Source organism: Pezoporus wallicus, unplaced genomic scaffold (assembly GCF_028554395.1).
Source record: "Pezoporus wallicus isolate ANWC-B61680 ecotype Strahan unplaced genomic scaffold, APGP_CSIRO_Pwel_v1 contig_4722, whole genome shotgun sequence".
NCBI classification, from domain to species: Eukaryota; Metazoa; Chordata; class Aves; order Psittaciformes; family Psittacidae; genus Pezoporus; species Pezoporus wallicus.
The window spans coordinates 7,002,383-7,520,830 of NW_026641840.1; the positions used below are offsets into that span (position 1 = coordinate 7,002,383).

Sequence of the window (518,448 nt, forward strand, 5' to 3'; positions counted from 1 at the left end):
CAGCCGCTGCCTCCCGAGGGGCTACCCGTCGGCCCCGCTCTCCCCGGGCCTCGGCCCCGCTCCCCTCCCAGCTCCCAGCGGCGCCCCCGGCTCAGCGGTCCCAGCCCGCCTGGATCCCGGACAGCGGGTGCCTCGACCGCTGCGCCCCGCGCTGCTCGCCGGGCGGGGCGGTGCCACCTCCCGGCCCGGCGGAGGCGGTGGGCGGCTCCCGCGGCCGCGGCATAAACCGGCGGCCCCGCCCGCTGCCGCCGCTGTCCCCGCTGGACGGCGGGGAGGAGAGCTGCGATCCCGCGGGAGCCGGGCGGAGGCTGCTGCTGCGGCGGCGGCGGCTCCCCTCCGGCCGAGGGGCTGCGCCTGGTGGCGGCGGGGCGGGGAGCTGCGGGGCACGGGCGCGCCGCCTCAACCTCCCAGTAGCCGCGGCCTCGCTTACTCGCGCGGCGGCGGCAGCATTAGGGTCCAGCGGGCTCTCCCCATTGTCTGCCCGCGGGCAGAGGGCTGCGCTGCCCGCCCGCCCCTCGCCTTTGTGTGCTCCGGCAGGCACGGGTTGGCGCTGCGCCCGCCAGGATGCGCGCTGCGGGGCGGCGGGGGGTCCGCTCCTCCCGGTGAGAGGCGGGGAGGGACCCAGCCTCTGCCCCGGAGGTTTTTCACCCGCAGCAGCCGGAGGACGGGGACTATGGACTGAGCGCATCGGTGTACCATGGAGTCCGGCATCCGCTTGAGCACGCTCTGCTTTCTTCTCTGCCTGGGGCCAGGTAGGCGGATGCCGGACCCGCCGGGAGAGCACCGGGAAGCGGGGCCGGGGGAGCTCCGCGGCGGGGATGCTCGGATACCCGGGCGGCCTCAGGTGCGGGGAGTGGCGGCGGGAGGAGTGGGGTGCTCGAAAAGTTGCCGTGTCGGCGGGTTGGGTGACGGCACTTTTTGGGTCAGTTGCAGGCTTTGGCGTGGATCCCTCGCTGCAAATAGACGTGTTGTCCGAGCTACAGCTGGGAGGCTCCGTGGAGGGCGTGCGCCAGGTACCGGGGCTGCACAACGGAAGCAAAGCCTTCCTCTTCTCAGGTACGGCCCGCCCGGCACAGCGCAACTTCAGCGCCCGGAGGCTCGCCGGCACCCTCAGCGAGGGAGCTGCCCGCTCCTCAGGCACTCGTCGTCTTTCCCTTTCCCCTCCTGTCCTCTTCCCTTCCATTCCTCTTCTCTTCCCCCCCCCGGTCTTTTTCTCTCTCAGCCCCTTCCCCCCCCCCCCCCCCCCCCCCCCCTTTTTTTTTTTTTCTTTGACTGGTAGACGCTTAATTAAAGTACAGCAGGAACGGGGATGGCAGATGGCTTATTTTGTGAGTCGTGGGGTGCAGTGATGAATAATAGCACCACCCACTCTTGACTGCTTTACTTGGGAAACGCTAAACATACCCCAGTTCCAGCTAAGGAGCTGCTCACTGAAAGTTTCATGTGAATCGAGCAAAACGCTGAAATGAAGTGCCCCAAAGGAGAGAGGCAGATGGCTAAAAATCAGAATACCCTTTTTTTTTTGTCACGGGAAAGTGACCCTTGTGAGCCTCTATGTCATACTCCTCGTGAGAAACAAAGAATTGAGTTTTAGGCTCTCTCAGTGCTTGGGATTGGTTTTTTTTTTTTCTCATTTTGGGAATAGAAATAAAATAGTATTCTTGTTCCGTCTTTCAAAGAGACATTCAGAAGGTTTATTAAAAAAGAATTAAACTTCCTTATATTGTAACTCATAAGGGACTGTAAAATAACTCTTGCTGGCTAGCTGAATTTATTGGCATATATTACATTGCATGCACTTGCTGCTTGTAAGTGTATTTTTGAATTAAACTTTAACAACATACTTATTAGTTAACTGAAGCTGGAGGCCAGAACATCTTCAGGATAAACCCCCCCCCCCCATCTTAATTTAAAAAAAGCCTCAAAATAGCCTTTAGAAGCAAGTGTCTTTTCTGAAAGATGATGAAATGCCCCTTAGACACATAACAAAACAAGGATAAAGAATACGGCTGAATATCGAATGAAACAAGAGCAAATCTCTGCATCAGCCTGTAGTTTTAAAATAGAGAGACTTGATCGCTGGCTTCTGTGTCATGGCAGGAGTTTCAGCTTGGAGCTGAAAGCGTTTCCAGCGCAACAGGCAAGAGGCAGTGTTTCCCATACAGAAGAGTTGTAACTGAAGCGAGATAAGATCTGGAAAGGGAATTTCTTTCTCATGTTTGCATTAATGAGCTAATTTATCAGAAGCTAATAGTTGCCAAAGGCTCTTTTTTTTTTCACTTTGAGGTGACCTCTGTAGCGGTGCTCTTCCCCGATACAGCCAGCATGTGTCACTCTGAGCATTAATGTGGGAGCGCATAGGCATATGCGTTCGGAAACATTGACACATGCCGGTTTTAAATGTCCGTGGTGGGCTTCGGGCTGCAGAGCAGAGCCCTCTGACTGCTTAGAAAGACAACATGTGTGTGGGGCTCTGGGGTTTGTGTCCTAAAATTGCTGTGACTTTTAAGGTATGGCTCTGAGTTTAGGCCTTACCGTGCTATAGTGGGTTGGGGTGAGGAGGAAGTAAAACACCCTTTGACTTCAGTGGTAACAGGATAAGAGATTTGTAAGAATAAGACTTTTTATTGTATATTTTCTCAGTGTTAGCTCAAAAAAAAAAATAAAAGAATTATTGGGTTACTAAGGAATTTTCTGCAAGTTGTTCCCTCTTTCTGTGTAATTATGAGTGTGCATAGTTCCCGAATGGCTTAGCAGTTTAGTCGTAACAAAGGAGATGGGAGTTTTGCATTTTCGCACCAACCTTTTGTTTTATCTAGTTGAGAACAACTGGGGGAATAACAAGAACAAAAACACTTGGGTTGAAATGGTGGTTGAAGTCACACAGTATCCCTTGGGAAGTCTTCAGTGCCCTGCAGGACTGGAGATATTTTTCCTGCTATTGCATACGATGGCTGCTGATTTTCTTATAGTACATGGTGTCCTTACTGAGCAGACAGATTTTCATTTTCAAACTTACATTTAGCAATGGAGACATTTCCTTCCTTGATCAGACCACTGGGTCCACTTAAGTCACTTTTGCTCTGCTGTTAGAGCTCACGCTGTAGGAAGATTGCTGCAATATATTCCTCTTAATGTATGTACTTGCAGTGTGTGAATTTCAAGGGTATGGATGTGCTGACTTTAAATTTAGGCTTTGCCTATGTGTTTTTTCCGTATTTCCAGCTAAAGCCTTAGTCCAAGGCACAAATGATTTTGTGAAAAGGACACAAATGGCTTCAGATGATCTGTGAACGTACTCTGGAAGCTTTAACTTGTGATCCTTTGCCTTTCGGTTTCTTGACATACTGAATTTTTTTTGTTGTACCATATGCATATTTCCGACATTTTAGTATGTTGGTTTTTTTGATAGGCAGCATTCTCAACTGGTGAAAAGCCTTACTTCACATATGCTGAAACATACAAGAAGCCTAAATACTGTTCTTTATTTTGGAAAGAAATTACGAAAGTGGCAGGTTGAACTGCCAATTAAAGGTATATGATGGGAAAATTGCACGTACAGCTGAAGCAGAGTAGTCTCTTTCTTTCTGTTTCTAGGTGAAAAGTCAGTTTTGACTGCTTAATTAGATGTAGCATCATTTTTCAATACAAGGGGTTTAGCACCTAACTGGCTGTTCTGACAAATTCTTCTTTGCATAATTGATTTTCAAAGAAATTTATATTTCAAAGGTATATTACACAGTAAGCAATTACTCTCTAAAGGTAGTTTTAGTCTGTTACAGTCCAATCAAGAACATTTATATTGCTTCTAATACAGTTCCTGATTTAGAAATAATTATGGCCATTTGAAATTTGCAGTCACTTGGACTTGCTTTTTGTGTACCTGTGTGCTCTGTCACTGTACAAATCTTAAAGAAAGTATCTGTTTCTTCCCAAAGATTTGAGAAACAGAACTCTTCCCACTGCCTTTAACAGGATTAGGTACTGTGGTCTTGAATTCTAAGGCTGTTTAGGTGCCTGATGTTCCTTGGTTGTAGTGGATGGCAGCACTGGGATGCCACCGTAATCTGGCTCTAGTTAGCTGCAGGGGCTTCTCTTTCTGGAAATGTGATTTGCGAAGTAATTGTAGCTTGTGGGAAGAAAGACTTACGAATAGAAAACAGGAAGAAGTCTTCCAAAATGTTAGTGTTACTGTATGTGAACATCTGCCAGCACTTCCTAGCCAACAGCAGATATTATGATGTCAAAATATGTTGAGAGGAAAATTATTCCTCTGCTGGTCAGAGCAGCAGAACAGAAGTCAGAATATCTGTACCGCGTACTTCCCTCTGTTGGTGACTGTTTACACAAGTCAGTGAAATTTTCAATACCTTTATTTTCCCTTTGCAAAAAGGGGTTGATACTAAAGGTAAAGCCCAAATCAGGTGGGTGGATTGAAGTGTAATTAATGTGTTTAAAGAAGGCTCTTGGAAGAGTACCAATTGCCATTCTTTCTTTGTAAACATACTGCATTAACACAGTTTAAGGAGATTGGTGGAGATGAAAGTCAGTGTAGCCATTGTCCTATGCAAATATGAAAATCATGTTGCTGCAAGAGCACTTGTTGCATATGAAACTGCAGGGAAAATTGAACAGAGGCCAGAGAGTGCTGAAGGTTTTGGATGGGTCATATTGATCTGACCTGAGTCTATGCTCAGGGGACTTAATGTTAAGCAAATTGAAGGTTCCCATGAAGCCAGGCATTTCAGCTTGCAGTGGGAAATGGGTTTTCTGAGGTGTGAGAATGTAAAAAAGGGCTACAAGAATAAGTTGGTCGCCTCTGTCACTCCTCTACACTGTTATTCTGTCACCTTCCCTCCTCCCTTTAGATTCTGTATTGCATATATTTTACAGAAGCAGTATTTTGGTAGTCTTTCTGGATCTTGCTTGCGGTTAAGAACAAATACTATGTGTCAGACTATCCTTGCCCAAAGAGTGTAGGTGTAGTAATGGAGACACTTTCCAACCACCTCCAGCAGGAGTGGAGCATGGTGAAAGGTACACTGCTAATCAAGTAATGAGAGGCACCAGAAATGAAAAAAGTGTATGCCCATCAAAAGGTGTATATACTCCTCAAAGAAGAGGCTGAAGGATGGACAGAAGACTGTGGTCAGATGGTTACAAGCACAGGAACGTGTATTTAAGGGAAAGATGAAAAGTACATGGTAGCCATGAAAATGTGGGAGCTTGTGTATGTGAATGCAGAACTTGGAACTCATTCAGAGGATAAGCTTTTTCCTCTGCCAGTTAGGATATGTAACTCAATATGGTTATAAATAATATTTGATATTTCTGATGAGGAGGGAGAGTTCTAGAGGCAAGATATGGTATATTCTGATGAGGAACAAGATGTGCTATGCTACACCAAAGAAACAACTTAGTCTGTCAGTGGGATGCATGATAGGACTCAGCACTCCTGTTTGAATTGGCATAAACTGCTGGCAGAAAGAAAACCCCTAAAATAGTCCTCTTGGTGTAAATTATTTGTTACCTGTTGCTGCATGACTGGATCATTAGTCCATTATTTTAAAATGCTAGTGAGACAATATTACTATATATCTAGTATCCCTTAGGAAGGATGACAGGTTTTGGCCCATGACATCATCTCTGGATATTACTAAATAAAGGAGCTAAAAATAAAGCTTTAAAACTAGACACACATTAACTTTCTCCCATAGAAATAGGGTTTACCTTGCCTATGTGCTTCACACATGCTTTTTTTTTCCTTGCCACCTGTCACTGAAACTATGGACAGATGCTTTCTCCAGGTTCCAGCTGAGCCTGCTCAAAATATTACTGTTCCCAGCTGTTTGTTGCCACCTGGGAGCTAGAGGTTACTGTCCCCACAACTTTGCCAAAGCAAGAGATCGTATGAGCATTCCCGTGTCTGCTGATGGCAGAGTTGGCCAGCATCAGGAGTGAACCTGGCTAACTGCAGTGACATGGATTAGAGAGTCCTGTAAAATCCCCTTTTGCTAGTTGTACTTGTCTCCCAGAGGAGCAGTAACAGACAGCTGGGGGGAGAGGATGCTAATGTTGCCAACTGGCATGGCTGACTGCAGAGTCAATACCTATCTGCGGCTTTTTCTGCCTTGGAAGCAAGCTGGTTTCTTTCAGAATCACTGAATCCTCAAAATGTGGGACCTCCAACATAGCGATCATCTGTAGATAATAACTCCAAGAATTTTTCAGAGACAAAGAGAGCCCTTCACCCCTTAGTTTTCAGAAAGACTGAAATAATGGAGTTTAATTTTGGTAAATACTGGAATGTGTCTCAGTGTTAGAGGTGCCTAATGTGAGCAATTACCCTATGACAATGTGGTAGGCAGAGAGATCCAGGGTTTGCTGTATCTGAGCAACAGCTTATGTTTTCTTCCCACTGGTTCTATCCTCTTCCCCCTCTGGCATGTTCCAAAGTAGCCTCCGCACCCACGCAAACAGTAACCGCTGTGGTATGGCACTGCCAGGGTGGTGATCGATGCTGCTGGGGAATGGAGCTGGATGTTGAAGGAGAGCCCTGAAGAGCTGGGCTGCTTCTATTGGGGCTTGTAGAGCAGGGATTGCTGCCATGATGTATCTCCTTGCTCCAGAAGAACTGATTATTTGCCATCCTCTTCCTCCTCCGATTAGTAGTGGTGCCAAGAGGAGGTCTTTGGGAAGTGTCTGCTGCCTGAAGAGCTTGCATAAAAAAAGGAGGGGAGGTAGTATGAGAATCCTGCATTCAGCTCCCATCCTAAACCATACTGAGTTACAAAGCATGGAGAACTAGGCTGCACTTACCCGCTGTGTAACCATACACTGCTGAGTAGTCATGAATATGTCTAATACTGGAGAATGTGCTGCTTGGCAACTACTGCCATGTTGGCTTATCAGTGAAATAGAAGTGGAAAAAGTTATGGGAAGAAAAAACCTGAAATGTTGTAAACTTGTGATTGATGCTTGTAATGGTGCAACAGAGGGTGAGAAAGTGAATGGGAACCTAATTTTTGGCAGATAGCAAGGAAATGCAGGCTTCCAGAGAAGAAAATCTTGTGATCCCTGTATGTAGTCATTAGTGCATAGTTGATACAAATAATGTTAAAGGAATGACATGAAACTTGGCTTGTAGCATTTGGGGATTGCCGCTGTTAATGCTGAAAGTTTCAGAGTGTTGCTGAGAGTGTATATTAGGCATATAAAGCATCATGAAAGCATAAGTGTAGAACAATAAAGCTGTTTTAAGTACTGCTTTAAAAGTTATGTCATTGTTTATGACAAGAAAAGGCATTTCACATGCATTTCTTTCCTTTGTTTTTGTACAGTGGGCTTTTTGGGGGGAGGGAAAGGAAGTAAGCAGAAATTAAATATTCCCTCAGGTTTTTTTTTAATACTTCTGTCTCTTGCCATATGTTTTGATATGGGCTGTTGTCATAGAATTACGGAATGGTTTGGGTTGGAAAGGGCCTTAAGATCATCTAGCTCCAACCTCATGCCATGGGCAGGGACTCACACTAGACCATGTTGCCCAAGGCTGTGTCCAGCCTGGCCTTGAACACCACAAGGGATGGAGCATTCACAACTTCCTTGGGCAACCCGTTCCAGTGCCTCACTACCCTCACCCTAAAGAACTTCTTCCATATATCTGACCTAAATCCCCCCTGTTTAAGTTGAAACCCATTACCCCTCGTCCTGTTGCTACAGTCCCTGATGAAGAGTCCCTCTCCAGCATCCCTGTAGGCCCCCTTCAGATACTGCAAGGCTCCACTCACCTTTCAGTCTCTTAAGTTCTTATAGAGCATGAATTCTGGAAGAAGCCTCGGTGTGGGGAGAGGAATGATACCTTCTTGCTGATGTAGGCATTGTCCCTTACCTGCCCAGATGCGCTAGGGAAATGTTGCCAAGCAGTGTGGCTTCTATGGCTTTGCCTGGGCTTGGTGGGACAGCTGGCATTTCCAGCCTCTGCTACTCCAACCTTTGGAGCGATTTAGTATCCATGTTTACTGATCGGTGAGGGTGTGACTCCATTTAGAGGGCTGTTGTGATTGTGTTCCCATGGGCTTGACACCGGGCTTTTCACAGCCAGGTTGTACCTAATATCTGCAATAAATTGGAAGTCCCTGGGGATTTGTTTTCTACTGGGACAATGCTGATTCTCTAAAAGTTTTTTTTTTAAGGAGAACTTCGTTGTTCAGGTTAATTCAAATAACCATATCTCTTCATATGTTCAGTATCACCCAGAACAGTTCATACTGATGAATAACAGATAGAATCACATTTGCATTGTTCCTGCCTTCACAGTGAGGCCTCTTCTAAAATGCTGCAAGTACAAAACCCTTGTTGAGCCTAGTATTATCTCAGGGCTTGACCTGGCGTATTTGTTGGAAAACTGAAGATGAGTATGATGTGCTTGTATGGAAGGCAAACACATGAAGAGGGTGTCAGTATGGTGGTGCAGGGCAGAGCCATGGTTTGTGCTCTGAAAAGGGTCTGGATGGAGGATTGGGGGCCAAGGATGCCTCTCTCCAAGTTGGTGTTCCCATCAGGAGCAGCTGAGTGCAGATGGCAGCTCACCGGGCAGCTGCTCCTGGCAATGGCCTTGTCTGAAGCTAAAGATGTGATGTTGACAGCAGGACAGCTTCTGTCCTGTGTGCCAGAGAGAACCCAGGCCCTACAGCCTGTGTACTCTGAGAGAGGGATGGTGACTTTTCTGGGAAGCTGTCACAGCCCATCCTTCTGTATTGCTGGGGGAGGATTGCATTTGCAAGGGGTAGTGACAAGGGAAAATGGGGTCTTGCTATCCTTATGTAATTGCTTTTGCTGTGACATAGTTCTGTAATCACGAAGCATGGCTGAGACTAGCTGGGTTAATGTTTTTTTTATGGTTTCTCCCCTCCCTGCAGTGTGGCTTGTTCTCCAGTGAGATTCACAGAGGACCACAGCATTTCCTACATGTCCTTTCATCAAAATCGGTCATAATGTCTTTTTTTTCCCTACTGCTTGCTTATAAGATGTGGGAAATAGGTTTCTTACTTTCCCCTGCCTTGCATATGTTCTTCTAGTCTGTATCTTCCAGGGCATATAGGTGCTGGCTTGGAAACATAACTCCAAGAATTGCTAACTTCTCTGCTTCCACTGAGTCTTAAGGGAGGTACAGAGCTTAGTTTATAAGTTATTTAAAACCAGTTGGTAAGAGCTGGAGGTTATGTATAGCTGTCATGGGAAACTGTACTTCCATGTAGTGATTCTTCAATTCCTTGAGTATTGTCCCATCTGGTTGTTTGCCAAGGTGCAGATCTCCTACCTGCACTGCTGCAGTACAGCTGAATAAGCAATAAAAAAATTATTTTGCACTGACTTTTTTTTTCCCTGTCAGTCTTTTGTCTCAATTCCTCTGTATTTTGTCTCAGAACTGATAATTATTAACTGATAATTTTTCCATCCTCATGTTTGTCCAAAGGATTTCTTCTCAGGAAAATCTGAGAAGAAATACTTTAATTTTGTGGGGTTTTATTTTTTCCTTGCCTGGTTGTGTTTCCCATCATAAATACCCACTATGAATGTTCACTCAGGTATGCTAGGTAGATGTTACTGAACTTTAAAAACTTAAGCTTGTAGCAAATAAGTTATTCAAGTTATAGCCCCATTTATGGAGTAAATGTATTTTTTTGTCTTTTTTTTTCTTCCCTTTTAAACCATAGAATCATAGAATTGTTTGGATTGGAAGGGATCTTCAAAGGTCATTTAGTCCAATCCCCTGCAATGAGAAGGGACACCTTCAGCTAGATCAGGTTGCCCAGAACCACATCCATGTTTGAGTGGGGAAAAAGTGCTCTAGCCATTTTCAATGTGGAAGAATTTTACAGCAAAAAAATTCTCATTATTTGTTATGTTTGGCAACATTTTGTTTGCTTTTCCTTTCTTTGGTGCATATGTTTTTGGGGGTGTTTCCTATGTTTTTTGGGGGTGTGTGATCCTGATGACTCCAGAAAGAAGTGTGAGTTTAGAAAACTGACGTTTTTGTTGAGCCATCTTGGCAGATGCTACTCACAACTGTGTTGTTGCAAGGTGCTAAAGCAATGGGCATGGTCTAAAAGGAAAAGTTGACTAAGAGAAAGTGTTCATAAGGTTTTTAGCAGATTAACATATTTGCAGCAGCAGCAGCATTGCTACAATAGACTGCAATATTTCCAAAGGAGCCATTGCAATCAATATTGCCAGTGATCCATAACTGAGAAATCTTTTAGTGGAATTTGAGTGGCAATTTCACTTCTCTGAAAACATAGAGGGAGTATAATAAGAAAAAGTCCTCCCGTTTTAGAGCTGTGCTCTCTGGTAGAGCAATGTTTATCGTTTCCCCAGCTTAAATGGTTATTTAAATATAATAAGAGGGTGTTAACATCCATACTGTTTATCCTATCAAGAGAAGGTGACACATGCCAGCTTTGACTCCATGGCTGGAAGTCTACCAGTCTCTAAATACAGTTGTGTAATGATCCAGAAAGTTCCAAAGGAGCTTTTGGGTGGTCAAAGTCAGTAAGTTCTATTTTAATCACTCCCTAAGCACGCATTTGTGTATTGGGCCACAGCTGTTCCAAAGGCACTCATAAGATTTCCTGTAACATTGGCTAATATCCTTTGAACTTGAAACAGTCTGCAGTTTGCTCAGAACCCATTCAAGGAGTGGGGTGGACTTGAGGAAAGGCCTGTCTACCCTGTTCAGTGATGATCTCTTAAGGATCCCTGCATACACTGTTAGTGTTTGAAGCATAAGGAAATGTAGTGAGATCTGGGAGCTTGAGTTTTTTTTAAAGCTGAGATTGCGTCTGGGTTATTGCATTCACTCTGGGTTTCTCTAGAATTTGCTGATACTTTTCTGAAGAGAACAACATCAAACCTGATTATACAGCAAAAAGGACTGGTTTACTAAGAAAGCTTTTGAAAGAGCTTGTGCATGTACAGCTTGTCCAAAGAATGACAAAAGTGTTGTATAAGTGTCTACTATTAGAAGATTCTTAGAGGTTTAAAATGAAGGAATTATTTAATGTTTGAAGAGGTAGAGGTAAGAGTAACATAATGATGTTATAAATAGGATTTAAGATAAAAGGAGACTTTCACAATGAACTAGTTTAGACTGTGGAATAGCTACTGAAAGGAAGTGATGGAAATCTTCAGACTTTTGATTTTGTAGGAGACAGCATGAAATAAAAAAACTATGAAACATTAGCTATGTTGTAGTCATTGTGTGATATTGAGTTAATGTGCTAAGGATGGGATAGGTGTAAGTCTTTCTGTACTCTGGAGATTGGTGGAGCATTGGTGGAATTGTTGTATAGGGAGAGATTTTCAATGACACAAAGTGGCATCGAACACCTGATACTCAGTAATCAAACTGGTGCCTTTGAATTCTCCCTAAAACTACTCTTTAGGGCACTTGGGTATCTTTTAATGGTACTCAGTTAAAATGAGTCTACAAAAGCAAAGAAATGGGATTTGAAAGCGTTTCTAATTTTAACTCATCCAAGTTTATAAATTGGGCATATATTTAGAACCTGTAGCTGATTCACTGGGGCTAGCAGGCGCATTCACAGAAGTATGAAAGCCATTAATATATGGCTTAAAACTTCTTGCCGGGGAGCCTGAGCTTTGGTCCTCCCCAGCTTCCTTGGTACCTCTGGCAACAGTAGCTTGTCTCCCCTTTTATGTGCTGTCAGTCTGCCCTTCTTATAGCTGGTTTGTGTGTATAGTATTCCTTGGTATCCCTACTCTTTCATGTTCCTGATTCAAAATCCTTCTAACCTTTCCTATTCCAGGCATCAAAACAAGTATCACATCAGTAGAGATTTTCCCAAGAATGTCAGTATAGCTGGTGGCATGGGTGTCCCTCTTCTCCTCTTACGTGTGGTCTCTCTACCACTTACCCCTCATTTCTGCTGGTAACTGAATTCTATTTACAGTCTCCTGCCTTCTCCTGCCATCTGCTGCTGTTTGCTCAGTCTGCTGCTGTAGACCTGTGGCTAGCAGCAGAGTTGTTGGATGTGTCTGGCATGCTTCAGATGTAATTTTTTTCCACGGGTAGCCTCCTTCTCCCTGCCTCACTGTGCTGTTTTTGCTGTGGGGAATAAAGGTTTGGGTTTTCTGGAGCTCTAAGTTGTGACTGTTGACCGTTCTTGTGTCGGAAGTTACTCTTTCATGGAAACCACATCACTGTGGTCATTTGGGAAATTAGGATGGATCTCTGTCCTGGATTCAGCAGTAGCAGTCATTTGTCTCCTTGGTAGCTGGTGCAGTGCTGTGTTTTGACTTTCGGCCTGGGAACAGAGCTGATAACAATGATGTTTTGGTTTGGCCAAGGACTTTGTGAGCCTCATGCTCTGCCAGGGAGGAGGGGAAGCCGGGAGGAAGCAGAGACAGGGCACCTGACCCAAGCTAGCAAAGGAGGTATTCCATACCACAGCACGTCATGCCCAGGATGTAACTGGAGTTAGCCGGAAGGGCTAGGGTCTGCGGGGTTGGAGGAGGTATCGGTCGGTGCTTGGTTGGGCTGGGGAGGCGAGTTATTGGTTGGCTGGTGGTGAGATGTTGTATTCTCTTCCCTTGTTATTTCCTTTATCATTATTATCATTGGTGGTAGCAGTAGTGATTTGTGTTATACCTTAGTTACTAAACTGTTCTTATCTCAACCCGTGGGAGCTGCATTCTTTTCGATTCTCCTCTCCGTCCCTCCGGGAGTAGGGGGAGGGCAAGAAGCAGGGGGGGAGTGAGTGAATGAGCTGTCTGGCTGGGTTTAAACCATGAAAATCTCATACTAGTGCTTCAAGCTCACAATTGTGTTGTATGAAAATAAATCAGCCTAAACACTTAGAAGTTTGGAGAGCTAAATGTAATTAACCCTAATGTGGGTAAAAAACAGTTATACCCTACAAAGCCAAAGGTGATTCTCAACTAGGATGAGAGATCTGAACCTTTGCAAAGAGGGAGAAACCAGTTCTATTGGGGGAAAAAAACATAAACCCTCCAGGGCATCCAGAAACAATTGGGGTTGGGCTAGATGATCTCATGAGGTTTCCTCTACCCGAAGTGATTCTGTGAAACACAGTTTGCAGGTGGTAGGTCCTCAGGAGCAGCAAACTGATCACAGGGAAAGGAGGTTTTGAGAGAAAATGACTGAGCAAAGAGCATGAGTAGGTCTTGCTGGCACTTGCAGGGTGAGAAACAAGAGAGGGAGAGCTGTGGTGTGTTGCTCAGAGGGTACAGGAGTATCTACACCAAACATTATCCTAATCCAGAGGTGCCATGGTGAGTGCTGATCTTTTACAGTGTGTCATTGCATGACCCAGTTCACCCCTGGAATATATCTTTGAGAAGCTTGAATTGTGTTTTATCTTTTTGGAGAAGGGTTGTTAATGTAATCCAGCTGCATCTACACCTAGCATAACCTGCTTGTATGGTTTATTATTGCCACAAAGTTTGTACTTTATTGTTTTTAATTGATAAGGCTTTGTTTACCTTCAGTAGCCTGCTTTTTCATTTGGAAAAGGCTGACAACACTGTTTCCTCCTCATGTCCTCCCCGTTGTCACGACTTGCATAGCTTTTTCCATCTTAACCATGCTATGTGACTGGGGACTAAAAGTAAATTCAGTCTTTTAGCAGTTCTCATGTGTGTCATGCCCTTATTACAGTAGCAGTAGGGCTGGAAGGCAATGTTTTTCTTATGCTCTTCAGTCTGTGTCGCAGTGTTAACAGCATTTCTTGGTGTGATATTTTTGTTTGTTGTTAGGTCAGTTTGACACAAAGTGCTCCTATGACAGTATGCAGCCAAGCATAACTTAGGTGCATGTGCCGCAGATGGCAGTAGCAAGGCAAATAAGATAGGCTTAATTTTCTCCACAGCTTTCAAGGTATTCTCAAAGCAGCTTCTAGAAAACTACTTTGTGCCTAAAGGGCTCTAAATGTGTGCATGTATAAATGCAGATACATCTTTATAAAGCTATAGTAGCTGCAACCTTTTAAAATGTAGCTGGAACCTGTCTTGAAATGGAGAAGCAGACAGAAATCCTTCTCTAGGTTACCTCTGTGTCCTTGTTCAAACACAATAGGTTTTATAGTGGTATTGGCCATGAAAAGCCTAATCAACATCATTGTAAGTAATATTTGATACTACCTATGAGGGATCGCATAAAAAGAGTCTTCAGAATTTGAGAGGAACTGAGAATAGTATTGGAATATAGACTAGAGAAATTTGGTAATCAGAAAAGTCATTGCATCGTATAATTGATAACCCGGAACCTATAAATCACGAGAAGACATTACAGTAATAAATACCTGGGGCAGAACTTACTATACATCGCACATTTTAATTTTATAGGAGTGGAATTTTTGTAACAAGAACAGAAGTCATAATTTATCTTCATCACTTTATCATGTAATAGGTCCCCAGTGATTAGCACCCTCTCTCCTGGTGATAGTATCTAGTATGATGACTTAGTTACAGTGAAAGGGGTAGTATTTCTTACGGCAAGGAAGAGTGGTTTCCTGTATCATGTATGCCTTTAAAAATTCCTAATTGTGTTGATGTGATTCCGCATGTGTTGATGTGCACATTCCATATTATTCCTCTCAGAAATGTTTGGGAGCACACAAAGATGTTTTCTTTAGCAGTTTGCTGGGAGTTGTTTTAGTAACGATCTAGTGTCCTAGGATCTGTATTGCTTGCAATACAATTGAAGCAGCAAATCAGCTGCTTCAACCTCTTGTGCTAAGATTACAGACTTCTAATCCAGACACCTACACATTCAAAGTTCAGGTTGTCCTGAACCTTTTAGGTTTCTTATCCTTTCATTTGCAAAAGGTTTGAAAGATCATCAGGAATATGCTATTGTAGATGCAGTCACTAGAACCTTTACTGTATTTATTTGCGTCTTTCTTTATTTTTTGTCTACTGAGTCCAAAAGTCATGAAACCCTCTGTTATGGACTCTACATACTTTTGGAAGAGCATATTTGACTTGTTGCAGTGCAGCTGGGCTGCTTTACCTCACAGCGAATGGTTCCCACTTGTAATCCTGGTGCAAATTCCTTTGCTGAAGGGACGACAGCCAAGGGAGGATGAGAGATGTCTAAGCGTTTTAGCATTGTGCTCTGACAAATTAACCCTGAGATTGAGAGGGCTGTGATACCTAGTCCTGATGCTCAAAGGGGTGTCTATAGCGGTGTAAATCCGTCACTTGTTCTCCCTTCGTCAATTTACCTATGTCATACAGATCTACAAACCAAGCAAAGCTGCCCTCTATGGCTCTTTGCAGTGAGCTGCTGACGTGCTGAGACACACCACCACTGAAAGGACATTTCCCTGATCTGTAATCCAGGCAGGGGATCATGCAGAACAGCCACACTGTTCATTTCACAGCTTCACCGAAGCAGCTGGATTCTGCTTGTGTACTAGGTGGCCAGGCTGGAGGGAAAGATCTACCTTCCCCATTCGACACAACACATGTTCTAGTTGAGTATGTATGAGCCGTAAAGAGTAATTTCATAGCCCCAGTCTCAAGATCATCTCAGGGGGTTGTCCACGTTTTGAAAGAGCTTGTTTGTATTTTAGTGGCAAGCATCTGAACAATTTGTTTTGTAGTCTCACAGGGATGCAAAGGAGGCTGTTTCAGCAAGGGTAGTCAGTAGCTGGGCTGTGGGAAGGTAAGCTTAGCATTACAGAAAGATTCAGCTTGATGTGACTTTCCTTGATTTCTAGAAGAAGCCAGTACGTAAGTTGAGAGGCTTAACCCAGCCACTAGTATAATCACTGTCAAGCTAGTGTTGTGTCATCTCTTTTGCAGAATGCTTTTGGACAGATTTTGGTGGTACTATTCTTAATCTACAGTGAATGCATAATATATTACAGCTGTAGCTTGCCTCAGTCTTATTTTTGCAAGCTCTTTCCTAAACAGTCATCCAAGTCAGTGCCAGGAGCTGGCAGAAATGGTTGAGGTCTTGCTACCACTCAATTATCTCATTCTATCACATTGGGTAGAAGGTTTTCCCCTATTAAATATGTTCTGGTTTAGTTTCATGTGCATAGTTGTCAATTTTTAATGTTCCTTTACGTTAAAAAAACCCTCAAAAGTTAAAAAAAGCAAGTAAACAAGCTTAACAAACCAAGCAAAAATTCCCCAGGGTTTTTGACCATGGAGAAGAAAACTTTACAAACAAAGCACTTTGAATGAATGATTACTTACGCAAATGCACAAACTACTCCCAATTAGACAAGCAAGTTAGGTCCTTAATAATGTTTGGTTATTTCAGATCAGAGACATTGCAGCTGTATTCAAGCATGTGTGTTGAGGCTCTCGGTACCTTTTCACCCTCTTGTCCCACAGTGGATTTGTGTTCTCAGCTGTGCCCAAATGACTTTAAACACACAAGCTTGTGTGCTAGAGTTCTGGCCAGAAGTGATATGATTAATGTTTTTTTGAGGATACAAGTATGAATGGTCAATACAGTTGAGGGAAAAATGTGTATATGTGTGTCTGTTTAGAGAAAGGTCCTTCTTTAGCCTACTGCATCAGTCCATTGTGACTGGTAGGACTTTGCGTATCATTTGAGCTGGACGACAGCCCTTGCTGGATGACACACCAAAGCTGTAGCTGACATTCAGAATAGAGAAAGCTACAAAACAAAGGCAATTGGAACCTCCCCAAATGCTGCAAGAACAAACTGTGACATTTTCCCCCTTGTTTTCATTTGATTTAATGATTTGGCTTCAAGTCAGTTTTTGTTTCAATTGTTTTATTTCAGCTGAAGTGCATTTTGCCCTCCTCTTCTCCTTCCCATCCACTGCAGTTCTGTTTGCATGCATACTCATTGAGGCATTTATTTAATGGAAATAAGAAGGGAGGCACACAGGACTGGTGGTCACTGTGGTGGTGTCTCTGGGGTATCCCAAAGTCTTAATCATTCAACTTGGAAGGTTTACTCAGGTGCTGAGTCCCAGCACTTGTGAGGTTTTGTTCTGGTGTGACCAGGTCATACCCAGTTTGTAAGGAACACTTGGGTGCATAAAGTTCTAGATCTAGTGGGATCCTGACATATGTTTAGAGTTGTAGTCCTAGTATTCACTCAGACTTGGGAACTGGGCAGTGCTTCTGGGCCCTTGGGAGTGGCCCCATGGGACCTTTACAGGGTCAGCATTTACCCCATATCTTGTAGTCTTTTAAACTTGATGTGGAAGTACACCACATTCCCCTAGACTCCCACAGAGCTCCTTCATGCAACCTTGGAGAAATCAATCAGGTCTGTGTGGGTTTGGAAAAAATTTAGCTGCTCCTGTTTTGCTGTTCTCTCTGAAATGATTTGGAAACCATGAGAACAGGATGAGCAAATGTGCAGGAAAAGTAACTCAGAATGTTTTATCAGCCATTATCTTATGTATCAGTTCAAATAATCAGGTGTATTAAGAAAAACAAACAGGCAAACCAATCAACCTTCCCACTGAAGTACCTAAAGCATAACACATCTAGCAAGGGTTTAGTCTATTAGAGGTTGTTTTACTTCTTTCTTTCTTCAGTTTTCATTACAGGAATGCAGCTCCTGAATTTGAATGCACCATGCTCCACTTAAAAAAACCTGCCGTGCCCTTTCAACCTTCTAAAGATTCTGCTTCTGGGTTGGCATTGCTTGCTGCCCCTAGGCTGGGAGCAGCTTAGCCCAAGTTGACTATTTAAATAAAAGAACATTATAAAGTAAACAGTCTCTTGTTGCTGTTTGTAGGCTGTGTGAACTCCCTAGTTAAGGAAAAGGCCAGTCAAAAATTTTAGTATGGGGAGGTGATGCGGTGTGAATGTATGCTTGTGACACTGATCCCAACAGGTGTAGGAAAATGAAACGGAATCAAGGTAGCCTTATTATATTTTTAAGACCCTTTTTAGCCTGTAGCCCTTCTTTTTCTCACAAACCACTAAAATTTAATTTGGGTAGTTCAGGAAACCTACGGTCAGATGCAGAATTGATTTATGGATGCTGCTATTAAAAGCTGATTATGTGCACACGAAACAAACCCTGAAGCTCAATTAATTAGTATGCCTCCTTCAGAGACTGTTCTGCAGGAGTTTGTTTTACAATTCAGTTCATACAGTGTATGTTTAGCTTTAGATGCATTTCAGAAACTCAAGAACACACCCTTTGCTAAGACAAGTTATCCATTCCATTTAGTAGAATCATAGAATCATAGAACAGTTAGGGGTGGAAAGGACCTTAAGATTATCTAGTTCCAACCCCCCTGCCATGGGCAGGGACACCTCACACTAAACCATCTCACCCAAGGCCTCGTCCAACCTGGTTTTGAGCACTGCCAGGGATGAAGTATTCACAACCTCCCTGGGCAACCCATTCCAGTGCCTAACCACCCTCACAGTAAAGAATTTCCTCCTTATATCCAATCTAAACTTCCCCTGTTTAAGTTTTAACCCATTACCCCTTGTCCTATCACTACAATCCCTAATGAAGAGTCGCTCCCCAGCATCCCTATAGGCCCCCTTCAGAGACTGGGAGGCTGCTATGAGGTCTCCACGCAGCCTTCTCTTCTCTAGGCTGAACAGCCCCAACTTTCTCAGCCTAACTTCTTATGGGAGGTGCTCCAGTCCCCTGAACATCCTCGTGGCCCTTCTCTGGACTTGTTCCAACAGTTCCATGTCCTTTTTATGTTGAGGACACCAGAACTGCACACAATACTCCAGGTGAGGTCTCACAAGAGCCGAGTAGAGGGGCAGGATCACCTCCTTCGACCTGCTGGTCACGCTCCTTTCGATGCAGCCCAGGATACGGTTGGCTTTCTGAGCTGCGAGCGCACACTGAAGCCGGCTCATGTTCATTTTCTCATCCGCCAACACCCCCAAGTCCTTCCCTGCAGGGCTGCTCTGAATCTCTTCTCTGCCCAACCTGTAACGGTTTTTATTATGAACTGGAAAACATCTGTAATGAATGGCTTGTCCTAAACCCATATTTGCATGTAGTCTTTGCTCTGTGTGATTTAGTAAGGTAGTGCTGCTGCACATAGGAGTCTTCCTGCTTACCTCCAGGAAGTTCATGGCTGCTTCCAACACCTTTTTTGGGGGGCAGGTGGGGTGTCTGGGCTAGTTAAAGCTGGATTAGGTTGCCTCATATGGCCTCTCATATGTTTTCATGAGTGCAATTACCACCATAAGGATGAGGAGAAGCAATTAAAGGCTGGTGATAGAACAAAGGGTAGAACCACCTCTTTTTGCAGCATTTTTAGGCTGTGGAGTGAGTCCTTTTGAAAGTTAGACTTACTGTTTTGGTTACAGCACAGTAATTATCATCTCATGAGCATGAGTGATGTGAAAATATCTTCACTTGACACCTTCAGGGAACACTTGCATTTCTTAGGTGTTTGCTGCAAAGCTCTGACTGCAGATTGTCCCTGAGGGGAGAAGATGTCCTAGTTATGAGGGCTGTTGTAGGCACAGGGTAGAGACAACCACGAAGTTTGTCCTCTGAATGGCTGAGTTCCTGCAGGTCCTATGGTCAGTGGGTTTCTTCATGGAGTTTTCAGATTGCTTTGAAATGTTAGATCTTAAAAGACTTGGTTTTCTGTGCCTGTTGCCTGCTGATCCACCTCATAACAAGATGTTGCAGCCGAAGGTCGACCAGCACTTACATTTGTCTGTATCCTTGTAAATTGTTATCATTGCCAACCATGGCATGAATTAATTCTCTCTTCCTTGAGCCTCTTTCCCTCAGTTTGTTGTATTCTTTTTTTCAGTACTTTTGCTAAATTGAATATCTCAGCCCAGCCTCATGTGTTACCATGTGAGGGTTATTCCTTCCATAGGCATTTCCATGCTATAAACTTCAACCTGAACAATGAGCGCAATGTGCTTTGAGTTTGTATTTTTTTGTTTCTTTTGTTGTCACTTTGAACTTCATTCTTCTATAAAGATGGAGTGTTAACACTGTGGATTTGTGTGTTGTGGTGTGGTCAAACCAAACACATACAATGTTCTAGGAAAGTAAATGCAATACACAGGTATCATGGCTAGAGACAAATTTCTCTTTCAAGCTAATAGTTCTCTCCTTATTTTTGCCTCTAATATGAAAAGATTTATGCCTTTGGTTTTGTGTATTAGAAATGTTCACAGTATAACATTTTTATGTAACTGTTGAAAAACACAAATTTTTATCTGAGATATACCAGTTTGATTTTGCAAGCTATTATGGAAGAAGTCCAGTTCCAGTAAAGTGCTTTCCTCTGGTCTTAAAATGATTACTAGAAACCAAATGTCAAGAACAAGCCTGAATCGGTATTTATTGAGCACAGCTGGTGGTCTGTCAAGCACCTACCACTGGTGTTCAAAGGCAATTGGAATGAAGGATTTGCAGTGTTGCCTTAGTGTAAAAAGAATGGATCTAATAGATCAAGGACCCTTCAGTCGTCTTTCTTTAAGAAATCCACCTGGTGCCTGCCCTGAGCAAATCGTGTTGGTGCTTCATCAGAGTAGTAGTAATTCAAAAGGCTGTGTAGCTTTTTGGTGCAGCAAGTATGAACTGACTTATTTGCAGTACCAAACTGGAATGGCCATGTGTTTAGGCAGTTTAATGCTCTAGAAGTAATGTGACAATAATCTTTATATATAGGCTTCCAGCATGATCTAATCAGATCTCGATGCTATTGTCTATACACAAGAAGACAGTCTAAGGCCATGAAGAATAATTATAGGGTTAATATAATTATAAGATAATTATATTATATATCTCCTAATATAAGATAATTATATTAGGAGAAGATTTTATAGGTAAAAGGATGGAAAACTCTCATCCTACCATGTCACAGGGGTGACATGAGTAAATCTCAAAAAAGATTCCTCTCTTGAGGGTGGAGAGGCAACTCCGTTTCCCCTGCCAGCACCACTGGAGCAGTGAGGACTGGGAGGGCTCTGGAGAGCTCCACATGATAGCAAGGGTTTGTTTCCTTGCTAAAGAGCAGGGCATCTGTAGTGCAGTGTTTGCATCCCAATAGTTCCAGTTAGAAAAAAGTGCATGTAGGAGGGGGAGATAGATAATTATGTGTAACTGGAACTGGCCTTGTGTAATGTTAGGGGTGTATATACTTTCTTTCATCAGTTACTAATGAGAATATCATAGGTGTTTGATATAATTTTCATCAAAAATGACTTGAGTTCAGCCTGGTGTGACAGTGTGCAGGAGCTTGGTTAGGACTTCAGGGTTGCACAGGTTGTTTAGTTTCTTCAATGCATATTAAAAGATATTCCTGGTCCATGAACCACAATAACTGTTTGCTGTTAATGCAGAGTAGCGTCTTCACAGGTAGAGCTTAAAGACTAAACCTGTTTTTAAGAACTGTGGTGTAAGCATACTTGAGAGCTCAGCATTCATCACTGCCAAAAGAAAATCACCTTATGGAGAACCTATTGCAGTTAGCTCTCTACTGCTGTTGCTGTTCTTGAATTAGTGTCCCTGAGTTAGAGCAGGGTGGTCAAATTGCAATGACAAGAAGCTTGTGGATTCATTTAGCTCCTACACAGTTGATTACACATGCTAATGAATTGATTTTGTGCATTAAAAATATATATTATTTTTTTTTCTAGTATAATGTACTGTAGAAAACCTTGGGAATTGTTTTTTTAACATTTGACATCTTATTTTGTAAATTCTCTCTCTAGAGGGCTTAAGGCTGGGTCTTTTTATTTTCTATGCATGTTCTGTGCAAATTCAGCAGAAACGTTGCTTCACGTCTTGGTTGTGTGTGGGGTTTTATAAGCAAAATCTTAATTGTGTGCGTGTAATTACTCTAACAAATGTTCATGACATCCTGTGCAAGAAGCAGCAGCAACATGCTGCACAACTGGAGTGTATAGTGATTAATTAGCAACAATGTATTTTTAATGATGGTGAGGTTTTAAGTAAATTTATAACTATTACTTAAAGCCGAATAAATTGAGTCACCCAAGAGATGCTGCTCTTTTTAATTCTATTTTTTTTCCTAATTAACTGTGCACAGCTATTAAGCATAACATTTTTGTAGAAGTCATTAAGAAGTTGCCCAGGTCATGCTTCACAGCTTAAGTTCATACCCAGTGTTGTCACTCAGTCTACATTTTGGACGAGATATTAAAGGTACCATCTGGCCATCCACGGAGAAAGTAGAAGGGTTACGACCCTGTGTTAAAAACAAAACAACCCATCCATACCCAGCATAGAATTTTCTAGGTGTCCTAGAAAATGTGTTCTCTTCCACTGAAATGGATCCCATTGATCGTACAAGCTGGTGCTTAAAATATCTTGGTCCCTGCTTTTTCCTGTCTGTTCAGTTGAGCTCCTCAGAAGCGCCTTGTTATTTTGTAAGCTCTCTGAGTTGGGGATGTAAAGTAAAACAAGATTTTATATGAGTGTTTTTTCTGTTTCTTTTGTTTTTTCCCCCCAGATACTTCAAGAAGTGTCAAGGCATCTCCAGAAACAGCTGAAATCTTTTTTCAGAAGTTAAGAAATAAATATGAATTCACAATCCTGGTGACCTTAAAACAAGCCCATTTGAATTCAGGAGTTATTCTCTCTATTCATCATTTAGATCACAGGTAAGTAATGCTACCTGTATGCTAGTTAATGAAGGAATGTATATTAACACAGTCAAAAATTGAGCATATATTAGAGCAAAATTGTTGTGTAATAGGTCATTTGAAAATATTTATAGTAGGCATATTGTGCAGATTCATGAAAATTCACAAGTCCAAATCAGTGAAGGGATAGTGGAACAGCTGTTCACTTTAAATGTCTCTTGCAACTGAGGGCATGAAAAGCCAGTTCTCTCTTGTTATTCATAAGCATAAGGACCAGATGCTCAGCTGGTGTAAAACTGTCATATCAATACAGCTATGCTGATTCACAAAGCCTGGCCCAGTACATCCACCTCTTCACCAGTTGGTATTTAACACTGCAAGCAGTGTAAAAAAAGGCAAAAAATCCTAAATTTCTGGGCTTACACCTCCCATGAATGGCAGAGCACTTTATTCAAAATGTTGTCAAAAGCTAAAGTGAATAACATGGAGCATTTGAGGATTATCCCTTTGATAGGATAACAACTGCTAGAGAAATAAGATACTCTTTATGTGTCTGTCTGTAACAGCTATTAAAGATAACTGCCCTATGATTCTGTGACAGAATAAAAAGGGGGTTTAAAATGTGCACTTTCTAAGCAGGCATTAGCATGAGCAACAGATGACCTCTGCTTGAGACTCGTAGTCCTTTTTATTTCCCTATGTACAGTCCAATAATTCTTGATGATGGTCTCAATACAACATAGCAAAAAAGAAACAAAAGGTGAAGACAGATGTTCAAGCAAAGCAAAATGGCTGTTTTTCACATGACTGTACAAGTTGTCATTAGCAGCATAGTGACAATTAATTTGTGCTGGAAGATGCTCCAATTCTACTTTATTTTCTGTTTCCCAGAGGCCCCATCTTCTGCAATTTACCTATTTAAAAAAAGCAAACAGCACAAAACAGGCAAAAAAGAAGAAGAGAAAAGGGGAAACATTCCCAAGGATCATTATATGCCCACTTTGTAAAAACATCTTTAAGTGTTGCAAGGGGGTAGTTGAATGTCTGTTGGATGGTGTTTGCAGGTGTTATACCATAGAACCACCATGGGGCTTTTCTGTTAACTGTTACCTAATTCTCATCTGCAGGAGTGAGCAATTTGCAAGGGATAGAATTTGGCAGCTGTGATTAAGTTTCAAACTCAGACTGTATCACCCTGTGTACACCCTATGTAAAAGTTTATTCTGTCTCAAATGAGAGGGAAGGTCTGCAGAGACCTGTGCCCTGGCAAAGCCTATTCCTGCATTTGAAGGATGAACATAGATTAGTTGGGCTATTGCAACTATATTTGAAATACCAAAATTAGAGATGAAAACTTCATGTGCCAAAATAGCTGCAGAGGTTCGGCAAATAGGTCACCAATGTGAAACTCTCAGACTTTGGAGAAGAGAATATCCATAGGCTTTTGAAGGGATGCAGTGTTAGCTAGAAAACCTTTCCTGGCCCCCAGAATGGAATATAGAAAGAGACATGATATAGAAGATCACAAAAATGTCTAGTGTATAACTGGGAAAAACTCAGTAGACATCAAGTTGGAGGGTGGTGAGCTGGGAGAAAACACTTGCTGCTTAATGATCATGAAGAGTGATAAAATTACAAAAAATAATGTGTAATGAACTTTCATTGTAGGGTTGCAGAAGAATTTGAGATATTGTTTGGGAAAGTAATTCCTGATGTGAGTAAAGCTGGGCAAGTAGACCCACTATTGGTCTTCCACAAACAAGAATGCATTAAATTGATTCTATCCAGCAGCAGCAAAGAAAAGACAAGGCTAGAACAGTGCCTGGTGTCCAGGTCAAGTGGCCAAACAAACATAATGCTGCTTATATAATTTGGATCTGGTCCATCCATGTCATCTGTCTATGCCCATATATAATACGGTTGTAAAAGGGAGACAAATAGGACTCTGAAAACCCCATTATTTTATATTGGTATATTCTTAGGGATGGGTGATTAGATTTTTTTAACAATATGTTGATAACATTGATACTTTTTCAAGAAATTTCTGTCATACCTTAAATATTTGCAGGTTTTATTGTTACATTTTCACCATCTTTGTTTATCTGCATATTGGAATTTGAACTGTTTAACTGCAAGGGAAAACATTTGTCAGGGTTTATAGCTGAAATCAGAAGGTCTCCATTATGTGTATAGGTATTTTAGCTGTGAATATACAACTGTGGCATTGATGAGTGTTTTTGAGGCCCCTTTTCTTTTAACTGTGGAAACCCTTTGTACTCTAATATTATAATGTTAGAGGTATGAAAAATGAAGCTAGTACCCAGTTCATATCTTGTTGGGAGAAGCCTCCTACCACCACTTTAGCCAATGTGACCTCTTTATCTTACTGTACTCTCTTAAGTAACACCTAGTGTTTGCAATTTTTCTATAGGGATGTATGCTTTATGGTTGTTTTAGGGATCTCCTTGTAAGCCTTTGGGTAATCAAAAAGGAAGAAGAATTCCAGGTGATTTGGGCAAATAGTCGCTCATTAGGTCAGCTTTGGGTGAGGCAGCTAAAGAACAAACTACTTGTGAACATTTCATTGCTTTCTTTGGGGGGAATATTAGGTAACCTATTTAAAAAGAAACTTGAAGAGTTTGTTTTAAAAACGTTAGGCCTATTCTGATCCCTTTACAGTCAGGGAAAAATCTTCATTACCTTCAGCAGGTGTAAAATCAGTCTCAACAAAAGTAAGGCCAGAAAGAACTTGTGGCTATTAAATTAGATGTGCCTTTAAGCTTTTAATGAACACATTCTGGTCTATTCTTTGCCAGGATGTACAGAAGGATGTCTGTGTGCCACAGTAGTGTTTGATCAATTTAATGCTGTTAAAATGAGGGCTGACTTAGGTGTGGATAATACTGGAATTAGTCTAGCGATTCTGAGTCTTCTGTAGTATCTCCTATGTCTTTAATTTTTTTTTATGATGAATGACAATAAAGACAAGAGAATGTAGTTAAAAATAAGCACTAGAATGCCTTACATTAAATAACTGCTTCTTCAGTGCTAGATTTCCATCTTTATGACCTTGCCCACTTCTGATCAAGGACTTGCCTGTAACAGTCCTTTACTTCTTAAACACTTCCCTGTCACAGCAGTCATCATAGTTGGTAGGGGAAAGAGCAATGTCAGGCTGACTCCATTCTTTTGTATCACCTTTAACCTTGTGTATCTCCTCTGATGTCAAAAAGTTGTGCTACTAATATTAACTGCTGCATTATGGGGTAGAATCACACCTGGCTGTAGTCTTTAACTTACAGAAGTCAGTACTAGCTCTGACTTTTCTGAAACAAGGAGTGGTATGGTGTTAAGGAAGGCTGAAGGTGACAGTAACTGAAGGATATAATCAGTTATCACACAAGTGACTTTTCACATGTTTTATTTTACAGAGGTTTCATAACAATTAATGGTTCTGGGGTAAAAATTTGGAGGGTACAAGAAAATCAAAATGTTTATTTAAAAGTGGAAAAAGGTGTGTTCACTTATTCACTGGCTTGGGAAATACATGTTTTTGAAAACAGAATCATAGAATAGAATCGTAGAATAGTTAGGGTTGGAAAGGACCTTAAGATCATCTAGTTCCAAACCCCCTGCCATAGACAGGGACACCTCACACTAAACCATGCTACCCAAGGCTTCATCCAACCTGGCCTTGAACAAAGCCAGGGATGGGGCATTCACAACCTCCCTGGGCAAGCTATTCCAGTGCCTCACCACCTTTACAGTAAAGAACTTCTTCTTTATATCCAATCTAAACTTCCCCTGTTTAAGTTTTAACCCATTACCCTTTGTCCTATCACTGCAGTCCCTAATGAAGAGTCCCTCCCCAGCATCCCTATAGGCCCCCTTCAGATACTGGAAGGCTGCTCTGAGGTCTCCATGCAGCCTTCTCTTCTCCAGGCTGAACAGCCCCAACTTCCTCAGCCTGTCTTCATACAGGAGGTGCTCCAGTCCCCTGATCATCCTTGTGGCCCTTCTCTGGACTTGTTCCAACAGTTCCATGTCCTTTTTATGTTGAGGACACCAGAACTGCACACAATACTCCAGGTGAGGTCTCACAAGAGCAGAGTAGAGGGGCAGGATCACCTCCTTCGACCTGCTGGTCATGCTCCTTTTGATGCAGATAAATCAGAGTAAAAACTCATCTTGTCTTTGAATGGATCTGTGGTGCAAATACACTAATTTACAGCAACTAAGGACATTTCCTAAATTGCAGGTACTTTTTAAATTCTATGGTTCTCTTTAAAACTGTATACTTAAAATACTTTACATGATTCAGAGTTTACTGATTCAATCTGTGTTGTCTAGCTCTCTGGGCTTTTTTTGTTCTCTGTGTGTGTTTGTTTTGTTCTTTTTTGCTGGTTCCCTTGTGGGGAACGTAAAAAATGAATACTTCCACTGAGATATGGTCATGCAACTACTTAAGTCTTTGAGTCTTAGAAGTTGACAGGACTGCTCTCCCAAAGTTTCCCATCTAACATCATATAGTGAAAACTGTCCCCAGGCTATCAGAGAGATGCAGAAGTTCTTCATGGAAACCTGAGGCTTGGGCATTTGCTGAGCCTGAGTTGTTGCTGTCACCACAAAAAGTAGTTCCTGAAAGGATTTTCTGCAGACATAGTAATCTTTTTCTACTCTATTGAATGTTTTCTTTTTTTCCTTTTCCTAGTTGAGTATCAAAGGTGTCTTCCCCTTTTAAGATGAATATGTTTTTCTCTAGTTTTAATATAATCAGATCTATTAAAAATGATCTTAAAATCATAGATTAGTTAGGGTTGGAAAGGATCTTAAGATCATCTAGTTCCAACCCCCTGCCATGGGCAGGGACACGTCACACTAAACCATGTCGCCCAAGGCTCTGTCCAATGTGGCCATGAATCTTAAAGTGAATGAATCTGAAATGATACCTGCTACTATCCCTTTCTAATTTATTCATATTCTTCTTCAGAGATTGCTTTTTTCTGCACTGACTAGAGCAATCAAGGAGTTCGCAGAGTGGTAGTTTTTGGTATACTTTGAGGCGATACTTTCAAGAAAACTCTTGTGGTGTCAGGGAATCCATATTGCACATCGGTAATCCTTCAGATGAGGTTCTACATCTTTCTAGGCAGATTTATGTATGGAATATGTCTGAAAGGCAGAAGTTACAAATGTTCTCTTAGCTTGAGAGCATAGAGTTCCCTGCCTAAAATATATTGTTCTTTACAATTACAAAATAAGTATTTTGAATGATGCCTTAAGTCAAGTGGAAGCATTGTTAAATGCTGTTTGCTGTGCGTTTGCTCTCAGCCTTCAGTTTAAGCTGTATTATCCTCTTCATTTCACGTCTGAATTTGTCTCACTTTTTTCTTTTTGATGGAAGAATCGGCAGAGAGATGATTTTAATCTGCGATGGGGTTGTAATATATGTTAGGTCTCACTATTCCATCGTATATTTTCATTTAATTGGCAACAGTGGAGAGATGTAATAAAAGCTTTTCCTCCCTTTGTGGTTAGATGGCTTTATGCAACTAATGTTATATTCATATCTCTTGAGATCCTGTGTATTAGGGCTCTTAAATGATGAAATCACTGGATTGTAGTTTAACCATTTTTTTTCCTTCAGTTAATGCTCTTTATATCTTGAAACAGAATACTGGAAACAATAGAATATTATGCACAGACATTCCTTACACTTAATTCTATATCTCTACTAATTTACTCAATTTCTGCCTTACTTAGCACTTTCTTTCACAGTTGTTGGTGTCTTGTGGTTGTCTGCTGTCAAATGGACCGCACTGAACAGCACTTTCAGACCTCTTTCAGTATCTAGGAAGAAATTGTCTGGAACAACTTCTTTCTTACTGTCTTGGGTGTACAAGGAGATAAGTTGCCAGAGATGTTTGTTCTGTCACTTGACCATTACATTAAGATAGAGGTGGAATGCCTTTTGGTGTATTAGTGTCTGGCTAGTGTGAAGTGTCCTCTCAGATGCCACAAAATCTGTTGCAAAAGCATTACACTGAGAATAACTTCCAATATTTAACACTTAAGCCAATACTGTTATGTTGGGTTTGTTTGAGGGAAATCTCCCATCAATAACTTGCGGAGCAGAGGTTAGGCAAGAATAACATGGGATTAATTTTCAGAAGTTAAAGGTGTACATGGCTGTTCCCTCTGTCAAAAGTAGCAGTAGCTTATTTCTGCTTTTTAAACCACTCTGTGCTGTTCTTTGATGGAAGAGTGGAGGGTTGTGATTCTGTATTTTGGGTTTTTTTTTGGTAGTATGTCTTAGTTGCTGTTTCTTATTGGTCTGACCATAGTTACGAACCCTCTTAAATTTGTTCATAACTATCAGTTGCTTTCGAGCTGACTTCTTCTAGTGATTTAAAACTTTTCCTATCAGCCTTCTTTTCATGCAGTTTTTGTTTTTCATCAAAGGTGTCAAAAAAAGGAAAAGTAATATTCACTGCTTTTTTAGTGTGTGAGAAGATTCATTCCATGGGACAAAGGATTCTCTATGTAGGTACTGACAGCTTGGCTAGGCTCTTTCTTCTAACCCCAAAAGAGAAAACTTCCTTGTTTCTGTTGGTTCAGGAGATTAACTTCAATCCTTGAGTGTGTGGTTGAATGGAAATATTATACTCAGTTTAATGTTTTGATAATGTTGGGAATCACAGAATGATTAGAGTTGGAAGGGACCTTAAAGATCGTCTGGTTCCAATCCCCCTGCCATGGGCAAGGAAACCTTCCACTAGATCAGGTTGCTCAAAGCCCCATCCAACTTGGCCTTGAACTTTTCCAGGCAACCTGTTCCAGTGTCTCACCTCCCTCACAGTAAAGAACATCTTCCTTATATCTAATCTAAATCCACCTTCTGTCAGTTTAAAGCCATTCCCCCCTGTCCTGTCACTACATGCCTTTCTAAAAAGTCTGTCTCCAGCTTTCTTGTAGGTGCCCTTTCGTTACTGGAAGGCTGCTCAATGGTCTCCCTGGAGCCTTCTCTTTTCCAGGCTGAAAACCTCCAGCTCTCTCAGCCTGTCTTCTCTCAGCCTGTCTTCACGGGAGAGCTGCTTCACCCCTCAGATCATGTTTGTGGTCCTCTGAACTTTCTCCAACAAGTCCACGTCCTTTTTATGTTGGGGACCCCAGAGCTGTATACAGTACTGAGGGTGGGCTCTCACCAGAGCAGAGTAGAGGGGGAGAATCACCTCCCTTGACCTGCTGGTCATGCTCCTTTTGATGCAGCCCAGTACATGGTTGGCAGTGCACGCTGCTGGGCTGTGTTGGGCTTCTCATCAACCAACACTCCCAAGTCCTTCTCCTAAAGGCTGCTCTCAATCCATTCAATGCTCAGCCTGTATTTTGCCTCGACTCACCTGTAGGACCTTACACTTGGCCTTGTTGAACTTCATGAGGTTGGCATTGGCCCACCTCTCAAGCATGTCAGTGTCCTTCTGGATGCTTTCCTTTCCCTCCAGTGTTTTGGCTGCACCACACAGGTTGGTGTCATTGGCAAACTTGCTATATTGCTGACAAAGATGTTGAACAGTAGTGGTTCCAATGCCAGTTCCTTGAGGAACACCGCTTGTCACTGGTTTTCACTTGGACATTGAGCTGTTGGCCACAACTCGAGTGTAACCATCCATCCACTTCCTTTTTCCATCCATCAAATCTATGTCTCTCCAGTTCAGAGATGAGGATGTCATATGGGACAGTGTCAAATGTCTTGCACAAGTCCAGGTAGACGGTGTCAGTTGCTCTTCCTTTGTCCCTCAGTGCTGTCACTCCACCAGACTTGTCAGGCACAATTTTCCCTTAGTTGGCTGTCACCAATCACCTGTTTCTTTAAGTGTTGTTTATAAGGGTTATTATTAAATTGATTGATGCCTTGTCACTATTGCCTGGGGCTTTTTTGCTTCAGTTTAGTTTATGCTTTGTGACCAGAAAAAAAAAAAAAAGGGGGAAAGATTGCCAATGGGAATGTAAATCATTGTAATGCACACACCTTAAAAACCCCTTCCTGTAACTTTGTTATATCAAATGATGCCAGCCTGTCTGCTGATGTAAATCATCGCAGCACCAGCTAATCCAGGGTGATTTGGTCAAGAACTTCTTAGCAAATGGTCTTGTGAGCCTGGATCCTGTAGATTGAATTGAGACTAGTGACAGACCTATGTTGTGCTGTGGCTTCTTTCTGGCTGGAGAGAAGCTGCGATACTGTGCGGTTTTGTGTGGGTGAATGTGCATGGGTGGTGTGTCTCTGCCCTTCTAGTCACCTCCTGCCTGGCTTTTCTCTCCCATGAACATTCCAACATGGAAGGTGTTCCTCGATGCATGTCCCAGCATGGGCTCTGTCTCCCGTGCTTATCAGGAACGCACCTTCCTCCTCCCCACTTGTCCTCCATCCAGTGCAATGAGCAGTGTTGTGCTGGAGCAGAGCTGAAGTGGTTGACCTCTTTTGTGCTGGAAGAAGAGCTCGGTAGCTCTCTGCCTGGGGTGCTTCAGAGGCTTTTTCCTTGCAGTGTTAATCTCTGCTCTGCGTGATTTGGAGAGGGACTTGAACTTGATTCTTTTCCATCTGAGACAAGTGTCCTGAGCAGTGCCATTCTCTCTTCCCCTCCTTGCTCAGTGCAGTAAAAAGCTTTGTTGGCAGTGCCTGGCAGGGGCTAAGCCAGTAAACAAAACAGTGCCCAGACTGCAGCACTGGCCTACTGTTGTCTATTCTACATAATTGCTAGCATCTTCCTTGGCATGCTTTTAGCACCTTTGCAGATGATGTCAGGGCACGGTTTGTGGAGCAGCACAGGCCAGGAACTGTTTCCAACAGGTGACATTTAAAAAACCACCCATTTCAGGGAAAAAGTGGGAGGGAGCACCCATGCGGGTGTGAGTTGAAGTGGAGCACCACTGTTAGTATTTGTCTTCAAGGCCAGGCAGTGGACCTTGCTGGCTTTATTAGAAGAGGCATAGGACTTGATCTCAACTTGCTGAATTCAGGTTGTTCTTGTACCTAGCTTAATCTTTTGGATGGATTACTTCTAAGTAATGGAAGAACCTCATCAAGTTCACCTGGGAGACTGGTTTTTCTGTCCCATTGTACGTGCACTCTGGTTTGATATGGGAAATACCCTCTTCTGATTTCAACCTGTCTTCACTTGAAAGCAGAAGCTGCAAATAGGTAAAAACTGCAGGATTAAAGAGTATTTGAGAGTCTTTCAGCATGCCTTAAGTTTGCTCTCTGTCTCTCATTTTAACAAGCATTTCATCCTGGACCCCATCAGCCTTGCTGCAAGAATGTTTGTTTCTCTCAAAAGGTTTTGTTTTAATGAATGAACATTTTTAACCAAAAATAATGTATGTCAGAAAATTCTGCCTCTAAAACTACTCTGTGAAAGAAAGGGACAGAAACTGAATTGGTGGCTTTCCTGCCCACTCTGCATTTGCAGTAGGTGCTACTAATTTAAGCTGAACAGTAAAGACCATTATTTATCACTCCCTGGCAAAACTGCCAGTCATCTGTTGCCTAGGTAGAGCTCCAGATAGTCAGGGAAAAGGGCAAAGTCAGTGAAGGCCAAGCAGTAATGTAAATGAGAGGTGGGGTTAGGTTTTCACAGGTATGGTGCAGTTGCCACTTAGCATTTAGAATCCATAGGGGAATATTTTGATATTGTATTGTTCTAAGGAATGCACCAAGCAGTAAAAATTCCTAGTTAATGTTTCAGAACACTTAAAGTGTTACTTTTAAACACAAAAAATAAGGCTCATGCTGACAGCCCAGTCGTTGTACCATGGAAAATAGCAAGTAACACATTACTGAATGTGGTAATGTGGTGGCTGTGTTGCGTGAATTGCTTTTACATCTTCATAATCTACACCCAGCAGAACTGCTTACTGCTATTGTAGCCATAGTTTGCAATAAATAGGGTCTACTGAGTAGGATCTGTTTTGATGTTTTATGTAATTATACCTAATGAAAAAGCCAGGACTTTGGTCTTAAAAATCTTCTGATAAAGATTTTTATAAGTAATGGATTTAAGGATTTTATTTTTTTTTCTTCAGTACATACTCCTATACTCCTATTTAATTTTATTGGTTTTTCTTAGTGTAGATCTAAGTGATGAAGAACTCTCTTAACACTATACCTATAAATGTGAGTAGCAGAATTTTAAAGAAAACCCTGTAATAAATTCATAAGCAGCAAACATGGTATCTTGCCTTTAGCTTCTAAAATATTTGTCTACATGCTGTAGATTGAAGTTGAAATTATTAGTTGCCTGGAGTCAGAGTGGGCAGCTGCAGCGTGGGTTTGCTGTGTGAGCAGGGATGCCAAATGAACAAGTGAGCCATCAAAGGCTTGGAGTTACCAACACTGGCTGATAACTGGCTGTTAGCTGCAAGGGCCATACCTTGCTCTTCTCAGATACCTCTACCAGGTACACTAGGACCAGCTGGTGTTTCAACTCCTAATTCTCCAGCTTTTTACTGTACATCCTGACCTGCTGACTCTCAGCTCTTATCCAGCAGTTACCATAGTGCTGGCAGCAGAGAAAACATCTCTGCTTTCTGTCTCTGATTCCTTTGGGGCCCTTGAAACAAATTTCTTCGTAGGAAGATAGGCTCAGACAGTCAGTACATAAGGAGTTTCTGGCTTGCTGATTTCCAAGCAGAGCATCTGATCTTACGGTGGCCTTGGCTTTTACCTTTGCAATGACTGCATGCACAAAGTGATCTACAGAGAGTAACAACCCCTTTTTTCAGGTTGGTATTTTCTTGTCTCTGTGTCACAGATAGTAAACTTAAGCACATATCTCTCTGTGAAGTTAAATCTGTTTGACCCAAAGTATTTGTGTGGGTTTTGGGGGCTTAAAACCAAGTAGGTTTGTATTGATTAAGCAACCACAGAGATCATGGTAAGAGGGGAAGCAGGTTCTCCTGTTGTACTGTGTTTATTTTTATTTTTCACTCTAAGAGCTGTTTGCCTTTTGCAGTGGAAAGAGCGCCTTGGAGCTGTTGGGAGAACCAGCAGAGGCATTAATAATGGGACAACTTTGGCTGCTGCTCTCCCTGCAGTGGGTGGGCTGGGCTGGTGTGGACAAGAAACTACTGATTCAGCTGATGAGGTCCCCCTGAAACTTTTCAGTAATGAGATTTCTTGTTTAGGAGAAGACTGCAATACTCTGCAGTTACTGTTTCCTTTAGGAGCCAAGATCACCCTCTTTTCCTCTCAAAAGATTAGGAATCCTGAGCGTGTATTTTTGTCACTATAAATGAATTTTAAAAATCCAGGTGTGTTTGTTCATGCTTAGCTTACTTTCTCAAAGACTCTTCCAGACCTTTGGAAAGCATGTACCCAAGTGTTACAGCCTCGCAGATGGCACACTAAACCTCACTGCGGGCAGACTTTGCTTTTCTAGCTGTGTCTGTTTGTCACTGCTGAGGCTTGTGCCGTCTTCTGGAACTCACAAGGCTGAGCCAGAGCTGTTTAGGTTCGGGCAGTTAAACAAATTTAGAGAAGTGGAAAAGCAAGCACAATATTTTGTAAAAAAAATGAAGTGAAAAGGCTTCACTTTCACTTCCCTGTGTTTAAATGTCATGGTGTTAGTTCAAGCTGCAGGCACTATTGTGTCACCTGTTCCACTTTTCTAGTTGCATTTAGCTGCCGTCTCCACAGGTTATCAGTAAAACATGAATTATTCTCTTAATCCTCCTAATGGCTATTATTTTGTTTTCCATTTTGATGCGTGTTTCTCTAACAATCATCTCAAGCCTTTGGGAGGTGGATGTATTTGTTAGTTTATCAAATGAAAGAGCAAAGAGTTTTTCTGTGGATCTCGAAACAGTGTGTTAAATAAAGTTAAAACAAAACTCCAAGTGTCCACAGTTTTTGCCTAGCTTCATGTGGGAAGGTTTCCTTGCTTATTGCAGCCTCATCGAAAGTCAGCATCCCCTCTCAGCAGTTCTTAATTCATCACTTTTTTACAGCAATGTCTTCTTTTCATTGCAAAATCCATGTTTCATTCTCGGAGTTTTCATTGTCTTACCTGCACAAGGGGTAACATGAGTGTTCATTTTAAACTTTCTGTACTGACTGTGTGTCTACTGGTGTAGTTTGTAATAGTTACCAGGAGATAAGGTTTCAACATATCCATTGCCTTTCTTCTTCCAAATTGTATTTTCAACTGGTTGGAGACACTTAAAAGTTGCTGGAGGAGTCCAGTTCCATAATGTTCCCTTTCTCTTTTAGGTTGAGAGTGACATTATTTTTATCCTTGAAGGTTGAGTTATGAAGGAGGTTATTAAGCTGACTGATGTCTTGCCAGTATCACCCATTTTTTATTTTCCAGCCAGGCTTTCAATTAGTTTATATTTCTTGCCAGTGCAGAAATTATTTTTAGGCCATGATGAGGTAAATTATCTCAGGTTATAAAATTTATTGCTGACTCTAGTTAAATGCTTTGTTAATACTGGGGACAAAGGAGAAATTGCCCTTTGCCAGTTTTGCAAAAGGATAGTTGGTTTTGTGCTCTTGTTAGGTACGTTCCACTGTGAAATGCCGTGAAGGAAGGAGGGTGTAGTGAGCCCAACGTCATCCTAGGGATGATGATTGTGCAAGATGGTTTGATTCAGTCTCATCTTCGCCCTTAAAAATGGCAATCATTGTAGTGTCTGTTCTTTAATGTAGACAGTGTTAAAGTTAATGGCCTCACCCTAAAACACACGTGCACTCAGATTATAAACCAGTCATGCCTGGTTGTAGATGTAGCAGCAAAAATAGACAAAAATGAGTTGTCTGTTCTCCCAGCTGTGCATCTCCTCACATACTACGTTATTTCCTTGCACTTTAGCTGTAGGTTGCATGTGATTATTAGAAAATCTCAATTTCTGTTTTTCTTTTTTGTTTTAAAAGCTTTTAAAGGGGGAACTTTAAAATGAGAAACTTAGTAATTGGAAGGCAAATGGTTTGGTTTGTCAAGCTTGTTCCCAGAAGAGGTCAGATATGCAAGAGACAGGCATGTCAGACTAAGTACCAACTTTGGTTTTGGGGTGCTTTTTAAATGGATCTGCTGGAATTCCACCAGCAAAGCTTGTTTTTGCAATCTGCAAACCTGGTGTATCGTACAGCTGCAATGCTGTTTTTCTTTACCATGTATATACATATATGTATACATATGTATACATATGTGTGTATGTACATATACACCCTACAAATACATATACTTATTTAACAAAACAAATAAATATACATACAGAAGTTCTGCTGAAGAATTAGCTCTTCTTGATTTTGTATTTCTCTGGAGAAGTTTTATTACAAAAGTGAAAGGAGATGTTAACAGTACATCCAAACCCAAACAAAGCAGTGTTCAGTCTCAGTTCTTGCTTACTTCCTTGGCTGGTAATGGCTAATGATGTTCCTATCGCAAAACTTTTGTTCATTCATGTCTTCAGAGGACCCTCACTGTGCTTCAGGATACGAGGCAATTATTCATAATAGGGTAATTATATTTCCAATCAGATCGTGTTATGGAGAATGGTGTTGCTAGAGGAAAAAAATACTTGGCTTTGAATCTTGTGTACTTACATGAAAGTTGGAACCTGCTATTTTGTGTTGCTGAGAAGGATGCTGTGCATTTCTGAAAAGTATCTACTTTCATCTTTGTATCTCCTCACTTGTCTTTCCCCCTTTTCTAAATAGTTCCTACATGATAATGAGAAGTTGTCTTATGTAAAATGTTGCTGTGCTGATAAGAATGGTTCATGACATGGTGATGCATTTATGGTACAGGTACCTGGAGCTGGAAAGCAGTGGTCATCGAAATGAAATCAGGTTGCATTATCGTTCAGGCAGTCATCGCTCCCACACAGAAGTGTTCCCATACATTTTGGCAGATGATAAATGGCACAGGCTTTCCTTAGCAATCAGTGCCTCTCACTTGATTTTACATGTGGACTGCAATAAGTAAGTTAAATGTTTTATAAGAAGTTTTCACATTTGGAACATTCCAGCTCTGAGCAAATTAAATGATAACAACTTGGGACTATATTTTTCCTTCCTTTTCAGAATTTATGAAAGAGTTGTGGAGAAGCCCTTCATGGACTTACCTTTGGGTACAACCTTTTGGCTGGGACAAAGGAATAATGCACATGGTTATTTTAAGGTATGCATTCCCTGAAAGGAAGAGTGAACTTGAAAATGGTTAAGGGATAGGAGCATATCTCATATGAGGAACAGCTGAGAGAGCTGGGATTGTTCAGCCTAGAGAAGAGAGGGCTCAGGACGGATCTCATCAGTATGTTTAAATACCTGAAAGTGTGTGGGGAATGAAGGTAAGGGATCCACACTCAGTGGTGGCCACTTACAGGCCAAGGAGCAATGGGCAAAAAACTGAAACACCTGAGATTCCATCTGAACTTAAGAAAACAATTCTGCTATGGGGCTGGTTGAAGTAGGACTACAGTGGAAATATTCAAAAGCCATTTGGACAGAGTCCCGAGCAACCTGCTGTGGGTGATCCTGCTGGAGCAGGGAGCTGAAGTAGATGATCTCAGTAGGTGCCTCCCAATCTCAACTATTCTGTGCTTCTGTAATCATAATACAATTTTTAGGGCTATGGTGCGTTGTGTAGCAGCTTATCTGATGCAGTGAGCTGTGTTTCCATCAATAAATAAAGTTGCAGAGCCAGATGTATAGGGCTCAGTGTCACCAAGTGACACAGCCAACTGCAGCCAAATATAAATGGCTGAGTGCAACAGAATTCCAGGAAATAAATGGTCAGATTATTGTCTGTTTCATAGATAAATGCATTTTTTTCTGTGTGTCACAGAACGCTACAGTCTAGGGAAGTCCAATTTAATTTCCTCTGTAGGATTTAGATTTCATCACAGTATCTTCTCTGCTTAGAAATGAATGACTAGCATCAATGATGAAAATGCTTTTTCCCTCAGGAAGAATATTTGTACATGTGTTTTGCTTACTGCTTCTGCTTTAGAGATGTATATATAGCAAGCACCTGGTGTATAGCAAGATTGAGAAAGTGAATGCTATGTTGAAATGGAGTGTAAATTTTGATTCCTCTGAGTCAATTAGGTAGCACACATTGGTCATAGCCGCTGTCTGTCATTTGGCCTGTCTTCTCTGGAGCTGCTTTAACAAATGATGGCATCCCTGTGGATACCTTCCACACTGCAGTCCCATTTTCCTCCCAGTTGGCATCTTTTTACTTGAGCTGCAAAATAGAATCGATGACGTTGATCACAGACACAATCGCTTTTTAAAATATGTCCTGTTAAATGTTTGGTTTTTGTTTGTTTGTTTTTTGTTTTTCCCCAGCGTAAACCACTTTGGTTATGGCTTTCACAGCAAGTTCTGTGCTTTTGTACTAAAATCAGGTTTTGGATGTTGAAATAGAGTTTCCTATACTTACATGCTAATACATATCCTTGTACAGAGGTCCAGTGGGATGCTCAGATTTGGAAACTGGAGCATGACTTTGTTTTTGTTTTTTCAACTCAATGTGTGTTTCCTTTTCTAAGACTAAGAGGATTTCTGCTAAACAAGTTGCAAAATTTTATTTCTGGCTTAAATAAACAGTTGACTCCAAGAATAAAAGCAGAAAATATTAATGCATTATTTAAACCTATCTCAAATCTTTATTCTCCTGTTTTTCTTGTGCTTTCTCAGTTTTTGACTTGTTGATATTCTTCTTTTTGCCATATCATAGTCACTGCAAAGAAGCTCATTAGTTGTAGAAAAAGGAACACTCCAGTGGTGGACTGTATTTTGTTTTTCCTTTCTTCTTTCCTTTCAAGAAAGATAAAATTAAACAAAAATGCACAGAGAATTTTGCCTTGGTTACAAATGTAAACCAGCTTATCAGAAATACAGAAATGGAGAGCTGTTAAAAGAGCTTTGATACAGCCAAAATATACTGTGCTGTGATTTCTCCAGCATAGTACAGTACCAGTGGTCAAACTGTATCTGAAAATGTGACTTCATTGTACAGGGGTTTTATCAGTTTAGGCGATGAGCACTTTCAGTGCTTCTTAGTGTTTTGGAGAGCATGTATTTTTAGGCAGTCACTGTGGGACAGCTCCTACTGGTGTGATTTTGAGAGGGCCCTGTGCTTAGCTATTTTTGAAAATCAGGCTGCTTTGAGCAGATTAAATGGATTGTCCAGAGGTATCAAGGTAGTCAAGATCATTAAGCGCTCTGAAAAAGATTTTATTTGGCTGTATTTGATTTTGACCATTATATTACTGCACTAAACCAATGTGCCGCAGGCATATTCACAAGGATATATTTGTACCTGTTTCACTTTAAGGTCTGAAGTCTGAGAGAGCAGTTCTGCCGATCTGATTTCTGGTACTGTGTAACTTCTCTCAGTACCTGGCATCCAGCAATGGTGTATTAATTTGAAATACTGGGTTCTTTAAGAGCCTTTGCAAAGCCTCTCATGAATTGTCAGGAGGTTCTGGTTTGGGAGCCCAGGTGGGCTTGGTGTCACAGCTCCTTTTTGTTACTTTGGGAGAATAAGAAGGCTCCTGAATTTTTGGTGAGTAGCAGAGCCCAGCTCACATCAAATAGCTGATACATGATGAATAAAGTTTCCCAAATAGTTGGAGAAACTTTACTGGTGGTTAATAGCCAAATTGTTTGAATACTGCCCTGTGTTCAGTGAAGAGTGTTTTAAACTTGAATGGGTTGGACCCTGCCATACCTCTTTTTCATGAAAGTGCCATAACTTGGATTGACATGAGTTGGAACTTGATAACGCTGGGGATGGAAGGGAGAAGAAATAAATACAGTGAGCTTTTTGATGCACTCTTCAAAGAGGTCTTTCCTTCTGACTTGCAGAAAACATACTGTGGGGAGGTCCTGTCATGGAGCTCTGTCTCAGGCATGCCTGTTTTTTTCACAATTGACAAATCACTGCAGCTCCTTGTGCAGCAAGGGGAAGCCTCTGATCGCCCTAGATTGTAGCTGTGTTGTTAAGGGAGAAAGGCAGGCATGGCACTCAAGTATCCTCTTAGTTGCCCTCCAGTGACACCTACTTTTCTCTGTAGGTCACTCAGGTTGCTAAGTCACCCCAGGTCATTCACTTGAAGTGAAAATTCTGCTGTTTTTTTATTGACTTTGCAACTTTCGGAACATCTGTATTGAATGCCATGCGGATGTGGATGAAACGTGGACTTTTGCATTGTGTTCTTAGTGTCATGAAACATTCTCTTCAGAAGCACACTAAAGCGTGTTGTAATTATTTTACTTTCCTTCCTAAGAAGGAGTTTTTGAGATCCAGAAAGTCATAGGTGAAAGGAACATCTGGAATGATATGATAGGATGGCTGACTTCGAAGTTGCTATTTGGCCTTTGCTTTTGGAGAGCAGTGAAGTGTCTACTAATTATAGGTTAAGGGTGCATGTAAATTCTGCCTGCAAGCATGGGATCTATTCTGTTGGGTGAAACCTGCCCTTTCTGGGTGGCATAGTTGAATTTCATGCCAAACTTCCCCCAAGTTCTTGCCAACATACAACTTTGCAGCAGTGTAGCAGACATGTAGTTTCTCAGCATTCTGCATGCTTTATGGAAGGATCACCATCAAGATCTGTCATGGTTTAACCCCAGCCGGCAGCTAAGCATCACAGAGCTACTTGCTCACTGTCCTCTGTGGGGGGGTTGAAGGAAGAGAATCAGAAGGGTAAAAGTGATAAAACTCATGGGTTGAGACAAAGACAGTTTAGAAGGTAAAGCAAAAGCTGCTCACAAAAGCAAAGAAAACCAAGGAATTCATTCACCACTTCCCATGGGCAGGCAGGTGTTCAGCCACCTCCAGGACAGCAGGGCTCCGTCATGAGTAACCTTTAATTGGGAAGACAAATGCCACTACCTCCCAACTCTTTGTGCACCTCCAGCCTGCTTGCTGATGGGACGAGGAGCAGAAAAGGCCTTGAGGATGTGTAAGCACTGCTCTGCAGTAAGGAAAACATCCCTGTGTTATCTACACTGTTTTCAGCACAAATCCAAAACATAGCCTCATACTAGCTACTATGAAGAAAATTAACTCTACCTCAGTCAAAACTAGCACAAAACCATACAGGGTTTACATGAATGTGTTTTTCCTGACTCACGTTCCTTTAATCTTCACTTCTTTTGACAGTTATAGTTTAGGAAGAGATTTGCATTTTAAAAGTGTTTTGAAGTAACTGAAACTGCAACTGTTTTTCAGATTACTTTTAAAGGTCATTTGCAAGTTTTTCTCAAATGGCTAACTAAAAATAACAATAAACCCGCCAAATTCTTGCCACATAATTACATCTTGGCATTTACTCTTATGTCTTTAAAAACGGTGCAGTATGTCTGTATGTATTTCTATTTTACTTTGTGTTTATTCTTCTATCACTGCATTGGGTCAAGGCAAGAAGTTGTATATTCAGAAATATTGTTTTTATCAGGCAGTTTTTCTGTGTGGGCTTTAATGCTTTGCATGGTGAATGAAAAACCTAATTTTGACAGGTATAAATAATGTATCCTTTTTTTTCTCTCCACGTGCACATAGGGCATAATGCAAGACGTGCAATTACTTGTCATGCCTCAAGGATTTATTTCTCAATGCCCAGATCTTAATCGCAGTAAGTCTGTTAATTCTTATGCCATAAAATGAGAGGTGTACTTTGTACCTACTTTCTGTCCTACAAGAGTTCTTAAAGCCTTGAGTTTCACCGCATTAGTTGTCAACTCTGACATGATTGAGCCTATTGTGAATACAGTCTGTATTTTATTAATATGCATATTTTGTTGTTCTAGCATGCCCAACTTGTAATGACTTCCATGGACTTGTGCAGAAAATTATGGAACTGCAAGACATTTTAGCCAAAACATCAGCTAAGGTAATGTTTGCTCGGAGTCACAGCATGGGAGAAATGAGGACTCTGTTTTTTTAGAGTATTTGTGCATATGTGGAGAGGTGTGTGTGAGTGTGCGGAACATCCCTGCATGGCATGCTTCTATGTTTGTATTTATGTATCTATGCCTAGTGTCTAGAAGTATGAATTCCCAGTTCAGAAAGCTTTCTGGTGTTTTCATATATTTATAGAATCATATATTTTAATAGGGAACGGAATCTAAACTCCTGAGCAGGGAAAAGGCTCATAGATATTCAAAATACATTTATTAGGCTAACAAGTCAATGAATCTAGAATGAAATAGGTTGCTGTGCTCATAATGCTTATTGCAGCAGGACTTATTGGTCCGGGACTTTTCTAGACCTGAGCTGCCAAAGGCATGTTAAGGCAAAATATATGCAAGAGAAAGAGTTAAGAATCCAAAGCAGCATTTTCTTTTTATTTTTCCTAGAATATCACACAAAAGCCATTAATGTCTGCTGGTGAACACAGACAAGTATTCTAGTTTTAACTGTCAGTTCTATGGATGTCTGCAGGAATGCTGTTACCTGCCTGATTTGATACAGAAGTGTTAAAAATGCCTTGGTTGAAGCAGAGAAACAATTGCTAACATGTTGGTTTTGAGCTTTATGTTCAATTTTGCCTCTCTTCAGATTCAGGTCTTTTGTGTATAATCTAATATCTGTAAGTAGTTAATGTAGAGTAAGAGTCTTGGTCAGTTCACACATACAAAGGTGAGAAATCATGGGCAAAACCCATCTTGACCTACTTGTTTTGTTTCATGATGTTCCTGATGTTAAAGAAAGATGAAATGCATTGCGTCTTGCTTCTTTATTCCCATCTCTGAATGACTGATGGTTTAATCATAGTGTATTTTACAGTGTTTTATTGTCTTTGTCTGCATTTGCCTATGTATATTATTTTGCCTACGTGCTTGATGATCACATTTATACTAATGTGGAAACCATTTACAAATTCAAAACTTCTTTGTGAATTATAAATACAGTTGTCCCAAGCTGAGCAGAGGATGAACAAGTTGGATCAGTGCTACTGTGAAAGGACCTGCACAATGAAAGGCACGACGTACAGAGAGTTTGAATCCTGGACAGATGGCTGTAAGAACTGCACTTGCATGGTATGGCTATAGTTTGAGTGGAGACTCAGGAGCTCTGGTGTTTCCTCTGGTTACAGTTTTACTGAGGCAAATAATGAGAAAACTTCCAGGTGTGTCCTTGGTAGTAACAAAAAAGTGCAAGAAAACCTATTCTGCATCTAAGGAATACTATTAATGAAAGTATTTTCCTATTATTTCAGCAGTGCCAGCATATGTAGCTCCCCTATATTTCATGTCACCATACACAGATGCTATGCAATATATTTAGCTATCATGTTATTCCCACGCACTCAGTTGCAAACGGTTTCTCTGGATAATTAATTTTCTGCTTTTTGTCACTATAAAGGTAGCCTTTTTCTTAGCAAATTATTTAACTGATCCCTTGTGTCTGATTCCCTTTGGTTGCCTTTGGTTACATCTCAGTAAGTAATACAAAGTAAAAAGGCAGGGTCATATGCATGCTCTGTTATGCCACAAATGAAAAAGATTTGTTAGGTGGATGGAAGTTTCCCAACGGTATCATAACTGCAGAAGTGATAGCATGGTCTGGTACCCTTTCAGGTACCAGATCGTGGAATCTTTGTTATTGTCCATTTGTGTAAAACTTGTTAATTTCACTTGAACTCCTTAAATGCCTAATCCAGAGGCCATTAGAAAACAGTGAAAAGGCTGTTGTTGTCTGTACTGCATCTTAGATTGATTTGCTGCTATCTGTAATTTGTTAAGTGTTTCTCCTTAAGCGCAGTATGATTTTGATCTTTATATTTCCATAGGGATATTAATTTTGCTTTCAGTTTTTTGTGTTTGGTGAGAAGATGCCTTAGTCCATGGTATGAAATCTGGCCGATAGCTATTTAGATATTGAATTTAGTGTTAAATGTGTTAGGTATTTTTGTCTCAGATTTTTGTTGCAGCTGTGAAATTATTACCTTTTAGGCATGTATTGTCTCTCATGTGAAAATCAGAAGGCAGAGTATTGTTCTGTGAGGTTGTTATTTCACACTGATCTGTCAATTTGCTGTTGACTGGCAGAATGTTTTACCTCCAAATAGATTTGCCTCTAAAAAAAATAAATTTGATCATTATCATCTCAAAGAACACATCATATATGTCTAAAAGATTGTATGCATGATATTCTAAAGGTATAGTTTCTGTTCTTGTAGTTATTAAAAGAACCATGTTAAAAAGTATTTTTAGGTAGCGTTAGAGAGTTCATTGCATTTAAAAATAGACGTTAAGTTCCTGTATTTGAGAACATTTCTGCTCTTTCTAAATATAACTACTGGTTGTGCACCTTTTGTTCTTCTAGAATGGTACCGTGCAGTGTGAGGCTTTGATTTGCCCCTTCTCTGACTGCCCGCTTAACTTTGCCCTGGCATATGTGGATGGCAAGTGCTGCAAAGAATGTCAATGTAAGTTTTACTGTGGTGCTTCCTTCAATGAATATTTTGGAATCTGTACAGAAAAAGAACCTTTCTGTAACCATGTCAGTGAAAGAACTGGTCAGGGAATGAAATATTTGAGTTAAGGAATCAGGGAACTTTGACTTCTCTGAAATATTTTTGGAAATTGATAACCAGAAGGTCTTAATTTTTCAGGTGAGGGTATTTAATTTTATCTTGTTTTTAAATCACAGGAATTTCTTATCAATATTTAAGAAAAAAAGATAAAGGCTTTTATAGTCTGTCTTTTAGATCAAACTGCTGGAAATTCAAGAACAATTGCCTGGTGTTTGTTTTTATCAGTGTTTCTAAGACCTCTATCACAAGAATAATGTACTTTCAACCTTATGTTGTACTGCTAGAAATGGAGGTTCAGATTTATGATTCTTCTTCTGTAATTAAAGGAAGAGAAAATGCATACTAGACCCAAGAGAGCCAGCAAAAAACAGACACCTAGAAATGTTCTTTCACAAAAGGTCAGGCAGAATTATAAGGAAACTGGAAAGAGGTAATTTAATATTGTCATTTAAGATAGGTGATTACCTTTTGGGTTTATATCATTTTGATTTTGTTCAAATAGGGCCAGAGAAGGGATATTTTAGGTTAATCACTGTCTAGATGGACTAGATACAATATTTTAGGTTGATTATGGATGTGTGTGCCATATGTGATGGTTATTTATTTTAGGCTATGGAGGAATCCATTCCTGAAATGGAGCATGAGATGCACACACTTTATTCTGTAAATGCTGAGATTTTTCTCTGTGGTTTCATCACTGTTCTACTGCTGTATAAAACTTCTTACAGTGTACAGAGAAATATATAACTGGTTAAAATGACATGTTGTAAGATAAAATTCAGGAAGGCATTTTGTACTCCATTGATCTTGCTCCCACAGGAGTTTATTAATATTTAATTGTGTTAGAAGTTACACAAACCATCCCATTTTATGAAACCTTATTAACTTACTCAAGTAGATTAATTCTAACTGAGAGGAAATGAGAATTCAAATATTTCAGTTTTTTAATCAGCTACACAGAATTTCCATGCATATTGGATGGCTCAGGGCATTGGCATTTCAGGGATGTGAGATGTACGGAGTTCAAGCCTCTATTTGGATCTTTGGCCATGTTGGCAGAGTTTGAAAATCTGATCCTCTGAAGTATGTTTTTGTAATGTGCTGCCTGTGAATTGAGTTGGGAATTCACCATCCAGATGTTAATGGGGAAGTGCTCACATTGTATGACTTATTATGAAGTTGCTTTTATTGGAAGTCTTGATAAAGGTCAAGAAATGTGAATGAGCATATGAACACTGACCTTGTCATACAGCACTGCTACTCTCCTTTCAATTAATTGAAAGCAAGTGCTAGTACAGCCACTTTGAAGTTTACTCTGATACTGCCTTTTTGATATTTTTAATATTACCAAAAGCCTTTTAGCTTCCACTGTTGTTAACTTGATGCCAGTGCATAATGCAGTTTATAACTGATATGAGCACATAAAACTCTCTTGAGAAACTACCAGAAAAATTACTAGATCAAAAAATATAAACAAAAATTGCTTTTGCAAAATTATGCCTAATTTCATCTAGCTTATTTAAAGTGCCTTTAAAAAAGTCAAACAACTTTTTAAAGTGGCCAAATCCCTGGAACCAAAGGATGGAGAGTATAAATTGGAGTCCCATTGACAAGGTAGTTAAATTCCAGTGAAAAGAGCATTGAGAATGGAAGTTAGAGGCAACGGAGACTGCAGGACCCTTGCATTTTCTCCAGACCAGTTTGGTGGAACTGCTGAGTTGTTGCTGAGCTCATGTAAATATGTGACAGCTGCATCCTGTCTTTTTGGTGCCTCAAGATCTGAGCTTCACTGAGGTCAGTGTGCTCAGTGGTCACAATTCTTGCTCAAGGGGTCAAAGCTGAGTTCCTCCATTTGGATAAGTTCTGAGAATAACTTCTTTCAATTCTCAGAACAGTACCAGGGGATGTAGGTTCTGACTGGATTATGTAGAGTGAACACAGATGGCTTATAATTGGAAAAGCAGCAAATTGGGTTGTGCTGCTCAAGGAGCCCCTATTATTAGTATTGGACTTCAGTCATAACTGCTGAGAAAAGGTGATGTCTAATACACTGTTCTTTAGCTGGGTTAGGATTTGTTTCAAGACAGAACACTTATGAATATCTCTTGTTTCCTTCCTGGTATTTGTGGTACCATGTACCAGGTGATAAGTTGTTTCTGCCAGACTTGTGTGAACTGCCCAGGCAGTGGTAGCTGTGGCAGCTTTGTGGCTGTCTCACCTGGGGCTGAGTGCTTCCCTCCACACTTGCTTTCTTCTGGTAGTGTTCAAACAAACCCACCGCAAATGAAACAAGGATCTGATTTAATGGCAGCTGGTATAGCAGAGTGAAAGTGTAGAGTGTTTAAGGCTTTTACAGTGGCCAGCAAGCAGGCTTCACAGGGTTTTTTATTTACTTGGTTTGTTCTTTTTTCCCCCTGAGTGACTGAGGATGGATTCCTTCTGCATGGCTTTAAGCACACTGGATTTGTGAATACAGTCTGAAGGGGCTTCATTTGTACTGGTAAATGGAATAGGGCAGGCACAGTTCTGTGGCTGTGGTGCCAGGTGGCACATGTGGCCCACACCTACATGGCTAAACTTGCTTCCCTCCAACAAAGTATCTGCATCCAGATGGCTGACTGGAAATGGCCTCCGATCAGTGATGTCCCCCTAGCCATGCCTGGCATTGCTTCAGAGCATGTTGGCTGATACAGGCCAAAACGGTGCCATGATTTGTGCTAATGCTCAGACTGCATGGAGGATTGCAGACTGTAATCAAGCATTTTTAAGCCTGTTGTCATTTACTCTTTCATTACCTGTTGTGTTTTTTTTGTTAGTTATGGACATCATCAGTTAAGCTCTCTTGATAACCAGTGAAAGAGATTAGCATCTCAAGAGGACATTTGGTGCTGAGAGGGAGCAGGAAGAGATGGAATGAGTTGCCTTTTGGAGGTAGATATCTCTTTCCATGAATTGTAAAGGGAGCCCAGGCGATTAGAGTAGATGCTGAACTTTTAGACAGGTAGTTGTGAGGTTAATCTTTCCATCAGTTACTGTAATGTGTGTCAGCTAGGAATGGAAAGCGCTGGATTTTTAAACCTGGTGCTGACATTAGCACTTATGCTAATAGGCTCGTGAGAGCCTACCAAGCTGCCAAGCCCTAGGAATTTAATTTCAGCCCAGCATTTACAACAAAGCTGCACTGTCCGACATGTGTCTTGTTTGATGGCGTTCAACGATTGAGACATTTCAGCCCTACCGACTCTTCCTGTTTTTCTTAAACATTTAGTTCAGGGAAGAACATCTGGTAAGGAATGTTGTAGATTTATCTTTAACCATCATTGTTTTGCCTTGTGGGCCAAATGAAACGAACAACCAACCAACCTAAACCCTGATGCTCTTCCCTAACTCTGTACCTTTGTTTGAGGGTATTCAAACAGCTTGTTCTGTTTTGCCTTGTGTGGAGGTCCATGATGGTAGTGTAAGCAATGGCAACGCACGCAGATTTTCATTGTGTTTTCTGTTAGTTGTAATGGGCTAAAAAAAGCAACATTTTTCAAGGGACACAAATTGGCCAGTGTATTGAGTATATGTTTCAGCTGCAGAGCTATTCAACTCAGAAATCAGTCCAGCTATCAGAACGTACATCTTAGATCAATGGGAACTTCCTGTGAAGAATTGTTTGAAGCTGGAAAGCAGAGACGACTTTCTTTTCTGTCCCCAGTGCAATTTTAAGCCTATCTGAGAAGGTATGTGCAAGAGATTGTTAAATTCTTTTCTCCTCTGAAGAGAAAGATGCATTGTGTGATGATAGGTACCGATAAGAATCGGGGAGAGATTAAGCTCCCTTAGTGACCCTGTAAAGTATTGCTTTGGACCACAGAATTGGCTTAAGAAGTACAAGGACAAGTTCATTTATTTCAAATGAACTATGGAAGGACTGCCAATGTCTTAGCTGAGACAATTGGTACTGGGTCAGCAAATATTTTTATAGTAACGTTTTTATTAGTGTATTAACACTGAGGCCTTGCTTCCAATAGCTTATGTAATATATATATATATTTTAAATGGAGCCAGTGCATTTTTGAAAAACAGGTGATTTTCATATTTACCTTTTTTTTTTTAAAGATGAAGTGATATTTGTACAGCATCTGGTGCAGTAATAATTCCTACCACCAAAGACTGTACTCCAGGAAGAAATTGCTCTCTTATTATCACTGTCCTCCTCCCAGTGATACCATAGATACTTACAGACCTCATCTCAAACTATTTAAATCTATCCCAACAGATATCAGTGGAGGTTAAAGTCTGAGCCATTATGTTTAAATCTGCAGGGTGTGACTTTTCCATGTACTTGATTTTTTTTATTAAACAGGGCATTTGATGGATTTCTGGTGCATTTTAGCCAAATCTGTACTCTAACACAAGTATTTTAAGCAAGTGTGAGAAGCACTGGACTGCACTGGATTGGTTTATGCTCCTGTTACTAGCAAGCATGAAGAAAGAGTGTGTAAAGGGGTGTTATAACTCCAAAAGGATTTTTGAACAAAACAATTAGAACACAAATATGGACATGGTAGTTCTTACAACATGCATGGGTTTCTGATGCAGAGACCTGTCTTGTTAGCTTACAGAAACTTCTGTTGTTTTTATGAAAATTAAGGGCTTTTCCCCTCTTGCTCTGCATGATGCACTGTTTTTATTTCCCTCCCAAAGCTACTCTCTTCTGCAAGCTCCTACAAGTAGGCTCCTTGTAGCCTATTGACACAGAGGGAAGGAGCTGTGAAAGCCCATCTCCTTCTCATTTGCACAGCAACTGACCATGTGCAAGAGTGCAAAGATACAAATGTAAATAACGCATGAATTCTATTATTTTGATTTTTTTTTTTTAATTAGGAAGAATCAGATAAATTAGCTTAGTTCAGAACAGAGCTGGCAGATATCTGAAATGTAGCCGGCACTGGATTATTACCTGGAGCCATGCTATTTATTAAAATCTGCTGTAGTCAACATGCAGAAATTATGAATGTTGTTTATCATTTAGCAGAACAGTGTCCATTTAGCCTCTGCTTTCTGGATTTTCTATGCTGAAGTGATTCACATCAACCTTATTTCTCATGCTTTTGAAAAACATACAATGATAGTATCCCATTGTAATGACAGATAAAAAGCATTATATGCACACTTGTATTACTGAGATAACGCTGTACTTTACTGCCCGTTTTATACCTTTTTATTTCTCCAGCAACTCTGTGTCTTCAAAAGAAAGGCAGTATTTATATTCATTTAGACACATTTTTTTCTAAAGAAATATTTTTCAAGGGAAAAAAAAAAGTATCCTTGAATAAAATCAGTGATGCTATTTTAGATTTGCAAAGCTATAGTGGAAAAGCATAATTGATGCATGTATCATCTGTGAATCCAGCATAGCTCCTACAATCTCAGTGTCCCACTGAATGGTTGAAGTACCAAGGGGTCTCTGAAGATCATCTGGTCCAACCCCCTTATACTCCAGCATGGCCACCTACAGCAGGCTGCCCAGGACTAAATGATCTACACAGATACAGACTCCACAACCACTCTGGGCAACCTGTGCATGTGTTCAGTCACCCTCACAGTAAAAAAACACAACCTGCTTTCTTGTGTCCAAATGGATTTTCATGTGTTTTAAGTCATGCCCATTACCTCTTGTCCTGACACTGGCCATGACTGAGGACAGTCTGTCTCTCTCTTCATTCCTTTCCATCAGTAGTTTGCACACATTGGGATCTCCTCAGAGCCTTCTCTGGGAAGGGTAACATCTTGGGAAGCTGAACATTGAGATGCTTTAAGTATGTTCTGAAGCCTTTCCTGTGATGAAGACAGTGGAAAGAATCCCCTTGGCTTTGGTAGGCAAGGACAATCTCACCCTTGACCCTAGCTGCTCAGTCACTACTCTATTTTCCATGGTAAAGATATAGAAAATTTCAAACTAGTCTTACATCCTAGCAATATGTTTGGTTTGTGGCTCTTATATATCCAATTGCAGGATTATCACGGGCTTCTCGGTGTGGAGCTTGTAGTGTCTAATGACCTTTGTCCTTTGTAAGTTAGGCAGTATACCTCTATTTAGACAGGAAACACTGAGTCTTTTCACTTGCAGTTCCCTGCTGAGCGGGAAACACGCTCCTCCTATGCCTGTCGTTCTCTGGAAATTGAAATACAGCTCACAGTAATTGGACTTCTCAGAATATTCCGCTTCTGCATTACCTTTCCTCCTCCTCCTCCTCCTCCGCCTCCTCCACATCCTTTGAGTTTCATTGTTCCATGTTAGCCGAGGAGGACTGGGGGTGTCAGTGCACTGTGCGTCAGTCTGACTTTTCATGCATCAAAGCACGGTTCCCTCCTAGGCGAGTGCCTTTTTAGCTTTTCTGGACCCCGTGCATTATGGAACTCCACTGGAAGACTCTAGATCTGGAGGCAATGTATTAGTGTATGAAGAGAATTCCAGTTAATGGTAAAGTCATCTAGTTTTAGTCTTACTGTGTGCCTGAGGAATGAATTCTAAAATAAAGTATGCTTAAGAAAATCCTTATTCATTAAAATACATTACACCGAACGTGTAGCAATCTGCATTGAAGAAATTGAAACAATATTAGCAATTTTAGTGGTAGAGAATTAAAAACATTTTTTTTTGCATGGGAAATTTTGCTGTAAGCCATGCTCTGCTCTTCCCTGCTCTTCTTATAACCTATTCTGGCAAGGCTGTCTGGGAAAAGAACCTATCCTTTTCCATTTCTTTCTCATTATGTTCTTACTCGGGAGTTCAAAAATGCAAAATACCTGCAGCGCATTATTATTCTAGTTTATTTCCAGTGAAAACGAAACATTCACATATGTTAGGTATGAATATTTTTGCTTTCAGGCAGCTGGGAGTGGACAGACTGGCAGTGTTCCAGTCTCTAGTAAGTTACTATTCTGACTTTAGTAATGCTGATTTCACTAGAATTTGCTTAGTCAGGTGGCTGTGAAATAATAGCTTAAAACCCCCCTCTGCTTCTATTTATAATTACAGAAATCACCTAGGATATGTGGGTGTTCATGTGGCTATGTGCTGATTTTAGTATGTTTGCTCTCACCAGTGATGCACCATTGTCACTCTGCACCTGCATCACTGGAGTGTGGTTTCTTTCATCCCACAATGAGGAGCACACTGTCAAATCAGCAGCTTGTAGCCAGTGTCCTAGTTTCTGCCTGGAGCTTTACCTCTGTAGATCTTGCAAATTTCTGTAGTAGTAACAATGATCTTTAATAGGCACATGTTCTGAAAAGAGCAGAACTTTTCCTTATCTGAAAACCCCAAAACTGCAGTTTTTGGACAAGGTCACTGAAAAGTAACAAGTTTGAGATAGAAAGCACTTCTTGGAGCTGGATAGAGCAAAACACCAAAACACAACTAACCAACCAAGATTCGTGGCTTGTTGAGGCCTGTGCAGTTTGCATCTGACACTCTCATTCCTAACAGGATTGCCATGTTGAGAAGACTAATCTGGGTGGAAAGCTGGCATAGGGGAGACACTGGTAGGAGCCATGGGAGTAAAAGAAGACAACACGTACAGTTTTCTGACAGTGCCTGTCATGTGAAATAAAAAAATGGGAAGGTTGTGGAGGCTGAAAGTCAATAAATGAAATACTGAAAAAGCCCCCACCACAAAACCATCAATAATAATGTGGCTTTATTTCTTTGCCAATCTAAGGAAGGAATGTAAAATATAAATGAAGTTGGTTCAGTGAGAGTGTTATCCTTTATTTGTCTTTTTGTAAAGATAATGATTCAGGCCAGTGGCTTTCAGGCTTTTGGACTGCTGAAGTTTGAAAGTTTTTCCGTGGGAACATGTAGTGAAGTAGCTGCATGGTTTCCTTCTCTTAGCCATCACTTGCAGGTATCTGATGTATAGATGTCCAGGCTGTTATTGATCACTGTTTCTACATCTGTCAGCTCATAAAGTATGTTTGGCTTCAAATAACAGCTACTTTGTCCCACGTGAGACACAACTTTGAAATCTCATCAGCTATGGTGTAACAGTCCTTTCTCATACTCTTCAAAACAATTGTTGCAGTACTCTTTATTTGATGAGTTTCTGCTATTTATCGTAGAATCATAGAGTCAGAATAGTTAGGGTTGGAAAGGACCTTAAGATCATTTAGTTCCAACCCCACAATTTACTTCTTTTCACAGTACCAGGCACAGAACTGTATCTGTGGTGATTCCCATGTATCACTGTTCTGCCTCTTTGCCAGTTTAGAGAATGTTTTTACTAATTTGTGTCTTTTTGGAGGGTTTTATTTGGTACTAGTTTCCACTAAGGAGAAAGCTCTGCCCATTTGTTTGGGAGGGTAGTTGCTCATTCTAAGCCTTTCTGTACAGAGTAGCTGACTAGTATTTTTTCCTTCTACTTGCTGAGAGTATTTCTCTAACTTTCTGCTTGTAAATGAAGATTCTGGTACTCTCCTGCTTGCTTTTGGAAAATGTTTATGCAAACTTTTTTCAAGTAGAATTTTGACCATTTTCTCAGGTTTCATTTTCTTTTAAATTGGTGACATTTGCTTAAAATCCCTTAAAATTGTTTGATATCTAGTTTTGCTTTTTTTCTTTTCCTGACAGATGAATAAAATTGGAAGATATAATTAGATTTGCTTTTTTGTATTGTCAAAAGCTATTATGGTGAAGAACAGCATTATTTTTATCTTGCCCATTTATGATTTCCAGTATGTACTTATATATTGCAGTTAGAATGGTATTACAGTAACATCATTGTTTTATGTAATAAGTTGGCACAGAATACACCTGGTTTCAATTATTAGGGTTCCCCTCTCTTCCCCAATTCCTGCAGGCAAAGCAAGAAAATACACTTAACTCATCAGGAAAATAGGCACATACCTGTTTTTTTCTGAGAGTGAGTGCTTCAAATACTTTGAATATAGGGAAGTTGAACAGATGGGATTCTCTCTATATCATTATTACTTTGATAGAGAGATGTAAATTCGGGTATTATTCCCTTAGGATGTCTCTTTAGGTTATATTCATGGTCACTGAAGTGCAGCATCCTAATTTTTATGAAAGTTTAACTATCTTCATTCACATGTTTGCACCTTTCCAGTGTGACCTCTTGAGTCCCATGAAAACTCAATGGAATAAACAGGTTGGTTCTTACACTGTGAGCAAACAGATTAAAAATCCTCACCTTGGCTTCTGCTCTGCTCTGAAAACTAGTCTCTGTGTACCTTGCAATAGCCTTTCATCATCTAGAAAGCTATTTACCAGTACTGTTTAAAACAAGTCCCAGTTATTCTTTTTTTGTGCTTACAATTGATTGTGTACAGCAAGAGCCATGTTCATTATTTCCAATAAAATTCCATGTTTTTAACTCTTAACTTTTCTAAACATATGGGGACAGATATCAAGGTCTGTTAAATCCTAAGGGAGCTGTTGAAATAAAATGTTTTGTGGAACAGAAGAAACTCTCTCGCTTGGAATGATAGCCCTTATATTTCCCTCTCCTCCCCCACCCCCCCCCCCCCCCCATCATGAAGTTCATATTGCAAAACAAATCTGATGCTGCTTTTCTTGAGTGCAGTTCTTAGCAGACCATGTTTGATTTGGAAGCAGGAGGTGTAGTGAGCAAATTCAGTTAAGGAGCTGTACTCATTATTTCTATTGATTACTTGTAGTAAGGTAGCTTTGTCCTTTGTTCTGTAGAATTTGACAGTTTAGAGTTTAAGAGGTTAAGGTGTATTGGATATAGATGCAAGCAAGGTCTTTGCTAATGAAATATTGATATTAAATTGAAGAATTTATCAATGCACACTGCTGGTTTTCTCTCGTGTTTTCAAGAGTTTGAAAAAACTGAAAAACACTGGGAATGGTTTTCTTAAAATTCATCTTAATACTATTTAACCTATTCTAGTAATTTCTGAGATTCTTGATAACAAAAGGAATTACATTTAAAGCTGTACCATTTTCTTTTCTGTGCCATTAAAATTGCAGAATTGTACTTGGCCTTATGCAGGTTTAATGTTAATAAGCAGTAATTAAGAGTGAAATCTGGTTTTAAATTGTACTTTCTGATTACTGGTTTCCATATAGTGGTAGTGGTAGACAAAGGAAGAGGCAAAAAGTGAGTTGGCTGATGTATCAGTAAGATGAAAGTATTGCAGCTCTCCTAGAGACTGGCATACACTGCAGCTCCATTTAGACAAACACACCTGGTTACACAAGCATGTGAACTCTGAGTCTAACATCTGGAAAGATCCACTTGAAGATGATAGGAATACTAGCATAGATATGACTTTTTTCTTAATTATCAGTGACTCTAAGGATTTCTTTCATTGATGTAGTTCCCAAATAAAAAAGAATAGTCACATTAACAGTTGCTATGAACTCCAGCTTACTGTTTTTCTTATTGAGTTGGAGCATCAACTGATGCACTCTGGAGAAATTAGCTGTAACAAAGGAGAATCTGTGAGCATCTGCTCCAGCTACTTTTACAATTTTAATTATTTCAAATCCTGAACTGGCTTTAGACACGAAGTGTTGTGTTGTTTGGGAATGCTCGGTGGAGAACAGCGACTCCTGGCAGCCTTGAGAAACAGGGTCATGATGTTAGATGTACAAAGGTTTATATTTAAAGTTGTCTTGAAGATTTCCAACAGTATTGATAGCAGCAGATTTTTTTAGATTTTTTGATTAAATGCTATTTGATAATGAATGTGAAGAGTGAGCATATAACAAATTTGGAAAACCATTTGCATAATTGACTTTAATCAAGATTTCAAAAAATGTGTTTACCTTGCTGTCTGTGTTGAAAACCTTTTGCTGAACTAATGCTAAGGACTTAGCTTAAGAATGTTAAGTAGAGTTCTCTGGAGTGTTTGTGATTATGCCAGCTAATCCTGTCATTCTTACTGAAATGAAAGAGGAAGATGATGGGTCTCCCAAGAGAGACAAGGGGGGATAGGCAGATTTCATTACACGGGAGCAAAGACGGGTGGAAGACAAGTTGGGAGTGTGAAACCTTGCATGCAGCTAGATGCAGGTGCTTTGAAAGAACTGAGATCTAACAACAGCAATAGATATGGTGCTCCACCTGTGCACTAATCCACTCCTGGGAATATTCAAACACATTAGACTGGGCTGTGCCATTATGCATATAAGGCATACGTGATTATTACTGTAATAGCAAAGTTAACAAGGGGCTGCCATTTGTATGGGGAGCGAAAGCACTTGGATTTGATAGGAAATTAAATACGGTGAAATGAAGCTACAAGATGCCAGGTCACAGGATGCCTTCTCCAGGGAGGCATGTGCATTAAAGTCACAGTGCAGAATTTCTAACCAAAGAGCCTGTGAAAATTGTGCTGAGTCAAAGAGAGTCTGATTGAGAATGGAAGCATCTGTAGGGTCCATGGCAGTCACTCATATATGGGTGTATTTTATGGGTGCTTGAATAGCGTGGCAAGCTGTTTGGTCAGAAACTCCCACCACTGTTGGAAGTAGCTATAAATGCTTGGAGTGTGGAAATGTCACTTCCAAATTCTTTTTACTCAAATAAATGCCAGATTTACTATTTTGAGGTGAACTGAATAGTTTCGGTGTTTGTATAGGGTGTTTTTTAATGCTGTTGAATGAAACACTGTCAAAGTGTTTCATTGAAAGTGTTGCCATGCAGGTACTTATCTTTTATTGAAAATGCTCTCATGATCTGTGTCCACAAGGCTGCAGAAAGTGGCTATCTCAGTAGCCATGTGCAAAAATCATTGTCTTTGACAATAATGCATTATTGGTGCACTCTATTTTTTCATGGCAAATCTGGGCAAAATATCCCAATCAATGAAATGCTTTATTTCTACCTCTGCCCTGTTTGAAGTCTCTGTGGAGCAGAGTAACAGCTACCCTGTGTAAGTGTTGTTGCAGGAGTAGGTGTCTTCCCTTATCATGTCCATGGGTGGTTTTACAACATGGCAGTGGAGAACACAACCTTCTTTTTATGCAGTAAGTTGATGCTGATGGGTGATAACTATTCAGCTGTCACAGGTTCTAAGTAGTGACTCGAAAGTGCATGGGTCTTTAGCAGTTTTTCATTACTTTCAGAAACTTTCAACACTCAGTCCTAATCTATTAATTGGATTTTGTCTTGCATATGGAAACCTGTGACTTGAGGCTTTCTGGTGGGTGTATGTGTGAGTTTTATCATGTCATGAAGTACAAGGCATTCTAGGGAGGTGTCTACTTAGTTTTCTACGCTGTGCCATTTTTCTCTTAACAAAGTTTTCAGACATGCACCCCGTCATTAGTAACTATCAGCATTTGATACTATATCTGTTGGCACCTTCACTAAATCCAGCTGTGTCACTATTATTGCAGATAGCTGACATAAGGAGTCCATCAGATAATATCTAATCCCACTTTTATGAGAATTAAGCGGGCATGTAATGTTTGCATTGGAGTTCCTTTGGTCTGGCAGACTTGTGCTATTTCTAATTCTTATTTATAAATGTAATACAGTGTTCATGTAATAGTAACCTTAATTGATTTTCTTATCTTGACACCATGTAAGGCTTTTGTCTTGGCATTTCATTGTATCATTTGACATTTTGTAGTGACAGTTGTTTGAGTATTGAATGGCCAACAGAGGTAATTTGGCATAAAATGGATGGGCATTTTGATTGTGTTAGTCAAGTTTTCAGAATCCTATGTTTAGAGTTGAAAATATTCCAGTTCTGTTTAATAAGCAGAATATGGTCCCTTGCTCTAAAGCTGAAGTTGTGCATGTCTATCATTGAAAATATTTTGGCTGCCATATTCAATCAAGCTGAATTGGTTGAATATGGCAGCCAAATGCCAAAAATGGCACTACTGCTACCAGGATAGCAATAATTCCATTTTTAAGAGAAGCTGACATCAAACACATTGTCCAGATTGGGTCTTTGCTTAGCTTTGATTGGTTGCAAGCTCTTTCCCATACTCCCTGTCAGGCAGCCTACTCTAAAAGTTTTACTTCATCTGTCAGGTCTGTTTGCCTCAGCTGAACTGCTGCCAACAGAGTTTTTAGTCACATTTTGATGTGCTTTTTCAGTGTTCAGATTGCTTTTTTTAGTCTTAAAAGATGCTTCAAGGAGCCCTCATTCTAGGGTTCAGATGTATTGTAAAGAAGATATCCCAGCAAGAGCACATGGGATAGATGAATTATGTCATTCCCCCATGGTAGCTGATGTAAAGATAGGAAACATGACAGGTAGGTGAAAGAATTTATAATTTTAGATTGACTCCTTGCCAATGTGATTGAACAGCATGTTACTGTTTTTGGAGGTGGCTCACAACACAGATGCTTTTAAATGACTGCAAGAACACCGTAGAACGACTGCATGTTTTCAGTGTGATAGAGATATGTAGCTTTTCTGTCTAACAAGAAATAAGATGCAAATAGTAATTGATTCAGAATCATTATAAAGTTTCAAATCAGATTTTCCTTTCTTGGCTGAGGAAGCAGAAGCAGATATATGCAGCTTTTGAGCAGTGATTGACTAGAGAAATTAGCAATATATTTTCCAGCTTGGAATCTGGAATAATTTAGCATTGTTGAGGGAGATGGCATGACCCAAAGCAAGTCTCCAGCCTCGCTGACTTCAGTAACAGAGGAGTTTGTGCTCTCAAGAAGATAAGCATAGAAAAAGTAATGCCGAATCCCTGCAAAGATAAATGAGAAATGGGTGAGAGCAATGCTAGTAATGGCATGGCAGTCAAGAGAGTGATGTTCAGAAAAGGTGATGATTATCTCTGTGTGCATTTCAAAGGATAAAGCCACACAGCAGTCTTGCAACGTGTAAGCTTGCAAAGTAGGATTAGTGGAACTTACACAATGCCTAAGGCTTGATCTCTGAATAGTAGAAAATATAACCAAGGAGAGCCCCAGGAGGAGGCTGGAAAATTAAATGAATGAGGCAGGGTTATTTTTTTGCATGCTTCTTTTGGATGTTTCCCCCCACCCCCCCCAAACTCAACATTTGTGAACAAAGAATGTAGCAACATAGATTTTATCATCAGATTTATATCGTACATTGAAAATTACTGACAAATTTCACAAAACTCATTCGGCAACTATGAATACAAGAAAGTAAACTACTTTCAAGAGTTCACCAGTGTGCTAAACTTCCTGCTTTCTGTTGGCGATAAGTCTGAATCAAAATCAGCTTAGATACCATTGGGAAGTGTACTTCCTCAGAGGAAGGCATATGCAATCTAAATAGCAAAGGTGATAAATACATAAATGAGAAAATGTACTACATGACAACCTGTGAACTCAGCGAATGGAAGGAAGGAGTTAGCTGGGTCATGGATTTTGCATAGCCATTCTAAGAAATACACAAGGAAAGTGTCATTTGGAGGCCAGCAGGAAGAAACAAGGGCTGTGGAAGAGAAGTGATGGCTTGACAAACTGTTGCTAATTCACTGAGTGAATACGGCCATCGTATTCCTTTTGCTGAATGAATATGGAGAAGATGCCATGTCATCACAATGTATTAAGTAATACTACAGGGAATAGTTATGTTATCACTCACCTGCATAAATATAAGCAGACCTTGCTAATAATTCTTTAGACTCTGTACTGACTGCCAATGTAATATTTGAGCAACTTCTGTATACAAATAGATGAAGAGTAGTCAAACTTCCTAGCAGGATTTGTAGATTTCCTGTTCCATCTTCTTAGAAACCTGTGCTTTGAATAATATGTATTGTTTTAGGTACTGGGGGAATGTGGAAGTGTGATTGCAAAAGGAAATGATTGATGTTATTCAGCTGTAGATGAAATCCAACGTAGGCAATAACTATCAAATTCTGGAACAACTAATCATTGGTTAATTTCTTGACTATGACTCAGTCTGTTGAATGAAAGGGCTTAGGAAGATGAAAGATGATATGTTTCCCTGGAGAAACACCAATCACAAACTAATCAAAGTATCATGGGAAGCATCTAGCCAAGCAGAAATTAAATCTTCTCTGGGCTTTCCAATTACACAGTTCTAGTCCAGATGTTCATGTTGTTGAAATATCTTGATTTCTGAAGGAAAATAAAGACATGAAACACCACCGTCATGGGATGTGTATTGGTTGTGACAGTTGCTGTCAGGAGGCAGGAGAAACATTCTGTTCTACACTGCCTGGGACATGGGCCCTGCTGTTGCAGGAGAAAAGTGGGGCAGAAGAAAGTTAGTAGCTTTGACTTTCTAGAAATCTCTCCAAGTGTGTTCAATGCACACCTAACCAGACAACCTTAGAGTGAGGCTTTTAGAAGCCTTCAGGTAGCCTGACGTAAACTTATCTTTTGCTGTCTAACAGGATGTGGGCAGTAGAAGATCAGGCTGACAGGAGAAAAGGAGAGACAGAGGCACGTAAGGGGGTATTGGAGAAAAAGCCTGTACTAGCAAACATACACCATCACTAAACCCACTAGTATTTTTCTTGTTAAATAAACATGGAGCCAGTGGTACTGGTGTAGATGAAGTGCCTGTCTGGTTTTTGTAAACTCATTTGGCTTAGATTAGCATAGGTGAGGAGAGAAAAACCAAGTGATAGTGCTCTGAATTACAGCTTCAGTGTACTTTAGCTCTTGCTGCTTTTTGATGGACGTAACTGCCCAAATACAGAATCCTTCATGTTTTAGAGAACGCTAGTAGGAAAGAAATGATCCAGGTAGCATCGATTTTGATGATTTTAATAAGAAATGTCCCATTTGAATGTAGTCAGTGAGAGCAGCAGTCCATAAGAAAACATGTTTAAACTTGTGTTCAGATTGTTCAGGCTAACAGGTTTTCAGTTTAGTTTCAGTTGGACATTTCTTAGGTTAGGTTTTCTCTTTTCTTAAACATAGTTTGGTCACTCTGTATAGGCAGGTCCCTGATACTTGGGAGCTTTATAACCTTGCTGACAAAATCCCGATGTTTATTAAGGGCATTCACTGAATGACATCTAATTTTCTCAGCTGCTTGATGGCCAGGTGTTGTGGTTGTGGAGATGGGGATGTGAGCACTGCTTGAAATTTCCAGGACCCACACAGGCAAGTGTCTAGACCCATGCACTCTCCTGACATTTTCTAGCCTTTGAGGAAGCAATCTTGACGGCCTACAGGAAAGGGGCAAGGGCTCTCTGGGCAGAGCCATTTCTAAGAGCCCTGGAATCTGTAATTTTTTATTGTTTCCAAGGCTTCATGGAGAGGAGTTGATTTTCTTGCTGACAGCAAGTGTCTGCATTACTGCATCACCACATTGCAAGGATTGTATATGCCAAGACTTCCGAAAGCTGTTGGTGGAATCAAGAAATAACTGCATGATTTCACACTAGGCTGGATGTATTCTTTTGATGTTTTTTTCTGTGTACATTATTTTTTAAGTTTCTCTGAAGAATCAGAGGTTTGTCGCCATTGATGAGCAGACTGGATTCAGTGGATTATGCTTTGAGATAGTATAGCTATATATAATTTTTAAGATGCCTAGGTGGTCTTATTCATATGTTAAGAGTGGTTTTGCTTCAGGAGAGTGTTTTCTTCCTAGACAAGATGAAAGCAATTTTGTTGGTTTTTGCCTTTCCTGCGAAGAGGTGTGGTCTGCCTGTTGGAAACATGAGGATGTGTTATCAGTCCATTGCCATTGTGTATCCTAAAGCATTGCTATACTTCATTTTTTCCTGTCACATGTAGTTGTTCTTGGAAGCTTGAAATGTATGAGGCAAAAGAAAGGGCTTAATATATGAGTATTTCAGTTTAGGGTTGTGGCCTGTAATACAAAGGAGGTGACATATATGACTGCATGATTGTCTCATCCTGTGTGAATTCCAGATCTGCTGGTCCTCAGTAAAGATTTATATAGGATTTTTTTCACATCCTTCTAGAAGAGCTTGTTTTCTGGGAGTGGATAGAGTCTGTATTGAGCTTTTCTGACTCTTTCTGACCTTTCTTCGTGGATGATGTACAAACTTCCTCCTTCTGTTAGCCCTAGGGCTCTCTTCTGTGGCTCTTTTCTGTACTTTATTATCTCTGACTGCAAACTCTGACATTCATAGGTTTCGGAGCGTTGCAACGTACTGTGATATTACTGCTTGAAAGTGCTCTGCAGCCTTATATCACACAAAATACTTTCTATTTTATAATATATGATAACTCATATTTGGAATTTGAATAAAAAAACCTTCTTTGTCACTGTGCCCATCAAGTCTTTTTCAACATCAGTTCCAAGAGTTGACATTTACATGCTGACAAAGTAACAAGGAGTTTGTAAAAGCAAGATGCTGCATGCTAAAAAGTAAAGGAGAATTGAAAATAAGAGCAGCGATGGTAATTAATATAGGTCACACAATGACAACTCTTGTACTTTTAGGTATTTTAAAATTATCTACAGATTGTAGTCTGTTTAAGCAGAGTCGAGAAATCTCTCTGTGGATGAATTGTAGAATAATTGATTTACATCTCCAAATAAATGATTAGCAAATTAGATCTCTAACATGTAATCTAGAACTTGAAAAGCGGTAACCTACTCTTGGTGTTTCATGATTATGCTTATTTGATGAGCCTTGACTGTGTCCTAAGCAAGAGACATCTGATTTTCTGTACCTAGCAGTGACATTACTTAGCCTTCATACTTTGCATAATGTAATTGCAGTAACGGACTCATTTAAAACAAAGTTTGCTGGAAGATATTTTATGTAACCCTTAAATACCGCATAGGAACTTCAGTGAGCAGTCCAATATGAGATGAGTTGGCATGCTGCTGAAAGACTGGTACTGGCAGGGCACAGGAGTGGCACCAGGCCAGGTTGTGGTATAACAAACACTGATCCTAAGAGGGTCACTGTGTCATTTGATCATTGGAGACTTGATACTACTTCTGTTGGGGGAAGATAGTCACTGAAGGTCAGTTTCTGTACAATAAACTTCGTAAACTTTATACTTTAGCAGGTAATGGTAAATAACTGGGATAAGATGCAAACATGTAATGTTTAAATAACTATGTAGGGTGATGAAACATCAAAGGACTGTGATGACTAATAAATATGTGAGCACCCGTTGTCATGCAACATTCTTCTTCAAGAAACTCATTATCTATTAATGCCACTTGCACTGCTCTCACAGCTCCATTTGACTTTTTGCCCTGAGCTGTGTTGCAGGCAGTCTTGGCTTCCTTGGCGTGACCTAGGACAGTTTCTGTTCTCTCAGTAGCTATCTGTACACCATACGTGTGCTTTTTGGTTCTTCTGAGGTTTTTTTTTTCTCCTCTGACTTTTTTTTCTTGTGACATCAAGTCCTGCAGGTGGGTTTAGAATATTCTTGCAGCTGATTCAATGTTTTCATTTTGAAATGCAGTTATCTTTAAGAAAATGCATCAGTTCTATACGCAGAGTGCTAACACTTTCTCACAAAATTGTTTTGTTTTTTACTGAAGCCGTGTGCATATTTGAAGGCAGAACCTACTTTGAAGGACAAAGAGAAACTGTGTATTCAAGCTCAGGGGACTGTGTTCTGTTTGAGTGCAAGGTAAGACTGTTGATGTTAAAGAAAATAAAAATCTTGCATGTTAGAAAGTCCCACTGAAAGAAACTGTTGAAATTCAGACAGGTCTACCTTAGGAAATGGCAGCAGAAAATCATCTAAGAGGTCCTGCGTTTATTTTGTCTTACTGTGTTCCACATCAGATTTTGCAACCAAGTTTACTTTGCATAGCTGTAAGCTTTGATTAGGCAGCTTGACAATCAAGCTGCATTCTTTCCTCCTTAGGTATTGTCTACATCATAAGTAATAAAAAAACTCAGACTACCTTATGTTTCCATTGACCCATGTGCAATGTTAGTGCTTAGATAAGGGAGAAGCATGAATGTGATGAGGGCTTAATTTGGAATTCAGGACAATTCTTACAGGAAAAGCTAGATGAAAAAGAAGGAAGAGAGCTGGCACACCAGGTGTCTGGTATTTCTAGTGATGAAAGTGGAAAAGGGCTGTTGTTTTATTTGTGGACAGATGCCTGATGCTGAGTCAGTCTTGTCCAGCTGCATGACCCGAATTGCGTTTCAGGGCACTAATGCACTTTAAGGAGAAAATATACCCCAGGAATGGCTGTGGGTTGACAATTAAACAGACTGTTGCAGTGGGTCTTATGTTGCCCCTCTGGTGGAGGGATGGGGAGGAATTCCCTCTGGTTAGGGAACCGCATGCTATGGAGTTGGAAACCTGAATGTGCATTTCTAGGTCACAGACAGAGCTGGCTCCTCTGGCCATGCTGCCTCTATCTATTCCCAATTCCTGGAAATCTCAAAAAATTTTCATACAGTTATGAAAAAGTGTGTTTCATAAAATAGACGCAAAGTAGACTGTTGTCTTACTGCTGCTGATTTTAATCTTTGTGAGCTTTATACCTGGAGTAGGTGCTTTAAAACCCTTTTGAGAAAGGAAAAGATGACCAGAAATAACTTTGGGTTGTATGCTTCCCAGGACTGTGAGCTTGTATTTTCAACATGACACCTGGGACATGAATTCTATGGTTAGTCAATGGATTAACAATTACGATGAATTAAAATACAATTAACAACCATCAGAACTTATAGAATCATGAATGTAATCACAGAATTGTTTGCGTTAGAAGGGATCAAATATTATGTGATGTTTCCTTGTGTTTTTTGCGGCTGGCAAGTGCAATACTGTATGAACAAACTGCCTCTGTTGGCTGTGCTACTCCATATTTTGTTGATTGTAATTTGCTGATGGGCAGGCTGACTGTCCTGGTAGAAATATTAAGCAGCAACTTTGGCAGATTCAAATGCTGCTTTTTCAAGGACTGAAGTACATACAATTGCTGCTGCACAGCATTATGAATGATAATTCAGAGCAGAAAATCCACATACTCTAAACTGTGTTTGGTCAGTTAAGTCGTAGGTGGGCACTATTTTATTACTGCTGGAGTTCCCATAAAAGGATTTAATTAGTGAGTCCAGCTGAAAAGAAACTTAATAGGAAAGGCACAAATACAGATTTAATGTGTGAAGGCTTATAATGATGTTATCAAGGCAGTGCAGGGAATTTCTCCTTTTTGTCTGCATGTAATTCCAAACAGAATTTTTGTTTTGTTTCACTGCTGCAGTTGTGCCTCCCTATAGGCATGCGCTTTTCTGCTTGACTATTACTGAACAAGTAAATAAAAAATTATCTATTAGAATGTGTAAAAGAATTAAATGCAATTTAGACTACTACAATTAATATTATTTCTATCAAAGGATTTTTTTTTAATTATTTATTTTGTGGGATTGCTGGCTTTTGCTTGTCCTGGTGTACAACACATCTGTGGTTGGTTCAGTATTACCAGGTTAAGGTTGCTTTCTTTGTCAAAATTGTTTAAGGTTAAGTTTGAGCAGTAATTTTGGTACTGGCCATTGTGTTTGTGATTCATCTTTATATTTCATGCTTAAAAAGAGGATTTGAAATTAAATGGTAGCTCCATAATAGTAATAACCCATGCAACGGCATATGCATGATTTTAGACACTTTTCTTGCATGCAGAAATAATAGGGTCATGAGTTCAGTGAGCTCATATTGTAACCAGATTTCTGATTTTAAGGCAGATGCCTCTAAGGAGCATGCTGTTGTTTGCCTTGTGTTCTGTCTTTGCCATAGCATGACTAGAGCACTGCAAGACACATTAATTAGGGCCCGAGGGAGCCTAAAGGTGGTACATCTGCAGTATCTGGATTGCTAAGGCAGGCATTTCCTGTGGTCATGCTGAAATGGTTGTGTGTGACCTGCTCCAACTGCCTGAAGATATTCTCAGGGCCTTGGACATTTCCAGATGCCTGATCCAAACTTAGCTGAGAAGCCCTCTCTTTCCTATCAGGAAATCAGTGCTGGTTTCCTTCAGTGTTACTACCACAGTGTGAAGATCAGAGATATTCAAGATTGATTTTACTTGCTATATAAATAACAGCTACTTTAGAGTATTCATTATGAGCACCCTTGATAGTGGAATCTGCTGCTTCAGTTTCTTAGAAGCCATAGTTACTCTGTCAAGCATAATTTCAAGAGAAACTTCTGAGGCAAATTGCTTGGCATCTAAGATAAGAAAACAAGAGCCATTGCCACACTTCTGCTTGCTTGAAAAGGTTTGAGTATAGGAGAGTACCTGATGCTTTTACTGTGTGACATTGTCCTGTCAAATGGCTTTCAAAGGCACCTGAAGTTTGGCATAGGCAGTTTTTTGTTTGTACGCTATAATGCTAAAACTCCATTAAAGTTATAATTTATCTTTCTTTCATATTTCACAACATTAATTGATTACCTCAATTTAACAGAACCACAAAATGCAGCGTATTCCAAAAGACAGATGTACAGCTTTGAACTGCCCAGAATCTCAACAGATCCCCTTATCTCACAGTTGCTGCAAAATCTGTAAAGGTAAGGTAATAGCAGGATATATATAAACTCACTGTAGTTTTCTGTTCTTACTGATTATATAGACTTTTTTTCTGATCATTTTGAATAGGACACTTCTACACATGGTGATCACTAAATTTTGGGAAGCTGAATAGATAACATCTGCATTGTGACAACTGAAAATTGTTTGTAAATGTTGAATGGCATAGATTCTGAGAATGTGTTTCATCTTAGCCAAAAAAGGGTGAAAACTCAAAGAAATCATATACATAATTAGTGATTTTTACCCTTCATGCATTCCAGTGTCCAAAGAAAATGATATTGGAGAAATATCCATGCTCACCAACATCTTTCTGAAATGCTTTGAGATGGCTCTTGGTGCTATGCAGCTATTTCAAGACTGGAGTAACTTGTTCACCTCTTTGGGGTTGTAGTCTGCATCTAGAAGCAGAACCTTTGGGGAGTGTTTTTGTATGCTGTGTACCTTTGTGTGTTGTGTTGCACCTAGTCTGATCCTTATGAAAGGAGAGAGGTGGAGGAGGTGCTCTGTGTCTTGAGCCCACTCTTTTGATCTGGACTAATACTGGTATCTTCAAAGCTATGAGCAATTGCATCTTCAAGTGGCTACCTCTGTTTCTTCTGTAGATAAATAAGATAAATCGATACCTGGCATGAAAAAAGATCTTAGACTCTTGGGCTGATTTTAGATATACTTTGGTGTAAAGACAAGTGCATCTATAGTTTATTCCATGCTACTCAGTGCAAACATGAAGGGTATGGTTAATGACATCAAGCAAATTGATAAAGTAGAAGAAAAGAACTTAAGAGAAGACAGGTTTTGAAGTCTATCGCAGTCAAAAAGGATTTTTTTAAATGATAATTTGTATAAAATCTTCAGTGGCTTAGAGAAAAGAATTCTGTTTCTGGTGCTTAGTATAGCTGGAAAATTTTAATGTATGTTGGATGAAGGCTTTCTGAACAATTTTATCCTCCCAGAACCATGCTAGCTTGGTCTCATATGAGCCATGGAGCTTATTCTTTAAAGAAGAAGCTGCTGTATCCTATTCTTCAGTAGCATGTATTTTGTTTATTAATACAGCTGAAACAGAAGTGTTGAGAATCTTCAGAATAACAAAAAAAATCAGTAAAAATGCCCTAACCCTTTCTGGATGACGTGTATATTCTTAGCTATTTAATGCAAAAATCTGATACAAACCAATCCAGGCCAGGAAATCAAAAAATAAGACTATTGCTTTGTTATTAACTTGGGCTTCAATGAGGAAGACAATAAAGCAAAGAGTAGATGTTGCCATGGCCAGAGGTTGCTTTTGACTCACACACTTCTGCTGTCATCAGTGAGTATTGAAGGTTCTCTAACGCTAGTGAAAGTGCAAAGCTTTTTGCTTCCTAATGTCCTATGTTAGATAACAGCATTGTGTTAGTGACAGTGAATTATAACGTTAAAGTAACATTACCTAGGTAATATATCTCTAGGTTACAGGGAGGCAATGCACAGTGGGAGGAAGGAGGGGAAGAATAAAATCAACCTCTTATATCATTGTAGGTCTCTGACATTTGCATCATGACTGTCTCTGGGTCTCAGTACTCAACCATTCTGCCTTTATGGGCTATTCTGTTTCTTTTATCTTGTTTTGCTTGGTTTATCTTGCTTTGTACTGTTCATGAGCTGCCCAAGAGCAGAACATCTCTCTGACCTGACCTCCAAGCAGACTCCGCCGTTGTCCTTGAAGTGCTCATTTAACATAGCTTCAGTGAAGTTAGGGATAGAAGCTCTTTCATAGCAAAACATGAAACAGAAGCCAGGTGTAGTGATAAAAATAATAATCCTTACTGTCAACAAATACTTGTTTTTTATTTTGTAAGGCTGCAACACAGGTCTCTTATTCCAGCTTCCCTTCTGGAGCTGTTGCTGTTACACCAGGCATGGTCCCCTGAAGCCTGACCCACATTCCCCAGTTCTCCTGTGGGAGGTTTTGAGAGAAGAAAATAGTTACTGGAAAACAACAGTGAAGTACTGCTGCTTGATCAATTCTAATGCTTCAGCTAAAGAAGGAAGCTTTAAACAAATGAAATTCTTGGGAAAACAATGAAGGAGACTTTATAGACCAATGTGGAAATTGCAGAAGCTTCAAGTCAGTTACTACAACCATCTTGAATTCAGCATAATAAAGGATGATTTAATGGTGTTCAGCAGCAGAGCAGCATTAGCTCTCATGAGAGCAAACAGGAGGAATTAAAAAACCCTGAACAGCTACTGAGTTGAAAGGTTCAATCTAAATTTTCCAGCCTGCAAAAGAACTTGGATTCTTAAAAATTTGTAATTAAGGTACAATTCAAAATGGTGACACTAATGAAAAATGCAAGGGGGAGACTAGGAAATAGGGATGGCTATAAGGGGGGATCTTAAAGATAAATTTCTCTGAAATGGAAAGGGTGACGCAATCAGGGAAGAGTATTCAGTCAGTGGAGCTTGAAAGGAAAAGATAAGGGGAAGAGAAAAGCAAAACAAGGCAATGTTAATCAAAGACTTTCCGTTAAATGTGGGAGGATTTTATAAATACACCTGGGAACAAAAAGTGGTAGGAAAAGAAGTGATGCCACTTGTAAATGAGCTACTGAATGTCCAAGCTATTGAGCTCTTTTATAAATGTCCTAAAAAAATTAATAAAAAATGTTAAGAAGTGTCCTGTAAAAGTACTTTACAGTGACAAGGAGACAGTAAGGGGATTTAAGTAAGCCTCCTATTCAGCTGCCTTAGATCAATGCCATAACTTGAAATTGAATCGAAGACCTAGAGACAGTCTGTTCTTGTGGCCTTTACTACTCTTTTCATCTGTTTCATGCTTGATACAATTTATTTTTCTATATCTCATGGACAATGGAAAGGTATTCTTTGACCTAACTGAGAAAAAGATAGGACTGTCTTTGACAGGGATGTTTTAAAATCCCTGGATTCTTTTTAACTCTCAATCATATTTGTTTCTGTACAGGCCATGACTTTTGCACTGAAGGACATAGCTGTATGGAGCATTCGGTCTGCCGAAACCTAGATGACAGAGCTGTCTGCAGCTGCCGAGATGGCTTTCGAGCCCTTCGAGAAGACAATGCTTACTGTGAAGGTAATACCTTGTATAGATGCTTAACTCCTCTGTATAAATTACCATGGGATGAATGTATTGATTCATAAATTGTCAAAGGGATAGACCTCTTAAATGCAATGAATTAGGTATGCAGCTTATTAATAAACAAAAAGAATTCTCTTTTCAATTTAGTTCTTAAAAGAACAGAAATTAAAAATCTGATCAATGTCAAAGTGGCAAGTTGGTGTGGCTCAGGTCTTGAACTAGAAACATGCTTCTATAGGAAATATTTTCCCTTTATTTTTTTTTCATAGTATTCAGATATTCAGGCAACCTAAAAGTCAACCACCTGAATAACACATAGGTATAACATTTAGTTTCTCTTTTCACGGCTGCCTTTTCCCATTCTCTCCCCGGGAAGTAAGTAAATGCTATAGACTAGACACTAGTGTTGTTAATCATACTGAGTAATGATTTATTGTTTGAGCTGCTCTTTTGGTATCAGGGAGCAGCGAGCTACTTAATCACAAGAGAAGCCTTTATAGTTTGTGCCTTTACAATCTAGCGTAATCCTGTGGGGAAAAAAACCCATATCCCCACTCCAGCAGCAAGAACCAAAGTCCTCTGTGCAGTCTCTTAGCTTTTGTGCTAGCTGTTGCTCTTCCTCCTGAAAACCCTGGTTCTGCAAACATGTAATACTAGTGTACTATCAGGCCATTCGTACCATGCAGCTTAAGTGTTGGAAGCAGGATAGCCTTTGACTAATAAGCAGTTTGGTTCAGGTTTAGCCTGCTAAATAAAAGTCAGCATGTGTGAGTAGAGTCTTAAGGTACTCTGCAGCTCCGTCTTATATGTGGATCGTTCCCTGGCAATGCACAATTAAATGGGATGAATCAAGGCATTTCAAGACTGTTCCTGCGGCTGAATTCTATAAAAGTTAATGCCTGCGGCTTGAGTTAGTAGCTACATTAATGTCAGAGAGAACAATCATCTGTAGATTTAGATTTGAGAATTCATGACTGTTTTCAGGAGAGGAGTGTGTAATTAATTCAAATTCACTTACATCTCTGCTTAATCTTTGTGGCAAGCCTTCTGGTGGAAGCCTGTTTTGAGAACTAAAGATCATGCAGAAGCAAATTCCTTGCTCCTCATCATGTCCCAGCAGGCATCTGACATCAGGACATGCTGTATAGCTTGTTCTGTGTTGCAGCATCAGCCACTCCATAGCTCCTGGAGACTATGCTAAAACTTAGGTTGCAGATCTCATTTCTGGGAACTCATCAGCCATTTCCTATTCTAAGGGGTCACAGAAGCAATGGACTTATGATGAAATCAGGTGCTTTAAGAAGGTTTTTTTCTTCAGCTCTATTGTTACTGGGCTGAAAGAAAGCAGAAAAACCAAGTTATGCTCTCTTAGTGTTCTACATGTCACTCAAATTAGAGTCTGTTGCTATGTGTGAAACTTGCCAGGCATGTCATAAGCAAAAACCAGACACATCTTTTTGATTGGCATTGGTGATGAAATACTTAGGAAATACTTAGATGAGGACAAAGTAGATTATCATATGTAAGACTGATGTATTTGTATTATGAGTAGATTTACCAGTTTGTGCAGTACCTGAATTCAGGATAATGATTTTTTTGAGAAGATTTCTTGGCCCCATTACTTCTATATGGGCAAATGGCATTGTTTCTGGGTGATAATTATCAATCTGCTTAAGTGCTTTCAATAAACTCGTGTAAGTGAATAAAAGGTGGGAACACATTATTTACATAAAAATAATAATGTAATATATTACTATACTGGGATGCCTTAAATTATCTCTTAAAAATGTGTATGATTTGAGGCCTGATCCAAGAGCAGTTGCTTACATTGGAGACAACAGAAGTAAGTCCTATTAGCAAGATGTGCCCATGTGAGCAGAACTTATGAGATTGGGTCCCAGCCAGATGAAGTTCTCCCAGCCAAGGGCAAAGCTAACTCAGCAGGCAAAACAGCCTAGCTTTGCTAGTAGACACTGTGCTTGAACTATGTATGCTTGATACACAGGTCCAAACATGACCTTGGCTGTCTGTCCCTGAGTGTGTAGGTGACATGCTGGAAGGAGGGGAAATAAATAAGGTTAGGGATTAAAATTTGGGATTGTTTTTTGTGGAACAGGAGTGGGAGGAATTGAAATATCCTTGTTTCCTCAGAGTTGTGCATTTAGTATTATATCCTTGTTTCCAGACCAAATGTCTCTTTGAGCACTGAGGGTTTTTTTTTATCTGTGGAAAGACACTCTTACCTCAATATTAAACAATGTAGTAGCAAAGGGCACAATAGCAATAGCGTAACACCAGGTCTTTTCAGAGTCCTGTCTCTCATCATGAAAGGCTGAAATGGTCCCTACCTGCCTTTCTCAGCACATACCTGTTCTTCACTGTGCCAGTATCGTGGCTTTAATTACGAGCAATGCCAAGCATAGAAATGTCGAGTTAACACAAAGACTTTCAGAGAAGGCTTTTGGTAATGGCTGGAGCCTGTGGGTATGATAGCTGTTTCGATGTTTGCACTTCACAAACTTCAGATGCACTTGCAAAATTGGATGCCTTGATTCTGTGTTAGAGCCAAACTTCACTAAATACAATCCCAATTTGTGCCTCAGTACTGTCAGAGTTCAAAGACTAAACAGAGGTAATGACGCTCCCATTGGCAGAACTTCTCCATAAGGTAGAAGAGCAAAAATAAAAATATTCAAGGCTGCTTTCAGTGTGGGTCTGGAAAAACTGCATGTATTTCATCTGAATGATGGAAGAGTTTGGCTTCTGTCTTAGAAAGAACCGGTGCTTTCCCAAAGCTGCGTGATGTCTCTGGATACTGTTATGATGGATACCTTTCTGTTTCATAATAAGAATATTTGTTAATATTTATGTCACTTTCAGTTTTCCCTTGAAGGACTGCATAAAAACAGCACTTAGAACATTGGGATTCCTTTGTTTATTTGCTGTAAGCCTTATTCCAAATACTTTGAAACCTACTTTCTGTCTCAGATTATTATGCAGTTTGAGATAGCTTGTGGGCAATTTAGGTATGGATTATGCAGGTGCTTTTGAATATAGCATCCTTGGTGTATAGCCTAACATCAACGCTTTACAAAACCAGATGTTCTGATGAAGTGTAATTAGTTTTGCCCAAAGCAACACCTGGAGTGCTCACAAACTGATTATCACCCTTTGGGATATATTTCAGACCGTGTTCAACTCCCACTGCATTTGTGGTGGAGTTATGCTGAAAAAGATTTGAAGGATGGAATTTGTTACTCTTGGCTACTAAGATATTCTGATACATCTAGAGGAATGAAATATACCCATATATAAAATATGGTTGGTTTCCAAATAGCCTGCTGGTGGCAGATTTAGGCGTTCTTTTCAGTTCCTTGAACCTAAGCTGTTTTCATGCACAGTGTCATGCACTTTTGGCAGTCCTCAAAAGAAGACTTATTAACAGTTTTTATCTCAACCCATGAGTTTTTCCTCACTTTTGCTCTTTTGATTCTCTTCCCCATCCCACTGGAGGGGGTAGTGAGTGAGCGACTGGTGGGTGCTGAATTGCTGACCAGGGTCAACCACATCACAAATTTATTTCTTATGGTGTGTGGACCGTAATGTTTATTTTCTGATTTGGGAATTTAGTTATACTAGTTGTACAGTACACAACCTAGCTAACTTATCTTAACAGTTTTGGACCATATAATATTATTAAACAGTTTTTTCTGAAACCATTATCATTCCAATATACCCTTTTTCCTCCTAACTCTTCTAGTTTCTCTGCTGTTGCTATGTTTGTCCCTTTTCAAGCACAGCAGCGTAAATGAGACCAAAGACTGAGTGACTTCATCTACATTTGAGAATTGCATCAGCTTCGCAGACGATTGTCCCTTGAGGGGACAGTTTATAAATCTGCTTTTGAATAAACTGGCTTGATTTGAGTCATCATCAGTAGAAGGAAGTAGGCAGTCTTAGAGGATGAATTGTCTCTTTCCAGAGTAGATATCTGAAGCATGCTGGAAGTGCCACTCTGTTGGACCCTATCAGGTTTTCCTTAGCTCAGAGTTGTATATTCGCATTCTGCTTGGAAAGATTTACTAATTTATCCCTGCCTTCTGGTAAAAATACTAATGCATTCTTCAGCCTTCTTCCCCAGCAATAAAAGCATTGCACATCTTCACTTACCTAGTTAGTACCATCTGTTGTTAATCTTACTGTTAATCTTGTTTTTAACTACTGGATTACAAAAGTAAAGTATATTTTCAGAATAAGTCTGATTTCTACTGATTGCAGTTAAGAAAACTCTTACAGAAGAGAAGCAGTAATAATCAAATTGCAGTAGGATATGTGTTGCAGCATATTGGCCAAGTAATCAACAATATATTTCTTCTTGAAGCAAATGTAATATTGAGAAGAGCATAAGTGAGATAGAGACTTCTGTAATGGAGATAAATCCCAGAGTATTAAAAATTACTCTATTAAGTCCTCTGGGTTTTTAATAACCAGTATTGGGCTATTTGCTAGCTATGCACCATATATTTTGCGTGAGAGTCCTACTTAGGAGCTCTGCAGTGCTGTCAGTTTTGTGAAACTGGGAAGGTTATCCAAGCTTCTCTTTTCATACATAAATTCTTTTTTGTAAGTGTGGTGTGCCAATAGTAGCACATATAGCTAAAAAATGAAGATTTCCATCTCCATCAGCTGGCAGTGTTTGAGTCATTACTTTGTCATTTTTGGGTTGTGTTGAAAAACTAATCAAGCAGAAAGAAAAACTTTCACTCCAGGAGGGCAGAATGTTATTTCCAATTCTCTATTAAAAAGTAATTAAACATTATTAATATTAAAATTAACCATTCATATTAAATGGCATTAATATGGTATCAATTATTAATAATTTTTCTCAGCAAAGGCAGTGTCATCTTATTTCCATCATTATGTTACTGAGAAATCTAAATAGGAAGAAATATCAAGCCACTTCTAATGTGCCAGTTTGTCAGAGTGGGCCTTCTCTGCCACGGTGCTTACACAGGAAGATACTGAAGCGTATTCCTAACTTAAAGTGTGCAAGTAGTATCCCTGACACCACTTCATAGAGTGCAATGCATACTGGGGTACAGATAGTACGGCCGCCTGTAGCAGTGGGATAGTTTGTAGGTGTCCAAATTGCAGGATGTGATTCAGTGTTCTTTGATATTAATTACCTCTACAGGCAGTATGTTCACACTGATTCTATCATCTACCCATACCCAGGACAGACAGTTGTGTTACTATGATAAAAAAAAGCTGGAACTAATCATATAAAGGGATTTTCCTCTTGGAAACTTTTAAACTCCTCTGTGCTGCCAGGAGATGCTTTATTGTACCAAGGGCAGCCCTTTTCCACAGCAATAAAAGCATACGTTGCATTTTGGTTCAAATGGGAAATTAAGATGAATTTTTTCATGCAAATTGCTTAAGTCAGCAACCTGAAAGCAAAAAAGAAAAGAAACTAAAGTCTTCATTTTGGTCTTGTTTTCTTTCCTTTTCGGTTTTCACTAGGAGCTGGGAGGGGGCTACTGAAAGAATTAGGTGCTGTCACTGTGCTGAAAAAAGTACTTACAGGCAGTTTGTTGAGTTTCTTTCATAATTTAAAAACCTCGGTCTAAAAGTGCGATGCCTTAACAATATGTGGAATCTGGCTCCCAAGAGCTGTAACAAAAACACAGAAATGCCTGGCATTAAACCAAACCAGACTTAAAATAAATATTCCTTTATGAAGACTGCAGAGCAATAGCAGCCACAGTGACTGTATCTGTTATGCTCCTCTAAGTAGTGTGGCACCATTGGAGAGACAGCTGAGTTGTGATTCCGGTACTTGTTCCTGTAGAATAGGCAGTAGTCTAATGGATAGCTTGCGGGAATGTGCTGCTCCTACTCAAACCCCAAATGCAGTCTAATCCACCCACAGGGGTCTTACCACAGCTTACAGGTACTATGTGTGCATCTGTCTTCCAGCAAGGGCTTTTAAAATACCCATGTGCAGTACAATCTGTGCTGCCTCTTCCTAAGAAGAATCTGATACATATTTCTGATTTCTGTATAAAAACATAAATGCTCCTTATTCCCCTTTTAGAATAGGGGAAAACAAAAACACTAACAGTGGCAAGTATTTCTAAATTCTTGACATTCCCAGTTCAAAATTATGAGAAGCTGTTATAAATGGGGGGAAAAAAAAGAGATTATTTTGCAATTCAAATGTAAAGACCTATTTCTAACTGAGTGCTGTGCTGAAGGGGGATGGATGGATCATGAATTGGAGTCTCAGTAAGCCTGATTTTTAGAATTCACTAATTAATCATATACAACATCCTTTTTATTCTCAGTATGCCGGTACATCACACTAGTTATTTGGTGCCTAAGGAAAGGCGCCCCAGGATGCTTTCATGTCTGACAGATAGCTATATATAATTACTTGTTTTATCATGTATACACTACCATATGCATTAATTATAAGATATTAAGTAGTAAGAAGATGCGGTTTGCCAAATAAAACATTAGATGATGGCAAGCAATATTTGTTTGAAAAAATTTCCTAAGTTTTTTTATATATATATATATATATTTATATTTTATATATATACATATATATATATATATAAACTACATAATGTATGTGGTGTCCAGTGATGTTTTCATGAGACTGAGATGAAGATTTTATTTTCCTCCAAGAGTCTCACTTGCATGGGTAGCTGTTGAACAGTATCTCCTGCTGCATGTTTAACAAGGACAGTTTTATCTCAACAATCTGTCTTCCTTTCCAAAAACTGGGGCAAGCTGAAATAAAAACAGCTCTTTGTACTGTTAAAAAATGATATTTTTGAAGTGCTGTAATGTTGTATTGCATCCTTTCAAAGCTATATAGAGCTTCTGTCAAGGAATGTAGACCTTGAGTGACTTTGCTTTTATTTTAAGAGTATTTTGTGTCCCAGTAGCCCCCTCTCAGACTGCAGGAGATGGACAGAGAAATCACAAACTTAAGCAAAGATCAGAGATTTAAAATAAAGTGAAGGGACAAGCACCAGGATGTGTATAATCTGTGTATGTGTTACCTATGCAGTTTAGTTATGGGCAAGGAAAAAACACACCTTGTGTGAAGATCCAATAATTATAATTTATTTTTAGTCTAATTCATGCTTAGGAGTCTAGTGAAGATATAACAACCTCTTATTATCTCAACTACAATGGTGCTAACACTTATAATACAACTCACCCAGTTTCTCTTAAGGTCCATTAGTAATTCAATAAAAATCAATAGACACGTTTAGCTGCTCATTTTCTCTTCCATCCCTATGCATTGCTACAGTGAGTTGTTAGTGGCCCAAATTCTTTTCTGAGAGCACATGGTTGAAGGTTATTTTATTTTTTCTCCTTGCTCTTTGTATATGCTTGAGGTTATTTTTGTATGTTTTAACTCAATACATGGGGTGTATTCTTGCTGTAGGTGCACAAGGTTAGCTATGTTATGATTCATTAGTCTTTAGTGCTTTTCTCTTTTCAGGGAGGAGGGATACACAACTGCAGAAAGGTAGGCAAAAATAATACCCACAAACAACTAAACCTCCCCCAGTTTCAGAAGTAGATCATATACATATGACCACTCGGTAATTTTACTGTTGGAACTAGGCTTTTACTGGCTATTGGTAATTGGTAGCACTAAAGGCACAGGGCTATATATATATATCAAGAGAAGAAAGTCAAAGATTATCTATAGAGGGTATGAGTGATGCTGACATCTATGGTGGTGCAGCCAGCTGGAATAAATGGTGCAGAAGATTCAGAGCAAATACACAATTTTGAGTGAAGTTGTTGCTAACATCCTTTGTGGAATACGTCGGTTGGAAAAACTGCTGAACTTGATTTAAGAGAGCAAAGCAAAACAAAAGTGCAGTGACTGGTTTGTGACTGACTGGAGTAGCAGTAGTAGTTAAACCCTAGGCTTGCCTAGTGATGGAAAGCCTAGAAATAGTAGTGGGAAGAGAAGGAGTGAGGGCTGTGCCAGTGCCTGGACATATTTTATCCTCTTAGACAGGAAATAAGAAAGGGTATAGGCAAGAGCAGATGCATAGGAAGATAATGTGGAAATTAAAGCACTTGACGCACTGAAACCACACTGTAGCTGGAAATGAAGAGAGTATGGAGAGAATATGAGCTTGGAAATACGGTCAGGGAAATGGGAGAGAGCCTACTTACTCCGTTCTTACTGGACCAATAGTCTGGGGAGTTTTAATGAGCTAAACACTTGAGCAACTGGGAAGGAAGAATCTGAGGATGAATTAAGGTGTTTGGTGGTGAAAGGAAAAAACCCAATACTTTCACAGATGGGTAAGCTGGTTATCATGGTTATCAATGTTATAGTCTACCCTTTTTTTTGAGGAGGAGGAGCTGTTGAGGAGATGGGTTGAAGACGGGTAGAGAGACAAGGTGAGGAAGATTGGAGGGAGGACCAAACTTACTCAGGTAGAAAGTGGGTGAGGAAGGAAAATGGCAGAGAAGCTTGATGTCAGAGGAAGGTGAGAAAAGAAGGGCTATTGCCACTAGAGAGAAAACAGAAAGAAAAAGGACAGAACTTCTTTTCCTTTGTGACACTGTCCAGGACAGGTTGTGTTTCTTTTCAATCCATGTTTACCTTTTTCAACTGCATTGGTTGCTGTGATCGGTCACTGTTTGTGACTCTTTCATTCCCCTAATGGATGAACAACATCTGCTGATTTTGTGATGCCCTTCAGATCAGGGACCAGATGAGAAAGTCTCAACCTTTCCCAGCATGTCTATTTCTGTGTGAGTCAGGTCAGTAAATAAAAATAAGGGCCTGAAGATCCTTTATGACAGCAACTGTTAACTGGCATCCATCCTTGGGATTCCCAGTAGAGAGGCCCAAGATTCACAGGAATGATGGGTAAATGAAGCCCTTGCTCTTAGCAGTAAAGCCCTCAGGTCAGGATGGAAGTTTGCTGGTGATGTTGTGTGGGACAGGTGGAAAACCATTAACGTCTTCAGTGGGTAAATATAGGGCTTCATATTTAAAGGCTGTGAAGACAGAACCTTTCATTAACATAAAAAATGTGGGGTTTTATGTTTTGTTTTGTTTTGAAGTTGTAGGCCTAATCTGCTCTACGTTTGTTCAGGCATTTATTAAATATTTATTTATAAATAAAGCTTTTTATGCTCCTGTTTGCTCTCTTCTTAGGTATTTAATATAATTTATTGCAAAAATCCTGCAAGAGCATCTCCCTGCTCACCATATGCCACTGTTAAGTGTGATCAGGGAGATCACTGATGTTAGATACCATTGAGTTTTAAAGGAAATGGATGGAGGCAGGACACTATCCGTATAGTTCTGGAAACGGCCTCCTTTCTTTACAGCCCAGATTTACTGACTTAGTACCAGACTCATTTGTTCTGGCAGGCTTTTGTGGTGGATAAAGGCAATGATGGATAGTGAGGCTGAAGGAGAAGCTTTTTTGTTAGCATGAGGCTTTGGTCAACAATGATGTGTAGATTGCAGGTCAAGATCTTTTCTTACTAATGGGATTGTAAAACATAACTGTGAATTTCACTCTAGGGAAGCAAACTCACTAAGGTGCAGGAGGAAGGGGTAGAGGGAAACTTTTCCTGGGTTATATGTTTTGCATAAATTTTGTTTGAGTGCTTGAGGGGATAAAGGAAGACTTTTCAGTTTTGATGTTTTTGCAAGTATAAATAAATCATTGAAGTGCAGATTCCAAACACTTTTGCACTAACCAGTTTTCCCAGAGATGCCTCTTTTGTCTGTTCCACTGGGAATAAAGCAGGTTGATGATCTCCATGACTACATTGTTGTCTGTACATCACAGCTGGTGGCTCAGTATCACATCACAAACTTCAAGCACACAAGTCTTTATTGTTGACTATGTAGAGCCATTGGAGTGGTGCATTCATCCTATTGAACTGATTTTAGCATCTTACTGACTAAACAGTAAGACATTAATGTGCATTAATATGCTAACTAGGCTTTTTGGCAGGAGAAAATGAAGATAAATGTTGTAGTCTTCCTTAGATATTGAAATGCATCAGGTTTTCTGTTGTAGTTAGTGCATTTGTATCTGAAGGTGGATAAAAAGCTACACCAGTGTTTCAACCAGTAAGCAAGATGAAAAGGCTTCTGTTTTGGTAGCTTTGAAAGAGAACAGATGTTGGGCTTTTTCCTTGCCCCAGTTCAGTCTTCCTTGATGTGTAATACCTTAACATAATGTATACAAAGCTTGCATATGGAGTGCTAAGGAGGGAATGGATTCACATAGTGTACTTGATGTGGTGTGACTAGTTATCATTTGACTGCTACTTTACGCTTTTTGTATTAATTATCTTTTGTGTCCAGTGGCAATATGATTTATTGCTAAAGTTGCAGACTGTCTGTAAAAGCAGCTTGTCAGCTGTGCATCCACAGTGTAGAGCAGTGGAGTTTTGATGCTTGATTAAGGTCTTTAGGTGCCAATGTAATATAATAATGTGACAGTAGCGGTAATAATCACCTTATTTCCTTTGCATTCTATGTAGCCTTTCTAGAGAGCTGGGTGGGAAAGAGTTCTGATTTCCCGTGAGGGTTTAAAAACTGTGGACAATGTCTTTGCAAATCAGTTTGAGAAAAAATATTATCAGATTTGTTCAAATGAAACACTTCAAAGGTCATCTGATTGGTTGTGGTGTCTTGTTTGTGGGATTTTTTTGTTTCTGGTTGGTTGTTTATTGTAACAATTGAAAAAGCGAGGGTTTGAAATAAAGTGAGCTAAAAATAAAACATTTTGCAAAATCTCAATGTGTGGTATGTTGGCAAAATGAAAGCTTTTATTTTGAACACTTCTGAATTAGGAGGTTTGAATAAAAGTGGCTCTGGCTTTAAGTTTTTCACTGCAAAATGAAAACCATTAGCATTTTGGGTCTCCTGTGGGTATTTACATGCCAAGGCAATAATTGATATAGTTTTCAGAAAGTTCTATTTAATGTTTTTGAGGCTTTGGATCTTTAAGTAGAATTTTCTGAGAGTGCTGGCTCCTAGGCAGTCTGTTGACATCGAGAACATAAGGTCTCTAATTTACTGGAAAACTGATGTTGTTATATAAATACAAATCAACACCATTAATTTAATATGGAGTTGTGAACTAGAATTATGAAAGACACAAGTCTGTGCTAGTAGCTGAGGCGTATGTTGTAACTGCTGGCTGCTTTTGTGAACTCTGCATTTATGTTTCTACAGAACATCTGTGCATCAGGAGATCTGTGCCATTTCCCACTTTCTGTGCAAAACCAGCTGCCTCTGTGGTAGTCTTGTGATAGCTTCACTTTTTTTTTGCTTTCGTAGATGGCTCTCGCAAAATGTGATTTGAGCCTTAGTATGCTCACTGTGCCCACTGTAAATAGACTTTTATTGGTGTAGGTAAGTTTTAAAATTAACTTTTCTGAACCAGCACCCTGCTAAAGCTATGATTCTTCCATGCCAGCAGAGCTTATAGGGAAAGAAGGGAAGGAAACCAGCTGAAGTATATTGAAACTCGAACTGAATTTGTGCAAAGTGGACTGGGCTCTCCACCCTGAGCATTCGCTCAGTGAGTGGACACCTTCATTGTTCGTAGCCAAGTGCCCACAGCTTCTCCAGCAAAATCCAGCAGAACAGTTGCACTGGACAGAGAAACCGGGGAAATAGAAGCTTTTCTAAAACTGAATGAAATTAGGAAATTTCTGTGGAATTGCTAACATTCAGTGTATCTCATTGTTTTGTACTGAAAGGCAAATTTTATTCTGGAAATATAAAGGAAAGCAGATAAGCAAGCAATGAGTACAGCTGTCAAGTAGCTATTGATTTAAAGACATTGGGAAGAGAGGAAGAAATGGCAGACAAGTGTATGACCTAAACAGAAGTACAGGAGTTAACACTGTTGACATTTAGCATCACAGCATTAAGAAGTCAACCTTAATTTGAGTTTATACATCCAGTCTATTATTTTGAACAGTCACCAGACTCTGGAGCAGTTTTTCATCCAGGTGTTTTATTTTCAACTCTGGAAGCTGTAAACATCACTGAAAACAGGGAGGAAATAAAAACTGATGAGCAGGAAAGAAAAAGCCAGACAAATAAAGAAGCCAACAATCCACCTTTTTGACTTTTAATATATTTTTGTACCAAGGTTCAGTGGCACACTGCATGACAATATAAGTAGATGTGCAGAGCACCTCAGAAATGCTGTCTTTATCATCGGTATTACAGAAAGAGCCTGCTACTAAGCACTACCAAATTGATATAGCTTTCTTCTTTACAACATAATAATCATATGCAGGGGGTTTTGTTTGTTTGTTTGTTTGTTTGTTTTTTTGTTATTTGTGGTGTTTTCTCTGTCTTATCATTGATATATAACCTGCTACAAGAAATGCATCTAATTTTGCAGCCCAAGAGAGTAACAGAACCAAACAGGTTTTGAATTCCTTACCTACAGTGATTTATGTCTGGAGTTTGCTCTATGACTTTGTACTGCAGCAGGTATTCCACCCCAACGAGTATTTTATCAAGTTGCAATTTTTTCTGTCAGAGCAGTTCTTTATATAAATTAGGTTCTTTCAGGTTCCTTTCAGCTATGTGTGTATATGTACCGATATGCATATGTATGTTGATACGTACAGACATAGATTTATGTGTTTATATATAGTAAATTTACCAGTTTGCTACTTTAGAGTTCCAAGAGAAGCTTATTATAAGTTCAGGTGTCTCTTCAGGTTTTAATATGTTCCTTAGAGTTTCTTCCCAAATGACACCTGTTAGATCAAAGGCATATACTATGCATATAATAGTGTGTTTGTATACTGATGACTGCAGTGACTATACAGGTACAGTGATGGATGACATTGCAGTGCTGAGGCAGTTGGTCTGCTGTTCAGGACCCCAGTTTTTTTTTGTTCTTATTTAAATCATAGAAATAACATCATAGGCACTTCAAAAGGAAAGATGTAAGCCAATATAATCTTCTTTGTGTCTCCACTCACAGCTGTGCACAGAAAGCTCATGTTAATTCTATTGTTTAAACACTTCAAACAGGTTCTATGGAGAAAACAAAGAAATTTGCCAAAATGCATTGCTGTTTAAGTAACTTTTTAGTCTAAACCACTACTGGCAGAAGTAAATAGCAGTGTATTGAGACTGTGAAGGATGCTGCTGAATTTGACTCGTGTTTCTCTTTGCCTTACTGACAGATATTGATGAATGTGCTGAAGGACGGCATTACTGCCGTGAGAATACCATGTGTGTAAATACTCCAGGATCCTTCATGTGCATCTGCAAAACTGGATATATACGCATTGATGATTATTCATGTACAGGTAAGATCTGCGCATTTGTGAAATGAAATAACAAGATGATGGTATATGCAAGCACTGGTGGGATTCTTCTAAAGTTAATCTTTGTTAGAGCCACAGAGTGTCTACATGAAATGTTAAACAGTATAAACACCAAAATAATTACAAGGATCCAGATACTGTAACATGCTAATATGTTGTATTGTTTGCCTGAAATTGTAAGGCTGTCTGGGTGGTCTCATATGTCTGCATGGTTCTGGCTGTTGATGGAAAAGGTGAAGGGAGGAGGAGTCTGAAGGGAAAAATAAGAAAGCAGAAATAATGCAATGGGTTACTGAGTTTTCATGTGACACACAAGTATAACTTCACTTGGAATATGATTACTCTTCTGAAAACTTTTGACAGCATTCAATTTGATGCATATTAGAAGTGGCGGTTTCCTCATTTGAACTGTCTCTCACTGGGGAGGCTCCCCAGCTGAATCCTGAGTTCAGAGAGCAGGAGCTCTGCCTGCCTTGAGCCTCTGGACAACATGGTCAGACTTATCTCTGGATCTCCCCTTTTTGTTCTGCTGCCAGTGGATGCTGTAGAAGAGGTGTTGGGTTCATACTGATTTTCTGTCTTCTAGTCTTCTTTTATTGCAAGATATTGTAGGGTTATGGAATGAATGCTGGACATTTAAAGCAGCCTTCCTTATCAGAGCCAGGCTGACTGTATGTGTTCCTAGCAGGAACATGTTTTTTCCTACTAGACAGATAAAGTGAATATGATTCAAAGATGTGGCACACTCAGTGAAGAAAAATGTATGTGAACAAAATAATACCACTAATTTCTGTGCACAGGGGAATGCATTAGCTCTTTCCATAAGAGGATATATTTATTCAGTAAAACTTGCTTGGAGTTCATGTTATCAGTGAAGCTGATTATAAATGAATGAGAGTATTCAGAATGTGGAGATAGCACTGTGAAGTTAATTTCTAAATTTATTGAATTTTGTTCATTATGTCTTGGCATTTTTGAGCATCAATGGTATGTCTTGCTACAGAAACAGCTTCTTCATAAGCCGGCGCAATTTGCTTGCCCAAACATGCACAGCACTTGGGGAGATGGATTTGAAACCACATTATGTGTGATTTTTGTGCCTACTGTGTTACCTGTACTTGACATTCACCTCATATACACTGGTGAGCACTATTTTCCTGCAGTCCAGTTCTTGAAGGACCAAGTTATTGGCTGCTTGCAGCATGTTCTTTCTGAAGCAACCAGCATCTTTCTGGTCACTTTACTCTCAGCTGAGTGAAGCAGTTGTTTCACTACCTACTGAGTGCGAATGTTGGGATTATTTTGGGACTGACTTTATCTAAATCACTGTGATACTTTTTCTGCTTTGCTTCCCTTAACTAGCTGTTCTGATTGAACTCTGGAAATGATAAACCATGGCAAGCAACTTCATGAGGGCATTTGGTGCCTATAAATAAAGGTATTTCGTGCTACTCTGCACATTGCATTCCTTGGATTTGCTGGAAGGTACTGTTGTGAAATTCAGTGTAGTTCAGGATATCTGGACAGTCAAACTGGTGTAAAACTTGTTGGAAATCCATTACAGATATCACATTGCAAACTGAGTTTGGCTTCACATTTGTAAATAATAGTTTCCTGTGAAATCAGCCTGATGGGTGGCAGAAGAAATGATTTCTTTTCCAGCTTCCCCTTCATCAAGGTGGGAAAAGTTAATGCAAAAGGCAGCAAAATAGTTTCATAAGATTTCAATCTTAAGACCTACTAGGCCAGATGAGCTGTAAATTATGCAGTCACTCTCTGTGTGTCTGAGCAATACCACTAGCTGTCATTTGGGACATGGAGCTTTTCTGGAGTTAAATTACAGTGAATTTTGGACACTGAGGGGCATGGAGTGCCTATTGGTTGGTAGCATTTCCACGAATGGCAACCTCACATCATTGTATATGTCATAAAATAACTTTTTTTTTTTTTTTTCTGGTTCTTGACTAGTGTAAGTACCTCTGGTGGAGGCACTGGTCAGTTATTGAAGTGTGAGTAGACTTATGAGACGCTTGTATGATATTTCCACTGAACAACTAGTGAGTGACAGGTCAATTATGTTTTAAAAATTGAAGGAAACACAGTATACGTTTAAAGTCATGTGCTTTGATTAGTAAATGGCATTTTGTGCTTCTTTTAATTTGTCTGAGCGACATTGAGAGCGTTTACCTTATAGCACTTGTATTAAAGCAGGTGGCACGTGTATATATCTGTATAGAAGACTGCCATAGGTTTTTCATTCCTCAGCATATGCTTTGCTCTTTGCTGGTTTTGCCATCTATTAAGGCTCCTGATCTTGGAAAATTCCATGTGCATCCATTTGCCCAGATATAAATCAAAGAGGTAAAGTGAATAGTAGTAGGGAGGGTATGTCAGTGCGGCTCTTAACAGGGAGTCTATGGAAGTTCTGAACTACTAGATTGCTTAGCATTCTCTCTGTTTAAGAAACTTGCTCTGTTCTGAGAATCAGGGAAAAGTTCAGTGCAGTAGAAACACTGACCGTGTTTACAGAACATTGCTGAAAAATGTGTATGTTAATAAATCAATGCAAAATAAGAATGGAGTTGTTGGAGCAAGTCTAGAGGAGGGCCGTGAGGATGATAAGGGTGCTGGAACACCTCCCATATAAGGACAGGCTAAGTAAATTGGGTCTGCTCAGCATGGAGAAGAGAAGGCTGCATGGAGATCTCCAGTATCCTAAGGCAACCTAAAAAGATGCCACAGAGGGATTCTTCATCAGGGGTGTCGTGGTTTAAACCCAGCCAGACAGCTCATTCACTCACCCCCCCCTTTCCCTCCCCCTACTCCCGGAGGGACGGAGAGGAGAATCGAAAAGAATGCAACTCCTATGGGTTGAGATAAGAACAGTTTAGTAACTAAGGTATAACACAAACCACTACTGCTACCGCCAATAATAATAATGATAAAGGAAATAACAAGGGAACAGAATACAACACCTCACCACCAGCCAACCGATAACTCGCCCCCCCCAGCCCAACCAAGCACCGACTGATACCTCCTCCAACCCTGCAGTCTACCAGAACTTCTGGGGCACTCCCAGTTACATCCGGGGCATGACGCGGTATGGAATACCTCTCCTCTTTTGCTAGCTTGGGTCAGGTGTCCTGTCTCTGCTTTCTCTCGGCTTCCCCTCCTCCCTGGCAGAGCATGAGGCTCACAAAGTCCTTGGCCAAACCAAAACATCATTGTTATCAGCTCTGCTCCCAGGCCGAAAGTCAAAACACAGCACTGCACCAGCTACCAAGAAGGAGAAAAATGACTGCTACTGCTGAACCCAGGACAAGGGGCTGTGGTTATAAGACAAGGGGTAATGGGTTCAAACTTAAACAGGGGAAGTTCAAGTTAGAGATGAGGAAAAAATTCTTTACTGTGAGGGTGGTGAGGCAATGGACTGGGTTGTCCAAGATAGTTGTGAATGTTCCATTTGTGACAATGTTCAAGGCCAGGTTGGACACAGCCTTGGGTGACATCACCTAATGTGAGGTGTCCCCGCCAATGGCAGGGTGGTTGGAACTAGGTGATCTTAAGGTCCTTTCCAGCCCAAACCATTCCATGATTCTAAGAAAATAACAGTGGGAGGGAGTATGATGCTAATGACAGTACTTTACTGTCCTGTAGTCAGACCAAGAGGTTTAATCTAGGCTGTTATACTTGGGTATAGCTGACTTTTTATATGCATGATTTTTATCTTACAGCATGCTGTGGTATTTTAAAGCAAGTTTTTTACAAGAAAAAACCATTATACTTCCCTTTATTGTCTTTTTTTTTCTTTGCTTGTTTGTTTATTTCTAATTGAAGTGGAGACTTAATGACTTTCAGCTAAACAAATGATACCTAGGACTTGAGAAAGAAAAGTATTTTCCGAACACAGAATCAAGGCCAGTGAAGTGTGTTTAGGGATCTCAGCCTGTCTCAGGCAACTTTGCATTTGCTCTATCAGTTTAATCTACGTTTTATGATTTTAGAAAGCAGCAAATAGAAATCTTTGCACTTTGAGGATCAAGATACCTCTTGTGCATGCCCACCATGCCTCACTGTTCATTGCGAGTTCACAGCGTATTCACTACAGCTGGGAATTATTTTGGTTAAGCTCGATTTTCTTGCTATCACGGTACTAGTTCTTGAAGTTAAGGGCATAAACCAAGCCTTTTTGTCTAGCAGAAAAGCAAGACAATAAGGAGAAAAGCAGTCATGACAGACCAAAGAGACAGAGCTCTGCAAATTAAGGAGATATTTTTGAAAGGGTTTGTGAAGAACACCGTGTTTAAGTTGGCATATCTGTGAAAGTAAGGCTGTGCACTGTCCGTAACAGAATTTTCTGGGCTTTTCATGCTCTTTTTTTTTTTTTTGTCCTAATAATTGGATTTATTGTAGAAGCTGCACAGAATAGTTGATGTACTCCATAGTTCATAGAAAAAACTGGTGTTTACATCTGGCAAAAATGAAAAGTGGGAAGGATGTCTGTAAAAGAAATGGTATTTAAAAACCAATTCAAATACTGATATGCAAAATATGTTTACATTTATACCATTGGACAGATTCTGTTTTATGTAATTTGTTCAAAAAGTGGGTATTATAGGACATAACTGTTGCATTGCTCTTTTCTGTTTTCCTCAAGGTAGCTGGAAGCATTGGCTTTGATAGCATCAGTTTTCAGCTTCTGCGGAAGGGTTGTGTAAAGATGCCTCTGGCCAACTACTCATGAGAACCATGCTGCAGAAGCCTCACAGGGACATCTCTTGTGTGCAGAGGCAATCCTGAGTATTTTAGGGGCACTTTGCCACAGCAAGCATGCCACAAAAACAACCGAAGGCTCCTGAATTTCCGTTGTTGCGGTTATATAGTATGCAATTCTGTTCAAGTCTCTCAGTACTCATGTACAGGAGGTCCAATGCACTTTGGTTTTTTGCCAGTGTTTGGAACTAAATTTAGGTATTCAACCCTTTTTTTGCCTTCTGCAGAATTTAAAGTTCTTGGCAAACCTCTGTTTGCCTCATTGACAGTTCTGGGTTTAACTTGCTGGCAGAAATATCAATGAATCTGAAGAAGAGGAAGATTTTTAATCCAGTTCAGGAGTAACAAGAATAAGGCAAATAAGCACCAACTGACCCTGTGTGTTACTAAATGTTAAATTTTTAAAATGTATTTCAGGTCACACTGTTCTTTGCTGTGCTGTGTAATCAAGTCCAGTTATGGAACCATAGCTGCGCATAAAATAGCTGACTTACTGTAAGCTAGACCAGAAGCTCTGGAAGCGCATCCTTGGGAATGTTAGTAAGCAGCAAAAAAATGTTCTGGGGCTTGGCAGTAATATGTCATTGTTTGCACAGGATAGCTGAAGCACAAGAAGGAGATGTTGAAAAATTATACCTGAACCTTGATTAGGCAGGTTATGATGTGAGTGATATCCACACAGTTTGCTGGCAGACTAATGTAAAATGTCTTATTGTTCCATTCTATGCACACATATATAATTTATCAGTCATTGATCAAAATAGAAAAGAGACATAAAATCAGTGACATTGAAGAGTTTTTCTCTTGTATGAGACATTTCAAAAGAAATCTGTGCTATCTATCTGTGTCAGAGTCCTGGGCACAAAAGACTGATTTAGACAGCATATAGTTGCTTCCAAAGCAGCTCCAGTCTGTTTCTTCTTGGCATGTTTATTGCAAGGTTTACAATAGATCTGAATGATGTTTTTATTTTCACAACAAAGGATGTAATGAAGACATCAATTTCAGATTTTGTTATTTGTATTCATCTTGGAAGCAAGATTCACAGGGTTAGATTGAGTTAGTCACAACCATATTTACACAGAATTCTGTTCGTGACTGATTTTTATGTTCAGAAATCAATCATAGGTATGAGAAGGGGAGATGAGTCCTAATCTGCACCCATATGCCAGCTGGGTGCACAAACTGCAAATTAAAGGCATAAAAAATATGCCCTGGGCTACCATGCTTTCCCTGCATTGGTATCATCTCATTCCCTTTCCACTTTGCTTCACAGAACCTGAAATGTAATGGTGTTTAGCTGAAGAAAGGGAGGCAGAAAAAGGCATGAGTCTCTGCTGGGGTAGTTTTCTCTGTGTAGCAGTTTGCTACACCATCACTATTAGATATGATTAAATCTGAATGTCTTAGTATTTTTCTGGTATAGTAACACTTATGTGCTTCCTCTGCCTGGGGTTACAAAAATGCGTGGGCTGTTTTCCTGGCTGGAAAAAAGAGTTTTCCTTCTAGACTCAAGGATGTAGCCAGTGTTACGTCCAGTCTTTCAGGCTGCTGTGTAATCCACAGCTGGTAGCAGAGCTCTGAACAGCACAATACATACCCTTTCCTGCACCATTTTATTAGTTTTTTTTTTTTTAATGGAAAAGGGAGAAGATGAGAGATGAGAACTCTTTTTCCTCACACTTGCTCTAACAGTGAGGAATTCTGATTACCACAGTGGATGGTTAATCACATTTAGGCTGAGTAAATCACATTTAGGCTGTTTTAAGTTTCCTGCCTCGGGACCACTCACCCGTCTAAGTAACCCATCATAAACAGAACAGAAGAAAGACCCTGTGAGATTTAGTGCATCCTCCCTAGATCATATTAAGATGCATGCTGTGGGCTGGAGAAGCCATGGATTTTCTGAGCCCCAGATGATTTTAAAAGCTGTTTCTGTGCAAGCTCATGGGACACTTTCTTTCCTTTTTTTTTTTGTTTTGTTTTGTTTTGGCTTTCCAGTCAGTGTAAAAGTGATGGAAGTGCAGGTGATGTGCTCAGCCTCTCCCATGGGTGGGAGTCACAAGGTGATGTGGGGAAGGTAGCGCAGCTCATGTTAACCACCCAGAGAATTCCTCCCCAGGGGCTCTTATATGTTTCACATTTAATGGGACTGGAGAGGGAGGTGTTGGGCTCTCCATAAGTATCCTAGGATGGTGTCTTCAGTTGACTCTCCCTTTGCGTGCGGTCTAGGTAGGATGGTAAATGGCTGAATGTAAAATGGACATATGAAGTATGGACTGCGTTAGTATATAAACCAGATTCTTTGAGTTAATATTTGTACATTTTGTCATCTATGGAGCTTAGTAAATTATCTATTCTGTATTTCTTTTTTTAATTATTTTTCTCTCATCTTTTATTTTGAGAAGGAGGAGTGATCTACAGCTATGTACCCTGACAGCACTGAGGTTTTACAATTGCACTGTACTTTGGCAGCAAATACATGTGAATTCTTAACTGATTAATTATTAAAAGCATATCAGGCATGTTGCAAATCGTGGCCTACTTCTTCCAAGCATGGCCCAGCCACGTGAGCAGACATGTCCTTTCCTATGGCAGTGCTGAGGCCACCCCCACGTGTGGAGCTAGGTGCTCACATACATATTTTAATTGCATGCGGACTTTGTAACTTTTTTTTCATAATCATTTTGCTGAATCTATTCCAGACAGTGTTGTCCTTTCTTTTCATTTTCACTTAAGCCAAGTCATGCTGGTTTTTTTTTTGCTACTGTTTGCTTTTAGAAAGAAATAGCTTAGAAACCAAAGGAAATGGCAAAATAGGTGGAGAATCTAAGTCTGTGAGGCTGTTATTGTGTGTTACAATCTGGTACCATCATGTTTGTGCTCTAGGTTTGTTTTCTGACTTCTAAAGAAAATTGAGGAGAGTTTTTCTATAGCATTCTATGACTGTGGTGGGAATATTTGCAGGGTTTGTTCTTCAGAGTCTAAATAGGTGGGGGGATGAAGTACTCCTTTAGAAGTAAAACGACTGAGTGGAACGGATGCATGGCTTTGGTCTTTATTTTTTTGACTTTGCCATGTGGAAGGCCTACTCAAGGCAACAAAAGATACGCTGAATTCACTGGGCTTTAAGTAGGTGTTTCTAGCTGGACCTTGCTAGGCCTCCCTCTTCCTCTGCCCCAGCCCATCTAAGCCTTTACGAGTATCAGAGATTTTTTCTAATATTTTTCTAAAAATGGTGTCAATGCATTCAGCAACATTTAATTTCTTCTCTTTCTGAAGTCTACAGTCTCACTGTAAACTGAAGTCTGATAATTACTTCCACATAAATTACCAGGAAGCATGGTGGTAGCAAGTTGAGTGACACCTGAAATGTTAATTCTTTGGAATGCTGGCAGCTCTGAATATTTTTCAAATCAAATTAAACCACAAATCTGTTGCAAACTGGACGGAATTCCGAGATCAACATTAAAATAATTAAGAGTCTGGGGAGATTGACTTGACATATGGGAAAGGTTTAAGGAGAAAACTACACATTAGCTGCATAATGATGATGAATGTGCAAAAAGCAGGAATTATGATTACAATAATGTTAATTAATAATGACTTGGCAGTTTCAATTGTAAAGGGGAAAATGCAGGGGAAAGGTCTGCGCTGCTGCAGATCAGTGGCCAGTACTTTCTGCCATTAGCTTTTCACGTCTAACCCATATTTTTTGCTCTTTAATGACACTGTTGGATGACAAACAAATTGACCTCGACATAATGCATAGAAAACAGTCACATTTATCCCATTCAACACTCATATACCAGGTACTTTCTCACCTATCCTTGGCTTTTTGAAATATGCAGCCTTAAATGTTTTCTCAATTTGATTTTCTAACAGGCCACATCATTGTGATTTACTTTAAATTTGCTTTGCCCACAGCAATCAAACTCTCGTCCTCTTCTGGTTGGTTTCATCATTGTAGATAGTTGTGGCTTAGAAATAAACTATACATTTGCTTGGATTTTAGCTAATGCTACTGCAACGTCCCCACTTAAGAAAAATACCTGTTGGTTTGGTGTTCAGATAAGCATTGGTACATGGTAGGATTTTTGAGTATGTGTTTGTGTATGAAGAAGGATTTTAAAGAAACATCCCTGGAACACTTCTATCCCCATGCTGGTGCTGGGTCAGGAGATGATGGGCTAATGATGTTCTCCAGAGAGTGGGAGACTTTTATTTTAGAACTTTCTCCACTCCTTTGGAACATGAAGTGTTAAAAGTATGGTAATACTCTTCAGTAGAATTTGAGGTTACCTTTATGGTCTTCTTTCTCTTCTCTCCCCATCTTTGAAAGTCTCAGTATTAGTTGTGTACATCTGATAAAAGATCTGCTTTATATGTGTTAGTGCTCAGTTTTCACTATCCTGTCAGCCAGGAAATAAACTCATATCCGTTTGGGTTTCGTTTGGTTGGTTTTTGTATAGTGACAGACAAACAGCGACAGTTGGGTCTTGCCTCCTTTTCCTTCATTAATGCTTTGTTTACAACTTAAGTCTTCTGAGGATGCTTTTGAGGAAACAGAGGCAGTGTCTTTGCAATGCTAATGCAGCCTATCTTTATCCCTAAAGTGCAGATGCCCCCACTATGAGAACCATCAGTCTGGTATCTGGATGGACTTGAAATACCAGTAACTGGGATCTGTTGAAATAATGCAACTCATATACTCTTTATGATTCATATCCCCAGGTTATCAGAGGGGTTGCTGCTGCCCAGTTGTTACTCTCTGCTTCTTGCAAAATACAGCTATTTTTTTTTGGGGGTGGGGGTGGGGAATATATACTCCCTGTCACACATGGTTTTTTATTAACATAGTACTCTGCCACACTTTGGATGAGTGATTTTCTTGGCATCTAGAAACTCAGGTTCATAAAAGTTCGTTTGCCTGTGGGCTTCTGTGCAGATTTTACTGGTTTGTTTTTGACTTCTAAATCTGCCAGTTGTTTGGGACATCAACAGTCTGAGAAGTCTCTTTTTCCTGTACTGTGTGGCAGAAGTGACAGTTAGTGGCAGGGATGCTTGAGAAAAAGTTTTGTTGAATTGCTTGTGAGGATGCTGAAGGCAGAATCCACCTTTAATCCCTAGGGCACAGGAGAGGTAAAATTCCAGATTTGCAATACATTCAGATATTCAGGAGAAGTTAATTGATGGGTTCTGACGTGGGGGAGGAAACGGGTTTGCATCACTGTACATTGGTAGGATTCCAGCTAGCTTTGAAGTGTGGATATTTTACAATGTCATGTATTACTAGTTATTTTTGATCCAGCTGTACATTTCAGTTCCCACAAGTGCATTCTGAGAACTGGAAGGGAATGGCTCTCCTTATTTAAAATGAAGAATAAAATCTAGTTTACATGCAAGGAATGTGGTCTGTGTTGTAGCACCTGCACCAGTCTCTTCTAAGAGTGGTCTAGTTGCCTCGGATTCCATGGAGGAACAGCTACTGTAAGACTGATGTAATTCAGAGTTAAATGAAGTCATCCAGCTTCTGTGTTTAAAGCTGCACATTTGTCCTCAGTTAATTAACAGTATAAAATTGTCCTGCTTTTTCAGACACACAAGAGCATCCACAAGTCATCCTGAGGGTAATAAGAGCTGATAGCGCTCATTTACGTTGGTAAATGAGGCCACTTTAATAAGTGACTAAATATGGCACAAGGTGCAACTTTATTCGGCACTGCTGTATACCCTTTTCCCTTCACTGCTGCAAAGAAGGTAAAAAGAAAGTCTGTGACCTCAGATTAGTCATATGCTTATAGTATACTAGCTTTGTTACTTGAAAATACAGCAATGGGAGACATGATGACAATAAAAAAAGCTAATTTCTTCCTCTTTATTTCCCTTGACTTATTTTGATGAATTTAGCAACATTTCAAACTCTTCAGCTGGTACAACAGCTGAGTTCATTGACTATGCTTAAATAAAGCCAGAATAATTGTACAGTATAGTGCAAGGGACAGAGCTATAAACAAGCGTACTGACAGGGGCTTGTTTTAACATTGCTGGAGTGACATACTTGAGTAAGGAAATATTTTAGTCAGCAAACCATCAGAGAAAACATGCAGTTCTGGATTTATAATGGTGTGGGGAAGATGAACCATCTGTCTTTTCCATTCCTGATTTTGGTGACCCCTTCCCCAATTATATTAGAAGTAATATGCATGAACATGCATTATCACACAGTGTAATCCAAACTCCACTGGGGCAATGGTGTCCAGCTATATTGTCAGGTTTGGTGTTAGTCATAAACACCCCAGAAGCCAGCTTGAATGCACAGAGCATTTTTAATTTAAAACCTTTTTTATTTTGATTTCCATTACTTGGCCCAGTTTCCATTCTGCTTTATAGTATGTCAGCCTACATGAAGCTCTCAATCCTCTTTCAGGATAAATTCTCTCCAATATCCACTTTCTAGCTGTAAGATAATTCACAAAGCTAATAAAGGAATGATCATTCAGACTGAGCTTGTTGCTATGCAACTGCATGACTAAGATAACAACACGAGTCATTTTTTATATATCTGCTATATCTTACACAACGGAACTCATTTATGCTTTATTTGGATTGAATCAGGTTATCGTTGCAACTTAGTTTGGAGGTTGTTTCAACTTGGAATGAGACCTTATTTTATTTTTTTTTCCTAGAGGATACTTTTTAGGTTCTATTTCCTCCTTGGTTACAGACCCAGATCATAACACCTGTTCATCTGGCTATGCAATTATAGCAGGATTGATTTCTGAGCTGATCAAAATCCAACACATTTTAAAGGGTCCTTGGTAGAATATGATTTGACTTGTTAAAAAGCAAATGTATTCCTTTGACAAAATCTTCAGTATTGGATGCCTAATTATTTTACAGAAATATTTCTTTTACTCAATATATATGTATTTGGTGTATGTGTGTGTATATCTATATGTCTATCAATGCATTATAGAGCTGGATTACCTATTTGCCTTCATAATAGAGGATGATGAAAGGTATATCAAAACCAAGGCTTTAACTATTTTGTGTTTCTGCAGTTTCTGTATACTGTTTAAAATCTGTCCTTCTGTAAAAGTTGACATCAGAATTGATTATTTTGTTTTACAAGGAATATGTTTTGCATTGTTAGCGTGATGAGTTTTTCAATATATAAAAGAATGTGCAGGTATCAATGAGAATATACTCAGTTTGAAACAGTAACTCAGAAAAGAATGAGAACTTTCTTTTATAGGAATTCTGAAATGACAATATTTTCAAACATTAACATTGCTTAATATTTATCTTGCAGTATTATGACGGTGTACCTCCCATTTCTCAGTGTTCTGAACCCTTCTGCAGCTTCCAAGCACCCTGTGTCCCTTGACAGCTTCTACAATGCAGTTATGTGCTGTGTCAGTACAATATGATTAGAAATTAGAGATGTACGTAGGGTTATAGCGAAAATTAGCAGAGTATATTGTAAGAATAGACAATCTATCAGACCATACAGCACTGAATGAATTATTCATTTCTATAGCTAATTACATTGACTCATCAAGTTAGAATTTTACTTATGGTGACAGAGGAGGTGGAATTCAGTTTGAACTTAAGACACCCTAATGTAGATGTCTTCATGTAAGCTCACACTAATAAACAGAGGTCAAGGATTCAGCTGGACCCAACTCAGCTGTCCATTTACAGGTTCTAGGCAGCAGTCATCATAGGATTAGCAGATCCAACACAGGTAAGCTTTTTGAGTTTTGCTGGGTGCAAGTGGAGTAAGTTACCTCTTTTCATGGATCTGAGCACCTTATGTGTGGGCAACTCGATCTGATGTTAGGTATCTAATTTACACTTACTGAGCTCTGTAGGTTACACTGACCGAAATAGGAACTTAGATGTCTATAGCCAGATCTGGTTGCCTAGTTATAAACCTTAGTAATGCCTTTTTAGATACTGTGGTGTGTCCTACTTGCTCTCCAGCTGCTTTTACATTCTTCCCATAGAGCCTTTGCTGATGTCTTGAATATCCATGAGGTGCCAGGCTAGATGTGACTTCTTAGCTTGGTGCATGTTTATGCAGTGGAATCCTGCCTAGTAACACACATATAGACACTGCATTTAGATATCTAAATCTGGAGCTGAATTACACTCAGAGTTACTAGCAACCAAACAGATGCAGTTTTTCTTTGTAAGAGTTTAAGTACAAGTGACTGAATATTACGTGGGGTATTGTCTGGTTAAAACTTCATCTGTTCATCCCAATACTGGATAGTAGTTTTTGACGGTGGGAATGGTACTGAGAGGATGGCTGGTATTAATTAACTGCAACATGACAACCTTTCACAAGTGGACCTTCCCTGGCCTATCTTTCTGTGGATAATCTATGAAAGATAGGTTGAAAAGATCAGGAAACACAGTAGGTAACCTTGAGGACAGTTTCTTTGAAGTTGTAAGGATCTTTCTGGCTGATCTTTCATTGAGCAAGCCAGAAATGAAGAAAGTTGGATATGTCTCATCCATCATGTCTGAGCCAGCTGGTGATTGCCTCATGCGAGGAGAGTATAGCCTGTTCTCAGAGGGGCTCCAGTCAAGGTCAGTGAGAGACTGGAGCGACTGTATGAAGCAGGTTTTTAAAAAGGAACAGTGGAGTTATTTAAGGTTATGTGGTCGTGCTGTAGTGAAGTCAGCAGTTTTCTACACATTCGCAGACTTCCAGTATCTGAAGGGGGGCTATGGGGTTGTTGGGGAGGGACTATTCGTTAGGGACTGGAGTGATAGGACAAGGGGTAACAGGTTAAAACTTAAATGGGGGGAAGTTTAGATTGGATAGAAGGAGGAAGTTTTTTACTGTAAGCGTAGTGAGGCACTGGAATGGGTTGCCCAGGGAGGCTGTGAATGCTCCATCCCTGGCGGTGTTCAAGGCCAGGTTGGACAGAGCCTTGGGTGAGATGGTTTAGTGTGAGGTGTCCCTGCCCATGGCTGGGGGGTTGGAACTAGATGATCTTAAGGTCCTTTCCAACCCTAACTATTCTATGATTCTATGATTCTATAAAATCAAGGTGACTATAGCTGTGTTATAAATTAGACAGGTTTTAAGGGTAGATACAGTTGACAGTATACGGTTATAATGTCTGGTTTTTTGCATTCTATTGTTGAAAAAAAAAATCCAAACTTAACATAACATGGGTGTAAGAAAAGGCAGAGGGTAAAAGAGAGAACTGTCCTCATTTGTAAGAGGAGACAAAGCATTTTTTAATTTTGCCCAGTACTTCAAAGCCTTCTCTTTTAATATTCTAGCTGCAAGATTTTTCTTGGAATGAATATGAAAGTTTCCTGTTTGGACAGATAAGAATCCCTGAATTATTTAATTTCAGACAATCTGTGACCATGGAAACTTTTAATTCTTTATCATTTGATTCTCACTGCATGCCACATGGCATGTCCAGTAGTCATTGACTCCTGAAGCAACTTAGAAGTGTCATTTGTTTTTCATGAAATGTTTATAAGAGATTAAGCTGCTTTATGCTAAATGGCAAACTGTTTCTTTAACTCATGTTTTACACTGTCAATCATTATAATTTAGTATTTGTCATCTTCTTTGACAAATCCTTCCTAGGTTTGTCTCTGCAATAAATCTTTATCAGCAGGACTCCCTTTTGTCAGTCTTTTGGACTGATGACTCTTACAAAACCAGATGTATGTTGCTGTGTCAGAGTGCTTCTTCAAATAAGAAATTCATTTCTACAGCCAGAATAATTCAGAAGTAGCTTTATGAGTTGCAACCCTTTCTTCTGGCCGTGTGCCTGAGTAGTGGCCTTACTTCTGGTTTGAGTAGTGGACTTGATTGTGGTGTCAACCCCTTGACCATAGCATGAGTTGTATCCTTGGTAGTCCTTCTCTGCACATAGAATTATGCTGAAATCTACCCTGAAATGCGTTGATGTGCAAAGTAAACATATGGGCTTATCCACTTCACTGTCTCATCTGGTGCCTGTGTTCCTATGCGTAATCCCAAAGAAAGGCTTATCTTTTTGGTTCCACATATAACTTATGATTCACAGTGAAATGTGCTGATGATTCTGAAGCCAGTCTGTGGCTGGTCCTGCACAAATGCATAACGTGGAAGCTAAATTCATGCTTTTTCTGGCCTTCTAATTTTGTCTAAAACTAGTTTTGGTTCCTGAATTTGCTCTGTCTGTGTTTGCCTGCTCATCTAACTGAATAAAGACAGAGTAATTGGCAGGACCTCTCTACAGCACTCAGAAAGAGTGGGCCAACAAGGAGGAACAAATAGCACCTACTGAAAAAATATATTGGAACCCATCCATAGGGCTTTGTTCTGCTGATGCCCCAAGCAACACTGGCCAAATCATCATCTTTAATTTGGAAAGTCACATTGATACAAAGGGAAGTACTGCTGTCTACAGTGCGCTCCTGTGTACATAATCCTAAAGTTCTTGGGTGAAATTTCCATTTCGTGAGTGTAGTTGCAGATTGTGAGGCAGTGTTTCTGAAAGTACTGTTTCTGTAAAGGATACTTGATATTTTTCCTGAGGGCATTTTCAATATACAGAACTGTTCTGTCTTGCTTTTTTTTTTTTTCTTTTTTAAGGAAACACCAGTGGTTTTGAGGCACCTTCAAGACTGAACTAGAAAACTGAAAGCAGAAATTATTTCAAAAGTGTAATCAATTTACTCTCCTGAAATCAGTTCCCTTTACAATTTTTGTAGTCAGATGTGCAATAATTGAGGCCCTCCCCATCAAATAACAAAAAACTTTGACATTCTTGATATTTCTCTTGAGATCCAGGAGCTCTGTTAACAAGTTTAGCAGTAAAATAGGAGGCTGCTCTACCTAAATGGTTTGTAGGAGTTTTTGTAGGAGTATTTTTTCTTCCTGAAAAGCTTCCAGATCATCTTAAAAAGACTGTATCTGTTTCCTACTGTCATTATATGCTGCAGTCTTTTCACATCATCTTAGTATATTCTTAGGAAAAATGGTTCAAGGAATTGTATCTACTTTATATTTTAAAAGTAAAAAGTATGCTGGTCAACACTTGCAGTCAACTGGATTGATTGGCTTGTAACTCGCGCTGCTCCAAATGAAAAATCACTGTTGTCTTTTGTAGGTGTTCTTTAAAATTGTCACAAGAATGCAATGAGAATAAAGTATCTTAATGTTTTATCACTTATTTTTTTTACCTCATGTTTTGCTTTGGGAGTGAGCATACTGTGAAATGTCAATGTACTTATTTATTTGCAATTTATTCCTTCATTTTACTTACCTGTTTAAATATGTTTGCCTTCCAATATATTAATAAGAGAACTGTGCATTTAATTTACATGGGGAACAGAATTTCATTGTGAATACTTATTTTCTAATGCAAAATCATATTAGAGTGGTAGACTGTTTAATCATGCAGTGAAAAATGAAGTTATACTATCCCAAATATCTGTCTGTGCAGATACTGAAACTAATTTGTAAATACTTCCTAAGTTAATGTCCAAGTCACATGGAAATGGAGATTTAGACTGGACTGACAAAGATAAGCAGCTCTGACTCACACAGACCAATCACTAGGGAAAATATATTGTCAGCAACAGTAATTACAGCAGGTAATTGTGTCATTTACCCTGTTACAGACAGTAAATGTGATGAGTTTAGAACATACCAGCTGTCACACAGTGTTAACTTTCATGTTCAGGGTTTGGAAACCTGTAGTTGAATCTTTTAATGATGGTGCAATTAAAAAAAAAGAAGATAAAGGTTTCACAAAGTTCAAAGCAGGCAAAAATGGCCAGTTATTTTTAACATAAGAGGATTGATTTATGGAAAGGTGGGGGTCCATCAAAACTAATCTGTTTTCATATTTTCCTGTGTTTTTAATAAGTTCAGAGTGTGCATATGCTTGGTAGGAAGAATTTATTACCTTGTTCCTAGCTCTTCAGAAGTGAAAATGGATGTAGAATTCAACTTAACTTCTGTCTGCATCATTTTAATGTTTGGGAAGTAAATAGACACTGTGGTTGGTAGTAGCCTGAATGGATATTCCAATCTGATTGAATACCCGGTGTTTACTCACTTAGTACACCTTCCATGGAGTGGGCTTCATCTTAGTTTGAAGTCTTCCAAACTTTTCCACAGCATCTCAGTTTAAATCCTGAATTTTTTGAAGAGGAGACATGTAAAGAAGCTCTATTTTGGTGCTTGATGATTCATGTCCCAAAAAGTTGTCAGATTTGGGAACACTGCTTTAAATGTTCCTTATAGGGGTAGTCAGTACTTAGGGGACCAGTACTGTTTAATATCTTCATCAATGACATAGACAGTGGGATTGAGTGTGTCATCAACAAGTTTGCAGATGACACAAAGCTGAGTGGTGCAGCTGACATGCCCAAGGGACAGGATGCCATCCAGAGGGACTTGGACAGGCTCAAGAGGTGGGCCCATGCAAACCTCATGAGGTGCAACGGGGCAAAGGGCAGTGTGCTGCAGTTGGGTCAGGACAACCCATGGTATCAATACAGGCTGGGGGATGGACAGATTGAGAGCTTACCTGAGGAGAAGGAACTGGGGGAACTGATGGATGAAGGATTGGACATGAGCGGGCAATGTGCACTTGCAGCCCAGAAAGCCAACTGTACCTTGGGCTACATGCAAAGCAGAGAGGCCAGCAGGTCCAGGGAGGTGATTCTGCCCCTCTGCTCTGGTGAGACCCCACCTGGAGAGCTGTGTTCAACTCTGGAGTCCTCAGTAAAGAAAAGATGTGGACTTGTTGGAGGGGGTCTAGAGGAGGCCCCAAAATTGATCAGATGGATAAAGCACCTCTCCTGTGAGGAAAGGCTGAGAGAGTTGGGGTTATTTAGTCTGGAGAAGAGAAGGCTCTGGGAAAACCTTATTGTGGCCTTTCAGTTCTTAAAAGGGACCTGTGAGAAAGATGGGGGGAGGCTTTGTAGCATGGCCTGTTGTGATACAATGAGGAGTGATGGTTTTAAACTGAGAGGGGGATTCAGGCTGGATGAGAGGAAGAAATCCTGGCACAGGTTACCCAGAGATGGTGCATGCACCATTGCTGGAGATACTTAAGAACAGGATGTATGTGGTTCTAGACAACCTGATCTAGGTGATGTCCCTCCTCATTGCAGGGGGGTTGGACTAGATGACCTTTGGGGGTCCCTTCCAACTGAAACTATTCTGTGATTCTATGGTTCTATAAAGGAAGTAGGATTACAAATTTGGAATCATCCTTGGATGTCAGTATCATTAGGAATATGGAATATCTGGTTAGATTTTACTTTTTTTCTTAACTGTGTGGTTTGATTCTGTTTTTCATATGAATGTATTTCAATTTTCTTATATTTTCATATTTTCTCATATTTCTTCTCCATTTTCTATTTTTCATATGAGTATGTTTCTTCTCTTCTCAAATATTCATATTTTGAATATTTGAGACCTGAACAATAATGAAGACTTAACGTCATCCATGGTTCTGCTTATTAGAGCAATTCATAGTGTTTTTAAACAGGACAGCTAATTTGATGGAAGAATTTTTTAGATTTTTAAAGTTTACTAAAATATGCTTTTGCAAATATTAATTTGTTAATATAAAATTGCACATTTGTATCCATATATGTAAGCACAGAAATAGTTATTTGTAAGCTTGGTTTATATTAGCGGTTGAACTGTGGCAGCAGAAGCATGGTGTGGGCTAGAAAATCTACCCATGAAACAAGTTAGCCAGCCAATGCCGAGTTTCTTACCACACAGGTGGTGAAAGGAAGATAAAAGCTAGTTTCATTGCATCTCCACTACTATGCTGCGCTGGTTTTTGTTAGAAGCAGCACAGATAGCTCTGCAGGTTGTCTCCTGGCATCAAGGGCTATATCTAAACTGCAGAAGCCGGGAGGACTTCCTGGCTTCCAAGGATGCATATGTATGTTAGCTTTTCCCTGACACTATCCTATGATGAGAACTGGCTGTACCATTCTCTCCAGGTGTGTTTGTTTCCAGGAAAGGTGGCTTAGGTGCAGTGTTTGTGAAGTGTACATTTGTGCTGTTTTGGTGTGCCTTCATAAACTATCAGGGAGGATGTGCCTTAGGGAAAATGGGGAGCATCAGTAGAGATGGTATCAAGGCTGACCTAAGGGCAAAACATCGGTATTCTTCTGCTTTACCATCTCCGAAGTATACCTTCTTTCCAGTTTTCAAGTAAAGAACCCTCTTCAAAATCAGGTGAGCAACAGTTAAGGAAGGCATCCTCTCTCTATAGAGCTAAAGCACTACAGTTGTCTTATCAAAAATAGTACTGTCCTAGTTGATATCCAGTGAGTCATCTGAGTGCCTGTGTCACAGTACCGCGAGGGAAATAAGAGGAACCATCTCATGCATTAGGAAATCTCCCTGCTGCATAAGAGCTCAGAAACCCCATTTGTTGCCCAGTTCTTATGGTTAAGTAAATTGCTCCAGATTTCTGCGGACAAGAGCAGGATCAAAGCAACAGCAGCATTGCATCCACCACTGTGGTGCCTCTAATTTTCTTCACCTGACAAGCACTGTCCTAGATAATGGTGCTGTATGTTGTAACTGTGATTATCCCAGGAGCCCCTGGAATGAGTTGGCAAACCCTGGTCGTGATGCTATCCCAAAGAAAATAGAAGAAGGGCACCATCTGTGTCTAGAGGGCTTTGAGTATGTCTGTATTTTATCAAACCAACTTTGGCTAGTACGTGATTGATGAGACATCTTTCTCCTGTCCCGCTGTATATTCACCCTTCTGTTAACTCTTGTGCTGAAAAACGGTTAAGAGGTGCTTTTGTGGAGCCCTCTGGTTATGTAGATGGTCTGTAAGTTACTAGTGAAATACAAGAACAGGCAGCAAGTTAGGAGCTTCAGCAGCAGCCAGATAGCCACTTTCCTGCTTTCTTTGTATAATTGAAATAGGTGTAGGACGGAGGCCAAATATCCAACGTGTCTCTTGCTGGTGGCAGACCTGTTATAACATGGAGCCTTTTAGTAAGGAAACAGTAAATTAAAAGAGTTGGCATTAGGAGAAGCAGTAAAATAAACATTTTTCAGTTGGCTGAGGAGATTGGAGTACCATATTTACAGCTCTAGTCTGGCTGTTCTACTAGCAATAAAGTAGGAAACACTGCTATGGATGTGGAATTTGCTATCATTGTCACTTTTGACAACATAATAGAAGATTTTGAAAGCATCAGTTTATCATAAGTGCCTGGAGGTTTTGCGTAAAATAAAAGTTGGAATTCTAAAAGAAAGATTTACCTAGGAACAAATAATGCATCTGGTTCGATAAAAAAAAGAAGAAGATGAATTCATTGAGAAAGTCTACATGATGAAATACCTTTTTAAAGATGGAAACCTTATTTTAAAATGTCAGTGGTAAAAGAGCCAAGATATTAAGAGATCAGTTTGAATTAAGGCAAGAAAGAAGTGGGTGACAAGGTCACAGACCTTATGTCTAGATTGAAATCTATTAAGGTGGGATTTTCAAAATAATTTTGCATTTGCATTACAGTCCTGCCATTAAAATCAGTGGGAGTTACAGATTTTCCTTTAGGGGAAACAGTTAGGCCTATGCTACATGCTTTATAAAATCTTTCCTTAAACTTTTCTGTTCAAGAAAGAATATAGGAAATGGCAGACATGAAGGGAAGTGGAGATAAATTAAAGCTTTTTAACTTTAGCTGTCATATTAAATATTCCTCATTATATTTCTTCTGCCTAACTGGTTGAAAAGTGTAAAAATTCACAGGATGTTACATGAAGTAACACTGATTAATACTACAATAGAAGCCCCCACAAGAGGAGTGTGAGTGTTTTGCAAAAACATGTCTTGTTCAATGAAATGTAATTGTTCAATTACAAGACACATTTTGAAGATGATAACACTTAGGTGGGTTTAAGAAAGGATTTTCTGAGCAGGTGTGGAGGAAGGTGAAGGGGGTGTTGGTAGGCCTACCTTGAAATATGTACTTTACCCATCAGCCTGTCTGCTGTGGCTGAGACCGAGAATATTTTTGTCTTCCCTGAGTTCCAGGAGATCTTGGCACGGACTTTTTGGTGTGCAGGTACCGAAGGAATGGTGGACTGGTCAATATTCAAGTCATATGTTACACTTTTCAAGTTGAGTCCTTGGGGAGAGCATACCCTGCTTAGAGCCATAAAACCCATTAGAGCTACAAAATGCAGAATTACTAGTGAACAATTCGAAGGGACTTACAGGTAAGAGTTACGTATTTCTTCAGTCAATAAGGAAACCCCAGAACAGGAATAACAACAACAAAAAAAAAATGAAAAAAGACTTTGTGCAAAGAAAAAAGTCTTAAAGGGTAGGGGCAAAAGGTATGTGCTTCTTGTGTGATGCTTTGGTGAGTGAAATAGTTTACTTTAGATGACAGTCTGTTGTAAAATAAAATCTAAAATTGAAAATCTTCTTAGAATAAGTTTTCAAAAAACTAGTATTTACTATGATTAGAATGGCTCATGTTTTTTCTAAATTACATTTACATACAGGTATGCAGTATTTCTCTAGGGATTTCTGGTTCCAGGATCTTTCTTGCACACTCTCTTGCATTCTCTTGGCGCTTGCTTCAAAGCCCTCCTACCTTCACAGGCAGATGCAAGCACAGAATCACTGCTCGTTCCTTCTCTTGATCAAGTGTTTTTTCAGCTGCTCTTAATCCTATATCAATAATTGCTAGTAATACATATTCCCTGTGCTGCTGTTTAAGCCTAGCTGGGAACTAAATATCACACAGCCACTCACTCCCTCCCACTCCCCAGTGGGATGGGGAGGAGAATTGAAAAAAAATGTAAAAACCCGTGGGTTGAGATAAGAACAGTTTAATAATTGAGATTAAACTAAAATATAGTCATAATAATGATATATAATAATAGTAAAATGAAATAGGGAGAGAGGAAGGAGTAAACCCTGTCCCCTGAGAAAAATTACACAAGGGATGCACAATACAATTGCTCACCACCCATTGACTGATGCCCAGCTTGTCCCCAAGCAGTGATCGGCTCCTCCTGACAAACTCCCCCAGTTTCTATACTGGACATGACGTGCTGTGGTATGGAATACCCCTTTGGCTAGTTTGGGTCAGGTGTCCAGTTTCTGCTCCCTCCCATCTTCTTGTGCCCCTTCTCACTGGCAGAGCATGAGAGAGTTTAAAGCCCTTGATCAGGGTAAGTGCTACTCAGAAGAGACTAAAGCATCAGTGTTACCAGCATTGTTCTCAGACTAAAGCCGAAACACACCACTGTACCAGATATTAGGAGGAAAATTAACTGCATTCCAGCTGAAACCAGGTCCCTCTGTTATATCTTCCTGGTAGTACAACTAAGGTACAGTCCTAGAGCTTTCTCATAATGTATATGAAAGGGAACATTGGACTTTGGCTGTATCCCAAAAAGGATTTTCTTCCTAAGGCTTCTGTAATGTTTTCTTGTTTTTCCTTTTTTTTTTTCATATTAACACCATGTATAGAATAAGCAAATAAGCTAATAGATAAAAGGGATTAGGCATCTGGATGAGATGATGGCAGCTGTTCTCCCTGAAGAACAACAATGGACTGGTAATTACAGACAGAAACAGCATTTCAGCAAGCAGAATGGTTTCTAAACACACTTTGAAAATAGAGCATGCACATGCCAGAACTATTTTTATTATCAACATAATTAAGAGAAAAAAGTAGGAAAACTGTGGACATAGATCTACAGAAATTATTGTTTAAGGCTGCACTGAAGAAAGAATTAAAAAATGAGGACCAAGATTAGCATGGATATATGGGAGTGGATGAAGGTGAAAATCAAGAGGGTGAGTGGTGAATAGACTGTTGGAGGAAGATCTGGCCTTTCATATCCCTATCTTTGAACAGAGGACAACTGCTAGTGGTCATTAATTAATGACTTCAGCATTAACTAAGGGTAATCTGTGTGATGGTAACTCTTAAGAGTAATTAAAGCATGGGTCTCATTTTGCATTTGAATTAAGGAATATCTATAGAAGAATGAATTGAGGCATACCTGAATTGGGACTGTTAATCCAAAAATTTAGCATAAATATATGGAAAACATAGAATCATAGAATTTTTTAGGTTGCAAATGACCTTTAAGACCATTGAGTTTAACTGCTAACCTAACACTGCCAAGTCCACTACTAAACCGTGTCCCTAAGCAACACATCAATGCATCCGTTAAATACCTTCAGGGATGGCGACTCCACCACTTCCTTGGGCAGCCTGTTTCAGTGCTTGACAGCCATTTCAGTGAAGAAATTATATCTAATATCCAATATAAAGCTGCTCTAGTGCAGCTTGATGCCATTTCCTCTTGTCCTATTTCTTGTTACTTGGGAGAAGAGGCTGATACCCAGCTTGCTGTAACCTCCTATTAAGTAGTAGTAGAGAGTGATAAAGTACCCTAGCGCTTCCTTTTCTCCAGGCTAAACAGCCCCAGTTCCCTCAGTTGCTTCTCATAAGACTTGTGTTCTACACCATTCACCAGCTTGTTGCCCCTCTTTGGATGCGCTCCAGCAAATAGCATAATTCAATAAATTTACAGCATTTGCTCTTTAAAGTTGGTGTGCGTATACTGAGACTTCAAGTAACCCTGCCAATTAGAGTTTAAACTAGTTAATATGAAGTCTTAAAGAAATGAACCATCTGTCATTTCCCAAATGATCTTAATGGAATAAATCTTCCAAACTACCCATATAATTACTACTAATTTATGTCTTGTACATGAATGGTATGAGCTTTAATTAAGATAAACTCAAGTGGGCATTTAAGTGTGTCAGCTATTGATAATTCAGGTAACTCTTACCTGTTTTCACTGCCATGTCGGATGGTCAGATTGGCACCATTGTTCTACAGATCTATACCTAATCAGTGGTGAGGAAACAGGAGGCCAAAAGTAATTGGAGTTCAAGACTGCAAAGACCTCAAGAGGAGAAAATAGCTAATATATTCTCTTTATTTAAATTATTTTAATTTAATCCCGATTCACTCAGAAATTAGTATCTGTTGCATTGTGTTACAAGATTACAACTAGAAGGGTGCATTTTATTTTCATTTTTGGGAACTTTTATGCATTTCTGTGCCTGAAGTGTGTCAGTTCTTTTCCAATGATGGTAACGAATGGCTCAGAAAAACTGCCACCATAATGTTCTTTATCCACAAGTAAGTGATGCGACTCAGTCACTGTTCCTTTTTGCTGTTGGATTGAATTGTGTTGGTTGTTTGTTTTTTTTTCTTTGATATTTGCAGAATTTGCTCAAGGCAAATATTGGGAAGGCTTGCAATATGCAAGTAGGAACTATATGGACTTTTGTTGTTTATTTTTAATCATGAAATACACAGCAGGAAGGTTAGGGGGTGATGTGGATGTGGCATAGTGCTAAGGTAACAAGGAGGAGGCAGGTGGCACAGCTTGTGGACAGCACATTAAATTTTACTGAGTTCTGGAAGAATCTCTACACAGATAATGAACTTCGTAAGATAGATCCGCAGCTGTCACTGCATTGACCTGTATCACAGGATCTAGTGGGTTCCTACCAGTTTATGCCAGCATTCTTTTTCCCTAGGATGCAGTAGTTCACTCTAGATACCCTTCTGAAGTAACAACATTTTTGTCAAGCAAACCATATGGAATATTCTGGAGTACGATTTCAAAACAAACTGAAGTGTAGTACATCACCCTTACTGTATGTGCATATACATGTGTATGTATAACAGTTGATTTGCTGCACACCCAAATGTGCATAGGTGAAATAATTATGTTGCCACATAATTTTTTTGCATCTCTGAGTCATTTATGTCGTAACAGCTATTTAATGGAATATTCATATTCACTTACTGTTGTTATTACCATGGAGCAAATTTTGGAGTTGACAGGTTTTTTTCTATCAAGAAAGACCTTATTGCAGAGATAGCTTAGTCAATATAAATACCGTATTTAGAACTTTGGTTGATTCCCAGAACAGAGATTTTATTAATTTTTAACACTGCTGACCACAGAGTCCTGAACAGTGTAAAATGGAATTTAGATATATTAGATAATAAGGTTTTAGAAGTAATCATTGAATCTAGTGCATTTGGTCTTTATAGAAATGTTTAGGCAAATTCAGGTTTGTTAAGCATTAAAATCTCTCTGCAAAAATAATTTTTATTTCTTTGCCTCTGTAATACTATTGTACCTGGTCTCTCTGCATCTTCATTATGGTGTTCAGTGAAATAATATAAAACTTTTGTTAAATGTGTTTCACATAATTTCTAAAGATGCTTAAAAAAATGACCTCAGTGTTCTTATTGCAGTATAAGAAATACATTTGGCCAGTACTGACACTTCTGAATAAAGCAAATAATTTTTATATACTGGTTTTTGAACTTAAAAATCATATTAATGGTTCTCTTTAAGAGATTCTTCTATAAAGCTTTTTTGCTTCTTTGTAAGGCATGGTCCTATCTGCTTCTACAGTTCCTATTTTGATATATAAGATTGCTGAACTCAGTCTCTGCAGTGTGTTGCTTATTTAAGGTGACTTAGCAAGTGCTTGACTAAAAAAACAGCCAAAGTGGTATGCATGAATTAATGGAAGAACTACCAAAGAAGCACCACCCTTCTTATTATAAATAAGTATTTCTATCTTTAATAAAACTAGACAGTCCAATTTGTTACTAATAGAGAATTCCGGAAGAAGTCACTTCTGATGGTCTCCTTAAATTGGTGTGGATAGTGTGCCATATGCTGGAAGAGTGAATGTAGTAAGATGCTTTGTGTACAGGATTTTTTTGAGTGTAGTTTAACCATTTGTAATTAGTCCATAAAAGAGCCAGGCCTGCAGTGTAGGGTGACTGCTCTGTTTGACGCCTCTGTGGGAATGAATATGAAGCGTTATGTTTAAATGGTTTTAAGTGTGTTATTGAAGCTAAGCTCAGATAGTATAGATTGACAAATCCATATGTATTGTAAAACATCCTGATTCTTTTTTTGCTGATTTTTTCCATTCCCATAATTTTGAAATCTCTGCTTCCTTCATTGAATCACAAAATTTCCACCTCCTCCAAGGCATTTTCCTCCTAAAAAATGACATGTAATCTTCAATCCAAGAATCATTTATCAGATCTCTGAATTTTTAATGAGTTGCTACCCTTTGATTTAAATAAAAATAGACCTGAAGTTTGAGCAGATAACCACAGAAGCAGAAGTGCTGTCTGTTTTGATACAGTTTGGATTATGTGCTCGAGCCTCCTGAATTGTTAGCAAGCCTCTTCTGTGAACTTTCTTACAGGAGGATAAGATACTGAAGGTTCTTGTGTAGAGTAGGAAACCTACTCTAAAAAGAAAGCATATTATCTTTGATTCAAGACCCATTACTTAGCTGATGGAAAATTAATTTTGTTGATACTGTACACTTTAAGAAAAATCCATCTTAAAGACTCAGTAGTTTTTTTTATACCAGAGTAACAGTTAGGAAGGCACACTCAGGTGTGACATTCATCTTTTTATATGAAGTACATACATCTGTGCAAATGGTCTTCAGGCCCCTGGTAATGCAAGGTATTATAAATATGGTGAATACCTTGGACTAGAATACCAATGCCAAGTTTTCTTGGCATTGAGGCCAGAGCACTTGCCCTACCCGTGGGTGCCTTGATAGGATTTCAGAGCTGTTCCAGCCATGTGCATAGAGGTGTTCCTCTTAGCGTGACAGTCTGTGATCGCCTGCTTTCCTCTAATATACCCTTATCTATAGCAAAGAGCTGCCATATGTGCCAGGGATGCTTTTGAATTCCTAAGGCATGGGGTGGATGGCTGCACTTCCTCATTGAGGAAACTAAATACACTTAGTTTGTCAAATTCAGTGATTTGAGCTGTGTTTATCAGTGTGATGTATTGCTGTATAGACTCTTCCTTCTAACATACAAAGATAATGGCTTTGCAAGATTTTTTTGCCTTGCTGAGTGCATGATGTTTCACACATTTCCATAGTTATTTTCCTGTTGTATGTTACTGCAGAAACTTTATAAATGAGAAAGTAGTATATATTTAATACTTGAATGTCATACCATATTTAAATAAGATCATAAGACTAACACAAACTGAGCAAGACAGGATGATATTACTGTACAGATAACACTTTTTGCCTATTTTGTGTGGTCATCACTTTATTTTTCTTTTATTCTGTGGACTGATTTAGCATAAGTACTGTTTCAGCCACCGTGAGAGATTTCACTGTATTAGGAGGTTGGAGTCAAATATTGTAATTGGCTTTTAAAAGTGATGGATCATTTGGTGAACAATAACAATTTCAGTTATTCATGCTGAGAGCAAAGTAATTAAATCTTATGCTTCAGGGCAGAGGTCTGAAGCCTGTGCTCCACTGCATCCAGTGAGGGACTCGGCTCAGTAAATGGTGCCTCCAGGCTGAGGATTGAGGGGGGCATTGCTGATGATGTCAGAGACACATAAATACTTGTTTAGAAGGGGAATATTATGTTAGTATTATAAAAAACCAACCAAATAAATACTCAACAACAGCACCAAGAACAAACCCACAAAAAAAACCCCAAACATCTAAATCTAGGTAGTGTTTCAAATTGATTAGCTACATTGAGGTGAATTTCTCCCCCTTTTAAACAATAGGTTCTTGCCATTACCAGAAGCCAATTTATGGATGGATGGATTAGAGATGTGCCATTCTGTCAGTTTTATACTCTTACAGTTTCTGGCTGGTATTGAAACAGCAAGTTGAATATTTCCATAGTGATTTGAAAATGTTAAGAAATTAATTTTCCTGACAAGTCTGTGAGGTATGTGCAGACTTCTCTTTATTGATGAAGGGGAGGATTCAGAGCAGTATGACACACACAAAATGGGGGAAGAAAGATGATCCAACTCCAGATTTGTGTCAGATAGCCAGAGCTGGCATAAGCTGCAATAATAAAATTTGCTAAATCTTGGGAAAAATGATGACTATGAAAACCTCACATGCAGGTTAGTCCGTGTGTGCTGATTGAAATTAGGTGCCTTTATTTTCCAGAAACAGTTGCTTTTCCTGAAATTAAAATTTCAGGGCACTGAATGATGGATACTGTTGATTTGAAGAAAATGCAAGGAATATTTCCAGGAAATGGAAACATTTCATTTCGATGACTACAGACTAAGATACTGCATATTGAAAATAGCAGAGCATTTCATGTAGCATTTTGAAATGATACTTTAGGGCATCTTATTTTGAAATCGCATTTTCCATTTCTTAAATAGCACAAATGGAAACATTAAAATGTTTAGTAACCTAAATACACTTTTTTGTTTGTTTGCTTCAGATTGAGCAGTGAATTGCAAATTAACACAACACCATATTGTCCAGACTTTCCGTTTACCCAAAAGGGGTATTTCCTGGTGTGTCTAAGTCTAGATCTAGACACCTGAGTGAGGAGTCTCATCCATCGCACTCTAGTGCTGGGACATGCCATACCAAAAATCCCTTGAACAGCAGGCAGACCTTTGGGGGGGTTCATCTAAGTAAAGTGCTGCATATGCACCGAAGGGATGGAAAACACGGGCTATGTTTTGAAGTCCTGCCTTCTGCTAACCGTATCTTTTGCAGTTTGGAGCATTAGTCAGCTTTCTGAAGGAAACCCCGTGAATCCTGCATAAGATAAACCTGCATGAATAAATTACGTAGTAGAACCAACATATGGATTTTCAGTATGCTGGCTGGCTCTTCGGCAAATGTTTACAAGAACACTGTAGCCCACATAGAAAGTATAATGATGGTGGCTCCCTGTTAATGGAAGTGGAATTATGCTACAGCACAGTTATCACATGCTAGTATGTGCTAAAAATACATACCGTGGCTATCCCATGGTTACATGCTCACATAGCCCTGTTGTCAATAACTACTACTGTATTTATCTCTTTTTAATATGGAAGCCTATGCAAAGCTTTTATCTTGTTGTGTTTTAAAAATTCAGGACCATCCCATTCTTTTTTTTCTTTCTAGAGCATGATGAGTGTGTAACAAACCAGCATAACTGTGACGAAAATGCTCTCTGCTTCAACACTGTTGGTGGGCACAACTGTGTCTGCAAACCAGGTTACACGGGAAATGGTACCATCTGCAAAGGTAAGCTGCTGAAAACCCCAGGGCTTGGCAGTCTTGTACTGCATGAGGTGCTTTGTCATAGCTGATACAAATCTGGGCACGTGCCTTGAAGAAGACAAAGTGCTAGGCTAGGCATTTAGGTCCTGCCCCTGGAGGAAGATCTTCACAGGCAGATATAAAATGACTTTGCATTTGGGAGTGTTCACAGTAATTTGAGGATGATGCATACATAGATAGTATGCTCTAAAATTTGAAGCAATTATGTTTAATTTCTGTGTCAATTTAACAGTTTCTATACATGCTACACTATTCAAGAAAGCCCAAGGTTACCAACAAAGTTACAGCTGTGAAAACACTGTCAGATCTGCACTGTCATATCTATGTTGTGTGTTGTCAATCACTTGCTATTTTTCTTGGATGAATTGAAATTTGTTTGGTGTGCTATGCCTTTTTACTGTAAATGGGAAAAGCAGTAGATATACATGCACAAAACCTTTGCTGCACGTGAGGTGGTGCCTTGCTTTCTATGTTCTCGTTCACTGTAAGTGTTCAAAGTTATACTTCTAGTTTTAGAAAGATGTTTACCCAGAGATACAGCGCTGCATTTATTTCCATTGCATTTTGTATCAGAGGAGGTGATGCTTAGCTTGGGCCCAAATCCTCGGAAATCCTCAGGCTCTGAACATAGGATTTAGAGGATGCTTGAAAATAAAAGTAGTGTAGCTGCAGGTTATTGGGCTCAGATGCAAGAAGTGGTCCAACTGCAGCAATAGCATACCCAGTGTTTCTTGAAATTGTGCCTCAGTCCTATTGATCTGTTAGGTGTCAAAACCTAAGGGGATGGAGTTAACATGGGTAATATCCCATAAATACCTTTTGCTGCTGTGTATTATGAAAGCTAAGCAACCCACAATTTCTTTAATTGCTAAGCCTGATTAGATCTTAGTACTTAGATTCCTTCACCTGAGTCACGGTATAATTTTTCTAAATATTCCTAACATAAATGTGCACTTTGTAAAACAAAACCTGGTCTGCTTCCAGTCAAACCCATGGGTAGAGGGAGAGATGCCTGCAAATATGCCCTTTTATGCTGGGCTCCCTCCTCTTGCGAAAGGTAAAATGTCTTAGCCTGAGGAGGCTGAAACCCAGAGCAACTCCTCTCAGAAGAGAGCTCTGCCAGTGCAGCTTACTCCTGTGCTGTGCTTGGGAGTATTCCTCAATCCTTCTGCTGGAGATGTGTCAGCTTACAAAAATGTAATTGAGATTTCGGGTCAAAGAGAAGGTGCCTAACCTTAAAAGCAGTGCATTCAGCTCTTCTGTTCCCTGAATAAGCACTCTGAATGCAGGTGTGACATTTCAGAGGGCTCCTGGCTGTGCTGTGAAAGAAAAGCGCATCCCCCCCCCCTCCTTTTTCAGTACAGAAAAGACAGTATGCAGGAGAAAGCTCTGAGCCCATTCATGGCAATCTGAGAAATGTACTTCTTTGCAGCCCTTGCTTAGATGCCAGTGTCCTTCAGAGAGACCTGGATGTGCCTCTTGTCCCCATGCCTTTGGCAGCTTTTCATGCATGATGCTGCCAGCTGTGCTCCTGTGTACCGTGTCATCCCTCACTGGGGAGCTTAGATGTCTCACTCAGTGCTGGGGATCTCACGCCACAAGGCTGGTGCCTGGAAACTGAGAGGCGGAAAGCTCAAATCAATAACACTCATATTCTCTCTCAGATGAGCCTTAAGACCTCATCAGTGGTGCTGTTACACAGAGCAGCTTCAACCTGAAGCCTGGCACCTCCCGTGGCTGGTTTACAAGTGCAGGGCTAGACCAGTGCCCTGGAGCAACTCTTCATGTTGGTGATGACCTCCATCTGCATAGTTACACCTGCAGTTTCTTGTGACCAGAGAATTTCCGATTCTGTATTGTAGATGCAATCAGAGCACTTAACAGCAGCTATGTTTTCTCTCAGAATGGTTACATTTCTTTGTCTGCTGGGGGGACTCTTTAAAGCTTACGCATATTCACAGCTGTATCTGGAGAATGCTGCGCCAGAATATGTAAGCACAGCTTCTCAGGTTGCATCGTGCCAAAGAAAAATCCAGGGATTGACTTAAAACTGTAAATAGCGAAAGTTTTAAAGTTCTTCAGAATCCCTTGAGACAGAATTACTATTTTTATTGTTTCAATGTAATTGCTTAATCAAGGGGTTAGGTACCCAGACAATCCAGCGTTCAGTTATGTCTATTATGCCCAGGCCTTTATTTGGGCAGCAGAGAAGACCAGCACTGCCTTAGGAAGTGTCTGTTCCTAGGGAAGATGCTGCCTTTCACTGCTTCTCTGTGCATGCGAAGGAGCACATATGTAAGATGTTGTCTTCAGAAGATTTACGCTAATCTCCTTCTGTAGCTTGTCAGCCCATCTGGTCAGTGAGGCGGGTGGGCATAAACCATCTCTTAATGACCTCCATCCTTAAGGAGAAGGCCGTCTCTGCACATATTAGTGTACAGACCGCATTTCATGTCAGCCTGCCAGTGGCCCATGGCAACCTGTGTGGTTGCTGAGTGTAGTTCTGTTACCCATACATTGTTATTTTGTATTTTGCAGCATTTTGCAAAGACGGGTGTAGGAATGGAGGAGCCTGTATCGCTTCCAATGTGTGTGCCTGCCCACAAGGCTTCACTGGGCTCAGCTGTGAAACTGGTAAGGTGACAACTGAATTTACGATGAAGGTAATCCAGGGAGGATGTTTGAGGTAATCCAAGAATAAAACATTATTTAAACGTGTGCCCTGAAAGAGGAAGCTGCTACTAAAAAGTTACTCACTTTTCTTATATGCCTCCCAAGAGAATATATCGCAGCAGTTCTAATTAGAAGCACATGTACTGCAAAAATGAGAACATGAATTAAGACATCTTGGGTTTTGATGTTTCATAACTGATAAGATTATTATAGACTTGCTTTTCACCTCAAATAGCCTTTGGTAGCTCCTATAAATCACTGATAATATGACATCTAGAAATAAATACCAATAATTGATTAATTCTATGTTGTAAATTTGTGACTGGCTCAGTAGCCCACCTTACCTTCAACCTTATTTGAAGAGTTCTGATTAACTCAGCCTTCTTTATTCAGTTTTAAGGCAGGTTTCATTGTTCCTACTGCTTTTGCCTCCTTTCGCAAGCATTCTTTTCTCTTCCTCCTATCCCTTAGGATGGCAATACCATAAAGTCTTGTTTTAGAGCTTTGTTTTTTAAGTCTTGGATCTAGTCAAATTGTATTGCCCAGCAGAGTATGCAGAATGTTAATACTTAGCATCTTAAGTTCCTGTAAATAGTTTCTCAAAGTTCAAATGAATTTTTTCAGCACCTTTATTTATTGTTGCAGTATTTTTAAAGGCATTTTAACTGTGCATGCCTCCAGGAGGGAGAGAAAGCTCACTTAGATTAATTGGCTTCAGTATGCCTAATAAAAGGGCAGTCTGCCACCTATGATTGACTGTTGTTGCGGTTCTATATTGCCTTCAATAAATCTTCCAAACAGAGGAAAGCAGGTCATTTGAGCAAGTATTGCTTTCATCTGACTTGTAAACATGTCCAGTTTAATGAAAAACACAGACTGATCTGAATTCTGTGTTATCTCGTCCATTTGAGAGGTGAGAAATGTGATTGTTTTCATTCGTCTGTATTTGAGCGGATATTACCACAGTGCACAAGGGGGATGCTGTGTGAAAAGCAGTATCCTGATTGTTCATCTGTTTTTTGAATAATGTCAAAAAAGCAAGTTTTCAAGTATTCCTGTCTGTTTCACAGACTGCAAATAATGTGGTACAGGATACCAAGGTCTTTTCAATGTAACAATGTTGTGGTTTTGCTTGGAAAAAATTGTGTGCTAAGATAATGTTCAAGTATTAAAACAGTTACTTTGTTTTAGTAATATTTGTCTTATATGCTCCTTGCAGCATTCTCTTGTTGTCAACTAAATATAATGTGTATAGTTTCAAGGCTCACATTCATCTTTTCCAGCTTTATAACTCCTGCCCGAAATGTGTGGACTAGAAGCATATTTGCTTTACTCTCCTTGTATAGTCAACATTGACAGCCACTCTCAAAGAGAGATCTCACTGGCTTTTTGGAATTGTCCTTGGAAGTCCTCTCTCTGCTCTCTTCTTTAGAGGAGAATCCAGGGACACTGCTCCTGATTCGGAAAGTTCAGGCACCTTAAACTATCTTAAGGGTGGTGAGGCACTGGAATGGGTTGCCCAGGGAAGTTGTGAATGTTCCATCCCTGGCAGTGTTCAAGGCTGCTTTGGACAGAGCCTGGGGTGATATGGTTTAGTGTGAGGTGTCCCTGCCCATGGCAGGGGGGTTGGAACTGAATGATCTTAAGGTCCTTTCCAACCCTAACTATTCTATGATTCTATGATTCTAAGTTAGCTGAAGTGCATTCAGCCCCAAATGTCCTTCACAAGCAGCTGGACTGCTGGCCTAACTGCCCTTCCTGCCCCTCACAAACTTATAGAAGGGCAGGTAGAGACTTGGACCAGATCTGATGACTTTCTGAATATCTGATCTCAGTATTTAACATAAGGTTAGTATGGCAGTGACCTGATAGTTCATAGCCAGTGATATTCCTATAATGATTTTCAGCCAGTTTGCCAGCCCCAAACCAGTTTTGTAGATCAGCTTTGGCAGGAGAAGTTTCTCTGTCCTGGTAGTCCTCCACTGAACTTCGGATTTTTTCTTACTGATGAAATAATTAATGCCACAGGGTGAAATAATTTCAGCCACAGGGGTATGGGCCTGATTACTTCATTTGGATATTAATGTGCAGGAGTAGGATTGTAATCTACTTGAACATGGCTTTGAAATATACGGTCTGAAATGCTGTCAGAGTGGCAAATGGAAGGACTGTTCTGTCAACAAAGAGGAAAAGCTGGTTTGTTCTGAGACTGCATTGTCAAAAAAATGGGGCTGTATACAGCCATAAAAGAAAACCCAAGCTTCAGATAATACATATCACTCCCAAGTGACTGCAGCTGAGTTTCCCAAAGGTACTTCTTGTTAGGCTTGAAGTGATTCAAGACATTCACACTACAAATAATTTATGCTGGAAGCTTTAACTTTTTGAAGAGTCATTGTATCTACAAAGGTGATGTAATCTTTTCTAGGCAGACATCTTTAGTTATGGATTGATGTAAAGCTGCCAAATCTATTTTTAAATCTCATGTTACTTACTTCTGTTTATGTTACATATATTTAAAAACTGCTTATTGAAGAATCTTGGCAATTTTAACTTACCATAAGCATATATAGAAATATATGTTTTATTTAGCTGCTGAGCCTATGAATTAATTAACAGGAGTTTGAATCCACACCCTATATTTGAATAACCTAGAAAATACAGTCACCAGTTCTTACTGTTTCCTTCTGTAAAAGCCTTTAATAGCTCTGTTTAAATCCTTTCTCAGAGTCATAGAAAGGATGAGGTTGTAAGGAACGTCTGGAGATCATTTTGTCTAATCTCCCTTCTCAGAGCAGGGTCAAATAGACCTGGTTTCTCAGAACTGTGCCCAACTGGATTTGGAGTGTTTTCAGGGTTGGAGATTCCACAAGCTCTCTGGGCAGCTGATTCCACTGTTCAGTGATTTCACTGTTTCACAGTGAAAAAAAAAAGATGCTCAAATGCAGTTTCCCATCCCCCTAGTCCTCTTCCTGAGCATGACTGAGAAGCATCTGGCTTCCCACAACACTGTTAGGTATTTATACATATTGATAACATCCTCCTCAGGCTTTTCATTTCCAGGCTGAATAGCTCGGCTGTATTAGCCTCTCCTTGTATGACAGGTGCTCTGGTCCCTTAATCATCTTCACAGTGCTGATTTCTCCATGTCTTTCTTGTACTGGGGAGCTCAGCACTGGACCCAGCACCCAGATGTGACCTCAACAGCATGAAATAGAGGGGAAGGATCACCTTCCCTTGACCTGCTGGCAATGTTCTTCTTAACACAGCCCAGGAGGCTGTTGTTCTTTGCTGCAAGGGCACTTTGCTGGCTCATGTTCAACTTGGTGTCCACCAGGACATCCAGATCCTTTTCTACAAAGCTGCTTTCACACTGGCCAGTCCTCAACCTGTACTGGTATCTGGGGCTGTTCCTTAATAGCTGTAAGACTTGGCATATCCACTGAACTTGATGACATTCCTGTTGGCCCATTTCTCCAGCCTGTTGAGGTTGCTCTGTTGGTGTAGCCAGCCCTCCTCCAGATTTTGTATCATCTGCAAACATGTTGAGGGAGCAGTCTGCTTTCTTGTTCAAACGTTAAACAGAGCTGGCCCAGTACGCACTATTTACGCAGGTGTATACTGCTAAGTGACTAGCCTACAACTGGACATTGTATGGCTGATCACAGCCCTCTGAGCCCAGCCATTCAGCAAATTTTCACTCCACCTCATGTCATTTATTTAGCCTGCACTTCTTAGTTGTCTGAGGGTATTATGAGAGCATCAAAAGCCTCACTAAGGTTAAAATAAACAACATCCACTGCTCTCATTCCCCAGCCTACTCACCTTATTTTAGAAGGCTATCAGGTTGGTAAGGCATGATTTCCTCTTCATAACTCAGTCAGTGCTGCCTATTCCAAATCTCCTTATCTCCTTAATATGTTTGGAAACGGTACCCAGTGGGATACCATCAGCTTTCCATGGTGGAGGTGAGGCTGAAAGATAGGAAGGATAGTTGACTTTCTCCAGTTCTCAGGAGCTTCTCTCAGACACCATGACCTTTCAAAGATAATTGAGGTTGGCCTCACAATGACATCAGCCACGTCCCTCAGTACTCCTGGGTGCATCCTGTCAGGTTTAATCAACCTGTTTTTTTTTCCAATTTGTTTAGATATTGATCCTCTTCCATCAAGGGTAAATTTTTCTTGCACCAGACTTTCCCACTGGTCTTGGCAACTTGGTCTCCTGAAGGCAAATCTTGGCAGTAAAGACCAGGATGGAGAAAGCCCTGAATACCTCACTGTTTTCCATCTGCTTTCCAGAATTGATCCTTGCACATTTGATTAGTGTCTCTGTGTTCCTCCTAACTCCTGAGAGGGATGATGCTGTCCATACTTAGGTTCTGCCTATGGAGCCAGGCTTGTGTTGTAGACAGGCCATTGACCAAGAACAAGAATAAACCAGATCTGAAATAGCTGAAATTGTTGGTGTTCAGAGCATCTCCCTGCATTTTTGATGAGGCTGTCTACAAAGACCTGGCCTATTTCCTTGGTGCTCTTGTTGGCTGGGGAGATTTACTGTGCTATGTGATAGGACTAACAGCTCCTCCAAGCCTTCTAATGGAGCAGAGAGGAAGGGAAGCAGTGAGCAACAGGGCACCGCTGAGTAGGAAGCAGAAAGCCTGCTTCTGATGGGAGAGGTCAAAAGTCTTTTGATTGAATTATCCTGAGATTGAAATGTGGTTTCAGGGCAAACTCATTCACACAGAACTCGGAGCGGCTTTTGCAGTTCTGGTGGATTATCACCAAAAGCTTATGTTTACAGGCACAGCTGTAACTCTTTTCACCTATCAGCTGCCATAGAAAGGCTATGTCAGATTCCTCAAACTCATGCAGCTTTTGCAAAGGGAGTTAAAATCCCGTGTATTTAAACATGTTAATGGTTTCATGACATTTTTTGCTTTCAAATAAGTGCTCTCTAGTGTCAGTAGGAGCCACGTCTCTCAGAAACATGAGAAGGAGAATCAACTACTACTGCTAGTCAGGTACTTCCATGAGAAGAAATATTCACTGTGGAGTGCCTTGCAATTAACAGAGCTATTGCAACAGCTCAGAATGATCTCTTGGAAGCTTTTTGGATTAATCATGGCCCATGCCCTGTGGAAATGGATCACTGGAATGAGAAGGAGATGAAAGAATCATGCAGATATATCAACCTCTAGCAACTTTTTGGTGTTTTTTTATATTTTGTTTTTTAAATTGGTAATAGGACATAAAAGCGAGATATGGGAGAAATCCTATTTCTGTTACCGATGGATGTAGGTATGGGCATTGTTCATGTTGGGAATGCAGCTATTGGCTTAGGGAGGTGGGGCTTATGTGTTAAATAGTTTTTCAAGTCTTACAAAGCACATCAATGGCTAATCCAGTAGAGCAACCTTCTGCATTGTAAAGAGCTGAGACTACCAAGGGAATCTAAAAATATTTGTGCCTGTTAAACTTTTTCAAAATACCTGACTCAATGCTGCCTTGTTTGAATGCAAAGTTATTAATTCTGCAATGGCATTTTTTCAATGCTGTCTTAAATTGTATTTGAAAAGTGTTATTTTAAAATCCAGCACAAGATGACTGTGTTAGATCTGCTTGATGTTACTGTAACTCTCCTTTAATTTGATGACAGAGCTTTAAGAGTGCATTTGTTCTCCTAGTATATATGCATATCTGCTAGTGCGTGTATACACGATTACTGCATTTTTGCTGCTTGTCATCTTCTTTTGAGTATTTGTGCTTTGAGTATTCCCTTGGACTGCTTTTGATTATGCATGTGATCACATAGCAGAGTTTCACTACTACTAGTGTTTTGGTGTAGTTTTTGTTAACAGGTTGGTTGGAAGTATGTGGTATTTCTATGGATAATTGGCTGTAATTTGCATTTCCTAATAGTGAACTTTCCTTGGATATCACAGGAGTCATGTCCACCTGTTCTTAAACAATCCATGGCAAGCTGCTGAAGATAAACTGGCACACAAAGCTGTCACCTTTGAAGGGAGCTGTTGAGAAAAAGTCTAACTTACAGATTCTATGTTCATTCAGCCATATGTTATTACTAACAGTTGGCTTAATTAAATGGGTAACTGAATTTATGAAAAAAATAATGAGCACCAGCTATGTGAGATCACCCCCTCGTATCAGATCTCTTATCAGAAATAACCAAAACTAATGAAAATGTACTATTTGGCTCTTCTCTCTTTATTCCCTCCTTTTTTTTTCCCCATGTGTGGAAAGCTCAAAGAAAAATAGTGTGGGTGTTGTGAGTACTTCATTGAGAAGGAAAATAGTGTTGATGTTTCTAAAACACATTTTTGTAACTTTGTGCTTAACATTTGTAGCTCAAATTACTGAAACACAACTCAGGCAAGTAATTTGGGCAAAAATTGTTATACACCAGATCTCTAGAGTTTTGTGCCACTTTCTATATAAGCTAAATAATTAACATGCGTGACTATTGGTCTTTTCAGCAAATCCAAATTAATTTGTTCATGTGCATTGACCATAGTAATAGCAGGCTTCAGATTATTGAAGACTATTATTATTCATGTGCCAAAGGAAGCTTGTGAAAACCTTTTAATTCTGATACCCCAGTTATTAGGAAAATAACTTTACTGCTATTGGAATAGAAGGCTTTGCCAGAGTAGCCAGACAGCTTGTTAACTTTGCTGATTTTGCAAAACCGAAGTATTTTAGTACTTTTACCATCATAAGAGAACTGCTTCCATTTAAGCTCTTGATCCGTTGTGTTCAGCTAAAACAACCACAATCGGCTTGTGGCCAGGTAGGCTCTGAAGCTAAAGCTGTGACCCAAATGGCAGTTTAAGCCCAGAGGGCACTGAACCGATTCTGTAAGAACTGGAATTACTTTTGGAAGAATTCTTAAAATTTCTTGGCTCCAGTCTACTGAAAACTCTCTGTAAGATGTGAAAGTATCAAAACTTTCCTAACAACTCAGGAATCTGGCTTTTGTCCAGTTTTATTTTCACAATGAAGACATAAATTATGGATAGTTGGATTGGGATGTGCAACAATTATACGAAGAGGCTCAAATTTGCAGTGCAAGTATGCAAGGTCCTGCACAAAGCTAGAGTAGGAGGAGTGCCCTTCAATAGTTCATAGTCTAACAAGCGGAAGCCAGTTGCATGCTGAGGTAAATCAGAACAACATAGTAAATCCTTGAGTAGAAAGTATACAGGGTTAATCATGTTATGCTCTGAAATTCTTAAGTGGCTCATGGACCTTTTAATGGAGGAAGAGAAGGGAGCAAGAGCAAAGTGAAGCTAACTTGAAGGCGGCAGAGGCACGGACTGTCAAGAGCAACAGCTGTAGGAATGCCTAGGTATTGCCTTCCATAGTTCATTAGCTTTCATAACCCACCTGGCTTGCTTGGATCCTAGTGTCCTGAGAATTCAGGCTCCCATTTTTGGGGAGGCTCCCAGGTTTGAGACTTAGGACGTACTTCTGTCAGGAAATGTTTTCATTACATTAAAGGGCTGACTTCAATTCAAAGCAATAAGATGATGAGTTAATCTTTAGGGCCTGGATACAATTTTTACAAACCAATAGTATTTGAGCATGATTTGCAGTGTAAAACATTTTAGTAGGCCCCAGTATGTAGTAGGAACTCATCTTCTCAAAGGCAGGTCTTTTGGAGTAACTCAAGTCTGGCATTTCAGTGTCAGTAATTTTCAAAGTTCATAGGCTATTCAAAACTTTTCCCTTGGTGCAAGCAAAAAAAGTCATCCAGGACAAAACCCAGAGAAGCTAGATTATGGCTTGTAAACTGTTGAGATCCAGCTTGCATGCTGGGCTGCATGCTGCTGCAGCCCTGCAGCAGTGCTGAGGCTGGTATCAGGTCCTGGTGTAACCCAGAACCCAGTGGTGGGAGGAAGAGAGTGAGGAAGATGCTGGAGCTGACATACCCAGCTTGTTGCTGGATTTCGGTGACCTAGCCCTGGGGAACCACTGCCATTTCTCCTCCTTGAGTCCTTCCAAGTGTTCTCCATTTCCTTGGCAGGTGTCCTATAGAAATATGGGTATGTAGCATGTTGGGTTGGTAGGTCTGTCCTTTCCAGCTATAGCTGTATTGTAGATGGAGACAGAGTTCTCAGTATCCTGTTTAAACTTCTAAACTTTTAACAGTAAATATTGAATTGTACTTCCTGTTCTCAGGAGCTGAATCTCTGAAAGGAAAACACTTCAGAATTACTGCACTCGCCTTCATTTAATTAATATTTTCTCTGGTTTCTATTTCAGCAGAAAAAGATGGGACCTAGCTGCTAAAAATAATGTAATGATTTTGCTGAGGATGCTGAAACATCTTGCTTTATAACTTGTGTCTTTGTTATATAAAGTCACTGCCCAGCTTGCACAGACCTCGTAAAGAGTGGTCTGTGTTACAGTCTTGGCCTTCTCAAAAATGGCTATTTTGCATGTCAGTTACTGATTTCAGAGGCAGGAACAGTGTTGCTTGAGCTGGCCTTGGTTTGTTGAGATAAAGCCTGTAACTAGTATGTTTTGTTATTCCATTTTAAATGCTGTCTTGCTGCAGGAAAAACAGAATTGTAGAATCATGGGCAAACTTATGGGAAGCATCCTATAATATCAATTTCTATGTATTCTTTAAGCATAACAGCTAATTCTACATAAAAAGACTAATATGTCACTATGATAATTTTTCAATTGATACAGAACCCTAATAATGAATTTTGAAATACATCATTTGTGTTTTGCAGTCCTATCACTGAACTATGACTATGCAATGTGAAACAAGCGTCTTTCCATAGAATTTTTTTGGTGGCTTGAGGAGAAGTTATCAGGATATGACTATGAGTTATTTCCTTACAAAGCCATACCAGTATATCTGATTGCTAGAATCTGTACACTGCTTCCAGTTGCAAAATTTTTTACTGTTTTCAAAATATAAGGTGGCTTTTGAGATTTGAATAAGCACTAGTATGGAATAGGTTAAAATCCACACAGTAATTTGCATGGTCAACTTACTGTAATTTTCCTGGTGCCCAGGGTGAAAGCTATCATATTTTGCCTTTTGAGCTACTATAGGCAAAGAGTGCCTAACAGCAATGATTCACATACTGTTCCCCACTGTGCCCCAGTGAACCATCTAATTCAGTACCTTGATGGTGCCTCCAAGTCCCTTCAGTACTTGGAAAGCATATCCATTCATTTTTATTTCTTTTTCTGGCTTGCCTCAATTTTAAATAAATAGTTTTTGAGAACAGTAATGCTAGAAATTTGGTCCTCTGCACTGCTTACATGCTTCTGCATTATTTTGTTTGGTTAATACAGTTTTCCGATGTACTGCTTAGGGCACAATGTATTGCATCTGCTTCTTACTGGTGATTAATAGGGGGAAATAGCCTCAGTAAGAGAGACTGTTCCAGGCAGACAGGCCTAATTTATACTGTCAAACCTGAAATTCCTGGAAAGTCTCAGGAAAAGTTTGTTTAGCAGCTCTAGATCAGAGAATGCAAAGTAGCTTTTGGTTCCTGTGTTTTTGTTTATGTGTTCCTGTTGATACGCTTTACAGTATCTCAATCATGAGGTTAGGAGCTGTCATCTTCACAGCTTCTGTTCTGGTCAGAAGCTTTGCTCATATGATCCATCTGGTGAAAGAGAGGAGGAGAAAAAGCAGTCAAATTATGGTCTTGAATTCATGCTTTTTCAGCTCCCCAAGTCTAAGTGTCGTGGTTTAAATCCAACTGGTAACTCAGAACCATGCAGCCACTAGCACTCCCCCCCACTCCAGGCAGAACAGGGAAGAGAAATGAAAGAATGTAACTCCCACAGGTTGGGATAAGAACAGTCCAGTAACTAAGGTATAACACAAATCACTACTGCTACCACCAATAATAATAATAATAATAAGGGAAATAACAAGGGGAGAGAATATAAAACTAAAAAGGAAGGGAAAAAAAACCAAAACCAATAAACACAAGTGATGTAGTCCTGTCTCTGCTTCCTCCCAGCTTCTTGTGCCCCTTCTCACTGGCAGAGCATAAGACTGAAAAGTCCATGATTGGAGTAGGTATTACTTAGCAACAGCTAAAACATCAGTGTGTTATCAGTGTTGCTCTCAGGCTAAAGTCAAAACCACAGCACTGCACCAGCTGCTAGGAAGAAGAAAAATAACTGTTACAGCTGAACCCTGGACACTGAGTGAGGTGTGTGGGGATTTTTTGTATACCTCACAGCTTGAAGCTGTATGGGTATTACTGAAAAACTGATACTGAAAGTCCTGTAGGGTTCTGCTGATGAAATGGTTTATATTACTTAGTTATGGTCTTTGGTAGTCAGCCAAAGGTATTTTATTAAATATATAAAGTATTATTGGGTTTCAGCCACTTTTCTGCAATTCACAATTAGTGGTCATCTTATTTGCCATACTTCTCATCTGTTTTGGTTTCTAAACAAATGTGATATGCTTTCAACTAAAACTGGCCCTTGTATTCAACTGATAAAAATTGATATAGTTCTCATCATATACACAGCTATGGGCTTTTGATGAGTTTCCTTCGCATTTGATCTAGTTTCTCTTGTTTATTTCTACTAGGGAATGATAAGAACAAGTTGTAATGAGTCATTCTAAAATACCCATTTGTGCTGATGCAAAAATGATTCTTTACCATTGGTGGTCAGGACTATTTCGATACCTTTGACCAATCCGAAGGAATAAAAGGACCACAAGGCAAGCTCACTCTTACACATATTTCTGAAGTCAGGCCTTGGGTGAGCAGGAATTCCATGAAGTTTGAGTCTAGCTGAAGTAACTGTAACGTGCAATGTGTTCATAGCTTTTTTTTAGAGATCATCTGCCTCCCCCATATCTAATTAGTAGTATAGGTGAAGAGCTTTCCAGTCCAACATCTGTAAAAGTAAACCAACTTGCTACTGGTGTTTGTACTGTTAGAAATAATAGGCACACAGTGGTTTGAAAAAAGTCAAGATAGGATTGATGGCAAAAGAGGCTTTAGACCCAGAAAAGATCTCAAGTGTGATGCACTTGAAAGTGCATCATCTATTGTGCATCAAGATATTTAAATGGATTAATGAATGATATGTTGGCTTTGCCCAAGTCTAAAATCACTGTAAAGCGTTTGATATAACGTCTTAAGGAACAATGAACAATAAAGAGGCAAATACTGCAATCTCCACTTTTTAAATTGGGCTTCAGTTGTGCTTATGAACATAGGCAGAAACAAACACTGTCAGAAGCTAACTCAAGGCAAAGATTTTAACTCTTCTGACCGTACCTCTCTTAACTGCCATTTCCTTTGATGCCAAAGTCCTCTGGAGGTAGGAGAGAGAGCAGTGTGTGGAATGCATGATGCAGCAGCAGCTTTGCTCCCAGGGACTGTAGGTGGCAAAGGGCATGTCCTGCACTCTGTCTAAAACAAATATGCTCAAAGAAAGAGGTGAAGGTTGAAGGAAGGGGACAATTTATCCAGATGCAAGATGAAAGCTCATGAATGAACAGGAGGAGCAACACAGATTTGATGAGGGTCTTACTCAGCTGGTAAAGCTGTTAACTACAGACCTTATGTAGAGTCTGCGGAGTAATCTGGTAGGAAATAGGTTACAACTGCAGGTTGTCCAGGCTGCCACCACATGTGTGGTATGTTAACCCTGGCTGGATGCGAGGTCCCCATGAAAGCCACTCTATCACTGCCCTTCTCAGCTGGACGAGGGAGAGAAAACATAACAACAGTCTCATGGGTGGAGAGACAGAGAGGGAAGGATCACTCAGCATTTACTGTCATGGGTAAAACACAATCAGTTTGGGAAATTAGTTTAATTTATTACCAATTAAATCAGAGTAGGGTAATGAGAACTAAAAACTAAATTTTAAAACACTTTCTCCCCACCATTGCCTTCTTCCCAGGCCCATCTTTACTTCTGATTTTTCTGCCTCCTCTTCCTCAGTGGCACAGGGGGAAGGGGAATGGGGGTTGTGGTCAATTCATCCCATGCTGTCGCTGCCGCTCCTTATTCCTCAGGAGAGGACTTCTCACACTCTTGCCCTGCTCCAGCGTGGGGTCTGTCAGGAAGTTCCTTCATGAACTTCTCCAATGTCAGTCCTTCCCACAGGCTGCAGTTCTTCATGAACTGCTCCAGCATGGGGCCCTTCCATGGGGTGCAGCCCTTCAGGAACAGACTGCACCAGTGCGGGTCACCCATGGAGTCACAAGTCCTGCAGCAAACCTGCTCCAGCATGGACTCCTCTCTCCATGGGTCCACAGGTCCTGCCAGCAAACTTCAGCTAACTATGCCCAGGTAATAGCCAAGACTTCGTATGATTGACAGTCTAAGAAACTGTAGTAGGGAGGTGTTCAGCTAACCCCTGGACAACGAGCCATTCCTGCAAGGAATGCTCTATTTTAACAATGCTCTAAGTGTTAATTCAGCCTACAGAAAAACAGACATTTACAACTAGGACATGGGAGCAAACACGGCGTATATGACATAGGTAAGCTGTTTGTAAGTAAGATTCTGAAATTCAGTGTGCTGATATAAAAAAACAGTTTCTTGCTCCTCTCTTTAAATATTTTCTCTGAATATATATGAAGTTAATTACATCTTTCGGATATCCATAAAAATTAAAGATCCTTAGAGTGCAGTAGAACTACACAGGAGACTATTAAAAAGCAGCAGTTGTGGTCTACATTGTGAGATCTGTTTGAAACGATTAGAGACAAATTACTATCAGTGAGTTTCCTTGTGACCTCTGTGTTCTGTCTGTGCTGCCAAATAAAGTACTAGAGAAAGGCCAAGGGGTGCAGCCTCCATCTCTACAGCTTAATGCTCTTCTCACCCGCCCCAGAAGATGTTGGTCTCTTCTCTAGTTCCTGATTCCCAGTGTGTTACTGTTCCCCAAACCATGCCTTGGCATCATCACTTGGGGTATTTGCCAAGTCAGCATTGTTACCTAAATTTCTTTACCCATAGTTGTTTGTGTACAAAAAATAGGACCTGGTAGAAGCATTTCCTCCCTACTTTACAGATGTGGAAGTCAAAACACATGGGGAAAGTTGAATAGGTGACAGGGTTTGCATAAGAAGTCAGTGGCAGGAGTCCCCATAAGGTACAGGCCATCTAACTTCTGCTCACCTTGCTCCTCTGTTCAATATGTCAATAGCTGAGAGAAGACATGGAGTTTATATTTTTTCTGAGTGGGAAGGGCAATCAGTTCATAAAACCAGAGAAAATGCTTTTCGTTTGAATTTCAAAAAGGCCGTATTCTAAAATGGCTAGCTCATTAAATTGCAGAAAAAGTTTAAAAGTTGTCTATGGGATCTGCAGCAAGTCAAGTGGAAAGCCAGGGTCCTGTGAATGGGATGAGTTTTGCTTGGCTGCAAGTGTCTGGAAGGGAGGTGACTCTAATCCCGTTATCACCTGAATTTTTCTCAGATACGGTAAAAAAAGGTCAAAAATGAGCACTGAGACAAGGGCTGGTGACTTCAGAAGCCTGGGATGTTTTACTTTGCTTTATATTTTAATTTATATTTATTCACAAACTAAATATTTGACAGAAATTACGGAAAAAAATTTCCATATTGATTTTGATGAACATTCTGGATTTAGGCATGAATCCTACTCACCTCGTCTTTTCTGTTTGGTTGATTAAGATGCTTTGCTACTTCAACATTCTGCATCTTTTTCTTCTTTCATTTTTCTTGCCTGACACAGTTTCTCACTTCTTTCCTCCTTCAGAGTCCCTGTCAGTTTTAAATAACAAAAGATTTTTTTCTCTGCTGAAGAGCCATATACTAGTACTTATCTTTTTCTCTTTGTATTTTCTTCAGCTTGTTGCAAAGTCACATCCTATACGTAGCAGCTTAAAAATAAAAACAAAAACACAAAAAAGAAACCAGGGAAAAGAGAAAGCTACAAAAAGGCTTTGAGGAGACAGGATTTTTTTTTTTTTTTTTGTTAAAAACATCAAAATGCATCCACTACTTGAGTGTTATTTGCTACGGGAAAGAACTTCCTTTGCTAAACACGAAAACTAAAATTTCAATTAGGTTCTTAAAATACAGTGGGCTATAAATAGAATGTGAATAGTGCAGTTGGGCAGCATTATAATAGAATTTCCTTCAGTTATATAGGGGAGATAGAGATGACCTTCATCACTCACTGTAAGCTCTCTCTTTTATGAATTACGAGCTGTTCAACTATTAGTGGAATTAAAATCTATAACACTGCCAATCATAGCTCCATGTCCCTATGGAGTCCTTCCTTTTGCTGTCAGCATGCAGGAGTCTGCAGTCTCTGCAGATACATGCCAATGATATGTTTATAGCCCAAGCAAAGGAACAGTGTTTTTTTCATGTTCTGTGCTTCAGCAGTTTGGTACAATCTCTACATGATTTTACACTTCAGGAGCAGCAGTGTAAATTAATGGTCATTGGTCTATGGGCTGAGAGTCGTGGTAAGAAGCCACTGTATGAAAATATGGGGAAGAATATTTTAAACTTCAGCATGTATATAATATGCATTGAGGTGCTTTGTGGGTGTTTCTGGTTGTTTTCCTTAAATGGCTTCTGAACTAAATCCTTAGAAATTTGCTGTAGTTGATACCAGAGCTGATCTGAAGCAGCTTTTTGCAAAGCTGAACCCAAACTAAGCTGAGAATGTGCTAGTTGCATCACTGATTCATATATGTAGAAAACATAATTCATGGTTACGACCGACTTGACTCTTACTTGAGAAAACTCAAGATCTTTGGTCAGTATAAGGCAAGTGAAGCCTTCCTTCCCAACCATTAGAAAAGAGAGAACAACTGGCCAAACTGGCTCTTCTCTTTTCAGACAAATTTGTTCTCTTTTGTTTAGGACTTGGCTATTCTTACAGAGACCTTTAGTGAGTAGCACTAGTTAGTCCTATTTTTCTAACATGTGCAAATGGAGCTATGTAATTTTCAAACAGTAGTAGGTATCTAAAATGGATTTGTTAGTGTATTTCAAGGTATAAAATTTCTTTTGCTATCTGGAAGAAAATCATTACTTCTTTATCAACATACGAGTAACAGGGAAACAGAAGCATGTGTTACAATTAGGATGAGGCACTGTACTGAGAATGATGAGCAAAGTGAAAGCAAAACCACATCTTTGTCAATGACTAGAAATACAGGCCCAATACATCTCAATTATTCTTTCAAATAGGGATTGGTACAATGGTTTTGACAAAATCTGGTTGAAAATTATATTCTATTTTTTAACACTGTTCATGGATGCGCCTAGATCACCATGGCTAATTAGATGTTCTGAATTACCGTCTTCAACTGTTACAAATACCACATCCTTTGATGATATTGGGTGTGTAATGAGAGACTGTCATAGTTTCAGTTATAGATGGGGTCTGTGATTGATCAATTTTTGACAACAAAGAATTATTAACAGGGCTGCATGGTGAAGCAGTCAGTGGAAAATTCCTTTTCATAACGTTTTTATCTAATTTTGGAGTGCCGCTACTGCCACACATGAAATAACAACACGACTGAATTTCTTTTTGCTGGCATTTAGCAGGACCTATGGGGGTGTGAAGAAATCAATGGGGGATCAGGAGTCTGGAAAATTACATACTTGAGGAATTAATGAACTATAATTCTGTATTACATCCTCAATCACTTTCTGCTTCCTTTTCATTAATAGAACTAAATTGGTTTTCCATGGACAGGGTACTTTAAAAATTGCAATCATGGTCTTGCTAGGATTAAAAAAAAAAAAAAAAGAGAAGCCTGTTTTAACAATAGTTATTTTTTCATGCCAGCTGACAGTTGGCAATTTTTAGCAAAGAGCGTATTTCCAGCACTGACTCAACCTGTTGAAGTGATTTTTAACACGACATTTATAGCCCCAGCTCTGGTTTCCTGCAGTTTGAGCCAGATTATGGTTAAAAGGTGACTCAGCCAGAATTTCTACTGGATCTATTTAGACATAGAAACAGCAGCTCCAAAGGCATTTAAAATATATTTTTTTCCCAACACAGGCCTAATTAATTATCCAGGAGAGTAGGGAGGGGAAAGGCTATGGTCTTCACTCCTCTCTGAAGGGTCTATCTAAGGTAACTGATGTTTCTAATTGCTGTGTAGAGGAAGTCCTTTTGCTCACAGAACTGTGTTATGCTAGGGTAAAACTGTGGGTGACTCTTCTCTTTGCTGTGCTCCACATACCAGCTGTAGTCTGGGCCTTCATGATTTAAGCTTGTAACTGAATGAAACGTTGGGATGCAGACGCACTTAAAATCAAGGATATTCTATAGTTAAAAGGGGACTTTGATGAGAGAACCTGTACAGTGAAAAGCATGTCCTAGTACTCACAATATAATACCATATTTTTGAAGAGTTACTGGGAGCTGAACAAATCATAGTGAGATTGTAAGCAAAATCAGGCTCTAGGACTTTTATTGACCAAGGAAGAAAGTTCCTTTGGGAATTGGCGACAGCGTCTAGAAAAAAGGAGCTGATCAGAATTTATAAAGCAGATTTAAAGGACATTCCAAACAACTTCAGTTCTCTGGCATAACTGATATCTTTCTGGATCATTTCAGCAGTCTCAGCTTCTGTATTCTTGGTTTTGTTATTTTGCTGTATGATATTTATATACATGTGCTATATGCAAATGTAGTGGGATTGAAATCCCAAAAGCTGATACTCTGTATTAGCAACAAGATAGCTCCAGCATATTGAACTAGTTTCAGGCTCTTACATACCTGTTTTTGCATAAGATCTCAAATCAAAGGTCTGATTGAACAGCAGGGTCTTTTCAAGTATCATCATATTAGAAATGTGCTGTCACATGGAAACCAACACAAACACTTTTGTTAAATGTGAGAGATGGGACTCTAGAACTTGCAGTAGAGATAATGAACCCTTTTCAAAGCCACTCCAGAAAATTGAGTTTTGACAGCAGATACATTATACAGTACAGTGAACTTTCATTTTGTCCTACTGAATAAGGCCTTTTCCCCATTGCATATGTAGTTAGTAAAATCAGGTAACCCAGACATCATCTTAATCCTACTGGGCATTATCTGAGCATAAGTCTGAATAGTTAGGACAAGGTCTTTTATATCCAAGCCAGACATAACATCCTTGAAAACATGACATTTGCAAAGACATTCAGTCTGACTGTTCCAGATGTACCCATGAAAAAAACACGTTTATCTTTTTAAACAGCCTCAGTCTCCTAAGCACTTCTTCAATGATCTATTTCTATTTTTTTTTTCTTTAAGTGTTTGCCCTTTATTTATACTGTAGATAGGGCTGTGATGTAGGTGGCTTTGGAGGTTAGCGTTAGGCTGGAAAGGCTGTTGCCTTTGAAATGAGATCTAAAATTTAGCGAGTAGTGATTGAATATTATGGAGGTTGCTGGCTGCTCATTAATCTTTATAACTCTATCCAGTGATAATAACCCAATTAGCACTGGGACAGACTATTGCATTTGGGAGTCTGCATTAATTGGCAGTCTTAGCTGAATGCCGTGTATTATACTGTCCCAGAAAAACTTCCATGATGGAAATAATTAAACTCTAAGCATTCACAGCTGCCAGTCTGTGGTGTTGCCTTCTTGACAGGAAAGGGCTACTGGGGCTTTGGTTTGTATTGGCCTGGATCAAGCAGTTTATGAAAGAAAAAGTTGAGCTCTGTGTCTCTGTAACTTTGTGCTTGATAGTGGCATACAGCCTTTTCTGAGAGGGGGATTTAATGCTTAATATTTCTATCATGAAGTGAGTAATGTAAAATGATAGAACACACACCCCCTCTTTTCCCCCACGCCATGGTTATTTGTTGAGTGCAGCTTGACCACATTAGAGAGAGCTTGGTCCTATTGCTGGATGAAAGAGTGCTGCTATCTTTCAAATTGGCAATTTTATACCACTTTCAATCTTCAAAAGCTCTTATAATACAGAAATTCTTTAATAATATTCATCTGACAGCTGGCTTTCCTTTTTTCTTACTGTGCCAGTGGATAATTTGCTAATGATCTTATTTTACTCTTCAGGGAGCAGACTTTTCTCAGTCTCCCCAAGAGCAAGGGGTATAATAGCTAAAACTGTTGCCACAGTTCAGGTAATGAATGATTCTGAGGTATAAAGAAGGTGATTTGGAAGAGCAAGATAGTTTCATGGCAAGGTGAGCTAAGTGTATACAGTACTTACTTTCAAAGTGCCTGTGACTGTGTGTCTGTTAGATGGGGCTTCAGGTAGCAAAAAAGTTTTATTCTGGTGGGAAATGAGTAGCAAAATATGGAAATAAGCAGGTTGACTGATTTCAGTGTAAATAAAATGCACAGGAGAAAACCTGAATATTTGAAAATCAAATCATGTGCCACATAACTGTGTAATAATCGCTTGTTTTGCAGCAGTAAGGAATGTACAGTATTGCCATGCATCCATGAATTACATAGGGTAAATAGAGTCCCCATGTTCCTGGTGTTCTGTGGGCTCACCGGTTTCATGGGGCCGGGGGGGATGTTCTCCAGACACAGTGTTTCAAGCACCAAAATCACAAATCATCTGCCATGCAGATGCCATAGGGTGGAAGCACAGCCAGAGCAGGCGGTGCTGAAGTGCTTCGGTGCAGTTCTGTAGCTGCTTTCCACCTTGGGGTGAAGGTTCCTGCCAGTGCCTGTCTTGGTATTACTTTCTGTTCCAAACCTGGAGACTCATATCAGTGTTTCAGATTTGCCATGTGCAGTTGTGCTTTTTAGGTGAAAAGGAAAGAGAAAAATAGAAAAAAAATGCCACATCCATGGTTTTTTTTCTTCTCCCCTACTTTGTCACAGCTTCTTATAGCCAGTTAATGAGCAGAACTTGCATACTTAGAATGTGTTTTGTCTATTTCATTAAAAATGTCATCACCTGCTACTGAAAAATATATGTCCCTTCTTTTCTTGTACTTAAATTTTTTTCATAAGTGAAATTATAAAGTAACATCCTTCTGTAGAGTAATATTTTGTTTTTCATGCCTTTCTAGTACAGCATCAAACAGGACTTCATTAGTGCTGTTAATATTCCATATAGCCCACTGATATACCATAGCCACTAGCCAAGCTAAACTTCAATCAGTTTTCCTTCTTTTGTCAGCTCACACCTCTTACTGAGCAGCTGCAAGATGATTCATCAGAGAAGGTTTCACCATAGGACAGAGAAAAATTATTTCTGGCTGCTTTTCCCATACTCATAAGATAATTTCAGTTGTAGATACTTTTGCAGCACTTCCTGAGCCATGCTATGCCCATTTGAAAATAGAAATCCTTTTATCCAAATGTCAAGAAAATTTTCCATGAAATCAGTGCTTTGGCTCTGCAAGACATTTCCGCTGGGCTTTCCTGTTTAACAATGTTGCCGCAGTTACATTTTGTCCTATTACAGAGCAAGGCTGTGCTAGAATTAATAATCGGCATTAGCTGGGAGATTTAAAACAGAATTCTGTGCGTAAGGAACATCTGTCTATATTCTGAAACCCACTAGCACATGCTATAAATTGTCGCTTGCCTAAAATGTAGGTGGTGATGGGAATTGTTTTGGATTTCTTTTGTTTGCTGCAAAATCATGTGAGGAGAAATGGGTTATTCAGCATCAATGCCGCAATGGTTCCAATGCAGTGCTTTCAGGCAAACTATCTGTCAAGTATAGTGTGTTTCTTCAAGACCAGCAGCATGCTTCCACCCATGCTTGTTATGGTAGGCTTTCTTGTATAACTCCACTCAACTTTGCGTGCAGCCATAACAAAACCAGAAGAATGTATTTCTTTGTTTATTGGCATCTGTAAAAGCGTTTCATCCCAAGTAATATTTCTTGTGATCTAGGTTTGTCAGCTAGTTTGCAAATAAATGCAAGAAAAGCCTCTTTTGTTGTCAGTTTACCGATACTGATGTGAAATTCAAGGCTTATTTTCCCTGAATAATCACTATGGGAGTTCATCAGAACGCATTCAGCCTGTGCCTGCAATACTGCGCTTATAATTAAAAGGCTTACAGATTCAGAAACATTCTGAAGAGAGGAACACAGGCTTTCTTTAACTCATATCTGTTACTTTGACCACTCTTTTCTTCACCAATAAATGCATTCCACTTTCCCATGGAAGAAGTATGTGCCATCCAGTGTCTTAATGCATGTTATTAAGTAGGCTGTATGGAGATTCATATCAAGTCTGAACGACAGCTCTTCCCTTTCAATCTCTGAGTTTACATGCTTCATTGATTTTCTGGACTTGTATCTTTGGCGAACCTAACAAGCTACCTTTTGCTGACCAGGTGATCCCAAGCATTTAGCACGGTCACCTAGATTCTGTTCTGCCAGGCAAGCTGTCTCCCAGGCAGCATATTCCCTAGTGGTAAGGGAACGCCTGGATCTTAGTCCTTTCTTCTTTTCCCATCCTTTTTCTTAAGTAATTTGCGAATAGCAGTAGATAAAGCACAGACTGCAAACCAACCTTTTCTCACTACAGTAACATAATTTTCATTGATCTTCCTCTGATCTCTCAAGCACTTCTGAGGTCCCACTGGCTCCTGGCTGCTCACAAGAAAAAGGCCAGAGTTTATACTGATTTAGAGAAAGACACACTGAACAGCAGAAGGTTTGTAAAGGTTTGGCATTTCTCAGTCCTGCAGCAGGACTACTTAGATGATTATCCTGGAATTCATAGTGGAGTTGAAAATTCTCTGTTTTCAACCAGTAGGGATGACTTAATTTGCAGTACAGAAAGTGGCAAAGTATGTGGTTGGTGCAATATTCCAGCAGGAGTAGTAGCAAATTTCATCATTGAGAATATTGGTAGTGTAGACCAGGTGCACCTACTTAGAGATGCTGTTGATATAAAATTAGACTGAGATGTAATGATCAAATTTTCTAATGAAATTTCATCAAGTATCTGTAAAGCTTTTAGAAACCAATACACTCATGAAATGGTTGTACAGTTATTCTAAAGAAATTCCAGGGAGATGGTATTTGGCATGTAAACAAAATACCCAGAGCACATACCACCTACCCCTGACATGTATACGAAAAATGCAACTCAAAACCAAATGTGGGTGACTGAGTGATACCTTATAGATGTGTGTAGGTGTCCCCCACATAGCTAATAATTTTCTTACCATCAAATGTGGATAAAAGTGGTTATGACGGATAAAGAAGGCTTCAATGTTTTTTCGTTTAAATTTGTGTTTGAATAGGCTTCATAAGGGACTGGAGTGAGTATACCTTTATCTATGCAGACATTAGTATCCTCGGAAAAGGGTTTTGTTACCTTATTGCAGCTCACAAATTATTTTCTTAGCCAGTTTACACTTTCTCTTGCAAAAATAACAGATGACATAAATGGGTGCTAACAAGTACTGTGGGCAGAATTTTGACATACTTTACATATATCTCAGTAGTCACATCACACCTCCCTCTCCTTCATATCTGCTTCCCGGAGGATATTAGATCAACTGCTGAGGTACTTTTAAGAGTTTGAGGCTTAATTTGTTCTTAGCTTCAAAGTTTCCACCTGTTTTCAAAGATTCAACCTTTTAAAGAAGGGTTATATCCCTACTTTGGACAGAATGGTCAGTACCCTGAGGGTTTATTCATTATTCAGACTCATGGTGGGAGGGTTTAGAGCTTGTTGTTTCTGAAGGCAGTTTGCATGTGTTGTGGATCCCTCTGTGCTAGTTTTATAAGCACCTCTTGGTCAGCTCGCTGCTCAAGTAGGTATGCTACCACTGGTATAAAACAAAATGACAGTGAGATGAATCTGGTAAAGGAGGACACAGTTTTATTCCTGTTTGACTCCATTACTCCTCACATTCCCTAACTTTTAAAAACACTCATACTCACACCTGTTCCTTAACATGGCTTACTGCATAACTGAAGCCACTGGAAATGAACATGTCCCAGAGTTCTCTGCATCTCTGCTAAGTCCATAAATTCAGGTGTCAGCAGGATGTGCTTTGGTGGATTTTGGATCTAGAGGCATCTTGTATGTAATCTTCAGGGTCTAAGCATTTGTTTGGAATCCCAGCTTTTCTCTTAGATAGTAAAAGAAGACTGCAGTCAGTTATGTTGAGAGTCAGAGGCACTGGTGTAGGTCAACAGGAACTCCACAAGAGAAGAAAGCCCTACTAATCTAAAGTTGGTGTCACCAAAAACATAAGGACGGACCAGCGTGTTTAATGTTGTGATATGCCCTTAGAAGCGATGTTTGTTTATCAGGCTGCGCTGCCTGCACCTCTCAGAGGGTTAACATCTTGTTATTTGAACTGGGATCCAATTCCTTTCTTCACACTGTGGGCAATTTTCACAGATGTCAGATTACCTATGATGTATTGTGGCAAAATGAGTTGCTAATATGTAAACAGTAAATGGGGATTAGCAGAACCTCCACTGTTGGCAGGGCCTACACTATTAGCCAAGTTTTTTTATGGAAATGATTCAAAACCTTACTGCAAATAATTCTGGAAATTCAAGTGTTGGTATTCTGTGAAACCCAGAAATACCAGAGACATTGTTCTTCCATCAGGTGAATATAGCAATTTCCTCTGTGTGAATTTTCTCCTTTTTTGTTGTTCTTATTAAACAGACATTGATGAATGCTCAGATGGCTTTGTTCAGTGTGACAGTCGTGCTAACTGCATTAACCTGCCTGGTTGGTACCACTGTGAATGCAGAGATGGCTACCATGACAATGGGATGTTTTCACCAAGTGGAGAATCCTGTGAAGGTCAGTATCTAAAGAAGTTGGGGTATTGTTATGAGTCGCATTACAGTAATGTCTAGTATCTCTGACAGTGCTGGTCAAATATTGTCTTGGACATTGTATCAGTGGAAGTTAAACCTTGACCCAAAGCAATATTAGTCTAAATAAGCATCGTAACAAAAAGCAAAAGAATATGAAGTGTGAATATTCCGAACACACAGGTGGAACATTAGTGGCCATTTCTGTGATTGGCTAAGATAACATGTGAAGTCAGGCATGGTGCTTAAAATGCAGTTTCTCTGGCCCTGCATCTGCTTCTGTGCATGACCCTTGTGATTTCCCATGGGCTGATAGGACTCATTGTAATCTGCCACTCCACAGTAACCTGTTTATATGTCAGATTCTTTATATGTAGAAATGGGCCTCGATCCAGACCTCAGTTCTTCCACTTCATTTGTGTACATTAGAATAGTCTGTGATGAAAATATTTCGCATTGCAAAGAATGTTTATGAAGCCCTTACACCCCCTCCCTCCCATGTTAATAACTGTGGTGCTCTTCCTGTGCATAAGCTAACTGCCTGTAGAAGCTTGCAGTTTGAAGAGCAACCTTGCAGACTGGGAAGCTCAGCGGACTTAGGTCTGAGGCAATAAATTGCTCTTAAATGAGAACAAACCGTTCTGTTTTGCCATGGACTAAGGGCAGAACGAGGCACTTTTCTCCCCTCTGTCTCTCAGTGCTGAAATATTCAGTGCTCACACAGTGTAATCTTTCCTACCTTGCTGTTCAAACTCACGTTGGTGGGCTGCATCAGTCCCAAAGGGAAGGCAATTGAATTAATTTCACTAAGGCAGACACACAGACAGTTCTCTGGGAGTGAGATGACCTTTTCAGTATCCCCATCATCAATACTTTATTTCAACACATTTTCACCACAGCTGAAAGCCTGTATTCTCAGGAGGAATCAGCAATTTGAGTCAGCCACTGCTTTCATAAGTCAAGCTTTCTTTGTCAAGAACTAACCAAATGTCACTGTTCGCTGGCCAGGTGTTAGGCAAGAACGTGCAAACAAGAAGTTGCGATCCCTCTGATTATAACGTTGCCATTCTGTCACTCGCAGCACAGGTAACAGTCTACCCAGGCATTTATGGAAATATCCTCAATACCCCAAGTTCTGTCTATAGTATCAATGTAACATTTGTCTTGTTAGTTGAAGATAATGGTTTGGCACACGCTATCTCAAGAGATACACGTGATACAAAGTGACTCTGTTGAGATGTGTGCAAACAGGTAACAATTAGGCAGCAATTTCTAAGCAAATAGAAAGCCAAGGAAAAATAAATGTTGGGATTGCTATGTGTATGCAGAAGTGGCAATTATTAGAATGTTTTGACCTTTTCTACAAAGCACCAACAGCTCTTTATTAAACATACACCGAGGATAATAAGTAATTAGAATTAAATCACAGATGCCAGGAAACTATATGCATTGCTGATAACCCTAGTCACTAACAGCGGAATACTTTCAATCTGATTGATTGCAGCTCCAAAGTTTGGAATGTGTAGCAACTTGAGACGGGGAGGAAGGTTAGATAGTTTATTAGTTTTACTACATCACTTTTTATTGGATTGAAGCCTGGGACATTGTGTCTCAGACACAAAATAAAACCTTAAAAGGTATAAAGATACAGCCTAAAATAGGTTGCAGTAAGGAAGGTTGAACTTCCAGTAGCAGAGCATAGCAGCACAAAAGCAGTTGGCTTTTCTGCTGTCAGACTTTTCCACTGTGAGAGATTCCTCTGCTGGATTTAAAGACATAGAAAATTGGTTTTCTTTTGTCACTTCTTTAGTATCCCCAGTTAGACCTGATCAGATTGAGCTGTTTTAGATGGTCTTTTAGATACTCACTGTAATGGGGGAGCAGCTTTCAGGCTATACTAATCTCAGATTTCAAATCTTGGTACTGTATGAGCCTCTTGGTATACCCAGGACCAGTGTCCTCTTGAAGCTTTTGCATCATGCAAGTGCTACAGCTTGCACATCTGTAGAAGGAGCAGTGCAAAACTGCACAGAAGAGAAGCTTGATTTCTTGGTGGAACAAAAAAGTTAAATCTCAGGAGGATTACTAAATGTTCTTCGAGGGCTCGTCCCTTTAGCTTTCTGAGAAGACTACTTCAAAGTATTGTTAAGAGTGCATAATAGGCTTGTCTTTGACTCATCTTTTTAAAGGCTTACTTGCTTTGAAGAAAGTTCCCTCTTTTAGTGATGAAAACCTTTAAAAGCCAAGGAAGTGTGGGTTCAAATCTTTTCTTTCTTGACTTTTCTATATGGTCTGCCTCAAATCTTTTTCTGTTTGTGTCCCCTGGACATGTGCTGATAGTACTACAGAGAGCAATTCTGTGATCAGTGTTAGTCAGCTTCTTGTTTTCTAGAGCAAAGCATCCAATTTTAAAAATTCAGGTGGAAACACCTCTGTTAAGATCACAGAGGCACAGGAGCATTTCCTTAGAAACCTCAATTTAACAGAATACCAAAGCTGCACCTACCTCTTTTGCAGTAAATGGCCCCATTAGGACATTGTACTAAATATTCCTTCCTAGAGGTGGACTCCTTGGTAGCATTAGACTTTGCCGGTGCTTAATAATGAAATAATAGTTGCTGAATTGCCTGTTTCACGCATATATTGACCTTGGCTACTGCTGCTTCTTTGCCACATCTGAGAATACTGAGTATTTTGACTAATGTACTTGAATGCAAAAATTCATAATCCCATTTTATTGTACCTACAGGCAATGGAAGACCTAGAGATTCCTTTGCTGGGTTTTGCTTCACATTGTACACCTGGGTAGACCTGTGGTCTCTATAACAGTTACCAAGAGGAATGATGGGAAATGCAGTACTTGCTGCCTTTCCCTTGGAAATAGAATTACGTTACACATCCTCATATTTCCAGAAAAGTGGTGAAGATCAGCCACTTAGTCTTTCATAATTGCATGGCTTTGGGTAGTCTTAAATTTCATACATATATAAATATAGCATTCAGCATGTTATATTACCTGGTACCTTCCTCTTTGCTCCCTGCAGCTTTTCTTTATAGTTTCTTTACACGATCTTATTGGTGCTCTGAAGGTTGTCTCTCATGTGCCATTCCATAAGAGAGGGCTAAGCTAAGATAGTACATACTGCAGCCTCATGCTTCCTTGTGTTAAAAACCTGGAACCTCTGAGGGCAAAATCCTAAAATAAGAATGTTCAGGCCCAGTTAATATTTGCTCTGCTGCTGTGTAAGATCCCGATTCCTTTAAATTTGTCCCTTTTAATGTCTAAAAGCTTCCAAAATCAGTTGAAGGGAGGCTCTATTGGTTTGTATCAGAATAGTGAAGGTTATACCTCATCTGTTGATGGACATTTTGCATACTTCCGCATTTGAAGAATAGTTCATCTAATTAATGCAGCACCTTAGGACTTACCAAGAGTATCTGGGGGATACCAGCTGTTGTTGGTACAGAATATGAGATCAACATACAGTCACTCTCAGCAGGTAGCACATTCCTTAATTGAGACAGGTGCAAATGAAAGGTTTGGAAAGCATCAATCCAGAATGCCCAGTTCAAATTGGATCTTTTTACTTGTAAGGGTTAACTCACAGTTTAAGATTTCTGGTCTGAAATGACTTGTTATGCTTTTCTTCTGCTGTCTTGCATCCAGAAGTAGAATCGCTTCCTTCTCTGTGTGATAGAACAGGCTGCCTGACAATACAGAGGGCTGGGGCTCTACCTGAGCAATGTTTTCCACAAGATGGAGGTCTATTACAAGCCTCAGTGTCCTCCACAGCCTTTATGAATGAATGAAGTCCAAAATAGTCACTTCAGCATCCATGGCTCTGGATCTGGAAAGCAGAGGAATTTCAGACTGTCAGGATATCTGAATTTATGTCACGGAACATCCAGTATTTTAACTAGTGCATGAAATTTCTTGTGGTTGAAAAACCGCTGTCAGTTCATAGTCCTACACTTAGATCTTTCTGTGGTGTTGGCAATGTTTAACAGAATCTTTGTTATTGACAGCACTTAAGGAGACAGGAAATAATCACTACTCCAGCAGGAAATCTTACTAGCTCTCAAAAGCTCAATCAAAATCCTTTTGCTTTTATTCATGATCATAAAAGGTCAACAAATAAATTAACTTTTTTGTTTTCCATCCATCCCAAACAGGGTGATAGGCATTAAGGCTTCATTATTGAGTTTGGGAACCCAACTTAAGCATCGCCAAACAGAAGACACATACAGAGTCACATTAGTATTTAAATATTCTGGAGCATGGGCAGAATACAAAGTTGGCAGAGTTTCTCCTCTTTTATAAGAGAACAATAAACCAGAAACTTGACCACTATATTTTGTAAGGTAGCAATTGGAACACATTTGTTGTATCAGGAAACTATGTTTCTGTGAAGCTGCTGTTACTGCTGTCTGAAGTCTCAGCTCTTCATCTTCCACATCTGTTAAGCACTCTGACAGTTGGCTTGCATGATGTCATAAATAAATTATTCTCTCCTTGAAGAATAATTACACTAGTCAATAGATTTACTTGGGACAGAAAAGAACAGAAACCAAACTTTCTGCTCAGACTATCTTGGGTTCACTGTCAATTTCACTCCTTCCTTCTTTGCCTGAAGCAAAAAGTACTCAGATATCCTGATGTTGTCACCTTCCTGAGCTAATGATTCGGAGCTAAGGTAACTGGGAAACTTCGGTTGCTTCAAAGGAATATTCCACCCTCCCAGCCTGTCTCTTCCAGCAGCATATTTCTCAGTGATGCAGCTGTTCATCTCTTCTTTACACAGATGACACTCTAACTGATACCAGAATGATTCTGGTAGAAAATAATGTCTGAGGGAAACCTTTTTGGGCTTTATTTGAACATCCTGAATGTAAGTCTGGATAGCTCATCAGAGGAGGGAAAATTGCAGCTTTCCATCAGCTATATTAGAATGGATCTTTGAGCTCTTTGTCACTTCCTAGCAAGGCGTACACAGGTTTTGTTTCTTTTTTTTCTAATTGTGCCTTGTTCATGTTCCTTGTGAGTTATTACAAGGTTTCTTGTCTGTTGCTATCAATGTTGTATTTGTGGGGTTTTATTCCCAAAACATTATTGAGCTGTCATTTTAATAGAGATATCCACAGTAGCTCCAAGATCTCTATCCAGAACAGATCTAAAAGACTGATTTGATTTTTTGAATGGGTATTTCCCCATGCACCTTACAATTGAATCTTATCTGACATATGGTTTAGTCAGTCAATATAATGAAATGCTTCTATATTTCACTGTCAATTTTTTTGTTTTAATACTTTCTTATCAACAGTCTTTTTCATCCCACTGTTCGTCCATTCCCTCAGATCACTATGTATATTTGGCAGCACATATTCTGACACAGATTCTTGGGGAACTTCCCTGGGATAGCTCCCCATTGTGACAACCTGACCATTTGTGGCTGCCTTTTATTACTTACTAATTAACCTGTGAGTCAACAACCTGTTTTACTCCATTGTATGTAATCCCTTTAAGAGCATGTATTATGCAAGGGAGTGCATGAAGTTTTTGGATAAAAGTATTACAGTATATGAAATGTATCCCCCCTTTAATATATTAAATATATATTTGTATTTTTTATTTAATATATTTTTATGTAGTATACATTTACTCTGAACCTACAATGTTAAACAATCTTCTTTCTATCTGAAAACATTCTCCTTTTGGTTGATAGTTTTAATATGTCTTTAAACTTCATCATTTTAACATAATACCCTCTTTGAAACTAAGCACTACCACAGAGATTCCTTTTTGCAGCCATTTAAATTTCTTTGAGGATGTTGAACTTGCATACGCTGTGGTTGCTGCTGGTCACCAACACAGAGTAGTTGCTCAGCAGAGACATTTTGAATCAGAGCCCTCGCACTGCACAGGGCCAAGCCAAATGGTGCTTTGTTCCTTTGGGATTCTTTGATTGTCTGTTCCAAGAAACAGTCAGTAAATCTGTTAAATACAGCCTTGGGTCACAACCTGGTGGGGCAATTGAAATTCCCAATTTTATGGAGTTTTCTGCCTTTGCAGTCTCTCAGATACTGCAAATAGAATTTAGTCATTCCAGGCACTGTCACCATTTTTTATGGCTTTAGTGCTCAATATTTTTCCTGTGTAGGCATGAAATTACTTGAGATGCAATTAACTCTTAGCTTTCTGTAATATGTATCACTGCTTCCTCATCGCATGGCACTCATTGCGACATTAAGTTGGATCCAGGGATGATGGTAAGAAAAGGAAAATCCTTAAAATATGTGCCAGTTGATATCTGCTGTAATTTTTAGTGTAGGTTAGATAAATAAGTCCTGATCCTCAATTTAGCACTAGATAACTGGTTACATTTTGTTTCTGTTGCTTTCTGAGGCAAACCTCCAAGTCTTTTGAGACTTAATGTTCTCATGTCGTAACATTCAAGCTGCTTGATTCCTAAGCAGTGTGTTGCAAATAGCCTGAAGTTAATTATTTGTTGGGGTTTTTGTTGTGCTTTTTAAAGAAAAAAAAAACAACAAAAAAACAACAAGCCCCCCCCCTCCCCCCCAAACCCCCAAACCAATATGAGAGTGATAACATGCCTCTGTGGCTGGATATATGGGAAATATGCAGCCTGTAATCCAAGGGGCTAGTGTACCCCTATCCATATGGTTATGGAAATTGGAGAGCTATCAGTAAGTTAATTCACCATCCATTACAAATACAAAGTAAAAAAGCTGAGCAAAGTTTTGCTTGGTATGCATGATTTGTGTGCATGTTCTTTGCAGATAATGCCCGAAGTTTGATGTGGATAAATAGTGCAGATGAGAATTTGGTGCAAGCAAATTCTGTGTTTCTCTTGTTGCATTATAAACACACTGCTGTTTCTGGTTAGGTTAGCTTCAAAATGTAAATAGCTCCTGCTTTGACCAGGGATATTTAAATTGCCCTATCCAGAACATTTATGTTCATGGCTCAAACAATTGAAAATTTAGATTGGATATAAGGAAGAAGTTCTTTACTGTGAGGGTGGTGAGGCACTGGAACGGGTTGCCCAGGGAGGTTGTGAATGCTCCATCCCTGGCGGTGTTCAAGGCCAGGTTGGACGAAGCTTTGGGTGACATGGTTTAGTGTGAGGTGCCCCTGCCCGTGGCAGGGGGGCTGGAACTAGATGATCTTGAGGTCCTTTCCAACCCTAACTATTCTCTGATTCTATGAAAAAAACAAGGTTGGGATTTTTCGTGAGCTGTTGAATAAACTCAGCAATTATTTTCTGTAACAGTGCACTAACCACTACCATATTGGAAAACAAACCCCAGAAGCCTTTTTCTCATGGGAAAATTGTGAAACGCCCTTGTACATAAATGCCAAATGCAGACTTTGTGTTTATAGGGTCACCATTTGTTGCTTAAAGGAAACTGGTCTTATTTACATGACAGCTGAACTTTGTCCAAGTATGGCTGCTTTCAGTTAAGTGGCCAGGTTGTTGAGAAGTGATGTATTACTCCTTTATCACAGTATCACAGTATCACAGTATGTTAGAGATTGGAAGGGACCTCGAAAGATCATCTAGTCCAATCCCCCTGCCGGAGCAGGAACACCTAGATAATGTTACACAGGAATGCGTCCAGGCGGGTTTTGAATGTCTCCAGGGAAGGAGACTCCACAACCTCCCTGGGCAGCCTGTTCCAGTGTTCCATCACCCTCACTGAGAAGAAGTTTCTTCTCAAGTTTAAGTGGAACCTCTTGTGTTCCAGTTTGTACCCATTACCCCTTGTCCTATCATTGTTTGCCACTGAGTAGAGCCTGGCTCCGTCCTCGTGACACTCCCCCTTTATATATTTATAGACACTGATAAGGTCACCCCTCAGTCTCCTCTTCTCCAAACTATAGAGACCCAGCTCCCTCAGTCTTTCCTCATAAGGGAGATGCTCCACTCCCTTAATCATCTTAGTTGCCCTGCGCTGGACTCTCTCCAGCAGCTCCCTGTCCTTCTTGAACTGAGGGGCCCAGAACTGGACACAATACTCCAGATGCGGTCTCACCAGGGCAGAGTAGAGGGGAAGGAGGACCTCTCTCGACCTACTAACCACCGCCCTTCTAATACACCCCAGGATGCCATTGGCCTTCTTAGCCACAAGGGCACAGTGTTGGCTCATGGTCATCCTGTCGTCCACTAGGACCCCCAGGTCCCTCTCCCCTACACTGCTCTCTAACAGGTCATTCCCCAACCTATACTGGAACCTGGGGTTGTTCCTGCCCAGATGCAGGACTCTACACTTTCCCTTGTTATATTTCATCAAGTTACTCCCTGCCCAACTCTCCAGCCTATCCAGGTCTCGCTGGATGGCAGCACAGCCTTCTGGCGTGTCAGCCACTCCTCCCAGCTTAGTGTCATCAGCAAACTTGCTGATAGTACACTCAATTCCCTCATCTAAATCATTGATGAATATATTAAATAATACCGGTCCCAGTACTGACCCTTGAGGCACTCCACTAGTTACAGGCCTCCAACTAGACTCAGCCCCATAGACTACAACTCTCTGGCTTCTCTCCTTCAGCCAGTTCGCAGTCCACCTCACTACCTGACACAGGCTGTGTGAAAGCTTCATACAAAAGAGTGTTTTAAACAAATGAATGCAAATGTAGGGAAGTAATTTATTAAAAATTACTTCAGTGATAGCCAAGAATCCTGCTGTAAATTTGAATCATTATATTTAAATAGGATTTGTTTGTTCTCTATACTGCATAACTAAAACCAGTTAGACAGAGTATATGAAGATCTTAGTTTTAAATTGGTAGGTTGTATTGCTTTCAGTATGGACTTAAGAGAAGATGGAGAGAGCAGCTTGTCTATTCCTCTGCTCTGACCAGACCAGCATCACTCAGACCATTCCTGTTAGCTTCTTGTCTAAAAGCCTTCAAGGCTGGAGGTTGGACAGCCTCCACAGGGCTGTCTGTTCCACTAACTAGGTGTCCTTACAGTTTGCATGGGTTTCCCTGCCTGATGTGCCTGTGCCATTTCAGCTGTTCAGGTCCATGCAAACAGCCACACCAAATTAGGTTCCTGATCCCAGTTATCTTCTGCCCTGTTGCAACAGTGGCTGACTCCAAATGCTTCAGAGTTTAACGAGGTAGAAGATGTGGAGATCTGAGATGATTTGCCTGTTCTGGGTTATCTCATATGTAAATAAGGACACCATAGACCCTAATGCATGAAATGTAATCTCTTACAAAATCTTGCAATTAGCAATGCAATTAGCATCGCAAATTGAATATTCTTGCTAGCCTTGTAGGGTCTTAGCTTTGCAATTGTTTTTCCCCTCTTAACATTCTGTGGCAGTGAGTGTCATTGTTTATGCATTGTATGAAAAGTTATTTCCTTTTATCAGGCTTAAATTTGTTGTCTTTCAGTTTCATTCACTGTCCCCTATCTTCTGCATTTGGCAATGTGAAGAACAAATCTCTCAACATGTCTCCTCTGGAGTATTCATTATTTTTTTGGTTATACCCCTTCTTGCTAATGTTCTTTTAGAGATGAACAATCCATTACTTTTCAGTTCTTCTCAAATGACATTTTCCTCATCCTTCCCATAAGCCCTAGTAATTTTGCAATATGTTTTTTTTTGAGATGGTGCTACTGTTACTGCACACAGTGTTTGAAGGAAACCTACAATGCTGCTTATTTATACCCTGGAATTCTAATAATTTCCCTGCTGTTTTTCATCCCAATTCATATTCATGTTAATGACTTGTTTACTTTTTTTTTTAACTGCAGCCACACTTGGAATTGAAATGATAATTGAGTTGTTTTGCTTTAAACTGAATGTGCTTGAGGTGAATTGGAGATTTCATTTCCATTATTGAACCCAAAGCTGAGTGGTTTATTATATTTTCGTGGTGAAAGATACATGCAAGACCATATTGCTTATTTTGTCTTGTGCTGATCTGTTGGACATTTAAATATCACAGTGCTACTTTTTAATGAACTCTAATTAAAAGCTTGTGCCAGACTGTTGTGAAATTGTATTTAGAGTTGAACTCAGTGTATCAATATTTACAGTCACCATAGATCTAGTGTTTTCTAGTATTTTCCATGTTTTATCGCCCATAACTGTTTACTTCATGCCCTTTCAAAGCTCTTTTCCCAGATGACTTTTCTCCATATGGACAGTTGAAAACACTAAATAAAGACTATCCAAGTAGAAGGCAGTGTTTGCTGCTAGTTTGCCCTTGCAAAATAATCGTGCAAGGGCACAATTGATGAATTAGGCCTTTAAAGGTACTCTTGAATTCTTTGAGATATGATGGTTTTGAAGTCATTTACTTTTACTCACTGGAGACATTCTTTTTTTCTTTATTTTTTGTGCTAGACACAAGGGCTATAGATGTCACTGCAAGTTGAATAATTGAAATATTCTAGTTTGCGCACCCTGATAAATGATGCAACTTAAAGCATGGTGTGCTAGTTTAAATGAGCTTACAGGTCAGACGTCACCTTTCACATTAACTTCTCAGCAAGTGAACTCAAAGGTACCAGCCACAGCCAGCAAAAGGTTTTGAAAAGAAAATTCTGCAGCTTTTCTTGTTGCACTAAACATGTCTCATGAATGTTTAGGGAGCTAAGAATTATTTTTGTTCTTATGTTGCCTGTGATTTCTTCATTCTAACTACCTTACCTAATGGCTTTCACTTAGAAAGGTGTACAGGAAAACTCAAAGTATTGTCTTTCAAAAGCTGATGTGACTCGAATATTTTTTTGTGAACTTGTAAGTTATTTCTCCCTGTTCTGGTGAAGTGCAAATTAATTTTCCACTGAAGACTTAATGGCCAAGAATCATTTATATTGAGCGCTGCAAGAACATTTTTGTTAATTGGATGTGGTCTAAGAGCATTACATGGCGTGTTTTGCAGACATTGATGAATGTGGAACTGGAAGGCATAGCTGTGCCAATGACACTGTTTGCTTTAACTTGGATGGTGGGTACGACTGTCGATGTCCCCATGGCAAGAACTGCACAGGAGACTGTATCCATGAAAACAAAATCAAACACAACGGTCAGATTTGGGTGCTGGAGAATGACAGGTGCTCTGTCTGCTCATGCCAGGTCAGTAGAAATAGAAGGAGCTGCTTCTTGCAAGATGGTACTAGGGATGAAAGGAAGAACGTTGTGATTCAAGTGAAATTCCTGGTCTAGCTGCCTTGTCAGGTGTGCATCTGGTGCTACAGAAAAATGGTATTATATATGTTTTTGGGGAGAGCTCTCTCCAACCTGCATGAGCAGAACTTCCACATGAAGTTTATTATATGATACTGGAAGAAAGACGATAGTGTTATTTTGTTAACAGAGATGCCACCCATGTTTTCTGGGTGGGAGCAGCAGCATATTCATGCAAAGAAGCTGTCTGTCTAGACACATATTGGAGCTGGTGACTGATGCCAGTATCTTTAACCAGATGGCTGCAAATAGAAGTAGGTTCTGTATCTGCAGAGTATTTCAGCTTAACTTTCTCACATGTTTGCTGTGGGAGGCTTGATCACAAGCTAAATGCTGATGCAGAATAAATGCCCAATACATGGCTGACAAAGTCCTGAGCATTTCAGCAGCTCAGGTTTCATGAGCATTAATTTAATTTCAGATTACCTATCATCTTTCTTGTGTGAATAATTACAGAAGGGAGGGATTGATCTGGAAGTATAAAGCTAGAATTGACTATCACCCATATGAGAATGACATAAACTTAGTGCAATCCATTAAAATTTGACCCTTGGGAAAGACACCCTTGGGTTTTATCACCTTAGGGGAGAGCTGCCTGAAGATTGGTTGTATGAAGGATATATGTAAGACAACAAGGTAAATTTATGGCAGCTTTTGAGTGTGCATTGTGGTTTCTGCTTCTGTTTGAATTGTATTTTGACAAAGAAATGGTATAGTGGAAAAACTTGTGAGCTGCTGATGGCTTAAAGTCAAGCCAAAAAATCAGATTTTGGTGCAAGCACTGCTGGAGTTTTGTGAATTTTTGCCATCGCTCTATGTCTGTCTTCCAACAACAGAATGGATATGTGATGTGCCGACGAATGGTCTGTGACTGTGAAAATCCCACTGTTGACCTCTTTTGCTGTCCTGAATGTGACCCAAGGCTCAGCAGTCAATGTTTACATCAGAGCGGGGAGCTCTCCTATAACAGTGGTGAATCCTGGATACAGAACTGTCAGCAGTGTCGCTGTTTGGTAAGGCTCCTTGATTACAGCAGGAGAGACATGAGGGGAAAAGGGTATGAGATATTCTGATCTGTGAATAGTTAATTTTCATGCATTAGCATCCATTTAATTTCCCTTGGAGTATGTGTATAATCAAAATCTGTTTTTCACGGATTTTAGTCAGTATTATGAAGTTCCAGTCAGAAATGCATTTTGACACAATAGGAGTAATATAAATTATTCAATCATGAAGATTGTTTTAGCAAAGAGTGGAGGTCATTTGGATATAGCACCTACACGGCAGCACTCATGTGTTCACTTATTCAAAGACCGATGAAGCTGAGTAAGGAAATTCTAAATATGTATTTGCTATCACAGTTGGTAATTTCAAAGATGCTGATAGACTAAAATTTGTTTATTCATTCAGGCATTTTTAGTAACAGAAAAAATAATGCAACTTGATGCCTTTTTCTAAACAGTGAAATGAGGTTTGAAAAAAATAAAATCTGTTAAAGTTTGTAATCTTTTTCCTAGGCCTGCCTTTCAGAGTCTGAGCAAAAACTACTCTGAATAATGCCACTCAGGAAGTTTCTAGGATGGAAAAAATCCCAAGATAAAAATAACTAGCTTTTATCACAGGTCATCTCCAAATGTAAATCTTAGTCCATCTAGCAGCTTTGCCTTGTCAGGGTATCACGAATAACAGCCAGAAACCAATTTCTGTAGACACTGTGCTTTCAGTGTTACCATTGCTAAAATTCAATGAAATGGATTCCCAAGTGCTTCATTAAATGTCTTAAAAACGAACCAAAACAACTTGCAGTTTGGGATCTCGATAGATGGGGTTTTTTTCAAGATGTTACATCTGTAACTAAAGCCTGCTTTCTTTCAGTTGTCAAGGATTTTTTTTTAGTGACAGTGTACAGTGACAGGAGTGTCTACTCCTTGTACTGTCCATCACTGCAAACATAAATTGAAATATCAAGATCAATGGTTTTAAAGATCGCTTTCATTCTAACTATCCTGTGGTTCAAAAAGAGGAAAATTCACCCAGATGAGAATTTCTAGAAGTAACTTGACAATACTTTCTACAACAAGAAGAGTAAATCTGGAGCTATCACAAATCCCTGGGAATTTTTTTCAGCTTTTGCTGTGGAGATACTGAACTCCTCATTCTCAAACCTTAGGTACAGTTTTTGTCCGTAAACTTCTTTCCAAGGCAGAAATTCTCTGCCCCACTTCAATACAGACTACTCAATCTGTGCTCAAATGAGCTAAATAAATTGAAGGTCAGAGATGGACCTGTTCCAGAAGAAACATGCATTAATGACTTCTGTGAAGTCTTTCTTTTGACCAATAAATCTGAAACTTTGGCCTTTGACCAGAGTTGAAGAGAAGCTGACCCCAAGTTCTAGTAACTGATGTGAACAGTTAGACATCTATAGATTTATGTACAGGAGTACAGTAACTTCCCCCAAGAATATTCTGGCCCAGCACAAGTCTCTGCTCTGACCTTTTCATACCCTGGCTGTACTAAACCCATCATGCAGGAAGTGTGATTAAGTTTGGAAGTTCAGGTATTCTGGTTGTAACATCCTAAATGGATAGTAAGTTGGCCGAGGTCTTCTTGGTGGAAACACACTGGTGTTTCTTGTTACACTGAGCTGCTGGCAGCTTGACATACTTGACATATTCCAGCCAATGCATTTGTAACTGTGAAAGATAAATTTTAGCCCATCCGGAGCTTAATATGAAGGCTTTTTGTGGTGAACAGTCAGAATAGAAGTAACAACAAGGTGAAACCTGCTATTTGGAAGCAGTTTTGCAGTGCAGTCCTGTTAAGGCTTCTGTCACTTGCAAAAGTAAGACTTCACAAGGACAGGTCCATATTCTCTCTCGCATGATATTTGTGGAGAATTGCCAGCTGCAGTTTGATGTAGAGTGTATTGAAGGAAGTTAAATCTAATACACTTCCTGAACAGAACGCAGAAAATGCACACAACTTGCTGTGTCTCTCAAATACCAGCGTTCTCTGCACTGACTTCTGAATAGGACCAGATGGGCAAAATTAGCTGGCTAAGAAAAATAATGCTGACTCAGATGGCTGGATGATGAAACAAAACAAGAGCTAATAATCTTCTCTTGTTCTTATAATACATGTAAACAGCAAGGCGAAGTTGACTGCTGGCCTTTGCCATGCCCAGAGGTGGATTGTGAATTCAGTGTCCTCCCTGAGAACGAGTGCTGCCCGCATTGCGTCAGTGACCCCTGCCAAGCAGACGCGATTCGCAATGACATCACTAAAACCTGCCTGGATGAAACCAATGTTGTTCGCTTCACTGGATCTTCTTGGATTAAGCATGGCACAGAGTGCACCCTCTGCCAGTGCAAGGTAAAGAGCATAAAAGTTAAGCCGAGATACTTGCTTCCCAGCAAGTCTGGTCAGTGACCAGCTGGTGTCTGCACTTGTTTTAAAGCAGCAGAGTAAGAGTGTTCAGCTTAGTCAACTTTACTCTTGTGTGTGCTAGAAGGATGGTTTAATGTGCTAGCAGGTCAGAAGCAGGCCAACAGATCATGGTTCAGTGCGCTGTAGACACAACAGTGAGCTTTGCTTTTTCATCAGGATAGCTCAATTCAAGTTTGATTGCAGTTCTTACTATATAGCTCCGTGCTATCTTGGAAACATATGCAGTAATGCATAGGTATATAAGGCCAGGCTTCACACGATAAATTGTTCTTCGTGATACTTACTATAGCATCACCAGAAGTGATCAAATTGTATTTTGAGAATAGTAATTGTTTTGAGAATTAAGGGACTAGTTATACGGTTACATACCTTTATTGCTTTAAAATTAGCTATATATTAATGTAATAAAATTATTAATAATGTTTAAAATTAATATTAATAATAACATTAATAATATAACAATGTTTAAAACACTTTATAGTTTTTGTAGTCAAAGGAATTCCTTGTCTGAGGAGAAAAGTTAATGGCTATGGGCTGTGAATTCTGGCATCTCTTTCTAAAGGTGCAAAAGGAGGTTAAAATAAATCCTTCCATTCAGAATAAGCCTGCAAGGTGAACTGTTTTCTCCACCATCAAATACTGAAGAATGACAAAGAGTGTTTCCACAGTAGCCAGGGAGAGACAGTAGGATTCATCCACAGATCTTTAATTATTACTGAAATTCACAGTTGATTTTGGTCCTTAGTCTATGTCCTTCCCAAGCAAGATACTTCCCAAACTCTAGTATGTCGTACGATTGATTACTTTGAAAAGTTTCTCATAAAAAATAAGCTAACTGCAACAGCTCCTGCTGGGAGAGATGGGGAGTAACTGACGATGTAGCAGAGCTTTCAGGTGCCACCTTCTGTTTCCATTTTGCCTGATTCAGTACTGTGCGCAACAGCAGTTGTTGCTGTTGAGGCGTAGTCCCTTTCAAGAGGGAAGGGTTATGCACCAAGTAAGCATAGGCATTTGGTTTGGTGTCAGAACAGCATGGTGATCAGAAGAAAATGCTGTGGGACTCTTCATCAGGAACTGTAGCAATAGGACAAGGGGTAATGGGTTCAAACTTAAACAGGGGAAGTTCAGGTTAGATGTAAGAAGTACTTTACTGCAAGGGTGGTGAGGCACTGGAACAGGTTGCCCAAAGAAATGGTAAATGCTCGATCCCTGGCAGTGTTCAAGGCCAGGCTGGACAGAGCCTTGGGTTGCATGGTCTGGGTGAGGCATCCCTGCCCGTGGCAGGGAGTTGGAATTAGATGATTTTAAGGTCCTTTCCAAGCCAACCCATTCTCTGATTCTATGATTTGGCAGAGTGGCTAATGGTTAGAAAGCTAGCTGCTGTCCAAAGGATGCTGAAACAAGCTTATGTGCAGAAGCCCATGCTTTTGGGGTATATAACTGGTGGCATATACCAACTCCAGTGCTAGAAGTTACTTTTTGCTTGGGCAAGTTGCTGAGGCTGATGTGCATCTGTTTTCCCATCTGTAAAACAAATAGGTGTGATTCTTCTCTGAAGTGCTTTTGAGATTCAGTGATTGGAAGTGTGTTCTCATTGTTGTACTGCTAATCAATGGCAATGCAGAAGCTGTGTATCAGTTCTGCTGATGACTGCCTGTGTACTGCTCCCATCTGCCCTTTCCTCTTAAGCAAAGAATTAACCTTAAGCATTAACTAATTTGTATTCAGTGTAAACACGTACACAGACTAAAATCCATCACTGCATTGTGAACATATGTAAGTTTAAAACAGATACTCTTCCAAACCACACAGTTTTTGGCTCAGGTGTGAACCTGCTTAACAGCGGATGTATCTCTGTCTCTCAGCAAGCTAAATCTTATTCAGTTCTCTTTATAGAGCAGTTGTCTTTTTTAAATACACTATCTGCTCATATTGGCGGCATTTTAATATTGTAGTTCTGTATGCAAATAGCCTGTTCCCTCCGGATCAGGTTAATTGTGTGCCCATTTTGGATCACTCTCTTTCTTCGTCTTGTGTCACCCCAGTCTCTTCTTGCAGAGCATTATATGGAAGGTCAAAGTTCTGGTCTAAGCCTCTCTAAGCGTGCTATAGCAAAATAGGTTTACACAAATCCCTTAAGAATTCAGAAACCTGGGCATCAGTTAAAGCTGACTTAGCCACAAAACCATTTCAAATCGCAAGTAAAGAAGATGGACAGTAGGATTGTCTAATGTCCTGTAGCATCTGTTATTTGCATTGTAAGAATCAGATTTAAGAAGCAGTAGCGATGCAGAAAACAGTTTCTCCGGTACTTGAATGATGTCCACGGGCAATCTGTTCCCTTAATTGCTAATATTCTCAGAAGAATATCTGGAGTATCAGGGAAAAAATTATGGATTACTGTTTGCTGGTTTTACAGACAGGATGTATTAACTTGAAGCATTCAGGGCTAAATAAAATCCAGAGTCCCTTCTGTCTGACCTAAATAAAACTCCCAAGTGACCTGTCTTCAACAGCTTTGTGTACTTGAGCAGATGCCTGATGCCTTTATGCTGGGGACATTTCCTCCAGTGATGCCAGCTTCTTTCAGTTTGATTGTTGTATCTCTGGGATACAGACCACAGCAAATCAAGCAATTAATGGAATCATAGTAGCCCATTCCCTTGGGTAAGGGAAGGACATGACAACAATGTCATGAATCTGATCAGAACCTGTATGTCTTGTATTTTACAAGTCTGTACATTCAAATCCGGTGGGTGTTTTCAAATGGCTGAGCTTGTTAAATTTACTTGTTCTGTCCTAAATGCTGCTTGTTTCAATTCTTCTTTCTGTTTTTCATCCCTTTAGAATGGCCATGTCTGTTGCTCAGTGGACCCACAGTGCCTTCAGGAACTGTGACACCAACAACCGTCTCTCACAAGCAGTTTCTGGTTGAAGAATTTTGCTTCACAATAAAGACCTTTAGACCAAAAATTATTCAAAATTAAAGCTAAAATTAGATTGGGTTTGTCCATCTAAAGTGCAGATATGTGATGAACTCAGTTACCTGAATCAGAGTGAAATTTATGGGACTCAAGACAAGCTCAGATGTGTATACCTTTGTATGAGGTTAGGCCCAAATCTTCTGGCTATTTGTCTGTCTGGCATCATTGTGCAGAATATTTAGGTTAGTGTGAAGTGACACATTGTGACGCTGTACATAACGATGTCAAGATCCAAAAGCAACTAGGAGCTTTTAGAGGGTCTTCCAAAGCTTTAAGACTCTTAACACTTGACCAGATACAGAGATTTTTACCTAGTCTTATTTGGAACTGCACAAATGTGTTTGATTGCTTAATGCAGAATTTAGCAGGCATTTGAGTAAAAGGACGAAGCCTTCAGGAATAAAGAACCTAGCAGCTAAGATATGGTATGTACAGTATGTGAGCTGAAAAAAAAAAAGAAGTTACTGTAAAAACAAAAAAAAAATTAAAAAAAAAATCAAAAAGAAAACCCGTGATGCACAGGCATGGCTTCTTAATGTTTTCTGATGGAAAAAGTCATCAATATTTCTTTGTTTTACTGCACTTACTATTATTTCTTGATTGAATTTGTTCAGTATAAGCTCGTTATTGTGCAAATTTAAATAAATATTTCTCTTATGTTAAGTTTCTGCTTGGGCTCCTTTTCCTTTTCAAGGATGTGATTTTCATGTGTGTTACTATTTCTTCTTTACCAGCATGCCTAGGTATGGGAGCTTCTGCCCAGCACAGCTCTATGCCTGTCATGTCTTACCTTTCTTATTCTGAGAACACATTAAGTAAATTCATGCATCTGAGTCATTACAGTGGATTGATCAACAAATTCATGTGCCTAAAGCTCAGACCCTGTGTGCCAGTGGGATGCTGTCACCCAGCGTGGGTACAGACTGGTTTTGCGCGTCTTACATCTCTTTACATTTACAGGGGATCTTCTCCAGATTCCTCCTCTCTCCAGCTACCATGAGTTCTGTAAGCTCCACAGCCGTTTTAGGTGTTTGTGTAAAGTATCTTAATGCATGGGGTTCACTTCAACCCTATTTTCGCTTCTGCGCTCTTGGGACAATAAAGAGGCTACATGACCAAAGCTGGTTATTCTGGAAGAGAAATAAAGAATAAAGCAGTGCTTACAAATTACAGGCTGAAAAGGCTGAATTTGTAAGGAACGTGTTATAAAGAGTAGAGGCAAAACAGGAGAGGAGGAAACTGCCCAAGATAACAGCATCCTTTGAATACTGCTTTAGTAGTCGTGTTCTTTTCAAAGTGCCTTGCTGCTCTTCAGCATCTCTCTTACCCGTTCAGTAGATTTTCATGCAACCTGGACAAGCAAAACTTCCATTAATATTACCCCTGTGTATTATTAAGTTACAAAGAAGCGAATGTATATGTTTTATACCAAACAGAATTCTTTTCCTGCAAACAGATGCTACTTGACAGTGTTTCCAGTACAGCAGAAGATCAAAGGAATGCCATGCAACTGCACGTATCTGGTAGATATTCCCATGTGCCTTCATGTCTGCTGAGTACTGTATGTTTTTGGAGCAGGGAATACAAGAGATGCTAGGCCACTGAATGTAAATAATACAAATAAACAAAACCAAGAAACTGAAAACGTGCAAAAGAAGCCCCAAATGGATAGTCTACGTTGGACCATTAGTTATGAAGGTTTTCAGACTAAATACACCTTTTTCCTCACCTTGTCCATAAATAACAGGTACTCAAGGGTTTTACTGTATTGTCCAGTTTGTGGCAAGCTGCAATCAAAGTTTTTAAAGAAGGGTGTTAGCTCCTTGAGAAGGAAGCTGCTTTCTGCACAGTGTTTTCTTGCCTGCATAGTAATTGTCAGGAGGTCATGGTTTCCTCTCAGGCACAGAGGCACCTCTTCAGTGGATTTCAGGGGCAGCTGCATGCCTGTTTCTGAGAGAAAGTTTAGCAGAAAGGGTTATGATTTAGGAGCTGCACATCAATTTCCTTCAAGAATAGGTATAAGATAGACACAGGACATGCATGAAGAGCAGACTTCTCTTTTCGAAAAGAGCAAACATTTCTCAAAAGCAGAATCCTCAGGCTCTGACAGAGGCTGCTGAAAGCTCTAAGGGAAAGCTATGGAGCACTTAGAGAGAAGGCAGATAGCCACAGAACAGTGGTAAGCATCCCTGTTTTGGGTCCATCCATGGATAGACAAAAAAAATTTCTCAATCCTTTCTCAAAGGCAGAGTAATACTGGTATTTAATCCCAGCTTTTATTCAAATATAAAATGGTGTATAGATGGAAAACAACTCTTTCCTTTTGTTGCCTACACTGACCTTGTAGGATCTTTCTGCTATTGTAGGTTTGTGAAGCACTGTGCAATACAATAAGCAGCAGGCTAAAAAGCCAGGAATTGAGACACAGTGTAATAGTTAAAACTTGAATCGAGTCCTTGGAGAGACAGTCAGTGTTACATGTATGTAAAGAGCAGAAGTCATACTGCTGAACAAAGCTGAAAGTCTCTGCTAAATAAAACATGAGAATGGGTTGAGCGAATATTATCTAATTTATCAATGTTCTAGGTTTTTAATCAGTTGGGAGTTCTAAAGGTCAGCAAACTCCAGTGAGACATCTCAGTGACCCTTGTTTTCATTCCCTTTCACCCTCTCTTCCCCATCTTCCTCCTGTTCGTTCAAGCCTGTAATTAGTAGCTCATGTTTTTAATTTTCCTTGGAAAGTAAATTTAAATATTATTAAAAATTGATGTCTAATTTCTAGGCCTAAATTATCTGTCAGATGATAGAGTCCATAAAGACAAAATCATATTTCTGAACAATGCAGGTACGTTGTGCTCTCTTACTGGCCTTTCATTATTGATGCACTGTTTGCAGTACCAGAATTCAATAACTTCCATAAAGGAATTGTCACCTCTCTGCAGAATAATTGCCGTAAGTTAATAGAGCTACAGATAGAAAGGCAGAGATGTCTTCAGTTACAATGCTGAATTCAATGCTACAGTGAAACAAGCTGACAAAAAGCAGCAGTATTGTAAAATGTTGAAAAGGGAGCTAACTGCAGCTGCAAATTCAGTTCCTTACAAATATGCCATAGGCAAGAGCAGCTTGCTGGCCTCAGTCATCCTTATGTCTAAGGACATCTTTGCTTCTGTAGGAGCTCCACCTTTAACAGCACAACTGGTGAAGCATGGTCATTAACTGTAATCCTAGCCATTCCTTTTTTTTGTAGAATGCCTAAAGGCAGAAGTTCCTGCAGGGAGTGCTGTAAAACTGTCCTCATCCAGTGCCAGCCTAGGGTCTTGCCATTAACTGCTGTTGTGCTACAGCAGATTCACCCTGGAGCACCTCAGAGAAGCACAACCTCATGAGCCACAGAGCCTGGATCTTCCTGCTGTCTTCAAATGCAGAATGTGTATGGGGTGCCATCTCCTCAATGGACATGGTGAATCTCACTTTGAATGGGTCTGCCTCACCGGCAGAGCATGGGACACTGAAAAGGCTTTGATTTAGGGTAAGTACTACTTAGCAACAACTAAAACATTGGTGCGTTATCTGCATTGTTCTCAAACTAACGCCTAAACACAGCACTACACCAGCTACTAGGAAGAAAATTAACTCTGTTCCAGCTGAAACCAGGACAGTGGGTCCTTCCGAACTGAAAGAGAATCTCACTGCAGCACAATGATGGAGCTCAGCTCACGTAGCCTCTCAACAGTCAGGGGCTCCCTTGATTTCTCAGATAAAAATAGCAGTAGCTTTGAAGTAGGGCTCAGCTAAGTACTTTTTAACAGTGAATCTTACTTACAGACAAGTGCAGTTTAACTTGTCCCCAAACCAGTTAATAATTAAAGATCACCAGATAGCTATTGCCAATTATGGAAAGAAAATATTTCAGAGTAATATGAATGAGAAAACTAGAGCAGCTCTGGCATCTCCTGAGCGGGTGACCTGTGGAGAAGTGCCCCAGTAAAGCCCACTGCAGTCATGTCTTCTGTCCAAGTCACAGCCGTATTTGCCAATTCACAGTCCGGGCCATCTCTTTTGCTGCTATTTTAATTTCTAATTAAAAATTTAAAACTTCTTTTTGCTTTATCTGCCAAGTGTTTGCCCTGGGAGAAAAGACAAAGCATTACCATTGGATTTTTGAGTAAGAAGCAGGGTTTTGGGGAGAGTCTGAAATGAAAAAGACAGTGCTAAAAACCCCTTTACTCAGAGGTCTGTGGCTGCTTGTCAGCCATGTGAACAGCCACGAGCATGTCAGTGTATTTCAGGTTTTTTGGTTTTGTCAGTATGGTGCTAATGCAAAATGATAAAAATAAAAAATCAATTGTTAAAATCAATTACTCATCTAGGTCTGCGCTAATCAGTAGTTTCTTATTGCCAGAGTTTACACAGTCTGTAAAATGCCAAATAGGCATTGTTTACAGTAACAAGAGATTTGCAACCCTATATCCTACTTATCTGTTCATAGATTATTTCTGTAAGATGAAACTTTAACTACTACAAACCATAATAATCTATTGATCATATAATATTTCATCCATGAGAGCCAAACTCAATAACTGTCGTTCGTCTTAAAATCTTTTATCATTAATCTCATTTTACCATTTTAGACTTCAAATGTAACTCCTAGGATGTCATTTTTGTATCAGCAGTATTGCTTGGAACCATGAAATAAAGTTGTTTAAGGGCTTATTTTAAGACTGAGTCATATTTGAAAGCCAAAGTAACCAGAACTGCATCACCACAGGTAGAGCATCCTAAATAGAATAGCAGAAACAAAGTACTGACTTTTGGTGGGGAGGTAGGACAATTTCCTCAAGGGGAGTAGGGAACAAAGCAGAAGATCCCAGCGATGCCAACTCATTTCTGTCCCTCTTTCAATGGCTGCTGATCTGAACAAGAAGAGGGGTAAACCCTGGTGATCTTAGTTCTGAACAAGAAGCTCCTCAGCTGATGCTGCTTTTGAATATTTCATTCATCTGAGTGGGCCACAATTTATTTTCTTCGTGCCTTTGGTAAAAATGTAAAAAATGTTTGGGACAACCACAATGCAAACTCTTTTTTCCCCCAAGGTTGGGACTGGCTCACTTTGAAGGCAGGCACTGCACCACAAGCTGCAGGCTCCAGTCTGGTGGGTGGTAGAACCCTAGCTAAAAGTGTCTTTATGCAGTCCTGCCCTGGTATTAGGTATGTGTCGCTGCATCTTCCATAAGCTGTGACCAGAATGACCCACCTTAAACCAGTTCCTCTGGAAACCTAAACCCCATCTTTTGGCTGCCTTAGATGGATTTCACAAGTCAAGTGGTTTGTCCATCCAGAGGGATGCAGGAGTAGGATTAGAACTGTCCCAGGAGCTCCGCTATCACCCCCACGTGTGCAGCCACAGCCCAGGAAAGGTAAGACCTGCCTTCAAGTCAGGAACAAAAAGTTCTTGTTGTCTTAAAAGTATTTCTCCCTGGGAAGAGGCAAGAAGCCAAGCCCTTTATTTGCTTTCCAAGGAAAAAATCTAGTGTTCGCCTCATTTGCACAGGCCATGGGCAGCATGTGAGTGCTCACAGCCCCCTCAGTGCGCAGCCCTTCCACTGCTTTCGTGTTTCATGGCCATATGGCTCTGCAGAAGCTACCCCAGTCAACTGATAGCAAGCCCTCTCCCATGGCCAGCTTTTCCTCTACAGGACCTTTTTTGGGAGATGCCTGTAGATACTGCCTTGCAGCTGATGCCTGCCTGGCCAGGACTGGGCAGCCCCTCTTATCCTGCCCAGACAGGTCAGGCTAGTGGCAAATGGATGAGCAAGCTCAGCTAATGCAGATGGTGTGAAAATTTGGCCTTGCAGACATTGCCTGTGGCAAAATGGGGGGGGGCAGTGTTGGTACTGCTTAAGTGATCTTTTTTTAATTAGTCTGTTTTCCATTTTAAGTTTCCATTGGGTAATAATTATATTTGATGGGTCCTGATGCTCCTGTGAAGAGCACAGCAGGGGAGGAAGAAATAATTCTTTCCTCACTTAGTAAACTTGAGAGGCTGCTCAGCTGCTGCTACCTTCAAAGGAAGGAGAGGTGCAACCCACAGAGCCTGTGATCCCACCAAAACCAGCACAACTCAGCAGAAACACACGTGGCACCTAGATCAGTCCCTGCCTGCTAGGGCAGCTCCTGCCCTCCAGCCTCAGCAGCACAAGCACTTGCTTTTAACATCCCCGCTACAAATTAACTCCTTCACCATAAATCTATTGGGTTAGCTTCCTCTGTCTGGAAACAGATTGAGGCAACGTACTGGGGATTGCAATCGCATTATCCTCTGCTTGGTATTTTTATTCAGGAAATGATGTGCTGCCTATGACTCCTCTAAGGGCTCCAGGATCAGTACCTGGCAGATCACTTTCAGTGCTGGCCTATTTCAGCACAGCACTGATGGTTCCTGTAACATCATTTTATTCTGCCTTGCCTTCAAACTTTCTCATATTCCTTGGGCTAGAGATCACTTGTGCTGTTTTAGAGGTTTCAGCCACTGTTAATCATCCCTTCACAAAAAGGAAATACATTCCCACAGTGCATTTTATACGTTCCTAAGGAGCTGTGCAATTGACATCACTGAATTTGGATGAATTTGGAGTCAAACTCCCTCTTTAGTCCCAGTTTTCACGGTTCAGACTCATCTGTATTTTCTATTGCTTTGGGATTTGAACCAGGCTGAGAAAGTGGTTGCTGAAATCCTAATTATCTTTGGTTTTCTTCTCAATGAGGATTAAAGCAAACCAAGGATCCAAGGTGTTGTTTGCTTTTTTTTTATCAGAAGCAGCTTCCAAAATCTGCAGCCCAGGAGGCCAGTTTGCACCCCCATAATCACAGGTCTAAATTCTTGAATCACCTTTCTCCAAAACCTAAAATGCTTCATCAATTCCCAGCAAAGCCATAGATATTCCAGCATTTATACAGCCCTTTTAAGTGGTATTTTTATTTCTTATATAGCAAGTTGTCGTCGTTTGTGTAGCTGTCAAGTGATTTTTGCATGCTTCATGTATTTGAATTGCTTCTTGTGGGTAATAACCATTTGCACATAAAGCTTCTCAGCTGTGGATTTGACTTTCTTGAGCTGTTAGAATTTAAGGTTCTTTTATGAAATACATCCTTGTGTACACCTGGTCAGCAAAAGGAAGTCCTACAGAGAGATGAATTTGGCCCAGTACACGTAATAGTGAAGCCAAACTTGTGTTTGATTTGTGTTTGAACTGTTTCCTCTGTTTTATTGTGCTCTTCAGCTGTGTTCCAGCAGTTTTGCATTACTGTAGTTTATAAGTTTCTGAACAATCAATCAGTAGAAGGTCAGCTGCAGCCATTGACTGCATGGTGTGAATCAAAGTCTGAGGCACTCGGACATTTGTAATAACGCAGAGAAGCAGAGTTTTCAGTGTAACCAAAATGCTTTCCATGTAGAAAAATAAAAATACAGAATGGTTGCAAGTGAATTAGGTCATAAGTTTTCCAGAAGTTCAGTGAGAGCAACATCAGAGGAAAGCTGAGATGTGAATTCACAGTGTATTTATGTGCTGTACAGCAGGAAACCCTGAGATGGCGCTGACTGAATAGTACAGATATTGGTCAGCTGTCAGATTAAAAAGTGTCCTGGACTAAAAAAAACCTTTTGGTGTTGAGGTTTGGACATGTTACACAACTAGTTGAAAGGCACCTGAACACGTGGTCAGATGATGATGGAGAAGCAGCCTAGGGATGCTGCTGTCACCTCCTCTCTTCTGTGGTTCAGCCGACTTCTCCATAGCTCTCCTTACAGTGGGGAAGGATCAGGCACACAGCAGCTACTGTGCTGTGGCTGAAGGTCTTCAGGAGGTGATCAGCTTGCTGTCTTGAGGGTAGATGACCTCCAGCCAGGGAGAAGCCAAACAGATATCAGAGAGTGGATCCAAGGTCCAGGGAGGTCAGCAGAGATTTTCCCTCATCTTAGGACCGGGGCCCTGAAATATTTATGCAAATGCTAAATGAAAGAGTGCTATTAATCCATAGTTTTTGGTAGGGTTGGAGTACTTAAATATCATATCTGGCACAGTGCAGACATGCTCTTCCAACACTTTCTCTGCAGGGATGAAGTTCAAAGAGGCTGTAAATATATATAAACCTGAAAATTACGTTGACTAGAAATAAAGTTTGTCTTTTTTGTTTGACTGAGGCAAAATGCAAAAATGCCTTATCTGCTTTAAAGGTACCCTGGTTTCTGAGAAGGAGTTTGCGTTGGTAAAGTCACGGAGGCCCTGGCTGTGTCCCTTGAAGTGTTGCAAAGAAAGGATCCGTTCGATACAAGGCAGCTTTTCAAAGGGTGCACAATTAGGGGCAGCGATGCAAAAACTTAGACACAAAGAACAAGAAAGACTTGCAGACATGTGACTGAAACACCACATCTGCGAAAAGAGGGGTCCAGTCTGTCTAATTGTGCGCCTTGGTGCCCCCAATTACAGATGTGACTCGTTGGCATATCTTCAATAGCTTAGCAAGAAGATTACTTTCACTGTGGTTCCCTGATAAATGTCTGCTTGCTCATTAACATAGGTGACATTTCCTAACTCTGCTCAGATTTGCAGCCTGAGCTAATCCACATCCTATTTAGCTCACAGGCTAAAGTTCAAATGGAACAAATTTTTGATCCTATTTGTACAACTGTGTATAATTTCCCACTCTTCTTTGTGGTCAGAATAATAGCTTCAAACCCACGAAAAAGAAAACAAAACCTAAAACAAAACCAAAAGAAACCAAAACCAAAAACCCACCCAACCCCCCCCAAGAAACCCCTACAAAACTAAAGCAACAAAAAGCTTGTTTGTACTTATTCTGGGACAAAAGTGCTTTGTACCTCTGAATACCATTTCCTCTTATTAATCACTTTCATCTTTAGTTCTGCATATTAGCAGTTCCTCAAATGTGTATTTCTTTCATACTTGGCCTATACTACAGTTTTACATATGTACCCCATTAAAACAACACTCATTTTTTCAACATATTTGGAAGCTCACCAGATAACGTGTATTGTTAGAACTAGCAATGTTTTTGACATAGGATGATGACATATTATGTCAAACCAAAGTCTGTCTTTAAATAAGACCATTTATCATGGCCTGAAATTGTAAAGTATATATCAGAAAATATTTAGCCTAAAGAAATAAATAGAATTTGGGATTTTTTTTTTACTGAAATGTAAGCTTCAACACTGTCATTTTTCAGAGAGCAGTAATGAATCAGGTGAGTGCTTGATTTCAAAGGGTCCTTGGGACAAGCTAGAATTATTTGTCTAAATAAAAGCTGTACTCAGTCAAGCTGTGTTGCAATGGCACATCTCCGTGCTCTTCTGGAATGGAGGAACTTGGGGTGTAAGACCCTTCTGTTCTTCCTTCACTTGTATAGGAAGCAAGTGCACAGCCATGACCAACTGCGCCCTTCTAATCCTATCCCCACCTTTTCCCTGAGTGCCCTGTATTTAGCTTGGTGACCAGGACACTTGAATTCCTGGATGTCCAGTTACCGCAGGACATGGGGTGGACAAGAGGAAGGACCCACCATACATGTGGCCCCTAAGACCTGATTTTGGTGCTTTCAGTTGTACTTTAGTGAATGCCTCTTAGGAGACAGAAAGCTGAATACTGCAGACCAAGGTCCCAGTGGTAACAGGGTCACAACAGTGCTCACCACCCATGCAGATTTAGAGCTAATCAAATGACAGAATGACAGCTGATCATGACCTTTCCAATTTCATTTATGGACTGCTAAGTCTTTTTTGGAATATTGTCTCACAGGAAAATAACAAGATTTTAATGAATTATTTTTTAATAAAAAAGAAAAATATCCACATGGGATATACTCTCAGTGTCATTTTAACTTACAAAGTAGCTTTTATTCACTGGACCACACAGTCTTTTATTAACATCCATGAAAATTTAAAAAAGTCATATTAACCACTGGAGATCTCCTATTTTATTCCGCATCTACACTAGAAACAAATACAGAATCACAAAGGGAAGCATTAATTAAAAGTTGACATGAAGGGCTGCAAGGACTGAAGCAAAATGCATTATCTCATATACATCAAGCGCTAACAATATAAAAAATTCCATACCATCCATGCCTAATACACTGCGGATAGATTTTTCAAAAGAGAAACGTATTTTACACTAGACCTAAAATTGTCTTCATAAATAATAAACTGTTTGAAAGTGTTAGATCAGTGGAGATGAGCAGAAATGGTGGCATTGTAGCAGTTTGTATTATGGTACGGTAGAGTCCCTCCCACGTTCAGATGGTAACAGATAGGAAAGGAACCTGGTCCTCCTTTTCTGATCACAAGTAATTTACGTTGACATGGAAGAATTAAAGCCAATGAAACCTGCAGAGGGCATGAACTCACACAGGCAGCAGAAATGACCAGGAAGGGAGCTGGTTCTGCACCACAGCTAAGCCAAAGGAATTCATGTCTGTGCAAGGACTTAATGGCTTTCTTTGAGAAACCAAAGCTCAGGTTGAGCCTTTTTCCTCATGCCTCTTCTTTTCCTTGCTTGTGCTTTTCTATGTTCCTAAGGTTTATCTGCTGAGGTTCCTGGCACTGTATGCAAAACGATTTCACTCAAGAGGCTTGCATTGCTTCCATATTCTCTGACCACTAAAACCAAACTTAACCAAACAAGACTCTGAGGAATATCCAGCATGTCTGGAAAAGCCAACAGGGCTGTTGAATATATAGACTATGCACGGCATGAATGAGAGGTAATTTATAAGAACCTCATGTCTTCATATGCAAAAGTGGCTTGTTTTCCATGTAGTGGCATGCTTTTGAGCCTCTTTCTTGTCTCTCAATTATATGCCTGTCAAAGATAGAGTCAGAAGGTCACAACCACATTACTTTCCTCACTATATAAAACAGTCAACCAAAACCACCACTTCTTAGTGCATTTCAACTATTTATGACCCCGAACCTAGTTGAACAAATACACTTCTAAGACTGAATCTGAAAGCTTAAAGGAGAGAAAAATGGCATCACAAATCAATAGAAGCAGGCCACACCAGACTGGGAAATACAGGCTCCCTTAAATAGAGAGAAATCCTCCTGGCATGCTTTTGTTGAACCACAAGTCATGAAGGGTGTAAGGCATTTGGCTTTCTTTACACTGTCAATCCTTCCTGTGTAGTCCTGTGCAGTCCCAAAACGCTCTTCCCTGCAGCCCACAACAAGCCCTATCCCTCTGGGCAGTCTTTGGGGTGAAACAGAAAGCCTCCTTGCTGACTTTGGGTGCTGGGTGTCCCCTGGTCTGTGCGGCTGGGCCTGTTCTGGGACATCCCTGGGGGCAGGAGAGGGGCTTCTGTCTCTGACTAGGGCATTGGGGTCCCTCTACCATCATGCCTTTGGGGCTGTTGGGATGAGCCTTTCATGGGCTGGTGGCCCCTGTGAGGTCCCAGGAGTTGTTGGGCAGGGGGGTTTGTGGTGGTCTTTGAAGGTGTGTGTGTACCTTTAGTCATGTAACACAACACTCCATACCTTCCCCACCTGCCCCTATCCAAGAGCGCACTCGACTGTTGGTTCAGAGCGACACCCAGTTGGATCTCACGTGGTTATTGTGGCTATATTCCACAGGGGATTCTTGAGCAAAGAGCTCTCATTGAAAGTGAGTTGTAAAAAGCTCTGTATTGACAAGGAATGCACTGAAAATTAACTAGAGAAGACATTCTTACGTATCTCTCATTGATGTAATGAATATTTAAAGCAGAACAAAATTCCTTCAGTAGAAGGAAAGAGTGTCTGTCAGGTCCTGTGAAGCTTTCCAAGACAGAGCAGGTTGTAGCTAAACAGTTATACTCTCTTGCACAGCAAAACAGAGTAGAAGGGCTATTAATCAATGCAGCAAGCGGTTTGGACACAGGATTTCAGGTAAGAACAGCTCTATCCCTCTTTCCCTGGGAAAGCACTCCCTCCCCCTTCACTTCACCAGGAGGAACTACCTCCAAAACCCAAAACTGAACTGTGCAATCCACCTAAGAGGTACCTCAGCCTCCGCACCTGCCTATGAACCACTGTTGAGATAGTAGATACCCCCAGGGAGGTATGAACACTGGGGGTCCCCATATGCCTTCATGGGGCACAGACCAAATCTGGACCTGGTCCAGGAGAAAAAGGCACAGAGTTTGAAGGGATGATGGACTTTCTGACAACATTGCAGGGGGGAAAAGCTCTTTGCTTGATGTGTCCGGGAGGTACCCAAAGACCGTGGTTAGGCAGCACAGGTCCCAGGGTAGGGTATACTGCCCTAACTGAAAACCTCCGGGGCACAGAGAAGGGGGTTGCACACACTGCACAGGATCAGCTTAGCGCTGGTCAAGGGTTGGACTCTGTCTTTTACATTTTTCTCACATTAGATATCTGTATAGATGATCAGCCTTGTTTCTCATGCTTTCATTATGAAGGTTATTTGCATTAATTGCTGGGCTTGAGTTTTGCTTCTTTTGTCATCTCTCATCATGATTGCAGGGTCCTGTTCACTCCGTTTTTTTTTTTGGTCCAGGTTCTGGGGGAAATATTGAGGAATGTTCCCACTTCTGAATGGCTTGCTTTGAAACAAATCCCAGAAAGCTGCTCATTAGGAGCAGCATCGTGCTCTCCAGTGTACTCCTAACAAAGCTGCTCACAGCCTGCAGCCCATGAGAAGAACAAGGTCTGTGGGCCTGTGGCATACAGTTCCTCCTGGGCTCATGCCTCTCGCTGTGGCCATCCTGCTGGTGTTTTGTCCATCTCACCGGTGACACTTTCAGAAATGGAAATGGCCCATTTCTCCCTTTGCTTATTTACATGCAGACAGGCTAATGCAGTGGCTATTTAAAGCAATGGCAGTCAGCAGAACAGATGCTTAGGACGTGTGTGCTGGTCTATCATTAAAAGACCTCCTACGGGAAACCACAGCCCTCTGGGACTTTTTGGCTTATTAAGAAAGTTTCAAACTGCTGTGTCTTTCTAGCAGGAACTTTACCTTGCATTTTCTTATTATATGTATTTTATATAATATATATGAAAATTTCCACTCTGATTTCCTGTTTTATACTGTTTTCTAGATAAGAGATCGTTCTGCATACTCAGATTGATAATTTCAAGGATACAGAATGGATTTGGGTGCACACATTTCCTTGAGAAAGCAACCATGTTTCTAATTTAATGGAGTGATTCAGAAAAATTGCAGACTTACAGCTTATTTCTAACACGGGAATTATTTCCTTTTAGTGAAAAAATCATCTGTAACATTGAAAGCTGCAGCACATAAGCCTATGTGTTCCTAACTATATCAATTCTCAGCAGAAGCAAATCTAGCAGTGTGTGCTCTACGTTTGTTTGGTTAATAATGTGAATTAAGTTGCATTTGGTAAAAAGAAAGATGTGTGCTGCAAAAGTTTTCCAACATCTCACTTAGAGTGTAATAAACTGTGCGTTGTTTGCTAGCTTTGTGGCTCCTCTAAGTTTCTGATCATATGGCTCAAGAAAAATCAATATCTCATTTCTCACATCAGTCAGATGGATAGGCCAGGCAAAGGCTTCAGCCAAGGCTTTGTGCCATCTGACAGGGAAAAAACATGTTTTCCCTATTTCAAGCTCTACTGTTTACAAGCAGCTATTGACAGCTTTGCAGTACTTTCTCCAGGTAAGATCTATCATGGTAGAGCTTTAAAGTCTTGCTGGCTCTGCTGTATTTCTTATCCCCTTCCCTCCCACTTGCCAAGTACAGTTATAAATTCTTTAAGTGCTTCTTACTTTTGCATGTGCTTGCTAAATGTTGAGATTATCCAAGGAGTAAAGGAGATGCTCTGAATTTACGGTCAGCCTGGCTCATGCTGATCCTCACAAAAAAACCCAAAGGTGCCATGAGATTTTGGCTTACAAAAACCTGGCAACTACACTTCAGTGCCCACTGATGGAATTAATTTCCCTGTATGGATCTATGGCACAGCTCTCCTTTATATCTGTTGCAGAACAAGTTAGCAACTGGCAGTAGAACGAGTGTGTTTTTCTGGTCTGCGGATGTCATAGAACACATTAAAATAACAGGTAATTTTTAATACCAGGATTAGGGAGAATACTAATATTGGTATAAAAAAATACCTTCACAGTTAGAAGAGAGATGAAAAAAGTTATGTTTGCAATGCACTCACTAATAAAATTAAAAACATCATTAGTGAAAGCTTTGATTTTCTACTTGCATGCAAAATATATCATAATCACATCCAAAAAAGAGTATTAAAAGATAATTGGACCTTGTGATTGCCAAGTGATTCACTCATTGTATGGGAATGCCAAATAAGAATTATCCATTTAGTTCCAGTTGGCCACCCTACTCACAGTGCTTATCACACATTATTTTTTCCATAGAGAGATGCTGCTTGGCAAAAAGAAATTGCATTCATTTGCCTGATTCATCCTTTCTTGTAAAACCTCTGTATTAGCAGGGGCCGAGCGTATGAAGAGTCTCCCTTGAAAGTTTCTTCATAGCAAAATCACTGCCTTATGAGATGTTTGTGAAGCTGGCTTCAAGAAGTCTAATGTTAGCATTTAGTGCGTGTAAAGTACTATCAGTATACCTAATTCCCCTGTAATACAAGAAATTTAAATTCAAATGCAGGTACTCCATTTTCCACATGTCACCGTCAGGAGAGCTACAGAGGCAGCTCAACTCACAAAGGGAATTTGTGTGCAAATCAGACACTTCATATGCTGGTGGAAAGCAGCGGAATACAAACAAGATGTGTACAACAGTTTTATATTAAATCCTCTTCAAATGCAGACCAGTCCAAGTTCTGTGATGAATCCAAAAGCTCAGCCTGGGTCTTCCTTCTGCTTTGCTAAATCCAGTTTCCTCAGACCCCGAGGTCTCTGGGGAAGCCGGTTCTCCTGCAGACCCAGAGTAACAAAGGCTCCCCTTCCCCAGGCGGAGTTTGCTTACTCTGGAGCCTCATTGACACAACCTTAGACCAAAGTATTCTATTACAGTACAACTCTGTAAGCTCAAGGGCTTGGTCCTTCATTTACCCTTGAGTTTTCAGGTTCAAAACCTAAAACTGAAACCAGGAGGCTCAAACCTAAGGCAATGTTTGTGAGAGCCAGGAGTAATGACACAGCCTTTCCTGATGCTTCTGCAAAACTGTGCAACATAGCGGGACTGCATAAAGCTTTTCTAATGACTGAGAGGAAGCTATGGAAGCCAGGTTCTGTATTGCAAAATTTAAAGCAGTGAGGCATGGATTCATTTTCCTTCCATTTGTAACTTCTGAAGTGTAGCTGATTCGGATCAAAGGTTCTGTTTTGCCTGGTATCAATTGAAAGCTCAAAATCAATGGCAACGCACATCAACACACAACACAGGCAAAACCAGAATATGATGTTCCAGACTGTACTTCTTGAAGCTTAATTTTGATAAAAGAATACTGTACTGTTCTTCTGGAAATGGAATTTAAAGATAATTTTGTCAGAGACATCACAAAGCGCAAAGAAACAACATTTGCACAACTCATTTTTAGCTGGTCTAACTTCAAGACAGAAATTGGAGTTAAGGAAGGATTAAAAACCATGACACAAAAGCAATGCTTTTTCCTTTTCTGGACAATTGCATGTTCATATTGCACTTAAACTTCTCAGGGATCTACAGATTGAGATGAAATATTGGTTTGGTGTGATGGCAGCATGGAGATCATAGTTATAAGCTATTTTTGTGAAGCATAAATCAGTGTCTGAGCACCAAACCATGGGAGTGCAGCATTCAATTCATGTATTATTGCTAATTATATTCTTTTACTTGACGATATGTCATCACTCATGCAAGTAGCTATAAGCTACTTTTTCCACCCATAACCACGCAACTTACGCACAAGGCAACGACTGCTGAGAGCTGCCAAGCATAAATAAGAAGAAAAGTATTTTTGTTATTGGTAACTGTGCCCAGTTGAGAAACTTCATTCTCACTACAACCCAGGGCATTAAACAGCTCTTTTCCAAAAGGGTTTATTTTTTAACAAGGCAAGGAAAGGCAAAGCAATGCAAGCAGAGGTTCAAAGAACGAGTTGCAGCAGCCAATAATCAGGCTGAGTGACAGTTTGCAGCCAGCATGTTAATTCACTGCTTTTTTTCCCTTTAAAAAGAAACACCTGAAAACAAGATGGGGTATGGAGGCTGTGAGGGAGAATCTTGACAGCCTTGGAAAAAGTGACTAATTAGTATGGAGGAGGGAAGACTTAAAGTTCAAAGTGCTGCTGTGACTTGTTTCCTAAACTGTTGGTCGTCTCAATCAGTTAATTTTCAGCATTTCTCAGTACGTGCCCTCGTCCTCAACCTGCAGCTGAGAACACTGCCTCTGGAATTGGGTTCTGCAGAGCAGGTGCCAGTGGTTTCACCCTGGGATCATCAGTGGCTCACAGATGTCTGCTGGCATCAGCTGGCATCAGCTGCAGACATGATCCTCACTGCAGCAGTTGCTGTAGCCATCTTCATCCCTTCTCCCCTCACTGAAGATGTCCTTCTGATTTCCCATGCTGCATCCTTTTTCTTTCTTTCCCACACCTATGTAGGTCAGAGCATGGCACACCATTCAGTCCAAGTGCATTTGAGGTCTATCTCTGATCGTTTGAGGTCTCTCTCTGATCAGCCTTATAGTGCTTTGTGTTTACTATTTGGAAGGAATGTCTTTTCCCTTAATGCTATGGTTGAGTTGCAGCAGCTCCAGCTAGCTGGAATTGCTAACACAAATAGGAGCTTGGGAGACAAAACGGGCTGAATTTCATCTCAGCTCCTTGCCTTTAACCATGCTCACCAAAGCCTCCTACATTACAATAGAAACTTGCCAATCATCCTGCATTGGTGGAAATGATCCTGGTGGCTTCAGCCAGACCTGCAGGACCTTGCTAACCTGAGAGGTGGGGTGGTGGCCACTTGCCTGCCCTGCTGTCCTCAGATCTCACTGGCGTTTGCTGTAATCTTCTGCCTATTGCTTATGCTGGGAGTATCAGCCACATCTACTACCCATGTGGGGGAGTTTTTGGGGCTCCCTCTTGGTAGCATGCCCAAACAGCAACGATTAAAGTGGTAATGAGGTGAGTGTGCAAAGCAGGTGTGAACACAATGCACAAAACCATGCATTCTGGATAGGTGCTTGCAGAAAATGGGTAACATGATGAGGAATGTAGGAATGGTGATGTTTACTTGAGACAACCATCAGCTGAATTAAACTATTCTTGGTTTAACAGACAAGGATTACCTATATGTTAGTCATGGAAAGGACACTTAGATATTTCTAGGTGGATATCAATATTTGTTAGGTGTTTTGAATTGTGATTTATTTGCTGTTTTATTAAACCCATCCTAAATACTTAGTTGGATGCTTGCCAGTTAGTTAGGTGCTGCCAATAGTCAGATAAATGTCTTCCTATCCCCTCTGACATAGTTTGCAGACCTGAGCTACCTCCCTGTGGAGACTCCCATGCCATGACCTCAAATAAAAACAGCGCCATGGGGAAGATGACTTTGTCATCCAATCTTACAACTCCACCAACACCCAGCTCCAGTTCTCCCGTCATGTTGACAGTGAGAGCAATTAACCTGGTGCTGCCTGAGATTAAGGGTGCATTTGGCCATCTCCAGTAAAGATGGTCACCTGTTCTGAACCTCAGGAGTACCCTGGTGGACCCTGTTGTGAAGGTGGAGCTCATGGGAGAAAGCTTGCAGAGGTGGCTTGAGGAGGACAACCCTGAACTGTACTACGACAAGAGTGTGCACCAACCAGGCTGTCTGTGTCTCCAAAGCTAAGAATTTCCACACAGAGGTGAAACACTGGAATGGGACACTGGTTAACTAAGCAGCACCTTAGCATTGGGTGGGGAAGGTAGGGTCAGATCTTTTCCAGTGGAGAGGAAGTTTTCTTTTTGCCAATCTCCATGTGTTCTGTTTCTACCCTATGGCATACTCCTTTTCACTACATCATATGGCAACTGCCATATGGTTTCATGGTGATCAGTAGTGTTGTACAGAGAGCAGTATTTGTGAGTCTGATCAGTCCCCCACGAGCTGGTGATCATATCTGTGAAGTGGATATTTGTTGCACAGAAATATATCACAACCTGTCTAGCAGCAGGTAGGAAACTTTTAGTCACATGCACATCACTGAAGCTTTCTTTGGTCATCAAAAGGCTTGCCCTCAGTGTTCTTGTTGACTTACATGTGAGCAAGTACCCACTAGGTATACAGGCTTTGTTATATATGCGCCTATAGTAAAGGCATTATTAGAGTTACTGCTGTATCCTCACCGAGAGACAAGAAAAAGGTGAGACATACACTGAAAACATCTGCAAAACTGTGATTATTTCATGGAATCACAGAACGGCAGAGTGGTTGAGATTGGAAAGGAAGTCTGGAGGTTATCCAGTCCAACACCCCGCTCAAGCAGGGCCACCTAGAGCCCACTGCTGAGGACCGTATTCAAATGGCTTTTCAATTTCTCAAAGGAAGGAGACTCCACAATCTCTTTGGGCAACCTGTGTCACAGTGAAAAAGTGTTTTGTGATGTTCAAAGGGAACCTCCTGTGTTTCATTTTGTGTCTGTTGTCTCTTGTCTTGTCACTAAAAAGAGCCTGGCTCCATCGTTGCACCTTCTCAGATATTATACACCTCAACAGGTACACACATAAATGCAGAGCTAACTATTAACATGTACAGATTTGCTAAAAAGAGTTGTCAGTGATGTATAAAGACCACCTAAGACAGTGAATTATTCCAGGGGATGCTAAGAAAATGGGAGCATCCTAGGAGGTGCACTTCCCTTTCTCAGCTCATCTTTCTTAGGGTCTATTTGGAACACCGATATTTTAGTCTACAGATCTGTAATTGCTGCCCTAGATTAGTTCAGTTCTGAAGTTAGATTATGCCAATGTAAGGAAACTGCTTTTGAGCTACAATCTGCGGTGATCAAGCTTCGTTTCCTCTCAGACTTGAAGGCTCTACCTCACCCAAAGGTCATTTTCCCCTTGCACATGCATTAGTGTCTTAGCCTTGATGTACTGAAGCACACTGACACTTCCTGTAGGCTACCAGATGTTACAGCTCTGACAGAAAAGAGGGACAAAGGTGGAGTGCTGTTGGAAAAATTATTTTTGCCATTATAAGAACAAGTACCTACAAAGCACCTCAGTTCTGGATCTTTTCAGCTAAAGTTCAAATTTGTGTTGCTCAAAGACATACTTGAATCTGTAGTCTGCCACCTACACATGTATTCCTGTTTTCAAAAGAGTTGAGCACCCACATCCATCAAGACTTGCCGATGCAGTACAGTTTAATAACAGATTTTTACCACTGTAACTCAGTCTTTTTCCTCCTTTTCCAGCACTGATTACATCTTTGTAGGAGTCCTCTAACAAGTCCAAGAAAGCCATTTTAAAACATGAAAGAAGTTACAGACCTGACCCTTCTTACCCCAAATACTCTATGCACCCCACAGCTGTTTGAGCAGATTGCTGCCTGTGTCAGCTTTTGACACTCAGCTGCTAATATGCTCTTGATAGCATGTTACTCTCTGGTATTTGATCCTACTACATGCCCTACATGGGTCACATCTGTAAGAAAGTTATACATGGAGCCTGCTGGCATATTTCATTTTAGCCCTGGCAAGCCCTGCACAAGAAACTCAGTATTGTCTCAGTGAGATAAACACTGCTGAAGGAACTGACTTCTGGCAGTCATCAAATGTGAGTGGTAATGGCTCTAGGATAATTAGATCCAGAAAACAGAAAGATGAGTTTTAGTGCTACCAATGATAAATAACCATGCTCATCACCAGCAGAAACTCCCAGTCAGAGCAAAGCATAGGCAGGAGCTCACAACACCGTGGGCATTTTGAAACTCCTCAAGCACTGCTGTGTGCCATCCATCACACCCCCAGAAATCCTTTGTGTCCTTCATAGAAAGGTCACACTTCAAGTCTCTCCTCCCAGCAGCCTCTTTGCACTTTCCACACAGCTGCAGCCATCATCTCCCTTGCCAGGGAATACAAGATGGCACACTTTTGGAATCGGGTAATACAGCAAATTATCTGGAATGAACTTAAGGTTTGCAGTGTGACTGAAATTCCAAGCTTCTGCTGAAAACCAAGTGTGTGCTATCCCCAGGTACTTCTGGGGAGCCAAGTCTTGGGAGCACCCTCCCACTCCTGCAGCTGCTGGGAAACTTGCTACAATGGCATTATTTCTTTTGCATGGTTTCAGGGTGATAAGGTTTTGGGGGCTCATGTAGAGGGCAGGTGCTCCCATTCAATGGGGCTTAAATGAAGCAGCCACAGGGAGCCAGGGAAAGCGAGCACTCCTTTGCTTCTGGGGTGAATTTAGGGACATTGTTTAAGGCTACCATCCTTTTGAGTCCAAGAGTCCGTGTGCAGAGATAAGCACAGCTCAGCAAGCGGGCACAGTTCACAGAACTCTCTCTAGGAGAGGTGCAAAACAAGCCAGGGAAAGTGGGATGAAAACTCTACATAGAATTAAATAACCAAGCCTTTCTTTTCCCCACAGGCCTACTTCAGCCCTGCCAGGATCTCAGGCCATACCTGCAGCACAGACTGAGAAACGTGGACTCTTCCAGCAAATCCCCACACTGTGATGGGGCTGCAAACCAGACCCCCCGCACCAGGAGGGAACACTGATTTCTTTCACTACTGATTTGCAGATCTGCTCACAGTTCAAAGTCCTTCCTTCCACCAAAACAAGAACATTGCCAAAATAACTTAAAGACACTGTGTGAGATAAGGTCCCGGGAATACTAGGTTTCTACAAACTGTCAGAATAGAGAACATGACTCCCCTATATTGCAGTTCTCTAAGAGGCTGATGAATTTTAGTTTCTTCTCTTTCAGATTTAGGTGGGGTTTTTTTTTTTCAGAGTTACAACTGTGATTGAAAATGATGTTATGCCATCTGGTAAATCTCCCATGCTGTGAAGACACAGTATCCAGGCTCTATTGCCAACAAGAATATCCAGTTTTGGTTATTAAACCTGGAGGCACTGTTGAATTCATCTGCAAGAGGGTGCAGTCAATAGGACAAAATTCTAGCAGTCTGACATCCCCTAGTGTTGTTCAAAGTGAAGTTTTGGCACAAGCCACTAAGAGAAAGTCTGGAAGACACAGCTGCCTGCAGATACATGTGTTTAAGGGAAACAGGTCTCAGATTAAGAAAAGAATCAAGAGCTGGTCTTATCTGGCCAGAAAGGGCAAAAGTCATCCTTGCATAAGCGGGACAGTCTTTCAGTACAGCCAGTGGGAGCTCACTCACACAAACCTGAACTTGATTAAGAGGAAGTGGCAAAGACATTAGAAGAAAGGGATTGCATTTTCCTGTCTTGCTGTTGTCAGAGAAGGTGTCAAATGTCATTGGGGTCTTTTGCACAGGTGAAACAAAATTGTCAGATCATATGCACAGGTGCTGTAGACAATGATAAAAGAGGAGTGAGAGTTATTACACCACTTTACTCCCTAAAAACCTATTCATGCTTATAGTTAGAAGTCTGTGGGACTTCATTTTGGTAAGTGAAAATCCTAAACAGTTTGAGGAGCTGCAGATTTGCTGACCTTGTGTTACAATGAGACAGATTAACAGTTCTCAAGTCTGCTGACTGGTAGGGGTCCATTACATCCAGCCACTGTGCACAGTCCACCCCATACTATGCTTTTATGACACTTTGTATACAATAACAGATAGTAAGAACACCTTGGATTCCAGATGAAACATCAAGGTTTCTGTAAGGTACAAATGTCATCTATACAGAGACATCTTCAGTGAGCTGAGCAGAGGGACAAGGGCTGGCTGGAGAAGCAGCTGGTCCTGGAGACATGATGCATGTGTAGCCCATGCTGCAACTATGTGCATGTGCGTCAGTGTGGATGACCAGAAGGTTTGGGGTTCGAAGGCTGTTTAAGATCTTATTGTTTGCTCAGTGTCTAGTAATGTGATTTATCTGCTGCACTGCTGGTATCAAATCTCAGTCCCGCAGCAGGATTTGTGGCAGTCATCTGGTGGGACTCACCTACCCACAGCTGTGGTCTTGACTAACACTTGCGTGCAAGCAGCGCCTTCAGACCTGAAACCCCACAGCTCCACATTTTGTTCCACAGAAAGGGCAGTGGGGAAGATGAGCTGAAACCCAGTGGCTGCCACTGAGACACCTTCCTTACACTTGTTCTTGTACCCAGTGGCCTTTAGAGGATCAAGAAAGCACCATTCACTGCTGTGGCTTGGCCCCAGTAAACCTGAGTGTATCTCAGTGCCCGCCTCCTCCACCCTGTGCTTTTGCACCATTGCCTTCTGACATGCCATCTTTGGCAGGAGCCAGAAGCCGTTCCTGCTCTCAGATCAAAATAGTCATCACCAGACAGGCTGAGAGCAAAGGATCCATGCCAGCATCCCGCTCCTGCAGCACTGAGAGCCTCATGCTGGAGAATGTTTCATCTGTTTTACCCATGATGAAGTACATTGACACTGGCATGAGACAGTTTTCATAGATGAAATGCACAAGGCAAAAGAACCACCTGTCTGTGCCTCATAAAGGAATGGAAGACACAGGGTGCAGCTCTGCTCCACCTTCTTGGCCCACCACCAGATTAGGGCAGAGGCACGCAGTGATGCCAGTTCTCCTGGTGCCAGGTGTTTGCTGTTGGGAGAGACATCTTGGTGTTCTGTGACCAGGTTTCCCGACTTACAGAGAGTGCTGGCTTTCTCCTTCCACCCTTGGAGACTGCCTAGAAGTAAGATTACGCTCACCAACTTTAATTTACAGCAGCATTGGGTCTGATAGCAGCCACTTCCCATATGCTTTTGACAGCAAATTGCCAGGCAGCCCCAGTAGAGTGTTTTGCATGTCTGCAGCTATCTCCATAGCTGCCCACGCATGGGGACAGTGCCGTGCAGCACAGCACATCAAGGGAGAGTGGCGTTTCTCACCCTGCTGGCTTTTCACCATTCCCTGCATATACACTGATGGACCTTGACTGGCAAAACTGCCCAGCTGAGACATAGCACAGCACTTGTCAGCTTCTGCTGCTCTCACTGGCCTAATGTTTCCTACCATCTTGCCCCTAAAAATAGCACTTAGTGCACTGATACTGGCAGGGCCCTTTCACATCTTCAACGAGCCTGTGTATCAGGATGCAATGCACGGAATCCCACTATAAATAGATTGTTTTACAGGTCTCCCTGTTTCATCGTTCAAACAAAAATTAATGCACTCACAGTGTACATGATAGGAACATGTTAGAAGAATTTTTTCACCGCTTGTCTTTTGAACTTCCAGCATTGCTTCTCAGTGACACTTGATAGAGCTGAAGGAAAAATGTAACCCGGTATAAAATCTGAAGTTGCCATCACATAAAGCACTGGTAGTCATTGCATTTACTATGAAAAGGAATTTAATGACTTCCTTTTTGCAAAATATCATTTGCAAAGAAACCATAGGCGCCAACATTCTGGGGAATAAAAGAGCAGCTTTGTAACTTCTTTGCATGTTACTTGCTGTGATTTGAATCACTGTTGAAGTCTCTTTTCCAAACTATTTCTGAACCCAGGCTGAGATCAGCAAACTCTGGAAGGTAACTGAGAAAGAAGAGAAGTATTTCCACTTCTCATTATGGTCACCCTGCAGGCATTTTCATGGCAGGTGACAATGCACGTCTGATGCTAGTGAAAATGCCTTCTCGTTTCAAAAACTCCATTTCTCCAGATGGAATATATACCAGGGTGAAATATGCCCAGTGCTGTTCCTGGCATGTTTCATGCTGTGTGTCTGTGAATCTCATGAGACAAAGAACACATTTGACAGCAGAAAACTAGAAAGGCCAAACTCCCAATCAACTCCCAAACTCCCAATCAAATACGCAAGCGGTGCAATACCTGACTTTTGGGAACTTGGGCAAGTGATTTCATGTCTCAGTATTTTTATTTTAATTTTTCTTTCTACTTTTGCAAGTCTTTTGTACTACAAATTCTTCAGGCTGTTCCTTTCCACTCTTTACAGTCTTATCTGTCTAAGGCACTTACATGCTACCGTGATATAAATAGCAACAAGAACTACAGGACGAGTAGGTATTTTGATTAAAGTACATTTTTCCAGAAGACCAGAGAAGATAGAAAGCAGAGGTCTCTAGGAAATGTCTTGTCAACTGCCTGGTTCACTTCCCCAAAAAGATGGTGGATATTTTGTGATGTAAAGCTGGAGCCATCAAAACGTGAGAAGAGATCTTTGTTCTATGCGTGTTTATTCCTTCATGTGCCTTCTGCAAGGCACTAAAATACACCCGAATGAACTAGTTGTCTTTGAGTCCTCGTTAGACCAGTATTACACCGTGTCTTTGTAGCACTCTTTAGAGCAACAGCGCTAACCGCTCAGGTGCAGTGACCTAAATTAACCATATCATTCACAAGGACCTGAGCTTGTGCCTTTAGATGGCCCTGCATGAATTTCAAGAACCTGTTAGTACAGGCTGGTTGCTAACTAGGGAACTGTGCTCTCAAACCCAGGTATAGCCTGGGCTTGAAAAGTGAAAAAATCCCTACTGTTTTAGGTGCAACAACACACATTTCCATGGAGGTTTTATGAAGCACTACACGCTAAAGCCTGCTTATAGTTGAACCCCTTTATGATATTGGCCCTTGTAGGCAGACCTGCTGTGGAAAATTATAGAATCATAGAATCACAGAATGGTTTGGGTTGGAAGGGACTTTAAAGCTCACCCAGTTCCGCCCCCCTGCCACAGGCAGGGACACCAACCACTTGGTTGCTCCAAGCCCCATCCAACCTGGCCTTGAACACTTCCAGGGATGGGGTATCCACAACTTCTCTGGCAACCTGCACCAGTGTCTTGCCATCCTCAGAGTAATGAGTTTCTTCCTAATATTTAATATTCTACCTTTTTCCAGTGCAGCAGGAGGTTACTGCTGATTTCTGCCATGTGCTCTAGCTGCTTTTATATAAATAACAAACTCTTTAAACCTTGGAATCAATATTCTTTTTCTTTCTTTCCTTTTGAATTAAAAATGCCTAAAGTCTCTCCAGGATCCCATAGGAAAGAGTTTGATCTATGCCCCTTTTGGAATTATTACTGAGGAGTAGCTTTGCTGCGGAGCTGGTGGAATTTGTGCAGGTCAGAAGTGATGGAAAGGGTAGAAAGAGAGTAAAGGGATGGCACACATGAAGGGAAAATGGCATTATTGTCTGCTCAAAAGTTAATTTTAACCTTGCAGAGATTTTGGAAAATGTTCCATTTTTCTATAGTTTCATGAAGCAAAAATAGAAATTTTTCTCTTTCTAGTCACCATGGAAACATAGAAACAATGATTGCAGGAAATTTTCTGTACTTGTGGGATCAGGTTTAAGTTATCACTGGATAACATGGAAGTTAAACCACTCACGCACCCTTAGCAGTGTTACTTGGCAAGGCTGCCACAGCTGACAGGCAATGAACCTCACAAAAGTCCTCAAACATCTGGAGCAGCTGGAGCCACTACGTTACTGGAATATATTCACTCCAGCTGCTGTTGGTTCAGCCTATACATACTTTCAGGAAATGATTCTAAGAACAATTAAATACTGAAACTGTGACAATGTCCGAGTATATGTTTTGTAGTCCAAAAGACTTAGGGGCCCCCAGCACATCAACTCCCTCTATGTCCCCTTAAATCTGTCAAAGGAAAGGACAGCAAGGAATACAGCATCTCAGAAGCAGTCACAAACCAACACTTATCTCTACCTAAAGGCAGGGAGGGAAACACAGATGGTGTTGCATCGGTAAACAGACATTATGGGCCTTTGGTGGGTGATATGTGATTTAAGTCACTAACAATAAAAAATTATTGGAAATAAAAACAGAAGCATGAAACACACTTTAGGGAAAAAAAAAAAAAAGGAAGAGAGGAAGGAATTCAATATGCCAAGAAGTGCTCCAGATGTCACAAAGCAGCATGAGACCCAGGTCTATAACCTGCCTGCAGGAATCAAATAAACTTCTGTTATGCAGACCCCAATTGCTACACATCAAAGGAAAAGCATGAGATTAGAAGTATCTCTGTGCCTGTGTTGCTGCTGTAACATATATTTCTGAGAGGATTTGATGCTACTTGCAAAGCAACTGGATTCATGCTTTTGCTCTCTCCAATAAGGAGTTTGCTGGAGCCTCATGTGGCTTCTCCTTCATAAGTTTCTTCCCTACTTCCCATTCAGAAAATTACCCCTTTCCCCCAGATAGTGAAAAGCTGCTGACATTCCTCGTGCAGAGGAAGTGTTAAGAGGGAAATAACATGGTGTCAAAACCTAGTCACCTGGAAGAGCTACTCACCCAGAAGTCATCTAGAAGCTGAGAATTGTTTGTGAGCATTTGGGTACAAGGTCTTGCTGCTTCTGTTTCAGTATCTGAAGGGATTGGAAAGGATTTCTAGTGATTTGCTGTCTCTCCATTTGTTCCCTCATGTTCCTATGAATCAGGATTTCCATTTATATTAAATTCCTTCTAAATTGGTCATATAAGCCATTCTGCTTCACCTCAAGGCTGTGGAACTCACAGACCAGACTTCCTTCTTTTGCCTGTCTTTGGTTGTCCTATCTGGAGTTTGTATGTTATGTATCACAGTGACATGCCATATCACGTTTAGGGAGCCCATGCTCCTCCCCACACGACAGTTTTGACTGCACAGGGAAAAGAACAACCTCTTTGTCATTTGTGACTTAGAACGATGGACAAGAGACAGTATAGTAGAAGAGATGGTCTGTCTGGTGTTTGCAGTGGCATCTCTATTGACAAAGGGACTGCGACTCTGCTAATAAATGCATTTTGAATCTTTGCATGTCACTGTCCATAATCCCTAGCATGGGGTCACTCTAACCTCTGGTAAATGGGTGGATTGTCTATATCCTGCACTGCACAGCTACAAGTGAATCAAATCACAGTTAGGTTTGTCTTGTAATCTGGTCAAAGTTTAAGCTGGTTACTTTTAAATGCAACCTGAAAAGCTGAAACACTCTGCTTGCAGGACTGCAACTACTTCAAATTTATGGCCTGAGATAAAAAGTTCTCTCCCACAGAGCCCTTCCTAGGAGGTTGTTAAAATTAAAGGCAGTGTATTAAAAATCTGTTACATCTTTTACTAGTGAGTCATAACCTGTTCACTTGTGGGAAAATGAGCTTGCCAGTCCAGTATCTGAATTGCTGCCTTTCCAGTCTTTGAGTGGAAGTCTGCTCTTTGTTTTCCAGGTGGTTGTCATGATGGAGGCTACCCACTGCAGGAAAAGCAATAATTTAACATATCCTGTAATACAGTGCAGTAGACCACAGTATGATGACACTAGCTGGAAAGGACAGAAATCTTTTAAACAGAACAAATTTCCTTTCTGCATAAATTAGGAAAAAAAAACCATAATTTGGGGAAGCAGATAGTGCAGTTAAATGTTCTTTTTTGGTTTTATATTTTCTAGGCAATAGAAATGGAGGCAGGGGAGATGAAGCAACCTGGAGTAAGTGACTCCTGAAGCGATGTAGAATAAAGAGGGTAGTAGTAAATCATCTGATTGAGAGACTCATCAGTTTCCCCCAACAAAATCAACTAATCCCTAGGGTCCTAACATACATACACTTACACATACACATCTTCTGCAGTTGGATTTTAGATATACATATACATTTTCATAAGCATGAATATTGTATTTAAGGTAATTTCTACAAATATTCTTACCTTCTATTTGCTCCATGTCATTTCCACCTCTGCAAAGATTGGGGATGCTATAAATAACTGTGGGCTCATAAATCTTATGTGCTTATCCTAGAGATGTCTCTATGTATGCTATTTTAGGCAGCATCTATCATTCATCATTGTAGAGTGTATCTATGATAAAAAAAAAAGAACTATTGTACCAAATCTGATCTCTGACAAAGCGGACACAGGCCAGCCCTTTAGTGATGGCAGCAGCTGGATGGTTTGTTATAGAGGGCAGAATGGAGAGCAGTGCAGTGTGTGAAAAATTTGACACTTCATCTTTTCTGTTCTGTGGATTCTTCCAACTTCTTCACAGAAGGAAAAAAAAAAATACTAAAATCTTGGTGTAATAGGCTTTCACAAAAAAGCTTTTCCCTATTTTCACATAGGAAAAGGCCAATCATCCATATCAAGGTGCTAGTCATGGGTACTAGACTAGAAAGCATTTCAGAGTGTTTTGAGTTAGTGAAGCATTTCAGAATATTAATAATGAGCAACAGTTGAAAACAATGAATGTACTTCCAGAAGGAGTATTTCCATTTTGGGTAACCAATTTTAAGCCTTCTACTTAGCCACCCAGTTTCCCATGGACCCTTCTACGGTCCACAGAGGAAGACAAGTTGCTTCAGAAAGCTGAGGATGACTCAGCTCAGGAATGCACTTTAGATTGTGCCCACTTACTGTCCCCTAATCCAAACCACGTGGTGTCTACACATGAATGAGATTTGTCCAAAACATACTGTTGTCTGTTCAGTTTATAAGGACCAGGGAAGAGCTGAAATAAAACCTTGAAATGCACTAACTGTGGGCTCTGCATCCTCAGCACCAACTGTTTCACACCATAAACCCATTCCTGCTGAGTTGTGCTACTTAGTCACGCAGACAAAAATGACTACATTAGGTACCAAATCTCCTTTAGGGTGTTCAGCTCCCCAGTCTTTGCCTGCTTCAGAAGGAGCGTAGAGTAAGCTTAGCCACCTAACTCAGGTTTCTCAAGCTTAATAGTAGAAATGGAGAGTGGAAATACTCCTCTCCCATCTGTGTCTCTTTTTACAAATGAGACTCCCGCAGAACTGAGAAGTCCTTCTTCCTTTAATTAAAGTGATGATATGACCATGGTGAGTGGCTACACTGAATCTTTTAACTTCTTATGAATTCATGATATAAGCAGTCTCTCTGCTTGACCATTAATTTAAATACTCATGCAAAACCTAGGATTACTTGATGCCTTTCTCTCTTTCATACAGGCTTATAATGACCTTAAAAGCATTAACTCAATGTGAGGTCACAGAATAATTTCAGCTGCGGATCAGTTGCTTAATAACAGTTTTCTCAGAGTCATGTAATCACACAGGCTGTAAGGCTCAAGTAATTCTTTCATTTTCTGCCTCCATATTAGTGGATGTAACCACTCCTATGCACAAAAAGGAGAAATGAGCTAACAGGAGATTTTCTGTGCTTGGGTTTACAGTGTTGTCCTGGGTTCAGCAGTAGCAGTCATTTTTCTCCTTCTTGGTAGCTGGTGCAGTGCAGTGTTTTGACTTTTGGCCTGGGAGCAGAGCTGATAACACTGATGTTTTGGTTTGGCCAAGGACTTTGTGAGCCTCATGCTCTGCCAGGGAGGAGGGGAAGCCGGGAGGAAGCAGAGACAGGACACCTGACCCAAACTGACCAAAGAGGTATTCCATACCACAGCACGTCATGGCCAGGATGCAACTGGGAGTTACCTGGAAGGGCTGGGGGACTGCGGGGTTGGAGGAGGTATCAGTCAGTGCTTGGTCAGGCTGAGGGGGGCGAGTTATCGGTTGGCTGGTGCTGAGGTGTTGTATTCTCTTCCCTTGTTATTTCCTTTATCATTATTATCATTGGTGGTAGCAGTAGTGATCTGTGTTATACCTTAGTTACTGAACTGTTCTTATCTCAACCCGTGGGAGTTGCATTCTTTTCGATTCTCCTCTCCATCCCTCCGGGAGCAGGGGGAGGGCAAGAAGGGGGGGAGTGAGTGAACGAGTTACCTGACTGGGTTTAAACCACGACAAGTGTCCAAAACATACAGAGAAGCACGTATCATCTGAAAAATTATTCAGGTATTTCTGTAACTACTTAAGAAATCAAATGCTGTTTCAAAGTCAACCACCAGTATAGTCACCTCTCACACAGTACGAGCAGGATCTCACAGTGTTTTACCATTAGTAACTAATGGCTTGTCTTTGACTATATCTTAAGTCAATTAAATAAGTTTATAGGCTACGGTAGGCAAAACCTAACAAATTTATTTTTAGTCATAATTTTCAATGGTTAAAAATTTAGCCTGGTTTTAAAGTGAACTTTCTCTTGATGAAATATGACATGTCCCATAAGCAAATTATTTGATTTTGACACTGCTGTGATACTGCCTTTTTTAGTGTCAGAAATATTTATGATTTTAAACAGGACAATGCATGGATAAAATGTATACAAAAAATTGCAATAGTAACGGAATATATTCCTGCCTCATAATAAACAATCGTTGAATGATGTTTATTAAAATTGGCTCTCAAGTGACAGTTAATAAATGCATAATTCTATTATGCATGCTAAATTCAGCATTCCAAAAACTTAAAAGCAGATAGATCAAAACAACAAAGATAAAAAAGTCACAAAGACAAAATGCAGCAACACCAGTAAATGACAGGGAAATAATTCAGACTTAAAAATGGCTTATTATTTAGTAACTTGTAGCAACAATTTATAAAACTAAATTAGAGGCAAATCAGAGTCTTTCTGATGTTTTAGATATGCAATTTCCCTAGTGCATATATTTTGATCATACAGTAGAAGAATTCACTTTACTAAGTCCCCTTCAAAAAAGCAAACACAGCCCTTCTCCCCCCCCCCCCCCCCCCCAAATTTCACCATGTTTCTGCTTTCAGGTAACACTTATTCATGGATAATGAATGAAGAGAAAAAAAAGTTACAATAAAAATCAGTTATTAACATATTTTAATTAAGACCCATAAACATGGCTTTAGTTTTTGGAGAAGTTTGACTGTCCGTATGTGATGTGTTTCTGTGTATGTTTCATGTATGCCCAGATATATTGGTACCAAACTACTCAAAACTGGATGTAGTGGGCTTTGTGTCCTTTACTGTAAGCACTCTATTGGCTCCTTGATGTTGCATAGGTTTGGTGTGATGATGGAAAGAGTCACTTCAACAATGTATTTTCACCTCTGTTTCTAAAACGTGAAGGGCAAAACTTTTAATCAAGGAGCAGTTTATCTTTAATTAGGAAAAATATAATTAGGCATTATCACCTAATTGCTATTACTGATGGAGTAAGTCATATTTTCACAAGTAGTGACCCATGCTGAATTATCTCTCTGCTGTTTACCACATAATGAATCTGTATTTGTGTTTGGCAGCTAGTCAGCAAAAAATTAAAAGGTAATCAACATGCTTCTCTGCAGTCAGGTCATCAAAGTCACTGGCTTCGCAGATGAGCTAATAACAAAGTCAAGTTGTGATGCCCTAACACAAACCCTTCTTTAGGATTAACTATATTTATCTCTGTGAAGACATCAAATGGTACTTAAAATAACCATATACAAAAAGCTTTGCAAAGTAGATTAGAAGAACTGTGCTATACATCTGGTGTTGAGTTAAAAAACAGTTTAATGTCTCAAGGCACCACCACGGTAGAATTTTATACCTGCAAGTAATCATCTAATACACTATTATACAGTTAAGGTAATGTATTAATAAACAGCTTGTGCAATTTTGGGAAGCAATCTATAAAGGAATGTTAGATATACAGTAGGCACATACTATAATACAAATAAAAACCAAAATTCCTAAAAAAAGCATGCTGAGCACCTTTTGGTATATGTTGAGTTTCTTATTCTAAATACTATGTAAATCTTAACTTACAAAAGGTAAAACTGAAATCTTACAGTAACTGCTTATTTAAACTGATTTTCCTGGGTATTTGCCTTTATGTCACAGGTTTATCCTTAGGGACAGAGGACTCTGGTACTGGCTGTAAAGGGCTATCTGGTTCATTCAGTTGTGCGTTCAAGTTTTCAGAAGTTAGGAGAGAAGAATTAAAAACTATTTCACTTAAGTCTGATTTTATGGATACAAGATGTGGTTCTTGAAAACTTAATGGTTCTTCTACCAACACCTGTGTATTTTCTCGTGTCATTCCCATATCTGATGGTGACTTTCTTTTCATTCTTGTGTATGATTTGTCTAAATTCTCCATGCCTTGATCAGTTTTCTGAAATCGCCCAAAGAACCAGATGAAGAAACCAAACAAAGCAAAAGCCAGCAAACTTGGAATAAAAGCCAGGCATTTGACATCAAGGCTAGAGCCTATGAATCTGCTGTGCAAGAACATGTCTCCTTCGGCATAGGTCCGGTTCGTCAACGGATTGGTGTTATTGGATCTCCACTCCCAGGATAATTTAGTTCTATTAAGGTCTTTCAAGCTTTCTGAGTCCTTCACTGTGTAGATCTTCTGTCCAGGACCGATATATTGACCATATTCATGAGGTTTGTAAAATATTTGGTTCTTCCACATATTCAGATCCAAGATCAAAACAAGGAAGATAATTCCATAGTTAAACCATTTGCCTGTTTGGAAAAAGAAAGTTTTGTCATCTGATATATCCATTTCAGAAGCAGTACAAATTCAGTCATATGTAAAAGCTACTCAGAGGAAAAAAAACCCAAACCAACAAACCCACATTTTTTTTTTTAATCTATAAAACAAAGCTGTAATTAAATTTCCCCTATAGATTTTTGCTGAATTTCCCCTAGCATTTCATGATTAGGTCTAGGCACATTATAAAATAATTCTGTAACACAAGCACAGCAGTACATCAAATGAATTCACATTGCATTTTGTAGGTGACCTGTCGATTAGACCACGAGGTGATCTGGTGTAGATCAATAAACTTAAAAGAAGCATTAATTCCAGGACTTATGAAATATTCACATGGAAGTTTTCCATGAAAAGGCCATAATAGACGGAACTGTTTATATACCAGGAACGACTGAAATGACTGAATTTTTTGGGGTTGGTAATTATGTAAATTGTTTGATACACCAACCATGATGCACAGACATATTCAGATGGGGATAACTGGATGAACTGTGATGTAGAGATACTACACCCTTGAGAAATAGCAAGGGCTGACTGTAGTCTTGGGAGGCTAGACAGCTTAGCTTTTCCGACAGTCCATGTAGTGAAATGCTCCTCCAAGGAGTGACTCATAGTCTGACATTCAGCTCCTGCAGTACTGGAGGAGGAAACCTTTCTCCTTTTATTATCTAAAGTTGCTCTTTTGCATGCTCCCTTCAGGCATCCAAAAGACATTAAAGAACATTATGCAATTGCACTGGGCTTTGAACAGGGTTTTGGAACAGGTGAACTCCAGGTATCCATTCAGAATTATTTTATGAATACACAAACCAAATTATACATTTTCTCAGTCAAAGCATCTCTTACATTCTAGCTGAACATCACCTGTGCATGTGATGACCACCCAAGAACCCAGCAAATCTACTTGTCAGCATTACACGAAAGAACATGCATAGAGGAATGTTCCTGCTGGTGATGAATGTTATTGGTCTGTGCTGGAACCATATTTAAATATGTTTCAAGTGAAACAGAAAACAACTGTATCAGAGTATCTATCAAATGACTTATGCTTTGGCTTTTAAGGCATAAATGGATTCCAGTTCCTGAAAGTCTGTGTATTCAAATTGTACAACTAAAATGCTCCAGGAGGGTAAGAATATGAACACCTTGTTTTTTACCAGTTGTGTAACACACTTTTTGAAACAATAATTTTTCATCAAACTATTACTCTGCTTCAACCAGAAAACTGTTTCAACCAGAAACTAACACCTTGCTTCATTGCCCTGAATTTAATTTGTTAAGCCATATTCTTTTCCCAGGAAAATACATCATAAGCCCATCCAAGAACAATCTTCCATCAAAATGCTATCTGTGATGCTTCGTGTTTCTGCAGAGTCAAGACTGGTGATTTTCCAGAGAGATCTGCTAGACCCTAGAGACTGTAAGAAGCGGAAAAACTCATGCAGGACCAGTACTGCTCTTTCTTTTCATCTAGACATGGCTAGCATGAAGATGTGCAGAGAGAAAACAGACAACTGAAACATCAAAATACGAAGCATAATGAAACAGGGACATTATTGAGATGGCCTTTATATAGGCCAAAATACACTGTGAAGTATAACAGTGTCATAACTGACACCTACAATCAAGAATTGTAGGTTACAATCAATTCTTGATTGTAGGTTTCAGTTATGACTGACAATGAAAACTTAGACATTGCAATGCTGAGATATAACCAATCTCCTTTTTGGGTATGAAGGCACCCAGTGGATTTCTCAGCAATCACCTGTGTGACCACATTGTCCTAAATGAAACATGTAGAGCAAGCTACCTAAGGAGTAAGACTTGAGACAGCAGCCTGCAGCTGGTGAAGCTGACTAAGAAGCTAGCAGAAAACGCTAAAAATGCTGAATAGAGGTACCCAAGTGCTTGATCTCAGGCTTCACGTAGCATCTATCCTGCAGTGTGGTTTCATAATTGTGAATCTCTTCTAAAATGCATCTGCCTAAAAAAGGCTCCACCCCTCATATTATGAATTTGACTGCTCACCTGCTCTGAGATATACTTTTCAAGCATTCCTGTTCCATAAAAAGCATGAACTTGAAACTCCCTTGCTCAGTTCCTAGACAGTGTCAGGTGGGCAGGAGCACAGCCGTAAGCTCTGCTGTTGCGATTGTTGGGTCAGTGTGGACTATAAAGGATGCTTAGACAATCAGCTTTGATGCAGACACCCTTAAGATGAATTGCAACCTGTATGTCTAAGTGGCACCTAGGTGCCCAAGACCTCTGTTCCATACTGGATCTTCTCAAAATTCCTTAAATTTCTAATTTCTAGACCATTTTCCCATCCCCTGCATCACTGTCGTGCTTGATGAACTCTGTGATTTTTCCTCCTCTTTTGAAAACTGTTGTCACCAGAACCAAACACCGCATATGAGTAACAGTCTCGCTATAACCATATATGAACACAGTGACATCTTCCTACTCCTACTCAGTATTCCCTGCAGCCAAGGGATGTGTTAATCTCCTTAGATACAAAATCACTGGGAGTTAGCACTGTCTTGGTTACTTACAGCGAGTATTTGCCTCTTCCTGGAATACAGTGTCCTCTGCTGTCTATCCCCTCTTCAAAGACATGCACTTGACTGCTGTACTAGCAGGTGTGATATCCTGTTCAGTTTAATGAGCAAACCTTCTAGATCAGTGATAAATGTGTTGGAGCAGACTGAACCAAAAGGCCTGACAGTGTCCACTCACAAACATCTATTTAATGGTAATTCCCCATGACAAGGAATTTTTGAGATGACTTATACTGACCAACATTTAATATTATACGTGTATAATATACATGTATAAAATGATTGTCCATCGTAACTTCATTTCAGCATAATGGTTTTTACACTAAGTCGTACATGAAGCTTACATGGGAAATCAACTTGGTAAATTAGACTTCCCTCCTGATGTCTCACCTTGCACACAAACAAGCTCAAGTTTTTAGTTTTGCACAGGGTCAAAGTAAATATATTAATGAAGCTGTGGATATTAATTCTATTTGTGAGTCTGCGATGTAAAATGTGAAATGTTTTCTTGGGCACTGTAGGCTACAACCACTTTTTGGGGATGAAAATTTGATCCTTATTTTCTGAGCACAACTATTGAGGAGGATTGTATCCTCATGGCTAGGGCACACATCAGAAAGGAAACCCTGACTGTAGAACAATCTCTGCTTATGGCAGTTTGGCCCTGAATTGTAGAACCATGCTCTGAACACCAGCCTGTATGGGATTAGAAATAATCTGCCTTTCCTGTTGAAGCTGAAAAACTATGCATGAAGATGAATGCCAGGAGCATTCTCATGGTCAAAGAGGCATGGATTTTTCTTCTTCCCTTTTACAGAAAGGCATCAGCTGAACAAGATATTTGGGCAGTGGTCATTTTAAAAGAGGCTGATAAAGTTTATGACAGGTTCAGCAACCAGTCCACAGTCCAACATGCAACTGATTTACTGGGCAATTGAGCAGATCCTGAAGGTCCAAGTATTCCAAACCAGATGCTGATTTGGAAGCATTTTTATTTTTGCATGTCCACTCTGTACCTGAATGATAATATCCTAAAAGAAGAGATCTCATGTAGAAGGCAGTCCTCATCATCCCTCCTGAGGTCAAGAGGAAATGCAGAAAATCCACTTATTAAGGCTAGACTCAGGTGGGCCTCATGCTGTGCAGCCACAGCCAGAGGCTAGTATAGTAAATGTCGAATTCTCAGACACCTCTTTAAGACATTTAGGTATCTTTGAAATGTTCTTCATATCTTTGGTCATGTTAGTCCTATTAGCTAGATACATGCATACTGTTAGGTGAACTAAGGCGCAAATCCTCTGACTTTTTTTTCAAATCTGTGTGCACAGACAGCTTTGTTTTTACCTCTAACCTTTCTGGCTTTGCCCACAGGCTCCTTCAGGCTTCCTTGTAGAGGTGATGCTTGGCCTGACTGTCAGCACATTTTGGTTTAACTCCACAAGCCAGCCATGTTAGGCACTCGCCACCAATGAAGATGATAATTTCTCCTTTGGCTGGAAGGGCACTCTGGTTACATCAGCACTCAGAAACATGCTTATAAACAGCCAGAAAAAAATCTCCAACCTGTTTTGATGCCCAAACTTTAACATTTCCTATTTGAAAATTATTCGCACACTTGACGGAAGATGCTCTTGGATCTCCAGTGCTGCTATTAAAGGGTACCAGCCAGGCCCCATAATGCCTTTTAACCATGAAAGAATCTGAAGTAACAAAATTTACTTTTAAGTTTTCCCTGGGTACTATAGAAACTAGGGTAGACTATGTATTTTCATAAACAGCAGCCCAAGAAGGAAAACACACACTTTGCAATGAACCATCTGTCAAGGGAAATCCAGATGAGTTAAGCAGATGCTGGAATTCAAGTTATTTTTGATGTTCATAGATAAAAGCAGCTATCAAAACAGGATAAAAATATTTAATACTGAATAGATTCTTGCTACGAGTTCCTAGAAGCAAAGAAATTTGAGCAAAATGATGTACTCAGTTACCAGTAAAGATAAGATATGTTTTTGATAGTAAATTTAAAACTACACCGAAGCATATAAGCTACAGGCTGCAGACGTTAATTTGATATTACTGCCAACTTACCCCATTCAGAAATCATAAATCAGGCCTAAGAAAGCATGTTATTAGTTTAAAGGAGCAAGATGCGTTAAAAATAATACACTTTGCACTGTTATATTTATCTGCCATTTAGATACTGGAGTTACACAGAAGCAACATTTCTTCTCTGTAATCATAAGCTTTATTTTATGAAAGCTGAAATTCTCTCATAGTCACTGAATTCAGGACCTAAGACTTTAAGATAAAATAGAAAAAAAAAAAGAAAAGCAACTGTCTTAAGACTTGTGATAAAATCAGGAGAGTTGGCAACACAGAGCATGTAACTGTGAAATCCTTCATCTGTAGAGCACTTGCACAAAGCCATTAAATACACACCAATAGAAAGGTGGTTTAAAGTCCTTTACTCCTCTGAATGTTCCATTACTTACAGCTGCTTCTTTGTGGGACTGTTGCTTGTTACAGCAACCCAGCATCGAATTGGGCTGCTCAGGGGAGTCCTAGGGCTGCTCTTACTTACATCAATCAACAGTGACCAAAACTGACTGTAAAAGAGTGAAATTCCCCAGGTAAAAGATGGTAAGTGTTATTTCAGCCACACTTTCTTTCTCCTTGCTATTTGAGAGAAAAGTGTTTTCAGTTTCTATAAATCAGGTCACAGGTCATAGATTTACAGCTTGACTTTATCCCTATAGCAAGTACTAAAATAAAAAATATTCAGGCCTTAGTCTTCTTTTCCTGCCTGTTACTAAAAAGAAGTCCTATGGCTTAATTTAACATTCTGGATTCCATGTATTAAACAGGGCTTAAATGCAGCAGGCTGCCTGCCATTATCAGCGTGCTATCCCTATGTCATTTGCTGCAGTTGCATTCATTTGCATCACACTCTACCATCATTTTAGACTGGACTACATTCATCTTGTTATATATATATTTAACCAGTTCTTCTTTCCTTTTATTAGCTTCTTGGTTTGAGTAGAAAGTTACAAGTATCTAAGCATCCACACAATAGCTAGAGCTTGAAAATGATCCAAGATAATACCCTGACCTAAGACAAGAACTGACGGCAAGAACAGATGGTTCAAGCAAAACTTACCCAAAGGGAGGTTCTTGTGCCATGTGTTATCACTGTTTATTAGATCTCTTAAAGGGTGGCGTAGCACCAAGATAAAACAGGCACTCAGTAGACAGAGTACGTGATGTGCAGTCAAATGGATTGATTTGTCTAGTGAATCTAATAAATGGATCTTGTTAACGCTGAGCAGGGAAAAATATTCCTCAGCCCCTATTCATTAGCTCATCCTTATTAAAAGAATGCCTTCTTGCCAGAAAATAAGAAAGGCCTCCAGTCCTCTATGCAGAAGACTCTACAATGCATAAATATTGGTTTCTCTCAGTTGGTCTGTTTTCAAACAGCAGCACTGCAAGCAATTGTATTTCTGATCTGGTAACTGATGTTTTTTACTGTTGTTCTTTGCTCTTCCATGTTTATCATCAATATCTCTGTCTCTTCTACAATGCAAAACTGATCTTTGCTCTTCTATCACCTATTGTTTTTCATCTACATTAACTATAATAGTCTGCATTTCTGTATGCGATGGTGCCACCCATCCTACCATTCTTCAGTCATTGTTCATGCCCCTCTGTGCACCCATTGCACTACTTTATACAATGGAATAACTGCAGGGCATCAGGGAGCCTTGTGGGACTCAGCCCATCCAAACTCATGCTCCAGTCTTGAGAAGCAGAAAAAACCTATTTTTCACTAACATGCCTATAATTCATATCAAGTATTTGATGTTTATACTTTATTTTTTCCCTCTCCTTTTTTGCTCACTTGGGCAACAAAAAATGTGTTCGTTATGTACACATCTGATTTCCTCTCACCCTACACCTCTAGTTCCTGACCATGAGATCATTTACTTCATCCTGTTCCAAAACAGAGAAGAGATTCACAGCAGCCCTGCGCAGAAGGACTGAGGGGTGTTGGTTGATGAAAAAACGAACATGAGCTGGCTTCAGTGTGCACTCACAGCCCAGAAAGCCAACTGTATCCTGGGCTGCATAGAAAGGAGTGTGACCAGCAGGTCGAAGGAGGTGATCCTGCCCCTCTACTCTGCTCTTGTGAGACCTCATTTGGAGTATTGTGTGCAGTTCTGGTGTCCTCAACATAAAAAGGACATGGAACTGTTGGAACAAGTCCAGAGAAGGGCCACGAGGATGATCAGGGGACTGGAGCACCTCCTGTATGAAGAGAGGCTGAGGAAGTTGGGGCTGTTCAGCCTGGAGAAGAGAAGGCTGCGTGGAGACCTCATAGCAGCCTTCCAGTATCTGAAGGGTGGGTATAGTGATGCTGGGGAGGGACTCTTCATTAGGGACTGCAGTGACAGGACAAGGGGTAACGGGTTCAAACTTAAACAGGGGAAGTTTAGATTGGATATAAGGAGGAAATTCTTTCCTGTGAGGGTGGTGAGGCACTAGAATGGGTTGCCCAGGGAGGTTGTGAATGCTCCATCCCTGGTGGTGTTCAAGGCCAGGTTGGACAGAGTCTTGAGTGATATGGTTTAGTGTGAGGTGTCCCTGGCCATGGCAGGGGGGTTGGAACTTGGTGATCTTAAGGTCCTTCCCAACCCTAACTATTCCATGATTCTATTCTATGAAAACCACTGGTGGCTCAAACAGTCTCACTCAGACTTGCCCCAGTCCTTTCCTCTTGATGACTGTATCTTTTCTCTCAGTATTCCAGCACGGCACCTAGATGCAATTTTGAAAAACTTTCTATCCCTCCATCTGTACTTCCTACAGCCAATTGCCTTCCCTCATTCAATAGCCAACACGTAAGTTTTGCAATCATTTTCTCTTCCTTTCTGGTTTTTAATGTGATCAGTCAGATTTCTACATTCTCTACTGAAAATGCCTTTTCTGAAGCCTCATTCAGCCTATCTTGTCTGAGCCTTTGGTTCATCAGTCTTTCCTCATTGGCACATTTTCTTCCCTTGGCTTTTGCTGCCTGGTGAGCTTGTGACTAACCTGCTAACTCTTGGCTTTATCTTTGTGTCATCTCTGAATGCTCCTTTTGTCCCTATCTCTAGGAGTTTCATACAGCTGCGCCATTGGATGCCCTCATCTATCTTATTGCTGTACAGAATCATGTGTTGTGATTGTTTACATTAGCAGTTAAAGACCCCTGGCAATTCACACCTGCATTCTTTTGGTATTTATTATTATCCAACTTTTGCCAATGCAGAGAGAGCAGCTATGCTCCTGCACAAATGGAAGGTAAAACCAAAGTATTCATCCCTATTTAACCTTTTTCTCTTTTTCATTTCCTACTGTTATTAAAATACTGTCTCACAGTATGCAAGGATCAGGCACTTTTTATCTATATGTACCATCCATTTGAATAACTGCAATTCTATTTTATTTGAGGTTATTTAACTGTCTGCTTCTGGTTAGATGACTGATGGAAGTATGGTTATGAGTGGCCTTTACCAGATGAGAATGACCGAAGTTATGAAAAGATATTAGCATAAATCATAGCAAAAGCATCTGAAAGCATAAGAGATTTGAAGATGAAATAAGCTGCTAATTCCCCAGGAGAGTAATTTTAGATAAAAGATCTATAAAGCTACACTAGGTATTACTTAGTGTCACAAGAAGTTGCTGGAATCCATGAAAAACAGCAGGTCTCTCTGATTTGTGAGATACAGGTTATTCATTTCCCTGAGATCTTTATGTATGATGATATAGATTTGGACAGAAACAGAAAAATAGCAATCTGAGGGACACACATGCACACCCACACAAATATATGTGGCTAAGAACATGTTAGCATACATTTGTTACACAGAAGCGGTTAACTGTGTGATTGTGCCACAATCTGAAACATCACATACCTGTTATATGTATGTGATACTCCTCTTTGAGGATCTTTTGGAAATAAGGTACTTTGAACTGCATGTGTGCAGATGGTAAGCCTGGAAGATTCACTTCAACATCACCCATAAAATGTGGAAATTCCCAGTCCTGTTAAAATAAAAAAAGAAAAAAGTTAAATATAAGCTTTCACAGTATATTTTTACCCTTTAAAATGGCTTAAATTAATAAAAGGGAAGGGTTCTATTTTTAAGCCTTTTATGATTGGATTTTATTACTTTAAGGTTGACTGAATCACTTGAAATAGAATACCTTATTTATATTAGATATTAAACATGATTTCTACTTCAGCTCCATGCAATTATGTGTTTAAAAGTTCACTTCATAGTGACAATACTGAACCCACTGTAACAGCTGATAGTACAAAGTAGTCTAAGCATACGAATACCAAGTTGTCTAAGCATATGAGTACTTATATAGCAAGCTTGCAATACAATTACAACTTCTGTTACTAATTTGACAAACAGTTTACAGGTAAGAAACAGACAAAGAAAGCCTGACCCCTTCAAACATTTAATGTATCTGTATTCAGCTTACAGGGTGTTTCCTGTATTTGGCCTTAATACATCTAAATAAACACCCTGCAAGTAATACATCAAAATAAACACCCTGCAAGTGCAGGGTCTTCAGTGCAATCTGCCTCAATCAATCCAAGCAGTTTTCTCTGTTGCTGTATTTCACCTGACAGGGTAATGCTGGAAATGTGGAAGCTCTTACCTGTCATTTTGCATACTTTGGTAGCATGTGGTAAGCCAGCTGAAGAGGATCTGCATTTAAAGGAATTTTTTGCTTGGTTATCTTCACCCACCATCAGTCACTTGAAAATGGGTATAACAGCATGGCTCATTAGAGCTAAAACTGAAAGCCTAGCAGTAGTGCCAGCCAGTGGGATTAGTGCCTGAGTGCTTACTCTGTGCACCAGAGATTGTTGGTGATCTACTGTTACAAACATAGTGGCCATGTTCCCATGCATACCTCTGGACTTGGATCTCACAAGCTGGTGCAACAGGCACCTGGATTACTGAAAGAATGAAATGGAAGGAACTCTCTGAGTGACTTGTGCCTCCTTCACATGAAAACCATTCCAGCACAGCCATCTCCCAATTCCATTGCCAATTCCTTTTTTTTTTTCCTTTCTTTTTTTTTCCCTGGTTCTGTAAGGCTGAAATTTTCCTACCAGGGTAATGAAAAAAGTTATTCAAAACTAAGAATCTTCTCTGAGAGATAAATCACTATATATAACTTCCAAGAACTGTTAAGTGCTTCAACATTTTCTGCAGTGGAAGGGAAATGGAACAGTTTTATCAGCAGGGAATAGCATAGCCCAAACACTAACAGCAGCTGATTTGTGCTAACTCTTTGTGATCCTGAGTTAAATGGATTAACAGGAGCACAAGCAATGAGAAAACCTGACTCTGGGTACCTGTTTCTCAGTGTTCACAGAGGTACAGAAAGTGCCAATTTACAGATGGAGAAACCAGAAATAAGGCTGCTCTCTTTTTGCCTTCTTACTAATGCAAACCATGCATTCCCGGTCACAAGGTATAACTGCCAGCTGCACAATCCCTTACACTGCATCTCCAGCCATCCCCTCGCAGGTGGTAGGCATTCAAAAAGTGCCCAAATATAAAGATTTCGTGAGTGTATGTTCTCAGTTCACAGCATCTAATATCTGTCTCTGGACTGGTGTCTCATGTTAAGTCATGTTAAGTACTATCACCCAGGAATAAACAGGAAGAAATACATTACATATTCCTGAAGATAATCAGAGAGCTACATTAGAAATAAGTAAACATGGGACTACAGATCTGGCCTCCTGCTCTTGCCTTCCCCCAGTGTTCCTACTGTGCTTTTTGCTGATTTACAAATAAAATTCCACCATACAGAATTTTATATTGGACTGTGTCTTTGCAGCTGAGTTTTATAAAAACTTCAGCATTTTTTCTGATCTGTATGAATATTACCCGATAACGAGTAACTGGAATGCCAGCTCTGTCAGATATGCCATTTACTGTATTATTTGTCTCAGCAAACACACTTACTTGACACTTAAACCATGGCTACCTTTCATGTGTACATTATTTCACATTTTCTACCTACATACCCCATATTGTATGAAGTGTGCCTGAATTGTATCATGACCTCTGTTACCTGCAGCCCTGTAATATGGCACTGCCATTGCTAGAGAGATGGGCACAGGCTGCCAGTGGAGACCTCACAGCTATAAACAACTCACCAGTGCTAAAGAAATGCAGATTGGGGCTGGACAAAACTGCTTTTAGAAGCAATGAGGAGAACAAAGAAGTGTCTAACATGTGAAAGGCACTGTGTATAGTAAACCTGGCTGTAAGAGGAGCTTCAGATCAGTAAAAAAACAGCAAGGTCCAAAAGTGTGTTAGCAAACATAAAAATGCTCCCAAGTAAATCTTAGGGAGTGAGGAAAAAGAAACCATCACAATGAACATCATATCCTTCCCATTAAAGGACTCCAGATGCCAATGACATTCCATAATGCTCCACTGATCCCCACCAGACTGAAAATGCCCATTTCAGAACCTGCAGGAGCAGGGGGAGGGTGAATGAAACACTGGGAAAAGGGGTAGAAGCTAAGAAGTGTATGTAGAACAATACTGACATTATTATTGTTATTGAAACTTTTTTCTGCACAAAGTATTATTTTCTGTAGTAATCAGATCTCAACTAATGACTCTTAGATTACACTGTTAAAATATAAATGATACTAATAATAAGTTCTTGGCTTTATCTATAAGGTGTTTCTTCTTCGCCACAAATAACATTTCAAATGTAACACCTTTATTGGTATGATTACAAAATCTGTTATTTAAAAACAGTCCCACTGGAAATACAGAAATAAAAAAACAACAACAAAATAAATCACAATAAAATGCATTTGAAAACAATATTAAATTATTACAAAAGGAAACTAAAATAATGAGTTAAATCTACTGACTTCCATGAAAGTCATTACAGTCACAGCACTCAGGAAAATGAAACTTTAAGTTAGGTGATTAAATAGCCTTCAGGGCTTCATTTGGCTTACAGCTTTGGTAAATGTGAACATTTACTGTTCATGTAGTGACATTATCACCTATGGATACAAAGCTGTAGTATTATAGTGCAGGAGAAGCGCAGATGGCTATTAACTTTTCGAGCTAATGCCAGTATTAGGCTGTCAAATCCAAACCCAACAAAATGGCCATTTTGCTGTCTAGATTCTAAGAAAGTGTTGTCCAAAATCTTTTGACTTTGTTACCAGTCTTTTCCTACTGACAAGCAAAAGACAACTTACTAAAAACGATTTTTCCAAGAAATTCAAGATGCCTTGCAGGAATAATCTGCCTCATTTGTTAACAGGTAACTGGAACACAGATCAGGTCTGCACCATGCTTTCATACATAGTATTTTCTCTCTGTGGTCTCCCGCATCAGTCTGTGCGATCAGTCTGTGCTCACCTCTGGGAAATGAGTGATATAAGTGATGTTCTTTGAGTTCTCAGCTCATAATTATGTAAAGTTCATGTGATCAGCTTTAGTTCTTATGGCTGAGGTGTCTGCGCTCTGACATACCTGGGATCTCATTAGGAACTGGGCACAAAATGACATCTTTAGAATGTATCTCTACTGGCAGAGTTTGTAAAATAAAGCCGTACAACCAAACTGTTAGTTTACATTTGTAGCTCTCATATTGCATGAACAGATGATTGTTTCTTCTTTAAATCCATCAGCATCATATTTCTAATATTTATCTACTCCAGTGGTTTCTAACCTGGCAGGTCAGCAGCATACCACTATGCAGCTTCTGAAAGAGAAACCAACCCAGAACCAGCAGGCTTAAATTAGCTGCACAGAGGTGTCTAACCTCACTGGCAAGTTCTGTGGAATGTGCAAATCAAATGAGGTTATTGCCTCATTTCCCTCTAGTCATGAGAAAAGGGCAGTCAGAGGATGTATTTAAGATCGCTGAGGGGCTCATCCTAGTGTTCCAATGGGCAAAGGGAACACCTCTGATTTTCATCAGCTACCTCATTAAACCCAGAAGCACAGACAAAAATGGATGCTGCAAAAGAGATCATGATAGTTTTGGTTTTCTTCCCTTTGTTTCGAGTTCCCCCCACCAAATAAATGCATACACTCTCTGCTGCAATGTCAGGTACTGATTTAAGAACCTACAGTGGAATTGACAGCACTGATTTGATACTTTGTTAAGTTAAAGATATATTTAGTAATGGTAACTGAGCATCAAAGCCACACTTGCTGGTATGATCTGGCCTTTCTCTGCCATCACCTGAGGAAAAGAGAAGGCATTGCCTGGGGAAGACCTGTCCTGACTGCAGCCAGGACACAACAGCAGCCCCAGGGCTCCTGGGCAGCTGCCTGTGAGGCAGCCCAGGGGCATGTTGGCACCCCCCAGCATCCTGGCTGGCTGTGGGATTGCTCCTTGCTGCTTGATGGCTTTTATTGCAGGCTCTCAGCAATGTCTCCCAGCCCCAGGGGACCTGGATCTGATGCCAGCAGGACTCAGCAAAGGATCGCAATGCCACACTAGCCCTCCCATGCTACATGCACACATGACCCCACATCCCTCAGCCACCCCCTTTCCACCCAGGGAAAACTGCCACAGAGAAGGTGGGACTGGTATTAAAACCCAGTAACTCCCCATAGTTAACAAATGTGCTTTCATCTCTCCTCCTGAATAGCTCATAGGGTGCTTGTTACAAAGTAAATATGAAATATCATTAAAAATAAAACACACTGTTCAGATAAAATCATGAAAGAGGAAAAATGAGCACGGAATATTTCTGCTTTAAGTAGTGATGATGTATGCTATATTTAATGCTAGGAAAACATTTGTACTTTAAAGCCCCTAGAATAATAAATAAACAAAAATAGAGGGAAGAAACTGAGAAAATGCATACATGAATGTGCATATGTGCTCCAGAAACTGCTGACAGCAGTTTGTGTTTAAATTATTAAAATCCTTTTAACATGTGAGATAGAGGATTGTGCGTTTTCAGGTATCTTTGCATCTTTTAGATAGCTTTGTTTCAACTCTCAGAACATGGCAGAAAGGCAGACAGACAGAGGAAATCTAATGAGAGGCAATGGCTACATATTTTTGCAGTTGTTTGAAGTAAGAAATGAACAGCTGGATTGCAGAGACAGAGGCATGACTCCTCTGTGGCTACCTTTAACTTCGCTGCAGTGCTGCAACTTGCAGTGATCTCTTCAGCTGAGATGTCTGCAGCTGTGAGCTGCTAAAGTGCAAACATCATTTAAATATTTCATTCAAACACACATAAGAAGTCAGCAGCCGTGACTAGAACTCACTTTCATGCCTGTGAGATGAAATCCACTGCTCAGTTTCTGGCCTTCTGTTCTTTGACAATACCTTAGTTAAATAAGAAGGAAGTTTGATAGACATTGAGGTTTTTAGTCATCACTAAATGAAAAATAGACATCTAGTCTTAACATTATCACCTGTACTTGTATGGCTTCAGTGGGGCTACTTAGCTCTCACAGTGAAAGATGACATATTACTCTTCAAATGACCTCCTTCTTCATGTTGGTATCATCAGTGCTAATCTATTCATAGTTTTCAAGTCCTGAAAGTTTCATTTATCTGCTCATCTCTTTTGGCTTCACCTGCTTGGATTGTTATTGGCAACAACAATCACAAAGCCTCATCAGGAACAGTGGCACAAAGTCACCAATTGAGGAAACTTTTTGTCTCTTAGTCTTGATTTAAAGAATTCAAAATATGGAAAATCCACTGTAACAGTGGAGTAACTGCTTCAGTTGAGCACCAAGCTGCTGAAGCAGAAGACTGAAGACAGCTTCCAGCACCAGACATGGGTATAGAAAGGCTATCCCTGATCTACATGGCAACGTAAGGCACAGACATACCCCCAACCTTACTGTCATTCTCTGTAATCTTTGTGGTCTTCTCCCTAGTCTTTGCTTAGCTTCTTCAAGGTCCTTGCCTTTCTCTAGAACCAGCACTGCAAGTCTGGCTCATTTTCTCCTTTATTTGAGAAAATGATAAGGCAACAGTAATAACTCCTTCTTTGAGAGTTAAGGTAGCAATATGATCACTTTTTAAGTGTGTGCTTGGCCTTGAATGACCCCTTCCATTAAAAAAACATTACAGAGCCTTTTAGTCTATTATCAATTTCTGCTTATTTAAAGGCAACAATTCCCAGGCCACCAGGTCCCAAACAAGTCCTGGTCTCTGCACTTTAAATTTATCCATTAATGCATTTTGAGTGTAGACAAAACTGTTTATGCACATGTCCTCAAAACAGTGACCCTTGTTACTGAAATGTCCAAACTGGTATTCAGCTTTTCCACAGCAAGCTCAAAGTAATCTCAAGATTTCAGATGCCTAAAATAAGAAATGCTTGCATTTCACTGAAAGACCCATATCCATGCCTATACTCACAGGCAGATACCTGATTTGTGACAGACAGCACTCCCTCTCTCTCCCCTGTGACTATAGATTGGGTATCATCTTCTATTCACCTTTCACAACCTGGTAGTGTCTTGGTACCGCAGATCTGTTCTGCATAGCATATGACAGATATGACAATTCCTATCAAACCCCACAGCTAAAATTTCTATCGAGGCTCTCTTCATCTGTTCAGTTACATCGGCATCTTTCCCTCTGGCCTTCACAAGTGCACTTGTTCTCCAGTGACACAGAAATGCTGCTGCAAAGACCATTCTTCTAGTCTGTTTCCTTGACCATCTCACTTTTCTCTTTCATCAAATAAAATATAGGCCACTGCCTTTCATATTCAAATCCCTTCAGATCTTTCACTACTCTAGGTACAGGCTGTCTGTATGACAGCTACTCCTTCAATCAGTCTACAAATTTGGGCTATAATCTCTTCTCTATTTAAAGAAACTTTCCCCTGTGCAGTTTCCCTTCAGCTGCAGAGCTTTCTCCTTTTTCATTGTTCCTTATAATTCTTCTTTGACACAAGAAAACATGAGGATGTCATGTATTAGGTATCCTGAATTACCTGTCATCCTGACCAATGAAGTCACTATTGCTTTTGCCTGCCTGTCTAATCTGCCATAAATCTTTAGCATACTCTAGGTCTGAACTTGTATTTTGGTTGTCTTTGAGCATCATCTAGCTCAATACTTCCCCAGTCCTTAGTGACCATTGCTGGTTCCTTGGTGGAACAGATATTGCTAATAGAGTTAAGAATTAATGTCTATCCATTCTTTCTGTTATGTTAGAAACTAATTGTGTTTGAAAACAAGCCAGTACACAAGGAAGGATGGACACCAGGTTTCACATCTTGAGATGTGTAGTGACCATGAACAACAGTAATTACCATTTCTCACTGAGGGCAATGACTGTTTTTTCTTACATCTACCATTTAAGATTCATCTACTCACGAGAGGCGAAGAGGAGCAAGGTAAACAACTTTATCCATGCAAGAGCTGCAGCAGACATCACTAAGCACAGCCTCTGTGCATACCAAGGATGTCTTAGGAGCATACCCAGGATGTTCTACAAGTAAGTCCACCAGGTTTCCATCAGGCAGATGTGAGCTATCACTGACTTCAGTGACACTGTGAGGTTCATCTTCTTTGTTCATACCTGTTGATTAGCTATTCCCAACTGCTGAAAAGGCTGATTAAAGCTGCCCAAATGTAAATGTCCTACTTTTTTTTTCTGAGTTTCTCCAATTTTTGTAAGCTTTTACTCTTGCTTTACTGTCTCACTCATGTCTAACCTTGGTTGAGCTAAACAGGTATCAAGTAATTCATCTGGATGCGAAACACCAGTCTTAGCTCTTCCAGTTGATTCTTGAGTCTGATAAGTTGCTAAATAAAGTGGTAATGTTGCAATATCGTGTACCTGTAAGAGTCAAAGCACTCAGCTCCTGTAAAGCAGCTGTGTCTTGTTCCCCACATGAAACTTCCCTAAACCACCAGCAAGTCAGTAGTAATGGTTTTTCTAACTACCTCAGTGGCACACTTTATGAAAGACATTTCTGTGCTAAATTGGAGAAATTAATATTCACTAATAACATGCAATGCATATATTTACAGATTTACTAAGACTACAGCTTGCTGTCAAGGGAAATCACAACAGACCAGACAGTCTTTCTGGTACCCTAAAAGACCAAAGATCTGTCTATAAGGTGAAGAATAAAAATAAATTTTAAATACATTGCTATGTAATCATCTTTAACAATATGAGTACATACACGCTAATACACATACCATTGCATTGTGGAAAATATACCCACATTGCAGCTGAACAGTGAAATCTGGAGCATTTCAGGATTTGTAAAGACTGCTAATGACATTTGTATCTATTTGAGAACAGTAAGCTCTACTTAGAATTCTGAGTTCATTTTGCATTAAGGCAACTGTCTCCAGCTAATTTCAGCTGCATCCAAAATCATATTTTCCCTTTCTTTTTCTAAATACTCATATATATGAATTTCCCTGTTGTACGATACTCCAGTCTTAATGGTATTTTATAGTGGTGCCTAAGCCCACAATTTTTGCAGTAAAATACATGAGCAGTTTTTCCTCGCTGTGAGCTTTGCAACACAATAAAATGAAGAGTGTCTGGAGCAAAGGGATTACTGTATGTTACTCACTGTAATGGAAAGTAAATCAGTTGACTCAATATTAGAAATGGAGGACTGAGGAGCCATTCTGTTTTGGTCAAAATTCCTTCAGATCATACATACTCTGAAAAGTTTTACCATCACCTGTTCTGAGAAAATTTGGGGCTGGTTACAAACCAAACTCTAGATTCGTCTTTTGGTGTTAAGTACGATCTGAAGTGGCAGGTTTGGGTCAATGGTCTCAGTCCAAAACTTCCTTCCGATTTGTTTTGGTTTAGCTGTAACTGGAAACTACATGTACTTGTTCATCTTGATGGGGCTAAGGCATCAAAACAGTAATACTAAATTTTCTATTGAAAAAAGAAACAACCCAGGATTATATGCTGCAAGTTACTGATACTGAAAAAAATAATAAAGCTTAAGAGGATGACACAAAGCAAAAACACGGGATGCATATGGAACACAAGGAGAAATGTGTCTCAAACTTAAATGTGGGGTGTACAAACAAGTCAGTGAAAATTCCTTTAAAGAAATCAGTAATAACTTTTCCAAAATTATTTTCCTCCTTAGAATTTGTACTAATATACCACCCTTAAGATATAAGGAAAGAAAAAGAGAACTGTTTGCAAATGTGTAAAGAAGAAAGACAGACTTAGCAAAACATGGCTATCTGCACTTAGGTCTTTTTTTCAGGGACAACAGCAACATGATGTAATATATTTAGTCTTCCCAGCTCCGTCCCTGGTTTTTTAGTTGAAATTAAAATAATTTTCTGTGTCCTGATTTTTAGCCTGCTAATAGAATTAGCAGTGGCAGCGCACTGCACTTGTGAATGAGTTGCCTTCATTTTCCTTCATCCCATTCCAGAACTCCTCCTCCACGCTCTCACTCTACCCTCAGTTTTATCTTCAAGAGCTGTAATGTGGCTATTAGGCACACCTGTCCCAGAAGCAACAGCAGGCTGTTTGCTGCCAGTTGGGGTGGCAGTAGGAAATGCATATGTTATGTTTGCATAGCCATTATGTAAACTCATCTCAGTAGCAAAAGAGGATATAAGGAAACACATGAAGTTTAGGAGGCCTACATGTAAAAATACAATCATCTTCGCTTGCACATCAGTACTACCTCTGGAATATGTTTCCAAACTGCCATCAACCATCTAGAATACAAGTGAAACTGGATATATGATATATGGGCATTTATTTTGTCCATTCTTAGTTGCATTACACATGCTGCCAAATCAGCCTCTAACATTTATTTTGTGGATTAGATTGCCATCCACCAGAATGGGAATGAGTATACAGCTAGTTCCCTTGCAGCCACCTACATTTAGGCATCCTGACCTTCAAGGTGAATCACACTTAGGGTGTTTCAGCTGGGTCACACTCCAGAAGCCTGAGTTACAGCTTGCAGTACATGCTACAATGCAGATGCTCTTCTTTGCACTAAAGTTCTTCAGAATACATAAGCCCTAAGTGGCAATGAGGGCTGGTCTAATGACCTCTGAATACTTTTTCTGTGTTTGTCATGATCTACCTAGTTATTTCCATGAATCATAATAATTTTAGTAATCATATGAGACAGTTTCTCTTCACTCCCTCATCAGGTCAGGAAGCTAAACAGCAGAGCGCTGCACTGAGTGTGCATCCTCGTCAAATGGAAGCATCTCCTTTTGCCCTCTGAAATTAAAATTCAGCACAAACCGTTTCCCATTTCAACAAATCTGAATGGAATAGTTGATTTTTCTGTTTGAAAGGGACCGGAAAAGTTCCTGGAAAGTGTATTCCCATGAAAACTAAAGGAAAGAGCCTTCTTAACTGTGCTGGTGTGAAATACAGACTCAGTTTGGTGCATGAGATACAGACTGCCAAATTCATTTACAACAGATCCAGGACACTGACCACAGAACTAAACCTGCCAGCTCAGAGTCCTCAGCGGTTTGTCCAGAAGGTTTTCTGACTTACAGTGTCCCCTCAGAGACTGAGATGCTGAATGGCAGCAAGGTCTTCACCAATCATTTAGATAAGGAAAAAGATATAAACTCAAAGTATAAACTCAAAGGTGCTCTCTCTTCCCCTCCTCCCCCCCACACCCAGTTTAACAGAAGAGTTTGTAAAAGATAAACTGAGGGGGTTTCATACCAGTACTGGTCCAATCTCAGACAACTGCTGCTGAGTACAGAACTCAGCACTGCATCAAGGCCTCAAAATGTTATGCAGTGTGTTTTAGTAAGTGTATTAATTTTTAACTGATTTATTCTATTATATTAAATATATTCCCAGTTTCTAAACCAAGACATTCTTTAATTACAAACCAATTGAATCAGATACCAAATATACCCATAACAACACAGAGATACAAAATTATAGGAAAATTCAGTTACTAAGAATTGCTGTATGATCTTTGTCATAAGATACCCTTATTTTCTTGTATTGTACATTATTTGACTACAGGGACTTTGAGAAAAATAAGAAAACAATAGTCTTCCTGTGTAAATACAGGTCTACTACTTATATTCAGTAATAACAAGAGGTTACATAAAGCTAGTGTGCTGCTTGGATTATTATACTGTATTTTCCATAGTGACCACAGAATTACATTAGCCATTCACTGCAGTTCAGTGACATGAAATATTCTCTTATTACAGAGAGTGTATGTCACTTGATAGTTGCAGAAATTATTTACTTAAGATCTCCTCTTCCTGTCTGCCCTCCCTTCTCTAAAAATCCATTCATTTTCTCATCCCTTGGGGAAAGAAAATGCTGCCAGTACTCTCTCTATGTTATGCATACGTAAATCACATGCCTTAAAGAATGAACAAAATCATAAACCCCAAAGTATAGCCTCCAACGTGAATAAAAATTAGGGAAGATAACTCTTCTCTACAGCCTCCTCTCTGACCCCAATACAAGCTCACTTCCTGACTGTGAGAGGAAAAATGCAATTTCAGCTTTTTATACTGGAGCGATATATCTACCTTTGCCAGGCACATGCAGAAAACATGAACTTCATCCTAAAAGGTTTTCAATGTTTAGAAATCTCCCGGGAGAACTTGTCAAAAACACAGTGAATCAAGTTCTAATTGCACAAACTCACCCTGGTCTTGACAAACACAACAGTTTGGTTTGAATTTCAAAACTGTTCCCATCAAAATCCCTGGGAGCAGAGAGAATGTTGTCAAGGTGTCTTTCTGAATCTCAGAGACAAAATCAGAGGCTGGTGGTATGCAATGAATTAAAGTGTTCTCCAAGTGAGATTTGAATCTAAATATAGGAACTATGCTGATCACAAGGAAAGGCTGAATTACAATTTAAAAAGAAAAAGGCAGATGAGACAGGGTGGACAACCTCAAAAGGTTTGGAAATTCAGTGTAGATAAGAAACTGTATATACAGCACTTGGCAGGAGCTTATCCAGACTAACAGATCCTTCTGAAGAATGCCCTCCTGCAACTCTTCTATTCAGTCTTTACTTTTGATCTGCAAGAAATCCCTTTTCCCCCTCACTACCAGTGCTACTGTTGGAAGACAACTTGCTAATTTCCTTTCACAGAGAATGTTCTTTGGGGTCAATTTTAAGTGCCCCAGAAGCTCCTCTTTCTGGAGGGGAAGATGGTCTCTTCTCCTGTTTTCTGTTTCAGAAATTTGGCTCTCTTTTACCTACCCACACAACCTCACACTTCTGTAAACTTTGCTACTAACAATAGTACATATGTGCTTTCCCCCTTACTGTAATTTTTTTCCATAACTTTCTCTCATCTACAAGTGGTAGGTTTAATTCAGTAGTTCATCTTTTTAATTTTAAGAACATTCTTGACAAAAACTTGTGGAAATGACGTGTTGCCCACTATCAGAGATGCTCTTACGAGGGCAGTCAGCAGAAGCTGCATCCTGCCTGTAGATAAATGCGTGGCTTTGAATCTTATAACTCCAAAACTTTTAATTACTGACATCAATGAATCAAGGGAACTACGGTACAGCAGCTGAATGATTACTCTTTTGGTCTGATTAATAGACCAGGCAGGATTTTAAAGCATGTTTATGAATGTGTATATACATGTAAAGGAGAGTTAGATGCATGGGTTTTGGGGGGAGTTTCAGTTTAATTAGTCAAAGCTATATAGTGCAGAGTTACTGAAATGCTCTGGACAGGAAAATATAGAATTCAAGCATTATTTTCAATTGTTTAAATAAATGTTAAATCAATTTTTTCATCAGAGAAGCTGGTTTAGAGCAATTCACCAAGTCAAGATAATGAATGAGCTGTTCTTTCACAGCATTCCTCAAGGAGGAATTATCCCAAATGATATGGTTACTTAATACGAACATTTATAAAGGGACAGTCATTACGTGAATTATGTATTTTACATAATTTATTTCAACTTCCAGTTTATAGCAGCACTTTTATCTTTTTTCATTCAGTGATAAAAAAGGCATCAGTTATAATTCTCCTAGCATATCTACTGAACAAATGTCTGCTAGTGAAGTTGCTGTGCTCATTCAAACATATAATTACACATTGGAGGGTCCTGAGCAATCTACATTTACCAAAATAATGAATAGATAAAACCTGCACACTTAAATGCAGCAGTTTAGGTATGTGAGAATGCACTACAAAATATATTTAGAGGTGTGCTGGTCTGTAGCAGTCCAACCTTCCATGTGATGACTACTGGACGGGCACTTCTGCTATTAAATATGTAAATCCACTTAGAGCCCAGAAAGCAACATTCTTGCTACCACGTTTTTAGAAGAAAACAGAAGCTTGCTGCTTTTATGCCTCCTCAGACTCAATACATTTTTACCAGGGCTTATCCAGTTTGCATATACAAAGCACGGCTGTAAAGCATCCAAGTATGAAAGAAATATGAGCAAACCAGATTATAACAAGTATTACTGCAATTTCAAAGAATCTATAATCAAAAGTGAAGAGGTATAATGCAGGAAAGCAATTTAGAACCACACCACAGGTTATTATTACAGCAATGTGCTATTTAGGAATTAAAGACTACTGGGATATTGGTCTGCATCAGCATGCCTGACAGCAGAGGTTGGCCAAATGCTCTAGTCTGGCTTAAAAACAATTTAAATGGCTTCTAGAGGCTAAAATTCAAAAGCTGAGTTATTACTCAAATAACATTTGTTAATGTACTTTGGCAAAGACCCTGCGAGGCCTTGCAGATGCTGAAAGGATCTGAGAGCTCAATCTCATAGTCTGTTCACTGCAAATCAAAGATAGTCACAAAAGACAGATTCCTCTGATCAGGGCTACTAAAACCCACTGACCAGAATATACTTCTTTTTTTAATTATGGCTCAGGTGAGCACTGTGGAGGATTAGAAGCTCCTACAGTGACACAGCACGGGGGACCCCCGAGGCTTGAGGACACAAGGCTCATTGTAACGTTCCCCTATCTTCTTGTAATCTTGATCAATATCAAGGTTGATCAAAGTATTGACTAATCCTTAACAATTACTTAAAATGACCAAACCTTTCATAAGAAAGAAAAAAATAACAAGATTAGATAGGTAGGAATTAACTGCTCCTTCCTAAAATGTTCATAACTTTTGCCCCTCTCATTTTATCTGCATTTCCTAACTTCTCTCAGCTTTCCTACAGTCAGCTGTCAAACTTCTTGCTTTAAATGCTGAGTCAAAATAAAAGGATAGTATCACTCTTTTCACTTCTGCATATTTTGTAGCAACCATTTAAGAAGCAGCAGCACTATTTCCTTCTTGATAAATATACAGTTCCAGTATATACTTTATTCCAATGACTTGTTTTATATGAATCCTTGATAGATAATGGAAATCCTAATGTTAATTTAAAAAAAAAGAAAAAGCAAAGCTCCATGAGTTTCTTTGACAGAAAACAGTTATTCAAGGCTTGAAAACAACACCAAAAGTTTTCACTGATTTCTGTGACATAAAGTCAATTACCACGTACCTGATCTCTCAATTTCTCTTTTTATGAGTATTGTTCTGCACAAGGATTTCTACCAGAATGTGTTATCTTTTAGAACTAGATACTAAGGAAAACTGAGAAAACTAATGAGAAGGAATCGAGTTTCTCATTCTGACTTTAATGTTATAAAATCTGTAATTTCACCATAAAATATATTGATAATTTTATTTAATTTTCTTATATAACTTGAAAGTCCATCTAACCTGCATGCCAGCATGGTTCTGCGTGACTATACATAAACGGTTACTCCATCCCAAAGGGAATCTGTAGGTTAACTATTAACTTTAAGACTCTTGCTACTTTGCTGTATTTCCAATAGCAAGCTGTGTCTTATAAACTAAGAACACTGGCAACTGGTAAAATGAATAATTGCATTTGATGGATAATATTGTCCTGACAGGTAGTCCCTTCAGCAATACTGACGCATTCTCTGTAGAAGAAACATCATAATTGTGTATATTTGCACTGGGACACACTGTAAAAATTTATTAATGAGCTCTGTATGGAGAATAAAAACTTTGTTTTTCAGATTTTTTTTCAGTGTTCGAAGTTGCTTATACTTACAACTTGCAACCTATGTAAAGGAAAAAAAAGAGCAGTATTGCTATAAAAATGAATATGAAAATAAGGCTGAGAAATGGTTACATGGAAGTGGCTGTCTAACATCTCTGCTGAGACACTGAACATCACCAGGATGAACTAGGCATTTTGCCTGCAAATTAATACCATCGTATCAAGTTGGAGCCACTGTGTGGGTGAAGGTTAAACACAGAGCCAGTATGCCTGAGCACAGTCCTGTAGAGCAAGGAAGAGCCTCACCTCTGCTGATCTGAAATTCAGCAGGAGAGGGGGGCAGAGGCTGTTTTTTCTTTCCAGATCCCTCCAAAACACAGCAACAGGGCGAGAAAACTCTGTAGGGGAAACCCTGGTGATTTTGGCCCTTCTCAGTCCTCAGATGTAGTTTTTGTAAGTGCGAAACAAAAATGCAACAAATTCTTTGCACTATGAGTACAGAGCTTTTTGGGAAGTTTTGCTGTTGAAGAGGCACTAGAGGAATTCATGCAACCCATACCACAAAGGCACCCAGTTACCACTACGGAAGGTGCTATAAAGAACAGACAGAAACCAACACTGCTGCTTACTATTCAAGTGTGCTGGTGTACTGATTATACTGATTTCATCTGCTTATAACTTTTCCAAATCTATCTGCCTGGGTTGAACACAGCCCATGCCAGGTGTCTGCCTCAGGGTGTTGTTTTTTTTTGTTTGGCTCCATGTTTCTATTTTAGGGTTTTGACATTTTCAACTAGCACCATTCGAACACTTCTGAGAGTGAGACCAAAGAGAAAACAAGCTGGTTTGCTTTGAGAAATGTCTCATGCTTTGAAGTAGAGATGTACGGTTTGGCAAGGGAATAACTTTGTGTAGGAGATATGCCTTTTGCTTCCCTGTGAATATCTGCCCCAAACTGGAAGAGTTTAAGGTACCTTTGAAAAGTCAATAATTTTCATATTTGCAAGAATTTACCTAAAGGTTCAGAAATTAGTATCTTCACAAACTGCATCACCCAGCCTGCTCCTAGAGCTTATCACGCTATGAAACTGCCACTCTCAGCAGAGAGATAGAGCACCATGCATTCTGCCTTTGCCTCCCACCCCCATTGCTGCTGCTGGCTCTGAGCTGCTCTCAAAACAGGGACTGAGCTGTCCCCACACAGCAGTCAAGGGACAGAGAGCCAGTTTTCCTGTAATTACTGATCACAAGTATTCTGCATATAGATGAAGCCAGACACTTTGTGCTGAGGGAGATGGGGCAGGAGAGCTTCTGATTCTGGGTCTGAGTCTAGCAGGGGTGCAGTGGCCAAAACATTGTCTTCCTCCCTCCCCAGAAGCCCTCTCTAAGAGGCTGAGCAGAAGGCTTGGCATATCCGTGTGCAGCCACACGGATAAATGAAGCCTGTGTCCGCCTGGGCCATGCTGTGAAGGGGAATGAGAGCAGAGAGAGAAAGGATTGATAAGAAAATCATAATAGGCTACACAAAAGGAGTGGGAGAAGGGGAGAGACTTGAATGAGGGCAAGAGGGTCAAGTGTTAGAAAGGATGGTGGGGAAGCGAACAAGAGGTTGCCACTGGCTGGCTAAGGAAAAGGGACTGATCTGGGGAGCGAAGAAAGGGAGAATAGGAGAGATTTTTTATTTGGACAGCAGTCTCAGAGTGGATCATTAGAATTCACTGGATGTGGAAACCAAAATGAGAGATTGAAAGAGCAAAAACTGGAATTTGATGAAAGTAATGGGGTATGTTACAGAACGACAGATGAGGAGGAACCAGGATGGAGGCAGAGAGGGAAACTGAGAGAGAGGATTTGGAGGTAACAGGAAGGAAAAATCCACACTGGAGTCAAGCAGATTTAAACTAGATTTGCTGGGGGAGGGGGGCACCCATCCATGCCAAAACTACCAGTCAGATGCCAGCACCTGTAATGAATGCTTGGAGAAATGCAGAGCTACTTCAGCTGTTCCAGCCAATGTGTCAGCTTCATTTGGAGCTCAGCACAGTCACCTCTATGCAATGCCCATAGTATGGGGAATGAACAAGAGGAATTAGAGATGCGTACATGTCTACAGGGATATGATATCACTGGAATCACGGGAACATGGTGGGATGGCTCCTATGATGGGAGTGTTGGAATGGAAGGTTACAGGCTTTTTAGGAAAGAAAGGCCAGGCAGACAAGGAGGGGGAGTTGCTATTTAAGTCAATGTTAGGCTGGAGTGTATGGAACTCTGTCTGGGGACGGATGATCAGTCAACAGAGAGTTTGTGGTTCAGGGTCAAAGCGAGAACTGCAATGGGAGACATTACTGTAGGGGTCTCCTACAGGCCACCCAATCAGGAGGACTGTGTGGATGAAGCCCTCTTTAGACAGCCTCATGCTTGTAGACCCTTGTCCTCATGGGGGACTTCAACCACCCTGATATCTGTTGGAGTGACGGTACAGCCCAGCACAAGCAATCCAGGAGGTTCCTCAATTGTGTGGAAGACAACTTCCTTCTGCAAGTAATAGAGGAGCCAACAAGGAGAGGTGCCATGCTTGAACTTGTGCTCACCAACAGGGAAGGGCTGACCTTGCTGCCTGACCAATTTGGTGGCCTTCTATGATGGGGCTACAAAACTGATGGACAGGGGTAGAGCAGTTGATGTCATCTACCTGGACTTGTGCAAAGCGTTCGACACTGTCCCACACGACATCCTTGTCTCTAAATTGGAGAGACAGCAATTTGATGGATGGACCGCTCGGTGGATAAAGAACTGGCTGGATGGCTGCACACAAAGAGTTGTGGTCAATGGCTCAATGTCCGGCTGGAGACCAGTAACGAGGGTGTCCCTCAGGGATCGGTGTTGGGACCGGTCTTGTTCAACATCTTTGTCGCTGACATGGACAGTGGGATTGAGTGCGCCCTCAGCAAGTTTGCCGATGACACCAAGCTGTGTGGTTCGGTTGATACCCTGGAGGGAAGGAATGCCATCCAGAGGGACCTCGACACACTTGTGAGGTGGGCTGATGCCAACCATATGAAGTTTAACCATGCCAAGTGCAAGGTCCTGCCACTGGGTGGGAGCAATCCCAGGCACAGCTACAGGTTGGGCAAAGAGATTCAGAGCAGCCCTGCGGAGAAGGACTTGGGGGTGTTGGTTGATGAGAACATGAACATGAGCCGGCTTCAGTGTGCGCTTGCAGCCCAGAAAGCCAACCGCATCCTGGGCTGCATCAAAAGGAGCGTGACCAGCAGGTTGAAGGAGGTGATCCTGCCCCTCTACTCTGCTCTTGTGAGGCCTCACCTGGAGTATTGTGTGCAGTTCTGGTGTCCTCAACATAAAAAGGACATGGAACTGTTGGAACAAGTCCAGAGAAGGGCCACGAGGATGATCAGGGGACTGGAGCACCTCCTGTATGAAGATAGGCTGAGAAAGTTGGGGCTGTTCAGCCTGGAGAAGAGAAGGCTACGTGGAGACCTCACAGCAGCCGTCCAGTATCTGAAGGGTGGGTATAGTGATGCTGGGGAGGGACTCTTCATTAGGGACTGCAGTGACAGGACAAGGGGTAACGGGTTAAAACTTAAGCAGGGGAAGTTTAGATTGGATATAAGGAAGAAGTTCTTTACTGTGAGGATGGTGAGGCACTGGAATGGGTTGCCCAGGGAGGTTGTGAATGCTCCATCCCTTGCAGCGCTCAAAACCAGGTTGGACAAAGCCTTGGGTGAGATAGTTTAGTGTGAGGTGTCCCTGGCCATGGCAGGGGGGTTGGAACTTGATGATCTTAAGGTCCTTTCCAACCCTAACTATTCTATGATTCTATGATTCTATGAAAATTGTCAGAAAAACCAATGAATGCCAGATAATGTAAAAATATCCCTGTAATTTGCAGGTCAGCCTTGTGGTTTCTTTTATTGCCAATAATTAAGCAATTCAAGGTAGATTATTTCACTCACAAAAAGCAAATATGCTTTGGGAAAGCTGTGCTGCAAATCATTCCCACTTTTTGTCTCCACATAAACTTCAAGCACATCACCAGAAGTCAGGTACCTTGTTCCTCACTGATGTAAAGGAAAAGAAGGACTGTGGTTTCCCACAGAGCTGCAGAATCAGTGATGCTGGTAGGTACCTCTGAGGATCACCTAATTTAACCTCAGCTCAAAGCAGGGTCAGCTAGAGCATGTTGCCCAGGGCCATGTCCAGCAAGGTTTGAATAGCTGCAAGGATGGAGAGGCCACAATCTCTCTGGGCAGTCAGTGCCAGTTTTCACATACCCACATTGTGAAAAGCTGTGCATTTTGGGGTTTTTATTAATGGCATTTCCTAAATTTCAACTTGTGCCCATATCCTCTTGCTCTTTGACTGGGTACCACAAAGAAGTCTGGCTCTGACTCTATATTCTCCCATCAGATATTTATACACATGGATAAAATCCCCTGAGTTTTGTCTCCTCTGGGATGGCTTCTTCCCGTTGTCTGAAGAAGGAGTCACCTCCTTCTTTCTAATCTGGTGGTCTGTGGTGAACACCCACCACAGCATCACCTCCATTGGTCTGCTCTCTGAGTATGACCTAGCAGCTCCCAGCCAGCTCATTGTTTGGTCCCAAGGCAAAGTTCCTTCACGTAATATGCAAAACCTGCTGTGGTTCCTCACTTCCCTCCCCTGTCATTCCTGTGATGGTTTTGCCCCACTTGATCAGGCAGATCACATTTCTTTATAGGCACATTTGATCCCCAAAGAAGATCTCATAGTCTTAAAAGTCCAGTCCTTGCTGTTGACACCAAATATGCAAATAGTTGCAGACCTACAGGGTCTGTCCACTCCTTCTCTAGCCCTATGCCATAAACGAGAAAACCATCTGGGCCACAGGAGCTCAACCATGACCTGTGAAAACTTATATCCATAACTCATATGCTCCAGGTGCCATTGACTGTATCACTGATGCTCACCTGAAGTGAGTAATAGCCCAGGGACTGGACAAGCTCAACCAGTGTGTCTACAACATCCGGGATCTGAGCCCTTGCTAAGCAGAAAACATCCCCTAGAACACAGGCTGGGTTGAGAGATGAGGACTCCATCCCTCACAGTGACCCACTGCCACCAGCCTTCTTTCTCAGGCTCAGATGCTTTATTGGACAGAGCTCCAGCCCTGCATCCGCACCCCTGGAACTGAAGCTATTCTGTAGTTGCGTATCTGCAGGTGGAGCAGAAGCCTTCCTCCTGAGGCCAGAACTCACAAGCTTCTGCCTATGCCACCATGGAAATCTTAATTTCCCAGCCTGATAAGCACAGACTTCCATCACATTCTTCAGTACAGCTAGGGGTTCAGGCTTTTGTATCTTCAGGGTCCTGGAGAAGAACTAATCTCTTCCTGGACTACTGCATCAGCTGCTACATCTGGGAGCTGCATTTTAAGGCCAGCAGCTATATAGGGTTCTCCACAGCACCTGCTGAAAGGGTGCATGATCTTCCCAAACTAGGAGTCAGTTGAAGAACGAAAAAAGCTCAAAGCACCTTCTGATCAGGCATAGCTGGCAGAGCTCATTAGGAGTTGCTAGAGCCTGCTGGAACACAGGCCTCCTGTACTTATCCCTTCCCAGCTGCAGCCAGCACCCTGAAAACCCTTGAAGAGTTAGCAGCTCTCCAGCAGCCCTAGAAGAAGAAAGCAGAGAAACTACTCATCTGTTGGCTGCCTCTTTTAGCTGCGCTCACCACATGAGTTTAATGGAGTGCTGATGACTGCCACAACCAACAGTGGCTTCTCTATTTTTATGGATAAACAATACACCAGCCACTAAGTGGACCTTTGAAGGTCCATCCAACCCAAACTATTCCATCATTCCTTTTCTTCTACTCTGCTTGTGCTCCAGACATGGTCTGGTGTTTGTCCTGGTGTCGCAGGTGAATTATTCAGGGAAGTCATCCTTGGTGGGTTAATTAAAAGGGCTTTCTTCATGATGAAGCGATGGTAAGGAATCGACGACTGAAGGAAAATCATAGTGCAAGCAAATGGTGATAAAGTAATAGTGGAATGGTAATGAGAGTCACAGGAGTCATTTAGGTTGGAGAAGGCCATAAAGGTCATTGAGTCCAGGGACAGGCTATGCGTGCTGGTGCTTTTTTGCTTGCAGTGCCCTCTGTGTCAAAAAACGGGACTGTTTCTAACAGAAATGCTCTTCATGGAGCTCCGAATCCCAGTGAAGTTGGTGTCCTCTGGCCAGCACTGTGCCATGACTGGACCTGCCCCTGCAGTTATGGCCCTCCGCTGACCCCCAAGTGTAGGGTTTAGCTCCATGCAGGAGTTGGAAACAGGGTGTGGGGGAAAGAGCGGGGAGGCCCTGCATATGCCTTATGCTGTGGCAGCAAGGGCTCATCAAGTTTCCTTTCTCCATCAGACAAGCATCATGGGAAGACAACAATGCATACGCAGAACTGTACCAGAAGCACAGGAGCTGCGATGCCAGGGAGTGCCTTTGTCCAGGAGGCAGATGGGTGGCAGAGCCAGATGGGTAAGTTGCCAAAGATGCACCCGGGGCCTTCGGATTGGGATCTCTGTCTCGGCAAGGGCTCAAAGCAGAAGGGCTGAGAACAAGAGCTCTGCTGGACCGTCCCGTGCTGTGGGCACTTTATCCTTAGAGGCATGAACCCATTTTTTTCCCCAGGCCCTGGCAGCTGTTCCTGTGCAGCTCCTGCACTGCTGTGGGCACTTACAGATGCTGCTCCAACCTCGGGAACAGCCATGAGGCCAGATGAGAGTGTGACAGCTGTGCTGGCCTGAGCACCTGTAAGTGTCAAAGCACCCGGGTACTCCTGGGCTGGGGCCAGGGGCCAGGCAAGGCCGAGCAGTGGGTGCCTGGTGTGGGCTTGGCAGAGCCTGTCTGCTCCAGGAGGGCTGGAGCACCTCTCTGCCCTACACTGCCCTAGACCTAGGAGCCAAGCACTTATTGTTCCTTCTTTCCCTTGTAGCCTCCAGTGCCAGGTCAGAGCTTGCTCATCCCAGCACTGCCAACCCAGCAGCACTGGGGCAGTCTCCTGGATCTCTGGAACTGGAATTCAGCAGTCCCAGCAGCAGCAGACAGATGCCATCAGCACCATGCCACAATTGCCCAGTGTGTGAGTACAGCAGCCGCTCCAGCCACCCTGGGCCTGATCGATGGCAACACCAAACCCAATGCACCCATCAGACTCGGACACCCTACACGTGGCCTAGAAGACTGCAGGAGAGAAGCCGACCGCCAGCAACACGCACTGTGAGCAATACCCGTAGCCAGCCGGTGCCAAGGCTGTCCCAGTGCTGCACATCACATGAGACCCGCAGTGCAGCATCACCAGGCAGCAGCCGTCAGCAGCATCCCATGGCTCTGCACCACTGCAAAGAAGCAGGAGCAACAGACCCGGTCGGCCCATGCGGGTGTGAGACCGCTCCTGCATGCAGTGTCAGGCCCAAGATCCCTATGCACGGCCCAGAAGATGCTCCCAGGGCAGCTGCACACCAGCAGCATGAGCTGGGAGGAGCCCCCACAGACTGGCTGTGTCCAGGCTGTCCCAGGGCTCACCAGCACGTGCGAGCCACAGCCACAGCACCACAAGACAGCGGCCATCAGCATCATCCCGTGGCTCCAGAGCACGATAAAGAGGCAGTGCCTCAAGATCCACCGGGTCTGTGTGGGTGTGAGACTGCTCCTGCTCGCAACGCTGGGCCCAAACTCCCAACACGCAGTGCAAAAGATGCCGTTAGAGCACCCACACGCCAGCACCACGTGCGAAGAGGAGCACATGCAGACAGGCTGTGTCGCGGCTATCCCAGCATTTCCCAGCATGTGCTAGCAGCTGCTGCAGCAGTGACTGTCAGGAGTCATCAGGGAGCAGCAGCTCCAGCACTGACAGCCAGAAGGCTTTATAGCCATGCCACAGTTCCCTGGCACCAGACACTGGCACTGCAACAATCAGGCCATGCCACGGCTCCCCAGTGTGCTCCCAGTTGAACTGTCACACCCAAATTGCCTACACGTGGCCCAGAAGACAGCAGGAGAGAAGCCAACTGCCAGCACCACGTGGTGAAAGGAGCACCCGCAGCCAGGCAGTGAGGGGCTGTCCCAGTGCTCGCCAATACCTGAGACCAGGAGCCTCAGAACCAGCAGGCATCGGTGTCGTGGTTTAAACCACGTTCACTCACTCCCCCCCTTCTTGCCCTCCTGCTACTCCCGGAGGGACAGAGAGGAGAGAGGAGAATCGAAAAGAATGAAACTCCCACGGGTTGAGGTAAGAACAGTTTAGTAACTAAGGTATAACACAAATCACTGCTGCTACCACCAATGATAATAATGATAAAGGAAATAACAAGGGAAGAGAACACATCATCTCACCACCAGCCAACCGATAACTTGCCCCCCAAGCCCAACCAAGCACCGACCCATACCTCCTCCAACCCCGCAGTCTCCCAGCCCTTCGGGCTAACTCTCAGTTACATCCTGGGCATGACGTGCTGTGGTATGGAATACCTCTTTGGTCAGTTTGGGTCAGGTGTCCTGTCTCTGCTTCCTCCCAGCTTCCCCTCCTCCCTGGCAGAGCATGAGGCTCACAAAGTCCTTGGCCAAACCAAAACATCAGTGTTATCAGCTCTGTTCCCAGGCCGAAAGTCAAAACACTGCACTGCACCAGCTACCAAGAAGGAGTAACATGACTGCTACTGCTGAACCCAGGACAGTCGGCCATCGGCAGCATCCTCTGACTCTGCAGCACTAGAAAGCGGCAGCAGCTCCATCCCTTCCAGCCCCACGTGGGTGTGAGACAACTCCCACTTGCAACATTGGGCCCAAACTCCCAACGCATGGCCTGGACACCTCAGTGGGACTAACCGTGTTTCATCTCTGAGCGACCACTGTGATCCCCCTCTATTGGCACAATAAAGGTGGCCCTTCATCTGTGGACTGGGAGAGTCTAGGCTCCTTGGTTGGCTTCCTCCTCCTCTGCCTTTCTCAAAGGGCAGCATCAGTGGTGGACTTGGCAGTCCTAGGGGTTGGACTTGATGACCTTAAAGGTCTAGTTGATTCTAGTGATTCTAGTGGATTCTGTGATTCTATGTACTGTTGATAGTCACGGGTGCTCAGATCCCACCACATCTAGGTGCTACCACACCTCACTTTCATCATCATAACACTAGTTCCCACAGAGAATCAAACTCAGCACTTCAGAAAGGCACATTTCTCAAATTAGCTATTAAAATTGACTTTTATCATATTATTGATGCCATCTTAGCCATTCAAGGAAGAGATCTCTTATTCTGCAATTTTTGTCTCAAAAATTCTATTAGCAATGAAAACACATAGTTTCATTAATTCATTGGGTAGCAAGGCAGGGAACAGTCACATCATTCCTCTCCCCAGCAGATAGCAATGGAGAAAAATCAGAGCTCTGGTGGTTTCTTGGCTTCATTGGGAAATGGTACAGACACCTCTTGCAGTACAGCTTACTCAGGTAATCCTATATATAAATACAGCATACTTTTTTTCTCCATAAATTCTGTCTCTGAAGAGGCTGGATAGAGTAAAAGAGGAGAAATAGCAAAAATTTAGATCGAAAAGAGAGGTAACCTCCAATTATAAGTATGTCTGATTCCTCCACTTAATTCCTCTAATATGTGTCATTGCAACTTCAGATTTATGAGACTTTCACCATATTCTGTAGGAAATACCTTCACAGTTCAAAGGATCTTACTGACAAGGCTCCTTAAGTGTCAGTCTAAATGCTCCCATCCTCATTACTCTTAGATATAGCCTATATTCTAGCCTCGAAATAATTCTACTCCCGCATCGTGTGGATATCCTTCTAACATTTCAAGCCTCCATTAGCTTCTGGCACAGGAAGACATTAGAAAAATATTAGAAAAATATACTAGACTAAATTAAAATTGGTCCTCGACAGGACCTGCCCAGGAGCCGGCAGCTCAGCTGACGCCAGCAGCGACTCACAGGGGGTGCAGCCAGGAGCAGCGGCACCAGCCCCGAGTGGGTAAAAACCTGCCCCAGGGAGCGCGGGGAGGCAGTTTGTGCGGCAGTTCGAGTGGGATGGTGAGCACTCGTCCTGTGAGCAGGGACCGGTCCGGGAGCTCTGCTCTGGCTGCCCCGGCGGTGGCAGCGTAGGCACCCAGACAGAGCCGATGAGAGGGGAGGCTGCGGTGCAGAGCTCGGGGTGCAGAGAGGAGAGTGCCTGCACTGGTCTGGTGAGGGGAGGGTGCACAATGTGCAGGGCTGCACTCGGTGCTCCCTGGTGCAGGTCCTCCTGCAGCAGGGGCTGAGCTGCGGGATGCTGTCAATAGACGGCGAGATGTCAGGGAAGCTGAGAGGAAGCAGGAATGCTTGCTCCTGGCCCAAACTGTGCAGGGGCCTCGAGCTTCACCTCTAGCTCATGAAGGAAAGAAGGAGGCCGTTAACCTGGGAAGCTGGGAATTAGTGACAAAAAAAAAACAACAAAAAAAGGAGGAAAAGGACAACCAAAAGCAAGGGGCTTCCTCCTGAATCTGTTGGCCCCATGCAGAACTGCTTTGCTATCCTTGCCAGCAGCTATAGTAAATGCTCGGAGCAATGTACATATATTCCAGCTGCTCCAGCCAATGAGCCGGCTTCATTTGGAGCTCGGCTCAGATGCTTCTATACAAATGCCCGTAGCATGGGGAACAAACAAGAGGAATTAGAGATGTGTGCACGTCTATGGGGGTATGATATAATAGGCATCACAGAAACATGGTGGGATGGCTCCTACGGCTGGAGTGTTGGAATGGAAGGTTACAGGCTCTTTAGGAAGGACAGGCCTGGCAGGCGGGGAGGGGGAGTTGCTCTTTATGTTAGGGATAGGCTGGAGAGTATGGAAGGCTGTCTGGGGACAGGTGAGCAGTCAACAGAGAGTTTGTGGGTCAGGGTTAAAGGCAAAACAGCTATGGGAGACATTACTGTGGGGATCTGTTACAGACCACCTGATCAAGGAGAACCTGCAGATGAAGCACTCTATAGACAGATAGGAAAAGCCTCACGCTCACGGGCCCTTGTTCTCATGGGTGACTTCAACCACCCTGATATCTGTTGGAGTGACGGTACAGCCCAGCACAAGCAATCCAGGAGGTTTCTCAATTGTGTGGAAGACAACTTCCTTCTGCAAGTAATAGAGGAGCCGACAAGGAGAGGTGCCATGCTTGAACTTGTGCTCACCAACAGGGAAGGGCTTGTTGGAAATGTGACACGCCAGGGCAGCCTTGGATGCAGCGATCACGAGACGGTCGAATTTGAGATCCTCAGGACAGTGAGAAGAGCATGCAGCAAGCTCACTGCCCTGGACTTCAAAAGAGCAGACTTTGGCCTCTTCAGGAACCTGCTTAGTAAGGTTCCATGGGACACAGCCCTAGAGAGCCAAGACTCTTGGTTGATAGTCAAGGATCACCTGCTACAAGCTCAGGAGTGTTGCACCCCAACTAGAAGGAGACCTCCACGGATGGATAAGGAGCTGCTAAGAAAACTTTGAAGGAAAAAAGAAGCTTATAAAAAGTGGAAGCAAGGACAGGAGGCCTGGGAAGAATACAGGTATGTTGTTAACAACAGTTCTAATGTCCTCAACATAAGAAGGACATGGAGCTGTTGGAGCAGGTTCAGAGGAGGGACACAAGGATGATAAAGGGGCTGGAGCATCTCCCGTATGAAAACAGGCTGAGGAAGTTGGGGCTGTTCAGCGTGGAGAAGAGAAGGCTGCATGGAGACCTCATAGCACCCTTCCAGTATCTGAAAGAGAACTATAAGGATGCTGGGGAGGGACTTTTCATTAGGGACTGTAGTGACAGGACAAGGGGTAATGGGTTTAAACTAAAACAGGGGAAGTTCAGGTTAGATCTAAGGAAGAAGTTCTTTACTGTAAGGGTGGTGAGGGACTGGAACAGATTGCCCAAAGAAGTGGTAAATGCTCCATCCCTGGCAGTATTCAAGGCCAATTTGGACACAGCCTTGGGAGACGTGGTCTAGTGTGAGGTGTCCCTTCCCATGGCAGGGGACTCGAAACTAGATGACCTTAAGATCCTTTCTATTCTATGATTTTATGAAATTGTCAGTGCCTGTTTGTCTCTGGAGTTTGGACTGATCACCGTGACTCCAATTATCACCACCCTCTGCTGTTAAGAAGCAGATGTGAAGCCCAAAGGCAAAGTACTTGTCCCCTCTTCCTTCTAAAGTGTCTCACCAGGAGGAAAAAAACCATGCTGCTATTAGCAGGTAGCACACACGCCAAACATCCATGCAGTTAACTTTTTCAGTACCCTGATAAGGCACATCAGATTCATATGGCAGACCTTTGATTTTGAAATTGCTATCTTTTTGTAAAAACTAAAGGATATATGCACACAGAAAGTCCTTCATTAAGGGAACTCTCTAGAGGTTTCAAGGGTAAGACTCATGAACTGGGAGAAGTCATGTTATGGTTATCTTTACCATGTGAGTATGCATGGTACAATCATTTGGCCAACTCTGCCACAACATGTCTGTGAGTTGCTAAACCTAAACTATTCCCAGGCAGTTACAAATTGTTTTTTCTTTTTCCTTTTCCTTCTTTTTTCTTTTTTTTTTGGTGTGTGTGATTGCCTGCACATCCCACTTAAGCTTAGATTTGTTCAAGTGACAAATGCTCATGAATTAATGAGAGCTGGACCTGAATATATCTCCACTTGGCAGAAGGGGAAGAACTAGCAAAATATCCGCAGGGAAAGCAAGACTCCTGTAGTGCGTAGCACTACCTAGACAGGACTGTCCTGTGCTCCTTTAAGATCAGGGTAAAAAGTAATATTTTTTATGGAGCTAAATACATGACAGAGTTATATCCATCACTCAAAACAAGCAAAGAAACTGATTTTACAGCCTCTTGAATTCTACAAGGGAAATAAGGCTGTCAGTGTAATAATATGTAAGATTAATAATATCTAAGATTACATCAAATATGTACTACATTACACTACTACTAATTTATTACATTAAATATGTAGCTCTGTCTGCTCCTAATGAAATAATATGCTAGACCCTCCTCCCCCAATTAGGTAACCGCTCAGCTAAAAGATGGGTAATAGTATAAATTTTCATAATAATGTTCTCAGACATCTCAAATTAGGGACCCTTTGACTTTAATTTCTTTGTGCCTCACTATAAAATGTGGACAATAAGGGACAATAATATTCCTATTATGAAGGCTATTGTGCAGATAAATACATTAATGCTTGAAAAGCCCTTAGGAAGTATAGCGATGAGTGTCACAAAAAAACTCATGAGGAAATGAATGATTTCATCTTCATATCAAGGTTTCAGTAATGTGCAGTAAGAAAGACCTGGGGCCACACGTTGCACAGAAAGAGTAAACCAAAATATTGAATAGCTTCTCATTAATTGAACACCATTCATCCAGTGCAGCAAATGAGACAGGTCCTGTGGAAAAATGGGATTTGAATAGAGAATTAAATGCATACACACAATAGGGGTGAAAAGATTATTCTGCTGACCTTAATTCTGGCATTTCCAAACTTCTGAAAACATGACCCTGCAGCCTTAGTAGCTTTGTCTAATTTTTAATACCATTTCTTATGTCTAACTGTATTTGTGTTGCTTAAATCATCATCCGCTCATTTTTGATATTAGGCTTATTTGTGTGATGCTTTTCTTCCTCTCATCCTCTGTTTTTGGAACACTCTGTCCAGATATGCAAATCTTTGCAGCCTGACCTTGAGGAATAGTAGGAGTTTGTATAATTTAGAGTAGTGCAGTAATTGTTTGGCCCAGATGCCCAAAACACCTCTAGGGATATTTAGCATTTATTCAGAAGATGTAGCTATTGCTTTGCAACTTAAGGTCAGGACAAAAGTACCAACTTGCAGCCAAGGAGATGGCAGCCACAGTTGCTGGTGCAGCACCAAGCAGGATGCCTTCACAAGTGCTGTGGGGCACGCTCTGAACAATGTGAGCAGCCTTCTCTAACACACAGTCCACAGAAACCAGGCTGAATGAGTGCCATCAAAAAGTACACTTGCAGGTTTGAGATGTGACAAGAGACACTTTGGCTTCCTCTAAGTCTGGCTGCCTGACAAAGCAGATCACTTAATCACTCCTTTTCTGCCACCTACTCCCAAAGAGATTGTGTGCTGTACACTGGATCACTGTTGCTATTGAGGATTGTTTGTTTCTTCACTTTGGGCACACAGTTCTGAAGTGCATGAAATTTCATTATAAACCTAATATGTGCTGTACATTGTACATAGTAAAGCCCAAAGACCACCTGAGAAAAGCTAAAAGCAAAATGCCATCCAAGAGGGATTATAGGATTATATACTTAAATCCATAGCAAGATACATTAGGAGGAGATGTACGCTGTTTTGTCATTTTCACCTCCAGGTGAAAATGTGGTGATTAGCCACAAATTTCCATCATTTAATTCTTTGTGTGGTACCTGATGTGGGAAACAACATCATAGCAGAGCTCACTGATCACTGATGGAGAATGAAATCAAAGTTGGTTGTCTATGAAAGGAAGAGCTACAATGTCTCCCCTGAAAGACGAAATAAATTCACAGCCCAAAATGACCTCTACTAGCCAGAAAGGCTGCAATGCTGTCTTCTGGATTACTGTATAATGTAAATGCTGGAAGGGGTTCAAGCCATAAATGCACTGAGAAACACAGTGCTCCACAGGCTTCTGCGATTGTTGAGAGATGGAAACAGTTGGCCAGGACAGAATAAAGGCTTCTTGAAGGTACGAGCCAAATTTGGCTGGCTGCGGAAGAAAACCAGCTCTGCTAGGCTTGGGTCACTGAAGCCATGTGAGTACTTCATCCCGGGAGTGGGGCTCCAGCACCAGCATCTGCCTTTGCTCTGTGCTTACCTCGTGTGCCACTGATGCACACTGACATACAGTGTTGCTGGATAAGGGGAGAGGATTGCCAGTGATAATGCCGCTTTTAAATCCTTCTCCCTGCTGCCATGCTGTGCTGCATCATGGTCTTTCTTCAGAGACAGGGTACTGCTTGCAAAGGGCTGATTTGAGTTGCGGCTATGGGCCCGGATCCTTCTCTCCCATATAGCCCTCATGAGTGCTTCAAACCACCCCCAGCAGCTTGCTGCCTTAGAACACAGACTGACTTGCTCAGTTGGTCCTGAAAGTGGCTCTTTAACTCACCTATCTTCACCCAGAGAGAAAGAGATTCAGTGCTAGGTGTAACTAAGTTCAGAGGCCCTGACAGCTCCTCCTCGCATTGGCTGATAATGGATAGTACCCTCCATGCTTCCAGCTGCCCTCCCTGCTAACAAAGCTGGAGATGAAGGCATACAGAGCCAGCTGTACTCATCACATACTACCTGAGGCTGTGTCGTTCTGGCAGTAGAGGTATTAAGACAAGTTCAGCATTGCTGGCTGCTGTAGCAATTAAACAAGTGTTGGGGGAGGGAGGTGAAAAATACAGCTCTTTCCCAGTTTGACTAACGCCATTTTTCATCTCTGTTCATACCATTTCAACAACGTGTTAATGCACCTAACAGTACCCGTTGGCTCATGCAGGGCTCTAAGGAATCTTACTGAAAGATTATATTGCAAATACTACCTAGGTACCAAGAAGGGATAGAGAAGAGGTTAATTATTTGGGGACCAGTACAAAGTCAGCTGCAGCACACTACTGAGACTATTTGGGAGACTCTATACGCATGTTGATTTAGTTGCTTTGCTGCTTCAAGTGGGAAACAGAGATTCACACTGTGTCATGCAATGCCGGTCTCCAATCTGTCTGTCAGATCTGGTAAGCCTTATGCTGGGGAGTTTTTTCTCCCTAATGAGCATTACAGGACAGGCAGGCAGACATTGTCAGACTCCACACTTTAGGTTCTGTTCTGTAGGAGACTAGAAGCCTGGTTGACTTAAGGCCACAATTACACAATACTTACAACCACAGCTGAGTAATTAAATGTTAGTTAAAAATCAGAAACCATTGCAACAATAATTTCAAATTACTAAAAGCAGTAGGGAATACTTTCCCTCCTCTATACATACAAGAATGAATTACTTATTGGTGGGTTCAGTAAAGTCTGATTCTAACAGATGCAAAAATATCTCCTCTACTCAGTAGCTCAAGACACTCAGTGATTAACTACATATGTCCTTTTTGTTATACAAAGAAAAGCAGCAGCTTTATAGCATGTTAGAGGAACTCAAGGGCAATAAAAATAATCATGTCTTTTTGTTAATGTCTCAAATAACAGTCTTCAGACTTTCTAAGGAAGTATAAACAACTGCCATTCAATCAGCTTTGCAGAAATAATAGTTGGACTACCAATATCAGCATATTCTTGTTTCTGTTCCCCTCTTGATTAAGAGCAACCAAGTTGGTTTTGCTCCTTCTCCTTACTTCAACTAGTATTGTTGCCAGGTGGATCTGTATGCCCAGGTACAACCTGTCACTAAGTCCTGTAAATTCACTATGGTATGTAGCTAAATGTCAGATATGGATAGGCATAAAACACGTAAGGAAACACTCTATCTAGTGATGGCAAACTGAGGTTTATCTTTCTTTTCTTAACTCACATGGCTGCATTTACAAATTGCATACAATTCTATCACTTAGAATACAGCTGAACCAGTTCAGTCTCATTTCAGATTTTTCATTTTTTAGACAAAAACCTGTGTAACAACGCTCATTACAAAGCAGATTTCTACAATCAAATAATCTGTTCCAGAGAGTTGCTGTGGAGAGCTGAAATTATCTGAATGTCACCATTACTGTTATATCAACATATATCACTGCATTATAATCGTAATGCAACACTCATTAACCATACATCAACAAAAAAGCCTGTCACACACTGATTATAGCAGAATTTGTGAAAAGCCTCTCCTTGCAACTAAAGATGAAAATAGTTCTGTGAAAGACTTGCAAACAATTTCCAGCTTTTCTTGCTCCTGCAATTCCATGGCTTCTGTGAATTTTAACTGGATGTGGTGTTTTCAGGGGGGCATCAATGTGAATATCCTAGATCTGCTTTTGGAGAACTGCTTCCTTATGTCAGGCAAATATCTGCACTGCGTAAGAAGGGCCTCCATGCTACAATATGGCACATACCCATCGTCAGGGTAAAAGGGAATGACTGCAACAAATGAGAAACTTTCTCAGCTAAATCATTTTGTGTGCAGTCATCTCAGAGCCAAGAGGCTCCAGCTGGGGCTGGTGCCTGATTATGCTAGAAGTTGTACTAAGTCAGACAGCATCCTTCTCTGAGCACCTTAGGGGCTAAGCAGACAATCACAGAACTTAGCGAAAGAAAAGAACTACAGCTGTTTGTTTTCAGCAAATGAGGAACTGAGTCACAGAGCTAAAAAAGGGCCAAGCTCTCAGCCAGTATAAATTGGCACAATAGGATTCAGGTCAGCACAAATACATCAAGTTACAGCAGCTGAAGCAAACTCTGGAGTTGAATCTATAATGCCTGAGAGAAAATTAATGCACCCAAGTAAGATTGAACTACCCGCAACCAGTGTAAAGGGTGAAATGCACTTAGAAATACTGTACTTCAAGTCTTGTTTGACAAAATATGCAGCATAATGGTGCCAGTTATCAAACTAGACAAGCACAGAATGAAAACACTGCAATATAGACCAGAAAGCTCATTAAAAAGGTAGGCTATGTAATGTGCAATGAGGGACAAAATGCATTCCCCTTTTTTCAAGGGGAAATGATTTTGCTTATCATTTTCTCAACCCAAAGAAACTGAATGACTTCAAAAAAATAAACTGTACTTTATAGTGGGTTCTGGCAAGGGGGTGAAGGAATGTTTCAGGCATTTAAAAAAAAAAATCATGCATCCAGTTGGATCTTGAAAATATTCCAACAGAAACGTCTAGGTTTTAATTACACATAACAATGCTGCACTTTTACCCCGCCATCACCCTTTTACATAAACATTACGTATGCTTCCATCAAACTTAAAAGGTGTTTCCTTTCAAAACAAAACCAGATGATTTCAAATGTATAATTTTATTCTCTGACCTATAGGTATAGCTCATTTCCATTCTCTTTGCCTTGTCCATAATGTGAAGGAGGTGTGGAAGGCCCATGCATTAGGTTCCTCAGAGCCTTATTTCCCTGCCAGCAGAAAGACAGGGACATTTCGCTCTATGGGACACTGACTTCATTTCTAGCTGCTTGTTCCTGAGCCGTCAAATGCCCTGGGACCATACTAACTTGTGCTTGTAAGTACACAATAGCCAGGAAATAACCTACTCCTTGATACCAATCACAGAGAGAAGATACAGGAAAGCTGATGTCTGATGGGATGGAAGAAAGCAGAGCTCAGGAGTGCTACTGTTCTGCGTCCAAAATGGAAAGGAGAAAGCCCCTGAAACCAGTTCCTCTCACCAAAATAAAACAAAGCATTTGGGGATTGAGAAGTTCAGTGCAGACAGAAATCTACAAGTAGCAGCTATGGAGGCAGATCCAAGAAAAGGAACAATTCTAGGACAAGCAAGAAAGACCTGTGTCTGACCCACTAGAAAGAAATGCCATGGTGCCAATAATGGCGTAAGAAACAATATAATTTTGTTGGTTAAATGGTGTTTAGGAACATACTCAGGTCAGTCACTTAAATTTGCAATAAGTACAAATAAAGTGAAGCTGTATATCAGTAATTTTTCCCTTCTGGTCCTTCTAATTCACTTTTATTTTTCAGGATTATTTTTGAATGTTTTACATCAGTGCTAATCAACAGCGTTTTCATGATCCATAGAAGGATAAGCATGTAGAAAGGACAAAAGAAGAGCAGAAAGTCTTTCCTACATGGGAAGTTATTGTTCTTGCAGGATGGAAAACCTATTACTTGCTACAGAAATGTTTCTCCCAAGGTTACCTCACTTGAACTTGTCCCTTCTCCTTCACAGATCTGCAGGTCATGGAAAGTACAATACCACAGAGCCAACCCTCACAGTATGGTTCTCCAGGAAACATTGCACAATTAGTTGAGTACAAGCGTGTGCTCAAAATGCTTATCCATTTTTGTAATGCTGTTTGACAGGCATGTCTAAAATCTGCTAGTGAAGAGCAATGTACTCTGAGCAGAATGAAGCACTCCACATAATACATGAAAAAAAGTAGTCCAGTGTGTATAGCTCCTCCCTGTAAAAGCTTGCCATATGGTAATGGCTGGGGGTACCAGTAATGAGGCTGAATCTGCTGTCAGTTTTACTAATTGTGAATTCCCATCTATCCTAACTGCTCTGAAAAACCTGTCACTGGTCACCTAACCCTATGGCTAGGTTCCCAACTTGAAAGGGCAAACAGTACCTGAATAAAAAACCATAGTAACTCCTCACATGCACAAATCCTGAATGTCAGAGATGATGCAAAAGTTGTTTGCTAACATCACTAACACAGGCGTTTCTCACGGGTTTTGACTTGTATTTTATGATTGTGTTTTCAAATGTCACAAAACCCAGCAAAGGTATGAATTAAAGTACCCTGGCATTCAGGTACTTGTTTCTTCAGAAATTACTGTGCTGAATAGGAGGTTTTTAGATGGACATTTTCATGCAAAGTTTGTAACTTCCTTGGGAACAAGCTATACATTGGTACTTTTTGCTGTTGTGTTAGGAAACAAACAAATAGAAAACCCCACTATTGACTCAAATGCACAGCTGAGAGGATGTACTCTGACAGGAATAACAAATTATTTTGTATATCCTGCTATGCCTATGAACAAAATCTATTTCTTGCTTATCTGTTTCAAAGGAAAATTACTATACCTATATATTCTGCTAAAAGTATATATCAAGATTTTCCTCTCATTTGTATACATTTAAATTAATTATATCAAATTACTGAGTGTAAATCCAGTTAAAACTCACAATTACATTATGTTTGTGAAGTTAAACAGATCTAAAAAAAACCCAACCCTCTAAAAAACAAGTCTTTACCTACTTTGTGTGGACAAGACTGTATTTTGACTCTTATCGTTCAACTATTCAAGCAAATTATACCTTCTACTATGCACTTGATGTTATGGATGGTGTTTTTTAATGGGCTCAGACATCATACTAGATTTTAATCAAAACAGCTCTCCATTGGTATAAAACTAAAGATAAATGGAACTGTCCCTGCTTTAGGTATTTGTTAACAAAAGACCAGTCTGTTCCACTTTGCTGATAACAGTAGTGTGTTACTGTTTAACCATGACGTGCACCAAACACAATTAACATTACAAATTAGCTTAATATCTTATTTTTTTTTTTCCAGGGAAATGCAAAGAGATAGAAGAAAAAACACATAAGAGCCTAAATATAGGCTTTCTTCAATTAGCTAATTCTAATTCTCTTATAAAGAAGTGATAGGCCACTCACTAAATATTTTGATTTTTAACTGCGGCAGCAAACATTCATGTACAGTTACATGTTACTTTACACACAAAAATATTATGAAAAAAGATTTGAAAAATTATTATTAATAAAAATAATCTGTCTGCTGATATCCTAATTCTTACATTAGCAGAGATCCAACATTAGTCATACGGAATATTCTTAATTATCTAACTCTTTTTGACCTTTGTTTCTTTTAAGTTACCCAGATGGGCAAAATTCTGTTCTCATTATTTACAATATATTATGTTAATGATATTAATAGAATTATTTTGGTAGCTTGGATAAAGATTCACATACAAGAGGTTTCTCAAAGAATCTTAGACCTAAGTGCTGCCTGGCTTCTGTTTATTCCACTCAGCCGCTACAGAGTTTCTTCAGTTTATTCAAGAATAAAGTCTCCTTTTGCAATCAAACGGTATTTTCAGGTAGCTTTTAAATCACTCAGATACTGTGTCTGATTGTTCTGTCAGATAAAATGTTGCAGTAAGTCACAAGAGTTGCAGGAGGTGATGCCACGGGACTTGCGAAGTGCTCAGCAAGGTAGCTACAGTGTGTAACTCCACGGTCATGCTGAAATACTCCAGAGTCCTTTAGAAGCCTGCAGAAACCTATGAACGCTCACAAAAGACACTGCAGACATAAAATAATTAATCTTCCCTGGACACATGAGGTTTAATAATCCAGCCACAGCAGGCTCCTACCCAATAGCAAAGCCACTAAGAACATGACACCAGAAAAAAAGAAGAAAAAGCAGTATATAGGCTAATGCACGAGTTTCTGTCTACTTATTCAGAGACATCCAGAATGTGGGATTATAACTTCATTTCTCATATTTACTCCTTTAATTAGCAGACTGTCAACTTTCCATTACATCTTTGAGAGAGCTAAATATGTGAATTTTTCACTAAAATAGTAAAAAGGTCTATTACATGATAACATCATTACTACATATCCAGCACTAACATGTGTGGTCTTGCGCTCAGTCTGAAATGAAGGCTAATAATATAATGATGCCCATGTGATTGCTCTGGGTGCCAAAAATATACATGTGTTGGCATTTTGCCACCTCAATTATCAGGGCATAATTAAACACATTGTAAAGATTACTAATTTCATCACTTCTATACTGTGGAAAAACAACAAACTTGTAGGGAATTTTACTTTCTTACTTTAAGCAAGCACTTGCCCTTTAAAATGAACTGTTGCTCACCTGATGCATTGGACTGATACATTGGACTGCATTCAATCTGTTGTTTTTCAGAGAGAAAAATATGCAATATCTATACTTAAAAGAAAACAATGGTTCTATTTAATGTTGGATAAAATGTTCTGACAACCAGGACTGGAATAGAGACCTTTGTGCTGCCTCTCAAACAGCTTAAAATGTGTGTTATCTTTGATATGCTGTCCTAGACCAGTGAAACATATTCCTTTCAAACCATGGCCAAGCAGCAGAGGAGACATCATCCTGCATGCAAAACTCAAACATGCTCTGAAGAGTCTCTGTGATAAAACACTGGCAGAGAAATACTACTTTGGGATATTTTACCAGCTGTGGAAATAGCTGAAAAGGATTCTTGCAGAGCTGCAGCTCTGGACTCAAGAGAAATCACCCTCATAACCCTTTTTCTGCATCTAGCTTAAGGGGCGATTCCTCTCAGCCCATCCTGTTAGGTCTGCTTATTCTCAGTGTAGAGAAATGTGCAACTCCAGGGCCTGCTGTCTCTCATTCTCCTGTAGATGTTTAAAAGCACCCCAACTATACATTGATCTCTCCACTGACTATAGAGATACAGCGATTAAAATCAGGTGGAGATATATACACAGTAGCCATCTAAAACAGGCACTCAGGATCCCCTTGCTCTGTGGAGGTCAGATATGAAGCAATTCCTCACAGTGAGGTTGGTCTAAGTAGGAACACAGCCTGAGTCGGAAGCCAGTCACACTGTCCATGATGTCCTGTTCTAGTCCTACAGCTTTCTCCATGATCTGTTTTGGGTTGTCTTAATATTTTTTGTGGTCATAACTTTCACATTTATTTCAGTCACATCTCTGTCTTCTACTCTGTCTCTTATCTGTGTATGTCCCCGTGGCCCATCCCCTGAATACTCAGTGAGTTGCTCGGATTGGAAAGCCTTTGAAACTAGAAGCAGCCAGAGTTTGTTGCAGGATGGAACCAAAAGTAAAAAGTTCACATACCCTTAAATATCACTCATGTCTAACTGCCTGTATAAGGTTTAGCTGTCAGTGTTCTCTTCTTCATGTCTGCTTAGGTTATGCCTGGTTGGAAAAAGGTAGCTCTTCAGGGCAGAGACTGCTTGGACCTTTATTCCTTTCTTATGCTCTACACAGAGCTAAATTATAATAACAGTAAGAAGACAAACATGACCTTTACAATTACATGATTATTTTTCTCAGCACTGAGAATAGATATCCAAACTCAATTGGTTTTCACTTGTTGCTAAACACAGTAACATTTACAGTATTAAGGCAACCATTCAGAGGGACAGAAAATGCTTGCACTCAAAAATCAAATGAGATTTCAACTGTGCTTAGTTAACATCAGCCTCAAACAGAAATCGCTTAATACTAAGTGGTTTGGGTTTGTTTTGAGTTCTTTTTTCTAATTTTTACCATTTTGCTTCTAAAGCTTAGTAAGTTAGAAAAAAAAATCTGTGAAACAAACAACACTCTTAGAAAGAATTTCTACAGATGGGTAATTCTATAGCATGCTTCAATCAAAGGATCATGATTCCGATGGTCTTCACTTGTGATTTATATTTTGCTGTCTCAAGCTGACTTTATGGCAGTAGCAATGCAATAATGCTAGAACTACACTGTAAATAAACAATGCCAACTTCGTTGCGCAGTCCAAATAAATAACTTTAAGTAACTCCATCACACAAAGCGCAGTCAAAAATGCAATTAATATGAGGGTCTTGCTTTGCATTGTAAAAATATGAAGCAGTATTTGGGACAGGCTTTTTCACATAAAATTCTTCCCTATATTCAGATTCAGCAACTCCAAGGTCAAAGTACTGGAACTTCATTTTTCAGAGTCAAAAGCATGGTTTAATTATTATTTGGTATGAAGACAACTGTGTTTATCTACCCTGCATACAATATCAAATTCAGTATAGCTTAATACATCATGTATTTTCATTCATGCTTTCATTACAGCCCTCTGAAGTACAATCATTTATTATACATTCTCTTGAATCTGTTTGAAACTGTAAATAAAATATGAAGTACAAAGGGAGAGGGAAAAAAAAGCCTCAGAAATCTTACTAGGAAAAAGTGTTCCCTTTCTTATCCTCCTTGTTCTAACCATGAACCTCCATGAGCACTGAACAGTGGTGGACATTGGAAAGCAAAACTGAAGATCAGGCCTTATGCAGCTTTAACACCCTAGTATAGCAGTGATAAATTCTGAGTGCACCAGTGTCACCTCTATGATAATTACCCAAGCAATAGATATCTCATTAAAAAGAAGTAAGTGCCTTGGAAACGATCTTTGCTAGTGGAGTTAGTAATATATTGGAGCTAAAGTTCTCATCAAATTCTTTGCTAAACTTCCATTTAACAGTCTACACATGTCTAGGAATAGCAAAAGTCACTCCAGCCTTCAATGATCCATTCAATGGCCTCAGCCCAAATGACTCAATTTTTCAAAGAGTATTGGGTGAGTTATCCACACAAGGCTCAGACCACAGAAAAATGCAAAAGGTAGAGTGCAGCATCACATGAAGAAAGCTTTTGGCCACCTACTTGTGACCCAGATTTCTTTACTAACAGCTAGATTCAAAGAAGACATCAGGCAGACTACAGGGAATCATCTCCCCTGTTAACCTCACTGGCAGAAGACATTACGGTACATGGACCTGTCATCAAGGTAAAGAAATCTTCATGTGAAAGTGGAAGGTAGAGTCTTAGTAGAAAATACTGATATACATCTATTAAGACGCGGGACTGTGTATATGCCTAATATTATAAGTGCTTGAAATATGGAAGTCTTTCTTTCTTGTTTCGCCAAATATCTCAAATATCTCTCATTTTCCTATGAGAAACTTTGAATTTACAGAACAACTAGCTTCCATCTCTTTTTCTGGGGTAATTTTTTCAGAAAACACATTCTAATTTGGAAAGCCATGCAGTGCTTTCCTGCTAATCTAAGAAGACAAATCACCTTTTTTTTTTTTTGCAATAAAAGGCCAGTGGCCTTTTTTGCAGGGACACTGAAAATGGTTTACTATGGTTAATACTAATAGCCACTGCAAGCCAAACATTTTTTTACCTTTATGTTGCATTAGCTAAGCACCGTTTGCTCTAGAGGAAATAGAGTGACTAGGCAGGCTCAGCAGCTTGAATGAAAGATTAGAAGAGTGTACCTGCATGACAATAAGAAGGTCAAACACCAAGATGAAAGAAGCCAAGAAGGCTCTTGAGACTTCATCACTTGGCAGAAATCCACGATTAAGCTTGTCCCAGCTGATCCAGTCAGTAGTGATGACAAGCACAACTACAGAGGTCAGTGTAAATAGAACCGTCCTGTAAGGGGAAAAAAAATAGTTCAGAGAGAATATGATACTAATGAAGATGCATCATTCTATTTTATCTGTCTTCTAATGGTCAAATAGTGCTTTAGCAACACTTTTCTGCTGATGAAAAGAGATTGAAGACAATTAAGTGTACAAACAAATCATTTAATTCAAAATAGGAATGCAGTCAGCTGTATCCTTAGTAAAAAGAAATTTAGGAGCTAGTGTTAAGGATTCTGCAAAATTAGGCTGGAGTGAATTACTCTTGTTCTTTATTCCATATTTTTCACTGAAGATGCAAACCAATTAAGTAAAAGAATGAAGAAGTAAACTATAGCAATGTACCAAGGACTGTATGATCTAGGCCAGATTCAAATGAACAATTTGAGAGAACATTTTCTAAAGCACCAAAGACATTGGAACCTTTGAAAGATCTTTTTTCAGCTGTAGGAGCTATTGGAGATTAACCGTGAAGTCTAATTTTTATATAGAAACACGTCTGTATGAAAAATGTTCATTGCACTAAATTAATCTTTAGTAAATTCTGGGGGTTGATTTTGCTTCATGTCTCCTAAGATATCCTTTGCACAAGTTTTAAATATATCTTATGGCATTTATAAGAAGTCAGTGAAGAGTGAATTACAAAAGTAATAAAGCCTCCATATGAATGCTATGAGAATTCCAGAAGACACATTTGGTTAATTCATACAGTTTTGCAATATGGCATTTAAGAAAATATCTTTCTAAGTTATCCCCCCCAAAATAGCACTGCATCATTTCCAGCAGCACTTTGGTGATATCCTTCAGAGTTGGCAGCAATGACTGATTGAATTCCTGGTACTGTGGAAGCAGGCAAATTTAGCCGGTAATTTGAGGGGGAGCAAGGCTTCTCCCGTAGCCACAGCTGTCAGTAAGTCTCTGCTATAATAGGGGCATATCAACATCTGAATGCACACACACAGCTAAATAATTGTGGCAGGGTAGAGGTTTTTTTCTGCAGCAATAAAGTCTCATTTTCTTCAGCTACTGAAGGCTGTAAAACAACACGAAGTCTATTTCCCATGACACTTCCAAACAGGACAAATACTCAACAGAGTAAAAGAAAAATCAGTACACCAGTAGTCACAGGATACCAGACTATGCATAGTTCTCTCTATACATCAGCCTTGGCTGTGTCTGTGTAGGAAGGGAAAAAAAATATGCACATATGCAGTAGTATACACATTTGGACTCCTAAACATTATTCTTCTGTTCCATGATGGACTGTGCTTTTTCACAATATAATGAGACACAAAATGAAACGATTGCTACCACTTTTACCTTTGAACATTTATTTTTATTCTTAATAAATAAATTCAGTTATACTCGACACTGTGGTTGGCACCATAACAGTATCCCTTGAGTGTACTACCAGCATCTGGGCAAGACAAAAAACCCAAATGAGGCACATTAGACTTAATTAGACCTAAGCAATATTCAAGCCTGCTTATCCCCAAAACATTTGCTTAGCTACTGTTTCACCTGTCAGTACTTAAACCTGACTGGCTTTTCTACAAGCTCCACTTTGGCACGTACCCAGAATGGTTCACTTCAGAAAGGCAATTCATTACAGTGTTTTTCTCTTGCATATAGTCTCTTGAGACCCTCAAAGGTGGCTTTTTTCCACCTATTTCACCTTCATATCTGAAATCCACATGGAAGTAAATGTTGTCCCTTCAGCTGAAAGGTTCTTCAAAAAGAACAGTCCTCAGTGCTTGCCTGCCAGCCCGTGCAGAGTGCCCTTGCTGCTGGGTTTTCCTCATCCTCTTTCTGAGGAACCCATATCTCCTGGTGCATGGTTAGTTTAGAACCATAATCCAAGTCTATCTAGTTTGCTATGGGAACCATGTACACAGAAGTTATGCTCAACACTATTCTTGTTCAGTCCTCTTGAATTATGCATTCATCTTTTGGAGAAGGAGTTCAAAGCATGGAATGTCAGGCTTTGGCATGTATGCAAGCAAAGGCAAACATATTTTTATGCATGCTTCATTGGCATGCATGCAAAGACCAGTGTGTGTGTTCAAGCCCTGATTTCCTTGAGGAAATGTGTATGCACTTAAAAAACTGCTTTGTTATTCATTCTGAAATGTCAAATAGGGAGGGAAGAGAAGAAAATTGGCTGCTAATGGAATAAGGAAATGTGAAACCAATAAAATAAGTTAGAAATAGATTTTTTGAAATGGTTGGATTAAGCAGCATAATTAGCACTCAGTTGTATTTTTGACCTATGACACTGGAACACAGCAAGAAATTCAATACATGCTTTTGGAGTTGTTATAAACTGAGTTTGTGTGGGTTAGAGTTCAGTTCACTTCTTGTGAAAGTGCATCATCGCTCCAGTGTCCTGGGGATTAAGAGAAGCTGAGTATTTCATTTAACTTGACATAATTGTATCAGATGAACCAGTGTGAACTACCCTGCAATATTTAGGCCAGTGTACTTTGCCCTTTATTCTGCAAACGCAGACTACTGAGAAAAACCTATGCTATCAAACTATTCACAGCATTGCTGGCAGGACCTATCCATCTTCTGCTTACAGGAGGGCTATGAGGGGGAAAGCAAGTGAGGATTGACTCTTCTCTGTACCAGACATTAAGAAACACAACTTCCATCTCTGTTTCAGAGGAAATTCACTTTTATATTTCACTTCTAATTCTAGCTTACTGTATTCAATGATTATATGCCCTGTGCAACTATTCAGCTACAATAACACACATTTTACAACCTACCTCATACTTTTCAAGACACAAGGTTGTCTTTTGAAGGATAAAAATAATAATAATTAAAAAAAGTCTTCAAAACCCCCACTGTCCAGGCTAATCGCTTACTGAGCAGCTAAAATTACTAGGTAGGTCCAGAAAAGTCAGTACTGTACTTATCATTGCCAGTGATGATTTTAAAATCCTCGGTTCTACACTGAAATGTGGGAAAGATTGAAGAGAGGGATTTTTACTGCCAGGAACCTCTCAAGAAGCAGGTAATGCTTTGGACTGCATCTCTATAATCTTTGATAGCCAGGGCTGAGTTTGGTCTTGAATTTGTCAAGACAAGTCACTCACACCAAACTGAATCCACAGCTGCTGACCCTCATTTGACAACAGAACATTAATTTTGTCCTCACACATGTAGCAAAAGTCAAAACAGATGTCTTTGGCTTCTGCACCTTCCCACAACAGCACTTTCTTGGACCATGATCTTTGACCAAGCTGACCAACCACTTAGCATCTATCACCCAGCATCTTATACACTACCAGAGGTTATGCACAACATAGGCCAGAAGTTTGAGCAGGATTTTGTCACTGACAGTGGCTGCGGACAATCCCTTGTAGCAGACAGGGTCATAACCTCAGCCTTGCAGACTCTAACACACAGAAATGACATTTCTGGAGGAGAAAGGGTGTGACATCTCATTTTCCTTTACACTCTTGTAATCAGTAGTAGGTACAGAACATCCATATGGAACGGGCCATCCTCAACAAACTGTGTCAAGTACCTGGCATTAATTTACCTTCAATGTCTCTACACTGCAGTCTTAGTGTTCAAGAACATAGCCATTATCCTCTGAAGTCTGGACAACTCAACCCTAGATAAGTTGTTTGGTGTGCTACATCACCTGTCACATGCTCCCATGACAGATGTCATTCACAACTTTGCTCACTTGAACTTTGCAGAAGTCTGAGATCCTGGTCACATATGAATCTTCTATTTGCTCAGTGGAGGTCATAGTTATGTGAATAGAAAAGGGCTGTCACTGCAGCACAATGTAGACCCTGGTGGATAACAGGTTTGCATGAAACCTTTAGCAAACATGTCATCTTTGATTTGGGGCAGTCCAGGATACAGGTACTGATCTGCATTATATGCAGTGCTGCATATTCCCTGATGTTTCTGGCATATATCTGATGGAAAAACAGAACACCAGTCCATAATTGGACAGATATGGAATATTAGTCCATAATTATTTTTTTATATGCCCATAAATTTCACTGCATGCTTATGGAGCTTGCACTGGGATGCTTTGCTATGAGAATATAGACTTAATTTGTTCACCTAAATACAAGCCTCCTAAACCCTGTTCACATGAAGCCAGCATCTAGTGCTCTGCATAGCTTCTGATGAAGAAGGAACTCTGCTACCAGGGCCATCACTGGAAACAGTGGTCTTCATTTCTCTGTCAGAGTCCCTACACACCTACATTGCCTACACACGCAATGACCATCATGCATATTATCTTAGCCCTATTTCTGCCTGTTGGGCTGAAAATATCACACTCTTCTTTTAAATACCTCTTGCTCTTTCAAAAAGCACCCACAAAAAAAACACAAAACAACCCATCTCCCCAGCCTTTCTGTCTCTCTGCTCCTTGTGTACAATGCCTGAGCTGTCACTTGACACATCAAGACCAGAGATCAGGATGGATTTTCCTACTAATTCTTCAAATAAATATCCTGTTGTAAAGGCAAGTAGCTCTTCAGCACCCCTCCCTTGCTACTCCTCTTCCCTCACCCTCTGAGAGAAGTTCTCCTGGGGCTTTCTGAGAAATTTCTCTGCTGGTGTCCCAGTGCCCAGATGCCCTGCATGCCACACTGTGGCCAAAGGGTGAAAAAGAACCAAGAAAACTTAAATCAGAAACACAGGTACATCAAATAAACAAGACATACTTACAAAGTGTAATGAAAAACATAACCTGGACACAAACAGCAAGGACACAAAGCCAATACAACATCGCAGGAAGGAAAAGGAACAGAAGCAAAATAGGGCTAAGTAAGGCCAACACATGCCCTAGAAAACAAAATTAGAATAGTGTGCATTTGGGTGAGCAAAGCTGTGCCCTTCTTCATCAGATAATACTCTGAAGTTAAAGCGTTAGGTCTACCTGCTTTCCTCCACTCCAGTATATTGATAATAGGGTGGGATTTCTAAAAAGCTCTTCCAGAAGTTTAAGATTAATCCGAAATGTTCAGTGAAAGAAAGCAAAACCAACAAAACCCAGTGGAGTGAGTAATCCATCTGGTGCTGTGAGGAACTAGGCTTTTTGGTAGGATTCCCTGCCAGAATCTTTCCCCAGCAGATGTTTCCATTCCTACACTCCGGGCTACTTCATGGGTGATGACACTCAACACTGGCAAAAATAAAGATGACTGCCTCCAACCAAGACGATTGATAGATTGTTTCCATTTCCAAATGCAGGGACAACCACTGATACTCAGCTTCCTCGGATACGAGAAGCAGGAGCTGCCAAGCTGCTTCCTGGACACAACTGTGTTAATAAGTTAATTCCCAAAGGAGTTCTGTAAGCTCAGTCTGGCATGGAAGATGCTCAAGATTCTGCAGACTCCCTTACAGGGCTGTTCTGCCAATGCCCTCATCTTTCTTACTGCAGACATTGTCCTTGCCCTGCCTGACTGGTTTGTAACACTTCTCCCTTTGTCTTGCACCTGCACAATCTTGAGCTTATGAACTGCAAGCTCTTTAAGAGTGGGAGGAGCCCAAATTTGTCTGTGGAAAAAGAAAATCCCACTTATTCCTGGGATATGCAATGTAGTTGCTCTCTGAATGTGCAGCTGCAATTACATACGTCGATAGTTCTCTAGATCCATAACTAGCAAGAAAAAAGATCTCCCATCAGAAGCTATCAAATTGGAATCTCCTTTTTAAAGAGTGTGGCAGGGAACATCACTGCAGTTTAGTGCACAGACTGCCTACTGGGGTTTGCAGTCTGCCTACCCAAAAGGAAATCCCGCCATTGGCATATGAAATGCCACTAGTGCCATCCCATGCTGGTGCAGTCCCTTACCTTCAGAGAATAGAATCATAGAATAGTTAGGGTTGGGAAGGACCTTAAGATCATCAAGTTCCAACCCGCTTGCCACAGACAGGGACACCTCACACTAAACCATCTCACCCAAGGCTCTGTCCAGCCTGGCCTTGAACACTGCCAGGGATGGAGCATTCACAACCTCCCTGGGCAACCCATTCCAGTGCCTCACCACCCTCACAGTAAAGAACTTCCTCCTTATATCCAATCTAAACTTCCCCTGTTTAAGTTTGAACCCGTTACCCCTTGTCCTATCACTACAGTCCCTAATGAAGAGTCCCTCCCTAGCATCCCTATAGGCCCCCTTCAGATACTGGCAGGCTGCTATGAGCTCTCCACGTAGCCTTCTCTTCTCCAGGCTGAACACCCCCAGCTTCCTCAGCCTGTCTTCATACAGGAGGTGCTCCAGTCCCCTGATCATCCTCGTGGCCCTCCTCTGGACTTGTTCCAACAGTTCCATGTCCTTTTTATGTTGAGGACACCAGAACTGCACACAATACTCCACGTGAGGTCTCACAAGAGCAGAGTAGAGGGTCAGGATCACCTCCTTTAACCTGCTGGTCACGCTCCTTTTGATGCAGCCCAGGATATGGTTGGCTTTCTGGGCTGCAAGTGCACACTGAAGCCAGCTCATGTTCATTTTCTCATCAACCAGCACCCCTAAGTCCTTCTCCGCAGGGCTGCTCTGAATCTCTTCTCTGCCCAACCTGTAGCTGTGCCTAGGATTTCTTTGACCCAGGTGTAGGATCTTGAGAGAACACTGTGTGCCAGAGCAGAAGATTGGCTTCTCTGAAACAAAGTGTTGGGCTCTGGAGAAAGAGCTTTGAGAAACTAAGCCAGGAAGGAAGAGGAAGGGAATACCTATGCTTTGCAATCTACTACAACTGATGTCAAATGCTGGTGCAAATTGAAGCCTTTCTGTCTTAATTTTAGGGGAAGGGAAGGCCACGTCCTTTAAGTTTAGGGGTTCTTTTTAATTACAATATGACAGCCACCAGCCCTCCTGGTCAAAGTTTTCTTGGCAATATATGTAAACTGCCCATGCAGGTGCATATAGGCTAATCACTCAGTGACATTATGGGCCATGACAAAGGCATGCAAATGGGAAGATTGCTTTGTCTGTCCTACTTCTTTAAATCAGAATGCTAAGCATAAAGTTATTGATGTTCTCCCAAGTGTTGGCTGAGAGAAGACACAATTTACTGCAGCGATCTTAGGTCCTGGCTGCTTGGAACACCCTCTTCTGCTGTTTTGCATGTCCTACCTCCCACATCCGGAAATTCCTAGCAGAGTCGACGATCCCTGACTCATCCTCTGGCAGCCCCTGTGGTACCACAAAACCATTCATAGCACATCCCCTCCAGACCTATGCCAGAAGTACATTTGACTCCATGCAGCCACCTCTTCAGGATGTGTTGTTTTTACGGAGTTGAAAACTGGAAAAAAAACCCAACAGAATTTGTCCCTGGAAATATAAAGGCAAGCTAAGAAATGTGTACAAGTTCACAGAACATTTAATGCTGGAAGCAAGAGTTATTTTCATTCTTTTCATGTCTAAATCAGCAGGGCAAAGTTTACTGAAAACAAATTCTGGTCTGTGATGGGACCTCATTTCTCAAACTGTCGCATAGTGAAAGTGAAGTTTTTCACTGCTCAAATATCAAATAGAATTCTTTGCACAACCATACATAAGGGGAAGATAGTACTACCTTCAATTTACCAGCAACTTTGAGATGCTCATTGTTAGAGATACTGAGAATTTTCTTGTCTTGTGTGACCCTCTGCCAAATCTTCTATGAAGCTACAGCTTTGATGTTCAGATATTAAGAGTTCTGCTAAGATTGACAGAAGAGATGAAAGAAAAACTTTGGCTATTTTCCTCATCTTCATTTTGTCTCTCCCAAGAGGCAAAAAGCAGTATTTTGCCCTTTGGCAACACCTTTTCCAGAAAAAAAACCCTACCTGTGCTTAGTCAAAAGTAGCATTTAGAGAACTTTTAATCACACTTTCACACATAATTACCACTAAGCCAGGTTTATTTAAAAACTTAAACATTGCTAATAAGCACTCCGGGTATTGCTACTATGTACAATTGGGACAGAGGACATATTAACAAAGAAATGAGATCATAAATTCTGCACTCCTGTTACTGTTCATTAAAGAAATGAGCATATATACTCAATAAAATAGAGTATAATATACATATGAATTTACTAAATAAAGAAAATTAATTAGCATATAGTCTAGGTGTATTTAAACTAAATAAAACTACCTGTCAGTTAATCAGTATTCATCAAAACGTTCGGCTTCAGGTGGTATTGTACGAAACAGAAATGGAATTCTAATAAATGTTTCATAAATTACTAATTGTATTTTCAAAGAATCATAGAATCATAAAATGGTTTGCATTGGAAGGGACCTTAAAGATCATTCAGTTCCAACCACCCTGCCACAGGGCACAGGCAGGGACACCTTGCATTAGACCAAGCTGCTCAAGGCCCCATCCAGCCTGGCCAGGGACGGAGCATTCACAACTTTTCTGGGCAACCTGTGCCAGCACCTCACCACCCTCACAGTAAAAATTTCTTCCTAATATCTAATCTAAATCTCCCCTCTTTCATTTTCAAGAGTGTCAAGTCCCTCTGAATGGCTTCTCTTCCCTCCAGCGTGTTGACCACACCACACAGCTTGGTGTCATCGGCAGACTTCCTGAGGGTGCACTCAATCCCACATGTTGTGACAAAGATGTTAAACAGTGGTGGTCCCAGTACCAACCCCTGAGAAATGCCACTTGTCACTGATCTCCACTTGGACATCAAGCCATTGACCACAGCTCTGTGTGTGTGACCATCCAGCCAATTCCTTACCCAGCAAATGGTCCATCCATCCAATCCACATCTCTCCAGTTTAGAGACAAGGATGTCATGCAGGACACCATCAAATTCTTTTCACAGTTCCAGGTAGATGACATCAGTCACTCTTCCCTTATTGTAATTCAGAAGGCCACTGCATTTGTTAGACACAATTTCCCTCAGTGAAGCCATTCTGGCTGTCACCAATCACCTCTTTATTTTCCATATGCCTTAGCATGGTTTCCAGGAGGATCCACTCCATAATCTTGTTGGACACTAAAGTGAGACTGATTGGCCTGTCTTTCCTGGGTCTTCCTTTTTATCCCTTTTTAAACATGGGAGTTACATTTCCCCTTTTCTGGTCAGTGGGAACTCCACTGGTCTCTTAAGACTTCTCAAATATGATGGATAGTGGCTTAGCCACTTTATCTGCCAGTTCCCTCAGGACCCACGAATGCATCTTAACAGGTCCCATGGACCTGTGCACCTTCAGGTTCCTTATACAGTCTTCAACCTGGTGTTCTCCTGCAGTGTGTGATTCTTCATTCTCCCAGTCCCTACCTTTGCCTTCTGTGACTTGGGCAGTGTGGCAAGAGCACTTGCCAGTGAAGACTGAGGCAAAAATGTTACTGAGTACCTCAAGCTTTGCCATATCCTGGATAACCAGGTCTCCTGTTTCCTGTCAGAGAGGGCCCACATTTTCCCTGGCCTTCCTTTTATCACCAACATACCTATAGAAGCTTTACTTGTTGCTTTTGACATCTGTGTCATTTTGCTTTCCTAACTTGATCCCTGGCTGCTCAGATGATATCCCTGTATTCCTCCCAGGCTACCTGTCCTTGCTTCCACCTTCTGTAGGCTTTCTTTTTATGTTTAGTTTGTCCAGGGTCTGCTTGTTCATCCATGCAGGCTTCCTGGAGTTTTTGCCTGACTTCCTCTTTGTCAGGATGCATCCATCCTTCCTGAGCTTGGAGGAGCTGAACCTTGAATACTAACCGACTTTCTTGGGCCCCTCATCCCTCCAGAGCTTTATCCCATGGTGCTCCACCAAGCAGATCCATCAAGAGGACAAAGTCGACTCTTCTGAAGTCCAGCTGCATGGGCTGTAAGTCCACTGCAGACTATGCTTGGAACCAGCTCTCTAAGTCCTTCTCAGCTTCCCTGGTGTTATGCACCCTTCTCACAGGCTCAGCTACCTGCTGTAGGAGGTCCTCCACCTGAGCACACCTTTTGCAGACAGCTCTGCTCTCTTTCCCTTTCCCAGGAGAAAGGTGACTTCCTTCAGTCTGAAGCCTGCACTGCAGCCTCTCCCTTCAGCAGCTCCATTTGGGCGCAGGCATTGGCCACTGCTGGGGTAGATGGTGCAGCATTTGCTCTTAGATAAATGCCCACCAATCTGCCTTGAGGGTCAGGTAGGATGAATGACCTTGACCTGTGCAGATGGTCACAGAATGGTGCCTGGTTTCTGGATTATGTGGACATTCCACAGTGGCCAGTGGAATGTTCCTCCTTCGAAGACATGCCCGCCTGCATGATTTGCCATGTGAACTACTCTGGCAGGTCTTGGTACTCCCCTGGGCTTTCCTTGGCTCAGGAAACACCCCCTGTATACCACAATCCCCCTCTCCTCTGTGAACATGCTTGCTCTGGAGGTTGCAGTGGTTTATAAAGTAAATTTTTCATAAATGTGCCAATATAGTTAGGAATGCCATGTGAAAAGAGATGCAGAAAGATAGGAACAAATTTTACAGCTCCTGATATTTAAAACCACTTTCCACTCCTCAGGAAAGAAAGATCATCCATCAAGTTAAATACTCTCCGTAATTTTTAATCTCAGAATCGGCACTGGCCAAACATACCATCGCACAGTGTACAGTAACTATAAAGAACAGTGTTACTGCAGATGTTCATATGCAAATGTCAATGCTTTATTTCACTTGTTTTAATTCAGAAAGGTTCTGTTGTTAAATCTGTCAAAAATAGCAACTCTAAAACCATTTAAAATAAAATATTAAGTCTCCCTGTTGCTTGGCATAAGCACCATCTCTGCAATGAAGCAAGTGTAAGGGAAAGAAGCTCTGCTGGAGAAAAGCATCTGGGTTCTCCAGAGCAGCACATACGAATGCCTCCAGCTGTCTACTGCTCTTCTGCCCTTGTGGGACAGAGGTTTTTTTCCATCTTATTTTCTCTCTCCCTTTTTTTTTTTTTGGGGGGGGGGGGCAGTGATAGAGCAGCTTGATGGACATCTAACCTTCAGCCAAGGTCAACCCACCACAACTGCTAACACAGGCCCACACCAGAAGAAGTCATATGCAAAAAATAGCTAGGAATATTTGGAAAATTATTTACATTGGATCTCTTTTGTTAAAATAAGCTGCTTGTTCCCCTGATGGGCACAAATATGGGGTAGAGCTATGGAATACTATTGCCAGATTTTAGAGTGCCACACCCCCATAGCATGCTCTGCAGGCATAAATAAGTCACAGAAAGTGTGTTAATGTAGATTACCATCAAAAGGACTTAATTATCTGAAGTTAAATGCCTATAGAAGAAAATGGTTTATAATTTGAACTTTGACTTGCATTATCTCTTTGAAGAACTTGTCACAATAGTGTATTTATGATTTTGATCCTACAGTATGAAGTAATGGGTAAGTAATTCTGTAATTGACAGTAAGTAACTGCCCTGAAGTATCTGTTCTGAAATTGCAAGTTCTGAAATACTCTGTTTCAAATAGGGAGTAACAAAGGAAATTTTATGTTGGCACTGTCTTGTAAATCACGGAATCTGGAAAGATATCTAGATCCAACCCCCTTGATACCGCACGTTTTGAGAAACTTGCATTCCCAGTTAAGTCTTCTAGTCTATACTTGTCATGGTTCCGCCTGGTGAGCTGAAGAAACAGAACACTGCAGAGTGAAAAAGGATGCTCTGAGTCTGGAAAAACTGGAGTTGTTCATTCTGAGTTTTTATACATTCATTTTGCTTAGAAAAATTAAAAACATTTTGTGAATGTAAACAGCACTGGCTTATTTTTTCCAGCTATATCAGTTTGTCAAAGAAAGGATATTAACCCTTCCACAAACCTTGCTTTATTTGTATCGTTTTACTGTGACAGTTGCAATTTTGCTAGAGTGAATAAATATGACTCCAGACATATATCGGATTTTTGAACAAAGATTTGTATAAAGTCTGAAATTACATTTATGTTAATGCACAGAGGAAATATTTTACTATGTTTCATGTAATAAAATGAATAAGATTAGGTAATGTAGTCACGTGGTGAAATATTAGAATTCTAGAGAGCATCATTTTTTTTATTATAGGAAGAAGCATCTTTGAGTTTCCTTTTGCCACACCATTAATTTACTAAAATGAAAGTGTTATCTATTTCAAACAGCAGCTCATTTAAATTAAACTCATCAGCCATAAGTTTTACGTTTCAAATGCCATTTCCTATCTGTGACACAGAAAAGGAAAAACAGTTGGAGAAGGTTTGTGGTCTTGCTTGTAAAAATCATTTTTAATCAACACCTATCATATGCAAGGTAGTACATGACTCACGAGTTATATCCAAGGAACAACATGTTTAACTTCCAAAGTTAGAAGTTAATTGCCTAACTCCAGTAGAAAGAATTGTGAAAAAGAAAAAACCCCTTACAATTCTATATATGATAAAGGGAAGTCAGTTTTCTTCTTTACTTTCAGATGGATATGTCACTTACTGTATCAACAGAAAATGGGGGGTGGAAGACAGCTGTCTCAAGAAGCAACAAACCCAGGATCTTCAGTAATGTTTTCAGAGCATCAAGACAGACCCAAGTGGCAATTTTTCAGTAAGAATGGTTTACATTCAGAGAAGGGCAGTTCATCAAGACATGGAATTAACCTGTAAAAGGGTAACATGAGGGAAGCTGTGTCAGAACCGTATGATACCAGCACCTCACTGTGGTCAGAGCCAGGAGTTAGAGAAGCATCTCGGCTACATAAAATGAGGCAAACAGACAGGAGCCAATACCTGTTCTATGTGATTCACACCAGGTATCTGAGTATCAGTCTTAGAGAGACCAGATGAATGCTATAATAACCAGACTTTTTTACAGTGAAGGTGGTGAGGCACTGGTATGGGTTGCCCAAAGAAGTGGTAAATGCTCCATCCCTGGCAGTGTTCAAGGCCTGGTTGGACAGAGCCTTGGGCAACATGATCTAGTGTGAGGTGTCCCTGCTCATGACAATGGGGTTGGAACTAGATGATCTTTAAGGTCCCTTCCAACCCTGACTATTCTATGATTCTATGATATACTACACAGCACTATTTATTCAGACCTTTTGTGTAAGCAAGTCAACATTAGTACAAGTCTCTGTACACAGATTTCCAGCAGCCTCAGTAACTGTCATAGAAACTGGTTATGAGAAGAAAATGTTCTTGGCCACTTTTTCTCAGCTATCATGAAGTACTTAGTAAAGTCTTAAATGCATTGCTACATAGAACAAGAAAAAGCTTTTGAAATGGAAAGAGAATTGTCTTTACATTTAGAAGGCAAATCCCAAATTCAAATGCATTTAGATAGTAACTGAAATGCTACTCTAAGAGCCTAAAATTAGGCTTTTCAGATCTATAGTGGGAGCTAGAGGTATATACCAACACCTCCTTGATTTTCTTGAGTTGAAACACGTTATTAAATTCTAGTTTTAAAAACAAGCAAGAGCATAAGTGCGGATTTAACACCACGTTTTCAAGCCTGTCTATGGTCTGAGTTACTTGGATTTCGACACAGTTGACAAACTGTTCGATTTTCAGAAGATCCAATTAACATGCAAGTCAGAAAGGTGGTAAAATCAATGAATTAATAAACCAATTCTTTCATTAATAAACAACTTTATTCATTATTTCCCAATTATTGAATTTACTAGCATTGTTTTTTTTCATAATTTGTTTTATAATTAATGAAACTTTAGCCCTGATCAAAGTTTTACTACATAGATAATATTCTGACCGTTTTCTCAGGACATTGTATTCTCATATTTCTTTCCTTTGTTTGATTTTTATTTTTTTCCCCAATCAGATATGAAGTCTGCTACATTTTGGCTAGAGCAAAGTGAAAACCTGATCATTATTTTTTCAACTTATGTTGAAAAAATATTTTTACTTATGGTTTTGTTTAATACAATTAAAACATTTTATAAGGAATTCAGACTCAGCCAGAAATCTACACGTGAACCAACATATCTAATCTCTCACTACAGCCAACAGAGATGTAATGTGATATTTGCTTGCCTAAACATACTTGCTTAGTGTGATCTGGGGCACTGTGGAGTACCTTGGTTGGCCTCCAGACCCTTTAAAAGAAGATCTCCTGTGTCCTGTGTCATGTCTACCAGGCCTGTGCATTTTTCACTTTTTCAACACCCTAAAGCATTTCAAACTGTACTCAATACCTATGTTTGGGCACCTGAATCTCACTTCTATTCAGTGAGTGAAGTCTGGAAAATTAGGTGACTAAATACAAGTTTATACTTGAGGCGAACTGAATGACCACCATCTGCATTGGTCAGAGCTACAGGCTCAGCCGTAGTAAGAGCTGGTATGTCAATAGCCTTAATCAAGATGTAAATACCAGGCACCTGAATCCCAACCTAAGTCTTAAAACTCAGTTTGAATTTCAAAAGTCAGTTTTCTATGTTTTCTCTCAAGAAAATAATGAAAAGCCTGCTTGAATTAGAAAAACAAAATACATTTTATTTGGGAACTGTCAAAACTCATCTTTGCATAAAGTAATGGAAAAGTTCTATTTAGAAACTGTCAAATGAAAAATGCCACTGAAAAGTTGGGGGCTATTTGCTTTTTAAAGCACATTTTAGAAAACTGAAATATCTCTGCAAAACATTTTGATGTTGCAGAGTCTTAAAATTATTCTTGCAGATTTTTGGAAACAAAACAAGAACAAACCCATAAAATTTCCCACTGTCTTTGTGATCTTCAAGCTGCCACTCAGTCACTGACATGTGCAGCTCTAGTGCTGGCATGAACCAGGGGAACCTCAGAGGGAGCTGACAGAGCTGCCAGGAGCGTGCAGCTTGCATGACAGTGTCTGAGGACACCTCGGTCAGGACAGGAGAAATGGCTTCCAAGCCCACAAAGGTATGAAAGAAGCCCTTAGGGAGCACTAGTAACCAGGGCAGGCTGGATTAATGGGATGAGGCCAACTGTATGAGGTTCAAAAAGGCAAAGTGCCAGGTTCAAAAAGGCAAAGTGCCAGGTCCTGCACTTGTGCCACAACAGCCCTGTGGAATGCTACAGGCTCGAGAAAGAGTGGCTGGAAAGCTGCTTGGTGGAAAGGGACCAGGGGATGCTGATTGATGGCCCCTGAACATAAGCCACCTTGTGCCCAGGCAGCCAAGAAGGCCAACAGCATCCTGGCCTGTATCAGAGGCAGTGCATCCAGCAGAGTCAGGGCAGTGATTGTTCCCCTGTACTGGGGCACTGGTGAGGCTGCACCTCGAATCCTGCTCAGTTCTGGTCTTATGAGGAGTGGCTGAAGGAACTGGGGGTGTTCAGCCTGGAGAAAAGGAGGCTCTACCACTACCTGACAGGAAGTTGTACCAAGGTGGGTGTCAATCTCTTCTCCCCACTAAAAAATGATGGGACAAGAGGAAACAGCGTCAAGGGAAAAATTACCCACCAAAAGGGTTGTCAAGCTCTGGAACAGGCTGCCCAGGGAAGTGGTGGAGTCACCATCCCTGGAGGAATTAAGAAAATCTGTGGATGTGGTGCTTAGGGACATGGTTTAGTGGTGGACTTTGCAGTGCTAGTTAATGGCTGGATTCTATGATCTTAAACGTCTTTTCCAACCTAAACAGTTCTATGATTCTAGGTGTTGGATAAATACAGCGTCTGATTTTATCTATGTAGAACATATGGAACACATTATCCTCGACCAGATGTCACGTTGCTGCTCCTAAACAAAGCTTTTGACAAGATGGGAGGGCTGTATAGTATATGATTATATTCTCATGTCTTTTCAGACAACATATTATATCCACAACCAAAATTAAAAAACATAGTTCAAATTTAGAACAATGTAATTTTAACAGTTTAATAGCTTTCTGTGTTCTGAACTACATTGGCTGTGTATTTTAGCTATATAGTAGTTTGATGGAGTAAGAAAATTCTCGTTTTAGGTTTCATACACCATAGTACCTATGAGATATAACTTCTCATTCATCAAGATGTACCTTTTACAATTACATTTGTGCAAACCCCATCAAAGTAAAATATAATTACAATTGTTTTGAACTGTTCTTTAGTGTGGGTTGGGTTTTTTTTTCAAAGAAATTTGAATAAATGCAGGCTCTTTCATCAGCAAGTTGATTACATTTTGATTAAATGTATTTTCAAAACAACTCTAACACACACACACAGAAAATCCAAAAAGCTTAAATCTTGCCTCCTGAGCAAAGCATTTTTATGTCAAAAATCCTCCAAAGAACATCAGTCTTGCCATAGTAAGAAAAGGGCATTAGTAGACAGCAAGCTGAGCATGGTAATGGGTTAAAACTGAAACAGGGGAAGTTTAGATTGAATATAAGGAAGAAGTTCTGTACTGTAAATGTGGTGAGGCACTGGAATGGGTTGCCCAGGGAAGTTGTGAATGCTGCATCCCTGGCGGTGTTCAAGGCCAGGTTGGACAAAGCCTTGGGTGAGATGGTTTAGTGTGAGGTGTCCCTGTCTGTGGCAAGCGGGTTGGAACTTGATGATCTTAAGGTCCTTTCCACCCCTAACTATTCTATGATTCTATTCTATGATTCTGTGAAATAATTTGTCACCCTTTACTTTCCAGCCTTGGTCTTTTCACCTTCTAATGTCCTAGTAAGTCAGACTCAGATGTGAAGAAGCTTGGAATTTGCCAGCTCAGTCCCATGTAATTGTACATAAAAAAAAAATTATTTACTTTAAGCTGATGTTCTCACTCAGCAGTCAGTATTCTTCTGGCTTGCTGTCACCAGAGCCAGGCTACAAGCTGGGAACAGTTCTTTTCTCTTGCCCAGGAATAGGTGAGCTGTCAGCACAAGTGGCCAAAGTTAGGTCTGGTTAAGTATGCACTCAGTTTATCCTCCAGAAACTCACATACTACAACTTTTGCTTTGTCTCCAGAGTTATATTAAGCTCAAAATAGCTTTGGTAGTGCTAAAAAGACCTTGAGTTTAGTAGACATTATACTGACCTAAGTTTTTTTGAACATATATTCTCTGTTTAATATTCTGTTAAACACTTTACCCAACACCGATTGATTCCTCTCCAGTTTTATAGTTACATGATCCCTTTCTTCCTATAAAATACTTCAACATATGTTTTGATAAGCATAAAAACCTACAGTCCATCTCCCCATCACTTACATGATTGCTCAAGCAGTCTCCAGCAAGCATCTACAGAGAGCACCTAAAGGAATACAGTGAAGGGTTATATTTTTCAGTGCCTCACTTTCTCTCAAAACAGGGAACCCTTTGAGACTTTGAAAAAAATCAGAATTCGGAGAAGATGGATGCATTTGGCTTCTTTGATCAACAACCACTGGAGAGACTAGAATCATCCCAATTTTTAGACTTCTGCAGAGCAAATAACTACATCCATTTCACAAAGGCTGTAAAACGAAGGACAGCTTTTGGGACTGGTCTCTCAGAAAGCTTTGCTCAGTCCTTTTGATTAACTTTCTTAGCATTGTCTTCAGCTGTCTCCTAGGTCATTCAGTCATTGTACAGAGATGATATTAAATTAATTTGGCCAGTTCTTCACTGAGTTTTTTGGCTTTATGTTCTTCCTGGGAGCCTTGAAAATAACTGTCAATTCTAGCAAGGAGGCCTTGAAAGATGAATGTGACTTACAATCATTCCTGGGCCTTTCCAACTGTTACTGGCAATCTATTACAGAGATTTCTGGGTTGGGAGTGCCATCAGAGTCTACTAAAAAAGGAAATCTATTTCATCTGAGGCAGTAGATACCTTCGCTAAGTTGAAGCAGGTCTTCACTTTGCCATGGGGGTATTTTGTACTGTTTAGGGAGGAAAGGACTTTAGATTTTAAACTCACCAAATATTGTGAAATACTATACTAGACCAGTTTTTGAGTTTGAAAAGTGTTCACAAACCCTATAACCAATGATTGCTTATATATGCATGCCATTCAACATTTAAAGGTGGCTTCAGAGATGGCTTATACAGTACTGAGGTAATCACCAGTTATGAACAGTAACTGCAGAACACCATAACATCTCCTCTACAGCCAGCTGCCTTTGAAGCAAGATATCCATTGCTGCATTTCAGGGGGGATCTTTTTCAGCCTCCAAGTTCTTGAGAAAATGCTGCATCATAGAAAAAATTTAAACAATGCTTCTACTGACTAATGATGTTACCAATTTCTCTGTCAATCAAATGATAGTTTCCCTGAATTTGCATAATTCTAAATGCTGAGACAAAACATGTTTAATTCCATTTAGATTTCTGGAATTATATTTGCATCAAATTGGCTTAGAAGACAGGAGGTGTGGCTCTGTAATGAATGACAATAGCAAAGGCTCTGTTGCTTTACTTTGATCCGGAGAAAATTCCAGGGACAAACTTGCCAACGAAGTTTTCAAGCTGACAAGCGGGTATTCTTTGTTGCGGCACTGGGAGACACGGGAGATCCTAACGTGTTTCCCCGTATTGCTACACAAGCCGTCCTTATATAGTCCCTGGGCATACATACATATTCATGAGGCTACATATGGATTATATCATTTTCCAGAAAGTTCCCCGCATGCTTACAGAATTGTGGTGGTGGTCTCTGAGGGTCGTTTACTTCTTCCAACATCCTCATCACTTCTAGCTGCCTTTGGAGCACGCGCAGTAGATGCTTATACCAGCTTAATTGGTTCGTTAGCACCAGAGACGTAATAATCCTCCTGTATCAGTTGGTTTAACTGTAGCCCATCCTGGACACCTGCCACTCCCAGATACTCCTTATCCCTGTGTCCTGTTCTTCTAGACTGTTTTTCTTAAAACTATGTCAACTATAATGATTTATCTTGTACAAGAATTCTCAGTATGTTCTCTAGCTGTACTCCACTTTTTTTTTTCTGTGTATCATGCACCTCAGTAATTTTCCATCGCTACTGTTACAAAGCCATCAAACTTAACAATACTTAAAACTGACTCTAAAGGTTTATATATTTTATTTTGTAATTTTGTGCTCCCCCTTGTCTCAACTTACATGGGAATAACTGAGCTTATGAAGGTTTTTGGTTACAAGGTACAATTCACAGACAGTGTATAGATCACCTGTTTATCAAGTTAAAAACATAAAAACATTATCATTTGGTTTGAAGTATCAAGGCTATTCTCTAGCTGGACTTACCATGTGGACAAATTTCTTCTAGAAAGATTTTAACAGAACAGCTCATGATGTCAAAAGTTTGGAATGAACTATTACCTTATTATAGGTGAAAACTGCTTCAAATCTCAGCTCCTGCTTAACGTACTGTGCTGGCAATGTGTGCCTGCTGTGTTGACAGCTTCACACACCTTGGACCTTGCCATTAATGTCATTCAAAATAGCTCTGCTCTAGATGCTCTTTCAAAATGAAATGTTTAAAAACATCTCCAGGAGCTTTCTACCTATGTTATCATATTTTGTATTACAGAACAAAAGTTTGTTAAACCTGTTCTTTTTTTTAACCCAAGCCCTGATAATGGTTGTTTAGTTTTAATTCATTTATTACTGAAAAAATTAATAAAATGTAGAAAATTGAAATACTTCTTTAATTTTTGTTGTTCTGTAATATAGTCACACCTGCTGCCAAAGCACAGCCTTATTAATGCTCATCCAGTTTGCTCATGTTGCAAAAGGAATGACAAAACCAAGCCCTAATAGGCAGTGGATGTCCTAATGAGCACAGCTGTGTCAGAAAGGCAAAAGGTTCCTGAAACCACCCAACAACGGCAGACCTTAGACGGCATCATCTCTACCACATCCATACAATCAGACTTTGCAAATGGATAATAATATCTTCTTTCTCTTTCTGTTTTTTTCAGAGAGAGAAACTGAAGTTGAATCCTGCCTCTCTGAGTTCAAGGAGCTCTGGTTTTGCCCTTGTGCTGGAAATTACCTCAGTCACAGCAAGTCACCTCACTGAAGATAATGAAACAGCATGAATGATCTCAAAAACTAAAAACGATAAAACTGAGGAGGTAAATTGAATAAGGGTGTTTTAAAATTGTTTAACTTGGCTCTATTTTCAAACTGATTGGAAAACACAAAAATTAACACACTAAGATAGCTTGACAAGATGGATAGAGAGTTCAAACATGAAATTTTCACATGGTCCAGCGAAAGACCTTATGATACAACTTTATTTCATGTCTTAAGCTAGGAACCTAAATAGCTGGGGAATTATATTTCAACAGTCTGATTTTCTGGTGTACTGCAATTCCCATGAATCTGATGCAGATCAAATTCAAGGGAAATTTTTATACATTTACATATTTATATATAAATGTATATTTACATTATATATTATATATATTTATATTATTATTATAAAAGAGTACTACAGGATAGTAAATTCAGATGATTGAAGTACGAATATTTTGACTATGACTCATTTTCCTGAAGGGTAAAGCACCACATTTCCTATGCACCACTTTCCGATTACACATACCTAGATCTTAGTGTCAGCTTCTTTTATTAATCTGATCTTGCTGTTGTGAGGCATAACTTACTGTCGCAAGACACATTACAGTTTAGAATGCTGCACTGTACAAAATAAGCATGCAACTTCTGACACTCATAAAACCAGATTATTTGCCCACGTATCATAAAAAAAGAACCCAATCAGGTTTCTGATACAAGAATTGTAAGGATGTATGTCCTTAAAATATTATTACTCAAATTCAGAAAATAAACCTTTAAGAAAAACAACAGCCAATAGCAAAACTCAATAAATGAATGGAAAATGGAGCCTGATGAAGCAGAAGAAGAAAAAACGTAGAGAGAAGCATACAGCAAGCACCAGAATTTTGCTTACTAAGTAATGAGAAGATAGAACCAATAGTGTGAAGAAAGATATATAGAAGATACAAGAAGGAAATATTATCAAAGGTAAGGAAAGAAAGTGTTTAGGACTAAACTACTCAAATAACACAACTGTCATTGTATGTTTCAGAAATCAATTATTTGTATGGATGCCAGGGAGCTTATTAAATAGTGCAGGGAAAAATGTCCCCTACTATAAACTGGGGGGAAAGAAAAACACAGTTGTTACTATCTAAAGGAGTATTAAAGTTTCGTTGAAGACTACTGGGCTTTTGTCACTGATTTGAAAAAGATGAAGGTCAGATGCTTGTTTCAATACACTTATGTAGAAGTTCTTATTCACTAGGAAAAGTCAGTCATCTTGATGGTTGAAGTGGGTATCAAGCCATAGACCGTAACTGCTCTCATGCACAGAGATTAATTTTACAACATCACCAAGATTGTTTACCCTGTGCCTGAAGTGAAGGTCCTAAATTAATTCTGCTTCTCTAGAAAATTATCTGATTTTGGGGGCACTCAAATTATATGATTAAGGATTATATGATTATGATTCTATGATTTGGGCTGGCATCTCCAGTAGCAGGAGCCATATTAACACTATATTTTTTTCATAAACATTACAAATACTATCAGCAGTTATAGATTAACTATGGATATAAACAGAGATTTTTCTTCAGACTAGAAGAAAAATCTATTGGGAGCTTTGAAGTTTCACAACTTCCATTGTACTTAATAAAATAATTACAGTGTCACCAGAAAGTGAGTTTTGCTTCAGTAACAGCCTTGAAAGTAGTTAAAGAAACAAAAGCATGCTTCTGGCTTCAACTCAGTGGTTACTTTACACAAATGTCTTTGCTTCACTGTGCCATTATCCACCAGTAGCATACACCATTACTGGAATAGTTCTCATTCCACTAATGTTATTGCTTAAAGAACATATTAAGATGCTGGTGTTTTCATATGGGAGCTATCCATTCATCTTTCGCAAGTAATTACATTACCAGTAATCCTTTTAAAAGGCTGTCTTTGCTCAGTTGCTTTGCCAATAGCTCTCAGCTTGGTTATATGACAATCCCACTTACTCACAGTGTATGAACTGATAACAGATGAACCAGCTAATATGCTGGTGCTCTCTGATCAGTGACAAACTGTAGAGCTGAGACCCATCAAAAGAAACAAACTCTCTTTACAAAACCTCTAATAGTTTGGATTTATTTATTACTGAAAATAGTAGAGGGAGCAAAGAATTTCTTACCCTATACCTTATATTATAAAATAGCATGTGTTTTTTTTTATACATTTTGCAAAGAATGACAGTTATCAGGAAACTAAGTTTCTTAAGAGCTCTAGCATTCGTGATATATAAAAAAAGCAGCCTCTAGCTATAGTATAAGCATTTCTTTCATGAAGGACAAAAAGCAGCGATGTGAAGATACGCAGTAGAGGCCGTATCATGCAATACTCTGATTTGAAGACCTAATAATGACAGCACATTCAGGCTAAGAAATTTTGTTAAATGCTCAAAACTGTCTGAATTAATTCTGAAGACTAATTTCCATACTGTGAATGATGTCAAATCTATTAACAAATAAAACCTGCTAACCTGAATACGAACACTGTACTTTTCTACTAGAGTCTACTCCTTGCTCCTGAGATGGCGATTAAAAATAGCAACTGTCACTGTATCAGTCAGTGAATACGCAGATGATGCAGAAGGCAGTGTGCAGAAGTGTTTTTGGACGAGCAAGCAGCAGTACACAGAAAGGCTGTGAATAAATTAAACCAAAAAATAAGCCTCAGGCTGATGTGTTTGAACTTCACTGGAAACATTCTTCATACATATTTAATTGGTCCATTGAGACTGTGACTGTTCTGGAGATGTTCCAGGCATTATTTCCATTCCATTAGTACACTTGCAGTATGTGTACTCCTTAACCCAAAATGATTGATTCCATAAATGTCTTCCCACTTACTGACCTGAACACTAATTGAGGTTGTGTATAGATTAAAAGAGTGTATGCTTCTTGAAACCAGCCAAAATATACTGGAGTCACTGAAACATCTTGTGGCACAAGAAGTGGTATTTCTAACTGAAGACACCAAAATACTACTTCACAGAAATGTTTCAGGTAGGAAGACCCAGAAATTATACAATGGGTTGAAAAACTCTGCTAAAACAACATTTTAAACAGAAGCTTAATTCTAAGTACAAAGCCCCACCTTTCTGAAAAATAATACAATCTTGCCTTGAAATATTTTTATCACAAAAAAAACATTTGTCTGTGCTTGCATCTTATAAATTAATTTGCTGTAGGAGAAAGTATAAATTTTTCACATTCCATAAAATAAAAATAAAGAAGTTCAGATAATTTTAGCAACTCAGCTGCACACAGGGGAAAAGCTGAATGCTCTTAAGGTCTTATTCAAACCAAGAAAATGCTGTTAAGTGTAAATTATTCTGGTATGAACCAAAATTTTCTCTGTTCAAGTTATTACAGACAAGTATGATTAAATTGCAGCAGCTCAAAACTTGAGTAAGGCACCCTGAGGAAACAGTCTTGAAGATCTCCATAAGCACTGCCTGGCTTCTGGGTTTACCTGAAAACTACATAGAGTCTTAAACCCTTTGAACTAAAGACATTAAAACTAAAATCAGTTCTATTGCAGTTTGAATGAAAAATAGCTACATTCATAACACGCTTCCTTATAACAGACGTATGTTCATGCAGCTTGGTCAAGCCTGTATCAGACACAGGAAGAATACCTAGGAAACACTTTTATTCTTATTATACTTTATAATGTTTAGAAGTATGAGTATCATAGAATCATAGGATCATAGAGTCATAGAACCATAGAATCATGGAATAGTTAGGGTTGGAAAGGACCTTAAGATCATCTAGTTCCGAACCCCTGCCACAGGCAGGGACACCTCACACTAGATCGTGTAGCCCAAGGCTTTGTCCAACTTGGCCTTGAAACCACCAGGGACGGAGCATTTACCACTTCTCTGGGCAGCCTGATCCAGTGCCTCACCACCCTCACAGTAAAGAACTTCTTCCTTATATCTAACCTGAACTTCTGTTTAAGTTTGAATCCATTACACCTTGTCCTATTGCTACAGTCCCTGACAAAGAGCCCCTCTTTGGCAACCTTATAATCCCCCTTCAGATACTGGAAGGCTGCTATGAGGTCTCCACACAGCCTTCTCTTATCCAGGCTGAACAGCCCCAACTTTCTCAGCCTATCTTCACATGGGAGGTGCCCCAGTCCCCTGATCATCCTCGTGTCCCTCCTCTGGACTTGTTCCAACAGTTCCATGTCCTTTTTATGTTGAGGACACCAGAACTGCACACAATACTCCAGGTGAGGTCTCACGAGAGCAGAGTAGAGGGGCAGGATCACCTCCTTCGTCCTGCTGGTCATGCTCCTTTTGATGCAGCCCAGGATACGGTTGGCTTTCTGGGCTGTGAGCGCACGCTGAAGCCAGCTCATGTTCATTTTCTCATCAACCAATACCCCCAAGCCCTTCTCTGCAGGGCTACAGAATAGTGCAGAGAAGCTTAGACAAGAAAACTGGGCCTGCCTCTGAGAGAAGATTCGTCCTGAGAACAAATGGATTAAAAATGACATTGCCATTGCATGTGACTTCATCCTCCAGATTCTCCATAAGAAAGATATTCAATTGAAAGATGTTTCCCACATAAATTCCAGCTCTTTCAGCTCAATATATCATTTAAAAGTCAAATAAGAGATTTTCAGCTTGTTTACTGCCATTGAAAACATTGCTTCACTCTATTTCCTTGCCCAAGACCTATGCTTCCTGCACTATGCCAATTGGCCTTGAATATTTGAATAAACGAGGTCAGGTCAAAGCATGCAAATATCTGAAAGCTGAGCATGTGTCAAGGGCCATTGTTTTTACTGACACGCTACTTTTGTGAGCAGCAAATCTGCATTTGTAGACAAGGGATTTTGCTCATCTCTGTGCCATTTTTCTTCTTAAAATTCTAATTCCAGACACTAACCTCCCTGGGGCAGAGAGTTCACTTGCTCTCGGGCTGCACAATATTGGCACAATGGAGGGCCCAAGTGAGAGCCTTTTTAATAGCTGTTTTGAAACAATGGCCATGGGTGGTTGTTCATAAGAAATTAATTTACTCAAAGTTAGAAATTTATTATCTGTTTCCATTTATAGTAGAGATACCTGAGGGCACTTCATTACTCTAAGTTCCAACAAATATGTATAAATTCAAAGACAAATTAAACCCAATCCATTTAAATGAAAAGTAACCATCCGGAATGAGAAAGTACAGAAAAAGAAAACAAATATCCTGCATGTTTTACGCATCATGCAGTTTGCCAATGTACAAAATGAAGAAAGGCTCAGGAGCTTTTATTTGAAATAAAAATATAGCAACAATATTCTCATTTGTTGTGCAGCCTAAAATAGGTAAAGTTTTGATTAAGATAGCTGTCAAGAAATTCTTTTAATTTTACAACCCTACTCATTTTTTAAAGTAGAAAAGCAAGTAAGAGAGAAAAGAAATGCCCCTTTCATGTAATTGGAGGTTTTATACAAGGACTAATTAATCATATGTACATTGATATATATATAGTTATGTTAAGCACATCCTGCAATATTATTTTTAATTAAGTTTTCATTTTATTGAAATGGCTCTATTCTGATAGAGGCCATGGGGTATAAAGATCTGAAGGGGACAGAATGGGATAGGGTATGGTCTGGCATTTAAATACTTTCCTGTTCCACCTTTATGTCCAGTCTGAAAAACACAAAGTCTCTCATAATTTTTCTGTTAGCCCTAAATAACTGAAGTTTGACATAACAAGCCATTTTTCTTCCTTCTTTTAAAGCATAACCACTTAAAAAGTAATTCAGCATCGGCACAGCCACATTCTAGTCCTGTGCAGCACTTTGGATCTCAAACTGTGATGTCACTGGAACTGTAAGTATTGCTCTTTGTTTGGCTGTTTGCACCAGTAGAAAGGGTTGATACGGTGGAGAGTGCTGCTAAGTTCTATTTGTAAAATTCTGTTGAAGCCCAAAGCACAGCAGAAGTTGTGTCATCAAGGACTATCAGGAAATTAAGAGGAATAAAACTTTGTTTAATGAGACACTCAATGGATGACAACTGCTACAACAAAACCAGTGGAAGAGTAACAATCTCATGCAAAGTGTCCACAGGGAAAGTGTTCTCAGTCCCCACTGCTAAAAATCCTCTTAACATCAGTAGAACAGTTTCACTGTGTTAGTGCTTCCAGTTACCCATGAAATCCAAAGGCCCTAAAACTGTTTTCATCTGGAAATTTTTCAGAATGGCCTCTTCACATGGATCTGAAAGCCATGGAACACTTTGCTTGCAGTATTTCTTGCATGCTAAAAAGTTTTGTACTTTTGTGTATTCCTATGGGTTTTCCAGACCACAATGTGTAAATATTCAATATTTATGGGAATATTCATATGGCTTCACTAAGGGCAAACCGTGCCTGACAAATCTGGTGGCTGTGTAAAAGGGGGTTCCAGCACTGGTGGTGAAGAGAGGAGCAACTGATGTCATCTACCTGGACTTGTGCAAAGCATTTGACACTGTCCCACTGTCAGAGAAGCTGTGGCTGCCCTATCCCTGGCAGTGTTCAAGGATGGGCTAGATGGGGCTTTGAGCAACACGGTCTAGTGGAAGGTGTCACTGCCCATAGCAGAGGTGTTGGAATTACATGATCTTTAAGGTCACTTCTAACACAAACCATTCTGTGATTCTATCAGAAATTTGATGAGTCAGGATTTCAGCTAAGTACATCACATCAGCAAGCTCTAAGGCACGAATTTAAACATGCCATTATGGAGAAATACGATTTTAAAAAAGCACTCCAGCATTCCAGGAAGGGAAATAATTTAATTGCTTTAATCATCACATTTATTTTACAAAACTGAATTGATTCTTGGAATCCAGCCATGACATAGTCTATGAACTCAGGCTGTGAGCACAAGCAGCTGAAACACTCCTTTTCTGATCTCCATTGAACTCTGTGGGCTTTCATAGTGCACAAAACCACTGGCTGAGCCTATGTCTTCTCTATGCAGCATGAATCTGTGGGATGGATTCTATAAAGTTTTCCCACAGAATCTTGCGTTTGAGTCAAACCAACCATGTTCTGGGTATGATTTTACCAGGCCTCTGCACACTGAAGCAAACATGCAAGACAGTTAATTTCCACCTTCATAATCTGAAATCAGTCTTTCTGCTGTATGAATAACAGTCTAATGTTATTCAAATGCATGCCGATCTAATTGCAATACTTGGAACTTCTGTCTTGGGGGGGGCTGTCACAATTATCTGATTATATAGTTACAAATTTTTAGCATTTTTTCTACCTTCATGATGACATAATGCGTATTATCTGACATCCTGCCTTTAAAGTGGACCTAGAACGAAGCCCAGGATACCTGTAAATGCCAAAGATAGAAAAAGTTGGTTTTGCTAACAACAAATAGATTTACACCGTGAAAGAGGAGGCAAGGGAAAGCACTTAAGCAAAAAGCAGGCACTGAGAGAACAAGCAATCACATCAGTGATTCTGCTCTTCTGGATAATCTTCTACAGGGCATGGGTTGAGGCAGAGGTGTCTCCTGTTCAGCAGAAACTGTGGAAAGGGAAGAGAAGGTGCTAAAAGAGGACTTGCTGCAACATCCCTTCTACACTGGCTCTGCGCCTGAACTGAGAAGTGCAGCTGCCTGTTTCAAAGAAAAGAACTTTTGAAACTGATAAGGAAATGTTTCATTTAGGAATTAGAGCTTTGCAGGTTTTGGCATATTATGTGATTTTCTAAAAGTATTTTCGTTTGGAAGTACCATTATTACTGAAACATTGCAGGTACTGCACTTTAAGAAGCTTTATTAAAGCTACACATGGGATAACATACTCTTAGCAATTGCTTGTGATATACCCCTTGCTCGCAAAGAGGGATAGAATAAAACATACTTTTTAAAAGAGGTGAAGATGGGTTGCCATATCCATGCAATTGCAAGGGCTATACTTAGGTATCTAGCAATTATGGAGGAATAAACCCAGGCTATTTTTCTAACAGGCTATTAGCTATTGAATTGCAAGTAGATAGCAAATATAAATCAAAAAGCTTAAACAGGCTGAGGAAAATGATATGCTATAAAATACACATGCACTAAAGCAGTTCAAAGTCTTTAAAGCCAAATCAAAGATGAAACTCAAGTCTGTGGGCCCAATCCAAAGTCCCATGATAGCTAATGAATTGATCCTTTCTCTCTTCAATATAACTGCTCTTCAGACAGATTGCTCTATGAATCTTTTTTACACCCCAGGACATGAAATGCTTGCACCCTAGAACTCAGCAGAGGAATGGTGTTTGTGTAGGGCTGTTAGGAGCTTCCTTCCTCTCCCCTGTTGCTGTCCCAAGTGTGTGGCTTTGTGCTTAGATGTGTGCACGTGTCCTACTTCATATGAGAGGAATGCTGCCATGCTACTCTCACTCTCCTCTCTGCCAACCCTGCTCTTACTCATGCAAATACAAGTAAGAAACAACGTATGCTTTTGTTTCATCTGTAGGAGTCTCCAACAGAAAAAAATAAATAGGAAAAGACTACTTTATGTAACTTGAAGAAGACAAATAACAAACCTAACCTTCATTCTAAAGTAATTCACAATTGCCGCAATTTTTTTGAATCTGAGATTTCAAAGCTCCCTAAACTTGATTTTTCTCTCCCTCAAATGCTTTTCCTTCCGAGAAAAAAAGTGGGATGAGGAATTATTTGTCTCACTCTTCTTCCTACCACAAATAGAGTGGGGGAGAATTCATGATACAGCCTTTCCAAAACTAGACTAGCACAGGCAAGATACAAATTTCTTCCTTGATAGTTGAGACAGATTGGAAACTTTCACACACACTCCCTCACATATGGCTACATTCTCTCTGCTCATGTATAAGTAATGTCATTCAAAACATCAACCTCTCATGCAGTGCATTACTAGTCCATGAATAACATGCCCCTGACTGCATTTCCCAAGATGCTCCTATCTCCTTGGCTTTTCCTAGAAAAGTCCCAAGAAATGGGTCGGCCTCATGTGGTAGTTGATCTTCAACCATTCTGTCAAGTCTTGACCACTGCTATTTTTCCACACTGGACTGTAAAAGCAATTTGTTATCAAAATGGATATTCCTTAAGACATGAACCAGAGAGTTCATGCACGATCAAACATAGGTTTGAACAAAGAACTTTTGTGTGACTATTTTAGGTAATACAGTATTTTCATATATATACTGCATTTTCAAATATAGTATAGGATGCTTAAATGAAAACTGAAAATAGGTAGAAATCTTACACAAGTACTGTTTTTGTAAAGTAAGGCCAGTGGTCTGAATAATGATGATTTACTTCCAACATTTTGTCATGTTAACCAGTTGCAGTCTTACAGTATATTTTACCAAGAATATCCAGCACAGAAATTAAATAAATGCTATCAAGAACATATTAGCTATCTCTTGACAAATGGCAATCATACTCCTTGACTGCCAGACTAAATGTAACAATCACTATTCATTGGCATATAAATATAACCTCTCACAATATATTTAACAGTATCTGCCCAGATTAGTAGTCAGATTACTCAATACGAATCCTCTTTGGAGGACCTTCATGAATATTTTGTATTGAGAATAAAAGGAAGGAATTTATTTATTGTCTTTGTTATCAAAATGGAAGTTATTCACTTTGGAGATTATATAAGAATAAAAGATTTACTGGGATCAATAATATTGTCAAATATTTTTATGTTCTTTTATACTATTTGAAATGAAATCTGCCCCATCTTCTATATGATTCAGTGGTCAGTATCTTTTCACAAGATAAATTACTTAAATATGAAAGCATGAACAGATGAACTTAGAAACTTCAATATAGCAACAGAATAATCTATGTGCATCTATCTGCATTATATTATAGATAAAATGATTTCTTGCATTTGTGGGACTGCATCACAAAAACCTTTACTTAGACTTATTGAAAGGGCCTTTTTTGGTTGGGTTAGTATGCAATTTAAGTTGAAAAGCTATAATGTCTAATTAGTTTTTCTCAGTGCAGCCTATAACGAAAATTATGGATGTTTTAGCCTTTTGAAACAAATTTATGAACTACCTTCATACATGTGAAAAGAACAGAATTTTCCAGTATGCATTTATCATCTTGACTATGAAAGCACAGAATATGGAAATACTACTTATCAAAGCAAACATTCAAATAGGTGCATAACAGAAAAACCTCCCAAAGAAATCATGTTTTATTTCTGTGTGGGAGATGTCACCGTCTATGTCATAAGGAAGTTTCTTCTACTTCCAGGCTATAAAATATTGTACAATTAAGAATCCTACACAAACCCATGTATAACAGAGTCCTCTATAAACATATGTACATGAATTAGTACTCTGTAGCAATTCTGAAAAATTAATTTGAATAAAAGCTTTTAAACCTGAATTAAAGTACTGTGATTACTAATATACATTTCTGAGCATGTGCAGTTTTATATTTTATTAAAGTCTGAGAGAGCTTATGGAAATACATACTATAGATTATCTAGTTTGCAAAGTGAAACACAGCAAACATAGGGAATCACACATTTACACTTCTTCATATTACTTTACTTCTTCTCCATGCTGGTCTGTGCTCTGTATTATTTCAGACAGAAGTCCTACGTCAAAGACATATTATTGCACAGATGAAGATTGCCCATTGTATATATATACAATGAATGTCTAGCCAGGGACACCATGGAAATGGATTCCAGTCTGCTACTGGCATATTCAACATTCAGCTAGTATATATTATTCTGTCACCCTGCCTGCAATCAGTATTCAGCTGCACAATCCACTGTTATCTCTACACTCCCCCATTTTAGTAATCTACCTTTGAATATCAATTTTTTCTTCACAGGTTACACAGACCTCAGCAGCTCTTTTCCTCTCCTCCAGTAAATCCATTTCTTTTAGTTGATATTCTGTTTTTCCCTATACAGCTAAAAGTTCATCTGAAGAACTCTTTATGTCTTGCTCATTATAATTCCTTCCCTCCTCTGTTGGAAAGTTTTGAGGACAATTAATGTTGGAACAGTTTGCCAAGAGAGAGTATTCAGGTCTTGACCCCACTAACCAAACTCTATATAGAGCTACTAATCAACAACCCAGAGATGTCCTGGTGAATTTATTCAACTACTATGCTTGATTCTTCACATGATATGGCAGGCCACCATAGAAGACACTGTAACAAGGAGATAGTGATTTCAGGCACCAATTAGGCAGAGGTTAACCACTGGCCTTGGTAGCAGAGACCTATGCGTTAACGGGGGAGACGACTATATAATCTGAGCACATCCTGTGGCGTTAGTGTGAGCTGCTTTTAACACCACCTTCATGTACTGCTAGTGAGAGCTTACTCCTGTGCAGATGTGTGAGCGCATAATGCTCTCAGCAAACCCCGGTATAATGTCTAGGAAGTTCCATATTGCACAGGTTTGTTCACTTGGAAAAATACTATAAAAACAGACACCCCATTACTATTACATTACTTCCATTTGCAGTAAATTTTTAATGTATTTGTCTTTCCTCTGTCTTAAAAAGTGGCTCCCTTTAAAAAAAATTCTTCTAAAAAGAGACCTTTAGTGTAGATTTGACTTATTCCATGTTCCAGGGTAATAAAAAAGTATTTACAAATAATCAGTCTTCTTACATGGTAGTTCTCTCTCTCTGCTTCCTCTAATACACAATATGAAAAATAACTACTGTTCTATATTGTCCTATTTACTCAACTTATCAGTAATTACTGCCATTGGCTTCTCATCAGTCTTGTCAGGATCTTTATTTGGCTTAATTTAAAGCTGGCTTTTTTTTGTTGCTTCGTTCAAACACCAGTCCTGTTATGTGATATATAATTTATCCCTCCTAAAACAGCCAAATTATAAACATATCCAAAAAACATAAATCAGCCTACTTCAATCCATGCTTGTAACTTTACAATGATGACAGTAACCGTAGAGCACTGGAGACAGTTGTCTCTACCACAGCCTCATCTGACTGCCAGGTGGAGTGGATATTTAATTCCCTCTGGGCATCTTTCTTTTGCAACCCACTAACACGTCTGCACCATCCCAGTGATTCCACCAGGATTCCAGATACTCTCTGATTTCTAAAAGCCATCTTGAAAATACGCTTTCTTTGCAAGATAGTGGGTTCATATGTGCAATCACTAATCAATATATCACTAAGCAGTATATCATTAAGCAATATATCACAGACTGTAACAGCATTACACAAAGGTGCCTCTGGATGGTGGAATTAGCCATGAGAAGAGCTGGAAATGACCAAAGTGGAGATCTTTTAGTAAAAGAATAATGCAACCGTTCAATGTAAAAGAAGTAGACGGCACGTCAATGAACTCCTCAGCGATGTGCTAAACAAATGCAAATACCAAGTGGACATTTTTGAGATAGCTGAGCTGTCTTTGGAATAATTAGATTGTGAAAGTATTCAAAAGGCAGCCAGAACCCTCAGGAGCAGCCAACAACCAGTTGCTGACAATATTTCCAGGGAATGATTTACACCAAACCCTTTGCCAATTAGTTGCATGGGAGAGCTGAAAATATTTCCAAATAGGAAACACAAAGCAGTCACATGGTCAACCGTTATAAACAAGTGGATAGTACCTTCATCGCCATGACAATCCGTCCTTGGTATGTTTAGAGACATTTTGTAATTTTACAAAGTAAACCCTGAAATAAAACTGATAAGAACATTAAAACAAGTCCAGGGTGTAGCTAATATTTTTGTTTCATCAATTGCTTTAAACTGTGCATTACATATCTACATTTGGAATAATTAAAATACAGGGCACTGTATTACACTATCTCTGCTAAACAGGTGTGCCACTAGGAAAAGTCATGAATAAATGGATTTTGGCATACCAGTATCTGTGTAGGACATACTGTTGAGGATGCTTCACTTAGGACATTTCAGAAATTAGGCTGCTCACATCACACCGCTTAAGCAATACTAAATGAAATCCAAATAGTACATTACCATGCATAATATTATCAACAATTTAACTCTTCCTTCTGTTTTTCCTACGCATTGGGGAAAAAAAGTCTGATTGTATCGATGTCTAACATGTGCTATCTAAATAATGTCTCTACAGAACGTAGTCTGTTGCCCAGGGCTATTTTATTTTACTGCTTAAAACTAAAACCAAAAACATTTATGTCAACCTTTGGGTTTTAAAATCCCCATTGAGCATGCTCTTTACTACAAGAACCATGCATGAGAACAACCATCATTTTTTACTTTATCTCAATTTTAAAACTCTAGTAGGAAATGTTAATGTGAATATTATTTGAAAGAAGATATCGCTATATAACTTTTCACACAACCAGAAGTGAAAACATCTCTCAATCTCTCACAACAATATTGAAGCGGTTTTAATAGTTTTATCATTCTTCATGTCTGGCACATAAATTTGGAATCTCCCTGTCACCTTGCTTTTAACCCTTTCTCCATTCTTCCAGTCTTCTTGTGCAATTAATTCTTTTCTTGACTCTTAACTAATCTCCTTTCTACTCTTTCAGACAATCCTATTCTTCAGACAAGGGTAAAAAAAATCAATGATGTTGTAGACTGAGTTTTTTGCTGACTTAACAATATGACACTGGAATGATTGCTAGCCCACTTGGTACCTCTCTGAGCATTTTTTTATTCATCTGCTTTACCTTTTTGCACACTCTGGGACACTGAGATCAAATCTTGTTGTGCACTCCTGCAATGACAAGGAGCTGTTTGAGCCTCCCCGCCCCACAGCATGAACTTTTCAATCATGTTATTTTTTTCACCTAGCTTTCTAAGATCCCTCTTTTATGCTAGTATCTTTCAAATTATTCACTTTCTCTTTAAATCCTTTCATGTCACTAATATTTATGACGTATGCAAATACTGAATTTAATGTTAAGTAATGGGACTCCCCTGTCTTACGAACATGATTATTTTATTTATACCTTTCAGTGCACACTACAAAGATGATTCTTAAATGTTCAGCACACTCCATGGGGCTTACTACTTTTCTTAATTGCCTTCAGTGAAGAACTTTGTCAAAAGCCTTTTGAAAGTCCAAATAAATTAGATCAACCATTTCTCCCTCATCCATTACTTTGATGACATGTTCAAACAGTTCTAACAGATCAGACAGACCCTGGCTTCTTTTAGCAGAAATTAATCTAGAATTTTGGTCATAATTCCATTATTGATGATGTATTCGATCCATTTAGCTGATACTGAACTCAAACTTACACACCAGAAAAATAATTTTAGTTTGTTGGAAAAAAGCAACAAAAGTAAAACAATAGCCAAATTTTAATATTCAATTTTTCAGTAGGCATTTAAGTGCTATTAAAATTTGCATCAGCTCAGCCCCTTCAGTTCCTTATAAATCTTGCTTGTAGCTTATCAATCAGCCTGATTCTGCTTTCTTTTTAATGTATGTATTTGTGTTATTTAATTGCCTCAATTTAATAAAATATGCAATTTTACTGCCTAAAAGTATTGCATTTTCTGTAGCATAATCCATGTAAATACATCTTTCAACTCCTCTGTAACAATTACTTGTGAATCTGCTCTTTAAAAACCAGCAGGTCCTTTAGTATTTTCATGAGTTTTTCTGCTTCTATTGCAGTTGAGAAAATCTTTGCAGTTTCTTTCATCTTCCACTCTAAGGTCTTCCGACTGCCTCTTAGACTAAACATTTTCCACCTTCTATTTTTCCTACCACAATTTGTGTTCTGTTTCAACAATTATCCTTGGCCTAAATTTACCTGGAAGAGGCTATATTTAAGGTCAAATAAATGCTTATCCCTCACATTATTTTGCATTGATTTTTTTTTCACTTAATTTGAAATCCTATTCATGTGTTAATTCAAAGAATTACTATAATCAATTTCATAGTCACAAAAAGAAATTAACATATCCACTTATCTTAGTTACAAAGACTGACAATGAGATACCCAGTAACACACAGCAGAAATTTTGCAACTCAGTTATAAAGAGTGTCAAAGATATAATAAAACCCAGTATAAATCAAATTTTAAGTCATTTTCACACCAACTATTTTGATTGGGAATTTTTCACTCAGGTACAGCTTTTGTAATGTATAATTTTTGGTTAGACCAAGTTTCAATTTTTTCCAACCATATATTCTATTTCTTTATACTGCCACAGACAATTAGAAGATACATTTTTTGAGGGTTTAGCAAAGGCTCATTTATAACAATTTGATTTTACTATTTTCCTACCAGAATAAAATGATCCTAATGTTTCCCTTCTTCCAGAAAGCTCTGGCAGACTTTCCCCAGTCTGGATAGGGCTTATCCTGAAGCATCATATCTGTGACCTACAGGGAAAGAAGAAATAATATACAGATAAATTGGTGTCCCAAAAGAAAGTTCTAACAAGGACTTTAAGAGCGCTTTATGTATGGAACACCTGTTTCAGTTCTGATAATTTTAAAAGTTTGACAGTAGAAAAATGCTATTTGCCATCATCACAAAGTTTATTGGCCTACACATTCTGCCCCAGATATGCACGCAAATCCTTAAGGAGCAAGAAAACCTGTGGAGTTACAAAGATGAGAAAAGAAGAGGTTCTAGTCGAAAAGTCACAGCAACCTACAGTACATAAGTTATGTACCCCTATGGCTAAGAAGCTTTCTGGTCCAACCTGGGAGAGGGGACCTTCTTCCCTGAGAGCAGCATCAGCAGAATTTCCACTCTTGAAATCAGAATTGCAGCCAAGGAGTGTCAGCCTGTGGATTAGCACTGTATGTCATTTATAATCCCCTCTCGCTTCCCAGTATCAGTAAGAAAAGCACACTTGGGACTAGAGATATAAAGACCCCTTAAAACTTGCACAAAATTTAAAAGTATGAAATATTTATTCTCATTCTCATAATTCCTATCTAAAGAGACCATCTGTTTCTCTGTCCAGAGACTCATACGCATACAGTACATCTGGGTGGTACACATAAGTATTAAAAAAGACTTTTAGCTAAATGAAGGAGATGAGTACCCCTAAGGCACTAGCACCTTTGGGAAGCTGTGTTTTCATATCCATTTACTTCAAGTTAACTGTACTAAAAAGCCCTGAAACTTACATTACAGTAATCTTATCAATTCCATTTTGCAAAAGCTCCAGAAGAGTGGAAAACCTACCCATACGTAAAGATCAAGAGATAACTGAACAGATAATGGAAACAGGTGAGCACTTGCTTCAAAATACAGATACATAAATTCTTACTATCTAACACTGGTATCGGTAGACAGTGGAAAATTACTATTTTGATTTCTATAAAAATAACTTTTAGTAAGGATTCAGAAGGAAACAACTTCAAATTGAAGTCAAATTTTCTTAGTTTTATTTTCCACTACATTTTTTTTATATACAGAGATTTTAAAATCCAGTTTACTATCCAGAGTGTGAGTTACCACTTTCAATCAACATTAACAGTGTTTATCAAGAGGAACACATGACCCATGATTAAATTAAGACTATGTATAAACTACATTCAACTTCCAAATTTTCATTCCAAGTCCATTTGGGGTTTAAAGTGCCCAGCATATTAGCCTGAAGGATTGGGTCCAAGGGTTAATGACTATGTTAAATAAATAGAAATACATATTCCGGGATTTTATTAATCCTTGCCTGAAGAAAGAACAGATTGTATCCAAAATACCATCTTTAGTAATTATTTTATGTAGGTAAAACTTTTCTCAGATCAGCATGCAATGATACTTTTTATAAGATCCCCATTACCTAAATAAGTATTTTGATAAATACGTAATACTGAACAAGACCTCTGTAAAGATTTATTTCACTACTTTAGGAGCACCTTTTTCTCTTAGGAAGAGTCTACATAGTAATGAATACTTGCAAAGAAGGACTAATATTTCAAGAGGTTTTATTCAACTTTCAAATTTTCTCCAGATGCTTCCTAGGAAATACTTATTATATTTGTTAGGAGGATGCAATCGGCTGCTTTACGACCAGTTACTAGAGTAGCATGTTTCATAAGACTGACATTCAAGAAGGAGACATTTTCTGAGGAAAATGGCAAGATGAGGCAGAAAATGTTTCTTCTGATACCAGACAGTCGGTCTTGCATCTCCCAGCTTTGGCATTTGTTTAAAGTCATACACCAGACCAATGTCAGGTTGGTTGCAGCTAAATTGGCTGAAGCAGAGACAGTCATTAAAGGGATGCACTCTATAAAGAGAAATCCAATTACCTTTTGCATTAGAGAAATCAAATTAATTTTCTGGTTTGGTCAAGGACAGTCACTGTGGAAAATGGCTCACGGAAGGCACTCAACACTGTCCTAGTGTAAATAAGTTTTAGATGGGAGCATCAAAAACGTATTGCTGCTGTTAGAATGATGTTTGTAGAAAAAAATAGAAATTTTAATTTAATTTACACAACTTCATATAAAGAGATGCATGAATGTGTATTTTTGCCTTTCTCTTTGTATTTCACAGCACAGTTACTGGCCAGAAAACACTTCTCTCTATTTTAGTGGACTATATTTGAAAACACTGATGATACTCAGGAATGAAAATGAAAAACTTTCCCATTCTCCCCAAAAATTTTACACAAGAAACACTATTTTCAGTCCTCCAACTGAGGAATTTAATTGATAAGAATGAGTATCATAAATTCTAGAAATTTTCAGGAATCATAGAGAAGCCACAGTGTCGGGCAGGTCCAAGACCAGTTTTTCAGGGCAAGTGCATGCATGTTGCTTTTTTTCATGCAGTGCATCTTTCCTCATCAAAAGAACTCATCAATGTCTTCTGAAAAGACTCAACACTGCTTATGTGTTTCTGAAAATTATGCATTTTTTCTAGAGAATGGGACTAAATCAGGTTAAGGTAATTATATTTCCTGAAGAAAGTCAGAGTGTGAAGTCCACGAGAGCTAATGCATACCACTGAGTGCATACACTGCCTTTGCTCTGCTGTTATGTGCTTGTAGGTAAGAGCTATATATAGGTGTCCCAGTAACTACACATCAATTCTTTATCATCCCTCAGTCTTCCAGTACTGTGCTACATCACGGTAATCACATACCAAACCAGGAAAGCATTTCGTAGTGAGTCAGTAAAAGTTTCTATCCATCATTTTTGTCTTCATCTTCTTTGAGATATTTAAAATCTGCAGAGCTGTTCACTTGCTGTACAAAAGGAACCTATACAAAAAAATGCTTTTATGCTTCTTTCATCCAGATGTTAGGGAAAAAACTGTCTTCTATAGATCACACCTCAACACTTCCGTGGCCTACATAATGATAGTATGAAATGTCGCCTTTAATTACAAAATTGTTTTGGCAGTTGAGCAGAACTGTTGAAAACTTTGTTACACATCCTTCAGAAATAACTGTTAATTTATTGTAATCCACTCTGCTAGATTTTGAAATACACAAAATGTGTAAATATTTGAAAACAAATGTAACATATATTTGCACTCAACCTTACTAATCTATAAGGTGGATGATATTTTTTAAGCTAAATATTAATAGTCAGCTATAAATACACCGCTAGATTTTAAAGTAGTTTTGTCTGCTTTCTACATTTTCTAAAATTCCTAGTGTAGTTTCATTCCTACCCTGCGAACAAACAAGCTCATGTTAGGCTATTTCTCCTTTAAATTAATTGTACAAAATTCTTTAAATACTTGCATTTTCATAGCAACAGCAATAAATGAAACAAAACATGACCCCTTCAATCTATTCTTTAATTGCTTTTTCATTTTAATGAGAGCCAGCATATTGTTCTTGTCTTACCAGCATATATTGTTTTCACAATAGGTAAATCCCCAAAACCAACATTAATTTGCTCTCACAACTCAGTGATCAATATGAATGATAAATAATATCATGGTTTATTTCTGTAGCTTCCACAACAGCCTCCAGTATTATTTTGTGCATTTGCATGTTTTCCACCAATAAAATGTTTCCAGGGTGTTGCTTTTACAAGCTATTATTCTCCTGATCCTCAGCATTTGTGCACATGCCCTGTTTTACATCTGCATTTCCACCAAAAGCAGTTACAGAACTTGTTTCATACAAGCATTGAGGGGGTTTATATTAATTATTGCCATCTTTACTGATCTTCACATGTTTATTTCATCACCCACTAAGGAAGCAGAAAGTCTCTTCTTTTTTAGACAGCAGATCTTTATTTAGGTTTTGAATATTCTGATAGCAGTTTCTGCCATAGTCATAATCCATGCAGGGATAACAGCTCATCAACAAGACAAGAAAAACTAAATGTATATATATACTTCAGGCTCAACCTTGGGAAAGCCGCTCATGCTAGCATTTCCTTTCAGTTTCCAAATTGAATGCTCCATAAAGCCAGTGTCTAGCCCACAAGCCATTTGTGGTAAAAAGCTACATGAGATATCAAAAGGTGAGTAAGGGAGCAGAAATAATTCCTGAATAAATTTTGTTTTTAAAAACCACACATCTAAAACAACAAAAAAGAAGAATAATTTTACTTTAATTGGAAATTCCTTGGCACTTCATAAATATAAATAACTGTTAAGAACAACTGTATAATTTATGTAGGCCTTCTGCAAAAAAAAATCTAAGCTGTGTTGTCTCATTTCCTACCATGTTTCAAGTTCCTACTGTGCACATAAATCACTCTATATATGCAACAAAATACACTGGCTGTCATGTGGCAAGCACTTGCTGTTTATATAACCATTGACACCATGTTTCAGAAGACTACTTTATTCTTGCTTTACTGCTTCCTTATTAGTGCTTCAAATGCAGAAGCAGAGGTCTGGGTAATATCACATATTACAGACAAAGTGTGAGGCATAAAGCCACACCATGATTTTCATTTAAGGCGGTTTTGGTAAAACCCCAGAGACAGAAGCCATGCCATGTTTGGTGCACACATGCACATGCATCTAGACCAATATAGATTCTTCTTATAGTCAGTGAAAAGAAAAGGCATTTCTGGAGTGCATCACACTTCAAGTAAGTTTTGTTGTAAAGATGTACCTATTTCTCCTCACTCTAAAACAGGACTTGTTCAGATGTTCATACTGCTGAAAAGGCTTTCTACTTATCAAATTTAATTTCTGGCCTGTCTTCTTTCAATACCTCCATCAATTTTCTCAGTAAGATTTGCATGTATTCATATGCTGTTAGAGATGCAGACAGCTTTCCGTATGTGCCATTACTCTTGGGCAGCGGCATGAATTTTATTTGTATCATGATGCCCTCAGAGGCTCACAGTTAAGACTTGTAAACTCTCAATGCAATTTCTTCTGTACAGTCTGTTCTGAGGTGCCAGAAGATCATAATTTGCTGTTCCAACAGTTATAGCTCTTGCTCTTCAGAAAGAAGCTGTGTATCCATAAATGACAACACATATGCCACTTGGTACTTGTTCAACTACGTTTCCCTTTCCGTTTCTGACTAATACTTTTTAATTACGTACAGTGAGCGTATGGATAACAGAAGCCCAACAAACGCATAGGCAACACTTGCGCTGAGGACATGGTGTTAGGGTGATTCTATGGCAGGTGAGGGAGTGAAAGACGAAAAAACATCTGTGACAATTATTTCTGACAAGAGCATATTACTAATGAATAATTCAGGATGTTGCTCCTCTCTATTGAACTTCTGCTAGGTGGCTATTGATGAAGTATCTTCTTGTGGAGAAGGATAAATAAATGTGAGATATAATGGGTGCGTTTTGCCACTTGTTTGTTGGGAATTGTTTTCACTCTACACAATGTGTCCTACATCAACAGCAAATGTTAACTACAGTAAATATAGGTAGCGTAAACACATCTTTCAAAAACCTCTGTTGGTGTCGATATCATACAGAACCTCATAAAAATGAATTAATCCACTAAAATAAAAAATGAAGGATAGGATTTCAAGCTCTGATGTTTACCCTCTGCCCTCTGCCACTCTCTCAAAACCAGGCACCTAAGCCTCAGAATCATCTGAACACTGGGAGGTCCTCAGTGACATGCAGGAGACACACAGGCCACTCTACTGTGACACCCACCTGCTTCCTCTCACCAGAACAAAGAGCCTAATTAAACAAAAATCCATCTCCATGTGCTGACACGGTGCTGCTTTTCCAGTTGATTCAGAGCTGTGATGTACTGACAGCTCAGAGTGGTTTCAATCTATTTCACTTCTTTACGATGACTGGCACAGAGAAGTGGTAGCTTCAGAGTAAGTAAAGGGGAACTTGAAACTTCCTTTACATGGCCTTTTCTGTTCTGCAAACACAGCTATGTATGACTATATTTTCACACTAAGTAGGGAATGAGAGCAATCCTGCACAAAGCACGTGTCTCATAGTTTCTAGAAATACTAATTTAAAAATGAAAACTGTTAGCAAAAAACAAACTGCAAAAAATCATGAAGCACCTCTGAAAAACCTTCCCATGGCTCTTCACAGTATTTTCTTTATCACACTACAGCAGATTACACAACCACAAGAATTTTCTCCTCAGCTCCTGGTCCTTTGCAGATTTATGGGAAACATCATTAATTGTTTTTAATCACCCTTTATACTGAAGCTACAACCATACTGAGAGCATAATCTATCAACAATTTAGAAATCTGCATTTGCCGTGTAATTCAGCACTTCAATTGCAGGCCTGGTCACAGTTTTGTCCAATCTTCTTTAAAACAAATTACTTTGGTCTTACAGAATAGTGTCTGCTGAAGGTACTCAGTGGAAGGGTTTAGTACCAATTGCACTTCAACAGAGAAAAATCTCCAGACTGTTGCAAAGTCACTTGCTATGCTGAGTAACAAATATTTTGCTTTGAAAAAGTCAAATTGTGTTCTTGAACAGTCAATTTTTAACAATTCAAATTACAATTAAAATGTAAAAATACCCATCAAAAATTTCAAAAGGAATGTAGTATCTTTTCAGAAAGCCAAGAAATAATGAGCACTCAAACAATATTGGGATTGTTCAAGGTATTCGCGGCGCTGAAAGATGAACACAAAATGAAGTATGTCCCTATTCCCTGAATAGGGAACTTTTGGGATTAATTATTCAGAAAACTGAGATAGTAACTTAAATTCTCTCTATTAAAATAAACATAATATTGGAGGCCTTTAGGGTTTCAAGCATAGTGATTTTGATATTCCGTTAAAATGGTGTGATTGGCTCAGCTCAGATATACCAAATTAAGAAAGACAATGTCATTAAGTTTCCTTTTATTTGCATTTAGGTATTAAGGTTTGTGTTTTCAAAGACCTCCCACCAAATATGATGCCTTGAAATGAAGTGGAAGATATGACACTCCTGCAGGCACATGACACTCCAAACTTTGGCTTTCTGATAAAAATCCTGCTACTGCAGAGTCAAGACAAAATATTAAAATTTTTAACAACTGAGAATATTGGTATCTTTTTGTATAATAAATTCCAAAGGGGAAAGCTGGTTATTAAACATTAATGGATACAACTGAAAATGTTTCATACTGATCCTTGTTTGGGAAGAATATTGAAGACACCCAAGGGATAGTGATTTGTGAAGAATTCTTAAGTACTAGTTGGGTCGCTACAGGGTGTTTTGGAAAAGGAGGTACAGCAAGAGGAGAGCTGAGAAATTGCTGTAACTCTTGGGACAGTATTTTACACTTCTTTCTGGACTTGGGCTGAAAGACATTCCACAGCCAATCAGACAGTAAGTAGATAGCAGGTTTTGCAGGTGAGAAGTCAAGCATGGCTAGAAATAATTGGTAGTAACATTGCTTTCTTGCATCCAATTGGCTATAGAAAAGTCTTTAACCAAAATGCTTAGTTATCTGAGCATTGGTAGAACTTTGTATTTTTGTTGCTTTAGTTTAGTAAGGCCTGAAAGAACACTGGGATATCTGGGCAAACAGAACATTCAAAGAGAATGGAAGGAAATTTGTTCCACTTCTACAAACACTTGAGAACACAGCCTTTAATATACGGTTGTTATTCAGCCTTCTGCATTATAAAGTCTGTGTCGCTGTTATACTTTCATTTGAAATTGAGTCTCTCATATATAAACAAAGAATCAAGATTTTTTTCAGGTTTTCTTTCCTGGCTTCATATGCATCACTATCCATCTGAAACATTCTTCCCATGGGGAAACAGGATTGATGCCATTTAGAAGTAAGCAAATAACATTAGATCGTGGTTGTACAGTTATTTGCCATTTGACATGTTTATTCTTTATCTACTGTCAACACACAAAGCCATATGAAGTCATTTAATGGTCACTCATTAAAACGTACTTTTTCCTTATACATATTCATAAGACACACTGTAGAGAAAACCAAGATATTTTTAAAGAACAAAGGAGAAAAATCTCAAGGAGACCAACTTTACATGAAAGGGAAAGTTGCTTGTCTTAAAAGTTCAGATGTTACAAATTCAAAAAGCGCTCCTTTATCAACATGGTGTAAAGCAGATATTTGCATCAGATTCTCTTTTGAACACCGATTTTTGGTCAATTATTACTTCTTATGTGGACATTTCTCAAGGCTGAGCCATACCGTGTGCACAGCTGATATGGCACAATCTTTGCTCTACAGCTGGTCTTGTTTGTCATCTCAGCTTACTTGATTAAGCATTTTAATCAGTATTTTGCATAAGATTGTGCACCTTCTGTTGAAAACTGTCTGGCTGGTATCTAGTGAAAACCAGTTGACCTCTCAACATCTTTTTCTTTAGCCATTTCTTATTCTAAACCCAAAATGCTAATTTTATAATTGTATTTATCCCTTCTCTTCTGACTGGATTAAGTCACCCCTTTTCTTCAGCCGGATCAGCTGTTTGGTGGGGGGTGGTTTGGACAAGGTAATTCCGCATTTTCCCCCAGAGTTCTCACGAAATTGAATCCAGATCATATTTACATGCTGAATAACCTATAGCGTACAATTTAAAATCACCTTTATTTCATTCATCCTGTCTATGGTTATATATGTTTCTCTTATGATGTTAACATAACCCAAGAGCATAATCATTTGGATTTTCTGAGTAGTCCATTTGGCTAAGCTCCAGATTTTGTCTTGTTCTCTTAGAACAAGGAGGGAAACACCATATTTTGGGTAAATGTAAGTAAGTCCTCCCTTCAGAGCCCAGATCATATTGTCTTAGCACCTTCTAGAAATTTTCATTGATAAATGAGAAACAAAAAGCTCTCCAATGACTAAGCATAAGCAAAAAAAAAAAAAAAAGTAAAATATACCTTTGCCTTATAACTGTAAAGAGAAGGCAAAAATTCAGTTAGATTATTAGTGTTTTCAAACGATAACTGTATATTCCAAAGGAGTGTGAAACAACAAAATCACTTTCTGTGGGCTAAAGAAAAGATACTATATATACTGGATATCCAAGGTATAGGTAAATACATATTTGCAGTTAATTTGCTTTCTATTTAAGTTACATAACCTCTTTCTGCTTTACATAAGTTATCCTCCCTGCCTTTACTATGATAGGTCACAATTGAATCAGTTCCTAGACACCATTTTCAATGCCTCCGAATTCTCATTGTTAATCGTAAGTCCTTGCTCAGAAAAATGTATTTTAAAATGACTCAGCCCAGTAGACTGATTGCATGAGGGCACTGTGACGTTGATCCTGACAACTCCATTCCACCTCCAATCTGAAGGACAGTCCACGGAAAACTAAGCTAATGCTGATGCATTTGCATTCTAACCTGGGTACATATTAACCTAGGAGGCATACTTCTGGCTTAAATACTATCTAGCAGAGTTACTGAGGTAAAGCTTCAAGCTTAAATGACAAATATAAACATAAATATATATATATGGTTGAAAACACTTTTGCTGGAATTGCAGCTCCTCTGTGTATATAGGCAAAACCAATTTATAACAGATGAAGAATGAAATAGAATTACAGCTCCAGATTAGCTAAAATTAGTATGATTTTAGGTCTAGTGTGAACTATTTCTCACGTAAAAATACAGTATAGACAGGCATTTTTAGTTTGCAATAGGACCTCCTAAATCCTCTGCACAGAAAGCAAAGTTTAATAAAGACCCTTATCAGCTTTGAAAACTCTGATCATTTTTGATGGGAAAATGAAACAAGAAAATAGTCAGAGATGACTGAAACAAGTTCTAGAAAGAGAGCGTCTTCGATGGAAGACAGAGAAAGAGAATTCTGTAAATTTTAAAACACTAAGAGCATGAGGTTGAAATAAGCTCAGTAGTTACAAAGAACGGAGATCCACTTCAGAGCTTAAAAGTACTTGTTTACACTTCCTTTAACAGAAATGAAGGTTGACACTGACAGGTTGTTTATCCCTAGATAAGAGAAAGTTACTGCTTTGAGCTAGATATTAGAATACATCCTAGGACATCGCGGGTTGACCATTCATTCCTAAAACGTTCAAAAGAGAATTCAAACAGCTGTTCAACCCACAGACCAAGAACCTAGCCAAGACAGACTCAACACACAACTTCTGGGAGCAGAAAGTTCAGGGCTAAGACCCCAGTGCTATCATGTGCTTGAGACACAGGTAGAAAATAGATACTATCTAAAGTTCTTAATTATGAAAGTACCCCTTAATTAGAGTAGTCTCTAGATTTTCCACTTTCCAGAGCTGTCATGTGAATCTCCTGGATGTCTGCTAGAGAAACAACTGAATAATTGCTTAGTAATTTGTAAGTATTGCTATCTCACTGGATGAATATGTGAAGAGACATAATATAAGTCTTTGAGCACCTTTGATCCACAATGCAGCAATGCTGGAATGCAGCAAAGAAATCTCTAAACTGGCACCAATACAAGACAGCATGTCTCCTCAGTGGACCACAGTGCCATCTCTATGTACTTAAGTACATGCTGACCTAAAATGTCTTGGCCTCCTAAGAGGCACGCATATTAACTTTGATGTAGTACCACAAAACTCAGCTTTTGTTCTTACAGCCCAGGCCTGACATCTATCCATCATGCGTCCTTGTGCTTCTTATGCTGGGGTTCACAGATACGGATTTGGAATTAGGCTGGACACTTGTTATTTTCTGACAAATTAAATGTAATGAAGTTAAACTGATTCATGATGTGAATTTTTCAGTACAGTTAATAGGATAACAGGTTAAACTATGTTGTAATCTTGTATTCAGCAGAGAGCAATTAAATTTAGTTTAGCATGACAAGACTTTTGAGTATTTTCTTTGCTCTGATTGATGGTCTATCAAATGTTGATTTGTTGGGACAACTTCCATACTAAGAGTACCAGTGGGAAGGTGATTAGCACTGCTGAATGTAGGTTCTCTGTGCCAGATTATATCTTCACCAAGCCCAGATTCATTCCAGGCCAAGCCCAGCCCTACCCCATTAGAACTATGAAACTTCTGGGTTCCAATAATGTAGGACAGTTACTCAAACAGCGTTCAAATCCTGTGTTATATAGCTATCTATCCCTGGCTTCCCACACAAATGAGTCTATTGTCTACTACAAAAATAAGGCTGGTTTGAAAGATCTGAGACAATCCTGTAAACAATTTACACCAAGAATTTGAAGGCCAGTTAGTGATCAGACAACGGCAGGACTGACTGCAGAGTCACATTCTTCAGTCTGGGTTCTTTTAACCACAGCATAACACAGAACTGGAAAGCAATATTGCAGAAATATTAACATACTAAAAACCACTTGTAGTAAAACCATCTTTCCCATTTCTGGGGAATTACCATACGTAATTACCATAACAGTGTTGACAATTACCAGTGATGGTAAATAGGGCATATTTGGAGCTGTTAATTGCAATCTGGTGCTTAAAATTGAAAGAAATTATCACAAAAAAATGACAATTGGGTAGCTGTTTCAGTAAAACAACCGATGTAGCCTAAAGAAGCATAAAAACAGCAAATGAAAAAAAGGTGATGTAGGCTTTTGAAAAAATAAATGACATGAGGGATTAACATCTGTAAATGACATCAGTGAGTAGTTTATTTTTAATGGTGAATTTTTTAATAGCGCATTAAAAAGTGATAATGACATGTCTCATGCTATTACGAGAAAGTAACTTGCTACATAAATGAGATGCATTTGCATTTTTGCATGTGTTTTAGTCTATGTAATTTAGGATTAAATATTTCATATACCTATACCTTTCTGGACTGAACAGAGCGCTCTTAAGAACAGAATGGCAGAGACTAGCAGCCTGTAGAATGAACTTAGGTCCCAGTTCCACAAAGACTTGTGTATGAGCAGCATTTTACAGACTGCAAAGTCAAATGCAGTCCACAATGCCAGGCTCAAGCTATCAGCCCTGTCACTAAGGCAGAAAAGTCTGTCACACAGGACTACCTACCACTCTTTTATTGAATGACCCCCCTGCTTGCCACCTGCTTCCCAATAGCATGCCATCCTCAAACTAGTCTCATGGGGCATCTTCCCATTCCTATAATGAAACAATATTACCTAATAAATAAACAAATAATCTCAACGCTCAAGACTTTTTTTACTCAGGGATTAATTTTGTCCTCAATCACTCCAGAGGGATTTTCCTCATTGATTCTTCTTACACAAAATGATCTAGAAGTGCTTCTACACTGTCACAACTCCACTGCAATTATTAGTAACAAAAGAATAGGAAACAAAAATGGGCAGTGAGAAAGTGCTTCTAGAAAGGAGAATGAAGCAGGGCTGAAGATGGTACATTGTACAGAATTGTTACAAAGGCAAAGAATGAGCCACTTTAAATGGAAGAATTAATATGGGGTTTTAGGGTATACCCAATCAAGTAAGGCATATTTACATACGCAGTTTTAGCTATAGTATCAGAAAAGTTCTTATTTGAGCATGAAAAGGATATTTATGAAGGGTATTATTTATGAAGGGCATTAACGTGCCAGAATTCTTACATGACATCCTAAATATACAATATGTACACATCCATACTTTTTTATGGCAGGACACAGAGTCGGTACAGACGGCATATGTATGGTTGCTCTTACTAAATTCTTTTACAATACTCATTCTGCTGTGGAAAGATACTAAAATGAAGTTAAAATACATTTTGCCTCTGCTCATTCTTGTTTTTCGTAACTTTCATTGAATTATTTGATTAGTTTGAGTGTCAGGTTATTAACCTAAATTTTTTAGTGAGAAGTTCTGAATTGCTATGAATGAATCTCCAAATTAGTTTTTTGTTGGCCTCTGTCTTCCTTCACATTCTAGATTCTTTACACTTTTCTGATCCAAGAAGGTTCTGGCTTTTTAATTTGTGCAGTATTTTTATTAGCGTACATTGTACAAATGTGTTCCACTTCAAAGAAAATCCATTAATGATAATTATTTTTGCAGGTTTTTAGAAGTTTTACAGATAAGTAACTTGCAAGGATGTTTTGTTTTTTTTTCCTCTCTCGTTAATAGTATGATAGAAACAGAATTCCAGCTTGAAAGTAAGTCCTGTGGTTCCTGACTACACTCTTTTCTCATTAACTGCACTATAAATTAGAAAGCCACCAATAAATATCATGGCACAATGATTAGGATTACATTAAGTTGTCAGCTGGAACATGACTAGCAGCAGATTCCTATGGCTTATATTGTTCTGTGACCTTTTCTGCTTATGAATAAAACTGAGGAATTTAGAATCTGTAGCTAGCTTTCTCAGATCAAAATAATGAAGATTTTGGCAGCATTTTAAGTCCTCTGACTTTACACTGAAGTGCATGCAAAGGTTTCATGTGAGCCATCCTGCTGACTCATGTATGTGGTCATAATACTCAGCTGGCCATCTTCATTTCCACACTTTTGTTCTGACCCCAACATTGTCATGGAAATAGGAACATGTTGCTTTGTACCTCCAGTAGGATACAGAAAAATAATCAAATTGAGACCTCACTTGGAGTATTGCGTGGTTCTGGTGTCCTCAACATAAAAAGGACATGGAACTGTTGGAACAAGTCCAGAGAAGGGCCATGAGGATGATCAGGGGACTGGAGCACCTCCTGTATGAAGAGAGGCTGAGGAAGTTGGAGCTGTTCAGCCTGGAGAAGAGAAGGCTGCGTGGAGACCTCATAGCAGCCTTCCAGTATCTGAAGGGTGGGTATAGGGATGCTGGGGATTGACTCTTCATTAGAGACTGCAGTGACAGGACAAGGGGTAATGGGTTAAAACTTAAACAGGGGAAGTTTAGATTGGATATAAGGAAGAAGTTCTTTACTGTAAGGGTGGTGAGGCACTGGAATGGGTTGCCCAAGGAGACTGTGAATGCTCCATCCCTGGCAGTGTTCAAGGCCAAGTTGGACGAAGCCTTGGGTGACATGGTTTAGTGTGAGGTGTCCCTGCCCATGGCAGGGGGGCTGGAACTAGATGATCTTAAGGTCCTTTCCAACCCTAACTATTGTATGATTCTATGAAATAGTACCGACCACAGAAATGTTAAGAAAGGCAAATGAATGTAACCCATTTAAGTTCTTTAACTATTTGAGTTCAAATGAACTTGCTCATACAGCATACGTACTTTATGGGAGGTTTCAGCATTTTTTACACCATGATAAATATCAACTTATGGCACATTTTGGAGCTGTCTTTGCAGACACATGACATTCGTCTTCCATGTGAAAAACAGTCTAAATGACTTGCATTTTAAACAAGATTCTAAGATAACAGTACTTCTTGGCCCAGATCCCTAGTTTGACACTTTGGCATGAGAAGACGGTAAAAGCTTCAAACCCCATTTGTACCTTTTTGCTCCCAAAGCTCTTCAAGCTCTAACTCAGCTCTGAGTGTTCAGACTACTAAACATCAGCGTTGTTTGCCCACCTCTTCAAGGAATTACCGTCATCATACCGACTTCCCATCAGTCAGCCAGGGAAAGGGTGTGACCTGTTACACCGGTATAAATATACAGCCATAAATATACAGACTTCATTGTAGATACCTCACTCCTGTAAAAGCTGTGAGGTTCACACACATGGACTGATGAGGTGTAGTTATGGCTTGCCAAGGATTTCTTTTTTAACACTGCTTGTTGGAATTTTAATAACAAGATGCTGCAAATACATAATGGAAGTATGGCTTGGGACCATCCAGATACCTGCTGGAAAGTAAACTGGTGCAAGGTGGGTCACAGAAAAATCCAACTGTCCATCCACGAAAAGTGTAATGTATTCCTGTAGAATTTATCTTTGCAAAGTTAACTTTGTAACACTTGACATGGAAGAAAAACCTCAGGGGCTCTACATGTGGGAATAGAAATGGGTTTGACAACCCAAACCCAAACATGGAGGAGTTTATGGTTCACAAGGGAACCCAGAATATCTCCTGTTCACTTCTGAAGGTTAACTGCAGTTCTAACTCAGATCTTCATCTTTCTAAAAATGAGTGGAAAGTTACTATGGGAAGAGATGAAAGTGTGAAATTCTGCTCTCCCTTACACAGCTGTAAACTTTAGGACAGGCCCATCACTGTCATACATTCATGGCAGAAGGGATTATTATTCTATACTCACCTAAAAAAGAACAGTTTAGCCTAAAGACTTTCCTGTTCTTCAGTTTTGGTGCTTCACAAGGCAGTCAGATTTTCCTAGTTATTACACTCTCACCACAACTGTTTGACATAAATCACAGATCTGACTGACACTTGGTGTCTGTCACTTGTTCCTCAAGAAAGGTATGTAATGCGCATAGCACAATTAGCATCAGTGTGGACAGTATGGTCCATTTAGGAACAGGTATGCTACCCAGTTGCTGGAAAATACATATGAAATACAGAACTTAAAATGATAAAAATGCTTCATTTACTGAACAAACATCAGAAAATTATTCAATTATAATTATGGCACACAGCGTAAGGAATGAGATAAACAGTTTTAGAAATCATACCAACTGCAAAAGAGTTTCTAAATTTTAATTAATGGCTCTATTTAGAAATATTTCACAGATGATTTCCTTACCACCTGTATTTGTAAAACTTGAAAAAAAAGAAGACTGTAACAACATCTGGTTAAAATTATTTAAAGCTACTAATGCTACAATTCTTGAATGTAAATTCAGCAAAAGTATTCTCCCTGTCTTGAAACCATATTCTTTTGTAGCTAAAAAACACCAATACATTCTTTGCGTAGACTTGTCATGTGTCTACAAGCAGTGTCAAACTATTTTTTTAGTTACAGAGTTTACTTAATCCCACAAGAATTTATCTTGCCTTTACGTTGACAAATGAACAAGGATGAAATATATGTGATCGGAGCTTCTGTCAAGATACACACTCTTTCAAAAGTCATTGCTCTTGCACAGCTGTTTCCTTTAAGCTATTGACATAAACACAGTTTTATTATTCTCATGGGCTTATTACCTAACTCCTCGGTAGCTGTAGCTAATTGTCTCCAAGCTCTACTTTTCTAGACCAGCCAAGAGTATGCAGCAGAAATAAAACATGATACCAAGGTGCTATGAGGTGCCTTTGGTAACTCTCATTCAACACAGAAAGCTGTGTTCTGGCCAGGTTTTCTTACTTCCATATCCCTGTTTTTCTAAATATACTTGTGGCATATTACCTGATTAAAGGGAAAAATGCTACCTGCATTACTTGCAACAACTTTTAGTTAGTGACACAGGAGGCAATTATTAGTAATATTAAAATAACGTTCTGGTTCACATCTCAGACTTCATTTTATCTTTAATGTATCTATAGTGAATGATGAAAAAAGACTCTACCAGCTGTCTGTTTCTTCTGTACTAATAAACAGCACATCTCAACAGTTCCTAAATGAATATCAGTAATTTCTAGCAGATTGAACATGAACTTTTATTTCACATTTTATAATAGCCCCCCCCTTCCCCCCAGCTGTTACATTCTTGAACTAAATTAAGCCTGGAAGCAGCCCTAGAAGCTTCCCTGTCAGACTAACATTTTTTCCAGACATTTTTAATACAATTAAAATACTGCGCATTTTTCTGTTTTAAGACCAACACAGAAAATCTCTGCCAGACCTCATTTAGAAATAGTTTTTTCTGAGAAGGTTGACTGCACAGATTTCTAAATTCCGTAGAATCATGTGTACAGCAATTAAGTTCATCTTATCAACACCAGCCTAATCTTGAACTACATTTCTATTTAAGCTACAATAAAAAACTTAGAACTGAACTTAGAGAACTGGGAAACAGAAATGCCCAGTATTGTTCTGTACCACCAGAGAACTAACAGAAGTTGTCTCACTGTTGGAAGACTTGCTCTGTATGACCCCACTGCACTACCAGGACAACAGGCTTTCCTTCATCTTATAGAAAGAATTAATCATGGATCCAGTTAGACAATCTGATGGCTGCTGTGGAACCAGAGCAACCCCTGTTGCTTCACATCACTTCTGGTAGCCAATCACACATTCAAGTCCTCAGCAGGCTATAGGACCATTATGGGACTCTGACTTGCTTACAGCTACCTTGCTACTGGTGAAAGGATGAGTAGCCAATGTGATTCCTTGTACTAGCTCTCAAATAAGGGAGGTAAGGGGGGAGAAAGGTAGGCATCTACTACTGCAACAGATGTATCTACTCAGTCAGGGTTTTCCTTAGTCACCCAAAGCAAATTACTAAACTAGAACTGCCTTGGTATATAACAAAAAAGATTACAATTCTGGGAGGGATGACAACATTGTTTCCATCAGGAGAAAGGATAAAGGAGCTATTTGGATCAAAAATAAAATATTTTCTTTAAATTGGGTTTGGCTAGTGTAGAAATGACCAGCACGTGAAAACTGAGCATTCCTTAATTCTACCAAAACATGGAGACATCCTAATAAATTGCAAAATCTGTACAGCACAAAGGGGATTTAAGCTCTCAAATAATTTAATAAAAACAGCATAAGCGTAAGGAATATATGATGTGAAAAAGAATAATGTTTCTCTTCAGTACATGCATTTAAATTACTTACCTTCTGACAGATTAACCTCAGAAGCCTAACAGAATGCAATGACTGAGATTAACATCAGAAGAAAAAAGAACAAACCATCTATTTCTTTTCCTGGGTTCAGTCATGTCCTGTACTACCTAGCATCCCTGGCAGACAATGTGAGAGCATGTGCATGCTAATTCTCCTCTTGGGCATGCTAAGCATTCTCTCCTTTTACAAACAGAATTATAGAATTTGGTATGTCTTGATGTTTTCCTACCAATAATGCACACAAGAGCCCTGATTTCTCTCACAGAACTTCAGATGTTTAACTGCTATGTTTGATGACTCTATAACCAAGACAAAAAAGGCAGACTCCTTTAGAGGACACTCAGCTCTTGGAAAGATCAAACTGCCCTATGAACAGAGACTGGTAACAGTCTCTTTCCACTGTCTAGAGGCACAAATTGGTGATGCTTTGCACATGGCTGCTGCAGTTAACTGCTTACGTTAGGAGGGTGGTTTGCTGAAAAGAGCAGAAGAAGACAGATTCCTTGCTTTCAACTTCCAAGCCCTTTCTGACCAGCATTCTTCACAGAAAGTTCTCTCGCCTGGTTTTTAACATGTATGATGAACAAAGGGCTGCTAGGCTGCCAATAAAAGTTAGTAAAGTGCACAAGTACTTAAAAGTAAGTGATTTGCTTATTGCTGCCACCATAAGCCAGTGCAGGAACATCCACAAAATACTACAGTAACACCAGTGGTGGTAGTAGTGGGTTTTCCTTTTTTCCAGTGCCTCTGTGTGGCAATACATGCTCAACAGAAATACAGTTTTGAGTAATCCTTCAAGGTCCTGTTAGCTGCTCGATGTAAAAATATTTCAAGAGTGTGACATGAAAACTGTTTGCACAGAGTAGTTAGTCTAGCTGTCAGACATGCTTGTGAGCACCAAGTCTTCTATTTTTACATTTAGAAAAGGGATATGCACATTTTTTTTCTTAAAGCACCAATTAGTTCAATGGAAATACTTTTTTTGTTGTTGTTGTTGACATTTTCAAGCAAATTAAAGGCTAAAGACAACACTGGAGAAGTGAGGAAAGCAATCAGACTGCAGACAAGCTGTTGTTCCTTAGTTATGCAGACATAAATATAAAGCTAAATTTGAACTGTAGTTCTTAACGAGACATTTTTAATCATCTAGTCAGCAACTGCCACCCTATGAGCAAACTGGGGAACTCATAGAAGTCACTCTGTATGCATGTAGACTGTGTATCTTGTACAGGATGCACAGGACACAAGAACTACTCCTACATCCTATCAAACCACTACTTCTTCCACTTCACTCACAATGGAGACAACTAAGGAAGAAAATCTGCCACTTTAATAAACATCACTGTTTTGTTGGATGAAGTACTGAAAAACATACTTCTCTCCAACACCTATCAGACACAAAACTGGGCAGCAAGGATCCACACATGTATGACCTCCAGACCTGATTACTGCATCTCATTGTATCCAAGACTGAAAAAAAAACATATATAATGAAAAAACTCCTGCTGCTACAAAAAGCAGCTGTCAGTCTCCTTAGCAACACAAGCCACTATGAACACATCATCCTGGCATGCTGGTCTCCACGTACACTCCCCCATGATTTCAGAGTCCAGGTGAAGGTCATTGCCACCCTTCTCAAAAATCTCTGTGGGACTGCCCTTAGGTACTTGAGAGACCCCATCCCCTCTGCAGCAATGACTTTCTCTGACAGCTGTGTTCCCTTGGAACAATGAAACTGTCAGCCAAGGGAGGAAGCTGAGCAATGCAGAAGACTTAACTTTACAGAAGCTAGAACTCAGTGAGAGCACTACAACTCAGAAGAGAGGGGAATGCCTAAATCTCACCAGCTGCAATTCTCAGATGTTTAGTTTACCTTCCCCAATAAGTTTCCTCCCTGCCCAACCAAACCCTGTAAAATGAGTGGATGGATGGATTGGATAATAGCTATCAGTGTATAACCACTGCCAGATGTAAATACAAATCAGGCATAAATAGCAAGATGAGTAATATACTTTCATATTTGCTCTTATTAGGAAGACTAGGGAAAAAATGCTAGAAGAGTGCTTACTTACTCTATTGCAAATGTGGTTTATATTGAGATCAATGAAAATCATTGAAAGCTGAGTTTCCTCTCATTCCATGTTCACTGAATTAGAATTACTGGTGATTACAATGTAAGTTCTTTCCCTAGAAAGAAAATGGTCCTTACTGCCAGCACAGTCACTTCTTTCTCCTTCTCCCATAAAGTGCTTTTCCATTTATATTGGGGAACTGTTAAACAGCAACAGGAAATTCAGAGCAGTCTGCTTAAAGAAGTGCTGTATTTTAAACAGCATAGTGCTTGATTGAGATGGACAGAAAAATTTCCTTTGGAGTATCTTTGAAAAAGTACAGGAAGATTCAGTCTCAAAAATTATACCTGCTTTAACAAGAGCTGCTAGCATCTGAAAGAAAAAGGGTTCAGGCTGTCATAAACATTCATTAGGATCATATGGAATTGTCCTGACGTTTTACTACTCTTCTCATACTATCATGATTTCACACTGATGGCCGGGGACTTTACCCTTACCTGAGATATGGGTGTTACTGAAGAAAAGTGCTACCAAGACTTCAAAAACCTGGTGGAAACAACTGGACTGTATAAACCTTAGGGTAACAGGATGACCTGGCATGAATACAAATATATATAATTCACACAAGGGATTACACTTCTGACATCATAAACTACAAGAATATTGCCTGAATGCTTTATGGACAGCAGCAGAGCCCCAAGAGGAAAATCAACATTGCTCTCTGAAGTCATTCAGTATTTAATATAGAATAGACTGTGAACTCCTCAACATTTGTAGTTCAAAAACTTTAAAAACCACAATGAATAATTCAATTTTTGTCTCAAGTGACCTCAGTGAATTGATGCTGGGGGCTGGAATCAACGTTTATAAGTGAACTGAAAGTGGAGCAGCAGTTAGTAGTGCTACAGTCTAGAAGGAGTGGGAGCTGTCAGAACTTTGAAGGGGCTCCTCATTCCCTCTGTGGGCTTGATCTGTACACTGCTTTTTATACCAATATAACTGTATTAGTTAGATGATGATAACAGTCATGTAGTAAAACCGATTTTTATAAAGGTGCTGTTGTATAAATGTGTGTGTTGATTTAACCTTTTCTTTTAATAATATCTCGGCTCTAACTTCATCAGTACTTTTAACCTATGGCTACAAGAGAAGGGTTTTTCTGACTTTATCAGTACTATTGCTGATAGATCACTTTGCACAGACGTTCACAAGCTATAGCCACATGTATGACACACTGAGTGCTTCTGTAAGGGAGTCATGATGTTTAGCTGCCTGGTAATGTCATTCCACACAAGCTAACGCAGTGAAGTGAGTACATTCTTCCTGTGCTACAACTATGGTTTAGAATTTGTTTTCACTCAAATACAAGTGATTCAATCTGCTCCTCTTCCAGAAATGAACTGTTCATTTGTAGCAATGGTACACTTAATTTTGAAGTGCGTTATATATTTAGCAATTGATTCCATTTCATGAATCACGGTACCTAATGCCAATCTGAGTTTTCCCTGACAAGTCTGCCCTACATTAGAGTGTTCCAATGTATTTCAGTCAGCATCTCTGCATCATTACTAATAGCAGGTGTAAAGGTGTAGTTTAACTGCAGAGAAAGAAAGAACCACATTCACCAGGTCCCATCTTGTGCAACTCTCTAGAGGGACCACAGATAAGGTTAATTCAGCCCACTGTGTCTTCTGTAATTTACTTTAATAGTGTTATGAAATTACAGCCATTAGAACTAGCTAGTGCATTGCTGTGTTCATGCCCCTGCTGTATTTCTGTCAATCTCCCGATTTCAGTTACTTTTATGCAGTCTTGCGGGCCACTTTGATTAAAACCTCAATAAAAGGTATTCAATCATTTACATTTTATTGGCAGGGTTGACAGAGAGGTCTATCCTGAGCTGAAGAGGAGCACACAGATATCAGAGAACCTGCCTCAATACCGCAGAGCAACCACAGTCCCTGGTGCCAGTGAGAGCTGCAAGCTTGTACGCTGTCCCCTCTAAGCATCAAAATGAACTACACCATTGCAACTTAGACAACAACATGCTCAAGGGGGGTGCAGGACTTACTCCACTGCCCATGATACAAGAGGAAAGTGAAGCAATTTTCTAATGCTAGAAAATGCAACATTAATGTTTATAACTGCTATTACAGCATATCCGTTGTACAGCCTGCAAAAAGACCCCAAACACCAGCTAGTGAAAGCACAGTGCCTTTTTTACAGCATAGAGGTGTCAGAGAAAATGAAACATAGAAGATAGAAAGTAGTACAATAGATGAAGTCATCATAAATTAAGTGGGCAGATTTTTAATTCCATGTAAAAGAACTGGAGTTCAATGTGTAGAGAGAAGCTGTTCAGTGTAAAAATACTGGGCAAGAGACTTGGAAATAACAAACGACAAAGGCAGAAAGAAATCTGAAGAGTTTAAGATACTGCTGCACGGTGCATAGAAAGGAGGACGGGGGAAGGGAGACAGGCAAAACCTGAAACAAAAGGTATTTGGGAACCACTAGGAATATCCCAGAATACTGACACACAGAAATAAAAGTAGAAAAAGACAATCTTTTTTGCACCTATTGTTTGAAATGAATGGCAAAGACTGAGTTCAAAAAAACCACTCTAAGAGGAAAAAGGTAATTTATGAGGTAACAGATTATGACAGCACCATTCAATGGCTAGATATCAGAGCCTTTAATACAAATACCACATTACAGCTAACTTCTCAGTACACTCCTTGTTATCCCTTATTGTCAAATATCTGGAATCCTGTACTACTTGTTAGTAATTTGGGTTTCATTCTAGCAATATTAAGCTTCATTCCACTGAGTATTAAACAAGTCTCCAGTATCCCAACAGAGGCACAGACCTTAACTTCTAATATACTTCAATGTTAGAGTGCTGGAGCTCTCACCATACCAGATCTTCAGCTCCCAAATTTCTATGCTTTTCCAAATGTGAAAGAAGATGTACACATGACCTGACAAGAAGCCAGAGGGATACCCTCTCAGTGGAATAATCAGCTAGTATTGGCATCTGTTCTGAATTCATTCCAAATATCTGCTCTGGAGCACCATGTGACTGATTCAGACCTTTCATGCTACTTCAACTCATTTAATATCCCTCAGTCTACTACATAGCATAAGATAACCTTGGAAACAGGTAAAATCAATATAAATGGTAGGTTAGCAAAGAATGAATAAACATTGTAGACGATATAGGCACAATATGGCTTTGGTCATGCTAATATGATGATTCCTGGAAATTATCACAGGATAGGAGACTCAGGGAAAATCAATGAACCAAAGCTTTCTGTGGTTACAGGTCAGCTTAGTAATAAATAAGGTGTATTTGTTTGCCTTTATAGATTAGGACACTTTGGTATTAATAATACTCAGCTGTCTCATAAAGATTAAGACTGTTTTCTATCAGTAATGAAAGAATACATAAAAAGACTGTCTCTTGGGCACAGTGCTGAATCTGCACACACACACATACACACACACACACACACATAGAGGTTTTTATCTATAAATGCCCAGAGACCTAGTTTGAAATGAGTCTTGAAATTTAGGTAAGTTAAATATCATTTCTTCTTAACAGTTTTGGTAACTTCAAGGTAAAATTTCAAGTTCTAGAGGATAGAGTTATGCTTGTTCTCCTTACCATCCCTACAATCCTTGATTTCACACTGCTGTTGTATGTGAATTCTTTACGTTTTATTTGTGTTATAGTTCAATTTATTCACTGCTGCATGAGCATCAGACTTTACGTGAAGTACTTTCAAAGCTTCATGAGGAAAGCCTTGTTGTTCTGGAAATATTCCTTTACCTTCCTTAGTTCCCAATGGATGTTTGCAAGTAAACATTGCTGTGCTTTAACTCTGCTACTTTGTGTGGCAACTTCTGGCATTTCTGTATCCCCTGTATCAAGACACATAACTTGATTACCTCAAATGTAAACATCTATATCTGAGTAACCCTACAACTCCTTTATTACCAGTGGAGACAAATAAGTGGGTTTACAACATGATTCATTTTCAACATTTCAGATGTCAACTATATTCTAATGACTTAGCAGGCCTTTTTATCTCCATTGATTAAGATAGTCCAGAAAATCAGCTCAGATCAAAAGGTCAAAATCTGTAGCTTTCTGAATACAAATCATACCATTCCTATCACCAAACCTACAATTTGGTTGCACAAATACTATCTTCATTCTCTGGGTCAAGTATTAACCCAAGCCAAACACAAATATCCCTACTACTGCTATCATGAAGACCACATGGTAAATGGATAATTTGGGACTTTATTGTTAGGCAGTGTAAAGCCATACAGGTATAAAGCCTATTCCTCATCTGCTGTGGATATCCTGGAGGCCTATGAGAGATAAAAGGAAGTGTGCATAAAATATGTCTGCAGCCTGCAAAGTACGGACTTTCCTAATACAACACTTTAAGTGTTGCAACTTGAGCCTTACCTTGCAGTAATGCTGGATGTTTGACAGTTGTACACTGATGTTACCATACTTACATGATTTGTCCTCATTCTGACAATCCAACAGCTCTCTGTCCATTATGAAGTAGATATTTTATTGTCTAATAGTCCTACTCAGGTTGTTTCTTCACTATAAAATTTGGGTGTTGGGTGGTAAAACCAATTTTTGTGGCATTACACGGTGAGCCAAAAATTCAACCAGTGATCCATCTAATTGCAGATTAAGAGAAGTGGAATTCTGTCCTGATTCTTCACAGACAGTTTATTAGTATAAACTCCATCACTTTGGAACAGTTACACAAGCATAAAAGGAATGCAAGCAGAAAAGAAGATAGGACAGATGTCTCCAGAAATGGTTACAGAACAAACCTGCAGAGAAAAAAAAGCATGTATGATCTGGTTCATATGCACCTGAAACCAGGAGAAAGGGAAGCACAGCCCAGGGCATACACCACTTTTGGAAGCATCCCTTCACCTACATGAGAAACCTTATGATGAGAAACCTTATAATATGTTTTAATCACCAGCTAGAATAAAATCATCTCAGAGCAGCTCCTTAGCTTTATGTATCCCCAGTGCACATACATGCCATTTTAATTTTCCATAAAAGAAATTATTTTGTGTCTTGGCAGAGACAGATACCTTTTAGATACACTGGAATGCTGCCATCAATGGAAATACAGAAAACTTCACTTAAAGGATTTGAGAAAAACAGCAAGGGGATGAATACAAAGATGAGAGCAGGCTCTTCTCTCAGCTCCATCACCAGTTCCCTGCATGAACCAGACAAGCACCAAAGCATTTTCAACTGCAAGTCTGAGAATCTGCTGCCCAAAATAAACCTGTTTGTCATCATTTACAGTAATATAAAGATCAGTATAACTTTTTTGGAAGCTGTGGGTAATGCGTGATTAATTTGGCCCCAAAAAGCTTTATCTCTTCCCTTTTCCTTTACTACAGTTCCCTATTGTAAAACAGAAGAATATTAGCATACCTATCTCCATGAGCTGCTATAAAGATCAATCCCTAATGTCTGCAAAATACAGAACCTTTTTTATTACTGCCAGTGTAGGAGGCAGTGATCTCTTTTGTAATTTGGAGAAGCGTAGTACTGTAAGAAATTACAAAAATAGCTTTTAATAGAGGTTTTAAAGGTACTTACAAAAGTTTAAGTGAAACTCAACAATCTTTTTATCCATTTAAAAAAGTACTTCAAGTTCCCACTTCAAGTAATGTAAAATAGCCATAAAAAGAGCCCAAGACAAGATTAGAACCACCTTACTGAGTGCCTTCTATTACATGAAGTTTTAAAATTAGTTTTAATTCCAATCCATTGAAACTTTTTATTTTAATATCTCAGGTTTTAAGAAGCAATCGTGTATTTTCAGTCTGCTGCAGTCAGCAGAATTGCACCAGAGTCAGACTTGAGGTTTTGCAACAAACAGTTTTTGGAAGCTGACCTATCTGATTGTCTTTTCTACAGAAACTGTGTTTGAACATGTTGGATTTTCAGTGTTTCTTGAGCACAACAACAGGTATGGGTATCAGAAACCTGACCTTCTGGCTAGACTATCATAAACCTTATTTTGAAAGCTCCTAAGATTCCTCTGTTTTACACTCAATTTTTTACTGTCGTCTTCCATATATACAGGGTGGAGTAGTGATTTCACTCAATTTGATGCAGGTTTCTTAGCAGTGTGGATTAAGAAAAGACTTCTCACACCATATTACAACAAATTCATATATTATTCAGTACCACAAAGGAAAATTAATTCTCTGCTGCATTTACACAAGTACTTGCTTAATTGCTCTTCTGATATATTGTATTGATTTTCAGAATGCATGCTTGAGTTGACCTGTGGCAACATGGGATAGCATTTTTAAGGTACCATAGCTGTTGTGAGAATAACCTTCTTTCATTATTGGAATTTCATAATTCAGGTCAAAATGAATGGTATTCTGGGAACCTGGGCATTTAAACAATTTCTTTCTGGTCACAGTCTTTTCAACACCATCAGAGATGAAATCCTGACAATATGAATTTATTATTGATTTTTGGTTATGGTGATTACATTCTAAGGAATGTGAAAAGAAAAGCATCAAAAAACAAGACATAAGCCTATACAGAAGGGAAATAGACATCAGATGCACCTCCAGCTTTTTCCAAGCTTGTAATAAAGTTTATCATGTGAACGCTCATCCCTCAAAATAATGCATTCTAAAAGTAGCAATAATCTCTTCTTAGTTAACCAGTTTCAACCATGCTTCCCTTTGTAGAGAAGTATGGATCTTATACATCATTTTGTTAGGCAAGTGTGCTGTGATACGCTTTTCATAATAAAACATACTTTTTTTTTTTTCCTTTACAGAGTTTCTAATAGTTCATTCTACAGACCATGAAGGAATTCAGAATTAAAGAAATGCTTTGCTGTGTACCACTGCCATCTGCTGCTAATCTCTCCCTGTGGATATATAAGCTCTTATTTCAACATATATTTAACCCACTAAAGAACTTCAGCTGAATTTGTATGGTCAATTCAATATTCATTTTATAATAGTTATCAAACAACCTCTTCTCATTCCATTATAAAGCTTCTGATAGCACATCTTGGCAGATTTACTGAGGTAATGGCTTTAGTTTCAGTTCAGTTTTTATAAAGAAAGAAAATTATTTTCTTCTGCAAGTCAGTGAAAAAGGTTTGTGCTTTCAGTCTCATACAGAACCAGACTGTTCCAGAGAGGAAGTGTCCATCTTAGAGACTTCAACAATATACACGCTTGCCATCTGTACTCAAAGATCTTCAGTAAGAGCATGTTATTTCTAGAGTCCCACTTCTGCAGCACTTCTGACACCCACTCGTTCACACCATTTCTAAGAAGTACATCATGTCAGAATGCAGAATTGCTGCATAGTCACTTTATTTTATAGGTACTCTGACTTCAGTTTCTAAATACATGTAACCAAGGTATATCAAGATCTGCTGCATAAATACCATCAAGAACCAAATACATGAAAAAGAGCAAACAAGGCTGATAAAGAGGAAAATACAGGACCCTGAATCTCACTGATTTATAACTGTATGGCTAATTGAATATCCAAAACAAATCAATTGGACAAGATTTGAGTTGCAGGAAAATGTATCTTCTCCCATACACCTTGCCTTTTGAAAAAGATGGAGCCATATCTTTCATCTACAAAATTTGGAGAACAGAATAGCTCCCATAAATATTTGACATGATCCTTCATGCATTTTTAAAGCATCTCAGAACACTGGGGATTTCAGAACAGCTATTGTCACTGTTCTGGAATTAAAAAAAAAAATATATTGTCAGAATAAAATGCACAGATAAGTCTGAAATAAAAAGGAAGCAAGAATTTGGCCTCAGTTTCATGTTCATCATAGTCAGAAGACAGTCACCTTAACTTCTAAGGACATCACTATATCATAATCTAGGTGGATAGTTTTCAGCTTGCCAGCTCACATTCCCCCATGTCTGGAATAGTCCAGTTCCTCATGCCATACACACAGGCATACATGTAACATGGAAAAAGACATCACAGAACCATCACTAGCTAGCAAAATCAGTGAGGCATGTTGTGCCCACGGAGGATCCCCAGGCAAGCTGCCATAGATCTTCTGAAGACTTTGACAGAAATCTACTTTTTGCATTATCTGATTTTCAAGGGGTTTTGGATGATATAAGGGAGCACTACAACACCGAAGTAGGAAACAGGCTTTCTGTGTTTAAATAGTGAAATGCATTAACAAACACAGAATCTGACCTGCGCTGTAATCCTAGCAGTCCTCACAAGAGACAGCGCTGTTTTAAACTTCGTATCAGAAAATCTCACGATAAACGTCATCAAAAAAGTAAAGAGATTTCACTTTTCCAGTCAGAGATCCAGATTCTCAGGAACACAGCTTGTGTCAGGGCATTCAATACTAAACCTGTAGCATCTAAACAGTAAACACCTGTTTCACTTTCCTGAAGCTCCTGAGCCTTCTCCATTCTGCCTGTGCTCCACTTCACCCCAATGAAGAAAAGATGCACCTTGCTCCTCTATGATTTGCTTTTTGCCTCTTTCACTTCCCAGGAGGAAATATTTTCCGTGCTTTGATCATAAAAAGGTCACCTAAGCAGTTGGAACAAGTAAGCTTTACAGTGGCTCCCACTGACAGCAACTTTTAGTTGTTGAAGGCTTCATGGAAAATGTACCTCTGCATCCGCTTTCACATGCTTTTTCACCCTCCCAGAAACTTTAAGAGAGTACTGCATTAGCTTTCACCGGGAGCATCTCACAATGACCAGAGGATGAATGAGTGGTCTTCTCCAATACTGAATTCCTGAATTCACTGGAACAAACAAGTTAGCTGGATTTTTTCCATGACCCTACACCCAGAACTATGGAAGAACAGCATGTATACAGATAACATGTTTATGTTGTCTTTAACTTAGGCTAATTAGAAAATGAATATTAAAAATGCATTTCTTCCTCTTTTCCCTTAATCAGGAAACTAATGGAAAATTGTTTCCATTTCTGGAGGGCAACTACAATCCTCTCCACTTACTAACATTTTTGTCCTTCTATTAAGACCTCTTTAGAAGCAGTCCCAAGTGTTGCTTTTATATAAAAAATTTCAGCTTCTAAAAAGTGAAAACAGGTTAATAACCAGCCACACGACTATTCAAAACAACTCAGTTCATATGTGAACTTAAACTATTGCTACATCATCATGGCAGTGCAAAAGAGCTGATATTTCTGAAAGCGCACACTGCTGCTCTATACAGCTCCATTAACTTTCTCTTTGCCTGCAGGATATCCAAAATAACTAATGTTTACATAACATCTACATCATCTGCAAACACAAGATGAAACAGTTCGGGAGAGGTAAGAATAAATGTGGAAAATTAATTAACACAAGGCCCACTCATCTTAAAGAACTCCAGTTACAGGAAAACCCCTTTTTACCCTCAGTTGTTACTTAGAGTGTGGTTGAGGCTGGGCAGTAAAGCAGCACATACAGAAACAGTGAGACTACCCAATTAACTAGAACATCAATTATGGGCAGCTGTATATGGCATAAAGCCTTACGAAAGAATAACGATAGCTCTACATGGTCATTTGGACAATGCTAGGAGCATAGACAATTTTCAGCTGGAAATTGCAGCTTGAGCTGTAATTGAAATAGAATCACAGAATGATAGAATTGTTAGGGTTTGAAAGGACCTTAAGATCATCCAGTTCCACCCCCCCTGACATGGGTAGTGACACCTCACACTAAACCATCTCACCCAAGGCTTCGTCCAACCTGGCCTTGAGCACTGCCAGGGATGGAGCATTCACAACTTCCCTGGGCAACCCATTCCAGTGCCTCACCACCCTCACAGTAAAGAATTTCCTCCTTATATCCAATCTAAATTTCCCCTGTTTAAGTTTTAACCCACTGCCCCTTGTCCTATCACTACAGTCCCTAATGAAGAGTCCATCCCCAGCATCCCTATAGTCCCCCTTCAGATACTGGAAGGTTGCCATGAGGTCTCCACGCAGCCTTCTCTTCTCCAGGCTGAACAGACCCAACTTTCTCAGCCTGTCTTCATACAGGAGGTGTTCCAGTCCCCTGATCGTCCTCATGGCCCTTCTCTGGACTTGTTCCAACAGTTCCATGTCCTTTTTATGTTGAGGACACCAGAACTACACACAATACTCCAGGTGAGGTCTCATGAGAGCAGAGTAGAGGGGCAGGATCACCTCCTTCGACCTGCTGCTCACGCTCCTTTTGATGCAGCTCAGGATACGGTTGGCTTTCTGGGCTGCAAGCGCACACTGAAGCCAGCTCATGTTCATTTTCTCATCAGCCAACACCTGCAAGTCCTTCTCCACAGGGCTGCTCTGAATCTCTTCTCTGCCCAACCTGTAGCTGTGTCTGGGATTGCTCCGACCCAGGTGTAGGACCTTGCACTTAGCATAGTTAAACTTCATGAGGTTGGCATCAGCCCACCTCACAAGCGTGTCGAAGTCCCTCTGTGTTCCTCAATGACAGGAAGCATCTCCACAGCAGTCTTGTAAGAGGTAGCTTGTTGTCACCATGATCATTCATGATGGTCAGTCTTAAAAAGCAGGGTTTAACTTTTTGGATATGTCAGTTCTTCAAAAACATTATGTGGATTTCTGGCATTGTCAACTTAAAAAAGACATCCAGCTTGATGGCTACGCCCAAAAATATGAGATGAAGGGGGGAACAAAATGTATGTTAATTTCTTTGACTGTGGTAGAAGTTGGAAACTGAGAGTGCAAAGAATAACAAGTTGCTCTGTAGTTGGTTTTGTAGTTATTCTGTATCATATCCGGGAAGAATATTCATACTGGAGAAGAGAAACATCCATGTATACTGGTATCTCATACACTTTACTGAAGAAGTATCCAAAAAAGATACTTCCATCAAAAGATGCAGCAGTGAACAAGTGCCAAGGCTGAAGCACTGGGCGCACAGGCGACTTCAGCACCCAGCTCAAGTCACCATTGGAGAACATTTTAATTAGTTCCACCAGAACATTATGTTTAGCAGGGTAGAAGAAACTATTTGCTCTCCCCCTAAAGAATACTGGGTCAAGACTGCTACCTTCACCTGCCAAAGTGAACCTTGACGGACAATCTGCAGACTTTTGGTTCCAGTAGAAAATGTCACATCGTCAGGACTGAGATCTGAAAATGGGTGAAGAACCTGACTGAGAACGGAACTGGGAACCTGTGATGATTTTCAGATAATGGAACAGAATGAAACAGCCCTGTTCTCGTGGTAAAACCATTCACCATCAACCGCGCTGCCCGGTGCAGAAGCAGAACTAACAGTACTTTTGAGAAAGGGATCCAGATAGCACAGAAATGGGTGTACAAAATCACAAAAAAATGTGTGTATGAGTTCACAGTCCTTAAAAAAATAGCGGGGGAAATCTCGCACTATGTGAAAGAACTCCTAAAGCTGTTTTTGCTTAGCAGCTGCCAGTGGCTACTTTGAAGTAAATCTAGGATTAATTTCAGCACCCAACTTCAGGGTTTCCAATTCTTACTCTTGAGCTTTGAGGCAGAGTTGGCTGTGACCTTCTTCTGAAGAAAATCTTGAGGTCTTTACTGTAGATATAGCAAGTGCATGTTTTAAAGCCCAGAAAGTGGTTATCGACAAAGATACCTGCTGCGACAGTGAGTTGAAGGAACTCACCAGCTCGGAAAGAGATAGGGATGAAGTAACACCTCTGGCAATGCCTGATCAGAATTCAAATGAAAAGGTAACAGGGGAATACAAAAAAAGATCAAGCTTGGCAAGGCACATGATCATAATCTAGAGCATATGAACAGATGGCTACACCATCAATCCATGAATAAATAATAGTGCAATCTGACATGATGGCATGATTGGATGAACTCAGATGACTCCAGTCACACTCCACCTCATATAACTAAGTACCAGCCATGAAGCAGAGCAGGATGTGAGCACACTCATGCCCCACAAAACTGAAAATACAAAATTAGCAGGCCTCAAATGACTGGATATGCAAACAGCCACCATGTTGATGAATTTACATGTGAGTTATTACCTGGAGACAGGACCATTAGTTACAAAATGGCTCTGCAACTGGACTGGCCCTTACGAAGAAAGACAAACAAAGAAATAGAGATGAACAAAAAGGGCAACTGGCACTGTGTTTTCTCCTATGAACGGAAAGAAACATGTTCCCACAAATACTGTTACTGGTTACATTCTTGTGGAGTCCTGGCAAGTGAGTTTACTAATGTGTCATCCACTTTGCTCCTTCCCCTTCATGCTTCATAGTTTAATTTCCACTACTGAAGTACACTAGAGTTGTTAGCCACACAGTACTTCAGATGCCACCGAAAAATCAGTTACCCTTCCATTTTGTCATTTGATATGTCTGTGGAACAGAAACAATCAAGAAGATTGACACAGATCATAATCTGAATTGCCATGCCCAATCCTTGACAGAGGCTTGAATTAGTAAAAGTGTCAGTCATTCAAGACTCTTGACTCTCCAAACTACTTGGAATGTGCATCAAAATGGTGGACACTTCACTGCTTGTAAACAAAACAATACATTGTGCCTCGCTGAACAGAATTTCCTAGACAGAAGAATTACTTTTTAAGACTCACATAAATTTAGAGTGAACATCCATGGCTACTCTTTCAGTTGAAAAGTTACATACAAAATCCCAGAAAATGTATTATCTTTAATGTTACATTTTCTTTCAGCGTATTTTTAATACTGGTGGCCTTCCCTGTACTAAAGAAGATTTCTTTGTTTTAGTCAGATTAGCATTCTATCTGCTATCTGTTTTCACCGCAATAGTTCAGTGTGCCTGCTATTTTCACCAACGTGATAGTATTTGCAGCTTCAAGGTTGCTCACTTCGTTTGAACACACCCTAGCAACACATACGCATTATGACAAAAAATAAAAGTAAAGAGGTATATCAACCTAGTTTCTGCATAGTTGAAATGAATCCTTCATTCTTCTAGGATGTTGCCAGAGAGATAGTCATGTCTCAGAGCAAACAAGGACAAGAATAATCTCTCTTAATGGACACTAGGCAAGCACTTCAAAACCATTCCATAGTTTGTTTTCCTGTTTTGCAATAAAATGCTGGTCTTCAGGATCACAATGGCAACAGTCAAAAGTAAGTATCACCAAATACTGTTAAAATTCTTGCCTATAGCTTGCAAGCCACCAAAAATGTTTTAGTGGCAATAAGCAAACATTTATTCTTATTATAAAAATGACTAAAGAAATCAGACATAGCAGAATCTACAGGTACCAGGTATCTACCAGAAGATAACATCAAAAGATGGGTTTACTAAAGTGTCATGCATGTGCGACATTACTTCACCCTACACTGTACAGTATATTAGACTATTATGCTTCATATTTATATAGAAAGACCACAGCAGCATTTACAAGGTCAAAATGAAGAGCTAAGCAAGTGTACATTTGGGACAGTTCTATCCAAACTACAGCAATTAGATTGTGCCCACTGCCTGCACAGCATGGAAATTAAAAACAGTGTTTCTCAGCAAGAAGGTCAAGAAGGGCCCAGATTCAAAGAATGACTTTAGCAAACACTGGTTCCTGTGTCCAAAAATATTCCACCTAACTGTGAAAACAACAAAACTTGTTAAGATCTTTCCTGTTCAGCCTAAGAGATCCATAGACTATGTAAGCTTCCAGGAAAGGGAGGTTCTACTTCTGTGGCTCGTGTTCTCTGAAACATGTCATGCATGCACGCATTCAGAATGTAGATCTTACTACAATCAAAAACGTGTCTATCTTCAGGATAACATTAAGAGCTGTGTTCAGGCTTTGCTGACCATTCTCCTATGTGCAAGAACATGCAAAGCAAAATATTCCCACCTTAATTTTTTTCCTCTGCAAAATGGCAACCAGCCCATGAGACAAAAAGGTTTTTGAAGGAAAAGGACAGAGAAAATTAATGAAAATGAGGGAAAATGAGCATTAAAAGTTTAACTAATAGGAAAATAGCTCAGTCTTTACTGACAAGCCACATGAAGGTGAGTCCATACTGTCCCACACATTCATAACTCCTCAGCTGAGAATTTTTGTCTTTCATGGAAACAGCACTTTCAGGGCCACCCAGCATTGTCTGAATACCTCTTTCATGGCAGCAGAAAGCACTGAGACTGTGAAAGGAGTGCAAAGTGACTGGCTCTGTAAATATCAGGAATGGGAATATTTTAGAACAGGATTACTGAATGAGGTCAAGAAAGCACTAGGATAAAGGAGATGTGGTTGAAATAGCCTAACCTGAATTTCCTAAAAGGCTTTTAAAAAATCGCTCATCAAAGGCTTCTATGGAAACCCAACAGTCAGAGCTTTAGGGAAGGTTTTTATGTTGATAAATAACTGGCTTAAAGACAGGGAACAGAAAGGTAAATAGGTTAGCCAGACAGCTCCTGCAACGGAGGGAGGTCATTAGGGGAGTTCACAGGGATTTGTGCAAGGGATGCAGTCGTTCATCACATTCCTAAGCAACCTGATAAAATGGGTGAGCAGTGAGGTGAGAAGGGTTTATAATGATATTAAGTTATGCACAGTAATAAGGATGATGGCTTGCTGACTGTGAAGAACTGAGAAAAGTGCTCATGGAAGTAAGTCCCTAGGCAATAAAGTGACAGATGAAATTCTTTGTAGATGAATGCAAAATGATGCATAGGGGGCAAAATAATTCTAGGATCATTTATTAAACGATTGGCCCTCAACTGACTATTATAGCTCAGGAGCAAGATTTTGAGGTTATTAAAATATAGTACCATGAAAACATGCTCTTAGTGCCCCATATTGTCAACACCTCCCCTTCCTAACAAATCTTAGGAACTATTGGGAAAGGAAGAGAAAATAAGAGAACATTATTATACCACTGTAAAACAAACAGTTCCTTCACCCCTTGCATGCTGTGGGCAGTTGTCATCTCCCTGTGAAGAAGACCATAGCAAACCTGGTGAAACTGCAAAGAATGGCAATAATCAAATATATGCAACAGCATGTATGAGAGACAACTTACTAAGCTAGAGATCATCGGTTTGAAGAAGGGATGCATTAGAGTAACTATAATATATGTCTACAAAATCATAATCAGCAGGGAGAAAACATACAGGGATGAAGTGTTTGTTGTCTCTTCAGTGAAAAAAAACCAACCCTAAGGGCATCAAACTAGCTTAGCAGGAAACAAGTTAAAACAAACAGAAGTATGTGACTCCTTATACAGTGACCTCCGGAACTTGTTGCCAAATAATTCTGTGGATGCTGAAAAATGTACTGGGCTAAAGGCGAGATCAGGCAAGAACAGGGAAAAGACATTCATCAAGAGTTATTATATACGCAAAACTGCATGCGTTTGGAGAGAGGTTTTAGAGGACACTACCATACATGACTGGCTTGTTCTTACTTGCCTGGTAGGTTTCTGCTCATAGTCGCATTTTAAGGCAGGACGAGGTTGGATGAATTTTTGGTCTGACCAAGAATGACTCTTATGTTCTCACAGATGCAGCCTGAGTTCTAGCATGGTGCACATGACAGAAAGTTATGGTTTAGGAGTCTGTAGACTTACTGTGTGCTTGTATGGCAGTAACCATTCACTTAAACCTGTCAGCTCTTGATGTTAATAACATCAAGGACGACGTGGACAGGCTTCAGCCCTCTAGAGTGTTCTTTATGAGCCAGCCACAGGCAACTCCCGCTATTAGATACACTGTGACCAGCCATGTAAGTCATGCTAGTCTCATGGGAAAATATAGAATCCTCCATCACCAGAGGATGAAGATAAAAAATCCCAAACAGAGAAATCTCAATGAAAAGAACAGAAAAAAATCTATTTCTTTCAAAACTAGCACAGCTAGAACACATACTGGTGCGAGATTTATCCTCTGGAATTACAAGACTGAAAACCTGGTCCATTTGGCCAGGTAAGCACATATTCTGGAGCATTTTCAGCGAGCACTGAAAATCTCAGAGAACAGAAAATTCTTCTCACAGGACAGATAAGCTTTATCAAGGGGAGCAGCATTCTACCACAAGTTATATGTTACAATGTGTAGGCATGCTCACCTAATGAATTGACTCTTTTGCCTGAAAACTGCACAGAAGCCCAGGCAACTTGTTTATATGGGCTCACTGTCCAGTTCCACTAATGAGGAAAAGTAGGTGTGGATTCATCACTTAGTAAATAACCTTCTGGAATGCTTATATTGTGTCCTGATAAGAAATCTTAGGTAGAAGGTCTCTAACTCCATATCCATTCAGGAGGACAGGATGTGTCTATGTCAGTCCTGGATAACGGGTCAGTGAAACAAGCTGCGACCTATCAACCTTCCATCCAGACTACATTGGAAGTACTACTTACTAAATTCCTACTAATTCCTCTGCTAAAATGATGAAAGACAAAAATGGTCCTCATGTTCTTCATTGTCTCAAGCGAGGAAAAAAAACTGAAATCAAGTGAAAGTGTCAGGAATAACAGCCAACAATCGTGACATTGATTCAACTTACACTCTAAGACACTGTGCCAAGCACTGTGCTAAAGCGCAGTGCTGAGAGAAGTCTTGGCTTCTCCTTTTTAAAAAGAACATGCTGGTACAGATTTGGTAAATACTAGTTTCATGAATAATAAATTAAATCATCCTTTACTTCATCACATCTCTCAATGTGATACAAGTATTATTCATAGTTCAGGGCCAATATGTAGTCTGTGGAGAGCCAAAAAAGCCATCACCCAAAGTGGAGAGCAACAGTTTTGACAGTCTAAACGCCAACACTGCCAGGGAAGAACAAGGAAAGCAGCCAGTTGCACCACACCAGGAGGCTGTGAAAAAGAGGAGGTTCTCATTGTACCCTGCCCTCTGTGTCAATGCTCAGTGCCATCCACTCCTGCAGGAGTGTGCCTTACCGCACATGCTCAGGGCTGTGTCCCTCACAAGAACACAGCTGCAGCAGGCTGCTCAATTGTACAGAGAGGGGTCAGGAGTCCACCCGACTCTAATCATGAGAGATTCTGCTCTGGAATCAGCTCCTTCCTCAGCTTTCTTACATTCTCCCAGAAGGTGGCCATAATTGCTAGTTTATAGGCTTGTCTGGGTGGAATCCAACCTTTTTTCAAAGCTATCCTGCTGTGCTCAATCCTATGGTGTCTTCCTCAAAAGCACTCTCCATGAGAACAGAATGCACATTTTATCAGAGCGGGAGAGCATGTCAAAGCAGGTGCAGAATATACTTCCTTGGCTTCAAAGAGGAAAAAGTGCAGAAAGGGGGTTGGTATATTGAACCCATTCTCTTCTTCACAGCATTATTTAGAACATCTAACACTACAGATTTCAGCAAAGACAAATGTTAGTAGCAGAAGTTCCTGTCCAGAGGCCCAAAGAAGAAGCTCCTGTGCACCCATGGCATGGCCCCATTCTTACTATACACAATGGAAAGAGCGTTGCTGATTTTACTAGGAATTGAGTCAGACCCTGTCACCAAACTAGTCAGTGAGTTAGAAAATGTTGAGGTGGAAGGCTCACTTCTGCCTTCAAATCCAAAACAATCAGCAATCCAAAACATGTTTTCCCATTTCAGGCACTTTCCTGACTTACTAAGCCTCTCCTTGCTGTACTAGGACAATATTATTGTTTACTGGTTAGTCATTTTTATAATGGAAACCCATCTGTTCTGCTTTATTCCTGATTATTTCCAAGGTTCCCAATTAAATACGGAATAAGTTCCTAATTCCAGTATGGTTCAAATGCACTGAAGTGAAGGCTCCATCTGCTTTTTCATCTTTTCCTTTGTAGTCTAAGGGTGGGTGGATTCTTTACAGAAACTTCTTAATTATTAGAAAACATAATCATTGCTGTGAATGGGAAAGATGTGCAAAGGTTCCTTTACAGGTTTGCTTTTCTTTCCCATTTACAAACCGGAATGGAGAATTACGTAAAATATAATAATCCCACAGAAGACTTATGTCACTTTGATATCAATTCCATGCTGAGCTTTAGATGCAAACAGTTAAGCAAATTCAAAGATTAGAAACAATAGGATAATTTCTGTTCATAGAGAATAAGACTGCTAAAGTTAGACTCTTGTGGAGGTTTGCACGTCCGATCGCCTCTATTACTAATACCTCTCTACCTGATATTGTAGCTTTTTGATGTTCCTATGCTTAGCTGCCGTTAAATACTGTAATTTCCACTGATTCGCACACTTTGCCTATAGATTTGCCCTTGCAATCTCACTATTCTCTTTTGCTCTGAAGATCTAAATACCAATCACCAAACCTCTTAATTGTCCTCATGCAATCAAAGCATGTCCTATAACATCCTGAATCTCCAATCCCACGCCTTTTCCTGTTCCTAAAAGCTAACAGAACCAGCCTAGTTTACAAATAGTCTCCTCTTTTCACACTGGCTCTTTCATTCTTCGGTGATAACTCCATCCACCACTGTAATCTACCATCCGCAGTCCAATTGTGCTTCCATTGCTGAAAAGACCCAAGAGGGCTTTGAGTACACAGAAAAGGATTAGGATTCTGATGCCTCTTGAATCCAGCCATTTCCATGCTTTGTATAGTGCTGCATGTAACAGTTTTTCTCAAGGAAGTGAGAAAAGAGGAACTGAAAAAATTGACCATTACCTAATAAAGTGCAATTTGTATGCAACCTACCACTGGAGTGCTATGTCACACATGTATGAAGAACATGACCCCTCTTAATTCAGTTTAGCTTGTGCAGCATCTCTCCTTTGATAGTGGGATAAAGCTGTGGAATCTCAAAAAGAAAAAGGGTCAAGCTAAAAGTATTCAGAAGTAGCCATGCATTTTATTCATAAGAAATCCACATCAATTGCTAACACCAGTCAATGCATCAATTCTGCAACATCCATACTATAATGTATGTGGCAAATGATTTGCTCTGCACTTGCTTTCCATAGCCACCATTTCACAGAGCATAATTTGTCTTGGACAAACCACTGACACATAATGAACAACATGCTGAAAAAATCTTTGATGCTTTTTCTCTTTCTTCTGTCTGTTGTACAGTATGTTCAAAATATGTGGAGAAGATAAACTGACAGAAAACTGGATGACCCTACTAAGACTTCCCATACAGTCGTACAGACTATAGTCTTGGCATCCTACAGTCATTCCTACAGTGTTTTCTCCTAACACATATCACAGTCGTAAAATTTATCCACCTTGTCCTGTTCCTTTGCTTACATCAGAGATTATTACAGTCACTAAGTACATACAGTGCTGAGATTTTTTTTTCTAAAACTTTTCATGTGATGTGTGATAAACATTCACCATCAAGCAACGCTCCTACTGCTAATGAATTTGTCTAAAATTATGCTGATTCTTCTGAGTAAACAAACAGAGGTATCAATAAATCATTAGGGAAAAAAAAGAGATTCATTCAAACCAATTCTGCTTAAAAATTGTGGACTTTTTCTCCAATTTAAAATAATGTCATAGTCATAATTGCTAAAATTCTTCCCTACGCTAATCACAAAAACCTAATCTTACTAAAAAATACAATGGAATCAATTTTTAATTGCTTTGTGTTTAAGAAATGCTTTTCCTGAACAATAAAAACATGTGCACATGCTTCATTTCGTTCCCAGTTAGCTGTCATTTTCTGGTTCTTTTTCACTAAGCTGATCTCTGGGTTGCCCATGTTTCAGGAGGGAACCTTTATAACAGTGATAATCCAACTGAAGGCTTCGTACTTCTAAATCCTTAATTAGAGGCAAACTTAATCTGATAATTTCATACCTTCAAATTCTGGGATGTAACTGGCTTGCTTGCTCTCTCTCATGTCCATTGATCTTTGTCACATCTTTCAGTCTAATTTTTCTTCTTTTTTAATCCTTTTCATTAGACTTGCTTACCATAAACCGTTACTCACTGTTTCACCAGATAGCAGTTCATGGTGCTTTCCATAACAAGGAAGGTGAGGACTGGTGCTATCCTCGCAAAAGTCAATGGCAAAATTCCCACTCACAGCAGAAGAAATGAATTGTTCCTCTGATACATTGTAACTGAAATGTTAATGCTGGACTCCCAGCTAATTAAGCGCCCTGCCTTATGCTACTTTGCCTTTGTTAATTTTCTGCTCGTCTGGCTTGAAATACTTGAATACTCCAAGAAATTGAGTTTTCTGTCTTCTCCTCTTTCCCTTGAAACCAACAAGCACATTTCTTTTCTTTTAAGATGTAATATTGTATTTCTTACCATCCATGCTGTGACAAAATCTCCCATCCAAGTCCCAACTGCAGCTACCTTCATAAAATTTTCATTCCTGATGCCCATGAAGTCTGTTATAATGTATGCACTGTGGAAACAAGAACACAGACTGTAAGCTATACGCATTTGCTTAATGCAATTATAAAGAACTTGCTTTAGTGGCAAAACTTATGACTAGCTGTGAAAGATTTCCTGTTTTTTCATAATCACTTTTTCTGCTATTATCTGAGTCTTGACATCAAACTGGACCAGGATGGGTCAACTCCAATTAGAAAAGGAAATGCAGATCCGTTTTTACAGCCCATATCTCTTTTGAAGGTGCTAAGATAATGATAGAAAAAGGCTTTAGGATTATGTAAGGCTTTTGGAAATATAAACCATTTTATACTTTTTATCTCTTCTTTTGTACAAATGGAATTGCAGCATTCTTGTAAATGATGACTTTGCAAAATCTTTATGGAGATAAATGAAAATCTTTTGGTTCTCTTTAAAAAGATAATGGAGCCACTTGACTTTTCCCTCTACCAGTTATAGAACCACATGTTTTTTTAACACAACAGTATAAGCAAGCTTTGTAGAATTTCAGTGAGATATCACTGCTTCTGGATTTATACTATGTGTTTTCATAGGTTGTCGTAGTTTAAACCCAGTCAGGTAATTCGTTCGCTCACTTCCCCCCCCCCCCCTTTCTTGCCCTCCCCCTGCTCTCGGAGGGACGGAGAGGAGAATCAAAAGAATGCAACTCCCACGGGTTGAGATAAGAACAGTTTAGTAACTAAGGTATAACACAAATCACTACTGCTACCACCAATGATAATAATGATAAAGGAAATAACAAGGGAACAGAATACAAGACCTCACCACCCACTGACCGATAACTCGCCCCCCAAGCCCGACCAAGCTCCGACCGATACCTCCTCCAACCCTGCAGTCTCTCAGCCCTTCCGGCTAACTCCCAGTTACATCCTGGGCATGACGTGCTGTGGTATGGAATAGCTCTTTGGTCAGTTTGGGTCAGGTGTCCTGTCTCTGCTTCCTCCCGGCTTCCCCTCCTCCCTGGCAGAGCATGAGGCTCACAAAGTCCTTGGCCAAACCAAAACATCTCTATCAGCTCTGTTCCCGAGCCGAAAGTCAAAACACTGCACTGCACCAGCTACCAAGGAGGAGAAACATGACTGCTACTGCTGAACCCAGGACATTATCCACCCCTTATTCCATACCATTCACGTCATGCTCAGTTCCCACATTTTCAATATACCATCACTCTTATCTTAGTGCATGGACCAGTCCCTATAATGCTGCCGAGTCCATCTGGTCCACGATGGCAGGCTCCATCTCTTGTAACAGTCTTCCAGAGCAGGAGAGACTGTGTGCAGTGTTCACACTCGTGAATAACTAGGGCAATACTGTCCATTGATTGCTAAGTCCACCCCTCGATCATGAGTCCATCTCTATGTTGCATCTCTGCTCTGATGGCCTGAAGTGCCATGGGCCCACCAGGCTCAAAATAATTCACTGTCCCCTTAAGCAGTTTCTGCAGCTTGTTGCTGTGGACTCCATACAGCTGCCTTCCATCTCCGATGCTTCCAAAGCACTGGAGGGGCCCAGTGAACTAGATACTTGCCCATATTGTCACACACACCCTGCCACTCATGACTGTCCAGCCTTGGAGAAAACCTCTTGGTCCCCCTATATTGTTGTCTAACCCCAGACAAGACCCAAACCTGACTCTGCTTAACTTTTGAGATCAGACAAAATGGTTGTGGGTAGCACACAGTCTGTGTGTGTGCCAACATGCTAATCCCCACCACAATCAGCAGGCAGGTCCCAAGGATACCCAAAGGCCATTCAGAGCCTTCAGAACTCTCAGTTGATGCTGCTGTACTTGTCACTGGGGCTGGTGTAGCTGCTGTGTTTGCCGGCTCTGCCACCGCCAGCTTCTCTTTTCCTGAGTCCAGCTCTTCCTCCTCTGCCTTGCCGGTAAATGCTGCGTGGTCTCCTGCATCCTCCTGGGGCTCGGCGGGCGGCTTCCGGGGGATGCTTTCGGCCGTCGCGGGGCTCGGCTTGGCCCCGGGGCTCGGCTCCTCCGCGGGGCTCGGCTCCTCCGCCGCCTTCTCCCGCTGCTCGGCAGCCGCCTCCTTCTGCTCCTCGACCGCCCCGGCCTCCTCCACCGGCAGCCGTCCCCTGGCGGCCTTCGGCCCCGCTCCCGCCGCCGCTTGGTCCCCGGGGCCGCTCTCCCGGGCCGCTTCAGCAGCCGCCGGCTCCCGGGACCGCTCCCCCCCAGTTCCCCGCAGCCTCACGAAGATGGAGAGTAGGGTGAGGGCCAGGACGGTGAAGAGCAGCCGGACGGCCAGGTACAAGTCCACGGCCACGTCCGTCCCGCCCTGCTGCTGGAGCCCCCCCGTATTACAAGCCATTGCCATAAAGCACAGTGAGACAAGAACCTTAGCCCAGGCCCCACACTTGATAAACACTATCACAGCAAATACCGGCTCTACGTAAGTTACAACGGTCTGAAGCTGTGAGATCAAGAAGAACAACTCTGATACCCAATAAATCAGCATTGTGACGAATGACTATTAATCCAGTCAGATCTGTCGTTATCTCAACCCTTCGTGCCCCACGTTGGGCGCCAAAAGGAACTGTCGTAGTTTAAACCCAGTCAGGTAATTCGTTCGCTCACTTCCCCCCCTTTCTTGCCCTCCCCCTGCTCTCGGAGGGACGGAGAGGAGAATCAAAAGAATGCAACTCCCACGGGTTGAGATAAGAACAGTTTAGTAACTAAGGTATAACACAAATCACTACTGCTACCACCAATGATAATAATGATAAAGGAAATAACAAGGGAACAGAATACAAGACCTCACCACCCACTGACCGATAACTCGCCCCCCAAGCCCGACCAAGCTCCGACCGATACCTCCTCCAACCCTGCAGTCTCCCAGCCCTTCCCGCTAACTCCCAGTTACATCCTGGGCATGACGTGCTGTGGTATGGAATACCTCTTTGGTCAGTTTGGGTCAGGTGTCCTGTCTCTGCTTCCTCCCGGCTTCCCCTCCTCCCTGGCAGAGCATGAGGCTCACAAAGTCCTTGGCCAAACCAAAACATCTCTATCAGCTCTGTTCCCGAGCCGAAAGTCAAAACACTGCACTGCACCAGCTACCAAGGAGGAGAAACATGACTGCTACTGCTGAACCCAGGACATAGGTATATGTTAAATCCAAAAGAAGAATTTCTATTCTGCTTAAATAATGCAACACATAGGATTGAAAATCTCAAGCAGTAGTTTAAATTCTACTTTCACGTTCACCAAGATGCTGTAAGGATAATTAAGAAGGTAAAGTTACCTGTGCTGAATTAAAAACATTGTGAAAAAATCATGGCTTTTAATATACTGAATATCCTTTGCGAAAAGTCTTTTATAGTGTTTAAAAAGACATGACTCTCCTCAAGAGATAACACATTGAATAACGATAGCAATTATATCTGAGCTTCCCAAGTGGTATCTTTGTTTTTAAGATATCTGTAAACATTGCTTATACAATGTTATGCCTATTTAAGGGTGCACTCAAGTGACCTAGCTGCATGTAATAACTTTCTTGAACATTGTGTTATCCATTATTCAAATTCTACCCCTTCTAGAATCATAGCATCACACCATCATAGAATGGTTACGGTTGGAAGTTCCAAGCAGGGACACCTTACACTAGACCAGGTTGCTCAAGGTCCTAGCCTTGAACACTTTCAGGAATGGGGCAGCCACAACTTCTCTGGGCAACGTGTTTTAGTGCCTCACCACATTATATACCAAACGTTGTAATAATTAGGACCTAACAGACCATATCCCTGCAACTGGATTGGTACAAGCTGATTCCACTTTCTGGGGCAGTCCTGTTAAAATCTAAATGTATGATCAGGACAGAGGATCTTCCTAGCACAAATCCATGCACAGCACCATCTCACTTCTTAGATAAAAAGTTAATATGCTCTTGAGTAGAAATATTAATATCACTTCATTATATACATCATGACCTTTCAGCTAGTATGTCACTCATAAAAACACCATCCTTTTTTTTGTCTGTTGAACAGCATATAAATGCTGGCTCAGATTTTCTGCTGCAATTAAAAATCAAACCCACATTTCTGTCCAAGCTGGGGTTAATAATGCTGCATGTAGGCATGTAGATAATAAGATCATTGATAATCTAAATTCACTGTGTTGTAAATAAGGATGTAAGAATACAAGAAAAGCTACACTGCACAGGGTTAGCCTAAAGTCTTCCTCTTCTAAGGTCTTGTCTCCAGGAGAAGGCAACAGCAGATACCTAGGGAAGACTGTGAGAACAGGCAAGCACATCCCTTACAGATATACTCTCCCAGACTCTTTATAACTGGGAAACATTTGTAATTCCCTTTCTTCCTGGGTATGCTGTTTTTGTAACATCTGTGAAGGTGAAAAACTATCAAGTCTGCCTTCCTAACAAGCTCACTCATTAACAAAGAAGGGATGACAATAAATGTCAGATGTAAGGATGTCCCCCCAAATCAAACAATATCTTTATCTTTTTCATCAGCATGAAACACATACAAAAACCACTCACCTTTTTATTTCCATTTCTCAAACGCATTATACAATCTCATATGCATTATATATGATCACAGGTGTACAGAAACTAAATAAACAATTGCACAATGCTCCTGAGTAACAGACCACTTGGGTAACTCCTACAGCCCCATCACATCTAGTGGGGCTGCCACAGCCACCCATGGCAGGCTGATGTACAGAAGATCCAAAAATGTTAAGAGGACACTGATCACTGAATGTAGATATTAACAAGTAGAAGATATATCAAACCAGACATAAGCTATTTTTTTTTTGATGGAAATTGAAATTCTGCATGTAGTCACTTGTTTTTATGAACGTCAGAAGTACCTGAAGGCTTATAACAAGGTCAGATGAGCCGAAATACATAGAAAAGCCTTGAAAGCACCAGATCACCCTAATAGTCCTTTTTGTAATTTGAAACATGTGCATTTGAAACACGAAAGCATCCAAGAAACCTAGTACAAACTGTTCATCCTAGTCTATAAGTAATTAAGGCCTAAATTAAATACATAAATTGACAGACTATTTGAACACTTAAGAGTTAAAATAGCATACTAGTATAAAGAAACTCTTAAGAACAACCTATGCATATCTTCAGTGCATTTACTGTTTATAATACACCTACAACCTTTTATGAAACAGGGAAAATATTTTTAGCACTTTCATTATCTTATTAGAAATACTAATGAAATACACTGCTATTTTATTTAATATTAGCCTTACATCCTGTGTCTCTTATGCTCTCTGCAGTATTATTTTCATTTCAAAGCACAAAGAGAAATTGATTTTTTTTTAAATATAGATTTCTGGCTGCTAAAAATGAAGAAAAAAAAAACAGCTCCAGTTTTAATGTTCAGGTTTAAATATAAATGAGAGTGGCTGACATTTTCGAAAAAGCCATGCTTGCCTGATGATGTTACCAGGACGTATATTTTGACAGTACAAAAAGTAACATTGCTTCTATTGTGGAAATATCCCCACTTTTTCCTAGCTTTAGCTAGCGATTAGAGCAGTTTTCATTAATTGGTTGGTCTGCTTCCTGTCTAGGACCCTCTCTGAACCCTGCAGGAGGGCTAACAGCTGTTCGGTTCCAGTTAAATGGTCAGCCCAGATTTTCTATGTCTTGTCAACAGACAGACTTCTGATTTCTTTGCTGTACTCTTATACCATAGCAAGACGCATCCACATTGCATGAATAGCGCAATCTAAGAAAACACTGAGTGGAAAAACACAGGAGCACATAACAGTAAAAAAACGCTTCAGAAATGGACAGGATAAGTGTAAATAGCTAAAGCCTGAGGGGCCAATAGCTGTGAATATTACAGACAAAGGACAAGTTTGCAATTGGGATTTGGGACAAACCCACTGTTAATCTTTGACAGTAAGACGGCAAAGAGAAATTTCCCTAGCTTTGCAGCTTCCAGTCTACCATCATAAGGTGGTGCCTACATCCACGTTGTTGCAAAAGATAAGTCAGTAACAGTGAGTCAGTAAAAAGATATATAAGATCAATGTGTTTGATCACTTTTCTGGAGTTAGCAGATGTGTGTGCACAGAAAAGACGAAAGAGGGAAAGAATAGCACCAGCCCAGAGAAATTTTCTCTGGGTTATATAATATCGGAGCATTGCTTTAAAGAAGGCTGACACTTTAGCAGCTGCTAAAATGGCACACAATCTGAAAGCAAATGGGATGTTTTAAATTTTAAATTGGGTAAAGATAATAACACTGTGGTGTTATCAAGATCATTCTATGCACTGGAATTAAAGTCGTGGCTGAAGCTCAGTGCCGAGATGGTTTATTCTTGACCATCAAAGGAATCTAAAACTGGGATGTAGCTTGAATTTAGGCATATAAATTTAAGTGTACACCAGGGATCCACACTCTCAATGAAGCCTATTCAGAATAGTAAATGCAGATTAGATCATGATTTGTGCTTAATGCAACTGTGGATATGCTGGGTGAAGGATTTGTTTGCCTTATGTTATAGCAAAATGGGTGGCGTGTCAAAACAGCATGTTTACTTATCAGAAGGCATTGCTAAACCTACATGACTAAATAATTCCAGGTGCTGTGACATACCCTGGTCTCCAGATGATAATCCAAAGATATTTGGATCTCTTGTAAGGCCCATGACACATCTGACAACCCACACACATTTAAGTGAACCCTTGATCTCCATGGAATGCAATGACATCATAAACATAGGGAAAGTTTTAATTGCCTTTTAATGCCACTTTAGTGGCCTTGGTGCATCTTAACTACACTTCAGCTGGCTCTTTGTACACTCTAGGGTATCAGAGGCACTAGGCTGGCACATAGCACAAAGGGCATGTTCTTTACAGAGTCTACAAGAATAACATCCATAAAGAATGGTAATTTAAGGCTCTTCAAAAAGGAGGGGAAGCATACATATCTTCAATGTTGAGTGATAGAAGTCTGTACATAATCTGTATGCACTTTTGTGAGGCAGCTTTATTATCTGGCATTCTGTCTACATGGAACTTATCTTCCTTGGTGTACCTGACAAAGTGAAATATCTTGACAATGATCAACAAGTGACAGCATGGGAGTTCACACTGGCTGCAAAGAAGTATGTGTTTAGACACGGCACCCCAAGCTTCTTTAAATTTAGCAGAGGCAAAGAGTAGCAGAAAAATGAAAACATTCATAAAAGACAGCAGATACGTTCCTTATTCATATTTGCCACTCTAAAATGACAGAATAGCAAATGAGACACTTGATAGCACTTTGCTCAACTGAAAAGCCATCCTCTCCTGCTAGGAACTGATGTCAGAGCCACAGGGAACGAGAAGATACACAGAAACAAGACCTGCTGCCCTACAAATTGTTATATAATGAGAATGGCATAATGCATAGATACCTACAAACAGTACAGAGAGCACCACAGCTAGCTGTACAGTCCTTAACCATCCCCTGCACACACTTAAGAGATGAAACTTCTTCTGTAGCACCAGAATAGAATTAAAAGGCACTGAACCAGGAATTTTGCTTGATGAGGTATCAAAGAGGTAAGAGCCACAAGAAGCTCAGCAGGTTCATCTCCAAGACACAACAAAACTAGGATGCAAAAGCGCTTGGCCATAGCAAGACAGATGCATGGCAGAACACCTGAGACTAATGGACTGATGCTGTAACTGAGCACATGGTTTTTTTTTAAATAAGGCAACAGAACTGTGATTCTAAAAACCTCTGCTCATCAGCCTACAGGCCTGAGGGCTGCCTAACTTACTCTGATGACTTGGCTTTTAAAGCTCCCAAGCCATTTGAAGTTCTGCTGCTACGCATGTACAGGAGCTGCTTGCTCTCCACAGGAATAAGCCATTGGCTTCTAGCTCACATCCTGTATTGACTGACATCCGTAAAGTGGTTAATCCTCCACTTGGTTTGCCTCTGAAGCTCCATCTGTGAAGTGTTTTGCAAGCCTGCCTATAAGACAAGGTCCATTGAAAAATGCAGCAAATTCCATTTCTGTCTGTTAATGCAGAAGAGGTGCATGCATGTAGCTTTAATGGTAGGGGACACAAGAGATCCAATCCCTATTCCAAGGGACACTGATTCAATGCATTTCAAAGTTATAGAATTGCATCTCACTGTCGCTCTCAATAAGAAAAGTAAAGGTGATGAAAAACTCCTATTAGAATAGTATTATTTTTGTATATGTCACTCTCTAAGAGGATGAGAAATATGTATTTCAGTCTCCTGCAGACAAGGGATGAATGAGGCTGTGAATCCCATTTCTTGTACAACTATCGTCTTCCACACATAAAACAGGCATTCCCTTTCCACCACTTTTAGAGAAGTGGAATGGATGCCACTGGTCAGGATAGGAGCTTGGACTAGATCACAAGTACAGTCCCAATTAAGGTCCTTCAATCAAGCTGGGACAGGATATATTCCTGTCCTTCTATAGCTTCTTTACTGAAAATTGTAGAAGTTTCTTGTTCCCTGTGCGGGTTTTTAATGGATCCTGTAACAACAGCCCTCAAGAATTTGATGTCCAATAGAGTCTGGACTTCTCCTGAGGAAGCAGGATACAGATTAACTTTTGCCTAATGATGCTAGTCTTCCTAAACTGTCTCCATAATCAATGGATTTGACAGCTACTCAGAGTAGGATGTTCACTTAGGTGATTTTCACGTATGGCACCACTGTGGGCCAGCAGCTTGCTTCTAAAGAATTTGCAAAAGGTAACTTACAATGGCAGGGCTATTGCCAGGCGATGTGACAGCATGCACCACTCTTGGGGAAATCTTAAGGGTCTGAAATTTCAAGAGTATTAAGTGCCTCCACTATGGGAGGAATGTGCGCTCTTTGCGCTAAAGGTATATTCTGGTGAGTGCTGGCACATGCTCCCAGCTAGTTTAAATGACAGAATTTGCTACACCTACTTTTTCTTTTTTTTTTAATGCCATACCTTGAATGGCATAAATAAAACCAGAGACAACCAGTGGTTGAGTTGGGAATTTAACTTGGATTACTCGCCTCTCAGATCAGCAACTTTCTCCATCATTACGTAAGTGCTTTGATGAAAATGATGTACTACAGCTACATACTTCACTGCAAAGCACTTCCTTTGGACTGGATAGTCTTGGGAAAAATATAAAAGGTGCCTAACAAAAGAACGCAACAAACTGATGTTTCAAATTTATTATCTCTCTGAGATATATTTTCCAGATATTCCAGAATTTTTGCTATTCTTGTGCAACGTGTTTCATCACGTTTATTCTGTTTAGTCAGAGAAAAGAAAAGCAGCTGCAGAGTGCATTTAGCATCTTTCTGCAGCAAATGTCACGCTACTCAGCCAAGGACAGGTTTGCCTGAAACACTTGTAATGCTGTTGTGCTAACAGATGACTGCTCACCTAAATATCCATAGCACAGCCTTAACCAGCCCCCATCACACAATCGCACAGACGCAAGCATTACAGCTCTACGTTTTAGCTGTTCATGCTGTTAATGCACAAGTTGTTTTTATTTAGCAATGAAATAAAGGGCCGCCTCTTACATGCCTCTTTGATACCACAGGAGAGGATTATGGTATTTACTTACTGCCAAAGAAGGTAAGAGAACTGTATCAGTTTTCCAGCCTCTCTTTTACTAGGCTAGTAAAATTCTACAGCTAATCCACAAGACTGTAGTACAAGCTGGTACATTACATGCCTTACTTGCCTGACTCCATTTGCCTATATACTATGGTCTCAAAATAGTTTTACAGTAAAAAGGCCCAAAAGCAAGCACAAGTGCCTAGGAACATAAACAGGACAACTAGACTTAGGCATACCCATTCTGAGGGTTTAAAGAGGACCTTGACTCATCAAACTGTAGCATGCTCTGCAGATATAAGAGTAAGTTTGCAGTCTCAGCCCTTGCCATATGCATCCTGAGAAGGATAAGGAGTGCTGATTTTCACAAGCTGCTAAATGACACACATGTACATTGAAGAAAAATGTATATTCAGTTTCTAAAATTTAGAAAAAGTATATAAACTGTTTTATGGTTTCTTTTACATTTGTTAAATGCTGTAGGCTTGCTTATCTTAAACTACAGATTAATTATTTGATGACTGGCACTTTATAAATAGCAACAAAAATTTGAAAATAACATTAACAAATTCAGAGGAACTAAGGAATGTAACAGGCAATGCATTTGGGAAGGCTAAGTTAGGTCAGTAACTTAGCAAGAGAGAGATGCAGTAAAGTACTTTCTTTTAAATAAATAATTATTTACATAAATACTTGCTTTTAAACTTGGCAAGATACTAGTAAGAATGGCTTTGAACAATGCTTCACTGGCTGAACTCTTCAGAATGGGACACGGTTTACACGCATCCATTCCCAGAGATGACATTTCAGTACAGCTAAGGATAGATGCGCTGCAATATTCTCAGAACTGGCAGTTGCAAGAAAAAAGGATTCACTTTGAAAAAGATAAAAGAACTGCTCATATCATTGCCAGAATACAAACAAAATTAAATTATGCAGTTGGAACTTTACCACTTCGATGAAGTGATTTGATAACATATAAAACTTTTGTGAATTCCAGCAAAAAATTTGTACTTTCGATCTATTTTAGTCTTAGGGATGGCAGAAAAGTTTCAGAGCATTACTATAACACTGAAAAAAAACTGGTAACTGCAGTATTATTGCTATTCAGAAAGGGAAAATTAGAACAAGTGGACCACTTGGTGGATAAAGAACTGGCTGGATGGCCGCATACAAAGAGTTGTGGTCAATGGCTCAATGTCCAGCTGGAGACCAGTAACGAGTGGTGTCCCTCAGGGGTCGGTGTTGGGACCAGTCTTGTTTAACATCTTTGTCAGTGACATGGACAGTGGGATTGAGTGCGCCCTCAGCAAGTTTGCCATTGACACCAAGCTGTGTGGTTCGGTTGATACCCTGGAGGGAAGGAATGCCATCCAGAGGGACCTCGACACGCTTGTGAGGTGGGCTGATGCCAACCTCATGAAGTTTAACCATGCCAAGTGCAAGGTCCTACAGCTGGGTGGGAGCAATCCCAGGCATAGCTACAGGTTGGGCAGAGAAGAGATTCAGAGCAGCCCTGTGGAGAAGGACTTGGGGGTGTTGGTGGATGAGAAAATGAACATGAGCCGGCTTCAGTGTGCGCTTGCAGCCCAGAAAGCCAACCGTATCCTGGGCTGCATCAAAAGGAGTGTGACCAGCAGGTTGAAGGAGGTGATCCTGCCCCTCTACTCTGCTCTCATGAGACCTCACCTGGAGTATTGTGTGCAGTTCTGGTGTCCTCAACATAAAAAGGACATGGAACTGTTGGAACAAGTCCAGAGGAGGGCCACGAGGATGATCAGGGGACTGGAGCACCTCCCGTGTGAAGATAGGCTGAGAAAGTTGGGTCTGTTCAGCCTGGAGAAGGCTGCGTGGAGACCTCATAGCAGCCTTCCAGTATCTGAAGGGTGGGTATAGGGATGCTGGGGAGGGACTCTTCATTAGGGACTGTAGTGACAGGACAAGGTGTAACGGGTTAAAACTTAAGCAGAGGAAGTTTAGATTGGATATAAGGAAGAAGTTCTTTCCTGTGAGGGTGGTGAGGCACTGGAATGGGTTGCCCAGGGAGGCTGTGAATGCTCCATCCCTGGCGCTGTTCAAGACCAGGTTGGACGAAGCCTTGGGTGACATGGTTTAGTGTGAGGTGTCCATGCCCATGGCAGGGGGGTTGGAACTTGATGATCTTAAGGTCCTTTCCAACCCTAACTTTTCTATGATTCTATAACAATTTGAACTTGTTATAGTTCAAGAGAACGGACTCTGCTTGTAAGTAGCAGCCCAACTGGGAAAGAGAAAGCAGAGATATATTTTGGAAAATTATAGTAGAAACTTGTAATTATCAGCAGATAGTGCAACTTTACATATTAATAATTTTTTTACTTATTAAGCTTCCCTGAACCATTGATAAACTTTTTTTTTTTTAAGTAAAATAATGAAATGCTAGAAAACTACAAACATGTTGTAAGTTAATGAATTGTAACAAAGAAATGGTGGCACAGAATCTCTGCTGACAGATTCTCATCAATCATAAATGAAAAGAATTTGAACTGGCTCTGAAAAAAATTGTAAGCCCATAATGTAAAGTAAAATTGTGACATTTTCTCATGAGTTTATTCAATAATTTATTATAAACAAAGTTGATGGTTTTGCTTATTTAATGGCAATGTTTTAAGGCTTTATGAAGACTGATATTAGTTTGCATTTTCAAGGGTCTACTGTAGCAATTGGATGAAGCAAGCACCATGTGCCTTCTTTCAATAGTTTATTTTCAGGGACTACTGATACCCTGCAGCTGAACGACAAGCGCCCAAAGGATTGGCCATTCAGCACGAACCAGAGGACTTCTAATGTATCATTGAACACTAGAAGACATTGTAAAACCCTCCATATTTGTGACTGGAATGAGGTAAGTTGCTTTTCTACAGCAAACACAGGACCACTAGTTGAACCTCTTAGACGGAGTCTGAATTTCAGAAGTAATTGGTCTACATATGAATGCTATTTTTAAAGCAGTGAAGACTGACATAGGATTCAGCTTACAATTTGAATTGAAGTACATGAACATGTAGTGAAGGAGTGTAATTGCTGCTAAATAGGCTAAAATGGTTTTGTTGGTTTGGGGTTTTTTTTTACTACATCAGTACAGAGTGGTAAACTTTAATTTTGGCATTTCTGTTTCCCGAGTTTTGCTGCAGAAATATGTCAGAGTATCTGAAGCAGAGGAGACATCCTTTATAGGCTAGAAGGTGATTTCCGTGACACACAGGCTTTAAATGACAATTTCAAATCCATTCACATTACCTTTTACGTAAGATATGAAGACATTCAACTTGGCTTGTGCACTAGCACTGCCGGTGCTGATGGTAATTCTGTCTCCTTCTTCAAAATTATCAGGAGTAAAAAATGGTCAGGAGTATTTTATTATGATTATAAAATGGCAGGTTGTCAGAGTCTGCAATCACTTGAAGGAACATATTGCTTTTAATAGAAATAAAAATCTGAAAATATGAACTTATTTACAAAATGCAAAAACCTTGCCAGTTCTCAAATTGAAAACAATCTTTTGGTCTGATTTAAAAACGAAGTTATTTATACCTAGAAATTTTTAGCTTGATTTCACAGAATCACAGAATCACAGACTGGTTTGGGTTGGAGGTCATCTAGTTCCAACCTCCTCTTTTAACCTGCTAATACAATCATTCCAGCTTTCTTTCCAAATCTGCATACCATAAGCATTTTCATTATTTTCATTTCTTTTGCTGGTTTGGGGCACAACACCCTTCTAACCTGCAAAAATTCTTGGGAGACTCAAAAAATGTTTTACGTCCAAATCACTTTGCATTGGTATTTAGTGTGCAAGTTTTTTCTTACAGAAAAATGTCCTTCTACCTTAAAATGCAACACTGAATAAGGTCAGATATTCCTTTAGAGAATTCAGACTTTAACTACAGATATGAAAATATTCATGATTCAACAGTAAAGGCAATTTAAGGCTTAATTACATCTGAACAGTATCAAAATCAATTTCCACCTTTCCATTTTCTATTTAAATATTATTTTTTCATGAGAAATTACTCGTGTTTGTTTTCTCATGAACCAAGTCCACAGTATATAAGCAAAGTTGTGAGAGAATGACTGTGTAGGTCCTGTAATGGCTATTTTAAAATACTCTAATCAAACCTTGGACTTTGTACCACAACTGTTCAAATTGTGAAGAATACTACAGAAGTGTCAAGGTTGTAGAACACATTATTCAACTAAACTGATTTTTTTTTAATAAGTGTTTATTTGAATTATACTCTATAAAGACAGTAATATTTGAAAGGAATGAGTCAGGATTAAGACCAGTCAGTGATAACATCTGTAACTGGATGGATGGATGGATGGATGGATGGATGGATGGATGGATGGATGGATGGATGGTCAGGCACAGCCCTGCTACTCGAACGAGCAGAAAGGAGATTGGACTTCCTGGAAGTCTGAGGATAAAATGAAAATTTCTTAAGTATTAGATTATTGCCAGATCCATCAAACAAGCAATTAGTAATAATTGAACAAAGCAGATAAAATCACAGAAAAAAATTAGGTTGGAAGGTAAAACTCAAGGGATGAACTTATCCAACCACCCATGCTAAAGAGGGGCAACTGGCATTAAATAAGATTGCTCAAGGCTTCATTTATGCCGAAAGATTATTTATTTAAACTTATCTGTGTAAATCTAAATATTTTATCAAAAGCAAAGTTAATATTACTTAAACGGCTGAACAAAATTTAAAATGCCACGAGGGAATGAGTGCACCTCACAACTGAGTGCTCCAGATTTCTAGTTCAAGTGGTCTCTTTTGATTATGCCAAGTCATCATCCATTTAACACAGTGCTAAAATACTCAAATATCTGGCACACAATACTTCTGCAAACAGCCAAGCTTTTCCTCTTCCTATCCCACCATTAGAGTTCAATAAAATAATACATGTGCTGCTATAGATCTCCCTGAACAGTTTGAAGAAGGAAGACAGCACTTAACTTTAAACTCTGTATCATTATGTAGCTTAGTATTTGTTAAATATCCTCCAACAAATAAGACAAACGTAAGGATTTTATATGAATTAAACGATACAGAATTTAACCATACACACAGGCATATATTGCTTATGTGGCATATATTGCTTATGTAGATATAAATTATTTTTTTTGACACTGAGAGACAGAACAAGTGAAAATGCTAAGAGTAAAGTGAAATTAAAATATAAACTCTTTTTCCTATGGGATCTTTGTGCTATACAGAGGCAAAGCCTGAAAAAAATTGGAGCAAAGGCCCTTGAAAACTCACCGCTCAGTTGCTTCTTTATGAACACTAATGGCTCTCATGCCTACTCCAATGGGTGCTGAGATCCCTTAGCATGCCAAGTTATGAAATGCTTAATTTGACAAGGGCCACAGAGAGACCATCAGTCACCCAAACTAAAGAAAATCATATGTGATAGGGGAAGCAAAATATTAAAAAATACTTAAAAGAGTGGAGAAAGGTAGAAGAACTGGAAAATTGGACAGGCAAAGTTAATGGAAGGGAAATGACAAGATGAGTATACACACAAATGCAGAAAGACATCTAAAATACCTGAAAAGGAAGGAAGGTCAGACCCCAGAATGGGACAGATGTGATCACAATCCACAAATATTTTTAGGAAAGGTGTTTAGACTCAGCTGCATTTTGTTATTTCTTTTGTAAAGACTCAGCTGTTGAGGATCTCAGCACTGTAGAGCAAGTCTCACCACAAGAGGAAAAACAGGGAGATGCTTCCGTTCTTGAGAAGCCTTCACTTAAAATCTTAATTTCAAACGAAGGAATAGATCAAAGCTCTCAATATTGACCTTTTAATATTTATTGATGCTTACAGACGATTTGCTGTATTAGGTTGTATGCAGATAAAAGAAGACTGAAACTGCAAATTGTTTAAAGAATTTAGAGCATATAGCAGTGTGCAATGGTACAAATAACTGCACAGGGGTCTTATGAAGGCTGAAAATGGCATTACCATGTCAGCCTTACTAGGCTAAAAGCTAAAATGGCTAAAAGGCTAAAAAGGTTAAAAGGGGTAAAAGGAAATGTGTTGGCAGAAGCAACAATTCAGCCAAAAGATCCCCAAGAGTATATTCAGATGAAGAATGGATACTAGAATTCGATACAGCCACAAATGAGCCCTAACTAAGAAGCTTCTGAAGCACTTTCTCTACAAATGGTTTGTTCTAAAACTTCATCCAATTTCTACAGTCTGTATACACATAGCCAACACTGTGGATAAAGTGAATCAGGAAACACATAAGAAAAAGTTATTTTTTAAAGATCTGTAAAGGTGCAAAAGAACACGAAATATCTTTCTGTTCTCTGTGCTTGTTTTAGTATCTGTTAAAGATGACTGATGTACATCAGTCTTGCTGCAGTCTACAAAGCCAGACTGAGATATAGAAATTGTTTGAGTTGTTAAGAAAAAATGATCTACCATGCTTACAGGTACCTTTGAGAAGAAACGTAAGGAAAATGTGGCATGACAACTCAGGAGCTGGTCTGAAGTTTTGGTTGGCTTCTCTCATAATGTAGTAACAGCAACAGATTGCAGAGCAGATGGAAAAGAACTAGACTTCAAGCAATGTATGAATTAACAAATTGAGGAGATGATTGCTTTTTTACTATATTACTTGAAAATAGTATATAAAGAACAACTGGGTCTAGGGCCAGTCATCTGACAAGAGCTGGCATATAATCACATCAGAGAACATTGCATGGAAAATGCAGGGAAGAACACAGCCTGTTCTTCCAGTTCTTGGCGGACAAAGCAAACACCTTTATCGTGACTACGTGACCATCCAATGGCTGATATCGTCTGAAAGAGTCCGACACTGGATATGCTACAAATTTTCTCAGTATTGCATTGACTGCTATATTTCCTGGTCCTCACGCTGCTCAGCATTTTAGATAAATGTATCATTGAAACAAAGGGGAAAAATTATCAGGAGCTGCTTGAGGATTTTATCCTCAAATTGACATAACTATATTGCAGACTGTACATTTTACAATACAGTCTCCTTTTAATGACTTGAAAATGAATTATCAGAAGACAGACGCATCAGACCCACACCTCACAAGTGTTTGCTAAGGCACTATCACTTGTAGTACAAAGTTAAGATACACAGATGCAGAAAAAACACAAATTGTGGTATGAACTTCATCCTCAGAAAGAATATTCTCCTATTTTTTTCCAAAGTAAAGGACTAGCACATCATAAAACAACGGAGAGAGAGATGTATGCACTGCATTTTTGATATCCAGTCACTAAACTTTCATGGGTTTGATGGTTTTGGCTATTTTTTAAGGTCAGTTAGTTACCATACTGGGCTTCATCTCAACTAGAGACTTTAAAAAACAGTCTCAATTTCAGCTAGTAATCCTAGGATCACCCAGAAGAGTCCATTTCTCTCCACAATCAATGTAGAAAAATAATGTAATTCATCTGACTTATCTTAAACATCTGCATTGGGTCTGGCTGGGGTGGAGTTAATTTTCTTTACAGCAGCTCGTATGGTGCTGTCTTTTACATATGTGACCAAAATGGTGTTGATAACACACTAACGCTGCCTACCAAGGCTAACTTGCAAGACTATCTCTGAATCAGATGAATCATCTTCCGGAGATTTCAGTTCAGTTAAATGTAAAAGTAGTTGGTTAACTACTTTAAAGTGTCATTATTAATCATAGCTTGACATCTTTACATTGGATGCATGCAAATCTTCAGGAACAATGCCAACATATTTTGCAGTAAGTAGTTTCTTAGTTTACTTATTGATTATGGAGGGGATTTTGTAATTAAATTCTGATATTCTATATTGATGAATGGAAGAAATAGAAGGTTGCTGGATGGCTCTGCAGAGCAATTATAAACCATTCTCTCTGCTCAGAAGCAACACTGAAAAAGTTCTCCCTGCATTCTGAAACATGGTTAGAAGTGCCTGCTCTGAAGGAGACAAGACAGAATGTAATTCTTCAATTAAAAACACATTTTAAGATTTGTACAACAATATATTGTTTTGTAAAGAAGAAGATAAAGAAAATAAACAGCTCTTTAAAGCAGTAATGGAAACACCACTATGAGGTAGAAGGCAGTAAAATACTGTGAGACCTAATCAATAGAAACTACTGGCTAGAGGTAGAGTATGATTAAATTATCATATTTCAGGATTTCCAATTTCCATTTGCAATTAAAATTTAAAGATATCTTTCCCCAAAGTTTTATTATTTCCAAAATAAATATTTCACCAGCTATATGTCAGATAGAATGACTTTTTTGTGTGGTTTATTTCAAATGTCTTTCAAATGCTTGTATGTGAGCAAAAAAGATATTCGTATCTGAAGGCAGGTCACAGCATCAAATCAGACATAACGCTGCACGTCACCTTTTGATATAGGTATTTGTTCCAGTTGGGATGGACTTAACTTTCCTTATAGCAGCCCATATATTGCTGTGCTTTGCACTTGTAGCTACAATGGTGTTGATAAGACACCAAAGTTTTGGCTATGGCTGAGCAGTGCTGTCACAGCATCAGGGCTGTCTCTCCAAGCCACCGCTCAAGAGGGGAGTAGGCTAGAGATGGGAAAAAGGCTGGGAGGGGACACAGCCAGGACACCTGATCTGAAATGACCCAAGGGACATTCCACACTATGTGGCATTATACTAGGCAATAAAAGTGAAGGGGGGAAAAAGATGAAGGGACATTTGTGGTCACAGTGTTCACCTTCTGAAGCAACTGCTATCCATATGAAGGCCCTGCTTCCAGGAGGCTGCTGGACATCTGCCTGCTGGTGGGAAGTAGTGGATAAATTTCCTCTTTTTTGCTTCCCTTCCACACATGGCTTTTGCTTTAAGTTCTGACTAAGCTGCCTTTAGCTCAACCCACTAGCTTGCCAACTTATTTTCTTCCCCTGTCCTGCTGAGGAGGGAGAGTGAGTGACTGCTAGGACTCTGGTAGTCAGCCAAGGTCAACCCTCCACAATGTCTTATGTTCATGCTGACTTTCTAGTAGCAAAAATGGCTCATAACTGATAAAGTAGTACTCTGATTCCATTTTAATATTACTTTAAATATTACTAAAGCAACATTTTGAATATGAATCATAATACAAAACTTGTGGTAGGATTTTCAGAGATGCCCGGCACCTACATTCATCATGCAATGTGTGCTTGTAGTCCATAAACCCAGCTGTATCTCAGGCTGCAACCAAAGAACTGTTGCCTGCAGGCTCAGTGAGGTGATTCTGCCCCTCTTCTCTGCTCTGATGAGACCCCATGTGTACTACTGCCTCCAGCTTTGGAGTCCTCAGTACAGGAAAAATATGGACCTGTTGGAAAGGGTCCAGAGAAGGGCCAGAAAGATGATCAGGGGGGTGAAGCACCTCTCCTGTGAGGAAAGGCTGAGAGACTTGGGGTTGCTCAGCCTGGAGAAGACTCTGGGGAGACCCTTCAGTTCTTAAAAGGGACTTATATGAAAGATGGGGAAAGACTTTTAGCAGGGTCTGTTGTGACAGGACAAGGGTTAATGGATTTTAACTAAAAGAGGGGAGATTCAGGCTGGATGTGAGGAAAAACTTCTTTACAATGAGGGTGGTAAAATAATGCAACAGGTTGCCCAGAGGAGTGGTGGATGCACCAATCCCTGAAGACATTCAAGGCCAGGCTGGATGTGGTTCTGAGCAACCTGATCTAGTTGAAGATGTCCCTGCTCATTGCAGGGTGATTGGACAATATGACCTTTGAAGGTCCCTTCCAACCAAAACTATTATATGATTCTATGGTTTTATGGTCATATTTAGTTCCCAATAACATAATGCGAAAATAAATGCAATTAGAGACTTTAAAAAAAAAGTGATTGTCATTTGCTAACATCACTTATTTACAAAACTGATGCCAACAACTCCATAAAATTGCAGTTTTACTTTTGTTCAACCCACCTTAATCTAGACAGAAGTACTGCATTCCTATTTATAGATTGATCTTACCCACTTTCAGCCACTGGGATGATCAGAAGATTTAGGTCTTTCAGTTCAAACTTTATGAACCAGAAAACTTCACAAATCATACAATTATGTATAGTATATAATATTTATGATAAATGTCTTAACTTAGTGAGAAATCCCAACACTCAAAGGATGATGCAGATCTATAAAACCCCTAAAAAAGAAGCATTCCCATGCTTGTGAGTTTATCTCCTGTAATGCTTTAAGAACATTTCTTGACTTCATTTGAAGGCTGTTCAGTCAGTAGACTGTCACATTTCTGAACTGAAATTCCATTTCTTGCTCTGTACTGCAAATGAAAACAAAATCCTCTGCTAGATAAGAGAACAAAGAATGGACTGTGACACTGTCTCTTTTGATTTACTGTATAGACACACTGTGCATTACACTGAATCATCTCTTTAATTTCCCCAAAGGTTGTATCTCAGAGCTGGCAGGAGATCTGTTCCTTGTAGGAATCCAGCTCCACTTTTTCACATCCATTTTTCACATTTCCCGTTATACTAGAGGGTGGCCATTTGTCAGAATTTAAAGCTGATTTTTTTTCTACTCTTTTCCGTACTGACCAGAATTCAGCTGTTCTACAAGTGATTCTTTACTCCAAATAATAACCAGGCAAGTAACAGTGAAAAAGAATGAGTTTTACATATTTTCATAGAATTATTTAGGTTGGAAGGAACCTCTGGAGATCACCTAATCCAAACTCTTGCTCAAGGCAGGGCTGATTTCAACCTGATCAGATTGAGAGAAGTTGAGATCTTCCCCCAAAAGCAGAGCACATCCTAGATTACTGTTGAAGTTTTGGACCTCCAAAACTGCTGGAGGCAGAGGCAAGGAGCAGTACAAAGATAGCTACCGCTACACTGAAGATGCACTTGGGAAACTGCTTAGGGTTTTATTAAGATAACAGTATTAATATCCCTGCCTCCCTTCTGCAATTTGGGTAACCCATTTCAGAAAGACTGACAGCTGCAAGCTCTCCAAAAGTTTACTCTGTGCTCTGATGATCTAATTACTTTAAATACTTTTCAACTGATCAGATTTGGAGATATGCAGACAATCCCTCTGCTTATCTAAATTTGAAGTGGAAGCTATCTTTTTTTTTGCCAGAAATGTATCATTTTGTTCAGTTTTAAGGTTGGGTTCTTGATTTTTTTTCTATAAGCATTCTGAGGTGAGGAAAAAATGCACTCAGTTTTTGAAAACTTCAGATGAACTACATTCATCTTGGCAGTAATCACGTCGTTACATAAAACAAAACAGAGTTCAAGGTGAAAACAAATGTGTTAACCGGTTTTGGACTGAAAAACCTACAGAGATTTCTTGTTAAATAATGATTTACTAATAAAGAAACAGCTATACAGTCAAGGATGTATCTCCACTGGTCTGCCTCTGTTTTTTAACTGGAGTGCTGAAATGAAGAGTAACTAGAATTATTTTTAGGGTTTTCTATTTTTCCTTAAAGGGAAACTAGATTTTGGCATTAATTCAGCACATTGTCAGGAAGCTTTTCAAAGGCTAAGAAAACTCTTTCTTACAACCAGATCACTCAAAGTGAAAGAAATTATGCCACGGATAAAGAACATACAGGTCTTCTCCATAGGACATCTGGATTCTTCACGTACTGCATATATGATACATTCCTATTGGTTTTCCAACATACTGTTTCACCTTGTGTTCTCTCTGATCTCTTGCAGGCTTGAAAATGTCTGGTATAACCCCATGTCCATACTGTCACTAGTATGGCTGGCTATAACAGCAAGAACAGTGCTGCCTTGTCATGCAAAGGTACCTGTGGGAAGGCAACACTAGCCATATGGATTTTTACAGAAAGAAAAAGTTAGGGTTTGGAAATTATGAGCTCTGCTGGTATCATACCTTCAGTCTGCAACAGAAACAGCCTCACCAACAGAAGTTTTCTGAGGGTTTTATATCCTTTCTCTTATTGCCATTTGCTTACTGCAGTCCTAACAGTTGGCTTATCGTTACATGCATCTCTGTATGTCTCTCAGGTAAGATCTGTTTACCAGCACTTCCATTCCTTACAAAATGTTATATGAAAACCATGAGATAAAATGGAAACATCAAATGAAAATTTATTTATAGAAAATTTAAAGCTTTTTGCTTGCAAAATAGATGTTCATTGTACTTAGGCTATTTTTTTCTATTACCTTTTAATTGCTGACAATTTAAGGTATACAGAATGTAGTTATAAAGCCTTTTCATCTCCTTAAAGTGAGAAGCAAATCTTTTCTCACTGAAATCAGTGATTCACTAATTACTGTTTACAAGGATGACAGAAATAGGTAAATAGGTAAATGAGTAGGTAAATGAGTAGCAAGATTTTATCTAGCCACAACACAGATGACTGTTCTTTCAATCAATTTGGAAGCAAAGAAACCCCAAATGATTTGGCCAGAAAGGCAAGGTACAAAGCAGTCATGCTGTGGCTGTACTACCTTATCAGGGATTTGATTTTGTTACAAAAAATCATGTTTCCCTCACAAAATTTTTGTGGCAGAAGTGACTACTTGTTAAATAAAAGCAAATATTTTACTGTGAAACAAAGATAGAAAACACTGCTTTTGCAATGGTACTAAGCTGACCCTATTTCTCTAAAAGAAGAATGGACTGTAGAGACACTCAGTGTTTTCATTCTTTCAAGAGAGACAGTAACCAAAAGAGCACTGTTTTCTTGATGCCACCAGCAGTGCCAGTTTGGAATGTTAGCTTTCAATATTTTCAGATGACCTCCAGGGCAGAGAGAGACCAGAAAGTGAAATTGCTTGTATGTTACTGGGAGAATCTGCTCCTACAGATAGTCTGGGAATAAATTCCCCAAAATATGAGAAAGGAAGGCAGCATATGATGAAACATGCTTAACAGGCTAAGTTTGGAATGCTGACACTTTGCATTCTTACTGTTGGACGCTAAAAGCTCATTCATTTGTTCAGAATTCTTTAATACTTTTTCTGAGACATTTTCAAATAATTATAAGCACTATGGTCATCTTGAATAAAATATATAATAAGGTAAAAGTAGGGTCCATATTCAACATCTTTCATCCTGAAGTTCTTCTGGCCAGGGCTGGAATAAAGTGAAAGAATCTGACCTGATAAAGAAGACACCAGCAATAAGAAAAAAGTGGGAATGATAAAGTTTGTCAGCCTCTCCCCTCTTGGGCAATGAAGGTACTACAGTGAGCTTTCTAACTGGAAAGAGATTTTTGCCACATGCCTTCGTTATTAATAGGTAGTTCTTTCAAGAGCTGATGCCCATGCCTGTGGAAAGAAATCTGTGTTTAAGGCAGGCTGAGAAAGTGACTACTGTTTACTGGAATGAGAGCCATGAAACACTGTCATAGCAAGTGCCAAAAGGAGAAGTGATATTGAAAGAGAGGAATTCTTGTATATTTGTAATTTCAGAGTTTGTGTGGCCTCTAGTCTCACTCATCAGGTTTTTCTTCATGGAGTGAAACTATTTACAGTTGGTAAGTTTATAACTGGAGAAAAAGGAATGGCCATTCACCTGGAGTTTTGCATATGATTTTCCGGCTCTGACTACTGCTTCCTTGCAGATTCTGCCCTTACCTGCATGTTGTCCATTTGAGGTGAATTTCTTTCATATTTCAACATCTAAATTATTTTTTACAATTTTTTGACTAGAATATTGACTTTTCCATTTAAAAATCAGGCATGTGATGGTTAAGAGTAGTGAGTTGTGAATTTACAGATTTAAAGTAGTGTAAAACACAAGAATCCACTCTGCATAATCCAGGTCATAAAATTCTATATAGTAATTCTTAGCAGACATTGAATTTTTCTACATGAGGTAAGTCCATTAAAAGTCTTTATTTCAGTACTCTAAGCATACATACAGAGGATATACATACACCTAATTTTTCCAATAGTTAATTGTGAAATATCTTCACTTTATTCTTACTCTGAATTTGTTCAAACTTTGCTTTCAGCTACATCTTTTACACCCTTGTTAAACTGAACACTATCGCCAGAAATCTTATCTTCCATTTCAGTAATTAAAGGCTTTCTTCAAGTTCCTCATGACCTACTCTTGTATAAACCAAATAGTCTCAAACCACAAAGCAAGCTTTTTGTGCTTTGAGTTATTCTTAAGGTTTTGTGGGTCTTCTAAAATTCTCATGACTTTTTATATAGAATCTGTGTGATGTTGTGCTCTTATCTCCTTATTTCAGGGAAGAAATTCCTTTTTGTATATCCAAGTTCGAACACTAAGTCTTCTGGTCAAGGTTTAAAAACAAAATGTTAAATTCATTGTAGTGTATATCACAACATTACACTTGCCATGCACAAAATAAAAGATAGCATTCCTCTATCAGGAGTAGTGCAGTAGCAGGAGACTAGCTGAGTAGCTGGTACAAGTACTCTTTTTGAATGTGCTGATTCAGCTGAAACCATCAACAGAGCTCCTTTCTTCTAAGATGCAGGGAAAAGCTGTTACCTATTTCTCTTCTAAAACTGCAAAGAAAGCGAAGCACTTCCCTCTTTCCATTTTGTCTACTTTCCTCCTTCTTCAAAGTCAACAAAGAAAAATAAATAGATTGGTATAGCTGACCTCGATCTACCAAAACGGTTTCTGAGGTGTGAAGAGCTTTATGGTAATGCTGCCATTTAGATGAAAACATTAAGAAGCTTCCTGACTTTCCTGAAACAATTAGATCTACAGTCATTGCTAATTTAGTCCCTGCACAAAATCAAACCTTACAAAGGAAACAATTAGCAAGGACAGATCAAAGTCACAGTACGATCTGGGGTGTGACTCTTTCTAACACATTTACAAGTTCAGCACACACATATGCCTAACAAACGCTATCAAAGAATCTTCCCCTTTTTTCAGTGATTTTTAGAGGCATTTTAAAGAGAAACATAATGTGGATGTTTCTCTCCTTACTGCAACCAGAAGCCTCAAATATCCTCACTCAGCCCAATTCTGATTTATGCTTAAAACATAATTTATTACAGTCATGAACTCATTAAGCAGCAAGAGAAGGCTGAGAACTTGAAAATTTGAAGTTTTGGGGAACAAAGTGAAAAAAAAATCTTAAAGGTCAGTGCTGGGATAACAGACCAAAGCTGAAAAAAGATTTGCATAATACATTGCTGATTTCCCAGACAAAACCACCATTTCAGTCAAGAGGAATATGGGCTCTGGAAGTGGGGCAACAGCTTCACCACAGTGAAACACGAATCTGTTATACTTTTAGCCCCCATCACAGACCTTATGAAAAGCTAAGATCCTGAAGGTAAAAGTGTGAAATAGTGAAGTGAGGCTTTCTCTGAGAATGTAGGTGGTATAAGCCAACATTTTTTGGTTAAAGCAAATCCTTCTTACTAAAGTAGATGAGGATTCAACTTTTGATTGGAGATGAGCTTCCTAGTACCAAGTTCTTCTGAGTGGAGGAGAAACAGTGGTAACAAAAGAATTATTGGAAAAGAATATTTAAAGCAGCATAAAACTGATTCACCAGAGTCCAAACCAAATGCAAATACTAGTAGCAGATATCATTATGACTGTTTTTCAGAGCCTTGACTTACTACTTTGTTTATTTACAGGTTCCATAAACAAACATGCTGAAGATCTGCTGTTTATTAACTCCTCTCCTGTGGTCCAACTCTTTCTATCTTACCATTCTCAGTGTCTTGAGCAGTATAAAGATGACTCACATGGTAATCTAAAAAGACTTCATACAGAGGATGATTCGTAAAGTTAAACCAAAATTAGGGAAAGCACACATTTAAACACCTGAATAATGTTCACACTTATATTCAAACATCAGTGTGTGTGAGACATTCTGAGCCTGATTTTATTTCAGTTCTTTCTGGGAACAAGACCAAGTCATTCCTGCTCAACAGCATTGATCCCTCCCTCTTTCCTGATACATTTTTAACAGTTGTCTTTAATTATGTTGACTACAATGCATTTTTCATTCTTTTTTACAATTCTAAATATTAAACTGTATCAGTAAATACAAATTAATATAGGTAGATACAGAAAATATACACTTCTGCACAGATGTATTTAATTTCAGACTGCTTAATCCAAATAGGCTTTTGTTGTAGCATTCTTGGACAGAAAGGCTATTATGAATCAAAATGAATGCTTCTTAAAATCTCAAATCAAAACACAAGTTCCCTTAAGCCAGTCTTGCACAGAATTTACACTGTTTATATGCTAGTAGGACTGGAACCTTAGTTATATACAGACAAGTTTATTGGAAAAGAGTAAATTCTGCTTTTCACCAAATCAATACTACTGTTAAAATGAAATATTGAGTAACACAGTAATTGCATGGCTTACTATTTAACATCAACACCACTTAAAACTGTTTGCACAATGAGTTCTTTAACAACTGCATTATATTGTCATAAAGTAAGTCTAAAATACCAGTATGTTACTCATTAATTTATTCTGACAGGATTTCATTCATGGAATTGGAAGGCATCATGTTACTAATCTACTAGGCTTCCCTAAAATAACCTGCTCAATGAGATTAGGGATTTATGTGTATACTCTGTCAGAGAACTTGTATCTTGGATCCATTCCAGCCTCAAAATAGGTCCCATTGGGAATCAATCATCACATTCAAACTGGTAATAGTCAATAATTCTAGAAGTTCAATTTAACAGCTTCAAATAAATGTAATCATACAAATAAGTTCAAAGTTTAAGGGGTTGGTTGTTTTTTTTTTGGAACTCTCAGGTTACAGGTTTCAATATTTAAGATTCAATTCCCTCCACAACAAAATGCAAGTACAATAATTAAGTATTACTGTCTCCTACAATCACAACTTGCTTAGACTATCTGAAGTTGAAAACAGGGAGTTCAAAATCTCAGATATGTTTTATAATGTTTTGAAATTCTCACCTATCTTTTTAACTGTGCTCTAACCTTTGTGTTTTAGAAACCTACACTCAGTATCTTAACAAAACCATAACTAATATGAAGAAAACAATATCCCAGAACTACAGCTTTTCCATTGGCTCATTAATTACAACTAAGAAAAAATACTGAGAGAAGATGATGCAGCAGAGAGCCAATGAAATTATATACCCAAGTACAAGATGCACATGTAAGGAGAGTGAAACACATGACTGGCCCCTACATTCATGTGGCTACCAAAGACAGAAAGGGAATATTTTGGTATTTACTAGCAATTAGGTACTGAAATATCTTTTTTGTTTTGGTAAGAAATTCTGCTGCACACTGGCTGCTGTAGTCTGGTACTCAGCTTCAGGCATATTATTAAAACTACTGATGTAAGAAAGTGCGCACTTAAATCAAGCACGTTGCAAAGTGGTTTGCTGAACCAGAGTACCCGCGTAAAACCAAGTTCTTTGCAAGCAACATAATAATTCTGGAGAAACAGGGATCTTTTTTTACCAGTCACTACACAGCAGATATTCCTCAGCTAGTTTAGGTGACACAGTCTGCACAATGTCTTCAACATTCACATAGGAAAGGTGAATAAAACAAAAGGGAACATGCAGACATTCAGAAAGATTTTAAAATTACTGTGGCAGAACTACAAGCATTGCAGAACGAGTTCTCCACTATTTTGTGTAATGTGTACAGTGCTTCCTATAAAGTGTATATAAAGTCACTATGGAAAATGGTATATATTTGCCTTGACAGACGACTGGACATCAAGAAAATGGATATTAATTACTTATACACATAGCTAAACAATACAAGCTTTGACCAAATCACAACATATAACCATGTTAAGAACATATCAGAAATACTCTATAAGTAGATGTAATTAACTGTAACAAAGTAGAACGTAACATTACATATCCATGTCTAGATAGGTCTCCATGTAGAAACTTGCTTAAGTTTAAAGACAAGTGTAATTGAAAGTTAAAAACGTTGGATCAGAGAATCAGCAGCACTCTATTCACAAATTCAAACAACTCATGGTTTCATCTCAGATGACCCTCCTTTAAGTGGATTTCATTTTCAGGGTCACATAAATTGAAAATAAATAGCAAAGCCGATCTGAACAAAAAGGGCTAAGGCTGAATATGGGCTTCTGCATTCACAAGTGCGATTCTAAAAGCTTTCAACTAATCAATCACATACTAAAATACTTATTTCTGGACCACCAGAAAGAGTAAAATAAAAAATTGCAAAATTCAGAATAACAATGCAAGTTTATCACAAATTTTCAGTAATTACTTTCAAAATGAATTCATAAAGTAGGCCAGTAATACATGCAAGAGTTCACCATGAAACAGGATCTGTTCTCGGTTGATGCACTTCTAAAAGTAGATGTTGATTAAATTATAAAAAAAAAATAGGTATAGCTGAAATTCTCCTTGGAATTGCCAATTTCAAAATAAAACTTTGTTTTATTCACTGATATACAAATGCATTTTGCACTATTAACTGAATTACATGTTAGCTTTATGAGTCAAACTTAAGAGCAAAAATGATATCAAGTATTTAATTGTAATTCTGAAACTCTGCACAGGATCATGGAAAGCTGTAAATAAGTGTGAACTCATAGGTATCAATTGGACCACACTAATTTACATTCACTGATGAGCTCACCCTACCTTTCACATTTATCTTATTTTATTAGGCTACATGAATGATAGTGATTATCCAGAAAGAAAAGAACATAATAATTTTAAGATTAGATAGATGATAGACACTAACAGTGCATATTACCTTGTTGCAAAATTGCACAGAGATCGATTTCACCAAATGCTAGCATTAACATAAAATAGAAGGCTCAAATAATAATATTTAAGGAAACTGCTGCAAAATGAAGTACAAAATACCTACAAATTTGTACTACTACACGTCTGATTTTGCTCTGCTGAAATAGCATCATCAGCAAAGCACTTAAGAGCACATTTAATTTATGGTAATTCCTCACAGTTCAGAATTAAACACATATACTTGGGAGCTTTTTGTGACTTAGACCTAAGACAGGTTACTGCATTTTTTTATTTTCTCTCTTTTATTAGCAGTCTACAGTGATTGGCACTGCATATAAACTTCCGTCTGCTATTAGTACATAAGTGTAAGGGAAACCATCTGATCCCCTTACACACATTCCCATTCCTCCATCTTTATCCACAACTTTTATTAACTTGCTTAGTTCTGTCATCTTAGACTTTTGGTTTTCTCTTATTTTTCCCTTATGCCACCATTCTTGCCTGCTTAGATTGTGGGTTACAGTACTAGAATGTGAAATAGGAGATGCTGACACTGCAAATCTGCCTGGCTGAGGAGGAAATAATTCTGTTAAGAGTGAATATCCCAGATACAGATGAAGGAAACCACCTGGACCTGACAAGAGATAAATAAGATTATGCTGATAGAATCACTTTGCTTTGCTCAAGAGAATGCCAAAATCAGAAGGGTTGACGTTCCCACTAACATTTCAAGGTTACAAACATAAACGGAAGTAATTTACTTTAACTCCTAGTAGTTGGACACTCACTCTCAGGAAGGCACTAAATGTAGCTGAGCAATTTAACACATGGCATTTCAAATGAATGTCAGGATATAGAAAAAAGAAAGAAGTAAGGTTCATACAGATTAGCACAACATTGCAGTTCTAAACAAATTCTACATCGGAATTTGACGGTTTTACATTCTTTAATTACCGGTTGGTAGGTAAAAAGTATCTGCTTGAGATCACTGATTATATGTGTTGTCTACATAGCAGATCTGAAAGCACTTTTTAAAAAATACTTAAATCAGACTTTTGTCTGATTTTATAAATGGTCTATAGCTCAAAGATGACTAGTTACAGGTGATATGTCCTATTATTGTACAATTCCTGGTACATATCGTATAGGCCGAATATGTAAAACACTCTGCACTTTACTCCAAGGTCCCCAGGGATTTTTTTTTTTTTTTAATTTAAATAAAGAATAGGTAGGTGGCTGAAATAAATCCTGAATAGTTAGGAAAAGGTTGATTTTATACGCATGTTTAGGCCGACAAAAAAACAAACTTTCAATTTTTGGCTAAATTCATTCTTTCAATACTCATTTTTCTCTGGACCAGGGGCAGAAAGTTGATACAGGAAAACTTTCAGAGGGAAGATGAATTCTGAAAACTTTCAGTTCCAAAATATAGTTTTGCAAACACATTTCCTATACTGTGCTGTGGGTAATCCCTCTACAGGAGGAGATGCAGTGCACCATGAGAGGTACACAGTCTGGCTATTTAGCACCGGCATCAGTGAAATATTAACATCAGTTATCCAAATCGTACTTCTTATAATCCCATAAACTACCACAGTGATTTAGATACATGCAAGAAGTAATGGATAAGTTTTTTAAAAGCCAACATTTTACACTACCTTCTCTTAAAAATTAAAAAAAAAAAATAAAAAAGTAAACATTGTCCTGTTGAAAATTTTAATTTGGCACATTTTCTGTAGAAAACTCTGAATTAGAAGTGTTATCCAGTAATAATACAAATTTATGAGGGTTGATTGTTTTGGGTTTTTTTTCCTGCTGGGTCTGACTGTGGTGGCAGTTTTTGGTCAAGCAGCACACTTGAAGAGCCAGAGCATTTCCCACCTAAGTCTAGCTACAGTTCTCTTGACAGCAAATATTAAGAAAAATCTGCCCCAGGGAAATGAGAAGCACATGCAGAACAAATCTGTGGAAAGGCTTCAGGAGTGGCAATGTGGGGATGTTTCTAAGGACATAGTGCAGGATTGCTGGAAACCAGCAGTTCAGGAGTTTCAGCCTACCGATGAAACCAGTAACTTTTGTAAATACAGACTTAATCTGTCACATCTTCTCCAGTAGATTCAGTGCCCGATAGAAGACTACATAATGTATGAAAACCTTCTTTTAAATTAAAGAAATCATTTAAGTGCTAAAGAATATTAACGTTATTACATCAAGGCAGTTTATTTATTCTGGGGTTAGAATGACAATAGGACACTATAACGTATCATTATTAAGGTATGGTTAAGAAACCATAAGAAAAGCTAAACTTGTTCTTTATCTGCTGCAATGGTCAAAATGGAAGAAATTAAAGGCAGGAAATGAGCTATTTTCTACATGGATTTCCACAAGCATCTAGAAAGAGATATGAGGAAGTTCTATGACATGAAACCCCATTTGGGTAATATTTGGGGAAATATTTATACTTGAGTATTTCCATTCCTCCTCTCTCTGCTCTTGGCCTTACCCACTTGCCACTCTTCTAGGTCTTAAGTGTCCAAAGAGGATTTTCAAGAAGATTTCTAGCATTAATCCAGCTTTGCAAATGCTGATGCCAAAACTGTATGCACATAAAACACATTGTTGAGTAAGAATCTCAACAGTGTCCACAACTAGAAAGAAAAGTACATTCCCTTTTCCTCTTCTCTCTTCTGAATTTATAAACCCCTAGACAGATACCACTTCTTATCCCAACTTCACCATGCTGTTTGTTTTCTCTTTCTCCGTGGCCCTCAGACCGGAATATATCCTTGTAATGACAGCATTTTCAATCACACTGTCCCTTTCAAAGCCTTCATTACCAAACAGTAGACAAAACAAAGCTCCTGAAGACGCATTCCAAAACTTTGGAAGACAGGACATACCATGCAAAATAAATACTTTGTTATGAAACTCAGTCATCTGGTGTGCTTGCACAGAGCAACCACTGATCTCAGCAGAACTCATCACCAACCTAATAAAAGATAATAGTGTATTTTTACTCCATCACACTGAACTATTTCAGTTTATCTCAGTTTCAAAATGGTAACAGCAGCATAGCGATACCCCTGAATTTTGCTGCCTTGTACAGCATTTATTCATCAAGGTTTCTTCTTGTCTTAACTGCTGTCTTCACCTGCAGACAGCAAGATCAAATTCTTTAAAATTAATGCTCTATGATGATATAAGCAGATGGGGAGAAGATTTCAGTGTAGGTATCTCCATCATACAAACCATAAGAAATAGGTAAAATTTTGGTCCCACAGCTTCGAAAACATCCTTCCTACAGACAAATGCATATTGCAAAATGTTATTCAAATGTCTTGAAAAGTCTCAACAACCCTAAACATATATTGCCTTTGTGTCTTAAGAGTATAATTGATTCTAAGCAGTATAATCAATGAAAATATTCTTTGAAGTACTGTTTTTAATAGGATCATTCCTTCCTGAGCCAAAACAGCACTGCTGGCCAGCAGATGGAATAATGCCATTTTAGTCATGATGGAAAAAGGGCTGAATATAGGAGATATTATGCAAAAAATATCATTCTCTCTGCTTCACTTCACTACTCTGGAGTGTGATAACAATCCTTTTTTCAATGGCAATAAGCAGAAAGTAAGCTTTCTTTTACAAGGTGTCTGGTGCCAGCTACACTGCTGCACTAATACATAAGGAGCAGTAAGAAATTCTAAGGAAGCTACTTGCATACAGACATAACAGACAAAAGGAAAATGAAGACCATAACAATTTAGGGAATTTATCTACCCAAAGTCTATACATTTCCCTTTGTTTTGGTTTGGAGGTTTTTATTTTTTTATATATCTCAGAAAGTAAATTTCATTTTATCTGCATTTTCTTATGCAATTCGTTTTCACTGTAAATTGAAATCTCACCTGGTGAGGGCCCTACATGACAATAATGTCATCAATTCAAGATGGCTTTGTCCTCCCCTTGCCTTTTTGTTTTGTTGCTGTTAACAGATTACTCCCCACTTGTGTTTGCTGGCTACCACTGAAGATAATGTCATGTCTGAAGCTTAAATAGAGCATTTCAGAGAAAAGAAAGTAAACAGCAGCAGAAGACATACACAGGACCCAATTATAAAAAGAGAAAGAACATGAACAGAAAACATTATTCATTCTGTCCTAACATAAAAACTATGGAATAGCCAATGAAATTATCAGTGTCTTAAAAAAAAACAAGTATTTCCCACAGCGTTCATAATGTAAGCCTAGAATTCTTCTTGCTGGGTACAGTAGTAGCAAAAAATGCAGGCAATTTGAAAAAGTGATTAAGGGCTGCTACTCTATAGACATTATCTAGGTCACAAAACTCCTAAGCACTGCACTGGTGGAAAATGTGAGGGTACAGCGGAAGAAGCATCACTGTATCCTTCTCCTCCGCTCCTTTCCTACTTTGCCATAAGTAGGATGTTTCTAAAAGTTAAACAAACAATCTGACACTTTACAGCCTTTCTTATATTCTGAAGAGATTTATAGATATCCTCAGGTCATAAAGCTAAACAAAAAAAAATCTTCCATGACATGTATAAACATCTTTAAGGAATACATTGGCTTGTTACTTCCAGAAGATACTCTCCATAGGTTTAAATAGCAGCGGAAAAAACAAACATATCACTACAGAAGCTTTCTGTTGATGCTGGGTCCCATTGAAAACAAACATACAGCAACAGTGTTTTATTTATGCATATGCTGGCAACAACACTGACAAATAATTTATTCATTTCATAATGTTCCACCTGATACAATGCGATTTCATCCAAGCACACTTCGGAGAACTTCAGCGCAGCTAACGACTGTTTGCCTGAGATGCAGACAGCTCCAGAACTGTTTTTTAACGCTCTCTGATACCACCGTGTCCATTTCAACCCCAGCAAATTTCATCTGCAACTCTCCTTTCTAAGGAACGTTTTCTCCCCAAAAGAACAGCAGTATCAGACAGTCCCTCAGAAGTTGCAGTGACCTTTGGTATGCAACACCGATAGGTAATCATAACTTGGTGAATGTGTTGCGCAAAAGACCCTTTGATAAAACATACGCACTGTAAGTATACAGGAAGTAAGACTTGGTTGTCTCAGTTTGGCCCATACTTCTCTTTTACAGTACTGCACCCAGAGACTCACTGCTTCCCGGACATCTCATTTTAGCGATCAGCAGAACTTCAGAGAAACTGCACAAAAGGAAATCATTACAACCCGCCTAGTGGTCTGAAGCAATGCGCTCCCCTGTTTATCCTGTGACAGAACAAAACTGGAGCGTACACTGCAGCTGCCCAGATGCTGTTCCACATCTCTCTACCGAGCCCCTGTTTGCTCACAACAAAACCATTTTCAAGGCTGCTTTGCAGAACAGTGCTGGTTTGGATCCTGGACACAAACTGCCTCCCTGTGGTGAGGAATATAGAAAGCAAAGTGCAAATTATGAAACTGAAAGGGAAGGCAGCAAACTGCTGAGGTCCCAGCCTCATTCAGCTCCATCTTTTGTGCTCTTGAGCCGGCACTGGTGCTCGCACCAGGACCAAACTAGAGCTAGGCTGAAGGAGTTCACTCGCACACCCCAAACTGCATATAGTGAGGGTGCTCAGCCCTCAGCACCATTTGGGTTCTTTTTGCTTTACAGATCCACTCTTTTTTTTGCCACACAGCTTGCTAACATAGATACAAGTTTCACAAGTTTCTCTAACTGGAAGCAACATGAATCTGTGTTTATCTTATTCTTTTGAGAGGGTTAACAGTTAGTCCCAGCTTAGCACAGACCCTATTCTTGTCACTTAGACTGCATCTAGCTGTGAAAGAGATTACACTCCATGCATTTTCCTTTTCCATTCAAGGGTGAATTTTGACCTGACAAGATAAACTGTGCAAAGCTATTTTAGAACAGATTTAAACTCTCAACAAAAAAAGGTTTCAATATTCATGCTCATAAAATATGTACCACATAGAATCATAGAGAAGGGTTGAAAAAGACCTTAAGATCATCTAGCTCCAACCCCCCTGCCATGGGCAGGGACACCTCACATTAAACCATGCCACCCAAGACTCTGTCCAACCTGGCCTTGAACACTGCCAGGGATGGAGCATTTACAACTTCCTTGGGCGATGTGTTCCAGTGCCTCACCACCCTCACAGTAAAGAACTTCTTCTTTATATCCAATCTAAATTTCCCCTGTTTAAGTTTGATACCATATCAGAAGGTAAATTTTCATAGTGGGTATCACAATAAGAGGCAGTTCCTCCAGAGTGGTAGGGCTCACCCATACTGTGTTCAGCCCATGATGTATAGGCATAGCAGGAGACGAAACCAGCCTAAGAGATGGCCTTGTGGGAGATACAAACAGATCTGGGGAACCAGAAAGAGAGACTCCATCAGATAAGTAACAATAAGACACAAGACTAACCAGGATATTTCTTGACTGTGTCAATTTTAGTGGTCCACTGAAGACAACACAGGCCAGAGGACATGGAGACACCAATTGTTAATGTGGAAGATGTATAGATGGTAATGGATGTGATTTTCTGTTTTGCTACAACATTGACAACAAGGAGAAGAGACTATAACGGGTGGCCCAGAGGTGGCCCCAGAAGAGAAGTCAGACCAGAGGAAGAAAATCTCTCATTTCCATATTTAAGAAATTAGTTAGATTTAATGCATGCCAAGTGAGTCCTACGAAGAAGTCCTTTACCACTCAGTATGTAAGAAACTTCTTCAATCCTCTCCTTTCTACCACTCAGTGTGTAAGAAACTTCTTCAATCCTCTCCTTTCTTGAGGTGGTAAGCAAATTGATCTATATGAAGAATTTGTGCCTTGTCTGGTCCTAAAATGCACAGCTCCGTAGCTTGGCTATTTCCATTCAACTTTCCTGCCTGTTAGGAGGTGGTGGCACCCTGCTTCTCAGACTCTGCTCCTCCCCTCTTTGAACATCTTTTTCCACTTTCCAAGCTGGAAAATTCACCTCTAGCCAGGAATGAAAAAAAAAGTCTCCTGAATTAACGAAGACACCAAATAATATTCACTGGCCAGTGTGCCCCTGCTCCTTCCCTGAATCCACCCTCAGGACTGAAAGGCAGCACAATGACCAAACCAAACCAAACCAATGCTCATCAGTCTGAAGGACATTTCCGAACACAAGATGGTAACTCGTGAACAAATGAAGTCAGACTCCAAAGAGAAGCTTACAAAGCAGAAACAGATTTAAAAACCAGGTACAGGCACATCTTTTTGTAGCAAATGGTTTACTAATACTGCTGAAGAAACCTGTGGCCTGGAGAGTTGAACTATACTTGTTGGTCTCCTGCAGATGTTTTCACTGTCCTGCTACCCATACTCATTGTTCCCGCAGTACTTTCATTTCTATCTAATGAATTAATTCCTTTCAATTAATTGACAGCAGCTTCATACTGTATTAGCAAAAGATTACAAATTAAATTTTAATTATGGTTCACTGTGCAGGAGAAATCGAGTATAAACATAATCACACTCCATTATAAAGTAAGTACACTAGACGTTTTCCAGAACAGATGCACGCTGTCCAAATTATACTCAATTCTGATATATTGTAAACAAGCTAAGACTCATTTATTAAACTGAAAGTATCACACCTCCCACACATAAATGCATGAGACAAATGTTTAAAGCTTCACATTTTCACAGATGGTAGCAAGAAGAAAACACACTTGGAAGACAAGTATTTCATGCCCGCAGTCTTCAGCAGTCACTGGTGTTCCACTGAAAGGAAAATAAAATCCCAAATACAGTTTGTCTTGTACCACAGTAGCAGAAAAACCACTTAATTGTTACTGTGAGTTTGGTCTGACATCATGCAGAAGTTGGACCCTAACGATGTGTTGCCAGGTGCCTGACTCCAAATTGTTAATATACAAGCCTGAAAACAAGCGTAACAGTTCCTCAGGGCAGAAAACATTCTTTGCAGTAAGAACGTGTGAGCTGGAAAAAAGCAGACAAGGAGAAGAAAGATTAAAGAAGTAGAGCATACTGCTCAGGAAAAAGGTACCTTCATCAGTGCAGCACCTAGGAGAGGAGAGCTCTGTTTTCCTCCTAATGTTATGTGAAACTTCACCTGCTCCGGGCGAGCAAGTGGAGTATTTTTGGAGGTAGTGGGAGGAAGAAGGATAAAGCAGAGACACATATCTCCAAAGCAACATTCTTTTTTTCCCCATGCAAAAGGTTGACTTCAAAACACCCGACTGTCAACCCAGCCAGTGAATTCAAAACTGATTACATAAGCTAAGCTAGATCCTTGGCTGATAAAAATTTAGTTAGCTCCACTGATTTCATTAACGGGAGAGGTGAGCTTTTTCAGCTATGAGGAGCTGAACAAGACAGCACCTTTCACAACCAACCTGTAAGGGTACTGCGTACAGGATTTGATTCTCTTTTAAAAAGTTACTGTATGCATAAACAGCTGGGTAAGCTTTTTAACAGAAGAAATAGGATTCATATAGTGAAATGACTGTCAAAGACTTTTCTCTCATCACTATTACACCCCGTTGATAATCACTAACAAACTGAAAAATACAATTTCACCATATGATAGTCTTTATGCAGGTGAGTATTCTTAAAATACTCATGTAGGTGAGTTATATCAAAAATCCTGATATAAGAGTCCCACCAACTAGAGGCCATCTTTCAACCACACACAGCATGTGTAGCAGCAACAGCATACAACCCCTCCAAACCATCACGCTGTCTGAATGCAAAAACAAGCCAGTTTTTCAAAACTGACATCTAAAAGAACAGGTAGTGAACTCTTCTGTATTATAACATGCAGTTCTGTACACACTTGTCCTGGGATACTACAAGACCAGTTGTCACTGACCTGAAAACACTACAAGTTTACTGCTAATAAAATTGTAGATGTCACAGAGCTGTACAGCAAATAATAGGCACAATTATGTTATGTGATCATTTATTACATTGTGTTAATTCAAATAATATTTTAATATTCAATAAAACAGTGCTAATCTGTAAAATAAGAGGGATATCACCTGAGAAAGCACACTATGCGCATCATTACGGCTAACAAAACACAAGGTCCCAATACAGTATTACAGTTAATGGATAACAACATTCCTGGGAATATAAGCAGAGCAATACCTATCCAGGGTTGCAAGAATGGTATTACTCTTAGGTACAGAGGTATTTTTGGACAGCATGTGTATTGTCAGAGTGCTGGTTTGCATTCTGATGCTCAGAAGGAAAACACCAGAATAAAGGAAAACTACTTCCACAGGAGCCACTAGAGAATCAGAAGACTGTAAATCCTGTCTTACAATGACAGATTTTGGAATCTGTGTCTATCTGATCAAACTGATGATTAAGAGGGGACTGATTATACTATAAAAGTACCTACATGCGAGATTATTGTCAGCGGAGAGTTCATTAATCCAGACAAAAAGAAAGTAACTACATTAAATGGTGAAAAGATTAAGTTAAACATCACAAAGTAAAAAGAAGATAGCAATGCTTGACTGTTAAAATAACCTTAGAAATGCCCTGACTTTAAAACTTTATGAATTGTACAGTATCATGAAAAACCTTCCTGACTTTCTATTATAAGTGAGCAAAAATCAACAACACATTAATTTAATCTACACTGCTGTAATACTTTACTGATCCTCTGTGTCTGTGTAATAGGAGTGGAGCTAAAATTTAATCTATCGTTCTGCATCCTATTCCTGCACAGGAAGTCCCCGAGACTCAGCAATTTGTTTCTGAATACACAAGTACACATTACTAATGATACTGAAATACTGCCTTCAAGCCCATTAAGTTTTCTGCACACTCATAGAATTACAGAAACACAGAATGGTTCAGGCATTATCTTGAGTCTGACTTAAGCATTCTAGAAACAGTGAAAGGGTATTTCAGCTCCTCCAGCACCAATCCTCCTAAAGAAGACAACCCCTTACTTCCCCATAGCGAGGAATTGCAGGGCATCAGGTAAAAAACTAAGTAATGCCCAGAAGGCAATTGGGCCTGCCTGCCTGGAAAGTGGAGGCTTATCAGTGGATAAGTGATGATGGCCCATACATTTTAATTCCTCAGGGACAATTGATGAAGCTTTTAACAGATATAGAAGCACAAATTTCAGTTCTAACGCAATAAGATGCTGAATAGCTGGGCATTCGATCCAGATGTCAGAGTTGAGATTAGCAGGGTGATGAACAGAGTTAGTGTTGTGTGTCAAACTGCCAAGGTCAATTAATGACTGCTAGGCAAGAAGTGCATGTCGATCACTTACATTGCAATTCAAGACCATCATGAAAATATTCCAGATTTCAGTGTTTGAACAGACAAACCTGGCACCTACCAAATAGCAGCGTGTGCTCCTTTGGCTCAAACACTGATCCCAACCTGGGCAGAAATCAGGGGGCTGTAATGTGCGTGCTTCACACAGCCCCTGTACTCCCTGACTCAAAGATTATTAATGTACTGCAATACCTGATTTCTACTGCAGCATGAAATGGAATTTCAGAAGTCATAGCTGATTTAGAGAAACAACGAATCTCCAGAACCCACTCCCCATATAGCTCACCCATCCAGCCGTTTTGAAAACAGATGGGAGGTGGCATTTGATTTGACAATTTGACTATTTGATAATTGATTATCTTCCCCACTAACAGGGGCTGTACCACACACTGTAAACCTAACAGCTACTCCGCAAGCAGCTGCACACCCATCCGTGGCGACGCTAGATGTAAAAAATATATTCTTTATGGTTCTCTTGAAGGAGGAGGATGAAAAGAAGTTTGCTTTCACTTGGGAGAGAACATAATACCCCTTTAACAGGCTCCCACAGGGGTATAATCATTCACCCACAATTGCTCATGCCACACTTGCTGAACTTTTGCAGACAGTTTTACCTCCTCAAGATGTGGCACTGTACCAATATACAGATAATATTCTGATTGGAGGAATTTCCCCAAGAAGGCTGGGGAAGTGGCAGCAGCAGTATGGCAAGCACAAAATAAAGCAGAAATTAAGATTCCACATGGGAAATATCAGGGACCATGTAAAGAAGTAAAATTTTTAGGTACTTGGTGGAAAGCAGGCAGTGCCATGATTCCTCCAGATACCTTAAGAAAAATTGAAGAGCTGCAAATGCCCTGATCAAGGAAGGAGTTACAAGAATTCATGGGAATTTCAGGATATTGGAGAAAGCATGTATCTGGATTTTCTATAATTTCCCATCTGTTATACTCACTCTTCTGGAAAGACAAACCCTGGCAGTGGAAATGAGAACATAAAAAGGCAGTCAAAACTCTAACCGAAGAATTAAAAACATATCAGTCACTGGGACATGTACACCCCTGAGACCCTATTATAGCTGAATGGGGTTTCAATCAGCATGTTACTTACTGTAACCTGTTCCACACTGCCCTGATGGGCCCCAAAGAACATTACTGTTTAGTTCAATCACAGTTAAAGAAATAACAACAACACTCTCGGAAAAGAGACTTTTATCAATCAGTCCGTGCAGTTAAACAAGTTGAGAAAACACAGCAGGGACAACCTGTGCAAACTAGAAGACCATTTACTCAAAGCAACCCTAAAGGGGATTGCTCCCCTGCAAGGCATTGCATAAAAACCCACTATCAAAATTGTATGCTCACCTAACAGGAGTTGCAGAAAATATGCAGTTAAGTGAAGGACACACCAAGGTCTCCAAATTGCAGATGTCCATAAATACAGGCCCTTTAATGTTCACTCATACTGAATGCGCTGCCCCTCACTGAGGGTATGCCAACTGAAAACATTTGTTTTATGGATGCTTCAACAAAAGGGGTAAATGTAAATGGCAATATAATGCTGTTGCATTAGACATTACCACTGGCAAAAAAATAATAGAAGGTGAAGGCAGTGCACAAATAGGAGAAATAAGGGCAGTCATTTTGGCAGCACAGAATGGAATAAAAATCATATATGTAGACTCTTATGCCACACAGTGGCAAGGGGAAACCTAAAGGCTAAGTCTGGATCCAGCCACACTCTGACTCCCCTTTGAGAAGGAGTTAGGAACACAAAGGGGTCTTTTCTGAACCTCGTAACTCAACAGGAGGGTCTTCCTGCCAGTTTTGTCTGACCCTGCCCTCTATGCAGTAAATACTGAAGTGCGAATCTTGTTAAATCACTGCCACATTTCCTATCAAACTTTATTACATCCCTCATTTGTATCAATAAACATATTGCTACTTCTCTCTTATGAGTGAAATGCATCAATCCATCCATGACAAGAAGCAGCAGAACTATTGATATTCTCCGTGTGAACTAATATCAATTAGTTAAATAGCCGGTTGGGCCACTAACTGGACTTCACAGTACTATCACTGATGTCCATGGAAGGTTTTCGCTGACGTGCGTACCGGCACATCAAGTAGAAATACATGCACACACCACAATCAAATGACTGCTGTCAATTTTTCAGGCTAAGCTGCTGCAACTTTAAATGTATTCACTGTAAGTTCTCACATGGGACCTGCAGTCTATTACAAGATGCTGCTTTATGCACACTACAGACACCTCAGTGTCATTTAGCAGTCTGCTGACAAAAACAAAATTATACTAGTGACACGCAACAAAAATGTGTTATCTACATGATTTGTAAAAAGGAAACCATAATATGTGTACACTTGTGGTGATAAACAGTATGAAAATTGCAAATACAAGAGAGACACTGAACTAATTTAAGGGTCTGAATGTTTAATATGTTGCATGACCCATGTGCATGTGTATGAGTGGGTGCCAGAGAGACGGAGAGGAGCTGATTTACCCTGTCAAGCCTGCAAATGTTTCCTTCCTTGGATATTTATAACAAGATGTCACCCTCTAGGGTCAGGTTACCAACGGCTTATTTAGCTAATATTTTAGGACTGCAAGGAAAACATTTGATGGCATATATTCAGTCCAGTGTCTGATAGGTGCTGAATGAAGTGAATGAATGAACTGGAGACTGAGTGAATGAAATATGCAGTTTGCCTTTAGTATAGATTTGTTAACAAATAGAAGGATTTGGACAGGACTAGAGCACGCAATGTTACCCCAAGGAATTGACAATGTTATCTCTGCTGTACCATAAAAAGGCTTTCAAAATACTTTTCCATTTTTGTTTTCTCATGTCCATGGTTTGCATGTTTCTTTTATCTGCAGTCTCTTTTAAAGGAAAGGACAAGATTTTATAATGAAAGATTAGTAGAGAGTCTGACAGAAGTCAGCTCATAAGCTTGCTGATAGACCTGAAGTATGTTTATGTAGCGTTCACTATCTTTCATCTGTTTCTCACAGAACACTAGTTATTCATAATCTCACTTTTAAGATTTTGCATTATAATCCTCCCTGTGTGTTTTGCAGCATTGTGAGAATGAGAAAATAGTCATTCTCCAATGGATATTTAGTTAAGTTTGATACAAATGCCCTGTACTTGCTACGACTCTTAAATAACATACACTGAATCAAATGCTACTTTTCCAAATAGAATTAGATGCAAGACCAGAATCTTTGATGGGCAAATAAACACAGGCCAGCATTTCCAACCAATATTCACATTTACAAGTCTTTATACATGAGTCATCAAAGAGGACTTCACTTTTTTTCACTTTTCACTTTTTTGCCCACTTTCTTGCTGTTTCCTTTCAGCACCAAAGCATCTCCAGATTTCTAAGATCATCACTCATGAACTTATCAGCAGTTAATGTATCTAGAAGATAATTTCTGGTTTTCCTGAGATTACTCAGAAGAAGCCTCAAAAAGCATGAAATTTCAAAGAATGGTAGAATGGGCATGTTGAGAATGTCTCTGTAACGCTCTTCAGTACACATTTTATCCAGCTTAATACAAACGTGACACTTTTTGAAGTATCTCTTTTATTATAATCTAAAATTTAAGAAACATACACAACCTGAACAAAAGGAATATAATAATGGCTGTACTTTGCCAGATCAAACATCTGTCTGTCCCAGTATTTCACCTCTGGCAGATGACCAAGGAGTACCAGAATAGGGAAACTCTATAGGTGACACCTCCCCATCACAGACTCCCAACTGCCAGCAATCTGAGGCTCAAGGGCTTTCTCAGCTAAATGTGATACCATTGTGTGTGAAACTCCAATATATTTTTGCTCCCTGAGTTTATGAATCACTTTGCATCTACACAGACAGCTGCATTATTCTGTAGTAATGAGTTCTACAGCATGTGTTGCATGAAAGAGTACCTCCTTTTGGATGCACCCTACCTTTTGATATTATTTGATAATTCCTAAATTTTATAGCATGAGAAACAGTGAAAAATTGTTCTCAGTTAATTTCCTCTGTGCCTTATAGACCTTTTCAGAGACTCTAGTCTGCTTAAAAGCTTATGTGGAAGGTGTTCCTTTGATCCTCCTTGTTGCCCTTCCTTATATACTCTTGAGTTCTTCATATTATTTCATGAAGGGGGGGCAGAACTGTGTGTATTATTCAAGATGCATGAACACTACAGGTATGAACAGCACACAGTGATTTCTGTTCCTTGTTCTAATCTCAGTTTGTTGTTCTCTGCTCTTTTCGTAGTAATTCCTTCTCTCCTGCCCTCTGCCCATCTTTCATCGATGGTTTTATACAACCAATTATATTATCTCCAGGTCCTTTTCCCTAAGAGGCAATAGCTTGTCATCTGCCACACTGTCATCTACTAACTTGGTGTCGTGAAGTCCTTCTGTAGCTCTTTGCAATGAGCTTTCCTTTTTGCCACACTGAATAATGCAGTACCATCAAAACATTTGCCATTCCACTCCTTACCCTCCTTTCCAGTATAGTTCTACAAATACTAAGCCATAGAGACACCAGTAGAGATCCCTTTAAAGCACTCATAATAATCTATTTTCATTTTTAAAACTATTTCTACCCTTTGTCTCCTGGCTTTTAACAAGCTGTTCTCTGAATATGTCTTCACCCTAATCCTGACCAGGATTCTTAAAGGTGAGAGACTTACTTCTTGAGCGACTTGGAAACTTCTGGTAAATTATACCAGTCGGATTTATTAGTCCACATATTCAGTGATGCCTTAAGCACTTTAACAGATTGTTTTAAGGCATGAACTCCCCCTGCAGAAGGATTCTTTTAGAGTCATCTTTAATACAGCGTATTTGTTTACAGTTCAGTGATCCTATCAGCTTGTCCAGGAGGCAAATCAGACTTCTGCGTCTGTGGCTTCCCGGTTGCCCCCAGGTGCATCATAAAGGAGTAACTGCAAAAGTGCCCAAAAGTTTATATTTATTTTGACATTTTAAATTAATTTTACTTTCAAACTATGCATCATGAATTTTTTTCAACTATAGCAACACATTCCCTCTCCAATGCATGCTTGGTAACATGGACAAAAGTCCAGGGACCATATGCCTCAACTCTCCAGAACCCTTTCAGAAGATTTAGAAAGTGTTATTACTGTGTTCCAATATCTGTATCCAATATCCAATATCAAATTTACTGTTCTTTCCAAGTATGTTCTATCTGTGAATATGCCAGCCTGTCTAGTGTGATTGCAGAGATGAAATTTTACATACTTCTTCTGAAGGTTTATCTTCTGTACTGTTTCTACTACCTCATCTAGAAATTAACTATATACCTTTCAAAAGTTATTATTTATTTGACAGCATCTCACTGACAGGTTTTTATCAGTTACATCCAAAAACGCCTAAACAACACAGCCCTGGCTGTCCTGTTTCACAGTGGCAACACTGATCCATGAGATTCCAGACTGGAAGGTATCTTCTGAATCTGCAGAATTTCTGAAGAATGAGCTGTTAAACATAAGTGCATTTTTAGGACTATATGGAATCTGTCAGAATACTGAATTTAGAGTATTAGAATATAAAATTTCTAATGAGTTTAGAAATAGACACTTTATTAATGCAGAAAACAGAAAAAAAAGTACTGTCTATTATAAACAAGGAAAAAAAAAACAAGACAAAACCAACAGCTGCTACTGAACAATAAATGCTCTCAGCAGCAAACAAGTTAATCTCCCATAACTGTAAACAGCTTCAAAAGGCCTTAGGTAAACACTGTGAGAAACCCAAGGGATGAAGGAAGCACAATTATATGTGAAACAAAACATCATAACAGGAATACTTTTAATCCAAAAGTGACCACCACTTCTACAGTTCCTCACTAGCATGTGCAGTGCCAGCATGCAGGTCAAACGTCCTCCCTGAGCTTTGCGTTACTGTCTGTACTTTGACTCAGCCCCTCCTATACACGTATTATTGCTGTCTCCTGTCCATGCCACAAAGGTTCTTGCAAGACAGTCAGCTGCTGGGCACTGAGGGCATCTGACTCGCAATGCACTAACCTCAGTATTTGCTCTATTTGCTATTAGAGTTACAAAAAGCCAACTATTATTCTCTGACCTCCATAGCACTCAACTATGCAGCCTGCCAGGTTCATCTCCCACCTCCTTCCTGAAGCTTCAGTAGCTCATGTCATACTCTAGCAGTATATATATATATATATATATATATATATATATATGACACTCATTCTCCTTCAAAACACACTGCTACAGAGGCCAGAAGAGGCTTAAACTGGAACTCCCTCTGGTCATAGGAAACAGAAAAGAAAGGAATAAAATTGCAGAGTGCAAGGTATATCCTGGCATTCACCACTGCAACCAGTGCATTCTACCACTGCTTACATTACCCAACAGCTGAGTTTGCACTCACCTGTTGGATGAGCACTAATGGAAGCAATTAAAACATTAAGGGCTCCAAGTGCCCAAATGCTTTTTCTTTCAGTACCTCTTCTGACTACAACAATACTTACTGTGTGACTGTGGGTAATGCTAAGAGTCATATTTTGCACCTGCCTCCTTATATATATGGTGTCAAGGTATCTCATTGTTTCCCTCAGGTTGTCAGCACAAGCTGTGGGAAGCTGTTCTGGAGCAATGTATTTGGTTATCAGTGGCAATGGCCTCAGATACTGCCAACGTTAACCTTCAGTATAAGCTCTAAGAGGTAAATTCTGTGTATTTCCAAGGGCAGCACTGTACTCAAAAATGTCTAAAGGAATAAACAGTAACAGGAACAATCAAGGTCTTTAGGGTCAATTGCCTCTATAGGGGGAGCAGTATAGAAAAGAAACAATGAAACATTACCATTAGTAGCAACTGGTCTTTTTATTAAAAAAATCAATGTAAAACAGTATTTATCAGGGTTTTTTCCAAATACACACAGGTAGTGAGAGAAAAAGCAAAGCACATTTTAAATGGTCTAATACACTCCTTATACCAGGAGCACTGTTAGCTAGTTGAGGGGTGGATGTGAATGACAGAATTCACTAGAGAAGGGATGAGGATGAAAAGATTTAGTGCAGCTAATTTGCATCAATTAAAGAAGCACTACGCAGAAGAACAGAAATCATTTTACCTTTATACACAACATTGGTGAGACTGATATAAAATATCCTGCGTACAGCTTCATACACATTCTTAAAGCATATTGAAAAACTGTGCCAAAAAAAGGACTAGAGAAAAGACATACAGTGAGTTCTAAAACTTACCTGTTTAATTGATTAAAATAGAACTGAGAGGTGACCTGGTTAAAGACTACACATATCTTCATGGCATAAAAAAAGAACTGGGGACACAAAGACTGTTCAGTCTATTATGGAAAGGCACGAAACCATCGTCAGAGCTGGAAACTTTCACACCAAAAAAGCAGCGCAACAGTCCTCAGAACAGCTTACCAAAGGAAGCAGCAGATTAACTGTCCATTGATATATTTAGCTCTTTAGATTCAGAAGACTTTAGAGCTGTAGATTCTCCTCCTTGACGCAGCAATGTGTACATCCTAGTATGTATCATCAACAGAGGGCAGGATATTTGAGCCCTGTCAAACTCCTTAATGCCCAAAAGAGGTGGTATTTAATGGCCCAAAACATACAGGCAGTGAGACTGGATAAAGGGTAGATAACATCTTCTCAGACAAAGCTCAGAGGGCTGAGAAGTAAACTCACCCCTAAGAGTAGATTAAGGGAGGGGTTTCACCTTAATCACAGGCTGCAATACAGGGAGAACTGTGACTGGCCATTTGTAGCCATATAAATGCCAGGTCACACAAGGCAGGAAACTGGATATCCACCATACTCTTCTAACATTTCATTAGTAAAAATACAGTCTGACACTTAATCAATCACTGTCTGTCTCCATTTATCTGAGAAAGACTTTAATCAGTATAAATCAAACCTGGATCCATCTTGCTTTTGTTACCATCTATTTGATTATGATGCATGAAAAAGGAAAGAACAGGTGCAAGAGAAGATATTTTTCCTCTATGTTTGGTCTTACAATATCCAGATGTACAGTACATTGTCAACAATGACAAAGAATTACTACAGGGACCAAAACTGCTCTCTGAGCTTAAAGGATTATCAAATGATCAGAATAAAAGCATTTTTCAGCTTTCATTACATCTATGGGAAATTACAGTTTAAGTAGTCACAGAACATTGGTGCAGAGCAATACTCCTGTTTGAGATTAATTTACGCAACAAAGGAAAACAAGTTCTCTGTGGACTTCTGGGATTACACAAAATTACACTTACAGAGTAGGTGTTTTGCAGAATTAACTGCTGGAAGGATTTCTATTTAAAACATACACTCTACTGAATCCTTGAATTAGTCTAGTTTTTGATCTTTATACCACAGGACAGAAGGGACTAAAACAAGTGTCCTCTTGGAGAGAGAAAGGGAAAAGAGAGAAGAACAATCCATTGTATGTTCGATTGCCTCAAACATAACTCAGAATTAACAAAGCATTTATGTAGAGATCTTACTTTCACGTTGAGACTCTGAGTCTCCGTGAGAGGAATCAATTACCCTGTGTAGCTTCCCTGTAATCTAAGGATTCAAGCAGGTCAATTGGATTCTTTTCAAACCTACCCGAATAAACTTTCATTTCTTTTTGGTGGTTTATTGTAGCAGTTTTCTCCTTGAAAGTAAAGAACAACTGAACTGATAAAATCAGCTGCCTTTAATTAAAAGTACTGAGGCTTCAGCTGGTAACAAATCTTACAAATCATGAATTTAATACACTTAGTGTTTAAATCAGCCCTGTAGGTTCCAATTAACATTTTTAAAAGCATACATTGCACAATATGCACAGAAGTAGCATAGCTATCGGTAGGATGACAAAAATTCAATATCTGTATTTACTGTTTGCAAGCCTACTGCAAATTCAGATGTTCTCCTACAGGATGTACTTAGCTCTGCTGTAAAGATGCAGACGCATAATTTTCAATGACACTGGAAAACAACAAGGCCAAAAATCAGGAATGGGGTCAATCATAAGCAACCCAAAAAGAAAAAAGTCCCATTTCCTAAGGACAGAAGTCATTTTATCTTTGCCTTGAGCATGCACTCAATCCCCCAATAAACCCAAGGCTGATAGCTGGCTCAGCTGTTACACATACTGTCACCTCCCTGAATAAAACCTAGACAGAAGAGGAGTTGAGTCATGGTGCAGCTGCAACACGCAGCATGAAACTAATCCCAGCTGAACGTCACAATTGTGAACAGCTACCAGCACATGCCGAATGAGATAGGATTAATAAATGATTCCATCAAATAGATGGTGTAATTAAATAACAGCAGTTAATTGGTATGTGATTTATGTAGATAAAAGCATTCAGATAGGTCAAATATAAACTTTGCATTAACAAACCGCATACATAACCATGTTGCATCCTGATGAAATATTAACCCAAGAATTCTTGTATCATGAAAAATAATGTAATACTTCATTTGATTTTCACCATTTTTACATAGGAAACAAAAGATAGCACTCTGAATCACTTAAATTACAGCACAGCCCTAAGTATCTCAAAATACTTATCTGTATATATTTAAAGATGGATTTTGTAAAGCCATTTCTCCATTAGCTATGCATGTACCACATATCCAGCAAAGATTACCCATTCACCATAGATTGTCCTACTCGTTTAAATGAGGTCACAGGAGGGCTAAGGCATTCCTTGAGATAGTCTATGAAACAAAATCTGACTTTAAATCCAATCTTGTGTGTTCAGAAGCTGCCTTTCCCTATAAGTCAAAGTCTCAAATCTTTCTTTGGTAGAATTTCCATGAGATACACTTCACGGATGAAGTAATGCTAGTTACATGTGAAGGAGCTGATCAGGTAACAGAACACTATTTTTGTTTACTCAGTTTTCCAGACATTCAGAGTAAAGACCAAACAAACTCATGAAATAATATTTTATGCACTGCACTGAATCGCTGATGAGGAAAGCAACTTTTCACATCTATGGGAATATCCCATCTGTCATGTACCTACATACACTGAGATCCTAGTACAACATACGGATAACAACTTCCCTTATTTATTAATTAGACCAATGTGAGTAATGGATAGAAAATTTCAACACCTGAAAATGTGCAGATGGCACTGTAAATATGGATATAGTTTATAATCCATATAATCTTCTGTAGGAATTCAATAATTCCCTGTTCTGTATCTTTTCGGCTCTTCATTCGAAAGTTCATGAAAGATGGAAAGAGCGTATCTTTCAAAAGCTTTTTTACAGTACTTTTGATGCATTCTAGAAATGACAAAAGACACAAAAGGTAACTTCAAAGCTATTATTAATTCCAAATTACAATATATGTCTGGGGAGTAAACAAGGTCTCGTTAAAAAGCAGGTTACAAATGTTTAGCCACAGTGCCCTCTAGCTGCCTTAACTCTGATTTTAGAATTTCAATGTAGTTTTCTAGGCACAGAAGCAAAAAATCCCTGGATGAACCACCAGCTTTATACCAGTAGAAAATAAATCTGCATCTCTGCTAGAGAATATACAGACAGCGCTACCTGTGCCACATCTACCTGGTATTCTTTATCATGATGACCCACCTACCCCACCCCAAAAGAGCCTTTCTTCAACGTTTGTATTAGAACTCTAAAAACCTCAACAGAAAGAATAGGTTTCTACCTTTCACTATTTTTTGCTCTGTGGGCAATCTGCACTGTTTTGAATCAGAAAACACCAGTGGCAAACCTGGATTGACCTGAAAGGGCTGTTAGCTCAAATGTGAAGTCCAGGTTCTCTTTTCAGGTGACACCAGTCAGGTGCAAACAGATAACAAGTTGTTTATCATGTATCTTCCTAATCCAACTGGTTTAGGGAAGTGCTGGATCACTTTTCAAAGTCTGTGTCTCTCAGGAACACTGTCTGATGGACCCTTGGTTTTCTCCTCCTCCTCCCTTCTCCTGAGACCTAGATTCTGCAGGCTTAAGATATCTTAAACCACAGCCTCAAAAACCTCCTAAAATCTGATGTACTTGGTGTGTTGGTTAAATACTCCTCTGTAACTGTATTCTCTGTAAGATGTATTTAGGTTCTTTGTTCACCTTTAATGGACAAGATGACTTACATACAGAGGTTTCTAAAAAACACGAGACAGTTGGAGATCTTTACAAAATAAAGATCTGTTTAAACTATTCCGCAGTGAAACATCTTCAGCAGTGTGCCCTTACGCCTTCTATAAGCCTGAGGTCTGACCAGTGCTTTGGAAAAGGCTAAGTCCCTTTCCTGCCTCTCTTCAAAGCATGCACTGTTTTCCTTCAAATTCATTCAGTGTCTTCACAAATAAATCCCACAGTTTAGAAAACTCAAATCACTACCTCAAAATGGGGCCCTGTTTAAAATCCCCTCTTGGCATAAGTCAATAGATAAAGAGACATTCACAGCTGTTACTACAATGTTCTTCACCAGTTCCACAGATACATATGTTCAATTAAATGTCAAGATTCCATTAACAAAAAAGATGCTCACTTTATGATGATAGGGTAATGAAAATAATGGTTAAAATTGAGAATTGAACAGAGAAATCAAAATGTTAGCAAATTTCATGTAAATATAAATTAGTATTAAATATAAAATAGTATCTAATAATGTAACAATATAAAATACAATAAATAATACAAATAATATTAATGTGGAACTACACTGATGTTAATCTAGCAAAGGAGGGCAACAGGCAATAACCTTTGATCCAGACAGAAAGCTTGTTACTGTTAACAGTAAAAGCTTTAGCAACCCTGACAACTAGAGAGTTTTGTCTGCAAGTGTCACAAGGCAACAAGAAGTACTGTGAATATCGGTCACCTGGCCAAAGTCTGACTCTTATAGTCTCTTTGTCTCAGGAAATTTTCTTTGGGAAGTGGCACATATGTGGAATAAGCATCCTGCGGACCACCCTAATCCATGCTTTATATGCAGAACATATGCAGAACAGCTGCCAGCATTACTTATTTCCTCAACCTCCTTCTGATAAAAAGCGGTGGGATATCCTGATCGCTGTGGAGAACACGGAGCTCTATTGAAGCACCATTTGTTTTTTCCTGGTCCTATGGTATTCTGAGACTTTGCAGCTCCTGCACAAGAAGTATGACATATTTGCAGCAGTATCCAAGCCCTTAAATAAAAAACATCAACATATTTTGATTTATTATTTGATTCTATAATATGTGTATGTTTGATTTTTACTTCCAGGACTTTTCCTTTTACTTGATTGATAGGGTCATTTTAAGAGGCAATTCCTGATCTCTTCACTTCACTAGAAACACTCCTGATTTATCAGGGTACGGGAGGCAGTCATGAAATTCTCAGATCAGTATCAGACCTCTAGAATAGAATCTAGCTAGAAGGTAGTAACTGTAATATAGGCTGGTTCAAATGCCGTGGAGTCTGATTTAAAATGAACAACCAACCACCCTGGTGATCTCAAACCTGCTACTGGGACTTAGGGATCTCCAACCAGATCCGTGGACATTTTGTAAGAAAGCCATTTTAATTATCAACACTATAACTCTGAAACAAAGACTAAAAGATAGATGCCATTGGTGATCTCAAGTGCTGCATGTTACTACATGCACCCAGAAGCTAAGAGGAGTATTTTCAGACCTGGAAACTTCCTGTCTTTTGTGACACGTTTCTGAAGTGTATAATGTAAGGTTTCTTTTCTTCTGACCCTAAGCCACTCTTGCAAGCCACAGTACTCAGCCCAAGAAGCACGGGACATGCAGGTCACTAATAGCTGGTGACACAGAACCAAAAATACAGATTTCTGCCATTGCTGCCATGTGGCTCAGGAGTGGACCTGATGTACAGGGAGGCATCAGGGATTTTGCTCTGTACTGGCCTTCACTCCTCTAAGACAAGAACAAAAGCCCTGTGCAAGTTCTCCCACTGTGCTTTATACAGAGCGGGGTGTCATCCTCAGATAGCTAAGTGCTAAAGTAATATTCCCTTTCTTAGCCTCACAATCATTTTAAGGCCAGAAAAAGGTTCTTTTGATACTATTATCATTTCTTCCTCACTTGAGAACTAATTGCAGGTGTCAAATCTGCTGTTACCTAGTATCACTTTATGTTCCCAGTTACCATTATGTGTTAGATAGCCTTGAGGTATTACAATGGGTCACCTGAAAGAAGCAGAACCTATTGTGTATCTTTACTTTTCAGAGCATGTGTCAGTGAAAGCTATTTTATCACAACTCTTTTTACAGGCTGCTTCCATTTAGATAGGTTCTAACCGTGTCATTTTCAATGCTTCATTATAACTTTTACAACCAGCAGTGCTCTCCACCACAGTCATGCTGATTCTTTTATAGTAAAAATGCCTCTAAAAATAAATCCCCAACCTCCGCTTTGCTACGTGACCGTTGGTAAGTGGCAAAATATTTCTAACCTATATGCACAGCACTCGAGAATTTTCTGTAAAAGATCTTTGTATGGAAAACTTTCACATTGGAAAATAGTTGTACCCTAAGTTATATTAATCTTCTTGAATGCATGCATTAGCACCACTTTAGCATGCAATTTTGGAGTTTTGTGCTCAAGTTTTTCCAAGCTCGTTCACTCCTCAGCTGGTGAATTGCATCAAAAGTTTTACTTAAAAAAAAAAAAAAAGAAAGAGATATTAAAAAAAAAATCTTTCAATAACGAACTCCGAGTAATGCCTTTAGGCAAAAGTATGTATCTTCAGAATAAAAATGGGCCTTTCCATCTTTTCAGAAATAGCTATACGTCACTAAACTTACTCTGTCTCTACATATACATACAGGTACTGATACACAAACACAATCAAGACACTCTGAAATACACCATTCATCCTTTCACAGAATATCCCTACAGAATGGGTAAGGTAAATATTTCAGTGGATATAATTGCATTTTGTCTGAAAGATATTGAAAACTTCGTGTTAATTATAATGCTTTACCGCTAATTTTAACTGAACAACCAGGACATGGAGCTGTGGGTACAATCGTTACAAACATTTCTTTTCATTAATTTATCTTTTTTTTTCCTGCCATCTAGTGCAGGCTGTTATTTGTACATTATTCAAATTGACCTTCGAATTCTGGACGAATTTTGAACTGATTGTTCACTTTTTACAGCAAGTATTCCGTGGTTTATTCAAAATAATAACTGCGTCTCTGCTGCAACTGCTGTGTTGGCTACTTATTCAAGTGTGAAGTTACTTTGGGTGCTGAAACTACACAATATACAGTTTTGGCACAAATAAAAATTAAAACCAAAAAAAAGATAGAAAGTCCTGTGACAAAACTTCGCACAATGTTGTTGACCAGCAAATAAAAACACTCTTTTCAAAACCTGCGGATGAGTGCAGTGAGAAAAAGGCTTAAAATGTATTTCTGTGAAGAAAAGGCTGATGAAATTCTAAGACACTCTCTGTTATTTACCAGGAATAGAAGGTAAATTGGGTGTTGCAGCTCCTGCCAAGCAAGAATGCTGGATTATTCAGTGGTATTCTGACTAAGGAACTCAAGATTTGGCACAAAGACTCACAGGGAGAAGAAACAGCAACTGTATCTGAGAAATTGACCAAAAAAAAAAAAAAAAATTAAATAAAGCAAGAAAGCTTTTGATCACCTCGGTATATTTTTTAGACTAAATTTGCTTTATCAGTTCCTGAAAAATTCTGCTCCCTTCCCAAATTTACAGTCTTTTTTCCTGGTGAGGAATAGAGATTAAGGTTTCTTCATATTATGAGTATTGATAGAGAAGACTAAGGATTTATTTGCTCAGAGAAGACTAAGGATTCTAGTCCAAGTCGATAGTAAAAATACTTCTATTTTTATTTTACATTAATGCAGGTAGCTATCACTTAAAATAATGCAAGTAACAGGAATGAGATACAGTATTGCTTTACCATCTTAATTTGTGCCCTTTCCTGTCTGGTAAACTGAGTATTTCCAAATTTTCCATGACATCCAAAGAGATCAAAAGGTGTGTATCAAATAAGTAGATTTTTAATCATTTTTCTTTTACTGGAATATACCTTTTTTTTCTAAAAACTCAAAAAATGTCACAGACAAAATTGAGAAATTTCAAAACTCTACTTTGGGTGAAAAAATCATAACGTTTTATCAAAAATACAAAATTCATGGATTAGAAAAAAAAAAAAAAAGTCACTTTTTAAATTGAATGAAAAATTCAAGTTCACGTGTACAAGCACATCTCTTAATCTGCTGATTTGCAGAGGTATGAATGTATTAATGAACAAATGCCACCCATGAGCCAGACACCTTGTTATAAAAAAATGGCAGTAACCTTGAGAGTTAATCATTAAAGCACAGTTTACTTACATCACACTTACACATTCTCTTTAAACAGGCCTAAAACACATGCAATTGCTAAAAAATGCAGGTAAATATGTTTTAAATTGACAACTCTTTTTTGCTACATTTGTGGTTTTAGGGTGTTTGGTGGTTATAACATTGGATAAAGCGATGGGAAGATCTGTATTATCAGTCGCTAAGCTCAGAGATTTCCATAAAAATGGCTGTGCAGTGATTTTTCAAGATGACAACAAAATATGTTTTACAAATGCATGCACTTTTGGAGGTGACTGCAATCATAAATGCTTAAATAAACTCAAGTCATAGTTTCTCTGAAAGTAAGCCTGGTCATCCATTTTCTTCCATTTTCTCCATTCTACTAAATGGTGAAGAACAGAGACAATTTAGATTGCTCTCTCTAGGAAAAGCGGTTTAACCATCAGCATTAGGACCATAATTTGGCCTCAAGTGCTCCATTTCATTCACACAAGTAGTCACTTTCAAAAGTAAGGCATTAAATGCACCCAGAGCCATCAGAAGGGCACTGCAAGAGACTATTATCCCAGGTGTTACCCTGTGGGAGCTGAACCACAACATGGGCCAAATTTGTCTTGAGTCACAGCTGCTGCTATTGCTGCTGCCAGAGAAAATTTCTTCCTGCACTTTCCAGTTTCTTTCTCTTCTCTGCCATGGCTTTCATGTTCAGCAGTCTCAATCACAACTGCACCCTGCACTCCAGCAGCATAACAAGGCTGAGGAATAGGCTGCCTACCCATCTGCTGCTACCACCTACCTCGTTACTGGCACAGACATTCAGGGCAGGTGGGCTCTCTTCTCCCCACTTCTGTTAGGATGATAAAAAGAGAATACAGCAGCAGTACCTAGAGCAAGCAAATGTTTCATGAGGGTGGCAGCTGTGTTACACGTTTTTCCATTCCAGGTACTTGATATCTTCGGGGTTTTCAGCCAGATGAAGAAGGATGAAAAGCACCAGGAAGCATTTTCCTTCTTAAAAAAACCCTGCTTTTTATGGAAGTGCTTGCGTGTATCCAAATGTCCTCCATGTCCTCCAATGAGCTAAAAGCAAGACAGTAATAGACCAGCTCCTCCGCTAGTGGAAACTGGCAGTAGCTCCTCTCAGACTGCCCTGCAGAAGATAAGCCCCAATTCCAGTTTCATCCCTGGCAAAGGATAAAACCTTAGTAGTCCAGATTGCAGCTTTACAGATTTCCCAGCTCATGGTGAGAAGAGATGACCTGAGGACCCAATTTCCTATACAAAAAGACACTACACTGTTCAGATCCTCCTGACAGGCCTGTATCCTAAGAGGTCTCTGGAGGTGTCTTTGGACTTTTAGCCTCCTGCATCATAATTAGCCATAGACGTATGGCATCACATTACAAGTTTCAGGGTAACCCACTAATTTTAGCCTGGGTTATTTTTCCTTTGAAACTTGATAATCTGGGTTAGAGAAAAGCATATGTGTGCTATAGGCAAAGAAAGCAAGATATGTAGGCAGTAGCAATCGCAATTTTCTGGTTCCTGAACTGGCAAAAGGGCTGACAGAGCAGAGTAATTTCACATAATCCTAAATGGACAATGGCACACTGACAATGTCAAAGTCTGATTGAGGAAAAACTCTCTCAGCGTCTACATGTCAGTTCAATCCAGAGCAGTGTGAAATAAAAAAGTAATGTTGTAACCATTATCTGTGCCTTCAAAAGAGAAAAAGAGAGGTCAGTAAATGCCCATGAGATGGGCAGAGGAAAAATATGCCTTGTTATTGTATTTGTGATGTGAACAGAAACCCTTAAAAATGGCCAAATTTGCTATACCATCAAAAAATGAACAAGTTCTTTTGTGAAGTCTTTCATATACAGTTTCATGTGAATACATGCATATTAATTGACATTTTGAACTTTTCAAATTGTGGATTTTTTTCACTTTAAACAAGCATAGTATCTCAAAATGCAAATACAAAATACGTAACAGCACCATAAACTGACTTTTGCATAAGGTTTAACTACATTATGCCATGATCAATTTATCTAGTCAGTTATCCCTAGCACTAGAAAAGATACTTATTTGAAATTAGGAAAGGGGAAATGGTCTACATAGCCCTAAGACATTCCCAAAATCACATCATTGTCACTATAGCAACACCACAGGACAGCTGTGTCACAGCCACAGAGACACTTGCTCCTCCGTCCAGCCCAGGGCTGGAGCTCGACCCCCTTTGGTGCTGCACATGCCTTTGTCTCTCACATGCTTTTCCTATCACAGCCTACAGCATCCTTTGTATTTGCTGTTCTTAGCTAATAGGTCTGCCTGTGTTCAGCACTTACAGTTCTTCCCTCCGGCATCTCTGATCAGTGACAACCTTCTTAAAACCAGTCATTAATTTTATCAATAGAAAAAAGCTGTTAGAGAAAGGGGATTTAACAACAGTACTAGAACTATAGTTCTTACCTTAACATTTACAATTACCTGAGATGCAGCTCGGGAGTAAGTCCTTGTCATGTGTGCTGCCTGAATTAGTCTCAGGTACTTGTAAATGTTTAGGTGAGAACTAATAGTTATAGCACGCTGCCTATGTCTTGACAAAGAACTCCTCCCAGCACTTTGTGTCACTTTAATCTCTGTGGTTTGGCCTTTGCTCCTAAACTACCAAAAAGAGCTTACAGGAAAACGGTTTGGCTTGGATATTTATTATTTTTTCTCCTTGCAGTTTGGTTTTCTCCACAAACTCCCAGTAATTTCAGTCGTTTGCTCAAAGTGATTAACATCACTCTCAAACTGAGCAACCCGTTTTACGGATACTTCACGACATCAGAGCTCCAAGTACGCCACAGGTTTTTTGGCAGCCTTTGATCCTGTTGACCAAAAATACTCCTGGGATGGCTTTATGGATAAGGGAGCTTTTTGGTATCCTGTCTACATTTGTACACCCTGAGATCTATGACCATTCTATGCTGGCTGTTCTGTGATGTGCAAGACTTTATCCTCTGTCTGCATAGACAGTGTGGTTTGGGGAATGAATTGCTTAGTCTTTAAAAAGTTTGGGATTTCAGAAGCATCATCTTTTAATTGCATCCAAACTAATCAATTTCTTTGCTTTACCATTTTTTTGGCTTAGTAGAGGGAAAAGCTTGTTGAGGTCTACTCTACAAAAAATAGAAGCAATATGGCAGATTTAGCACATGAAACCAAGAGGTACTTTTTCACCAGGTGATATGACTGAGCGTATGTTTAGCTATAAAGGCTCAAACACCTTGAACTAGCTTGTACATTTTAAAATAAGCTTTGATTTTCAAATCCTAATGCTGGCTCAAGAGACTTTTCAATCACAGTGACTTGGAAAACATGGTTTCTTTTGCTGGTGTGATCTCATTAAACACGTGTGCCTTAGGATCCCAGCTGGGATGACAACCTGCATTAAAAAGTCTCACGCAAAGAGCACTTAATGCAACCTTCTGCATTCTTGGAGCAATATTTTTACAGCCATAATTCTTGTAACCATATTAAGCTTTCTGTTTCAACATTCGTCTACATAGCGTAAGCCTGTTACAGCCTGTGCTGTTTAAAACCTACATGTATTCTAAGGGAGTCCCTGTTTTCCACATACTGTTTTGTAAAGACTCGCAATGGTCCCAAAGGATTAGTATCTGAGAATTTCGTAGAGGACATGGATTTGAACCTTTCCTTCTAGCAGCTCACAAAAGCTTGAACTTTCTGAAGCTCACAGCGTAACACAGTTATATTTGCCAGCTGAGCAAGGACAAATATTAAACCCTTTTTTCTAGCTAAGAGCTTGAAACAAAAAAAGACAAAATCCCAACAGTTTAGGATTTGTCTTATGGCATGATTATGGTAAAAATACATAACTGAAACAGATGTATACAAAGGATATGTCAACATAAAGCTCATGAAACATATGGCTGGGTAGACACGGCTATGACAGTAGTCTGGCTGGCTAATACAGATCCACTGTGGACCTTGCACTTCTGTAGAACAGTAACAGTGGCTAGGAAAACAGATGCTTGTTTCGTGCCTAAAACTCGCTTTAAAAATTATGCTAATGATAACTAATCCTTGACTCATTAAAAAGCAATCAAACAAACTAAAACACAGAATCCTGAATAAGACGTGGTTTAAAGCCTTAAGCAAATACACACTTCCAGGACACAATAATCTGTATGTAGCTGCAACTGGGGACAAAGGAAAGGAGTAGTAACTAATTTGGGGAGAGGTGAAGTATTTAATAAAAATCTATTACTGCAGCTCTAAAAAATTTATATAACTGTTTCCTTGTTTCAGCTTGTTAAATGAAATGCAAACCCTCTTTATAGGCATTTGTCAACTGCAGGTTGTAATCGCGTTCCAATTCACTACATCACTTAACAGAATCCTCTTTAAAATGAACCTTAACTAGAATTAATTAAAGGAATGTTTTATATTCCTAAGGAATTTCTGCTATTAAACTGTTGTAATTTCCCACTTCTGTGAAAGAAATGAGCAATAACAAAAGTCCACCAAAAAGATGCACTGTCTTCTAGTGCTTTATAAGAATAACTTACACCCTTTGCCAGCACAGATAATAAATTCATGCCAAACCCTCTCCTGACATATTCAGCACACAGCCAACTTGTATTATTGGTATAGTAATGTGGCAGTTAGTGTCAAAAGAGAAAATGGTTTATGCCTACAATTTTAATGACACTTTACAAGGTTAAATAATGATGCACCTGAGCATCTTCTGGTCCACTGAAAATCACTTTATCTAAGACAAGAGAGCTGACATTTCTGAGACAAGCAGTCACAACTCAGATTTTTGGGTATCATGTGTGAAATATAACACTGTGTTGTCATTTCAAATACCATACTGTTATTAAGTGACACAGGCTCCCAAAGGAGTGAATGGATTTCCTTTAGGCAATATATTTTCCACTTAAAAGCAATAAAACAAGAAAAAGCTTCAATACATGCAGGTACTGACAAAGATTATTTCAGTACTTTAAGCATACAAAAGTCACATATAAACTATAAAAATATGTGACACACCATGGACGGTTCAAGGCCCAGAATTCCTTTAAAGAAAGACACGATGAATTAAGGGCTGTGGATCTGCCGCGGAACAGAAAAATCCAGAGAAAAAGTTTGGTAGAAAGGATTCCTGGACCTAGTTTTCTACCGCTAAAACGCACCCTTTGCTGCCACCGCGTGGGCCTTGCCGCAATACGCTAGGAATGAACACCAGGAATACCTCTGCCATCCCTCTGCCATCCTCTTCTTTCCCATTTTATTAAAAAACAAACCAAAAAAAAAGGGGTTTCTCCTTTCATTTATGTTTCAAATACAGCCTTAAATAAATAAGTTTTGTTCTTCAGCTGTTTGCTCCTACACAGCTCCAAATCACTGCTGAATTTCAAGACTCTAAATGACTTAACAAATAAACACGCAAGTCCCTCACTGTTCAAAAAAGTATTAAATGGTACTTTGATAAAATACACCTGCACTTCACCCTGCTTATTCAGATGCCACAAAGTTAATCACTGGTCTAAGAGATCACCAGGTCAGGAGCCACGTAAGACCTCAAGCAGTGGTCAGAGTTTCTTGATAGCTGTCATGACAAGACTTTTTTAGAGTACATAAGGCCTGAACTGTAATTTTTATGTTTAAAGTAGATGGTGCTGTGATATAAGATGGCTCCAGTTATGCTGAGCAGATGACACAGGCATTGAAAATTTAATACATGGCTTTGATACGAAAAGTCTTGAGAAGTGTCACAGCCCCAGGCCCTGGACACAACATGGGAACTTTTTTAACTGTGAAAACGTCCATCCACACCTGCACGGCACTTTTGTACTACACACATTTGTACAAACCTTTACTACACAGGTAAAAGCCTCTCTTCCTATGAAAACACACTGAAACATCGAGGAGCGGCTGTGGGCATGTGCAGGAGGAGGACACTGGACACATCTACAGGTTTGGCCACTCTGCCACCTGAGAGATAATAAAAGGCTGAGGAGGGAACTACTCTCCTTCCACTCTTAAGTCGTCATTTTCAAAAGCCTAACAGCTCTCACCAGAACATTACAATCCTTAATTGTTACTGAAATCAAGATAGACATTTTTCAACGCAAACCCCAAAACAGAAGTGACTAAATATAGGAGACAAAGTGCAGGCCAAGTATCTCATGCTCTACTGGACTGCCCTGAGACAAGCCTTCCAGGCAACCTCTGCAAGAGGGCAGAAAAGTGTGCTCACTGCCACTATGCAAAAGCTGCTGAACCCAGGACAACAGTGGACTTACTTACCTAAAAACCCAATACCTAAAAATACCAATGCTTATCTAAAAATACCAATTCAAACCCAAGGTTTGAATATCATTGCCACAGTAGATTTTGAAAAATTAAGGCCATGAGTCCAAAGACAAAGGGCAGAAATCAGATCTTTGCCAAAATAGCACAGAGTATCTATTACAGGTAATTAGAGGTCTTCAGATGAGAGAGCTGGCACCTAACTGGAGCTTGGCACCTAGCTGGATCTGCAAGCTCTGAGTTGGGAATCATTGGCAAAGTCCTAACAAGGCTCCAGTTTCCCCCAGGCAGCAGAGAGGAGGACTCTGATGATGTTTGTCTTTTTTTCTTTTTAAACCATTCAATACCATAAAACATTAACATAAAATTGCTATTCTCACGTTGTCCCTGTTACCTTTCATCATGTGAACTCGTTATTGAAATGTTTTAAGAAAGTCTTCAAGCTAGGTGGCGATGCTGACCCTTTGCAGAATTTCCCTCTGCAAAACTATTTGCTTGCTCAGCCCTCTGAGGGCTTTACATTGCCAAGCTGGGCTCTGAGCTACTTTTGCATATACTAGGTTTGGGTTTGCTACAGATGTTCAAAAGCACTCCTGCTTAATACATTATACTGCTTTTACCAGAAACCTTGGCTTGTCCAAAGTTAATGGCAGCGTGCTACTAAAAGCATCCAGCACAAGGTATTATAAGCACTTAAAGGATGTAATTCATATTTCCAAAGATAATGAAAGTATTTCATAGAATCATGGAATAGTTACGGTTGGAAAGGATCATCTAGTTCCAACCCCCTGCCATGGGCAGGGACACCTCACACTAAACCATCTCACCCAAGGCTCTGTCCAACCTGGCCTTGAACACTGCCAGGGATGGAGCATTCACAACCTCCCTGGGCAACCCATTCCAGTGCCTCACCACCCTAACAGGAAAGAATTTCCTCCTTATATCCAATCTAAACTTCCCCTGTTTAAGTTTGAATCAGTTAGCCCTTGTCCTATCACCACAGTCCCTAATGAAGAGTCCCTCCCCAGCATTCCTATAGGACCCCTTCAGATACTGGAAGGCTGCTATGAGGTCTCCACGCAGCCTTCTCTTCTCCAGGCTGAACACCCCCAACTTTCTCAGCCTGTCTTCATACAGGAGGTGCTCCAGTCCCCTCATCATCCTCGTGGCCCTCCTCTGGACTTGTTCCAACAGTTCCATGTCCTTTTTATGTTGAGGACACCAGAACTGCACACAATACTCCAAGTGAGGTCTCATGAGAGCAGAATAGAGGGGTAGGATCAGCTCCTTCGACCTGCTGGTCATGCTCCTTTTGATGCAGCCCAGGATACGGTTGGCTTTCTGGGCTGCAAGCGCACACTGAAGCCGGCTCATGTTCATTTTCTCATCCACCAACACCCCCAAGTCCTTCCCCGCAGGGCTGCTCTGAATCTCTTCTCTGCCCAACCTGTAGCTATGCCTGGAATTGTTCTGACCCAGGTGTAGGACCTTGCGCTTGGCATAGTATTTGGAGAATAATCTCCTGCTCAGGACTGTATGAACAAGATCACACTGCTCAGTACTAGCTAGGGGAACCCCAGGCACGATCACTGCACGCAATGTTCCCAGAAGGTTGTGCAGTAACCTCCCTGGACAGACACACGGACAGATGGCCACTTGGCCATCTTGCAGAGGGCTGGACCCCAGAGTGCATCTGTAGCCTTAACTATGCGGCTGGGTGCAGCCACTGATCATCATCACATCTCCTCCTCACATCTCTCAGACTCACTCAGTGACCACTGGCAAAGCTCTGGTTCAGCTCCCAAGCAAATGGGTCCTGCTTCTTCAGAGCACTGTTTGAAGAAAATATTACAATGAAGTGACAGGAGTCGATAGCCGTTTCTGAGGGAGACCACCACGGCAGAAAATGAGTACCACAAAAGGGCTTCTATCTTCTTTTTCTCTATAACCACAGAAAAAGAATCCTATTCACTATATGCAGGCCTGTGTTGATAGAAATAGCACTGAGTATGAATTAAGACCTCCAAACAAGCACCCACAGCTGCTGTGGGATAAAGAATGGAAAGATATTATTTTAGCCACATGAGAGTGAAGAATAGTTAGAGCAGGCAAAGTGACAGGGACAGATTTGACACAAAGGACTACTTTAGATGGCAGCTAGCCACTTTGCAAGGCAGCCTGCACTTGTTGTGCAGAGAACCACTGCACACAAGTGTGATGGACCACTGTGCCCAAGTGTGACGGATCGCAATGTGATAGAAATTGTACTTGTGCTTGTATGCTCAAACCCACCACAAGACTCATAGCATGAACAGGAGATCCCCAGGCTAACGTCCTTCACACCATGTCGTAACAGTCCCTTTCAGTATATGGTATCACTGTCTAACAGTACCCACTGAGCAGATGTAATCGGCAGCGCCCTTCTGCTACTTCAAAAACTTAAAATCTGAATTACAGAGCAAATTTAATAGTTTCATTCTCACTGCACAGTTCAGCCCCTGGCACCACACAGATAATATGTTTTCTGATCCTCTACAATTGGTTTAACTGTTCCTCAAGTATTAGAACTATTCCAAAATCAATCTCCTCTCCTTATTTGAGCATAGAACACTACTTAAGTTTACTCTGACTCTTGCAGGAATAGCTTTTTCTGCATTATTCTCACAGCCACCTTGACCAGGCTTGCTTTCTAACAGCCTTTGCTCTGTTCTGACTGACCTGTCCTGCTATGCTCCCCAGTGTCCTCTAAACCTAAGCCTGAGTAATGACTGAAACTGTTCTACTTCTGAGTCATTTTCACATTTAGCCTCCCTACTCCACATCTTTTTTTCAGAGAAAGACAAAACAGACCAGACACCTCACTGCTAAAGCTTGTGCCTTGACCCCACCGGGACTTCAGACAGTTACACAAACTCAGCCTGTGCCCAGCTCAGCTTCTGCTTATTATTTCCAGGAATGAGAATAAGTAAGAAAGAAATGAGAAATGATAAGAAAGAATAGCTGCAGATCATTCTCCGACAGCTTTTCAGACATGTTTCCTCACCAGACGTTCAGCTCTAACTACAAGAGCAATAACCTAATGTACAGTGGGGTCAGTGCCATAAACCATGAAGTCCCTCAAAAGAAATGTCACTGAAAAGAGAAGAGGGACTTGAAATTTAAAAATATACACTCCAATCTGTCACACTATTTTCAGTTCAGACAGTCACACTTTTGCTCAGCAAAGAGCTGTATAACATGTCTTCAAATACTACAACTTACTCAGCTTTTGCTCTTCCCAGCAAAGAACACAATCACACTTTTTAGGTTTGCCACACTAAGACAAGTCAAGTGTCTTTAAAAATGCTTTAAAAAAACCCAGCAAAACAATCTTGGCTACTGTAAAATATATCTTTTTTAAGATGGTAACATGACAGAGCTTGAAAGCTCTCCTGGCACAGGTTTCTCAAGCCCTAAACAGGATATTGCTTCTGCTGTCATCATCCATGCTGGCAAGCACATGCTAGATGTGTGATTCTCCTACTTGTGAGCCACAAAGGGATTTTTATTGATGAGGCCAAATATCTGACATAAAGAAAATTGTCAAAATCACTTTCTTGCCAGCACATAGGGCAAGCTGAAACACAGACAGGGCAAGCAGTTTTTCCCTCAGTCTTGTAGAGAGTAACTGTAAGGCTTTCATAGCCCTTCTATTACAAAGATGTGTATTCTAGATGTTTGTGTTTCATAGGGGTCCATAGGCACGAATGACAGCTTGTCTCTACAAAGACTGTAACATCCGCAGAGGCAGACTCTGACCTTTATCCTGGAAGCCAGTCTCCCTGGTGTCAGTCATTTTAGTAAGGCACTGTGGCAAAAGGCATGGTCAGAGGTGTTCTTCTGCACCCAAGCACAAACCATGAAGCAAACAGCTTTCATAAGGATTACATTTACTCAGGAAAAAATAATCCAGTCCCTGAAATGCTTTATTATGGCAACATGAAGTAGTTGGCTTTGGTGACGTTTGTTGTAGAAACTCCCTTTTCAAAAGTACTACACATTGTTATATCTCAACTCAGAGAACTGATCCGAGGGATCTGTTTGACTGATGGTTTACACTGTGAAGTTTGAGACTGAAACTGTTTGTTTTGTATCTGCTTGCTGTCTTTTTGCTGGAATGGACACCCAAAATGACTGTAAGAAGCCTTCAGTCCACTTCGAAAAAGGCAGTGTGATTCCTTGAGCAAAGCACAGTCAGCTTCCCAAAACAATCACAACAAATCTAGGACTAGGGCATAAGCTCCAGGAAAGGAGAGGCTTCACCCTGCAGAAAGCAAGAGTGCAGACTGACTGACATCAGCTATTTCAGGACTAGGCTGCACCTATTTCCAAGAACATGGACACTGATTGCCATGCAATCTCTTCAGTGCAGCTAATGGAAGCTTGTAACAGATATGGGAACCAGGAATGTTGACAAAAACAAATGAACTCTGATTTCTAGACATGATTTAAGCTTTCAAAATCGTTAATGCTTTGTCTAACAGCTAGTTATAGTTTATAGAGCATTAGAAATACCAAATATAAATCTTGACATAATACCAATAATAGTATAACTGTGTAAACAGGGAAGCCAGAAACCTGCATTGCTCCTGCCCTCCTCATTTCAGGGATGATTATTTTGCCTCTTATTGGGCTTGTATTCATATTTACCACATCATTACTGTGATCATTTCCTAAAACACTCAGTTATTCTGCTGCTTTATCTGCCTTGCTTGAATCAATGCATGTACTCTTCATGTCGCAATCTCATGATTAGCCCAACTGCTCTGCCTTTACGTTTATCCAGTGACACCCAATCTGCTTCCTCCTCATCTTTTGGTCTATGTCACATTGTTAACAAGACTTTATACACTGAATATTTTTGATGGCACTCTTAAGATCTGCAACACACCACATTAGGGCCCATTAAATAACTCTTCCCCAGACTCTTGTTAGTATGATTCTGCTAAGACAAGTCATTTAATTATGTGCACAGTTTGTCAACTCATATATACGTTGCGCTGCTTATTCCTTTCTAGAAACTATTCAGATGCTATCCTGTCCTTCATAAACAACATGACTGTGTAACTTTGTCCATTTTGTATGCATTATATGACTAATAATGTAGGTTTTCTCAGGAAAATCAACGCTTGAAAGTGGTGTTAATTTTGAGATAATAAAAGGAATCAAGTATTCTTAAGCCAGAAAATTAATACAAAAAGTTCCATTAAAAAAATAAACTCAAACATAATCAAAAGATAGCTGCTCATCCCTCAGCCAACCACAGCTTTGCCCTGTTAGAGCACCATAGGGGGGAAAAATAGATTTTAAAGAATAGCTTTAACAAACCGGATCGGCAAATATTATTATACATAACCAAAATAGTACTATACTATACATTTGTGTTTTGAGTGTGAACTTCGTCAGGCTTGGATGTTTCAATTTCTTTTAACTTTGATTATGAATTTCCTGAGTATGCACCATAGTAATGCTTATACTTTCAAACTACTTAGCCCTAACTTCAAATCAAATTTGTTGAGCTATAATTTTAAATAATAAAAAAAAAGGATGCAATGTTCATTAGTACCCTGATGTAATTGTTGCTACCATGTTGACTAGGACCCCACATTTTATAACTGGTATTTTAATCCTCTTGGCTAATTAGCCAAGTACATTACTATTCTACCCAAAGTCAGAAAACAGAAGAATAAAAAAGATAGCAAATGCTAATGTTTTTACATTTTTGTAAACTCTTGTTCACTGTAAAGCAGCATAATATGAAAAGTTTCCAGTAGAATACATTCTACAGCAGAATAGACAAAAAGCAACTCTGTGACCTACCTCATATTCCCCGCCATAATGAGAAACAGATTATAAATGTGAGAAAAAATGAAGAGGAAGAGGATGGTACTGAAGAACATCGTCATCCAAGACCCATGGTCCTCTCGAAACATTTTCAGACGGAGCAACTGACCTGCATATATTATGAGAAAGCATATTTTAGTCAGCCAGTAAATACATGTGTACACGATAAGAAAATCAAAATAGAGTGCTAAGCGATTTCTTCTTAAATCCAATCAGTCCACTGTGTGCGTGGAGGACAGATTTAGTATCATGCAGCCAAAATACTCTTCTGTAGTTCAGGGTCAACAGATATTATTCCTACAAAATCACAAGCTTGCTTGCACAAACTGATGAAAAACTGGTTTGGCTTTTTACAGTCAATCACCCTTACTGAGGTGGAGGTCTGAAGGAGTCCACATCATGTCTGTGGTACATGATCACACTGTGGCTGTGGTTTTACATGCACTACATGTGATTCTACATGCTGGTTAAGGAACTTTCGATGTTTCCATTTCAGTCATTAACATCTCTACTCACTGTGCTTTCAAGCTGGCACAGCAAGCTGAGCAGCCATGCACAACTGAACAGGAGTGGAGAACTGACCCATGCAGAGAAAAGAATATTTACCATCTTTTGGTTTTTCTTTCCTTTGAATTAGTAATATCAACCTGCTGATCCCCAAGCTCAATGAACAGTTGTGCTGCACATCAGTGCAAAAACGGGAAGGAGTGATGCATTGGAAGGGCAACTGCCTAAACCATCACGTTTTCTAGAAATCACTACATCCTAACACTCCAAAACAAATGCCACAGCAGGGAAGATCTCCTGGAAGTAGTCTAGACCTCAAGGCAAGAGCAACTTTTTAGTGGCATTTGAGCAATGTTTTGAAAAACAAAACTATTTATAAATTTTGAAGTGCCATAAGTATACCAAGCTGTGTGAGATCCAGTATTTACTGCCGTTTAGTTCTTGATCAGTAACAAGTCATTAAATCTTGATGGCTTCCTGTCTCTTTCCACTGACTATAGACAGCATCAGGCTAAATATCACATAACATGATATTAGTGATTTATCATATGTGAGAATGTGGTTGCAGAACCAGTTGAGGATGTGAGAAATTGCTTGGACTAGAGAGAAAATCCATATATCAGAGGAAAAGCCATCCCTTGAGTCAAAGACAACTCTTGCTTAAGCCCAAAAGTACACAAAAACACATGGTTAGCAATAACTAAATAATCACCTCTCCTCTCAGTAAAACTGAGATAACAATATTGTGCATTCTCATCGCTCTTCTGTTTTGTGAGGTAGTACAAGGCTGCCACGCTTTCTTGTCTGCTTTAACATCAACATAGGGAAGTCTGAAATAGTCTTAGACTCCAATAGTACTGAATTGCTGGGATGACCTCATAGAAGAGTGTGACATAGACTGGGCAAGTCCCAGAAGCCTTAGAATCAGTTTCAAATTCTACCAGTGAGACTTCAAATGACATTATGGACAAATCATTTACACTCTACGCTCAAGTCCTTGATCCACAAAGGTGAAAAGTACTATTATTATCTTTCTTACAGTGTAAGCATTTGCTACATTATACCACAAGAAGACCAAAAACTTGATTAAGCCCGTAAGTAAAACCATAAATAAAAACATATCATAAGAGAACAGAGCTTACAGCCATGCTTACAATGCAATTACTATTAATTTCCTAGTCACATATGTAGACCAAATGCTGTCACTGCATCACAGAGAACTAAGCATTCCCTAGAGTATTTGAGCTATGACTGTTTCTCATGGTAATGTCTTGCCATTTCACAAACATAATATTGCAAGTTTGTCAGAGCATGATTGATTTTACTGTCCTATCCTCAAAAATCTTACTGCAATACAGCAATCTTCCCCACCATGCCTTTTGTAATTTATACTTGGCTTTAATGGTTCCCGCTTTTCAATGATTTAAATAGGAGTGGGTGAATGATGGTGTAAAGGTGTGGAAAGATTTTTTTCAGTGCTTGACTCCCATCAAGAAGAACACATAACATTCCAGGTGGGATTTCAAAAGGGCTTTTTACCAACAGAGAACATTTAACATGTTTAAGAGAAATATAGTTGCTACAGTGGTCATTTTTACTATTAAGGTAACTTCAGAAAGACTGATCAACTTCCATGCAGTTTATTAAACAAAAATTTGTCAAATGCTGAGTTATAATGCCTCACTGCAATATTACAAAATAAGCTTCTACAGTCTTAATATTTTTTCACCACGACAACATAAAGAAAATCTCAGTTCCTTATGCGCATTTTTTCTGTAACCTATTTTCAAATGTTACATTCTGAATGAGAAGTCAAGAAAAAAAAGAAAAGCAACAATAATTACTAATAATGGTATTTTTAAGAGATGCTAAGAAATATTACAGACCATTATGATTCATTTCAAATGCTAATAAAGGTGCCTGATTCATTCATAATTTTCCTTTTCATGTCTAAGAAAGCTTTTCTCATGTGAAGTATTTGAAGCAGAAGTATGTCCCCTGTCATACATTATTTGCTTCCCTAATTTCATCAGGAAATCAAATGAGCCCATGTAGAATCTTATACTGTGTGTTTTTCTTGGACCCAAGCACTTTAATCATGTGATGTGTTGCACTTCATTCTGCAGAGAATGCCTTTTTCAAATAATAGTGGTATACCCTGTCGCTAAGAAAGATGCTCTGATGAGTCTCACCATTGGTAATAGGTGAAACTTTTGTCATGTTTTCTTCAGAATGTATTTTTCCTGGACAAGCTTTCCTTCTCTGTCTTCTCATCTTACCTTTTTCGCTTTGTCCTCCTGCATTAACATAAACACAGGCATTTCTCACCTCTGTTTCCTGTAGCCCTTTACCCATTTCAGCTGCTCATACAATTACATTCCATTCAATTTTCAGATCTTCATGTCTGCTCTCATCCTTCTTTTCCTCTTCTGAATCCCTCCATTTTGTTCAGCCCTCTCCTTTCCTAAACCAAACATATCTACTGGCTTTTAGCACCATTACAGATTCCATACTTGCTTCAGCATGAATACTCTGTCACCTTTTGTCTTTTATCTCCAAACATTTTAGGAACGCTGTTTATTCACTCACTGGAAGGTTTTTTTTTTTCTCCTGGACCTCTACAATTCCATTACAGCTCCTTGAGCTGTTCTTATCAGAATTCTTAGTGGCCACTTTCTTAAAGCTCAGTCATAGTAGTTCCTCCTCATCTAGATGAGTATCATGCATATCAATCCAGTTGTTCATACTCTTCTGCCACAGCAGAAGCCAAGACTTGTGAGGAAGACAACTGATAATTCAAGCAGTAAGGTAAAGGACAGAATCTAATGATGAGACAGTGCAGTCAGGAGCTAGAAGATGTCAAAAGAGGGAAAACGGAAGATGATGAGCTGGACAGGAAGTATCAAGAGAGGTGATATAGCAGACTTGAGGTGGAATGGTGTGGGATCGAGAGAAGCAATCTCTAGGAACTGCTGTTTAATTGCAAAGTCCAGTTTGAGCATGGATTAAGGCTGGACATGTGGGAAAGCTGTAAAGGAGGGAAATTATAAACATGTGAGGTGTTCATTCAGGGAATGAAACGGGAAGATCCCAGGACTGGTGTGTGCTGCTGAAGACTGGAGAGGCAGGTTTGGGGCAGAAAGGCTGGAGGATCTGGGGCAGACATTGGCTGAAGTGGTAGGTAGGATTTGAGCTCTGGAGTAAGCACAGTTGGAGGATGGGCAATCGCTGACAGGGCTGAGATTTTGGAATGAGGTGAGAACCATGATGCAGGATAAGTGATAGGTAGGTGGAGTGAACCAGGCTCAGCAATGGGGCAAGAGGAACACAGGTTCCATCAACCAGTCTAGTAGTAGGGCAGCAACAAAAAGAATTCAGGCAGTGGAGAAGGGAAAAGGAAAGTGCAAGCACACACACACATGCCCCAAGCCCCTGTACTTTTCTTTTTCACTGCTGGAAACAATAGCAGCCCCAGGCCTACCTAGACTGCAGATAGGCAGTGAGTCTGTCCTTCCCTAAAAAGCAAGCGGTGGCTACTATGCCAATAGCAATTTATCCTGACTTACTGAGAGGAGGAGCTTAATGATAAAAGCTATCTCCCTTGCAGTTTGATACCTGCTCTCTGAAGAGCTGCCGTTGCATATGGAATATTACCAACACCTTGGATTAAAAACAGTACTTGCAAAATAGAGTTGTGATTTTAGAAGGTCCAGATTAATGGAGAGGAAAAGCACAGACATGAATCTGGACTTCTGTAAAATAGATAATTACACCATTTCTAAAACAGGTAAGAGGACGATTTATTAAGTATTCATTGCACCTGTATTCTCCAAAGCAATATATTTTTTCCTATTTAGCTATTACACACTGATTAATATGTACACGTATGCACAAATTTTCTACTCTTTTTAAATTATTTTTCACAAATATTGTATATTGTAGGCAAATTCTTACACTTTAACTATCCTTCTACTGTAGTTTATGTTTTAATCAGAGAAATAGTAGCTTAATCACAGTAACGACTGAGTCATTAACAGGAAAGGAATTCGGTATTAGCACAAGCTACTTAACTAATTGCATACAAATACTGCTGTATATTGCTTATTATTTCCATCATACTAGTAGCTATAATATGCTAAATGCAGTTAAACTAAAATATGTGAAATGCTCCACTTAATACTCGCATTATATATCCGTGCATATCAACTCAGCTGAACGTAAAAAGGGAATGCATGAAATGATTACCTAACAGGTAACATGTTGATGTAAAAACTGCAAATGATGCTTGATATTTTTATAACAAAACCTAGGACTCACTGTATAATGCTTTATTGATTTGGTAAAATTACCTGGAAAGGTACACTTTGAACGCACATGTAACTGAAATATATTGGTGTGTGAATAGTCAGAAATATGGAAAACCTATCTGTTAACTGGAACAGATTTGTACTTCATTAAAACATAGTTGGAAACAGGGAAACAAAATTCTCAGAGTAATCCTGAGCAAAGAAAGAAATTAAAAACTACAGCAACAACAAAAAAAACAGTTAATGTAAAATTAGGGCTTCTACCATAAAGAATAGCAAGCAAAAAGGAGCAAGGGGGAATGAGACTAGATAAGGAATAAAATTACATAAAATAAGCTGTTAAATCAGCTCAATTTTTTTGTTGGTTTTTGTTGGCTTGGTTTTTTTTTTTACTTCAGGCCAAATTAATTGCTTCTTATGACTTTGTTAAAAATGTCCAAAAACCCTAGAGGTATGACAGGGGGGATTATGGCTCCTAGGATATATTTATACATACAAAATAAGGTATTTTTTAAATAAGCAAACATGCTAAACCTAATGGAACTTGACAAGTTAAATGCTATATGAATGACTACCAGTGACGAACTGTGAACTACAATTAGCTATATACACAAATAAAGACACAATGCTGCCTAGCTTCAAAAGAAGTTTCCTCTAAAGGTATTTTTTTTACTGAAACAAGGTCTTCCATCTTCTCCAGGATTTTGGAGGCCATACTACAGGTACAAGGGGAACGCGGGCTAGGAGAGACTTCAAGATTTAGGGCCCTGCAACCAACCAGGTCATCAGCTGAAACCTGTTTGACTTTCTGTAAGAGTGTGTAGGTGCTACTGGGGACAACGACAGAGGAGCTTGTAGATACTCCTTGTCAGTCACAGATCTAAGCCATGCTTCTATAAGGACAGGAGAAGAGACAACCCAATAGGCAGATATGAAACTTGAGTAAAACAGGTAACTCTTTTAAAAACTAAAGCTTTTCTAGCGTCTTTAGATCCCCATCCCGTAAGATGGTTAGATTCATTAGAGTGCAGAAACAGAAACAAGAGAAACATGAAATTCTTACCCATCAATTTAACATGCTTTCTTAATTACTCAGTTGAGTGACGAAGCCTGTAAACTTCAACCCTTTCTTAGGCATATGTTTAGTATTTTAATACCAAGCCCTTCACTGGATCAGAGGTATTCCTTTAATTCTGCATGCCCCATCATGCGATTGCTCTTTCTGTCCGCTTAATGTCCACAGACATCTCCATCAGTGGCTGAAACTGTTCAGCTGAAAAGTTAATCTCAAGAAGTTAGAACTACTTTTTAGCCTTGAAAACCCAATCCTACTTTCATCAAAGTCTGGCAAGTCTGTTCTTAGTGAGCACTAACAACATATGCAACTCCTCATCTGCCACAACATAATGTCACGGTGCTGTTGCCCATTCTGCCACTGCTAAGAAGTGTGGCTGGCCTTGTTTAAGAGTACATGGAGTAAGCAGTGAGCACAGCAGTGTTCAGAAAAAGAAAGTTTTCTTAAACTACAGGTTCAGGATTTTGAACTGTGAAGGCAGTCATGTTACATCCTGTATCTTGAATCATTCTGTTGGTGCTAAGACGGGAGACAGAAATCTTGCCATTTTCTGACATAAAAAAAAGTCGCTTCAGAAAATCACTACCTTACATAGGCAGATCCGGGTAGCTCCAATGGCCTCAGCTTACAACAAGGCATGCTGACTGTATTCCCACACTCAGTGAAACTGTTCTCTTATTGTACAAGGCTTCAAATTCTTCTGATGGAAGAGAAGAAGCTCTTATTATAGCACAGAGCTTGGGGTCAAACCCCTTTTGTTCTTCTCTTATTATGCTACCTTGGGAAAGGTGTTTGTTTTATCTCTGCATATCTGTTCCCCTGTGTCCACCCTGTAAGTCACTCACATCAACTGGAAAGCACACTGTTTCAAGAATCTAGTCTTGATTTTGGCCTCTAAGCTCTACTATAATACAAAGAATTAGTAGGAGACAGAGTATTTTAGAAAATTCAAATACGAATCCCAAGGTAGACACATGGCAAATGCCTACGCAAACACATATTTTCTAACCACGCTCTGAGTTCCAAATGCATCTTACTCAGCTGTGGAGTTCCAGCCCCTCCAGCTACAAAACTACCTTCATATAGTTCAACCCTGAGTGCAGCCCAGTAAACTGAAGGTGATGAAGGGGATAGGGGATTTATTAGTTCCTAATACAGTTACAAGGCTACACATCCAGGCTTTATTTCACCAACTTGCAGCAAAGTGGAGCAGGGGGCACAGCTGCCTGCCTCCCTCCATTTAGACCTACATATCGTCCTTTTCCAGGAGCTTGATGAGATCAGGAACCTGGTATTTCAACTCCCTCATGCAGCTACGGCTGTGATGTTTACAGCCAGTTAAGGGCTTATTTATACTGCCAATACAACTTGGAATCCAGTGTTTAGTGCCTTCATTTGTAACTATTGAAAAGGAAGGTAAAGAAGTAGGAAACACAATTTAATTCAAAGCACATGTGACCTCTGGCCAAGAGTATTTTAGGAAAAGATAGATTTCCTCTACATATTCAAGCCCCTTTTAACTGAATGCATAATAAGAAAATGTTACTGAACTATACTGTACCTACTAGAGTGGCTACATTTTAATGAGTTTACAGGGATATCTTATAAAATTCAGCTGAAGAACAAAAATTACACGGTTTGTGTAACCTTTTATATTCACAAAGGCTATGGAGAAGAGTAGGGAAAGAGAAAGAGTACATCTATCCTGGGTTAAAGTACAATGCTTCGATACTTAACAAAATAAATTTAGAGAGCAAACATTCTCCACCTGTGAAATACACTGTGAGTAGAACAGATGGCTTTCTAGCCATATTAACTTCCTGGAAAGTCATTTAACTACTTTTGTGGCTGAGCTTCTAGAGAAACAACTCTCCTTCCTAAATCTGTTGAGTACATTCTAGTAGCTTTTCGTCAGCTGGATGACATGAGCTGGGTGAACTGAACGAATTTGCAAAGCACAATAATGCAGTCTCTATTTAGCAGGTCTTCATTGTAGCTACTGTTTGTTGTGTTTTGACCTGTGTCTGTGAACCTACCTTTGGAAAAGTCATACTGTACTAAGGCTGACACGAAAGCAAAACACATTATGTTCAAAAAACCCACTACTATCAACTTCATCGCTGAAGCTGTTTGAAAATTTTGAAGGAATCAATAACATTTTGAAAAAAGTTCTTTCTTGTATTCAAAGTGTGGTTTGTAGTGAGTAAAATTCCATCCTGTCATCCCATCAAGCACTGTAGTGGATTCTGATCTACAAATCGCTACTTGGATGACCTTCATACAAGGCTCCTGGCATCTGCTGCATTGTTTGGAGAGAGGTTCTAGAGACATAACAGCTGCAGTTGGTGACAGCTCATTCTAGAAGAATATTCCAGAGCTTACTTTGTCTTTTATTAGGAGGAGTACAAAATCATTGGGAGTAAATGTAAGACTTCACAAGTGTAAAAACCTGGTTTGGAAAAATACACTGCAAATCTATATTCCAGATATTCCATAATGGGCATTGATACAAGCTTGGCCATAAAGAGTGAGACAAATTCTCTCTAACCCCACCACAAGCACAGTGGCTTTGGCCTGGGATATTCATTTACAGAAGAAATAAAATAAAATCGAATAAAATAAAAATTAAAAATAAAAATAAAAAAATAAAATAAAAATTAAAATTAAAATTAAAATTAATTAAAATTAAAATAAAAATTAAAAAAAATCCAGAGGTTTAGATGGACAGGTTGCTGTGGCCTCCATTAGAGGCAGGGTTTCATTCTGATTTGTTCCAGTGCTGTCTTTTGAATCCAAGTCAGCCCACCACACAGAGGCCCATATTATACATGCTTCTAGGCCCACTATGAACACTCAAGGCAACCAAAGGAAGATGGAATGAGTGTGGGCAATTGCTGTGCTCCTGTCCTCTCTTCTGCTTTTCCAAAGACAGACACAGACACATCAGTGGGTGAGGGGATGCTGCTGTTACTGAGGGTGTATGCTTTCATCTATTGCACACTACACTAAATATTAGACAGGAAAGAATATGAAGGTTTGAATAAATGAATAGTTCATGAATATAGTTCATGAATAACTGTCTGTGGTGGTGGTGTAGAGTAAGCTTTAAGTGTTACCTACTTTGAATTTACATTTTTATTTTTTCAGATAGAGTAGAGCTTGTACACCATACCATATTCTGACTTATTTTGCCAATTCAAGCATCCTGGATTTAACTCAAAAGTTTTGAATTTCAAATTCAGTTTAAGTCTAATTCAATTTTTATTTTGAAAGCTGTTGGTCTCTCTTTTCCCTTCAGGCACACTCTATGGAAAGATGATGAATGGTACATGCACTATTTTCCTTTGCAACAGAAATCTTAAGCTGGAGTGGTATTGTTATTTGCTGATTCTGGTTTGCATTTTCACTTTATTAGTAGGATTTCTAGGCAATATACTTGCACTTCAACATTATGTGTACTGCATGAAGACATGGACAACCAACACCATATTTCTCTTTAACCTGGCACTGTGTGACTTTACTTGGACTCTCATGGCACCCTTTTCAGTATATTATAGTCTCCAGAAGTTAACTGTCTTTTCCAGCCAAACATTTTATCAGACCATAACACTGTTTTTTAGTATTAACATCTATGGAAGTGTCTATTTCCTGACACTCATCAGTTTTGACAGATACGTAGGCGCTGTCCATCCTATCACTTCATTAACATGGTGGAACAAAAGAAAGGCTGTGTTTTGTACCATCGCAGTATGGATCTTCATAGTGATTGCATCGATGCCAGAGATCTACTACACAGTTGCAGCTGGAAGACAACATGCCACCATAGATTCCCTGGATGGCACAGACGGACCTTTACAATTTGTAGTGCCATTCACACTCTCCAAGGTTGTATTGAGATTCCTAATTCCAGTCACAGTCATCTTTACATGCTACATGTTGACTCTCAAAGCACTACTACAACTCAGTAAACGCCAGCAAAGACGGAACAGACTGATTAGACCTCTGTTACTGATTTCAGCTGCTATGGTTGTATTTGCTGTTTCTTTCATACCTTACCATGTTATGATGATGGTGCTACTAATTTACAAAATTAATTGTCAACCTCCCTGTAGGAACATAAACACAATAAGTGCCATTTATGAAGTCACAGAGATCATCTGCAGCATCAACAGTTGCCTTGACCCAATCATTTTTACTGTAGCAAATAAGACATTCTATCAAAGAATTAAAAGAATAAGATGTCATCCCAAGTGCCAGTGCTGCTGTTGCCTGACAGGAAGTGTAAAGGACATTGCTTTATCCCCAAGAACAATAACTTAAATACCAGTCTACAAAGACACACATCTCCCATTGCACATTTGGCTTTGCCCATCAGACCCATTTAAAACTTGGTCCCTGTGTTGTATAGCAATCTCTTCAATAATCAAGAATACACAGCAAAGCAGAGAAAAACTTAATGTGAAAAGAAACCCTAGCAACCCCTAGCTTCACAGAATTGGAATTTTACATGTTCTTGTACTAAATATACCTTAACTTATTGTGAAATAGCACTTCTTACCTATATTATGCCTGGCAAAATCTTGGAGCAGATTCTCCTGGAAGGCATGCTAAGGCACATGAAAATCAACAAGGTGCTTGGTGACATCCAGCATGGCTTCACTGAGGGGAAATCCTGCCTGACCAAGTTGGTGGCCTTCTATGATGGGGTAACAGAACTGATGGACAGGGGAAGAGCAGTTGATGTCATCTACCTGGACTTGTGCAAAGCGTTAGACACTGTCCCACACGACATCCTTGGAGCGACATCAATTTGATGGATGGACCACTCGGTGCATAAAGAACTGGCTGGATGGCCGCACACAAAGAGTTGTGGTCAATGGCTCAATGTCCGGCTGGAGACCAGTAACGAGTGGTGTCCCTCAGGGATCGGTGTTGGGACCGGTCTTGTTCAACATCTTCATCGCTGACATGGACAGTGGGATTGAGTGCGCCCTACAGCAAGTTTGCCGATGACACCAAGCTGTGTGGTTCGGTTGATACCCTGGAGGGAAGGAATGCCACCCAGAGGGACCTTGACACACTTGTGAGGTGGGCTGATGCCAACCTCATGAAGTTTAACCATGCCAAGTGCAAGGTCCTGCACCTGGGTGGGAGCAATCCCAGGCACAGCTACAGGTTGGGCAGAGAAGAGATTCAGAGCAGCCCTGCGGAGAAGGACTTGGGGGTGTTGGTGGATGAGAAAATGAACATGAGCCGGCTTCAGTGTGCGCTTGCAGCCCAGAAAGCCAACCGTATCCTGGGCTGCATCAAAAGGAGCGTGACCAGCAGGTTGAAGGAGGTGATCCTGCCCTCTATTCTGCTCTCCTGAGACCTCACTTGGAGTATTGTGTGCAGTTCTGGTGTCCTCAACATAAAAAGGACATGGAACTGTTGGAACAAGTCCAGAGAAGGGCCATGAGGATGATCAGGGGACTGGAGCACCTCCCATATGAAGACAGTCTGAGAACGTTGGGGGTGTTCAGCCTGGAGAAGAGAAGGCTGCGTGGAGACCTCATAGGAGCCTTCCAGTATCTGAAGGGTGGGTATAGTGATGCTGGGGAGGGACTCTTCTTTAGGGACTGTAGTGATAGGACAAGGGGTAACGGGTTCAAACTTAAACAGGGGAAGTTTAGATTGGATATAAGGAGGAAATCCTTTCCTGTTAGGGTGGTGAGGCACTGGAATGGGTTGCCCAGGGAGGTTGTGAATGCTCCATCCCTGGCAGTGTTCAAGACCAGGTTGGATAAGGCCTTGGGTGAGATGGTTTAGTGTGAGGTGTCCCTGCCCATGGCAGGGGGGTTGGAACTAGATGATCTTAAGGTCCTTTCCAACCCTAACTATTCTATGATTCTATGATTCCATGTACATGCAACGTGGAGTGAACGATGAAGAAAAGTTCTAAGTAGGTACTTTAATTCTTGGCCAGAAAAATACAGTAATATTAAGAGCATATGGTGTTAAGGAGCCTTCTTACAGTTTCTGCTAATTATTCTTTCATCTGTTTGTAAGTGCTGCTGTGATTGGACTGTGCAATTAGTAATAATCATGATGCTTACAGCTGAACTTCTCAAGCACTTGCAGAGAGGCTTTCTACAAGTACTTCATTTTAATGGTGCTTGCACTGGGGTTTCTCTGACACTGCCAGTGGAACCTCATTAACCCGGGTAAGTGCAGTACATTTCCAAAACCAAACAAACAGAAAATAAAGAGTAAGATAAATGCCTGAGAGTAGAGGCACAGTGAATCTGCTCTGAAGCAAACAAGCACGGGTTGAAGAGCCTGAAGTCTTCCCCCAGGCAGCTTGGGTTCCAGACCAACAGGCAGGGCACATCGGTGGTGTTCCCCAAACCCTGGGCAATTGCATCTGCTTCTCAGTAAGTGTTGCGCTTCAGGGGAGCGTGTGGTTCTGCCATGAACTCTGAACTCACCAACAGCAAGAAGTGTGCACGGGAAAAGTCCTGAATTGCAGAGGTGCCTGAGCTGCAAGAAGAGTAAGAGACGCTGCAACACAGGGGTGCTGCTTCTGTTCATTGAGGGTCTTAGAGTTTCAGGACAGCCTAATGTAGCTAGGCTACAGAGCATCTTAATCATTACGAAAGCACTATATATTGTCATCAGAACATCCACCTTCAAGAGTCGTTAAATATGTGCTCTTTCGAGACACTGTGCAGACAAAATAATCATGTTCCATAATCAACCACCTGCTGACCTGCTTTCTTGCCAAGTCCTACACACTATTTTGTCCATTATAAAAGTACGCATATCAGTGAGCACATTAACTTTATTTTCAGAAGCTATTAGTGAGAAATTACTTTTAAATACACTTTGTACAGTGTCTTAATTCTTTAGTTTCCATAGTTTTAATATAATTTTGTCCTCGCATGTCTCTACTTGAAAATAATTCTATTCTATATGTATATTAAATCTCTCTTGTTGTATATTTCAATTGTATTGGGTAAATATGTATGTATATATAATACCAAGAACATCTTTTTTAATTGTCTATAACTGTGACATGAAATGAAGACCAGGTCCTGAAACACTTTACATGTATATACAAGTACTAGCAAACTCATAGAACCTTGTAGCAAAATGGCATGCTTATATTTTGTTCAGGGGAGTTATGCACTCACTCATTGCAAGTGCTGCATTTTCCCTTTGATAATTTCTTTTAATTTCTCTTATTTTAAAAGAAAAATATTCACCTCCTTTTTATCATGCATGAACTGTCTATTGGCAACATGACGGGGTTATTACAATGTATTGGCTTCCTTAAGGAAGAGAGCTTTTTAATCCATGAATGTGTAACCACCAGCAATTACCTACTACAACATAGACCTACTTACATCTCAGATTGATACAGAAACAATGTTAATGGCATTTAGTGACAAAGGTGCTCTCAGCATAAAAAAGGATAAAACAGGAGAGATTAGTGTTGAAGCTCTGGGCTAAATGAGTTTATTGCACCCACCAGATTGCACCTAAGATTGTAAACAGTAAGCTATTTTCAAAATCAAACACCTGCTATTTTTATCTTTCAATCTATCTTTAAAGGTACAGATACGCTGTTTCTTTCTCCACCTTAGTATTGCTTTTCAACAAGCTACTTTGCCTGTCTTCAGACTGGGTAAAAGTCAATGTGAAATCAAAATACATTTTCTAGACACAAAATTAAACATGAAAACTCACTGCAGTCTTGGTCTAGAAAAGATAACTTCACGCCTCTGGGAAGCAGAGATTCTCAGGTTCTACCTACCAGGACTTCTAATATGTGAGCTTTTTCAAGAGACGCAACAATGACTTAGACCATCAGCTTCTCTAAATTTTCTAGAGATTTTTAATAGCAGAGCAGTTGCTTTTCTGTTCAGATAGATCAATTTATTGTCACTGTATTGTATCTACTATATATATGCTAATATTACTATTACATACTAAGCAAGTATCATGTTAATAAGGCAGGAAACATTCAACTCAGTAGAAACTGTGAAAACATTATTAAAGTCACTTCCTGATTTTGGACAAAACTGGAATTGTTTCCTCCTGAAGTGTTGCCTTTATAACACCTATGTGAGCAGCCTGTGCTCACAAGTACCCAAAGTTGGCAAAATGAAACTAAAAATTTCAATTAAAGATTGGATCAAAAGCCTCCAGTGAGCTCAAGACAGATACAGTAATTAAAAGCTGTTCTGCTTCACAGATAACCTTTTCACAACTCATATGCAATGCCTTTTGCAAGCAGCATTAATGCAGATTGCAGAGATTGTAAAGGAAAGTCTAGCATTTCTCTGCATGTGTTTCTGTGTGTAGAAAGAAAAACTCAGGCAGCAATGAGGAAATGCTTGAAAGTCAATGAGAGAGTCTGATTCCAAAAAAAAAAAAAAAAAGCTAGAGAGAAATTTAATTCTGCTCTGGTAATCAGAACATAAAACGCATTTAACTGAACAAGAATGACCTTTATATTCTCAGCATGACTGAGCTATGCAGTATATTGCCATGGAAAAATGCAAAATTAGATGCTTTTTATCTTCTGTTAGCATCACCCTACCAAACAGCAGCATGGTCCGGGACACACACGGTGGAGCAATGCCAGCAATGGCCATCATGGGGCTGGGAGAGTATCAGGGAGTGCTTACTGTGCTGTACCAGTGACCAAGGAAGTACCAGGGAAGCAAACAGGCTTTTGCAGGGAAGAATCCAGATCTCAGCCAATTCAAAAGATTAAAGTTGTCATGAAATGTATATACCCAGATAAAATTGATTGCTGCTGCATATCCTTTCATCCTCCCTGACGCCAAAAATATAAGCAAGAAATACAGGAAACATGTATGGTAGTCCTGCTCTAAATTCTTTGCTGGGGACAAGTAGGACCAAGGTGCAGGCTGCTCTAGTTCACTTCCATAGCACTGAATAACGTGGATCAGTTCTCTGTTCCATGTTCACCTGCAGAACAAGTGACAAACAACACGTCTTGTGCTGGGCTGAGTTTAAAGGCACTGGGTAATCTTTAAAAGGCATCTTCAGAACACAAAACTAATGAAAAATCCTTCTCTCTTACCTTCAGCCTATAATATTCAGCTGTGAATACACCCCAGTAGCTGACAAGGTTTCTAGACATTTGTTTTCCTGTTCACAAGTGATTCTATAATCAATTAAACATACCTTTTAAAGTGGTTTTGTTCAACTAGGCTGAACTAATGCTGATGTTGTCCTGACTGAAATCAAAGGTTTTCTACAAAATAAGTATTAAAAGGCAGAAGACATCTGTTCATATTTATTTGGTCATATTTTTATTTGGAAATAAATGCTCCTAAAATGTTTTATGATAATATTCCCCAGATAGCATGACATAAACAAATAAAGTTAAATAAGTTCATTCCATTTTGCTACAATAAGTCAACAATAAACTAAACAGCTAAGAGCCAAAGTCAACATCTACTATAACAAGAATGTTGCAATACTGGTTTCTCACAGATCTTTGTTTGGATTAAATCTGAGGCAATTAAATGCCCAACTGTTACGAGTTTGAACACGTTACTGATTGTTGTAACAATGCATTAGCCTACAAAACTGACTGGAAGGTAGCTTTCCTGTCCCATATCTCAGCTCTGAGATATTGCAGTGATGGACATCTTTGTGACAGACTACATGAATACAAAGTAGACCATAGCCTGAAAGATTTGACTGCTTATGAATGTGCTCAGCAAAACAACTTTCTCATTTACTACTGTAAATCAGCACCGTTTCTTAAGAAAAAAATTGTTAAAACAAAAACCTCTAAGTTGAAGAGATAAATTCTGCTGCAAATGTCCCAAAGCTGCTTTCTAAGGAAAGCCATCTTCATGCATCTGCTGTTCTCCATTTGTCTTTGTAATACCTTTATCTCACAAACTACCTTTTCACACTTACTAAGATATGATCTTACCTTTTTTAAATAAAAATGTTCAAATCTTCCTGGAAGTTTGGTTTTCTCTTCAATAGACATAAATGAATATATTCTAATATCAAAGTTTTTGTTTTCCACACCTCAGAAACACCTCACTTGACACAAAGCTATGACAAACAGTACCACAAGATAGCTAAAATAGCTCACCTTTGTACACTGCTTTCTTCAAAGGAAACCAGAGCTCTTTTAGTAGAACAAAACTTATGCCTAGACTGATTATGCAACTGGAGGAACCCTGGCAGAGGCAGGTGATGTGACTAAGTCCACCATCTGCCTTGCAGGGAAACGTAGCTTCTCTGCTCCTTAGGGATACATCTGAGTCTCAGGGCTGACAAGTCTACCCACAATGTGCCTGGGGCCCGTGATGGGATGTGCTGGCCCCTGCCCAGAGACCCACCACCTATATAGCGCCCAAGCTCTCTTTTCAGGCCTTCTCCCAGCTTACCACTTAGCAGCTTTATCCCTTCCTCTTCACATGACTCAGCACAGATGGACTTCCTCCAGCTGGGAAAGGTGAGCTTTACTCAGGGAGCACTGCAGTTCTCCACTTCTGCAGTCCAAGGTAAAATGCAGCCTAATGTCACAAAACGTCATAGTCAAGGTCTCAGCTACTGACCTAGCTAGAAAACTGATGTCCTCGCAAAGTACATCATGTGCTAGGGCAACGGGAACCTCGGATCTCTGGTTTCCCACCAGTCCGTCCAACACTGGTCAGAAGACCAACATTAGCATTCAGGCATCATTCCACCAGGCTTCTTGTGCAGCCTGTCTTACCTGATTTTGCTGGTCTCAAGGGCCTGGTGTGAACTAAAAACTGCAGGTGAGCAAATGAAGGTGAAATGTATAGCATCCTGCCTTCCTCTAAATTGCCACACAGCCTTTAAAGATTACTCACTATTTCTCAAAGAAAAAAGAATAGAAATACAAATATTCCTGGTAATGCACATTCATCCTTTAATACAAAAACAAGAAGAGGAAGATGGACTTTCCTGCTGCAAGGAAAGGGCTGACATTTTCTGTCAGGCAACCAAGAACAGGGTTGTAATGGTCAGTGCCATCTGCTGCACTGAATATTGCAGGGGATTCATAAAGGCACCACATCTCCCTCTTTGCTTTCATTAATGTCATTACTATTACCTAGATGCAATAACCCAAGTGGCTGTGGTGAAAAAGCTGTAAAATGCATATCATGTGGAAAGACTTAAAGCTATGCCAGAATTACAGTGTGTAAGCAGGCTTAATTATGAATTTTTCTGCATCTGTCGATTTCCATTATAGAGGCTTAACATTTCATTTCAATTATAGACTTACTTTACTCTTACCAATGTTACTACTTCAGGTTTAGACAATTGTGCTGATGCAGTTAAAAGGAAACCTGTAAAAATAGATATTGATTTCCTATAATGTTTTAGAACATTTTTTTAGTGGGGAAGCAACCAAAAACCCTGTGTTAGCAATAGAAAATGCTAACGCATTTTGTTCTTGAGTTGTAGAACTTTAAATTCTATGCGACTGCACCCCAGGTTCTGAAATGAATGTGAAAAAAAATCTCACTTTAGATGTCCCCACTGCCTAACAAAAGAAAAGTCAATTAGAGGGCATGCAAGTATTAATTATATTTTGCACTCTTTATCCTTGAAGAATTTTTATCATTTTTAAGAAATCTGTGGGGTTTTTCCAACTGCCAGGCTATAAAAGTAATTTTATGATCCTCCTCCTTTTTTAATTTTAGAGCTACAACATTTCATCATCTTATATGTAGTGCCTACAGAAACTACATTTTCCTTCTTTGAATTCATTGGAATCCAAATTTCACATTAGGTACAAGAAGCATAGCAGTATTTATATCCCATATAATGCTGATGCTGAACTCTGAAGGGCAGTGCTCTAATCTCTGTTTTTCAATTCCAGTTTAGTGATACTCGGCAATGATTTCTCAGAATAATGATTTATTTCTTTTTTTTTTTCCCCACATTGTTTGCTCTTTTCTCCTAAAAGTGCACTGAAACTGATTCGCAAGCTAATTTTTAAGAGTATATAGCATTGATTATGATGTATCACCCCATACCTTTTTTAAATAAACATTTATAAAGCATTTTTTGCTCAGAAAACAATATTTTGTGATCATCCACCTAGAAGTATCTACCAGTTTACAAATGGTCATTCCGGGGAGTAGTCCAAAACGCACTATTGTTGCACAGTAAATTGCAAACCTGAATGTAATATAAACATATAAAAATACAGACAGAATTGAATATGCTTACATATAAATACTTTAACATGTTTAAATACTAGAAAAGATGCAGAACAAATCATTTGACTGATTTGAATAAGCAATGCCCTTTTACATCAGACACATGGAGTTTGACAGAAAACAGCCACCCATAAGCAACCCCAGTGCTGAACTGGAAATCAAAAAAGATTTAGATTTGACCACACACTTTGCCAGAGATTTTCTACAGGACTAAGGCAACCAATGCTGCCTCTGGGACTCAATGCAGGGAATGTAAGGGTCACTACTGAGCATGCATGCTGCACCATTGAAGACTTGCACAGAGCAAGAGAGAAAGAGCTTTCCATCTTCTCAAGACAAGCAAGTAGCCACTTGGTCAGTCAAAGGTAGCATGAGGTGTTCTAACAGGAGGCAGCAGGTGTTTTAACAAAAAGAATTTGTGTCTCAAAGGAAGTGAAACAATGCTCATTTTAATTACAAAATGATCTAGACTTTCTCCTGTGAGTACACTGTCTTCTGCCTAGACCCTCTCAGCAGATGCACGCTCCTATGCAGGCAGTTCTCTCTCTCAAGTTCTAATCAAAGAAGTAAAGTCTGCAGAAAAAAAGTAAACTGACCAGTGACAGGTTTCTGATGCAGTCTCAGTATGTGCAGGTTAAGCATGGGTTTTGTTTTATTTCTTGTCTTCAATGAATATTTACAACTATGATGACTCTTTGGACACTGTGACTAAATCTCACAGAGCGCAAACAGGAATCCCAGGGGTTACAAAGCGTGTCTGCATTTCCAATGCACCAGACAAGTGGAGAACTGGTGCTGTGGGACCAAGAGGAAGTATATTCCAGTGACAAGCAAGTCAGCTGTCTAGCCTAAAATGAAATACAGAGGTACACTCTTAGACCTGCATATTTTCAGACTTGGTGGGAAATTATTGTTTCATAAGCTATACAGTTCTCAAATAGCACCTGTATATGCATCTGGATAGATACTTGTCTGATCCCCAAAAAGTGATACAATCATCTAATCAAGTCCTTTTATCAGTATTAGTATGTGTTGAATGCTGGTAATTATTCTCCCAGACCCAAAACAGCCATAGGGTTAGGCAGTTGTACTTCTAACAGGTGACTGATTCTGGGGCACTTGCAATATTTTGCAGAATATTGTGCCCACTGTAACAAAAGCAGCTGACAAAACCCCAGCTCCATTAACTTCGCCCCAGGTTCCCAGTTGCCATACTACCTCTTTGCCCTCTTACCATGGGATGAAGTATACTAGCTGTTTCTAGGTATTAGAAAATAATACTAGCAAAATACTAGCTATTTCAACAAATCTGTTTCATAATGGCACAGCCAAAACAAGTGATATGGAATGAGTTTTCACTGGTTAAAACATTTTCAAGACCTATGTCAATTTTAGGCTGAAGTTTCTAGATACTGAAAACTTCCTTTGTGGAAAAAAAAAAGGTCGAGTTCCCTACTTTGATAGATGGGATTATATTTACAGAATTAAAAAGTGGAACTATAGTTATGTCTTCTTTTACCCATCTTCAAAGCAGACTTTTTATATTTGACATCTTTTTACACAGCTGAAGAATTCAGAGGAACCCCATGAAAATGTAAGTATAAATGTCTGTTTCATGCTGATAGCTTCCACTAATGCACAAATTCCTGCAATGACAGTTCATTAATCTTAATTTGCTTTTCTAGAAATAGTGCATCATTCGTTTCATGTGTGCTATGTAATGGTATCAAATGGATTATTTACTACATGCAAACTGAAAGAGTAGAAATCCACAATATCAGTTAAATTGCCATATTCACTGTACTCACATATTAACCATATTCACATACTTAGTAGTAGCTTTGGAAAAAATGAATTTAAAACCATTTGATAATATATTATTGCAAAAGTAACTATACCTTTACTAGAAATACATGGGATGGAGAAACTGCATTAACAATCAGTGAATTTTTTGACAAATTAACACTTTCATAGCAAATTTCTTTTGGAGCTAAATCAGATATATAATGAAACTAAATCTTCATTACTAAAAAAAGCCAGAGGCTATGTAGGTTCCACCATAGAACACATAAAAACACTCATGGTAAGTGCATTAAAAGCTAGTAAGGGAGGGGAATACTGTCATTGAAAACTGTTTTAATTTTTCCAAATATATGGGGTTTTTTTTATTCTGGCTTTGTTTTAAAATAATTATCAATATAATCATAAAAATAGTGTAGAGGAATATTCATTACTATTCTTTGTCTAGCATACGTACATCTCCTTATTTAGAGCAAATAACTTAAAACTGGCAGTTTACGTAGCTGCATATTCATTCAATACCACTAGAAGGTGCTCCTCTGTTGAAAGATAATTATTTCTGTCTGAATTGCTTCTCAAAGCTAATTTTCCTCTGATAACTGTGGTTCTGGCCAGCTGTTTACACAGACTGTAATTGCAACAACCGCCCCTGTTATACAACAGCAGGACCTTGTATGCCATAACCATTACCACAGCATGAGAATAACAGGTTTGTTATCGCTTCCTTTTTGCAAGGAAAGGAAATCGTGCTGGAGGTGACACATTGCAAAGAGCCACAGTTTCTGTAAGTTTAGGAATCATAGAATCATGGAAAAGACCTTTATGATCATCGAGTCCAACCGTAAACTTAACAGTGCCAAGTCCACCAAACCCATTCATGGAGTAACTTAGGGCAGAATGCACCCCTAGAGAGACATTGACATGGTTGTCTGAAGCCTGAAGGCAGGAGAATCCAGTATAAAAAAGCAGTAAGACAACCATACAAACATAAGCATATGATCAACACCAATTCTACACCAGCAGTTTCAGGCCATCAAACCACATCTGGAAATCCAAGGATCAATAATTCATATTTCATACACAAGCTTATATGAGCCTCAACCAAGCTAAGATTTAGTCTGATACCCAGAAATGCATTCTGCTAACCGCTGGGTACACAGACACTGCCTCTGTAAGCTCTTTGCATACGCAATAAAAACCTTAACTGAGAGCTGAAATAATGCAGTTTTTCTTAAAAATAAAAATCTTCAGCCTGCACAATTTCTGACGAGTTTTGTGTCATCTGGGATTGGGTAAGATTTTGGTGAGAAATGGGAAAGAAAAGGGGAAATGAGGATGGACTGACCACCTAAAGTGAGCTGACTCAGCTGTAAAATTTGGGCAAAGTCTAGAAGTGACCACTAATATCTGGGCATCCTTTGAGAGCCTACATTTCATCAGTTTCTCTAGCTCATCCGACAGTGACAAGAAGGGACATTTACACTGAAAGAGGGTAAAGAAAGTAAGTCAGCATGCAGTTCAAACTGTTTAAACCATTAAAATCTAAGGTTAACCCCCAGCAAGAAGCTTCCTGCTGGTAAGGAGACATACACACGGCCTTTCCTAAACTTCAGTATCACAAGGGAAGCCAGCAGAGTAAAATCCTCCATGGAAGCACTTTGCAAAAACTTGCAAGACACAAGCTAACTAACCTTAGAGGCCACTCAAATAGACTTTGATTCTTCACACAGATCTGAGTGATCAAAATTGAAATAACTAAAGAAGAAATGTTCTGGTGAACTGTTTGTATGAAAGCCTTTTCTGTGCGCCTCAATATGTTAATTTGGCAGAAGGCTGCTCTCTGGAAAACCTGTTTGATGCTACTACAGAAAAGCATTCCACCTCTAAAGGTACATCTGTCCAACTTTCAGATGGGTGATAGTTTATATAGTTCAGGATGTAGGAGAAAGAGAAATAATAAAGACATGTCAACAGTATGGCTTTCAGGTCCAGAACGCTTTATGTGCAGCATGACAGTCCACTGCATTTTAATCTTCAAGCAGACAAAAAAGAACTTGCCATCCTCAGACACTAGTGTCTTACAAGGAACAGATGCAGAAAACAGTACATAGCGCTTGTTTCCTTGCGGTTATGGAATATTTTCTCAGTTTTGCTGCTAAGCATTTCCAGCCTTCCAGAGAAAGATTTTTCCCTCTCAGAGTAAGGAATTCAAATGTCTTCACTCATTTTGAAGTTGCATTTCTTTTATGAACACTTGTTAGACTACATTCAGTACATCTTATATGCCTTGAAAAATAACCGTAAATTTTGCCTCAAGGCATTCAGAATAGTCACAAAATACCCAGGCTCCTTGGGAGATCTAGTTATAAAAGTTCAATTTCAAATAGCATGAATTATTCAGGCACAAAATGAATAGTGCCTTTCATAGTGGCAAAGACACCTAAGAGACCCTGACACACTTAGGAATACACAAGTTCTTCCTGCTCTGAAGAAGCAGTCTTTGAAGGACTTCACCTTTTCATAATATAACACACAAGGAAACAGCTAGCACAGGCTTAACTTACTTCCCTCAACCAGACAAAATAGTGTAAGAAGGCTTTATGTCTTGTGAGGGATAAGGTTTGTAACTGAAAACGAACACTGGATAGATCTCAATGTAAGTAATGTGCAAATTCCTAAGTTTTTCTCTTTACTGTAATTGCATCAGCTGTCAATCCGATTTCCAGGGCGCTATCCACAGGAAAAGGTGAGTGAATAACCTGTGCTCTGCAGCAAATGGAGTAACTGCTTCAGGGGAAAAGTCCTGTCTGCAGTAGCTGATCCACCTGGAGGAACTTGTACAGTATCAGCGGAAACAGAAGAAATGCAAATGTATGAATTACTGCCAGAGGACACCATACCCAATCAGAAATTTGCAACATATGAAATATTTGCAACATCAGAAATATGACAACACCATGACACTTGAGACAAAAAGGATTTTGGCCCTCTGGAGTTCATGGGTGTTGGTAGAGTGCTGAGGGTAAGACTTTTTCAGGTATGTTGTGGACCAACCCTGTGCAGGCAGCACCGCTGCAGTGTACCCTCTTAGACCCCTTCAACTCTCAAGAGACCACTGATGCCTGCATTTCTTCTGGTGTGTGTCACTAGCATGGCAATCAGAAACACAGTCTCAAGAGAAGTTTGGGGTTTTATCTGCAGCCTCAGAGATGGAAATCTGTAGATATCCCTAAGACAGAGGTACTCCTTGAAAGTTTTACTCTTTGAATTTAGATAGGTCATACAGAAGTGACCTCTAATTTAGATAAACATTGTTCCGCCTTTGGCTGCCACAATGAGGAGGTGCATGGGAAGCAAGCATGGCCCCAAACCATTACTTCAAAGTAATCTAATCTTTACTCATATTGATATTTCATATCAAAAACATCAAGCAAAGTGGAAGGCATGCAGAAAGCTATGTTCCAAGACTTTACATTTCCATTTGCTATATGAAAATGACACAAAATTGAATGCTGTGTTAAGTCCTGAATTCCCCAGGTCAGGAACTCCACAGAAGCTCCACATAAAATGCTAATAATGCAAATGGCCAAACCCAACAAATTTCCCAATATCAGAAGTAGGATGAAGGAGTTGGTAAATTTGGGGGTTTGTGAGTATATGTGAAAATTTGAGAAGGATGTGCTTCTTAGTAACAGGCAGGCAGGAACAAAGACTACTGCTAACTACAACCTTTATTATTTGTCTTCAAAATGACTGTCAAAGGCATCTAAAAATAGACTTATTTTTGTCTGAATTCTAAGCAAATTGTTGGGGAACTATTGTGGGAGTTATCAGTACAATCCTATACCTTTATCTTGGCATCCACAGTGTGCCACTCTCAGATACTGAGCCAGAAGCATCACTGATTTAACCCATAAAGCTTATAATATTTTAATATCAAAAAAATCATAATACTAAATAGCTGATAATCACATCTAAACCAGGTATTTTGCTATAACTGAATCAATGATCAATTTGAATATGCCAAAGATATTAATTTTACATCATTCCAGGTGATTGATATATACATCTATCAATGTGGCTAAGACAATGTGCAAATCATGAAAACATGGTTGTAGCTTGTCACTTTTCACTCCTGTCTTAGCAAATAATTTTTCTACCTCTTTATTTGGATATATAATCCAAGAAATCTTAAATTCCTGCTTTGCTGAGCATAAGGGATACTAGTTTAAACATGTTAAATGTTTCTGGATATTTATATCAAATAGGAAAACTATTCTAACTACCATTGTCATCATTAAAATATCATTACAGGCACTGTTACAATTACGATCTGCATTTTTACTTGGAAGTCTTGCTCCCAAACATCTATACAGTCACCTGTTCCTAGGCTGTGCTGCAGAGATTGGGCTGCTGCACACACAAGGTGAAAGTCAGTTCTAATGAGGACTTTATAATAGCACCAAGGAACCATGCCAGTGCTTGGCAATAACAAGTGGGGCTATTTGTGGATTACATGTTAAAGCATTCCTAAAAGGTAGGTATGTGGAATTGCCTCTGCTTCAGACTAAAAGGCAGGTGTCTCTGGAATGAAACATGGTAGGTGGATAAGAACATCTCACCTTACTTTGGATTGGAAAGGACCTTAAAGATCATCTAGTTCCAAACCCAAGGACATCTTCCACTAGACCAGGTTGCTCAAAGCCTCATCCATCCTGGCCTTGAACACTGCCAGGGATGGGGCTGCCATAGCTTCTCTGGGTAACCTGTTTCAGTGTCTCACCACCCTCATATTACACAACTTCTTCCTGATAACTAATCTAAGTCCTGTCACTACTTGTCCTTGTAAAAAGTCCCTCTCCATATTTCTTGTAGCCCCCCTTTAGGTACTGGAAGGCTGCTCTAAGGTCATCTCAGAGCCTTCTCCAGGCTGAACAATGCCAGCTCTCTCAGCCTGTCTTCATAGGAGAGGTGCTCCAGCCCTCAGCATCTTCATGTCCCTCCTCTGGACTCATATGAACAGGCCCACATCCTTCTTATGTTTGAGGGTCCAGAGCTGGATGCAGTACTGCAGGTATCAAATGCTATGCACAAGTTCAGGTAGATGACATTATCTGCTCTTCCCCTAACAACAAATGCTGTAACCCCATCATACAAGGCCACCAGATTTGTCAAGCATGAGATGGAAATTATAATGCTTTATCTGAACCAAGGTGGGAGAAAATTTGGATTAAAAGTCTTTTGTTTGTAAAAGCTTCACACAATCATTGCTTCCCACAATGAGCTACTCAACACTTAATGTTCATGTCCGAGTTCACCTTGCCCTGAGGCTCTGCTGCTAGGTCTACCCAGACGCCCAGTCTACCCTGGAAGACGACTTCCCCAGTAGGAGGCACCATGGAGAGTCTGAAAAAGCAAGAAAGTCTCTGCTGTCCCTGCCACCCCCTGGAAGAAGCTACTTAGTGGGGAAAAGAGTACTGCCCCTTCTCACAGAAATAAATAACAAAGCAGAAAAGTCAGTTTTCCAGCATCTGAAATGAGGTTATGCACTTCACCTGTCTCAGGCACCACATTTAGTAATATTGTGTTACTGGCCCACCTACCTTCTAGGGAACAATTACTGATCCCTCCTCCTCAAAAGTCACTTTGGTTAGTGAGTACATTTACATTTACATTTTTATTACTCTTCCTTCCCATGTGTAAAATATCTGTAAGAAATATATAAACCACACTTACTATTCCCTGAATAGCTCATAAATCCTTAAGACAGACTCACAGGTTGGCTTGGACTCCCAGCAGAATCACACAAAAAGAAATGTTGTCTGCTATGTCAAGGACCTTCATGTCATTCTGACAGCATAAGGGGACCTTTGAAAGGACACAGCATGACCAAGGGGATCACATTCTCCTTGGACTCTCAGTGGGGCACACTGTGAGGTGTTGCTCCACACTAACATCCTCTCTATCTCCTTGCTGCATGGAACAAGGATAGAAGAAACTTGCCCCTGCACTAACATGCACCTGCACTGTGCCCATCAGGCTGCTTCTGCTAGGAATAAGCTCACTTCTATTTCTGGAAATTGGGGAATGGAGACATATTATTCCTGTAAGTGGCAGGCATCATTCCAAACTCACTTCCAGCCTCAAATGGAAAGAAAAATCTGAAAGTCACATCAAAAAGATCAAAACACAGAGTTGACACATCAATATGAAGTAGCAGTGAACTTAATTTTACTTTTCAGTCACTGGATGCTAAATATTCCCCAGAGCCCTCCCATTATGGATAATCTGACACATGTAGCAATTCTCAGTCTCATGCTGCTGCTTGGGGAATGGGATATGCATTTCCAGTACAGTCAAAGCTTTCACTGAAGAGAGAATAATTTTTTTGTAGCTACTGCCTGTACCTCTTCAATTAAACTCTATAATTCACCACACAGAGGTAATATGGTACAAGACTGATTCCACAGCTGACACTAAGAGCAGAGAACAGCAGTATTCCCGTTGAGCCTGAAGAGAAGAAGCAGTAAGATGTTACAGCTCTTCTAAAAAAACAGGAGTAAAAGAAGAAATTAGGAGGACGTTGCATGCATTTCATTTATATTTGAAAGGTCATTTGTGGTCTCCCTCATGAATGATGTAAAGTTTATTTTAAACTGACATCTTAATTACTGGCAATGAGCCAGAGCTGGAATCTGATGAGCCTGCACTCACTCAGTAGCTGGCTGCGAGCTTTTCCCTTTTTATGTGTTTTGTTGATGATTCTGGCTCTCAGAAATGCTTGCTCACAGTCATTTGTGTTTTATTATTAGCAAACTGTTAGCTTGGCCCCTTGGCACACATTTTGTAGGACCAAAATAATCTTATTGTATTGCTTCAACATTTTACTGGAAACAAAAGAGGTGAATTGACTGTGAAGCTATCACAGTAGACCTTGAAAGCCTTCTACAGCATTAACTTGATATTGTTACTGAAATTCATGCTGAACAGGCTCTTGAAGAAAGTGGGTTTTTTTTGCCAGCCAGCACATTGGTTGTTTTCGATTAGGCTGAAGTCATCAACAGAAAAGAAATAGCAGGAATAAAGTTGCCGGGTATTAAGTGACAAATCCTATTGTAATGTAAGATTCAGAGCTGGCAACAGAAAAGAATATTCTCTATCAATCAGGTTAGAATTTTATGCAAGTATTACAATACATCCATCACTTGTTCCTGCAGATGCTGGCACAACTGTTCATATAACTACTAACAAGAATGGGAAACAATCTGGCTCAAAACCAACCATACAGAAATCTTATCACATCTCTTGGGTTTTTGTTTTATTCTGCAGGTTTGGGGTTGGTTTTTTTTTCCAAAACAGAGCACATTTGGTTCATCAGCTCTTGCTACTGAAGCACTGCTATGAAAGCGATATGCCACAGCAATACTAGCAGCAATATCACAGCCCAGATTTTATACTAATGTGGCCCCTAATATATCGGGATAATAATTAATCATATATGTACTACTGTACGAATTTCTCCTATGCCTGTTACTCACCTGACAGATACACTTTTCTTATGTAGTGCACAGTCATCTTGACTAAATCCCATTCTGGCCAATTTCCTCATGCAATTTGCATACATTGATTGCTTCAGTTGGTACACACTTTAACTTTCAGCATAAAATCAGACACCGAGAAGTCTGTTTATAACAGGTTTTTCAATATCTTTTTAAGACTTCCAGATAAAGATGTTTGACAAAAAGATAACAGGTCCTCAGTGGGTGTTTTGTTTCAAACCGTCTATCATGAAATTGCTCCCAGCATGGCACTACTGTCCATTAAAAAATTCACAACATTAGTGCGTACCCACATCTCAGGGCAATTCTTACAATGACTGCTTTATTTATTCACTCCAGTGTCTGTGAAGCTCAGATTACTGTTTAATTCTAAGCAAACTGCTAACTGTGAACATTTGTAAGAGAGCAGCCCATTAAATTCAACATTTATTCAACATCTCTAATTTGCTTGCAGTATTATGATGATTCCCGTTTTAAGAAATATGACTTTAGTTCTATATATCTTGTTTTCCATAACTTGTTCTAACACATTAAGTATTTAGTTTCCTTTCCCGTCACTTAAAAGGAACCTACAAATATAAATCTAGGCACACTCACTGACAATTGAATAAAATCCAGTCTCTGTAATAACAGGCATTTAATCAGATTTTAATGGGTCTTTATAATCATTAAGAGTTAGAGAAATGGGCAGGTAGACACATGCATGTTTTGTAGTAAGCATGTTTTAAAAAACTGGTGCATTTAATATGCGGCATAAGATAAGGATTATTACACAGGGAAAGCAGTCAAAGCCAAGATGCTGGACTGAAAAAAATTAAGATATTATTTTTCCAAGTATATTGCTCAGTTATACATAGTGCTAAATGTCTGTTCAAATGAAAGACTATTTTAAATGTATATGATTGATCATATGCATTAATGCAAAAGGCACAGCCTGAACTTTGGGCCAAAAAACCTCCCACTGAACTCAGAATTTGGGCCTGAGGTTGGAGTACAGAAATGCAACTGTACATATGTTGAGAAGGTGTTGATTAAAACATACGATTTCTACACACAAAATATTGTTATTTTCCAGACAGTGCCCCAGAGCAATATGAAAAATGTGCAAGAACTTATTCAAGACTTTCTTTTAAGTCAGGATTTAAGATTTGAATGCATTTTCTGAGGACACAGTGTCATCAGATGGGGTCAGTTTGTAAGCTCTTTCACTTTTCATAAAGCAGAAAATAAAACCCAAGAAATCTCTAAGTAAGCACAAAGAAATTACCACTCTTCCTGCCTCAAGTAACTCCCTCGTGCAGAACAAAAAATAACAGGGATATATATATCTTTACTTTTTATTTCCCCAAACTTCCGATATTCATCTATGACCTTTCGTTTTCCATTGCAAAATGAAAGCATGGCAAACATAGTACTTAACAAAATAGAAGATATGCTTAGTAATGAATCAAAAAAATATAGTGGGTAACAGCCAAAAGACAATTTTAAAATACCATTTGTTCTGACCATATGCCATAAAGACATAAAGAATGCATTAGATAAAGGCTGTTTTACTTGGAATTATTTATCACTGGAGATGTTTATCAAATGAAGTTATTTCTTGACTGAAGAGCAAGAAATGGAATTGTTTTCTAATCTTGTTTTAAGTCACGAGCAGGGCCTTGAAGGAGTCCCTGAAGAGGTTACTGTTCAAGGGTTGCACTGAACCTTATCAACAGAAAACATCCCACCATGTCCTCTAGTTGAGATCTTTATTTCTCAACAAATAGTTTACCTGCTCCGTTATCTTTCCATGAACTCAGAGAGATAAAGCCTAAATAATGTTTCCTGCACCCTTCTCTTTCCACTTTTAGAAACTCAACATACTTGAACTTATTTCTATTATTTTTATAGTTCATGATGGTCATGGCTACCAGACAGAGGCTGTCACAGACGGTAAACTGTATTACAACATAGTCCTAGCGACACTATTTTTCTAGTTCATAGGCAAACTCAGCAGCAAGAAATACAGAAGACAGGACAAAAGAACAGGAAGGGCATGGAGAAAGAAAATCCTTTCCACTCCTCTTCATCTAAAGTGAGATGTGCAGACTAATCCTTTTCAATTTCAATTTGCAGCCTTCACTGTGAGCCAAGATCTGACAGGGGAAGATTGACTGGTGCTATTTGGTTACCTGACTGCAGGAAGTTATATACAGGACATAAAAAACAACCAGTCACAATTTCCTCTACAAACAGAATTTAGCAGAGAAAAAAAAAAAAAAAAGAACAAAGATTAAAAATAGAATGGTTCCAAGCAATTATACATGAAAAAAATAAAAGATTAAACAGAAAAAAAAAGGAAAAAGAAAACAAAAACAGAAGCAGCAGCTACTTAAAAAGATCAGAAACAATAAAGAGGTGAATTCCCAAAGTGCTTGATGCCAGAAGATCCAGAGGGCGTATTCAATGAGGATCTCAATAAAATGAGGGATTTCTAGGCAGTGAAGACATTAAAATAGTCACAAATAACTTGCAGAAAAGATTTTACAATGGGTTGTATAAATCTTCTGGAGATCCAGTGAGACACTCAAGTTGTAAACCCACATCATCATCTCATCAATGCGATCGCTATCCACACTAATTTACAGCTAGCATGGCCACATCAATCAGCAATACAGTCAGCTCTTCAGTCACACAGACTGCCATCTGCTCGCAGTGTATCACAAGCAACAGCATATTTCCACTGACACACTGTGTGGGTGCAGTCCCACAGCACTCGAGCCAACACAAGGTAGGGCTGCCATGGCCCCCCAGCTATCTTGGCAGCACAGTCCTTGGCTGTTGCATCACCATTGGCACTCAGGCGATCACGTCAGTTCAAGGAGCTGCTGTAGAAGACAGAAGAAGCAATTGGTTTTCCATGGGATCAGCTGCCTGAGCTGGCTCACTGCTCTGTCACATTAACAGCAGCGCTGGCTTGAGGGAGGCACCAAAACAATGTGGCTGAGTTTAGGATGGGAAGACTGTGGCAGATTGGTTCAAACTGCCATGAAACTCAATATGCAGCAACTAGCCTCCAATCAGTTTGTAGCTATACCCATACAGGTCATCCAGACCACAACCATAAATATCCATAAGCCAACACTGCCATCAGAGGTAGGAATATCTTGCCTGTAAGTCTCCTCCCAATGCTGATCCCATCTGTGTGCTGCCACAAATATCGGTATGATCAGAGATACGATCCTCACTGAAATAAAAGATGGGTACTACTAATGTGTGTGAGTTCCCTATCCTGTTTCACCAAGCAACTGCATAAAAGTATGAAGCAGCAGACACTGAAGGCTGGGCAGACCTTCTCCTTTTGGCAGTAATGCTGATTCAAGCTGCTTTAAAATGTATGGTAAGGTACATCCTCTCTATGATATACACTTATAAACCGTGAAGAAGTTATCATACTAACCTACCTAGACAAACGACAGAGAATTACTCTGTAATCAGACTAGGACATATTCCCAAAAAAGAAAAATTTACACGTCTCAAGGAAGCCACATCCTATAACAACTTGTTCCATTGATTTTCTAGCCTTTCAGTTAACAAAATTAAAAGTGCTGGCTATTTGCCACTTCCAAGCACTGGACCTCACAATACATTTGCCAGACTGAAGGTACTGTCCTTCAAGTCAAATCTGAGCAAATCACCCTCTAATCTTATCTTTACCTTCTCAATCTCTTGCTGTAGGGCTTATTTTTCAATTTTATAATCAATTTCCTTACTTTTCTCTGATCTTTTCCAATCTAGCAAAATAATTCCTCAATTGTGGAAGCCAGAACTGAAAACATTATTGCAACAGCGCTGGTTCCAGAGCCAAGGAAGTAAGGTAAAATGTCCTCTTTATGGGGACAGTCTACATTCACCATTACATTATGCAAAAATGTCCACCAAATAGCCTTCAAGATGCTCAACTATTTTTCAGAATAAGTTCTTCAAGAGAAGTCTGTAGGATGAGAAATCTCTTAATGTGGCTTTGTTTATTCATTCCTTGACCTAACAGCTTTACATTTGGTTTATTGAAACAATAGTGGCTCTCTCTCTATCTCAATAAAAAAGACAGATCAAGGAAATGGCCTATCACTCATGTGCTTCGAGGTGTTCCAGTAACCATCCATCCTGCAGTCTTACCAGCATAAGAATATAGCACTAGTCTATTTAGACCAGCAATGACACACCTAGTATCAGATGTTTCAAAGAACAATAAAGCTGGTGGAAGTAATGATTTCCATGATTTTTACTTATCTCTATAACTTAGACACAGCCTTGAGCCCTCAGATGCAACATTCAATACATGATTCAGTTAAGACAATGATTATTTGGTATCTCTATATGCACACATCTAAGTTCCCCGTCTCAGAGTCTAATACAGGGTCATTCCATTCCTTTCAGTCAGTCCATGTGCAGAAAGTTCCCCAGTTTAGTCACATGTTGTACACAAAAGTATTTACTGACACGTTTTTTTCCATTTCCTACCTTTCCATTTCATTGAGTCACTCCTGTACTACAAGACAGACAGGTTCTGCTTCTCTAGAATTCCTGTTTTGACATGGGAAGCTCTACAGCACAGCTCTGCCAATACTAACAGGCTCTGCTTCCACTTAATGTGCCTTTTGACAATACACAGTGTCACTGCCCCAAGAACAATGTCTTTTCTGCACATTGCTGAGAAAATTTAATCATGATATTTAAAAATCTGAAGATGCAAAGAAGTATTTTTATAATACTGAAAACCACTGACCTCTCAAGTATTTAAAACATGCCAGCTTTCACTATTTTTAGTCTGTTTGAATGAAGTCATTGTGAATTACGTTCATAAGTAGACATGGCATTAACTTCCACAATGACATAAGCCTTGATGTACTGAGTTCTATACAGCTCTAAACAGTTGGAATGATTAATAGCAAAGCTTACAAAACTGCAATGAGTAGAAAGCTAAAGGGAGAAGTCAGAAAGCCATTACTGAGAAGTCAGTAGGCGCATCACGTAACTTACCAAACAGGCGCTGATGGAAGAGAAATTTCCCAGCTATCAGTCCTGTGAGAATGGCAAGCAGCCACAGAAACACCTTCAAAAATCTCCAGCCTCCTCCTTCAGGGTATTTATTTGTTACAAAGGAGAAACAATTACCAACAACAATAACATTGGCTTCTGTCTGACTGTGAGATACTGGGTCCTCGGCAAATATTAAGAAGTTAAAGAAGATCACTAAGTAAGCCACAACTAAGCGAGACCACGGGTGCTGGAAGTAGTAGCGGAAGTCTTTATCCATCCTCAGACACTGCAGAACTGTTCTTTGCCTGTATGTAAAGACACAAATGCACAATGTTATGCGGACCCAGAATTCTTAGAGCTTAGCAGATACCTGCCCGTTACCAAAAACACGTCACTGTAACCTTGTCATCATTTATTTTTAACACTTCAGGCTTGACTAGCAATGAAAGTTTCAGTTAAAAATAGTTAGAGCCAAGTACAGAAAAACTGAAATTCCTGCCCATTCCAATGTAAAAACAACAAACAAACATATACACCTCATAGCACAGGATTTTTAGTCTCGGACATTACTATACTACCTCTCTAACATTACAGCTCCATAATGAGGCATGAAAATACAGCTTGTAAGAACGTGACAGGGTACATGAAACTCAGAGTGCCTTTCCTGCCACATTCCAAAAAACGCAACACAGATTTCACAAATAATGGAAGCACAGAATAGTTTGAGTTGGGGAGGATCTTAAAGATCATCTATTTCCAAACCCCTGCTATGGGCAGGGACACCTTTCACTAGACCAGGCTGCTCAAAGCCCCATCCAGCCTGGCCTTGAACACTTCCAGGGACAGGGCAGCCACAGCTTCTCTGGGCAACCTGTGCCAATGTCTCACCATCCTCACAGTGAAAGATTTCTTCCTAAGACCAACCCCATCTAAATCTACCCTCCTCCATTTAAAGGCATTCCCCCCTGTTGCATCACTACTCATCTTCATAAACAAGTCCCTCTCCAGATTTCTTGTAGGCCCCCTTTAAGTATTGGAAGACATAAGGCTCAGAGGTCTACCCTGAGCCTTTTGTTCATGTTAAGAATAAAGTGAATCTTTCTCCTAATAGAAGAAGGGTGGAACAAGCCCCCAAGTCCAGTAAGGTTTTCTACTGCCTCATTCCCTGGAAGCTTACAAGCATATATCCCAGCAACATCGGAAACTTGTGGTTACACGAAGTGATGGAAAAGTTGCTAGAATTAATCCTTGCGGGTCAGGCAAGTCTGCAGAAATTTTCCATTGGCTTCAGGGTGTACACCTATAATTAAGCATGTTTTCAAAACCAGAAAGTAAGAGTGCTCTGAGCACAGGCTGCTGTGTATGAAAACAAAAAATGTATTTTGAAACTTGCCTGCTCATGAAGTACTGCTATGGAAAAATGCAGCTGAGCACGGGAAACCTTTCAGTTCTTGGTCATTTGATTTCTTTTACTTTTATTCACAATCAATTAGTTGTTTCACCCTGTTGAAGCACTTTATATGCACAAAGATACAAGGCCTTTGTGTTGCGGAACACCGCAGCTATTCAAGGGACACAGAGTGTAGGAAGAAATAAGACAAAAATGAGTACCTAATAATATTGCTTGTTTATTACTGCATGATCCTCGAAGGATACACTGTACTTAACTGAACGCTACAGATTTTTGCAAATGTCATATCCCCTGCAGGAGAAAAAAACCCAAACCCCAATTGCAGCAAGACCAGAAAAACCCAATCAATTACTCATCCCTTCTGGGACTTCTGACTAAGTCTCACTTTGCAAACTTACCAACGGCTTGAATTACAACGTTTCCCTTTAGGTAGTCCCTTTCAAAATTATTCAACTCTATAATCTGATTTAGATTTCTAAAATTACAAGGAATCCTGTACCCACTAAATCAAAAAGATAAAACAACCTCCCAGCAGAGTCAGAAAACTCATTCCTTCAATAATAAAAATTAATCTTGTCCCATTATGTATAAATTACACATGATAAAAAGAATGGAGTTAAAAAGTTGACACAAGGAACTGTCAGCCCTTTGAAAACTTCATGAATAAAATGCTTTAAAGCAAGGGTCATTGGTCCAGCAGCCTAAGAATATAAAAATACCACTTTGAGGAGAGTATACTGCCTTTAGAGCCATAAGGATGCCCCAAACTGTTTAGTGTTACCCCTTATTCTTGCTTATGGGGGAAAAAAAAAACAAACCAAAACCAAACCAGTTAAGGTGTTTCCTAATGTGTATGAACTACCTTAAAGCCAGAATGGAGATAAACAACTATATGTCCTGACAGTTTTGGCAGCTGCCGGACACCCGAGAGTTATTAGACACCCAACTGAAGACGCCAGCTTCCTAGGAAGCGTTTTATAGCATAAGCAGCCAATATTAGCAATAGCAGCAGTACCAAATCGCTAACAAAAAGCCAGCTCTTGACTACCTCCAAGCCAAATATGTGGGTACCAAGCAAGCCGCGCACCACATGCCCATCTCAACCTGTTAAATCGACCCAGTTCCCCTTGCCCCCGGCGCAGACCCGGGGACCTGCGGCCGCGTTACCCCTCGCAGCTGCCGCCACCGCCCCGCCGGGGCACAGGGCCACGGGCTCCGCAGCGCCGCCGGGCCGGTGCTGCCGCCCGCTGCTCGATGCCCGCCGCCCGCCTCACTCACCGCGACGGGGGATCCGGCGCCGCGGGCGCGGTGCTGCTGCGGCGCGGCTCCGTGCGTGCCGTGGTGCGGCTCCCAGCAGCGGGCGATCCCGCTCCGCTCCGCTGCGCGCCGGCGGCCGCCCGCAGCTGCCCGCGGCCGGCACGGCCCCCACAGCCCCTCGGGCGCTGACAGCGGCGCTGGCGCTGCCGCGGCGTCCCGCCCCCCGGCCGCCGCGGGAGGGAGCGGCTGCGGCGGCGGCGGCTGTGCCCTGCCCCTCCCCTCCGCGCCGCTTCGCACCGCTCCGCTCCCGGGCGCGGGGGAGCGCCGGGGGAGGGAGAGCGGCCCCGCCGGCCCCGGCAGTGCCGCAGCCGCGGCGGCAGCGCTGCGGAAGCGTCCCGGCGCCCCTGCCCGTCCCTCCCCTGGACCCGCCAGCCAGGACCAGAAACGTGCGGGGTATTCTCGCGGGTGGCTTTACTCACCCTGAAAAATGGTAGCCTGGGAGCCACGGGGGCTTATCCAGCCAGGGGAGGTGAGCGAAACCGGAGCGACGCTCAGCTCCCACCAGTCGGACTTGGGTAAATTAGCTGCAGAAAATTACAAATAGGGTAAATACAGGGTCAGATCTGGAGGTGTATTACCCCACAGCAAAACCACAGGGTTGGCTGTAAGAGATCGCTCAGGAAGATTTCCGAAAACTCTCTGGTTTGGGAGGTCTATATCCCTTCTGCTTACATAGGACAGGAATATCACAAGGCCATGGCCAGTCTCCAGGGTGCACGCACTGTCGGTATTGTCACTGCCCTGGGAAAAACGCCTCCGTGCAGCCTGACAGAGTTGTTGACATTGCATTTCAGCCGAATTGTCAACCAAAGCCTTTTTATGTGGGATGTGGTCCCTAGTGCCAGTGTGCTGGTACTGCTGACATCCCTGGAAAACGTTTACAGGATGCTCTTAGCATTGCATTATGACTGTCTCTTAATGCAATATCTGCTAGTTCTCATCATTGCTAAAGATAATAGGTAAAATAAACGAAGTTGCCAGACAGCCTCATGGCAGGGAGGCTGGAACTAGACCAGCACAACCAGAACAATCACCAGATGAAAACTTGTAAATCACTTCTGTACTCATGGAAATATAGTTTTACATATTTGTTGTAAATACCTGGATTGAAGGTACCTGACATAATCACGTTATCTTCCTCAGTGGAATAACCTATAAACCCCTCAATTTTAGATAGAAATATGTAATGTTCACTATTTAACACTACCCCTTTTCCCCCAGCTATCTTTACAGTAAGCAGAAAATTAAAATATTCAGAGAGAAAAAATCATCATGTGCAATGAGAAAGTATAGGAATCCAGTGTGCAGCACTGCCTGTTCATGCAACAGTTCTGTGTGCACTGCCACACTTGCAGAGCTCAGACTCCTTCTGTTCAACAAATGAGAATTCACAGAGAAGGAGGTAGCACCCACCACAAAAGAGATCACATTCTTCCTGCACCTACACACTAAAAAAAAATCTCTTCAGCTCCGATGGAAACCCATGCTACGACTGTAAAGCATTCATGAGCATCTTCTCAGAGAGTAAATCAGAGAGAAAGTTTTTGAAGCCACTAAGTCAATCAAATTAAAATCATGTACTTTTCTAGTAAGGTAACCAAAAACGTAAGTGCGCCTTATACCTCCCCCAATTTCATGTTGCAATTCATCTCTTAGAGGAAGCTATTTTTCCCCCCCCAAAAAAAGTGTAATATTTCACTCGTATATTAAAAAAGCTGGACCACTCCTATTCCTTTTTTCTCTTTTGTTTAAATCAAGCAATCAAGATTTAGTTGGTTAAATACATACCTGAACAGCAACAGCTAACAAATAATTTAAGCCAACAAGACTAATTGGGCTCACTCAACCAAGAACTGCCAGGTAAAGAAAGATACAAACTCTTACCCGTGAAACTATCCTATCAGCAAGTGAAAAGGCCAGAGTAAGTTGAACCTAAAAAGCACATTGAATCAGGGCAATGAGTCACCTTGCAACACTAGTTTTGATACTTGTGAATGGAACTATTTTACCAGCACTCCTATTACGAAACAGCACTTGTGTAAAGGCTATTGTTTTACATTCAGTGTCCAGCAGAAATTGCTACTTCAGGATACATTTCTGTAGAGTCATTTTATCCTCAGATATAAGGAATCAGCCTTCCGCACATTAGTCTGTAACTGGAAAGTTCTCATACAAGACTCTGCTGTCTCAGACAACTCTGCTGCAGGCACACGCGCCAAGTTACAGTATGTTCCGAAATAACGATGCCGTACTAAGAGACAGGTTTCCGTGCTTTTCTATGCCAAAGCAGAAGTACTAGTTTTGCCAATGAAAAAGCTCAAGGTCCAAACTAAAAAGACTCGTAATCACTCCATTCAAAAGTAAAATAAATATAAAATACAATTCAGCAAAAAATCTTGTGTATCCAGAGCTGAAAGGTAATTCTAGAGACTGGGAAAAAATGCTGCACCTTTGTCTGAGAAGGTCTCTGATATTCCATGTTATCTATACTGACTATGTGCTTGGCTGCTTGATCCATGAAACTGTGGGTCACTTAACACCCATGACTTCTCACAGAGTCACAACATAGCTGAGGCTGGGAGATTCTCTAGCCCATCACTGTGCTCAGAGCAGGGTTGGGTCCAGTTGGGTCCAGTCCAAGGTTGGAGACTGCACAACTCCTCTGAGCAACCTGTTTCAGTGTTCGACCACCCACTCAGTCAAAAGGTTTTTTAAGAAGCTAAATGGATATTCCTGTATTTCAGTTTGTGCCCGTTGCTTCTTATCCTTTCACTGGAAAGCACTGAGGTGAGTCTGGCTCCATCTTCACTCCTCCTAGCAGGCTTTTAGACACATCAGTAAGATACTCTCCCTTGAGCCTCCTCTTAAGGTTATACAGTCCCAGCTCTCTCAGCCTGTCCTCCCACTCCTTTCATCTGTGGTTTCACAAATGACTCTTTCCTGGCTTGCTTCTTGGAAAAAGTACTTCATTCCCCTGGGGATTGTGCTTCTAATGCATTTTTCTTATATCCTGGAGGCATGGGTTGACGCTGGCCAGCAGGTAAGCACCCACACAACTGCTAGCTCACTCCTTCCACCTTCTCTCCAGGGAGAGAGGAGAAAAAAACAGGGGAGAGAATAGGAGAGAAAGAGAGAACACTCATGGGTCAGGATAAAGATGTCTTAATAAGTGAAAGAAAAAAATGAGAAATAATAAAATGTAACAAGTGAGGATAAAAACAGAAAAAAAAAAAAAGAAAGTGATGTTAAGGCAATCACCAAGGCCCCCAAGCAGCCGGATGCCTGGTTAGTCTTTGGCTCTTTGAAGCCAACCCCAATCCCACCCTTTTTATCTACCCAGGTTTAATGCTGGGCATGATGTTGTACAGTATGGAGTGTCCCTTTGGTCAGCTGGGGTCAGCTATCCTGTCTGAGTCTCCTCCCAGATTCTTACCCATCCTCAGCCTACTCACTGGGGTGGGAGTGTGGGCAGGGTGGGAAGGAAATAGCCTTGATCCTGTACAGGCACTGCTCAGCAACAGCCAAAACATCGGCATGTTTTCATTGTTTTAGCCACATACCCAAAACACAGCACAATTATCACTGCTGTGAAGAAAGTTAACTTAATCCTAGGCCAGATCCAGTACACCTGCAAAAAACATCCTCGGAACAAAAGATTCCTGCATTTGAAATTTCACAAAGTTTTGGCAACCCCTTTCAGCTATACCACTTCAGGTCTATTCATTATCTGCATCCCCAGCTTGTGTCTTACTGTCTGAAAAAAGAGGAAGCAGCACACTAAAACATGAAACAATGGAGAAGAAAATGAACCTAACAACAGTTAGGGTACAACTAAGGAGCCAAATAATTTAAGAACTTAGAAGAAAGAAAAGCAAAAATATATATCCCGTGGAAAGTAAGAATGTTAAGTTAACCAGAGACAATGATATTGCAGATACTAGCACTGCTTTACTAATAGATGTGGAAAACAGGATTGCCTAAAAGAATGTGAAACAGCAACAGTGTTTCTATTGCATCTTTGGAAAACACGAACAGTGTTTTTCACGTTATGTAACATTGAAATACTTTCCATTAAATCAATAATATGAAAGGATAGTAAACAGCAGCAACATAAATTAAACATTTATTTTTAAATGTCAGGTTGAAGAATTATTAGAAAAATAAATGAAAGATGTGGTAGTCAGCAATGTTAATCATTACATTTGTTTCCTAACAACTTCTGAAATGCTGAGGAAATTTCATAGAACTAGAAGAGAGTTAATGAAGTAACAGTATTTAAAAGGTGAATAAGATGACCTACTTAATTACAGGCTTCCCAGGCTGACAGCAAACACTGGAAAATATATGGGAAAGGCAGGTTCAGGTCTCAGTTAATGAAAGAAGTGAAAGGAGAAGAACCGCAGTAAGCAATGGAAAACAGCGGCACAGGCTGTGCAGCCATGTGATCCCCCTCTTCACACATACACACGCACTGCAAATCAGAGTAGTCACCAGATGTGGTGGTGGCCTGACTAGTGCATCTGTTTCTGCAAGAACAACCAGCAATAATACAAGCTGACAGAACACACTCTTCGGAAAACTGTCTGATTACACTTTAGGGTCTAATGCATTTGTCTGGGTAGGTCAGTACCAATATACATATACCTGAACTCCTCAAGGTATTTCTGTGATCAGATACCTGCTGACATTTCAATGGAAGAATGAGAATAACACAAAATCAACATTATACACAATACACAGATGAACTAGTAGGCTTCCAAGTCACAATAAAGGACCTTATTTCTGGTTCTACTTAATATTTTTCAGCAATGAAACAAGAAAGAAATTGCAAATTACCTAAGACTAAGAATAATGGCAAAAGGACACATTTCTGATACTAAACTTCTGGACAATTTGACTTACTGGGTACAACCTAATACATTTCAAACCAAATGTAAATGTGATAGGAACAAATTATACCTGCTCTTTCTATAAGGCAGAAAAGGGGGGAAAAAGAGCTTGGATGTAGATTTTAACAAATACAAATCTAGCTAAAAATGTAGGATCTTGGGATCTGGGTGATTAGTATGCACTTTCTGATTCTTGTCAAGCGAGTTCTAGTTTGCCAAGATGAATTTAAGGGATGATTTCATCATTTTTGATATGCTAAATCACAAAAATAAAATTTTGAGCAGAATTTATTACATATATCTAATTTTGCAATAGCAGTGGAACTTGGGACAAAAAGCAGTAGGAGAAACAGGATTTTCAGCGACCTTTGAAGCAGAACCATGAAGCAGAACTCTAGGTACATGATATAAGGCTTATCAACATTAAAGCAGAAGCTGTACTGGGGGGTTTTGAAGTTGATAGTTGAATGATAACCAAAGTTTAAATTTGAATGAAGTCCTTCTGTTCATCCAGACCAAATTTACTCCAGGTAGGCATGATACTACTTCAAATAATCTACATTGATTAGATAAAAATCACTAAAGAACTGTCTAGTGAGGTGAATTTACACAATTGATTAAATACCTTTTAAGTGCATCTGCTGGCCATATGGATGCTTTCAACTGATAGAATTACATGTGACTTCTGTGCCAGAAAAGGAAAGGAACAATCAGCTTGCAGCTACTTTGATAGTTCCACATACAGAATTAGAGAAAACGCAAATTAAGGAAAAGTGGAATCTGAGTTCAGCCTTCCGTGGATACTGCCTAACCACACTGTCCAAGTTTATTGCAATGGTAGAAGAAGACTTCAGAAGGGCAAAATTAAAGCTGGAAGACAAAAGGTCAGAAAAAATAGTAAATGATAGCAGAAGATCTTTGGGGAAGAAAAAATGTTTTAATGTTGCTGAACTCTAGCAAGAAAAATACAACATCACATGTTTTATTTAGTATGAGCTTTACACCCAGTCTGTATAAGCAGGCCTCAGATTAATCTGACAGGAAAATAATTGAAGCTTCATTGGTTTATTCAATACTAAAGAAAAATTTGATGAAAAATAATGAGAGTTAATTTGTTAACCCCATGAAAAACCATAGGATGAAAAAAATCTCATGTTTTCAACTACTATAGCTCATTATGTTCTTACAAAATGTAGTGAACAACTGTACTGTGTGCAACTACAGTATAATAATACATTGCCTCTGTAAGAATGAAACCCAAACACCAGTCTGAAGGCTTTACTGTGTTGCCATATAAATTCCCTGTGTCCATCCTGTTTCTATTAGAACAAAAATAGGTGTAGCATGACACAAAAATTTTTCATCTTGACAAAAGTACTGCTTAGAAACTCAAGCACAGTGTGGTAACTCAAACAATTAGATTACTTAATTGTCAGACCTCTGCACACCTGAAATTGGAGTATGTTATCCAATACAATCAAAGGGGTCTGAGAGCTGATCATGCACTGTCATGAACAACTGACTGGATCAGGGGAGCAGAAACACAGCCGGGACAGGAAGTACTATGAGGCACTGGCTACTGTGTTGGATGTCTCAAACTTGTGGCAGGTGTGGCAAACTGGACACTGCACTAATAAAACCAAGGAGCAAACCTATCCCTGCCAAAAGAGACACATGAAGGTGTCTTGTGCAAAGTATGGCTTGTCCAAGCAGTGGATCAAACCCCAGGAATATAAGCAAGCTACACTTGCTAACAACTTCAACATGACTGTTCAAATGGTAGCAGTTGGTGAATCAAAACTATAGTCTCACTGAAAATAATCAAATGTACCACTATTAAATATAAGAAGGTAATCATAGGCTGAAGATAATTAATAGAAGACTCATGTATACATTGCTACCCTACAGAATTGGATTTTTGCTGTCAGATTTTTAGACCTGGACAAGTGATGAGAAGACCAAGTTACCAAGTTTTATGACCTTTTTTTAAAGCTTCTTCTCATCATATATAGGGATATGCAGTATCTATTATGCAAATAAACATTTTTTCAATGGCTGATGTATAGCCTGTGACAAATGCCTGTTATTTTTAGCTCAAGTTAATGCACTGTGAAAAAGCATAGTTACTCAAAAAAATTACAATGATAAAAGTAATTATTTATTAAGTAGCTGGAAATCTATTGAAAATGAACAGGCACTTTGAATAAGTGCTTGATAGAACAAGTAAGAACATACAATGCGGTCAGAATGTCCTTTGTTTGTTTATTGAATTTCCTTTCGTTTATAAGAGCAGTGAGTGCACTGTAGAGTCATTTGGAACTAAGCTGAAACAGTGGAGACCTCCAGCTTATGCTGAGACATAGCACACAGCTGCGTTTGTGTGTGCTTATGAAGATCTTATTCTGCTGGAAACTAAGTACAAGGAGCTGAGCACTGACAGTCTTAAATGCTAGAAGGAAACAAAGCAACTACTTCAGGTTTCACCGCAAGTCCTCCTACCCTTCTTCCACATTTCTATTTAAACAGTAAGCACTGAAGAGTAAGGATCTATGTTATTTATATTCTGTCACATTACAGAGTGCTTTCTGCAAACAATTAGTAATAAAATCCCTAACTGGCCTCATGGAGCCGTTTTGGGATAAAATTTCCCATGTCTTCTTCTTGCTACTATTTTTTAATAGCAATTTATGGGTAGAAACTGAGTCATTTGTGAGTGACTCAGGAGAAAAGCCTGTCCCGAACTCCACAAGTGGGAGCCCATGAGTAGGAAGAATCCCTTGTCACAAGTCCTCCCATTCTTCCACCCTACCTCTGACATCTCTCAGAAGGTCTTAGCTGTCCTGGTGATGCCTATATCAGAAAGCAGAATTATCTAACAACAGTTTGAGCCTTTTCTTAATTTATTTGGAAATCAACTAAGATTGTAAAATGGCAAAAAGAAGCATACAGGTTCCTATTAGAGGGAACCTGATAGTCAAATGATGGGAACAGGTAGGATCATCACATCCTGAGAGCAGTGGTTAATGGCTCAACATCTGGGTGGAGATCAGTGATGAGTTGTATCCCTCAGGGGTCCATATTGAGACCACTGCTGTTTAATATCTTCATCAATGACACATTGTGTTAAGTGCATCCTCAGCAAGTTTGCAGATAACACCAAGCTGAGTGGTCCAGTTGACACTCATGAGGGAAGGGATGCCATCCAGAGGGACCTGGGCAAGCTTGAGAAGTGGGCCCAGGTGACCTCATGAGAATAAACGAAGCCAAGTGCAAGGTCCCACACCTGGGTGTGGGCAACTCCTGGTATCAATGCAGGCTAGGGAATGAAGGGATTGAGAGTTTACCTGGGGTGAAGGATTGGAGGTACTGGTGGGTCAAAGACTGGACATGACTGGGCAATGTGTGCTCGCACCCCAGAAGGTCAAATGTACCTTGCTCTGTGTCCAAAGAAGTGTGACCAGCATGTCGAGGGAGGTGATCTTGCCCCTCTACTCTGCTCTCGTGAGATCCCACCTGGAGAGAACTGTGTGCAGCTCTGGAGTTCTCATTGCAGGAAAGACATGGAACTGTTGAACCACGTCCAGAGGAGGGCCACAAAAGTTATCAGAGAGATGGAACACCTCTGCTATGAGGAATGGCTGAGAGAGTTGGGGTTGTTCAGCCTGGAGAAGAGAAGGCTCCCTACGGCATTTCAATACTTAAAGGAGGCTTATAAGAAAGATGGAGACAGACTTTTTAGTAGGGCCTGTAGTGATAGGACAAGGGATAAAGGTTTTAAAGTGGATAAGGAAAAATTTAGGCTAGATATAAGGAAGAATGTTTTTACAATGAGGGTGGTGAGACACTGGAACAAGTGATCCAGAGAGGTGGGGTAGATGCCCCATCCCCGGAAATATTCAAGGCCAGGCTGGGTGTGGTTCTGATCGAGTTGTAAATGTTCCTGTTCATTGCAGGGGGGTTGGACTAGATGACCTTTAGAGGTCACTTCCAACCCAAACTGTTCTATGATTCTATTACACTATTAGATCTAATAAATTCACAGCCATACATGCCATGGAGTAACAGTGAGGAATTCAGGATCTCAAGAAGGATAGGCAAAATGTCAAAGAAAATATAAGACAAAAGACTGAAATTTTCAAATATTGGTACTCCTAGCCTACAAAGTAAACAGTCTTAGCAAGGCCCACAGGCTCTGCAACAGTCTAATTAATAGAGGAAGTGACTTAGGACTTTGTGTCTCCAATAGAGAATGCAAACAATGCCTTGGCCAGAGTTACGTTTGCTTCATCTGGCGTTAGTCTATGCTAACTGTACGTCATTGAGAGAAACCACCATCTCTGTAGCGGTGGAAAACAAGATAAACAATTGCACATCATCAGCATAGTGCTGATGTTTCAGCTGATAGTATTTTAGAATGACTCAATGCACTCATCTAAAGTGAATATTAAAAGAAAGTGGAAATAGGTGTGAAAAGAATGTTGCCCAGCATCTCTCTTTTGTGTTCACCGGGAAAATTACTGAATCCATGCTAGAGTTGCACCAGCTTATCATTCTAGATCATCTGCCATTAGAAGCAGCTCACACACTCACTGCTAGTACAGCCTTGTCTGTACCAAAGTCAGTGAGAGAATTCTTAATAATTTCAGGATCACAATACCCTCCATGTGATATTAGGAAAAACAGAAGTATAATCTCTAATTTTGTAATATGCATTTTTACCTTATCATTGTTTCTGCCTTGTTATTATTTTTTAAATGTTTGTAATGACAGGAATATTTGAGTGAGGAAATCTTTGAGGAAATTACTACTTTCCAGAGTATTTAAAACTACTTACCCACTCATTTAGATCATGCAAACTTCAAATACTGCTCTATGCTCAGACATGACTACTGGCCAGACAAGCCACCCACCTGCAGGAGGTAATTACTGATCTCGGCAGATTAGGTCTACTCTAAATCTAGACAGTATTGTGTTTGGTGGCTCTTTGCCAGGACTCACTAGCTTTCTTAAAGTGGTTCTTCTACAGTCACTATGTGCTGGGTTGTCAGTATGACTATCCAATGGGGCTGAGACAGTCCCAGGCACATTTTCTTTCTCATCAAGAAATAGCTAGTAAATCCAGTGGAGTGGAAGCTGGAATAGGCATAATTGGCATGAAAACGTCAAAGGAGGGGCTGCCAAAAGACATCAAATGTATCCAGTCTCTTAAAAAATAAGTGGATATTGGAACAATTTTGTAGACTGAGATCCAGAGGAAGGTTTTACATGAACACAAACAGCAGCTCATGTTTTCCTTTATGTTTTTGGTTTTTTTTTTCTGATACAAGATGTTCATTTTTAATAGAAGTGTTATTTAAGTGGAGCTTCTTCTTGGTGGCAAGACTTCATTCCTGTTGAATGAAGATAATGATCTGACTTCAGTTACTGCTTTGGTACCATTTTCAATCTGGGCTACAGCAATTTAATATACCTTGCTATAAGTAATTAGTATATCTCTTTAGCCACTCACCCTACTGGAGGAGATCATGTCCTGCTTCTGTTTTCTGTAGAGTCTTCCCTTAGAATACAGTCAAATTTTAAGTCTTAGTATTTATGATCAGGTATACGATAGTCTGATAAGGCGGCACATATGCACTAGCTTAGTCGTGATAGCTTAAAATGGCAATTGTGACATATAAATCTATTTCAAAGGCCTAAGGGAGCTGTCCAGGTTTTACAAAGTTTTTCTTGTTTTCTCTGACCCAAGAATCACTTGAACATCATGTAAAATGATTCCTAAAAAAGTTCTTGTGTGCTCTGCACACAAGGAAACATCTTGAATCTTGTCATCAATAACTGGCAAAGCAAACGTAGGTTTTAATATTTCCCACTAAAGAGAAAAAAGCAAAAATCAAGAACCACAGAGGTACCAGTCACAATTCAGGAATATATTAAAATAACAAACCATGGAGGCAGAACAGAAAATCTGAAAAGAGTGGCTGAAACGATGATGTCATTTTGCACAATGATTTTGCAGCGGTATTAACATGTTAGCTAACCACTGCTATTAGAGTAAGTACATGAAATAACAAACAACACTTAAGAAATGTTGTAATTTTAAAATCACTGAGAGCATGAAACAATCTGATCATCGTATTGCTTATTATGCTGTGCATAGAGAACACAGAGATTCCATGTCTAGTGTCTATCTGCAGATTTACCAGATCAGAATATGGGCTAGAAATGGACAAAGATACCAACAAACGGCTTTCAGAATCAACTCCTTAATAAGGTCTGAAAGCATTTAACAGAACAGAATTACCAATATTTGCTTCTTATTAACAAAGCCTACCAAAACGTGAAAAGAATCATCTGACTGCAACTTTCCAAATAGCAAAACCTATTGCTGCAAATCTGTTTTCATCTATGGCAATGGCTAGGAAAACCCCAGTACCTCAAACTCGGCTGTCTTGTAATTCAGTTTAAAATCCTTGTGTACCTAGCATGTTCCTGGCCATCCACAGACTACCTCTACTGTGTCAGCTGTTTCAGCAGCCAGAAAGAAAAGCTTCTCAGATGATGAATATTAAAAGAGACAATGGTTTATTTTCCCATTTATAAGAAATGAACAGAAATACTTCAAAGCATAAAGAAATTAAGAGATATATTCATACTGCTATAAAGACTTGCTGATGAATGTAAAGTGAGAGCTGTCCGCACTGTAATAAAAAACACTTACTATAATGGCAAGGGAGTTACGAGTTCTTACAGCAATGCTTCTTAATAACAGACTATCCATAAGCTCTAGCCATCACAAAGAAATATGGTTTTTATTTGACTTGGACATAGTGTGTTGTTTGAATAGAGCTACATAGACTGAGACATACAAACAGGTAACACTGGCATATTCAGAAGTCAAAGTCCATTTTGCTAGGAACAACTTTCACACGTATCCTCAAAGTTAAAAGCAAATCCAACTTTAGGAGTGTCATTTCTGTCCTTTTTTTTTAGCTACCTATGGGTGTATGGGAATGGAGATTACTGGAAGGAAAAACAGAGTTGAAGAAATGAAGTTTTCACTTATTTCTGAAGGAAGTAGTGATATCCATTCTTACTCTATATGGAAGAAGATTCATCTTGTGATGGACTAAATTCTCTACTATTATAATTATCTTATAAAAATATGGTTATTTTTGAAGAACATGCTGATGGGGGAGAAGAATAATGTAAGATGAAGCTTTGAAGTGTCAGGATAGAGATCTACAGGCAATGGAGATCCACAGCAAGACAATGAAGTCGTAATATTGCCCAGCAAAAAAATTTTCATTCTTCAGCTGTTGAAAATGTTGAAAATGTCACCTCAATGTAACTATGGACTTCAGTAATAAAAATTGTGTGTAAATAAATATGTGCATTTCCAGTGTTAGGTGGACAATTATAGTCAAAACTGGGACAGGCCTTCCTGGCTACATCACAGCAGGAGAAAATGTTTGCATGCCATTATGGAACTATGAAGACAGTTAACTGAGAATTCCATGGAGATTATAACCACAGCATTTAATAAACTAGCATAAGTGAAAGAGTATTGTTAAATCAATGAAGAAGTAAATCTACAGGGAAAGACAATAAAGACACAAAACGAAAACAAGACCCAGAATTCACATTGAAAATGCTGTAGCAAAGTCTACTAAAAATATTTCCTTTTATAAATTTCATTTATCATTCAGTTACAAGAGTCTTATTAAAATTTGGAAAAGGGCAATATGCTGCCTCTACCAAAACGATCACAGCCTTAATTGGAGACAAACCCTAATATATACTCAAAAAAAATTAACTCGAGTACAGGAATAAACATAACTAACAAAAAGGAAAAAGTTACTTAATGCATATGCTAACAAATAAACTTCCCTATTATTATCCTGACCCTCTTATGATTTGGACAGCACTTTTATAATCAAAACCATTTTAGTAAGACTCTGAAGAACACTAAAATTCAGAAGTTTAGGCATCTTCAATAGACATAGAATTGTTACTTCCTTGCACTTGTTTCTGTGCAACGCCTCTTCTTTGTCAAATATCAAACAGCAATATGAGAAAATATTTGTGATATTGAAATTAAAGAAAAAAGATTTAGACTTTGTCTTTTTGCCAAAAAGGAGTTATTAATGCCAGTGTGTACCAGCCTTGTTTCAGGTGAAGCAGATGTTAATATCCCACTTTCATACTTCAGAGCCCTCTGGCAGATTAGTGGGAATTGATGTGACCTCAGATAGTCAAGGTGATCTGGATATGGTGATAGACGTTATAGTCTCATATCGCTATGGTATTTCCATTGAAGCATGGGTTTCCACTGAAAGCATAGTTCCACAGTCTCAGCTACACACCCTTGTTACCACATTGTGACAACAGTAGTGCTCCTCGGGACACATGACTAACTGGACCAAGGAACCAATTTGTCTTTTCAGGATATATATCTACCAAGGAAAACTTGTTATTCCCTTGTAAATTTTCGGGCAAATCCATCCTTTACAAACACCAGCACCAACACAGGGGAGGAACCAAGAGCACAGGACTAGGAAAAAGACAAACTACAGCTTTGTTTCCCCAGCTGCTGCAGTCTTTGCAATGAGTCTCAGCTCACTAGCTGGTGACATGTCTCCATAGTGACTTTGTATTCGCCAGACTAGGATTACACAGCACAACTCACATACTGCAGTTACAGTGCTGTTTCACATTTCCCAAATAGGACACCAAATCACTCACCTGTTTAAACTAGGGATCTGACAAAGCACAGGCACTCAGATGTATCAACACAGCTGACTTCGGAAATTCCAGAGCTTCAGTGCTCTGGAGCCTGGGAAGGTGAGCCAGGGAAAGATTACTGTGCACTTGCCTTACTCTTCTATTGCCTGGTCCACCGGGCATATTTGTCATGCCCTGTTACAGCATTTCTTGTGCTCTCAGGTTGAATAGTGACACATCTTCTTAACGCCCAGGATTCCGAAGGAATTTTCAGCATCAGGACATTTCACTAAGTGCCTACAGCCCTGTCATATCTGACACTTGTCTGAACATTTCACTTGTGTAGTCTAATCCAGACCCCAGCACAGATGCGCCTGTGAAAGACAGTTAGCAGTGGCAAACCTCCCTTCAGGGCATGCTTACATTCATGATGGGGGACTTTCCACTGGGAACTTTAAAATAAGATGTTTATGGAAACTTTGTCAGAAAAGTTGTAAAAGCCTTCAGCTGTGTGGAGAGGCCACTTGCTGAGAAACGGGTACCTGCTTCTGACAACCCAGAAGAGCATCTCAACTGTCAGATCCATGCTGAAAGAGAAGAAATCTTCACTATTTCTCTTGATCAGGTGCCACCAAGTAGCACATAATACGAAGTTAACACAGAAAGATTGCCTTGTCAGGGGCTTGAGCTCAAGCAGCCGTGGTTCTGGGCTGCTTTCCAGGTGACTGTTTGATACAAAAGTGACAGGACACACAAGCAGCCTTGCGTCCCACTCTGTGGCTCCTTCCCTGCTGCCCCAAGCTGGAAGGAGAGATCTCCACAACAGACTCCCAGAGATAACTCAATGCACCTCAGTTCCTTTTCAACACTTCCCCCTTTCTCCAGGATGACCGGGCGCAGGGCCGGCTATGTCGTGCTGTGGGACGGCAGGTGGTAAGGCGGCAGACAGGACGGAGGAGAGGAGAGGGCTGCACCCCGTCCCTGTTTTAAAGAGCCCGGAGACGCCCCCAGCGGGCGCGGAAGCGGGCACAGAAGGGAGCCCCGGGCCGGAGGGGTCTCAGCTGCGCGGGGTCAGCAGCAGAGCGGCGGGACGCTGGGGCCGGCTAGCCCCGACCAGACCCGACTCGACAGGGTCTCCGCTGTAGGGGGCAGCAGCAGCGCAGAGGGGAGCCTGGGCCGGCCCTACCCGGCCCGGCGGGTCCCGGAAGGCGCCGCGCTCCCCCCCCGGCCGCTGAGTGGCGGCGGCGCATCACGTGAGAACGGCCGGGCCGGGCGGGCTGTGAGGCGGCGGTGCTGCCCGGGGCGCGGCGGTGCGACATGTCCCACCAGACCGGTATCCAAGGTACTCGCCGCGCGGTGCCCACCGGGACAGCCGGGCTCCTTCCCGCCTGTGCCCCTGCCAGCCAGGTGGTGGGCGGGAGGAGCGCCTTTCCCTGCGGGTCGGGGCGCGGCGCGGAGGCAGGCGGTCGGTTTAACGGGCCGCTCCCGGTGGAATTCTGTCCCCTGGCGCGGTCTTTGTTCGGTGCTGGAGGAGCCCGTCCTCTGCGCCGCGGGGTGGCGGGGAGGGGAGGCGAGACGAGCTGAGGGGTGGGAAACTGCTGCTGGCTCCTGCCCCGAGCGGCCGCCGCTCTGCTGGGACTCAGGCGGAGACCTGCGGGGTTCAGCCGCACGGCTGTCAGCGCCTGCCCGCCTGGGGAAAGTATTGCCTGCGGAAAGCCACACATGGGGAGCAGACCCCCCCTCCCTTGGCTCAGGTGGCTTCCCTGGCGCAGGCTGTCCCGCGGCGGTGGCAGGGGGAGCCGGGGCTGCGGGGTCTCCGCGGTCACCTCCCGCACCCCTCGGAGTGGCCGCAGCGGTTTGGGATGGGTTGCACAGCTCGGGAGATGCCGAGGGTCGCTGCCGGGTCCGTTGTAGCGGGAGCCATGAGGAGAACTGTGTGTCCCGGAGTAGGAAAGCCCACTGAAAAACCCTGTCGCTGGAGGCCGCAAAGGGGGAAGGTGTGGGGGAACCTTTTTTACCCCATGTTTCCACGCTTTGGAGGGTGCGAAGAGCAATTAGAAGACAGAGTATTGTTTCGCAGCATTACCAGGTCCCCCCGAATCACAGAATTGCTAAACAGGGATTATACTGCAGGATTATGGGGGAGTCGGGTTTTGCAGATTTCTGCAGTCTGCTTGTTCAGTGACTTTGTCTGTTCTCCCATAGTTATTACTGAAGGTGACTTTTGTCCTAGACACGGCAGCTCTTTACTGCTTCTCTGTTCCCGTTTTTGTCCATTAGCTGCATTGGGTCTGCACCCTTTCACCTCTCTTCTCTTCCATCCCTTGCATGCCAGTCTTCGCTGTTTTTTGCTCCTTCTTGTTTCAAAATGTTAAACGCTTCTCAGGCTAGAGGTGCACCTGGGATAGCTTTTTTTCCCAGGCTGGAGAAAACTGTTAACAGTGGCTCTTCATTCCCTTGTTCTCCTGGCAAAGCTGGAGGGAGGAGCACAAGAATATCCTGTTGCTTACCACAAGCAAGAAGAGTGGTTAAGCTGCTTCTGCTGCTCTCCTTCATGTCTTTGAGAATCTTTGTCCTCTGAGGAGAGCTGTAGAGAACTCTGCAGCTTTCCTGCATGGATCCTGCCTCTGCAGGCACTAATCAGAAGTCCTGTTTGCAGCACAAAGCATCCGCTTCTGCAATTTGGAAGAGGAATAGCACTTGTTGTGCCATGGCTGGCTTTAGCTACAAACAGTCCACTGTCACTCATAAACAATTGCAAGATTTGGCAGCATGGGCTGCTCTTTTCTGGAAACAGAAATGAAGTCATGGAGCCAGTGATAATGTACCAGGCAGTTGCTCAAAGGATTGGACTTTCAAACAAGGCCAGGGCAGATAAATAGTGTAGGAAGTTGCAGAATGCATTGAGCTGTAGGAAAATACACTAGAATATGTTCATAGTCTTTTAAGTAATTTAAAAATAATATTCTCTGTAAATTATTTGTGAAATAAACCCAACTTCTAATTCTGTAGGTCTTTCCAGAAAGTTTATATATAAAATACTACTATTGTGAATTTAAAACCTTTATGAGAAAAAAAACCCATAGCTCACTTGATAGTGAGATGGTTTCTTAAATGTCATGTCTCAAAATGTTACTTCAGGAGTTGTCACAGTTCTGGTATTGGTGCAGGGGCTGCTGTGTTTGTCTTCTTTTGGTGTGTAGGTTGAAATGAGAGAATAAAGAACAAAAAAATAGACAAGAAGAGGACAACAACAACAACAAAAAAGGTCCTGGGGGAACTGAAAGGTCTAGAAAGTGACACAGTGTTTGTGTGCTGATGGAATGGTGGGGACTGGCAGAGACAATGTGAAAAGCTGGCAGCAAGTTACAGTGAGGGTCTGCACTGGTTAGTGGGATGAATCCGCGGCTGGGCTGGTAACCCAGTGTAGTTCAGTTTGTTTAACACCTCCTTTCCCCCACACACCATTGTGGAATTTCAGAATGGGCCTGGGCATCACTTAAATGGACATATATTTAAAATGTTTTGAGTATGGGCAGCAGTGTTGCTGGATACCATCTGACCATCTGTTCAGTTGGCCTCAATCTGACTATAAATAATCCATTTTACTTGTTTCCTGGTTTGGTGTTTGTTTTGCTGGTGCTACGCTCTGTGCTGTGGGATTACTTAAAGGACCAGCTTGCAATAATTGTTCTTCCATAAATGCTGTACGACCCCCTGTCTATGGTATAATTAAACTGATTTGCACCCAGATTATCAAGCAGAGCAGTGAGATAGGAATGATCTTCATATGAGTCAAGAACAGGTCTTCAGTCTGCCTAGGAAAATGAATCTTACCATGTTTGCGGTGTAATGTCAGTGTGAATTATGGACTTTAAAAATGGTTTTAGTTACTCTGTAAATTCATTATAAGGTATCCTGTTGCGATAGGTCACGATTTGAACTGTGTCATCAGGATGCATACAAGGAGATAATGTGATGTGAAAAATCAGCACTGAGTGCCAGCCTTCACTGGTATTCTCCAGAGAGGTGTCCTCAGGAGAAAACGGCACTTTTGCCAGACAATCTCTAACATTTTCCTGGCAGGCTTAAAGGTTCTGTCTGGAAGCCTGTACTGAGCCTGCAGACATCATGAAGCTTATTGTAATTTGAGATGTGTCATATTTTTATTGTGTTGCTGTGTTAACTTTGAAACTGGAGAGTGATGATATGATGTCACCTTTAGCTTTCACAATGTTGAAAATCACACGGTATGCTAGAAAGCAGGGCTGGTCTGTAATACCGCCTGTCATCTCCTTGTGCATGACCCTGGCAGGAACAGTGTGCAGCATAGAGGGAACATAACACCCATGTTCCTTTTCAGTCCAACTTTCTAGTGAAGGGCCAGTGTACAGTTTTCCAGTGTTGTTCTTACCTTTGTGAATATTCTTTGTCCTAGGAAGTGAAATGTGTTAATTTGGTTACTTTTATGTTTTTCAGCTAGTGGAAGTGTTAAAGACACCTTTGTTGGAGCCAGAAATGGACAATACAGGCTTTTAAAAATAGTCATTGACAATGGTTAGTCAAATTTTAATCTTTTTCTCTGATTCTTGTAGATATTTTCCTAGTTGCTTTAATGACCTACAAGCACAATTGCTTAAAAAAAGAAAATTTTGCCAAACTTAATATTGCTAAGGTCTTTCATATACAGAAGGTGAGATCTTAAGATGCTAAGCTTTTTGGTACAATGCTACTGTATTTTTGAATTTGAAGTTTTCTTACCATTTCATAACTGCTGTGCATTTCATATGAGTAGTATGAATGAGCTTACTCTTATCTTCTCACTAAAGAAAGTAAGGAAAAGAAAATTCACACTTGTGTCATGTTTTGGCACTTTGGTTACTTTCATTAGACAGAGATTCTTGCAGAGCAACTAGTCACTTTAGATGAAGTCTAAATATTATTTGCCTTTTATACTGGGATCTGCTGCATGTAGAAAGCTCAGTTAAGCTCTATTAAAGCAGATGCTGAAGTAGGAATCTGACTACATAGAAAGTATCTTCAAAAAATCTTTGTACAAATCTTCAAAGATAAAAGGGTTTCTTAAATCTCATGTATCTGTATAAATACAAAATTAATAATTTCTTGCAGAACTTGAGTTTGATCTTTGAAATTCTTGGCAATTGATCAAGAATGCAAACACTGCAAGATAGAATGCATAGTTACTTTTTTTTGTTTTTTTGGTAGCGCTGATGGTTGACTGTATAAGACACTTCATGGTTTTGTCCATCTTTTGAAGTATTTCAAATGCCCACCTTGAGTTTTTTGTTCTTGGTAGATTTCTTGCATTTACAGTACACTGAAATACATGTTAGCTGGACTAACATACGTACACATACATACGTCTATTGTTAGGTAACCTTGTGTTTGCTTTTCTTAGAAAGTCCTCTGACATTTTAGTACTGTTTTCCTTAAGGAAGTAGAAATAGTAATATTATAGGCAGGTCACTATGGTAAAGTCTCACTAGCACAAAGTAGAAAATGCTGGCAAAGCGCTGAATTATTTTTTTTCCTATTAGGCAAGGTAAAGCAATATGCTTTTGTATGTATTCTACTTTGTAATATGAAATGAAGCCTAGAAATGATGCAAATGGAAGATGTTTCATTTATTTTTCCTTTTTGTGTGTGTATATGTATATGCATTTTGCCTCTGTGTAGAAGCAGAATCCAGTCTTTGAGACTATTTTCACAGTTCAGAAATAAACCTCTAAAACTCCCAGAGCACTGGAAGAGGGATGGTTACATCATCTCTCTACAGGAGCTTTCAGCAACTGCCTGTGGTCAACATAATTGTCAATTTGAGTTCTGGTAATCTGAGTTAGTAGGAAAAGAGGTTTGCTGCTGGGCAATAGCGTTACTTTGATTGAATTTTTCCGTCTTAAACCCAGTGAGTATAAAGCCACCTAGAGTTCAGAAGTGGCAAGTACATTCTGAGTACTGTGGTCTAGGTGTACAACTTAGCTACTTTGCACTAGTCAAAGAAGGGCCCAGCACCCTCTCCCTGAGATGTTTGTGTTCTGTGACTTACTGTGATAGAGTGCCTTTCTGTAGAGGCATGTGTATACTGTTGTCTGAAGTTTTACAAGTTAGGTTCTAGACTCTTGAAATATACTTTGTTTATTAGCTACTATGGTGGTCCTCAGACTGTTGTAGGATTTAATTTAAACAAGATATTTCTGTTTTAGTTGTGGGTGCTGCTGTCTATTGGGAAGCTGATAAATGTTTTGAAATACACCATACTGTTACTTTCCCTTGGAAGCGGAGATGTGATTTATAAATAAGAGGAAAATCTTGCTGCTACAGCTGTTCACATAATTAAATCTCATCTGAAGTATTCTATACAGACTTAAGCCAATTATACATAATAAACAACTTCAGTCATTTAAAGAGACCAGTTATGAAGCTGTGTTAGAAAGAGGTTTATCTACTTACATAGTCCAGTTAAAGTGATTAGTGCAAGCATATTAATTCCAAACTCTTTTCACTATGTAACTGAGTTATTGATTCCTTACAAACACTAATATGCTATAGCAAGAGCATCAATAATTCTAAAATTTAAAAGCTTACTCTCATCTTATTTCTACTTAAGTATCCCAATTTAAAAATTAACTGGGAGAAGAGGGTTTTTATTTCTCTTCTGTGTATACATAGCATCAGTCTTATCCCATCAGATCAAAGAACTTGAAGACAGCCAGCCCATTACTTCTCAGTTATTTGTATCTGGGTTAAAGTGAGTTAGGGTTTGAACATGCACAGCTTTTGCAGAAATTCATCTGCTTCCATACTGACTGTTCTTGACTTCAATTCTTGTGGACATCATTATGAAAGATGAAGTGACTGATTGTTATTTGTAATTGCTAATTTTGAAAAACAGCATTAACTGTATTGTTGCTAACCTGTAGCTTTGGTTATTGGTTATAGAACAGCTTGTTGTGGGATCCTCTAGGCAGCCAATTGGATCATGGGAAAAGGATTATGATTCCTTTGTCCTTCCCCTCCTTGAAGACAAGCAACCATGTTATATATTATACAGATTAGATTCTCGGAATGCTCAAGGATACGAATGGATCTTCATTGCATGGTCACCTGATCACTCTCCTGTAAGTAATGTTCATCAGAGATTTCATGTTAATGATTTTTCAACAGTGCCATTTGATTTGAATCCTAGATATGAAGGAAGAGGATTCAAGGAATGAAGCATTCCCCAGCCTTCTCCTAACTTTCCCCCAAGAAAACTGGGAAAACCTCTTTCTTGAAGCTGATTGAGGAGTTCAGTGGGTTTAGAGGGCGTGCAACTAATCCAGCTTTATTTCTAGCCTTATTGGAGGAGAGAAGACAATGTTTTTGCCATGTTTGTCTATCTTTCTGTCAGTGTTTCATGAAAATTCATAGAAAGATGAAAGAAAGAAAGAAGGAAGGAAAGAAATCTCAATGGGTGTTATTATAGAGAGAAAGATTATAGTGTGAGCCCAAGCTGTTCTGTTTGGCTTGCTGGCGGCCCAGCTGGCACCTGTGGATCTGTGGCCTGCCACAGATTATACTGTTAGTCAGTAGTTAGAGAACATGGGAGGGAACTGAGGTTGGAGTAAAGGATTTCTAGGAGAAACTAGGATACTGTATGCAGGTTCTGGAAATGTGAGATAAGGAAAGACAAAGTAAAGCTTTTCCAATATTCTTACTGCTTTCACTAGCAGCTGGGAAATAGTAAGATACCAAGAGTTGGAGTGCACAGAAGAGGTTATGTGGAAGATGTGAGGTACTGTGGTGAGGATGGCATGACAGGAATAAGGTGGGAAGATGGGACTGTTGAGAGAGGAGTAAGTGACTATGTTAGACACAAACTGATAGGAAGCAAACTTCATTTGATCTTTACCCTAGGAAATGTAATTTTTCCACTCCATGTTGAACAAAAACTATCTGGAGTAGCTAAAAGAAACCCCTCATACTCTTACTAAAGGTTCAATTTAGTTTTAGTATTACTTTGATAATAATGCATAGTCATCATGCCTTTCAGAATTTCATAGTATGTGTTAGTATTATGATCCAGAACTCATTCCATGGAGTTTATTCTTTATTATGAATTACAACTTCATAATGCAGTTTCAACACTTAAATTATTTGTTCAAGAGAAATGTTTGTTAATGGACTTGGTACACCAACATGTTAGGTTTTCTGTGTACACCAAAAGAACCCAAACCAAACCAGCACTGTTTTGTTATATGCTAGGTTCGTCAAAAAATGTTGTATGCAGCAACCCGAGCAACACTTAAGAAAGAATTTGGAGGTGGTCATATTAAGGATGAAGTATTTGGAACAGTACAGGTATGTTTTTCTTTTGATAGTCAGCAGACTGACTTTAGACACTAAATATAGTAGTTGATGTTACTGGTATGAGTTTGTGGTGTTTCTGCTCTGTTTTGATTAAGGTTTCTTTGGGAAATAAGTTTTACATGGTTGTGATGTCTGCCTGTTTGTCAGGGAGACATGAGACAGTCTTTATAATTGCCAGTTTTAAAAACGTACAAGTTAGAGTTCTCAAAAATACAGAATTCCTATAGCTTTCATGAAAACAGGTGATTACGTAGAGATCCAAATTATCATTACCTTTTTCTTCAGCAAAGATGGAGAGACTGCAGCAGTTATCTTCAGTTTGGCCTGTTAATTAGTTCCTCATATGCACAAATCTGAACTAAAGCACCACCACTACTGACACAGGGAGCTGGTGCTGAAGGAAGAGGAGGAGTTGGAGATATGGGAAAGAATACTGTTGGGGGGGGGGGGGGAGCTGTGAAAGAGACATGGGCTGTTGTGATGAACATACAAATCCATAAGGATATGAGGCTAACTCCACTGCTGAGTAAATAATTTTTTATAGTCAGCATTAACCTGTGATGGAGGCTTCATTGTCCAAACAAACATGCTAACAAACCTCTCTGGAGAGGCTGAGATACTCTAGAGAAGTAGGTAGCTGATTTGCTAAGAATGTTTATTGGTAGGGGTCATGTTATTATTTTTTCTTGTTCACTTGCACCAAACTATTAGGAGTCTATATAATATGTAGAACTTGTATCTAGCCCTACAACTCGGAGCGCAAGTCTAAGCTTCTATTTAAATTGTAAGGAAGGAGCATTGCATTTGTCTGTTATTGTTAGTTTAGAATGGGCCTGGGGCACTTAAGAGCATAGATTCAATGTAACTCACTTTTTCCAAGGTCATTATGTTACAGTTGAATATATGTCTGTGTTGGTTCGTTTGTATGTCTTTGAAACCTTGTTAATTGTAGCTGGCTTCTAATGTTCATCTGTGTAAAAATCACAGCTTCTTCAAGGTATCCAAGGTGCAAATGCCACTCAGAATCTTTACCAGCATCCAGTGCGTTACTCTGTATTTTGTTCAGTTGCAGCCAGATGTTATCCTTGTGGAACCTGGTTGTGGTTCCCTCTGCTACTTCACATGTATTAACCTGTATACCTCTGGGCTCCTGAAACAAGGCATGATGGAATATTGGCACTGGAAATTGTATTTGGGAAGGTCTGTCTCTTCCAGAAGGGGAAGAGCCAAGAAGGAGCCTTCTCCTTCTCTTCAGAACTTGAGTATAAAATCACATTCATATGGTTACATTAAGTACTGCCCTTTTCTGATTGACCACCTTAATAGTAAAACTGCAGCAGTATTTGCCTCTGGTATCAATCTCTTTGGAGAAGACCAGGGCTGACACTGAGTATTAATGAGTTCAGTAAAGTGCTTATCAGCTTATCAGAATTCATCACTTCTGTGATGTTGCATCCTAAATTATTGGCAGTTATCATGTGCTTACTCTCTGTCCTAAGGTAGCATTTCTGTCTCACATTTTTAGGTCAAAAACTACCAATAAGCTACCAGTCTGAACGTTCAGATCTTATAAGAAAATAGATGCATTTTTTAGATACTTACTAAATTGTGGTAGTTCTGTGGGGTTTTGTCCAAGAAGGCTGAATAGCTTCATTAATGGGAGTTTTTGAATTAGCGAAGTAATTGGGGACTGACTGTGGAAATGCTGCCCACAGTATAATTAGGTACAAGAGCAGCCCAGTGGGCCCTGCTGTGCAAGAAGATGAGCTGAACTTGCAGATGCACCTACACTTGTAATCCATTCAAATAAAATGACCACAACTGTATGGGAGGTAAGGGCATTTTTAACACTGCACACATCTTTGAAGAAAACTTTTAGTATCAAAAAATGATTAATTTTGTGCTTTCAGGATGATGTTTCACTGAATGGATATAAAAAGTATTTGATATCACAATCCTCCCCTGCACCTCTGACTGCAGCAGAAGAGGAACTTCGACAAATTAAGATTAATGAGGTACCTACAACGTCTTTGAGCGTGGATGGGAAACTGGGTGCAGAGTCCCAAACACATTGTAGGAAAAAAGTCTTTCTAGGGCAAAAAGGGCAGAACAGAAAGTGGACAGTGACTGAAAGTTTGAGTGGATGAGACTATAATTTTTTCCTCAGTGAGCTGAGGCTGCAAGATGATGGTGGCTGGAGTTGAAGTGACATGATTTTGCTGAGTTTGCAGGGCCTAGTGCCTGAGTCAGAGGCTTCACAACTGCAGAGATTAATTGTTGCAGCTTTGGCCCTTAACATTCTTATAACATCACTGTATTGTGAAGGGTGACTAATACAGTGAAGGGTGACTAAGCACAGGCACAGGTTGCCCAGAGAGGTTGTGGAGTCTCCATCTTGGAAATAGTCAAAAACCATCTGAACAGAGAGCTGGGCAACTGGCTCTACGTGGCCCTGGTTGAGCAGGGTGGTTGGATAAGGTGACCTCAGAAGGTTCCAACTTAAACCGTTCTGTGACTGCCCACATGCATTTCCCATGGTGGCAGAAATTGTAGAGAAAACATAAAAAAGAAACTGTTCAGTGTTTGATTGTCAGGAGTATTTCAGCAGCCTTATTCCTAGAGGAAACGTACTCAGCTTCCAGCACCAGTGCACTTGTCTTTAAGACGGAGAGGAAGTGAATGGAGTTCCAATAAAAATAAAACAGAAATCCAAAACAAGTAGGTAGTCCCTTTAAGAGACAGATTTGCTTTTGCTATAAATGCTTTATAGAAAAACCTCTAACAAATGCCTTTAACCAAATGATTTGGTGTTTGTGAGCTAGATAGTGACCAAAAAGTTTCAGGAGTTCTTTTCTCACATTTTCCTTCACTTGATCACTGTCTGTGTTCAGACATGTATTAAAATAGGTCATGTGCTGATCTATGAGTTCTTCAGGCTTGTATTTTACAGCTGTGGTACACGTGTTTGAAGTATAATTTGTTTCTGCAGCTGGATACCAGCAAGCCATCTTGTTAAATGCAGCTCTGTATCTTCTCTTACATTTTCACTCTACTGTGCTTTTGCTGCAATTCTGTTGTTCTTTGATTCCCCCCCTCCCCAGTGGTGTCTTGCTTTTTCCATGTCTGTTTTCACACAGTGTAGAAATGCGTTCAGCATCACCACACACTGCATTTTACTTAAACAACTTCAAAAAAAACCCCCAAAGAGTAATGAATGTAAACCTTCACCAAACCAATGATCACTTGTGGTATTAGCATTATGTGCTGTTATGAAACTTCAGTAGCAGTAGCTGCACTTTTCAGAGATACATAAACTGGGCTTTGTTTGAAGCATCTTGCAAGAAATGACCTAAGTCAGTGTATGTCTTCATTGTTTCCACCATTATGAAGCCTGTAATTAGACTTGGGGAGCTAAAAGCTTTCTGATCTAAAACAAAAAAGTTTTCCATATATGTGTTCTTTCACAATTACCCTAAGAAATATTTTACTGGTTCAGATCAAAGCATCACCTCGTTTGCTGTCATGTCCCTGAGTGTACAACAGCAGAAAGCTAGGAAGGGTGTAAAAGCAGGGCAAGATGGCTATAATCCCTATAATACTCTTCTGTTGCCTCAGCATTTGCAGGTAGGGATCTGCCTGAGCAAGAGATGACATCTTACTATATAATTGTTCTTAATAGGGTTTTCATCCATTACTTTTTTTCTAAATCCACATAAAGTTTTTGTTGGCGGTATATTCCACAGCTTGACAAAGTACTACGTAAAGAACCACTGCCTGCTATCTACTATTTAGTCTGATATCCCTACAGATTGTTTAGGGAAGGCAAAGAAAAGTCAGTAAGTCATTCCTGTTTCCTCCTCCCCTTTGATAAAGTCAGCTGTATTCCAGAAAGTCAACTGTATCCCAGGCTGCATCAAAAGAATTGTGGTCAGCAGGCTGAGGGAGGTGATTCTCGCCCTTTACTCTGCTCTGGTGAGACCCCTCCTGGAGAACTGTGTACAGCTCTCGAGTCCTTAGTACAAGGACCTGTTGGAGAGGGTCCAGAGGAGACCACAAAAATGCCGAGAGAGCTGGAGTACCTCTCCTGTGAAGATGGGCTGAGAGTTGGGGTTGTTCAGCCTGGAGAAGAGAAGGCTCTGGGGAGACCTGATTGTAACTTTCTATACTTAAAGGGGGCTTATAAGAAAGATGGGAACAGACTTTTTAGCAGTGCCTGTAGTGCTAGGACACGGGATAATGGTTTTAAATTAGACAAGGGTAAATTTAGACTAGATTTAAGGAAGAATTTTTTACTGTGAGGGTGGTGGAACACTGGAACATGTTGCCCATAGAGACGGTAGATGCCTCATCCCTGTAAACATTCAAGGCCAGGCTGGATGTGGTTCTGATCAACCTGATCTAGTTGAAGATGTCCCTGCTTATTGCAGGGGGGTTGGACTAGGTGACCTTTGAAGGTCCCTTCCAATATTGAATGATTCTATACCCATGGACCTCTGTTCTATTCCTGATCAGGTATCTCCAGGCTGAAAAGTCCTAATCCAGATAGTTCTTCCTCCTAAAGAAGGCTCTCCATAATTCTGATCCTTTTGCTTTGCGGTTTTCCAGTTCTGCTATTTAATTTATGAGGGGATAGGGAAGCAAGAACTGCATGTGGTATTCAAGATGCAGGCATGTTGTTACTGGTACCTACAGTGTGTAACAATGTTTTGTTCTCTACTCTTTTTCTAGGAATGCCTAAACTTTCACTTGTGGGTGGTTGGGTTTTTTGGGGGTTTGTTTGGCTTCTTTTTTTTGCCAAGACTTGCCACTGGGCTTATATTTTCAGAGATACTCGGTGTGACCTGCAAGGTCTTGTTCCCGGATGGCAGTAGCTAGCTAACTCCATCACAGCACAGGGAGAAGAGAGGTTCTCTGTTCCTCTTGTGTACACTACTTTACACTTATTCACAGGAATTTTCATCTTCCATTTTCTCCTCCACTCAGCACTAACAAATCTTATAGTGTGAGTTTAAATATATTTAAGTGACTTTGGTGGTTTTCTTTTGCGTTAGTGGTCTGAAACATGTTGCGGTACAGACAAATGGATTTTGTTCATGTTCCTAACTCTGGAGTTATGCTGGGTTACTCTCTTCCCTTGCCTGTCTCAGCTCGTTTTTATGTTTGGGTTTATTCCTACTTATATTTTAATATGGCTTGTATGGTATTTAATTACGCTTTATTATTTTGTGATGCTTGTATTTATTAATCAGGCTTTTATGCAGATATATCCTGCAAATATTCTTTTTCTGTAACCTTCTTCATGAATTTGTCAATCTTTATACAAAAGTAAGCTCTACCACCAGCTTTCTTTTCCTTCTCTTCCCTTGCTGCTGACAAGCTGTTCCTTAAAATGTAGAGTATGGTTTAGTGTTGCCCCAGGTATCTTTGGTTTTTATTCTTTTATCAGTTTGTTTCATATTTCATTAGCATCTCTAATTGAAGCTGAACATCTAGTTAATAGATCTGAGACCCACACTTCCCATTTCACACACGTGGAGTATTGCTGCTTCATCACCAGTGCTAAATGTATTTATAAAATCATAAAAGAAAGTCAGTATATTCAAAAGCTAATACTTAGCCAGTAAGTTCAGACTTTGGAAAGCTGGAGGCCAGAGCTCATGCATGAATGCTAAGATAAACATAAATTCTTGCAAAATGGCCTGACAGTAACTGTACTTTTCTCACAGCATTTGTGGCTAACACAGCTGGGTTAGGAACAGTTGTCTAGCCTGCAGTTACCCTGGACTTTTTGCTTTTTGTTAGACCTAGAATTCAAAAATTAAAACTTCATTCATTTGTTTTGTTTGCTCTCCTTTTGGTACAGGCTTTTAAGGGGAGGGTGTTGAAGCAGGAGGGAGGGCAGTTGCTTTGCTTTTCCTTCAAGGAGATCAGTTTGTTTTATAAGATACCATTTCTTTCTTCCTCTGAGAGTTTTGATTCCCTAGAAATTATATTTGCACGTTTTGGTCTAAAATTTTTCAAGATACAACAAAGCTGAGGAGAAGTATTGTCGGTTCAAAAGTCTAACACAGCAGAAGAAAATCAAGCTGTTTCCTCCTGGCTTATTATATCTATACCGGAATTTAACTTGGAGCTTCTTCGTTGAGGCTGGAGCCAGTTTTCCTTCTGCTGATTCTGTTGGCTCTGCCAAGTTAGCTGTTTCAGAGATCTGAAACTGTTTTCAGGTTAGCAAGCAAACATGACCTGTACATTAACAAGTGCAAATCTGTTGCATAGGGGGATGATGTTTAGGGTAGTTTGTTCTCAGAATAGCTATCGCTAACTCTGTGTATAACCATATGCAATGCATTGTCAGTTATTATATGAAACCCAGTGAATGCTTGTGAAGGTTTCTGTTCACATCGCCATTGACCTGTGTTCCAGGTACAGACGGACGTTGGTATAGATACCAAGCATCAGACGTTGCAAGGAGTAGCATTCCCTATTGCTAAAGAAGCTATTCAGGCTTTGGAGAAATTGAAAAATAAGAAAATCAATTATGTACAACTGGCAAGTATAAAACACTTTATTTAATAGTGAATATAAAAGATTACCTGCACATTAACCAGTGCTGGTGACACACTGATAAATTACCAGTCTGTATTAGATTAATATTTTTTTCCCATTCTGTCATGTTGTCTGGCTTGCTTTCTGTGTCTTAACTATATTCAGGTTTGCTTTGTTAACAGCAAATTGATATGAAAAATGAAACTATTATTTTGGCCAACACACTTCATACTGAACTGAAGGATTTGCCAAAAAGAATTCCAAAGGATGCTGCGCGTTACCACTTTTTCCTGTATAAGCATGCCCATGAAGGAGACTATTTGGAATCCATAGGTATGAGAAAATTTCACAATACGAAATTTCATTAGCTTGTTTCACATACTTTAGTAATTTTGAAGCAGAAGGATGTGTCATAGAAGTAATCTATCTTGTCAGCATGGTCATAAATTTCAGAGGCAATTGGTTGTGAAACTGACTTCTGAGGAGTCCTTGTGTTTAGAAAGTCGAGAGCTATCCCTTTTGATAGTCTTCATGTCAAAACAAGTGGCCATTCTCTCATCCCTCATTTGAAATGAAACACTTGCTGAAGCAAAGAAAGATCCAGAATAGTGTTACAGCTTTTCCCTTTCAGACTGTATAGTTGATTTGCAACGCCTCTGCTGTAAATAATTTTATGATACAGGTTTTGATGGAGTATAGTTATGGTCTGATTTGTGGGTTGTTTTTTTTCTCTGCAGTTTTCATCTACTCAATGCCAGGGTATACCTGTAGTATACGAGAACGAATGCTCTACTCTAGTTGCAAAAGTCCACTGTTAGAAATTGTAGAAAGACAGTTGTGGATGCAGATAATTAGAAAGGTAAGTACAGCGAGTATACTGGTATTTTCTCCTTCCCTCTGTTCACTTCTTAGTATCTGACTATAACTTTGCCACCACCTTACTAAACAAGGAAAAGTTCTGTGTAACTGTTCAAGTTTGTCCTGAATGACAAATACTTACTGATAAAACTCCAGATCCTTCGTTTTGTAACTTCTACACTTTCACAGCTTTAGCAAACATATCCTTGTGCATCAAGGGAGCATCTGAGGGTACTTTGAAGGACTATTTAGAGCTAACATGATTCCTTAGTAAAAGGCCTGTTCTATTTTGGACTTCATTGCTGTTGTTGAACACTGAATTCTTTAAAGCAAAGGTTATTTAAGGATTTTCAAAATAGTATCAAGTTGCAGTTCTGGAACTTAAAAGTAAGCCGACCTTTTCACGTTGAATAGGTTTTACTACTATGCAATAATTTGCTTCTCACCTCTGGAGCAGACACTGTAGGAATGGTCCATTTGTGGAATATGTGATCTCTGGTTGCATTCTTAACAATGGTGCTCTACATTTAGAAAATCTTTGAGGCTGGGTTTCTGTGGGGATTATAATAATCTACCTGAAATTATCTATTGTAATATATACCTGAAAAATAGCAGAGTTAATAGTGACTATTTTTACTGAGGCGACATGAATTAAGTAGATTATTACTGTGTGGTTTTATATGTAATCATTTCTCAGAAATTTCCTTCCTACAATGAAATAAATGCACCATGTAACTTCTGAAATTCCCGTAGACGTTTTTCTGTAGTGTGTGCTTGTAACAGCAATGCTGTGCCTGGCAAGTGCTGTGGTTGGCAGGTCGCGAAGTGTTGAATGCATAGGAGAGCAGGGCCAAAGCTTTTCTCTGAATTTCAAATTCCTGCAATTCAGAGCAGTGGGATTTGGCTTGGGAACAGCTTTTCCATTAAGGATTCTATGCTTAAATTTTAAAAACCAAAGCAACCTCTGCTTTTGGTCATTAAACATATTTTAGCTTCTCCCTGGCTTGAACAGTTGCTGAGTTGCAGTAGCCAGCTAATTGTGTAAGCTGTTTGTACTCCTCCCCTTCTGTCTCAAGAGACAACAGTATGTGTGCACATTGCTTTTACAATACGTGTTTAAGCACGTTTTAGTGGGGAAAAAAAATAAATGTTAAAATGTGAAGATTACACTGGGACAATGAAGAGGTTTTATTTTAGAGGGGAGAATAAAGAAAGGAAATTGTAATTCTAATGATCCTCACGCTGCTTTCTTTTATTAAGGAAGTTACTTTAGAAGTAAGTAAATAAGCACGTGTTTCCAGGTGGAATGTATACTCCTAGTTAGTATTAACATGTACACAGTGCTAAAGCTCGGGGCAGAGGAAGTTTCTTGGCATATGCTGCACTTATATTTCAGGAAAATATATGTAAGTTGAATCACACTTAATACTGGTGAGAGTATAGCGGATTCCTAGAAAAACTATTTGGGATTCCTCAGGGCATTAGGCACAAATTGGAGAACATTTCACTCTGATCATTATTGGACATATGGTTTTAATACAGCATTTAGAGGTTCAGCAAAATACTGAAATGTTTTTAAATATGTCTTTAAGATGAATATGATAAACATTGTTTGGTTTGTTTTCTTTCCCAGATTGAAATAGATAATGGTGATGAGTTAACTGCTGACTTCCTGTACGAAGAGGTTCATCCAAAACAACATGCTTACAAACAAAGTTTTGCTAAACCAAAAGGTCCTGCGGGGAAGAGGGGAATACGAAGACTGATTAGAGGTCCAGCAGAGACTGAAACACCTAGTGATTAGAAACTGCTGTTTAGTATTAAGTATTGCAGTGAGAAATGAAATTCTGGCTTTGGGTAATGAACTGAAATCATTCCATTCATAGATGCTAGAAAACAAACAAAAAAGGCTCTTTTTACTCTTCTCTGACCTCAACACTTTTTATATTGTTACATGATTATATTCTTTGACCATGTTTCATGACATGCGGAAGACCTAATTGTTCTAAAGCTAGAAGAGGAAAACTAAGCTAGTACCCCTTTATTTTAGATTAGAATCCATTATTTAATACCTGTGATCATAAATTCTGCACACAGAAGACTATGAAGCTCATCTCTCCTGTGGGTCAGTTGCAGATGTCTGTGTGGGTTCTTGTGAGTAGCCTATGGAAACCTGTAACCCTTTCCATGTGAGAGGAGCTGAAGGATTATATAGCATTGTCCTATATAAATCTTTATTTATCCTTGTAGCTCTTAGTACATTAGAAGGTTTTCTTCTGGTTTTGACATGATGCATTGTTGGGTTTTGTTGTTGGTTTGGTTTTTTGGTAATACAAAAGATAAACTAAAATTAGTTACCCATCAATTAATATCTGTGCTCAGGAATAGCTGGGTATTTTCCCACATGAAAGCATGGTCATGTTAAATTTATAACTAATCTCATGGAACTGTCTTTTAAAGAATTCTGACATAGAACCACTAGAGCTTTTCCAGGCTTCTGTACCACTCATAGGCCTTACATAGTAAGTACTGAATGACCAAGGGAAGGGTGATTAAAAGTGCATGGGTTAGTATACTCAGTAGATTGTGGAACTGCTTTCAAAGCAATATGCTTAAAGTTTCTAATAAATAATTGATTATCTGTGCACTTGGGTCTAAAACTGTATAGAATTCAGTAAAAATAGAAATAACTTGCTTCAGAATGGTGAGTTATTCTTGAGATCCTCATGCATTTGCAACATCAACTGCAGTTTTAGCCTTCAAAGTATACTGAAAATTACTTTTCCTAAACGTTTGAACTTTAGTAGTAACTTAAATCTGTAACAAAATCCAGCTAGGTCTTGAATAACTGCTGGCAGCACCTGGTTAGGATTTTGTCTTTTGTTTTCTATTTTTTTAACCCTTCCCTTCTCTAAAATACTAAAATCACCCAGAATAGTCTAAACTTGATTCAACCATGAGTAATGTCTTTGATAGAAAGAGGGAAAACAGATTATTTTAATAAGTGGATTCAAGAATTAGATGTGGAAGTCAAGTATTGGGTGACCTTAAATATTTAAAATCATGCAATGAGACAAATACTAGTGGATAGGTTGTATTCCCCAGTGGGGACTTGCTTTTTAGTGTCTTGCATGTGAGCTTTGTGAGGTTTGAATTTTTTTTTCTAAGCTACATGGGAGTTGCAAGTCTTGATTTGCTGCATATTGTCATAGGTGCAGGGTGTACACATTATATAGCGGAATCACGTTTGCTTGCTGGGAGATAGATTTGAACCTAGTTTTTTTTAGGGAAATAATTCTTTGACACTACTAGTTCCTGGTGAAATCTGTTTTATCTTTATGTATTATTTTATTTGGAGATACTAGCTTGTTATTGATGTCAGAGATTGCACTATATAATGTGAAGATTGCAATAGTTGTTGGTTTTACTGTGGTTCTTTTATATGCAGTAGAAATCTGACACCTCGGTTATTTTCATTTAATCTTACACATTACATCAATCCACTTCAATAGCTTTGGCTCCTCAGCTAATCTCTTGCTCGCCCTAGGCTACCATGTTCTTTTTCTGCCTCTTGCCTTCTCCCTCTAGGCCTTTGAAGTGTTTCTTCTGTGTGCTACCTGTCAGGCAAGTGTCATTGTTTAATAAACATGGTAATGTGCGTGCAGCTTATTGTACGCTGTAATTAAATGTATTTGTAGTTGAACCCTGAATCTTTTCAGCACACCTAACTCATTTTGGGGTTTGGGGTTTTTTAAGGAAAACCTTTGAGTGCAGCACTTGAAAAATTGCTGCTCCAGGGTTTTCTGTTTGAATTTAGTATTCCTGCCTGTGTCAGCCATGCCAACAGTGCACATATGTTTTTACACTTATTTGAGCCAGTAAAGAAGTTCAGCTTTTTAATACCAAATGTTTTAAACAATGAACAGTTTGACCTGACATGGTAACAACGTGCATGTTGTGTTTGGGTTTTGTTTGGGTTTTTTTTTTCTAGTCCTGTCCCTAACAGATGAGGATAGGAGGTAGAAAACTTAATATGGAGGATGATGAGAACTGGTTAAGTGATTCTGTGAGGGCATTTATCATGGGCTGCTATAGAGTTCAGCCCCAACCAGGCACTGCAAGTTACCTTACTTGAAAACATTTGATGTGGGTGTACAAGCCCCTGACCACCCTGCAGAGTCATGTCCCGAGTATATTTCCCCTAAAAGAGAATTGTATAGAGTCTTGCACTACCAACTGCCTCTCCAGGCCTCTTGTAGCTCTTCTCCTGACAATAAGCAATAAGGAGCATCCAATCTTTTTGTAAGATCTGTCACGTTTACATCTGTGTAGTTGCCTCACATAACACTACTGCTGTTAATGAATGTTCAGAGCCAGCACAAAATGAGGGCATTAATGGAAGTTATTCCTTTAACTGTCTCTTGTCATGAAATAATTGAAAATGTCCATTCAAACTGTTGTTGGCCTTCATAACGCCCAAAAGCAATGCAGCTGCTTGCGGTTAACTCACAAGCTATTAAATAGTTAATTAACATCACAGGTAATTATTGTTTGAAAAATTTATGTGGCAAAGTAGGGAGAACTTGATCTTTTAAAACACTCCTGTCAGAGGTTTGCAAAACTAATCAAGGCAATAATTGCTCCATTACTTGGATAAACGCATTGATCTACAGTGTCTGTGTATTCAGTAAAGACCACCTTCAGACGCTAAAATTAACTAAGTTTACCTTATCTATTTTGTAATTTACTTTATAAATAAAGATTGATGCTTTAGTTTGGTGTTGTCTGAATCATTTCATAATCTCTTTTCACAAAGGTCTCTATGCTAACATCACAACTTGTAACTAATAGGAAGTTCCTGCAGGACTAGAAAGCAGTATGGAAAAAGTGGCTGAGGGCCTAAGAAGGGAGACAGGCAGAAACAGAATTCCTGGCTTTTGCTGTTGTAGAAAACCCAGTGTGTTGGAAACAGCCAATTCCCTGTTGCTTCATGGAAGCAGCACAGCAGCCTCCATAGCAGGATCCAGGTCTGTTCATCTCTTGAGGATTTTATGCTTTCAATAATAAGCCCCTTCAAGAGTTCTTCTATCCTTTTAAATGCTGAAGTAGTTGATTAGTAATTTAATTTCTATGTGTTGTTACTTGCTCAGCATGAGGTAATGTAATTAAACTACTCAAATGATGTTACTCCATTGGGTTTTTGTCTAAGCTGAAAGTAGTTGCAGTTTTCCTATTGCCCTCAGACTTCAAGCAGAAAAGAACATTTAGTGGTTTGGCTTTTCTTTTAACTGTCCTGCCAACACATCCCCATGGGAAGTCAGTGATATGGCAATTTTGTAGTTGAAAGAAGGAAATTTGAAGACATGTTGAACTAGGATTTGAGAGAATATTTTTAATGTGAAATGCTATACAGGAGCAAAGCTGTTCCCATAAGAGAAGCAGGAGCAAGGTAAAAGGAGGGAACAGGCTTGGCCTCTGTTACGAGCATGAATATCAGGGGCAGTTTTATTTGCTGCCTTATCAGTGGGTGTTAAACTCAGCTGGCCAGCCCAAATCTAAAGATGAGGCAGCTCTTCCCATTTCAGTAACACAAAGTACTATGGCTGGTAAAAGGTGTGTTGGCTTGAAAGGCAACTGGACAAATTGATCAAAGAAAAATTGACAGAGGCTGTGTAACTAATGAAGACCTCACATCCTTTTCAAAGTTAATGAGCTGCAAGCAGTACAAACCATCATACTGCAGTGCATTACCCTCCAGATCTCTCTTGTTCTTGCATTCCTCCTCAGCAACCGCTAATGGCTCATGTCCCAGCCCCAGGACACCCCTGCTCTGATTCACAACAGGCATTCTGTTACCTCCTGCTGTAGTCAAGGGAAGAACTGATGCACTTCCTACCAGGTTTCCTTCACAGCAGTTTTCCTTGGCTTATTAAAATTTGCTTTTATCTTACCTCTTCTTTCTAGAGTCTTAATTGAAACTGCAATAAATCACTCTTGCTATTTTTTGTTCATGCTTCCTTATGGGGCTGACTAAATGCTTTATGTGACAGTTCTCCAGATGCTTAACAAGCAAAAGGCTGGCTCTTCCACTGAGGGCAGTTCCCCACCCATAGGGCTGGCTTGCCTCCTGTATTAGCCCTAGCTCTATCCTGAGGGTATTTATCTCATCTCCTGTGCAGCATGTTCTTCACCCACCAACAGCAGCAAATCTCTCACCTCCAGTTCTATGGAACTAGATCATCCCTGTATTCAAAGAACCTGAATGATTCAAGTTACTGATTTGTGTCCTGGAACGCAGTCTACGGTAATTAATACAAAGCAGTATGTATCCTAGGATAGCTTAAGGTTTTTGCAGTGAATAAGTGAAACAAAAGTCAGCTACTCCTATCCCCTGTTAGCGTCTGTAGGTGTTGACTTTACTGTAGAAAGACCTTAAAAACACTGGGGGGAGTGGAGGGAAGAGGGGAAGGAAGGACAAGTCTCTTCTCATACCCTGTGTATTTCAAATAACTAAGTTAGCTAGCTTTACCTAACACCTCCCATTTTCATTCCTCACTAGAATAATACTAAACAAATTCAAATCCCTTTTTCACCCCCTTGTATGAAATGGTAGCTAACATGCTTCATTTTCAGTGAGTGAGGGGAAAAATGTCTGCCAAAACTCCAGTACTGACAGCAGTGCTTCAAGCAGTCATGGTCCTGTCTGACACAAGAACAGGCACTCGTGCTTGTAGCTAAGATTCCTCTAATACTTGGAACATCATGGCTGATGCATAACTAAAATTGTTGTCCTGTACCAGAGGTAAACATCACTGACAGGTTACTCAGCAACCATGCTTCAGGACAACACTACAGATGACAGTCTAGCTCTAGGGAATGTAAAAAGCAGATGTGATCTAATAAGAAACCCTTACCCAAGAGGTGGAGATGTTTAAAACTGGAGAATGGTTTCAGCAGATTTTACTCTGATATAGCTTTATAGCCGTTTTCTTCTCCACGAGCCAGGTTCAGAGATGTGCAGTTTTACTCCATGCAGTGAGGTTAGCACAATGTTATCAGAAATGCAAGCAATGTAAACCAACTGGTGTTTCCAAGGCTTAATATTTTAATAGCAGAAATAATCATCTGCCATGGTAATGCAGAAGTTTTATTTATGCTAACAGGTTTTACCATTTATGTTTAAATAAAACTAGAAGTTTGAAAAGGCAATACAGAAACAGTTAACGGAGATCTAATGGTATTAATACATGTGTTAGGACTTGCGTGCTTTCTACGAAGAGATATATATATATATATATATATCTTTGTATGCAGTCAGGTCATTTCTCAGTGTTTCCTTTTTCTTTGATAATCATGGAATTTCAAATTTAGCTGGAAGCTAAGCCTTCATCTAGGCTGTCAAGAAAAAGGTCATGAGGCACAGAAAAGGGGTTATATGAAAATAACCTCCTTCATTCACAATAGGAGTATTTTCATACCTACTCAGTGTGAAGTTTCATACCTGCTTCAGTATCTAGAACCTTCCTAGTCACTTTCATTCCATTTTTAGTCTGCTTTGATCTTTGGTGTTTCTATTTTAGAAAGCTTTCCATGTTGCTTTTTAAAAAGTGCATTTTAATAGTTATTAATATACATACATATATATATTTTTAAAAGAACATAATTATTTCATTAAGCAAAATGCAGGATTGGTCTTCACAGAATTATTATTCTGCCCCCTTTAACCATCTATATTTATAATCCATATTGAATCCTCCCCTGAAGTATAAAATACTCAAAGCAGCTAAGAAATTAAATGGTTTGTCATCATACAGAGTTCACTGGAAGGAAGGCAGACGTATTTTTGCATTTGCACAGCACAGCAGTTATTTTGCTTGGAAATCCTTGAAACTAAAAAAAAAACAACAATCCAGGATACATCTCACAGCACTTATCTGACTAAAACTAATCCTGAGAGGACATTCTGAAAAACAATCACATTCACAACGTTATCAATCAGTCCACTCGCACTACTATCAATTCTCAAGTCAAAATGACAAAGTTTGTTTTCAGTGGGTGCTACTATTGCTTCTTCTCCCAGTGTAAGTACCATTTATATCTATTAAATGGTTTTGTCTTCAATAGAAAGAGGTATAGTACACCTGATCAAAGAAGCAGTTTGTAGAAAAAATATTTACCTATTACTGCCATATGCCTTTGCAGCAGACATACTTGATATTTGTAAATCAAAACAATCAAATAGATTCTAATACAAAAACACATTTAAAAAGCTGTGGAGTAGATAAACCAGCACTGCAATTTGTGAATACAAAAAAGGGCCCAATGGCTAAGGATATGTGAAAGGCTGCTGAGTTAGCCAAAACCTGGTGACAGGCCAACAGTCCGCCTTAAATGCAGACCAGGAAGCTCTGGATAGCAGAAAACCTGATAGTGTTCACTAAATAGTAATAAAATATTTTCTACTGGTGTCTATTACAAATTTTTTTATGTGTATCAGAAGAAACATCAAATGTTTATCTCTTGTAGATGCTGTTGAACCTGCAAGAGACCAGACAGAAATACAAGTAACTGATACTGTAAACACACACACTCAAAAGAAGACATTGGTCTGTGAGACTACATACCATCTTAATGTCTGGCCTTCTGTTTTTTTTCTCATTCAGGCACCGATCAGCAATTGAATACATTTTATGAACTGAGGGTGCATCCCAGTCACTCATCTTTTCATCAATATAATCTTCAATAGTTGCTTCCTCATCCTCAATTTCATCTTTGATACCTAACTGCAAGAGAGTTTGTACCAATAAGCAGGCAAGCCTGTAAGCACTCCAACATTATGTATTCCACACTAACACTTTGAAAGCTTGCTTTTGAGTGTCCCTTTCTTCTCTCAACCCCTCTTCTAGACAAAGAATTATGACACTGGTTCAGCAGAATAACTGTTTATCAGCCTCTAAGACTATAAATGAACTACACATTTTTATTATACATAATTTCTAATTGAGTTAGCACAAAATTGTAAAGCACTTTTCTTGAAGCTGCATCATACAGCTGTATCTTTCTCCCAGTTGAAGGCTGTTTCCTAGTATTGTCTCTTTTTTAAGAGAAGCTCTTTTTAAGATCAACATAAAATATCTCTGTTTACTTAAAAACCCACAAATATACAAGTTTAAGTATGAATAACTTTTTTGTCAACTTTATAAAGCTTCTTTCTGTAAACTAATGCCTTCTGTCACCAGTCTCAGTGGTTGCTTTATCTATTCTAAAGGACATGTCCAGATTTAAACCAGTTTTTAAATCTGACTCATTTACTCCAAGCTCTCCAGCTCCAATACACTTGAAATGTGTTACCTGTCATCACAAATACTGACTGAGGAATACCTCGCACATGTTAGTATGGTAGAGGCAGTTCTGCCTTCCTCTTTGCGTCTGTCTGAAATTGCTAAAATACAACTGCGCCAAAATTTTCAAGCTAAGGATGCCACATCTTTCATTGACCATTCTCTGTGCTCCCAAAAGTACATTACAAAGATAAACTGTACCACTCCAATCTTATGTTCTGCTCCGTTTGAGACCCCAGTTCTGAAAAAACGTGCTTCGAAACAAAAGCAACCCAAAACCTCAAGGTTCAGTTTGAGAGGGACTGTTCTCCAAGGTCTTTACAGAGCTCAACTGGATAAGTATTATGACACCCCAGAAGATACAGCTTAGAGGAAAAAACTTTATTAGCAGTACACAGGTATTCCTAAAGCTGTGGAAAGATCTGCTACCAAACAGCATGCAGCAAAACCAATCCAAATCTCAACGATTTCATACTTGGCAAGTAAGTCTTTATGTAATAAATATTCCAGGAAAACTTCTTGGACTAAGTAGTTGAGAATTTAATCTTAAACTAAATGAAAGGCTAAATTAAGAATAGCCTGGTAAGATTTTCAATTAAAGAGAGCTCCAAGACATTACTTTCCTCATTAGTAGACTGAATTACTAACTGAACAGTAAAAAAAGAAAACAAAGTCCAACCCACCCCTCACCCTGAAAAAAAGCCCTTACATTCCAAACTTCCCTAAGGTTAAAAGCACAAGGTATTTGCAAATTATTAGTAAAGTTGAAGAAAATGAAAATTGATACAAGAATGCTAAGAAGGGTAGAGAACTATAAAGAAACAACTGAGATGGATAGTTTAAAAAGCTCTGGTGAACAAGGAGCTATCAGGATATCTTTGTATAACAGGAGGAAACTGATAAAGCATAATGATATTACAATAAGAAGTGGTACAAAAATGAAGAGAATTATAATATCAGATCAGGAGATGACCTTGGGGACTGAACAATCTTCTTCCAGCCAAGAGATAAAAGTTTCAGCCTCACCTCTAAGACAAACATTGACACAAGAGCTATTTTCATAACTATGTATTTTGATGGCTAACTTGATTGTCTCACAACCTGCTTACTATTATTGCACATAAAGGGATCCTGGAGCAGGGGGAGGAGAAGAGAAAGCAAAAAAGAACATACCAGTAACTGTGGCTCCCGTTTCTCATCCACTGGAGGAAGACCCGTCATTATTTCTAGTAAGACCTAGGAGAAAAATAGTCAAGAGGAGAAAATGAAGCACAGAATAATCCTGAGCATGTACATCACTTAGAAAAAGGAGCATGACCCCCACTCTTTCAAACAAATGCTCACAAGAACTATGTCCAAAGACAGCTCTCCACACAACCAACTGTTGTTGCTGTTGTTCCTACCTTTACTTTCATTAACTGTTATTAGCAGTCTTGCTTATGAATTTCAAAGCAACTTCTTCTCACCCTACGTTGTACCTCTTCAGAGCATAACAGAAGAATTTCCAAAGTATTCAGACACAGTGTCTGGCCCACCTCCCCATAAAACTAAATGCCATGAAGGAAGAGGTCAGTAGCAGTCAGGGTCTTGGATCTATTTGTGATGTATTCAGTGTTCTCCCAAATATTAAGCTCATGTCTTTTCTGTACACAGCTTTAAGGCAAACCCCACATGGGTAACACACTTTTGGTGCTGAAATACAGTAAACCACACTTATTTTGGAATGAGTGGTGTCCCTCAGGGATCAGTGTAGGGACTGGTCTTGTTCAACATCTTTGTTGGTGACATGGACAGTGGGACTGAGTGCGCCCTCAGCAAGTTTGGTGGTTTGGGCTGATGCCAACCTTATGAAGTTTAACCATGACAAATGCAAGGTCCTACACCTGGGTTGGAGCAATCCCAGGCACAGCTACAGGTTGGGCAGAGAAGAGATTCAGAGCAGCCCTGCGGAGAAGGACTTGGGGGTGTTGGTGGATGAGAAAATGAACATGAGCCGGCTTCAGTGTGCGCTTGCAGCCCAGAAAGCCAACCGTATCCTGGGCTGCATCAAAAGGAGCGTGACCAGCAGGTTGAAGGAGGTGATCCTGCCCCTCTATTCTGCTCTTGTGAGACCTCACCTGGAGTATTGTGTGCAGTTCTGGTGTCCTCAACATAAAAAGGACATGGAACTGTTGGAACAAGTCCAGAGGAGGGCCACGAGGATGATCAGGGGACTGGAGCACCTCCTGTATGAAGATAGGCTGAGAAAGTTGGGTCTGTTCAGCCTGGAGAAGAGAAGGCTGCGTGGAGACCTCATAGCAGCCTTCCAGTATCTGAAGGGGGCCTATAGGGATGCTGGGGAGGGACTCTTCACTAGGGACTGTGGTGACAGGACAAGGGGTAGTGTGTTAAAACTTAAACAGGGGAAGTTTAGACTGGATATAAGGAGGAAGTTCTTTACTGTGAGGGTGGTGAGGCACTGGAATGGGTTGCCCAGGGAAGTCGTGAATGCTCCATCCCTGGTGGTGCTCCAAAGCCAGGTTGGACAGAGCCTTGGGTGAGATGGTTTGGTGTGAGGTGTCCCTGCCCATGGCAGGGGGTTTGGAACTAGATGATCTTAAGGTCCTTTCCAACCCTAACTATTCTATGATTCTATGATTTTCTTTTCCAGTAATTTTTTTCCCCCATACTGAGTTAAAATTTTGTGCCATACTATGCAAGAACAAACAATGTTCCACATTACCTTAAACTACATTTAGCTAGAACCTGGAATGTTATTTCACTCTGGTCTTTCACATGCAAATTCAACTTACTCAGATTATTTGAAATCCATCAAAGTTTAGAAATGCTATTTTAAGAGCATGTATATTGGGGCAAAGAAAAGTGATAGATCAGAGCAGATTATTTTATTTCAGATATTCTTGATTTTGTATGCTTTCATTATTTACCAAAAAGAAAGTCGTATACTGCTTCCCACATTCCACTTACTACTCCAAAACTGAAGATATCCGATTTAGGTGTTATCTCTCCTCGCAGAGCTTCAGGTGCCATATAGGCTGCTGTTCCAACAATTCTTTCAGTCATGATTGTTCGTGTGAATGTTACAGATGCTCTGGCAAGCCCAAAGTCAGAAATTTTGGGCATATACGCATCAGTTAATAAGATATTTGCACTGGGGGAGAAGGAAGGGGAAAATTTAAAAAAACAGAAAAAAGCATTTTCCAAATCAGTACTGTAATTAGGTTTTATGATAGACTAATAACTCTTTAGTAACTGTTTCCTGAAATCTAAGATACGTTATCCATATAACAAAGAAAGAAAATATAAGGATTAGTTTTGTTGGAAATTGCTCCATTTCAAAATTAATTGCTCTAAATAAATCAAGCACTGGCTGCCAAGAACCATCCTTTTTTTTTTTGTGCATGCAAAAACAAACACAAAAGGGGGGAAAAAAATAAAACCCATACGGGAAAAAACCAAACACCCCCTGTAACCACAAATCCTACAAATATAAGAAGTTCCTTATAAGACACCAATTATGTTACACCCCTGTTTTGCATCTGAATACTCTTTCTTTAAGAAGGATAATAGAGAATACTTGCTTTGATCAACTGGTACTGGATCACAGTACAATTCTTAACTGTCTAAATCTCTACTCAGAACTAACAAAAGCAGGTTTTTATACCTATTATCTAGTACTACGTCAACCATTCCAAATTCATGTACTAAATGAATACTAATACTCTTAATTCTTTTCTTGGAAGAGAGACAGATAACTTATTAATGCTGGAATAATACATGTGCTGTGTTTGCACTTGATCTCCAGCTTTTACTTTTCTTGAAAAAAACCCTGAAAAATGAGGCTCATCCAGCAGACCTTAATGCTTTCATAAAATACTCACTGGGTTGAACTACAGCATAAATCTTCTACTGTTTTGTTAAACTTCTGGCACTTGGGACCATTTTAAAAATCACTCGATTTAACACTTCTGTAATTCTAACTTTCTGACTCCCTTAATGGAACCGTAAGAAAACCATATAGCCAAACACAGCATATTAACACTTACTAGAAACTTGCATGTCTAACTTCCCCTTCTTGTTCTCCAAACCTTCTCAAAATTAACATAGCTGTCAGTTACAAGAGATCACTTGGTGTCAGAACTGCTCTAAATAGTTTAATAAAAGGCCATTGCAAAGGGCTGAACACTGGTCAAGGCATCATCCCCCATCTGGTTTCATATTTAAAGCTCAGCCCTGAAAAGAAGGAAGGACAGGATGACAACTTCATATATCTGAGCTTCTTATCAGCTTAAGAGTGGCCACTTTTGATTCACCACGAAGAGCACAATAGAAGCAAGTTTTACTGCAACCGTCAAGCTTCAAGAGAGAAATTAACTACTTCCTGGGCATAACCAAGCCAAAAAACTATGGACAACTCTGAGAACACCCAGTCAATCTTGTCCCCTCTAGCCTACACAGAAGCTGTTCTAGTGCCTATGTGGTTACGAATTGTCTCCACACATCACAGCAAAATGAAGACTGAGGTTAATCTTAGATGTCTCTTCCTCTATGTTTCACCTGGGTGCAGCAGCACTATTCATCCACCAACCAAATTTATTAACTAGTCACACTCCAAGAGGTTGCAAAATGAAATCCAAAATAAAAAAACAAAATAAAACCCAATCCTGTAATATGATCAACTCACAGCAGTTAGAAGGGTAGAGGAGTACAAGGTAAAATAATGCATCCCTTCCAGTCATTACACTTGTCCAGAGGCTTAAGCAGGGAAGAAAAAAGATACAAGTTGTTAAAGCAGCAAGCACATTCTATGAGGCAGGCTGAAAAAGAAAAATGTGTTCCTTACAAGCTGGAAGGTCACAAAACCAAAGAGCCTACATTTAGCAGGTGCCATAAGTCAGAAAGCTATTGAAACAGTCAGCTATGACACCCAATCAGCCAGTTGATCCTTCTTAAGCCACAGAAGAGTAATGCATCTGGAGCTTTCCTTCAAAGATTTGGACTGCCCTGGCACTTAAAAAAAACCCCAAAATACAACCAACTGTAGCAAGGAAGAAAAAAAGAAAAAGAAGGAAAAAACTCCACCAAACTCTACAACAAAACCATCACCTCTTTTAAGCTCCTATCTCTAGGAAAAACTGGTGTAACAAACAAGTGAACATTATCCTTAAAGAACCCTGAACTTCATAACCTGACTGAAGTAATTTTACTGTCTTTATAATAAATAGCAGTAAATCAAAGGAGACACTCTGAAGAAATGTTCTAGAAAAAAGAAAAAGGTGGGTTTCATCTGAAAAATTCCTCATTTAAAAAGTCATTATGTTCTCTAATAGCAGCTTTTTCATTAGCAGTAGCTGTGAAAGAACAGAACACCTGGGTGCTCTTGCAGCACTCAACTATTTGATAGTAACAGACTGCAATACAAATTAAAGTTTACATTAAATTTTACAAGTTACATTTACAATCCAAATTATAATAGGAAATTTTATGGCAGAAAGCTGCCCAGCAGAAAAGGACCTGGATGTGTTGGTCGACAGCCGGCTGAACATGAGCCAGCTTGCGCTCAGGCAGCCAAGAAATAGTGTGACCAGCAGGGCCAGGGCAGTGATCATCCCCCTGTACTCGGCACTTGTGAGGCCGCATCTAGAATACTGTGTTCAGTAAAAGACATTGAGGTGCTGGAGAGGGTACAGAGAAGGGCAACAAAGTTGGTGAAAGGTCTGGAGAATAAGACTGATGAGGAATGGCTGAGGGAACTGGGGTTGTTCTGCCTGGAGAAAAGGAGGCTCAGAGGGGACCTTACCACTCTCTGTAACTACCTGAAAAGAGGTTGTAGTGGGGCAGGAGGAGGTGTCAGCCTCTTCTACCAGGGAACAAACAATGGGACAAGAGGAAAGAGTCTCAAGTTGCACCAGGGGAGGTTTAGATTGGATATTATGAAAAATTTCTTCACTGAAAGGGTTGTCAATCACTAGAACAGGCTGCCCAGGGAAGTGCCTCAGTCATCATCCCTGGAGGTATTTAAAACACCTGTGGATGTGGTACTTAGTGACATGGTTTAGTGGTGGACTTGGCAGCACTAGGTTAACAGTTGGACTTGATCTTAAAGGCCTTTTCCAACCTGAACAATTCTATGATTCTAATAGCTTCATAATTCTCTTTAGAAATCCGTACTGGTCATGTCCTTGTGGCACAGACAAGATTATGGTGATGGATGTCACTTGCAGAGAAGACTGTGCCCTTGGCTGAAGCAATGCTTGTTGCAGTTTATTCTCTCTAAAATGATTTTAACAGGTGGAAGAAGAAAAAAAATGAAAGAAGGGGGAAAACACAGCCAGAGATAATCAGTGGCTTTTACCTTTTAATATCTCTGTGAATATGATTATTTTCATGCAAAAAGTTGATGCCATTTGCTGTACCTTGAACAATTTTACACCTTGTATTCCAAGAAATTGGTGGAGTGTCATCCTTTAAGAAGAAGAGAGAAAGGCAAGTAGAAAGGTGAAAATGTAATACATATATAAACCAAACCAAACCATAAAAAAAACCTCACAATCCAAAATCCACTTCTTGATATGCTTTGTAGTTTTCAAGTAAATTGTTAAAAAGACTAATACCATACATTTCTTCACTCGGGCAGAAATACATGCATTTGTCACATTCAGTTCTTTCCCCTGCATTTTGCCTGAGACTAACTCACCCATTGCAGTGTTCTTGATAAGAGTCAACTCTTACAAAGGCCCTACAAAGGCCAGCTGCTGTAGAAGAACTCTCTGTATCTATCTTGTTCTGTACAAGAACTCTCTGTATCTACCACATCTTCCACATTGTACCAGCACCAGTATCAGAGCCTTTAACCCAACGTAAATAATACAAAGCCATCAAGAGTTTTTACTAACTGTGAGGAGCTAATCTTCCAGTCATTTCAGATTCACTACATCATGAGTTTAGTTCAATTCATGTTACTAACTAAACCTTGGGAATGAGGACACCTACATTTCAAAACCATCTCTTAATCTTGTCAGTGGCCAAGACCATTAGAGTATCTCACCATTCTACCACCTCCCTTGCTAGCTCCTTAAGGTCCAGATAACAAAAAGATGACATATGTAAGAGTCCATGCCTCAAACACGTCAAGTCACAAAATGAAGTTACCAGCAAGGACACACCTTCAGTATGCACATTCTTCACATATTCAATTTATCAGAAGATTCTGATTTATTGATTCTGACTTAGAGTCTTTGTAATATATACAGAAAGTTTGTCTCTTCCTTGTAAAGGACTCAGTTATTTCTACTTTAGCTTTCAATTACGACCAATCTTTTAATCTCACTTGATGCTAACTGGCAAAGTTACGTGAATGAACATTTTCTAGACATCCTTGTTAAGCGCTGCTCATTCCTATAGATAAACTTGCGGTGCCTTAAGTAAAACTTTGTCTCTCTTTTGCACTAGTTCAGTTTAAAAAAATAAATCATACATGTCATTTGCAAACAAATCAATCAAACCAACCTGAGACAGCAGTGCTAACAAACAAATCCACAACCACTGCTACTCATTCTAAAATCACTCCTGTCCTGTTGGGGCAGAAGTATTTGTGTGGCCCTGCAGAGGAAATGTCTTTGAGTGAAACCTAAAGATTTTTTTTCCACAGAGTGTATTTTCAGCCTGATTAGTTTCCTAACCCAACTACTAAATTTACTTGAGGGTGTACAACAGGAAGACCAGTGCAAAAAAAAAAAAAAGCAACATGCCATGTTTAAGGTCTGGGAGTATGGGGCTTGAAGTAGCATCAGTTTAAAATCTTCACCAGATCACAACTTCAGAAGCTGCATTTGCTTAGTATAAAGTAGATTTTTTAATTCCTTCAACAAACTAAGATGGTCATTCATCTATTAGGTTAAGTCTGGCTTACTACTGGTATCACTCTGTCCTTCATACACAGACTTGCCTCACCAAAAACAAAGCAACTTATTATTTATGAAAGGCCAAGGCTAGAAGATACATCATTAGATTAAATCAGAAGCAAGCATTGCATTTATACAAAGTGCTAACTAAAAAAAAAACCAAACATATTTCCCATTTATTTAGGCACTTCAGAAAGAGATATGCAGACTGTGAACATTGTGTTAAAACTGTTATCATAAGGGCATTGAACAAAGGGCAATTGCACAATGCAGAATCTCAGGAACTAGCAGACACCACGGAAATGTCAGAACCAGGAACAACACTGCAGCACACTTTGCTCTGCTTCACAGAAGCATAACAAGTCCAAGCTCCTGTGCCACTTCAGGTACTGGTGCATGACATCGTACTGTCAGCCTGCTTTGACGTGTCTAAAACATTTGTATAAAATATTACTGGAAGAATACTTGTCATCATATTTGTCTTACAGAGCACAGAAGTAAGTAGTGAGACATCATTTGGCCATTACGGTTCATTGCAGTTTCAAAGCCATTTCATAGGTATCTATTCTTCAGCAAAGGACAACAACTGGAAGCTCAAAAACATTTTACTTACCAGACAAGCAAGTCGGTCAAGCAAGGAACCGTTGGGCATGTATTCATACACCAGACATGGCTGAGCACCATCAGTTGAGAAACCAAGTAATTCCACCAGATTTTCATGCTGACACCTACAGCAAAAAAATTCTATTCGTATATGCTCTGAAAGACTTCCAATATTTGAGGAAAATAGAAAGCAGAGGGAACTCAGTCCCCAATTACTTGTTCCATCACTACTGCACATAGCTAGGTTTCTGCAGTGGTATCATTTAAAAAGAAAAAAAAGAAATACAGCCATGCTGTATATGAAACATTCTCACTTAACATGAAAATCATTAAGTTATGCTAGAAAGACAAAAATAAGGGATCACATTAGCCAATGTGTTATCTGCCAATTCAGATTCCAACAAAAGGCTTACAACATTGTGTAAGACTGTACTCACTTTGCCATCAATTTTATTTCTTGATCAAATTGCTGTTTCAAGTCCTGAGCACTAACATCAACCATCTACAAAAGGAAGTATTTGATGTTAATACTGCTGGCCATATGCAGTTGTCCATTAAAAAAAAAAAAACAGAATTATAAGCCCTTCTTTAGATTAGTTACATGTAATAACTACTTAACTGTTCACAATATTTTTTTACTCAACTCAAGGTATCAGAACATGATTTTTAATTCCTTGGAACGCGTTATTCATGGACAAATGGATTCAATTTCAGCACAGTCACAAACTTACCCATTTCACTGCAGTCACCCACTAGCAGCACTTACTGCACAATTAATTATTAACACAAACCACTAGTTATAAAGATTCAAATTCTGTGGCAAAAACTATTTAGCTTGTGAGTTGCTAATCTGATTCTGAAGGGGAAACCTCCCTAGCACTCCTGTCCTTCTGCCACTTCCTGGGTGCACAGGAGGGAGGGAGGGGAAGAGATGGGGTGCTCTGCTCTTCCAGACAGCTTGTCTGAACCACTGAAAGGAGAGCTACAGAAAAGGCAAGACTTCATCTCTGGTGACTGTGCCGATTCACACCGCTCATGGGACTAACCAGATAATGTTCTCAGCTCAACTGATGTTTAACTTGGTGATGCTTTTTGAAGTATATCGTTCAACACTTCCCACAGATAAACAAGTCTACGCTATAAAGTACATAGTCATTAAAAGGAAAAATGCCCAGGACAACTCACAGCAATGAGCTTCTTGACAGCCACATTTCTGCCGTTGATGTAGCCTTTGAACACAACACCAAAGCCACCTTCTCCCAGTTTATTGCCTCCAGCTGATTCTGGTCGTGCATCAAAATTATTTGTAACACTTTCCAAATCATGAAATGAAAAATTAAGGAAGCCTGAAAGACACATTTACCATTTAGCACAGAGCTATGTTTTTCACTTAAGAAACAAATACATTGAATAGATTTTCTGCTTCAGTTCTACTAAACCACAAACTTGCTGCCACATAAATCCCTTGTGATGAAGATACCAGAAAACCAAATTAACTTATAAATATATATGTGATATGTGCAAAGAGATATGCATAATTTTCTTCGCAATTAGCACTGAAGCAGCCTTCTGCTAATAGTTTTTGATAATATTCATAATATAGATGATAGTGCAGAAGATCAGAATTAAAAAAAAAAAAAAAAAAGGAGAGCCACACTGTGTCAGATGTAAAAATAGTATCTAGACCACATCATGCTTCGGGCAGCAACACCAAAGTGGACCTTTAGGAAGGAGTACACCAACCATACACTTTCCTAGGATGCTTTCTTTAGTCATCTTTTCTTCAACATTCGTAGTCAATTCTGACATATAAAATCCAGCTTTAACATGCCAGATGCTAAACAGTCCATAAAATCAGTATTTAAAAAGGGCAAGAGGATTATATGTAGCACAAAATAAACTGTGATTTAGTTAACAGTCAAGTTTGCATCACAGTAGCTGCCTTGTCAGCAAGGTGCCTCTCATACCTGGACATCTTATTACTCAAGCTAAATTCACAGCCACACAGAACAGAAGCAAAAGGAAGATGCTGTTTCCTATAACATGCAGGACAATAGGAATATAGCCATTAATACACTGCTAGGATTTATTTTATGTGGGGTTAAGGACAGATCAGAAAAAAACATTGTACTTAATTCTACCAAACTAAGTACCTACCTGTGTTACTGGACTGTGGGCTGCTGTTTTCTTGACTGAAAAAAGGAGCTGAATGTTGCTTCTCAGTACTCTGAGCTAAAACAGGTTGTATAGAAGCCACTTCTTTTTCCTGTACAGGCAGTTGTTTTTCATGTATAGGCAATGTTTCCTGTGAAGAAAGAGGTAATGTAACTTCTTGTGCCATCCTTACAGCTTCTGAAAATGGAATTTAGAAAACATGTTAACTACATTAGGAATCAGATAAAACAAGTAACATTAATGCCAGCATTTACTAAGGTTAGGTGACACATAAACATCATGAGAAGGTTATATTCTGCCACCATGTCTAAACTGCAGGATTCTCACTTAAACTTGTAACTCTTATTTAAACTGTTATTACAAATAATGGAAAATAGATCCACTTCTGGTTATTTTGACCTAATCCTTTCTCATTTTCATGCTACTGGGAAACTTTTTAACACTTCAGAAAGCAGAGAACACAGTGCAAACTGTACAAGAGTAACAGTTACCTGGAAGCAAAAGGCTTGCTGGTGCTAGGAATTGATTCCTAATCAGCAGGTCCACAAGATCAGCAACTGTACAGTTTGTGGTTCCCCAGTCATAAAGCAATTCACACGTGGGGCTCTTTCCCATTTGGACAAATGCCTCAAATCTCCTGAAAAGATAAATTAAGACCAACATTTAAAAAAAAAGAAAGAAAAGATCTCAAGAACTATGAAGAAGGGAAAGAGATTAAAGGTAAATGACAACAGCAAAAAAACCCACAAGCAAAGCCCCCAAAATTCTGAATATACTGAACTGTACAACTATTTGCAGATCTTCTGAAAATGCATCTAAAAGTAATTAAAAAAATGAAACTCAGTGGAAAAATAATGCAAAATTTGGGAAAAACAAAGGGAAAAAATATGCATACATGGCTTCAACATATTGCCCAGGACCCATAATATTTTGGCACATGGAACTAACAGAGAAGAGAATGTCAGCAACAGACACAGGGCAAGTCAGAGCCCAATCAAATGGAATGAAATTGTTTTTCCCACCCATCTGACATTCACACTTCATTCTGAATGGTTTGGGATGTACATTACGCAGAAATTGAAGTCCAGTATTCTGACTGACTTAGTGTCATTACAGAAAGGCAAATGAAGACTTATTGCTAACTTCACTAGAAAGACTGCCCTGCCAGCTGGGGTTAAACCACCAGACTGGAAACTCAAGATGATACATAGGGTATCCAAAAACCTCATAACCTTTGAGACATCTTAAGGATTCACCAAGCCCTACAAGCTGTTCATAAACTATTGCTGGTATTACTTCTCAATAAAACTTGTGACTTTTAGGCCTTGGGTTACCCACATTTGCTGGACATTCTCTTGGGGAATGAGGAGTTACAGTCCAGTTGTGTCCTGTGCTGCTCTTGTGTGAAGATGCACAGTGAAGTCAATGTTTTTCAGTCTGCACGGAAAGCTATACAGCTAATGTTGTACTGCTAAAAATACTTATGCCTGTGACTAATTCTGATTTCCTTACTCAGTTTTCTTTGGCTATAGCTTGTCTGAAAACTGAACTAACAGCACAATTACAAGTAATTACCTTGAGTTCCCTAAGGCAGTGGCACTGTAATGTGTAAGTACCTACTGGCACACAAACTGCAAGTTACAGTAACAGGATGGACAACAGCGCTTAACAGTTAATAAGATTACGTTACATGACACCCATATAGGACCTTATGTGCATTTGGTTGTATCTGTTTTCACCGGTCGGGTTGGTTATATCTACTGCTAACTTCTTCCACCCTTCCTGCGGGTCGATGAAGTCTGCCAGCTGCCTCAGGAGCCCGTAGCTGAGGCACCGGACGTACGTTGACATCGTCACCGCCGTGCTCATCTTCAGCTCCTACGGAACACGAGCGACACCGTTACAGAACAGGTTCGCCGGGGCCGCGGGAAGCCGAGCAGGCCTCAGACCCAGCACGGCGGCGACCCACTGCCCTCGCCCCTGTCTTCTCCTCACGGCCAGCCGGTTCCGGCCGCCCCCTAAGGCCCGCCCCCGGTAGGCGAGCGGCCCCGCCCACAACCGCCGGCGGGAGTCGAGATACCTCACCTCGCTTCACCTCACCTCACCTCAGCCCGCCGATCCCCGTCGTTTCCTGGCGGCGGCGCCTCCTCGTCCCGGCAGGCGCTCCCGCCCCTCGCTTCCCCTTTAAGAGGGAGTGACCCGGCCTCTGACGGCGGTCGCGTCACCGGGACGGGGACAGGGGCTCGCTGAGCAGAAAGCGGAAGTGCTCGCTTCCCACGCCGCTCTCCCATAGGCTGCCTGGGGATGCCCCGCCCCCTCCGGGACGCCCCATGGCTGGTCGGGGGAGGGGGGGAAGTCCCTTTCTCTTTTTCCCCGCGTTCCTGGAGAAGTTGGTACCGTCCTCGGGCCCTTACCGAGGGGGCGGGAGGTCGTGGCGCCTTCTGGCGGCGCGGGAGAAGGTTGCGGGTGGTGGTGTCGTTGAACCGGCCGTCGGTGGCCGTCGGTGGCCGTCGGTGGCCGTCGGTGGCCGTCGGTGGCCGTCGGTGGCCGTCGGTGGCCGTCGGTGGCCGTCGGTGGCCGTCGGGCTGCGCTTCCTGCCCTCCTCACCTCCGTCTGCCCGCCGGCCTTTCAGGCACCGAAAACGGTAGTAAGCTGAAATTCTTTTATCGCCCCCGCCTTTCCTCTCTGTCTCCGGTTGCAGGCGTGGCGGTGTGTGTCTGTGAGCAGGGGAAGGCAGGGCAGCCATGCTTCCGTCCTTCAGTTACGTGACTGACCACATCGGCTTCTGTGGTACGATCAAAAACTCGCCCAGCGATTTCATAGTGACAGAAATCGAGGTGCCCCAACACTTACTGAGGGATACTGGGGCTGAATCGCTTCAGAGAGCCGCCGAAGCGCCGCTAGAGCAAAGTACCCCAGACCCGCAGCAGCCCAATGAGCTGAGCGCGGAGTCCCCCGGCCTGTGTGCCGAGGGCTGTCCCGGTGCCGTGCCCAGTCCTTCGGAGCAGGACACAAGCAGGGTAGGAGGCGACTGTTCAGCATCCCCTAACAAAAAGCAGCGCGAGGGTGAACCTGAATTGAAAACGGACCTTGGGGAAGGCCATATACTGGATTCCTTACTAGGGAAACCCATGTGTGAGCGGCTTCATCAGTTTGTCTGTGGTCTGAAGGACACATGGGACCGGGACAGGGATGCCGGCGGTGGCGCTGGAGAGTTTTCGCTGGGACCTGTACTGGACAAGAAAAGTCGAGCTAGCCTACACAGTGCTGTCAGGCAGAAATTCCCCTTTCTGGTCACTGTTACGAAAGGCAATGAAATGATTGTGAAAGGGAATGGAGAGTACAGAGAACTTTGTCAGCTCGTGACTGAAAAGGAAACGAGTGATTTCTTTAAGTTTTTAGATGCAAAGCTAGAAAATTCTACATTTTCTTTTGAGCCTGATGCGGACAAAGAGCACAGAAAAGTAGTTCACCACTTTATCAATAGAAAGTTTGGAAAGCTTTTAGAAACAAAGTCTTTTACTGTGTCAGATGTCAATGATCAGCCAAATATGTCAATTATGGTGCGTTTTCGAGAAAAAAGTTGGTCCAGAAAAAGGTCTGCTGGTGGCTTCAAGGAAAAACAAGATCTTTATACAGGTAAATGTTACATTTTTAGTGAAAGTGTCAGGTATTGTGGTGTTCTTTAGTACAGACTGAAACTCAATCACTTTTATGTGACGTCTAGGCCTGGTTGAGCCATTGTTTATGCTGAAATAAATCATTATTAATGCAATGTAGTTACATCACTGGAGAATGAGATGAATAAATCGAGTTACTGCGGTGATGTTAACACAAACTGTTCAGTGATAATGGTTACATTTTTTTCGTTAGTACTGTAGTACTAACTCTGTGTTATTCCCCATGTGCTAGATTTCCCTTGAAAGTAATTGTGGGATTTTAGAAGATGCGCCTAGAAGTTAGACTAGTTAGTAAGGTCAAAATTGATTTATGGTCTTATTCCTTAAAGCAATTGATTTCTGATAGACAATGTTTCTAGCTTAATGCATGTTTGTTGAATGGTGTTTATCAGGTAGTATTTTTCATAGAATCATAAAATAGTTAGGGTTGGAAAGGACCTTAAGATTGTCTAGTTCCAACCCCCCTGCCATGGGCAGGGACACCTCGCACTAAACCATCTCACCCAAGGCTTCGTCCAGCCTGGCCTTGGACACTGCCAGGGATGGAGCATTCACAGCCTCCCTGGGCAACCTATTCCAGTGCTTCACCACTCTAACAGGAAAGAATTTCCTCCTTATATCCAATCTAAACTTCCCCTGTTTAAGCTTTAAAGGCAGCAGAGGTTTCTGGTTGTTGTTAAGAGTTTTGTGTATTCTGTATTTTTCTTTCAATAATGAAAAAATTCCATTTCCTTTAGTGTTGTGGAGTGGGAAGAGTCTTTCTTTGCAGTTTCCATGCTATTATAGTTTGAAGAGAAGAACCTGCCCATCTGTCATGGCAGGACACCTGTATGATTTACAAGTGCATATTCCTAATAGTTCTGATATGGTTGTTTCAGCGTTCACCCTTCAGAAAGAAAACCTTGAAACACTGGAAGCAATCAGCTTCTTGGCTGCTGAACTTGGTGTTCTTCCTTCAGACTTCAGTTATACTGGCATCAAAGATAAGAAGGCGATTACTTACCAACCTATGGTTGTGAAGAAGGTGACCCCTGAGAGGTACTTACAGTCTGAGTGCATTCAGTTTAGCACTTATTTTTATATGTTAATAAGTATTAACATGGTACAATATTCTGAAATGTTCTTATGGATGTGTCTTCTCATGTGTTACAGCACAGTGGAAATGGCTTTAATATTTTGTGGCTTTAGTGAATATACATCTTAGTGCTGAAGTCTCCAGTGTTGGCATTTGAAAAAAAGTCTTGCCCTTCTTTGTATTTTTCATAATACAAATATTTCATATCATCTGGTACAGTATCCTTGCAGTTCATGCTTATGGGATCCACTTTTCAGTTTCTTGAATACCATCCACTAGCTGGAAGTGAGAAAAAGCCAGTAGTACATGACGTGACAGGTTTCCATGTACTGGCAAAGTATTGTCTTGCCGTCCACATTCAACAACTTAAAAGCTTTATACAGGTACAAAACCAAAGAAAATCATTATACTTTGGACAGATACTGTCTCTGAGTGTTAAGTATGAACTTCTATGATATCGTCCAGTTTAGAAACATGAGATTAAATGAAGAAGCTATCACCAAACCTGAGGGCAGGAAATACATTTTGAATAATGTGTCAATAATACAGGATGTGACTTTCTATTTCTCATTTTGTTATTCTCTGTAGCCGGTTCAGTGAATAAATATATCTGTGTATTAAGTTCTGCCATAGTAACTGTAAAGAATTGTTTGAGGAAAAACCATAACTTATTTCTTCCCAAGCATTAACTTTCTGGTGGGTTTTGGTCTTAGTAACGAAGTAGACTTTACAAATAAAGGAAAGTAGAATGTATGTTTCTAGGATTTATTACTGACAGAAATATATATCAATAGTAAATTTCAACTGCATTTCCTAAGCAATAAGGCCAGTTGTTCAAGAGATAATTAACAAAACTATACATTAATGTTTGAATGATCAAGCAAAATAGTTAAATGCTTCCAAGCCACAAGCATAATGGGGAAAAGAAATAACATTTATAAATAAATAGTTTTTAACGTTATTAAAATATTGGTTAGAATATAAGTTCTTATGCTGAAAGTTTCCTTTGATTTGAATGACTGTTACTTATACATAAGAACAAAGAGATTGAGTGGATACTTTAAAGGGCAAATACTTGACTGTCAGCTATGTTCCAATTGCAAGCACACTCAGAGAATTGGTGCACTGAGTTTTTTGTTAAGGCTGACCAAGAAAGAGCAATTGTATTTTGGAGTCTGCAAGAGCACATTACTTTTTTTCTTTCTCTTTTTTGTTTTTGTTTTTGTTTTTTTTTTTATTAAGAGCAGATTTTTAAACTGAAGAGTAAATTATTTGTTTTTTCAATAAAAAGTGCAAAATTCCATGCAGTTGCCTTGAGAAAATTCAGTGACTTGCTTAATTCTAATATCTGTCAAGCTACAGGCTGTAAATGCAAATGAAGCAAGCATTGAGAAAGTATTTCTGGACTATAAAATTTAAGACTTCTATCTCTGATTTTGTTTTTCTCATAATAATCTGCTTTAAATCCCCCTTTTTCCTAAGTGTTTTTAATTCTAGTACAAAGGTGAAGAAGACATTTATTAGAAGTTGGATAGCTTTAGTAGGGGTGGTTCATGATTTCTCCCAATTATTTATGCAGGTTGAAAGAAATTGGAAGCAAAATGGAAAAAAAGGGTATCAGAATACACAATGTACATTCAGCATGCCAGCACCTGAGACTTGGTCAGCTGAAGGGCAATCACTTTGATGTAGTTGTGAGAGATCTTAAACACCACTGTCATGACTCTTCGGCAGATTTGAAAATGAGAATATCTGAAGCAATGGAAAATGTTGAGGTAAAAAAGCCTTGTGGTTCCCAATAATGAACAGAGTTTTAATTCTGTGCTGTAAAAACCAAAACAAAACTTTTAAAGAAAATGCTTGAAATAGCACAAAACAGCACAAGTAGCACAAAAACTGTCTCCCAGTGTTGATGCTTTTTACAGTTTTATGTCTCTCCTGCATTACTTAAGGAATCAGAACTAAACCTGCCTTCCAAGGAGGGATCATAAGTGAATTAATTCTGTGTTACAGACTGGAGGCCCTGGAGTGATGCAACAAGACAGATGTGAAATTTAGAAGCAAATTATGGATATATCAGCTATTGTTGCACAGACCTAAGGCTGACCAAAGTGATGGGTTTCACTGTGGCTGTTGACGGGGTGAAAGAATATAGTTACACATGTCAACTGATTGCCTCTTTTGGTCATGTGAGGAACATGCATGGTTGGCCCAGGTGAAAAACTTTAATGGCATAAATACATGTGAAATATCTGTAGCGGAAAAAGAAGATCCCCTGAAATTCAATGGATTTTGATTGCTGTTATCCTTTCCCTTAGAAGAAAACCCCATCATCAGACATTCTTAAACTCTTTCTATGAGTTACTACTCATAGAAAGGAAAAACTTTAGGTGTTTTGTGCAGCAGTAATTTTCTCACCTTATCTTTCTAAGTAATAACCATAATATAAATTACTTTAAGAACATTAATCCAGCCTTGAAGACTTTAGTGCAAATTACCCATTATGCAAAAGCAAAGTACATTACATGTATTCTAGAAGTTAATTTTCTTACTGAATAAAGCATTCAACTGCTACTTTAGTGCTTCTCTCTCTCTGCTCTACCTGACTTTTTGTTTTGTTTTTTTTTTTGTTTTGTTGTTTGAAAAATGAACACAAATTCTTATGGTTGTGTGTCTTGCATTATTAGATTTAACTTACTGGTCAGATGAATGACAAAACCAGCATACGTGTTAAACCAAAAATATGGATTTTTCATCTTCTGTGGAAACAAAATCCTGTATGGGACCTATGGATGTCTGAAGCAAGGTTATAGGGTTTGAACTGAATAACCATTTCCAAAACAAATAACCATTTATTTTCTTGCTCGTCTACTCCATGCATACTTACTATTTTCTAGAAAAGGATGTTCTCATTGGGTCACATAGCTGTGATTTTGCTGCCCACATATGACCTGTAACTCATCGGGAGACTTAAAATCCCAATTAGCAGAAGTGCTCACTCTTGATCTTTACTATTGTAATAATAATAGAAAGGATCTCATGAAAAAAGATGAGTATTTTTTAAGAAAAAATGTCCAACAGTGGTTACTGTTCATTATCTGTGCTAAGCTTCATTGGCTTGAGTAGAGATTTCAGAATCTGTGCACATAAAAAGCTCAATTACATTGACTGTGTTTATAATGATTAACTACATAGAAATAATTTTGTTTCATTTACCTATTTTTTGTGAAAGTAAAGACAATGATAGAACTTGGTTGTCTTTTTAGATGCTTCTAAATTAGTTGCTAAAATATTGTAATGAATCATAAGTCATGATTTTGGTACAAATTGCTTTTGATTTAAAAAGTTTGTATGCATTTTGGATGTAAATGTAGATGTGTGTTGTATGTTTACTCTTACTAATTGTACCTGGCATTTCCATGCTTTTAACATATTTATTCTTTATCTTTTAGACAAAAGGTTTTGTAAATTACTACGGACCTCAGCGATTTGGACAAGGACAAAATGTTCAGACAGATCAAATAGGATTGGCTTTACTGAATGAAAAAATGGTATTTTCATTTTGTAATCTAAGTAGTTACTGTCAAGTTAATTTCACATTAGTGTTGCAGTATATAGTGCTGTAATTGACCTTCCCAGTGATGAATTTCATTTGTGAGATAAGCCCGTATGTGTGCTGGAAGTAATTGCCAGGTCAGTTTTGACAACGAAGTAAGTGTGAAGATATTCATACTGAAACGAAACATCTTTTTTAAACAGTAGGTGCAGCTTTCAATAGTTCAAGAAGTAACTTTTCTGTCTATAATTGGTATGTGATTGTGATCGCCATCATGCCCCTTGGCAGAAAAGTGGCTGCATTCCATAAAAGGTTTGAACGCTAAATTAAGCAATCTTTATACAATGTTTATACATGGTCGTGATTGCATTCTGACTTGTAGCCTCTTATCCTGCTAGGGGTCTATATACATTTTTAAAATGTCACAAGATATAGCATAGAATCGTAGGAAAGGATTTGCTTTCTCAATACCAGAGTAACTTAAATGCTATATAGAAGAGATTGCTGCTTTCCATTATTCCTTGGCTACTGTCCCAACTTCTTATTTCTGAGTGATTGCTCCCATGTAAGCTAAGGAGAGCTTATTTGTTAAGTGATAATTCATAAGATAAGTCATATACTTTTCAATGTATATGGTATAGTACTTGGCACAGGAGTAAAACAGAATCAAACATCACATAGGCAAATGAATACTTGAGTATCTTTTTCATTTAATTTGTTTTGATTCTGAGAAAAGTCAGGAAAACTTATCCTCCAAATCTAAGAAGAATCAAGGTTTGACGACAGCCCATAAAAGTTACTGTTGATGTATCTCATTTTGAATGAGCAGTTGGTACGCATGTGCCAGTCCCTGAAGTGTAATGATTTAAATCTCTAGTCTTAACTCAGTTACTTTTAAGTTTAAAACATGTGGGACCTCCTATTTATATTAAAAATGTGCCATTATGGGCTTGTACAGTCCTGTGCAGAAGAGGACAAGAACCAGCTGTCATGGGTTGGTATAAGTGCTAGCAAATTACGTGTCTCCACTGGTGCTGCAAATAGCAGGGGTTAGCATAGTGTTTTCCCTGTCACGGTGTCATCTAATCTAATACAAATCTACAAAAGATTGTTGTCCCTCTGTGTGAGACTGTGAGAAGTGTTCAGTCTATGTTTTATATAAAATATGTGGGAGGGAAAGAAGGAACCTTCCTGTTCAGGATTCTTGATGGCATTAAAAAGTGAAGGAGTTCTAACTGGGTGTTCGAAAAGAGTGATTGATTTCTCATAGAGCTGTGAAAGCTGCCTTGTATCTTCTGTGTGACTAAACCCTTTCTTTAACTTGAGAAGGAATGGAACCATATTTGTTTGCTGTTCATGGCATCTTCTTTGAAAAGAAGAATTTGACTTTGACTCTAAAGAACTGATATAATTGTGAGAGTTTGCAAAATGTGTTAACACAGAATTGGATGCATGACTGTTTAGTTGACAAATAGTTAAATTTAAAAAATTACAAATTACTAATGTTCTTCAAAGGTGAAAGCTGTGAAGTTATTCTTTACACCTGAAGATACTGATGACCCTGTAAACAATGCAAAAAGATACTTTCTTGGAACTGGTATGTCCCTCTGAATTGTCTATGTATTTTTTCAGGGTCAGTATTGTGAGGGAATAAGGTGTTGCTGCACAGAGAGATACTTTTTATTTTGCTGCTACTTTATAATTATATAATAATATTTATAGTAATATATATAATAATAATATAATAACTTGCAGGTTATTACTCAGTAGAGTTGCACAGTTAAAAACTAGGTGATGATGAGGTCCTGAATATGCACAATAGTGGAAATGTACTTCTGGTGCAAGACAGTATAGAAAAAACACCATATAGCATAATGCTGGAAAAGACTAAGATAATTTTATCAAAGCATTTCTAGCCTCCTTCCATCTGTCCTTCCATCTGTATATACGAATGAGGCACCCAGCTTATACTCAGAAGTTAACAGATGTGGGTATCTAATCTTGTATCTCTTTAATTATGTATCTCTTCCATAGTTTCCCGTGATCTACCTTCTTTCTGTCTTGAACTGAAATCAACAAAGTATGTCAAAAGCAGAAGTGTGCTGAATAAAATGGTGTTCTATTTACTGGGTTTATCATTCATATTAAGTTTCTCTCCAAAGCTAAAAATTTTGGAGTTGCTCTTGACTTCAAATACATTTTTTCCTTTTAAATATTCCACATCTATTAGCCAGCTTCTCACTGGAGATTGACAAAGCAGCTGTGATAGCTGGACTTGAAGAAAAAATTCCTGACAATGAGGGTGGTAAAACAAAAACAGATTGCCCAGAGAGGTGGTATATGAGTCATTGCTGGAGGCATTCAATGCCAGGCTGGATGTTGTTCTGGGTAACCTGATCTAGTTGAATTTGTCCCTGCTCATTGCAGGAGGGTTGGACTAGATGACCTTTGAAGGCCCCTTCCAACCCATACTAGTCTGTGATTCTGTGACATATGGCTTAAATAGACACAGATACATATTTAATTTCACAAAAAAGTTCAGATGGATCGTTCTGTGCTGTATGTTGCTGTATGATGCATGGAAAAATATTGATGTAGACTCTGAGAACAGCTGCTTGCCTTTTCCTGAAAGCAAAAGGTAAAGGGCTATGCAAAAGGCTTCATCAGGTAATCACTTGTAATGAGAAAATATGTAGACCATAAGATTTTAAACTTAGAACATTTATATATTGTAGTACAAATCTGATTAAGTGTATTTTCATCTTGGTTGAGGCTCAGGCTTCCCAATGGCCAATGCAATTTGTACCTTTAAAATAAAGACATGGTTTTTACCTCATATGAATACATTGATGTGAAGTAGAGCTTTAATGCTCTTTTACAGCTTGATTTTTAACTTCAGTTATCTGGTCTAAAAACAACTTCAGACTGATGAAGAAAGTTTCTAAAGAAAAACCAACCTCCCCCTCCCCGCAGCAAAATACCAAACCCCAAACGCAGCTAAACTGAATATAAGCTAGTTTAGTTTATACTGCATGAAACAGAATAGAATTCATGGGACTGTGTTGATAGGCAATTTGTCTAACATAACACATTGAAGGAAAGGAAATAATAACCTAAAGGTCAGCATAAAAGGGTTAGACTGATACCTTTTTTCCCCTACCTGATTATTTCATCTTCTTAGGTGTATTTTTCCTTGGTACATAATATGTGAAAAATCAGGGAGTACTTACATGGTTATTTTTGTTTATATCAGAAGATGCAAAGGGTGCGCTTGTGATGCTGCCAGAATTTAAAGTGAGAGAGAAGATGTTGCTACGAGCTTTACATCGCTATGGTGTAAATCATGAAGGTTGTACCAAAGGATGGCTCAACATTCCTCATTCCATGCGCATATTCTATGTCCATGCTTATTGCAGTAAAATTTGGAATGAAGCAGCATCATATAGGCTGAAGATTTATGGTTCAAAAGTTGTTGAGGGTGATCTTGTTTTCTCAGAAGATGAAAGCATTTCCCTGAATGACAAGGTGAGTCTTCACAAAATAGTTCTTTTTAAAAAAAACCCAAAAGCTTAATGCAGTTGAATGCATACTTAGACACACTGTAATGTTTTTATTTTGGTTCATTCATTAAACTATTTAATACTAGTTCCAAAGATGAAAAAAGTGATGCAGCTTTTTCTTATTTACCATGAATGGGCATATAAACTATGAATGTCAGAACTGATACCTGTAAGAATTTAGTCTGCATGACATATCACACTCATCTTCGGATCCGACTAGGAAAAAACTTAAGGGTGGACTCTGGGTGGGCCTATATTACCAGTCAGTTCAGTCTTGAGTCTTTCTCTCTGGGTCAGATCTTCCTGTTACATATAATGAATGGTGAAAGGTGCATCAGGAAAGCCCATGGTCAGGCTGAACTAGCAATCTCATTGCAGGTATGCTGCTGAAGCATGTTTAGCACAATTTCAGATACTCAGGCAATTGGATGGTGGGTCTAAACTGTTAGCAGCAGTCTTCTTAAGAAAAGTAGTAAAGGGCAAAGGAGTGCTTCTGCTTGCTCACAGCGCACCCTGGGTGCTGTGCATGGTGCCATGGGTGAGCCAGTGAGCAGAAGCCAGTGGTAGAGTGTCTGTTCCCAGGTCTTGGCATGCTGAAGTCCATTCTGAAGCCGCCTCTCCTTAAAGGATTAGCAGACCTTTTATTTTTTGTGGAAACATTTGAGTCTCTTCTGCCATGTAACAAGTGATGGGACAAGAAGAAACAGTCTCAAGGTGTGCCAGGGGAGGTTAAGAGTGGATGTTAGGAAAAATTCCTTCACTGAAAGGGTTGTTCAAGCATTGATACAGTCTGCCCAGGGAAGTGGTTGAATCACATCCCTGGAGGCATGTGGTGCTTAGGGACATGGTTTAGTGGTGGACTTGGCAGTGTTAGGTTTACAGCTGGACTTGATGATCTTAAGGGTGTTTTCAAACCTAAATAATTCTATGATTCTTTCTCCTGATCATCAGACAAAGCATAGTATTTTGCAGTGTTTTACTGCAGATTTCCTGGGTGTGAACATAGGCAGAACGTGTCTGATTTCTTTTGGGTGAACATCTTACAAGTTTGAAAGCAAGAGCATTTGAAAGGTTACTGAATAACCTCCAGTCCCCGTAGAGAGGCTTCTGTTTCCACTGCAGTTTTTCTTCATCAGTATTTTGAGAGTAAATATTAGTAAAACAAGTAGATCAAATAAAATGAAAAGCAGAGGTAGCAAATTCAGTATTGAGTTACTGAGTTTAATAATAGCTCTATTCCTATTTAATATAAAATATTTTTTCTTGGTTATTTTTGCTTTTGCTGTTGTAGCACAAGATTGAATTGACACAGTTAACTTCAAATTCAAAGAATATGAGCTTGGAATGATAGTTTGCTAAGTAGTGGCATCAGGAAATATTTAATGCAATACCATTTACCAGTAAGCAAATTACTTTATATTAAGCATCTCTACTGTTTTTCATACCTGAAATAGATTATTGTCCTTGTCAAATAACCTTAGGGAGGTTTGGGAGTGCAGTGCATAATTCCTAAAATAAAGTGGATGGTTTATTTTTAAAAAAGCTTTCTTTTTCTTCTTAAATATCTTGGAAGGTTCATGTAGTCACTGCTGCAGAAGAATCGGCCAACAAATACTCTATAAACCAAGTAAGTCTGTATGAAAAATTCTGAGTTGTTGATCTCTTTTTTTAAATGTTTTGTTTTAAAAATAATGGGATTAATTTAACTGGTGCAGTCTTCCTTGCCAGAAAGCACATTAAAGAAAATACACGTGAACTAATCTCCGCTCTCATAACAAACTAGAGGAAAGAGTTTTTACTTTGCAGTGGAAATACGTACAGTGTCATTTGCAGTGTGGCACTTCAATTTATCTTGAAGCTGAATGTAGATACTTAGAAAACTTTTTCATTCTACTGGGTAAAACACTCAAGAGCAGCTGACATTCTAGTTTTTGAAGGTGCAGGGTGCATAGTTGTGAATTTTTACAGAGGCAACTTAAAGTCTTTATTGAGGTGTCTTTCCCAACATGTAAGGAAATTCACGTTAGTATCTTTCTAGTTTGTTTTAGGAATTCTGGTTCACTGAATATTTTTCCTGCTTTAATTACATCCAAGATACCTGCTTTACACAGCTTCATTTCACAAGAGAAGCTGCTGTTTTACTATGTTATGTCCCCAAACACAAGATATAGGCACATTTTAAATTATAATCACGTTTATTTAAAGGGGATTTGGTGGGCTTTATTTCAAACATATTTGTCATCTTTTTTTCTTTGAAGGTGGTTCTTCCAGTGGTGGGACATAGTATCAAGTATCCCAGTAATAAAGTTGGGCAATGGTACCACGAAAGGCTTTCTAAGGATGAGCTGCAGATGTGCAAATTCAGAGTGTCTCCACTACAGCTGAATATACCTGGATGCTACAGACCCATTTTGAAAAAAGTTCAGAATTTGTCATATTATTTTGAAGTCAATGAAAAAGGAATCAAAATTGAAGACAACCATCTGAATGAATCAAAAGTCTCTCTTCATATATCATTTGACCTTGATCCTTCATGTTACGCAACAGTTTGTTTAAGAGAAATAATGAAATGTGACTTTTAAGATTGCAGTTAATGAAAGACTGTAGGAATATAATACAATGGTGATATGTTATGTATAATGCCAGGAAACTAAGAGAGAATAACAGGTTCAAGCCAGGAACGGGAACAATTCGTAGATTGAGATTAATAATGCTTAGGAAAATAAGCCCACTCAGAACCTTTAGAATGTCCCAAACATTCCGAACCCTAAATGGAAGCCTTTGGATGCATTGGAGTAAAACTGTTTTATGCTAGGCAGGTCTAACAGAACATGAAGAAACTATGGGCTGCAAGCATGTATTTCATGTTTGCATAGACATCTGCCTTGCAAAGTTAAACCCTGGAAAAATGTTTGCAATAAAGAAATGCACCCTTTATTTCATAATCTTTGTTCATAAAGTGATTTATACTAAGTGCCGTTCAAGCAATGTTACAAGTTGCAGCCTACAGGTATCTAACTGAAAAGTTGCTGTACTGAGGTGCCTTAAATACATTATGGTTTTGTTGTGTGCAGGTACTAAGTGTTAAAAGTCCTGAATCAACAGTGACACGTTTGATGAATCCCCCAACTAAGTTAATGCCAAGGATTGCAGAATTAAGTTGTGCGTAGCTGTGAGTTAGAACCTATTCAAGTAAGCTGATCAAGATGAGGTGAGTAATTAACATAGCTGCAAACCCATTCAAATAAAACCAGACCCCTGTTTTACTGTTTACAGGACTCTATTGCTGTGAGGTATTATGATAGCAAAAATACATTAATGGAACCATCCCTGGAAAAAAAGGTTTTGTCTTTTTTTCTTAATTAAAAAAAAAATAAAAATCATTGTGATAAAATGAGTGGATCTGTGAAAAGGGGAGAGCAGAAAATGCCATTTACTTTAATGAGGTGTTTGACACTGTCCCAGAATATTCCTGAAACCAAGTTATGACATTAATGTCTGGATGGGTGAACAGCCAAATGGGTAAAAAAGGGAATTGGATGATGCAGCTCGGGGAACAGCAGTTAATGGGTCATACCTTACCCAGAGTAAGTACCACTTGAGGGTCTCCTGGGCCCCATCCTGTCAATGTCTTTGTCAGTGACCTGGATGAAATGATGGAATTTCCCCTCATAGAACGTGCAGATGAATCTAATATAAGCGAACAGATGGAATTCTGAAGGATCAGGCTGCTGTTCAGGCCAACCTATATGTGCTGGAGGAGCAGGCCAACAGGAACCTTATGATATTCAGCAAGGATGAATTCAAAGTGCTGCCCCCAGGAAGGAAGCACCCCTACAGCAGCCAGACTGGGGAGCAGCTCTTTGGGCATGGCTCCGGGAGACTGGTTGGCAGCTGAACATGGGCCAGCTGTATGCGTGGCAGCAAGGGTGACCAGCAGCCTCCTGGGACACAGACAGAAGAGGGAGGCAAGGGATTATGTCTCATATTTCAGTGCTTTTTGGACCACATTCAACTTCTATGTCCGTTTGTGATCCCCAGCACAAAGAAAGACATGAAAAAATTAGGGCAAATTCACCCAAGGGTTTCCAAGCTATTTGAGGACTGGAGCCCCTGCCGTTTGAGGAGACACTGAAGGAACTGGGCTTCTTCAACCTGGAGAAGACACACCTTAGGGGTGGAACCAACAGCAGCTTCCCAGTATTTATGGAGAGGTTAGCAAATAGGAGGAGCCAGGCTGTTCAGAGCGGTGCACAGCAGGAGAACAAGAGACAGTGAGCATAAATTTAAATGAAAACTTTTAAACTTTCCCCCCATGAGGACAGTCAGGCTGTGGAACAGGCTGTCCAGAGACTCTGCAGTCCCGTGTGAGGAGGTTTCTGAGACCAAATGGGATAAAGCTCTGAGCAACCTGCTCAGAGTTTAGAGGTAACCCTAATTCGTGGAGGCAGTTGCACTAGAGACCAGAGATCTGTTCCAACCCGGATTACCCTGTGTCCCTGCGCCGGACATTGCAAGTGTTTATTCAATCTGTAGGTGGCAGTATGACTACGCAAAGTCTACTCATTTTTGGCGAGTAAGAATCAGTAATGTACATTGAATTCTATTTATGGCATCAGTCTTTCAGTTGTTGCTAACAGCTGAATAAGGTAAATCTCCAAACACTGATAAATAGATGTAGAATTATAGGAACAGGAAAAACAGAAAATAGAAATAGAAATATACTTCACATGATTTCAGTGCTTGTATAAAACCATAGCAGTGAAGGATCCAGATAATTCACTGCATCACTGGAGAAGATTACTCCGTAAGTCTGTATCAGTAATTAAAAATTTGACCCTTAGCTTTTGTAAGGGAAAATAGACTGTCATGCAAACAATAGCTATAGAGCCACTGCAAGTGACTTACAATGCTTGCTGTATTACAGTGCTTACTATACACCTCAGGTTTGTGGCATAGAGCCAAACTGACACAAAAATTCATTTCCCTGCCATGACCCATCTGGGACAGCTTTGTTCCTGTCTTCATTTGTCAGTATCATCTCTTTTGTCTTTCACCTGCCCTTAAAAATGCCCCTCTTCTGGAAAATTATTTTAAAATCAAGTTGTTTTGGTACAGCACAGCTCAAAAAGATTTGGTCTGTGGCCACTGACATGGTAAAATGTTCCAGTGCATACAGGAAGCTGCATGCAGCTGTAATGACCAGAAGAAATAAATTAGCACTGAAGTTCTATTTAAAAAGACTATTGTGGTCTTCTTCAGTGTTGCTCAAAACAGCCTTGACAACTATCTCATCACATACAAGATTTGAATACAGAAAGAATTAGAAGTTGAGCCTTGATGAGGGAAACCACAAAAGGTCAGATTAAAAGGTTTTTGACTGAAAGGCATGCTATTTTAAAATAAAAGATCAGAAGGTGGTGTTAAAAGAGTTCCCCTATAATAATTTTAGGCTCATTTGTCAGTGCTTCCATTGAACACTAAAAGGACTAATCTTCTTAAACAAATCACTTTTTCAGCAACTTTAAGGTGAAAGAGCTAATTATGTGTGTCCATGGATTAAATTCCTGTAGTAGAAATGTTCTACTAGGGAAAAGTCAGTTTGCTATTAAAGTCTTTATATAGCAAACATCCTTCTTATTTCAGTTGGCATTTGTTTGTAGTTAATTCTCTTAATCCTAGCAGCTATTTTGCAGGTTTGTGTACATGAACAGCTGAATCCAGAGTTTGTGTAAGAGCAATAGTCACCTCCCTAAGTATAATCTATATAAGCAAAACATCTGTGCCCCTGCATTTAGAAATGATCATCATTGTGCACTGATCTGAGTTTAAGGAAAAGATAGGTGTATTAGTCATCTCTCATCTTACTAAGCACTTCTATTGCCACCATCCTTTTCTGGGAAGCCTTAGCACTTTGCTAATACTAATGAAGGCAGGTCTGACTGTTTCTAACAAAAGGGGTTCAATGGCAGTTGATTTTTTTCAGCACAGATGATAGATAATTGGGCATTTGAATGGGAAAAATGCAAATGTTCTGAATCTGTGAAATCCTATTACTTTTAATTCATTACAAATTTGACAACTAGTATTATCCACAGTGAGAATGTACAAATTTTCAGGTCTTTCGGAATGAGGTGGCTTAAAATTGCATTCCTATCATAAAGGCAGTTCAGAAGCCAGGTAGGTGTGTGATTATTGACCCAGCTCACTCATTAAAACTCCATTAACTTCTCTCTTAGTGGCAGTGCCTGTCAGCTGATGAGCATATAAACCTCCTTTCCTTTCTCTTGCAGAACTTTTGCAAAAAAAAAAAAGCTCAAGGGAACAAGCTGAGAAACTATTAACACTTTCCTTTCTTTCAGTGGACAGTCACCCCTTGAAGCCCACTGGTTCAGCTCTAGATCATTTTCAGAGGAAATGAAACCCAGAAGCATGTTCCAGCTGCATGCCAAGCACCCAAATGGAGGAACAGGGATCCAAATGAGAAGTTGGTCACTTGGATGGCTTCAGACCATATACAGGGGTGCATTCTGCTATGAAGTCTAAACAACATTTAGCTCAAAGTAAAACCACTGAACCACATGTTGTGTACAGATAGGGACTTCAGTGCTCCAGTATGTTAATCTGTTCCTGTCACACGAAAAAGCTTGCTCATGTAGGCGATGTTGTATTTGCAAGGAAGGCAGAATCAATGAAGTCAGATGTTTGCACCATCTGGAGTTACTTTATTCCGCTTAGCAAAAGTTAGCCTTATATTAGAGAAATTTAAATGCATTTTCAGCTTCTGCACAAATATTCCTACCTGCTTAGAACAGTGATGTTTTTAATTAACTCTAGAAATGACTGATTCAAAAAACTTGGTTTTATCTGTCTTCCAGAATGTTCCTGCACTTCAAAACCTAGGACACCCTCTCCAGCTCCCAGAAAATAGCACTTTGTATTTTTTTACCTTCAGATCTCTGTTCACATCTCTACTGATACTATTAATAATAAGTCAGATTTCTGATTTTCAGATTTTTGCATAAAAAAGAATTGTAGTAATACGTGGACAAACCATTCACTTGTGAAAGCAGGACATGAATCATTTAGTGATTTCATACTGATATTGTATAGAAACAAATACATAGAACTAAACTGGATATGAATTTAGTGCTCTACAACTCCAGTGACTTGAGTCAAGGTTCAGTCTTGTCATCCTGTCTGCAATGGTTCCTGTAAGTGGGTATGTAGGAAAGAGTAGAACAAGAGAAGTCCATATGGTATTTATCCTCTACTTTGAGTTCAGGCAATTTCCTGAGCCTCAGTGTTTTTTCTGTATAATAACTCTCAGTGGATTTCTTTCCCAGATATTTCTCATCTTCCCTTAAATATATTCAACCTCTTCTCAGAGTTCCATGTTTGATACCTGTTGTACAAAGAGGCACCTTTTTTTTTTGTTGTTGTTGGTTTAAACTGCCTCCTTCTGACTTCATTTGATGATCTTTGGATCTTATATTTCTATACAAGGAACAGTAAAGACTTTATCCATCCTTGTGGTACTCAGCCATTTGTATGCTTCCCATATCTATCCTTTCATGTAAATCAGTTGCTTACTACAACTAAGCAGCCATGCAGTCTCTGCTCCTATGGAAGCTACTCCATGCTTACAATAATTTTTGTCCTGTGAACTTTTCTTGGGTTTTAGTATGGCCTTTTGGAGACAAGGGATCTAGAACTGCACACAGTTCAATTTTTATGGTATGGATTTCTCCACTGACATGGAGTATTTTTGACATGTTTGTTTTGTCCTGCACCTCTCCTATGTGATTTCCTTTTTGACACACCTTTCTTCCTCAAGCACTGAAGTAACGTATTTTGGGAACTAGGGAACATAACCCCAGGGTTCCACCTCAGAGTGGTGATTTCACCCTGAAAGTCCAGTGAAAGCTCATTATTTTATGTGTGAAGTCAGGATTTGTTTTGTCTGTGAGTCACTTTGCATGTGTCTACACTCTAAATTTCATCTGCTGTTGTATTACCCTGTCATTAGCATCATGAGGATTTTCTGCAGTTCTTCACGCTCTACCCTTATCTTTGTTACTCTGAGTAATTCAGTATCATCATCAGTCACCCCTGTTCTTCACCCCTTTAATACACACACTGAACTGCATTCCAGGGCTCTCTAGCTTATACAGTGACTGCTTAAAGGTGCTTGGTGATGAACTTTGTTGAGTGCCTACTGGGAGCCCAAGTGCACCATCTCCGCTGCAGCAGGTATTTCCATGCAGGTCATAACCTTTCCACAGGGCTCCAAGGAGACTGCAAGGCAATACTTTACAGAAGCCATGTCAGCCTTTCCCCGGTGGATCACAATTCAAGTGTCCACTACTTCTGTCCTGTAATAGATTTTTGCCCATTACAATTCTCTGGCTTATAGGCTTGTACTCTAATTTTGTTCTCTAATTTTTTCATCCCCATTATACAGTATATAATTTACAATTATATAATTAAACAGCTTAGACTATTTAAGATCTACTATATTACAGAATAACTATATACATAGAAAATATATACTGTTGTTACCAGTAATCTGAAACTGAGTTGAAGGTATGAGGGATAAACTGAAGAAGGCATACCAGCTTAGAGCATTTTTTAGTCCCATTAAAATGCTCATGGGTTTTGAAAGATCTTGGTTTGGATTTGTATTCTGCTTGGTTCAAAGCAGAAATTTGAATCCTATTTCATCATAGCCTGTTAACCACATTAAGAGGCTGTAAAAGTAACTTAATGATGGTAGTGTCAAAGAATGAAATTTTTGACTGAAAATAAAAGAAAGACTTTCTTGAAATTTGAATATGGGAGATAAAATGTCAGGTTTAATTCAGGTGGAAAAGACTTTGGATCTGTGTGGCGTGGTTAGCAGATTATTCTGCAACAACAAACTGACACTGCTGCAAGCTCATGCTCAGTGTCCAGGTCCTAGTGATGAGGTATGGGAAAGATTGTCCCTAATGAGAACCTTGCTTTTGAGCATCAGAGTTTTGGGACGGGGAAACAAGGAAGTACACGTATGCGAAGTAGGACATTTGGGAATGTCATTAGTACCTAACCACTGCTGAGAACCCAAGCCTTAGAGGCAACATCTCAGAGAAAATTAAGTTAAGCACTTAAATCAACATGTCAGTTTTCAAAGTCTGGGCTATATGTTTGGGCTTAACCATATCAGTTAGGGGTGCATTTTTTTAATCCTAAATTTATACCTAAAGATTTGATGTAACATGCCAAAACACGTGACATTGCCCCTGGAGTAATGCTTCCCTCAGCACAAGTTAAAATGACTGCAGCAGACAAAACCTACCCTCCATTCTGAGCTGTTAGTGGATGCATCGGTAGCTGTGTAAAGCCAGGCATTTCTGGTCAAGTCATCTAGCATCTTCCCTGGGGTACACAGCCCAGGTGACAACCGTCCCATGAAGGCAGCCAAAAAGGTAACATTTTTTCCCATGGGAAAGGGGTTTCAGGAAGGAGGCATGAAGCCCTTCTGCTAGAAATCAGAATGTGCCTCAGGTTCAGGGCTGAATCATTCTGGGCCCTGAGGGCATCCATAGCCCTGACTGGTCCTGACCCTCCCACCCTGCCCATGACCACCCCAAGGAAGAGCCAGATGCCTGTGGCTGGGCACTGGAATGGACTCTGCCCATGTCATGGCTGCCTGACAGAACCGCTCACTCAAAAAATTCCCTTACTCATCAAACTCTGGTTGCAGCATACATAGTTTATATGATACACACTTCAACCAGAGCATATAATTAATCCCAGCACTTCCTGCGTAAAGCCACTTTCTTTTGCACCTTGCAAATAACCCCTGTTAGCTAAATGGTTGACAAATTATTAAACCATGTTACTCAGAAAAATCCTGGTAAACTACAGGGCAGAGTTCACAATCTCACAGTGTGTGTAAGCCCTAACTCCTGGCTAGACACCTTATACAGATAGTGCTTATCTCCTGCCAGTGTGTGTCCAAGGCTAAGAGTAGGTTTCTGTTTCACAACATCTTCACATAAACACATTCTCAGGCATTTTAGCAATGCCTCAATCAACCCATCAGTTACTTATTCTCCCAGAGTAGTGTATGATATATGTTTTAATGTTACTGTAAATGAACTCTCATCTGTTTTTCCCAAGGGGAGAAAAAAAGCAATATACTCTATCAAATTAAAAAGCTCCCTTAAAGACTGAGAGCTCTCCACCTCTCTCTTACTCAGATAGCCAAGCTCAGGAAGTATATCTGGGGATGTGTAAAACAGCATGAGATTATCTTGTAGATGAATAAGAAACTTTTGAGGTGGATGTTTTCAACAGCTGGTTTAGGGGAAGTGTGAAGAAGGGGTGATTTTGGAAGCTGACATCAAAAGGGATTGATAAGATCAATACACTGTGGAGTGGTGTTGGGAAAGGCAGGAATGCAGAGAGAGATGGTCTGAGAAGTAAGGAGTGCTTGAAAAAGAATGACAGTGGGAAATGAATAATAGGAAGAGAAAGTCAGCGAGACAGTAAGAGATAATTACATGTGTTAGTATAAATTGACATAGCCCCATTTAACTCAGTATTTCTCAGTACATGTTCGGTATATCAGTTCAGAGTGTGACTTGCACTATGTAAAATACACTTATGGGTTTGTTCTGGTGCTGCTTGCAATTTATAGAAGCATCTACCCTTTTCTCAAAACACGAGAGATCAGAGAGAGGTTTACAACTGTAGCACAAAGGGTGAGTGACTATGCAAGTCTGCAAGTGCACTCTTACGGGCACAGGAGGCTGCAGTCAGGACCTCAGGTCAAATCCTTGGCAGCTTGACTGGCAGGAGCCAGTTGAGATACTGCAGGGAATATATAGTACAGTGGGGTGTGGGCTGCCAAGGAACACACAGATTAAAGGGCAGTTTAAAATAAGAGATAATTTAATGGAAAAAAATGCCTGATTTTGGTCTGTCTCCCTTGAAGTGCAGCCCCAGTGTGACTGTAGTATTCCCAGCTTCAAATGGACTCTAATAGTTTTCTTTCACACTACTTGTTTTCAAACAAACAAAGCCAAAGGTTGTGTCCTACTGTTATTTTATAGCTGCTTTTTAGTACTTTTTAATCAGTAAATAGGATAAAAACATTATAACACAACCTTTCCCCTTCTGTCCTCCCCACATCATGCATTTTTGTGGTATTTTACTCCTTTAACCTGACTTCTTTGTTTCATCTTCCATTTAAAGCCTTTCCTCTCTCTTACATGCTGAGAAGCATCTTCATGAGAGTGGCAAATAACTCATGCCCTACTAACCCAAGAATGTGGCCTTTTAATGCTAACGTTCTGGTCAGAGAACCTGCCACGCTCCTTCAGTGTCCACCATTGAAGCTTTGAATAGCTGTGCTGGTTTGAAAAGAGCTGTGTGTAAAGTAAAACTGTAGGACAGAGGTTCATTTTCACAGTAGGAGCATAGTTCAGAAAGTCACCGCCTCATTTTCTTACTGAGCTCAGCCCTTCCACCCTTGAGAGCTCTCCAGTATGGGCTTGAGGGTGTTAGAGCAAGGAGAAATCCAGCAGCATCCAGAGCTTGACCTACTTGAATTTACATAACAAAGGCCTTAACAAACATAAGAAAACTAAGCTTGCAGAAGGCTGGTATGTTGGCTTTGGCAAAGCAGCTGGCCTACAGCTGATACTTTTCCTCTGAGGACCTTTTTGATGCTGATTCTGTTCAGGAACTGTGAAGTAATTTGTCATCTTCAAAGGACAGGTTCGTCTTTAGTGCTTTTAAGGCTTAGTTGGGCAAACAGATGAAGTGCTATTCTAAAATGCAGTAAGAAGTGACATTCGGTTCAGAGTATAAAATATTCTAATGAATGGAAAAATGAGAATCAGGTGAATGTGAAAACTTTTCATCCTTGAAAACTTCTCCCCATATATTAAAGCAGTGCAGATGTGGAAGGTAAATCCCTTACTGTGTGGAACAACTATGTTTTATGCTGTGGTCTCTTAAGCTAACATCAGGAAATAATTGTAAAAATACAATAGCAAAGGTCTTTCTTTTGTCACATGCAAGCTTTACTTTTTACCATCATTTTCATCCAATGTTAGAATGCTGAGAAAGGACACATGAAAAGAACCGATTAGCATTTCTACTGTCAGAACTTCAGCTGTCTTCTGAAGCACCAGTAATTAGTAGCCCCTTTTATGTTCTCCATTGTCATATACGAGCAATTTTCTGTGTCTTCCATCATTCCTGGTTTTAGACAGACAAATTGTGCAGGTGAAACAATTCATAATTCAGTTTATTATCAGCTTAATTGTCCAAGGTAAAAACATCATAAGAAATTTGATTCTAGGATTTAAACTGCTTTTAGGCATTAAGCAGGAGATTTCCAGCCTGTCATATTTTTAAAGAGCAAGTAAGGAATAAAACAGCATATTATGCTGTGGTTCTTGATGAAAGACCATCATGTGGCTGTGCAGGAATGCTGAGGTAAAACCAGAGCCAGACAGACAAATACACCAGAAGTATGTGTGTGGGAAGAGCATTTGATTTTTACATGCCACAGAGTCTAATCACAAAGGTTCCAAGAGAGACCCACGTAGGCGCCAAATGCACTGAAATAAGGTGTTCAGTCAAAAGAATCAATGCTTTCCAGAGATGTGCATATGGAGGAGAAACTGAAAATAGTGAAGTGTCACATTTGCTGTGCTCTGTTTTAAAAAGCACATTGACACATGCTTGCTGTCATACGTGTTCTTTGTTTCTAGAACAGCAGATTGGTACGACTCATATGAATCAGATTCCAGTAGAGACTGCGCAAGTCTCCACAGACACTCATGCACCCTTCATAGAACCTCCGTCCCATTGCTGGTCCTCCAGCGCATCTGAGGCAGCAGGGCTTTTCCATTTGCTGGTTCTTCATGGCAAGATCTCTGCGTTGGATCCCACATTCCTGTTGAGCTACTTATTTTGACTGCCTACAAATGGTTCTCCTACCAGAACATTTTGCCTACAGTTTGCATGGCAGTACTTAGTAGGAATCAAAATGTGAGCACAATTGATTGCAGTTTTTCCCTTTCTATGGCTTCATTGCCTATTTAAGAACGGAACTATAGTGTTAAAAATAGAAACATATCTGTGCTAATAGACTCTGAAATGAATATGATGCTTTGTGGGGTTCACATCATAGAATTTACTAGATTACTGTGGTACATTTTAATTTTGAGGTTGGCAGGAAATGTGCCAAAGACTATTTTACAGGGCCTTAGATACGATTTAATTTAAAGGATAAAGGGTAGGTTCCCAGGACAAAAACCTTGGAGGAACAGAGAGAAAGTCAACACAAAATAGTGAATGCTTTCCTTAACAAGCAGAGGTGTTCTTGGTTTTTCAGAACTGCCTCTGCAAATCAGGCTTGCCTGGAAGCCTTACATGAAGCTGGCTGCAGAGATCTCCCAAAGGAGAAGGCTTGGATGTTCGAGATGTTTTAGAGTGGAGCCAAGCTCTCTTTTACCCAGTTCATGTGGGTCAGGAATATTGTGAGCCAAGCACGCTTGCAGCCCCATCCACCAGCAGATACCCTGAGGCTGGATTTGTCTAAGCAGTTTTCATGTTCTCAGCCAAGCTACAACAGAGTCCACAGCCAATAATGTGGGCAGACCAGGCGTGGCTTTCCCAGCCTTGAGACTGCTCTTAACCTTGCTGTGTGTGTAAGGAGGTTTTGTGTAGACATAATTTGTAATTCCACATTAAAAAATGTTTGGGGTCTGCGTGTGCTTTTCCTAAATGCCTAGGAAATTACTGGCTAGAAAGTGCATTAAAAAGATATTACGGTAGCAAGAAGAAAGATACTGGAACTGAGATTCCCTGCGCAACCTCAGTTCAGACTTCTGTGTCTCTGCTATTATACAGCCCTTTATTAATTATTTTTCCCACAGGAAAATGTGAAGGATGGATAGAGTTCTGAGGAAGACTAAGAACAGTGGAGTGAAAGAGACTTTGTCTTGTGATCTGTACTTATGATGGAGAGGTCTATAGAGAAAGGAAAAATAGTCTTTTGTTTCAGGCAGTTGAATACAGAATTGTAAAATGTGGAATTGTAGCAGCCGAGTGTTGTGGGACTTGATTCTGTCCTTGCCTCCAGCACAGAATTCCTGTGAAATATTTGTCAAGGCATTTACCCACAAGCTTCATAAATATGTCCTCACTTTAAAGGAAAGCTTTCTTGAGACCATAGGATCTTATCTGCAAAGCTCTGAGCCATGAACTGAAATTGAGAGTAATGATACCTTGGCTTTTCTATTTGTGAAAGTTCAACCGTAAGGATCAGTTTGGCACCTAAATTCAGTGGAGACTTTTCCCTTTAATTTCTGCTTCCCCATCTGGAGATAAATGATTCTTTCACTTTCTGAAGTTTTTGAGAAAAGCTGTTTATCGTTTGTGATGCATGGATGGTGCTATAATGTAATGAAATACCCACGAGGAAATAAATAAATCTCTCCAGAGCAGGGTTTGGACTCTTCAGTGGAGCTTGCGGCTGTGCACTGTATGCTGAAAGTCAAGGGAGACTTTCCATGGCTGCCTGTCTGGTGTTTCATAGAATCATAGAATCATAGAATCGTTAGGGTTGGGAAGGACCTTAAGATCATCAAGTTCCAACCCCCCTGCCATGGGCAGGGACACCTTATGCTAAATCATATCACCCAAGGCCTCGTCCAACCTGGCCTTGAACACCACCAGGGATGGAGCATTCACAACCTCCCTGGGCAACCCATTCCAGTGCCTCACCACCCTAACAGGAAAGAATCTCCTCCTTATATCCAATCTAAACTTCCCCTGTTTAAGTTTTAACCCATTACCCCTTGTCCTATCACTACAGTCTCTAATGAAGAGTCCCTCCCCAGCATCCCTGCAGGCCCCCTTCAGACGCTGGAAGGCTGCTATGAGGTCTCCACGCAGCCTTCTCTTCTCCAGGCTGAACAGCCCCAACTTTCTCAGCCTATCTTCATACAGGAGATGCTCCAGTCCCCTGATCATCCTCATGGCCCTCCTCTGGACTTGTTCCAACCATGTCCTTTTTATGTTGAGGACACCGGAACCACACAAAATACTCCAGGTGAGGTCTCATGAGAGCAGAGTAGAGGGGCAGGATCACCTCCTTCAACCTGCTGGTCACGCTCCTTTTGATGCAGCCCAGGATATGGTTGGCTTTCTGGACTGCAAGTGCACACTGAAGCTGGCTCATGTTCATTTTCTCATCCACCAACACCCCCAAGTCCTTCTCCGCAGGGCTGCTCTGAATCTCTTCTCTGCCCAACCTGTAGCTGTGCCTGGGATTGCTCCCACGCAGGTGTAGGACCTTGCACTTGTCATGGTTAAACTTCATGAGGTTGGCATCAGCCCACCTCACAAGCATGTCAAGGTCCCTCTGGATGGCATTCCTTCCCTCCAGGGTATCAGCCGAACCACACAGCTTGGTGTCATGGGCAAACTTGCTGAGGGCGCACTCAATCCCACTGTCCATGTCAGCGACGAAGATGTTGAACAAGACCGGTCCCAACACCGATCCCTGAGGGACACCACTCGTTACTGGTCTCCAGCCGGACATGGAGCCATTGACCACAACTCTTTGTGTGCGGCCAGCCAGCCAGTTCTTTATCCACCGAGTGGTCCATCCATCAAATTGATGTCTCTCCAATTTAGAGACAAGGATGTCGTGTGGGACAGTGTTGAACGCTTTACACAAGTCCAGGTAGATGACATCAAGTGCTCAACTGTTTCTGGCTATTCTATCCCTTTGGTGAGATTGCAGGCCCATGGAAACATAGTATAAACCAATATTATTAAATATATTATTTCCTGACACGTTGTCACAATGGCATTTAGCAGCATTTTCTGACTCTGCATGCTTGACCTTAACATTTCTGATGCAGCTTGTTCCGTACAAGATAGTTCTATACTGGTGCTGATACTCACACAGCCTTAACAAACAGATAAACACATCCCGAGACAACTGGATACTACAACTCTTTTGCATATATGATCTCTTTTCAGAAGTAGTCCCAAAGGAGTCATTTATTTTGGTTGAACAAACATTGCTTATTGAGAGATAGTCTGAGAACCTGACCAAGTCATCAGCATTAAGTATCACATTTGTTCACAAAAGGTGATGGAGCTGACTGCTGTGATGTGGCCCTCAACTCACAGTTTAATTTGTCTAAATGTATAAAGTCACTATCTCAGACAAAGAAATATGCAGCCATAAGATGGTGACTTTCATTTACTGCCAATTTGAGCACAAATTCAAACAAATACTCCGACATTCTTTCCGCTGGTCGGTAATTTTGTAGCCACCTGCAGTATCTGTTTAGATGAGCTTCTAATTACAAGAGATAATTGAAAGAAAGTGAGTGACAGGAGCAATTGGAGCTAAATGCAAAATTCTGAAGGTGAAAATACTCTGCCCTTGCTCTTTTGATCCAAATTGTGGCTTTGTCAGGTAGAAGGTGATTCGAGAAAATAAGAACACCTGATTTAGCTGCATTATAAGATAAAATGAAACAGCAGGTGGGGAACCCCCCATCATTATGGAAACAATGCCATCCCTTGTATTTACACTACAGCTGTCTAAATCTCCCAATGAAGGTATTAACCGAGATCAAAGATATTCATAGAAATGGAAAGGAAAGGCCAAAACTCAAAAGTAATTAACCAGGTAACTATACACACTGAGAGCACAATGATTTTCATTTAACTCGGCAATAGCACTGGTATCTTATTTCTGGGGACTATAGCGCCTTTCATTCAAAAGGATTTTCTGAAATATCCAGAAAGTAATCATTTCAAGTGGCTGAACCACTGGAAGGCTGACAGCAGGTTATAACCCAGCCTGCAGCAGGGTGTAAGTTTGCCCTGATGCAGCCTTCTTTGAAATACATCCTGCTGTGTGAGAAACAGAAAGGATGAACTGCAGTGAGGGCTTTGGACTGGGACTTAGCAGATGCAGGTTCCTAAGCATTATTGCTGTAACTTTTGGCAGCGCTTCTAAATCACTTTGAGTCCCCAGCATTTAATCTTTTGGTGCCTGTGTTTTCTTCTTATGTTTTGGAGGTAATAGCCATTTCTCTTCACACTGAGGAAAATCAATGTGAAACCTCAGTCCATTTAGTGTTGAGAAGAGCTCAAGCCACAAACTCTGTGGTTTGCAGAAGGTGGTCGTTTTGAAAAGTCAAACTAAAGTAGTCGCCAGGGAAAAGAAAGAAAAAGGAAGGAGAGACAAGTATTGAATAACATCCTGACAGTCAATGATTACTTTAGTCAGTTCTCTGGTTCATATGCCGTCAGATCTGCAGACAGCACTGCAATTTTTTGGAGAAGGAAATAGGGACCCACTGAGTAAGCTCCTGAGTCAAAAGAGGATGATACAGTAAGCTGTGTATTTTCATGGCTCAAAAGCTCAAGAACAGATCTGACGGGTGATTGACAGATTAGTTTGTTAACATGAAGTATTTCTTGTGTGATGGATAACCTTGCATTAATTTGATAATAAATTGATACTATTTTCTGGTTTTTAATGATTAACAGTAATACAGAAGACAGTGGGCAGTGCTTGACTACACAACACAACTATTCTTACATTTGAATGTGTTTCAGTAAAAGAAACATCTATGTGATTAAACTGGAACAAATCTGAAAACTTAAAGCCTGGTTTCATAACTGACATACTAGCCAATGTGTTGTTCACCTAGGAATATCTAATGCTAAGACATGGGGCTTTCACCATGGAGCTCTTGTGCCTGAGCAAGGCCTCAGATCACCTTATGCACTGCCCAAGGGTATCTCAAAATGAGGTCCATGAAAAGCAGACACTGGAGGTATTTCAAAGATCCATGTCCTATGGTACTTTGGTTCTTGATTGGGGACTGTAAAGTGGAATGTGCTGGACTGGAATTTATTGTCTATACTCTGTAACTTCTGCCATCAGGTGCCTATATGGTTTCTTCAAAACTCGGGGATCGGCCATTCCTTTCTTTAAAAGCATACTTGCAGAAGATAAACAAATGATCTGGCATATTTGTCCTCCTCAACTTGAGAGCATTCAGTCCCAGATCTCCCACCTCCTAGTTGTTCTGGGGTGGATTTATCCTCTATACCTCTTTGTGAAGCAGTGCCACTCTGCTAATAAACATTTGTGATTCACTGAAGTAACAGATGGCAGCAAGAGTGAGCACAGTTCTGCAGTTTAATGACAAGATATTCCTTTGTAAGAGAGGATACCTGGTCAAAAGATTTCTAAAAGATTTCACTTATGAATTATTTAATGACAAACATAATTTATTATATTTTTGTTAGTGTGGGAAAGATAGCAAGGGGAAGAGAACTGTCAGAATAAGGACAGGTCACTGGTTTGATGACTCAGCCAGTGATGGGAACAGACTACTTCATCATCTGAGAGGATTAAAAAGAGACAAAATCATGCAAAAGAAAACTTAGGAAGTAAACTTAGGAATAAAAAATAAATCATCATCTGGACAAAAAGATGTTAGAAGTCCGTTTTCTTTGGCATTTACTTAATGTGAACACATTATTATGTGGAAGGAGTAGGCGTAGGTTAAAGGCTAGTAAGCTCTATTCCCATGTAAACTTAAAGCAAGATAATAGGAATGACATATTAAGATTCTTTACCAGGAAAACCCCATTATTTTTATGATAATGACAGTGGTGCTGCATTATTGGAGGAATTATTATTTCTAAGTAAAGCAGTGGTCTTCCAGTGCCTGGCAGAAAACTAATATCAAGCTACCAGGGTGCCCTGCCAAAGCATCAGCACACTTTGAGCTAAGCCCAAATCAAAGACATGCTTCAAGAGAAGCTCTCTTGACACTGTCTTCCTGCTAGCATTGCAGTACATAGCTGATAAAAGGTCTTGCTTTGTAGCTAAAGTCATTCAGCTTCTGGCTTTGTTTTCAGCCCACTGAATCCATTATCAGGACAATACATTAGAGAGAGTAGTAAGAAGTCTTCACATCCTAGCATCCATCAAGGAAAGGAGTATGAACCCAGCAGCCTGAGAAGTTGGGTACAAGGAAGATGAGCATGTCCTCTCATGTCTGAATTTGGATTCTAGGATCTGGCTCTGAAAGGCTGCATTTGCACCTGAGCTCAAACAATTTACAGTACTAAGGTTCCTAGAGAAGATACTGAAAAGAGAAACTGTCTGAAAAGTGTATTGTGGGGGTACATAGCAGAGAATTAGTATTGCTGAAACAATAAAGAGATATAAGGATACTACACTGCTGCTGGGGACATGGGGTGAGATTTCTAGATTGCCAGATAAAGCAACTACGTACTGCAAGCAGCCACCCACAGAGCTATGATGTACATGTGGAAAGGGACCTGCTTATGCAGCAAGTTCTTGTAAAAGTTTTGGTTTTAATTATGGATGCAAAAGAACAGGCTATAAAAACTGCTGAAAGATTTGCACACACAAACTACTCCAGCAGAAATAGAATGGAAAATAGAATATAAATAGAATTCTTTTAGAGAGAAACATGGAAATCTCGGCAAGATTAAAGCTCTCAGACGGCAGAGATCATGAGCAAATATTGCAGGCAGCTGTGAAGAAAAGGGATTTCTAAATCACAAACTGGGGAAATGCATTCAAATTATGCAGAGAGCAGTAGAGAGTTTCAGTCACTTTGCCCTCATGATGTCAAAGATTAATATATTTTTGGTATGTATCAGAGTTCACAAAACCTACTCATTTTGGTAGCTCAGATGCTCCTTTTGCCCTTGTCATTAATTCCAAGTTCAGCCTCTTGCACTGCCTGTGATCTGTTCTAATGCTGGAGCATAGCAAAGCATTGCTCTCTTTCACTTAATGCATCACTTTGGTTTAGAAGGAGCCCACCTTGATCTGCAGGGAGGAGGTGAGTTGACACTCCATTTTGTTAGGCCGCAATATTTTGGTTTCTGATGTTTCAAAGACTGATGTATGCACTGGGGAAGAAAGTTCTGCTTGCCCTTTATCTCTAACTGAGAGTCCTGTTCTTAGCTTTGGCCTTGATTTTGCTCTCATGTCAGTAATCTTGAAGTCACTGTGGACTTAGACCATTTTTAATTCTCCAAAATCCTTTCTCTGTATGAATTTCCTCTGCCACAAACTTCAGAAAGTTAATTAAATACAATGTTCCATCTGCATCTCTTTACTTGCAGTAAACCTACACTATATTTGTCCTATTATGATTTCTTTTTATTGTCCTCAAATCCTTGGTCTGTGAGCGTCAACGGATTAAGAATGCCGAAAGGAGATAGTCTTATGCCTTTAGAAAGTAGGTGTTATCTACTGTGAAAGCACGCAATTGCCTTCATCACCAGAACATATGAAATAAAATAATGAATTTCAGTTTATACAGGTACATGTATATGTCTTTGGAGAGACCATGGAGTTGTTCCTGAACAGCATCTCTAACTTCAAAATGTTTTTCCTGTAACTTAGAGGATAAAGGCAGACTCCTAGGAATATGATCCGCCTTGGATGTGAAAGTATGCCCTTAACTCCTTCTGCAGGTATTTACCTGCATCATACCTATGATTGCTTCTCTGCTCCAGGCCTCCCACATGGGAATGTGCTCTGTGATCTTCCAGTTCTTCAATCTACAGTGGAAACGTTGCCTGAGATGTGCTGCCACCTAATTTAGTGGCAAACGCATCAGAGACACTGCCCATGTACCCATGCCACCACAGCCACTGAAAACCGGTGGCAATGGGGGGGAAAGAAGGAAAGGAACAAGTGTTTTTGGCTCAGGAAGAATGGCAGTGAGTGAGTTCCCCGGAGTTACTTTGCTTTTGTAGGTAACAGTTTTCCAATAAAACAGATTTAATTTTTTCCTGCAGTTCTCTAAAACGTCAGGGATTTAATGCTCTTGAAAAGTTTTAATTGGATTTGAAAGGTTACTCAAGCAGTATGGAAAGGAGATTCTATCAGAAGGGAAATCAAAATTACAGACCCTGGTCATACAGATTTCTTGATTGAAATATTTCATTATTGTATCAGAGGCATTATGAAAAATTTCTTAAATGGCCAGCATGGGGTCAAGATGCCAAAATCAGTGGAAGAGTGTTTTCAGTCACCTTTGATGATAAACAAAACCAGTGTGTCTGTGTTTTTCCTAATGCGCCTGCTTATGTTAGTGACAGTTAATGATAAAATTATATTAAATGATCTTATGGGAGCTACATTTTCAGCTGCAGTATAGTTCTTACAAACCCACTGCTGATCATGTTGTGACTTTGGAGTATTAAGCTATAGAAAATGCATTGATTGTATTGTATCAAGGAGTGCCTTTCCAGCAGATGAAAGCATTAACTCACTGTCACTAGAAGTTCTTTCCAATTTAGGAATGTTATCTAGAAATGCTGCATTTATCTTAAACTCTTTAGCAAACACTTAAAGATCTAACATGAACAAGATATTTTTAAAGATTCTTTTCTATATGTGGCATTAGATGCTTAAAGATCACTCATCTCTGATCTTTGCTTACTGAGATGTCAGGGCCATAATTCAGTGTACATCTGAGAGCAGGAGGAGTGACCAAGGCTCCACGCTTAGCATCTAGGACATTCATAAGGTAGCAAAGGAGATCTGGATTCTGTCCTTATCACCAAGAAGAATTCACAGCTTTCATCCACAAAACCACAGGAACCATGCCAACTTAGACCACAGGCTGATCTAGCCCAGTAGCCTACATCCAACAGTAGCAGATGCCCAAAGAGATTAGAAACAAGCTAAGAATGAAGCAATAACTCCCCGGGATAGTTTTCTGACCCCCAGTAATTTGTGGCTCAGGGACATCCCTTGCCAGATACTCATTTCTTCACTTGTCTCAATCAAGAAGTGTTTCATTTGTTCCACTTTCCTTGGAGCAGTTGGAGACTTTTATCTGCAGCATTTTGTGGCATGGAGCCCTACAGCTTCGTAAGTGGTGTGAAGAATGACGTCCCTGTTTGCTGGGAGCCTCCCTCCCTCATTTGAGGCTCCACAGTTCTCTACTAGAAAAAGGAGTAAACAGTCAATCCCTGTTAACCTATCCAGGCCACTTAAGGTTTTGTAGTCCACTTCCATATCAAACCCTGGACATGTCCAGTCTGAAAGTTTTTGTCTGCTTAGTTGTTTCCCATAGGAAAATTGTTCAACGACTTTGAAGATCCTTGTTATTCTTCTCTGACCCTTTTTCATTTCACTCTAGTCTGTGCAGAGATAATTGTCTTTGATTGCTGACTTTCATGAGGAAAACGAAAATTAGCTGTTATTATTTGCTGCACGTCTAAATATCTAAGAAGAAAGGAGTTCTACTCCCTTTTCCTGCCTTTCACAAAGGCATTCAGCGGCTGTTGTTATACAAAAATAATTAGTTGCTTTCTAACCAGAATAAAGAAATTTCCAGTTGGTATTTACAATTGCTTCTCAGTCATTTGTTTCAGAGGAAGTGAGCTGTTGCCAGTAATAAAACATCACAATTTACTTCTACTGTGTTTTAAGCTATGTATTTTACTTTATCACAGTGAAATAATCATTACAATAAAAAAAGATACAGTAGAAGAATACACAAAAAAAAGAAAAAATATTAAATCCCTAATATTTTTTTTCTGTAGTTCAGTGGAAATGAAATCAAATTTTCCAATGCCCTTCTTGAAAGGCTGTAACCCATGATATTAAAGATTTTGCATCACGATACCATGCAAAAGAAGGCCATGAACACCCCCCTTATAGTTTTTTCTCTAACTCTTTACGAAAGACTAACTCCCCTCTGCTACCTTAGGAAGGTGTAGAATATCTGCATCAGAAGCACCAGGCTGGTGGCTCTGGAGTGTCCCCTGTGCAGTCGGAGCTAAGGGCCAGGGAGCTGGGCAGTGGTGGGACCAAGGCACCATCCCAGGGTGTTCTGATGTTCCTTTGCACTGCCTCTGAGAGGACCAAGGGCCTAACTCACCACCCTAATTCCACTCTGGGGACCAGGTACTGATAGCTGGTGATGGTGAAGTTAGCAGCTGAGAGGTTTAAACATAGTTCAGTGCTGAAATTCCTTTTTGGATCTATCTGTCTCTTAGCATGTAGAGCGCAGGGTCACAGTTACCGCATTCACACACAGAAGCTTTGATGTGTCTCATGCAGCCTGCTTAGCAAAGGATGGGAGGAGGAGGTTGGCTGGCTTTAAAGCCTTTTGAACTATTTCTATGTTTAACTCTCTTTTTGGTAAATGTTCCAGATTTGAAGCATCACCACAAAAAAAACAAAACAAACCCCAAAACCCCAAAACCAATCCCCCCCCCCCCAACCCCACCAAAAACGAAAGAACTGCATCATCTTAATCTCTCAAGCGAAAGAAAGAAATCAACAATTTATCATTTCAGGAAATGATAAATGTTGGAAATTTATCATTTCAGGAAATGATAAATGTTGGAAATCAAAGAACAGACTCAGTTTTGAATAACGTTAACGTTCTTTTTCCTCTGATATTGCCTTTAAATGTTGATATATCACATCTCTGAGGAAGAGGTGGTATTCCAGCCTCTGGTAGTGATTATTAGATAAAGGTTGCAATTGTGTATGTGTCCCCTCCTTGAAAAGGGTCTGATTGTTAAAACATTCTCTGAAGAAGCTGTTTCAAGCTTTTCCGCTATGCTAGACTTCATCCTTGGTGATTAGCAGCCTCTTTGCTTTGAAGATTTAGTGCAAGCAAACTATACTTCTGTGACCTTTCATTTATGTTCTGAACTCTCTGAAAGTTCTTGCTTGGCACAAAAGAAGGCATGCACATGCCAGCCTGACAAAAGGAAAAGAGCTTTCAGAAACAGAAAGATATAAATCAGGAAGCAATTCCTCATCCTTGCTTATTTAGATATTCACTTTTCCTTTCTCTAGCTCAGAGAATATAAATTATTTTTATAAGCTGCCATTCAGAGATTGCCCTTACAGTTGAGGCTTTGGCTTGACACAACAGAAATCTGTTTTCAGTTTGTGGTTCTGATTTAGACTTGCTGTACATCCTGTCAAGTGACCAGCATCAAGAGTAATCAGCCCTAACAGCATCAGAAGATAGAATTTAAATCTCAGTGAGTCACTGACAGACTGCTAATCTGAGCTGGGCTCTCTTTATAGGTACAGATTCATTTTCTCCTAACACAGACAGTTGGAACAGGCCAATTGGATTGTCTTGTGATGGTGCCTTTTTATCTCCATAAGCCATGCAGGGAGTCCAAGGTGACATGGTTCTTCTTAGCAATGGACTTTTGAAAACAAGTCTTTTGGTGAAAGACTCCTACTTAAAATCCCTCTATTTTCTATCTGTAAAACTTAATTGTGAGAGTCCTTTTCTATTCTTTGTTTGCCTCTTCTTTTCAAACAGGCAATTTCTGGGGAAAGAAAATCTGTGTTTTATCAATCAATCTGTGGTGCTTATCATGGATGGAGGGTGGAGGGGAGTCACAGATTCAGGCAGGGCTCTTGCTTCTCAAAAAATACAAATAATACACCGTGGCAATGGACTTTAACAGAAATAACATTCTGAAATATGATGCACCTCCAAGATACTTGCAGGATTGCTAAAGGGTCCCAGGAAAGATGGGAATCCTCCAGAAAACATCTGTGGTGGCTGAGAAGGACTCTACATACTGAACCTTTGGAAACCTTAAAAGTTCATCAGTAAAACTTCAGTCCCTTTGATTTATTGAGGTCAGAAACCTGACCTCACAGCAATTACATTATGGGAGAGTGGTTGCTGAAATTAGATTCTGAATTTCTCGTATGCAATCGCTTTAAAAGGTGGGAATGAATTAAATGGATAGAACAAGTTTACTTCTTGCTACAGGTAATCCATGTCTAGCTTTATGAAAATACACTGCCACCTCTGACAGATAAGCAGAGTTATTCTGTAATTACCTTCCTTTTGGCAGAGCTTTGTTCATGGCAAAATACTTACAAATAATCACTCTGTTTTACTAAGGTCTCGCTCATATGCCATGTCATATATTGAATCTCATATGCCATGTCATATATTGGATCTCATATGCCATGTCATATATCGAATCTCATATGCCATGTCATATATCGAATCTCATATGCCATGTCATATATTGGATCTCATATGCCATGTCATATATCGAATCTCATATGCCATGTCATATATTGAATCTCATATGCCATGTCATATATTGAATCTCATATGCCATGTCATATATTGAATCCCTTCCTGGTGGTTTTGTACAGTTAGTTGACGATTCCTCCCGTGAAACTGTGTAAGTCTTGTTTCCAGTCTTCAGTGTTGGAATGATCTTTATATTCACAAGTTATTGTCAAAATAGTTTTATTTTCTGTCCTCTCCAGTTTTCTAACTGGTCTCTAAATAGTTACAATAGTTCCAGGTTTCTAAATAGTTCACAACTGCCTCGTGATATGCCTGCTCCTATCTAGCTTTTCGCTTACAGAGAACCAGCAGAATACTACAGTTAATGAGTTTTCTTTGACACTCTTCATAAAATGATAAATCAAATAAATTAATTCCATATGACTTTCTCTCATCTAACTGCAATAACTGGCATAAGGCTAACTCAGAGTATTTCTAAGCAATGAAGAGAGGAAGTTACTGAGGTTCACACACATCTGCTGTTTGTCTCCGTTATACAACTGGGTTTAACTGGTCTGGACCAGCCCTGGTAGAACTTGTGCTAGAGAACAAGCTGGGTGGTTGGTTAGTGTGGTTTGATAGATAATGTGCCCATCTCTCAATTAGAAGATGTTGACCTTTCTCTCCTAAAACTTCATTCTCACAAAACAATGCTGTGGAATGGTACCTCTGGTCCAGGAGGAAATGCTTGCTCCTTGTGTTGCAACTGTTGCAGAAACAGTCATTTTGACAAAAGAAATAGCTCTGGGAAACAGCATTTCATCCGGAAAGGTGAAAAGAAAGATTTTTGAAACAGCAGAAAACAAACCCAAAAGATTGAACTGGGAGAAAGAGAGGATGGGGGGAAAATTAACGCTGATGTTCAGGGACGGTGTGGTGTAGAAAGGAAACGAACCGTGAGAATGAGCTAAAGGCAGAGGAGGACATGCAAATGGCTGTGCAAATATCTGGAAGACCTCTTAGAGGGAAGACATAGAAAATAAAAATAGCAGTGAATAAAGGGGATTAAGCCACATCTTCTGAGGTAATTTGAGATCACAGTTTCACGTAGCATGATGAAAGCTACACACTCTGCCATCACTTAAATAAGCCTAGCTGATTCTGCTGACATCATTAGCTTTTCATGTAACAGTTTTCAAATCAGAAGAAGTCAGAAAAGTCAGATGACTCTCCTGGAATTCATGGGATATACAGCCATGTAAACTGAGAGCAGAATTTAGCAAAGCTGAGTCAGTGCCACTGGTAATCATTTTCTGTGTGGTTATTCTGGGTTAGTACAAAGACATGAGGTTTGTTCAGAGTAAGTGTTCAAACCTTTCTTTGTGGTGTTACTGTCATCATCTCAAGAGGCATATTTTCTTGAAAAAATATAAAAATACAAAAAGAATAAGCCCAACTGACAATTTTTATTGATTATGTTACTAAAGCAATAGAATGTGCACTTACTAATATTTATAAATCAGTTATCACTCAGCTAGGTATATACAGTCATATTTTAAGATGTAAGCTACATTTTTTTCTCACATTTGTAAAAAATACTACTCACAAAAGAGTTTCATTTGTGCTTTTCCCATGTTTTTCTTCTGGGATCACTAGTGCCCTGAGGGTTACTATACTCAATTCGTCTTTCTTGCTGGAGGTTACTGCAGGTCCTAGGGACCATCTCTCTGAAGTGGGAACAAAGGCAATACTTGAGCATATCCTTTCTAATTGAAACAAAACAGTGGGAAAGAAAATTCCAGACTCTAGGACTGGGGTGAGAGGTTGGAGTGTAGGAAGAGTGTAAACTTCTCTTGATACTTTTTGATATACCGAACGGAGATAAATAAAGAGCAGCTATTGTCCAACAGATGTACTCTGAGCTAAGCCTTTATCAATCCAATCATCGCTGCATTAATGAAGAGGGATAAAGAGTTTGCCCTGCAAAAAGTGACATAAGTCTTACCCTTTTCCCAGCTCCCTAATAATTTCCTTCCTTGATTTTCTTTTATTGCACCATCTCTATTATTAGATGCCAAAAGTTCTGAGGATTTGGCAGACTGCTGCTATCATTTGGCAGCCCCCTTCGGTGCGCAGTAGATATGTTGTGGGTTTACATTGTGTATGTCCTTTCTGCAAGGTTGAACCAGAAGACTCCTTTTTTTATCCCATACAATGCTGACACATTGCCACAAGACTGCAGCTGGAGCTGTAACGAACACCGTAGGCTTGAGGGCTAGGCCTCAGGGCAGCTTTATTGGACAACAAGGCTAAATTTGAAAAGGAAAGGAAGGAAAAAGGCAACAAGCACAGCAGGACACCTTCCATTTATAAGTGGAGTTTCCACGTGAGGCTGCAGATTCCACTTACTAGCGGGTTGTCATAGCTTGCCAACTGCAAGCACCTTTAATACCTCCAATGTGACTATTAAAAGTTTTATTCAGAATATGTCAGATTCTATTATTGTAAAGAGAAGATGAAATCAGCTGCTCTCCAGACCCTGCCTGGAGGGATGATGTGACTATTTGCAGCAAAGTGACAGATCACATCCATTAACTTAAAATCTTCAAGTGTTGGATCTTCCATCTTACAATATATAGACATTTAAGATAAAGTAATAAAGGAAAGCATTAGGAAGATGGTAAACAAGTCTTACATTTTTTTTAATAGAAGTACTTACAAAGTTCGGGGCAGCAAGAGTGTTAAAATCCTTTTCCGAAAGACAAGGAGTATATTTGTACTTTAAATTAGGTTAGTAGACAAATCCAGCTGTGGGCATGGATGGATTCTCATTTATTCTATTACCACCTAGAGAACAAGATATTTTGTGTTGGAAGTAATTTCATATATGACTGGAATCTTCTATTTTCCTTTCAATAGCTATTAGGAATTTAATCTTTCTCAAGATCAAGAATAAATTATTTGCACCCTTGTTATACTGGAAGAAGTTTTTTGGAAAACTGATTTTAAGTAAATGAGAGTTGCTGGTCCTTACTGCACATTTCTCTACTCTCATTCACATTGCACCTGAGTAAACTCAGTTTCCTACAGGCATGTAATTTATTGATGAGTAGGTTGTAACCCAGTCAGGCAATTGCATTCAGATTTTCTCCTCAGTTTCACTCTTTCTGGAGGGAAGAACTACATAAAGAGATACTATAAACTTGAATAGAGGCTGAAGGTGTACAAAGTTAGATTTTAAGTAAAGCCTAAATGAAAACACAATACTATAATAAAAATTCCAATGCAATGTTAAAAATTGCTTCTGAGCTCTCCCAGTGGTAGAATCAGCTTGACTCATCAAAATCTTCAGTGTCATGTGCATCTGACTCTGCCAATATTCCTGTAATGGAAATTAGTATGTCAGATCTATTTTTGAAATGTTTCTGTCATAGAACTCAATTGTACTGCCACAAATTATCCTAAAGAAGAGACCTGGGTAAGTAGGAAAACCCTATGGGCCTTATACTCCTTAATTTGTTCATCCGCAGGTGTAAAGGCAATTTTAACAGGAGAGTTTGAACTCAGTTAATTGCATCTTCAGAAGATGATCGTTGGAGGCCTGTTAAAAGTGAAAGCTGTCAGTGTAGGAATTGTATTTTGTAAGTAAAAATACATTATAGGTATTTTTCTTCAAGACACAAACCAGAACTTTTTTAAAAGGTAAACAAAACCAGCGATGTTTTCCAAATCAGTGAAATTAAACTTGAAAATATTTAGCTTTCAGGAGCAGAAGAAAAAGCTTCTGTTAGAAAAACAAGGTAAAAAATGCCAAGATCAGCTTTCTTTCTAAATTAGCAAACCCCATGTATTGTTACTCAGTAGCCTGTATTCTTTGCTTGTCAGAAGTTGCTTCTTGAGCATGTTTTGCACTGCGTTGTGTCTGTATAAGCAATTTTATCCTTAGAAGAGAAGCCATGGGTCTACTAGTGGAATGAGTCATTTTACTGGATTTATTACATGAGATGTAGCCTTTTAGAGTAAAAAAGAGCCAAGTTTTATATTGTGGCTTTATAATAACTGTTAAGAAACATAACACGGGTCACTGTAGAAATGCTAATGAAAAGAATAATTCAGTGACTTTTGAATTTTCACTAAGCGTATTTGTTTGTTATTTAAATTCAGTGGTAGGATGCGACACAAAGAAAAAACACTTGGTTTTCAGAAGCAAATTGGTTCTACCAATGCAAAACAGCACAGAGATCCAAGGAGTGAGGGCTTCTAGACAGCACAGTGAATTCGCTGAGATTTCAATAAATAAATTAAATATTGGAGCTGAAAGACTCATGCAAAGCTTGTGCTGTAAAAATCTTCAATAAAATTGAAGAATATCCCTTGGAAAAAGTTTAGTTCACCCTGATTAAAAGTTAATAGAGAACTGCATTATGAAAGTCAGGAAAAAGACAACAGGATGACAGAATTGGTTGCCCTGTGAAGCGTGCTGTAACAGATAAATAGGCAATGTCAGTGCCTATCTGAGTATCTATCAAATCCCTTCAAAGACCCCAGAATAAAGAGCCAGACTAAACAATTTCCGGAAATTGAAATTCCCTGTATAATGATCTGACTTGCCATCAGACTCTACAGAAGCTCAGCCAAAAAACTAAAAAGAAGTAGATTGTGATATTTATATTGCATGGTATCTCTTTGACTTCACTATGAATTAGTTCTCATTTTTTAATTTCAGAGCAAGCTGAGACAGTAATGTGAAACATATTGAGAGCAAAACCAGGCAGCTTGAAGCTGGGAATTAAAATCAAGTTTAGTACATATCATTTCCTTGATCCATTTGAACTCTATTATTGCTATAGTTAGTATCGCTCCTTTGACAGGTTAACTGCTTGCTTGCTAATGCAGAAAATGGAAATTGAATATTAGTGAGAGACGTGGCATTAATAACGTACTTCCCAATTATTTTCCTGTGTGATGCTGTTTCAGTATTTGAAATATTCACTATTTATATGTCTCTGAAAAGTGCATCCATTGGAATACTAGAGGCATTGAACTAACATCGTTTTGCTGGCAGCAACCACTGCATTTTCCAAGGGTGCTCACTGGTATTTACAATATTGTTTATTCTGCCGTCTTGTTCATAAAGCTGCTGGTTTTAAAATGCTATCATCTGCTGAGTTACAGCAATATGGAGGCACACGATTCACTAGTCACCCTTTTATAGAAATGTTTACAGAGAATGAATTGCAAGCAGACCTCTTCTGAAGCTGAATGGTAGAAGGAAGAGTCTAGAGTCTCGTGTGCTGGAGTACAGGAGTTTGGGAACAACTTCTGGGAGACAGAAGCAGCAGCTGAGAATGAAATGAAGGAGATGAAGGAGAGGCAGAAGGACTGGAGAAGGCATCTTCAGAGCAAAGCCAGAAGGAAGATGCTCAGAATAGTAGGAAATGTCTGCGAGACTCAGCACTCTTCTTCAGTCAGTCCTAAAATGAGATGATCTCAATAAAGCCCCTCCTGAAGGTCAGCAAGAGGCAGCCCAGGAGATTTCCAGTCAAACCAAGCTGTTGACCTGGAAGGTGGCTGTAAGTCACAGATGTGTTCCACAGTGATGCTTTCACTTTGGATCCTTCTGATTCGTTTTCCGTCAAAATCCAGTCTGGTTCCTTTGAAATCACCAGGACATTTCTGCCTTTGGGCTGTGAAGGCAGTAGGTCTTCAAAGCAATTCCTTTGGGTTTCCTTTCCTCAGACACCATTGGGCACAGAGCTATGCAAAAGGAGATGGTTTTGTTTTGGGACCTTGTCAGAGCTGCTTCCTTGGGAACATCTCACCCTTCCCCACACAGCCCCAATTGCCCTTCTAGGTAGGGAGAACTCAGGGAGTATGGTGACCAAATGCACACAGAGCACAACACATGCAAAGCCACTTCATTCCCCCATGTAGCCTCCCTGACAAAACAGGATCATCTGCATACCAGTAGGTAGGTCACATCCTGGCCTTGCTGAAATGAAAATGGCTGGGCAATTCATGGAGCCAGAATTTTCCACCCTAGTATTCTCTTATGGGAGCATTATACAAGGAAATTTAATTTACTGCCGCAGGGGTCAGAGTAGGTCTTTGTGTGATACAAGTCTAAATTAATAAATAAAATGGATAGGAAATCTTCCTTTTTTTTTCTTTTTTCTGATGTTTTTTACCTGACCTGACAATATTATAAACCAGCTCACGTTGATTTGATTGAAGAAAATAACCTGTTCTAAGTAACAGCTCATCTAATTTTTTAATAATAAATGGGGTAACTTACTGTCAAAAGACACTAAAAATATGCTGCAAACACTGTCAAAAAGAATTACCCAAACTCCAGAAGTCTGGAAACTGTTGTTAGCATACAAAGCTCTATTCATTAAAGTATTTTATATACTTGCCTGGAGTACTAGCATACATAATACTCATCCATGGGACAATAAAGATTTTAGTTAGCAGCTCTTGTTAAATTGAAACAATGTGCATATAAAAAATTGTTCACTCACTCAAAGCAATACAAACAGCCGCTTCCAGAAACTGGTGTTTCAGTCATGCTTGGAGTTTAAAGCTTGGAAACTGTTCCAGGCATCTTTATCCACAATGCTATTCGCTGCTAACGGTTTGCTTCTAGCTTACTTTAGTGGATCTGCTCAGGGTCAAGAACTCATTGGCACTGGTATTCATTACCTGTAGCATACATGAAGCCAGGGGGTACTGAATGTGGACAGCTTCAAGCAGAGTCTGATCAGTATTTGAGAGCAGACTATGGTGAAAAATATGGAAACTTCTGTCGTTGCATGCAGCACATGTTGCCATTTCATTGTAGTCAGTATATATATTGTATATTTTTTTTCATTTTTCTTTGAAAAACTTGGCAGAAATACAGATAAATAATATGAAAAAATCCTTTCTTGACTATCATCTTCCATTAAAATAACAAGCCATTGAAAAGGAATAATTAACAGAAAACCGAGAGTGTAAAAAAGTTAAAAGGGCAGTTTTGTCAGGGTAGATCACACCTTGTTGCATCTTGCTTCATGTAAAAGATCCACAGCCTGCTCAGTGACAGCTGCAGTCTTTCAAGTTGCAGCCCTCTGTTATCCTTGAATGCAAGCTTTGGTTCATAACCAAATTCGTTGGACACTTGGCAAACCTTAATATTATGTAATTAATCTCTTGCTATTAGTAGTACTTCCTATCTTGCTATCTCATTGATTCTAGCCTATAAGGATACTTGAGTATATTTCTTGGCAATATGGAAGTGAATATCAAATCACAGTTTTTCAAAGGACTAACACCTCAAGAGGAGCTGCACGTCTGATATGCAAGACACAACCAATTGCTTCTGCCAAGCCATTGCCTACCATGATTTTACATCCATTCCAAGGGTTGCTTCTGCCACAAAAACACAATGGAAGCACTGACAGATGACAAGAAAGTCTAGTGATGTCCTCTCAGCTTGCCTGTTCTGTGCTTCTGAACACAATAAACTCTTGCAGGAGAAGCACAAACAGTGTTTGGGGCCTTCTCTCAATATGCTGTTAGAGCTTGATAATGTCAGGCAAGAACAGGAGGGAATTTAATCTGTCAGAAGGATGAAAGATTGAGCTGGAAAAACTGAACGACACAAAAGTTGTGAAGCTGAGCAATCGCCATGACAATAAACAGCTCTCAGACAGCATTAAGTGCTGTTTCCAGAGATTAGTACTGTTAGACCACACCAACATAACAGCAATCTAAGGTCCTTTAGGTCAGCAGTAAACAGAAACCAGACTCTAGAATAAATCAAAATAGTGCTATCAGAACAGAAATTGATGTCAACAGAAGCAGAACCACACGCATGTCTTTGAAACTGCAGAGATCCGTGACGTCTGGAGATAAGAAACACCACTTCTTGGAAATGGCAGCATTAAAGAGAGCAGGTGGAGTTCGTAACCTGTCAGAAACTCTGCTCTGTTCCCTGATCCTCTTTGCAAACCGCAATACAGATCAAAGTCTCTGCTGCGCTGCAGATTCACTCACCCAGAAATATGAGGGTCACTTCCACACCAGTACAAGTCCCAGCTACTGAGGAGCCAAAAGCTGCTCTAATGCCTGACAGCTTCCAAAAGCTTTTCAGAAGCAAGGCTGCCTGCAGCAAAACATGCCTCCTCCTCTGTGGAATGGTGTGAGTCCAGCTATTTCAAATGCTTGGTTTGAAATTCCTTACCCAAATACAATTTGGAGATGGCATCGGTCTTTCTGAGCATCCACACTGCTCAGAAAGATGCATCACTACTATATAAACACTGCGTCAGTGAATGAGTGATCAGAGGGAAAAGGGGAAAGAAACAATGGTGCCTTCTGCACACACATGCGCCTCCCATCAAAAAGACAAACACAGTTTTTGTTCACTTCTGCAGAGCTTAATTTTCTGTACTTTTTTCATTTCATCTTGAAATATTCATTATCTTTTAAGCACTTTCAAATGAAGAGGTAAAAAAATGTTTTCAGTCTTCTGCTATAACTTAATTAGCATGTGCATGTTGCTTTGACAGCCCTGAAGAGTGAGATCTGCTCATCCCTAGAACAGGTACAGCACAGTCAGAAATGCTGCATTTTGCCATACTGATAAACCTCAGCTGTTGCTCAAACACAGAATGCCTAGGAGCGAAAGGACAGTTTAATCTCCATGTCCATTCAATTTTTGGCCTCTGTAAAGAGACTGCCAAAAAAGTTGCCAATTAGTGCTAATTGTAGAGAAGGTTTTTGTGATGTGCAGCTTTGCCCACTGAAAATTGGATTACAACCATAAACCTCATTTCCTATGCTCTGATATGTTTTATTCAGGTCACCAGCACTTCTGCAGCTAGCCTTTTTTAAAACAGTGCCTGATCATAGACAAGGAGAGCAGAGGTTGGAGACCCTTCGTTCCATTTCGCTCTCTTTTCTCTCAATGCGTTAGCTTTATTTGGGGGGTTACGTTAGCTGACTTTTCTCAACCACAATATGCAAAACCAAAATGAGACTTCAAGAGTCTTTCAGTTCTCATGTGGTTATGTAATAACACATTAATATAAAGGGTTTCCATTTTTAGACATCAAACCCCTGACAGATGTTTTTGGATCTAGTTGAATTTAGTTAGTCTTCATTATTATGGCACACTTTGATCTGGAGAATTCCTTGTCTGTGATCAAATGTAAAATGAATTCAGATTCGCTCCCTTTCATCTCATGTGAGCAAGACGTGTGAACCATTTACTTAGCCCTGCGACTCTGTATGATGAGCATTGTCTTTTTCACTGGTTCCTGGTGGGATTTTTTTCTATTCCTGGTAGGTGAACCAGCTCCTTTATATGATCTCACAAAAGACACCGGCAGAATGTCACTTCGCATTTGTCAAGAGCAAGCCCCACAATCTCTTTAACAAGTGATGTTTTACAATGTCTTGCAGGAGATTTTTGCGAGCTGATGTTAATTAGCCCAGAAAAAAAAAAAAAAAAGATAGCAATTAAGGCATCAAAACTGTCTTTGGAAAATCTGAAAGGTTTTACTCAGCCCCGGAGAGGTAGATATTATGAGGGCTAGCACCACAAAAGACTCCTTAACTCATCCCCTTATAACTAAGCATTGTAGCAGTCACGAAAGATTACCCTTGTTAGGAGTTTTTGCTGCCACTATTAAGGCTCAACAGGCTGTGCTGAAAGAGATTTTCAGTAATATGTGTTTCTTTGTTTTCACAGGTTTACACCACATCATGATCATAACCGTGTGCATTTCCTGTACCTATAGCTGCTCCTACTACAAGTAATATGGAAAAGGTAAATAGGTGAAACAGAAGTCCTCTTCCCCTCCCTCACACTTTTACCATCAGTAGTTTAAAATAAAGGATTATGATATGTATTGAACAGCATATGTCATGAGAGTACATTCTGAACTCTCAATATGCCCATAATCTTCTCTTTAACCTATGAGAACCTCTAACATTCACGCAAGCTTTGAAGAGCAGGTTCTTACATACTTATTTTGTACATAAGATTTCCTTTACCCATTTATTTGCAGACTATTTTGTAACTGAATCTTATGCTTTATGCTAACATATTTAGAAGTGCTATACTATCATGGACTACAAGCCCACAGGCATATAAGTGTGCATATAAGTTCCAAAATTTAAATGGCCCCTTACGCAACGTAAGAGATGTCTGCACAGCCCTCACAGAAGAGACATCCCTAGATGGAACAGGATAGTTTTAAATTTGTGGTCCTAGGTGCTATTGCAGTTTAGCTTCAGCTCAGATCCATCTCAATAGCCAAAACTGTGCCTGGCGCTGTGCAACACTTCTGCCATTGTGGAATTCCCTGGTAGGGGTGGTTATGTCCTTTCCAGATTTGTCTTACTTACAAGGTTTTCAGCCTCCTCTGGCATGGGGTGTCAGTCTGTGCTGTTCCCCAGTGCTGCCTTGAAATGGGCATGCTCTGCCAAACCTATCGAGCAACGATGGCATAGGGGAAGTCCCCCATGCCCACCCCTCCCTGGGCACCCTCATGCCCGCAGTTCATGTTCGCAGGGTGGACAGCTCTCCATTTGAGCCGAAACTCTCAAACTGACATTAAGATGGCCCTAAGTTGTTGGATTTGTTATTTTGTGCTTCTAGGATTCAGATATGGCAATATCAGTACCAAAATGGAGTCTAATTTCAACTTTAAGATAATATTTTTGTCCAAATTATTAACCCATAACTTCGAAGGAACCTTCTTGCTAACAGCAGCAGTTATTTTCTTAAACATCTGTGCAATGTTTTAACTCCCAAACCACTTTTATGATATTGTTGGTTGTTTTTATTGTCAGTTCATTGTCTTCAGAGAAAGCTACTTTAATGCCCTATTATACTGTAGGTTAGGAAAGAGAAGCAAAGTTTGTGAGATTCTGTGGGAAGGTCAGTGAAATCAGGAATGTTGAACTGACCCAGTAAAAAAAGCCTGTGTAAGGCTAACTTCATCTTTTCACCCTTGCTTATGTCTGTGTGGGGGCTGCTTCCGGAAGGAGGGAGAAAATTCTGCTCAGTCTTTTAGAGTGAAAAGACTGAAAAAGCCAGTGTTGCAGCGGGCTGGACCGCACAAGCAGAGGCCAGGGGTGCACTGTGCAGGTGAAGAGGCAGTTTCTGCAAATAGGTCACCAAATAACAAATGGTGAGTGTGGTTTCACAAGCAGAAACTTAAAAGTATTTTAAGCTATCTATTGCTGTCGTTTGGTTGCTTGGAAAGATGGATGCTTTTAAAGCATGAACAAGTTGAACTCCCACTGTGAGAAGAGACAATAAGTATGGAGAATTAAGTGAAGTTTTGAAAATTTCCTGGATTTCAAACTAGCCGGTTAAAAATACAGCATGAAAGATCTGATAAAAGCACCTTTTTTTACCTGCCATGGTACAAGAAAGCAACCTCAGTACACCAGTGTTGCTCAGCTAACATGGAAATTTACCAAGCCATTGTAGCTGAGTCCCTTGCAAATTCATGGGCTTCCAGTATATGCCCAAAGCAAAACTGTATTTTTCACAGTTTATAACACTTCTGTCTTGGAAGGGACACTGAATGGCACACGTTACATTGTAGGTAGCATGCAGACACTACTGATGGCAATACTTAAAGGTAAAGGAATAAAATGATCCATGTGGTGTGCCCTGGAGCTCTTATTGGTGCATGATCCGAATACCTTTCATAATCCCTTTTTTGCTTGAGTCATGTGAGCTGGTACAAACCCCAAATTCATGCTGGTAAAATCCTAATATCACACAATCTTTAATCTTATTTCAAATTCATCATTGCCTTTTTAGCCATTTTCAGTTGGAATGCAATGCGTGCAATACCTTCTACCATTTCTGTTTGCTTTCTCATCAGCTTTAGCCAATTATACTCTTCAAAGATTTTCTGTCTCAAGGGTGGTGTTTACAAGTAGTTATTATTAACATTGGTTCTATACTGCCTCTGGATGGCAGTAAAGAGGCTGACGGTGGGACTTTCACACGCGATATTTGTATGCCATATTGTGTTGTACACTACGTCAGGCACCCTGAATTCCCAGAGGTTGAAGTTCTGGGATAAAAGGAAAGCAGGGAATCTCAGTCTCAAACCGAAGGGTTCCGGTCGTCACAAAATATTTGTGACCACAATTGTCTCTCAATAAATCACAACCCTTCTGGCTTGAACACAGTTCTGCAGGTTATGGCCAAATAATTTAATGCTATTTTAAATCTTTTAAATGTCATGCATGCTTTCTAAAGCAGCACACTTACAGAATAAACTGAAACAATCTGAAAATTAGTCCTTGAAAAGGTGCATACGCCTGCTACACCTTGCTGCTTAGGGAACTGATGGGATATTTCAACAGTGGAATTAATGGTCCAAAAGATTCAATATTTTAAATAAGAAATGAATTCTGCATTTTGAATAGCATTACATCCTGGAGGAATGAATACACAAAGAGTACTTTGCAGCTGTGGAAAAGATTGCAAATAGTTTTGTTCTGCCAACAACTGCCAGCCAGAAAGGGCATGCAACACTATGGTCTGCTGTTCTGTAGAGCCATGGTTGTATTTTTTGTACATAACAGTAAAGTGCTATGCTCTTGTAGACAAATTTCATTCAAAATTGTAGGGCCCACAGAGGGCCCATAGTTTCATCTCATAAAGGGTGATAATGAGAACTGTGGGTCAGTCAGACAAGGGGCCTTTTGGTTCTCATGAGCACATTGGAATTAGTTTGTTATTTTCTTCCAGTTGCAGGATGTTGGGATTTCCCCTTCCTTGCCTTTAGGGGGAAGAAAGAAGTTCAGTGATTGTCGAATGTTACCAGAGCAACCAAGGAGACCCCCAGAGACTGACAGGGCTGTTGTTGCGTGGCTTCTTCAGAGATGCCCTCAAGAGCCAGTCTCAAAAGACTTCCCCAGGGAGGCTCTCAGGGATCTTCCTAAATCTGCTGCATGTTTGAAGAGATCACTGTACCAGACAAGCCTCTTATACCTCTGTGTTATAAATTGCTAACAGCAAACCTCTGTTCCCAAAGAGGTGATGCGTCGGTTACTGCCAGTGAGTAATCATTCAATGACATCACCCATCCACGCATCCACTGCACTGCACGGTGTAGCGATCCCAAAGGCAGTTTAGGATTTTGCTTAGTGTCCATATTGAAGTCATTTCTACCCAGGACCATTTCATTTCCTGGAGAGTTTGAACTCGTCCAAAGAGCACATCTCAAGAAAACCTCACATTAGGTAAAAGTAGTATCCAGAATTAGTAGTATCCAGAGCTTCTAATTAGAATTACTGCCAGGTAATGCTCATTTCTTCTGTCTGTTGACTTCATGAGAGCTTGCCTTCTGGAAGAAACTCAAATCTGCACAAGGAGAAGGACTTTTACAAGGGCATGTAGCAATAGGACAAGGGGGAATGGCTTGAAACTGATAGAGGGGAGATTTGGATTAGATATTAGGAAGAAATGATTCACTAGGAGGGTGGTGAGACACTGGAACATGCTGCCCCAAGAAGCTGTAGGTGCCCCATCCCTGGAAGTGTTCAAGGCCAGGTTGGATGAGGCTTTGAGCAACCTGGTTTAGTGGAAGGTGTCTTTGCCCATGACAGAGATGGTTGAGACAAGGTAATCTTTAAGGTCCCTTCCAACACAAACAATTCTGTGACTCTATGAAATACATGTAAATAAAGAAATTATCTGGCACTCATTTTTGCAACTGTTTGTTACTGTGTAATCCTTACCAGCCATTCTTCGGAGTCTTGGTGAGGAAGTCCTATGGTAGCAGGATATTGCCCCCATCTTCCTTAGGTCTGGACTGGTTTCATCTGAAGTCTTTTCCTCTGTGGATGGTAGCACAATTATAACTGCCTATTAGTGTGCCATGTTCATCATTAAATTTGGAGCCCTTCATTTTGCATTGCAGTGGAATTAAATATTCATCTATTGGCTATGGTACTCATACATGTTTTTCTAGTTGGGTTATTTTTAATGGGATATAGTAAGCACGCTCTCTGCAGTCACCTGTGAAGATGTGTTCATTAGCTGCCAGTGCCTGTGTGTAAGAAAATTTAGGAAATGGGTTTGAATGTCTGTCTACTCAGTGATGTGCAAATGTATCAATAACAGCTTCTGACACAATTTCTAGGATTGCTGTTTTGCATGAATGCTTGAAGTGAATCAAACACATGCAAATCTTATCAGGTACTCGACCCTCTGAGTTTATTTGCTGTTACTAGTTCCTGTTGCGAACCTTGCCAGGACAAGATGTCTTTTAAGTGCTGTTGGAGTGTGATCATTAACTTACATTCAATATAATACACTTTGAGCATTCTATTCTATTTTTCTGCTGTCAATCTTTTGTATTGATGCCTCATGACATGAAAGGGAAAAATGAACATTCCCATATTTTCTTGTTAATCACTTAAAATAATGGTACAGTGAAGGTGTGACAAGATATCTCATGTTTATATGGGCAAGTTTGTATTTAGCATTGCTGTAATAAAAAAGGTGAAAGTTCTACCAGAATTCCACTTGTTTTTCTATTGTCCCAATGTTTTAGTCTGATGAATTTCAGTCCTCAGCATTTCAGAGGTTTCCGTTTCCTTATGGAGCCAGTTACTCTGATTACAGAATTCAGACGAGGAACTTCCAGGACTGGCAACTCAAATTTATTCTGAAAGCTGCTAAATAAAGCACAACATCTGAGGGTCTGATAACTCAAGAATACTTCTTTTACGTATGCCTATTTCTAGGCAAACAGAAGTGCACTGTTATTCAGGAAAGAAATCAAAAGGAGCAGACCATGATTCCACTGTGTCTAGCAAGCATGACAACTAGACTAGCCTTGGGTATTTTTCAACAGAAACACCGCAGTATTAGAAGAGCTGCTTTGCTGCAGTTTTAATCCTTGACAGTTGGAAGGGAAGTGGGACATAACTAACTGTGTACATGTCATACTGGAGCACAGAATTGCAGCCATTAAAATCATGGATTTGGATCTTGCTGAAGCACATTCTTCCTCAGAGCACATGCCTCACATAACCTCCGGCACATTCAATGAGGGGTGCGAAAGTGATCTCGCCCAGGTTGGCAGTACAAACTAATATAGCTCTCTAAAGAATGTAAAGCCACATACTTCACTCTCTCTTGGCTTTAACACCATTTCTGAGATCCACACATACTGTGGTAAGTGATACAATAACAAGGTGTTGATGATTTAGCTAAAGACATTTGTGGGAAAGGTATGCCCAACTTACGTTCAGACAAAGTCTCCAACTGTGTTAACAGCATTTTCTTGCGAGCCACATAGCGTATGAATGGTAAGACTTTAAACTGAGAGCTTAAATAAAGTTTGAAGTTCTGGACAAAGATCAAATACAAAAGCACGTTGCATTTAAAGTGCAAGGCTTTAGACTGACAGTTTAAAATGTGAAGTCCTCATATCTGGATACGTTTCATGGCTCTGCTATGGATTTCTTGAGTGAAGCTAAGCAAGTCATTTAAATCATGATGTGTTACAGTGTTTTGATCTCTGAGATGAGGATAATGACAACTATTCATCAGGAGAGCTGTGATGATTAATATTTTGCTGAAGCATTTTTTAAATCCCTGGATGGAACATGATATCTAAGCATGCAGTATTCTTACTGTTGTAACCAGGGAATTTATTTACTCTCAGCGGATGCTACAGTTATAGTTTAGATACCACTTTATGTCTTAAGTCTTTGTTTACAGTGTTTTTTCTTGATTTTCTTGGTCTACAAACTTACGTATCTCCCTCAATGCAGAATTTTGAAGGAAAGCCATTCAGCTGTTATCAGAATATTTCAAAAAAATATTTCTTTCAGCTGTTAGAGAAATTGAGCAGGAGTATTTGGCACTTGGCTTCTAGTATGCATGTGCGGTAATACCCACCATGAACTGCTGCTTTGTTAAAAATAGTTTAAGATCCAAATTCAGTTATTTATTTCATAAAGGAGAAGTATATTCTCCTTACCAAAGGGGATGGAAAATATAACACACACATACATACATTTGGATAACTAAAAATACATAGGCACATGCTATGGGAATATATTAAAAACTTAAGGGTAACAGTGAAATAAATAAGGTACGAATAAGACATGTTAAATCTTTATACAGTGGATTCCAAACTACAGCTGTTGCGAATGCCAGCAGTCCTAAATCTTGATCCTTTGGCTGCTTTGCTCCAGCTCATCCACAGGATGTTCTTATCTTAGGATTTTCTTCTGCGAGTATGAATGTCTTGAAAGTATATTATATTTGCTCTTCTCAGTCTATGAATGTCTTGAAAGTATATTATATTTGCTCCAACTTTCCAGAAGTGGAAAGGAAGCATGGTTAGAGCAGGGCTGTGATACGGCATCCTCAAATGATGCTTTTGCAGGCACCAACAACGTTGTCCAACGCACAACAGTTCTGAGTCTGTTCCAGGTTGTATTCAGGACCAAGCATTCCCCCCCAGCCTTAGCCTTGTGAAGCTCCAAGAGGACTGTTTAATTACTTTGGCACACATACTCGTCTTTTCTGTAGACTAGCTTAGCTGCACCAGAAAATCTGGTTTCCACAAACTGTTGTCTAGGACTGAAGATAATATTGTCTGTGGTTCCAGTCCTAAAACATGGAGAATTGTATCTGTATGCCACTGACACAGGTGACCACTGGTTTTCCCCAGTTAAACCAGTAAGATTATAATGGTTTATTCAGCAAATGAGTTGAACTTAAGCAAATGAGTTGAAAAATATTCTTCACCCCGTTGCATATTCAATTTATTTTTAGTAATCAAAGACATCTAGTCTAACTTTTGTCTACATGAAATCAGTGTGAGTATAGTTCATAATTTTTCTGTTAAAGTGTTACTACAGAGAAATCCAGTGTGTTTACTGCCCAAGTACTGCTGAATGTGGCTGCTGTAAACCAGACAAGATTTACACACTGGCAGGTGAAATTTGGGCTGCAAATTCTAACACTGAATTTGGCCAGAAGTCTAATTCCCAGTTGCATAGACAAGGATAAATGTGCTTCTGTAACTTGCTTGTTTTAAGGGCTGGATATTTTCAAATAAGGGCGCTTTTACCATGGGAAAAAAAAATAAAAAAAAAAAGAATTCTTGGCTTGTGTTAACAAGTTGATCCCACATCACAAGTCATAATAACCTGAATTTGCTCACTAGCATGGTCTTTTGTTCATACGTCCTACATTTACTCTCTCGCTTTGGAAAGGCCTTAGCAGAGGAAGGTCAATCTCAGCAGTCAGACTGAGTACTGACACTTGATGTATGTAGCTTTTCAGTGTCTAGATCTTGACAGATCATCTCAGTCTCCCGGTCTGTGGAGATAAAAAAGAGACAGGTCTGGCTTTTATGTCCTCTCATAAGAAGTGGGAAAGAACCAGCTGGCGTGTTTAAGAATATACAGACAGCCTTGTCTCTTTTTTTCAGTTGTTGTTTTCCTAAAGCATCTGTTAGTATAAAGTTCCAAATATCAAATACTTCTTCAGTTACTTTCCAGTAATGTTAAGTAGCTATGGCACATAGGACTTCTGGGATCACTGAGTATTGAGCTTGTGCAAAGCGACATTTGCAGGATCCTGTTGTCTTTGTTCATAACTTTACCAGACTTTGGGTTGATTATATTTGAAAATATTACTGCATTCTATTGTAGCCATCTCTGATAATAGATCATAAAAATAGAAAGTTGTAATAGTTGCCTTGGCATTCTCCCAGATTTTGGCAAATTATAAACCTCTGAAAAATCAGCCTGAACTAGAACCTTGCACAGTTTACAAGCTAGATCCTCTATAGGTTTTCTCCAAATTGAATTTGCTTTATTCCCTTGCAGCTTCTGTGCTGATCAGATTGCATATACGACTTCTTCTGGCACTTGGTTTATTACTCTGCAAAATAATAATTTGGAAAATCTATTCTTTTCTTTTTTTTCCCCCCAGAGAAAAGCCCCCAGCTTTGTTAGGAGTTGAAATGGGAATAATGGGAATGCCTCTGAGGAGTTCTCTCCTCCCTAGTCCTGTTTTCTGCTCCACTTGGCTGTGCAAACTTCAGGCAGGCTGGTGTGGGGTGACACCATTTGGGTCTGCTTGCAGCAAGCAGTGGTTGGCTCAGTATTTATCCAGTAAACTGAATTCAATCAAGTTAAATAGTTATATCCTCCATCACTTTCATTCAACTTTGCTTCACAGTGCTAAGAGCTGTCTTTGAATTTGACTAAGGAGAACAGGGCAAAAAAGTAAGGAAATGGGATTACAATAAAGCACATTTCACTAATTAAATGCTTAGACACAGCTAAAAAAGCAAAATACTTGTAATGAATGCTTTTGTACATTTATCTTACTATATTTTAACACTACCAGATGTTCCTTAAAGCTAGCTTTAGTATACTTGGTGGTCCTAAGGTAAAAAATGAGGTTGTATAATTTGTATAATTTAATCTTTCCTACAGCACTGCAAGTAATTTTGTCTTACATTTGTCTGACATTTATTGTCAATCAAAATGACAACAAACAGTTCTTCTTCAGTAAGAGATATACTTCAATAATCAACTTTTAGCAGCTTTGGAAGCACATTTTAAGGAAGTGTAAAGATGTTCTGGCATTTCTTCAGGGTACTTTATTTCTTCTTGACAGCGTTTTATTTTACAGAAGTGTAAAAGAAGTGTCAGATTATTGTGTATGTAATCATGGCTAATTTTTAACTTCAAAAACTCCTCTGTGATCTTAAAAGCTTTTCATTTGTTCATAGGCACAGGTTTGTACAAGCCCTGTGCAACATCTGTGTGCTGTTTTAACGAATAGCTGTAGTGGTAGCTCTCCCACCCAAATGTTTAATTACTTTGGAAAGTGGCTTAAGTTCTTATACGACTTTGACATGTATGAGCACCACCATCACACACAGTCACAGTTTGAACCTGGCACTGCAAGGTGCTGGGCTTTCATGGAAAAATGCTGCATCCTGAATCCCACTGAGATTTCTGGGTTTCAAGGTGAGCAGCATCTCAGAAGACACGGACAGTGCTTTGTTGAATTGGGAATTATCTGGCAACTCGTAAGTCTGTGGCAAATCTCTCATATGCTTTGGTGTGCTAGGAATGTTGAGTCACGGTGCTCAAATACTTAGCTGACACTTCAATGATATTAGAGATCAATCAAATAGAAAAACATAATTGTGTGGGCCCTTGCTCCCAAACACACATTCTCCATTATCCCAACATTTTTTTCATTAAAAAGACTCTGTAACTGAGAGCATCATGCACATCTTCACAACTGAAACATATTGTAATGTTTATATATTTTCATGTGTACCGAGCAATTTACATTTCATCCAACACAGATAGCTAAATAAGACTAAAATAAATCACATTCAACAGTAATATTTTTAACTTTTCAGACAGTTTAATGGCATTTGAGGAAGCCATAGATCTATTGCAAAGAAATTTAAAATTTGTTAAAATATATTTTTTCTTAAATATATTAAAATACCAATTTTTAGAAATAGGTATGTATTTCTGGTCCTTCAAAAAAAACCTTGAAGCAATAAACCTTTTCCTCCGTATTTAATATTTTAGCCAGAAGAATGTCTTTAAATACTTCTTGATGTACCATTTTAAGAACTACGTATAGTATGCAATTCTTAAAAATTAAAATATATTTAAAAATTAAATATAATTCTAATAACCAATTTAATATCTTTGTAAAAGTCTGAAACACTTCTATTTTTTAAGATTTATAGTAGACAAAGAATAGAGTTAAATTTTAAACAACGATCAAAATTTCCTGCTTTGGTGAAACTACACCTGCTTTTGTTAACTGGTAAATTTGATACTATTTGTATTCATGCAAAAATACACTATTAATACTGAAAAACACATGAGTGCTTTAGGATTCTTTCACACTTAATCAGTCCTGTGGTCCCTGATGTTGCAGAACTGCAGCTGATGCCACCAGGAGCAGCACTGGCCTCATCAAGTTCCTACTTGCGCGGCTGTATCTGTCCCACCACTGAAAGCCCAGAGCAAG

The 518,448-nt window shown here is 39.7% G+C and overlaps 6 protein-coding genes across 10 annotated transcripts; 4 read left to right on the top strand and 2 right to left on the bottom strand.

The window, feature by feature from the left end:
• The first annotated feature begins 439 nt into the window (after positions 1-439).
• On the top strand, positions 440-154,852 carry NELL2 (neural EGFL like 2). The gene is made up of 20 exons (XM_057425527.1): positions 440-752; positions 928-1,056; positions 22,470-22,620; positions 36,410-36,583; positions 36,686-36,782; positions 41,178-41,250; positions 41,426-41,508; positions 42,530-42,658; positions 43,947-44,049; positions 62,608-62,699; positions 65,498-65,600; positions 68,591-68,719; positions 81,968-82,093; positions 110,926-111,048; positions 113,623-113,718; positions 136,372-136,512; positions 147,451-147,644; positions 148,592-148,768; positions 150,906-151,130; positions 154,053-154,852. The coding sequence occupies exons 1-20, from the start codon at positions 698-700 to the stop codon at positions 154,101-154,103; spliced, it is 2,451 nt and encodes an 816-aa protein (XP_057281510.1). The 5' UTR covers positions 440-697; the 3' UTR covers positions 154,104-154,852.
• Positions 154,853-185,640: 30,788 nt separating this feature from the next.
• On the bottom strand, positions 185,641-412,658 carry TMEM117 (transmembrane protein 117). 2 transcript variants are annotated; one of them, XM_057425587.1, is made up of 8 exons: positions 412,395-412,658; positions 409,248-409,552; positions 376,715-376,847; positions 310,417-310,516; positions 270,408-270,505; positions 235,108-235,267; positions 195,165-195,294; positions 185,641-186,618 (listed from the first exon to the last, which is right to left on the bottom strand). In XM_057425587.1, the coding sequence occupies exons 2-8, from the start codon at positions 409,522-409,524 to the stop codon at positions 185,978-185,980; spliced, it is 1,539 nt and encodes a 512-aa protein (XP_057281570.1). In that variant the 5' UTR covers positions 409,525-409,552; positions 412,395-412,658; the 3' UTR covers positions 185,641-185,977. The 2 variants fall into 2 exon arrangements, with proteins under 2 accessions (XP_057281570.1, XP_057281569.1); XM_057425586.1 differs by lacking the exon at positions 412,395-412,658 and adding an exon at positions 411,937-412,099.
• Positions 380,963-386,947, top strand: LOC130608009 (P2Y purinoceptor 1-like). The gene is made up of 2 exons (XM_057425592.1): positions 380,963-381,032; positions 385,926-386,947. The coding sequence occupies exons 1-2, from the start codon at positions 380,963-380,965 to the stop codon at positions 386,945-386,947; spliced, it is 1,092 nt and encodes a 363-aa protein (XP_057281575.1).
• Positions 412,659-426,851: 14,193 nt separating the features above from the next.
• Positions 426,852-444,774, top strand: TWF1 (twinfilin actin binding protein 1). Of its 2 annotated transcripts, XM_057425593.1 has the most exons (9): positions 426,852-426,927; positions 430,065-430,142; positions 432,546-432,724; positions 433,851-433,946; positions 435,866-435,970; positions 440,379-440,504; positions 440,684-440,834; positions 441,239-441,360; positions 442,993-444,774. In XM_057425593.1, the coding sequence occupies exons 1-9, from the start codon at positions 426,903-426,905 to the stop codon at positions 443,161-443,163; spliced, it is 1,053 nt and encodes a 350-aa protein (XP_057281576.1). In that variant the 5' UTR covers positions 426,852-426,902; the 3' UTR covers positions 443,164-444,774. The 2 variants fall into 2 exon arrangements, with proteins under 2 accessions (XP_057281576.1, XP_057281577.1); XM_057425594.1 differs by lacking the exon at positions 435,866-435,970.
• A 5,053-nt stretch (positions 444,775-449,827) lies between these two features.
• On the bottom strand, positions 449,828-463,611 carry IRAK4 (interleukin 1 receptor associated kinase 4). 3 transcript variants are annotated; one of them, XM_057425590.1, is made up of 12 exons: positions 463,478-463,605; positions 463,091-463,260; positions 461,874-462,019; positions 461,365-461,559; positions 460,393-460,553; positions 459,645-459,709; positions 459,218-459,332; positions 457,056-457,165; positions 453,668-453,851; positions 451,874-451,936; positions 449,984-450,142; positions 449,828-449,897 (listed from the first exon to the last, which is right to left on the bottom strand). In XM_057425590.1, exons 2-12 carry the CDS (start codon positions 463,249-463,251, stop codon positions 449,865-449,867), a joined length of 1,392 nt encoding a protein of 463 aa, XP_057281573.1. In that variant the 5' UTR covers positions 463,252-463,260; positions 463,478-463,605; the 3' UTR covers positions 449,828-449,864. The 3 variants fall into 3 exon arrangements, with proteins under 3 accessions (XP_057281573.1, XP_057281574.1, XP_057281572.1); XM_057425591.1 differs by lacking the exon at positions 463,091-463,260 and having other exon boundaries at positions 463,478-463,611; XM_057425589.1 differs by having other exon boundaries at positions 449,873-450,142.
• Positions 463,612-464,105: 494 nt separating this feature from the next.
• Positions 464,106-476,612, top strand: PUS7L (pseudouridine synthase 7 like). The gene is made up of 8 exons (XM_057425595.1): positions 464,106-465,021; positions 465,941-466,100; positions 467,717-467,912; positions 469,590-469,688; positions 471,209-471,290; positions 472,947-473,218; positions 474,827-474,880; positions 475,512-476,612. The coding sequence occupies exons 1-8, from the start codon at positions 464,127-464,129 to the stop codon at positions 475,833-475,835; spliced, it is 2,082 nt and encodes a 693-aa protein (XP_057281578.1). The 5' UTR covers positions 464,106-464,126; the 3' UTR covers positions 475,836-476,612.
• The last annotated feature ends 41,836 nt before the right edge of the window (positions 476,613-518,448 follow it).

Bases quoted from the DNA above. Each gene is read 5' to 3' on its own strand.
- TMEM117 (XM_057425587.1), bottom strand. From the start codon at position 409,524: ATGGATAAAGACTTCCGCTACTACTTCCAGCACCCGTGGTCTCGCTTA. The intron at 376,848-409,247 runs GTAAGTTACGTG...TAATATATGCAG, and splicing joins CTTCCATCAGCGCCTGTTTG to GTCAGTTGCTCCGTCTGAAA. The intron at 235,268-270,407 runs GTAGGAAAATAG...TTCCCCTTACAG, and splicing joins ATTAGGATCATTTTATTCTG to GACGGTTCTATTTACACTGA.
- IRAK4 (XM_057425589.1), bottom strand. From the start codon at position 463,251: ATGAGCACGGCGGTGACGATGTCAACGTACGTCCGGTGCCTCAGCTAC. The intron at 460,554-461,364 runs GTAGGTACTTAG...TGTGTCTTTCAG, and splicing joins CCCACAGTCCAGTAACACAG to GCTTCCTTAATTTTTCATTT. The intron at 450,143-451,873 runs GTATGTTCTTTT...ACTCTCTTGCAG, and splicing joins AACGGGAGCCACAGTTACTG to TTAGGTATCAAAGATGAAAT.
- TWF1 (XM_057425593.1), top strand. From the start codon at position 426,903: ATGTCCCACCAGACCGGTATCCAAG. The intron at 433,947-435,865 runs GTATGTTTTTCT...TTGTGCTTTCAG, and splicing joins AAGTATTTGGAACAGTACAG to GATGATGTTTCACTGAATGG. The intron at 435,971-440,378 runs GTACCTACAACG...CCTGTGTTCCAG, and splicing joins GACAAATTAAGATTAATGAG to GTACAGACGGACGTTGGTAT.
- PUS7L (XM_057425595.1), top strand. From the start codon at position 464,127: ATGCTTCCGTCCTTCAGTTACGTGACTGACCACATCGGCTTCTGTGGT. The intron at 466,101-467,716 runs GTACTTACAGTC...TTATTTATGCAG, and splicing joins AAGAAGGTGACCCCTGAGAG to GTTGAAAGAAATTGGAAGCA. The intron at 473,219-474,826 runs GTGAGTCTTCAC...ATATCTTGGAAG, and splicing joins GCATTTCCCTGAATGACAAG to GTTCATGTAGTCACTGCTGC.
- NELL2 (XM_057425527.1), top strand. From the start codon at position 698: ATGGAGTCCGGCATCCGCTTGAGCACGCTCTGCTTTCTTCTCTGCCTG. The intron at 41,251-41,425 runs GTAAGTCTGTTA...TTGTTGTTCTAG, and splicing joins ATGCCCAGATCTTAATCGCA to CATGCCCAACTTGTAATGAC. The intron at 136,513-147,450 runs GTCAGTATCTAA...CGTGTTTTGCAG, and splicing joins AAGTGGAGAATCCTGTGAAG to ACATTGATGAATGTGGAACT.
- LOC130608009 (XM_057425592.1), top strand. From the start codon at position 380,963: ATGGAGAGGAAAAGCACAGACATGAATCTGGACTTCTGTAAAATAGAT. The intron at 381,033-385,925 runs GTAAGAGGACGA...TTTTCCCTTCAG, and splicing joins TTACACCATTTCTAAAACAG to GCACACTCTATGGAAAGATG.